The 446472-nt window shown below is 44.3% G+C and overlaps 4 protein-coding genes, 2 long non-coding RNA genes, 2 other non-coding genes and 2 pseudogenes across 19 annotated transcripts; 4 read left to right on the top strand and 6 right to left on the bottom strand.

Moving 5' to 3' along the window:
• Window positions 1-3155: 3155 nt before the first annotated feature.
• LOC129487048 (U6 spliceosomal RNA) lies at window positions 3156-3262 on the bottom strand. Its single transcript, XR_008659182.1, has one exon. It is a non-coding gene; the product is annotated as a U6 spliceosomal RNA (small nuclear RNA).
• Window positions 3263-6387: 3125 nt separating this feature from the next.
• On the top strand, window positions 6388-10268 carry RPL30 (ribosomal protein L30). The gene is made up of 5 exons (XM_055286865.2): window positions 6388-6530; window positions 6639-6691; window positions 6950-7095; window positions 9249-9379; window positions 10173-10268. Exons 2-5 carry the CDS (start codon window positions 6671-6673, stop codon window positions 10220-10222), a joined length of 348 nt encoding a protein of 115 aa, XP_055142840.1. The 5' UTR covers window positions 6388-6530; window positions 6639-6670; the 3' UTR covers window positions 10223-10268.
• LOC129487066 (small nucleolar RNA SNORA72) lies at window positions 9810-9941 on the top strand. The gene has a single exon (XR_008659193.1). It is a non-coding gene; the product is annotated as a small nucleolar RNA SNORA72 (small nucleolar RNA).
• Window positions 10269-17003: 6735 nt separating the features above from the next.
• On the bottom strand, window positions 17004-189322 carry MATN2 (matrilin 2). 5 transcript variants are annotated; one of them, XM_055286856.2, is made up of 19 exons: window positions 189072-189322; window positions 168595-168762; window positions 124616-125185; window positions 113867-113989; window positions 94268-94390; window positions 74533-74655; window positions 58933-59055; window positions 49920-50042; window positions 46475-46597; window positions 46101-46223; window positions 36824-36946; window positions 35369-35491; window positions 32110-32232; window positions 25647-26060; window positions 22562-22714; window positions 20887-20958; window positions 20042-20176; window positions 19559-19657; window positions 17004-17562 (listed from the first exon to the last, which is right to left on the bottom strand). In XM_055286856.2, exons 2-19 carry the CDS (start codon window positions 168734-168736, stop codon window positions 17507-17509), a joined length of 2871 nt encoding a protein of 956 aa, XP_055142831.1. In that variant the 5' UTR covers window positions 168737-168762; window positions 189072-189322; the 3' UTR covers window positions 17004-17506. The 5 variants fall into 5 exon arrangements, with proteins under 5 accessions (XP_055142831.1, XP_055142833.1, XP_055142832.1 ...); XM_055286858.2 differs by having other exon boundaries at window positions 20042-20119; window positions 189072-189295; XM_055286857.2 differs by having other exon boundaries at window positions 113867-113986; window positions 189072-189193.
• LOC134737172 (uncharacterized) lies at window positions 79150-80371 on the top strand. Its single transcript, XR_010121818.1, has 2 exons — window positions 79150-79277; window positions 80054-80371. It is a non-coding gene; the product is annotated as an uncharacterized lncRNA (long non-coding RNA).
• A 3466-nt stretch (window positions 189323-192788) lies between the features above and the next one.
• Window positions 192789-193305, bottom strand: LOC129485851 (small ribosomal subunit protein uS12-like; annotated as a pseudogene).
• An 11472-nt stretch (window positions 193306-204777) lies between these two features.
• LOC129486640 (transmembrane protein 69-like) lies at window positions 204778-205669 on the top strand (annotated as a pseudogene).
• Window positions 205670-206070: 401 nt separating this feature from the next.
• On the bottom strand, window positions 206071-292228 carry LAPTM4B (lysosomal protein transmembrane 4 beta). The gene is given in 8 exon segments (XM_055286854.1): window positions 206071-207273; window positions 234729-234824; window positions 242444-242542; window positions 245462-245584; window positions 246252-246325; window positions 256748-256859; window positions 291684-292108; window positions 292111-292228. Coding segments are annotated over 8 exon segments (1125 nt in total). The 3' UTR covers window positions 206071-207195.
• A 59621-nt stretch (window positions 292229-351849) lies between these two features.
• MTDH (metadherin) lies at window positions 351850-436977 on the bottom strand. 8 transcript variants are annotated; one of them, XM_055286842.2, is made up of 13 exons: window positions 435785-436685; window positions 419184-419285; window positions 394045-394129; window positions 393160-393336; window positions 391664-391729; window positions 389563-389799; window positions 384108-384197; window positions 380276-380374; window positions 373508-373632; window positions 366804-366911; window positions 361148-361288; window positions 356939-357095; window positions 351850-355382 (listed from the first exon to the last, which is right to left on the bottom strand). In XM_055286842.2, exons 1-13 carry the CDS (start codon window positions 436163-436165, stop codon window positions 355312-355314), a joined length of 1839 nt encoding a protein of 612 aa, XP_055142817.1. In that variant the 5' UTR covers window positions 436166-436685; the 3' UTR covers window positions 351850-355311. The 8 variants fall into 8 exon arrangements, with proteins under 8 accessions (XP_055142817.1, XP_055142818.1, XP_063498956.1 ...); XM_055286843.2 differs by lacking the exon at window positions 384108-384197 and having other exon boundaries at window positions 435785-436977; XM_063642886.1 differs by lacking the exon at window positions 361148-361288.
• On the bottom strand, window positions 431827-435777 carry LOC134737125 (uncharacterized). The gene is made up of 2 exons (XR_010121717.1): window positions 434200-435777; window positions 431827-433867 (listed from the first exon to the last, which is right to left on the bottom strand). It is a non-coding gene; the product is annotated as an uncharacterized lncRNA (long non-coding RNA).
• Window positions 436978-446472: the final 9495 nt, after the last annotated feature.

Raw genomic sequence — 446472 nt, 5'->3', positions numbered from 1 at the left:
GGCCGAGGTGGGTGGATCACGAGGTCATGAGATCGAGACCATCCTGGTTAACACAGTGAAACCCCGTCTCTACTAAAAATACAAAAAATTAGCCGGGCGAGGTGGCGGGTGCCTGTAGTCCCAGCTACTCAGGAGGCTGAGGCAGGAGAATGGCGTGAACCCCGGGGGGCGGAGCCTGCAGTGAGCCGAGATCATGCCACTGCACTCCAGCCTGGACGACAGCGAGACTCTGTCTCAAAAAGGAAAAAAAAAAAATTAACTGGGCATGGTGGCATGTACTTGTGGTCCCAGCTACTCTGGACACTGATGCAGGAGAATTGCTTGGGCCTAGGAGGTCGGGGTTGCTGTGACTGTGCCACTGCACTCCAGCCTGGATGACAGTGAAACTTGGTCTCAAAAAATAAATAAAACAAATGCTTTGAGGCAAGTTCTTGTAATCCCAGCACTTTGGGAGGCCAAGATGGGAAGATTGCTTGAGCTAGGAGTTCAAGACCAGCTTGGGCAATATAGTGAAACTCGTCTCTATAATAAATATATAATATATACGAGAGATAAATATATATATAAGCTAGGCATGACAGCACACACCTGTAGTCCCAGCTACTAAGAAGCTGAGGTGGGAAGATCCCTTGAGCCAGGGAGGTTGAGGTTGCAGTGAACCATGACTGTGCCACTGTACTCCAGCCTGGGTGACAGAGCAAGACCCTGTCTCAAAAAAAAAAAAGAAAAGAAAGAAAGGAGAAAAAAAAAGGCTGGGCATGGTGGCTCACGCCTGTAATCCCAGCACTTTGGGAGGCTGAGGCAGGTGGATCACGTGGTCAAGAGCTTGAGACCAGCCTGGCCAACGTGGCAAAAAACTGTCTCTATTAAAAATACAAAAAATTAGCTGGGCGTGGTGGCGGGTACCTGTAATCTCAACTACTTGGGAGGCTGAGGCAGGAGAATTGCTTGAACCCGGGAGGTGGAGGTTGCAGTGAGCCAAGATTGCACTATTGTACTCCAGCCTGGGTGACAGAGCAAGACTGTCTCAAAAAAAAAAAAAAAAAAAAAAAAAAGCTTTGAAAGTAGAACACTCAATAGAAGGGATCATTATTGTTTACTTTATACCTCTATCTAAGCAGGCATGTCTCAGAACCAATTTGGCTATCTCATTCTTTATGTCTCTAATTCTCAAATTTTAGTAATTATAATAATCATCTAGGATGACTGTTAAACTCAGATTCCCAGGACCCACACCCAGAGATTTCTTCCATAGGCCTAGGTGGGGTCCAGGAGTTTGAATCACTGATTTTGATACAGGTGATCTGAGAGCCAGACTTTGAGAAGTACTACATTGAGGTGTAATTGATGTTTCATGAGACATTTATTGTAAAAGAACACTTCATTATTAATATTAAAAAGGAACTTTTTATGTAACAATAATTAATGCTTACTGTAAAATAATTCAAGCAGTACTAAAAAAAACCTAAAGAAAAATTAAAGGTCCCTTCCTCATCGCTCACTCTTCTCATCTCTGTTTTGATATCTGACTTTTCCAGACTTTTTTCTATGCCTATACAAATATATAGTCATTCATCACTTAATGACGAGGATTCATTCTGAAAACTACATTGTTAGGCGATTTCATTGTTGTTTGAACATCAGAGTGTACTTGCACAAACCTAGATGGTATAGCCTACTACACACCTAGGCTATATGGTATAGCCTGTTTCTCCTAGGCTACAAATCTGTACAGCGTGTTACTGTGCCTGTAGACAACAGTAACACAGTGGTATTTGTGTATCTAAACACAGAAGAGGTACAGTAAAAATAATGTATTATAATCTTATGGGACCACTGTTGTATACGTGGTCCATGATTGACCAAAACATTATGCAGTGCATGACTGTATATTAAGAATGACGAGCATTTGATGTTTCTAATTTTTTGCTGTTATAAATAATGCCGCCCAGGCACGGTGGCTCACGCCTATAATCCTAGCAGTTTGGGAGGCCAAGGCGGGTGGATTGCTTGGGCCCAGGAGTTTGAGACCAGCCTGGTCAACATGGCGAAACCCCGTCTCTACTAAAAATACAAAAATTAGCTGGGCAGGAGAATCACTTGAACCCAGGAAGCGGAGGTTGCAGTGAGCCGAGATCATGCCACAGCACTCCAGCTTGGGTAACGGGGAGATTCGGTCTCAAAAAATGAATAAATAAAGCTGAAATAAATACTCTTGTTCCCATGTCTTTAAGCAACTCTGTGACTGCTTCTGTAGGATAAATTGCTAAAAGTTGAATCACTGGGCCAAAAGACTCAAATAGCACAGAAGGGAATATAATTAAAAAGTGCTTCTCTACCTCCTTCCAACCTCCAATCCCATTTTCCTGAGGAAGCCACTGTCATCTTGTGTATCCTCATACGAAATGCTTATATAGGTACGTTCTTTCTGTTTTGACACACTGTCAATCTGTCCTTCAAGAGCACCTTTTTCTTAACCTATTTTATGCCTAACTTTAATTTTCCTGGTGGCTATTTAATTTTTCTTTTTGAGATGGAGTCTTGCTCTGTTGCCCAGGATGGAATGCAGTGGCACGATCTAGGCTCAATGAGAGCTCCGCCTCCCGGGTTCACACCATTCTCCTGCCTCAGCCTCCTGAGTAGCTGGGACTACAGGCGCCCACCACCACACCTGGCTAATTTTTTTGTATTTTTAGTAGAGACGGGGTTTCACCATGTTGGCCAGGATGGTCTCGATCTCCTGGCCTCGTGATCCACCTGTCTCGTCCTCCCAAAGTGCTGGGATCACAGGCATGAGCCACCGTGCCCGGCCGTGGTGGCTGTTTAATTTTAGAGCCTTCACTGTTTTCAGGTCCCAATGGCATCACTGATCAACATGCCTCTTGCATTCAGAGAACTTCTCCCAATGGCTATTCAGTAATGGACAAGGAATCTCTAGGGATTTAAATAAATTTCTGGGAAAAGGTTAGAAAAGGCAGCAAAATTTGAGCATAAAATGATTTCTTATAATTCCACTCTAAAGCAAACGTACACTTGTAACATTTAAAGCTTTAACGTTCCACTTTTCTTTTGTATTCTTTTTTTCTCCTTCCTTCTCATGAATGCTATATTCCAGCCAAATTGTACTAATCACTCTTGTCTCCTTTTAGCTTTATTTTTATTTTTATTTTTTCACGAATTTGTGTGTCATCGCTGCACAGGGGTCATGCTAACTTCTCCACATCGTTCTAATTTTTAGTATACGTGCTACTGAAGCGAGCACCTTTTAGCTTTGCTTCTGCTCTCCTGACCAGAATGCATCCCCTCCTTGATTTCAGTTAATCCTGCAAAGTGCTTGACTTCAAAATCTCAGCTGACCTGTCTAACTTTAATAAATAATTTAACTTTTGTCTCTAATCTTAGCCCTTGTAAAATAAGGATAACAATGCCTATTAGGTTATTGTAACCATGAGTTAAGGTTTGTGAAAAGTACATGAAAGTCTATACAAAACTAATTATTCCTATATTACTCTCCTTTAAGGCCTAGCTAGACAGTAGGCTCTTTAAGAAACAGTCACCATGTCTTTGTATATTCTTCGTGCCTGGAGTGAGGATGAATTCATCATATAAATTTGTTAAATAAACACATTATGCTATTTGCTTATACCTTCCTTCAGACAACAGACAGCAAGGTTTCTCAAGGAATCTTATATGACCACGGGCTTAAGACAGGTGACGGCACATGGTACTGTTTGTGGAATGAACATGTAACATCTGTAACAACAACTTCATATGGCAGAGTTGTACTAATTGTCTTTATAGGTCTTGCCTTCTCAATATGACTATTAGCCTCCTGAAGGTAGGGTGTAGTTCTTTGCATATCAAGCGTCTAAGAAAAATGTTTGATGATAATGGAAAAAAAAGATTCAGGTCTGAATGTCTAATGTGAATGGCAGACTCTAAACATTTCCAAATGGTACGTGGAGTGAATTGTAATAGAAAAGGCTCTTGAGGATTCAACTTCTTTTTTTTTTTGAGACGGAGTCTCGCTCTGTCACCCAGGTTGGAGGCAGTGGCGCGATCTCGGCTCATTGAAAGCTCCGGGTCAGGGTTCACACCATTCTCTCGCCTCAGCCTCCCGAGTAGCTGGGACTACAGGCGCCCGCCACCACACCCAGCTAATCTTTTTGTATTATTAGTGGAGATGGGGTTTCACCGTGTTAGCCAGGATGGTCTCGATCTCTTGACCTCGTGATTCCTCGGCCTCCCATAGTGCTGGGATTACAGGCGTGAGCCACCACACCCCGCCTGAGGATTCAACTTTTATAATAGGATGACAACCACAAATGAAATGTGGATCAGGAAAAAAAAATAACACAGGATTAAAAGGTGGACTGGTGTTTCAACCTTTACTCTATCAGGTAGCAGCAGCACAACTTCTCCAGGTCTCAGTTTCTTGAAGTCAGAGAACTAGTTATCTGTTAGTTCTAAAATTAGTAAAAAACAAAAAGAGTTTGTTTATAAACTAGAGCAATAGAAGAAGGCAGATATCTGGATTTGCAGTGTTAAGTAATTTATGACTAAATATTAAAGCAAGTACTATGATAATCTAATTCAACTTGGTTGGTTAATTTCTCATCAAAGAGGGGCACACACTTGAATGAACGTTATTTTTATTTTATTTATTATTATAATTACTATTTTTTGAGACGGAGTCTCTCTCTGTCACCAGGCTGGAGTGCAGTGACGTGACCTCTGCTCACTGCAACTTCCACCTCCTGGGTTCAAGTGATTCTCTTGCCTCACCCTCCCAAGTAGCTGGGACTACAGGCACGTGCCACCAAGCCCAGCTAATTTTTGTATTTTTAGTAGACACAGGGATTCACCATGTTGGCCAAGATAGTCTCGATATTTTGACCTCGTGATCCTCCCGCCTCGGCCTCCCAAAGTGCTGGGATTACAGGCGTGAGCCACCGCGCCCGGCCTTATTACTTTTTTTGAGATGGAGTCTCGCTTTGTCGCCCAGGCTGGAGTGCAGTGGCCCAATCTCAGCTCACTGCTACCTTTGCCTCCCAGGTTCAAGCGATTCTCCTGCTTCAGCCTCCCAAGTAGTTGGGATTGCAGGCACGAGCCACCACACCTGGCTAATTTTTGTATTTTTAGTAGAGGTGGGGTTTCACCATGTTGACCAGACTGGTCTCGAACTCCTGACTTCAGGTGATCCGCTCATCTCGGACTTCCAAAATGTTGGGATTACAGGCGTGAGCCACAGCATTCGGCCTGAATCAACTTTAATTGTGAAGAGAACTAAGTTACCTGGGCTCTGGTCCTAGCTCTGACAATAGCCCTAGATATGTAAAATGGACAATAAAAAGGTTACTATCTCATGGGACTTTTGTGAGTATTAAATAAATATATGTAAATGACTCCTGGTACAGCACGCGTTTTTTGGTGAGGCTTAATTAAGGAGGGGAAGAGGTTTCCTTCACATAGCTTACCCACTGGTCTGATTGATTAGGTGGGGATTTTCAGCACCTAATATTTTCAGCGGTCTGTCTCTGGACATTTATACCAAGATCCAACGTTAACAGCAAAAATACTTTAAAAAAATTAGACCTGCTTATCGCGCTCTCAGTGCAAACTCGGCTCACAAGTTCACGTTAACACAGTCACAAAAGGCGAGTTTTGGGAAACTCGAGCAGGGCGCCACCGTTCTCCAGGGGACAGGTAACTTGGGTGACCGCAGGGGTGAGGACACAGCTGCTTCTACCAAGCGGAGAGTAAATGCGGGTGCTGCGGCACATCGGAGTCACCCACAAGGCTCTCCAAGAGCCGCGCCTCAGGGCAAAGATGAATTCAGCGGCATTAAGACCGTGGTCGCAGCCGCCGCAGCCTCTTCTCATGGACCCTCCCACCTCACCTTCAGTCGGCTTTTCGAACTCCCTCCGGGTTCTAAGCGCCTCGATTCGTTAGACCGCAGCTCGCACCAGAACAGCAACACAACGCCGAGAGGCTTAAAGGCCCGCAGAGGGGGAAAGCGAACACCCCTGCAGCCATTCTTTTTTTTCCTTCTTTGAGACAGAGTCTCACTCTGTCGCCCAGGCTGAGTGCAGTGGCGCGATCATGGCTCACTGCAGCCTCGGCCTACCGAGCTTAAGCGACTCTCCCGCCTCAGCCTCTGGCGTAGCTGGGAGTAGCTAGGACTACTGGAGCGCGCCACCACGCCCGGCTAATTTCTTTTTTATTTTTTTGTAGAGACGGGGGTGATCTATGTTGTCCAGGCTGGCCTTGAGCTGGACGCAACAGATCTTCCCGCCTCAACCTCCGAAAGTGCTGGGATTAAAGGTATGAGCCACCGCGTACGGCTCCGCAGCCATTCTAGCTAGCGGTACCTATAGCAACCGGCAGCTGCCCTCCGCTTTTGCTCCGCCCCTTCTGCTTGCGATCTGTTTCCGCTTCCGTTCCTGCAGTTCCGGCTCTGCCGTGAAGAGCTTTGCATTGTGGGAACTCTTTCCTTTCTCGTTCCCCGGCCATCTTAGCGGCTGCTGTTGGTGAGTGGGCTCCTACCGACCGAGGTTTAGGCAGCGCGGGGAGCTTTGCGGGTTGCCGTTTGTAACTCCGGATCTTAAACTTCCTGTCCTGTCCTCTGTCTCTTCTAGGTTGGGGGCCGTCCCGCACCTAAGGCAGGAAGATGGTGGCCGCAAAGAAGACGGTGAGTGAGGCGGGCCAGGCCCGGAAGCCGATTCACGTGGAGAGATGTCTCGGCCAGGGCAGGCAGATGTGAGCCCACTGGGGTGACAGCATGCCTGCTGGCATTTGGAGGGCCCCAGAGGGAATCTCAGTGGCCCTCTCAATGACTTGGGGTCCTCGACTTCGGAAGTTTAAGGGGCTCGGCTTCAAAAAGCTGGGTCCGGTTTTGAGGTGGTTGCAAGCGAGGCCCTTAGGTCCGTATTTAATGTTTGCTTTGTAGAAAAAGTCGCTGGAGTCGATCAACTCTAGGCTCCAACTCGTTATGAAAAGTGGGAAGTACGTCCTGGGGTACAAGCAGACTCTGAAGATGATCAGACAAGGCAAAGCGAAATTGGTCATTCTCGCTAACAACTGCCCAGCTTTGAGGTAATCGAAGAACCTGAATAGGCGTCGCCTACCGCGAATTCATCGTGAACGAATATACAGGAGTGTAAACTTGTAATCTGAGTACCATGAACTGGAACACTTACAGGATAATTACGGTAGCGATTGTGGTGTTTGGCCCTTCATTCCCGTCTCCCCCACCAACCCCCAAATCGTGCTCCCCTTCTGTGAGCTTATTTTTGGGGGATAAATGTGTGTGTGGCAGGAGTGAAAACAGAACATCGAGGTTTAATGCAAGCACAGACACATTATTTGTTTTTTCCATGTATTTTGTGTCCTGCTTTTTTGGTTCTTTTAGCTTTGAGGTGCTTTAATGATGCTTCATTGTGTGAACTTGTTTTAGTGTCAAAAAACTAGGTAAGAAAAGTTGAGGCGCTGGGCTATGGAGTTGCAGGCTATCATAGAATCACCTAGTTTAGCCCACTAAATCAGTTCTGAGTCAAGGTTTATGCTTGACTCAGTGTTTTGAAATTGAACTTAGGGGGTGTTGTAAATAAGCCAAAGAAACTTGGACCTTGCACAATACAAGCTATGTGACCAAATTTTCTGTGGTGATGCATAAGCTGTTTATATATAGGGTGTCTGTAGTTACTGTCAAATCTTTGAGGGCCCTTTCTGTCTCGTCCCATGGGTTGGGCTTTTCCCTAACCATTCTTTGAAACTTTAAAGCCTGTGTTCTATAGTAGTGCTTCTGAAACATGACTGTGCAAAGGAGTCACATGGGTGATGTTGTTAAAACGCAAGTTGTGATTTCATTGGATTTGGGATGGGGTCCGAGGTGCCTTTTTTTTTTTAAGAGAGTTTCGCTCTTGTCATCCAGGCTGGAGTGCAACGGCACAATCTAAGCTCACTGCAACCTCCGCCTCCCAGGTTCAGGCAATTCTGCCTGAGCCTCCGGAGTAGCTGGGATTACAGGCACCTGCCACCACGCCTGGCTAATTTTTGTATTTTTAGTAGAGATGGGGTTTCGCCATGTTGGCCAGGCTGGTCTCCAACTCCTGACCTTAGGTGATCCACCCACCTCGGCCTCCCAAACTGCTGAGATTACAGGTGTGAGCTACCGTGCCTGGCTTGAGGTGCTTTTTTCACTAGTACATTGTAGCACTATTGCTGGTATGTGGATCCACATAATTGAGTGGCAAGATAGTATAGGACTCCTTTCCGATTCCTAAAACCATTCTACTAAACTGATGCTGGAATTTTGTATTTTTAGTAGAGACAGGATTTCACCATGTTGGCCAGGCTGGTCTGGAACTCCTGACTTAAAGTGATCCAGCCTCCCAAAATGCTGGGATTACACGCGTGAGGCCAGAAATTTTAACTCTAAAACGGTATCACTCCCCATCTAGAATTCTGGGCACTAGGGGGATAGTGATAGAAATGGCTTATCTTTTAAAGGTTTAGATTCTGGATCCTCCACTTACTATTCTATGGCTCAGTTTCATTAGATTAAAAAAAAAAAAAATAGGACTGTGTGCCGTGGCTCACACCTGTAATCCCAGCACTTTGGGAAGCTGAGGCGGGCGAATCCCTTGAGGTCAGGAGTTCGAGACCAGCCTGGCCAACATGGTGAAACCCCGTATACCAAAAATATAAAAAATTAGCTGGATGTGGTGGTGGACGCCTGTAATCGCAGCTACTTGAGAGGCTGAGGCAGGAGAATCACTCAAACTCAGTAGGTGGAAATTGCAGTGAGCTGAGATCGTGCCACTGCACGATCTGCCTGAGTGACAGAATGAGATTCCGTCTCAAAAAAAAAAAAAAAAAAAAAAGAGTACATAATACCTACTTTAGAGATTGTCATGGAAATATAAAGTATGTGGCCCTTACTAATGCTAAATAATGCTTTGCTTTTGTTTATTTGCATCTTACCCTCTTCCGTGAGTATTGATACTATCTTAAACATAGTAGGGGTTGAGTAGATATTTGCTGGTTGCCCCTTCACTTGCAAGGGATACATATAAATGTTGGTTTGTATTGGATAATGAATATGATGTTTTTAAGAGTAATACGTGATTTTGTTACTTTTTGAAGGCCTTAACAACATTAACACTTTCTAGAAAAGAAGTAGTAACATTTAGTCTGTCAGTCACTTGGCATCGCATTTATTTATTTGCCCTTTTTGGTTCCCAAAGGAAATCTGAAATAGAGTACTATGCAATGTTGGCTAAAACTGGTGTCCATCACTACAGTGGCAATAATATTGAACTGGGCACAGCATGCGGAAAATACTACAGAGTGTGCACACTGGCTATCATTGATCCAGGTATGCTTTTTAAATCATAAAGTCTTTTTTTTTTTTTTTTTTTTTTGCCTTTCTAATGTAATGTCTGGACAAGTATTCTTACTACGCAAATGTCTTTGGTTCCTAAATTCAGATAGGATATGGATCTAGCAAGGCATATCCCGTAGTTGTATTTTGTAGAGAATTGGTAATGAATGCCAATACATTATAATTGGCTTTATTAAAATTTTTACTGTCAGATAATTAATTTCATTTGATGAAGTACCTATGAAATAAAGACTTAGAGATTTGGTAAAAGGTGAAATTATAAGGGGAGAATAATCTGGCAAAACAAAAGAAAGTAATTCTTGCTTCCTGAGAACAGACATGTAAAATTAGCTTGAGAAAAAAAAAGTGCCGAAAAATCTACATCATTCTATTTTCCAATTGTGAATCTTTGATTCATAGAATACTGCGAATATTCTCGCTGTTCTGATTTTGTAATAGTCAGGACAGGCTAAACATTCGCTATATTAAGACCACGCGTGTGTCCCCAGACCTAGTTCTTTCCCTAGGTCTGGTTTTATAAATGCTGGTGATAAACCAATTTTATTACACGATCATTTTGTGTGATTATATAATGGCTGTGATTCTAGGTTATCTTTGGTCAGCCTTAAGAAAAATGACAGTACAGCTAATGTGATAACTTGTGCAAAAAATCAGCGCTAATTTGCAGACCATTGTCTACAGAAGGGATAACCAAAGGTAGAGAAATTTTATGGTACCAGTTGCTATTAAATGAATTGTAAAATTACTGTTTTTTTTTTTTTTTCAGGTGACTCCGACATCATTAGAAGCATGCCAGAACAGACTGGTGAAAAGTAAACCATGCAAATTTTTCCTTTAATAAAATTTGCTTGTTTTAAAAACATTGTATCTATTTCAGTATTTTTCTCTATTTTTGTTTCAATACAATTTCCTGAAGGTTGGATTAGAGAGGATGAGGCAGATGTGGTGGCAAGACTTTTCAGTAAAGAGTTACACATCCTGGGCCGGGCGCGGTGGCTCACGCCTATAATTCCAGCCCTTTGGGAGGCCAAGGCGGGCGGATCACGAGGTCAGGAGATCGAGACCATCCTGGCTAACGCAGTGAAACCCCATCTCTACTAAAAGTACAAAAAAAATTAGCTGGGCGTGGTGGCGGGTGCATGTAGTCCCAGCTACAGAGCTTGCAGTAAGCCGAGATCATGCCACTGCACTCCAGCCTGGGCGACAGAGCAAGGCTCTGTCTCAAAAAAAAAGAGTTACACATCCTGATTTCTGTTTTCCAGGGTTTTGTTGTTGTTCTTTTCTTTTTTTTTTGGAGATAGTCTTGCTCTGTCGCCCAGGTTGGAGTGCAGTGGTGCAATGTTGGCTCACTGCAGCCTCCGCCTCCCAGGTTCAAGTGGTTCTCCTGCCTCAGCCTCCTGATTAACAGGGACTACAGGCGTGAGCCACCACGCCCAGCTAATTTTTTTTTTTTTTTTTTGTATTTTTAGTAGAGACAGAGTTTCACCATGTTGGCCAAGATGGTCACTATCTCCTGACCTCGTGATCCCCCGGCCTCAGCCTCTCAAAAGTGCTGGGATTACAGGCGTGACCCACTGCTTCCGTCCCAGTTTTTGTAAAGGGAGTGCACTGGGTTCCTTTCTAGTACTAGATGTTTAGGAAGCTCAAGTTTTGTAATTCCATTCTCAGGACATTGTTTGCATTTTATATTCGAGTATGCTTAGGAGGCAACAAGGTTAAATACCCAGAATTTAGCCAGAATTGCAATTTACCAAATCTGAGTAGCTAAAAAAGATTAACTGAAATGTTTCCCCATCCAAAATGCTGTCATAGGTTAAGAAAAGTTTTACTTTAATGAATAATCTTTCCTAAGGTAAGTGATTGGTGCACTTGGAAAATTTCTGAGTAATTCCAGATCATCAATAGTTAAGTCCATGTTTGCCCGAGTATGTTTTGTACTGTGAAGTACGTTAAGTATTCACATTTTTGGAAACTATACTGCATCCCCCAAGAGTATGTCCCAGGGAATCCTTCATATGTTAATATCCTTTGGAACATTCAAAAGAATTAATTTGAGGGGAAATAATGATTTAGTTAGATATTAATTTACAGAGTTGAATGGTGCTAGTAAGGTATGCCCTATGTAGTCAGCTGGGCTTTGAGGGAGGGAGGCCACAGATTGGATTTTAGACTCAATCTCCTTGCTCCTTTTCTCCCCTCTTTCAGGCAAGTTTTGATGGTAGATGGGTGAGACAGTAAATGAGGATGCCTTCTAAATAGTATGCAGAAAATCAAGCATTTACTGCACTTGGAGTCAGAGGACCCCAGCTCTTTTTTTTTTTTTTTTTTTTTTTTTTTTTGAGACGGGGTCTCGCTCTGTCATCCAGGCTGGAGTGCAGTGGCGCAATCTTGGCTTACTGCAAGCTCCGCCTCCCGGGTTCACGCCATTCTCCTGCCTCAGCCTCTCCGAGTAGCTGGGACTACAGGAGCCCGCCACCACGTCCGGCTAATTTTTTGTGTTTTTTTAGTAGAGACGGGGTTTCACCGTGGTCTCGATCTCCTGACCTCGTGATCCGCCCGCCTCGGCCTCCCAAAGTGCTGGGATTACCAGTGTGAGCTACCGCGCCTGGCTGTGGGCCCCAGCTCTTAATAGCTATATCACAGCCCTGGGTGGGTCTTATTCCCAATTTGATAGTCAGGGGTTAAGAGTTTTTTTCAAGGGAATAGCTCATGATTTTAGTTTGTGTCCGAAGTTAATCTGAGGTTGTGGATATATTAATACTTCGGAGAGTCTGGTTTTTAATAGTTTACCAGTTCATTTACTCAGTATTTCTCAATTTGGGAGCACTACTGACATTGTGTAATGGGACAGTTCTTTGTTGTGGAGGGCTGTGGATTCTGCAGGTTATTTTTCATTCTTGGTTTTCCTTCCATGTCATTGTAATCACCCCCAAATGTCACCACATTTTTAAACTAGCTTCTCTCCTGGTTAAGAGTCACTGAATATATGAAAGATTTTAAGTGTTCTAAGGTGTTCATGTTTACATATCCAGAGACCCGTGTGGCCAAAGTGATATAAAATATTTGAATCCTTGATAAGAATTGCTTTGTCTGACTACTGGTCTCTAATAGTGTTAGTTTATTTTCATAGTTCAAAATGTTTCAATCTCATGGTTAAGGTAGTTTGTGTGCTTATTATCTACTTGGTCAGTTTTTCCCACAAGTTGACTTTTCACACTATTTGGGTTAGTTTTTCCTCCAGGTTGACTAGCTCGAATTTAATTTCTCAAGGGGTGGTGACCTAAAGAATACAATATTGCAAATGTTGGTGTACCCTTTCTTTGCGTGGTTTCTGTTGTGGTTTTTTGGCTGCAGGCATTTTGGAATGATGGTTTTTTAGACAATTTATGATTTCTAGGGCCTTCTATGTCGTTGATAATATGTTATATTTGGATTTTGCCTTTTCATTATATGTTCTTTTTGTGCAGTCACAACTATTCTTTCTTTCAGCAAGAAAGTTTAGAGAGACAAGAAGTTTAAAGCTAGTAGACAGGAAGCATTCCTTACTCATTCTGGCCTATGTTACCTTTGATTAAGTGCTCTTAAACCGCTGTCAGAGAGAAAGTGACACTGGCCAGGAAGATCTGGGAAAGTGTAAGGTGACATTTAAAATGTTCTTTTCTAATTATAATGAAAGTAGTGTGTTTGGGTAGCTCTAATATTCAGGGGATTGTAGATAATTCCAGCCAATTGGATTTACTCCATACCTCTACTGAATGGAAATAGAAATCTCAAAGAAGAGGTTGGATATTGTAGAATGTGTTAAGAATTGCAGTTGGTATGGGATGGTGGCAGGAGCAAAAGGAATGTGGAGAAGAAACCAAATTTTAGGCTGATTATGAATATAACTATTAATAGTTGGGCCGGGCGTGGTGGCTCACGCTTGTAATCCCAGCACTTTGGGAGGCCGAGGCGGGCGGATCACGAGGTCAGGAGATCGAGACCACAGTGAAACCCCGTCTCTACCAAAAATACAAAAAAATTAGCCGGGCGTGGTGGCGGGCGCCTGTAGTCCCAGCTACTCGGAGAGGCTAAGGCAGGAGAATGGCATGAACCCGGGAGGTGGAGCTTGCAGTGAGCCAAGATTGCGCCACTGCACTCCAGCCTGGGCAACAGAGCGAGACTCTGTCTCAAAAAAAAAAAAAATAGTTGGGTCGTCTGGAAGATAATATTATAATCTGTGTCATGGAAAAGTTTTCCATCCCCTGTCTTCCAACTACCAACTACTCCTTAGACTTGCTGCTCCCTTCACCTGCAGTGGAATCTGGTTTCCTTCCCCCATTCCTCCCTTTTCTGGGCTTACCTGTGCTTGTTCTGAGGGTAAGCCTAGCACCCAGTCTAAAACAGGTGCTTCTGAGTTACCTTAGAACCTTTTTTTATGGCATTGATTACCTCTCTCTAACTAAGGTTCTACAGGACAGGGACTCAAGGTATTCAACTTTGTGTCACTTACCAAAATTAGAGTGGATAATGACTACTAGGGCTTAAACATTTACTTAATTCTCTTATTTATACACTTGTGACTTTCTAGTTCAGAATTTTGTTAATAGTAGTTCTTAAATTTCTTATGCATTTACCATTATTTAATTTACTACTGCGTGTTTGCTTCAAAAGATAGTTTAGGGGTGGGAATCTACCAGATTACTTTCCTCAGGTCAGCAAAGAATTTATTCTGTCTTTTCATTTACTCAACATACACTTAGCTCAGCACCATCTTTGTGTCCAATACTCTGGGCTGCTAAAGAGTAAAAATATAATAGTTAATACTGAGCGTTTAAAATGTTTTAGGGTCCAGCGCTGTGGCTTATGCCTGTAACCTCAGCACTTGTGGAGGCTGAGGCAGGAGGATCACTTAAGGCCAGGAGTGTGAGACCAGCCTGGGCAATGTAATGAGACCCCATCTCTACAAAAAAAGTTAAAAACATTAGCCCATTGTGGGGCACAGGCCTATGATGCCAGCTACTCAGGTGGCTGAGGCAGGAGGATTGCTTGAACCCAAGAGGTTGAGGTTACAGTGAGCTATCGTGGTGCCACTGCACTCTAGCCTGGATGACAGAGCAAGACCCTGTCTCTAAAAATAAATAATATGGTCGAGTGTGTTGGCTCACGCCTGTAATGCCAGCCCTTTGGGAGGCTGAGGCTGACTGATCACCTGAGGTCAGGAGTTCAAGACCAGCCTGGCCACATGGTAAAGCCCTGCCTCTACTAAAAATGCAAAAGTTAGCCGGGCATGGTGGCAGGTGCCTGTAATCCCAGCTACTCAGAGGCTGAGGTAGGAGAATTGCTTGAACCCGGGAGGCGGAGGTTGCAGTGCGCCAAGGTCATGCCACTGCACTCTAGCCTGGGTGAAAGAGCGAGACTCCATCTCAAAAAATAAAAGTTTTAGGTACCTTACAAAATAGTGTACATGTTAACTCATTTAATCCTCTGACCACGCAATATTATTATTGGCCTTATTTTGCAGATTAAATCCAGTAAGTGATGAAAGTGGAATGCAGAACCCTTACACTGAGATTTACAAGTGGCAAAAACAAGCAAAATGGAGAAATATTTTAGACAATCTTCAAGTTAAATATCTTGGATTAATCTGTAGATTTTAATGCATTGGTTGGAGGCTTTTTTTTTTTTTTTGCCATGAGGTTTTTCTTCCCCCAGGAGAAATGTGTTTAATAGCTAAAAATATATATATATATATTCTCATGGCAGAGAGATAAAATGTTAGGTTGAGAGGTATTGCTAAAAAGGAGGAGGCAGTCTTTTCAGCCACTAGGTGGAGCCTGAACACAACAGAGAGTAAAGTAGAATTGAGCCACCTTGGCAGCAATGCCAGAACTGACAGTCATGCACCTCATAATGATGTTTGGTCAGTGATGGACTGCATATACAACAGTGATCCCATAAGATTATAATAAGGCTGAAAAATTCCTTTTCTGTGTTTAGATACAACACTTACCATTGTTTTACAGTTGCTTACCGTATTCAGTAACATGATGTACAAGTTTGTAGTCTAGGGGCAATGGGGTATATAACATAGCCTTGGTGTGTAGTAGGATACCCATCTCGGTTTTTCTTTCCTTTTTTTTTTGAGACGGAGTCTCACTCTGTCCCCAGGTTGGAGTGCAGTGGCCCGATCTTGGCTCACTGCAAGCTCTGCCTCCCGGGTTCATGCCATTCTCCTGCCTCAGCCTCCCGAGTAACTGGGACTACAGGCGCCCGCCACCACGCCTGGCTAATTTTTTGTATGTTTAGTAGAGACGGGGTTTCACCGTGTTAGCCAGGATGGTCTCAATCTCTTGACCTCATGATCCGCCCACCTCAGCCTCCCAAAGGGTTGGGATTACAGGCGTGAGCCACCGCGCCCAGCCCCATCTAGGTTTTTGTAAGTGCACTCTGATGTTCACACAATGAAATGACCTAACATGGCATTTCTCAGATCATATCCCATCATTAAGTGATGCATGACTACCTCAAAAGTAATGTCAACCCAAACCAGTACTACTTCCTAATGAAAACTTGTGTTTTCAGGGTCAGATGGATTACTCAAATGTAATATAAACTAAAGGTTTAATACTTTGAATCAAAACTTCTATACCCAGAAGGAATCATGATTTTCAGATAAAGTTGAGGCCTAGGAGATGGTCTTCCAACTCTTCCTGCACTGTCCGTTAAGAGGACATTCTGATGGAAATACTTGTCTTTAAATATGTAAACATAAGCTTATTCAATATGTCTTGTTTGTAAAGCATCATTTGGACTCTAAAGTGACTTCCATGGGAAGGATGTCATTTTGGCTACCTTTGTTTCTTATTGAAGCTCCCACTTACGGTATTTCTTGGTGTAAGTGCCTTCATGAGTTGATGAAGTTGAAGTCTTTGTCCCTATTCTCACTTCCCTATTTTCTCAATTTGGGTATATCCTTTTAGAACATTTCTTATACTTACATATACATATTTACATATCTTTGAACAACTAGTGACATTTTTGATTTTGTTTTTTTAATTTTCAGGAACGGTATGCCAAACATTTTGTCATTCTTTTTAAAGTCATCTTTGTTTTGAGTTTGACCATGTATTTGTATAGATGTAGCACATTCCTGTACATGTGGTGTTGTATTTCTGTGGTATGGATTACACCAGAGTTTATCAGTTCCCCTTCTGATGATGTTTAAGTTGTTCCTCATTTTTTGCTTTTACACAGTCTAGTAACATTCTTATGTAGGTCTCTTTGTATGTATGTGCTGAAATCAACTGAGTGCAGTTGCTAGATTTACAGGGTTGTGTGCATTTTCAGTTTCATGAGATGTCAACAGACTTACTCTACAAAGAGTGCCATTTGCATTCTTACTACAAGAACCTCACATTTCCACATCCTTACCAACACTTGTTAAAAAACATACTCATTTTTGCTAAGCTGATGGGTGCAAAATGGTATTGTTTTAACCTGCATTTTCCTGATTACTAATGAGGTTCAGCATTTTTTTCATAGGCATATTGGCCATTTCTCATACATACATATCTTCCATTTAAAGTTAAACTAAGAATTTTTGCACTGAATACCATTCTCTGACATGGTGAATTTTAATATTGTATAAAAAATCCAACTTGTTCCACAAGTATATATGTCCTGTGATTTTATGCATACATCCATATACATATATCAAAGTAAAGTCCAATACAAAAAAACAGCATTTCCTATGGCCAGTGTTCTACAGAAGTAAGACTGTGCAAACTTTATCGTATAGTCAAATGAGATTGCAACACTAAGGCAGGACGAGGCAGAAGCAAGTTGTGTCCACAGTATATTACAAAATACCTTGCATAGCTTATTCATTCTCACCTGGTAAATTCATCCTAGAATTCTGAAGGATTTTTTTCCTAGATAAATTTATACAAGTTAGTGTATACTTCTTGTCTTTGTTCTGTGGCAAACCAGCTTTCTCAGTACTGATTGTTTTACTTCACAACATTATTGATTTAACAATAGCCTGAGCTTTGGGGCTTTGCACTGCTTTCATCGTAATCCTCGATACAATGACTACAAATGTGTCGCGATTTCTAATCTTCATCTGTATCTCAGGCGATTTTCCAGGGCTTCCATTCTCTGTGTCATTTCTTCTAGTAAATCTCAAATTAAGGAAGATGAATTGTCTATTTTTATTTACATTTAAATATAACTTGATTTATCCATGTAAAATTTTGGCTTCTGAAATATAAAAGGTTTTGGGTTTTTTTTTTTTCCATTTCTGTCAAGTATTTTAAAACTCTGACTTGTAAATTTATAGAACTCATTTAACATATTCTGTCAAGACAAATATTTTGGGTTTTTTTTTTTTTTAACATCATCAAAGCCAGATGGCTCAGTGTGAATTTGTCTTTTTAATTTTAATTTTATTTATTTTTGTTTTTTTCTCTTTTCTTGAGACGGAGTTTCGCTCTCCTTGCCCAGGCTGAAGTGCAATGGCGCGATCTTGGCTCACTGCAACCTCCGCCTCCTGGGTTCAAGCGATTCTCCTGCCTCAGCCTCCCGAGTAGCTGGGATTACAGGCATGTGCCACCATGCCCGGCTAATTTTGTATTTTTAGTAGAGACGGAGTTTCTCCATGTTGGCCAGGCTGGTCTCGAACTCCCCACCTCAGGTGATCTGCCTGCCTCGGCCTCCCAAAGTGCTGGGATTACAGGTGTGAGCCACTGTGCCCGGCCTTATTTATTTTATTTATTATTTTTTAGAGACAAGGCCTCACTATGTTGCCCAGGCTGATCTCGAACTCCTGAGCTCAAGCAAGGCCACCTAGGCCTCCCAAAGTGCTAGCATTACAGGTGTGAGCCACAACACCCAGCTGCAGTCTTTTTTTTTTTTTTTTTTTTAATTGTAATTCCACTTCCACCCTTAATGCTTGCAAATTAGTTTGCCATAGCACACTTCTAGGAGCCAGAATTGATAATGTTGGAAATGTGGTGAAGAGAAGACAATGAAAGAATTCGGCCTTGGAAAGTAAGATACGAAGTCAGAAGCAAAGGGCAATAGGGAGTTTTCACCATGATGCTACATAAGGCCACAGTTTTGAGGAATTCTGACCTATGTAAAAATATGTCTTTAGTCTCTTGTGAGTAGAACTTTGGGGTGGGACAGGCAAGCGAGAGGAAAAGGGCATTAGATTAGGTATTGGTCTTCCCTGTAAGCTCAATACCCTCTATCTGCCCTCTTGAGGGCAGAATGAGAGCCCATGTTCGTCAATTAACCACTGTCAGAAAGATTATTTCATTTTACTTAAGGGAGCATATTTCCAGCTTTCAGAAATGGAATTGCTCTGTGCTGTTGTTCCTTATTACATAAGCCCATTGGCACAGAGATAGTTCAGAATTAAGCCATTTCCCTATAGACTAGTTGATGCACTTGAGATATCAGCCAGCTTTAGTACGCTTACTGTAATTTTAAGTTTAGAGCACTTGGCAGGGTGTTCAATATGTAAAAGCACCGAATCCTCTTTTCTTTGTTATCCCCAAGCATTCCTTTTATTTGTAATATTGTTTTAATGAATCATTGGATCCTGCTGTTCCCTTGGTGGAATGTTTCATTTTTTAGAGTGCTGATAGAGAAGATCTCTGCTGCCGAGGGAAAAAAAAGAAAAAACCACCCCTGTCCTCTAGAAACTAAACACTGAATCTATATGTGGCTGTGGTGTTCCTTGGGGCTAAAGGACAAGTTTGGACTACTGAGTTTGAAACCTCTTCATTCTACATATTCTTTGTCTATACTTGCCGTACTTCTGATGCACTTCAGACCTCATCATGTCCTACACACCCTCCTAGCAGAGAGGGAGTTAGGTCAGTGTCTCTTTTTTCCTTACTTTGTATGCTGACCGACAGGCCTTATTGCTAAGCCCCCGAGAACAGCCGATGGCAACTAAGTGCTTGACTGTTGATACTAAGCTTGGCTTGCCCTTGCCTAAACACCTGTCAGGCTGCTTTTTAAAGCAAAAAGCCTTTCCTGAAGTTCACTGTTCTTCGTGACTTCATGGGATTGACTTCAGTTGATAAAACCTACATAGAGTGTGTGAAGTTTTGATAATATTCTTTGCATTCCATACAGAAGCATAATACAAGAAAAGGATATAGCGCTGTGTTAATTTTCTTACTTCTTCGTTTGCAAGGTTCTGGAACATTATAAGATTTTCACATTTGCATTGATCGTGTTTTTCTTCCAAAGGGCTTCCTGAGAAAGCAGATGGAAAGTGTTCACCTCTAGAGTCCACCAGACTTCCCAGACGCATAATAATAGGAATGAATCAGCGTGTGGAGGAAACCATAATGAAAGACATGTTCCAGTTTTTCCATGCAGCCAGATCCAGTAAATACCAGGAAAGCGCTGTATATGCTTCCAACACTGGAAGTGGCCTTTATTGTGGATTACTAAGGAACACTACTTGAGTTTCTTTTAGTTTATGTTTTAGTTCTCATTTTACTTAAATTCTTTCTTCTCTTTTCCTCTATACTATTTCCTACTTCCTTCTTTCCTTTCCTCCTTAAAGCTAAGGTTGTTGGCAAGCTGAAAGGCTGAAATCAAGTTATCTTATAGTAATATTTTACTTGGAATTACCTGAAGGTTTTGTTGAATGGGAAAGCTTTTGTGTAGACCGTAAAAGATTGTCTTCTTCAAACAGATATCTGTGTTGCACTGCAAAATTAGAACAGGAAAGTAGGTCTTGGATATTTATGGTGACTGGCTCAGATTCTGTAAAGAGAAAGAAAACAGCAATCAAACCTGCTTAATGCTTTTGGTTATAAAACAGCCATCAGCAGAGTAAGGTACTTGGTATTCCTAGCACTTGGTACAGAGCTTTACTTTGGGCATACTGAAGCAAAAAGACTGTTACCTTCAGTGGAGTAAACATCTTTATTAAAAAAACAAAAAACAGCAACAACAACAACAACAGCCAGGTGCAGTGGCTCATGCCTGTAATCCCAGCACTTTGGGAGGCCAAGGTGGGTGGATCACTTGAGGTCAGGAGTTCAAGACCAGCCTGGCCAACATGGTAAAACCCCGTCTCTACTAAAAATACAAAAATTAGCTGGGCATGGTGGTGGGCGCCTGTAATTCCAGCTACTCAGGAGGCTCGGGCAAGAGAATCACTTGAGCCCAGGAGGTGGAGGTTGCAGTGAGCCGAAATTGTACCACTGCACTCCAGCCTGGGCAACAGAATGAAACTGTCTCAAAAAAAAACAACAACAAAAACAAAAAAAAACACTCACCTGAAATGATGCTAGTTACCAAATATGGCTTAAGGTAAGAGTAAACGTTAACTATCTTTTTGAGGGAAAAAAGGCCTTAATTATCATAATTTGAACATACTTATATTCACTTCTTTACAACTTTTATCTGGAGGGAAACCATGGTAGAAGCACCCACCAGAATTTCTAAAAACACTGCCTTAAAAACTGTACCTGTTGGCTGTTGGACCCTTTTTGGCAGTTCCCCTGCTGGAGAGTCCTGTCTTCCATCGGAGTCTTCTAGAGCTGAGCAGAAAAAGATGACCAAAGGAAGTGACGGTTGTCCACAGGCATGTGTGTGTTCTTCAGGAAGCTGGTCCCAGATCACCTCCTTACCTACCTGCCATAACCTAAGGTTTTTTGGTTTTATTTGGTAACACCAAAGATTCAAAAAAGCAGTTGGTTACCATGATACTTATGACGACTCTAGGGCAATTCTCTCTCATAAGAGAAGCTTGGACCCCTTAAGTACATCTTAAGAATGCTCCCCAAACTGTCATGTCTAGAAAGTAGGGCAGAAGAAAAGGTGAAGTTGTTGAGGGATTTTAGTTGCAGTGGCAGCAGCTCCACTTGAGGCATTTTAACTTGAATGAAACGAGGCAAAACATTCTCTACTCACAGAAATCTGAAAGGCCTTCCCTCCCTGTTACCCCTCATCTCAAGAGTTCTTTCCCTAGAGGGGTAAGACACAGCACTTAGACTGGGATCTAACTGGTGAACTGGGGACATGAGTACAAGGAAAAATAGGCAGAACTGCTATCTGTAAACATATCTGGCACATTTAGTAAACTGGAGAAAAGCATGCATAACAAAATCTGAAGTCTGAAGGGCAGTCTGATACTCTGTAAGCAAGTAGTCCATGCAGAAAGGCATTAATTTTAACAGTGGGCTTGGAAGAACTAGCTACGTCCCTTTCCACTCCAATTATAGGTATATTCTGAAATTGCACCTCAGCTCTCCTGATTTATATAATGATTGATTTTTAGTTAAATGATCATTTCTCTAGGGTGTTTGTGAGGATGAAGCATGCTGGTGTGTCAAAACACTTATTATACTGCTTGGCACACAGCAAGGGCTCAAACAATGGTAGCTATTACTTTTGTCTTTCCCACCTCCCCTGTTTCCCCCACCTTTTTTTTCTTTTTTTGAGACAGGGTCTTGCTTTGTCACCCAGGTTGGAGTGCAGTGGCACAGTCATGGCTCACTGAAGCTGTGACCTCCAGGGCTCAAACGATCCTCCCTCCTCAGTCTCCCAAGTAGCTGAGACTACAGGTGTGTGCCATCATGCCTAGCTAATTTTTAAATTTTTTTTTCAGAGACAGGGTTTCACTTTGTTGCCCAAACTGGTCTCGAACTCCTGGGCTCGAGCAATCCTCCCACCGCACCCTCCCAAAATGCTTGGGTTACAGGCGGGAACCGTGGTGCCCAGCCCTTCTTTTTGTACTGTTTCTAGGCATTGCTGGCCCTGCCCATGAAGGAGACACTTTTTTTGGTTGAGAATTTATCACTAAAGAGTTCGTGTTGGCTGGACATGGTGGCTCACGCCTGTAATCCCAGCACTTTTGGAGGCTGTGGTGGCTGGATCACTTGAGGTCAGGAGTTCGAGACCAGCCTGGCCAACATGGTGAAACCTCATCTCTACTAAAAATACAAAAATTAGCTGGGTGTGGTGGTGCTTCTCGGGAGGCTGAAGCATGAGAATCACTTGAACCCAGGAGGCAGAGGTTGTAGTGAGCTGACATTGTGCCACTGCACTCCAGCCTGGATGACAGAGTGAGACTCCATCTCAAAAAAAAAAAAGAGTTCATGCTGCCCTGTTTGCTAAGGTCTTCGGCATAACCTATAGTACCTTCACAGATGCCTTTCTTGAGTTTTTCACTTATCTCATCCATTGTGCTGAAGTCTTCAGCATAGAAGAGATGCTTGTTTGTGGGCTCAGAGGCAATCTCTTGTAGTTCCTCCTCAATGGCTTTTCCTACCCCAACAGCATACATAGTGATACCTAGGGTGCAGGAAAAATTAAGAGCAAGTTAGTTAGAGTTGTGTTCCCAGGGGCTGGAAGTTGTGTGTACTGCACCCAAAGCCAGTTAGATGTGAAGTGGTATGATTTGAAGGGTCCATGCCAACCTTCCTTTTTATTTTTCTACCATTTTTATTTTGGTCCTATGAGCGAAAGGGAGGGATCCAAGAGAGAAGTGAGGCATCTGGGAGACACTGGGGAGCTAAACTACTAACCTGTTGCTCAGCTCTGGGCTGGGCTGTTTAACAAATCTGCAACTTTCCCCTGAATTAGCTTTCTAGATTCATAGAAATGAGCACTATTTTATGGCTTGCTAAATGGGAATCTCTTCTGGAAGAATTCTAAGAATCAAGTCAATTTATGACCTAATAACCTAGTTTCTACTCAAAGCTACAGGATAGGAAACGTAAGTGACCTGAGGCCAAGTGAAGCTGCGTTTTGCCCACTTCTCTTAAGATGACACAACTGGCCGGGCGCGGTGGCTCACGCTTGTAATCCCAGCACTTTGGGAGGCCAAGGCGGGCGGATCACGAGGTCAGGAGATCGAGACCACGGTGAAACCCCGTCTCTACTAAAAAATACAAAAAATTAGCCGGGCGCGGTGGCGGGCGCCTGTAGTCCCAGCTACTCGGAGAGGCTGAGGCAGGAGAATGGCGTGAACCCGGGAGGCGGAGCTTGCAGTGAGCCGAGATTGCGCCACTGCACTCCAGCCTGGGCGACAGAGCGAGACTCCGTCTCAAAAAAAAAAAAAAAAAAGATGACACAACTTTGTGAGGAAGTGCTAAGCTGAAAAGGATAATCTGCAGACCACTGGAAACCCCCAAAGTCAGGAAAAAGAACAAACCCAAGATCAGCCTTAAGTTTCAACAGGGATATGCGTTTGCTTTAAAAGCTTTTCTTACATCAATCCTTAGACTCCCTTCCCCTATATACTCTTTATTTGAAAGTAAAACACAATAAGAATATGTTCTGCTGGAGTCCAAACATTTTTCAGCACTGATAACTTATTCTAGCTAATTAGACTAGATTCTTAAAAATGTACTTAAAAATGGCTCTTCAAGACAAGGGGCAAGAGTTATGATGCCTTGTTCTGAGTCTGTGTAAGGTCACTAACCAAGTTCAGCATATTTGTCCGGGAGCCCAGCGATTTTATGCACAACTTCCTAAAAAGGATAACTATTTTAAGATTCTGTTTGCTATACATAAGACTAGTTAAATTCATAAGAGGATGTCACCTCATATAAATCTTGTTGATTCAAGAATCAAACATCAGTTTCTGCTACCACCTGTCTTTGTGTGATGTGTAGAGACATTTGAGTGGAGCAAAGGGTAAGGTAGATTAGTCTCAGTAAGATTAAAGGGCTAACCACTGTCTCTGGAGACCAAGTTGCTTCCCCTAATTCTTTTTAAGAATGCAGACTAGGGGGCCTGTGAGTTTGACATGAGCTCTAGCAATCTAGGCTAGTGTGAACAGCCAGTTTTACAATCTACCCAGATAATTCAGGGCAGGACACTTTGTGGCTACCACTCTTGGGCTAGAAAAAGAGGAAGGTACGCAGTATCAATAAAATGACCTCCTTCACAAAGAGAGAGAGTGAATGTTGATGTGAACCAGCCTTTCTGTGAGGAGGAATGGAGTTCACCAATGGGACTGCCAGTACTCTCACTCCTTTCTTCATTCACTCAGCAAGTAGTTGTCACACATCTACTATGTGCCAGGCCTGATCTAGGCACTGGGTCCATAAAGTCTTAGATGAGGCCTTGATCTGTGCATACCTTATTTCCTCTTACAGGACTTGCTAAAGCAGTGTGTCCTCAACAAGTACTTTAAGAAGGCAGTTTTCAGCTGGGTGCAGTGGCTTATGCCTATAATCCTAGCACTTTGGGAGGCTGAGGTGGGCGGATCACGAGGTCAGGAGATCGAGACCATCCTGGCTAACACGGTGATACCCCGTCTCTACTAAAAATACAAAAAGTTAGCTGGGCATAGTGGCAGGCACCTGTAGTCCCCACTAAGGAGGCTGAGGCAGGAGAATAGCGTGAACCTGGAAGGTGGAGCTTGCAGTGAGCTGAGATCACGCCACTGCACTCCAGCCTAGGCGACAGAGCAAGACTCCGTCTCACAAAAAAAAAAAAAAAAAAAGCAGTTTTCACGCAAACTACTTCACAACCTCAAGTTTTCTTATCTCCCTCAAGGAATCTAGAAACTTCACCATAAACTGTCTCTACCAATTATCCTAGCTTTTGGGTTTCCTTTAGCCAAGGGTCATACTCCTCAAGCACGCTTCACATCTGTACAACTGAAGTAACCCTCAGGTCAGGAAAACCTCAGAGAAGAGGCTGCGCTTTACTGAGCAACAAGAGCTTAAAGTCATAATCTGTTCCATCATTTGATTTTCTGAAAAGCTAACTTTGCCTCCTGCAAACACAAGAGTATTTTCTACCCTAGGGGCTATTGCATTTTCAGAATGCTCACTTGAAGTATTGGTTAAAAACTACAAGAATAAATATACACAGTAAAAGTTCCCATCAGAAACAATTTAACAAGCTCTTCAGTTGATTCTAGAGCAAGCCGACCTTGCTATACACAATAGTTTCGGAACTATTGTATATATCTAGGCGATTCTTACACTGGAGATCACACACTGGCTAGTAAATCACAGTGAGAGGATACCCGCCTGTGGTCAGCTTAGCCTAACCTTCTAGTAGCCAGTCTCCTTCCTGAGCACTTTATTTAACTCCTGTGGGGTCCTGTTAAGGCCTCTAGGTGGCAGGGTAGTAAAGGTGTATAATGGCAGTTGCCAGGAGGCCTTTCTGTACACTAAAGAAGCGTACCCCTATGGCCAGCTGAGACCACTGAGTTTAAGAAACCTGAACCTTGAGTGGTGTAAACCGCACCTCCACCCCATATTACCATTGGCCTTGGCTTTACTGGCCCACTCGGAGACGTCATCCTGAGCCCGTCCGTCAGTGAACACGATGGCTGCTCTGGGCACCCTTGTGGAAAGGGGCCTGGCCCCTTCTCCTTGGGTAAAACTTCTCTCAAACATGTGTTTCAGGGCCAGCCCAGTCATAGAGCCCTTTCCCATGTATTTCATGTGGGCCACGGCTTTTTTCATGTCTTTGGCTGAGTTGAAGTTTCTCAGGGTAAACTCTGTGCGGACCTGTGTGGAATACTGGAGCAGCCCCACTCGAGCGGCTTTGGGGGAAATCGTCAAGGAATCTATAATTCCGGTGACAAACTGCTTCACGACCTCAAAATTCTCTTCTCCAAGACTCTTAGATCCATCGATCACAAAGACCAGGTCAATTGGGCCTTCAGTGCATTCTATAAGAACAAAAGGAAAGTTGACATAGTTGAATAAAAAATCATTTATGCCCAAGAGTAGAATAAAATGATGCTTCGATTGGAGGCATAACCACTTTGGGGAACCAGTTTTTGTTCTTTAGATAATACACAGGACAGATGAGTTGTTGGGAGGGCCACAAGCAACAATAATTTTCACATATACTTTTATGGTTGGCTTGTCATATTGATAAAAATAGTATTTTTCACAAGCGAAACGGCAGATGTACAATTGTCTGGGAACCCAAGTCTACATTGTACCCTGGAACACTGACAGGTCTGGGAGGAGCTGGGGGTAGAGTACACTGAAGGGTCTAACAATACCCAAAGACTCCTAGAACTTTACTCCAAGAGGGTGACATCACCCCAGTGCTGGCATTCTGACAGTCAATGGAGAAAGATTTCTTCAGCTCAGCCATCACCTCTGCCGGGAGCCTTCCTAGTAACTCCGCTTGTATTGCTTTCTATGTACCCCTAACACTACTAATTTATTCAACCAAAAATTTATTGAGGACCTGCTTTGTACAAGGCAGTGGGCATAGCAGGATTGCAATAGTGACTAAGACACAATTCCTAACACCAAGTTGCATACAATCTAATGTACTCTATATAGTGTTCCACATTGTACAATAATTATTTAATGATGTGTTTCCTCCCCCAGTCTGTGAGTTCCTCCTCAGCAGGGACTGTGTTTCATTCATTTTTGTGCCCCACCCCCCAATACTTGGCACAAAAATAGTGTTCAGTAAATGTGTGGTGACAGACTAAGTGAATGAGGTGATGTTCATTGGGTAGCACACCTGTAAGTACCCTACTGACCTATTACAGCTTACAAAATAATTAACCTTGGTGTGGTGGCTCATGCCTATACTCCCCAGCGCTTTGGGAGGCTGATGCAGGAGGATGGCTTGAGCACAGGAGTTCAAGAACACCCTGGGCAACAGAGTGACTGTCTCTCTTAAAAAAAGAAAAATTAGCTGGGCATGGTAGTGCATGCCTGTAGCCCTAGCTACTTGGGAGGCTGAGGCAGAAGGATTACCGGAGCCCAATTATAGGTTGCAGTGAGCTATGATTGTGCTGCTGCACTCGAGTCTGGGTGACAGAGCAAGACCCTGCATCTCTCTGTAAAAAAAACAAAATTAAAAAAAAAATTATCACCATAAATTCTTTACATGGAAGCTTTTCAGGCATTTTTTTTTTCTTTTTCTTTTTTTTCTTTTTTTTGAGATTGAGTCTTGCTCTGTCACCCAGGCTGGAGTGCAATGGTGTGATCTTGGCTCACTGCAACCTCCACTTCCTGGGTCCAAGTGATTCTCCTGCCTCAGCCTCCCAAGTAGCTGGGATTACAGGCACACGCTACCACACCTTGCTAGTTTTTTGTATTTTTAGTAGAGACAGGGTTTTGCCATGTTGGCTAGGCTGGTCTTGAACTCCTGACCTCAGGTGATTCACCTGCCTTGGCCTCCCAAAGTGCTGGGAGTACAGGCATGAGCCACTGCACCTGGTCTCAGGCAACTATTAATAGATGGTCAATAGTAAGCAGAAATAAAAGCTTTATGTGAAGCAATTTGGGTGTGGAGAGGCTTTTTGTTATTTAGGACTGCAAAAGAAAAATGGACAGATTCAAAATGGATTATCTCATTTCTTCTTTTTTGAGACAGAGTCTTGCTGTGTCGCCCAGGCTAGAGTACAATGGCACAATCTTGGCTTACTGCAACTTCTGCCTCCCGGGTTCAAGCGATTCTCCTGCCTCTGCCTCCCAAGTAGCTGGGATTACAGGCACATGCCACCATGCCTGGCTAATTTTTGTATTTTTAGTAGAGACGGGGTTTCACCATCTTGGCCAAGCTGATTTTGAACTCCTGACCTTGTGATCCACCTGCCTTGGCCTCCAAAGTGTTGGGATTACAGGCTTGAGCCACCGCGCTGGGCCAGATGATCTCATTTCAAACAATCCACAATCTGTGATAAACATTCTGTTTTATATATCAAGCAGCTGTCTAATCTTTCAAAGTGAGGCACAACAATATAAGCACATAGAGACACACACATGCAAAACCATTTCTATGCCTGGCCAGTATAACATGCTTAACATCATAGTGTGTGGTGTGTGTGTGTGTGTGTGTGTGTGTGCGCGCGTGTGCGCACACATGTTGGGGGATTGGGTTCTTCTGTTTCTCCATTAAGTGCTTTTCCTCATCACTCAACCTATTGATCTTTTATTAGTGAAAGAGGAAAAGGCCAACTCAAAGCTTCATTTACATTCATAGTCTGTTCCTGAGTGAACCAAAAAAAGACTCAGGCAGCATGCATGTGGCTCTTCAGCAGATTTCAGAAATACTGAAATAATTTTCCAGCAGTAAGTCTGTTTTCTCCTCCTTTCTGTACACATTTTTCTTACAGAACAAAACTAGCACTTGCAACCCCCACACACAGAATGGCATCCAGAAAGCTTCTCCAGGAAACACAAAACAAGGTAGAGTGTAAAAGCATCAGGGAGAGCAGGGCCCAGGTATTTGCTTTCAGACACAGGAAGGACAGCCCCACTTGTTAGCTATTATTTTGCCAGAGGGTAATTCCCACTTCTCTTGGGCATTTTCTTTTTGGTAGTTAAGTTGATAAGACTGGAATGGAGCTGTGACTTGCTTTCAGAACGTAATTTTCAGGAAGTTCTAGAACTTCAGGCATGGATAAGCCCTTTAAAGATCATCTACTCCAGCCCCGCTGTTGCTTACATCCTCTTTACAACATGCTCACCCAGTGACCATTCGACCTGGGCCTCAACGCCTCCTGATGAGGAATTTGTCACCTTACCACTAAAGCCCCATCTTTGGACATCTCTGCTGTTGATGATTACAATAGTGATCATTTTGTTTGTTTGTTGTTATTGTTGTTTGAGATGGCATCTCGCTGTCTCTCCCAGGCTGGAGTGCAGTGGCGCGATCTTGGCTCACTGCTGCCTCCGCCTCTTGGGTTCAAGTGATTCTCCTGCCTCAGCCTCCCAAGTAGCCAGAGCCACAGGCACACGCTACCATACCCAGCCACTTTTTGTATTTTTAGTAGAGACAGGGTTTCTCCATGTTGGCCAGGCTGGTCTTGAACTCCTGAGCTCAGGTGATCCGCCCACTTCGGCCTCTCAAGGTGCCGGGATTAAAGGCATGAGCCACCGCACCTGGCCTGTCTGTTGTTTTTTAAATTTAATTTAATTTAAAGTTCTAGGATACATCTGCAGGACATGCAGGTTTGTTACATAGGCAAACGTGTGCCATGGTGGTTTGCTGCACCTATCAGCCCATCACTTAGGTATTAAGCCCCACATGCATTATCTTTTTATCTTGATGTTCTCACTCCCCTGACTACCCCCAACAGGCCCCAGTGTGTGTTGTTCCCCTCTCTGTGTCCATGTGTTCTCATTGTTCAGCTCCCACTTATAACTGAGAACATGCAGTGTTTGGTTTTCTGTTTCTGTGTTAGTTTGCTGAGGATAATGGCTTCCAGTTCCATCCATGTCCCTGCAAAGGACATGACCTCATTTCTCTTTATGGCTGAATAGTATTCCATGGTGTATATATATCACATTTTCTTTATCCAGTCTATCATTGATGGGCATTTTGGGTTGATTCCATGTCTTTGCTATTGTGAATCGTAATAGTGATCATTTTTTGAGCACTTAGTGTGTGTGAGCACTGGGCTCAATACCTTTATTTATTTTTTATTAAAAAAATTTTTTTTGAGACAGGGTCTTGCTGTGTCACCCAGGCTAGAGTGAAGTGGCACAATCACAACTCACTGTAGCCTCAACCTCCTGCACTCAGGTGATCCTCCCACCTCAGCCTCCCTAGTAGGTGGGACCACAGGCTCGTACCACCACAACCAGCTAATTTTTCTAATTTTTATAGAAACAGGGTTTCACCATGTTGCCCAGGCTGGTCTTGAACTCCTGAGCTCAAGCAATCCTCCCACCACAGCTTCCCAAGGTGCTGGGATTACAGGTGTGAGCCACAACACCTGGCTGTTCAGCACCTTTGGATACACGATCTAATGTATTCCTTGTGATGGCTTTGTGAGTTATTATCCTCATTTTATAGATGGGGAAACTGGGACTCAGAGAGGTTATATAATTTGTTTTTTGTTTGTTTGTTTGAGACAGAGCCTTGCTCTGTCACCCTGGCTGGAGTGCAGTGGCATGATCTCGGCCCACTGCAACTTCCATCTCCTGGCCTCAGCCTCTCAAGTAGCTGGGATTATAGGTGCATGCCACCACACCCGGCTAATTTTTGTATTTTATTTATTTTATTTATTTATTTATTTTTTGAGATGGAGTCTTCCTCTGTTGCCCAGGCTGGAGAGCAGTGGAGCAATCTCAGCTCACTGCAACCTCTGCCTCCCAGGTTCAAGCAATTCTCCTGCCTCAGCCTCTTGAGTAGCTGGGATTATAGATTCGTGCCACCACGCCTTGCTAATTTTTATATTTTTAGTAGAGACAGAGTTTCGTCATGTTGGCCAGGCTGGTCTCGAACTCCTGGTCTCAGGTGATCTGCCTGTCTTGGCCTCCCGAAGTGCTGGGATTACAGGCATTAGCCACAGTGCCCGGCCGAGGTTAAATAATTTGACCAAGGTCACACAGGTAGTATGAATCAGGGTTCAAATCCAGATCTGTCTGAGCTGAAGCTTATGCTCTGAACTAATTAGGCATGGAGCTTCCCTGGTAGAAAGCTTCTTTGTCCTCGTGCTGAGCTGTAGCTTCTCCCAGTGTCCTTTCTTTCCAGGGTAGGGTGGGGCGGGGTGGGGGTATCATACAAATCATGAGTGAGATGACAGTCACATTGGTATTTGGTACCTCAAAATTTTTTTTCTACAAAGATCCCCAGTTTCCTAATTTTTTTCTGCTTAACATAATACTGAACTTCCTTACAAGATCATGATGCTTAATTCTTTCTAAATCGTGTTTATCTTATTTTTTTCCAAAAAATAATACATGCATTTGGAACAAAACTTAAATATTAGAAAAAGGGTGTGTGTATGTGTGTGTGTGTGTGTGTAGGGTATACACGTTAGATATGTATGTAATGGTATACACACATGTATAAAGACAGTATGTTAGAGTGCTTTACAAAATATATCGATGGTAACATACTATAAAAAACATTCAGCACCATGCTTTTTTCTCTTAAAATATCCTGGGGATACATCCAGAGCTGCTTGTTGTTTTAACAGCTGCATCATGTTTTATTACATAGATGTGCCTTAATTTATTCAGCCAGGCTCATGAGTGATCATTTAGCTTGTTTCCATTTTTTGCTGCTACAAATAGTGCTGTATAAAATATCCTTGTATACATGGCTTTATAAACATGCACATATCTGTAAGATAAGCTTCTAGAACTGGATTCATAACATTGCCAAATTGCCCTCTGAAAGGTTATACCAATTCAGACACCCACTGATCCATTTATAATTCCCTACTAAAATATACCTTTGCCAACATAAGGAATCAAACTTTTTGATCTTTGGTAACTAATAGGTTAAAAAAAGGTATCACAGCTTTACTCTCTTACTGTATATTTTCCTTTGTTTTTCTTTTATGGCTTTTAAATTTCATGTCATGTTTAGAAAGATCTTCTCTACTCTCATATTAAAAAATAATTCTCTCAAGACTCCTTTTGCTCTTTTTTTTTAATGTTTAAACCGTTGATCCATCTCTCTTTTCCTAAAGTACCATGCCCAGAACTAAATGTAATTCTCCAGCACAGAGCAGAGCACAGCTCTCTCCACCTCCCGCACGCAGACATTGCTGTTCAGCCTACGATCACCCTAGCCTCTTGGCTGATAATGAATTTACTGTCAATTAAAACTGAAAGTGTTTTCACAGGTGCTGCAGTTAAGCCCTCTCTTCCCCCATTCTGTATTTGTGCATATGCATTTATATTTATGGGAGAAGCAGAGGTGAGGGATTTGTTGCCTGAAAATACTCCAAAAAGCAGTTGCTCCAAAACAAAATTAAAGCAGAAAGCCAAGTTCAGATCACTTACTCTTGCACTGTCTTCCGTCCTCAGCTAGAACAAATCCCTCTGAGCATTTGCAGATGTAGGAATTCCCATCATTAACACAAATGTGTTCGCAGCCATGGTGGGTTGATTTGCAGACATCCTTCCCTGAGGAAAATATAGGGAGTTGAACAATCCCATCAGTGTAGAAATGAGGTGAATTGAATAGTCATGTGAGTAGAGATTGTGGAAGTAATCTCTTAAAGAAAATACACCTCTCTTCAAACCTCCTTCATAATGTCTTTTTTAGTCTCATACTCAGGATAGGGGAAAAAGCTCCTCTCAGAAAGCTCCAGCTCCCATGAGTCTGAATGGTAAGATGGGTGATTAGGTGTCCTTGATTTACTATCCTATTATTAGGTGTGCTTTAGCTTCTAATTTCTTTTGCCACAGACATCCCAAACACTCCAGTTCAGATTGTCTAATGAACATTTCTCGTGTGTGAGGTAATTTAAACTCTTCGAAGTACTAATAGCCCTTTAACCCTCACAACACCCTGGAGAGGAGGAAGAAAGACAGGGATAATTATTCTCAAGGTATAAATGAAGAATCAGATCCTCAGAGAGCTTGACTGCTGCCCACGGTCATCTGGCAGGTTGATGACACAGCTGTCTCCCGAGGGCTCCTCCATAGCATGAGCCTATGGCTCTTTCCTGTCATTAGCCCTGAAAAGGAGAGGCTTCACACAAAATTGGAATCAGTGAGAACACATCCCTCTAGGAAGCAGGAATGGTGAAATCTGATTTAGGATCAAATTCCAGAGGTAGAAGTTGTACCTTGTGTACGGTAGCTTAACTTACTGAGCAATAAATGTGTTGAATGAATAAACAGTGTGTGTGTGAGTATGCAGATGTTTGCAGAAAGAAAAGCATGAAGGCTGGGCATAGTGGTTCACACCTGTAATCCCAACACTTCGGGAGGCCGAGGCAGGCAGATCTCTTGAGCTCGAGTGTTCAAGACCAGCCTGGGCAACATGGTGAAACCATGTCTCTACAAAAAATACAAAAGTTAACCGGGCGTGGTGGTGCACACTTGTAGTCCCAGCTACTCAGGAGGCTGAGGTGGGAAGATTGCTTGAGCCCAGGAGGTGGAGGTTACAGTGAGCTAAGATAGTGCCACTGCACTCCAGCCTGGGTGACAGAGTGAGACCCTGTCTCAAAACAAAAACAAACAAAAAAGAAAAGCATGAACAAGCAGTGCAGACAGGCACAATGGGCAGAATTATAGACAAAATCTCCACAAGAGGGCCACTGCAGTGTGAAGCTGAACCTGCAGTCATGAGGGGAATCCCTGCAGAGTTAGGCCAGGGTACCACAGGCATCCTAGGCATCAGTCGTTCACACAGAACTTCTTGCTAAAGGTAGGAGTCCCTCTTCCTGGTGGAAGAAGCGAGGTATTGAGATCCCTCCAATCCAGCCTTGTTGGCTTGTGGAATATCCCCAGTTATCTCAAAGGAGTCTGTAGGGAAATTCCCAAAAATCAACCTCAAAAGCAACTGAACTTATTTTGACTTAATTGAAAAAGGGTCATTTTGCCCACTGGGGCAAAGTGTCACAAAAGCAAGTAGACTTTGTTAACCACCCCTCCCCCCAAAATAGGGAATTACCAGCTCAGAATCTCATGGTGGGGAAAAATACCTGCTCTGTACTCTCCTAATGCCCACCTCACTGAGCTCGTATGACATCCCTCTGTTCCTTTGGGTACTGTGAAGGTTAATTTGATGTGTCACTTTGGCTAGGCTATAGTGCCCAGTTGTTTGGTCAAACACCAGTCTAAATGATGCTGTGAGCTAATTTTTAGATGCAATTAACATTTAATCAGTAGACTTTGAGTGAAGCAGATCAGATCACCCTCTATAATGTAGATGGGCCTCATCCAATCACTTGAAGGCCTAAAGAGAAAAAGACCGAGGTCCTCAGAGGAAAAGAGAATTCTGTATCCAGACTGCCTTCAGACTTGGGCTGCAGCATCAGCTCTTGCCTAGCTCTCCAGGCTGCCCTACAGATTTAGAATTTGCCAGCCCCTGACAACTGTGTGAGCCAATCCCTTAAAATCAACCAATCTTTTCCTCTCTCACCATATATGTGTGTGTGTGTGTGTGTGTGTGTGTGTGTGTGTGTGTATGTCCATTTTTCCTGTGGAGATGATATATTAATAGAAGACAGAAACAGACCATAGTATACATATATATACACACACACACACACACACACATATATGTATATATATGTCTTCTATGATATATATAAATAGGAGATAGAACAGACCATAGAAGACACATATATATTATATATAGACATATATATATTATATATGTCTTCTATTATATTTATCTATAATAGAAGATGAAGATATACATAGAGAAGGTCTGTTTCTCTGGAGAACTCTGGTGAATACACCTTCTAATGAAACTCTCAGAGCCTGTTCTGGGTAACCTATAGAAGCAAATGATACAAATAGAAAAATAAAACCTACAGGAAATCCCTCTGATAGGGTTTGGCTGTGTCCCCACCCAAATGTCATCTTGAATTGTAGTTCCCACAATTGCCACGTGTTGTGAGGGGGACCTGGTGGGAGGTAATTGAATCATGGGGATGGGGCTTTCCTGTGCTATTCTGATTGTGAATAAGTCTTCACAAGATCTGATGGTTTTATAAAGGGGGTTTCCCTGCACAAGTTCTCTTCTCTTGTCTGCCACCATGTGAGACGTGTCCTTCACCTTCTGCCATGATTGTAAGGCCTCTCCAGCCAAGTGGAACTGTGAGTCCATCAAACCTCTTTCTTTTGTAAATTGCCCAGTCTCGGGTATGTCTTTATCAGCAGTGTGAAAATGGACGAATACACCCTTTCACCCTTTGCCCTTACTTTTAAGGTCTGCCAAGAGGAGAAAGCTCTGTAATTAACCTTCAATCCTTGTAGTGATTGCTGGCAGAGGTTCTAATTCAGTCCAGTGACTAGCACTGTGCGAGGTTCTGGGCACCCACACAGCTACTGTGGAAAGGGCTGACGGCTGGCAGAAAATGAAGAGAAGCAAAGAACCCAAAACTCAGGCCTTGACTGAGAAATTCCCGAAAAAGCAAGGGGCTACTGAACTGATCTCTAGCTAAACACTTTCAGAGCACCCAAGACAGGAACTGACACTTGTGACAGTGGTAATAAAGGAGGACTTTAAGGATTAAATGAACTTCTCTAACTGTCTGAGTCCACAGAGGGAAAAATTCTTCTCCACCTCGAGGCTACCTACTTCGGCAGCGTTTCCCATCCTCAGCGAGCCGGAATCCCTCCAAGCACTTGCACGTGTATGAGTCATCACTGTTCACACAAATGTGTTCACAGCCATGGTCTATAGCTTGGCAGACATCTTTCCCTGAAGACATGAGAGCAAGTTATAACAATTTCAACAACATACATTTCACATAGACTTCACCTTGGAGGACCCATCCACTGGAGTCAGCTACTGGATTCTACTGCCACCTGAGCTCAGTGGTCCATGGGGCAGGAAGATACAATTGAGAACAAAGTTTAGTGGCTCTAATTCGGGCTAACCCTTCAAACTGTTTCACTGTCTTCACCATCATCGTTCACCAGCACTACTTTAGTGTTAAAATGCAGCCCATCATCAGCTTTCTGTAGACATCGTTTCTTATATCCGAATGGAAACGTTGTTGATATGATTCCTTAGGAGATTAAACCTCAATTTAGATTAGCAGCACTGAAATCTAACTTTGGCTTTGTGTCTGACATAGCATATGACTTAGGAGAATCACTTAACTTCTTGGAGTCTTAGCTGTGCTGTCTAAAAAATGAGAAAGTAATTATTCCAGTTACCCATCTTTTCTTCCAAAAGTGTCAAAATGAGTTGCTCTTTATAAAGTGCTTTGAGATGTTGAGAAAAAGATAACTGATAGGGCTGGAAACCAGGGTCACACACTCCCCTTTGATTATTCAGAGATGTATCTTGAGATTTACACCAGCAATTCACTCTAAGGCTGCTTGTCCTGGGCTGGCTGGCTACAGCCCCATCTAAGAGGCTTTGCCTTCTGAAAGGCAAAACTGGCTGCATCACAAGGTGCCCTTTGGGAGGGATTTGTGCTACCAGAAATAACAACAACAACATTATTAGAGATAAATAAGCAGAGAGGCTTAGAGAAATTAGGCAACTTTCCCAGCTAGTAAATGGCAGAGACAGAAGTTGATTGAATCTTGGATTTCTGACTGTCCATCTTTCCACTAGAGTATACTGCCAAACCACTGTTTCTTGCCACAGAGCATATAAATGAAAAACTTAAGTAGTAGCTCTGGTGTTGACTTTTTTTGTTTGTCCATTTTTTTAATAGACTTTATTATTTAGGACAGTTTTAGATTTACACAAAAATTGAGAAGATAGCGCAAAGAATTGCCATATACCTCACACCTAGTTTTCCCTATTACTAACACCTCACATGAGTATGGTCCATTTGTTATTATTAATAAGTCCATACTGATACATGATTATTAACTAAAGTCTATATTTTATTGACATTTACTTAGTTTTTCCCTAATGTCCATTTTCTCTTTCAGGGTCCTATCCAGGACACTACATTACATTTTGCTGTGTGGCATTGACTTCTGAGAGGAACTGATGTATACAGAGATGAGGATAGCGATTTCACACAGTGGTCTGGCATAGTAGTAGGAGCCAGCTCCAGTACAAACTTACTTCTGCAGGTTTTTCCATCTTCACGGAGTATATAACCTTCAAAGCACTGGCACACAAACGAATCTTCACTGCTTACACATGAATGTTCACAACCGTGGTCCCCCAGAGCACAAGAGTCCAATTCTGATAATCAAATGGGAATTAGAGAAACAGAAGAAGAAAATGACTCATATATTAGTGGCTTATTCAATCATAAAAGACATTTCAGACACCTTGAATTAAAACAGTACCTTATCCTACAGGACACATTTCAGAATATAAAGCATGTCTATGAGCAAAAATTCTTTTTTTTTTTTTTTTTTGAGACGGAGTCTCGCTCTGTCGCCCAGGCTGGAGTGCAGTGGCGCAATCTCGGCTTACTGCAAGCTCCGCCTCCTGGGTTCACGCCATTCTCCTGCCTCAGCCTCTCTGAGTAGCTGGGACTACAGGCGCCTGCCACCACGCCTGGCTAATTTTTGGTATTTTTAGTAGAGATGGGGTTTCACCGTGGTCTCGATCTCCTGACCTCGTGATCCGCCCGCCTCGGCCTCCCAAAGTGCTGGGATTACAAGCGTGAGCCACCGCGCCCGGCCCCAAAAATTCTTTTTTGAGAAAGGGTCTGACTCTGTCACCCAGGCTGGAGTGTGGTGGCGTGATCTCAACTCACTGCAGCCTCTGCCTCCTGGGCTCAAGTGATCCTCCTATCTCAGCCTCCCAGATAGCTGGGACTACAAGCATGCACCACCACACCTGGCTAATTTTTTGTAGAGACGGGATTTCACCATGTTGCCCAGGCTGGTCTCAAATTCCTGGGCTCAAGCAATCCACCCACCTCAGACTCCCAAAGTGAGCAAAAATTCTTAATATATACATGGCACATAAAAATCAAACAATATAAATCATCTCCACAAGAAAAATGAACAAAAAACATGAGAATACAGGTTACAGAATGAGAGATAAATTTCTTATAAATATTAGAAAATAAGATTAACCTAATTGGCTATTATGTAACTATAATATCAACTTAGTTACATATCTACTTATGTATGTATGTATATATTACACTTAGGTAACCAATTCATTCATGTATTCAGTCAGTTCACAAATATTTTGTGAGTCCCTGTGATGAGCCAGGCACTGTTTTAGGCTCTGGGGATACAGCAATGAACAAAACAAAGTTTCTGCTTTTGTGAAGCTTACATTTGGCAGCAGGTGTCAGGAGAAGAGGGATGCGTGGAAAACAGACAAATATGTGATATGTCATTTAGGAAAAAGTGCTATGGAGGAAGAGCAGGATAGAAGGATGGAGAGTGGCTACTGGGCTGGAGAGTAGGGAGGGCTTGTTATTTTATATGGTGTGTCAGATACGGTGACACTGAGCAGAGCCCTGCAGAAAGACAGGAAGTGAGTGGTGGTGTCTGGGAAAGTGTATTATCAGCAAGAAAGAACAGCATTTGCAAACTGCAGCAACGGGAGCTGCTTGGTTGGTGTGTTTCAGGAAAGGCAAGGAGATCACTGTGACTGGGGATGAGGCCAGCAAGGTTGGCTGGGGCAGACCATGTGGGGTTCACAGTGGGGGTCAGATCTGAAAGAGAAGGGCAGTCACTGCAGTGTTTCGAGCAGTGGAGTGGCATGATATGGGTTTGTTTTTAAAGGATCTCTCTGCACAGAATGGAGCTCGGACAGCTGGGAGCAGCCCTGTGCAAAGATCTTGGTGGCCCAGACCAGGCTGGTGAGAAGTGGTCAGACTGGCTGTATTTTAAGGTAGAGACTATAAAATTTGCCCATGGATTAATACAAAGAGCCCATATGGATACGACAGAAGAGTCAAGGAAGACTCCGAGGTTGCTGGACTGAGCAACTGAAGGATGGCATTGCCATCTTATAGGGCTGGGTGGCTTCTGGAGGACTAGAAGGTTTGTGAACCTGTGAAAACCAGGCTGTTATTTTAAAAGCTTAATACTGAGGATAGGTGAGTGGTGACTTTTTATAAGAACCATACATATTTCTGAAAGTTAACTCAATCCTTTCAGATTGAGTAGAATTTCTAAAATGGACATGAATCGGAATTATTAAATAAAGGCCCCAAAGTACATAATGGCCTTTATATTCAGGCACAAACCACACACTTTTTTTGGTAAAGCATCTTTGTAGTATCTCTCTGGAGAGGACTCCTCAGAACCACCTTTGGGTTAGTTAAGGCAGCTGTTGTTATTCTCACTCACCAGCTAGGGAAACTAAGGGTTGGGAAGGCTAATGGCTTGTCAAGACCAATTGTTAACAAGAGAAAGAACCAAACAAAAATTGTAATCTTATCATTTTTTCTGACTATACTGCATTGCTATATTCTAAAGCAAGCTTTCAAATGTGAAGAGAATTCTGCCTTTCTTTGGGCAGAAGCACTGCCAATATCTTTGAAGAATGGGAAAAGGTTGATAACTGCAATTACAGCTGCAGAGGAGGCTCAAAGCCGAGTTGGACCCTCCTGTTTGCCCTGAGCATGACTTGCTTTTCTCGGCAAATTCTAGACTCACTATTAATGCAGAACATTTCCTGATGGTTTGGGATAGTTCCTCACATAGTGTAAGAGTGGAAAGTACAGGTGAGTGATCCATGATACAGACAACTGGATGGCCATGGAGATGAGGTATTTTTTTCCCCCTACCATGAATTTATAATAATAATACTACTCCATTTTCCATGGTAATAAAATAGCTATAGCTCTTTCATGTCAACCTTGTCAAGCCATAATCCAGCCAGACCCCTCTGAGCAAGCCCTTCCTTCCTGGAGCTTCCTTTGTGCCCAGTCCTGTCCTCCTAGCTTCAGCTCAGGCTCTTTTTTTTTTTTTTTTTGAGACACAGGCTTGCTCTGTCACCCAGGCTGGAGTGCAGTGGTGTCAACACAGTTCACTGCAGCCTTGGCTCTTGGGCTCATGTGATCCTCCCACCTTAGCCTTCTGAGTAGCTGGGACTACAGGTGCATGCCACCAAGCTTAGCTAATTTTCATATTTTTTGTAGAGACAGGGTCCCATTATGTTGCCCAGGCTGGTCTTCAATTTCTGGCCTCAAGTGATCCTCCCGCTTCAGCCTCCCAAAGTGCTAGGATTACAGGCATGAGCCACCACACCTTATCTGCAATGGATATTCTTGTGCATGTAGTTTTATGTACAATGTGAAGGCATACCTGAAAGTTACACATCCAGAAGCAGAATTGCCTAGGTAAAGGGTATGAATACTTAAAGGCAGATAAATATTTCCAAATCATCCTCCAAAGAGATTATTTCAATCTCTACTCTCACCAACAATGTAAGATAGTCTCTGTTTCTGTTTCTGATTCAGGGTTTCTGGGATGCTGCCTGGGCCTTTAGACTTTTTCCAAGCCCCATAGATAATTTCAACGAATCATCAGAGGTGAGATGTTGGCAGTGGCCATAATGCCTGGCACCTAACAGACCCCTAGGAAAGACCTGTTGAACAAAAGGAAACATTTCCTCAGTTTTCTATTCTGAAAATTGAGGGTAATTAGATCCACCTCACAGGGGTTTTGTGCAGATGTTTTAAATAACAACCCCATGGGATGTGTGGATGTTTGTGGCCAGCTAGGCTTCCCACTCTCTCCCACACACCCACCTTGCAAAATGCACGACACATTTGTTCAGCAAAATGTCCAGTTTCTGCCCTTCAGGGATGTTCTGGGCCACTTATAAATTCAAAGAACCACGGATGGGAAATTAGAAAATGCCAAAGGTGGATGATAGTTAACCTCCTGACCATAGGCGCTAGCTTTCTATCCGCCAAGTCTGGAAACCAGTTTCTCCCCAGGGCAAAGATATTCCCCTATAGGAAAATGTTTCAGTGGTCCCCTAACAGGCAAAGAGAGCCACCACCCCTGACTCACTACCACGGGGTGTCTTCAGCCTGGGAGACTATGGTGGGTACCACAATAAGTCCATTCATTCAGCACGTGTTTACAGAGCACTTATCTGAGCCAGGCAATATCCTTGTTTGAGGGCTGGAAGTTCAACTCATTGGATATGAACTAGTCCAACCCCTTCATTAAAGATGAGAAAACTGACGGTCAGAGGGGAAGTGACTTTCCCAGTGTCCCTGAACCTTCAGAGGTGACTGGTCTTAGCTGTCCTGGGGGCAGAGATGGGACTATATTCAAATAGACCTCCGTGTCCCTGGTCCAGCTGCACATCCACGGATCATCCTAGCTTAAAAGCATGTGCTGAGGCAGCCTGGCAGATTCTCAGAAGACAAACCAGACAAAAATCATTTTCTCAAGAGAGGCCGGCCAGGAAGTCTCTCGTAACTCTGCAGGCTGGAAGTGGGTGATGTGTCCCGCCGGCGTCCCCAGGCTTGTCTCTCACCGGCCTCCCTCTCGCACTCAGTACCCCATACTCAGAGCACGGAACTTCCTGCAGTTCGCTCTCTGGCCCCTAGGGAAGCATTTCCCCTCCATCTCGGGCTGGCTCACTGTACTCGTTCTCTGGGTGTCGGATTAAACATCTCTTTCTCTAGACTAGGGGAGGCTCCCGCGGCTCCATCCTTCCCACATCGCCACTCTCACCATATGCAATGGACGCTGTCTCTGCTATCCTTCTTCCCCGAGAAGCTTTAAATGCTGTCAGGGCACAAACTGAATCTGCATCAACCCCAGAGATCCCCAGCACCCCGCACACTGCAGGTATACAGTAAATATTTGTAGAGAACGAGGGTAAAGGAACCAAGCGCTTAAGGAAGTACCTAGATTCAAACCCAGAGAGGAGAGTAAAGACAGACTCCATTAGGAACCATCACTTAAGTGAAACAGGTGGGAGGATGTATGAGAAATCTCAAGAGGGAGGAAGAAAACATTTTTCCTCTCGAATAAGGATTCTCTTCCTTTTACACATAAGGACCCAGGCCTACATATTTAATTAAACCCTCATCGTGAATGGATTCTGCAGTGTGTGCTCAGGATGATTGGAAGTTTTAGGATGTAGCACAGGTCTTTAGGGTCCCTGTCTAGCAGCCCTGCACGCTGACACAGGTGAGTCACATAAGTCTGTGGCGCAGCAACTGCGGGGCAACGTGTTCTGTGGACTTGCACCTCTGCCGTGATGACAGACAGCAATCCTGCGTCTGGGGCTCCACGTAAGACGTTGTTAAAACCAACCCCAACCCCAGAGAGAGAAAGCCACAGCGGCCATCTGCCAAGACAGTAACCAGAAGCCGACAGATAGAATTACACTGCTTCCTGGCTTTTCTCATAATAAAACTAGCAGCAGCCAATCCTTTGCTAACTTAATATAGGCTTTTTCTCAGACAAACCAAGAAGCCGCTGAACTGAGCTGTGCTTTTCCAGGGCATCTCACACTGGGCAAAAGATCATGAAATCAGGGGACTCGGCTCTGGTCCTGGCTCTGCCACTGACTCCCCGACCAGGGCCAACTTAGAGGCATCACTTTCCTCCATGTGTCCATTTCCCACAAAATAAGGGAAAATCTCTACCTTCCTTCTGTTGCATCAAGCCTGTAATGTGAATACGTGAGAGTGAGGGTGGTCCCCTCCCCCCACTCCCTGCTACAGACTGTTTCCCCCAAAATTCACATCTGAATCCCTAACCCCTGAAGTGAGGGTATTCGGAGGTGGAGTCTTTGACAGGTGATTAGGTTTAGATGGGGTTGTGAGGGCAGGATCCTGACCTGATAGGATTAGTGTTCTTGTAAGAAGAGACACCAGATAACTTGCCTGCACTCTTTTGCTCTCTCACCCCCTACAACCCATGCAATATGAGGACACAGCTGGGTGCTGGCTGGCTGCAAACCAGGAAGAGGGCCCTCACCAGAGCCCAGCTATGCCAGCACTGGATCCTGGACTTCCAGCCTCCAGAACTGTGAGAAATAAATTTCTGTGGTTAAGAAACAACATTCAGTCTATGGTATTTTGTGATGGGAGCCCGAGTAGACTAAGACACTCCCCTAGCCTTGCCTAGTGCTGCCTCAGCCCTGGAAGGCCAAGCTCAGGGCCTCAGGCAGCCTAACAGGCCCTCACAGATCTGTGCGTGGTAGTTGGACTGGGAGTATCGCCAGCAGAGATCCCCCAGTGCCCTAGGCTGACGGCTCTGATCCCCATTGGTGTCCTCTGCTTGCAGAAGGGAGGGTCCCTCATAGGACAGCCCTTGGACTCCTGAGTCCAGCCCCGTTCCAGAGTTGTGCATCTCTGGGGCCCCTCCAAGGAGAGCAGGCCTGGCCCTGGGAGATGGGTCTCCAGGCAGCAATGCCAGGAGCTACCTTCTGAGTCTCCTCAGTGCAGGGGGGTCTGATGCTGGAAGGGGAGAGAAGAAGAGGAATCCCTTAGGGGTCACAGCAGTCCACAAGTTCACATAGCACTGCAACAGCAGTCTCCCTGAACCACACAGTGGCCTTGAAAGGCAGCAACAACCATTCTCAGTTTAGAGATGAGCAGTCAGACCCCAAGAGGGCCAATTCCCTTGCCCAGGGTAGAAGCGACACGATTTAAACCCAGTCTTTGGGCTTCCAGTTCAGTACTCTTTCTGCTCTGCCACACTGTTTCTCAGACATGTGCACAGAGAGCCCCAGGGTGAGGCTGGGCACGAGAGCTCTGCAGAGAGGCCCCAGCAGAGCCTGGGGTGGGAGGAGGAGAGGAGAGCCTATCAGGTGGGGGAGGAGGTTACCTACGGGGGTGACATTGGGATGGGCTGGAAGGCACCAGGCCTGTTCAGAGAATAGGGGACTTGCCACTTTGGCTGAAGAACAGGAGGCAGCTTCAGTGAGGGCCCGGGGTGAGGCTAAAGAAGTGGAAGAGGGGGTTCTGCACTCTGCCAAATCAAGGAGTGCAATGAAAATTTATTCTGGGAGACAGTGGAGAGCCACTGAAGGTTATCAAGTGGGGAGTGGACCCTGTGGCAGGGGCCGTGGGGCAAAAAGACAGGTGGCCTCTATCCATTCACGCTCGCAGTCATTTCATGTTGGCCTCTGACCTCCAACCTCCAGGAGCTTGCAGGCCAGTGGGCAGTGCGGTCCATGCACATCAGGCCTGTAGAGTCTTTCTTGGTGCTGGGATGCCCTTGCACAAGGTCAATCTCAAGGAAATGTCTAGAGAGGGAAGGAGTCCTCTCAGCTGCAGCTGGTAAAAGAGATCGCCCCATCCCCTCCCCCCCACACCCCCGAATCTGTGCATCTAACTGCCTGAGGCAAAAAGGCCTCTGGGGAGAATCTGGGAAAGCAGAGCTTGGGGTCAGGGGGCTGGAGCAAGGGAGGGGACATCGCTCCAGAGGCCAGAGAACCCAAGGTGCCTGAAGGGGTAGGGGGACAGCAGTGCCCATTTCATCCCAGGGCCCCTGGAACCCCTCCACACTTTAGAGAACTTTCCAGAAGGTGAGTGACACATTCTTAAGACCACTTGCTATCAAAGCTCTAAGTGGAGGCTGCCTCTATAAAGAGCCAAGGACACTCTTATCTGCTGAGCCAGGCCTGGCTGCCCCCCAACAGGCTTTACCAAAAAGATGCAGTCATGTCATCTGGCCCTTTGTCACTGGGAGTAGAACTGGGGAACCTACATCCCAACCCCCAGTTAGCTGTGGCCACACTGAAAACCTAGCCCATTATTACAGGACAGGACAGTCAGAATGAATCATTCTGGGGCAGGCAGAAAGTCTTCAATTAGGGGAATAGCTCAATGCTTATGTATCAGCTGGTGGGTTAAATGCATCTCTCATATATGGTTCCTGAGGACAATTCTCACTTATCTGATTATCTCACAAGTTCTCATCTAGACACAACCATATATAAATAACAAAATTCACTATTCATTGCATTGTTGGACATTTACTCATGTAGATGGTTCCACTGTGCCATTGGTTAGAAACCCACTTTAAATGAGAAAATGGGCAACACTTAAAAGTGGCCAGGTCAAAATCCAGATGTGGACCTGGGCAGGGGAGAGGAAGGGGCACCTGATTCAAAGGAGATGGAGCTGCATTTGTTTAGAAGGGCTCATGAGAATTTTGTAGGGTCCTACAACCATCTTGTAGTCAGTTCTTGATTATCACAGGAATGAGGTGGACAGAAGAAGGACTCCTCTTATTCTCAGAATAATCTAAAATGATGGAGAATTAAACAAACCAACAAACCCCTTACATCTGGCTTTGGCATGCTGTCAATGTCGATGCAATTCAACACACCCACCCTCTTTCTGCATCCCCTGTGCCCAATCCCTCCCTGAGCTGGCTGTAGCAGCAGTCTGGGAGGCAGCTGGGTGGGGAGCCACCGAAAGCTATAACATGGATAACCCATTTGCTGAGATCCAAGAATCTGTCCCAAACTGGAAATATTTTCTCACAGGCAGCATAGAGAGGCACGCCCAGCTGTGCAGCCAGCTCATCTGCCTAGATGAATAGATGATATAAAAAGGTGGATAAATTAGGTTGTGCCTACAATTATACCAGTGGTCAGGGAACTTGGCCCTATAACCAGAAAGACCAGCAGGCTGGGGAAGATAAATTGTGGTCCTTTTCTTTCATTTCTGATCTCTTCTCCCAGAATGACTATATTTCAATTCTTTATCTTGGTCCACTTCGAAACAGAATTGCAGGGCAACAAACACACCAGCATTCTTCAGTGAAGGAGAGAAGGAGGTCTGGGAGCATTTGTTTTTCAATTGAGACAGCATTTGGGACCAGCTGCAAGGAAATATGTACCCAGGACACATCATTTCCAGCCTCACCATGTGCTGTGAGATCACCGGGATCAGAAAGCAGGGCAAAGCGTTTCTCAGGAGCATCCTCTTCTCCCAGGACTGACTTTGGAATCACACCCAGCAGAGTTTGAACCCACCACTTACTAGCTGGTGACCTTAGGCTCTTTACTTAATCTGAGCTACAGTTTTTCCTCATCTGTCCCCTGAATGCAACAGCATGTGTGCTTAGCACAGTGCCCAGCATGCAGCCAGCAGTCAGTGAGGGGTCCACATTATTATTATTCATGTGCCATACTAGCTGGCCGGGGGTAGAGCAGAGAGACCTGAGGACTAGGGCTCTGTCCAGCTTCAGAATGACAGGGAGCTGGAAACAGCAAAAAGCCACTTCAGGGCACGGGGGAAGGAAGCTTCAGGGGAGTGGGTGGAGCAGCCACCAAGGCTCAATGGCTAAGAGATGCTGTCACACACATTCATGCGGGCCCAGCAAAGCCTGGAGACAGGACACACAGGCACATATACACATCGGCAGCGCACCCACACCCACACCCAAGGAACGCCTGTGCAGGTCCCGCTTGTCCTTCAGACACTTACTTGCACACGTCTTCCCATCGCTGCGGAGCACGTGTCCCTCAGGACACTGACAGGCAAAGGATCTGTCCATGTTGACGCAGGAGTATTCACAACCATGGTCACTCAGCAGGCAGTAATCCACCCCTGCAAAACCAACAGCCAGGCAGCCTTTTATCAGTGAGACCTCTGGGCGACGGTGATCGGATCAAGTGACCATCATGCTCACCCCACCCTCCCTCGAAGGCATGCAGTCCCAGTGGACATCCCCACTATCTCCTGGAGCAGAGCAAGGGGCAGGGGAGGGGTGCCCAAGCACGACCTGTGCCCTCTGCAGTCACATAGGTTTCACTCCTGGTGCAAACCTTCCCCTACGAGAGGAGCGCGGAGGGACTCACGGGAGCAGGTCTTGAGGTCCTCGTTGATGAGGAAGCCTTCCGAGCACTGGCAGACGAAGGAATCCTCCGTGTTCAGACACAGCTGCTCACAGCCATGGTCCTGCTGTGCACAGTGGTCCACTCCTGCATTTCACACACGCGAAAGCATAGAGCAGCCGAGGGGGCAATACCCCACCAGCAACCAAGATTCAAAAACAAAACTGGAGGCATAACAAGCCACAGGGAAGGTGTCACTCTACCCCACACTGCTGATCCCTCCAGAAAATCAGCCTGGCTTGTTGGTTTTCTTTCCCTTTTCACCCAGGCTGGAGTGCAGTGGCGAGATCTCGGCTCACTGCAACCTCCGCCTCCTAGATTCAAGCGATTCTCCTGCCCCAGCCTCCGGAGTAGCTAGCTGGGGTTACAGGTGCCTGACACCATGCCCAGCCTTCTTTCCCATTTCTTTCTTTGAAGAGTAAAGCATACAACCCCAATGGCTGGGAAATGCTGTCCCTGTGTTGACGACAGCAGCACTCTGCCAGGGCCATGGCACACAGAATCCACAGTCTCAGGGCACCTCTGAGAGCAGGTGCAATTCCCATTTCACAGAGAGGAAAGTGAGGCTCAGAAAGGTCAAGGTCAAAGCCACACAGCTAATAGAGTAGTGCTTAGAATGCAGGTTCTGGCATCAAACTACCTGGGCTCAAGTCACATCTCTGCCACTTCCTAGCTATGGATGCTGGGCAGTCCCACGGCCTCTTTGCCATCGTTTCCTGACTTGTGAATGTGGATGTTGATGGTTGCTTTCTTATAGGAATAGGGTGAGAATAAGAGGGGTTGATTATGTAAAGTGCTCAGAACAGTAGCTAGCATACAGCAACCACTTAATGAATACATTATTATTATCAAGTAGTGCTGAGTAAGAATTAGTCATATAGTTTCATTTCTAATTGAAAATGAAAAAGAGTTGTCATTCTCAATGAAATCAATTTCTATTTTTTTTACCCCTATCATCAGGACATCCAGATTAAAAAAACAAACCAAAGCCTGGGACTGCACGTGTGGCCTATCCTGGCATCCAAATGCTGCACAGCTGGTCCTCCGGGCAGCAAGTGCCGAAGGCTAATGAACACACAGCTGTGGTGAACAGCTCCCACTAACAGCCCTGCAGGCTGCCTCCCAGGTTTCCGTTATGGAGAAAATGCACCTCCAGAGACTGGACAGACACTGGAGGCCTTGTGCAGGTCTGCCAAGTGGGCCTCTTGACTCCGGCAGAGCCTGGGACCAGTGCCTTCTGGAACATTCCACTAGTGGATGCACCTCCTGCAAACACTTGCTGGATCTTGGGAGCTACATGCCTGTGTTCACATCCTAGTGTTGCCATTTGCTAGTCACAGGACCCCAGGACAGTGACTTAATCCCTGTGTGTCAGTTTCCCCTTGTTTAAATAGGGACAAGAATGTGGGTGCCCAGTAGGGTGGCTGTGAGGATGCAGGGAGTTTATGCATGGGAAGTGCTCAGGGTATTGCCTGCACAGAGCGAGTACCTCAGAAGTGCTTGCTGTCCTTATGGCCTGGGCTCCCTGATTCCTCAGGGAAAGCAGAAGCCTGTGGCTTTCTCTAAGGACTGCGAGACAGAAACGGCTTGGTTTGTACTTTCTTAGAGTTGACTAGATCCCAGAGAGAAGGGAGGGTCCCGATCTCTTGTGGTCCGTTCTTAGAGCTCTTCTGGCCCCCGGAGGCATGCTGGGAGGGGCAGTCAGGCCATGTCCCTGATGATCTGCGTGGGCTCAGCCAGGTCAGGACCACCTGCCCTGGGAAACTGCCAGGGCCATCAGCTGGCAGACCTGACACTCCGGGAAACAGGCAGGATACACACAGATCCATGGTCACCAGGGCATCTCCTGATGAATGGGAGACCCGCTCCCCGCTGGCCTCTCAAAAGGACTTAGAGACATGCAGAGGCAACGTACAGCAGGCACTGACTTTGGCACCACTTTCCAGTTCAAAAGCCCTTTGGCCTCTGAGATCAGTCCTTAGAAAGGCTTTACCGAGGCTCTTTGTTCTCTCTGGACACTAGAGGAGCCACGCTTTCCTGAGGACTGCCCTGGACCTCTTATTTCATCTGGGAAACTTCCCTGCTGGCAGTGTGGAGCCCAGTGCTCAACAGCTGCACTGTCCTCACTCACAATCTATCTCTATCTCCGAAGGGGAGCAGATGTGGGGCTTGCTGAGTGGAAAGGCACATAAAGGGCCCCTTCTGCATAGGCCATGTCATGGAGATGGGCCCCCTCTCCCGCATGCCAAGGGCATAGGGTCCATTGCTACACTCAGGCGCTCCTACCCTGCTGGCCAGGACCCATGGAGATGGTGCCTCATAAAAAACCATGGAGCCGCCCAGCTAGCAGAGCCTGCAAGTTCCCATATATTTACATCACCCAGTGGAGCTTTGTTGTGGCTCTGACACAAGAAAATTAAGACAAGCCTTCTCAGAAAATCCCATGTTTCTTGATTCTGCCCTCAGATCAGCCTCTGCAGCCCATTGCTTTCCAAGGTCTGTCCCCTCCGGCCTCTTGTCCCAGTCTGGCGCCAGGCACTGGCCACTCTCACAGACTCCATGATATGAACTGTTCCCCTTGATTGGAAGTTTACCCTGTGCCAGGCACCAGGCTAACGTATTGAAATGGCTCCTATTTCTCCCTATAAAAACCCTGCGGGAATAATACAACTATTAGTTTTGCTTTTTGTCAGATGGGAAATCAAAGCATGGAGAAGTTAAAAAACTTGTCCAAGGTCACACACATCTAGTAGGTGGGAGACGTTGGATTTGAAATTAGGCTTGTCTGACCTAGTAAATGCGCTCAACAGCAAATACTAATATTACTTAACATTTATTGAGTGCTTATGCCTAGCGTAAGTATTTTACTCCTATTCTTTTTTTTTTTTTTTTTTTTTTTTTGAGATGAAGTTTTGCTCTTGTTGCCCAGGTTGGAGTGCAATGGCGCAATCTCGGCTCACTGCAACCTCCGCCTCCCAGGTTCAAGCAACTCCCCTGCCTCAGCCTCCCGATCAGCTGGGATTACAGTCAACTGCCACCACACCCAGTTAACTTTTTATAGTTTTAGTAGAGACGGGGTTTCACCATGTTGGCCAGGCTGGTCTTGAACTCCTGACCTCAGGTAATCCGCCCGCCTTGGCCGCCCAAAGTGCTGGGATTACAGGTGTGAGCCACTGTGCCTGGCCTATTCCTATTAATTCTTTTAATCCTTGCAACCCAAGTCGGGTAGGCCGATAGTATTAATAGTCACATTCTATGGATGATGAAACCGAGGATAAGGAAGGATACACCTGACAGACCATCAGGAAACCCCGGGGGGCTCCAGAAATGACTGGTTGCTAGTGAGCCCGCCCGCGCCTGTGAGTGGACCCCACCCTCCATCAGTACCCCACCCCTAGGGTACACTCACGGCTGCAGGTTTTGCCGTTTGGGTCCAGAGTGTAGCCACGGCGGCAGCGGCAGTAGTAGCTCTCCTCCGTGTTGATGCACTCGTGCTCACAGCCCGGTTTGTTCAGTGCACAGTAGTTGATCCCTGAGGGGAAGAAGGGCAGACCTTCCTTCAGACTCTGGGCTTCTCCCAGAGCTGATGGCAGCCTCTCGGGGCTCCCATAAGCCCCCATGGAGAGGGCTGGTGAGTGCCGCCTGCTGAGTTGAGCCGGGACAGATCATTCATTCGTTTTTCTGCCAACCAAGTGCCAGGCCTTGACCTAGATGTGGAGATTTAATGACGACTAGCATGGAGGCCCTGCCTCAAGGGGTTCAGGCTCTGGTGAGGAGTCAGACAAAGAAGCAACCATAAGACAATGCAGAGCACAGAGCAGGAGCCTCACTGAGTCCTGGGGTGAGAGGGTCTTCCAAGAAGAGATGAGGCCAACTGGAGGCCCCAGGGAGGAGGAGTTCCATAGGTAAGGGAGCTCAACAGGAAAGAGAACGTGAGGACTCGAGGACAGCAAACACAAACGCCTGAGGGCGAGGGGACAAAAAACACGAGTGCTTGGGGATGAGGGAACAGTGAACACAAACGCCCAGGGATGAGGGGACAGTGAACACAAATGCCCGGGGATGAGGGGACAGTGAACACAAATGCCTGGGGATGAGGGGACAGTGAACACAAAAGCCTGGGGATGAGGGGTCAGTGAACACAAATACCTGGGGATGAGGGGACAGTGAACACAAATGCCTGAGGATGAGGGGACAGTGAACACAAACGCTTGGGGATGAGGGGAGAGCAAACACACACAAATGCCTGGGGATGAGGGGACAGTGGACAGAAATGCCTGGGGAAGAGGAGACAGTGAACAGAAATGCCTGGGGATGAGGGGACAGTGAACACAAATGCCTGGGGATGAGGGCGAGGGGCATGCCTGGGGAGCTGTGAGGAGCTGAGTATGGCTGGAGCGTGAGGAGAGAGATGAGGCTGGGAGGCAGAGGGAGCTGGCCCACCTGAGCATGGCTGGTTGTGCAGGCTTTGCAAGCCCCAGGATGGATCAGTGAAGGCTCTAAACAGGTGACTAGAGGTGACAATGTCAGTGGAGGTGACAAGGCCAGGGTTATGTCTTGAAGGAGACTTTGCAGTAGAGGTGGAAAGGCAGGCAAACTTCACTAAATCTTCAGGAAACCAGGTGAGCTACAGGACGCAGAGAAAACAGCTCCTGCTCTCCGGGGGCTTGTTTAAAAGAGAGCCTGGCACCTGAGGCATACCTGCGGATTCTCCATCATTTTCCGTCTTTGATTGCCAAAGAGCAAGCCAAGGCTTGGTTGAGCTGAGCTAAACTGAGTCAATGGCCAAAGAGCTGGGAGCTGGGGTGAGAGCCACACTCCCCAGCCTACCTCCTTCCAAGATGGAAAAGCTAAGAAAATCCAGTATCTCTCTCAAGTTAACCCAATCACTAGGGCTCAAAGCATGTAGAGAGCTTCTGTCTACAGTGACATCTGACAGTGACATTGGATGGCACGAGGCAGAATAAACAAAAGGTGATCTTGCAAAATATCCAGCTATTTAGGGAGGCAGGAGTTGGCAGTTTCATGAAGGAGGTCCAAATGCTTCTCCTTTCTCTGTTGAGATCACGCTGGCATCGTATCATGGGACTGGAGGAGGCGCATCTCTGATGCTGCCCCAGGGCACTGCAATTCTGTCCTATGGTAACGTCACTCTATCCATGCTGTGTTTCTGCCAGCAGATGGAAACTGTCATAACCAGGAGCCAATAAGCAATTCCTTTCCTGGTAGAAAATGCTAAAGCCATAAGACCCCACACATAGCAGGCTCCAGGGTAGATGGAGAACTGGAAAAGGACACAAAATGAGCTTGTGGAGAGCCTTTATGAGACTGGTGTTGCGGGAAAAGGTCACCACCGACCTCACTGGCTGGGCTGGATCAGTTTAACTGCACAGCATTGTTCTTTTTCTGGGGATGTGGCAGACACTGTTGGTTGTCTTGCCAATAACCATTACCCCATGACCCCCAAGCATGAGTCATGGCTGGTCTAAGCCAGCGTGGCAACCATGTTCTTTGTCAGTCATTGGTCAAGGGGTGAGAATATGCCCTAGTTCTGACCAATGAAACATAAGAAGTTTACTGGAGGCCCTCAAGAAAGATTTTTCTTCCTGAAAAGACAAAGGTGGCCAGGTACAGTGGCTCATGCCTGTAATCCCAGCACTTTGAAAGGCCAAGGTGGGCAGATCACTTGAGGCCAGGAGTTCAAGACCAGCCTGGCTAAGATGGTGAAACCCGACCTCTACTAAAAACAAACAAACAAAAAAAAAACAAAATTAGCTGGGCATGGTGGCATGTGCCTGCAATCCCAGCTACTTGGGAGGCTGAGGCACGAGAATCGCTTGAACCCAGGGGGCAGAGGTTGCAGTGAGCCGAGATTGTGCCACTGCACTCCAGCCTGGGCAACAGAGTGAGACTCTGTCTCAAAAAAAAAAAAAAAAAAAAAAAAGACAAAGGTGTATGAAGAGAAATGCTTTTCTCTGCCCTCTGTCCTTCCTGCCTTTGAGTCTTGTAGTGTAAGGATATGACGCTGGGAGCTGCAGCAACCATCTTGTAACCAAGAGGTGACAAGGATGAAAATGTAAATGCAACATGCTTTGCCAGAATAGAAAGACAGAAAGAGTCTGGGTTCTTGATAATATCACGGAGTCACTGAGCCATCCATAGGACCAACCACCTTTGGACTTGTTAGGTAAAAAATAAATGTCCTTCTGACTTAAAACACCATTAATTGGATTTCCTGTTTTGTGTGAACAAAAAGCACCATGACTGATACAGGGGAAATGATCTGAAATCATAAAGTAATGAATAGATTTTATTTTTACCATGTATCTGCCCAGAAGTTATTTGACGAAGCTCACATCCACAAATCACTTGAAGATATGACATATCACCCTCTTGCCTCAGTGGCTCCTTGCTGCACTGGCTAACCTCTATCTTCCTTCATGGTCAGCTCAACGTCATTTTGTCATCCTTTGTGACCTCCCAGATGAAGTCAGTTCTTTCTACAAGACCTCTCTTTCATAGCATTCATCACAATGCTTATGTAGTATGTTTCATATCTGTGATGCTTCAAAATCTGTTTCTTTCACTAGACCGAGTTCCACGAGCAGGGACCATGCCATCTTTATTTTTCTCACTATTAGTGGCAGTCTGATAGTAACTTTAGTGATGATAATCATAGCATCATAGCTGCTGCCATTTCTTAAATACCTGCTAACTGCCAGATGCTGTGCCAACCACTTTACAAACATAACTTCATTTGACCCTGCAAGATATGTGTGATTGTTATCCATATTTCTTTTTTTTTTTTTTTTTTGTGAGACGGAGTCTTGCTCTGTCGCCCAGGCTGGAGTGCAGTGGCGTGATCTCAGCTCACTGCAACTTCTGCCTCCTGGGTTCAAGCAATTCTCCTGCCTCAGCCTCCTGAGTAGCTGGGACTACAGGTGCCCGCCACCATGCCCTGCTAATTTTTATATATTTAATAGAGATGGGGTTTCACCATATTGGCCAGGCTGGTCTCCATCTCCTGACCTTGTGATCTGCCCGCCTCAGCCTCCCAAAGCGCTGGGATTATAGGTGTGAGCCACCGCACCCGGCCTGTTATCCATATTTCAAAGCTGAGGAATTGAGGTTTAGCGAGGTTAATAACTTGATCAAGATCCACTGCTAGTAAAAATGGAAATATGAGTGGGACCCAGACCTGAGGGACCCCTCAAAGAGTCTGTTAAAGGATCTGGCTGGGCACAGTGGCTAATGCTTGTAATCCCAGCACTTTGGAAGGCTGAGGCGGATGGATCACTTGAGGTCAGGAGTTCAAGACCAGCCTGGCCAACATGGTGAAAGCCCGCTTACGCTAACAATACAAAAATTAGCCGGGCATGGTGGTACATATCTGTAGTCCCAGCTACTTGGGAAGCTGAGGTGAGAGGATTGCTAGAATCCAGAAGATGGAGGTTGCAGTGAGCCAAGATCGCACCACTGTACTCCAGCCTGGGTGACAGAGTGAGATTCTGCCTTTAAAAAAATTAAAATTAAAAAAAAAAAAAGAATCTGTGATGTGCCCTCCCAGGTGACTGGTGGCTGGAGCTTGCTTCATGCCCAGAGTATGAGCAGAATGGCTGCAGACAGAGTGCATGGAGAGAAGGCCACAACACACAGGGCTGGCCTAGAAGAAGAGACATCACCTTTCTGTTTCACTGACCCTTGGCACTCTCTCTGGAACTCACTCCCATGCGAGGAGAGGCAGGATATTGTTAGCTGTGTGCAGTCTCCATTCATCTACCTGAAACTCATCAGCAGCCTCACCTGTGCAGGCCATAACTGAGTGCCAGGAAATAAGCCAAGAGCTTCGATGGGGAAAAATAGGCCTGGCAATAAAACATCAGCCACAGACAGACAGACAAACACAGAACATGAAGGGCGTGCAGTCTGGGGCCTGTAGGAATCATTCCATCACACCATCAGGGAAAGGTGAAATGATCTTTAGTCAAGTCTCTTTTTAAAACCCAGCATTCAGCCACTGTGGAAAACAGCATGGTGGTTCCTCAAAAAATTAAATATAGAATTAACCATATGATCTAGCAATTCCACTTCTGGGTATATGCACCCAAGTTCATAGCTGTATTAATCAACAAAAGCCAAAAGGTGGAAGCAACCCAGGGGTCTATGAAAGGATGAGTACAAAGGACGATGTATAGATACAATGGAATATTATTCAGCCTTAAAAAGGCAGGAAATTCTGACACGTCCTACAACTGAACGAACCTTGAAGATATTATGTCAAGCAATATAAGCTGGTTACAAAAGGACAAATATTTTATGATTCCACTTATATGAGGTACCTAGAATAGTCAAATTTATAGACAAAAAGTAGATTGGTGGCTGCCAGGAGATGGAGGAGGAGGAACTGGGGAATTATTGTTTAATGGGTATAGAGTTTCAGTTTGGGGTGATGAAGAAGTTCTGGAGATTGAAGGTGGTGATGGTTGCACAATAATGTGAATGTGCTTAATACCACTGGACTAGATACTTAAAAATGGTTAAAATGGTACATTTTATGCTATATATATTTTGCCACACTAAAAAAGCCATTGTTGTCTTTAAGAAAAATTTATATTTACATATTTCAAAACAACATATTGTATACAAGCATACAATTTTTGTCAATTTAAAAAATAGATAAATACCAAAAAGATGTAGAACTATGTTATATCAATTTTAAAAATATAAAAAGGAGCACTTGCTTCGGCAGCACATATAATAAAAATATAAAAAGAAAAACATTTTTAAAAAATTAAAATAAATTAGTAAATAATGTTTCAAGCAAGATTTTTTTTAAAGAATGATTTACACATGAGATAATTCAACTGAAAAACATTTAGATTCTTAAAGAGGTTATCACCCAGCAATCTGGCAGACAGCTATTCAAATACCACCCTTTTTGGCTGGGAGTGGTGGCTCATGCCTGTAATCCCAGCACTTTGGGAGACTGAGGAGGGAGAATCACTTGAGTCCAAGAGTTTGAGACCAGCCTGGACAACATGGTGAAACCCCGTCTCTACTAAAAATACAAAAACTAGTCAGGCATGATGGTGCACACCTGTAGACCCAGCTACTCAGGAGGCCAAAGTGAGACAATCACCTGAGCCTGGGAGACAGAGGTTGTAGTGAGCCGAGATTGCTCCACTGCATTCCAGCCTGGGCGATAGAAAGAGATTCTGTCTGAAAAAAAAAAAAATCTTCTCCAAATGGTTCTTTTTAGCAGAGGTTTAACTGTGGCTCTTTGCCTTCTCACCACCCTTTTGTCATATTTCCTCATGTGTGTGCTTCTTAGATATTCACTCACTCACTTATTCATTCACTAAATATTTATTGAGGACCTACTGTGCATCCTGTATCTGGTACCATGATAGGTGCTCTGACGTGGTACCCACAGGTCAGGATGGACACAACTTAATCTGGTAAGACCCGGAGTGTCCACTAAAGCTCTGTGAGGTCAGATGACAGGAGTGTCAGAAAACAAATCAAACGATCTTTCTGAGTGCTAACTTGTGAAAGAGTTGGAGCCCTGAGGAGGTAAGACTGAAACCATGAAAGATCAGTCACCCCAGGCGGTACGTTTTGATACCAGCTGAGTGCACAGACAGTAAGTTTCAAAAAAACTGGAGAGGCAACAGGGTGTTAAGGCAGTAAGTCCTGTTCCTACAGTTTAGGAAATCCAGGTCCTGAGAAGTAGAAAGTAGCTGCTCAGGGTCACATAACCAATATGAGTGACATTGCCAAGCCTGGACTTCACGTCTCTTGGCTCAGTCGAACCCGTGGGCTTCACACCAATTTTTGAGAGCGCTCATCATGGTACCAGAATCAGGGATCCTGGAGCCCAGCACAGGGGATGAACCCACATCTGATTTGGCCCTAGGGCTCTACCTGGGCAGGCAGGGCAATCGCAGTTTCTGTGCTTTGCACTACTGCCTTAATAATTCATGCCTTAAACTTATGACAGCACTCTCCAGGAGGAGAAATTGTGCCCAGATGAGGAGCAAGAACAAATCCCGGCCAAGGGTCTTTTCTTCAGTAGGATTCTGCCTTGATCTTTTTTCCCCAGTTTAATTTCGATGACATCGAATTCCTTTAAAAATAGATTTCATATTAGATTTGAAAATTGCCCACATCCATCAACCTCCTATTAAACGTAAATGGCTGTATCCTGGGCTGCAGATTTGTAATGCTCAGATCACTCAAGAGACCTCAGGCTTCTAATAAAGGACTCCAGATTTTTAAGCCCAATTTCTTGGCTTCCCTCATCCACATAATGCTCCAGAGAGACAGTGAGCACTCGCTTCCGTTTACAGCTGTCTGCCCTAATGGACTAAGTGCAAGCATGAAGTCAGGGGCCGCTCCTGCAGGCTGACCTCAGGAGTCAGGGTTGGGTTCACAGCAAAGACAATGGAAAATGTAACGATGAGGCAGGACGTTGGGCGAGGGCTGATGAGGACACTGGCCTTTAGGAACAAATTTCATTTTTCTTGGGTGAAAAAGTAGGGAGCCTGGCTAAAGAGGTGCTATACCCACTGAATATACATGCATGAGCATTAGGGACTCTGGTCGGGGCCACAGCTAGCTTGCAAACAGGCCCACCTGGGGACCAATCTGTAGCGCTCAGACCACTCCCAAACAGTCACTCCCTCTGTACTCGCCCTTCCGTTCTCAGTCTTCTTCTTCCCATGATAATGATGCCTGCATTGCACTGGACCTTCTCTTATTCCAAGTGCCTCTCCAGGAAGGGTGTGGAGGGACTAGCAGAAATTTAGGGACTCAGATGGAGAACGTCAAGAAAATGTCCTCCACCCATGGCCCCAAGCCTAACTTGTTTCCTTTTCCCCTCCATTAGTAACACATGAGGAAGCCTGCAATGAGCATCTGAGCTGAACCAGATCTAATCACCACCCACAGAAGAGCTTTGGGTCTGCAAACATGAGTCCACCTGGGAGTGATTTCCCCTGGGTGCAGCCAGTCCCTCACACACCCACTCCTAGCAAAAGGTATAGATAGCACAGAGGAGTGGCCAGACCAGAAAAGTTGGCCCTCTGACCTATTGCAGGCATGTGTGGTCTTATGGAAAATAGCTTATCTAATTGTTTTCACATTCTGAATGCTCTCCATTACAATTTTCATTTAATGCTTGAATGTGTCCAGGGTTTGTACCCTCGCAAGGCAGTGGGAATAGTTTTATAAGAGAGGCTCCATTTCAAAATCCGGGATTTGCAACCATCTGCCACTATACACAGTTTAACACTTGCTAGAATGAGTATGAAAGTTAATCTGTGCTATGAGCAGAATGTGACTCATCTGGATTCAGTTAAACAGCTCATGGTGGTTTTCAAAAAAGATAGATGTGAAACCTTTGAAAACGCAGTCTTGCCAGGCAGAACACTGCTGTACACACCATCAGGAAGAAATGGGTGAAGGAGCATACAGAAAATTACATCCCTCAATGGAAGCTCCAGAGACTTCTACGAATGACATTGTCAGCAGACCCCAAACAATTCAGTGTGCATAAGTGTGGACTGACTAGGGAAAGACTTTCTGGAAAAAAAAATCAAAACTTGCACGCCTAAAAAAGGCTTTCTAACAAGATTGAAAAATACCCTCAATTTCTCCAGGATGATACATCGTAGAAAGATTGACTTACTCATTCCCATTCAGCAAACATTGTGCACATCTATGAGTGCCAAGCACTCTGAGCTTTTGAGAATTCAGCAGTGAGAAAAAGATAATCGTCTCTGTCCTTGTGGGCCGTCCATTCCAGCAGTCTCTCAGGAATGGTTTGTCTTAAACAGGTGCCCTCTGGGGCCTGTGCTCAGATCCCCAATCATGCCCCTTGATGTGCTAGATTACAGGCATTTGAGGCACTCAGCACATCTACAATATCATCCCACTGACACCCTGTACCCCTTGAATATTGCTGGGATGTCCTAAAGTCTCATTTTTCTTCTTCTTTCCTATCAAAGGGAATAAAGCTGCAATGTCCCCCCTCTTAGCATCCATCAAGTGTCTTATCTTGTAAGACTAGAAGAAACCAGCTCCTTCTACCTCTCATCTCTGGGCCCATTCTTTTCTTTTTCCAAGACCCCAATGCTATGGGAATAAGGGGGAGGGAGACTGCACCTGCAATTCACATAGGTGGGAGCTGCAGCTTGGGTCCACTTGGCTAATTGAATCTAATGGCCAGACCCATTCAATATCTAAAAATCATCCACATAATAGGATCTAGTGAGCCAAAAAGTAAAATAAAGGGCAGAATAATGTTAATAGACACAATGCTGAATACAAGCACATCTTGCTTAAGATTTGCACAGAAAGGAAAACTAACTAGAGGAGCATTTAGCAGAAAAAGCCCTTCTCCAACTCTCACTGTAACTTACTTCTGCAGGTTTTCTTATCTGGATTCAGGGTAAAGCCTTTCAGGCAGCGGCAGGAATAGGAATCATCTGTGTTAACACACTCGTGCTGACATCCGTGATTAGATGAGGCACAGTAGTCTATCTCTGGCAAGAAGGAAAAATCACAAGAATGGCAAACCAATCAATAAAGCTAGCATAGGAAAACCAGGGATTTCCAGTCTTCATTTTCCCAAACAGGTAAAATCCCACACCTCAAAAAGTCACACCATGAAGGGGTCTCCCAATAAAGCTACTTCCATGTTTAGAGATATGGCCTCTCCTAAGAGAAACTTCTTCTCCTTCTTCCCTTCTTCTCCTTCTTCCCTCCTCCTCCCTCCTCCCCCTCCCCCTTCTCCTTCCTCTTTCCCTTCCCCCTCCTCCCTCTTCCCTCCTCCCTCCCTCCTCCTTTCCCTCTTTCTTTTCTTTTTTCTTTTTTCTTCTTCTTCTTCTTCTTCTTCTTCTTCTTCTTCTTCTTCTTCTTCTTCTTCTTCTTCTTCTTCTTCCTCCTCCTCCTCCTCCTCCTCTTCTTCTTCTTTCTTTCTTCTTCTTCTTCTTCTTCTTCTTCTTCTTCTTCTTCTTCTATTATTATTATTATTATTATTATTATTATTATTATTATTATTATACCTGGACTCTTCTGCTAGGCAAAGACAAACTTCCTGACATATTACAAGACGTTTATGCAACAAACAAATTTGTGAACGTGCTTTCCTTGTCTTGGTTCATGTAAGAGCCACTAAAATGAAAATGAGGTATTTGCCAGACTGTAGGCTGCGAGTGGTTTAGCTGAGTGTTTTATCGAATTTAAGCAATTAAAACAATTAAACATTCCCAAAGCCAAACTCCAAACCACTTAAACCCATCAAACAATGAGCCAAACAATAAGACACGAAATCATATCCTGGGAAAAATAAAGCCTAGGAGTGAAAGGCATAAATACTCTGAGTTCAAAACACCTCCTGGTTACCTCACTGGGCTCAGCTGCACATAAATAGGATCTTTACCTCAAGATGCACAGAGAATGTGATCTCTAGGGATACACTAATTTAAACCAAAATATTTTTTTTTAAAGTATTTCATGAAATTTGTCATAATGAAATTTTACTTGTGTATTTTTATTTTTTTGTTTTTGTTCTTTATTTTTCTTTTTTTTGTATTTTTTGTATAAGTCTTTTTAAATATGGAAAGAAACTTTTATTGCAGAATCTGAGCAAAGTATTTTCCCATAGTGGAACTCGGACACATTGTTTAAAATTGCTTGAAATAAATGACCACTGATGGAATCTTAAAAGGAGTCTTTGTTTTGATGAGGGTTTTTATTACTTTAAGGGACACTTGAACTGCATAAATAATCTTCCTAACAAATAATTTGGTATAAATGAGAGTTCCCAATCCACACCAGAGGAAACAAACTGAGTAAGGGAAAGATATACAATATTCTTGAAAGGAAAAAATGTTGAGTAAGATGCCAATTTTTCCCAATTTAAACTTATGGAAATGTTAAGCAAAATATACAATAATGTCCAATTTCAAAAATGGACTGAGTAGTATAATAAATCCATGTACGTATCACCCAGCTTCAGGAAAATCAATCTATGGCTGCTTGGCTTTCAGCTATGTCCCCACTCTCTATAGTAAGATCCCACATTACTTTGAAGCAAACCCCAGACATTGTATTGTTATTATTATTGTTATTATTTTTGTTTGTTTCGAGACAGAGTCTCGCTCCATCGCCCAGGCTAAAGTGCAATGTCACAATCTAGGCTCACTGCAACCTCCACCTCCCAGGCTCAAGCAATTCTCCTGCTTCAGCCTCCTGAGTAGCTGGAATTACTAGTGCATGCCACCATGACTAATTTTTTTTTTTTTTTTTTTTTTGAGATGGAGTCTCACTCTAACACCCAGACTGGAGTGCAGTGGTGCAATCTTGGCTCACTGCAACCTCTGCCGCCCAGTTCATGCAATCCTCCTGTCTCAGCCTCCCAAGTAGTTGGGATTACAGGCGCCTGCCACCATGCCTGGCTAATTTTTGTATTTTTAGTGGAGATGGGGTTTCACCATCTTGGCCAGGCTGGTCTTGAACTCCTGATCTCGTGATCCACCCACCTCGGCCTTCCAAAGTGCTGGGATTACAGGAGTGAGCCACCACACCTGGCCCAGACGTTGTATTATTTTGTCCATAAATGCTTCATAATGTAGCTTTAAAACACTGGGAGTCTTTATAAACAATATAATTGTAATACCATAGTCATATATAAAGGCATTAAAAAAATCTTTTTCTTTGAAAACAATTTCAAGCTTACAAAAAGTTACAAACATAAAAATAGTACAAGAAACACTTACATACTCTTTACCCAGATTCACCTTTGTTAACATTTTACCCCGTTCCTGTGATTACTTGGTCATCTCTCTGACCTATGTGAGGGTACATTACATACATTCTGGTCCTTTCCCTTAAAAACAGTCTGTGTTTCCTAAGAGGAGGGATATTCTCTTATATAACTGCAGTACGGTTATAAATTTCATAAGTTTACATTGATATAATACTTATATTTAATCTACCATCCATATTCTAATCTTGTCAGTTGACTTAATTACGTTCTTCACAGCATTTTTCACCTTCCAGTACAGGAGCTAGTCTAGGGTCAGAGACTGTATTTCGTTTTCGTATCTGCTTAGTCTCCCTTAATCTAGAACCATGCTGCCTAATATGCCTATTTAAATTAAAATTGATTAAAATGAAATAACAATAAAAATTCAGCCAGGGGTGGTGGCTCACGCTTGTAATCCCAATGCTTTGTGAAGCTGAGGCCGGAGGATTGCTTGAACCCAGAAATTTGAGACCAGCCTGAGAAACACAGCAAGACCCCATTTCTAAAAAAAGAATTTTTTTTTTTTTTTGAGACGGAGTCTTGCTCTGCTGCCCAGGGTGGAGTGCAGTGGCACGATTTCAGCTCACTGCAATCTCCGCCTCCCGGGTTCAAGCAATTCTCCTGCCTCAGCCTCCCGAGTAGCTGGAACTATAGGCGCACGCCACCACGCCCAGCTAATTTTTTGTAATTTAGTAGAGATGGGGTTTCACCACGTTGCCCAGGCTGTTCTCGAACTCCTGAACTCAGGCAATCCACCCGCCTCGGCCTCCTAAAGTGCTAGGATTACAGGCGTGAGCCACTGTGCCCAGCAGAAAAAGAATTTTTTTAAGTTAGCTGAGCATGGTGGCACCTGCCTGTAGTCCCAGCTACTAGGGAGGCTGAGGCCAGAAGATCTCATGAGCCCAGGAGTTGGTGATTGCAGTGAGCTATGAGCTATGACTGTACCACTGCACTCCAGCCTGGGCAACAAAGCAAGAGCCTGTCTCTAACAAACAAAACAAAACGAAACAAAAATTCAGTTACTGGGTTGCACTGGCTGTATTTCAAGTGCTCAGTGGCCACATGTGTCTCCTGACTACTGTATTGTATGATGCAAACAGAGAATTTCCATCAACCAGAGTGTCCCATAGGATAGTGATGGGCCAGAACATTTCCACAGCCTCTCTTTGTGTTTTATGACATAGAACTTTTGGAATAATACAGTCTCTTCTACTTGTTTTTAGTTTTTTTGAGGTATAATTGACAAAAACCAAACTGCACATACTCGAGGAAAACAATCTGATGCATTTTGCATATGTATCCTGCCATGAAACCATCACCACAATGAAAATAATGAGCATATGCATTACTCTCAAAACTTTCCTCCTGTCTCCTGCTAATTCATTCTTCCCCACTCTCTCCAGTCCCAAATAACCATTTACCTTCTATCCAGATAAATCAGTTTGCATTTTCTAGAATTTTATTTTTTATCTTCTTTTTTTTATCTCCCCACAGAATTTTAAATAAATGTAATCATATAGTATGTATTCTTTTTTGTCTGGTTTCTTTCATTCAGTATAATTATTTTGAGATTCATCCATATTCATATGTGTGTCAATAGTTTCTTCCTTTTTATTGCAGAGTAGTATTTCACTATGTGATTATACCACAATTTGTTTATCCATTCACTTGCTGAAGGGCTGGTTAGCTGTTTCCAGTTTGGGGCTATCACAAATAAAGCAGCTATGAACATTAATGCACAAGTTTTTGTGTGGACATATGCTTTCATTCCTCTTGCATAATGGCTGAGTCATATGGGACATGTATGCTTAACTGCTTAAACATTCCCACCAGCAATTTATGAGAGTTCCAGTTTCTCTGTATCCTCATCAACACTTCGTAATTTTAGTCATTCCAGTGGGTATGATTATCTCAATATGACTTCACTTTGTATTTACCTAATGACTAATGTTGTTGAATATATTTTCATATGCTTCTTTGCCATCTCCATATATTCTTTGGTGAAGTGTCTATCCAAATATTTTTCCCATTTTTATTGAGTGGCTTGTCTTTTTTTTTTTTTTTTTGACAGAGTCTTGCTCTGTCACCCAGGCTGGAATGCAGTGGTGCAATCTCAGCTCACTGAAACCTCTGCCTCCTGGGTTCAAGCAATTTCCCTAACTCAGCTTCCCAAGTAGCTGGGATTACAGGCACCTGCCACCATGCCTGGCTAATGTTCATATTTTTAGTAGAGACAAGCTTTCACCATGTTGGCCAGGCTTGTCTCAAACTCCTGAACTCAAGTGATCCACCTGCTTTGGTCTCCCATTGTGCTAGGATTACAAGCATGAGCCACCATGCCCAGCCTGAAAAAGTATTTTTTAAATTTCATATTTTGATTGTCCATTGTAAGTATATAAAACTAACTTATTTTTGTATATTGATCTTGTGTCCTGCAACCTTGATAAATTCACTTGCTATTAATAGTTCTAGTAGTTTTTTTGTAGATTCCATTGGATTTTCTACACAAGCGATCATGTTATCTGTTAATAAAGATGGTGGTTTTTTTTTACAATCTAGGTACCATTTATTTATCTTTCTCTGTCTTATTGCACTGGCTAGAACTTCCAGTACAATATTAAATAGAAGTGATGTGAGTGGACATTCTGTTTTATTCCTGACCTGATAAAGAAAGCATTGTCTTTCACTATTAAGTATGATGTTAGCTGATGGTTTTTTCACTGATGCACTTTATCAGATTGAGGCAGTTACCTTCATTCCATTTTTTTTTTTTTTTTGAGATGGAGTCTTGCTCTGTTGCCCAGGCTGGAGTGCAGTGGTGCGACCTCGGCTCACTGCAAGCTCCGACTCCCAGGTTCGCGCCATTCTCCTGCCTCAGCCTCCCGAGTAGCTGGGACTACAGGCGCCCGCCACCACGCCCAGATAATTTTTTGTATTTTTAGTAGAGACGGAGTTTCACCATGTTAGCCAGGATGGTCTCGATCTCCTGACCTCATGATCCACTCGCCTCAGCCTCCCAAAGTGCTGAGATTACAGGCGTGAGCCACCGCGCCTGGCCACCTTCATTCCTAATGTGCTGAAAGTTTATTTAAAGAAAAAATGAATGTCAGATCTTATCCAACGCTTTTTCTGCATCTATTGAGATGGCTTATATGGTTTTGACTTTTTAGTATGTTAATATTATGAATTACATTGATTGAGTTTTGAATGTTAAGCCAACTTTGAATTCCTGGAATAAATCCCACTTGGTCATGATGTATTGTACTTTTTAATATATTGTTAAATTTGATTGCTAGAAACTGTTTAAATAACTTTTGCAGGTATTTCATGAGAAATGTTTGTGTATAGTTTTCTTTTTTTATGTCTTTCTTTTCTGGTTTGGGTATCAGGGTAATGATAGCCTCATAGGATGAGTTGAAAATTGTTCTTTCTTCTTCATTTTTTTGGAATAATTTGTGTAGAATTAGTATTAGTTTTTCTTCAAATTTTTGGTAGAATTCACCAGTTAAGCCAACTAGGTTTGAAATCTTCTCTGTGGGAAGGTTTTAAAGTGCAAATTCCATTTCTTTTAATAGATAGAGATCTATTCAGACTATATTCTTTTGTTTTTGGTCAGTGGGGGGACAGGGTCTCACTCCGTTGCCCAGGCTGGAGTGCAGTGGTGTGATCATGGCTTACTGAAGCCTCAACCTCCTGGGCTCAAGCAACCCTCCTGCTTCAGCCTTTCGAGTAGCTGGGACTACAGGCACTTGCCACCATGCCCAGTTAATTTATTTTTTGTAGAGATGGGGTCTTGCTATGTTACTCAGGCTGATCTAGAACTCCTGGCCTCAAGCAATCCTCCCACCTAAGCCTCCCAAAGTTCTGGGATTACAGGTATGAGCCACCATGCCCAGCCTCTATTTATTCTTGGGTAAACTTTAGTAGTTTGTGTCTTTCAAGGAATTTGTCCATTTCATCTAAGTTGTCAAAGTTATTGGCATAAACTTGTTTATTATTTTTCTGTATATATATATGTATGTGTGTATACATATGTGTGTGTGTGTGTGTGTGTGTATTTTTTTTTTTTTTGGTGGAGATGGGCTCTATGTTGCCCAGGCTGGTCTTTAACTCCTTGCCTCAAGCGATCCTTCTGCTTTGGCCTCCCACAGTGTTCAGATTACAGGCATGATCCACCATGCTTGGCCTTTATTATCCTTCAAAGTTTATAGGATATGTATTGATGTCCACTTTCTCATTCCTGATGTTAGTAATTTGTGTCTTCTCTCTTTTTTCTTCCTTGACTAGTCTGGTTAGACATTTATCAATTTTATTAATCTTCTAAAAAAAAACCACATTTTGGTTTTTTACCAATTTTCTCTATTGATTTATGTCTTCTATTCCTTTTATTTTAGCTCAGATCTTTATCATTCCCTCTCTCTTGAATGTCTAATATATGAAGACATGTTAACTTCCCTGTTCATTCATTCAGTAAATATTCTCTGAGCATTTACCATAGGGCAGGCACTAGGATCAGCGTTGAACAAAGAGGCACAGTCCCTGCTTCATGAAATTTGTAAGAGTCCCTTACAATCACTTATATTGGAAAATATTCATTAATCAAATAATGAATAAACATACATTTATAAATTAGGTATATATAATTGGATGATTTTATGAAGAACAGGTATTAAAGACATAATAAAAAAGCAAGAAGAAATTTTCTCCTAGAAAATCAGCAAAATTTTTAAGAATTGCCCCCTTAAGAAACACTTTTTTTTCCTCCAACTTTTATTTTAAGTTCTAGGGTATATGTGCAGGATGTGCAGGTTTGTTAGGTAAATGTGTGCCATGTTGGTTTGCTGCACAGATCAGCGCATCACCCAGGTATTAAGCCCAGCATCCATTAGCTATTCTTCCGGATGCTTTCCCTCTCCCCGCTCCTTGCTACAGGCCCCGGTGTGTGTTGTTCCCTATCATGTGTCCATGTGTTAAGATGAAATGGACAAATTCCTTTTGCACTGCTGGTGGGAATGTAAACTAGTACAACAACTATGGAAAGCAATGTAGAGATTCCTTAAAGAACTAAAAGTAGGCCGGGTGCGGTGGCTCACGCCTGTAATCCCAGCACTTTGAGAGGCTGAGGCAGGTGGATCACAAGGTCAGGAGATTGAGACCATCCTGGCTAACACGATGAAACCCTGTCTATACTAAAAATACAAAAAAAAAAAAAAAAAAATTAGCCAGGTGTGGTGGCGGGCGCCTGTAGTCCCAGCTACTCGGGAGGCTGAGGCAGGAGAATGGCGTGAACCCTGGAGATGGAGCTTGCAGTGAGCCGAGATCACGCCACTGCACTCCAGCCTGGGTGACAGAGAGAAACTCCATCTCAAAAAAAAAAAAAAAAACTAAAACTAAAAGTAGATCTACCATTTGATCCAGCAATCCCACTACTGAGTATCTACCCATGGGAAATTAAGTCATTATATGAAAAAGATACTTGCACACGCATGTTTATAACAATACAATTTTCAATTGCAAAAATATGGAACCAGCCCCAATGCCCATCAATCGACAAGTGGATAAAGAAAATACAGTGTCTATATACACCACGGAATACTACTCAGCCATAAAAAAGGAACAAAAGAATGGCATTTGCAGCAACCTAGATGGAGTTGGAGACCATTATTCTAAGTGAAGTAACTCAGGAATGGAAAACCAAATATCCCACTTCTCACTTTTAAATGAGAGCTAAGCTATGAGGATGCAAAGGCATAAGAATGATACAATGGACTTGGGGTGGGAGGGTGGTGAGGGATAAAAGACTACACATTGGGTACTATGTATCCTGCTCAGGTGATGGTTGCACCAAAATCTCAGAATCACCACTGAAGAACTTGTCCATGTAACCAAACACCACCTGTTCCCCAAAAACCTATTGAAATCATCAATAATTTAATTTAATTTAAAAATAAAAATTGCCCCCTTAAACACTGATGGTAGGGTATAAATGTTTTTGGAAAATAATTTTGCATATGTATCAAAGCCTTAAAAATGTTAATTGCCTTTCACTCAATAAATTTCCTTTTTTGTTGTGTTCCTAAGAAAATGATCAGAAAAAAAGATTCAAGCATAAGAACGTTTATCACAATATTATTTGAGCAGCCAAAAAAACCTGAACACATTCTGACATATACATATAATAGAATTTTACACAGACATTAAAATGTTTTTGATAACGTTTAAGTGACATGTCAAAATGCTTATGATTTATTGTTATACTACATGATCTCAACTCTATAAAAATAAATCCATACACATACATTAAAAAAAGACTGGAGAGAAATGTTCCAAATTGGCATAAACAACTGGTTTATCAGCTAGGTGCAGTAGTGTGTGCCTATAATCTCAACACTTGGGAGACCAAGGCAGAAGGACTGCTTGAGCTCAGGAGATCAAGACCAGCCTGGGCAACATGGTGAGAACCCCGTCTCAAAAAGCAAAACAAAACACAAAAACAGTGGTTTTCTCTGGGTGATAGTATCACAGATCATTTTATTTCATAGAATTTCACTTCTATAGGAACCAGTTTCCCTCAATGAACCTGTATTACTTTTGTAATCAGAAAAAGTACTAAAAATAAATGTACACATTTGTACATTTGTACTTTGTGAAACTAGTTGCCATGGAAAACAGCCCAAATAATGTACAAAAAAAGAACAATGTGGGAAGTGTCCTGTGATTTGGAGAAGAACATAATCAGGGAACATTGCTGAAAACAATATATATATAGCTTCAGGTGTGCATATCTGCTACAGTTTGGATATTTGTTCCCATAAACTTCATGTTAAAATTTAATCCCCAGTGTTGGAGGTGGGGCTTAATGGGAGGTGTTTGGGTCATGGTGGGGAATCCCTAATGAATAGCTTGGTGCTGACCTCACAGTAATGAGTACATTTGCTCTGTTAGTTCTTATGACAGCTGGTTGTTAAAAAGAACCTGGCACCTCCCCATCCTTTCTCTCTTGCTTCCTCTCTCACCATGTGATCTCTGCACACGTGGGCTCCACATCACCTCCCGCTGTGAGTGGAAGCAGCCTTAGGCTTTCACTAGATGCCCAATCTTCCCACCAGCAGAATCATGAGCCAAATAAACCTTATTTTCTTTATAAATTACCCAGTCTCAGGTGTTCCTTTATAGCAACACAAATGGACTAAAACATATCCATTTTGTACTGGTGCTATGTGATAGTATCACAGATCATTTTATTTCATAGAATTTCAGTTCTACCTCTGTCTCAAAGGTTTCCTCCCTCTCTCACTGCCTTCAAATCTTTAATCAAAGACTAGTATTACTTTGCGGTTGAGACCTGTAGTATTCTCTTATCCTGCTCCAATAGAATGTAGGCTCCATAAGGACAGATACTGGTGGGGTTTTTTTTGGTCTGTTTAATTTATTACTGCATGCCCAGTGTCTACAGTCATATCTGACACATAGTAGATACTCAACAAATATTTGTGGAATGAATAAAAGGTTATTGGTATTACTCTTACTGGAGTGTGTTTTTGAGGGTTTGATACATACACATGGCACACCAAGAAGCAACATGGGGGACACTATGAATGGAAGACAGCTCTCATCCCTCCATAAGGCTTCTTCCCAGCAAGCTGTTTAAAAACCTCCTTCTAGGAGGATCTCAGTTCAACAATTAGCATCCTGTGGTTACAGACATTCGGCCAGTTACAAACCCAACCAATCATTCATTGAGCACAAATTTCTCCACACACAAATTGGTCAAATGCCTATTAAAATTTAGATGGGTCACTACTACATTTTCCATGCCTGGCTAGTCTACTAAATGAAATAAAGTTACTCTGATATGACTCATTCTTAGTGGCCACAAAGAATGCAAGTAGCCAAATTTGTTTTGTTCGTTTCTAAGAGCAAGGAAATAGATATCAGCTCAGTCTAGGGAATCACTTTCTAAGAGTCAGAGCTATACAAAGTGGAATGAACTACCATGGGGTATAGTGAATATCCTGTCAGTGGGGGTATTCAAATGCAGGTTGGATGACGGCACAGTGAGAGTATTGTAGGATGGATAGTTGGGCAAGAACTAGGTTGAACTTTAAAGCCTCTTCCAGCTGAAAGTGTTTGATTTATGCACATAGGGAGTCACAAAAGTGGCATATTACAGGCTGTAGGAAGGTAGTGGCACTCAGTATGTTAACTATGCCCTGGCCAAGAAACCTGACAACTGATACTTTGTAGTTCTTCTATTGCTGATTCAGTATAAAATTATTTCTGGTCAGGAATGGTGGCTCATCCTGTAATCTCAGCACTTTGGAAGGCCAAGCTGGGAGAATCACTTGAGGTCAGGAGGTCTAGTCCAACCTGAGCAACATAGCAGACCCCATCTCTACTTTAAAAAGTTTACTTCCTTCTGTGTTTTGTTTTTAGTGCAAACACAAAAATATTCATTCAGTGCCTTACTCTGTGCAAAGCATTCTTATTTGAAAAATAAGGATGGAAATGTCAACCAAGTTATTACTGGAGACTGAAAAACAATGAGTATAATGACCTCCAAACATGCAAATAATAAATGGCAACATGCAAAAGATGGTGTCCACAATTGCCTTTATTCATCATTACAGGCATTAGATGATTAAGCATTAGACTCAAAGCCCACAGTCTCCTTGCTACCAAAGACATGAATCCCTGTCCAGCAGACTGAAGTCCTCTATAGATCTTTCTGGTGAAAAGACCCTGGATATCTGAGAGTATTCTTTGTCATGCTTGGCTCAAGAATAAGGGTTTCAGTCTAGATCTCAAAAAGTCTTGCTACCATAGGACCAGCAATTCCACTTCTGGGTATAAAAACCCAGAAGAACTGAAAGCAAGGACTCGAACACTCATGTTTATAGTAGCATTATTCACAATAGGCAAAAGGTGGAAGTAGCCCAAATGTCCATCAACAGATGAATAAACAAAATGGGGTATATACATATAATTGAAAATTATGCAGTCTTAAAAAGGAAGGAAATTCTAATATATACTACAACACAGATAAACCTTGAGGACATTATGCTAAGTGAAATATGTTAGACAGCAAAGGACAAATACCGTATAATCCCACTTACATGAAATACCGAGAGTGGTGAAATTCACAGACAGAAAGTAGAATGGTGGTTGACAGGGCAGGCAATGGGGAGTTATTGTTCAATGGGTACAGCGTTTCAGTTTGGGATGATGAAAAGTTCTGGAGATGGATGGTGAGGATAGTTACAGCTGGGTGGAAATCAGGTGACCCCAGCCAGGGGGTGTGGTCTGGAGAGGCAGGAAAGAGACAGGCTAGGATATGCGTTTTTCACAACGTGAATGTATTTAATGCCACTGAATGGGTACAGTGGTAAATTTTCTATTATGTATGTTTTATAACAATACCAGAAAAAGAAAAGTCTTGCTAACATTTTGCAAACTGATAGTACCTGTGTGTTTCCACCTTTCTCCCTTCTAGATTTGGATGGGCTGCTCTAGGGTAAGAAATTGATATAAAGGTAGTGCTTTTTTGAACACCACTCACATATTTCAAATTATAATACTGGTTCATGAACATAAAGCTCTATTATGTACATTTTGGCTTAATCATAAATTAACCATGCTCGGTTTATTACATTGACTAGTCTACCTTTTTTTAGATAATAATTGCACACTTACTAATTGGATTCGCTGTCAAATATACTTTGGTTAAAAATATAGGCTGAAATTTAAGAAACTGAGTTTATTTTATTTTTTGCAAGTTTATAAGAAGTAGAATTTTACAAAAAAATCTTTCAACATCACAGCAGTAACCAGGCCGACTTGGCTGGAAGCTGGTGGGAGGCCTTGGTACTCACTAACAGGGTGGCTGCCCTGGTTCTGAGCTTCTGCCTCTATCCTGCTTCTGTAATTTTAACTGGTCTCTATTTCTCAGTTCTTGTCCCCACTACAGATCTGGAGCACTCCTGAGTGTTTCATTCTTACGACTGGGCTTTTGCCTTATTTTCTACTCTTAGCTTTCCAAGTACTCTGTCTCCTTTCTTCCTCTTGTCTCCTTCCTCCCGGGTCTGGCTCCTGCCCACCCCAAGCACGGTGGGAAGAGGGCTCTTCTAAGGGATGCACTGCCCTGAGGCTGCCTGCACGAACCCTCCAATCTCCCAGCACTCTTCCCTGCCCACGCATTGGGGTGGCCCACTTCTGGATCTTGATTCTGACAACTGTACTGCTGGGCTTGCTGCCTAGCTGGTGAGACCTCACAGCTGGATCAGCCCCTCCTGTGGCTCCTAGCCAAACCTCCTCTCCCAGTCTCACTATGCTGCGGTATCTACTTCCAGGGTCTGATTCCAGGGCTCCAACACCCTCCTTGCCTGCACCACCCTGGGCTGGGGATCTGGGACAGGAGGCATGCTGAGCCACAGGGTGGGGAAGCTGGTGCCACTCTGGGAACTAGGGCTGGTGCTGGGGTAGAAATCAGGTGACCCCAGCCAGTGTGTGCAGTCTGGAGAGGCAGGTAGGAGACTGGCTAGGATATGTGTTTTTCTCCAGTCCTCATCCCTGCAAGGCAGCATCTCACCTGTTCTGGTCTAACTGGTCTCCTTCCTCTAATTCCTGCTGTGGTCCTGGCTGCATCACACTGTAGGCCCTTGGTCACATAACTCCTGGCATCATGACTCAGCTCTCCAGTGTGGCTATGGCTAAGGTCCCTCACCAGCTTGCAGTGGAAATCTTGAATGTTTTTTGTACCTTTAAATGTAGCTCAGGCATGTGGTATATGCACAGTAAATACTCATTTTTTTAGAGTTTTGGAGGCCAGGTGTGGTGGCTCATGATGACCATAATCCCAGCACTTTGGGAGGCTGAGGTAGGAGGATTGCTTGAGCCCAGGAGTTGGAAGCTGCAGTGAGCTAGGATTGTACCACTACATTCCAGCATGGGTGACAGAGCAAGATCCTATTTCTAAAAAACATAATGATAATAAGGTCTTTGAAACCCACATCGTCCCTTTTTAGCCTTTTTTTTTTTTTAAGACAAGGTCTTACTGTGTCATCCAGGCTGGAGTGCAGTGGTGCCATCATGACTCACTACAGCCCCAACCTCCCAGGCTCAACTAGTGATCTTCCCACCTGAGCCTCCCAAGTAGCTGGGAGTACAGACACTTGTCACCATACCTGGCTAATTAAAAAAAAAAAAAAAAAAAAGTTTTTGTAGAAATAGGGTCCGTCCATATTACCAGGGCTGGTCTCAAACTCCTGGGCTCAAGTAATCCTCCTCCTTCTCTTCCCAAAGTGCTGGGATTACAGGCATGAGCCACTGTGCCCAGCCTCATTTAGTCTTCAAGATTATGCTATGGCGAGGTGCTGTGGCTCATGCCTGTATTCCCAGCACTTTGAGAGGCTGAGGTGGGTGGATCACCTGAGGTCAGGGATTCGACACCAGCCTGGCTAATATGGTGAAACACCATTGCTATCAAAAAATACCAAAAAAATTAGCTGGGTATGGTGGTGCGAGCCTGTAGTCAGCCACACGGGAGGCTGAGGTGGGGGAATTGCTTGAACCCAGGAGGTGCAGGTTGCAGTGAGCCGCAATTGCATCACTGCTCTCCAGCCTGGGTGACAGAGTAAGACCCAGTGTCAAAAAAAAAAAAAAAAAAAAGGAAAGAATAATGCTATGCAGTAGGCAGTATTATCATCCTGTACTGTAACTGAGAAAACTGAGGCATAAGTAAGTTGCCCAAGATCATCAAGAGAAAAAGCAGAGAAGCTGGGATTAGAACCAAGGCCGACTGCTGGCAGCCCACGGCCTCCTCTTTGATGAGGAACACTGACTCATCAGCCCAACAACCACAACTCCCCAACCACAACGACAGCACAGGCTGCTATTTTACAGTTCAGAATACTCAGAAGGGAAGGGAGACCAGGAACACAGCATCCCACTCATTCATTTACTTACTCTTTCAATAAACAAAACAAATAAACCACTGTATATGCCAGTCATGCACGGGGCATGGAGACTACAGTTCTCTGCCTGGTTCACATCTTCAACTTCTTTCCTTCTCCTGGAACCCCCATCTCACCCTTTTCTGCCTAGTGAATGACAGCTCCACCTCCAAGACTCAGCCACAGTATCTTCTCCATTAAGGACCTTGCCTTACTCATTTCTATTGGCACATGGTTGGGGCTCCAGAAATGTATGCTTTTGACCTAATGTGTCCCTTATAGTTCCATACATCACCCACACCTCCAGCTCTGGTGTTTGTAAGCTGCTGATATTTAGGTATTGAAGGGTAAGAAGTAAGTTCATGTTGAAAAAGGTTTTGTGCAGATGTATCCTGTTTTACATAGTGAATACATTTTAGAAAGGTTGTACATGAATTTTTATGAATTAAAATCCTGTTTTCTCACTGATGCCTGTCTCTGAGGTGCCTTACCTTATTCTAGATTGTTATTAAAGTCCACTTTTTATAAATGCTTGGCCCTAATACTTAACAAGAAAGCTTTTCTCAAGTGATCCTCCCTATAGAATGATAATAATCCATACACAATCCCTTAAGTCTCCTGATGTACCTTTATATTTATTAGAACACTTTTGGAATCTTTTTGCAACTAGTTATTATCTTTTTTGCAAAACTAATGTTCATCTTTAGTTTATAGAATTTTATGTTCAGATTTTGGGAGCTGAAATTAATTCTGATTTTTATGTACACAGTTAAAATCAAATTGAACTAAATAGCTCAAACAAAAAATGAGCAGTTCTTTGCAAACTGCTGTCCACCAGAACAAACCACTTACGATTCTTTTTGGCTCAGCGATTTTCTTGTGTGGAGTCAGAGCTAAAGCCCACAAGCCACAAAGCTTCAATGAAAACATCTCAAGCCCTGTTAGTGCTGATGGGCACAGTCAGGCTGAGTTAGCAGGAAGTAAGTTGGTCTGATCGTCAGCATGCTCAGCAGATGCTGAAGGAACAGTCCTACACATGGTGCCTTCATCATATTCCTTGAATAGTGATGTTGAGATACAGTGGTCTATGGTCTTAAGTCAAGTCATGAAAGTCCTGACAGAGGAGGAATGGGGCAAAAGGTATTAGACCCCCATGACATAATTATATGCTAATCTATACTTGAGAGATTTCCACGGTCACAGTCACCAGAGCAATAACATCAAATATTTCTCTGTGTGTGCATGTGTGTGTAACTTACTTGTGCACGTTTTTTTATCTGGGTTAAGAGCAAATCCTTCATGGCACTGGCAAAGGTAGGAGCCATCAGCATTTACACACTCATGTTCACATCCGTGGTTTTCTGAGGCACAGTAGTCCACAGCTGGAGAGAATAAAACACATTCAGAATTAGAAATGCAAACAGAGGAAAAGGGAATGGTAGGATGAGGGCATACTGATAACAGATATTAATTAGGATTAATGTTATTGCGCCCAAAAAGAGCAGGATAAACAGATATGAACCCAAGTTCTCTGCCCCCCCCCCCAAAAAAAATCAGGAGTCTATATCAGGCAATTCATATAGGAAGATATAGGAAGTAAACTAAAGAACATGTGAACAATTGTATTTAAAAGTTAAAGAATTGCAAATCAAAATCATCACAAGGTGCACTTACACCTAGTAAACTGGCAAAAATAAGATGAGATAAAACCCAGTGGTAGAAAGGCAGCAGCGTTATTAATGGTGGGGGCATTATAAATTGAGAAAGATCCTTTTGGAAGGCAATTTGACAATGTTCACCCTGGACGTGAAACCCAAAGAAATAGCTGGGAAAAGGGTGAAATTATATACAATAAGCTATTAATAGCATTGTTTACAATAACAACAAAAAATCCTAGAAAATAAGATGAACATTGAATAAGGGTAAAAGGTTTAACAATGTATGAGAAAATACACTAGCTGATTTTTCATTAGTTCCACAAATATTTCCTGAGTACCTACTATGCACCAGGTCCTGTTTTAGGTGCTAGGGATAGAACAAGTAACAAAATAATCCAAAATTCCATCCCCCAAGGAGCGTATATTTGGATAATGATGGTGGAAGTAGGGAACAGATAAGAATTAAAATAAGTAAATAGCATAGTCTATTAGGAGATAAAGAAAATTCTGGAGAAAAACAAAACAATGAATAGGAGTAGGGTCAGTGGCGGAGTGGGTAGCAGGTGGGATGTAATAGAGGTGGTCAGGAAAGGCCTCCCTGAGAAGGTGGGTGGTTAAGAAGAGTGTTGACTAAAATACGAGCCATGAGGAGATCTGGGAGAGAGCATCTTGGGCAAAAGAAACAGGAAGTGCGAAGGCCAGGAGGTGGGACTCGGCCTGGTGGGCTGGAGGATCAGCAAAGAGGCCAGGGTGGCTGGAGGAGGGAGAGAGGGGGGAGATGAGAAGGGGGCAGTCAGGAGGGACACATGGGCCATGCAAGGACCTCAGCTTTTAGTCTGAATGAGTTGGGAGTCACTGCAGGGTTCTGGACCCATAAGTCAAGAATAGACAGACAAGGCAAATGTGAGAGTAGAAAACCAGTAAGAAAGTGACTCCAGCAATCCCAGGGAGGAAGGGTGGAGGCTTAAACCAGGATGTTGCAGGGGATGAGGGGGAGTGGTGTTCTGGAAGTTATGGGTTGAATTATGTCCCCCAAAAAGACATGTTGGAGTCCTAAACCCGGGTACCTATGAGTGTGGCCTTATTTGGAAATAGGATCTTTGCAGAAGTAACCAAGTTAAAATGTGCTCATTCGGGTGGTGTGCTCTAATTCAATATGACTGGTGTTCTTATAAGAAGAGATCTGTCCCTATGACCCAAACACTTTCCAGCAGGTCCCACCTCCAACACTGGGGATCAAATTTCTTTTCTTTCTTTCTTTCTTTTTTTTTTTTTTTTGAGACAGGGTCTCACTTTGTCACCCAGGCTGGAGTGCAATGGCACCACCTCTGCTCACTGCAGCCTCAACCTCCTGGGTTCAAGTGATCCTCCTGCCTCAGCTGTCCAAGTAGCTGGGACTGCAGGTGCGCGCCACCACATCTGGCTAATTTTTATATTTTTAGTAGGAACGAGATTTCGCCATGTGGGCCAGGCTGGCCTCAAACTTCTGAGCTCAAGAGATCCACCCGCCTCAGCCTCCTCCCAAAGTGCTGGGATTACAGGCGTGAGCCACCGCGCCTGGCCACAGAGGTCAAATTTCAACATGAGATTTGGTGAAGCCAAACAAACCATATCCAAACCAAAGCATAGCTCTAGCAAACTAATACACCTGGTAAATACCGAAGGTGGGGCTAACAGGATTCCTGTTGGATTAGAGGTGAAATGAGAAAAAGAGAGTGCACCTAGGGTCAACTCTGGGGTTGACAGAGCAAGACCCTGTCTCAAAAAAAAAAAAAAGTTTTTGGAAATCCCAGCTACTTGGGAGACTGAGGCAGGGCAATCATTTGAGCTCAGGAGCTTAAGACCAGTCCCTTTTCAAAAAAAAGTCCTTCCTTCCTTCCTTCCTTCCTTCAGGAGCTTAAGACCAGTCCCTTTTCAAAAAAAAGTCCTTCCTTCCTTCCTTCCTTCCTTCCTTCCTTCCTTCCTTCCTTCCTTCCCTCCCTCCCTCCCTCCCTCCTTTCCTTCCTTCCTTCCTTCTCTCTCTCTCTCTCTCTCTCTCTCTCTCTCTTTCTTTCTTTCTTTCTTTCTTTCTTTCTTTTCTTTCCCTCCCTCTCTGGCGCAGGCTGCAATCTACTCGGCTTGCTGCTGCCCGCGCCGCCGACTGCCAGACACTGCCGGTGCGCGCCACCGCTGCCTGCCTTTTCTCCTTTGGATGCAGGCACGCGTTCGCCATCTTGGCCACGCTGGTCGCCAGCTCCTGACGCCGAGTGCTCTGCCCGCCTCAGCCTCCCGAGGTACTGGGACTACAGGCGGAGTCTCGCTCACCCAGTGCTCGGTGTTGCCCGGGCTGGAGTGCGGTGGCGTGGTCTGGCCTCGCGGCAGCCTCTTCCCCCCGGCCGCCTGCCTTGGCCTGCCAGGGTGCTGGGATTGCAGCCCCTGCCCGGCCGCCGCCCCATTTGGAAGGTGGGGAGCGCCTCTGCCCGGCCGCCCCGTCTGGGAGGTGAGGAGCACCTCTGCCTGGCCGCCCCGTCTGGGAAGTGAGGAGCGCCTCTGCCCGGCCACCCACCGTCTGGGAAGTGAGGAGCGCCTCTGCCCGGCCACCCACCGTCTGGGAAGTGAGGAGCGCCTCTGCCCGGCAACCCCGTCTGGGAAGTGAGGAGCGCCTCTGCCCGGCCACCCACCGTCTGGGAGGTGAGGAGCGCCTCTGCCCGGCCACCCACCGTCTGGGAGGTGGGGAGCGCCTCTGCCCGGCCACCCACCGTCTGGGAGGTGGGGAGCGCCTCTGCCCGGCCACCCACCGTCTGGGAGGTGGGGAGCGCCTCTGCCCGGCCACCCACCGTCTGGGAGGTGGGGAGCGCCTCTGCCCGGCCACCCACCGTCTGGGAGGTGGGGAGCGCCTCTGCCCGGCCACCCACCGTCTGGGAGGTGAGGAGCGCCTCTGCCCGGCCACCCACCGTCTGGGAGGTGAGGAGCGCCTCTGCCCGGCCACCCACCGTCTGGGAGGTGGGGAGCGCCTCTGCCCGGCCGCCCCGTCTGGGAAGTGAGGAGCGCCTCTGCCCGGCCGCCCCGTCTGGGAGGTGAGGAGCGCCTCTGCCCGGCCACCCATTGTCTGGGAAGTGAGGAGCGCCTCTGCCCGGCCTCCCATCGTCTGGGAGGTGAGGAGCGCCTCTGCCCAGCCGCCCCGTCCGGGAGGAAGTGAGGAGCGCCTCTGCCCGGCCGCCCCATCCGGGAAGAAGTGAGGAGCGCCTCTGCCCGGCCGCCCCATCCGGGAAGAAGTGAGGAGCGCCTCTGCCCGGCCACCCATCGTCTGGGAAGTGAGGAGCGCCTCTGCCCGGCCACCCACCGTCTGGGAAGTGAGGAGCGCCTCTGCCCGGCCGCCCCGTCTGGGAAGTGAGGAGCGCCTCTGCCCGGCCGCCCCGTCTGGGAAGTGAGGAGTGCCTCTGCCCGGCCGCCCCGTCTGGGAAGTGAGCAGCGCCTCTGTCCGGCCACCCCGTCCGGGAAGAAGTGAGGAGCGCCTCTGCCCGGCCGCCCCGTCCGGGAAGAAGTGAGGAGCGCCTCTGCCCGGCCGCCCCGTCCGGGAAGAAGTGAGGAGCGCCTCTGCCCGGCCGCCCCGTCCGGGAAGAAGTGAGGAGCGCCTCTGCCCGGCCGCCCCGTCTGGGAAGTGAGGAGCGCCTCTGCCCGGCCACCCCGTCCGGGAAGAAATGAGGAGCGCCTCTGCCCGGCCGCCCCGTCCGGGAAGAAGTGAGGAGCGCCTCTGCCCGGCCGCCCCGTCTGGGAAGAAGTGAGGAGCGCCTCTGCCCGGCCGCCCCGTCTGGGAAGTGAGGAGTGCCTCTGCCCGGCCGCCCCATCCGGGAAGAAATGAGGAGCGCCTCTGCCCGGGCGCCCCATCCGGGAAGAAGTGAGGAGTGCCTCTGCCCGGCCGCCCCATCCGGGAAGAAGTGAGGAGCACCTCTGCCCGGCCACCCATCGTCTGGGAAGTGAGGAGCGCCTCTGCCCGGCCGCCCCGTCCGGGAGGAAGTGAGGAGCGCCTCTGCCTGGCTGCCCCGTCCGGGAAGAACTGAGGAGCGCCTCTGCCCGGGCGCCCCATCCGGGAAGAAGTGAGGAGTGCCTCTGCCCGGCCGCCCCATCCGGGAAGAAGTGAGGAGCACCTCTGCCCCGCCACCCATCGTCTGGGAAGTGAGGAGCGCCTCTGCCCGGCCACCCACCGTCTGGGAAGTGAGGAGCGCCTCTGCCCGGCCACCCACCGTCTGGGAAGTGAGGAGCGCCTCTGCCCGGCCACCCACCGTCTGGGAAGTGAGGAGCGCCTCTGCCTGGCCACCCCGTCTGGGAAGTGAGGAGCGCCTCTGCCCGGCCGCCCCGTCTGGGAAGTGAGGAGCGCCTCTGCCCGGCCACCCATCGTCTGGGAAGTGAGAAGCGCCTCTGCCCGGCCTCCCATCGTCTGGGAAGTGAGGAGCGCCTCTGCCCGGCCACCCTGTCTGGGAAGTGAGGAGCGCCTCTGCCCGGCCGCCCCGTCTGGGAAGTGAGGAGTGCCTCTGCCCGGCCACCCACCGTCTGGGAAGTGAGGAGCGCCTCTGCCCGGCCGCCCCGTCGAGGAGGAAGTGAGGAGCGCCTCTGCCCGGCCGCCCCGTCCGGGAAGAAGTGAGGAGCGCCTCTGCCCGGCCGCCCCGTCTGGGAGGTGAGGAGTGCCTCTGCCCGGCCACCCATCGTCTGGGAGGTGAGGAGCGCCTCTGCCCGGCCACCCATCATCTGGGAGGTGAGGAGCGCCTCTGCCCGGCCACCCATCGTCTGGAAAGTGAGGAGCGCCTCTGCCCGGCTGCCCCATCTGGGAAGTGAGGAGTGCCTCTGCCCGGCCACCCATCGTCTGGGAGGTGAGGAGCGCCTCTGCCTGGCCGCCCATCGTCTGGGAAGTGAGGAGCGCCTCTGCCCGGCCACCCATCGTCTGGGAAGTGGGGAGCGCCTCTGCCCGACCACCCATCGTCTGGGAAGTGAGGAGCGCCTCTGCCCGGCCACCTATCGTCTGGGAAGAAGCGAGGAGCGTCTCTGCCTGGCCGCCCCGTCTGGGAAGTGAGGAGCCCCTCTGCCCGGCCGCCCCGTGTCTGGGTAGAAGTGAGGAGCTCCTCTGCCTGGCCTCTCCGTCTGGGAGGTCTACCACGGAGGCCAGAAGCAATGTGGGGGCTGGACGTGGTGGCTCACGCCTGTGGTCCCGGCACTCTGGGGGGCGAGGCGGGTTGATCACTTCAGGCTAGGAGTTCGAGACCAGTCTGGCCAACTTGGCGAAACATGAAGAATACAACAGACAAACCAACCAACCAACTCAATGACAACAAAACAGGTCTACCCTGGAGTCATACTCTAATTTTTTCTATTTTCCTCCCTTTCTGATCCTTTATCCCACTTTCTTTTTCTTCCTCTTCCTTCTCCCTCTTCTTTGTCAAATAGAGGATTGAGTTATTATCACTGATCCATATAAAGTCCCTCTCTCATTTATTTTAACTCCCACCCCCATTTCTATTCCCCAACTTCCCAGGTGCAACCTTCCTAATATGTTTGATACGCATCTTTTTGTTTGTATGTATTTTTAGAAAATGTTTATTGTTTTTGTATGCAAAAAAAATTAATAATAAAAAAAAAAGTACTCCCTACAATGTTTTAGGATATATTAATATCAAAAGTGTGTAAATAATAACAAGGAAATAGAATCTACAAAATTAATACATATGTAAAATTTTAAAAAGCAAAACCATGCATGGAGAAGATAATGACATATTTAGCATAGTAATAAAAAGATGCAAAGGGAAACACAGAAGATTTGTAAAGGGTAATAACCTGTATTACGTTTATTCTTTTGCTTCAAAGCTTCATTAAGTTTCAGTCTAGGCCAGGCATGGTGGTTCACACCTGTAATCCCAGCACTTTGGGAGGCCAACGAGGGTGGATCACCGGAGGTCAGGAGTTCGACACCAGCCTGGCCAACATGGCGAAACCCTGTCTCTAATAAAAATACAAAAAATAGCTGGGTGTGGTGGCAGGTGCCTGTAATCCCAGTTACTCAGGAGGCTGAAGCGGGAGAATCATTTGAATCTGGGAGGCGGAGGTTGCAGCGAGCCGAGATTGTGCCACTGCACTCCAGCCTGGGCGACAGTGCGAGACTACGTCTCAAAAACAAAACAAAACAAAACAAAACAAAACAAAACAAAAAACAAAAAAAAAATGGCAGCTCACACCTGTAATCCCAACACTTTGGGAGGCCAAGGCGGGTGGATCACTTGAGTCTAAGAGCTCAAGACCAGCCTGGCCAACATGGTGAAACCCCATCTCTACTAAAAATACAAAAATTAGCCAGGTATGATGGTGGGCACCTGTTGTTGCATTTACTCTGGAGGCTGAGGTGGGAAGATTGCTTGAGCCCAGGAATGGAGGTAGCAGTGAGCTGAGATTGTGCCACTGCACTCCAGCCTGGGCGACAAAGCAAAACTCTGCCTCAAAATAAATAAACAAAATTTAAAAAAATAAAATATAAGCACTAAAAGAAATTGAGTTTTTAAAAATAAAAATTTTGTTGAAAGCTTTGGAAAAAATTAAAGCAATTTGCTAACCAAAATTGCTATAGAACCAGGCATGGATAAAACAAATGTAAAACATTGGGAAATTTTCCATTAAAATTTACAAGAGTTCTGCTGTTAGACTGCTTTACAGATGTCTTGAAATCCTTGCTCCAGTTTAAAGAAACCAAAACTAAAAAATCATAGACAACACATTATGGGTATGGTTTATGCAAAAAAGATTTTTATATAATCCCAGCACTTTGGGAGGCCGAGGTAGGCAGACTGCTTGAGCCCAGGGGTTCGAGACCAGCGTGGGATACATAGCGAGACCGCAACTCTACAAAAAATACAAAAATTAGCTGGGCATGGTGGCATGCACCTGTGGTCCCAGCTACTCAGGAGGCTGAGGTGGGAGGATTGCTTGAGTTTGGGAGATTGAGGCTGCAGTGAACCAAGATCACGCCACTGCACTCCAATCTGGGCAACAGAATTATACCCTGTCTCAAAAAAAAAAAAAAAAGATTTGTAAATATATTTTTTTCTTCAACTTAAAATTAGTATTTTTTAAAAGCATAAAAGTAATTTTTACTAAGTATACGTTTATGTGTTTTAAATAAAAATAAAATGACTAAGATGGGTCTGCATACGCAGTTTTTTAGGATTCTCCTCTCTGAATGATGTTTTCCATTAATCAGCTAACCACAGGCCCAATTCATGGGATAAGAGAGCTTCTCTGGATCTTGACTCTCATAATGTTTTTGTTCTTTGTGTACGCAGCTCTCTGGGGAACTAAGGGGGAGGATGTGATTGGCAAGGCAGGATTCACGCATTCCTGGGTCCCAAGTCTCTGGTCTGTAAAACTCCAAGGTGTCAAATCCCATCTCAATTTGAGATTCACCCACTGACACACTGCTAGGCTTCTGGAGATGGGAGACGAGGCCATCAGTGCAGTGGTTAGACATGGAAGAACCCACTGCCAGGCATGTGAACCTAACAGTTTTTTAAGGCCAAGAGAGTTCTAGTGCATTCAGCTCTAATGTTATTTGCCAAGTGGTTTGGGTTGTTTGCATAACTTTCTTGGTTGCAAAATTGTACTCATAAAAAGAGAGGTCAAGGTTAGGGAGGCAGATGTATGGAGGTGACCTCTTGTATAACTCAATGATGGCTCTATTGTTCCAAGTTCTCATCTACTTCAACAAAATCTGTTCTCAGTCATTTATGCCTGAATGTCTACACTCTTGTTTACAAATGGAAAGAGTAATTCCCCAGCTGTAGCTCTTTAGCCCTCCAGATCACAAGTGCTAAGATCCCAGAGTCAGAAGTCAGTCTTGCCACATTCCTTCTCTGCCCAACGTCTGAGAAATCACTGCACTGTCTCTAAGAATAAATGATACCTTGCTGCAGGTAATAAAACCCTAAAATCAATTATTTCTGATTTATAACCTGGTCCCATTCTAAGGTTTTCTCAGCAGGACTCAGTCTGCAAGGGTATGGCATTAGCAGAAATAGTATATTTTAGAGAGGAGCATTTGGAGTTTAAAGTTTGTTGATAACAAAGTATGAAAAACCAAATTTGTCATTTAGAGAAATGGTAGAACCAATTTAGTTGCCGAGCATACATTAGACACGCACACACACCCAGAGTCAGACTCACAAAACCTCTCTTCTCCAAGGCATAACTGGAATTCCAAATGCAGGATTTAAAACCCAGAGAAAATGTCTTTTCTTTTCTTTCTTTTTTTTTTTTTTTTTTTGAGACAGGGTCTCATTCTGTCGCCCAGGCTCTAATGCAGTGGCATGATCATGGCTCACTGCAACCTCAGCACCCCCAGACTCAAGCCATCCTCCCACCTCAGCCTCCCAAGTAGCTGGGACTACATGCATGTGCCACCATGCCTGGCTAATTTCTTTATATATTTTTGGTAGAGACAGGGTTGGTCCATTAGCTGGGGGTGGTGGCACATACCTCCTTGGGCTCATCAATTCTCCCACCTCAGCCTCCTGAATAGCTGGGACTACAGGTGTGTGCTACCACCCCCAGCTAATTTTTGTTATTTTTGTAGGGACAGGGTTTCACCATGTTGACCAGGCTGGTCTCGAACTCCTGAGCTCAAGAGATCTGCCAGCCTCAGCCTCCCAAAGTGCTGGGATTACAGGCTTGAGCCACCATGACTGGTCTGACTTCTTTTTTTAATAAGCAAAAATGACTTTATAATTTAAAAACCAGTCAATGGGGAAAATATTTTTTACAAAACATGAATGCATGAGATTGCAATCAACCTCAGTCAGTGCTTCAAGAAAAATGTATTTCAAGTCCACTCTGTGAAAGATGAAAAGTGCAAGTGGTTCTACCCTCAAGGGTTTACAATCTGCCTGGGTAGATAAGATGTAAACAGAACCAGAGTTACCCCAAAATAAAACACAGTTTGTAAACGCCAGGTGAGTAAGTACAGCAGAAAATTCATGTTCAGAAATCTAGATAAATGGTCTTTGAAAAATAGTTTTGGATGGCAATGAACATGACTTTAGTGGTAGCTGATGAATTATAAATTCAGAGACTCCACGAAAGCAGAGGAGGTTCTTAGTCAGCAATCTGCCGTTGAATATGGAGTAAATTCAGGACTCTCAATGGCGAAATGAGCTGTCAGGGAGTTGGAACTCTGGTGCGGGAATTGAACGTTCCACTTACTCAAACGTGTGGAAATCTATAAAAAAATGCTGAGTCCATGACTAAGAACTGAATTTTCATGCAGGTTACAGTAATAATTCAGGGATGAATCAAAGTGAAACTGGCCCAATTGTCCCACAGAACTGATGTTTATGGTTTATTTTGAATAAACATAGAAATTTACCTTTCCAGTCTTGAAACTTGAGAAAGTTACATTTGTTTTATCTGAGAACCCTTCTCAAGAACCAAACCATCAGGCCTCCCTGACAGTATCAAGGGGCTGAAACTTGCCAGATCACTGCATCTGCACTATGACATGCTAGACCCCTCCCCATTTGTGATTGCCTAACCAACCACCTGATGTGTGTTGACCAACTCCTCTTCCATACTCCTCCCTAATTCCTGTTTTCCCCCATATGGTTACATTTATTCCCTGCTATATAAACCCCTAATTTTTATTTTATTTATTTTATTTTATTCTGAGGCAGGGTCTCACTCTGTCACCCAGGCTGGAATGCAGTGGTGAAATCATGGCTCACTGCAGCCTCAGCCTCCCAGACTCAAGCAATCTTCCCTCCCGAGTAGCTGGGAATACAGTTGTGGACCACTACACCCGGCTGATTTTTTTTTATTCTTTGTAGAGACAGGAGTCTTACTATGTTGTCCAGGCTGGTCTCAAACTCCTGGTCTCAAGTGATCCTCCCACCTTGGCCTCTCAAAGTGCTGGGATTATATGCATAAGCCACTACATCCAGCCTAAATCCCTAATTTTAGTCAGTCAGGGAGATGGATTTGAGACTGATCTCCCATCTTCTTGGCTATAGCACCTGATTGAAGCCTTCTTTCCTGGTAATACTTGTTGTCTCAGTGATTGGCTTTCCATGCAACAAGCAACAGGACCTAGACTGAACCTCTAATGTTTTGGTAACAAAAGAAGTACTAAAACCACTGCTATGAAAGTGTTGAAACTGAAAACCTACTGCATAAATTCACTAGTAGCTGTGAGGTAGGAGGTAGGACTTGACTCCAGAGGCGGGGCTGAGACATCAGACCAGACTGAGAACTAGCTAAAACAGGGCTGGGGTGAAACCAGCCTTCAATCAGACTTCAATCAGTGTACCATGTCAATTTACCATTGCTATGGCAACTTCTGGGAGTTACCATCCCTTACTATCATTGGGCAATGACCCAATGATTACTACCCCTTCCCTAGAAATTTCTGCATAAACCTCCCCTTAATCTGCATGCAATTGAAAGTGGGTATAAATATGATGCAAAACTGCCTAAGCTGCTATTCTCTGCCTACAGGGTAGCCCTGCTCTGCAAGAGCAGTCACGGAGCTATAACACTGCCTCTTCAATAAAGCTGTTTTCTTCTACCTCTGGCTTGCCCTTGAATTCTTTCCTGGGCAAAGCCAAGAACCCAGGTAGGCTAAGCTCCACTTTGGGACTTGCCTGCCCTGCATCAGCTGGACATGCTTAACTTCTACCAAATTTCTTTAAATAAATAGTTTGAACCTGCTGCCCACATTTTCTTATCACCCACTTCCTGCCTCTTGAAATCTGCCCTTTACCCATTCCCCTTTGCCATTATCAATGGCCTCCTGGTCACCTTTGTGTTCCTCAAGCGTAGTGAAGTCCCTGGCAGAGTTCTGAAATGTTTGCAGAGGTGAATCTGTGACTCAAGTTAATGGCTTTTTGTCTAAGTCCTGTTACCTTTGGCCATGCAGGAGCATGACATTATATTGACCTGGCCAAGAAATTATCTTCCTATCATGTTCCATGATTCTTCTCTCTCTCCCCCAGCCTTAAGCTACTTCTTCATGAATATTTTTCCTGCCCCCACTTCCTGCTCCCTACATGTGGCTGCAATCCAAAGCTCAGTCCTCCTCCACACTTCACTATATACAGGAAATTACGATAATAGTAGGTGTTGTAATAATAATGCTAAGTTCTTAGAGTATATTGGGAACTTCACTCACTACCTTATTTAATTCCATAAAACCTTACAATGTATATATTACTATTCTACATTATGGGTGAGGAAAATAAGGCTCAGAAATTAAAGACTTAAAGAAATGTGCTTAGTGATACAGTCTGGATGTTTGTGCCCTCCAAATCTCACATTGAAATATGATCCCCCCGAGGTCAGGAGCTAGAGACCATCCTGGCTAACACGGTGAAATCCCGTCTCTACTAAAAATACAAAAAAATTAGCCGGGCACAGTGGCAGGTGCCTGTAGTCCCAGCTACTCTGGAGGCTGAGGCAGGAGAATGGCGTGAACCCAGGAGGCGGAGCTCGCAGTGAGCCGAGATTGTGCCACTGCACTCCAGCCTGGGTGACAGAGCAAGACTCCATCTCAAAAAAAAAAAAAGAAAAAGAAAAGAAATGTGATACCCCATGCTACAGGTGGACCCTGGTGGGAAGTATTGGATCACAGGGACGGATCCCCCATAAATGGCTTAGCACCACCCCCTAGGTGATGAGTGAGTTCTTGCTCAGTTAGTTCACGTGAGACCTAGTTGTTTAAAAGAGTGTGGCACCTCCTCACCCCCCAACTCTCATTCTTGCTCTTGTCCTGTGACATACTTGCTCCCTCTTTGGCTTTTGCCTTGATTGTAAACTTTCTGAGGCCCTCACCAGAAGCAGAGGCCAATGCCATGCTTCTTGTACAGCCTGCAGAACTGAGAGCCAATTAAACTCTTTCTTTTTAAAATATATTACCCAGTCTCAGGTACTCCTTTAGAGCAATGCAAGCAGCCTAACACAGAAAACTGGTACTGAGAGTGGAGTGTTGCTATTAACACACTTGAAAGTATGGAAGCAGCTTTGGAACTGGGTAATGGGCAGAGGTCAGATGAGTTTGGAGGGCTTAGAAGAAGATAGGAAGATGAGGGAAAGTTTGGAACTTCTTAGAGACTTGTTAAGTGGTTGTGACTAAAATGCTGATAGATACGGACAGTAAAGGCCAGGCTGATGAGATCTCAGATAGAAATGAAGAATTTATTGGAAACTGGAGTAAAGGTCACCAATTTTATGCCTTAGCAAAGATCTTAGCTGCGTTGTGTTCATGCCCTAGGGATCTGTGGAAGTTTGAATTTAAGAGTGATGACCTAAGGTAGCTATCTGATGGAAGAAATTTCTAAACAGCAAAGCATTCAAGCCTATGATCAGATACTGGAGCAAAGAAATAAAGTTGGAACTTATATGTAAAAGGGAAGCAGAATGTACGAGTTTGGAAAATTTGCAGCTTAGCCATGTGGCAGAGAAAGAAAAAGCATTTTCAGGAGAGGAATACAAGCAGGCTGTGGAGCAACCACTTGCTAGAGAGATTAGCATAACTAAGAGGGAGCCAAGCGCAAATATCCAAGACATGGGAAAAAGGCCTCAAAGGCATTTCAGAGATCTTCTAGGCAGCACCCCCCTCCCCATCAAAAGCCCAGAGGCCTAAGCGAAAAAAATGATTTGGGGGGCTAGGTCCAGGGCACTACTGCCCTGTGCAGCCTCAGCACACTGCTCCTCACATCCAGGCTGCTCCAGCTCCAGCCATGGCTCACAGGGCCACAGGTACAGCTTGGGCTGCTGCTCCAGAGAGTACAAGCCACCATAAATCTTAGTGGCTATGATGTGGTGTTAAGTCTGCAGGCACACAGAATGCAGGCATGAAAGAGGCTTGGCAGCTTCCCCCTAGACTTCACAGGATGTCTTGGAAAGCCTGGATGTCCAGGCAGAAGCCTGCTGCAGGGGCGAAGCCTCATAGAGAGACTCTACTAGGTCAGTGCCAAAGGGAAATGTAGGGTTGGAATTCTCATACAGAGTCCCTACTGGGGCACTGCCTAGTGGAGCTGTGGGAAGAGGGCCACCACCCTCCAGACCCGAGAATGGTAGAACCACTGGCAGTTTGCAATCTTAGCATGCAAAAGCCATGGGCACCCAACAACCTGTGAGGGCAGCCTTGAGGGCTATGCCCTGCAACCACAGGGGTGGAGCCAACCAAGGCCTTGGGGGCCCACCCCTTGCACCAGTGTGCCTTGGATGCAAGACATGGAGTCAAAGGAGATTGTTTTGGAGTTTTAAAATGTAATGACTGCCCTGCTGGGTTTCAAAATTGTATGGGCCTATTGCCCTTTGTTTTGGCCAATTTCTCCCTTTTGAAATGAGAATATTTATCCAGTGCCTATAACACCTTGTACCTTGGAAGTAAATAACTTTTTTTTTTTAATCTCATAGGCTTATAGGTGGAAGGAACTCATCTCCAGAAGAGACTTCGGACTTTGGAGTTTGAGACTTTTGAGTTAAGGCTGGAACAAGTTAAGACTTTGGGGAACTATTGCAAAGGCATGATTGTATTTTGAAATGTGAGAAGGACATGAAATATGGGGGCCAGGAGTGGAATAATATGATTTGGATGCTTATTGCCGCCAAATCTGATGTTGAAATGTGATTCCCAATGTTGGAGGTGGGTCTTAGTGGGAGGTATTGGATCATAGCTGTGGATTCTTCATTAATGGCTTAGTGTCATCATCTTGGTGAGGAGTGATTTCTCGCTCAGTTATTTCATGTGAGATTTGGTTGGTCTTAAAAGAGTGTGTCAGGTCCCCCCACCTCTTGCTCCTGCTCTCATCATGTGACATGCCTGCTCCCCCTTCACCTTCTACCATGATTGGAAGTTTCCTGAGGCCTTCACCAGAAGCAGATGCTGGCGTCATGCTTCCTATACAGCCTGCAGAATCATGAGCCAATTAAACCTTTTTTTTAGCTAATCTCAGGTATTCCTTTATAGCAATGCAAATGGCCTAACACACCTAGCAAGTAGCAGAGTTGGGATTTCAGCCCAGGTAGCACTGTTTTAAAGGTCTAGATGCCCTCAAAACAAACCAACCGACACATAAATATTTAAAATAGAAAATAACTGGAAATTAGTAAATAAACTATGCTGCTTCCTGACTGCCGCATTGATTCTACTCTCTCTGTCATGTTAATGCTGAGTTTTCTGCTTCCTCTTGACATGTCCTTGTGGTGTCTAACCTGAATTCAAAATTCACCTTGTCTATGACTACTAATTATCACCCCAACATTTATTTTTATTTTTTGAGACAAGGTCTTACTCTGTTGCCCAGGCTAGAGTGCAGCGGCACTATCATGGGTCACTATAGTCTCAACATCCTGGGCTCAAGCAATCCTCCCACCCCTCCCACCTCAGCCTCTTGAGTAGCTGGGACTTCTGGTGTGCACCACCATGCCCAGCTAATTTCTTGATTTTTTTGTAGATATTGGGTCTCGCTTTATTGCCCAGGCCTGTCTAGAACTCCTGGTCTCAAGCAATCCTCCCACCTTGGCCTCACAAAGTCCTAGGTTTACAGGCATGAGCCACCACACTTGGTCTTGTCTTTTTGAAAATCTATTCTGTCACTCTTCCATCAATCTTTTTGAAAATCTATTCCATCACTCTTCCATCACTGTTGCCATCACTCTCACAGTCATGGAAGCTCAAGATCATGGAGTCTTTTTTATTTTATTTTATCTTATTTATTTATTTATTTATTTTGAGACAAGGTCTTGCTCTGTTGCCCAGGCTGGAGTACAGTGGTGTGAACATAAGTCTCTGCAGCCTTGATTGATCTCCTGGGCTCAAGCAATCCTCCCACCTCAGCCTCCCAAGTAGCTGTGACCACCGGCATGTACACCAACATGCTTGGCTAATATTTTTGGGTTTTTTTGAGACAGAGTTTTGCTCTTCTTGCCCAGGCTAGAGTGCAATGGTGCGATCTTGGCACACTGCAACCTCTGCCTCCCAGGTTCAAGCGATTCTCCTGCCTCAGCCTCCGGAGTAGCTGGGACTACAGGTGACCGCCACCACACCCGACTAATTTTGTATTTTTTTTAGTAGAGACAGAGTTTCATCATGTTGGCCAGGCTGGTCACAAACTTCTGACCTCAGGTGATCTGCCCACCTCAGCCTCCCAAAGTGCTGGAATTATAGGCATGAGCCACTGCATCCGGCCATGTCCAGCTCATTTTTTTATTTTTTGGTAGAGATGGGGTCTCACTATGTTGCCCAGGTTAGTCTTAAACGCCTGGGCTCAAGCAATCCTCCTACTTTGGCCTCCCAAAGTACTAGGATTACAGACACGAGCCACAGTACCTGGCCTAGAGTTACTTTTGACTTCTCCTTGTTCCCTTTATGTACAGCACCTCCTTTCATTCCTTACTGTCTCCCTCTCCTTTCCTACAGTCGCACCTCAAATCCTGGCTGGTTCCTGTCCTGTCTCACCTGATAACTGCTACAATCTCCTATCTGGTCTTCCCACTTCTTGCCATCCTTCTCCTGGAATACACCCTGTAGTTCCCCATGAGGCTGAGTTTCCTAAAAATGAAGCTTTGCATTTGTCACCCAAATATAAGCCCTTCAGTGGCTCTTTTTCAGAGATAAAATCTAGGCTTTACGTCTGATTTTCAAAGCCCTGAACAATCCAGTTCCTTCTGCTGTCTTCAACTTCATCTCCTACTTCACGTATACAGGAATTATCTGCTGAACTTAAGTCAAATTGGACAGCCTTAACTAGGGTGATCATGTAATTTATCATCCAAACTAGAACCCCTTTCAAAGTGAAAAGATGTGCCATCAAGAAATGAGGCCAGCTGGGTAAGAAATGGGGTTGGTCAGGCGCAGTGGCTCATGTCTATAATCCCTGCATTTTAGGAGGCCGAGGCAGGTAGACTACTTGAGCTCAGGAGTTTAATACGTGCCTGGGCAACATAGCAAGACCCCATCTCTACCAAAAATACAAAAAATTAGCCAGACGTGTGGTATGCACCTGTGGTCCCAGCTACTTGGGAGTCTGAGATGGGAGGATCATGTGAGCCTGGGGGACAGAGGTTGCAGTGATTCGAGGTCACTCCAGCCTGGGTGACAGAGTGAGACCCTGTCTAAAAATAAAAAGAAATGGCATCAGGCGAGGTGGCTCACACCTGTAATCCCAACACTTTGGGAGGCCAAGGCAGGAGGATCACTTGAGCCCAGGAGATTGAGACCAGCCTAGGCAATGTATGGAGACCCTGTCTCTACAAAAAATAAAATAGCTGGGCACAGTGGTGCACACACGTGTTCCCAGCTACTCAGGAGACTGAGGTGGGAGTATTGCTTGAGCCCAGGAGGTCGAGGCTGCAAAGCTGTGATCATGGCCTGGGCAACAGAGCAAGACTCAATCTCAAAAAAAAGAAAGAAAAAAAAAAGAATTGGGCCAACAGGGCATAAACTGGGATTGTCCTGTATTAACTGGGAGGCATGATCACTCTGTTCTTAATGTTCCCTGGCCATCTACACACAGGCCACCCCAGATCAGCTACTAATGGAGTAGCTGATCTAAATTTCCTGCTCTAAGTCTGGTACCTGGAGTCTCCATCTTTGATAAGTACCTTCCGGCCCTCAGGTTAGGCCACCTGGTTAGCTTTCAGTTTGGCCTTTTCACTGTAACAGTCTCTCTCTGACCTACCAGCTCCCAGGAGCTGGCCCTGCCACTCCCAGGCCAGCCTTAGCCCTAATGCTTGAAGAGCATTGCCACCTCCACAGTCACTGCCCTTCATCTCTCCCCCTGCCTTGGACATTTGTCCAATTGCTACCCTTCCTTCCACACTCAGATCTTCCAGCCTAGCCATTAGGATGTCTCTCTCTGACCTTCTGTGGCCTCTATGTTCTCTATCATTTGCTTTGCACTCACCACAGCCCTATCAAGCAGCAACTAACCTTGTAGGATTTTGTTTGGAGTCCCTAAGAAAGGCTACTGGCAACAAAGGTCCTGCCTGCTTAATCATCTCACTCCCAGCCTCTAACAGATTGAGTGCTTGGTGAACTGCTGTAAAGGACATTGGGGAAAAGGTGGTAGGGCTGGTGATGCTAGGATCATCTGACGGAAGAGACCTGGGTTGCAATGGGATGCAGTCTCTCCCATTTTCCCACTCTTCGGATTGGATCCCCACTGAGAAAATGCAGACATTCTTATATGCAATCAAGCAGCCGCAGAGAAACGCCCATCTCCGATAAACAGCATGCCAAAGCTGTCTGCCAATGACAGCATCTACCCTCTCATGCTTGTAGCTCTTCAAGAAATGTCAAATCCCAAAAGTTACAGCAAAATCCTCAGAGATACAAAGGTTCTCTACTACACACGGACAAGCAGGTAATTATTTGGAAACACTCAGAGAAATGGGTTTTTCAGTGGCCTCCAGTTTCCCATGAGCCAAGGTGGGCTTCCTGCCCCATCTACTCCCTGTGACCAATGCAAGCCCTGTGTTCTACTGTCCCTCCCCTTGTCCTAATCAACCAGTTACCCTCATCCTGTTTCCTGAAGCTCCTCCACCAGCCTAACTCACAATGGCTCGATTTCCTCCTGACCAAACAGCACTCAAGAGTTTCTACCCATTTAACAAATAGTAGAGGGGAAAAAGCAGGTTATAAAACAAAATAGACAGTGTGACCTCATTTTGTTAAATCTTTACAAAATGTTTTTTGTTTGTTTGTTTGTTTGAGATGAGTCTCGCTCTGTCACCCAGGCTGGAGTGCAGTGGCACAATCTCGGCTCACTGCAAAATCTGCCTCCCAAGTTCAAGTGATTCTCCTTCCTCACTCTCCCAACTAGCTGAAAATACAGGGGCATGCTACCAGACCCAGCTAATTTTTGTATTTTTAGTAGAGACCAGGTTTCACCATATTGGCCAGGCTGGTCTCAAACTCCTGACCTCAAGTGATCTGCCCGCCTCGGCCTCCCATAGTGCTGGGATTACAGACGTGAGCCATTGCACCTGTCCAACAAAATGTTTTAAAGTAGATATTTATATGGAGAAAGTCTGGTAGAAAATACAATAACCTATTAATAGTGATTTTTCTCATCTGTTTAAGTTTTTCTATGAACGGGTATTACTTGCATAATAAAAATTAATGAAGCAAAAATTACCATGGGTATACATGTTAGCTTCTTTTTTGCTAGTGGTAGTGGGTGTGGAACCCTGCCACACTATCATGGCCACCACCAGCAGATTAAGAAGAAAAACAACCCTAAGGTCCAGGAGACCAGCTGCATCTGTGGCCCTTTGATGAGAGTCAGAGGCAGAGGTTGCCTTCATTCCTATCAGTGTGTAAAAACAAACCCACAATACTCTCATCACTCACCTGCCAATTGCAGGCTACCACCTACACGTTTGTTTTGTTGTTTTGTTTTGTTTTGTTTTTGCCTTCCATATCCCTAGCTAAGAATTAAGGTGTGCTGGAAAATGCAAATTCTATGTGTGCAAAAAAAAAATAAGCATACCCTGTTTGTGAGAAGCAAAATAAAATAGGGTCCTGAAAACAATAGAACACGGAAGACAAAATGCAGGATTTAGCAGAAAATTTACATTCCAGTTTTGATGACAGTCAAGTTCTTTTCCTTCTAGATGTTCTGCCTCATAAGTATTCAGTTCAGTTTATGAAACACCTACTATCCGCCAGGCACTGTTTGTTGGTATAAGGAGGAATGAGACCATGTTAAGTTGCAAAGGCTTTGTAGACAAACAGGGGGGATGTCTGCAGCATCAAGCACTGCCCTTGAGCCTCATTACCTGGGCTTGTGTTTGAGGGTTTGAGGCCACTGCTAGTTTCCTCTGACCACGCCGTCTGATTACGCTGAGCCCATATGGCTGGGCTCTTCCACCTGGCAATCACTTTGGCCTGTCACTAAGCTATAGGTGACATTAGGGAAGAAGGCTGCCTGTTGTCTTTGAGGTGTCACTCAGCAACCCACCCAAGTAAATTTCATGTATAACACCTGAGCTATATATAAGTCAGGCCATTCCAAACATACCCTCCAAAGTTGAAGAAAATCCACCCGATCCTTTTCAAGAGATGCAGTAACACACAGTTATATTTGCATGGATTATCATAAGTGTTCCTTTCACTGGAGACCCAGAATGAGAAAATGCTGACCTCAGCCATAAATGAAGCCTTTAAAGTTCAAATTCTGCCTAACAACTACACCAAACAACTGAACACTTTGTGGAAACCCAAAGGCGAGGAAACGAATATGTGGGAGGTACACGTGAGTCTCCCCTCCTCCTCACCATGCTTAACTTGTCCTTCCCCACCAAGCCCAGCTGGAGGGATACTCACCCACACACCTCTTCCCGTCCTCAGCCAGGGCGTAGCCACTGTAGCACTGGCAGACGAAGGAGCCCGGCACATTCACACAGAGCTGCTCACAGTTGTGGTCCTCCATGGCACACAGATCCTGGACTGAGGCAAAGTCACGCTGTTAGAACACAACGTCAGGCACACCTGAGAACGCTCCCAGCCCAGGGTGAGGCAACAAGCAACTCCAGAGCCCTCACCAAAGTAACTTTTAAAAACATTATAAGGTTTGATACGTGATCATAGAAGAAAAGTTGGAAAACATAAAAAAATAGATAAAGGAAAATTCACCTGTAATCTCCCCATCTGTAATCCTACTACCCAGAGGCAACCACTGTTAACATTTTGGTGAGTTTTCTTTCCAGGTGAGTTTCTACATGTATATAAAAACACATTTTTCAGCCAGGTGCAGTGGCTCACGCCTGTAATCCCAGCACTATGGGAGGCCGAGGTTGGCAGATCACTTGAGGTCAGGAGTTGGAGACCAGCCTGGCCAACATGGTGAAACCTCATCTCTACTAAAAATACAAAAATTAGCTGCGTGTGGTGGTGTGTGCTTGTAATCCCAGCTACTCAGGAGGCTGAGGCAGGAGAATCGCTTGAACTCGGGAGGCGGAGGTTGCAGTGAGCCGAGATCGTGCCATTGCACTCCAGCCTGGATGACAGAGCGAGTCTCTGTCTTAAAATAAATAAATAACATAAAAAAAACACATTTTTCAAAGTTGGAATTACTCATCACCTCTATGAAATACATTAAATAATTTTTTTAGACGGAATCTCGCTCTGTTGCTGGTATAAGAAGGAATGAGACAAAGCTCTTTGAAAACCCTCTTTGTGCTCTACATATTCATCCTAGTAACAAACGAGGAAAACGGAGAAGCCAAAAGAGGTTAGGTAGAGGTAAATAACATTACCTGGGAGAAATAGATACATGTCTATTCATGGTCTTATTTTGGTCAAATATTTATTACATGTCCACAAAGTGCTAAGCTCTGGCTGTTTATTCACATGCAATGTAGGAACGGACTTACAGTATGTATCTACTGCAACAGAACTAAGAATATGTTGGTGGATGAAAAGATTAAAAGCATCTTCCATCCATCACTGACTCAGTCTCTAACACTATTTCCCAGCAAGGAGAACAGCTTGGATACCATGAAACAGCTAGCTGTACCAGTGATTTTACCATTAAAACTGGAGATAATCAGAGAGCATTAAAGGGGTTGAATATATTAAAGAGAATTTTCTCTGCTTAAAAGCTATCACTGGCCGGGCGCGGTAGCTCACACCTGTAATCCCAACACTTTGGGAGGCCAAGGCGGGCAGATCCTCTGAGGTCAGAAGTTCGAGACCAGCCTGACCAACATGGTGAGACCCCGTCTCTCCTAAAAGTACAAAAATTAGCTTGGCGTGGTGGCACACGCCTGTAATCCCAGCTACTCGGAAGGTGGGAGGCTGAGGCAGGAGAATGGCTTGAACCCGGGAGATGGAGGCTGCAGTGAGCCAAAATCGCACCATTGCACTCCAGCCTGGGCGACAGAACAAGACTCTGTCTCGAAAAAAAAAAAAAAAAGCTATCACTACTACAACAGGTATGATTTAAAAAAACTTAATTACCTAGAAAGCTTGATTAATTCCTGAATCCAATGGCTACATTTTCATATCATCTTCTAGACCTTTGAGTTTCATAGTTTATTATGCTTTTACATAAATATGAAATATCAAATTGATTTTTAAAAAGATAAAAGCTGATTTGATTCAACATCTCTATTAAATGCATTAAACAATTTTAAACATTAAAACTTACATCATCGCATTTTAAAAACGCTTAGGTCTAAGATTCTACAAATAAGAATCCTGGTTTTAAACTCCTAAAAGAAGTTTCACTCCCAAATCAATAAAGTAGATGAAAAAAAAAAAGGCCTTATAGACACAAATTCTTTTACTTCTCACCAGTATGTTTATATCTTAAATTTCCAGTTGGGAACTCCAACCAGAAAGTCCAATGTAGATTTCCAGTGGATTCAGATGTAAGGAAAACACCCATAACCAGAAGAAAACTTCAGCTAATACAAAAATCGTAGTGAGTAATCAAAGAATGACAAAACCTAAATGAGCCAGGCCAGAGATATAAGAAATGTCTGAATCATACGATATTCATTCATTTACTCAATAAATACGTGTTGAGCACATACTATGTCCAGGGCATTGGCGGTATCGTGGTGAACAAAACAGACAAGGGGTTTCTGCTGTCACGCAGCTTGTATTCTACTACGAGTTAACAACATGAAGCTTTAGGAAGAGTATTTTTGGCCAAAAGAACAGTGAATGCAAAGGTCCTGAAGAACAAACTGACCCTATTTGAGGAACAGAAAGGCCAGAGTGGCTGTTAGATGCCACCTAAATAACTAACATGCGAGGTAGGACATGATAAAAATCCCTAAGAGAAGTGCCAAGAAAACTATGGGAGTTCAGAACTGGGACAGATTACTGCAAGTCTAGTGAGGACTGGGAAAGGCTGGCAGGTATGGAGAAAGAGAAACGGCACTCTGAGCTTGGGACGTGTGAGTAAACAGAAGAGGGAAGCAGGAGAGGCGTGGCAGCTGAATTCTGCTCTGGAAATTCCAGGGGAATTAGCAGAAGAGAGGATGGGAAAGACCATTTTGACACCAGAGGCAGAAGGATCTCCGCACACAGGCTGAGTAGGCTGAACTCTAATCAGCGGGCAAAGGGGACCACTCAAGGGAAAAACCTTAAAAAGGGAGACCAGCAATTTCACCCACGCTGTGCTTTGGAAGGATAAGTCTGGCAGCACCACAGATCCTCTCAGGTCTGGGAGAATTTAAGGACCTCTAGCAAAGTTCAATGAAAAGCATTGCTTTCTTGGGAACAGCAGTAGGTTTCCGAGTTCCGGGCTGAAGTAGCTTTAGGTTGCCTGAATAGTGATGAGAAAATTAACCTCTTGCTATGAGGACCTTTAAACATTCTTTAAACTTTTGGCCTCACTCATCGGCTGTCAGCCCACTCCTGCACTTTTCCCTTCTGGCATGAATCATAATGTTAACTACCTATGTGTTTATGGAGCGATGGATGTACTGTGTCTCTCTTACTAGACTCTAAGCTCCCTAAGTGGGTGGGCAGTGTCCCTGCATGAAGTCCTGACGGCTGGGAGGTGATGCTCCAGCATGCTGGAACCAGCTCTGGAAGGGTGGCAGCAGCTTCTCCACCTGGGTCCTCCCAATCTCTACTGCAGATGCTGCCTTGCCCCTATCAGGGGTCTGGCAGGAACCCTACCTACCATGGTTACCAAGTAGTGGCGTGAATACAGGTGATTTTTCATTCTTTTATTTATAATTGTCTGATTTCAAATTTTCTAACGGGAACTTTTATAATAATGGAGGAAGACAAAAAAATTAACCAGTTACAAAAGAACCCTTTTGAAAGCACCATTTCAAAAGCAATGAACCAGGACCTTGAAGGAACAATCTTTTTTTCTAAAAGGCTTCCCTGCACAGGGTAGGTAGAGAAAGGCAAGGATATGCTTGTTCCTTTCAGGACGGGCTGGGATATCCACAGAAGAGTCTGTGAGTAACTGCAAGCTCCCATCTACAGAAGCAGCAGGGACCTTTGAAAATCTTGATGCCAAGGTACTCCCTACCACAATTAAATCAGACTGACAGGGGGTGGGATTTGGGCAGTGGTGTTTGTCAAAGCTCCCAGGTAGCCCCAGTGTGCAGCCAGGCTGAATGTCATTGAACCTAACAGATAAAAGGTCCCCACAATCCTCCATGGGGAAAGTGCCCAGATCCAGGAGTCAGTCTCCCCCTTTAATGACTGAGACCCTAAGGTTCAGCTTTCCTCTTATAAACAAATCTGAGTGATTGTCGCCCTTGCTCCCCTCTCCAAGAGGCTAAAAGAACCCCAAACACCTATGTGCAGGTACAAGATTACTACTCACATCCCAAAACTGTCCCACAAACAGCAAGCTTGCCAGTTGGCTTCACGCGGATTGTCCTTTCTTACTGTTTTTAGAATTGTTGGGGATTTATGGCCACGAGCGATTTGTACCGACCCAAGGGAAACCATTCAGGGATTAATCTAATTAAACAAAGACAAAGGAATAAATACAGACTGGGTTCTGACAAAACAACTTTGCTGTTTTTCTGGCAGTGGCCATTTCCTTTTGAAACAAATACAGATGTTTTTGGATGATTTCTTATACTTTTGAAAAACAGCCCTTCTTTCTCTCTGAGGCCAGGAGGATTTCACTGAAGGATGAGAAGCACTGTGTCCAGAGCTCCCCATGCCCCAGCACAGCCTTCCACCTTCTCCACCTGGTGACCCCCATGAATGGCTCACGACCCCAGTCAAATGTCACCTCCTGTGGGAAGCCTGCTTCAAGTTGGCTGGACTTAAGGCTTCTTCCCCTGGGCCCCCACAGCACTATAGACATGGCTCTGCTCTAGCATTTCGGCACTGATCCCATGGTATTGGAAGGACTTGATCACGGCTGTCTGCCCCATTATAAGCAGGTCAGTTTTGACTCTCCAGAGCCTAGCACAGTGTCCTAGCACATGTATTTGGTCTCCATAAGAGTTCATTTGCTGAATGAACAATGAAAAGGGACCAGATGCCCTGCCTCCCAGGAGGAATGGCCCTAAAGTCCTAAGAATACCTTCCTCCATTAGATGTGGGGTCCTCAGAAGATGACTGAGATGGGAACAAAATTCTCTCCAAGTCTCTCTGCCTCTCCTCATCCCCAGCAAGAGGTATTCACACACCAGAAGAGGGCTCAGAGTGAGGTAGGAGGCAGGACTCAACTCCAGAGGCAGGGCTTGGACACAGGATCAAATTGAGGACTAGCAAAAACAGGGCTGGGGCAGAAGCAGCTTTCCATAAGACATGCCCACCAGTGTGACATGTCAGTTTACCATTGCCATGGCAACACCTGGGAGTTACCACCCCCTCCGTGTCAATGACCTGACAACCCAAGAGCTACTATCCCTTCCCTAGAAATTCCTGCATAAACTGCCTCTTAATCTGCATGCAGTTAAAAGTGGGTATAGGCCACTGGGATCACACCTGTAATCCCAGCATTTTCGGAGACCGAGGCAGGTGGATCACGTGAGGTCGAGAGTTCAAGACCAGCCTGGCCAACATGGTGAAACCCTATCTCTACTAAAAATACAAAATTAGCCAGGTGTGGTGGCAGGTGCTTGTAATCCCAGTTACTTGGGAGGCTGAGGCAGGAGAATCACTTGAACCTGGGAGGCAGAGGTTGCAATGAGTTGAGACTGTGCCACTGCACTCCAGCCTGGGCAACTCCATCTCAAAAAAAAAAAGTGGGTATAAATATGACTGTAAAACTGCCCTGAGCTACTACCTACTTTCTGCCTATAAGGATAGCCCTGCTCTGCAGGAGCAGTCACGGAGGCGTAACACTGCCAGGGCTGTAACACTGTCTCTTCAATAAAGCTGTTTACTTCTACCTCTGCTTGCCCTTGAATTCTTTCCTGGATAAAACCAAGAACACTCATGGGCTAAGCCCCACTTTGGGGCTCACTTGTCCTGTATCAAGAGCACAATGACATCTCAGAACCAGCCCCCAGCTATGGACACCAGAAAAGCTGTCATGACAATTAAGGAACCTGTGTGCCCTGCTATCCACTCCATCCTGGTATCTAGCACAGTGCCTGGCACATTGTCCTTGCTCAACAAGTACTTGTTGAATAGATGAATGAACTCTCATACTCATGTGACACAAGCACAGGGTTGTCAGATGTTCCTAACTCATTTCTCTTACCTACAATTGTAAGCTCTGTGAAGGACAGGGCCATCTCTCTAAGACTTGGTGTTCCTTACAGTGCCTGTATAATGCCATGCACTTCACACAGTCGGTGCTTAGTAGCCATCTATTGTTGACTTGACAGCCTCCCTTGCTGGGCAGCCTAGAGCACTGTCTCAATTAATAAATGTCACCGGGCAGAAATGGGACAGCTGGGGATGATTCTGAAGTATTCTTTAATTTCTCTTTAGCAGAGATGAATTTTTAGAATAGCTAACTTTTACCCTGGGGTTGAAGATGGGAACAGAAACTTGAAAGTCATGAGAGTCCTCCCTCTCCTGTACCCCTCAGACCCAGTCAATCCTGGATTTACTTCTCTTCATCTCCCCCGCCACCATGGAGCCACCATCATCTCTTGGCTGAACAGCCATGGCGACCTCTTAACTGGTTTTCCTGTATTCATCCCAGCCTAGCATTCTCCTGTAGCCAGAATAATCTGCTCCTGCCTCTCTTCTGCTTAAAACCCTTAATGGCTTATCACTGCTTTAGGATGAAGTCCAAAAACTCTAATGTGATGGTCAAGGGGGCTACAAGACGCACCCCTTCACCTCTCCAGTCTTATCTCAAGCCTCCTCTTATTTTCTCTCCTCCATTTACACGGCCTTCTCCATTTTCAAATCAAGCTTCTTCATGTCTTGGGACCTTTGCAAAGGTCATTCCTTCTGCCTAGAATGCTCAAGCCTCTTTCTCACCTCCATTCCCCTACCTAACTCTCATACCTCCTTTAGGACTCACCTGAAAGGCTGCTTTCTCAGGAAGCTCTGACCTACCACTAGGGGTGAAGTCCTCCCTTAGAGTTTCCATTTGTAATCCTCATCACAATTATAATTTAATGCTTAATTTGCAACTAATTATTTCATGTCTATTTCACCTGCCACATAGGGCAGCCACAGTGCTTGTCTTGCTCAGCATGCTAGTTCAAATATCTAGCATCTGACAGGTGGCCAATTTTAAAAGGATTTGTGGATGACTGAATTAATAAATCTATTCAATGATGAAATGGTTCAGAGTGCTGGGAAAACAACAGTGAATCAGTGGACAACAACAGAAAAATTCCTACCCTTACAGAGCTGATGGTCCAGTGAGGGGCCAGTCATGTGCTAGAGGCAGCTCGTACTGACTCACACAATGATGTGCATCTCTTCCCACAGCTGCATTCAAAGAGGCCAAGTTGGTAGCTTGAAATGTCCATGGTGGGAGTATTTACACCATGGAAATTGGCAGACACTACAAATCAGAGCTTTTGTCTCCTGGAGACCTGATTGTTAAACATTTAGCAGCACACCCCTGACAGAAGATTGATAGTAAACAAAGCAAATAGGTAAAAATCTGTGATACGTGATAAGCAGGAAAGGGGAGTTGAGAGTGGTGAGAGAGCAGGCTTCCATTTTTAACAGTGTGAACTGAAAAGATGATTTTGACCTTCTCCAAATTTTTATTTGGACCTGAAAGAGGTGATATGAAAAATGATGAAGGGAGCCACCACTGGGGGAGGACAGGATGTCAGTTACGTCTCCTCAGAAAGGGTAGGGGTGAGGCAGGCAGGTGAAAAGAATATCGACTTTGGAGCCAGACTTGGCCCCAGCTGGGTGATGACTTCAAGTAAGGGACTTTCGAGAGATTCAGTTTTCATAAAGAGGTTAAACATCTTATTTGTAGGGTTGAGTGAGATAATCTAGATGGGCAAAGCATCTGTCTCACAGAAGATATTTTTATTTTATTTATTTTTAATTTTTTTGAGACAAGGTCTGGCTCTGTTACCCAGGCTAGAGTGCAATGGCACAATCTAGGCTCACTGCAACCTCTGCTTCCCGAGCTCAAGCAATCCCTCCACCTCAGCCTCCCGAGTAGCTGGGACTAAAGGTACGTACCACCATACCCAGCTAACTTTTTTTTTTTTTTTTTTTTTTTGGTGAGACGGAGATTTACTCTTGTTGCCCAGGCTGGAGTGCAATGGCGCTGTCTCGGCTCACTACATCCTCCGCCTCCTAGGTTCAAGCGATTCTCATGCCTCAGCCTCCCAAGTAGCTGGGATTACAGGCATGTGCCACCATGCCCGGCTAATTTTGTATTTTAAGTAGAGACGGGGTTTCACCGTGTTGCCCAGGCTGATCTCGAACTCCTGACCTAAAGTGATCCGCCCGCCTCGGCCTCCCAAAGTGCTGGGATTACAGGCGTGAGCCACCGCGCCCAGTAAAATACCAGCTAACTTTTGTATTATTTGTAGAGACAGGGTTTCACCATATTGGACAGGCTGGTCTTGAACTCATGAGCTCAAGCGATCTACCCACCTTGGCCTCCCAAAGTGCAGGGCTGACAGTAAGTATTCAACAAATGTTAGCATCCTTCTCCTTTCCTAAATCAAGGGGGAAAAGTGTCAGTGGCACATACCTATTTAAGCATGGGAGAGAGGTGAACTTCAACCAAATTTTGCTCACATCCCAATTCTAATTAGTTTCACTTTGTTGGGTACCTATAAAAGCTGCAAACATGGGCCAGCACGGTGACTCACACCTATAATCCCAGCACTTTGGGAGGCCAAGGCAGGAGGATGAAGACCAGCCTGGGCAACAGAACGACATCTTGTCCCTACAGAAAGTTAAAAAATTAGCCAGGCACAGTGGGCACATGCCTGTAGTCCCAGCTACTAGGGAGGCTGAGGTAGGAAGATCGTTTCAGTCAGGGAGTTCCAGGTTACAGTGAGCTATGATTGTGCCACTGCACTCCAGCCTGGGAGACAGAGCGAGATCCTGCTTCAAAAAAAAAAAAAAAAAAAACACTACAAACATGAATATTAGATCCTAACGTTCTAAAATGTACCTCTGGCCAAGTTTGGTTTTTGAGTTCTATGCTAAATTGAAGTGATACAGCAAAGTAGGTAATTTGGAATTTCATAACAAAAAGACCTGGCCAAATCTGAGATATGCCTTGCCAGGGGGCAACCATTAGCATGTATCTGACAGTCAGCAAAATCTGCTTGCTTCTTTCAGTGCCTGGAGAATTTTAAGAGGGAATAACTCAGTCTTCCCAGGTGAAACTAATTAGTGAAGATTTGCTGCCAAGAGCCCCAAAGCTATGTTCAAACCCAACCACAGTTTCCCCAGAGGCTCCCATGCACCCTAGATGTAAGTGCCTTCCTTCAGAATCCCTGGCGCCTGCATCTCAGTCCAGAGAACTTGGAAACTTTCATCTGCTTACACCGGAAGGAGGGAGAACTGAGGAGGGAGCACGGAGCACGGGGCGAAGGCTGTGGCCATCATCCAGGGCTAAATCAAAGGGTTTTCACCAACGTTTCAGAATTTTAGACAAGCTGCACTGCACGCTGTTGACACCAATGACAGTTTAATCTCGTCTTTGGAGTTAAAGTAAATGAACACCTTTAGCAGACACCCTCTACTTTTTATAGCTCTTGCTGTTATTTAACCTGAGATGTAGAAATCAGAAATTGTTTATCACAGCAAGAGAGAAGGAGAAATGGGTTATTAGGGCTGCCATTTCACTCAACTGGGTAAACGATGGGGTCTCTGCCCACTCCCACAGGAAAGCTTGCTATGAGTTAGGGCTCCACAAATGCAGGCAAAACCCAAGCTTGCATTTTCGAGACCGTGCCCTCTCTTTCATCACGTCTGAAAGCACTAATCTTATTTTGACAACTGCAGTTTGGATTTAAAGTCTTCCAATGGTAAATGAGTCATCAGCCTTGTGCTTCTACACGGAAAGAAACAAAACAAACCCAATGTCACTGAGAAAAACTATCCTTTCAGGCAAACTCCAGCTGTGCCTAGTCTCCTCCTTTCCCGCAGCAGTTGAATTTGTTTTCAATCAATTCTCCTGTTCACTAACAAGATTTTAGTTTTCCTTGGGGAAGGGAAAAGGAGGAAGGGGGGAATCTCTGAAACAAAGTTTTAAAATACAGTTAAATCTGAGTGAATGAGGTTGACAAAAATAATAAATAAACAAACAAGAATAATGTCCTATTCCTGTAGAGTGCTTTTCAATTTCCAAACCAATTTTGACAACAAATGTTGTCACATTATGTTCTTAATATAAACCCCCTTTTGAGTGGATGCTCCCAGGGAGAGATCTTATTTAAAACATTTAAGTCAGTAGTCCTTAAACTGCAGCATACATCGACATTCCCTGGAGGGCTTGGGAAAACCCACATTCCTGGGCCCCAGTTCCAGAGGTCCTGATTCAGTGGGTCTAGGGTAAGCCTGGGAACCTGCATTTCTAGTAAGTTCCAGGCAAAGCTGATATTGTTTTCCGGGGGGACCACACTTTGAGAACCACTTGCCTGGGTCCTCATAAAAACAGCCAAGCGGAGGAAAAGCTGTGCAAGGTTCAAGCTCATGTTCCCCTGATACGTACTTTTTTTTCATAATTGGCATTTCTCCACTCACATTTAGTCAGCTCAGTTCTCCCATGGGGCTCTACTCACCCCAGATTCCTCCTTTTGTAGAAAACCTTGTGCCCTGGCACAGCCAGAGGATGAGCAAACTGCACATAATGATCCCTAAGCTCCCAGACCCAGGCCTGACAGCCAGAGTCAAGGGGAAGCTGGATGACCGCATTCAGCAAGCCCACTGCTTCGGCTCACAGCAGCTCAGCCACAGCTCAGGTGGCCGCTATTGATTGTCAGTGAAGGCAGCTGCTTTGCGTGTGTGTGCGTGCGGCCTGCTCACCCTTCTAGCCTTGACCCACGCTCTGACTGTGGGCTGCCCCAAAGCTTCACATCCTGACCTTCACTTTCCACACCCACTTTCTGCCTCCAAGATTTCATCTATTTTCAGGGTCAATGACCACCACCAAGCACATACCGCCCAGGCCTTTTCCTTGAACTGGAATTCTCCATCTACAGCTGCACCCAACCACGTGTGTGGGCTCTCTCTTGGACGCATCCATTTGCCCCGAAAACTAGATTTCCTCTCTGAAGTTATCCATCAGTCTCAATTACTCTGACCCCACCAGCCATCACCTATCTGATATCATAAACTCCTCCCTGGGGCTGGGATGGTTGCCGTGGTCTCCTACTTAATTCTGTGGGTGTAAGAAACATACACTGAATTGACTGGGCTGATTAGAATTGTTCTCTAATTGGATCTTTTATATTCTGCTCTCTGTGTGGGGGGCAAAAGGGAAGCCAAGATCTGAATGTTTCTTGGGTCCCTAATATGTAAGAAAAATACCCCATAAGAGTACCAGGCCCATAGAGGGAAATCCACAGGTATTGAATGAATGAGCAGATGAGTGAAGGCATCCCTGCCCCACTCTCTACCTCTAATCCAGCACATACATCCAGCCCAATTTACTAAAATGACCTGGTTTTGCCCTTGACACCCTGTGTTCAATTCCCCTACTCAACAAAGGACACTGTTGGAACTTAGCTTGAGAATCAAATCATTCCATAATTTATCCCTGCTTACATTCCTTCTCTCATCCTCCACTGATGCCACAAACAAGCTATTCCAGAAAGGCAGTCTGGTCCAGCGCCACTACTTACTTCCGAAACCTTGTTCTGATTAATGAATGTTAGCTTTATTGAGTGACAACTGGCGTACAATAAACTGCACATACTTCAAGTGTACAGTTTGATAAATCAGGCTTATCAATATATCATTACCACAATCAAGATAATGAGCATAGTCATCACCCCCCTAAGTTTCCTGAAGCTGCTCTGTAATCCCTCTCCCTGCTGCTCCCCACTCCTTGGCCCCAAGCACCCACTAATCTGCTCTCTGTCATTACTGAGTAGGTACCATTTCCTAAAATTTTATACAAATGGAACCACATGGTATGTTCTGTTTTTTTGGTCTGGTTTCTTTCATTCAGCATGGTGATTTGGAGATGCATCCAGGCTACTGCATGTTTCAATAGTGCATTCTTTTCACTGCAGAGGAGTATTATACAGGATGCATGTATTGCAATGTATCACCCATTCATCTGTTAATCAACATGTGAGTTGTTTTCAGTTTGGGGCTATTACAAGTAAAACTGATGTGAACATTTGTGTTCAAATCTTTTTTTAGACATAAACTTTTATTTCTTTTGAGTAAATACTTAAAAGTGGAATGGCTGGGTCACATGATAGGTAAATATCTAACTTTGTAAGAAACCGCTGAGCTGTTTTCCAGAGTGGCTGAACCATTTTACATGACCACTGGTGGTGTACGAGCATTCCAGTTCCCAATTTTGCGAACACATGGTATAGTCAGTCTTTTAAAATTTATCCACTCTGGCCAGGCGCAGTGGCTCATGCCTGTAATCCCAGCACTTAGGGAGGCTGAGGTGGGCAGATGATCTGAGTTCAGGAGTTCAAGAACAGCCTGGCCAACATGGTGAAACCCCATCTCTACTAAAAATACAAAAAAAAAAATTAGCCAGGCTTGGTGGCGTGTGCCTGTAGACCCAGTTACTTGGAGGCTGAGGCAGAAGAATTGTTCGACCCAGGAGGCAGAGGTTGCAGTGAGCTGAGATCACGCCACTGCACTCCAGCCTGGGTGACAGAGCAAGACTCTGTCTCAAAAAAAAAAAAAATTATCCATTCTAGTGGAGGTATAGTGATATCTCCTGTCTGATAACATTGAGCATCTCTTCATGTGCTTCTTTGCTACCCATATGTCTTCCGTGGTTTAGTGTCTGTTCAAATATTTTGCCCATTTTTATGGTGGTGTTTGTCTTCTTGGTACTGAGTCTTAAGAATTCCTTATATTCTAAAGTCCTTTGTTGGACATATGTTTTGCAAATGTTTTATCCCAATCTGTGGCTTGCCTTTTCATTTTAGTAGCAGAGTACTGAAGAGCAAATGTTTTCATTGTGATGAAGTATATTGATTTTTTTCTTTTATGTTTTGTAGCTTTTTGTGTACTATTTAAGAAATCTTTGCCAACCTGAGGTCACCAAGATTTTTCTTCTACCATTTCATCAAGGTATTTAATAGTGTCTGCTCTTGCATTTAGGCTTAGAATACATTTTCAATTAATTTTTATACATGGTATGAGGTAAAGACAAGATCTACGTTCCTTTTGTTTGCTTGCTTTTTTGCACATGGCAATTCAATCGCTGCAACACCATTTGTTGAAGACATTATTGTTTTCTCATTGAATTGCCTTCCCACTCTGTCTCAAATCATTTCACCACATCCATATGGGTTTATTTCTCGATTCTGTTCTGTTCCATTGCTCTATATGTTCATCTTTATACCAATGCCACACTGTCTTGATTACTGTTGCTTTATAATTAGTCTTGAAATCAGGTAGTTTAAACAAAATTTAAAGACAAACTTTATCTTTTTTGAAGTTTTGTTTAATGTGCATGATTCACAGATTCCATATTTGTGAATTTGCCTACTTGCTAAAATTTGCTTGTAACCCCAAGTCAATACCCATGACACTTTCTCAGCCATTCATGGACATACACAGAGTGGCAAAAAATTTGAGTCACCCAGGACACATATTCCCAGGTAAGGTCAAACAAGGCAATGTTCTGTCTTCTTATTTCAGCTCTCATCCCATAAACAAGCATCCTTTCTGTGGTCTATGCAGTGCCACATTTTTTGTCTTTTTGTACTTCTTGTTGGTGATTTTGCTGTTGAAAATGGCCCCCAAGAGTAGTGCTGATCTGCTGTCTATTGTTCCTAAGTACTTTGTTCAAACATGAGCAATAGCTTTCAATGTTAATGAATTAACAGTATATACTCAAAAACGTGTTTTTAAACAGAACATCAAGCAAGTTTATGTATTGATTGACGAATGTTGTGATTGGAAGCTCTCAGGAACCAAACTCTGTATTTCATCTAGGAGCAATGATTCAGAATTTGCAATTTAGTGTTTATGTATATTTTATAGATCATAACTACTGGAAATAATGAGAATTGACTGGGTTTGACTATTCTAGTTTTTTTGCACATTCATGTATATTTTAAAATCAGTTGTCGATTTCTAAAAAAATAGAGCTTTGAATCTATGGATCAATTTGGAAAGAAATGACATCTTGGCCATATTAAGTCTTCCAGTCCATGATAGGATATATCTCTCCATTTATTTAGGTCTTTTTAAATTAATCTCAGAAATCTTTTATATTTTTCAGTGTGTAAATCATACACATCTTTAAAATTTATCCCTAATTTACATATTTTTGATGCCATTATACCTGGTATTTTAAAATCTCAATTTCTGACTTTTGTTGCCAGTGTACAGAAATACAATGAAGTAATTTTTTGTATATTGACTTTTTATCTTGCAACATTGCTAAACTTATTTATTAGTTTTAGTGGCTTTTTGTTGTTGTTGTTGTTGTTGTTTTGAGATGGAGTCTCACTCTGTTGCCCAGGCTGGAGTGCAGTGGTGCAATCTCGGCTCACAACCTATACCTCCCAGGTTCAAGTGATTCTCCTGCCTCAGCCTCCTGAGTAATTGGGATTACAGGCATGCACCACCAAACCAGGCTAATTTTTGTATTTTTAGTAGAGACAGGGTTTCGCCATGTTAGCTAGTTGGTCTCAAACTCCTGACCTCAGGTGATACGCCCAACTCAGCCTCCCAAAGTGCTAGGATCGCAGGCATGAGCCACCACACCTGGCCACTGTGATTAATTATATTGATTGATTTTTGAATATAAACCAAACTTGCATTCTTGGAATAAACTCCATTTGGTCTTGATGTATTGTTCTTTTTACATATTGTTGAATTCTATTTGCTAAATTTTTAAGAATTTTCACATCTAAATTCATGAAGAATGTTGGTTATAGTTATCTCTCTCTAATAATTCAGTGGTTTTTCTGGGTCATGCTCCTTGTTTAAACTGTAACATAAATCTATTAAATCACTTATGTAGCTTGGGAAAAATAATGTTGGGAACATTTCCAAAGAATGAAAGCAGTAAAATGCATTTGGTATTGTTCTTGAGAGAAGAAAAAAAAATTTAAGCTGGATAAGAAGTCTACATTTTCTGCCAAATGGATTTTTCTAAATGCTGCATTATCATCAGCTTCCAGATAGATTAAATGTTCCAGAAGAAAGGGAAAATGCCTTATTTTGAAAATATATCAAGAAAAAGAAACAAGATAAAGTTCTTTCTTGTTAGTAGGACAGGAATTCTGGGAAGGGGAAGGATAAGGTGAAATAGCATATGAAGAGGGGCACACTTCATGAGGTTTTCTTTCCCCCCATTTTTTTTAAATGGGAAAAGGAAGGAACATAAAATTCCATTGTTCTAGTATTATGCTGATGCTTTTGCATATATCTCATATAATGGTATTGGATAGGGAAGACTTTTTGAAAGGCGGAAGGAATCCACAATGTTGAGGTCCAGTATGTTCAAAATTGCCCATATAGACACAACTTGGAAGATAAAATTCTACACCTTGATCTTAGCCAAAAGGCCAAGAAGTGATGGAAGCTAAGATTCTTTAATGTTACCTGGACAGTGAAGAGACCCAAAACTAGGTCATCAAAAGATGTGTTTTTCCCTGAAGAAGAGAAAATTGATAGGAATGGGGTCAGTGTGTGGGAATAACACTCCACTTGATCTTAGCCAAAAGGCCGAGAAGCGATGTGTGGGAATAACACTCTACAATAATTGAAGGGCTTTCTCTATTTGGATAAGGAAATAACTTTTTGGTATATGGCTTCAGATGGCAGAAATAGGATAAAAGTGGAAATCATAGACAAGTAGGATTTCAGCTCAACCGTTGATCCAGGCTGTCTGAATATGGGATTCAGGTGTTTTGTAATAACCTGATTCTGTAAGAACCATCACCCCTCTGGGACACTGGGAGGGGACAGAATTCTGAAGTTCCATAAGAGAGGAAGCCAGAAGTCTAATAGCCAAGGTCCATCACCATTCAAAGAATGTGTGGATCAACTGTGTCTGCCTTCCCTCTCCACACAAATTACAAATATACAATGGTGGGGACATATAAATATATATATATATATATATTCTATAGTGTGTATGTGTGTGTGTATTTGAAGGCAGTTGCTGAAGAGGCCCTCCCACTATTATTTTGTGTGATGACAGTACCACAGCAATTAGCAGTGGACTTGGGGAAGTAACAATCTGTTGAATGTTAGTCCTGAATTAGTTCTAAGTCTCCCCGGGATTAGTGGGCTGAGGAACCTATCTGTCTTCCCGGCTTGGGGAAGGTTTTCTGATTGAAGGGTTGTCCTGCTGCCATCTGGGGGTCCTCTAGGGTCATGGGACAGTCTCAAATGATGGCCAAGAGCAAGACATAACAGGATTTGGATTCTGGTTTGATCACATTGCTAGCCATGTGAGCTTGGGTAAATCATCTAATCTTTTTGTTCCTTATTTTGCTTATCTGTAAAATGAGAGTGATAAAACCCACTTTAAGAGCTCATTGTGATAATTAAATGAGACAGAAGATATAAAGCACTCAGGAAAGCTCCTGGCACATGGTAAACACCTAACAAATGGCTATAGTTAGGCCTGACCTCATGTGTTGCACACTGAGGTGGACGTGGATTGCAGTCACTTTTGGTTGCAATTACCCTGTTTATTTGATTCACTCCCATGCAAAAATGTGAGCTCCAAAAAAGAAAGAATATTGCTGTGTTATTCACTATTTTATTTCCAGTACTTTGCATGCTGCCTGGCACATTTTTATACTCAAAAACAATTGTTAAATGAAAAAATAAATGAACCAATCAATGATTGTATGGAAGAATGAATGGCAAGCACTTCTTAGGGAGTAAGAGGTGCTTTGGGGTAGAGGTGTCACCCACATGGTTTTTCATCTGGGAGATTATCCAGCTATGCCCAGGACAAGGAAATTAAGTGGAAATAGCTTCCAGAAGTGGAGTACATTCCTCCTCTCCAGGCCCATTGTGAGTTTCTCTCAGTGTTGGCAGGCACAGGTCCCTGCTCATCAGCAGGGGTCAGTAGATGGCACAGCCTTCACTTGGCACAGTTTTTAACTGTCCCCTAGACCAAAAACAGGGCCTAACAAGGACATAATCAGTGAGATAGGTATTGATTTGTTACCACCCTTCCCATCTTATGGGCAAGGAAACTAAGAGTCAAGGAGTTTAAATAACCAGCTCAGAGTGAGACAGCCATAGTTGGTAAGTGATAAGGTCAGGGTTCAAGCCCAGATCTGTGGACAGTGAAGGCCTTGTTCTTCCACCAAGGCCCCTGGTATATCGATTTTGGGAAAACAAAAGAGTTATTAGTATTATCCTCTTCTGAAAGAGAGAGAGCTGTTCTTTATCACTACACACTTATTAAGCTAAGTCGGGCTGAAGGTTAAGATGGCTTAACTGCTTCAGGGTGACTGAAGAGCTGGGTCAGACGGGACAGCAGAGCTCTGCTAAGCCCTTCCCTGGGACCCCTCACTGCCCGAGGCCAGTGAATCTCAAAGTGTGGCAGTCATTCGTCAGTTCATTGAAAATCCAGACCTGTTGACTCTGCATCTCTGAGGGTGAGCCCAGGAGTCAGTTTCCTGGCTCATTCTTAGTCACTGAAGTTTGAGAAACCCTGCCCTGAGCTCTAAGCCCTTCTCCGCCTGGGTCTCCCTGCCCCTCCCCCGGTCAGTCTGTCTGAAGTCCAGGCAGGGTCTGCTTCATGTCCTCCTGTGGCACATCCCTAGGCAGGAGGAATCCAAGGCCAGAGCAGTACTTGAGATCCGGGGGACATCAGGGCCTGTGGTAGGCCCAGGCAGGGGTCTGGCAAACCGTGCTGTGTGGGGGAAGGCCTTGCTCATAAAATGAGGGCCAGAACATTTTATTTTTTATTTGCTGGTGTCAGAATTCTTCTGGCTTGGCTAGGCCAGCCCACGGAAAATAAATATCAGCAGATTCCCAGATCTCAGTCACTCAGTGGGACATGAGGCAAGGAGAGGAATTCCTTGTGCTCCTAAGAAGAGAAGGGCGCCAGGCACAGTGGCTCACTCCTGTAAATCTCAGCACTCTGGGGGTTGAAGCAGATGGAGCACTTGAGCTCAGGAGTTCGAGAGCAGCCTGAGCAACTTCATCTCTACAAAAATTGGCCAGGCATGGTGGCATGCAGCTGTGGTCCCTGATAGGAGGCTGAGGTGGGAGGACTGCTTGAGCCTGGGAGGTTGAGGCTACAGTGAGCCATAATTGTGCCACTGCACTACAGCCTGGGTGACAGAGCAAGATCCTGTCTTAAAAAAACAAAGGAAAAGAAGAAGAAGGAGGAGGAGGAGAAAGAGAAGGAGAAGGAGGAGAAGGAGAAGGAGGAGAAGCAGAAGGAGATGGAGAAGGAGAAGGAGAAAGGGCAGGAGGGGAGTGGGCAAGATGGTGGGAGGCTGAGATGGGCCAGAGAAGCATCTGGGGCAGAGGGGAGGATGCCTGAAGAGGAGGAAGGGTGCCTCCAGAGGATGGTTGTGGGGAGGTGGAACACCTGAAGAGGTGGAGGTGTCTAGAGGGGAGTGTCTAATGAGATCTCTAGGTTGTTTGCTGAGCAGTGTGTGAGATGACCTTTCCCAGGCTCCCCCAGTTCTTTAGGAAACTCTAAGAAACCCGTGAGTATTTGGTGGGAGTGATTTTTTGTTGTGGATTTTGAGGAAGCGTCAGATCTTCAAGTGGAAGATGAGGATGATTCAGGCTGCACTCAACTTGGGATCCTGGGGTCTGAGAGGAGCCTAAGAACACATACCCCCTACCCCACCCCTGCGATTCAGAGTCCAGAGGGCTTTGGGCTTCCACAGGCCACACAGAACTGGAGGGTCAAGTAGATGTTACCTAATCTTGAGGGGCAGGGAGAACTCCAGCCAATCCCTCAACCCCGAAACTGAAAAAAAGTGAGAGGAAACATGAAAAAGGTGGTTGGCCTCTATAAATGTGACACTAATTACAGCCATTTGTGCAAACTGCTTTCCATTAATGCTTAATTGCTTGCCATGAGGTATAACAACAATGACACATTGCAACAACGACACATTGCAACAATTACACATAGCAACAGTTATGTATGGCATGAACTAAGTGTCAGATTAGCTGAGTTTTATTTGCTTCCATGTGGGCTGGTCTTCCTCATGACTTGCTTTTGGTAGCCTGGTCATCTGTGGGTTAACTCAGTGGCTTTATCCATAACTTTAAAAAGTAAGGACACAGTACTCAGTGTATGAGTAATTCTGTCCTTTAAGGGGTAGACTACCTCGTGCTGGCTCAAATATCAGTATACTGTCTAGTCTTTGGCACTTACCCAAAAAAGAGAATGCGAGTTCTAATATCTTACATCTGCTTACCCCCTTTTTAAAATCTAGGACACCTATAAAGTGTCCCACACCAAAGCAAGTGGGTCCCTGCACCCCTCTAAAACAGAACTTGAATAATCACTCCCAGCCAAGGTTAATAACTCTTCCTAAATCCACGCTTTATAGAAGATAATAAAACATGGAAACAGTTCCTTAGGGTACTGTTAATAAAGACGGTGGATGAAAAGGTTCTTCGTAGTCCCTGCTAAAGAACAAGCTTGGAAGTAAAGGAGACCAGTCCATACATTCAAAGAGGCTATTTCTGAGATGGTGCTTCTACCTATCTTTCCAACTCTTCCTGATGGCCTACTATGTGCCCAGCTCTGGACTAGGCACTGTGATGGGGTCAACAGAAAATACCAAACTTTATTTCTGTCCCCAAGAGGTGATAACTGGGGTGGGTGAGGCACCACAGATGAATAAAATGAGCCCAGATAAAAGAAGAGAGAGGAAGAGGGAAGAGGAAGAAACCACAAATACATCAGCAAAGCAATCTTACTTCTGCAAGTCCTCTGATCCGAGTTGAGAATGTAGCCTTGTTTGCACCTGCAGACGTATGAGCCAGGGATGTTGATGCAGAAGTGGGCACAGTTATGCTCCAGGGTGCTGCACATGTGGGCTGCTGAAAGGGAGGACACAGGAAGGTAAGTCAACGGTGACGCTCTCTCTCACTCCATTCCAGCCAGCAAGCATTTATTCAGCGTCTACTCTCTCCTCTGGGCAGGACTCAGAGAAATAAGCTGCAGTCCCTACCCTCAAGGGGGCTCACAGTCCAAGGTGGACAAGACAGCGCCAGATAAAGGGCCATGGAAAATCAAAGAGAAATGGTGTTAGGCTGAACTATATGAAATTGCTGATACTTGATTGGTTTTGATCTACAAAAAAAAAGCAAGAAATTTCCAATTCAACTTAACAATACCCATGTGGTGGGCTGGGGAATCAGAAACGTTTGCCAGCATCAGAGGGGGCTTTCGCTTAAGTGTGGATTTTTAGGAAGCAGCAATGGGGCTGGAGGAAAAGCTATTAAATAAGCAAGAATGTGTTAAAGAACCAACAGTTTCTCAAAATCATGTTTCAAGAGTAATGTAAATTTTTAATATGCAAAAGTATACACAAAATTTTGGAGTAAAAAATGCATTCACACATTTCATGTTTCTGTAATCTTTATGTCTCAATTTAAGATATCTATTTAGCGTCTTTTCTTTTCTTTTCTTTCCTCTTTTTTTTTTTTTTTTGAGACAAGGCCTTGCTCTGTCTCCCAGGCTGGAGTGCAGTGGCACAATCATGGCTCACTGCAGCCTCAAACTCCTGGGCTCAAGCCATCCTCCCACCTCAGCTTCCCGAGTAGCTGGGACTACGGGCGTGTGCCAGCATGCCCGGCTAATTTTTAAATTTTTTTTGTAGAGACAGGGTTTCACTATGTTGCCCAGGCTGGTCTCAAACTCCTGGACTCAAGCAATCCTCCCAGTTTGGCCTCTCAAAGTACTGGGATTACAGGCATAAGCCACCACGCCTGCCCTCTGCATTTAGTTCCTGAAGTACCTCAGCTTTCTGGTATATTGGTTCTTGCATAAGTCTGTCTGTAGCTCACAAAAATTCTCTTTTTTTAATGTCCTAATTTATGACTTTACTCAATGTAACTTGATTGCATTTAAAATTAACAAGCAACAGTACAAACATAACAAGTTGTGAAAGTGTTCTCATAAACAAAAAAGATGTCTATATGTAGAAATATATTTTTATGAAGCTAAAATAAAAGGAGCTCTCAAAAGCTTAGAACAATTCCATTAACCCAGCGCTTATGAAAACTCAGCTGTGATTAAATCCATCTGAAGTTTATGTCTCTTTACATTGGAGTAAGAAATATGGTGGGCAATAAATGAACTAGGGAAGTAAAGCTGTTTTATTTCACAGCAATACAATTTAGAATGTACTGTTCTGAGTCTGATTGTCTGTGTTTTGGTTCCTGTTAGGATACAAGTAACACTAGGAAGGTTTCTAGAACCAATCAGTCATTTTTACTTCAGGGTGAAATAAACAGCTTTTTTTGTGACCTTATACAAGTTTCTTTTATTGTTATTATTTTTAAATAAAATAGAAGTTTTCTCATTTTTAAAAGTAGAGATGATGTCTTACTATGTTGCCCAGGCTGGTCTCAAACTCCTGAGCTGAAGTGATTCTCCTGCCTCAGCCTCCCAAAGTGTTAGGATCACAGACATGAGCCACCACACCCAGCCCTTTGTGCAATTTTCTTAACCTCTTTGTAAGACATGAGGATAAAAATAGCACCTACCTCATAAGAACCTCAACAAGGTTAAATTAATGGAGATGGTAGAGTGTTGAGAATAGTACCTGGGGAATGCTGAAGATACCTGCTAACCATTTTATAGCAAATGAGAATTATGGTGGCATCTTCTCTTATTTTACATCTGTAGGTTCATCCTATTTATGTTGACCTTCACCTCAGTTTTCACTCAACGTTAATCACAGATTCTATCAATGTTGATACATGTACTGTATTTCATGGAATCTGAAATGCACCCCAGTTTCAGAGATGTCAAACTGTGAAGACATGTTCAGTTGATCCTCATTCTTCACAGATTCCATATTTGTGAATTTGCCTACTCACTAAAATGTATTTGTAAGCCCAAACCAATACTCACAGCGTTTTCATGGTCACCAGTGGACATGCTCAGAGTGCATGAGCACTCAATTTAAAATATCTCTAAATTTAGTTTATTTTGTGAGAAAGGCTCTTGCTCTGTCACCTACGCTGGAGTACAGTGGCACAGTGACAGCTTGCTGCAGCCTCAATCTCTGGGGCTCAAGTGATCCTCCTGCCTCGGCCTCAGCCTCCAAAGTAGCTGAGACTACAAAAAAATGTGTTGCCTGGTGCAGATGTTCTCAGCTGAGGTTGAACAAGGTGCCACTCTGCCTTCTTTTTCAGCTTTCATTCTGTAAACAAGTATCCTTTTCACACTTTCCTCGGTGGGTTTCATTCCCCCTAGTTCTTGGATCCATTCCTGTGTGTCTGCAGCTCAGCCTCTTCTTGAGACCAGCCTGGCCAACATGGCAAAATCCCATCTCTACTAAAAACATAAAAATAAGCTAGTCTACTTAGCACCACGGTTTTTTTGTTTGTTTGTTTCATTTCTGTGCTTTCTGTAAGTGATTTTGCTGTTTAAAATGGTGACGTGCTGTCTAGTGTTCCTCAGTGCAGAAAGGCTGCAATGTGCCTTACAGGGAAAATATGTGTTAGATAAGTTTCATTCAGTCAGGAGTTATCGTTGGCTGTGGGTCTGATGTTAATGAATCAATGGTATATATCAAATAAGATGTTTTCGGCCAGGCATGGTGGCTCACACCTGTAATCTCAGCACTTTGGGAGGCCAAGGTGGGTGGATCACTTGAGGTCAGGAGTTTAAGACCAGCCTGGCCAACATGGTGAAACCCTGTCTTTACTAAAAAAAATACAAAAAGTAGTCAGGAATGGTGGCAGGCGCCTGTAATCCCAGCTACTCGGGAGGCTGAGGCAGAATTGCTTGAAACCAGGAGGCAGAGGTTGCAGTGAGCTGAGATTGTGCCACTGCAGACACAACAAGACTCTGTCTCAAAAAATAAACAAACAAAAAACAAATAAGATGTTTTTAAACAGAAACACACATAAAACAAGGCTATGTATTGATTAGTTGACAAAAAATATTGTCACCAGAGGATTGCAGGAACCTAACCCTATATTCCACCAGGAATATATGGAGCAATGGTTTAGTATTCTCTAACTCAGTGTTTGCAGTGACTGTATAAAACATAATTATTGTGAATAATGAAAACTAGCTGTATTTTAGATTTAAAGATTTAATCAAAACCTTAGATCTAGTTTATCCCTCCCAATTGATTTATCCATTGGTCATATGACTTTCCTCATTTTATTTGGCCATTTCCCCATTGGTCAGCATTTGGGTGCTTTCCAAGTTTTCATTTTCACAGTGTTGTGATGAACATTCCTGAACGTGTCTCCTTGAAGGCATGTACGATGGTTTCTCTAGGACTGGGTCTCACTTTAAATAGATATGACCTAATTGCCTTCCAAGACAGCTCATATCAGCAACGATGGTCCTAATGATTCCCATCCCCTCAAAACTTCAGTACTTGGTGTTACCAAACTTTAAGTTTTGACAATCATATGGTGAGGGGTAATCATTATCCCACTTTTTTTTTTTTTTTTTTTTGAGACGGAGTCTCGCTCTATCGCCCAGGCTGGAGTGCAGTGGCGCAATCTCGGCTCACTGCAAGCTCCGCCTCCCGGGTTCACACCATTCTCCTGCCTCAGCCTCTCCGAGTAGCTGGGACTACAGGCGCCCGCCACCACACCCGGCTAATTTTTTGTATTTTTAGTAGAGATGGGGTTTCACTGTGGTCTCGATCTCCTGACCTCGTGATCCGCCCGCCTCGGCCTCCCAAAGTGCTGGGCATTATCCCACTTTTAATTTGCATTTGCTTTGCATCCTGACAGAATCTCTTCCTGGACTGCTGGAGTCAAATTACCCATGGGCAGAGGGCATTTCTAAGGCACTCACAGCATGTCACTGTCTCCCTCCATAATTAAGGAAGTGTAGTGTGTAGGCAACCAACTACACGGCAGTCACCCACTGCCATGAGTGGGAGGCCCAAGTGGTGTACCTGGTGCCTGTCTTCTTGCTGAGACCCTAACAGACAAAATAAGAAGACAGGAGATGTGAGGCAGAGAAAATATCTGGCGGGCAGCAGGCAGCATCGTGGGGAGAGGATGGCTACTGGAAATAGACTGCCTGAAGGCTCAGCTTCACCACTCCCTATGACCTTGTGCAAATGACTTGGTTTCTCTGAACTCCACTTTCTTCACCTATCAAATGGGGAAATTAGGCCAGGCATGGTGGCTCATGCCTGTAATACCAGCACTTTGGGAGGCTGAGGTGAGCAGATCACTTGAGTCCAGGAGTTTGAGACCAGCCTGGCCAACATGGCAAAATCCCATCTCTACTAAAAACATAAAAATAAGCTAGTCATGGTGGTGGGCTCAGCTACTCAGGAGGCTGAGGCAGGAGAATTGCTTGAAACCGGGAGGCAGAGGTTGCAGTGAGCTGAGGTCGTGCCACTGCACTCCAGCCTGGGTGACAGAGAGAGACTCCATCTCAAAAAAAAAAAAAAAAAAGTTAGCGGGGGAGGGGGAATTAAAAGAACTATTGCATTGGGTTTTAGAATGACAGCTTGTTACTAAGGCTTATTTTGGCCATGTGCCATAAGAGAAACTGGAACTAAAAGATTATAACTTGGTGTAATGGAAAAGGCACTGGATTGGGAGCTAGAAGACTGTGCTCTAGTTCCCCTCTACCTTGAACAAGTGAGGGAAGTTCTGGGAAATCAGGTAGCTCCTGTAGACTATTTCTTTACCTGCAGAGTAAAGGCATGGACAGGCTCTAGGGACCTCAGTACAGACACCTATTATTTAGTCTGGTACCTGGTTTTTCTAGAAACTGCCCTTCCTTCTCACTCCAGACAGCTTGCATCGGGGAGCTGCTGTGGTGGTCTGAGGTAGTCCCACTCCTGGCCACTGTTGGTTGGTACAAGGTTTGACAATCAGAGTCCTTTACTGGCATTTAGGAACCAGAACTGAATAAAAGGAGGCTCAAACTGAGAATAAGTGAGCCTCAGGGGCTGGTGGGGCCATGCTTCCTGACTGTGGACTGGAGAAGGAGAGGAGTGGAGGGGAGATGGAGTGAAAGCAGGACCTTCACGACTTCCATCCTTGTTTCCATGGATAATATAATGCACTCCCCCCATCTTTTACAAAAAAATGGAATTCCTGACACTTTCAACCAAAAGAATCTCAAACATCTTCACTAAACTAGAATAAAATTTTCCCATCTGTAGAATGCTGTGGGTGAGTGCTGAGTGACTTTCAGAGCATCCAGGCCTCATGCCTTGCCCTCTGTGGGATGGGCCTTTGTGGTGACAGCCAAGGGGAGACCACAGCCTTGCTTCCTCCACCAGTCTGCTGGAAACAGTCCTATGAGCCTCATTTCTCAGAAGGTCCTCTGGGTTTACACTCAGCCAAGGCCTTGTGTTCAGAGGGGAGGAATAACTAATCAGCAGTCTAAGTCATTGGTGGGATTGGATTTGTTGACTAGGAAATAAGAACAGTCTTTTTTTAATGATAGTATGAATGACTAAAGGAGTGGTCAGTGTAGGGAGGTGGGCTGGAGGTCTTGCATCACTGGGTGCAGTAGACTCAACGTTTGTGAAGTCAGTCCAGCCTCCCCACTTCACATCAGGGCCTCAAAGAGGTGCCATCAGTGTAGACTGCCCAGGCCAGTTCATGAAGGGTGTGTCCTAGCAATACTGTTAGGGCCTTAAATTGTGCCTGGCCTGGGTGGGGTGGGGCTATTAGGGTAGGAACAGCCTGGCTCCCTGCTCCAAAATACCAGAAGATGCTGATAAAGTCAGCACCTAGAGGTTAATTAAACGCAGTCCCGCCCAGGTGGCAAGAATCACCAGAACACTCGGGACAGCGTTTTCAGCCCCTAGATTCCATGTTTTCTCTTACTGGGTGGCAAAAATGGCAGACTCCAGGATGTGTGGGTTTTGGTCATCTCACAGACAGGACCTCAATTCACAGTGCACCTGGCCTCTCCCTGGTGGTCTCAGGGGTGGCCTGAGAATGCAACCTCAGGATTCCCCTTGCTGTGGCTGGTATGGGAAGTTCCTGCCTGCAAGTATAAAGCCTCCACTGTGCTCAAGATTGTACAGCCAGACAGCCAAAGAGACAAAGCCAGGACTCTCACCCAGCGAGGTCTGGCTCCAGAGTCTAATCAGTTCCTCACTGTATGATAAAGGTCCTGCCTTGATCACACCCAGACACCGCCTTTCCCAATCTGCAGATGCAGCATTGATTTTCAGTTCTGCCTGCAGAATGCCTAGGCTCTCATCTCAACTCTACCACTTACAGGCCAGGCACAGTGGCTCATGTCTGTAGTCCCAGCACTTTGGGAGGCAGAGGCAGGAGGGCTGCTTGAGCCCAGGAGTTCAAGACCAGCCTAGGCAACATAGTAAGACATTGTTTCTTTTTAAAAAGTAAAAATTATTCAGTCATGGTGGCGCACACCTGTAGTCCAAGCTGGGATGGAACTTTGAGGTGGTAGTGAGCTATGATCATGCCACTGCACTCTAGCCTGGGTGACAGAGTGAGACCCTATCTCAAAAAACAAAATAAAACAAACAAATAAAAACAAAAAAACAAGCTCCAGCACTTACAGGTTTGTGACCTTGGACAAGTTATTTAACCTCTTTGGTTCTCAATTTCCTCTTCCATAAAATGGGAACTATAAGAGCATCTACTTGACAGGTTTGTTGTGTGAATAAAGTGAGTTAACATACACTAATAGCCTGAAACAACACATGCATACATTAATATCAAGAAATGTTAGTGATTATTAGTATCACCTCGTCTTTAAAGCTCTCCTGGAGCCCCCAGGCAGACCCTGACAATTTCCAGTTCGGTAAAATAGGGATAATAGAGCCAGGTATAGTGATATGTAGTCCCAGCTACTTGGGAGGCTGACGTGAGAGGGTTGCTTGAGCCCAGGAGTTCGAGGCCAACCTGGACAACATAGTGAGACCCTATCTCTTAGAAAGAAAAAAAAAGATAATGATAGTACCTGCCTCAAAGGGCTATTTTAAGTATTAAATGGAATACTGTATTTAAAAGTACCTAGCACAGGACAAGATTAGCTATTACTGGGGTATAATTTGTGAAAGGAAAATAAAATCTCAGGATCCCAAATCACTATGCCAAAAGGAAAAAAATTAAGCTAAAAGCTGAGTAATGCAAGAAACTGCCTTTGCTTTTGTTCCTAAGCAGATAGCTACAGATAAAAGGTTAAATATCTGCATAAGTAGCTACTCTATGTTTGCCTTATCTTATGTAAAGTGTGGATTTACTGAGCACTAGAGGAATATATAATTGACTATTCCCCTACCTGCTCCTTTTCTCTTGCAACATGTGGATTCAGTAATGTGAGCATGCCCTCCCTCTCTCCCCTTTAAATACTGAAGCCCTCAAAATCATCTTTGGAAAAAGGCACAGACCACAGATTGTGCCTGTGATTTTGTGTTCCTTTTTTCCAGGCATGTCCTTAACCTTGGCAAAATAAACTTTTAAATTGATTGGGACTTGTCTCAGATACTTTTTGGTTTACAGGTTCAATGAATGTTTAAGGAACAAATGAGACTTCCCAAACCTCAGAGATGTCATCTGCAACTTGGAAAATGCTCACCATTTTTGTCTGATCATTTGAGTGCAGATCAAAACTGAGGCCATCTGCCTAGCCCATCGGTCCTCAGTGTATTTGATTGTAATAATACATAACACAGTGCACACTGAATAGGGCTCTACCATTTACAACACCTGTTCACTCATCTACTTTCTGCATATAAAATCCCCATTTTACAGATGAGGCAACTGAGGCTCAGAGAGCACAAAGGATTTGTTCAAGATTGTACAACTAGAGTCAGCTCCTCTTCCTCCTATGAAGGCTGCCTTCAGAGTTTCACCTATTTTAGGTGAATGCCAATTGCAAGGTAGGTTTACCTGGCCAGGCTGGATTCTGGAGGTGGCCGCCAGAAAATGGTTTACTTTAAAAGAGGAATTTATAATTCCCAACATGCAGAGGAGTGAAATGAGCAAGAGGTTTGGAATTAGCATCCAACTATCTCTTGGCTATTTGTTTTTCAAGTGACTCACTTAGCAAGTTCCTTAACCTGTAAAAAGAGAGTGGCAGGAGTGTGCTGCCTGCCTCCTGGGGCTTTCAGCGATAACGTAAGGGAAAGTGCTTTATAAATGTTAGTTACTACCGTCTTTACCGTGCAGTTGATAAAGAGGCCCTGGGGCCTCTTCAACCTTTCAAGATGGCTGCTGAGTCTGCTGAGCAAAGCCTGGCAGTGCAGTGCAGTGAGAGACAGCAGCCCTGTCTCCTGCAGAGTGGATGGGGGGACTCACAGGGGATTCATTTCTCAGGCCACAGGAACAAATGGATAATGCCGATGTTTTCTTAGAGCTTCCAGATTATAACAAAGAAGATGAAGGGAGGAAAAGTCCAAACTGCCTTTTCATTTTGCTGCCTTGCCATAAAGCACACAGAGATGGTTTTTCCACGGACGAGTCCACATTGGTATATTCTATTCGACACCAGGATTGCAGCGGGGGGCGGGGGGGCAGGGGGCGGTCAGTCCCATTATGTAGCTCCTCAGCCTTATAATGTTATCTTTCCATTTTCTGACAAACACAGAATGCTTATAAAAAGAACCCCTCCATTAAAATTTTCCAAAACAAATGAATAAACTGTCAAAATGGTTACAGAACCAATTTCCCTTTTAATATTTTCAGGAAAGGGGAAACATAAATTCTGCAGAAGTCATTTAAAGTCATAAACCTTGAAAATGTTTGCAGTGTGTTCTGCTGATTGAAGTGATCCAGCTGACTTAGGCCACAACACACCACAACACGGCCTCTGCAGTGCCAGGGAAATGGCACTTCTGAATACTTTCCAAGTGGCATTGCAAGGAAAAAGGTTCTTTTTTTCTTCATGGCATTGATTTCTTAAGTAAATCTTTTGATTCTGGAGTCAAGAACAAATGAGATCTCTGTGCTTTTTGAAGTTAGTTCTCAGCAGGGGATTTTGTTTAATATACATCAATAGCACATTGTTCTTCCCTGGGGCCTATATCTTAGAGGTCTAGAATATGTCACATTCTGAGAACCCCCTCCTGGGTGCCCTCTTCTGGGGAGTTGGTGCAGAGTCTGGCTTTAAAGCTCATTCTCCACTCTGCTCTAGGAAAAGATATTTTACATTTTACAAATAGATATTTACATATAGATAATTTACAAATAGATATTTAAAAATAGATTATTTCCTTTTATTTCCCCACCAAAGATTCATGGTGGCTGGAGGGGACAGGGACCACTGGGAATGGACAAGTCAGGGTGGGACATTGTTTACCAAATCAGGATGCGAGTTTCCTGGATTGGGCTGCTGGCCCCCTGCCCTCCTGGAGGAGGAAGGAACAAAAAGGCAGCCACAGAGGCAGGAAACTGGGGAGAATGCAGGCTGACCTGCTGAGAAGAGTGGGGCAGCAGCAGGGATAGAGATAACTGGAAAGTGCGTGGGAAGGAAGGGAGAGAGAAGCCCTGTGGAAAAGAGGGTTAGAAAGCAAAAGAGGGAAGAAAGCTTCCAACATAGAAGAATGCAGCTCAGGGGCTCTGAGAGGCATCGTCCTGCAGAAAGAGTTGGCAGGTGAGGAATGGCCCCTACAATTTTAACCGGGGGGAGCTGCCAGGACCACACCTTGGTCCTTTGTATACGCTGGACCTCTTTGTCAGCTGAGAAAACATCCTCTGCCAGCACCACCGTGGGGCAAAAATGCCTTGGTATTCCACACCATCCAAGGAGAGATTATGTTACTTTTTCTGCCCTTCCATTCCTATCCCTACTCCAACTCATGAATTCCAACTTAGGGAATTCCAGGGCAGCTCCACATGCTGAAGAAAAACTCTGTCTATCTACTCTTCCTCATTCTGTGGTTTGGGCTTACATGTCCCTTCCCCAGGGCAATCTCCCTGAGTACCCAGGCCTAGATCAGGTCCTGGGGTTGCACACTCCTTCATGTCCCGAATTCTTCCTCCATTACACCGTGACAACTATAGTTACTTATTTGTATAATTATATATTTAATGTCTGTCTCTGCTGGGTGCTCATGCCTGTAACCCCAGCACTTTGGGAGGTTGAGGCAGGAGGATCCTGAGGCCAGGAGTTTCAGATCAGCCTGGGCAACATGGCGAAACCTTGTCTCTACAAATAGTTGAAAAATAAGCCAGGCATGGTGGTGCACACCTGTAGTCCCAGCTACTCATGAGGCTAAGGCAAGAGGATCACCTAAGCCCAGGAGTTCGAGGTTACAGTGAGCTGTGATCACGCCACTGCACTACAGCCTGGGTGACAGAGCATGACCCTGTCTCTAAAAGATCAATAAATAAAAATATGTGTCCCTTGGCCAAAGTGTAAGCCCCTGGAGCACGTTGTGTTTATCTTGGCCTTTGTTGAAAACCCATTGCCAGCACAGTACCTGGGACATAGTAACACAGAATGAACACTTGAAGATGAATGAATGAATTCTAATGGTTCCTCTAGAAGAGTGACAAAGGAGCAGGACTTACTGCACAACTTCTTCTGGAACACGGAGGTCAGCGTCTCAATCTGGCTGAAATTGGCCACCAGGAAGACATGGTCCTCGTGGGGCTCACTCCCAATGGCCTTCAAGGTGTTGAAGTCTACCTGGCCCACACCAATGGCAAAGATTAGGATGCCTGTGTCCCGTGCCTTAGCAGCCACCTCGGCCACGGAGTCCTGAGGTCTCCCATCCGTCACGATCATTATGACCCGTGGCACATTCTCCCTCAGGGGCCGGGCCCCCTCTGCTTCTGAGAATGCGATGTTCAGGGCATACTGGATGGCCAGCCCTGTCATGGTGCCCGTGGACAGATGTCGCATCCTCTTGACAGCACGCTCCACCTCGGACTTCCTCTTGAAGGTCTTGAGGGAGAACTCATTCTTGACAGTGCTGCCATATTGGAGCAGGCCCACTCGGGTGACATCAGGACCAATGTCCAAGAATTGCAAGATGTCCACGATGAACTCCTTGACCTTTGCATAGTCATGGGTGTTGACACTGCGGGAGCTGTCAATGATGAAAACCAGGTCTGCCCGCTTGTTCTCACAGGAGCTCTCTGGGGAAAGAGGAGAGGTCAAATACATTAGAAGAGAGGCCAGGTGTGGTGGCTCACACCTGTAATCCCAGCACTTTGGGAGGCGGGTGGATCACCTGAAGTCAAGAGTTCGAGACCAGCCTGGTCAACACTGTAAAACCCTGTCTCTACTAAAAATACAAAAATTAGCGGGGTGTAGTGGCGGGCACCTGTATTCCCAGCTACTCGAGAGGCTGAGGCAAGAGAATCACTTGAACCCAGGAAGCACAGGTTGCAGTGAGCCAAGAGAGTGCCATTGAACTCCAGCCTGGGCAACAAAAGCGAGATTGCGTTAAAAAAATAAAAATAAGAATAAAAACATTAAAAGAGAGTTAAGGACCAAGGGCAGACCGGCTATTGTTGGAAATCCTGGGGCTGATGATCACCTTTAAAACCTCCTTCATCAATTTTCCTCCTCAATCATGAAAGTTATAAGGGTATATTTGTGCATGGCTGGAAGATCATGACTACTGGCTATAATCAGATAGCAATCCTTTTTGCAAGATAAATGAACATATTAGTTTCTAGAAAGTCACCAATGCAGTTTTTATGTAACCAAACACCTGATCAGGGTCAAAATTATTTTATTCTTTACTGTATGACACATAAGCTTGGCTGGGCACTGCAGAGAATATAACAGAAACTTAGGACAGGGTCCAAAGTTAAGGAGCTTCCAGTTTACCTGGGGAGAATTAACTAATAAAACCATGAAAGAATAACTGGCATGAAAACTGTGTCGTCCTGACAATAGCTGCTAAGAGAATAGGGATATGAATGGGCTGGGGTCAAGGAGATGGGACGTGAGCTGACCTTGTAGATGCATGGTGTTTGGATTAGAGAGAAGGAGCACATGGAGCAGATCACATGAACCAAAGCCCAAGATGGAATGAATGTGGTGGGTAACAGAATAAGTGATGAGACCTTGTAGTAGTGGGAATACTAGGAGTTGCAGGCAGGAATTAGTTGGACAGATGGCCTCAAGCCAGTTTAAAAAGACCTTTCCTTTCAGACTGAGAAATATGTATATGATGCCACCAGTGAGGGGCATCTTAGCATCATATTATGTAACTCACCTCTCCCATAGGGAAGTTACATGATGAAAAGTCAACAGAATCTGGCAGTGGTTTGCAAGATGGATGGTCTACACAATTTCTGGACTAATCTCATTGAGAGGGGGACTCAGATCTAATCCTAGGACAGTAGTGGAAATGGAGAAAAGGGGACCTGACTAAGAAATATTTCAACAAAGGACACAGTTAAATTGGAAAAAGGCAAATGTTAAGTCCCTTACCACCGTGACTACCATAATTATGCCTTAAGCATCTAAGCAAGAAGGCTGTAAAAGGTTTGAGTCCATAGACAAACTCATCCCTTTTGTGTTTCTAGTATGAGGATGATATTGGATGAGATGAGAGGCCTCCAGCTTCAGTGGGTGGAGGCTGGGCATTCCTGTTGGAGTTTCTCGGGTATTCTGAGCTACTGCCTTTCACCAGGGCGAGTCCCTCCTCCCCCATTCTCTACTCCCTTCCCGGACTTTGCAGCTGAATCAGGATTTGAAAGGGATTAGAAAAGGGATCCCAAATGCTTGCCCTAAATCCTAATCACCACAGCTGCAAGAAAGAGAGAGAAAGCCAAAATGAAACAGTAAAGCTAGTCATAAAAATGAGAAGTGGGAAAAGCCCGTGAAGTCATCCTGTCCAGGCCAGCTTGCCAGGCTGTGACTTGTCCCCGAGTGCCTGCACACACACCTCATCCTTGCTGCCTCACAAGTCTAATAATTTTAGGGGAGGAGGCACCCCCAAACACCAGTAGCCTGGCAAGAAACCAACCTTCTGACATACCCATGCGTAACCCTGAGGGCTGGGTGAGTCCAGGGTGAGTGTCTCAAAACAGAGGCCCCAGAAAGTGAGCCTTTGAGGGCTCAGCGATAAGATCTATATGAAACCTAACATTTCCAGAGCACTTGGTCACTATGGTGTCATTTGATTTTCAGAACAAGTTTTTGAGAAAGGATCAAGAAGCATCATACCCATTGCATAGATGAGAACATGGGAGCACTGACAGTTTGAAATCTTTCATAATTTAGAAAAAGAAAAAAATATACAGAGGTGCAACCAATATCCACCTCGTTGGGCAGCTGTAAGAATTTAAGGAAATGGTGTAATGAAGGATCCAGCACTTGGAAACTCCCGACGTGTGCTGGCTGCATGTATAGACTCTCCCCGCCCCTCCATCAGCCCTCACTCATGTCCAGCCCTAGGCTGGGTAGGGGCAGGGTTGCAGCTATGGCTGTGTGGTTGGTGCTGCAGACAGGCACCTGCTCAAGGAGGTGAGAGGAACTGAAATCCAGCCAAGCCCTGAGCCCCAGGGGCTGAGTCCACCCTAAGAGGCACCTTAAGGGGGTGCTTTTCAGCCAGGTGCAGTGGCTCACGCCTGTAATCCCAGCACTTTGGGAAGCCGAGGCGGGCAGATCACAAGGTCAAGAGATCAAGACCATCTTGGCTAACATGGTGAAGCCCCATCTCTACTAAAAATACAAAAAATTAGTCAGGCATGGTGGCACGCACCTGTAGTCCCAGCTACTTGGGAGGCTGAGGCAGGAGAATCACTTGAACCCAGGAGGCAGAGGTTGCAGTGAGCTGAGATGGCGCCACTGCATCCAGCCCGGGCGACAGTGCAAGACCTCGTCTCAGAAAAAAAAAAAAAAAAAAAAGGCAGGAGTGCTTTTCCAATTTTCATGAAGGCTCCTATGGTTTAGTATATAGCCCTGGGTTGGGGCAGTAGATGATGGATCTGCAGATCCCAGGAAGGAGGACAAGGGGGAGCATTCCCCAGACCCAGGCAGGCCCTCTCCAAGAGCCACACCTGCCCGACCCTTCATGTCTGAACTTACTGCAGGGAGAATGTGACCCAATAATCTTTACCTGCTGAGAAGAAGGGCCAGGCTTAGACCCTACCATGGAGGAGGATGTTAATTAAGGCACCTTTGAAGGGAGGGAAATTCACACAAGACTCGCACTCTGAGAATTCTCTTCCTTTGGAGATCTTTGGAAGTAGTGGAGGCTCCTTGGATTGGGCCTTTACTATGGGTCTTAGTCATGGTGTCAATATCTATCCAAGCATCACAATCAATTTAAAGAGAAGCCTGGAAGTTCCATAGAGAATTGTGTGCTAAATTGGGTTCTTTCCCTTCAAAACAAATGGGTAGTTTCCACAACACCTGCACATGTACAAAAACACCACAAAGGTTCAAAATGTTGTTGGAGGTTCCAAGAAAGCTGTAATTCTGAGTTGAAAACACCAAGTCCTGGCAGCCCAAGTAACTGAATTTTCTTCAAAATGTGTCCTTGGGTCCCTTGAGGGCTCAGAACCACAATCTCATAGCTTGTCCCTGAAAGGGCTAGTTCAATGGTTCTCAAACTCAAGTGTGCATCTCAATTCTCTAGAGGACTTGTTAAAAACTAAGACCAGGCCAAGCACACAGTGGCTCATGCCTGTAATCCCAGCACTTTGGGAGGCCAAGGCAGGCGGATCACCTGAGGTCGGGAGTTCAAGACCAGCCTGACCAACAGGGAGAGACCCCATCTCTACTAAAAAAAATAATAATAGTAATAATACAAAATTAGCTGGGTGTGGTGGTGCATGCCCATAATCCCAGCTATTCAGGAGGCTGAGGCAGGAGAATCACTTGAACCTGGGAGGTGGAGGTTGCTGTGAGCCAAGATCGTGCCATTGCACTCCAGCCTGGGCAACAAGAGTGGAACTCCGTCTCAAAAAAGACAAAAACAAAAACAAAAACAAAACAAAACAAAACTAAGACCAGTGCACCACAACCCCAGAGCTTCTGATTCTGTAGGTTTCCATTTCTAACAAGTTCCCTGGTGAAGTCAATGTTACTGGCCTAGGGATACACACAGATCAAAGAAATAGAGAGCTCTCTGGAGAAAAGAAGTTCTATAAAATCTTGAACTTGTTATCTCACTGGGAATTCCCCAAGGTTAGGAAACTTGTCTCATATATCTTTGTAGGCACGCAGTTGGAAACACAGAAAGTCTTCATTCAACATCTGTGAATTAAATGGAATTCTGGTGGAAGCAAGTCTTTAGGTAAAAGAGATTGAATCAGAGCAGTTAGTTCAAAAAGATGATGACAAACACGAAGCCAAAAAGTTCTAGAGGAGGTGTGGTCCTGCTAATGGAGTCATAGATTCTAGGACCCAAATCTTTGCCATTTTATGAGGGACCATAACCACTTCTGAAGTTCGATTCATGGAATTATAGACTAGTAGAATCTTAGAGGTGGAGGGGTCCCAACAGAGTCCAAGTCACTCACTTTATAGAAAGGAAAACTGAGGCCTAGAGAGTTGACTCTATCTCTGCAAGGCCCTCATGGCTCACCATGGTCAGACCTGATGCCCTTTCCATCGTCTCATGGCAGGCACCTTTAGGAAATTATCAATACAGCCAGCATTATGATAGGAGCTTTGCAAATACGTGGGAACACTCTAAAACATTTGCTGTGAAAAGCTTCACAGTTTCTCCACATGGGAACTGTTGAGAGATGTTTCCAGGAAATGGATTTCCTCAGTGTGTGTTCTTCTTATGCTGACAATTGGTTCTGATGAAGGACATCCTGTCTCCTTGGCCTGGGAGAAGAACATACAATGAACTTCCTTCTGGCCTCTCATGACAGGGTTTTCAACCACAGTTGGAAGACGGTTTGTGGGCCCATAATAAAACGTCATCCCTCTAACTATAAAGTGATGATCTGGACTCTGTTAACAGCTCTTCCAGTACTGTCAGCTTGACTCCAAAGTCCATGTATTGGGCAAATGAGTGTCTTTTACTCTTCCAGAGAAAGGGAACTGAGCCAGGACAATTTTAAGCAACATTCCTACGCCAGCAGAATGACAATGTGCAACGTCAGAACTATTTCCTTCTCTCAAGATTGCAGCCTTGTCACTAATCAGCCTCTCTCCTGTTCTGGCTAAATTCAATCATGGCCATGTAATCATACTGTAAATATTTGGTGCCATCTGCATGGGGAAGTTAGGACACATTTGGAGAAGGAATGAATATGAATCTCCATGACAAGGGTAAAATCATTTCATCTGGAGACCAAAGGGGGCTCTGAAATCCTAAGTGAATCAGTATTAGAGTCCTATGATCCCATGCAAGCCCAGCCTCTGCCACTTTCTGTCCAAACGATCTTGAGCCTCTCCTTAACCTGTGTGACCCTCAGTCTCTTCCTCTGCAAAATAGGGATAATAATGCCTTACAATACTGTTGTGAGACTCAAAAGAGAAAACAATCATAATTTATAGCTAATATTTACTGAGCACTTAATTAGTGCCAGGCTTTGTTCTGAATGCTTTACAGGTGTTGGCTTGTTTATTCTTCACACACACCTTAGAAAGTAGGAAAGAACACACCTTAGAAAGTAGGTGTTGTTACTGTTCTTCTTTAATAGATGAGGACAGTGAGTCTAGAGAGGTTAGATAACTTGCTCGAGTTCTCCTATCTAGTGTAAAAGTGAACTAAATATGGCCTGAGAATGACTCCATGCTTCTATATTTCAGTCTTTGTGGAAAAACTGCAACCAAGCTTAATAAGTAGACAAGATTGAAAACCTAACTTAGGAGTATGTGCCTGTAACAATAGCTGAGTCTTGGCCAATCCCAGAGGCCGTACTTCAACCATTCGTACACTGCTGAGTGTTCGAACTGTGTTCAGATAAGACAAACACCAGCCTGTACCCAGTACATCCATTGTGTACCTCACTTTTGATTTCTGTACGTCATTTCCCTTTTTTTGTCTATAAATCTTTCACCATGTGGCTGTACTGGAGTCTCTGTGAATCTGCTGTGATTCTGGGTGCTGCCCGATTCACAAATTGTTCATTGCTCAGTTAAACTCCTTTAAATTTAATTTGGTTGAGTTTTTTCTTTTATCACTAGGAAGTAGAGGAGCTGGGATCTGAACCCATCATGATGGCTCCGTAGTCTGCACTCTTAACGACCAAGCTATATTCATGATGAATATGCAATGATTTTGTCCTTTTAGATCTGCCATTTCCAGAATATTCGAGATGCACCAGGGTTGGACTGGCTCTCTGGGGTCAGTTCTTTCCTTGCCTGGTCTCAGGACCTGAGAGCTATGGCCCGAACTTGCCTACCTCCTGCCAAGTGCTGAAAAAAAAACAAAAAAAAAACACTTAATAATATGATGAAAACAGATGCTTGCCTCCCTGGATAGCAGCAGCCCAGTAAATCAAGCCACTGATGGTTCCCATTCTCACTCCTCGACAAGTGCTTATGGAGAGTTCAGTAGGGGCAAAGGCCAGGGGGAGAATGAAGGATGGGACAGATGTGACGGAAAGTGGGAGGTCACCGATCTTTGAGAGGCTGTGGGGAATAGAAGGACTACAGTCTGGACAGTAGTCAAATACCCAGGAAAATTGATTTCAGAAAATGTGATGTTCCATATCAATTCCCAGCAAAGTTCCCATGAGCAGATGGTTTGTGGGCACTTAACAAGAGAACCGTGAAAAATGTAATAATACAAGCGAAAAAAAACTGTAACAGTTTCTAGGACAGTGGAAGAGTGAAGGGATTAGGGAACTAGAGTATGATTTCCAGCCCGCATTAAAGGCCTACTTGAAGGCTGCAATTATGAAATTTACATGAGACCAATCCAGGTGGTTGCACGTTTTGCTACAGCCACATTCAGCTACGCAGATATGGGGGGAAGGCTGGCAAAAGTTGAATTTAACAAGGGTTATCATGTAGCCAAACGAGAATGATGAATCAGTAAAGGGGCAAAGGTAGTTGACAGTAACTGCAGTGATTCCCTATGGAATTAAAGCTGGGGAAGCAGGAAATAGAGGAATTGAGGTGAAAGACAGTGAAAAAATAGCAGGATCAATTAACTGGAAGTCCAGATAAGGTCACAGAATTATTGGAGTTGGAATACTAGTAAGGGTAAGCTGGGAAGATAGGAGGTTTAAACTGAGATTATGGCGGGATTAAAGTTACTGTAATTATAGGGTCAAGATAAGAGAAGAGGGTGGCTGAAATCTAGCTGGGAACAGTAGCTCATGCCTGTAATCTCCACACTTTGGGAGGCCAAGGCGGGTGGATCACTTGAGGTTAGGAGTTCGAGATCAGCCTGGCCAATATGGTGAAACCCCGTCTCTACTAAAAATACAAATATTAGCCAGGCGTGGTGGCAGGCGCTTGTTATCCCAGCTACTTGAGAAGCTGAAGCAGGAGAATCGCTTGAACCCGGGAGGCTAGACGTAGCAGTGAGCTGAGATTGTGCCACTACACTCCAATACGGGCAACAAAGCGAGGCTCCGTCTCAAAAAAAAAAAAAAAAAAAAGAGAGAGACAGAGAGAGAGAGAAGTGAGTGGTTGAGATCTGGTGGAAGACAAGAATATTGGAGAAAAGAATCTCAAAGCTATTAAAGGATGATTCATGATTCATGTGGATCTTGAAATCACCAACAATTATGACAAGGGTAATGCTGGACAGAGTGGCAGTAAGCTAAGAGCTAAAACTGTTCTTAGAACAAGGAATAACCAGAGGATTTAAAAAATTACCTAAGGGTGACCCAAAACACTATGAAGCATGATTAAAAACATGATTAAAATTTCCTAAAGGGACAGAGAAAAAACTAGCTCACCAAGAGTTTCAAAGGGACACTGGGGAGAAAAATTAAAGCTGTTTTATGATGAGAGAAGAACAGAGAGACAGCAAGCCATGATCATAATGAGCTAGCAGGAATTTAAGAAAGAAAGAAAAAAAAAAGGGCGTGCAAAATGTATGTTTTATTCCTAGATAGAACAGATCAAGAGGATCCATGGAACTCTACAGTATGGATCTCAGCCAGGCAAATGACTGACCCTAATAAGGCAGATTCCCTGTATGCAGAACAATTAGGTAGAACTCTTAGGTTGTGAGCCAGTCATTCAACATACCTATTGTATGTCAGGGCCTGGGGATACAAAGGAAGGAAAAGACTCCTGACTGTGTAAAGGACACAAATAATAACGGGATACAATGAAGCAGGCAGACCAAAAAGATACAGTGTGCTGTTGTTGATAAATATAAACATATCAAGCCAGTCTGGAAGGAGGTCTCTAACGATACGTGCTAAGAGAGAGAAGGACAGTGAGGGAGTGGTTGACTACCTCTTGGTAGAGAAGGAGAGAGGTAATGGTTGACTATCTCAGGCTCTAAGGCAAGCTTAACAATGCCATTTTTTTCAGTCCCTGGCAGACATTGTTAATCAATTCTGGCCCTGTCCCCCTCAGCCTGGATCCTTTCAACATGGCACTTTGAGTACCAATAAACAATCTGTCAGAACTGGCATATGAAATAGAATCCTTCTACCAACCTGGTCTTAGAGCCTGGTGCTCCGCAACAAAGATTAAAGTACTCAATTTTACCCACGTCTGAAAAAATGAATAAAGGTAAACTAGCTAATCATATGAGACCATGTCTGACTATAAGGGCTAACATTCTTTTTCAGTAAGAAATAAGGGCAGGCAGACAAGGCTGGCCATGTCAAGGGTCAGCACATGAGCTTCCAGGTAAAACCGCATTCATGACGGAGGGCTGCCAGGTGGGCATGGGGTCAGAGCAGAACAAATAGAAAGATTGTAAGAGATATTCTCATCAAACTGTGAAAGTGGTATGGATCCTCCACTATAAGAATATAAAACTAGCACATCAGAATACAAGGAAATTGCATCCAGTAGGCCAGCAGTCCCCAACCTTTTTGGTACTAGGGACTGGTTTAATGGAAGACAAATTTTCCAGGGACAGAGTGGGGAAGAGGGGGACTGTTTCACCTCAGATCATCAGGCATTAGTTAGATTTTCATAAGGAGTGTGCAACCTAGATCCCTTGCATGCACAATTCACAATAGGGTTTGCGCTTGTATGAGAATGGAATATCGCCACTGATCTCACAGGAGGTGGAGCTCAGGTGGTAATGCTCACCTGCCATTCACTTCCTGCTGTGCGGCCTGGTTCCTAACAGGCCATGGACTGATATCGGTCCACAGCATGGGGCTTGGGAACCCCGGCTATATGCATTTTATTTATGAGACTTGAACTACATGGGCTTGTCAAAGACAGACAGAGACAGATGGACTGAGAGCAAAGACGATCGTGCGACACAGCACTGGGATCCCACCCATCACTGTGCTCCCGCAGGGGCATGTCCACAGACACCTGTGATGCGGCCCCTGAGCCTCCTCAGGTGCTTCTGTCCCTGCGTGCCACCAGACTGTGACCAGCTCTCGGTGCTTAAGGGTAATTGAAAGGCTATTTCAGATGTAATTTAGACTATATTTGTTTTTTACCCCAGTGTGACTTCCCCTGCAGTCCCCTGCATTTAGGGCACTTGATTAAGGCACCATGGTCCTTGTCCAGGAAATAATCAATTTTCCCCTCTCCAATTCCCTTATTAGTCAGTCGCCAGCTGTGGCATTGCATCAGGCCTGACACTGTAGAATACAGTTGATGAGCTAGGGCTTTCTTTGACTCAGTCGTGCTCTATTCACATTTTCTGAAAAAACCGCTGGGGAATATTCTGAAAACTTGCTTCTACTATATTAGGGAGACACCCTGGATTACTTAATGGGTCTAAGACATATTGTGAACTCATTAGCAAATCATTTCCCAATTGGTAACATTTTCCAAACATTTCTGCAAATTCTGGAGGCATTTGTGGTTCTCCCTACACCACTGCATACAATGCTGGGAGGAACTGTTAATAAGCTGAGTAACAGAGTCAGGCCCAGAAAGGGTTTCTGAGGGATGGAATAATGAGTAGAAACTAATAAGATGAAGTATAACTGGTAAAAAATGTCAAGCCCTGTATGTAGAGTTCGAAATCAACTGCATAAACCAGAAGAAGGGAGACAGCTGGTCACATGATAAAATCTGGAGCCAGGATGGCAAGTCCAAGCCTTGCATGTCACCCCGGTGTCCCCAGCCCTGGCACCCATGGCTGACACCCCTAATCAGTCCTGGTCTCAGAATCAAAGTTCAACCACAGGATTCCTCTTGAAACAGCACCCCGATTTCCCATCACCCATAGACTGGAGGGAGCTTATGAAAAGAAACCGATTTGTCCTCCAGATGTCACTTTCCAATCACTCCCATTAGACTCCTCCCAACCTTATGCCCCAGTCCCAGTCGTCTCATCAATGGCTTTCCTAGAGAGAGACTCTCCTGACAAAAATGAACTTTAATCTTCCCCTTTCTACCAGAACTTTCCCATGAATGAATATTTTAGTGAGTTTCATTATCTGAGTCCCAAGAACCGGAAATGACAGCTTTAAATTCCTAGTATCGGGCTGGGTGCAGTGGCTCACGCCTGTAATATCAGCACTTTGGGAGGCTGAGGTGGGCAGATCACCTGAGGTCAGGAGTTCGAGACCAGCCTGACCAACATGGCAAAACCCCATCTCTACTAAAAATGCAAAAATTAGCCAGGCATGGTGGTGTACTCCTGTAATCCCAGCTACTCAGGAGGCTGAGGCAGGAGAATCGCTTGAACACGGAAGGCAGAGGTTGCAGTGAGCGGAGATCATACCACTGCATGACAGCCTGGGCGACAGAGCAAAACTCTGTCTCATAAATAAATACATACATATGTACATACATACATATATAAAGTCCCAATATCCATGAGTCTCAGGGAGCTATTCCATCAAAGCAATTTCTTCAAAAGCCACCATCCTAAGGGTCACTAATGGCAAGGTTGCTGATGTTCAGGAGAGAATGAACTCATAAACTCAGCCTTCTCCACCAGCCACCACTCCCTGCCCTATACCTTATACCCCAACAATGTCACACTGCCTGTCTGTAGTCCCTACACAGCGCCCTCTCTGCCAGGGATGCCCTCTGCTCCCGGTTCAGCTTAAGACTCAGCCCTATGGTCACCTATTTTGAAAACCTTTCCTTAACGGGCCATTCTCCGCTGGCCTCAATGGCCTTCCTCCGAGCCCCAACACTCCCTGCTTACCTCTGTCTGAGTGTCTTCCACCAATATCTCACACATGCAGCTACCTGGCCACAAGCAGTATCTTCTATGAATCCCTAGTACCCGGCCTAGTGCCAGGCACCTGGCTGCCTGTCTGGGTCCTTGCTTATTCCCTTTGGTGTGTACATGAGCTTCCAGGTAAAGCTTATGGGTGGGGGGTGTGGGAGAGCAGGGAAGAGAAAGATTGCAGATACTCTGCCATGAGCTGGAATGGGCTGGGAATGCTGGTCAGCAGAGACACAATAAAGAAGAGGTTGCAGCTGGGATCCTTGACAGCTCGATAACATCAGAAAGAGGTGGGGACGGCTGGGCATCGTGGCTCATGCCTGTAATCCCAGCACTTTGGGAGGCCGAGGTGGGTGGATCACTTGAGGTCAAGAGTTCGAGACCAGCCTGGCCAACATAGTGAGACCCTGCCTTTCCTAAAAACACAAAAATTAGCGGGCGTGGGCCGGGCATGGTGGCTCACGCTTGTAATCCCAGCATTTTGGGAGGCCGAGGCGGGCGGATCACGAGGTCAGGAGATCGAGACCACAGTGAAACCCCGTCTCTACTAAAAAATACAAAAAAATTAGCCGGGCATGGTGGCAGGCGCCTGTAGTCCCAGCTACTCGGAGAGGCTGAGGCAGGAGAATGGCGTGAACCCAGGAGGCGGAGCTTGCAGTGAGCTGAGATCGCGCCACTGCACTCCAGCCTGGGTGACACAGCGAGACTCCGTCTCAAACAAAACAAAACAAAAAAATTAGCGGGCGTGGTGGCAGGTGCCTGTAATCCCAGCTACTCAGGAGGCTGAGGCAGGAGAATCACTTAAACTTGAGAGGCAGAGGTTGCAGCGAGCTGAGATCATACCACTGCACTCCAGTCTTACCCTAGACCCAGGAAATCAGAATCTCTGGGGTTAAGGCCCAGGAATCTGCATTTGTAATTGCTGCAAGTAATTCTTAAGCACAACAAATCTGACAACTCTGTCTCTAGGGATATGTGAGCCTGAGAGACCATCTGCCAAGGGTCTAGAAAAGAAGATAGTGGCAGGGCACCCCATTCTGACGTCCTGCCACCTTCTTCCCCCAAACCAGGAGTGGCCTTGAAAATGTAGCAGTCATACATCCTGGAGTCTCTTGTGTCTCCTCATGCAAATATTCTGTTCCATTGTCAGATCATGTGCATGACAGATATATCTGGCATTCAATTAGTTTCAGAAAATAAAGAACATAGGCACTGTTACCTTCCACTTGTAGATGAGGAAGCTGAGGCTCAGAGAGGTTAAGTGACAAGTGCACAGTCAGGGGATTAATGAGTGGTGGCAGAACAGGGATTTAAACCCCAAGTTGGTCTGACTCTAATACTTGCATTTTTAGCCACTGCTCCCGGTAGGTGGCCAAGAGTGAAGAGCCCTCTTACCCTCCCCATCACCAGATAACACATTGACTGGCAGCTGAGCCTGGAATGTGACCCAGGAGATAAAGCTCAACTCAAGACACAGTCGCCTAAGTGCAAATGTCCCCACTACACCCTCTGCCCTGGCCAGGGCCCTGGGAGGCATCGCTCAGGCCCCAGTGATTCATCTGCTGCACCTACCAGAGTTCAAATGTGCCTTCTCAGCACCAGGTCGTGATGACAGTAAGACCAATGAGTAACTTAATGTGCAGTGATGTCGCCCCACAAATACTATGGTATTTACTGGCCTGCAAGTCTCATCAATTTATAAGCCACCTTTGAGGTCATGACTTGGACTTATTCATCTTTCATCAATGCCTGGCTCAGGGCTGGCACATAGGAGGCACTGTACCGAAAGCACCACAGGCAAAATACAATGGTTAGTGCTGTACCGTCAGGCCCTGGCCTCAAGAAGCTCACAGTGCAGGGGTCATTGAGACAAGTATAGAGGTGACTGTAGAGCTAGGCAGGGTAAGAGAAATTACTATTCAATAGGCACAATCTATGTTTAACCAGAACAGCCTAACTCCAGATCACACTGAACGGTCGCTAGAGATTCTTCTTTTTTTTAAATTAGTATTTTTAAAACTTTTTTAAAACTTTTTTTCTTTTTTTGAGACTGGGTCTCACTCTGTCACCCAGGCTGGAGTGCAGTGGCGCATTCTCGGCTCACTACAACCTCTGCCTCCCAGGCTCAAGTGATCCTCCCAACTTAGCCTCCGGAGTAGCTGGGACTACAGGCACACACCACCACACCTGACTAATTTTTTGTATTTTTGAAAGAGACAGAGTTTCACCATGTTGCCCAGGCTGCTCTCAGACTCCTGAGCTCAGGCAATCCTCCAGCTTCAGTCTCCCAAAGTGCTTGGATTACAGGTGTGAGCCACCATGCCCGGCCTAAAGATTCTACTTCTGAATAAGTGGGGATGAACCCAGTAAAGATATATAGAGAATACACTCTACTTCTTGACCAACTACTGAGGATAAAAGTAACAATGTACACCCAGATGGAGGTGATTTCCAGGGTCTTCCCCACATACACCCTGCTTTGGATGCCTGGTTTCAGAAGAAGAAAAGTAGCAGATGGCTTGGGAAAAGGAAGTTGGGGTAGCCAGGCTCCCTGTCCTGCTAGAGTGGGTGCAGTCTTCTCCTTGCTCTGTGTATTTTCTCTCATGGACCCACTTGTCCCAAAGAGCTGGGTAGCAAGCAGCTGATGCCATTCAAGATGTCAGGCACTGTGTGCTTCTCTCAAGAATGCTCGAGATACAGGCTGAATGTCAACCTTCATTCTGACAAGTTCTTCCTGAGCAGAGCCGAAGTTCACAAACAAAAGTTGAAATTTCAGAATTGCCAGATTTGCTCTGTGTACCCTTGAATAAGCTACTACCAAGAAGGGCATTTGCAGAGCAGAGAGAGGTGAGTGTGCTGGCAGAGAAAGATGCTTTCGGGATGGATTCCATCTGCCCATGGAGATAGAATCCATCCTGGGTAGTTTTTATGCAAAATATGCTTGGCAATGCCATGATAAGTATTTGTTGTTGTTTTACGAAGGTGCTGGGGAATGGGTGTGCATCTTTGGGCAGCAATGATGCTCCCTAAAGCAGAGACTCCAGCCAGTAGGGCCCTGAGGGATTCTGGGTTCACACCAGCTCAAATTTCAGTTGTCCCTGCTGACTGTCATAAATTCCTCTAGGAACACAGCCCTCTCAGGCCCTCAGGAAGTGTGCACCAACGAGCCAGCAAAATGGAAAGCAAAAAAAGGAAAGGAAAAACACGCCACATCACACCAGTCTCCTCTAGTAAATGTTGCATGAGCTGAAAGAAAAGAGACGTCACATGAGGTTCAACAACTGTGGTTTCCAGACCCTGGACAATTTTCTTTGTGAGGGAGCCAAAATGAAAGCTGCCCCAGTTTAGTCCTGGAGGAAAAAGTTTCCAATGAATTGAATTTCCTTGCAACGTAAAGTAGTTTGCTCAAGTCTCACTAAAAAATGTCCCTCACATCCTCTCTCGGAGTTGCTATACAAACAGTCTTTTTCTTAACTGATAAAGAGAAGTACAAATAAGCTGTGAAATAGTGGTTTTTATAAGTGGGAGCTAAATGACGGGAACACACGGACACATAGAGCGGAACAACACACACTGGGGCCCATCAGAGGGTGGGAGGAGGGAGAGAATCAGGAAAAATAACTAATGGGTAGTAGACTTAATACCTGGGTGATGAAATAATCTGTACAACCAGCCCCCGTGACACACGAGTTTACCTACATAACAAACCTTCACATGTACCCCTGAACTTAAAATTAAATTTAAAATTAAAAACAATAGTCAGGCCAGGCATGGTGGCTCATGCCTGTAATCTCAGCACTTTGGGAGACCAAGGTGGGCAGATCATGTGAGGCCAGGAGTTCGAGACCAGCCTGGCCAACATGGTGAAACCTCATCTCTACTAAAAATACAAAAATTAGCCAGGTGCCGTAGCGTGTGCCTGTAATTCCAGCTACTTGGGACACTGAGGCATGAGAATTGCTTAAACCCAGGAGGCGGAGGTTGCAGTGAGCCGAGATTGCACCACTACAGGCAAAATACAATGGTTAGTGCTGTATCATCAGGCCCTGGCCTCAAGAAGCTCACAGTGCATGGGTCATTGAGACAAGTATAGAGGTGACTGTAGAGCTGGGTAACTCAGTGAGACTCTGTCTCAAAAAATAAAATAAAATAAAATAAAAACAATAGCCAGTGATATTAAAACCTTTTCTTTTAAAAAATGAGCTGACTGAATAAATACAAAATAATTTTGATATTCTCTATCAAACCCCCTCACTATCTTTCTTCCTTTCTCAAATTGAGAAATGACATGTATCTTAAAATTGTAATACACACACACACACACACACTCACAGAGACACACAACCATCCTTCAATACAAGAGAGTGCAGAAAGCACCAGGAAACAAAACAGGTAATTTCTGCTCTCTGCAAAGTAAAAAGCAGCATAGGAAGGTTTTAAAAAGCAGCATAGGAAGGTTTCAAAAAGCAAGCTGGCATTTGACCCACAGGAGCACTTTAACTGAATAAATTGCTTCATCTGCTTTCTGAGAATTCAGCAAGTGAAAGCCAGAGCAGAGCAGAGACCTGTGAATAGCAACACAGGGCTGGGCTGCAAGAGAGGAGAGGAAGGAGGTGGAGGCCCCAAAACACAGCGCCTCAGGGCCTTTCCCTGGAAGGAGGAGGGGAGGAGGTGTAGGTATGCAGGGAGGAAGGCGCTAGTCAGATAACAGGGCACAAGTTTCCACACCCCTGTGCCAGCAAAGGCAAAGTTTGTCTTCAGAGACAATTCTATCATCATTGTGGTTTGGTTGAGTTGTACAAACATTGCAGGAATCCCCTCTTTGTGCTGGGTGCTAGGGATAGAGTATGAGAACCAGTCTCAGCCTGGGAGGAGCTTACAACCCTGTAGAGAAGACAGATTCATTAAGATTCATAAAAAACATGAGCAGGCCAGGCACAATGGCTCACACCCATAGTCCCAGCACTTTGGGTGGCTAAGGCAGGAGGACTGCGTGAGCCCAGCAGTTAGAGACCAGCCTGGGCAACATGGTGAGACCACATCACTACGAAAAAAAAGTTTTTTAATAAGCCAAGCATGATGGCGTGCACCTGTAGTCCCAGTTACTTGGGAGGCTGAGGCGGGAGGATCATTGGAGCCCAAGAGGTCAAGGTTGCAGTGAGCTATGATTACACCACTGCACTTTATCCTGGGCAACAGAGAGAGACTCTGTCTCTAAAAACAAAAAACAAAACAACAACAACAAAAGGATGAGTGACTAGAGCCTGGGGTAGATCACCAGTCCCAAGATAGGGGGTGGGGGAAGATCCCCGGACAAGGTGATTAGTATTATAATAGGATGATGTTATTATAAGGTGAGCAGGTGTTGACCAGGCAACAAGTTGGGGTGTGCATTTAGGTAAAAGGGCAGCATATGCAAAAGCTGGAGGCCAGAACAGAGTGGGATGCACACGCACCCAGGTAACCACAGGTGATGGGGCAAGGCTGGGTCCTAAAGGACAAGTTGGGGAAGACAGGGCCATGTGGGTGGACATGTGCCTCCTGCATAAGAAGTCTGGACTTCAGGCAGGGCACAGTGGCTCACATATGTAATCCCAGAACTTTGGGAGGCTGAGGCAAGAGCATCACTTGAGCTCAGGAGTTTGAGACCCCGTCTCTACAAAAGATTAAAAAAAAAAAAAAGTAGCCGGGTGTAATGGTGCAGGCCTGTAGTCCTCGCTACATGGGAGGCTGAAGCAGGAGGATAGCTCGAGCCCTGGAAGGTGAGGATGCAGTGAGCCATTATTGTGCCACTGCTCTCCAGCTTGGGCCACAGAGCAAGACCCTGTTCCAAAAAAAAAAAAAAAAAAAAAGGTCTGGATTTCATTAGGATAAATGAGGAGCACTGAAGGGTTTTAGATGTGCCCTTCCTATTTTAGGCTTATTCTAAGGGTTCCTGACAGCCCAGACTTCAGTCTTCTCCATCTATGGCCCAGCCCAAAGCCAATCTCTCCAGGCCTGCCCCACAACCCCGCTTCCCCTCCCATCCAAGCTCCCAGCCTACTCTTGGGTGTAAATTAATGTTTCCTTATGTATATACTAATAGAGAAGGCACCAGAGAGAATGTTAAGGCCACTCCTTTGTCTCTGGGAGTTGAGTTTCTGCCCCTCTGTTATCTAACCCTGGACTTAATCCCAAAGGACTTTCAGGTGGTGGAGCAAATAGTTTAGGTCAACGATGGGCCCTTTCAACTCATCCCTATTTGGTGTTCAACTCCTCTACCTACTTAATCCAAATTTCAAATGAAATAAATATCAGGCTGAGCGAGGTGGCCCATGCCTGTAATCCCAGCACTTTGGAAGGCCAAGGCGGGCGGATCAGATGAGGTCAGGAGTTCGAGGCCAGCCTGGCCAACGTGGCAAAACCCCATCTCTACTAAAAATACAAACATTAGCTGGGCATGGTGGCACGTGCCTGTAGTCCAGCTACTTGGGAGACTAAGGCAGGAGAATTGCTTGAACCCGGGAGGCAGAGGTTGCAGTGAGCTGAGATTGTACCACTGCAATCCAGCCTGGGCAATACAGTGAGACTCTGTCTCACAAAAAAAAAAAAAAAAATTGGCAGGGTGCAGTGGCATATACCTGTAATCCTAGCACTCTGAGAGGCCGAGGAAGGCAGATCACCTGAGGTCAGCAGTTCAAGACCAGCCTGGCCAACATGGCAAAACCCTATCTCTACTAAAAATACAAAATTTAGCTGGGTGTGGTGGTGTGCACCTGTAATCCCAGCTACTTGGGAGGCTGAGGCAAGAGAATCACTTGAACCCGGGAGGCAGAGGCTGCAGTGAGCCAAGATCGTGCCACTGCACTCCAACCTGGGCAACAAAGCAAGACTCCATCTCAAAAAAAAAAAAACAAAAAAAAGCGATTACTATCCACGTCCATTGGCGCTTGGCATGAACTCCCAACTCTCCCCATGAGTCTTCCAGTGTCGCAGAAGCTAAAAGGACAAAACCAATATTTCCCAGACTCTCTTTCAGGCAGCTAGGTTTCTGGGTAAGAATTGGGGAATCCCAATTCAATACATTCACAAAGGATGAAGTGGGGTGGATGGTGGCTCTGCCAGCAAGCAAGGTTTTAGAAAGCCAGTTAGTTGTGGCAGCCAGACTTCGTGTTCTGGTGTCTGCTCAGCAGCTGCACAGATGTCAATTCTGGTGGCAGCAGCATCCTGATCCCAGTGAGGTGCTCTTGCGTGGTGGTCCCTGGGCTCCCACTCCTCCAGCCCTTCCAACAACTATATAACCGAATTCCCTGTGTTAAACCTTTTTCTTCCTGAAATACCTAGAGAGCTCTGTTTCCTGCACTGGCCCTGGTGGCTCCGTCAGCCTCAGCATCTCTGCCTCTGTCATCCTCAGCATCTTGGCCTCTTTGATGCCTCGCTCACGTATCACCCCCACTCTCTGCTGAGGTCAGCAAACGGGTTGGAACAGAAAAGGCAACCGGGCATGCCCAGTCCTCCTCACAAAGCTCACCTGAAGGCCTAGTCACCCAAGGTTGGGGAAAGCAGAGCTGCCCCTCCTCCCCACCCCTACGTCTCTGCAGGCCCACCCTCATCTTCTGCAGAGACTCCCCTAAACACAGACTTGTACTCATCCTCCAATTTGCTTGGAAACACTGTACACTTTGATACAATGCTTCATTTCCTCCATTCTTACTTGGCAGAAGTCGTAACTCCCTAAACACACTGGGACAGTATATTACACAAAAGGAAAACTATTGAGCCAACGATTTGTTTCCTCAGCGCTCTCAGCGCTTCAATGCCCGGCTCCAGCTGCTCTCGCTGACTCCGTTAAGCTTAACGCCCTATGTTAGGGTTGCTATGGAAGCCAGAAATAACATTTCAGGAATCTCTCACAGGCTTGGTGACTTGGTTTCTAGGCAAATAGTCTTTCTTGTAGATGATCATTAAGATGAAGACTAGTTAAAAAGACAGCAGTTTTAATGAAGTGGAATGGTATTTCTTCAAGACCTGATAATAGAAAAGCATTTAGGGTCTGCAAATTTGAAGGCTGAAAAAGGACTTGAAAGACTGGATTCAATTTCTCTATTACATAAAGGGAGAAGCAGGTCATGCAGTGTAATGGGGCAGCAGCCTCCTGCCCATGTCTCCCACACCACACTCATTCTCCTCCCTGGGCAAGTGGCTTTATCCCTCTCTCCTTCAGTTTCCTCTTCTGCAAGATAGGGACAATAATTGTACCTGCCTCATAGGGTTGTCATGAGGATAATATGAGTAGATATGTGTACTTAGAATAGTGCCTGGCGCAAAGTAAGAGTCAAATAAGCCTTTATTGTTGTTATTATTATTCCCACCTGGTGCTGCACTAAGGGTTATATGGAAGCAATGTGGTATAGAAGAGAAAGCACCAGACTGGGAGTCCAGAGACCTGAGTTCCGGTCCCCACTCTGCTACCAGCTAGGTGTCACTGGCCGCATAACTTTATTTTATATATATATATATATATATATATTTTTTTTTTTTTTTGAGACGGAGTCTTGCTCTGTCACCAAGCTGGAGTACAGTGGTGTGATCTCGGCTCACTACAACCTCCGCCTCCCAGGTTCAAGTGATTCTCCTACCTCAGCCTCCCGAGTAGCTGGGACTACAGGCGCATGCCACCACGCCCGGTTATTTTTTGCATTTTTAGTAGAGATGGGGCTTCACCATGTTGGCCAGGATGGTCTCGATATCTTGACCTCATGATCCACCTGCCTTGGCCTCCCAAAGTGCTGGGATTACAGGTGTGAGCCACGGCACCTGGACTATAACTTTATTTTATTTTGGCTATGGAATTTTCTATCTGTAGTTTTTATTCTCCCCGTAAAATGAGAGGGTTGGACTAAATGAAGTGTCTTAGTTCTTTTTCAGCTCCAGTATGCTATGGCTTTAAATAAACTAAGTTAATTAGTTCACACATGTAATCCCAGCACTTTGGAAGGCTGAGGCAGGCGGATCACTGGAGGTCAGGAGTTCGAGAGCAGCCTGGCCAATATGGTGAAACCCCGTCTCTACCGAAAATACAAAACAAAAATTAGCTGGGCCTGGTGGCGCATTCCTGTAATGCCAGCTACTCCGGAGGCTGAGGCAGAAGAATCGCTTGAACATGGGAGGTGGAGGTTGCAGTGAGCCAAGGTCGCGCCCTTGCACTCCAGCATGGGCAACAGAGTTAGACTCCGTCTCAAAAAATAAAAAATAAATAAATAAAATAAGTTAAATAGAGATGTTCCTTGACCTTTACAAATAGTTATATCCATATCCATAATGATAGCTACTATTTTATTGAGCCATGGTTATATATCAGTATAATGCTAAATGTTGTACACACGCTAACTCATTACTTCTCATAGCAACCCACTGTCCCCATTTTACTAGAGGGAAAACTGAGGCTCAGAGAAGTTAGGGTAATTTATTTGCCCAAGGTCACACAGTTAGTAACTGGTGGAGCCATGATTTGAATCTAGGGACTCTAACTCTAGAATGCATACTCTTCATAATTTTGCTACAGGAAACAACCAATGTACACACAACTATACAAGAGTACAACCTGCATGCCTTTATATTACATGAAATTTCCCTTGCTAAAACTGTAGGGTGCTCTGTAGGCTGTCTCTATACATTCCCAGCAACCTGGTACTGTTCAAGACAGCTTTGGGACATTTACCACAAAATAAAATAATCCTTAGTGTTTGTTACACTCCAGAGATTACTCAACCCTACCATCATCTCTCCCCTGGATGATGGCATTAGCCTCCTAAGCACTGCTTGCCTTTGCCTCTCTGCAGGCTATTCCCAATCCAGCAGAAGAAGTGATTCTTTAAAAACCAAATCGGCCGGGCACGGTGGCTCATATCTGTAATCCCAGCACTTTGGGAGGCCAAGGCAGGCGGATCACCTGAGGTCAGGAGTTCGAGACCAGCCAACATGGCAAAACCCCATCTCTACCAAAAAATACAAAAATTAGCCAGGTGTGGTGGCTTGCCCCTGTAGTCCCAGCTACTGGGGAGGCTGAGGTGGGAAAATTGCTTGAACCTGGGAGGCGGAGGTTGCAGTGAGCCGAGATTGCACCACTGCACTCCAGCCTGGGCAACAGAGCGAGACCCCATCTCAAAAGAAAAAAAAAGTCGCCTGTAATCCCAGCGCTTTGGGAGGCCGAGGCAGGCGGATCACGAGGTCAGGAGATCGAGACTGTCCTGGCTAACACAGTGAAACCCCGTCTCTACTAAAAATACAAAAAATTAGCCGGGCATGGTTGCAGGCACCTGTAGTCCCAGCTACTCAGGAGGCTGAGGCAGGAGAATGGCCTGAACCCGGGAGGCAGAGCTTGCAGTGAGCCGAGATTGCGCCACTGCACTCCAGCCTGGGCAACAGAGCAAGACTCTGTCTCAAAAAAAAAAAAAAAAAGTGAAATCATGTAATTCCCTTACCAATGGCTCCATCTCTCTCAGAGAAAATCCTAAGCTGTTTCAATGGCCCCACTAAAGGCCCCCTTGTTACTTCTCTGATCTTGTCTCCTACCGTGGTCCCCTCACTCACTCGGCAAGAGCCACACTGGCCTCCCTGCTGTACTGAACAATTCGTGCATACTCCTGCCTGCTGTTCTCTCTGCCTGCAACATTATTCTGGTGACTTATCCTGTCACTGCCTTCAGGTATGCGAAGAAGAGTCACCTTCTCATTGAGGCCTTCCCCCAACTCATCAAAAGATTCCCCAGCCCCATCCTTTGAGCTGGAGCAGGGAAAAAGAAAAGAAAAAGAAAACAAAAGAAAAAATTTCCCTGGCCCCATGGTATGCTAAATGAAAGAAACCAGGCATAGAATGACAAATATTGCATGACCTCACTTATATGTGGAATCTAAAAAAGCCAAACTGATAGAAATAGAAAGCAGACTGGCTCATATGACAAATTCTACAGAGAATTGATTCTAAGACTGATACTTGATTTAAAGTTGAAAGAGGCTGGGCATGGTGCCTCACACCTATAATCCCAGCAATTTGGGAGGCCAAGGTAGGTGGATTGCTTGAGTTGAGGAGTTTGAGACCAGCCTGGGCAACCCCATCTCTACCACAAGAAATACAAAAAATTAGCTGGGCATGGTGGTGCACACCTGTGGTCCCAGCTACTTTGGGAGGCTGAGATGGGAGGATCACTTGAGCCTGGGAGGCAGAGGCTGCAGTAAGCCAAGATCAGGGTGCTGCCCTCCAGCCTGGGCAACAAAGTGAGACCCTGTCTCAAAAAAAAAGGGGGGGGGGGGGAGGGGACGGTGCAGGCATGGTGGCTTATACCTGTAATCCCAACACTTTGGAAGGCCAAGTCTGGTGGATCACCTGAGGTCAGGAGTTCAAGACTGGCCTGGCCAACATGGCAAAACCCTGTCTCTACTAAAAACACAAAATTAGCCAGGCACAGTGGCGCACCTATAGTCCCAGCTACTCGGGAGGCTGAGGCAGGAGAATCACTCGAAACCAGGAGGCGGAGGTTGCAGTGAGCCGAGATTGCACCACCACACTCCAGTCTGGGTAGCAGAGTGAGACTCTGCCTCAAATAAAAAAGGTTGAAAGAGAAAAACTGCTGTTTTATATTTAAGTCAGTACAGTAGATGGTCAGATAGGTAAACAAAAGATAAAAGTTAATAAAACTGTTAGTAAATGTCATCTCATTCATTCATTCAGTATACAGTTCCTAAGAAGCTACTCCACCAGATGTTTTAGGCCCAGAGATGAGAAGCTCTGATTCCTAGGTTTTCTTTGGTTTTCTTTGAGATGGGCTGTCACCATGTTGCCCAGGCTGGTCTGGAACTCCTAGGCTCAAGCAATCCTCCCACTTCAGCCTCCCAAAGTGCTGGGATTACAGGCATGGGCCATCATAACTGGCTTAATTCCTAGTTGTAAAGATCTCATAGTAGAGTCATACTTTGCAACTTACAAAGTGACTTTTTTTTTTTTTTTGAGATGTAGTTTCGCTCTTGTTGCCCAGGCTGGAATGCAACAGCACAATCTTGGCTCACTGCAACCTCCACCTCCCGGGTTCAAGCGATTCTCCTGCCTCAGCCAACTACCCAATTACCTATGAACTTAGCCATAGCAATCCCCCTGTGAGCAGGCACAGTGATTACAGGCTTTCACTTTAAAGCCAAAAATTCCTAGGCCCATCGTTTACCACAAGGCACCTCCCGAGTAGCTGGGGTTACAGGCACCCGCCACCACGCCCAGCTAATTTTTTGTATTTTTAGTAGAGACGAGGTTTTACCGGATTGGTCGGGCTGGTCTCGAACTCTTCACCTCAGGTGATCCGCCCGCCTCAGCCTCCCAAAGTGCTGGGATTATAGGCATCAAAGTGACTTTTAATAATAAATTTTAAAATCAACAATAACAGCACTAATGAAATGCTTACTCTGTGCCAGGCTCTGTGCCAAGCCCTCTATGTGTATTGTCTTATTCCATCCTCATAACCACTCTGTGAGGGAGGTATCACTATTATCCTCATTTTACAAACAAGACAACTGCACATCAGGGTGGTTAAGTTACTTATTCATGTTTGCACAGTGGAGAGCTAGAATTAAAACTCATTAAAAGTCAGCTATGGGCCAGGTGCCGTGGCTCACACCTGTAATCCCAGCACTTTGGGAGGCCGAGGCAGGTGGATCACGAGGTCAGGAGATCGAGACCATCCTGGCTAACACAGTGAAACCCCATCTCTACTAAAAATGGAAAAAAAAAAAATTAGCCAGGTGTGGTGGCGGGCGCCTGTAGTCCCAGCTACTTGGGAGGCTGAGGCGGGAGAATGGCGTGAACCCGGGAGGCGGAGCTTGCAGTGAGCCAAGATTGCGCCACTGCATTCCAGTCTGGGCGACAGAGCAAGACTCCATCTCAAAAAAAAAAAGTCACTATGATGACTGGGCATGGTGGCTCACGTCTGTAATCCCAGCAGTTTAAGGGGCCGAGGCACACAGATCACCTAAGGTCAGGAGATCGAGATCAGCCTGGCCAACATGGTGAAATCCCGTCTCTACCAAAAATACAAAAATTAGTTGGGCTTGGTGGCAGGCTCCTATTATCTCAGCTATTTGGGAGGCTGAGGTAAGAGAATCACTTGAACATGGGAGACGGAGGTTGCAGTGAGCTGAGATTGCACCACTGCACTCTAGCCTGGGCAACAGAGCAAGACTCTGTCTCAAAAAAAAAAAAAAAAAAAAAAAAGTCAGCTATGGTTATTTTAAAAACCGAGCTGACAAGTGTGGAAAGGTTCAGGAGCCAAGGCTGACGGAGCTCAGTAAGAAAATGGGCGATGAGACTCAAAAGGCCATCTGAATCTGCCTCTGCGGAAATAGAGGGTCCCTACAAAGAAATGAGAGATCAAGACACCTATTCCGTAATTAAATGAAACATACACAGGGTTATTTCTCCCTCCCGAACTTTATACCTATAAACCAAATTGTCCGTTGATGTGCCCGTAAGTGTCCCCCATACACTCCAACTGAATATGGAGTTTGATCTGCACACAGGCATTCAGTGGATGTTTGTAGGCTGGATAAGGATTTAGCAGCTGTGGTGGTGCATGGTAGTTCTACATTGCAGTGATTTGCAAACAGGGATTAATTATGTCTATCTAGTCTGTGTCTGGTGCTGGCCTCAGCTTCAGTAGCTGGTTGGTCAATGGCTTAGCTCCAGCTCTGACTCAGTTCTGACCACTGGCTGGGGTGGATCATGTACATGAGAACAGACCGTCTGGTAGGAGGGAAAAGGGCTCCTTTGAGACCCAGGAAACTTAGTTCTAATGCCTGGGCTGCTGCTAGTCCATCATCTCACCTTGGACATGTGACAATATCTCTGAGCTCTTGAGTTCCCTCATCCTAGCTTCCTAACGTTTATTGTATCAGGGACCCCTGTGGCAGTCTGGAGAAGCCCGTGACTCCTTCTCAGAATAAAGTTTTTACATGCCTAAAAGAAAATGCAACACCCACTAGGATGGTAATTTTTTTTTTTTTTTAAAGAAAATAACAAGTATTGGTGAGGATGTGGAGAAATTGGAACCCTCGCATACTGCTGGTGGGAATGTAACATGCTGCAGCCACTGTAGAACACAGTTTGGCAGTTCCTAGAAAGTTAAACATAGAATTACCATATTTCCCAGCAATTCTACTCCTCAGTATATATCCAAAAGAATTGAAAGCAGGAACTCAAGAAGATACTTGTGTGCCAGTGCTTATAGCCGCCTTATTCACAATAGCTCAAAGGTGGCCAGGCACAGTGGCTCACGCCTATAATCCCAGCATTTTGAGAGGCCATGGCAGATGGATTGCTTGAGCCCAGGAGTTCAAGACCAGCCTGGGCAACATGGTGAAACCCTGTCTCTACTAAAAATACAAAAAATTAGCCAGGCATGGTGTGTGCCTGTAGTCCCAACTACTTGGGAGGCTGAGGTGGAAAGATCACCTGAGCCAGGGAAGTCAAGGTTGCAGTGAGCCCTGATCACGCCACTGCTCTGCAGCCTGGGTGATAGGAATGAGACCCTGTCTCAAAAAAACAAACAAACAAACAAAACAAAACAAAAAAAACCCACAGTAGTCCAAAGGTGAAAACAACCTTGGCCATTGACAGATGAATGGAGTAAAATGTAGTGTATTTTTGAACCACAAAAAGAATGAAGTTCTGATAAATGCTACAACATGGATGAACCTTGAACACACTAAGCTAAATGAAAAAAGCTAACCACCAAAGGATAAATATGATAGAATTTCATTTATATGGGGTATTTAGGCAAATTCATGGAGACAAAAAGTAGAATAGAAGTTACTGGGGGGTGGGGAAGGGAAGAATGAGGAGTTATTGCTTAATTAGGTACAGAGTTTCTATTTGGGATGATGAAAAGCTCTGGAAATAGTGGTGATGGTTACACAACATTGTTAATTTACTCAATACCATCAAACATGTACTATAAATGGTTAAAATAGTCAATCTTATCTTATGTATATTTCATCGCAATAAACAAGTAAATGACTGCAAAGGATTAGAAAGGAGGCCAACTATTTGAACTGCAGTTATCAAAATATTTTAAAAAACAAATTTGGCATACAGTAACATGTACTTTTAAAAACAACATGTCAAGATCAAGAGGCAGGTCTACTAACTAGTGTAATTTTGAAGTAGTGATGAGTGTAAACAATATTTTGAGTTATCTCTGACAGCTACAATGTGCCATGAAAATATCTGTGATTTCTTTTTTTTTTTTTTTTTTTCTATTGGAGACACAGTACTGCTACTACTCTGGTGTTTGTTGCTTGCAATCATAATAGAAGGAAATGCTAAATTGCACTCTGAGTTTAGTGAAAAATAATGTAATTTTGTTCTCATCCAAATTATGGAGCCGCTGAAGTCTACCCAAGAGCACTTTGAGGGTCCATGGATCCCAGGTTAAGAATCTCTCAACGAGATGATCTCTAAACTCTCTTCTAATTAAAATGGTGTGATCTAGGAGTGGCTTCTGATTTCATCTATATTATAGATAAACTGGTATCTAGGATTGGCCTTTCTTTATCTATAAATTGAGACTCATTATAAAATCTACATCTCAAGGACTTTGAGAAGACAAAAGAGATAAGGCAAGCAATAGGTGTGTTGAAAAACTGTAAGGCTTGTCAGATATTATCAGAGAAACTCAAGAGTCAATTGAGACTCCTCTCCCTGCAGCACACACACCCATCCCCTAGGTCTCAATGTTTCTTTAGAATTTTTCCTAAGAACTTTGTGATCTACAGAAACAAAGCACTGGGCACTTTGGTTAAAGAATCACATGTCTCCTATTAAAACACAGCTCAGTATTATGAACTGTCATTTATGCCAACAGATTTGAAAATGTAGACAAATGGCATAATATTCAAGGAAAATATCAATTACCAAAATAGACTCAAAAGAAATAGAAAACTCAAATAGACTAATGGCTTTTAAAGAAATTAAATTAGTTTCAAACATATCTGCCCTACAGAAGGGATTCAACCCAGATGGTTTTATAAGCAAATTTGCCAGCTCTTTAAGGAATGGCTAATACCTACTTTACAAAAACAATTTATTTTCTTGAAGCTAACTTAACTTTGATACCAAAACCAGACAGTGCAGAAAATGAAAATTAGAGAGAATACTAGCCAGTTTAATTTATGAATCTAAATACAAAAATAGATTAGCAAAATAATTCTAGTAAGATATTAAAAAGTACATTATGATCAAGTAAAGTTTACCCCAATAATGCAAGGATTGGTTCAACATTAGAAAATCTATCCATATAATCCATTACATTATCAAACCAAAGTAGAAAGAGTTCATTATCATGTTAATACATGAAGGGAAAACATTTGATAAGACATAGCTCTGAACCTACAAGGATGGATCAAGTGGTCCTTTCTCCGTCCCCTTGGGTTTCACTTACTCTTTGGAGCCTCCTAGTCAACCACACTCTGAACCCTGAGGGTACAAGTTACCTCCTCTAATATTCTGACCCCAAAATAGACCCAAAACCCCTCTTTTGCTAGCTGACACAGGCTGGATGTTTTTCCAATCTTTGCTCCACTGATTCTCTACAGAGCAGCATCTGCCAACTTCCCAGTTCCCACCTAGAATATTTGGCATCTACAAGGCAAAGACCAGGAGAGGCAGAGTCCTTCCTGCACTCACCTAGGCATTTCCATCTCATTCCAGTTTCCATTTGTCCACCCATCCAGCAAATATTTGCTGAGCGTCTATCATGTGCAGACAAAAAAAAAAAACCCTGCCTTCCTAGAGCTTAGATTCTACTGGTACCCTTCCAATGTCTGTGAGGAAGAGCCCTTCCACGTGGAACTGACACAAAATATGATCTTGTCATTCAGGTACTCCACAGAGAAACTTGTCTTTACCCTGGCATTATAACCACACCCAAGTGCAATAGATATAGTGTTCCTATGCCACGAATTCCAAAGGCACAGGAAAGGGTGGGTGAAAACATGCACGTGTGTGTTCCATGAGCACCACCTGCAACCCTCAGAGCAGACGCAAGTCTATGTTGATTACTGTACATGGTGCAATAAGCAGGGTTGTCAGAAAATGGCTGGACAGCAAGCTTGCTGGCATCTGAGGCTTTCCTTTCTCCCAGCAGGACTGGCTACCCTAAACTCAACTTCTCATGGGCCCAGTGTCTTCCCCCTGCTAGCATGGGGACTGTAACATCCCAGGAGTCTCACATTCCCTGGGTACTGACGTTCCTAGACAACTCCTGCAAACAGCTGGGTCCCCAAACCCAGCATCTGCACCAACAAGGCTGGGCATTCCTCCACAGACAAGACTGCTTTCTCAAGCTGCCTAAAAACAAGAGACTCCTGTGTTGAGGGGAGTGGGTGACAAGCCTTTTACTGCAATGTAGACCCACACCATGGGCCCAGAAGTGCCCTGGCCCTGGCACTTCTGAGAAGGTGGAAGCATCAGGCAGACAAGGAAGACAGGAGAGGTAAGGCAAGGGATGGGTGCTTTGAAAAACTGTGAAGATCTTCTACAAAAGCCAGGTGTTATCGGAGAAACCCAAGAAGCAATAGAGACTCCTCTCCCGTCAACACACACCCATCCCCCAGGTCACAGTGTTTCTTCAGAATTTTTGCTAAGAGCTTTGTGATCTATGAGAATAAAACACTGGACACTTTTTGCTTTTTTTCTTTGTTTTTTTTTTTTTCTTTTTTTTTTTTGAGACGGAGTTTCGTTCTTGTTGCCTGGGCTGGAGTGCAATGGTGCAATCTCGGCTCACTGCAGCCTCCACCTCCTGGGTTCAAGCGATTCTCCTGCCTCAGCCTCCCAAGTAGCTGGGATTACAGGTGCCTGCCACCACACCCAGCTAATTTTTTGTATTTTTAGTAGAGACGGGGTTTCATCATGTTGGCCAGACTGGTCTCAGACTCCTGACCTCAAATTATCTGCCCACCACGGCCTCCCAAAGTGCTGGGATTACAGGTGTGAGCCACCACACCCAGCTTAACACTGGGTACTTTTTGTTAAAAAAAAAAAAAAACAAAAAAAACATGTCCCCTGGCCAGGCACGGTGGCTCATGTCTGTAATCCCAGCACTTTGGGAGGCTGAGGCAGGAGGATTGCTTGAGCCCAGGAGTTCAAGACCAGCCTGGGCAACACAGTGGGACCCTATTTTTTATAAACATGTATTTATAAAATATATGTTCCCTATTAAAATGTTGCTCAGTATTATGAGCTGTAATTTATAACAACAGATTTGAAAATGTAGACAAATGAGACAATTTTTCAGAAAGATATCAATGGGCCGGGCGCAGTGGCTCACGCCTGTAATCTCAGCACTTTGGGAGGCCGAGGCGGGCGGATCACGAGGTCAGGAGATCGAGACCATCCCGGCTAACAAGGTGAAACCCCGTCTCTACTAAAAAAATACAAAAAAAAAAAAAATTAGCCAGGCGAGGTGGCGGGCGCCTGTAGTCCCAGCTACGCAGGAGGCTGAGGCAGGAGAATGGCGTGAAACCCGGGGGACGGAGCCTGCAGTGAGCCGAGATTGCGCCACTGCACTCCAGCCTGGGTGAAAGAGCAAGACTCCGTCTCAAAAAAAAAAGAAAGATATCAATGACCAAAATAGACTTAAGAAGAAATGAAAAACCTGAATACACAAATGGATTTTGAAGATATTTAATTTGTTGTCAAATATATCTCCTCTATGGAAGGCATCAAGCCCAGATGGTTTTATGAGTGAGTTTTCCATCTCTTTAAGGACTTATTTTGCTGATCCTATTACACCCATGGTGCCTGAGGCCGTGGAATTTGTACCAAACCCTAAAGCCTGACTGGTGGTGAGCCAGATGTGACCCTGGCCTGACCCTGCAGTATCCTTGGCACCCAAAGCAATGCCTTGTACACTGTAGCTTCTTAATACGTATTTGTTGAATGGATGAATCAATGATAAACCCAAGCAAATTATGAAACAAAATGGTATATCAGGGCCGGGTACGGTGGCTCATGCCTGTAATCACAGCACTTTGGGAGGTCAAGGTGGGTGGATCACCTGAGGTCAGGAGTTCAAGATCAGCCTGGCCAACATGGCGAAACTCCATCTCTACTAAACATACAAAAAGTAGCCCGGTGTGGTGGCGCATGCCTGTAATCCCAGCTATTCAGCAGGCTGAGGCAGCAGAATCGCTGGAACCCAAGAGGCAGAGGTTACAGTGAACCCAGAACACACCACTGCACTCCAGCCTGGGCAACAGAGCAAGACTCCATCTCAAAAAAAAAAAAAAAAAAACAACGTGTATCAGAATGAAACCATTTTGGCATAGTTAAAAATCTCCATAAAACTGATGGTTTTCCTATTCTTCTTCACTTTGGAGACAAATTTAGCTTTAACTGGAAGAGGAGAATGGAGAGGCCTGCTTTGGTCAGTAGTGGGACAATCACATGGGACAGGCCACATCTGGGTGCAAACAGATGAAAGGTACCTAGGAGAGGAGGATGCTTCCCCGGTGACCCCACCAAGTCCCAAAGATTTAAGGATTCCTCACCTTTCACTGGGCCTAGCACAGACCTTGGAATAAAAGGGTTCTCAGTATATCTTTTTTTTTTTTTTTTTTTTTGAGACGGAGTCTGGCTCTGTTGCCCAAGCTGGAGTGCAGTGGCGCAATCTCGGCTCACTGCAAGCTCCGCCTTCTGGGTTCACGCCATTCTCCTGCCTCAGCCTCCCGAGTAGATGGGACTACAGGTGCCCGCCACCACACCCGGCTAATTTTTTGTATTTTTAGTAGAGACGGGGTTTCACCATGTTAGCCAGGATGGTCTCGATCTCCTGACCTCGTGATCCGCCCACCTCGGCCTCCCAAAGTGCTGGAATTACAGGCGTGAGTCACCACGCCCGGCTGGTTCTCAGTATATCTTTATTCAATAAATGGATCAAGTAGGCTGGAACAAGCGAGCCCCAGTGTCAGGGCTGGGGGATTAAGAGCTGGAGATGGAAAGCAGCCCTTCCCAGCCTTTGCCAAGTCTGAGCCCTCCTGGAAGAAATTCCTCCGCAGTTTACTTAATGGTCCACCCTGACTTTAAGGGCCTCTGGGGCTCATCCCCCACGGGACTTCTCATGGCGCAATGACCCACAGTGCACATAATCCATCATGCCTTTCCAAAGGCCCCTCTGGGCTCTGAACTCAGGTTGTCCGAAGCATCCATTCATCTTATTTCTCCCGAAGACCCTGCCTGTGCCCCAGCTCTTGGTCCATCTGGCCATTCAGCTTCCTCTTTGATGTTCTTACTCATTGGCTGGCTGTAGGCTTATAATAACTTCCTCCTCCCCCACGTCTAGCCCCATGGTCTTCTGAGCAGCCAAAATATACACATTGTCCTCCTTTCATCTTTCCCTATAAATCAGCCTCCCCTGGATATACTGAAACAGGACTGAGTTAGTCGTTCTAATTCTTGGCTTTTGAAAAACCTTACTTGGACTTGGTTTCACATCCTGGTTAGATTGCACTCCTGTCCCATCTTCAGCCATAGGATTCCGGCTGCACAGCCCACTGTGCTTGCTGGAGCTGCTTTAATGACTCTGAAATATGCCATGGTAAAGTAATAAGTGACCCACTGCTCACGTCTGAACATGCTTCCCCAGCGTTTCTCATATCACCCTGAAGTGGGAACATAAAATGAATCAGAAAGGAAAAGGAGGCTATTTAGAAACATGTCGAAAGATGACACTGTCCTCCACAAAGTGTGAAAAGCAAAGTGAAAAGCAAAGCAACTTGTCACGGGCTGACTTCTGTCCTTCTCCCTGCCCCCCATTCATATGTTGAAGTCCTCACCCCCAGGCCTTCAGGATGTAACTGGATTTGGAGTTAGGGTCTTTAAAGATGTGATTAAGTTAAAATGAGATTATTAGGGCGGGCCTAATTCAATGTGACTGGTGTCCTTATAAGAAGAGGAAGTCTGGACACTCACAGGTACAGAGGGAAAAGACCACGTGGAGACACAGGGAGAAGACAGCCACCTACAAGCCAAGGAGAGAGGGCTCAGAAGAAACCAACACAGCCAACACCTTGAGCTCAGACTTCTAGGTCCAGAACTGTGAGACAATACATTTCTGTTGTTTAACCACCCAGTTTGCGGTATATTGTTATAGAAGCCCTAGGAAACTAATATACAACTCAAATTTCTAGAATATATATATAGAGAGAGGAAGAGTCCGTTAATTTACTTTTCCTATAGGCATTTATGGAATATCTGCTGTGTACCAGGCACCTTGCTCAGCCATGCTGGTACAATGACGAACTACATAGACAATTAAGCAGGCAATTGCTGTACAGGCTAAGTGCAGTTTGGGGGGCATACAGCATTCCATGGGAATGCAATAGTTGGGGTATTAAATCCCAACCTAAAAGATTAGAAGCGCTTCCACTGAGACCTGAAAGATGAGTCCAATTCAATTGGATAAAATAGGGTGGGTGGGGTTATAGAAAAGAGTTCAAGAAGGTGGGGTGTGGTGGTTTATGCCTGTAATCCTAACACTTTGGGAGGCCACAGCAGGAGGATCGCTTGAGCTCAGGAGTTCGAGAAAAGCCTGGCCAACATGGTGAAACACTGTCTTTACAAAAAAAAAAATGAAAAAAAAAATTGCTGGGTATGGTGGTGCGTGCTTGTAATCCCAGCTACTTGGGAGGTTGAGATAGGAGGATCACCTGGGCCTGGAGGTCGAGGCTGCAGTGAGCCATGATCGCACCACTGCACTGCAGCCTGGGTGACAAAAGAGTTTAAGTAGAGAAAACAGCAAGTTCACCTCTTGAATTCTACCTCTGGCTGCTCAGTAGTTGAATGACCTTGTATTAGACATTTAAGGGATAATAGTACATGCAGAGTGAAGTGTGAGCTGCCTACCACAGTGCCTGGCACATGGTGGCTTGTCATCACTACTATTTTTTTTTTTTTTTTTTTTGAGAAGGAGTTTCACTCTTGCTACCCAGGCTGGAGTGTAGTGGTGTGATCTCAGCTCACTGCAACCTCTGCCTCCCAGGTTCAAGTACTTTTCCTGCCTTGGCCTCCCGAGTAGCTGGGATTACAGGTGCCCACCACCACACCTGGCTAATTTTTTGTATTTTTAGTAGATACAGGGTTTCACCATGTTGGCCAGGCTGGTCTCGAACTCCTGACCTCAGGTGATCCACCCACCTTGGCCTCCCCAAGTGCTGGGATTACAGGCATGAGCCACCGCACCCGGCCGTCATCACTACTATTGTTATCATTATTAGCATTAGATAGAGAGACGAGGGACAGGACTGGCTCCCTAGGGGTAAGGTTGTACACCTTGTCTCCTAAAAGCACCAGCCAGCAAAGAAAAGAGAGGTGACTGTCACTCACGGAAGGGATAATCCCTCACCTCTACTCCCCGACACACACATGAGTTGCAGGTGCAAAACACATGAGCAAGCTGAGGAGAGAACATCCTGGAACTGAAGAAGGGAATGAGGAAGGGGGGTACTGGAGAGGGAAAGATCAAGGAAGTTTATAGAAAAGGAAAGGGATAAAGAAAGAGTTTCACACAAAGGAGAAAGGGAGAAAGAAGGGGAGAGAGAGGATCTGTAGGAGAAAAAAATCAGGTTATATATTCATTGCCTAGAAAAGCTTTTAACTTTATGGCTTATTGGAGGTCAGACACTGCTTTTTCGATTCTCCCAGCGTTAATCACAAGATAGGAATGAAGAATTTTACTTCATACAGTTTATAAAAATCTATATTAAACAGAGCATAGGCACAGAGGATGAATTTGATAGGGAACAGCAGGTCTGTGCTGAGGGCAGCCATGACAGCCCCTCCATGGGGTCCACGTTTCCAACTGTCATTGTACTGCCCACGATGCACTGCAGCTGAGCACTGAAAAAGAGGCAGTTTTACTTCAAAGGTTTAAGAAAAAAAAAACCTTTGCTATATTTAAAACAATTTGATAAGCTCAATGCATCAAGCTTCATTTGTATAATCAATTCTGATGATAAAGACACGTGCCAGCCACTTAGTTCTTTAGATGTGTATTGCTAACTGCTGTGCTATAAGAGGCTGGCTCCCATGTAGGCTTGAAGCCCACCATTTGCTAATTCCCTATAAGGCTGGACAATGCTAGCAGCTTATTTGTAAAGCTTCAGAAGGGCTGGACCTAGATTACAGTTAGTTTATACTCTGCAGCTGCAATTCTCTGCAGATGTTACTCATCTTGTATTGTCTTTCTGGCTCATGCCCCACAGCATCTTCTCCTAGTATCTCTTCCTCCTCCCCATTCCCACCCAACCTTGCAGGTTTCTCTACAGTAATAGTTCTCAAACCGAGGTCTCCAGGAATACCACTTATCAGGCTCCAACCCAGACCTACTGAATCAGACACTTTGAGCACAGCGCCCAGTAATCTGTGTTCTAACAAGCCTTCCAGGAGCTTTTGAAGCACAATGAAGTTTCAGAACCCCTGCTTCACTGCCTAATCCCACTGCCCAGCCCTGCTATATTGCCTGATCCCACTGCCTAGCGCTGTTGCATTGCCTGATCCCACTGCCCAGCCCTGCTGTGTTGCCTGATCCCACTGCCCAGCCCTACTGTGTTGCCTGATCCCACTGCCCAGCCTTGCTGTGTTACCTGATCCCACTGCCCAGCCCTGTTGCGTTGCCTGATCCCACTGCCCAGCCCTGCTGTGTTACTTGATCCCACTACCTAGCCCTGCTGTGTTGCCTGATCCTACTGCCCAGACCTACTGTGTTGCCTGATCCTACTGCCCAGCCCTGCTGTGTTGCCTGATCCCACTGCCCAGCACTGCTGTGTCACCTGATCCCACTGCCTAGCCCTGTTGTGTTGCCTGATCCCACTGCCTAGCCCTGCATTACCTGATCCCACTGCCTAACCTTGCTGTGTTGCCTGATCCCCTGCCCAGCCCACTGTTCTGCCTGAACCCACTGCCCAGCCCTGCTGTGTTACCTGATCCCACTGCCCCATCCCTGTTGTCCTGCCTGATCTTACTGACCACCCTGTGTCTCAAAATTTCTCCTTCCTTGGCTTCCAGAATATGGTTCCTCCTTGGCTTTCCTACCTGGACACAGTGAGGGAAAGCTACAGATTTCATCAGGGTTCCCACACAGAAGGGATGTCAGGGGAATTGGTGACATTACCACATCCTAGATGAGATCTGAGAAATCATTGACCTCAACCTCCTTCTTTTAGAGATGAATGAACCGAGGTCCAGGAGAAGAAAATAACCTCTTGCTAAGAAGTTTAATCAAGATTGAAATCATTCAAATAAGGATGAAATCAGCCTTCTGCATGTCTCATTCACTTACTTGTTCAATACACACTGAGCCCTGGGCAGGACCACAGCCAGGGCTGGAGGTCAGTAGAACCCAGGTGTGACCGGCTGCAGCAGCACCTCCAAACACAGATGGGCAGGGCATTCTATGGTCTACACAAAAACTCTGGGTCAAGGAGCAAGCAGGGGCTAAAATAGTACATTCAAGAGTACGGGTGTCTTTCTCTTTGCTCCAAGGCATATCTGCCCCTAAGCCATGCATTCTTTCCATAAAGGGGCTGGGGGTAGAGCAGCTTTTCTGTCTAGGTTTGCAGAAGTCTTGAGAAATTTGCCAAAACTGCTTAACCTATCTGAGCCTCAGCTTCCTTGTCTGAAAATAGAATATAACAATAATTACCTTGCAGTGTTTGCTCCTGCTATGGATTAGGTGAGATAACACATCCCAACCCACAGCAGGGGCTCAGCAAATGAGAGTTGGCTTTCTTAGGTGCTACGAGAAATGAAAAATATTCAGTCCCTATCTTGAAGAGACAGTCTAGTAGTAAAATGAGACAAGTGCAAAAATAGCTAAAATGTGAATCCCTCTGAGGTAAATATCACTATTACCCCTTGGAATGTAAGGCAGAGAGGGTTGGCACTTTGGCACGGGACCTGCAATGTGTGTGGTCCCTCAATGGAGGTCTTGCCTGGAGAGGGAGGAGGCGGCATTTGACCTGGCCCTGGATGAGAATGGGTCTTGTCTGGGGAAGGATATTCCAGGTAGAAGGAAGAGGATGGACAAAGCTCTGGAAAGCTCAGGGAAGGAGACAAAAGTTTTAATCATGGCAAAATGGCTTCAGGAAATTTAAGACTAGTGGCTTCCACGGGTTGGCCGGAGAGCCAGAGCGTCTCATGGCTTCTGGCATCTGCTTTCCCTCCTTCACAGAGGAGGCCAACAAAAGTCAATTAAAGGTATTGTTTTGGTATGTAGAAATCCATTCAGTGGCAGCTAAGCCTTAAAAATGTAGGTTGGAGCCAGACACGGTGGCTCATGCCTGTAATTCCAGCATTTTGTGAGGCCTAGGTGGGCAGATTACATGAGGTCAGGAATTTGAGACCAACCTGGCCAACATGGTGAAACCCCATCTCTACTAAAAATACAAAAATTAGCCGGGTGTGGTGGCAGGCGCCTGCAATCTCGGCTACTCGGGTGGCCAAGGCAGAAGAATTGCTTGAACCCGGGAGGCGGAGGTTGCAGTGAGCCAAGATCACGCCACTGCACTCCAGCCTGGGTGACAGAGCAAGACTCTGTCTCAAAAAAAAAAAAAAAAAAAAGGTTAATAAATATCAACCTAGGTAAAAATTTCCATTAGCAACACAGAGCAGGCCATGCTTACATTTAATTCTCCAGGCAGCCAACAACTTCACATTGCTCACTTAGGAGGTTTCAGCTCATTATATGAAACATATTGCAATTTTATGAATATTTTGATGTCAGGTTTAGAGATACATGCAAAAAAATGAAAATAAGTGTCTCTTAATACACTGTGATTCCCCAAGAGCAGAATTTGGGGCTGTGTGAGGTGAATTCTGCCAGGAGCAATGGTTCACACTTGTAATCCCAACAGTTTGGGAGGCCAAGGCAGGAGGATTGCATGAGGCCAAGAATTTGAAACCAGTCTGTGCAACATAGTAAGATCCTGTCTCTACAAAAAAATTAAACAATTAGTTGGGCATAGTAGTGCATGATTGTACTCCCAGTTAGTTGGGAAGCTGAGTTGAGAGGATCGCTTGAGCTCAGGCTGCAGTGAGCTATGATAGTGCCACTGCACTCCAGCCTGGGCAACAGAATAAGATCCTGTCTTAAAAAAAAAAAAAAAAAAAAAAAAAAAAAAAAAAAAAAAAAAAAAAAGGTGAATTAGATTTTCTTCATTAGCTTTTAAGTAGTAAATTAACTATTATGTGTAAACTTTACTAAATGCTGTGGTGTCTACCCTGGAACACCTCTGGAATTCTTCCAGCAGTGTGTGTGGTGGGGTGTGGGGTGGGAGGGAGCTCAGGCCCGACCATCCCCTGACCAGACTGCAGGGCCAACTTCCTTTTAAATCTTTGTCTCCCACTTCTAGAATTGACGCCATATTGCCACAAAATGCTCTCTTAAAACACAAACATAACTTCTGAGTGTGTAGTATTGATCCAAAGGGGAGTCTATAATAGGAAAAGAAAAGGCTTTCAAGTTTAGTCAGCAGAAATAAAATGAGCCAGTTTGGTAAATTTAGAAAAGAATGCATATGTCAACAAGACCTCATAAGACAGACCACCACCAGAGACCACAAGCTGGCTGACTGTAGAGTAGTTTGTGGAGTGGGGAGAATCAAGAATACACTGGGGGCCTGGTGGGGCGGTTCACGCCAGTAATCCCAGCACTTTGGGAGGCCGAGGCAGGCGGATCACGAAGTCAAGAGATCCACACTATCCTGGCCAACATGGTGAAACCCTGTCTCTACTAAAAATACAAAAATTAGCAGGGCGTGGTGGCAGGCACCTGTAATCCCAGCTACTCTGGAGGCTGAGGCAGGAGAATCACTTGAACCCGGGAGGCAGAGGTTGCAGTGAGCCGAGATCCCACCACTGCACTCCAGCCTGGGTGACAGAGCAAGACTCTAAAAATAAATAAATAAATAAATAAATAAATAAATAAGAATACTCTGGGAGTTTGGGCAAGGAGGGTTAAGGTTTCCAAAAAGGCTGATATACCCCACTGGTTGTTCTGGAGACAGGTCCACCTCCTCATAGGAAAGTGGTGTAACAAAGAGGAAAAGTGCACAAACGAAGCAGGCAGCCATTAGCAGTGGGGCAGCATGACTTCCAGTTAGCGCCCCCTTGAGGAGGGCCTAGGGAGGAGTGTGGAAGGGGATGGGTGCCGCTGATAAGGCTGGTCAAGGGGAAGAATCCGAAGTCCAAAGGGTTCTGGGTACAGCACAGTCAGATTCTCTGACTCTACCTGCCAGCGTTGTGGCCTGGAGGGGCCTGGAGGGGCCTTTGGGCTAAAGCAGGCACCCGTTGCTTCTCCTGTTGCAGCCCGCTATTTAGATCCTTGCTCTTTGCCACAACCCAGGAAGGTCAAGTCTGTCCAGAGAGTACAGTGGGTGCAAAGACAAAGCGACACCCACTGTTGACTGCTTAAACCCCTCCACAGCTCCAAAATGAAGCTCAAAATCTTCCTTGGAGCCCTCGAGGGTCCTAAATGATTGCTGGCTTATCTCCAGCTCAGACCACCTGTCTAGCAGACCCAGCACCACGTTGGAGCCCCACTGCCACACTCCATCCTCATGCCTCTGCCACCTGCTGTCCCACAGGGCTCTCTGTGGTCAGGACCTTCACTGGGAACGATTCGCTTAAACCAGCCATTCTCAAGTGTGGTTTGGGGAATTCTAGGGGTCCCTAGGCCTTTTCAGAGGATCTATAAGGTCAGAACTATTTCCATAATAACATGAATGTTTGCCTTTCATACTCTCATTCTCTTGTGGGTATATAGAGAACAAAAAGTTTATTGATCTGATTTTAGATTTCACATTGCAACTAACCTTTAAGAAACTACTCTTTGTCAAGTTTTGGTGTAGTATCAAAGAACATTCACAATTATATGAAAAGGCTATTTAAATGCTCTTCTCTTTTCCAATTACGTATCCATGCATTTTCATATAATCTAATAAAAACATTTCATGACAGATTGAATGGTCAAGAAATGACAATCTAGCTGTCTTCTACGAAGCCAGACCATTACAAGATTTGCAAAACTGTAAAACAGTGCCACTCTTCTTTTTTTTTTTTTTGAGACAGGGTCTCACTCTGTCACCCAGGCTGGAGTGCAGTGGCACCATCACGGCTCACTCATGCAGCCTCGACCTCTGGGGCTCAAGTGATCCTGCAGCCTAAGCATTTCAATTAGCTGGGACTATAGGTGTGTACCACCACACCCGACTAATTTTTTCTTTCTTTCTTTTTTTTTTTTTGGAGACAGTTTCCCTCTTGTCACCCAGGCTGAAGTGCAGTGGTGTGATCTCGGCTCACTGCAACCTCTGCCTCACGGGGTCAAGTGATTCTCCTGCCTCAGCCTCCGGAGTAGCTGGGATTACAGGTGCACACCACCAAACCAGGCTAATTTTTGTATTTTTAGTAGAGACAGTTTTTCACCATATTGGCCAGGCTGGTCTCAAACTCCTGACCTCAGGTGATCTGCCCACCTTGACCTCCCAAAGTGCTGGGATTACAGGCGTGAGCCACCGTGCACACCTAATTTTTTTATTTTTGTAGAGACAAGGTATCCCTATGTTGCCCAGACTGGTCTCAAACTCCTGGGCTCAAGTGATCCTCCCACCTCGACCTCCCAAAGTACTGGAATTACAGGCATGAGCCACTGCACCTGGCCAGGAAATATAGTTTTTTTTATACATATAGAGTTTGTTAACATATTCTGATTTTATTATTGTTATTTTTAAATTTCTGATAGAGTAGTTACCAATAGATCTAACCCACGTAAACAAAAGCTCCCTTGAGTGTCCTCAGGATTCTTAAAAAACAAACAAAAGTTATTTGGGATCCTTAATAATTTTTGGCTGGGCACAGTGGCTCACGCCTAGAATCCCAGCACTTTGGGAGACTGACGGGGGAGGATCGCTTGAGCCCAGGAGTTCGAGATCAGCCTAGACAACATGGCAAAACCCTGTCTCTACAAAAAATACAAAAATTAGCCAGGTGTAGTGGCATGTGCCTGTAGTCCCAGCTACTTGAGATGCTGAGGTTGGAGGACTGCTTAAGCACAAGAGGTCAAGGCTGCAGCGAGCCATGATCACGCCACTGCACTCCAGCCTGGGAGACAGTGAGACCCTGTCTCAAAATAAAATAAAATAAAATAATAAAAATAATTTTTAGTGTAAAAGGAAGGATCTTGAGACCAAAGCTTGAGAACCACTGCCTTACTTGAGGCTTGAGAACTCTGCTCAGCAGGCAGAGTTGAGCTATAATGTAGCTATGCCTCTACTTTTGCACACCAATTCTACCAAATTAGTTATCTTTTCACATGCCTGTCTTTTCCACTACTCTATGCACCTCCTGATGGTGTCTATTCATCTTAAACACCACCCCCGCACCCCCAACCAGTGTCTGGCACAGAGTAGAAATTCCAGATAAATGAATGAGGTAAGAGATAAGCCCATGTGGACAGACATCACAGGCTGCCGAGTGAACAGCCTACAGATGTTCACAGGATGGGTGGATAAATATGTGCGTTATTTTTTCAAACTGACTCAAGTTGTTACTGAGACTCTGACCTGAATTTAAACATAAAAGATAAACATTCTTAAAACCTAGAAAGTTCAAAAAAAATTAACCTAAGAAACAATTCTACTGTTTCTATTCTGTTAAACTTTCAGGAACATACTTGCAAGCAAATAACCAGTAAAATCCATCATGCCAGTGGATGCCATAACTTCAGCCAAAATGATTTGCCACTAAAAAGTGAAATGTGGCCTGGGCCATATTCTTAACAAATAGTCCAAGAGCCAAGAGAAGCAAACATGCATAAAATACAAAACACTACATTATTCTAAGAATGAAGAGAAGGTCATACCCTCTGGGCAAGGACTACCAATGAGCATGCTTTTCCATTTTTGTTCCCCATCAAAATGAGAAAAAAAAAAAAGCAGATTGGACTTGAGAATCCAGGCCACAGCTATAGTGTTTGCCTTCTGGTTTCATGATTGTCACTCCACCATTTTCTTTTCTTTCTTTTTTTTTTTTTTTTTTTTGAGACAGAGTCTCACTCTGTCACCCAGGCTAGAGTGCAGTGGCACGATCTTGGCTCACTGCAACCTCCACTTCCCGGGTTCAAGTGATTCTCCTGCCTCAGCCTCCAGAGTAGCTGGGATTACAGGCACCCGCCACCATGCCCAGCTAATTTTTGTATTTTTAGTAGAGACGGAGTTTCACCATGTTGGTCAGGCTGGTCTCGAACTCCTGACCTTGTGATCCACCCACCTCGGCCTCCCTCCCAAAGTGCTGGGATTACAGGCGTGAGCCACCATGTCCAGCCCACTCCACCATTTTCATAAGCTAAGCAGCCCTCCAGTATATCTGGGAGCAGCCACTTGCACAGCTCATGGAGTGAAAATACCCATGACCACTTCCAGTCTTGGGGTGGGAAAGATAGGTTGTGTCCCATCCTCCTCTTTGTCTCTGACACATTCTCTTGGAAAATGAGAAGAAGGAATCAATGCTGCATGCAGGGTTGGTGCCTTTAGCAAAATGGGCTTCTAGGCGAAGGAGGGCAACAGTGAATGCTGACAACCAGGGAAGGTGGGGGTGATGCGGTCTGTGTGTGTGTATCAGAGGGAGGAAGGGAGGGAGAGAGAGACTTGGAGCCCAGAGAAGCAGTGTGCTTTTCCAGGCAAGTGTGTGGTGGCTTTTCCTGAGACCAGCCCCATCAGAAACCCAACTGTGAAGTTACTGCTGGTGATCCAGAAATCAGGTAACTTGGCCATGCGTAGTGGCTCATGTCTGTAATCCCAGCACTTTGGGAGGTCGAGATGGCAGATCACTTGAGGCCAAGAGTTTGAGACCAGCCTGGCCAACATGGCGAAACTCCATCTCTACTAAAAATACAAAAATTAGCTGGGCGTGGTGTTGTGCCCCTGTAAACCCAGCTACTCAAGAGGCTGTGGTGGAGATGTGCTTGAACCCAGGAGGCGGAGGTTGCAATGAGCCAAGATTGTGCACAGCGTCAGTTTTATATATATATATATATATATATATATATAGAGAGAGAGAGAGAGGTTGTTTATCATCTTGGAATTTGTTTTTTAAAACGTTTCAATTAACATACTAAACACTTCCCACTCCTTTTCACATTTGCAAAAGTGTTGTTTACATCACTATGGAAACAAGGACTTTCAGGAACCTGGAAGACCTATCACTGGGGTCCTCATTTAGTTAACATCAGTAAAGATTCTGACTTCTGAAAACAGGGCTCTTTAGGTCCCTGTGGTCCCTGATTGTAATTTCGACGCCGCTGAGGCTACCAGGTCGCTGGGCAGTTCTCTTAGTAGCCTTTGCAGGGGGTCAGATTCGAGCGGCTGGCCAACAAGGTATAAATGTCAAATACAGTTTCAAAGAACTTAATAGAATGATAGTTGTGGTAAAGCTTTTACTTACTGTGTACCTAGAATTTATGTATATTACCTCATTTATTCCTCACAGAAATGTTCCAAGGTTGGCATTCACATTTCCATTTTACAGATGATAAAACTGAGCCTCGGGGAGGTTATATCACCTACGTTATATCACATCTATAGCCTCGGGGAGGTTATATCACATCTGGAAAGTAGCAGAGGCAGGACTTGAACCCAGGTCAATGCCAAAACTCATTCTCTTGGCACTGCCCAACCTTCCTATAACCTCCACATGCCAGGCTTACCAAGGCCCTTGTTTAGAATCAGCTGATTTACATGTTTTCTGCGTGTTTTCATGACATTTCCTTTCTCTAGGAAACATGTTCGCTGGATCAGATGAATAGACCCCTGGCATTTTCCATTCCTACTACCTCGATTCAGCTCATAATGTCCCCACCTCTCTTCTGGGCCAGCTCTTTCTTCCCTGCTACCATGCAGGGAAGCATTATTAACAGATCTAGCAGGGCAAACCCAATAAAAAATTTTCATAACACTTCTGCCCAGATAGGTCCAACAACAAGGACATTTTCAGATGAGAAATCTTGCCCTGAATATTGGAGAAAAGCCATGAGCCTCAGATTCAATTAAAGGCTTCAAAGAAAAGTTTATTTTGAAAACTCGTGTGCAACCACGTCCTCAACTCTGGATGCATTCACCACCAGTGAGGACCCCAGGCCCAGCACATCCAACGAGGACCCAGGGAAAGGAGAGCTTCCCAAATAGTCACCAATCCCTGTCCCTGAGCCCTCCCCGAACCACCCCCACCTGCCCACTTTTGGGGGTGTGCACCACCACTCACCCAGAAGGGCCGTCTGCGGGTGGGTCCGAGCGTGTCTGCCTCTAGAGATGGACCTCCCACGTGACCGCTCCCTGGCCTCGGCAGGGAAGAGGAGGATCTGTCCGAGGATCAGCAGAAAGCAGCCTGCGAGCATCTTTGCCATTTTCAAGACGAGCAAGAGGGGCAAGGCTGTGACAAACACAACACGAGAAGGGGGCAGGGTGAGATTTCCGGGTCTCCCTGAACTCCAGGAGCTGCAGGCCCGCTGCCCCGCCTTTTCAAAGTTCAAACAGGCCACTTGTACTCAAAATGCCGTTTGTGTGTTTGGCCTTTGAGAGCTTAAGTAGCCCCCGTTGGTAGGCTCTTCTTGGACACTCTGAGCAGGGCATGCATAGTTGGAATTTTTCATCACTTTAATCACTGTAAGACTGAATGGAAAACTTGAGAAAAATCTACCCTGAAGTTTCATTTTGTTTTTGTTTTTTGTTTTTTTTTTTTGAGACGGAGTCTCACTCTGTCGCCCAGGCTGGAGTACAGTGGCGCGATCTCGGCTCACTGCAAGCTCTGCCTCCCGGGTTCGCGCCATTCTCCTGCCTCAGCCTCCCAAGTAGCTGGGACTACAGGCACCCGCCATCGCGCCCGGCTAATTTTTTGTATTTTTAGTAGAGACGGGGTTTCACCGTGTTAGCCAGGATGGTCTCGATCTCCTGACCTCGTGATCCACCCGCCTCAGCCTCACAAAGTGCTGGGATTACAGGCGTGAGCCACCGCGCCCGGCATATTCTGAAGTTTCTTATCAGTTAAGTTCATTATCAATTACTCATAGTCACATTTTACATTTTGGATTTGAACAAAAAAAAGCTATTATATATCTGAGAGTTCCAAGTAACAATATTCATTCAGTCTAATAATAGTAGATGGCATCAGTTTATATAAATTATACATATAAAATTCATGTGTAGTTGACATAAAGTAGCATCACATAGCCAGCCTCCCAGCCTCCCTGTCTCCCACATACATTTATTACAAGAGTGTTGGCATAGTGGTTATGGGCCTGGACTCTGGTACTAGACTGAGGCCATGTGCCAGGCCCTATTCTAAATTCTTTACCTATATTAACTTGCTAATTACCTAATATTATTCCCACATTCCCATAAGGCTCAGGAAGGGTCAGTGACCTGCCCAAGGTCACACACAGTTAGCAAGTATCAGAGCCAGAATTCAAACCCAGGGTCATGTCTAGGTGCCATGGCTCATGTCTGTAATCCTAGCGCTTTAGGAGGCCTAGACAGAAGGATTGCTTGATGCCAGAAGTTTGAAACCAGCCTGGTCCACACAGCAAGGCCTCGTTTCTACAAAAAAACTTTTTTTAATTTATTTAAGAAGTTAAAAAAGTCCAGGTGTGGTGACGCACACCTGTAATCCCAGCACTTTGGGAGGCCAAGGTGGGCAGATCACTTAAGGCCAAGAGTTTGAGACCAGCCTGGCCAACACGGCAAAACCCAGTCTCTACTAAAAATACAAAAATTAGCCGGAGCCGGGCGCAGTGGCTCATGCTTGTAATCCCAGTACTTTGGGAGGCTGAGGCGGGCGGATCACAAGGTCAGGAGATCGAGACCATGGTGAAACCCTGCCTCTACTAAAAACACAAAAAAATTAGCCGGGAGTGGTGGCGGGCGCCTGTAGTCCCAGCTACTCGGAGAGGCTGAGGCAGGAGAATGGCGTGAACCCAGGAGGCGGAGCTTGCAGTGAGCCAAGATTGCGCCACTGCACTCCAGAGCAAGACTCCGTCTCAAAAAAAAAAAAATTTGCTGGGTTTGGTGACTCATGCCTGCAGTCCCAGCTACTTAGGAGGCTGAGGCACAAGAATTGCTTGAACCCAGGACTGCAGTGATCAGAGACTGCACCACTACACTCCAGCCTGGGTGATAGAGTGAGACCCTATCTCAAAAAAAAAAAAAAAGTAAAACAAATTCAAACCCAGGACTAGCAGGTCAATTTTCCAATGCATTGATTAGTAGAAAACTGAAAGGAAAATCCCCAGAAATCAAGTCATGAAACGCCATAGTTCTTTCTTTGTCAGAGGCAGGGACTGGGCAGGGGTGGGGCAGGGACCATGTTTCAAAACTTAAAAAAAAAACCTCGCTATTTCAGGGAACTGTTTGTTCAGCAAACTGCTTCCAGGAATTGACCTGGGAATGCACCTGGGCCTGTCAACCTTCAGAGTCCAGTTTTTCACATTTGCTGTATTGAACTAGCTCACTCTTTTTAATATAATTTTACTATGCATTAAGATTATATTAAAAATAGTGAATGTTTATTCAGCATCTCCTACGTGCCAGGCACTGGGCCAAGTGCCTTCAACGTATTAAGTGATTTAATTTATAGAGTAACTCAGAGAAGTAACTTGCCCAAGGTTACATCGCTCATAAGAGGTGAAGTTCCAGGACCCACTAGCTCAGTGGTCCCCAATTTTTTTGGCATCAGGGACCAATATCGTGGAAGACAATTTTTCCACAGACCCAGCTGTGGGGGTGGTTTTGGGATGATTCAAGTGCACTACATTTATTGTGCACTTTATTTCTATTATTATTACCTTGCAATATATAATGAAATAATTATACAGCTCAACATAATGTAGGAGTCAGTGGGAGCCCTGAGCTTGTTTTCCTGCAACTAGATGTTCTCATCTGGGGGTGATAGGAGACAGTGACAGATCATCAGGCATTAGATTCTCATAAGGAGTGTGCAATTCACAATAGGGTTCATGTTCCTATGAGAATCTAATGCCTTAATTTGTGCAGCAGCAATTAAAAAAAAGAATCTAATGGATCTAACGGTGCTGGTGATCTGAGAGGAGGCAGAGCTCAGGTGGTAACGCAGGCGATGGGGAGCGGCTGTAAATATAGATGAAGCTGAGCTTGCCCACTGCTCACCTCCTGCTGTGCGGCCTGGTTCCTAACAGACCATAGACTGATTCCAGGGGGATTGAGGACCCCTGCACTAGCTCATTACAAATAACTACTCTCCTCACTCCCCTTTTTAAACCATTTAAACTTTTTTTGAGACAAGGTCTCACTCTCTCACCCAGGCTAGAATGCAGTGGTGTGATCATGGCTCACAGGAGCCTCAACCTCCCAGGCTCAAGGGATCCCCCCACTTCAGCCTCCCAAGGAGCTGAGACTACAGATGTGAGCCAACACACCCAGCCTATTTAAACTCTTTACAAATTACATTGGTCCCTTTTCATAGCTTTAACTCTGAGATTCCTTCTGAGCAAAGGAAGAAAACTTAGAATATCTTTCCCCTTTCTCAAATCCTAAACTTACTCTTTACTTTCAAGCTGCCTTGCTATTTATCATCTCAGGGTTTTTGTTAGCGGTGAGAGGACAGGGTCTCACTCTGTCATCTAGGCTGGAGTGCAGTGGCACAATAACTCACTGCCTCTTTGAACTCCTGAACTCCAGTGATCCTCCCACCCAAGCCTCCTGAGTAGCTGGGACTACAGGTGTGCACCATCATGCCCTCACCTTATTTTATAAAACACTATTCAGTGTGTTACGTCATTTATATGTGATTTATTATTTTATTGCTATTCCCCTTTCTCCAAACAGAGCAAATAAAAAGTCCAGGCTTGTTTGTTTCAAAATGTATACAACATGCTCACAAGGCCCACTTCCACTCTGAGGCATATGCACTCAACACTTGGAATATGATGTGGTGTGTGATCATTTCCAAAAAACAAACATCATTGCATGTGGTTTGGGTTTGCTGTGGATTTCAAGAAATGTTTGTATTTTCAAGTCACCATTGCTAACCAAAAGGCACTGAGGATAGGTGAAGAGTGAGGAGTTAAAAATAAACAAAGCAAAATAATGCTAGCTGTCCAACCCTGAGCAGGTTACTTACCCTCTCTTGACCTCAGTTTCCTCATCTTTAAAATGGAGATAACAATAGACCTAATTGTTATAGAGAATGAATCGGTTCATATGTAGATATATTTAAAGCACTTCAAACATGGCCTGGCACATAGGAAGTGCTGAATTTAAATGTTAGCTATTTCTTGTTGTTGTTGTTGTTTGGAGACAGAGTCTCGCTGTCGCCCAGGCAGGAGTGCAATGGCACAATCTTGGCTCACTGCAACCTCCGCCTCCTGGGTTCAAGCAATTCTCGTGCCTCAGCCTCCCCAGTAGCTGGGACTACAGGTGCGTCACACCATGCCCAGCTAATTTTTTGTATTTTAGTAGAGGTGGGGTTTCGTCATGTTGCCCAGGCTGGTCTTGAACTCCTCACTCACCTCAGCCTCCCAAAGTGCTAGGATTACAGGCATGAGCCACCACACTCGGCCTGTTGTTGCTGTTATTATTTTTGGTATTATTCTGTAATCAAACCAATCAACAGTATACACTGTTGACTGGGTGCAGTGGCTCAAACCTGTAATCCCAGCACTTTGGAGGCTAAGGTGGGTGTATCACCTGAGGTCAGGAGTTCAAGATCAGCCTCCTCAACATGGCGAAATCCTGTCTCTACTAAAAATACAAAATTAGCTGGGCATGGTGGTACATGCCTGTAATCCCAGCTACTTGGGAGGCTGAGGCAGGAGAATTGATTAAACCCGGAAGGTGAAGGCTGCAATGAGCCAAGATTGCGCCATTGCACTCCGACCTGGGCAACAAGAGCAAAAGCAAAACTCCATCTCAAAAAAAAAAAAAGAAAAGAAAAAAAAGAAAGTATACACTGCTAATTTTGTCATATTAAGCCACTTAATGTATATTAGACAGATTTTATGCTTACTTATGTATATTTTCCTAATAATGACATACAAACCCATAATTGTTAAATACACATTAGTATCTAAAAATATTTAAAACTTTCTTTTTATCAAAATGCAATGGCAAAAGGCTGGGGTGCAGTGGCTCACACCCATAATCCCAGCACTTTGGGAGGCTAAGGCAGGGCAACATGGCAAAACCCTGTCTCTACAAAAAATACAAAAATTAGGCCAGGCACAGTGGCTTACGCCTGTAATCCCAGCACTTTGGGAAGCCAAGGTGGGCAGACCACGAGGTCAGGGGATCGAGACCATCCTGGTTAACATGGTGAAACCGTCTCTACTAAAAATACAAAAAATTAGCCAGTCGTGGTGGCAGGCACCTGTAGTCCCAGCTACTCAGGAGGCTGAGGCAGGAGAATGGTGTGAACCCAGGAGGCAGAGCTTGCAGTGAGCCGAGATCGTGCCACCGTGCTCCAGCCTGGGGACAGAGCAAGACTTCGTCTCAAAAAAAAAAAAAAAAATTATCTGGGCAGGTTGGCATGCACCTGCAGTCCCAGCTACTTGGGAGGCTGAGACTGGAGGATTGCTTGAGCCTGAGAGGTCGAGGCTGCAGTGAGCCATAATCACACCACCGTACTCCAGCCTGGGTAACAGAATGAGACTCTGTCTCAAAACAAACAAACAAAGTGCAATGGCATGACAAGTCACAGACTAGTAGAAAATATTTGTAAAATATGTATCTGATCGATTATTTCTATCCAGACTATATACACTCTTTTTTTTTTTTTTTTTGAGACAGAGTCTCACTCTGTCACCCAGGCTGGAGTGCAATGGCGCAATCTTGGCTCACTGCAACCTCTGCCTCCTGGGTTCAAGCGATTCTCCTGCCTCAGCCTCCTGAGTAGCTGGGACTACAGGCTAATTTTTGTATTTTTAGTAGAGATGGGGTTTCACTATGTTGGCCAGGCCAGTCTCAAACTCCTGACGTCAGGCAATCTGCCTGCCTTGGCCTCTCAGAGTGCTAGGATTACAAGCGTGAGCCACAGAGCCTGGCCGGGACTATATAAACTCTTATCACTCAATTAGAAGAGGATAAACCCACTTCAGAATGTGCAAAAGATTTGAATAGTCACATCACCAAAGAAGATACACGGATGAAAAATAAACATATGAAAACACGTTCAACATCTTTAGTCATTAGAAAAATACAAATTAAAAGCACAATAAGATGCCACAACAAATCTGCTGGAATAGATAAAATTGAAAAGAGTATAATAGTGACCTAGGAATATGAAAAAATTAAAAAACAATTTTTAAAAGACTGACATAACCAAGTGTTGGTGAGGATGCGAAGAAACTGGAACCTCAGCTCAGCACAGTGGTGCATACTCGGAATCCCAGAACTTTGGTAGGTCAAGGTGAGCAGGTCATGTTGCCCAGGAGACCAGCCTGGGCAACATGGCGAAATCCCATCGCTACAAAACATACAAAAATTAGCCAGGCATGGTGGCACAAAGGAAGAAAACTTAGAACAGCTACTCAGGGGTGGGGCTGAGGTGGGAGAATCGCTTGACCCAGGAGGTCAAAGCTGCAGTGAGCCATGATCACTGCCACTGCACTCCAGCCTGGGTGACAGAGTAAGACCCTGCCTCAAAAAAAGAAAAAAAGAAAGAAAATCTTATAATGACTTGAAAACTAACATGAAATCTTCTAAAGTTCCTTTAAGTAGAAATATTTTTAATATAAAATATTTTTAGAGAAAGTAAATTAAAAATAATAAATTTAAAAAAGGAATTATGATGTTAACTGTGGGCTTGTAAAAAAGACAAATAATAAGGGTCAGGCATGGTGGCTCACACCTGTAATCCCAGCACTTTGGGAAGCTGAGGCAGGCAGATCACCTGAGGTCAGAAGTTTGAGACCGGCCTGGCCAACATTGTGAATCCCTGTCTCTACTAAAAATACAAACAAATTAGTCAGGCATGGTGGCACATGCCTGTAATCCCAGCTACTTGGGAGGCTGAGGCAGGAGAATTGCTTGAATCCGGGAGGCGGAGGTTGCAGTGAGCCAAGATCACGCCATTGCACTCCAGCCTGGGTGACAGAGTGAGACTCTGTCTCAAAGAAAAAAAAAAAAAGTAATAAAGAAATGGGAAAAGGATACTATATAGATGCCAACATAAAATCAGTGTGGCAATATCAGTACCAGACAAGATAGATTTTTTCCTAAAAACTGCAATGGCAGTGAAACAAGAAAAAAATAAGTCAGTGCATGTATCCATCTCAATGGTTGTTTCTCAGTTTGGCATTTACAGCTGTCAGCATTTGAAGATCAGGACTCATTTCTAACTGGAAAATGGAATGATATTTAAGAACAGTTCCTTTCATTTTTGGGCATCTGAGAAGAATTGCTGTGCTGAGAAATAGAGAGGTTAATTCAGTCTGAACAGATTCCATGAAGCATTTGGGAACATGGAAAGAATATTTTAAAATAATACAACGGCTTTGACTTTTGTTTTAGCAATTTTTCTCTTCTCCATGGGACAATGAGTCTTTTCATTTAACTTCGCCAAGGGGGTGGGGGAAGAGAGAGAGAAGGAGATTATTCTGTCTTAGCTATGGGTTCTTCTAAGCATCACTGTTGCAAGTAAATCCACAGGCGAATAGAATTCCCTCCAGAGCCAGAACTGTATAGTGTGGGCCTTGAGACGAGAGGCCTGGTTCTGCACACCTGCATGACCTCACCTAGGTAACAACTCTCTGGGCTTTAACTAGTCATCCATAAAATAAGAGGCATGGCCTGGGAGCCAGGTTTCTCAGTCTAAACCAGACAATTGGCAAGATCCTGCTATCCTGAAGAAGATGGCAAGATCCCCTCTCCAGTGGTAACCCCATCTCCAGATAAGAGAAAGGGGACAGGACACTAATATTTATTAAGTCTCTGGATGGGACAGCCAGTGAACTGGGCATTTTGCACAGTATCATCTCATTTGATCCCCACAATCATTCTGTGAGGTGGATGAGTTCCAAATTTTATGGATGGAACACTAAGATGTATAGGTGGAAAGACCTCTCCAAGGCCTCAGAACTTGTTAACTGGCAGAGACAAGATTCTACCCTGGCACCTCTCAGGCAGTCAATCTACTTGTTAAGAATAAGATTTTCGGGCCGGGCATGGTGGCTCATGCCTGTAATCCCAGCACTTTAGGAGACCAAGGAGGATGGATCACTTGAGGCCAGGAGTTCGAGACTAGCCTGGACAACATGGTGAAATCCCATTGTAGCAGGATTTTTTAAGGAATCAGAGAGACCGATGGGGTTAAGGAGGATATTTATTATTTAGGTGCACCAGCCCAGTAGGATTAACATCCAAAGGACTGAGCCCTGAACAAAGAGTTAAGTTACCTTTTAAGCATTTCGTGGGGTTGGGGGAGATCTGTGCAGGGCGAAGCATATTACAGCAAGAAACAAAGACAATTATTCAATTAATTGAGAGACATGCATTACAACATTTCTTACTTTCCAAGGAAAAACATGTTTTATGACTTGAGTTTATCTGTCTAGTGACCTTGCAGCTGCACATCTAGAGAAACAGGGTCTTCACAAGGCCTGGGAAAGGAGAAGAGACAAGGCTCACTAGCCGCAGAAAAACAGGCAGTTAATTTTTAAAGGATTCCAGCTCTTCTCTTTCTCAGGAGAAATTGACTTTTCTTATATACAACTGAGTTTCTGCTTACACACATTCTTTAATTTCTTTTAATTCCTGTTCCACCATCTCTACTAAAAATACAAAAATTAGCTGGGCATGGTGATGCACACCTGTAATTCCAGCTACTCGGGAGGCTGAGGCAGGATAATCATTTGCACGCGAGAGGCAGAGGCTGCAGTGAGCTGAGATGGCGCCACTGCACTCCAGCCTGGGTGACAATGCAAGACTTGGTCTCAAAAAAAAAAAGAAAGATTTTTCTAATGATAAATTCTTAGACATCAGGCTCAATAGTTTTGCCCAAGATCTCTCTGTCAGCATACCAGGTATGCACACCAACTGTTCTGTGAGTTCACAGAGAATCATGCAATACTGGAGCTGCGTGAATTTCAGGCTATACCTTCCTGTCTTCCACCTAATCCTGGAATCCTTAGCAAATGGGAAGACAACCTCTGGCTAGGATTCAAGGCCATCCACAATCTTCAGGCAGCTCTAAATGTTAGACCTCAGTTCTCCGCGACGTTGACCTGATGCTGTCTGTAACGTCCACCCAGTGGTGCAGGCCTGCTTGCCAATTCATCCTGTCCAGATACAAAGTCATCTTTTCCTCAAATCCTTTCATGGTCATGCTAACCCCATCTGCCCAGCCATCCAGACCAGAAACTTGGGAGCCAGCTTCCACGTGTCCTCTGTATCCTCAACACATTTGTGAGTGGATAAATTCTGGTGTTCCCACCTCTGCACAGCTCCCCTGTCCAGGCCTCCTGACAGTTCCCACTGCTGCAGCGAATGTTCTACCCTCACCCTTTCTCAAACAACTCCCAGGAGCCTCAGAACTGCCCTCCCTGCCTTGGGTCCCTCACCTACTGGCCCTTCGCTTGTTTTGAATCTGCCTGTGGCCTCACTGTGCAATGTTAACATTCAAGGCCCTGACCACTGCCCACCTCTCTGACCATGGTGGCCCCCACATCCACCCCAGCCTCCCCATTAGGGCTTGAAGAACTCAGACTCTTGTCATAGCGGGGCACCTCCATCCATGCTGGTCCCTCGCCCTGAAATTTCTACATTCTACATTCATCGAAATTGCATTCAGTCCTCAAGCCTCAGCTCACATGTCACTCATGCTGTAAAATATTCTCTCGTTTTTCTAATGAGAACTGACTGCTTCATAGACCCCTGACAATGGGTTCGTTGTCTGCTGCAGCACACACCTTGTCACCTCTGTTTGCTTCTTGTGCTAGGTACCAAATTGTGTGAATACTTTTTTAAATTATTAATTTGAACAAACATATTTATTGATCTTTCATTAATTAACAAAATATTAGTTGAAGCAAAATGGCCCTGGTTCTGCATCCAAAAAGTACCAAAGTCAAGTCCATGTCTTCCTCTACGTACTATGTTTGCCTGAATGCAGGCAACTGTAATAGGAGGATAATGTCTTCCTTCTTCTTTTTTTTTTTGAGATGGAGTTTCGCTCTTGTTGCCCAGGCTAGAGTACAGTGGCATGATCTCGGCTCACTGCAACCTCCACCTCCTAGGTTCAAGTGACTCTCCTGCCTCAGCCTCCCAAGTAGCTGGGATTACAGGCACCTGCCACCACGCCCAGCTAATTTTTTGTATTTTTAGTAAAGATGGGGTTTCACCATGTTGGCCAGGCTAGTCTTGAACTCCTGACCTCAGGTGATTCCCCCACCTTGCTCTCCCAGAGTTCTGGGATTATAGGCATGAGCCACCATGCCCAGACTTCTTTTTTTTTGTTTGTTTTTTGAGACAGAGTCTTGCATTGCTGCCCAGGTTGGAGTTGCACAATAATGGCTCATTGTAGCCTTGACCTCCCGGGCTCAAGCGATCCTCCTGCCTCAGCCTCCCCAGTAACTGAGACTACACCAGCACCACCACATTTTTGTATTTTTTGTAGAGATGGGGTGTTGCCATGTTGTCCAGCTGGTCACAAGCTCCTGGGCTCAATGATCCTCCAGCCTTGGCCTCCCAAGTCCTGGAATTACAGGTGTGAGGCACTGTGTCTGGCTCCTATTTTTCCTGATTGGAAGACCCCACATACAATTTCTTGGTCAACTTGAATATTTTAAAGGATATAGATGAAATATCAAGTATCTACTTATAATAATGTATCAGTTAATTCACAAATACATATTTAAAACATTTTAAGTTATAAAATAACGTGTTAATTTAGAAAAACTGCTTTTTTCATTTTATAAATGTTCCATAAAACTTTTCTTTTCCATAAAACAATGTTTTCAAATGCCTTACCTGCCTCTCTAACATCGGTTTTGTTTTTTTTGTTGTTTTGTTTTTGGTTTTGGTTTTGGTTTTGGTTTTGGTTTAGTACTCAGCAGTCATCCCGAAATCCTGGGTGAGACTGCATGGAAATGGAAGCTATGCATGCTAAAAGCAACCAGGCACAGGGCATGGGGCCTTACCCCACACACACTTTGGACACTCACTGTCTCCAGACTTCTTGAGCACAAGACAGAAATAACCCACTGTCATTTCATTTTTTCTGGAACTTGCAGCTGAACTTAATCCTAACCAGTAGACTCTTTTTAAGGCTCTCCTAATGAACGCATTTGGCACCAGTGCTAAATACAATCTTCCCTTCCTGAATTTCTGCAGGTTGAATTGCATTTATGACAACTGAGATATGGGTAGGTAGTCATTCCCTTTCAAAATGAAGTAGGCCAAGAGCAGAAGCTCATGCCTGTAATCCTGGCACTTTGGGAGGCTGAGGTGGGAGGAACACTTGAGCCCAGGAATTTGAGACCAGTCTAGGCAATATAGTGAGACTTCGTCTCTACAAAAAAAAAAATTTTTTTTTTTTTTGAGACTGAGTTTCACTCTTGTTGCTCAGGCTGGAATGCAATGGCGCAATCTCGACTCACTGCAACCTCCGCCTCCCGGGTTCAAGCGATTCTCCTGCCTCAGCCTCCAGAATAGCTGGGATTACAGGCATGCACCACCACACCTGGCTAATCTTGTATTTTTAGTAGAGACGGGGTTTCTCCATGTTAGTCAGGCTGGTCTCAAACTCCCAACCTCAGATGATCCGCCCGCCTTGGCCTCCCAAAGTGCTAGGATTATGGGCATAAGCCACTGTGCCCGGCCCCCCGAAAATTTTTTTTTTTTTTTGAGACGGAGTCTCGCTGTCGCCCAGGCTGGAGTGCAGTGGCGCGATCTCGGCTCACTGCAGGCTCCGCCCCCTGGGGTTCACGCCATTCTCCTGCCTCAGCCTCCCGAGTAGCTGGGACTACAGGCGCCCGCCACCTCGCCCGGCTAATTTTTTGTATTTTTAGTAGAGACGGGGTTTCACCGTGTTAGCCAAGATGGTCTCGATCTCCTGACCTCGTGATCCGCCCCCCTCGGCCTCCGAAAGTGCTGGGATTACAGGCGTGAGCCACCGCGCCCGGCCGAAAAATTTTTTTAATTAGCTGAGCATGGTGGTACACACTTATAGTCCCAGCTACTCGGGAGGCTGAGGTGGGAGGATTGCTTGAGCACCAGGAGGTTGAGGCTGCAGTGAACTATGATCATGCCACTGTGCTTCAGCCTGGGTGACAGAGAGAGACCTTATCTCAAAAAAAAAAAAAAAAAAAAAGAGTGTGAATGGAAACAATCTCAACAGTCCTTAACAATAGTACAGAAAAACTGTGGTGTGGCCATATAATGGGATATTACACAGCAATAAAAAGAATTAATTATGGCATATGATAACATGAGAAATTTACAAATATAATATTGAACAAAATAACATTCAAAAATTGACAAAATCTATCTACAATCATAGGAATCAGGACTATGGTTATACTTGGCGTGTTAGTGCACAGAAAGAGCCGGAGGGGAGATTCTGGGTGCTGGCAATGTTGTATTTATTGATCAAAATGCTGGTTACACGTGGGTTTATGTCATGAAAACTAATCTAGCTGCACCCTTGATTAGTGTACTTTTTTGTATGTATACTTCAATAAGAAGTTTGTATGCCAGACGCAGTGGCTTAAGCCTGTAATGCTAGCACTTTGGGAGGCCAAGGCGAGCAGATTGCTTGAGCTCAGGAGTTCGAGACCAGCCTGGTCAATATAATGAGACCTTGTCTCTACAAAAAATACATAAATTGTCCAGGCACGGTGGCTCATGCTTGTAATCCCAGCACTTTGGGAGGCCAAGGCAGGCAGATCACCTGAGGTTGGGAGTTCGAGACCAGCCTGACCAATATGGAGAAATCCCATCTCTACTAAAAATACAAAACTAGCCAGGCATGGTGGTGCATGCCTGTAATCCCAACTACTCGGGAGGCTGAGGCAGGAGAATCACTTGAACCTGGGAGGCAGAGGTTGCAGTGAGCCGAGATTGCACCACTGCACTCCAGCCTGGGCAACAAGAGCGAAACTCCGTCTCAAAAAATAAAAATTAAAAAAATACAATAATTAGCCAAGCATGGTGGCACATGCCTGTAGTCTCAGCTACTCGGGAGGCTGAGGTGGGAGGTTGGCTAGAGCCGGGAGGTTGGCTAGAGCCAGGAGGTTGCAGTGAGCTAGGATCACACCACTGCACTCCAGCCTGGGTGACAGTCAGACCATGTCTCAAAAGAAAAAAAGAAAAGTTTGCTTGAAAAGCAGGCAAATACTCGGCCGGGTGTGGTGGCTCACACCTGTAATCCCAGCACTTTGGGGGGCTGAGGCAGGCGGATCATGAGGTCAGGAGATCAAGACCATCCTGGCTAACACGGTGAAACCCTGTCTCTACTAAAAATACAAAAAATTAGCTGGGCGTGGTGGCGGTCACCTGTAGTCCCAGCTACTCGGGAGGCTGAGGCAGGAGAATGGTGTGAACCCGGGAGGCAGAACTTGCAGTGAGCCGAGATCATGCCACTGCACTCCAGCCTGGGAAATAGAGCGAGACTCCATCTCAAAAAAAAAAAAAAAAAACAAAAAAACAAAAAAAAACAGGCAAATACTCTACACAGATCCAGAGAGCAAAATAAAAATAAAAAATAAAGTAAGACAAAGCAGACAAAATTAACCTATGGTGATAGAAGGTAAAATAGTAGTTGCCTTAGGGGAAGATGATAATTTATTTGGGGTCCAAAGGGGGCTATGGGTGCAGATCTTGCGGGCAATTACATGACAGTGGAGAGTGCTCACTTGTAAAACTCCATTGAGATTTCCCTCATGATTTGTGCACCTTTTTATATGTTCCTCTGATTTAAAAGAAAAAAATTAACTTAACAAATAAAGTGTGCAGTTCCAGGCTCTATTGCCCCCAGGTCCTTCCACCAACAGAGGGACTGAGAGACCTGAGAGCTGCAGCAGAAATTTTGAAGAGTTTAACAGGTGTTCTCTCTTGAGTGGGCCATTGTGCACATCCTGGAAGGGGGTGGTTATTAAGAATGAGGCAGCCCAGGCGGTCACTATTTGGAGATCCTTCTCAGGTCCTGTGGCAGGCAGAATAATTGCCCTCCAAAGATGTCTACATCATAATTCCCAGAAGCTGGGAATATGTGATCTTAGATGGCAAAGGGAATTAAGGTTGCTAATCAGATGACCTTAAAAAGGGGGAGATGATCCTGGATTACCTAGGTGGGCCAATGTAATCACAAGCGTCCTCAAAAGTAGAAGAGGGGCTGGGGGCGGTGGCTCACGCCTGCAATCCCAGCACTTTGGGAGGCCGAGGCAGACAGATCACAAGGTCAAAAGTTCAAGACCAGCCTGACTAACATGGTGAAACCCCATCTCTACTAAAAATAGAAAAATTAGCCAGGCATGGTGGCTCACGCCTGTAATCCCAGCTACTCAGGAGGCTGAAGCAGGAGAATCGCTTGAACCCAGGAGCCAGAGGGTGCAGTGAGCCGAGATCACACCACTGCATTCCAGCCTGGGCAACAGAGCAAGATTCCGTCTCAAAAAAAAAAAAAGTAGAAGAGGTCAGGGCATGGTGGCTAATGCCTGTAATTCCAGCACTTTGGGAAACCAAGGCAGAAGGATTGCTTGAGCCCAGGAGTTGAAGATCAGCCTGGGCAAGATAGAGAGACCCTGTCTCTACAAAAAATGAAAATTAAAAAAAAATTTAGCCAGACATGGTGGCACATCCTTGTAGTCCCAGCTACTTGGGAGCCTAAGTAAGAGGGTCACTTAAACCCGGGAGACTGAGGCTTCAGCGAGCCGCGATCGCACCACTGCACGACAGCCCGGGCGACAGGGCAAAACCTTGTCTCAAAAAAAAAAAAAAAAAGAAGAAGAAGAAGAGGAAGCAGAAGAGAGATCTGAGAGGTGGCAGTGAGAGAAAGATGCAGCCTGACATTGCTGGCTTTGAAGATGGAAGCAAACCAAGCAATGTGCGCAGCCTCTGGAAGTTGGAAAAGGCAGGGGAACAAATTCTCCCTGCTGACACCTGGATTTTTAGCCCCATGAGAACCATTTCAGAATTGTGGCCTCCAGAACTGTAAGATAATAAATCTGTGTTTTAAGTCACTAAGTTTGTGCTAACTTGTTACAGCAGCAATAGGAAACTAGTACAGACACCGTCTGGGAATCTCAGAGAGGTCAAACGTCACTAGAGTGATTTGCTTCACAGAGATCTTGCTCTGGACATGGGGGCGTTTTTTCTATTTCACTAGAAATGGAGGAGGAGAAGCAGCTAGAAAAGTCAGCAAATGCTGTTGATGGGGCAACAGAGACTGTTCTAAGGGCCAAAGTTGAGGGTTACTGGCCAGGTGTGGTGGCTCACGCCTGTAATCTCAGCACTTTGAGAGGCTGAGGCAAGAGGATCACTTGAACTCAGGAGTTCGAGACCAGCCTGGACAACACGGCGAGACCCCGTCTCTGTAAAAAAAACTTTTTACAAAAATCTAAAAAACAAACAAATTTGAAGGTTACTCAAGGAGAGGGAGAAAGCCCAAAAAGGACAGGAAGGAGCCACTTCTGAACTGAGTTTCAAGAAGCTCTGGGCTGACAAATGGAGATTTGATCCTTAGCCTTGACCCCTCTGGTCTTGAGCTTTTGGTCTTTAAGACATGTGAAAACAGCCGAGCATGGTGGCTCACACCTGTAAACTCAGCACTTTGGGAGGCTGAGTCAGGTAGATCATGAGGTCGGAGTTTGAGACTAGCCTGGCCAACACGGTGAAACCCTATCTCTACTAAACATACAAAAATTAGCTGGGCATGGTGTTGCAACTTGGGAGGCTGAGGTAGGAGGATTGCCTGAACCTAGGAGGCAGAGGTTGCAGTGAGCAGAGATTGTGCCACTGCACTCCAGCCTGGGCAACACAGAGAAACTCTGTCTTGGGAAAAAAAAAAGAAAAGAAAAAAAAGACATGTGAAAACAAACTCAACTGGGAGGGTACAGGGAGAAGCCCTAAACAGAAGTGAGCTAAAACTCTTTGATTTAGATCATTTTCTCTAATACTCTAATATTTCTTTCTTTTTTCTAAATAGTTTTTCTTACCATCATGCCCAATCTAATACTCTAATATTTCTGGCAGATAGAATAATATGTCAAAGATGTCTATGGCCTAATCCCCAGACTGTGTTGCCTTACATGGCAAAAGGGACTTTGGGCCGGGTGCAGTGGCTCACGCCTGTAATCCTAGGACTTTGGGAGGCCAGAGTGGGCAGATCACCTAAGGTTAGGAGTTCCAAACCAGTGTGGCCAATACGGTGAAACCCCACCTCTACTAAAAACATAAAAATTAGCCAGGCGTGGTAGTTCATGGCTGTAATCCCATCTATTTGGGAGGCTGAAGCAAGAGAACACTTGAACCTGGGAGGCAGAGACTGCAATGAGCCGAGATCACGCCACTGTACTCTAGTCTGGGCGATAGAACGAGACTCTGTCTTGAAAAAAAAAACGGGAGGACTTTGGAGATGTGATTGACTTAGGAATTCTTTTTTTTTTTTTTTTTTTTTTTTGAGACGGAGTTTCGCTCTGTCGCCCAGGCTGGAGTGCAGTGGCGCAATCTCGGCTCACCGCAAGCTCCGCCTCCCAGGTTCACGCCATTCTCCTGCCTCAGCCTCTCCGAGTAGCTGGGACGACAGGCGCCCGCCACCACGCCCGGCTAATTTTTTTGTATTTTTAGTAGAGACGCGGTTTCACCGTGGTCTCGATCTCCTGACCTCATGATCCGCCCACCTCGGCCTCCCAAAGTGCTGGGATTACAAGCGTGAGCCACCGGGCCCGGCCTGACTTAGGAATTCTGAGATGCAGTGATTAGCCCAGATTTTCTTTTCTTTCTTTTTTTTTTTTTTTTTTTGAGACAGAGTCTCGCTCTGTCACCCAGGCTGGAGTGCAGTGGCGCGATCTCGGCTCACTGCAAGCTCCGCCTCCCAGGTTCACGCCATTCTCCTGCCTCAGCCTCTCCGAGTAGCTGGGACTACAGGCGCTCGCCACCACGCCCGGCTAATTTTTTCTATTTTTAGTAGAGACGGGGTTTCACCGTGGTCTCCATCTCCTGACCTCGTGATCCGCCCGCCTCGGCCTCCCAAAGTGCTGGGATTACAAGCGTGAGCCACCGCGCCCGGCCCAGATTTTCTACGTATGGTTTTGTAAGAGGGAGACAGGAGAGTCCGGATGGGGAGGAGGGTCAGAAGATGCTGTTACTGGCTTTGAGGATGGAAGAAGGAACCAGGAGCCAAGAAATGCAGTCAGGTTTTAGAAGTCAGAAAGTGAAAGACATTTTCCCAAGAGCCTACAAAAGGAACCACAGAGCCCTGCTGACACCTTGATTTTAGCTCTATGAAACCCATTTCAGAGTTCTGAACTTCAGAACCGCAAGATAACAACTTTGGGTTGTTTTAAGCCACTATGTTTGTGAAATTTGTTATAGCAGCAATAGGCAACTAATACAACAACGTAAAATAACTACACGGTATCCCCATGGGCAGTGAGCCCCACTTTCCATAAGTAGATAAACGTTCCTCTGACAGTACTTTTAGAATAACTTTCCAAAAATGTTAGCTGATCCACCTGCTCAGCCACTGATTTTTACATGCAGGTATTTTGTGAAATTTTCCATTTCAATTGACTCACTTTGAGTACTTTACACCCTTCACACACTGTTGGATAAATTCACATTAATTATTTCATCTAACCCTTACAACAACCCTATGACATAGTATCATGCCCATTTGACAGATGATATAACCGAGGCTCAGACAATAATAGTAAGTATAGCTAACAAATATTGAGCATTTATTCTGAGCTAGGCACTGAACACATGTTAACTAATTTAATTCTCCCCAAAAATCTTATTCTTCGTTTACAGATGAAGAAACAGATGTCAGGCACACAGAGTCTAAGTAACTTTCCAAAATCTTTGCAGGTATGAGGGGCTTGAACTGCAACCCAGGTCCTTCAGGCGCCAAGAGCAGTGTGCTTTGGGTTGTACCCCAACTCCATCTCATCCATGTCAAAGCCACTGTCATAGTCATTACCACCAATGACTGACAACAGCCCAGCCCTGCCATTCCATCTGAGCCCCCTTCAGGCTGTGGTGGCTGTCTGCCAAGCCACATGGCAGGGTTCAAGGATGGCCTCCTGGGCTGAAGCTCCAAGTGGCAAGTTGTCCCTTGGAAGGACCTCCCTGGCACCATTCACTAGCAACAGCAATGACATTCCCCATTCTCCCCTTGGCATATGCTCAGCCTCCCTCTTTCCCTGGCCCTCCTGAGTTATCTTGCCATATGCTTTAAACAGGGGAGTCCTCCATAGCTTCCCTAGAAGACGGGGAATCCCTGGAAGGGACGCTCCTGCATGTGCTACAGATCAGAGGGCAGCGAGTGCCAGGGGCAGCACTAGAGGCTCTCTGCCAACTTGACTGGTCTTAAACCACTCACCTCTCCCACTGCTAGTCCAGCCTCACACCCAACACCTTGCTCAGGCCAGTGTTACACCCGTCACACCCTCTTCAGCCTGCTTTTCCTGAGGCCTAAGCCTGTCTCTCCCCCTTTTCGTCTCCCCACCTCACTCCTTGCCCTCTCTTAGGTGCCAGTCAGAACGGTTTCTAGATAAACTGTAGAATTATTTTTCCAGAACCTCCAATGGCTGTCTTATTTCAAAGAGCAAACATCTCTCCTTTTCTTTAAATCTCAGGCCACACTTTTAACTACCTTTTGCTAAACAAGGACATATGGCACTCGCTGATAAGAGCTTAGGGCATAACAGCTGCTAGAAGGTGTTTCAGATTTGGACTCTGCTCTGACACCTCCAACAAGCAAGCTCAGGCCTTGGTGGCCCTGGGTTGCCTGGGAACAAGAAACCCCAGAGCCCCGATTTATAGAAGACAGTGTCCTGGTAACTTGGGGGCCTGAGATTGAATTCTATTGGCAGAAATAAAAGTAATAAGTGTGGACAGATAGGAAAATGCAAGGTGAAGAGCCACAAGTATCTCGTTCTCCACAGAGGATTCTAAGCGCCAAGTTTCAGGGGCTGAGAGGAAACATTCCCGGCCATAAACCCATCTTGGTATTTTGACATGGTTTTATGAGGTTGTCCCTTTGGAAGCAAGCAGGGAGAACTGCGCCGGTGTGGACTCCTGCATGGAAATACCAGTTGAATACACGTGGCTTATCTGCCACCCTCACGTACCCATGGAGAGCCTCTCTTTCTGAACTGGGGAAGAGGTGCATTCACTGTTCATAGCAGCTCCTTGCTATTTCTGCAAAGACAAGCCATGGAGCTCACCTAATCTTAGAATGCTCCTGGAAATGTTCTAAGGACTTTACTTGCCATATCTTTTTTTTTTCTTTTGAGACGGAGTTTAGCTCTTGTTGCCCAGGCTGGAGTGCAATGGCACGATCTCGGCTCACTGCAATCTCCGCCTCCTGGGTTCAAGCGATTCTCCTGCCTCAACCTCCCAAGTAGCTGGGATTACAGGCATGCGCCACCAAGTCTGGCTAATTTTATATTTTTAGTAGAGACGGGGTTTCTCCATTTTGGTCAGGCTGGTCTCAAACTCCTGACCTCAGGTGATCCGCCCACCCAGGCTTCCCAGAGTGCTGGCATGACAGGCGTGAGCCACCGCGCCCGGCCGCCATATCTCCTTTAGTGCTCACAGCTCTGTGAGTATTACCATCCTCATTAGACAGATGAGGAAACTGCGGCATACTTGGGTACCTTCAAGTTATCAACCCTGTAAACTTCACAGCTGGGGTCGAAACCCAAGCAGGCTGACCTCAGTCTCTGCTCTCGACCACGGGTCCCTGAAGTCTCTTGACTGCCCCATTCCTTAAAGGCTGATTGTAAGTGTGCTTGGTGCGGATGCATTGTGGCTTCCTGATTTATGACAAATTGAAACTTGGTCAGTTGGGTTTGTTCAGGGTGGGCGCGAGTGTCCCTGAGGAGAGCACCTTCCTGTGCCCCCAGTCCTGGAGACCCTACCAGGGACAGTCCCCATTTCTCTGTCCTCTCCCCAAACGGCTCCAAACTCTTCTGGGGTTTCTAGCAACTACCACAAAATGCATTCCCCTTTCTCTCCCTCTTCCACAATATAGGGAAGCTGGAGGTTTAGCTGCCATAGAGACCCAAGAACAAAATCCAGATGACACGAGCATGAAAATACCAGGTTCCGAAGACGGAAGAGGGAGCCATCAGCTGTCCGTGGAATAGGAACCACCCCGCATACCCGCTCAACAGGTCTCCCTTTCCCTGGGTCGCGGTGGCCGGGGTCTGGGCGTCCCCTCTGCGGGCCACAGCGCCCCCACGGGGCACTCCGGGGCGGTTGCGGAGCGGCTCGTCCTGCGCAGGGAGCGCGCCCAGCTCTCCCGGCCGGGGTGGCGGGACTTCTCCCGCCGAGGGGTCGGGCAGCGCCGCCCTCCCTCTCCCGCTGTCCTCGGAGGGGTCGAAGGCGCCTCGGAGGGGGCGCCGGGGCGCTGGGGGCTGCAGTGCGGGCCTGGGGAGGGCGCCTGCGCGTCGGGCAGCCCAGGCTCGGTATGTCTGTCTGTGGGTCGGTCCGCCTGCACCTCGAGGCCGCCCGGCCGCGCAGAGCCGGGGGAAAGCGCGCCGCGCTCACCTGCAGCCGCCGGCGCCTGGGAAGCGAGGCAGGGGCGCAGCCACCCGGGTCTTCCTCGTCGGCCTCTTCGCCTCGCCGAGGGCCGCAGCTCTCCTCGGGGATCGCTCGTGGGAGGCGAGGACGGAGCCCCAGCCTCTGCCTCTGCCTCTGTCTCCGCCGCCGCCGCTTGCTCCAAGTCCCATCCCAGAGCGCTCCCTTCGCTCGCTGGCTGCCTGGGAGGCGCTGGGCAAGAGCGGGCGGGCGGCTGGGGAGGCGGTGCCGCGGCGAGGGTGGGGAGCGGGCCGGGCGGAAGGAGGGGTGTCCTCTTTGGGGATGGGGAAGGCGCGGAGAGGGAGCGGAGGCGAGGGCAGCCCCACCCTGTGGGCAGCCCGGGGAGCTGGGCACTCTGGCGGCGCGCCCTGCCTGCTGCCACCTGGCTCCACTCTGTCCGTGCCTGAGCCCAGGCGGGCATCAGACTCCAGGGGTACGGAGCCGCAGGCACAGAACACAGGCAGCTTTAGGGGCCTGTCGGGGTGGGAGTGCGGGGAGGGGTCTTCTGGGGGAAAGGAGACATGGCAGGAATCTTATATCCAGAACTTGGGGTCATGATCTGCGGGACGCACCCACTGACGCGGGGATGGAGAAAAAAGTGGTGAGAATTGGGCTAATTGATGACAAGCGCCAAGAGCTGTCTTGCCAGTGCCCAGAGCACCCCACCAGTGCCAGTTCATATTAACAGAGCGTCCACTGGCTGGGGACCAGGCCTCGGGGTGGGGAGGAGGTAAAGATGCCAGGATGGAGAGGAGACAAAAATCCTACCCCGAGGGAGCAGGCAAAGTCTAGTTCAGACAAGACTTTTGAAATTATGAGCAGAGACATTTGCAACTTTGCAAAATGGAGGAACCTCACCTTGGATGTCCCCATGGAGCCTTGGAGGGATGCAGAAGACAGGATTGGCCAGCGACAGTCGAAGTGGCCGGCACCCCACTCTACCAGCTCCCCATTTCCTGGAGGCTGGGGTGAGTGGATGTATAACAGACCGGGATATCTCCTATAAAGCTCCAAAATTCTGTTCCCAAACCACTAACCAACGCACCCAGTTCAGGTTTTTTTTGTTTTGTTTTTTTTGAGACGGAGTCGCCCAGGCTGGAGTGCAGTGGCGCGATCTCGGCTCACTGCAAGCTCTGCCTCCCGGGTTCACGCCATTCTCCTGCTTCAGAGTAGCTGGTACTACAGGCGCCTTGCCACCACGGCCGGCTAATTTTTTTTGTATTTTTAGTAGAGACGGGGTTTCACCGCGTTAGCCAGGATGGTCTCGATCTCCTGACCTCGTGATCCGCCCGCCTCGGCCTCCCAAAGTGCTGGGATTACAGGCGTGAGCCACTGCGCCAGGCCCCGGTTCAGGTTTTAACAAGCTACCAGCAGAGGCAGCAGCACTAACTAGTTTCAAAACCTCTGGATGTGCCACAGTCTGATAATTTGTGCTTTGGGCGGACTTTGTTTTGTAATTAACCATCACTCCTATTTGATGATAGAGTTGATTTCTGAAATATGAATAAACCCCACGTTCAAAATCAATTCTTCAGAAAAGCTCCAGGAGGGGTAATTAAAATTCCAGCCATGAAGCAAGGGGTTAACATACTCGAGCCATCAGGCAAGTCAATGATACCTTAATACCAAGAAAGAATTGTGGATTCCTGTTCCTTTACCCAGTACCTTAAGCCCACTGGGCACTCTTGGCTGCCTGCACTGATCAGAAATAGTTTTTTTGTTATGTCTTTGGGAGGAGGTAGATGGAGGTCAGAAAGCAGAGGAAAGTCTTCAGGAAATGTTTGGTCTCTGAAGTCTTGGATCCCATAGAAGAAAATTCTTCTTGAGTCTGGGCCAGTGAAAATCCCCTAGGAACTTGGGAAGTTGAGCTACGGTTTATGGAAACTTAAATTTAAAATGTGTTGACTTGTTCCAAGACACCAGTGTGATCCAGTAATTTACCAGGAAAACAATAACAATCCCCAAACCCTTCCAAATTGTAAGGAAATTGTAATTTAGTAACTGATTCCAGTGACTCTGGTGTATGCCAATTAAAATGAGTGTTTTCCCCCCAGGGAGTTCTATCGGAATTCTTCAGAATAGTTAATCTATGTACAAATTACACTTGGGGCCAAGTCAAATAGGTCAAATGAGTTGTTCTACCTAGTGGGATGATCTTCAGGTCTGCCAGAAAAAAATGAAGGAAAAGCAAGTTCAATGTCCTGAAATATAAAGTCAGAACAAACAATGAAATGATTTCTGGGTTACCTTCAGGATGAATTGCAAGTTGATAATTAAGACTATAGGTTAGGAAAAGGCCAAAATTGCCTTTTCTGCTAGAGGTCCTGCCATGTGCTAGATGTACAGAGAACCTTATTCAGAAGTGTGGGGTTAAGATTTTTAGTTCTGGGACTGGGCGATGTCTCACACCTGTAATCCCAGCACTTTGGGAGGCTGAGGCGAACGGATCACTTGAGGTCAGGAGTTCTAGATCAGCCTGGTCAACATGGTGAAACCCCGTCTCTACTAAAAATACAAAAGGTAGCCGGGTGTGATAGTGGGCGCCTATAATCCCAGCTACTCAGGAGAATCGCTTGAACCTGGGAGGCGGAGGTTGCAGTGAGCTGAGATTGTGCCACTGCCCTCCAGCCTGAGCAATAAAGCTAGAGTCCATCTCAAAAAATAAAAATAAAAATTAATAATAATAATAATAATAATACAAAAATTAGCTGGGTGTAGTGGCACACGCCTGTAATCTCAGCTACTCGGGAGCCTGAGGCTGGAGAATCACTTAAACATGGGAGGCGGAAGTTGCAATGAGCCGAGATTGCACCACTGCACTCCAGACTGGGTGACAGAGTGAGACTCTGTCCCAAAAAAAAAAAAAAAGATGTTCAGTTCCTATGTGGGCCCTCATGTAAGCAGACAAAAATGAGGTATGTATTATCTGAAAACTCCTAAGAGCTCACGAGTTAACTGGAATTGGTATCTGTTTAAACTAATCACAACCTGAGTAGCTATACTTGGGACCAACTCTCAGTTCTCTATCTCCACGTAGTCAATTGTGGAGTAAGGATTTGGGTCGGGGGAGTCATTTGACCCAGGCCTCACACTCGTGAACAGCCTCGAATATAGACTTTAAACATAAGCATCCCTTTGCTCCTTGTAAACATTAGAACTTTTTGTTTTGCATTAGAATCCTTCTTACTTGAGACCTAGCTATCTGGCCTAGAGGGCAGATTGAAATGAGACTGTCAAATCCAAAGGGGATCAGAGTACAGTATAAGGAAACTGAAGAACAGACAGGTTGCCTCATGGACCTATAAACCTAAAATAAAGCTCTACTGAATTCATGAGGAGACATGTAAAATTGCAATGTCATCTCACGTGCCCTGTTTCCCTAGGTGACAGACAGTGTTTGAGTCCCATGTAAACTATTAGAGCTCCTCCCTGTCTCCCTCAAGTAGAAGGCCAGGAGAGGAAACATCATATCCGGCCAGCTGCCCATTTGTTGGAGCTGGAGATGCAGGGTTAAGGGAATGTTGCAAGGTAGTGGATGAGCTTGGACTCCAGCCCAGGGAAGGGAACCCTGTAAGCAAGGCAGAGCTCTCTTTGGGATACCCCATCTACATGGACAGCTGGGTCCATGTCCAGAGGGTTCCTTTGAGGACAGGCTGACTGATGGCACCATTGTCCCAGGTGACATAATTTCTTTCTTTTTTTTTTTTTGGCATATGAACATTTATTACTACAGTGTTTTCACCATTAAAATTTATGATCTTGGTCTTTCCTTCTTGCCTTTGTGTAGGGCCAAAAAACACAGGCTACTTTGACAACCTGAAAGCGAACTCTAGAAATATCACCAACAGCATGACCTTTTTGACCAAATCCAGCAACCAGAACTTTATGGTTTTCCTCAATAAGTTTCAAGCAACCATCACTGAGTACAAAGGCTGTGATTTTCTTGCCATCCTTGATCCACTGGACCCTGACACTCTTCCTAATGGCAGAATTTGGCTTTTCGGCTTCAACTCCTACTTTTTCCAGCACAATTCGTTTTGCGTGAGAAGCACCTCCAAAAGGGTTGGCCTTCAGGGCTGTGCCCAAATGGGCGTTCTTGTACTGTTTATCATGCCACTTCTGATCTTGTCGGTGACTACAGAGCCTCCTAGCAGTACGAAGTCCATGACACTCGCCCATCCTGCCAGCGCTACGGGCCTCAGCAAAAGAGAGAAGCAGCTGTCCCAGGTGAAGTAATTTCTAAATAAACATATCCCATCTTGGAAAGACAGGATGAAAGCGATCAGGAAAAAACTACAGCAAGTTGAAAATTTGTTCAAGAAAACAATACTCATTTCAAAGGGGACTCAAATGTTTTTATGTGATTTTGACTTGGACCATGAGCTCCTGACGACAGGGACTGGGCCTTTTGCTTATTTATAGATCTTGCCCTATGCCATGCTGTAGAAGGGACTGGGTTACACTGGCTCTAACCAGGATTTTAGAGCCTTACAGTTTTGTGGAATCAGATTGATGCAGCTTCCTATCAAGGATGAGATAAGGCCTGGCACAGTGGCTCATGCCTAACATGTCAGCCCTTTAGGAGACCTAGGCAAGAGGATCACTTGAGCTCAGGAGTTTGAGACCAGCCTGAGCAACACAGTGAGACCCCATCTCTGCAAAAAATTTAAAAATTAGCTGGAGGTGGTGGCATGTGCCCGTAGTCCCAGCAATTTGGGAGGCTGAGATGGGAGGATCACTTGAGCTGGGGAGGTCGAGGCTGCCATGAGCTGTGATTGCACCACTGCACTCCAGACTCCAGCCTAAGCAACAGAGCAAGACCCTGTCTCAGATTTTTAAAAAGAGAGAGATAGGCTGGGCGTGGTGGCTCACGCCTGTAATCCCAGCACTTTGGGAGGCCAAGGCGGGTGGATCACAAGGTCAGGAGATCAAGACCATCCTGGCTAACATGGTGAAACCCCGTCTCTACTAAAAATACAAAAAATTAGCTGGGCGTGGTGGTGGGCGCCTGTAGTCCCAGCTACTCAGGAGGCTGAGGCAGGAGAATGGCATGAACCCGGGAGGCGGAGATTGCAGTGAGCCGAGATCGCGCCACTGAGCTCCAGCCTGGGTGAAAGAGCAAGACTCTGTCTCAAAAAAAAAAAAAAAAAAGAGAGAGAGAGATAATAGGCAGTCGCAGTTGGCTGTAGTCCCAGCTACTTGAGAAGCTGAGACAGAGGATCCCTTGAGCCCAGGAGTGTGAGCCTGGCTTGGGCAACACAGCAAGACCCCATCTCTATAAAGTGGGGAGCCTTAATGCATAGGCAATAGTGAGTACAAATATGATTTGTTTTCTTGGATACTGACAAAGCTGAAACACTGCCTGTCTACCTGCAGACTATGTTTCATTTTGGAAATGGAGGATGGACCTGCTATTTATGGAAGCATCGCTCAGCAACACAGATTGCTGCTGCTTTCATTCCTAAACCTAGAAATTGGCACAAAGTGGTTGGCTATTAGAAGCGGATAGCCTCATCATTGTGACACTCAACTAACTACCTTCTCTCAAGGATATTAATGAGTCTATGTCTGTATGGGATGCCTGGTGTTAAATCAGTTTGCCAGACACTTGGGCAATGTCTATGTGCATCTATTCTATAAAATCCCCCAGCACACTGACAGAGCTCAATAAATGGGGATTCAAGAATAACAAAAATAGGCCGAGTATGGTGGCTCACGCCTGTAATCCCAATACTTTAGGATGCCGAGGTGGGTGAATCACTTGAGGTCAGGAGTTCGAGACCAGCCTGGCCAACATGGTAAAACCCTGTCTCTATTAACAATACAAAATTAGCCTGGCTTGGTGGCACAAGCCAGCAGTCCCAGCTACTCAGGAGGCTGAGGCAGGAGAATCACTTGAGCCTGGAAGGCAGAGGTTGCAATGAGTCAAGATCGTGTCATTGCACTCCAACCTGGGCAAGCGAGTGAGACTCCGTCTCAAAAAAGAGAAACAAAAAAAAAAAAAAAAGAAAAGAAATTCAGCAAATGAAGTGCAAACTCTATACTCTAAAAGCTGCAAACATTATTGAAATTACAGAAGATCTAAAATGGAAAGACATTCCATATTCATGGATTGGAAGACTTAATAAAATGGCAATATCCCCAAATTGACCTACAGATTCAACATAATTCCTATTGAAATCACAGAGGCTTCCTTGCAGAAACTGACAGGTTGATGCTAAAGTCCATATGGCAATTTAAGGGATTCAGAGTAGCCAAAATAATCTTGAAAGAAAAAGAACAAAGTTTGAAGGCCAGGTGCAGTGACTCATACCTGTAATCTGAGTGCTTTGGAAGGTTGAGGTGGAAGGATTGCTTAAGGCCAGGAGTTAGAGACCAGCATGGGCAATATAACAAGACCCCTGTCTCTACAAAACATTAAAAAAAAATTAGCCAGGCATGGTGGCGCATGTCTGTAATCCCAGTTACTCAGAGAGGCTGACGTGGGAGGATCACTTGAGCCAAGGAGTTTGAGGCTGCTGTGAGCCGTGATCATGCCACTCTCCCCTGGGTGACAGTGTGAGACAGTATCTGAAGAAAAAAAAAATTCATTTCCACTGCAGAAATTGCCTGCGGTGTTTGAGTCTACGGTACCTGCCACAGGGGAATTTACATTGCTTTTACTATTGGAATTTTGCGATCTTCTTATAAAGGATGAAAGACAAACAAGGTTTATCATGCATGGTCTTACAGGGATTTCATTTAAATCTGAAGTGACCAGGAAGTAGGTGAACAGGTCACTATATTTAAGTTGCATAGTAGCTGTTGAGAATTTCCCCCCATTTATCCAAGGTCTCAGGGTTCCACCAAGGTCTTAGATTTGGTCATTTATTGCTTTAACTTTAACAATGATTTACTAGGAAAGGGAAAAGAGAAAGCTCCTAAGAGGAGACACATCTAGCAATTTAATTTTGTATTCAGATTCCAGCTGAATTAAGCTCACATGAATGGGACTTGATCACAAGAATAGCAAGAACTAAGAATGCTGGTTTCCTTTTGATTTCAAATTTAGGCAGACAGGTAGCCTCTCATCTTAGCGGGCCTTTAATCTTTCTTCGGAAAGCAATCCTTTTATTACTGTGTTGCTGTTATCACCTTTACAACTTTCTTCTAAAAGTCGACACTCCCCTAAAAGCCCCCCAGCCCAGTACACACTACTCCAGCTGTGGCTTTGGCAGGGTTGCTGGAGCAGTGACCTTCCCACGGTCTCCTTGCATCATCTATAGGAATGAATGAATTTTTTTCTTTTTCTTTCTTTTTTGTTTTCTTTTTCTTTTTTGCTCTTCTTTTTTCTTCTTTTCCTTTTCTTTTCCTTTCTTTCTTTTTTTTTTTTTTTTTTTGAGACATGGTCTCACTCTGTTGTCCAGGCTAGAGTGCAGTGGTGTAATCATGACTCACTGCAGCGTCAACCTTTCAGGCTCAGGTGATTCTCCCACCTCAGCCACCCGAGTAGCTGGGACCACAGGCATGTGCCACCACGCCTGGCTAATTTTTGTATTTTTAGTAGAGACAGGGTTTCGCCATGTTGGCCAGGCTGGTCTCGAACTCCTGGCCTCAAATGATCTGCCCACCTCGGCCTCCCAAAGTGCTGGTATCATAGGTGTGAGCCACCACACCCGGTGGAATGGAATTTTTTTCTAGTAGCCTCTTCTGAATTGTCTCTGTGGAACTTGAGCTCCACTAAGTTGCTTTTAAAAATTTGTTGCAGTCACTGGGATGGGATTACAGCTGGCTTTAATTTTCCTTATGTGCTTATTTTATTTTATTCTAGTAAATATGTTTTGAGTTCCTTCTATCTGCCAGACATGTGCCATACATGAACAGAGCAATAAGTAACACATAGACCCTCTATGAGTTTATAATCTACTGGGGGACTATTGACAAGAAAAGCAGTAACCATAGAGCGGAAGATATACCTTGACTGGGGATGCTGAGGATGCCATGGAAGAACATAAAATGAATGCCACCCAGGGCCAGGTGCGGTGGCTCATACCTGTAATCCCAGCACTTTGGGAGGCCAAGGGGATTGGATCACTTGAGGCCAGGAGTTCAAGACCAGCCTGGCCAACATGGCAACACCCCATCTCTACTAAAAATACAAAAATTAGCTGGGCGTGGTGGTGCACACCTGTGGTCCCAGCTACTCAGGAGGCTGAGGTGGGAGGATCACTTGAACCGGGGAGGCAGAGGTTGCAGTGAGCCGAGATCATGCCACTGCACTCCAACCTGGGTGACAGAGCGAGAGACTCCATCTCAAAAAAAAAAAAAAAAAAAAATGCCACTCAGATTAGTAGGCCATAGGCTTCTAGAAGGAAGTCATTTTCAGATGGAGACCAAAAGGATGAGTTATTGGCTTTATGTTCAGTTCTTTCTTGAAATCCATTACTTACGTAATTTTATTAAAACCTGCGAGTTTGCAATGTGTCTTGATGCCCAGCTCATACCTGGATTTTCTATGAAGATGTTTAAGGAAGTTTAACTCTCAGGGACGCAGATGATACAATGCATTAACTTCAACAGGGCAAAAAAAAAAGCTTACACTCCCATGGGAAGTGACTACTCTTTTCTGTCTCTATTGGATAGGTGTGAAAATAGACAGTGATACTGGCTTTCTGGGGCAGGGGCAGGGACAATTCCTCAAAAGGAAATTGCTCCCTTAAAAACAACCACTCTAAAAGGCCCACCTCTGTTGATCCCTCTTCCTGCCTGAATACATTCTTTATAACAATGAAAAGTTGATATTTGCAGAGCATTTTCCAGTCTAATTAAATGGGAAACTGACAGCTTTACTTATGTAACACGAACTTCAAGTTGAAGATCCACCCCAAGTTTACAGTTTACACAGCTTTGCACAACCTGCTTTCCTTCTTGGGATGTATTAATTCATATTAGTAGAAATTGATGATTGTTAAGAAGAAGCAAGAAGTTATATGTACAGAATTCTGAAATTCTAGATGTCTCAAAGAAATGCATTACCTACTTTGATGTATTCAATCTGCATTCAAGTCCTCTGCCACTTACTATATGACTTTGGCCCAGTTATTTACCTCTAAAACCCTCAGTTTCCTCACCTGTAAAATGGGGATAGAGTTAATAATATATCTAAGCATGTCTGCATACAGGAAGGGCTCAGTAAATGGTAAATGTTATGCTACCTCATAAAAGGGTAGAAGCCACAGGGAAAGAAAGAGGGGCGAGGCGAAGAGGACCTGTGATCTTCAGTCAGGAAGACGGGAATGATGGGGAGGGCACCAACGGAGACACATTAAATCAACAGAAGGAGATCTGGGGAAAGGGAGGACAATTTTCCATTTTGGACACCATGAATATGAAATGTCAACAGGTTGTCAAGATAGAGAAGACTGGGATTTAGAGCTGCTATTATTATTTACTGAAGGCAACTAAATGTAGGAAAGGTAAATTTAATAAAGACCTACAGTTAAAAACAAGTCAAGGAACACCCTGCGAAGTAAAATACAGAAAAAGAATAATTTGAAATACATTCCTTGGCCAGGTATGGTGGCTCATGCCTATAATCCCAACAGGCTGAGGCAGAGGATCACTTGAGCCAAGGAGTTCAAGATCAGCCTGGGCAATTTAGCGAGATCCTGTTTCTGAATTAAAAAAAAAGAGAAAAGAAATACATTCCTTTAGTTAAAATGAATAAAATGGATATCACACAAAGGCCACCACACTGGGTGCAAGGGGTGTCCCTGCCACATGAGACAACACGGTCCTTTATGCTGTTGCTGGTCACAGACAGCAGACCCATTGCTCCTTGTCTTCCCAGAGCCAGGGCTTTCCTTAGGCACAGGTGAAGAGTCATCTGCCCCTGAGTAGGCCTAGCTTGGACATCCCCATCTAGGAGCCCAGAAATTGGAACATGTCACTTGGATAGCAGGGGCTGAGACACCGCAGCCCAGACCTGTGACTAGTAAGTAGCAGCCAAGATGATGCCACGCTCAATCCTAGCCTTTCCTTAGAGAAATGCAGCTCCAACCCTCACTGCTGGTGAACTATGTGCATCCTACCCTTAATCACAGTTCCTTAGAAAACTATCTTTGCTCTACTGAAGAAATGTACCTGCTACATGTTGACATACATCAAGGGATATATAATTTTTATTTCCTGGGTTAAAAGATTTCCATCTTATTAAAAGTTGTGCTTACACAACTTAATGACTTAAAAAAAAAAAAAAAAAAGGCTGGGCTCACTGTAATCCCAGCACTTTGGGAGGCCAAGGCAGGTGGATCATGAGGTCAAGAGATCAAGACTATCCTGGCCAACATAGTGAAACTTCGTCTTTACTAAAAATACAAAAATTAGCTGGGCATGGTGGCGCATGCCTGTACTCCCAGCTACTCAGGAGGCTGAGGCAGGAGAATTGCTTGAACCTGGGAGGCGGAGGTTGCAGTGAGCTGAGATCATGCCACTGCACACCAGCCTGGAGACACAGCAAGACTCTGACTCAAAAAAACAAAACAAAACAAACTGTATCTACTTCTGCCGCTCCTGGTTTGGTGCAGACCTGATACCTCTTTTGTGAAACAGCAGCTGAGGAGATGCTGGCCATGGCCAACAAAAAGCCCAAGGAAAGAGTCAAGACAGGGCTGGGCGTGGTGGCTCACGCCTGTAATCCCAGCACTTTGGGAGGCCGAGGCGGACGGGTCACCTGACGTCGGCAGTTCGAGACCAGCCTGGCCAGCATGGTGAAACCCCGTCTCTACTAAAAATACAAAAATTAGCCAGGTGTGATAGCAGGTGCCTGTAATCCCAGCTACTCAGGAAGCCGAGGCAGGAGAATCGCTTGAACCTGGGAGGTGGAGGTTGCAGTGATCCGAGATCGTGCTATTGCACTCCAGTCTGGGTGACAGGGCAAGACTCTGTCTCAAAAAAAAAAAAACAAAAAAAACAAAAAACCACTGCACTTGGCCTGTGGTGCAGTTTAAGAGGCATACACCACTTAGTAAACTAGGCCAGGTGCGGTTGCTCATGCCTGTAATCCCAGCACTTTGGAAGGCCAAAGTGGGCAGTTCACTTGAGGCCAGGAGTTCGAGACAAGCCTGGCCAACATGGCGAACACCTGTCTCTACTAAAAATACAAAAATTAGCCAGGCGTGGTGGCACGCGCCTGTAATCCCAGCTACTCGGAAGGCTGAGGCACGAGAATCGCCTAAACCTGGGAGGTGGAGGTTGCAATGAGCTGAGATCGTGCCACTGCACTCCATCCTGGGTGATAGAGAATCTGTCTCAAAAAAAAAAAAAAAAAAAACACTCCAAAAAACAGAAAACAAAAAGGAAAGAAGCATACACCTTAGTAAACTAATGGAAGCCTATTGTGAAGGACAGGAGGACAGGGTTTGTCAAGGAGGCAGATCAGACTCCAATTTGATAGGCACCAATGAAACAGACACACGTGCACAGTTGGAAAAGGAGAATGAAGATACAATTGATGTGTTGCAGCAGCAGACAGGAGGTGTCTACTGGAAAGGGAACCTGCTTCTTTACTCCAGAACTCTGTTCTTAGAGACCAAGATTATATTCCCAATTAGGAAACTGCAATGTGGTTCCACCACATCCTGACTACTACGGTATAGGTTTCTCTATTCCTTCATTTCCCCCTTCCCCATTCCTTTACTGTACATGAAGTAATTGCTACATGTGCACAAGCATGTTCATTTTTTTCTTTTTGAGACAGTCTCACTCTGTCACCCAGGCTGGAGTGCAATGGCACAATCTTAGCTCACTGCAACCTCCACCTCCAAGGCTCAAGCAATTCTCCCAGCTCAGGCTCCTGAGTAGCTGGGACTAGAGGCTGCCCACCATAACCGGCTAAATTTTTTTGTACTTTCTGTAGAGACAAGGTTTCGTCATGTTGCCTAAGCTAGTCTCGAACTCCTGAGCTCAAGTGATCCACCCACCTCCCAAAGTGCGGGGATTACGGGCATGAGACACTGCGCCCCACCTGTTGCGTTTTTTAAAAACTAAACAGCCGGTATCTTTTGATTGACATCAAGTGGAAATGGGATGGGGAAAAATATTGTTTCTGTGAAAATACCCTTTCTCCATTGTGGCATGTTCATTCAACTCTTTATATTCCTGCAAGTTACTTTGCTCTTGTTTAAACAACAAAAACATAAAAATCCTTGCATACCTTGTTCAGCTGGAGAATTTTAATTGTAAAACCAATGACAATTTTATAACTTTCTTGTATGTAGCTGTTATATGTAGGGCAATCTGTCTTTCAGTAGGGATAAATTACTCTAAAAAAAGAATCCTAGTTTTCGTTTTCCCTTCAAGCCAAGCATCTTGTTGTTTAAATAAACTTTTTTGTTGTTGCTTTTTTTTTTTTTTTTTAAAGCATATCTAAGTTTTAGGTGGAATAAAACAAAACTTGAGTCTGTTCTACTGTTTTAAGCCAAATTCTTCATTCTACAGCAGCAGCTGCTCTTGCTGGTAAGGGTCACATAGATGGGTATATGGTGCTAAGACTAACTTTTTCTGGGTTGGCCAACCGACAGCTTCTCGCCTGCTGTCTTGGTACTCTAGTTAGCAGAAGGCCTCCATGGCCTTCTGGGCAGAAGGTTGCAGATCTGGCTGGTTTCCACACACTATGAGCCATTTAGCAGAAGACTTGGCCAGTGTGCAGAAACACTTTACGTGATTCCATGGGTGTGGAGACATCCTTGTAATGCCTTTTTCCTTCGCTTTTAAAACATGTATCTGAGCTGCCAAAAGCCCCTTTTATATGGGCCATGGGCACTATTTTTGGCGTTTGGTAGGTCTGAAGGGGGAGCCTTGGCCTGCACTTCCTGCTGGCAGTTCTTTTGCGTGAGTTGCTCTTTCAACACCTTGGCAAAGATACCTGCCCTATCCCCTCCAGAACCCCAGACTGCCCACATGACCAGCACCAATGCAGTTTAACGATACTTAAGTCAGTTTCCAGACTGGCTGCAAAACCTAAACACATCTCTAAAAAACAAAGAGGGAAAGTACATGTTTTTATAGTCTCATTAGTTTTCCTCTGTCACAAAAAAATGCTCACTTCGCACAGCAAGATTTTCCTCAAATGATGAATACTTTCAAATACAATACATCCGTCTATGGAGAAAACTTTAATGGTTACAGTTTATACAGATGGTCTATTGAGATCATTAGTAATCAGTATTGTTGGTTAATGAACTGAGGGTAGAGGAAAGACAAATGGAATGAGATGTGGTTTGGTTAAGCAGTCAAACTACACAAATATGTTTAGGGCTAGAGTAAAAAATAGGGAGGGGGTGGAAAGGCTTGGAGTAGGAGAAATTTCTTTCTTCCTCCCTCCCTCTCTCCCTTCCTCCCTTTCTTTTCTTCCTCTCCTCTCTTTTCTTCTTTCCTCCTCCCTCTCCCCCTCCCCATCCCCCTCCTCCTCTCTCTCATAAAAAACGGGGAGGGGACAAAAAGGCTCAGAGTAGGGGAAGTTTATTTCCCTCCCTCCCTCCTTTCCTTTCCTTTCTATTTTTTCGAGCCCAGGCTGGAGTGAAGTGGTGCAATCTTGGCTCACTGCAACCTCGGCCTCCCTGGCTCAAGTGATTCTCATGCCTCAGCCTCCCGAGTAGCTGGGATTGCAGGTGCATGCCACCACGCCCAGCTAATTTTTCTATTTTTAGTAGAGACAGGTTTCACCATGTTGGCCAGGCTGGTCTCAAATTCCTGACCTCAAATGATTCGCCCACCTCGACCTCCTAAAGTGCTGAGATTACAGGTGTGAGCCACCGCACCTGGCCATCTCTTGCATTCTTGAGGATGAAAGGAAGGGGGCAGGAACAAGGATATCAGACTCTGGAGGAGCTGCCGCATGTAGTATTCATGTAGGAAGAGGGTGCAGGAAGGAGAGGGACTATTGGCCTTAAGCCTCTTTTACATAACTTGGTATCCTGGAAATCTGACTAGCTTGTTCAACGGAAGCTGTTTCTAGGATGGACAGACTACAATTTAAGTCAAAGGGTGTGTATGTTTTCCTCTTCCTTCTACCCCAGCAAACAGACTTGAAAAATTGCAGGAATAACTGCTTGTTTCTCTGTGGACAACAAAATAGGAGAAAGAGGCTAGATATCAAAATGGATTTGAAATACATTGAAAAGTGAGGCATTTATTTGGATTAGCAATGAGACAAAAAGATACAGTGAACTGCTAAGGCACGTGATGTGCTCTGCTGGGTAATTTTAATCCAACATCACAACCTTCCCATAGTGGAGACAAGAAGGGAACAATTTCTTACTCTGCAGAGTTTTTGTAAATATGGAGGCAGCTCTTGACCTTAGCCTGAGTTATGCAACAAGTCAGGAAAAGCCAGCATTACCAACACTATATGGGATCTCTAAGAATGAAGGGATATCTCAGTCTATGGTGCTATTTGAGTGCTGCATGAACAAGATCAGCAGTCTTGTTTTCTCTCCAAGAACCCTATGTGACTCAAAATCAGCACTTCCTTCCATTTGACCATGCATCATTTTTTTTTTTCCCCTGAGATGGAGTCTGGCTCTGTTGCCCAGGCTGGAGTGCAGTGGTGCAATCTCAGCTCACTGCAATCTCCACCTCCTGGGCTCAAATTATTCTCCTGCCTCAGCCTCCCAAGTAGCTGAGATTACAGGTGTGCACCACCATGCCCAGATAATTTTTCTGTCTTTAGTAGAAATGGGGTTTTCCCATGCTGGCCAGCTAGGCTGGTCTCGAACACCTGACCTCAGATGATCCACCCACTTTGGCCTCCCAAAGTGTTGGGATTATAGGCATGAGCCACTGTGCCTGGCCTGACCATGTATCACTTTTCATACTGCAAAAATGATTAGGCAAAGAGCTATAAAATCATGGGGAACAACATGCAATTAACTGTGATTTCCTATGTCCCTTCCCCAGGAATCATGAAACTATCTGATAGGGCTTTTCCATTCTTTTTGTTTCAAGACAATGTCTCAGTCTGTCCTTCAGGCTGAAGTGCAAGCAGCATGATCATGGCCACAGTTCACTGCAGCCTCAACCTCCTGGGCTCAAGTTATCCTCCCATCTCAGCCTCCTGAGTAGCTGGGACTACAGGAACATGCCATCGTGCCCAGCTAATTTTTAAATTTTGCACAGAGATGAAGTCTTACTATGTTGCCCAGGCTGCTCTCTAACTTCTGAGCTCCAGCAATCCTCCTGTCTCCCCTTCTTCCAAGGTGCTGGGATTATAGGCATGAGCAACTGCCCCTGGTGCCCTCTCCATTTCTAGTAACCCATGTGTCTAACTTTATGTCAATCTTCTACACATAAAGCTTCAAGAAACAGAATTACTTAGGTAGAGTTTATAAAGAATGCCAATGAGATACACCAAAAGAAATAGATGATTCTTTGGGATAAAAATCCCCCTTCCTTCCTATTTTAATCTCCCTTGGAATGTAGCAAAAATCTTAACTGCTTATTAAAAGTACACGATGGACATAAAGCAACCATATGCAAAAACAGCTGAATGCATGGTTAGGAATGTTGGAAGCTCGAGTCTGTTTGTCCCCCATTCCTCTTGGCCTAAGATGCTGATTTTATCAGGACTGGGATATTAAAAACACTGTGTGTAAAACAAGCCATAAAGCCTACTCCTACTCTCCGTGCAATGCTGGCAAGTCTAAGTCGCCACAGGTGCAGGTTGGGATGGGAGGCACCAAGGAAACATGACCCTGATTCAGTGCCCCCTGCTTAGCTGTAACAATATGTTAATCAGAACTGCCTGGCATCTTCCTGAAAAAGACTTTCAATAGGAGCCAGTATGCTTCGCTTCATCCAGAAGTTTTCTCAAGCATCTTCAAAGATGCTGAAGTACTCTTTCCCAGTGGGACTAAGAACCAGCAGAACAGATACACTTTCTCTCAAGATGTCTCTCCAGCAGAACTTTTCCCCATTTCTAAGGCCTTGGCTTTCCTCATTTCCAGTGTATATGAGCAAGACACAGTGCTATCATACATCCCCCTGCAGCTTTAAAAAGCAGCAGAAGCAAGCACTTCCAGCCAGGCCACCAAGCACCATCACTTACCTAACTGACAGCCCAAAGTCAGCATTATATGTAACTCTGGCAGGACTAATCCCTTTCATTGCTCCACCACTGGTCATGCTGATGACAAAAACTTATATTCCCATATTAGCTTTTACTCAGTTGGCTTATGGAGCCAGTTTCCTATCTTTCTTGGGTGGGATCAGATGGGGTTTTGCTCTACCAGAAGGTAGTCCAGCCAAACCAGCCTACCTTAATTTAGCTAGCAGGACAGCTCTCCTCTTTTCTTTTCATGGTTTGCCTTCCTTATTTCTGTAAGATTTAGTGAAGCCATAGTCACAGTAATAATGGGTATGGGGGTGGCTTTACACCTTGAACTTTTTCTCTTACCACATTATCCCAACTGGTTTAAAGCCCTGAGGATAGTAGTCACTTTATTGGCCACTTTTTCATTTATAACCACTTTGGTAGTTAAAAGTAGTTTTCCAGAAAAAGGACATAAGAGACCTGGTCAAGTATAAAAAATATAAAAATACACTGTAGATAACATTTGTATGCCGGCTACACCTTTTTCTACTTCTGTTTGGCTTTTTCCCCCCACACCAATGGTAATTTATACTTCACAGATTGTTCTTCATTTCTAGAAATTGTTATTTCATAGTAATTACTTGAGCAAAAGCTTGAAAATCCCTGACAAGTACTTTTCATCTCATAGTGTATTAGTTTTCACTCAGTCATTTTATGAATAATATAGTTATCCACTTAAACATTTCAATATTTTAACCATCTTGAAAATTAAAATAAAAGATTAAAAATCCCCACCCCCTCCCCCAAAAAAAAGCCAACTCCTTAGGCTGAACTGGATGCATCTGCCTGGCCATATGTGTAGGGAAATGTCCTCAGACAAAGTCACAAGGTCATCTTGGATGTGGGCAAACCTCATTTTAATTGCAAAAGACTTAATTTATAGCACATTCAGTAAGGAACCAACAGGAGAGTTGCTGACTTTGGAACATAGGAATATATAAAAATCCCTTGCAATTCAGGTAGTCAAGGTAAAAAGTGCATACAAGGAAAGCAATCCTCATTTTTCTGAAAATGTTTACATTTTAAAAGGTGACTAGACATACTTGGAAGTTCAAAGCAGTAGGATGTAGCTTGCAGGGAAAGGAAAACCCTTTTCCATGTTGTTGGGCAAAAGTATATCAAATATATCCCAATTCCACTTGATAAAGTCAGTTGGATGACCTCCTTGAACCAAGCTAGGGCAGAACACTTAGTAAAAGCGGGCCCTGGGTGGGGATGTGAATCCAAGAGAAGAGGGGCACCAGATCCCATGCAGCGCCGAACATATCCGTTCCACCCTCTAACACATACGAGACACGTCGCCCCATGTCCCCGGACACAAGATCCACAAGAACAGTCAGCAGATGGTCACTGCTACCACAGCCTGGTGCTTTCTAATGGTCTTAATTCAGGCCATGGAGAAAATCCTTTACCACCAAACGCAAACTGTCATTGAACTTGTCATAAAGGATGTTGTGGGGGAAATTCTTGTAACACATATATAAGGACTTCTATTTACCTAATTAGAACAATGATTACACAATTGACATTCCTGTTTCCGTAAGGTTTTGTTCTCTATGCTGGAATGGCTGAAGAAAAAGTTATCTATTTTTGGTTTTATTTTACATTTTCAAAAGAGATGGAACAGAGAGAAAAATGCCCAACTTTGGGGCCCAGCAGGTACAAAAGCAGACTTCTCTGACTCTAGGTCCATCAGATTTGGGGGAAGTTTCAATGCCTAGGGAAGGTTAGTGAAGCCCGTTATATCCCCAATCATACAGGAAGAATTCTACAGTTAATCTATCACAGTGTTCTAGCAAAGCATATGTTGAAAACTACAGTTTTCAATCTAACATCTAAATTTTAAAAAGTAGCATTTCAGCAACAAACAAGCTCAGAGAGCTCATCACAAAAGTAAATAACAGAACTATTGCTCAGATGTCTGCAAAGTCAAGCTGCTGCCCTCAGCTCCGCCCACTTGAAGGCTTAGGCAGACACGTAAGGTGGCGGCGGCTCCTTGGCAGCACTATTCACAGTGGCATCATCATACGGGGGTAGCAGCACCTGAGAAGAAAGAGGGACGGCAAGAGTTAGTGTTTAAAGAGCACATATGTTCCCCGAGGTTTAGCTTTTACTGAACTTTTATGCAACTAAACATGTTCCACAACTTGTACCAAGTTCAATTTTCTAGCAAGTGGATACACTTCATTAAAAGACTTTTTGAATCTTTAAAGCAGCAAATGGAAAGCGACTCTCAAGCGCTGAGTTTTTCTAACCCTGTCCATGTGTACCTGGATGGCCAGAGGTCGGTGACTCTAGAAGAAATGGCTCTGAAGAGGAAAAAAGACCCCTAGGTGAGTGTGTCTGTGTGCACAAATAGGGCAGGCACTTGATTGACTACAGTAACCACTCATGGTGAGAACTGCAAAGTGTTGTGAAGACGCCAAGCTTTTGGTATCAGCCTGGATTCAAAGCCTGGGTCAGTCACATTTTATCAGCATAGCCTTCGGTAAGTTACTTAACATCAGTTTCCATGTCTATGAAATAAGGATACCTCAGAGTTGGCAGTCTATACACTGGCTGATTTCGGCTTTCTTGGAGTAGAAAATGGAATACAGAATAGTTATATCACCCTTCATTCAGTAAACTAACATTTATTATGCATCTAGTATGTAATAGTCATTGTGAGTACAAGATAATTGAGACAGAAAACAGTCCCTGCCCTTTAGGAGTTCAGAGAAGAGAAGACAAAATAAAACCTCACCCACCTCAAGTGATTTGTGGAAAGGGAAAGACTATTCACAAACAAAACCACACTTGGTTAGATTTTCTATCAGGGATATCACTTATGCTTGAAGTGGTATTCATCAATTTTGTTAATTTTCATTTATCTGTCCCTTTAGCTCCTACCAGAACAACACTAAAATTTTGTTAAGTTTTTGTCACATTGCACGCACACACACACACACCCCTCCTTTCTAGCTCTACACACTTCATTACTTCTCTCCTCCTAGTCTTGGAGCTCCTGTGGGGCTGAAGCCAGGTCTCACTTCCCCGAGGGTGGGCCAGTGCCTATCTGACAGCAGGAACTCAGATGTTTGCGGAGTGACGGAGGTGCCATTTAGGCCGGCCCCCGAAAAGCCTGTACGGTTCCTTTAGCCACCTAGGAAGAGGGCACCTGTACTGGCTAGGGTCCAATCAGAACACAGAAGCCACACAGTGATGTGAACACAGTTTAATGAAGAATTATTAACAGGGGACTGAGGAACGGGGAACTGACTAATGGGGGAAAAAGAGCACTAATGGATACGAAGATTGAAGGATGGCACTCAGGGAAGGAACAAGCTAGAACAGAGGTCCCCAAGGCTGGGCTGAGACACGACTGGGGAGGGTGTGGCTGAAGCCCACTGGACAGTGGAGAAGCTTCCGGCTGAACCAGGTAGAGGCCAGTGTGCACAGAATCACCTGCAGGAAGCCGTTCCCGGGAGCCGCCGCCCGCTCTAGAAACCGCCTGAGAGGCGCTGCCGCCGCTGTCTCCGCTCGCAATGGGCCCTGGGGAGCACTGCCAACAAGATCTCAACACTGCAGAAACACAGGAACCGGGGCGGCGGGCAGCGGGGTGGAGGAGCGGGGGTGGCAGCTTTCCTCCTCCAGCGCCCCCTACTGGCCTGGCTGAACAGGGTCAGGAGGTGAAGGAGGAGTATCCTCAAGGCCCAGCCCACGTCAAGCTAAATGGGACTCTGCAGCTGTGATGCAAGAAGCAGGTAACTGGCCAGCAACACACAGGCAAAGGCAATGCGCCAGAGTCGCGCCCGCCAGCTCCCCGGCCTTTGTTCCTGAAAGAGGTTAGTGATCTTTGCCTATATGCTAAATACTTTATATGTCAGGTATTACTCAAGGTACAGACTCTGGGGCAAATGTTCAGCGTTGCCCACGTGGAAAAGGAATGGAGTAGGCAAGATACACTCAGTACAGAACACATGCCTGAGGCAAGGAAGCACAGCAGGAAACCAAGTCCAACAAACCAGCACCCACTGAGCACCTAGGTGTCCAGGGCACTCACTCACAGCGACTTGAACCTGAAAACATGTCACTGTCTGTTCAGGGGCCTGCAATCTAGCAGAAGGCAGACACAGGTAAAACTCAACATGAGCAATGGGTGGATGCAGACAAGTTAGGAAAGTACAGACAAAGACAACCAATTTAGGCTGGGGAGTCAAGGAAGGCCTCTCAGTAGGATGACCAGGCGTGCAGTAAAGAGGATGACATTCCAGTAGGGAGTTAAGAGGGAAGCAGGCCACAGGGCACTTTCTGGGAACTGCAAGGTGTTTGCTACAGTGAACACTGAAGGGAGAATGTTGCATAGATGAAGTTGGAAAGATAGGCACAGGTCAGCACATGAAGAGAGCCTCATGGTCGACCTTCACAAGTTCTAGCCAGTATCTAACAACAACATCTCCACTAGCAATTCCAAAAGTGTCAGCTTGAGCTGCAGGAAGAAAAAAGTATTCTCTAAAACAAAACAACAGCTGTCTTCTCTGCGTGTGCATATTTGACTTTAGGACTGAGCCCCCAGCGCACATATGTGTGTGTGCATTAGATACAGCAACTTATAAAAAGTGGAAACAGCTGTGACCAGCACCAGAAATACTAATTTTAGCATGACTGAGCTTCAACACAATGCCCCACTACTGCATTAAACAATTAACTGATTCATATACTTATCTTTAGATAAACTATCCTAAAACACAGTAGAGCTACTTAAATGTTTAAAACATAGAGATGGGGTCTTGCCACGTTGCCCAGGCTGGCGTAAAACTCCTGGCCTCAAGTGATCCTCCTACTTCAGCCTCCCAAAGTGTTGGGATTACAGGCATGAGCCACTGTGCCCGACCTGTAGAGCTACTTAAAAGGTAAAAATCAGCTATCACACCCACCATTTTTTTTCCTGAGCAAAACACAATATTCAAATCAAAATCTCCAAAATGTTCACAGAAGATTAACACAAAATATTCTTGAAAAAAAAATGGTGCTGCAAATCTGCCTCTTGTCAAAATAAAACTTTCACATTACATTTGGCAGTCTGTCACTATTTGTTATTCACCTTCAAACTCATTTTAAAGTTTCATTTTAAATCAATGTTTTAAATATTTGGGTTTTTTTGTTTTTTTCTTGAGACAGAGTCTTGCTCTGTCACCCAGGCTGGAGTGCAGTGGCGCGATCTCAGCTGAGTGCAACCTCTGCCTCCTGGGTTTAAGTGATTCTCCTGCCTCAGCCTCCCAAGTAGCTGGGATTACAGACATGCACCACCACACCCGGCTAATTTTTAGTTTTAGTAGAGATGGGGTTTTGCCACGTTGGCCAGGCTAGTCCAGAACTTCTGCCCTCAGGTGATCCAACTGCCTCAGCCTCCCAAAGTACAGGGATTATAGGCGTGGGCCACCATGCCCAGCCAGTACTTTAGTATCTTGATAGTCTTTTCTTTCAAATATTCTATTGCCTTGGACCCTTAATCCAAAGCTTAAGATGCTTCGAGAAGAATTTCTCCTTTCATTAAAGTTTCTAACACACTCCCTTGTTTTCACTTTTCCTTCAACACATACTAAATACTGATTGCAAAATATTCTCCAGATAATGCCTTTGGACTACTTTCAAAGGTTCTCCACATGGGACTAGTTTTAAATCCCTGTAGGGGCAGCATCATCTTTGTATCTAAGTGATGCTGATATTATTGGAAGGGCTGGTGAAGGAAGCATTGCCACAGTTTCTACTGCAGTATATTCACTACAAACACTTGCTATTTTTCTTTTCTACAAGGATTGGTCAAGTATAACAAAATCTGAGAAAATAACCATAGGATCAGTGAACACAGAATGTGCCCATTAAGGTGCCATAGAATAAAACTGGCGACAACTCTATTATTTCGACATTTGTGGAAGCTGGTGTTAGTTAAAACCACTCTTTTTGTTTTTAAAAACTTAACCATTCACAATGAATGACCAAAAATAATCTCTCAGAACTAAGAATATAGGTCACGTCCTATTTCTGAAGTCACTTCCTGACAAGCAGCAGCTACTCAAGGAGCATCTAGATAAACATAATCATGAGTTTAAAACTGCAACCACAGACTGCTTTAGGTCAAGCAATGCTTAATACAACCAAATTCTAATCTAAGTTCAGTTTCTTGGAGTTGGTTTTAACACGAGTTCAGCTACAGAATGGCTGGATGACAGCGGAACTCACTTCCACACAAAAGGAAAAATCCCTCTTGCTAATGACCTCAGAAGTTCATTAGGAAGATTGCCCTCTATCTATATATAATGTCTCTTCTATTGAAGTTCTTATGCTAGGTGACAGCCTACATAACATGTGGGAAAGAAACTCATCATTCATTTCAATTCAACTTAACAAAGATTCAGAGTGTTACCAGAGGTAACTTCATTCTTCTCAGCTACATCAACATATAGAACAGCTGGGGGGAGAAATAAATCAAAGGTTGCAAAATCTGACATCCTAGAATAAAAGTGATTCCAACTAGGCAAAAATCTAGAAGACATTAATAATTTGGGGAAACTGGCTGGGTACAGTAGCACATGCCTATAATCCCAACAGTCTGGGAAGTTGAGTGAGGTGGGTCTATGTTTGAACCCATGAGTTCCAGACTACCCTGGGCAAAATAGCAAGACTCCATCTCTATTTAAATTTTAAAATATTTTTGGGAAAACGAATGCACTCCATCAAATAATAATAAATAACAAAATGCTCAGGAGGGAAGAACTATTTATTGGTAAAAATAGAAAATATTTAGGCCGGACACGGTGGCTCACGCCTGTAATTCCAGTACTTTGGGAGGCTGAAGTGGGCGATCACCTGAGGTCGAGAGTTCAAGACCAGCCTGACCAACATGGAGAAACCCTGTTTCTACTAAAAATACAAAATTAGCTGGGCGTGGTGGCGCATGCCTGTAATCCCAGCTACTCGGGAGGCTGACGCAGGAGGATTGCTTGAACCCAGGAGGCAGCGGCTGTGGTGAGCTGAGATAGCGCCATTGCACTCCAGCCTGGGCAACAAGAGCGAAATTCTGTCTCAAAAAAAAAAAAAAAAAATGGATATTTTGGTTAGAACTGAACTTTTACTGTAATATTAGTTAAGTCACTAAAGGCTTATTTAGAATTCTACTGTTGCTAGCATTACATTCCCCTAAAATACGAAGTATAAATTACACAAGGGTCTTCAGATATTCATAAAAATATATCACAAAATGTTAAAAGATATGATTGTGTTGGTGCAGTGGCTCACACCTGTAACTCCAACACTTTTGGAAGCCAAAGCAGGAGGATTGCTTGAGCTCAGGAGTTCCAGAACAGTGTGGATAACATAGCAAGACCCTGTCTCTACAAAAAATACAAAAATTAGCCTTAGGAGGCTGAGGTGAGAGGACTGTTTGAGCCCAAGGAGTTGAGGCTGCAGTGAAACATGATCGTACCACTGCACTCCAACCTGGGTGACAGAGCAAGACCCTGTTGAAGGGAAGGGGAGGGGAGGGGAGGGGAGGGGAAGGGAGGAGAGGGGAAGGGAGGGGAGGAGAGGGGAAGGGAGGGGAGGGGAGGGGAGGGGGAAAAGGAAAAGGAAGGAAAAGAGAACAGAAAGGGAAAAAAAAGATATGCTGATTGTGATCATGGGTTCTTGGGGATCCACAAATGGCCTGCAAGGATATACCAGTCCCCTGAAATTGCAGGCCAAATTTTCCATCTATGTGTTTATTTTCCTGGGGAGGGTGTCTAGAGCTTCCAATGAGACCCTCAAAGAACCATCCTTGGAGATTTTGAGGTCTAACACTGGGTGTGGGGGGCAGTATGAAGCACAAGGTAATTGCACCATAAGTCTGTTCATGGTCCCCTACATCCTAAGAAGGGTGAGGTAAAGCTATAAGTAAATCAGTGCCCAGATGACAACTGTGTGGCCCCTTGTCTGGCCTGGAACGGGGTGAGGAGAAGTCTCAGGAAAGAGAACTGATAAAGTTGGGCCGGGCGCGGTGGCTCACGCCTGTAATCCCAACACTTTGGGAGGCCGAGGCGGGTGGATCACGAGGTCAGGAGATCGAGACCATCCTGGCTAACATGGTGAAACCTCGTCTCTATTAAAAAAAAAATACAAAAAAAAAAAATTAGCCGGGCGAGGTGGCGGGCGCCTGTAGTCCCAGCTACGCGGGAGGCTGAGGCAGGAGAATGGCGTGAACCCCGGGGGGCGGAGCCTGCAGTGAGCCGAGATCGCGCCACTGCACTCCAGCCTGGGTGAAAGAGCGAGACTCCTTCTCAAAAAAAAAAAAAAAAAAAAAGAGAACTGACGAAGTGTCTTATAGAATCAAACCTTTGGAAAATAGTATTATTAATATTAATAGTTAATATTAATAAACTGACAGCTCTGATAGCCACTTAGAAAAGCCTGGGACTAGGTAAAAGGTAAAAAAACAAAACAAAACAAAATCTTAGGATCTAAAAAAAAACAAAGCAAGAGTTAGTTCGGGAAAATCAAGAGTTGTATGAGAAAGGGAATGTACACTACAGAACTCTGCACTGAACAATATTCATATATTCGCAAAGGCAAAGTAAACACTAGCTGATGATGCAGGCAAAACGTGATGAAACTACACAAGGAGGATAAAGCAGCGGAGAAAATGGGGGAAGAGTGAGAGTTACATCCTATTCAAAAGGCATCTCACATTGATCATCAGCAACTAGCAAAGCAGACTATTACTTTTAAATATGAAGGTAAGTACAGAAGAAATGAGTGAAAGAGTTAAGGGTGCTTTCTGCTGGGGTGAAAAAGTGGAGGATGGGGGAGGGAGTGATGGGACGATTAAAAAACCTTTTGATTCTATGATTTTTAGGGATGTGTGCAATATGGTGTTAAAAGCAACATTTTAAAAATAAAAAGATAATCATGGCAGTCAAAATGGAAAGAGGAAGTCAGTCATCATGGGGAAGCTTTCAGCCCGAGGATGTGGGCAGGCAAAGACTACCCATTCCTTCGGCCTTCCCAGCTGGCAGGTGAGTTGTAAGCTTTTACCTATGAGCTTCTGCAAGGGCCTGGGAAACAACCCAACTTGTCAAAGAGGCGACTTTCAACACAAGGAAGTAGGGCCTGAACACGTGCAGTACAGACACTAAGAAAAGCAAGGGGGAGTACGGTGCTGTTTGGAGTCATTGCCTTGGAGCTGACGTGTTTTCATACAGAAGTCTTCCAGTCTTGTGAAACCCCACCTCCACAATGAGACGTAATCTAGAAGTACCCAAAACCCCAATGGAAACTACAGAACTAGGATGCCAGCTGTTTCAGGATGGTGGGAACATGTTAATACCAATGAATTCCACAAGCATGAGCTCACTGCTGAACTTCTTTGCTTGTGAAATGAGTTCTAGTATTAGAACAGCATTGGCAGGATGCGGAAGCTCACACTTGTAATGCCGGCACTTTGGGAGGCCAAGGCAGGCAGATCGTTTGAGCCCAGGAGTTCGGGACCAGCCTAGGCAACATAGCAAGACCCCATCTCAACAACAACAAAAAAGAAAAATTAGCTGGGTGTGTTGGTACGTGCAAGTAATCCCAGCTACTTGGGAGACTGGGGTGGGAGGATCACTTGAGCCCTGGAGGGTTGAGGCTGCAGTGAGCCATGATCATGCCACTGCACTCCAGCCAGTATGACAGAGACCCTCCTTCTCCCCATCCTGCACCCCCCACCCCCCAAAATCATCATGCAAAATAAGACAACTGAGTGTTAAAATCACCCAGAAATAAGGCAAAATGGAAATTTATTGGGTTATAAGGTTTTTATTTCTACATATACACAGATAGACAAAAAGCGAAAGAGGAGAAGATGTCAGTTTCTTTTCTAGTAGTAAACTAAAATAGGAATTTATAGAATGGATGTTTGTATAAATGACGGCAGGTAATACTCTATATAAATAACAGCTTCAGCTACTATTCTTCAAGACTTTAGCAACTGTTTTGTAAGCAAATGATTTATTGATTTATTTATTTGAGATGGAGTTTCGCTCTTGTTGCCCCAGGCTGGAGTGCAAAGGCGCAATCTTGGCTCATGCAACCTCCGCCTCCTGGGTTCAAGGCATTCTCCTGCCTCGGCCTCCCAAGTAGCTGGGATTACATGCGCCCGCCACCACACCTGGCTAATTTTTGTATTTCTAATAGAGACAGAGTTTCACCATGTTGGCCAGGCTGGTCTCAAACTCCTGAACTCAGGTGATCTGCTCGCTTCAGCCTCCCAAAGTGCTGGGATTACAGGTGTGAGCCACTGTGCCTGGCCAGCAAGTGATTTATTTTCCACTATAGTTTGTTAAATATAAGTTTTGGGTTTTTGTTGTTGTTCTTGTTTTGTTTTTTGTGGGTTTGAGAAGGAGTCTCAGTCCAGTGGCGCAATCTCGGCTCACTGCAATCTCTGCCCCCCAGGTTCAAGTGATTCCCCTGCCTCAGCCTCCTGAGTAGCTGGGACTACAGGTGCACACCACCATAGCCAGCTAATTTTTTGTATTTTAGTAGAGACGGGGTTTCACCATGTTGGCCAGGATGGTCTTGATCTCTTGACCTCATGATCCACCCGCCTCAGCCTCCCGAAGTGCTGGGATTACAGGCATGAGCCACCGCGCCTGGCCAAATGCAAGTTCTAATTTAGATACTACGAAAGGGCCGGACGTGGTGGCTCACGCCTGTAATCCTAACACTTTGGGAGGCAGAGCCGGGAGAATCGCTTGAGGTCAAAAGGGAGAGACCAGCCTGGCCAAGATGGTGAAACCTCTTCTCTAAATACGAAATACAAAATTTAGCCGAGTGTGGTGGCATATGCCTGTAGTCCCAGCTACTGAGGTGGCTGAGGCACGGGAATTGCTTGAACCCAGGAGGTGGAGGTTGCAGTAAGCCAAGACTGCACCACCACACTCCAGCCTGGGTGAGAGAGCAAGACTCTGTCTTTAAAAAAAAAAAAAAAGATATTATATAAGGGAGCACTAAAACTTCTGCAGGAAAAAGATATCCTTACAAAAACCCCAAAGATTAGGCCAGGCACGGTGGCTCATGCCTGTAATCCCAGCACTTTGGGAGGCTGAGGCGGGCGGATCACAAGATCAGGAGTTAGAAACCAGCCTGGCCAATACGGTGAAAGTGTCTCTACTAAAAATGCAAAAATTAGCTAGGCGTGGTGGTGGGCACCTGTAATCCCAGCTACTCTGAAGGCTGAGGCAGGAGAAACGCTTAAACCCAAGAGGCGGAACTTGTAGTGATCTGAGATCACGCCAGTGCACTCCAGCCTGGGCAACACAGCAAGACTCTGTCTCAAAAACAAAAACAACAAAAAAACAAAGATTAGGTACTCCTGTTTGCCGGCCCTCTTGCAGGAGGGAATAGTTCAATTCAGATCTATCCAAGCCAAAAGCAGGGGCTACTGAACAATCTGGAATGTTTCAGATAGCTGTCCTACAGTTGCCTAGAAAACTCAGCCTAAATTTCTAGTAAGGCTGGGGTTGGTAAACTATGCGGGCCAAATAAGGCCTGTCACCATTTGATTGTATGGCCTGGGAGCTAAGAACTTTTTAAATGTCATTTCATGGTTGAAGGAAAAAAAAATTCAAAAGAAAAATGTTTTGCGACATGTGAAAATCATAGAAATTCCAAATTCAGTGTCCATAAGTAAAGCTTTATCAGGACCTAGCCACATTCATTCACATATACTGTCTACAGCTGCTTTCCAGCTTCATCAGCAAAGTCGAATAGTTGCGATAGAGACTATATGGCCCCCAAAACCTGAAATGTAAGTATGCCTTTGCCTGCACTAAGGAAAAGCGCTGCCCTTAATTGTGACCTTGGAAGATGTGATGTCAGATGAGAAAGTACAGTCTCCAAGCAGTCTCATTATTTAAGGGCACTTAAGTCTTCCAAAGGTCCATTCCAATTAATCCCAAGTAGCCAAAATATGTTTTGTTTTCCACCATGTAAAACCCTCAATCACCTATAATGCATCTTGTTTAAAATATGCAGTGTTTACATCAAATATTTATCTTAAATTGGTCACATCATATTTGTCTATTTTGATGTGAGATTACTTAAGCCAAACAGGAAAGGGGAGATAAGTGAATTATGAACCTCTTGTGAGTAACTGGAATAACCATTTGGGCATTTGGGATCGAATAATCAGAAATACAAAGTCTGGGCTTATCTTTAAGATATCTGGTCGCAGTGGCTCATGCCTGTAATCCCAGTACTTTGGGAGGCCGAGGCAGGTGGATCACCCGAGGTCAGAAGTTCAAGACCAGCCTGGCCAACATGGTGAAACCCCACCTCTACTAAAACTACAAAAATTAGCTGGGCGTGATGGCAGGTGCCTGCAATCCCAGCTACTCAGGAGGCTGAGGCAGGAGAATCACTTGAACCCAGGAGGTGGAGGTTGCAGTGAGCCAAGATCATGCCATTGCGCTCCAGCCTGGGCAACAAGAGTGAAAATCCGCCTCAGAAAAAAGAGAAAAATATCTAGAATAATTTTTCCAAACTTTTTAAATGCCCCACCTATGATATATACCATAAGTAAACACAGACACACAACTCTGTACCTTTTATTCTAAAGTATACATTTTTGTACAGCTTAACATCTCAGAATTTTGGCTGTGCACCCCGTCTGGGAAGTGAGGAGCGCCTCCGCCCGGCCGCCCACCATCTGGGAAGTGAGGAGCGCCTCTGCCCGGCCGCTGTGCAACCTTCTAAGTGTGAAGTGACAGCCTTGTGTGTGATCGTTTCTGTCTTCCCCAAGTTTGCATTTTCAACATTAAAGTTTACTTTTTAATTAAAAAAAAAAAAAAAAAAAAGAATTTGGCTGTGCCTTGTAACTGACTGCACCTCACAGTAAGAGGTACCTAAAATAATAGTGCTATTGACAAGTGATAACATCTTGTCTTCAATGAACCTAAGACACCGGGAGATGAGAATATAAACACATTTTTGGGGGTTCTAATGAGAAACTCTCCTCTCATCTAGAGCAAGGAATTGTTTCCAAAGGCAAACAAGATAGAGGTAGATTTTTATCCTCAATTTACTGCAAAACTACTCTGTTTTCTTCACTTCATAATAGAAGGGAGCCATTATTAGTCTTAATTCTCAGCAAAGGAGCTATCTGAATTATTTGATACAGATCGTACTCAAAATAGAGAATTCACACCACAAATACTTTCAGTTGGGTCCAAAAATTATAAAATACCAATACAGTGGCCCAAACTGAAAGTTAAAATGGTTCTACACACTTAAGTATAATAGTTAAGTAAATATTGGATATTTAAATATTGAGGAAATGAAATAAGCGGTGTGCTATCACCTCGGTAATCCTACCAAAGGCATTTCAGCAGCTGCCTCTCCATGTTCCCGAAGCCTGAATGTGCTACGCCACCTACTGTACACATCTCCTTCACGACAACAACAGTTCCAGGGGGATCCAATCCCACCATGCCCAGCTGCTGCCGCAGAACGTGGGCAGGAAAAGGAGGGATGCAGGGACTGCTCATAACCTTGGATCTCACACTCCCATTTCACCTGCCTCCCCTACTCCACATCCTTCCCTGCCACCTCCCTTGCAATAATGGAAAGGGAAATACATTCCCAGAAACCTTTCCTAAAATGTAAAAATATAAAATTCCTTGCCTCATTTGTCCCCTAGAGTAAAATCAATATAGACTCTGAGGCACGTTATTAAATAAGTTGTGTGTGTGTTTTATAGTAAAATGGTTCACAACGAAAACTAGGTTTGTTTGAAGCTTTCAGAACTTTAGGTTTCAAACATCCACGTGTTGATCTGACTGCTCTAGATGTCCTCTCAAATACACTCTGAGATCCCCCAGATGCAAAGCCTCCTAACGTTTACAAGTGCTCGTGTAGTCTTCTCGAATGCTGCTCTGGGATGAAATAACTGGAAAGTTATATGGCTCGGAGATAATTTCCAGCAGACCAAGACATTTAAAATTTTATTGTTGGTGGCCGGGCACAGTGGTTCACGCCTGTAATCCCAGCACTTTGGGAGGCCGAGGCAGGCGGATCACCTGAGGTCGAGTTCGCGATCAGCCTGGGCAACATGGTGAAACCCTGTCTCTACTAAAAATACAAAATTAGCCGGGCATGGTGACACATGCCTGTAATCCCAGCTACTCGGGAGGCTGAGGCAGGAGAATCACTTGAACCTGGGAGACGGAGGATGCAGTGAGCCGAGATCGCACCATTGCACTCCAGCCTGGGCAACAAGAGTAAATCTCCATCTCACCAAAAACAAAACAAAACAAAAAAAAATTGTTGGAAGAATATTATGCAGAAGGAAAGAAATAGGAGCCGAGTTAATGTCACGTACTGTCAGCCTGAACCTCAGAATTACAGCCAAGGAAAAGGTTCTGGGAGAAAAATCTCAGGAGCATGTAGTCCAATCTCACCCATGATGCTTTGATATTGGAACCAACAGGTAAGTCTATCTGAAGCTATGTGCACATATGACAACATCGGGAGAATGCAGGGACTGGGGTATGGGAAGCAGGACTGTGTAGCACAACTATATAGATAAGCAGCTGCCCGGGTATGCAAAATTTACTTTTAACCTTTCTTTTTCTTCCACCTCTTTTCTCTGAGTTACCCACCCCTCCCTTCCACTGTGTGAAAAGGTAAAAACTAGCAAACAAACAACAAACCAGAAAATCCCACTGCTTTTGAAGTTTCTAACTGTACTCGAGAAGAACTGTCCGAATGAAAAAGTGTCCACGTTTCATTCCTCATCCTGGGCAATACAGCCAGACACAGCGGTGAGAACACTTGGCCCCAGATGCAGTCCCAACTGGACAACAGTTAGGAGGAGGTGACTGGGTCAGAACAGCCTGCAGCCAGGCTGATAAGGTTGTAGTCCCCCTCCTGCCACTCAACTAGCAGGGTGACCTCGGGAAGTTACCCTCTTGGTGCCTCAGTTTCCTCTTTTGCAACACAGGAATTAATAGGACCTACTATGTGAAGGACTCTTGTGTGATTGAGTTAATCTATGTAAAGCATTCGGCACAAGGCCTGGTGGGTGGCAACTGCCACATGTCTGCGGAGAAACCTATGATACAAACACAAGAGTAGGGAGGTCTAAGAGATGCAGAGAGGAGTAGAGCATCAGTGCAGTCACTCAACCCTCACTGGATGGAACTAGTGGGCACACTGTTGAGGAAATGAAGGCATCAAAAGATGGCTGGGCCAGATGACGTTCAAGGTGTTACCCTATCCTGCAAGTACATGATTGTGTATGTTAAGTGACAGTCGCACACAAGAGAGCTCCTGTCATTCTAGTTCCCTCAATGATCTACCTCTGACAGCTCCCCATCTGCCTGCCTCACTCCCGGCACTCCTGCCCTGGGCCAGACCTTCACTGCCTCTAACCCTGCCTCTGGAAACAATCTCCTAGTGCTCTCTCAGCTTATTTGCAATTTTACCAAATCTATTCCATATCAACCTGTCACTTTTGTTTTGGGCTTTTAAAATCAAAAGAAAAGAAAATGCTTGGAGAGATTATATAAATTACTAAATTATAAGGGAAAAGTGATACCTAAAATTGAGATATTAGTAATAAGATCTCTCTTCTAAACTTAGTAGGCAAGAAGCTTGAAAGCCAATAATGACAGGCTAGAGTTTCAAACTCTTCCAGTCCAATTCCTGAAGAATCTTCTTTCTCTCCCCTTCTTCCCTCACCGTCCCCTGGGCCCTCTGGTTCATTTATGCATACGACAGTGGTAAAAACTGTTTTGTTGTGAGCTGCTTTTAATGTACCTGAATTTGGTGTGTACAGGACTGAAAGGGATGCTACATTGATAGCCAACCTAGTAACTACTCTTAGGCAAAGCCTTCTTCAAACCATTTTGGAAAGTTAATTATGACAGGCTGGGCGCGGTGGCTCATGCTTGTAATCCCAGCACTTTGGGAGGCCGAGCTGGGCGGATCACGAGGTCAGGAGATCGAGACCACGGTGAAACCCCGTCTCTACTAAAAATACAAAAAATTAGCCAGACGTGGTGGCAGGCGCCTGTAGTCCCAGCTACTAGGAGAGGCTGAGGCAGGAGAATGGCGTGAACCCAGGAGGTGGAGCTTGCAGCGAGCCGAGATCGCCCCACTGCACTCCAGCCTGGGTGAGAGCGAGACTCCGTCTCAAAAAAAAAAAAAAAAAAAAAGAAAGTTAATTATGACTTTTCTTTTATGAAGGGAAAAAAAAAAACAGAACTCATTATGCAGTCAAGAACTTGTTTCTAACCATATCCAAACTATACTCGGAAGTAATAACCTACTTTTAAAAGTGGCACGAGTGCTTTGGGTGGCCGAGGCAGGTGGATCACCTGAGGTCAGGAGTTTCAGACCAGCCTGGCCAACGTGGTGAAACCCTATCTCTAATAAACATACAAAAATTAGCCAGGCATAGTGGCATGTGCCTGTAGTCTCAGCTACTCAGGAGGCTAAGACAGGAGAATAACGTGAACCTGGGAAGCAGAGGCTGCAGTGAGCCAAGATCACGCCAACGCACTCCAGCCTGGGCGACAGAGACTCTGTCTCCCCCAAAAAAAAAAAAAAAAAAAAAAAAAGTGGCAGGAGGAAAAACATCAAATTTTTCATGCACAATTTTTGAAAGTCATTGCAACCACTACTAAATCTGACTCCACTCCCATTCCCCCTTAGTCAGGCAATACCTGTTTTGTGGTTTTTTGACAACCCAAGGTCAGCCTTAATTAATCTCAGGTGCCTCAAAGAGAATTTATTGAGAAAAGGACACTGAGAAGATAACCTGGCCTTTGCCCCAGTCATCACTCACCTCATATATATATATTTTTCTCTTTATGTTTATTTTCTGAAACCAAAGAAGCCACACTCACCTTTCTTCAATTGCGTTTTTCAAGCAGTTAGATGCAAAAGAAGGCCCCCACATAGCAAAATACTTTTTGAAGTTAAAACAATAAGTTTGCATATAACATTAATCTGGGTAAGAGCCTACAATATGACATGGCATAATAAATACTATGGAGTTAAAAATTTTCCTGTTTTCCCCTAAATAGGAATTTTCCTACATTAGCCAAGACTATGATTCTTTTATCTGGAATCAGAATTCTTAGATACCATTTTGGCTAAATATCAACCTCACTGCTTTTTGAGTGCCACAATTCCAGAGGAATCAGGTTCCCTACATTCAGATTTAACATAATACTGGCTCTTATCACCATCTGGGCCTTTATTAGTATTAGTAAACAAGGTCACATAGGTTTAAGAAATACTTTTTAAAACCTTCATTTATGGCCGGGTGCAGTAGCTCGTGCCTGTAATCCCAGCAATTTGGGAGGCCAAGGCAGGTAGATCACCTGAGGTCAGGAGTTCGAGACCAGCCTGACCAATATGGTGAAACCCTGTCTCTACTAAAAATACAAAAATTAGCCAGGCATGGTGGCGTGTGCCTGTAGTCCCAGCTACTCAGGAGGCTGAGGCAGGAGAATCACTTGAACCCAGGGGGTGGAGAGTGCAGTGAGCTGATGTATCGCTCCTATGTATTCCAGCTTGACAGAGCGAGACTCAAAAAAACAAAAAAAAAACAAAAAAAACTTAATTTGAATAAAGCTTAATGTGAAAGAAACCTATTATCTTAATCTACATCGGCGGTCCCCGGTTTCATGGAAGACAATTTTGCTAAGGGGTTGATGGGTGGAGAGGCGGTGAGGGGGGATGTGTGATGATGGTTTCGGGATGAAACTCTTCCACCTCAGATCAAGCATTAGATTCTCAAATGGAGCATGCAGCCTAGATCCGTTGCATGTGCAGTTCACAATAGGGTCTGTGCTCCTATGAAAATGTAATGCTGCTGCTAATCTAGTAAGTGGTGCTCAGGTTGTAATGCTTGCTTGCCCACTGCTCACCTCCTGCTGTGTGGCCCGGTGCTTGGGGACCCCTGATCTACAGGATTTGTATTTAAATGTTTTCCTCTTATGACCAAATTTTGGCAGGAGTGGAGAGTGTGGTATTACACAATATACACCCACCATGTGATTTTCTTAACACTGCACTAAAAGAAAGGAGGCTTCAAGGCACCACCAGTGGGCCCGCCCGAGGGAGCTGCAGACTCGAAAAAGGGCACCTTGTTATATTTTAAATTTTCAAGGAAAATGTGCCAGCACTTGTTAGATACTGCCCCAATGACTACTATTAAGTCATTTGGACATGACTGCTCAATAAAATCAACAGTTACGTCACTTATTACAATGGCCTAAGGGTGCTGGGGGTGGGATGACTCTAAAGCATTATAAACAGTTTGTGACCTTCTGTGTTAGGCATTCCTTTCAAAGTGTGTGGTTTGGTTTAGCTGGGAAACTGGAGGAGAGATTAACCCACGGAATGATCTCCAATATCTAGTAACTCTTCTCCATCCTCCCTCCAAGAAGCATTTTGGGAAAGAGCACATCTGGATAATAATATGTATACTGTTTAGAGAAGAGGAGGAAAAACCACATTTTTTTTTTTATTATTATTATACTTTAGGTTTCAGGGCACATGTGCACAATGTGCAGGTTTGTTACGTATGTATCCATGTGCCATGTTGGTGTGCTGCACCCATTAACTCGTCATTTAGCATTAGGTATATCTCCTAATGCTGTCCCTCCCCCCTCCCCACAACCCACAACAGTCCCCGGAGTGTGATGTTCCCCTTCCTGTGTCCATGAGTTCTCACTGTTCAGTTCCCACCTATGAGTGAGAACATGCAGTGTTTGGTTTTTTGTCCTTGCGATAGTTTGCTGAGAATGATGTTTTCCAGTTTCATCCATGTCCCTACAAAGGACATGAACTCATCATTTTTTGTGGCTGCATAGTATTCCATGGTGTATATGTGCCACATTTTCTTAATCCAGTCTATCCTTGTTGGACATTTGGGTTGGTTCCAAGTCTTTGCTATTGTGAATAGTGCCGCAACAAACATACGTGTGCATGTGTCTTTATAGCAGCATGATTTATAGTCCTTTGGGTATATACCCAGTAATGGGATGGCTGGGTCAAATGGTATTTCTAGTTCTAGATCCCTGAGGAATCGCCACACTGACTTCCACAATGGTTGAACTAGTTTACAGTCCCACCAACAGTGTAAAAGTGTTCCTATTTCTCCACATCCTCTCCAGCACCTGTTGTTTCCTGACTTTTTAATGATGGCCATTCTAACTGGTGTGAGATGGTATCTCATTGTGGTTTTGATTTGCATTTCTCTGATGGCCAGTGATGATGAGCATTTTTTCATGCGTTTTTTGGCTGCATAAATGTCTTCTTTTGAGAAGTGTCTGTTCATGTCCTTCGCCCACTTTTTGATGGGGTTGTTTTTTTCTAGTAAATTTGTTTGAGTTCATTGTAGATTCTGGATATTAGCCCTTTGTCAGATGAGTAGGTTGCAAAAATTTTCTCCCATTCTGTAGGTTGCCTGTTCACTCTGATGGTAGTTTCTTTTGCTGTGCAGAAGCTCTTTAGTTTAATGAGATCCCATTTGTCAATTTTGGCTTTTGTTGCCATTGCTTTTGGTGTTTTAGACATGAAGTCCTTGCCCATGCCTATGTCCTGAATGGTATTGCCTAGGCTTTCTTCTAGGGTTTTTATGGTTTTAGGTCTAACATGTAAGTCTTTAATCCATCTTGAATTAATTTTTGTATAAGGTGTAAGGAAGGGATCCAGTTTCAGCTTTCTATATATGGCTAGCCAGTTTTCCCAGCACCATTTATTAAATAGGGAATCTTTTCCCCATTGCTTGTTTTTGTCAGGTTTGTCAAAGATCAGATAGTTGTAGATATGCGGCATCATTTCTGAGGGCTCTGTTCTGTTCCATTGATCTATGTCTCTGTTGTGGTACCAGTACCATGCTGTTTTGGTTACTGTAGCCTTGTAGTATAGTTTGAAGTCATGTAGAGTGATGCCTCCAGCTTTGTTCTTTTGGCTTAGGATTGACTTGGCGATGCGGGCTCTTTTTTGGTTCCATATGAACTTTAAAGTAGCTTTTTCCAATTCTGTGAAGAAAGTCATTGGTAGCTTGATGGGGATGGCATTGAATCTATAAATTACCTTGGGCAGTATGGCCATTTTCACGATACTGATTCTTCCAACCCATGAGCATGGTATGTTCTTCCATGTGTTTGTATCCTCTTTTATTTCATTGAGCAGTGGTTTGTAGTTCTCCTTGAAGAGGTCCTTCACATCCCTTGTAAGTTGGATTCCTAGGTATTTTATTCTCTTTGAAGCAATTGTGAATGGGAGTTCACTCATGATTTGGCTGTTTGTCTGTGATTGGTGTACAAGAATGCTTGTGATTTTTGTACATTGATTTTGTATCCTGAGACTTTGCTGAAGTTGCTAATCAGCTTAAGGAGATTTTGGGCTGAGACAATGGGGTTTTCTAGATATACAATCATGTCATCTGCAAACAGGGACAATTTGACTTCCTCTTTTCCTAATTGAATACCCTTTATTTCTTTCTCTTGCCTGATTGCTCTGGCCAGAACTTCCAGCACTATGTTGAATAAGAGTGGTGTTTATTTTCTACCAGCAAGAGCCCCCAGTATCTTTCCACAGAGGTCAACCTGAAACTATTCAGCCTGGGAGAAAAGCTATCTGGCCTAATATCTGGAAGTGAAAGCAAGGCATGACATGTTATTATGTAAATGTGGATTCCCAACAAAGATGTGAACAAAAGAGAAACATACATTATTACACATGGTGAAGTTCTTAACACAGCTATGGAGACCAGGGAAAATGGCAAATCTAGATCATTCCAACCCCCATTAGAATCTCAGAGGGAGGCTTCAGTAACTTCGGTTTTCTTAATTAATAATGGTAACATTAACTCCTTTAGTTCTAAACAATCTTTAAACATGCAGAGTCCTGCTTTAAAAAGCCGAAACCAAAACAAAAAGCCTGTCCTCTAACCCCAGAAATCCAGAGTATGGTCTCCAGATGTCATTTCCTACAAAACATAGGCAGGGCTGCCTGGAGAAATGGCTCATTCCACATTTGGGGCAAGAAATGTACAAGATGAGCCTAGAGCATCTTGTCATACCAGACAATAAGAAAGTGATCAAAGACTACTAGGGTGGTCTCAGTGGCTCACACCTGTGGTCCCAGCTACTCAGGAGGCTGAGGCAGGAGGATTGCTTAAGTTTGAGGCCCAGGTGCATGATCACACCACTGCACTCCAGCCAGGGTAAAAGAGTGAGACCTTGTCTCTTCAAACACACACACATACACACACAAAACCAGGGACATGTCAAAAGACTCAGAAACCAACTTGAAGAGACTCCAAGTGGCCAAAGATAGCACAACTTGAGCATTAATTATATTAACTATATCAGCTGTTCAGAGAAAGTTTATTTTCCCTTTTTGAAAGACGGAAAACAGGTACAGAGTAACAAATTTTATTTAGACGTACTTATAAACTTTATCAAAATGGTTGTACTTTTCAACATGACATTAGTAGCTCTCCCTTTTTTATTTTTTAAAGAGTCTTGCTGTGTCACCTAGGCTGGAGTGCAGTGGCACAATCACAGCTCACTGCAGCTTCCAGCTAAGTCCCAGGCTCAAGCATCCTCCCACCTCAGCCTTCCAAGTAGCTGAAACTACAGGCACAGGCCACCTGGATTTTTTTTTTTTTTTTTTTTTTTTTCCTGTAGAGACAGGGGTCTCACTATGTTGACCAGGCTGGTCTCAAACTCCTGGCCTCCAGTGATCCTCCCAAAGCACTAGAATTACAGGTGTGAGCCACTGCGAGTTTTCATCAGTTCATTTATTACTTTAAAACAACCTTACTGGTCACCACTAGAGAATGAGGAACCAGTTCATTATTTTGAAAACTGACAAAGAGAACAAAACCATGTATATTTATCCATGTCACAAATACAATGGGTAGCCAAATAGTACATGAGGGAAAGCTTCTCCTTATACAAATATTCTAAATAATAAACGAAATAGGAATTATAATCATATTGTAACCCTAATAATCAATAAATCTAGGTATTAAGTATCGATGGTTCTTGACTTCCAAAAAGATGGTTAATCAGACGTTATCTGCTTCCTAATGGAAGAAAAAATCATCACCTATGAAGTAGTCTTGCAAAGCAAACAGGCAAATCTGAACACAAAAAGCCTCTAGATCCAAATAATTCACTGGTAATGCAGAAGACTACACGAGAGGCATGCAATCGGAATCATCTAGACTGTGGGACAACCTAATTTCTTCAACAAAAAATTATAAAGACAAACTACATATTGACCCATATATCCTGTTTCAAATAAAGGGCTAGAAAATTATCCCTTTATGACACAATTGGAAACCTGAGCACTTACTGGATATTTTATGGAATTAGAAACTTATTATTTGAGGTAAAATAATAACTCTTTAAAAAATAACAATTAAAAAATAACAATACCATTTTGTTATTGAGTGATTAATTGATTGAGATGGAGTTTCGCTGCTATTTCCTGGGCTGGAGTGCAATGGCGTGATCTCAGCTCACTGCAACCTCCACCTCCCGGGTTCAAGCGATTCTCCTGCCCCAGGCTCCCAAGTAGCTGGGATTACAGGCATGTGCCACCATGCCCGGCTAACTTTTGTATTTTTAGTAGAGATAGGATTTCACCATGTTGGCCAGGCTGGTCTCAAACTCCTGACCTCAAGTGATCTACCCACTTCAGCCTCTCAAAGTGCTGGGATTACAGGTGTGAGCCACTGCGCCTGGCCCCATTTTATTTTTTTAAATATCTTTTTAAAAAATATTGTCAGAGAAGGACTGGTAGAACAGGTTTTCAGAAGAAGAACAGGTGCGAGTGATAGACGAGAAAGAGAAGTGTTGGCCAACTCAAGGCAAGTGGTTCTTAGACCATGGAAAATTCCTTCTCCCTGCCTCACAAGCCTGGTCTATCCTTTCTTCCTTTCATGACCACTTCCATGTAGGATACAAACCTCTCACCCATCTTTTAGAACCCCTCATTTCTTTCCCATTATGGAAATCCATTCTCAAAACAAGCACATCTCACTGTTCTATCTGCCACACTACTACTCCCCAAGACTTCCTAAAACTCCCTCCCTTTACCACACACCAAGCCGCACAAGATTGGCAAATAGATTTCACACATATGTTCCGAGTCTGCAAATTCAAACACCTCCTAGTCTGGGTTGATACCTTTACCAGATGGGTTGAAGCCTTTCCTACAGGGACAGAAAAAGCCACTGCAGTCATTTCTTGCCTAACTGACATAATTCCTCGATTTGGTCTTCCTACCTCCATACAATCTGGTAACAGTCCAGCCTTCATTAGTCAGATCACCCAAGCAGTTTCCCAAGCCCTCAGTATTCAATGGAATCTCCATGACCCTTATCATCCTCAATCCTCAGGAAAAGTAGTAAAGGCCAACGGTCTTTTAAAAACACATCTTACCAAACTCACCCTCCAACTCAAAAAAGATCGGACCATTCTTCTACCCTTTGCTCTCCTCCGAATTCGAGCCATCCCTCAAAAATCCACAGGGTATAGCCCCTTTGATCTCCTATATGGCCGCACATTTTTACACGGGCCCAACCTCATTCCAGACACCAGCCCTCTTGGTAACTATCTTCTAGTCCTTCAACAAGCTAGACATGAAATCTGCCAAGCTGCCAATTTCCTTTTACCCACTCCAGATACCCAGCCATATAAAGATAACCTAGCCCGACGGTCAGTTCTTGTTAAGAACTAACCTCTCAAACTCTACAACCTTGGTGGACAGGACCCTACCAGGTCGTTTACAGCACTCCAACCGCGGTCCGTCTACAGAACCTTCCCCACTGGGTTCATCACTCCAGGATAAAACTGTGCCCATCTGACCACCAGCCTAACTCCTCTACCTCCTTCTGGAAGTGACAAGTACTCTCCCCCACTTCCCTTAAACTTACTCGCATTCCTGAAAAAGAACAATAGCCCTTTGTATCTTTCATTTACAATAGGCCTTTACATACTCACCCCACTATTTAATGTCTACCTAGGTCCCTAATCACCATTCTCGCCTACTTCTAAATGCCCTGCTTTTGTCTGCATTGCCGTGGCTTGCGCTTTTCCTCCAGACCATTGTAACTGACATCTCCTGGTCTCACCCTCAAGGTGCCACCCTTAACTCTCTCCTCGAGTGGACAGGTGACCTTGTGTAGCAAGGCACTCTCCAATTCTTCCACCTCGATGAAGTTCTTTTCTACTCACTTTGGGTCCTAGTCTCCTGCTACCCTCTACCCCTCCCTAATTATCTCCAACATACCATCAACCTCACCCACCCACTCTCTCCTCACCATCTCTAATCCTTCCTTAGCAAAAAAAATTGTTGGCTATGCATTTCCCTCTCTTCCTCCTACTACACAGCTGTCCCTGCCCTACTAGCTGACTAGGCAACCTCCCCCATCTCCTTACACCTCCAAACCTCTTTCAGTGACCCCCACACCTTTACCCTCCCGAACAACTTCTTTACTTTCTGGAAAATTCAGCAGGAGCCGGGCGCGGTGGCTCGTGCCTGTAATCCCAGGACATTAGGAGGCCGAGGCAGGTGGATCATGAGGTCAGGAGTTCAAGAACAGCCTGGCCAACATGGTGAAACCCCATCTCTACCAAAAATACAAAAATTAGCTGGGCATGGTGGCACGTGCCTATAATCCCAGCTACTCGGGAGGCTGAGGCAGGAGAATCGCTTGAACCAGGACCTGGGAGGCAGAGGTAGCAGTGAGCGAGGTCGTGCCACTGCATTCCAGCCTGGGCTACGGAGCGATACTCTGTCTCAAAAAAAAAAAAGAAGAAAGAAAAGAAAAATTCAGCAGAAACTCCCCCAATATCTCATACTAACAGGCTGCTGCTCTTCTCCCTACCTACCTACGAGGTCTATCTCCCTACATCAATTCCACACCCTCTGTTCTTGGACACCTTGCTACACAGACAACTATCCCCATTGCCGCTCTCTTGTGCATCTCCCAACAATTACCTACTGGAATTCCCTTACATAACCTCCCGTCTTCCTTATGTTCCTTTACTCTTCACCTCCAAAGCCCCAACACTCACATCAACCAGCAAATTGGAGCATTCCAGTCCCACTCTCATCACTAACAGTCTTTAAAACATTGGTAGCAACTTTTGTCTAGAAAAACGCTTACTGCTCTCTCGCTCCATCCTTGGCTACCCTCCCTCTGTTCAACAGATTCCCCTCCAAGTCCTTCTTCTTGCCTGCTTATACCTAGTCTTATAAATAACAGTGAATGGCTACTTATAGATACCAAGCGCTTTCTTATACACCATGAAAACAGAACCTCTCCCTCCACGCAGCTCCCCTACCAAACCCCACTACAACCTCTAACAGCTGCTACCCTTGCTGGATCCTTAGGGGTCTAGGTGCAGGACCCCACTTTCAGAACACACTCTTACCTTTTTACTCTGCACTTCCAGTTCTGCCTGCCTCAAGGACTCTTTCTGCTGAATTTTTCATTTCTTTCTTCTTTTTTTTTTTTTTTTTTTTTTTTTTTTTTTGAGACAGAGTATCGCTCTGTAGCCCAGGCTGGAATGCAGTGGCTCTTCCACCTACATGTGCCTGCCTGCTAATTGGACAGGCACCTGCACTTCAAATCTTCCTTACTCCCAATACCCAGTTTGCAAACGGAAGCGAGCAACTCCCCATTCCCCTTATAACTCCAACAAGACAAAAAAGAGTCATTCCATTAATTCCCTTGCTTATAGGATTAGGATTTTCCACTGCTGCAATTGGAACAGGAGTAGCAGGCCTTGCAACTTCTATCACCACATTTTGCAGTCTCTCCAATGACTTCTCCGCTAGCCTTACCAATATAATTCAAACACTTTCTGTCCTCCAATCCCAAGTCGATTCCTTAGTCTCAGCTGTCCTCCAAAATCACCAAGGCCTCAATCTGCTTACTGCTGAAAAAGGAGGACTCCGCCTATTCTTAAATGAAGAATGCTGCTTTTACTTAAATCAGTCAGGCCTTGTATACAACAACATCAAAAAACTTAAAGACAGAGCTCAAAAACTCACTAATCAGGCAGATAGTTATACTGGACCTACTTGGCCATTCTCTAGCTTAGCTTCATGGCTCCTCCCACTAACAGGCCCTTTAGCACTCATCCTTCTCCTTCTCTTATTCGGACCTTGTCTTTTCAGGCTAATCTCCCAGTTCATACAAAACAGCATCCAAGCTATTACTAATCAGTAAATTCGACTATGCTCCTTTTAACAACTCGACAATGTCACCCCCTGCCCCAAGGTCTCCCTTCGATTTAACCTTTCTCTCTCACTTTAGGTACCCACGCCACCCCTAATCCCGCTCGAAGCAGCCCTGAGAAAAATTTCCCATCATCCCTCCATACCACCCCCAAAATTTACACCATAAATTTTCGCCACACTTCACTACTCTTTCTCATTTTTGTTTTTCCATTATTAATATAAAAAGACGGGAATGTGAGGTCTTCTGAGAAAGCTGCACCATGGTCAAGCTATCGTAACCTCTGTGACCCACACTGTACACATCCAGAAGGCCTCCTGGAGCCAGAAAGTCTAGGACAACAGGAAAACCACAAAAGAAGAAAAACAGCTAGCTGCCGTCTTAGCTTATTAGCCAACCTTGCAACATTCTACCATTGTAACAGACTCTACCCTAACTGATCGATCAACCTTGTGACATTGTGCCCTGTGACCCTTCCCGCCTGTGACCCCTTCCCCTGCCCGCAATAAATGGCCCCTAACTGTAACTTTCCACTGCTTACCCCTAACCTATAAAACTAGCTCCAATCCCACCACCCTTCGCTGACTCTCTTTTCAGACTGAGCCCGCTCGCACCCAAGTGAATAAACAGCCTTGTTGCTCACACTTAGCCTTTTCAGGTTGTCTCTTCACTTAGATGCACACATAATACTATCTACACCTGGAAACAGTGTCAGATCCCACAGGTTAAGGGCTCAGTCCCCAAAAGTGTCCCCTCCCCACTCCGACACTCTGCAAGTCTGGGCCCCAGGAGCTTCTGACCAAGCAGCCTTCAAGTTGAGGTTCCCATAACATTTTGGACTCAGAAACACTTACTGAGATTTACTGGTTTATTATAAGGATACTACAAGGGATACAGATGAAGAGATTCACAGATATGGGTGAAGGAACACGGAGCTTCCAAGCCCTTCCTGGATGTACCACCCTCAAGGAACCTCCAGGAGTTCAGCTATCCCTAAGGAAGCTTCAGCATTCCTAAGGACGGTCAGCATTCCTTCCCTCAGGGTACGAGGCTGGGCCCTCTTTATGGAAGGTCTTAAGACCCACAATTAGAAAGGAAGGGGAAGATTAGAATCCTGCCTTAGTGCAAGAGTAAGTCAGAGATTCCCTAAGACCTGACACACCTAGGGTAATAACCAAAGACTAACAATGGCTATGAAGAGTTAAGAGCCAGGAACTGTGAATGAAAACCTATGTAACGCCTCCTCTTTCATAACACCACCATATCAAAACAAGCACATGCAATATGGGCATTATTCTCTGCTCTGAGATACTTCTATAAGATGGTGGCTTTATAAGCCCTATGCGCCATGAAATTTACAAAGAGGTTCTGATGTCTCTTGTGTAACAACTTTATTGGTTCTTCAAACTTAAAAATCTCAAACCTTGCTTACATTTTTCATTAGTTCAGTAGAACACTAATTATGGACTTTTTTGTTTTAAGAAAAAGAAAAAATTTATAGATGGCTAAACACTCAACAACCTGCCTTCTGCAAAAGTTAATGGGTAAAACAGGCCGGGCACAGTGGCTCAAATCTGTAATCCTGGCACTTTGGGAGGCCAAGGCAGGTGGATCACCTGAAGTCAGGAGTTCGAGACCGATCTGGCCAATGTGGCAACACCCTATCTCTACCGAAAATACAAAAATTAGCCGGGCATGGTGGTGGGCACCTATAATCCCAGATACTTGGCAGGCTGAGGCAGGAGAATCACTTGAACCCAGGGGGTGGAGGTTGCAGTGAGACGAGATCACGCCACTTCACTCCAGCCTGGGCGAAACTCAAAAAACAAATAAACAAAAAAAGTTAATGGGTAAAACAAACGAAAAAATACCCAACAACTCAGAGAAAAGGAAAAAAATTCTTAAGCCGGTAATTTTATCAAAATCACAAAAATTTTGAATAGATATTTCTTTAAAAGAGAGTTGCAGACCCAGGAGTGATATTTTAAAGGGGTTGAGCAGAACACGTGATTACTGTAATCAATATACAGAATTCTGCAGATTCCCAAAACAAGCCTCCTCAGCATCTGGGTATGCCAGGTTTTGTGCATCTGGCCATGGCTGTCTATTAAACCACTGCTCATGCATATTTGATTGAACTCAAAAAATGTGTGGTGAGCATTTAGGAAAACTGTCAGTGTATAACATGCTTTAGCTATCACACAGAGATCTCAGTAATACAATAGCCTACACCCATATATTTAATACAAAGTCTGTAATTGTTTTAGTCTCATTTTATACACAAGAAAGTAAAGTAAGGAACAGGCTGGATTATTTCGGTAAGGTCAGAGTGAGCAAGTCACCAGAAAAAAACAAACTAAAAAAACCCAAAACACAAAACTCTAGTATAAATTTGACCTCCTACCATTTATGTGTTCCTTTCACCTGTCCAGTCCAATCCTATCCGTTTTGACCACCCATCCTGTCCCATGCCACACAGTTACATGTCATCCATCCCCATCGTTTTCACTAACCATGCATACATAGAGCACTTCCTGGTACCGCACATTACATCAGGCAGTGACGACAGAGACACTGTGAGGAGTTATACCTTCATCTTACCATGAGCCAGGAAATTTCAAGATAATTTACATAAAGTGCATATGTTTTCATGGACTCTTCCGGTGAAGACATGCTTTCAAAGATCTTTTATGACAGGTTTGCAATTTTAAAGTATGAGCAACTAGTAGCAGAACAGAGATCACCTAAATTATTTTACTAAGAATACATACATAAGGTAAATTAAAAAGACATACTAACTTTGCAGTTCTTTTTTACCTACCTGTAAACATCCCATCTCGGTTTAACTTCACATATAAAGTGAGTTAATATAATGTCACACAATGCAGAAGCGATATCTAGAATTATATACCATGGTTTAATAATGCAGGTTTAAGATAAATAAATACGGCACATATATTATCTATCTGTAATATATTTTAAAATAAACCAGAGTTGAGCCATCTAGATTTTAATATCCTGTAAGAAAAACAAAATACATTTCATTTAACTTCATAGTTAAATGAGTATTTTGATAACTAAGATGAATCTTTTGATAAATAAGCAGCTCATGAGTATGTTTCAGTAACAATAAAAATGTAGCAAACACTAGAAACATTTAAAGATCATCATACAGTAGAGGAGTGGGCAAGATCTCTACCATAAGTGACATCACACCTACCGTAGTGTCATTGCTGGTAACATAAACCAGGACATCAGAGGAGTTCCTGCCATTGATGTATCGGTAGCAGTTCCAAACACAGCTAATCAAGTAACCCTGAAAATGACGAGTGATTATCAGATTTTTAATTTTCAAACTGCAGGTAATTTAGAATACCACACAGATAAAGCCATATTATAAAACTTTTATGGACATAAGCAATAAATGCACATATTATAACAGCTCTACTAAACAAAAGTCCCTGAAAGTACAAACGTTGGGTATAGTAACTTCTTGGCACAATGTGCTACTGGAGCCGTATTCTATTACATCAGTGGGGGTATGGGGGTGGTACTGGGGCAAGGTGGGAGAGGGGAGGGGTTGAGGGTTGAATGAGAAATTTCTAATAAGCATCTGGAAAGAACAAGCACACAATTAACATTTATTGCTCCTGAATTCACAGAACAATCGAATGTACTAACTCATTTATTGCCACAGTTTAACTGCTTCTTTGGAAATTTTTCTTCTATATGATTATCTGTGATTTTATTACACAAGCCAATTTTTTAAATAATTTCATAGCATATAAATTTACCTCACAGTCAATAAAATTCACTAAAACGTTTCCCCTTTATTAACGAAATATCTGACGAAGATACTTAAAATTAATGTCCAACATAAATACTGCTTAGAAATGAAACATGAGTTCATGGGAGATGTTTAAGCTATGAACTCTGTACTTTCATTCCATCATGTGTAACTGGATTAGAACTAAATGATTTCAAAATCCCTTAACATTAAAATTATTTGATTAAAAGAAGTTTAAACACATAGAGAAACTAGATTGCTAAAATCCAGGAAATACATTGCTTATGAGAATGTAAAATGGTTGCAGCCACTCTGGAAAAGTCCAGCAGTTCCTTGAAAGGCTAAACAGAGTTACAACATGACCCAGCAATTCCACTCCTAGGTATTCTACATATAGTGTGTATATATATATATATATTATATATTATATATATATATGTGTGTGTGTATATATATGTGTATATATATATGTGTATATATATGTGTATATATATATAATATATACCTAATAAAATGAAAACATACATCCACACAAAAACTTGAATGTTCACAGCAGCATTATTCATAATAGCCAAAAAGTGGAAGCAACCCAAATGTCCCTCAACTGATGAATGGATAGACAAAATGTGGCACCATCCATACAATGTAATATTAACAACAATAAAAATAATGGGGCGGGGCCGGGCACAGTGGCTCACGCCTGTAATCCTAACACTTTGGGAGGCCAAGGCGGGTGGATTGCCAGAGTTCAGGAGTTCCAGAACAGCCTGGGAAACATGGTGAAACCCCATCTCTACTAAAATACAAAAAATTAGCTGGGTGTGGTGGCGTGCACCTGTAGTCCCAGCTACTCAGGAGGCTGAGGCAGGAGAATTGCTTGAACCCAGGAGGCAGAGGTTGCAGTGAGCCAAGATCGTGCCACTGCACTCCACCCTGGGTGACAGAGCGAGACTCCATCTCCAAAAATAAATAAATAAATAAAAATAATAATGGGACTGGGCACAATGGCTCACAATAGTAATCCCAGCACTTTGGGAGGCCAAGGTGGGTGGATCACTTGAGCCCAAGAGTTTGAGACCAGCCTGGCCAACATGGTGAAACCCCATCTCCACTAAACATACAAAAATTAGCCGGACAATGGGATGCATGCCTGTAATCCCAGCTATGTGGGAGGCTGAGACAGGAGAATCGAGTGAACCTGGGAGGTGGAGGTTGCAGTGAGCTGAGATTGCGCCACTGCACTCCAGCTTGGGTGACAGAGTGAGACTCCATCTCAAAAAAAAAACCACACACAACCGAAAAAACATATTGTATGATGATTGTATTCGTATAGAATGCCCAGAATAGGCATTCTCAAGGGCCTTTGCAAGGCCACATGCATTCACCTACTACACACTCCAAAAGGGGAAAAACCTCGACCTGCTGTCTTTAAAAGCCCAGGTACTTCTTTCATTGACCTTATTTCTTACTTCACACTTCTGCAATATTGAATTAGAACTATTTAGTGGGCCGGGCATGGTGGCTCACGCCTGTAATCCCAGCACTTTAGGAGGCAGAGGCGGGCGGATTACAAGGTCAGGATATCGAGACCATCCTTGCTCACACGGTGAAACCCCGTCTCTACTAAAAATACAAAAAAATTAGCCGGGGGTGGTGGTGGGCGCCTGTGGTCCCAGCTACCTTGGGAGGCTGAGGCAGGAGAATGGCGTGAACCCAGGAGGCAGAGCTTGCAGTGAGCCGAGATTGCGCCACTGCACTCCAGCCTGGGCGACAGAGCAAGACTCTGTCTCAAAAAAAAAAAAAGAACTATTTAGTGTATTTCCCAAATTAACTTGCACTGATAGATTCTTCCCATCATCTACCTGCAGAGGTAGGGGGTAATCACTGCGCTTCCTTTTCTGTCTTAGGGCAGAGCAAAGCTGACAACTGTCTTGTTTTGGGGCTTCAAAGAATTGTGGTGATAACACTTATCGCAAAGTAACAGCAAATTTTGGTGATGAGAGGCACTAATCCAGTGAACCAGTATATGAAACCAAAACATGCATACTCCTATTAATCTAAACTAACAATTACTGAGTCTTGGCCAGGCAAGGTGGCTCATGCCTATAATCCCAGCACTTTGGGAGGAGGAGGCAGACGGATCACTTGAGCCCAGGAGTTCCAGACCAGCCTGGGCGACATAACGAAACCTCATCTCTAATAAAAATGGAAAAATTCGCCAGTAGTGGTGTGTGCCTACAGTACCAGCTACTACTGGCCAGGCGGGAGGATCACCAGAGCCCGGGACACAGAGGTAGCGGTCAGCTAAGATCACACTAGGCCACTTCTCTCCAGCCTGGGCCACAGAACAAGACCCTGTCTTGAAAAAAGAAAAACAATAATTATGGAGTCTCTAGGTGCAACACATCAGTTTAGTGCTGGGAGGGATATAAAAATGAAGGCACTGGCCAGGGCCCGCTGGCTCACACTTATAATCCCAACACTGAGGGAGGCTGAGGCAGGAGAATTACTTGAGGCCAAAAGTTTGAGACCAGCCTGGGCAACACAGTGAGAACCCCTCATCTATAAAAAATTATATAATATATATAATAAAAATATATAAAATAAAATTTTATCACACATACATGTGTACATTTCTCCCAGGTTGGAGACACTGATATGAACAATTAGTATGGTCCCATTAATGAGACAATATTTGTGTTTTGCAATTTATAAAAGCACCATAGGGCAGGGATTTTTCTTAATCACTACCAAACCACAGTACTAGAACAGAGCCTGCCACATGAGAGCTTCTTAATAAATATTTGCTGAATAAATGTATGATGCACCTTCCCATCCATTATCTCAGTCATGCTGCAGAATGTTTTATTAATTATTATCACTATTTAGTAAATAAAGAAACCAAGGCTCTGACCAAAGCTAAAGGCAGCACTGACAACATTTAAAAATAACTAAAAGGTGTGGTGGCTCACGCCTGTAATCCCAGCACTTTGGGAGGCTGAGGTGGGCGGATCACAAAGTCAGGAAATAGAGACCATCCTGGCTAACACGATGAAACCCTGCCTCTACTAAAAATACAAAAAATTAGTCAAGCATGGTGGCGGGCACTTGTAGTCCCAACTACTCGGGAGGCTGAGGCAGGAAAATCACTTGAACCCGGGAGGCGGAGGATGCAGTGAGCCGGGATCACGCCACTGCACTCCAGCCTGGGTGACAGAGTGACACTCTTGTCTCAAAAAAAATAACTAAAACAGTATGACTAAATGCTTAAGGGGATGGACGCCCAATTTTCCATGATGTGATTATTCTGCACTGTATCAAAGTATCTCATATACCCCATAAATATACTTAGTATGTACCCACAAAAATTTTTTTAAAAATTAAGTGCATTCAAAAATATCTTTTAATGTCTATATTAATATATCAATGAGTATTATTATTCTGCTATGGTTTTGCTAATTTAGACTATATGACTAGTAATGATGAACACGGTTGTGCCTTTAAAAATAAATAAATAAATAAATAAATAAAATAGAAGTCATACTGACAGAAGCCAACCCTAGGTCCTCTGACTCAAAATGTGATGTGGGCATTTCAAATAAGTATAAGTGAAAATGTTTAAAAGATTTAAAAAGTCTTTTTAAAGATAATTGTGAGGTTCTAGCTTCCGAGTTTCTGGTAATGGCAGAGTTAGCTTGGTCAGACTAACCTTCCTGCAGGTAAGATTTATAAAATCTAGAAAAATTGGGACAGGTGCGGTGGCTCACGCCTGTAATCCCAGCACTTTGGGAGGCAGATCACGAGGCGGGCAGATCACGAGTTCAGAAGATTGAGATCATCCTGGCTAACATGGTGAAACCCCGTCTCTACTAAAAATACAAAAAAAATTAGCCAGGCGTGGTGGCGGGCGCATGTAGTCCCAGCTACTCAGGAGGCTGAGGCAGGAGAATGGCGTGAACCCAGGAGCGGAGGTTGCAGCGAGCCGAGATCGCACCACCGCACTCCAGCCTGGGCAACAGAGTGAGACTCCATCTCAAAAAAAAAAAAAAAAAAAAAATCTAGAAAAATTACTCACACACATAAATTTTAAGTCATGGGAGAGAGACCAAAAAGGGAGTCTACCCTTCAAAGACAAACTACAACGAGTGAGATGTGAGTCTGTGGCCTTTCACCAAGGGTCACTGCCAGCTCTGCCTGCAGCCTGGATGGTAGGCAGCCCTAGCCTCACAGGCTTGGAGGTCAGAGGGCAACATGTGGGGCCAAATACCAGCCAAGAAACTGGAGCGGAGGAGCTGGGCTGCAAGGCAGTAACGCCCAACATCTGTGTGTAAATCACTCACATCCTTAACTGCTGAATGACACATGAAATCATGGTGTTTTATGATGGAAATTTAGACTCAATTCATTTTCTTTAATTATTTATTTATTTTTAATTTTTTTATTTCTGTTGGCAGAAGAGCTGAGGCAGGGCTTCTGACCTAATGTAAAAGAGTCTTGGAACACGTCCTGGGTCCAGGGTCTATAACCCCTTGTGGCCTATGGAACACCAAGCTCTGTGCCAAAGGGTGGAAGGCTGCCTTGCCGCACTACAATCTAAGCCCAGAGCATAAAACCCCTTGCAGCTTGGAGAGAACCTAGGGCTCAAGGCATAAAACCCCTTGTAGCCTCTGGAATATATCCACACTCGCTGGCCCCTTGCTCCTTGCTCTCCCAAGATCACAAATAGATTGTATCTCGAATTAGAAGAACCTGTTCTCCCTTATCTCAAGTAGCAGAGAATATGCGAAACTGTCACAGCTACGCTTGATGCACCGCTACCTTTCTATCCTCACATCCTCACCTGTCTACCCCCACATCCACAAGTCCTCACTACCTGCTTCTTTGTTTGATTACCAATAAATAGTGTGGGCTCCCAGAGCTCGGGGCCTTCGCAGCCTCCAAACTGGTGCTGGACCCCTGGACCCACTCTATGTATTCTTAACTTGTCTTGTCTCATTCCTTTGACTCTGCCGGACTTCGCAACCCCCACGACCTGGTGTTGTGTCTGATCACCCCAACATTTCATTATTTTTTTTTTTTTTGAGATGGAGTAGCCCAGGCTGGAGTGCAGTGGCTCGATCTCATCTCATTGCAAGCTCTGCCTCCTGGGTTCATGCCATTCTCCTGCCTCAGCCTCCCAAGTAGCTGGGAGTACAGGCGCCCGCCACCATGCCCAACTAATTTTTTGTATTTTTAGTAGAGACAGGGCTTCACCATGTTAGCCAGGATGGTCTCCATCTCCTGATCTCGTGATCCACCCGTCTTGGCCTCCCAAAGTGCTGGGATTACAGGCATGAGCCACCACACCCGGCCTTATTTATTTTTTAAGAGACGGCGTCCCCAGCCAGGTGCAGTGGCTTATGCCTGTAATCCCAGCACTTTGGGAGGCCGAGGCAGGCAAATCACCTGAGGTCAGGAGTTCGACACCAGTATGGCCAACATAGTGAAACCTGTCTCTACTAAAATACAAAAATTAGCTGGGTGTGGTGGCAGGCACCTGTAGTCCCAGCTACTCGTGAGACTGAGGCAGGAGAATTGCTTGATCCTAGGAGGCAGAGGTTGCAGTGAGCCGAGATCTCATCTCTGCACTCCAGCCTGGGCAACAGAGTGAGACTCTGTCTCAACAACAACAACAACAAGACGGGGTCTCACTCTGTCACCCAGGCTGAAGTACAGTGCTGCTGTCATAGCACACTACAGCTTCACACTCCCAGCTCAAACGATCTTCACTTCAGCCTCTCAAAGTGTTGGGATCACAGGTGTGAGCCATTTCACCTGGCCAACTGGTTTCCAATGAACCACTTTCTTTCTACTCCTTTTCATCACAGTATCTATATGAATTTTCTGCCTCAATGCAGCTTTCCCAAGTTTACTGAGGAATGATTTTTGAAGAATGACATAATTTTATGCCAAAATTAAGACAATGAAAGGCAGTGAGATTCAAAAATTCAAAGTATGCTGGGTGTAGTGGCTCACACCTATAATCCCAAAACTTTGGGAAACCAAGGCAGGAGGCAGCCTAGACTATAGGGAGAGACCCTACCTCAAAAAAAAAAAAAAGAAAAAGAAACAAGAAAAGAAAAAAGTTGAAAGCATAAAGAACCATGAGAGTTTTCTACCCATTAGTAGCTCACAAGCACAAGTTATAATGATGTTTTTATAAACAGATTGACGAAGATGAAAAAGAATTTGCAATAATTGATTGATAAGGGTGAGGCACTGCTGCTGGAAGTAGAAGTCATTTAACTTTGGGGGGCATCAATTTGACAACCTATCAAAGGCTTTCCAACCATGAACACCCTGATTTTAAGAAATTTATCTTGAAGCCGGGTGTGGTGGCTCACGCCTGTAATCCCAGCTTTGGGAGGCCGAGGCAGGCAGATCATGAGGTCAGGAGATCGAGACCATCCTGGCTAACACAGTGAAACCCCATCTCTACTAAAAATACAAAAAAATTTGCCGGGCATGGTGGCGGGTGTCTGTGGTCCCAGCTACTGGGGAGGCTGAGGCAGGAGAATGGCATGAAGCCGGGAGGCGAAGCTTGCAGTAAGCCAAGGTTGCGCCACTGCACTCCAACCTGGGCGACAGAGCGAGACTCCATCTCAAAAAAAAAAAAAAAAAAAAAAAGGAAATTTATCTTGAGATAAATGCATAAATATAGGGATGTACTTAAATATATTCACTGCAGCCCTATTAAGTGAAAAAGTAAAAAATGTCTCAATGTTCAACAAGTAATTTATTAATGATATTCATATAATGGATTGAGATGGAACAATATTCAGAAAATATTACACTTTTAGCAAAAAATTACAAAAGAATATCCATTACACAGACCTTGTAACAGACGTTGCAATATTATATACTATGTAATGTATAACATGTTAACTTATCTCTGTCCAAATATATTTTGGACTCCTTGATCAAACTGTGGAATTTTGGTTAGTGTTTACCTCTAATATAGACAGCATAAGGAATTGTAATCTTAGGAAATCAAAAAGCAATTTGGATGTCCAAAGAAAGACAATAAACTGACCAAAGTTTGTTTACTTCTTTGGCATTCAGGAATACACTTAATATTTTTAGACTATAAGTAAAACCCTCATGCTTACCTTAAAAGTCAAGATAATGCTAATAAACAGAAGAATAATAAGGACCAAACAGGTAGGATTCACTGACATGACATCATCTCTGTAGGGAAAATTAGGAGGCTGCAAAAGAAAAGGGCCTCATTAGCAAATCTCATTAATCATTCCAGACAGTATTCCTTGGGCACCAATTCAGACATGCTTATCAGAAAGCAAGTGATTAAAGCAGACAGCTATTATTTAGAACCAGTGCAAAATTTCTAGCCTGACTCTGCCCTCCTACCATATAAAAGAAGTCAGTGATCTGTATCCAGGGACATTTTGTATATCCAGGGATCTCTGAAATTTGTATTCTCTGCAAGTTCTGAACCATTCCTTTTTTTGAGACGGCGTTTCTCTCTGTCACCCAGCTCAGCTACTTGGGAGGCTGGGGTGAGCAAATCACTAGTGGTGGAGGTTGCAGTGGGCGAGATCATGCCACTGCACTCCAGCCACCTGGGTGACAGAGCCAGACCATGTCTCAAAAGTTCTGAACCATTCTAAAGGGCGTATGCAGGGCAAGGGACAGAAACCTACTAAAATGATGTCTTCTTTGCAAAGAGCATTTTTGTTGATGGTACTTCTCCCAAGACAGCATATTCTCTTTTACTAGCAAGTACTTCCAGGGTGGGGGAAAATAATCAAGCACTACCATCCACAACGCTTAACAACCAGGTCAAAGGGAACCTTTTCAGGAGGATCAAAGTCTGCTACTATGGTTAGAGGGAGTTGCCGGACTTTCCCCACAAAACACTCACATAGCATTGATCAATGCCTACATCACTGGCCTAGGCAAGTGAATGGGAAGGCAGCCTACTGTGCTATCTCATCTTTTATCTCTTCTTCACTATTCAACACCATGTGTTTTGATTCCTCACGAGCAATATTCCAAAACAAAGTTGTTTCCAATGTTGAGGAAGAACATGGAGAAGGCTCATGACTCATGGGCTTGGCTCCTGCTCACCAGGGTGAACACCACCTAATGGTTTTCAGTCTCCTTTCACTTGGGACAAAATATCTTAGAAAATCGTCATTCTTTGTGATCAGATCATGCAACTTTATTCTTTTATTAATAAAATAACTTGGCCAAGCACAGTGGCTCATGCCTGTAATTTCAGCACTTTGGGAGGCTGAGGCAGGCAGATTGCTTGAGTACAGGTGTTTGAGACCAGCCTGGACAACATAGTCAAACCCCATCTCTACTAAAAATACAAATTTAGCCGGGCATGGTGGTGCATGTCTGTAGTCCAAACTACTGGGGAGGCTAAGGTGGGAGGATCACTTGAGCCCAGAAGATTGAGGTTGCAGGCTGGGCATGGTGGCTCATGCCTGTAATCTCAGCACTTTGGGAGGCCAAGGTGGGCGGATCACGTGAGGTCAGGAGTTCGAGACCAGCCTGGTCAACATGGCAAAACCCACCTCTACTAAAAAAAGAAATACAAAAATTAGCCAGACATGGTAGTGGGCGCCTGTATTCCCAGCACTCTGGGAGGCCAATGAGGGTGGATCCCCTGAGGCTAAATGTTTGAGACCAGCCTGGAAAAGACGGTGAAACCCCATCTCTACTAAACATACAAAAAATTAGCCCGGCATGGTAGCGGGTGCCTGTAATCCCAGCTACTCGGGAGACTGAGGCAGGAGAATGGCTTGAACCCAGGGAGGTGGATGTTGCAGTGAGCCGAGATCACAACACTGCACTCCAGCCTGGGTGACAGAGTGAGACTCTGTCTCAAAAAAAAAAGTAAAGTTGGCCTGGTACAGTGAGTCACATCTATAATGCCAGCACTTTGGGAGGCCAAGGTTGGAGGATCACTTGAGTCTAGGAGTTTGAGACAAGCCTGGGCAACATGGTGAAACCCCATCTCTACAAAAGATACAACAAGAAAAATTAGGTGGGCATGGTGGTGCATGCCTGTAGTGCCAGCTACTCAAGAAGTTGAGATGGGAGGATCACGGGAGCCTGGGAGGTCAACGCTGCAGCAAGCCATAATCACGCCACTGCACTCCAGCCTGGGTGACAGAGACCCTGTCTCAAAAATAAATAAAGTCATTCCAACCTCTTAGCCATTATAAGCTTCTTAATACCCTACCACCAATATTCACTCATATGGTCAACAAAGGACATTTAACCACAAACTAATCCCAAAATGATGCTTGAGAAAGGGATTCTATGGTCAAACAAATTTGGGAGCTGGTATACAGCAGCGTTCCACTTTCTTTCCACTTTCTTCTTTTTTTTTTAAGATGAGGCCTCACTCTATTGCCCAGGCTGGAGCGCAGTGGCGTGATCTTGGCTCACGGCAGCCTCCACCTCCCAGGTTCAAGCAATTTTCCTGCCTCAGCCTCCCGAGTAGCTTGGGTCACAGGCATGTGCCACCTCTCCCAGCTAATTATTTTGTTTGTTTTTGAGCAGAGTTCCACTTTCAACACACTAGCAGAGGCAAAAAGCTATCCTTTGTTGATAACTGAGAAATCTACATTTTACCAAATAAGACTATTAGTAACTGGACTATAATTTAGGTAGGCACATCAAACACCACCATCACTGCCACCAATCATAACCCCAGCCCTCAAAACTTTCTAATCAGGCCAGGAACAGTGGCTCACACCCGTAATCCCAGCACTTTGGGAGGCCAAGATGGGTGGATCACCTGAGGTGAGGAGTTCGAGACCAGCCTGACCAACATGGCGAAACCCCATCTCTACTAAAAATACAAAATTAGCCAGGTATGTTGGTACATGCCTATAATCCCAGCTAGCTGGGAGGCTGAGACCCTGGAGGCAGAGGTCGCAGTGAGCCGAGATCGCATCACTGCACTCCAGACTGGGTGATGAGAGCAAGACTCTACCTCAGAAAAAAAAAAAAAGAAATTTCTTATTGGTAACTCAGCTGCAAGCTAAAAATCTTGAAATTAATGTCTGTGTATCTCTACACATCCCTTACTTAACCAGCTTCCCTAATGAAAAGAATTAATGTAAAGGAGCAGTAAGAGGGCCACATACCAGTTGCCGTATGTATTCCTGAATGGAGTTTGGATAAATAAGCACAGTGATTGCAACCAACATGTTCAGGGCAAAGTCAAAGATCTGGTAACAGAAGAATGGGATGATCCAGGCTGCACGTTGCTAAACAGAACAGAAAATAGAAAGTTAATGTGTTCAATATTATAAAACAATATTTTGTTAAATTCAAAGAAGTATGTTATTAATCTGAAAGGAAATGGAAAAATTGGAATTCATTAACCCAGGTCATGGTGGAAACCGGTATGCCAAATATAAGCAGTCAACAAATAAGCTTCAGTGAACATTTCCAGGACTGTCTGTGTGTGGTGGCTCACACCTGTAATCCCAGCATTTTGGGAGGCTGAGGTGGGTGGATCACTTAAGGTCAGGAGTTCGAGACTAGCCTGCCCAACATGGTGAAATCACGTCTCTACTAAAAAATGCAAAAATCAGCAAGGTGTGGTGGCGCACACCTGTAGTCCCAGCTACTCTGGAGGCTGAGGTGGGAGAATCACTTGAACTTGGGAGGCGGAAATTGCAGTGAGCTAAGATCACGCCACTCTACTCCAGCCTGTGTGAGAGTGAGACCCTGTCTTCCCAAAAAAAAAAAAAAAAAAAATTTCCAGTATAATATTGGTTTTCCTAGTACTACATAATACAAACGAGAGATTTAAACAGAGATTCTTAACAGAGAACTGGAAAGTCACTTCTCACTTACTATAGACAGCAGCACAGATTACACATGTAAGAGACCAAGGAAAAGGCCAGCATCTTACTGCAAGCTGCTTACCTTGTACGCTCCGTAAGTAGCCATAGCACATATCAGGATCATGAGAAGAGAAATCGCAATGGCAATGCACATGTCTGCCAAAAGATTAAAAAGAAATTTTTTAAAAAAGACAATCAGTAGTGGATCCACTGAATACTCTCAGTCTCTTCTCAGAGGCGTTTTGTAAATAAACTAGTATAAAGTTAGTAAATACTTTATACTAAGAGATTATTTCAAAATAGAAAAAGGGATATTGGTTTACAGATTTTTTTAATGTTTGTTCTTCTGGTCCACTGATTATATAAATAATGCGTTAGGTATTACTTTATAGATATATAGGTGTCTAACTTCTATTTTATAAACTCATGTGTGCCTCAAAGCTCTAATGAAAGTCTTCATAGCTTCCCATCTTATTTAAAATAAAACCTCCAGCTGGGTGCGGTGGCTCACGCCTGTAATCCCAACACTTTGGGAGGCTGAGGAGGGCGGATCATGAGGTCCAGGAGATCAAGACCATCCTGGCTAACACGGTGAAACCCTGTCTCTACTAAAAATACAAAAAATTAGCCAGGCGTGGTGGTGGGCACCTGCAGACCCAGCTACTTGGGAGGCTGAGGCAGGAGAATGGCGTGAACCTGGGAGGCGGAGCTTGCAGTGAGCCGAGATCACGCCACTGCACTCCAGCCTGGGCAACAGAGCAAGACTCCGTCTCAAAAAAAATAAATAAATAAAAATAAAACCTTCATTTCTTATCAAGGCCTTGATGTTCCTCTTTATTCCGGAGCAGTCTACCTCTCTAATCTCGCTTCACCTTGTCCCACTCTCTTGCTTGCTATAAGACAGCCATACCATCTGGTTATTCTATTTTATTCTTTTCTTTTTTATTTTTATTTTTTTGAGACAGAGTCTCACTGTCGCCCGGGCTGGAATGCAGTGGGACAACATTGGCTCAATGCAAATTCCACATCCCAGGCTCAAACGAGTCTCCCACTTCAGCCCCCTAAGTAGCTGAGACTACAGGTGTGCTCCACCATGCCAATTTTTGTATTTTTAGTAGACGGGGGTTTCACCAAGTTGGCCAGGCTGGTCTCGAACTCCTAACTTCAAGTGATCTGCCAGCCTTGGCCTCCCAAAGTTCTGGGATTACAGGCATGAGCCACCATGCCCAGCCTTCAACTTCTTTTTCTCTTTAGTCAATCTCTGGTAAATAAGGGGTCTTGTTTGGTCTTGTCTTGGGAGCAAGCTGGAGTTGCAATGGTGCAATCATGGCTCATTGCAGCTTCAATTGCCTGGGCATTGCCACTATGGGATTACAGGCATAAGTCACCACACCCGGACAAAAATATCTTTTTTTTTTTTTGATACAGAGTCTCGCTCTGTCGCCCAGGCTGGAGTGCAGTGGCACAATCTCGGCTCACTGCAAGCTCCGCCTCCCGGGTTCACGCCATTCTCCTGCCTCAGCCTCTCCGAGTAGCTGGGACTACAGGTGCCCGCCACCACGCCTGGCTAATTTTTTTGTATTTTTAGTAGAGACGGGGTTTCACCGTGGTCTCGATCTCCTGACCTCATGATCCACCCGCCTCGGCCTCCCAAAGTGCTGGGATTACAAGCGTGAGCCACCGCGCCCGGCCCTAAAAATATCTTAAACCGGTCGGGCGCGGTGGCTCACGCCTGTAATCCCAGCACTTTGGGAGGCCGAGGCGGGCGGATCACGAGGTCAGGAGATCAAGACCATCCTGGTTAACACGGTGAAACCCCGTCTCTACTAAAAATACAAAAAATTAGCTGGGCGCGGTGGTGGGCGCCTGTAGTCCCAGCTACTCGGGGGGCTGAGGCAGGAGAATGGCGTGAACCCAGGAGGCGGAGCTTGCAGTGAGCCGAGATTGCTCCACTGCACTCCGGGCTGGGCGAAAGGGCGAGACCCCGTCTCAAAAAAAAAAAGGAAAAGAAAAAAGAAAAAATATCTTAAACCAACTTGGCAGGTACACAACTGCTTGTAGCACCATTATTTGCTACAGGTAATAAATATTTTATAAATATTCTTTTATACCTACTCAATATTTAATAAGAAATAATTTTATAAAAATGAACCCCAAACTATTGGTTTTTTTAAACTGCTTTTCCTAGATCTGGCAGAACAAGTTATTGCCAATGAGAAAAATAATATTGGTTTTCATTGTACATACAACTTCTCTAAAAGCTTTGCATTTTTTCGACATAGAGATCTAGCGGGGAAAACATAATCCTCATACTAAATCTCTGCTGAACTGCAAATCACATCCTGATTTGAAAAACATTAAAATGTAAACAACAACAATAAAATGCATTGGAGAAGCAGCCGGTGAGCACGTTAAGAGCACAAAAGGAGGAATACTGGACACCAAAGCTGATCTAACTCCTTTTTAGCCAGTGGCAAACAGGACCTCAACAGCTCCAAGGGATTCTGTAGGCTTAATGCATCTGGAGTGTCAACTTGACTGGATTGAAGGATGCAAAGTATTGTTCCTGGGTGTGCCCATGAGGGCGTTGCCAAAGGAGATGAACATTTCAGTCAGCAGACTGGGAGACGAAGACCCACCTTCAATCTGGGTGGGTACCATCTAATCAGCTGCCAGCTCGGCTAAAATAAAGCAGGCAGGAGAAGATGAAGAGCAGGCCTGCTGAGTCTTCTGGCTTCCATCTTTCTCCCGTGCTGGATGCTTCTTGCCCTCGAACATCAGACACCAGATTCTTCCGTTTTTGGACTCCTGGACTTACACCAGTGGTTTTCCAGGGGCTCTCCGGCCTTTGGCCACAAACTGAAGGCTGCACTGACAGCTTCCCTACTTTTGAGGTTTTGGGACTTGGACTGACCCACCACTGGCTTCCTTGCTCCTCAACTTGCATGTGGCCTATCATGGGACTTTACTTTGTGATCATATAAGTCAATCCTCCTTAATAAACTTCCTTAAATATATCCCATTAGTTCTGTCCCTCTAAGGAACCCTGACTAATATAACATCCTAAGATTTCAGTAAGACATTAGCAGAGCTTTTTATAGTATTCTTGTAGGCAAAGTAGGGAAATGTACACTGTTTGGTTAGGTGGAACATCAAGGTAAGTAGTGGAGTGGCTCTACCAGCTGGCTTCTGGTGCTGTTCCAAATCCATTCTTCAACACCCTGTTCTCTGCCCCAGGCAGTGACGTGTTTGGGCTATCAACATACAGCTCTTTTGCCCTCTGCCCTCCGGTGAGGGAATGAGATCACAAGGAGGGAAGTAGAGTGAGGGTGCCTCCTACTCTGAGGTTATCTTGGGTTGGTGGTAGTCCTAGTCCAAATGTCACTGGTCCTCACAAAGAGGTTAAATCTAGGTGACTCATTCCCAGCTCCAGTAACCATGGCCTTCCATCCATTCTTCAACTCTAGAGAAGAATAGTAAAATGGCTAGCCTAGATGATCCAAGTGACTTCACCAACTCTAGTGGTCTTCTCATACATACAAAGGTGTACTTTTGTAAAAAGTCTCCTTGAAAATAAACATCTAGGATGGGCGCAGTGGCTCATGCCTGTAATCCCAACACTCTGGGAGGCCGAGGCAGGTGGATCACTTGAGGTCAGGAGTTCAAGAACAGACTGTCCAACATGGTGAAACCCTGTCTCTACTAAAAACACAAAAGGTGGTACATGCCTGTAATCCCAGCTACTCGGGAGGCCAAGGCAGAAGCATCACCTGAACCTGGGAGGTGGAGGTTGCAGTGAGCCAAGATAGCACCACTGTACTCCAGCCCAGGTGACAGAGTAAGACTCCAACTCAAAAAAAAAAAAAAAAAAAAAAAAAATCCAAATAATTCATTGACTTACCCTTTAAAAAAAAAAGTCAAGATGTAGAGTATGCTATTTTTTTCCAAAGGAAGGGAAGGCAGATTGATGAAAATAAAGAGCCAGGCCAGGCGCGGTGGCTCACTCCTGCAATCTCAGGACTTTTGGAGGCCAAGGTGGATGGATCGCTTGAGCCCAGGAGTTCAAAACCAACTTGGGCAACACGGCAAAACCCCGTCTCTACTAAAAATACAAAAATTAGCCAGGCATGGTGGTACGCACCTATGGTCCCAGCTACTCAGGAGACTGAGGTGGGAGAACTGCTTGAGCCCATGAGGCAGAGGTTGCAGTCAGCCAAGATTGTGCCACTGTACTCCAGCCTGGGCGACAGAGCAAGACCCTGTCTCAAAAAATAAAATACAAAAGTAAAGAAAATAAAGGGCCAGGATGGTTCCCCTGGCTCAGCTTCCCCTGCTGTTGTAGTTCTATTTCCTCAAGGCTGTCAGGATCTTTATGCACAAGCCAGCAAGCTGTGCAGACTGCCAAGTTAGTCTGTGGTATGTGAAGAGGGCAGGTAGGCAGCCAAGGGCCCTTTCCAAATGCCAGAGCGAGATGAACCTTAGTTTGTGATGCTGAGAGCCATCAAGAAAGCTGGCCCTCCTCAGGTTCATCATTCTTTTCTGTTGCTGTTTCCTATTTCTCAGTTTTCATTATCAAAACTTTCAAAACATGCACATACATATATAAGCATACACACAGTACAGTTAATTCTCACCACCCATTTTGCTTATATCATTTCATCTCTGCTTCATTTTTGCCCATTCTGCCATTGGAAATCTGGATTGTTTCCAACTTTTGGCTATCATAAGTAAAGCTACTATGACCATTTTTATACATGGCTGATGACGGATTTATGAAGCACCTGTTTCCCTAGGGTATATATCTAGGACTGAGTTGTGTAACACTCACTCCTGGAGTGTACATATATCAAGGAGTGGAATGCAGGGCCATAGGGTAGATGTACATTTAGCTTTAGTTTTCCAAAGTGGTTGGCGTGATTTACATTCCCAGCCGTGATTTGAGAGTTCCAGCTGTTTGGCATCGATACCAATAGGTATTGTTAACTGCGTTAATGTTGGTCATTTTGAAGGGGCACGGTAATTTACTACTGTAGTTGTAACTTGCAATTCCCTATAATTTGTAATGTGGAGAATATTCTCTTATGGATATCTTCTTTTGTGAGGTGTCTGTCTTTCTCTTATTAATTTCACCCAGAACCATTTATTGAAAAGACCATCCTTTCTCCAATAAATGTAGTGGTGTCTTTAACCTAAATCAGGTGACTGTATATATAAGTAGCCATCATTTCCTGACAACTTATCTGGCCATTTATTTCTTCAGGCTAAGTTTGTCTGCCCAGTGAAGAAAGTAAGTTGGACCAGAAAGACAAATCTACCACAAAATTAATTAGAAATTAATATGGATGAACTCCTGTTTCATATTATGCATAGTATGAACACTTGCTGTTATAATTCTTTGCCAAACAAAATCTCACAAATAAAATTCCATGAAGTCTACTTCTGCTCAAGGCTATGAGTGTGTAACACAATATGCCACACATATATGCTTTTCAAACATTACTCTTTGAGCTTCTAAGTCAGTGGATTGAACTACTTTTGCTTTAACTTTTTATTCTGATGTCATTTTAGACATATAGGAAAGTTACAAACACAGCAGAATTCACGTATACCCTTCACCCTGCTTCCCCTATTAACAATTTACCTATCTCTAGCATAACTACCAAAACCAGGAAATTAACATTGGTACAACACTGTTAATTAAACTGTACAACTAATTTGAATTTTACCTGTTCCCCCTCAATGTCCTTTTTCTTTTCCAGAATCTAATCCAGGATCCCACAGTGCATTTAATTGTGTCTCCTCCAATCTATGACAGTTCCACATTCTTTCCCAGTATAGTCAATTTTTATAACACTGAAAAAATTGAGGGCGGGTAAGGTGGCTCATGACTGTAATCTTAGCACTTTGGGAGGTTGAAAATGACGAATTGCTTGAGCTCAGGAGTTTGAGACCAGCCTGGGCAACATGACAAAACCCCATCTCTACAAAAAATTAGCCAGGCGCGGTGGCTCATGCCTCTAGTTACAGCTACTTGGGAGGCTAAGGTGGGAGAATCGCTTGAGCCCAAGAAGTAGGGATTGCAGTAAGCCCAGATTGTGTGCAACACTGCACTCAAGCCTGGTGACAGAGTGGGACCCAGTCTCAAAAACAAATTTTTTAACTCATTTTCTTATATTTTCTTTCTTTATTCCAGTAGATTCTCCTATATGCCTCATTTCAATATAAATAGGAATTTAGCTTTCTTCTACCAGATCATGGAAAAGATCACCTGCAAAAGTGAGAAAGAGTTCTGCTCTGTCTGGCTGGATGAAATCTTCAGATAGCTGTCACCAATGCAAAAAGATATCAAGATAAAATTGCTATATTAATTTTCATAATTGTTTAATTTGAGACAGGGTCTGGCTCTGTCACCCAGGCTGGAGTGCAGTGACACAATCTTGGCTCACTGCAACCTCTGCCTCCCAGGCTCAAGCAATCCTCCCACCTCAGCCTTCCAAGTAGCTGGGATTACAGGCATGCACCATCACACCTGACTAATTTTTGTATTTTTAGTTGAGACAGGGTTTCACCATGTTGCCCAGGCTGATCTCGAACTCCTGAGCTCAAGCAATCCACCCGCTTCAGCCTCCCAAAGTGTTGGGATTACAAATGTGATCTAACATTTCTTACTCTGTCTGTTCTGAATAACCCCATTATACTCATATGAATTCTTCCAGAAAGAATAATTAGTTTAATTAATGTTAAATTAATGTCACTCTGCTTTATTTCCCCTCAGATTAAAGCTACACAATTCCAGTAGCAGGATTCCTTTTCTAGGTCAATTGAGGTTAGGAAAAGAAGTTGTAAATGATAATGCTATGGTTCTATCTGGATCTGGTAGCAACACTGCATGCCTTATTCTAATCACCAGAGATTAAGCTGGGTAATAACTATCTGACATGATAGGGTTAATTTAGCTACCTTGAAAGGCTTGCTGGTACTTAAGACTTTAAAATAGTAATTGTTTTATAATGTCCTGGATGTTAATTCCAGTGCCTTTGCAGTTTCTCTATTTTATATATTTGAAAGGATTGAATGAATAGTTTGTAATTACTTTTTTTTTTTTTTTTTGAGATGCAGTCTTGCTCTGTCACCCAGGCTGGAGTGTAGTGGCACGATCTCGGCTCACTGCAGCCTCTGCCTCCCGGGTTAAAGCGATTCTCCTGCCTCAGCCTCCCAAGTAGCTGGGACCACAGGCACACGCCCCCACACCCGGCTACTTTTTTAGTATTTTTAGTAGAGACGGGGTTTTGCCATGTTGGCCAGGTTGGTCTTGAACTCCGGGTCTCAAGTGATCCCCCCCAGCCTCCCAAAGTGCTGGGATTACAGGTGTGAGCCATCGCACCCAGTCTGTAATTACTTTCTATCATTTAAATCACGTGGTTATAGAGGTACAGAAAAGTGGATATTCACGTGAATCTGTTTTTTTAAACTTCTTTTATATGTGTTTTGGTCTCCTTTAATAAATAAGCTCATAGGCCAAAGGTTATTGGACACAGCTTTCCATATTTCACTCATGTGGACAGGATTAATAATCCTTGAGATGGATTATTTATTTTAATTTTGAAATGTCGTCTCACTCTGTCACCCAGGCTAGAGTGCAATGGCACGATCTCGGCTCACTGCAAACTCCCCCCTCCCAGGTTCAAGCAATTCTCCTGCCTCAGCCTCCTGAGTAGCTGGAATTACCAGGTGTCTATTATGCCCAGCTAATTTTTGTGTTTTTAGTAGAGATGGGGTTTTGCCATGTTGGACAAGCTGGTCTCGAACTCCTGACCTCAGGTTATCTGCCTGCCTTGGCCTCCCAAAGTGCTGGAATTACAGGCGTGAGCCACCGAGCCCAGCCTGAATAATTAATTACTTTAAATTGTGCTTGAAAATTATGAAAATTGGCCAGGTGTGGTGGCTCATGCCTATAATCCCAGCACTTTGGGAGGTCGAGGTAGGTGGACCACTTGAGCTCAAGAGTTCCAGACCAGCCTACACAACATGGCAAAACCCCATCTCTACAAAAAATACAAAAATTAGCCATGTGATGGCACATGCCTATAATCCCAGCTAATCAGGATCTCAAATCCCAGGATAATATAATGCCAACTTTTCCTTTTTTTTTTTTTTTTTTTTTAGTTATCTCTGCAGTAACTTTAATGCCCCAACTTCTTAATCCATGTTATGAAACAATAGTGGTGGAAGATGATGGCTAGAAAGCATCTCTTGGTTCTCTGTTTACTTCACTACCAGTTAGTTACTCTCTCATTCTTCCTCCTGGCCTCTTACAGTTGGGGCTCCTTCAAGGCTCAGTTCTGGGCCCCGTTGCCTTTTCTTTTTACTCTTTCTCTAACAGAAATTCAGTTTTTAGGCTGATATCCTCAAATCTATAATCGCAGTCCAAATATTTCCTCTGGGCCACAGACTCCCATGCCTGACCTTTGTAACCTCTCCACTTCAAGATGGTTCACATGTTCCAGCCATAACAATCTAGATAATAGTAGCTGAAACAGCAAAAGGTACTGAGCACTTCCTATGGGCCAGGCCCCATTCTAAGCATGTTTTATGCACTAACTCATTTAATCCTCACAACAACTCTGAGGCAAGTAGATTTTAGTAGAGATGGGGTTTTGCCATGTTGGCCAGGCTGGTCTTGAACTCCTGATCTCAAGTGATCCCCACCACCCTCCCAGCCTCCCAAAGTGCTGGGATTACAGGTGTGAGCCACCGTGGCCAGTCTGTAATTACTATCATTTAAATCATGTGGTTATAAAGTTACTCCTATCTTGCAGAGGGGGAAACTGAGGCACACAATGATAAGTCACTAGCTCAAGTTTAGCATCTTCAACACACGGCAGTGTCAGAACTCAAACTGACCTCTTCTGGCTTCGGAGCCTACGCTCCTGTACTAGTCTGCTTTCATGCTGCTGATAAACACATACCCGAGACTGGGAAGAAAAAGAGGTTTAACTGGACTTACAGTTCCACATGGCTGGGGAGGCCTCAGAATCATGGCAAAGGGTGAAAGGGACTTCTTACATGGCGGTGACAAGAGAGAATGAGGAAAAAGCAAAAGTGGCCTGTTGCCCAGGCTGAAGTGCACTGGTGCGATCTCAGCACACTGCAACCTCCGCCACTTGGGGTTCAAGCAATTCTCCTGCCTCAGCGTCCCAAGTAGCTGGGATTACAGGTGCCCACCACCAGAGTGGGCTAATTTTTCTATTTTTAGTAGAGACGGGGTTTCTCACCTTGGCCAGGCTGGTCTTGAACTCCTGGACTCAGCTGATCTGCTGGCCTCGGCCTCGATCTCGTGAGACTTACTCACTATCACAAGAATAGCAAGGGAAAGAGCAGTTCCCGCAATTCAATTACCTCCCCCGGGTCCCTCCCACAATACAGGGGAATTCTGGGAGGTACAATTAGAGATTTGGGTGGGGAACACAGCCAAACCGTATCAATTCCAAACAAATGTGCTCAGCTAGTTACTGAAATTAAAGTCTAGTTTTCTCCCGCAAGTCTGTTCCCACCTCCTGACTCCAGACTTTCTCAGCTCAGTTAAGACGCAGGTCATCTCCTAAAACTGGAAAGCAGAAGTCATCTTTGATTCCTCCATCTCCTTCGCTGCCCAAAACAGCAAGTTGCCAAATCCTTCCCTGTTCTCTATCCCCAGTGCAGCCTAGGTGGTATCCCCAATACCACTCTCCCAGACTCTGGGCTCACACACCCAGTCCCCTACTCAGCAGCAAAAGGGATCTTAAATGCACACATCAGTTCATGCATTTCGTTAAAACCACTGAACAGCTTTTTCTTACTTGGAGAAACAGAGCCCTCACCATGTCTTTCGAATGCTTCCGATCTCTAAAACCGCATGTTGAGCCACTCTCCCCCCTCTTACTTTGCTCCAACAGTTTTTAAGAAAAACTCACTTGAAGTTCTCCAAAGCCAATGAGAAATAAATCTGTACTATCTTCTGCTTGAGATCATGCACAGCACTACTCCTCTCCTTTGGCATGGACTCAGCATAATGATTATAAAATGATGAGGCTGCAGTGATCTTGAAGCTGGGAGCCTAGCTTCCTCCCTGCTTACCCCACATCCACATCCCTGTACATATTTCCATTCACTGGGAAAAGGCCCTAAATTTCCCCAAATAATCTGCAACATCATTTCTAGAATGGAAAAGGATCACTCCTAGAATAAAAATAAACACTGAAACATAATAGAAGACACAGGAGATAAGCACAAGCCTTTTCACCTTCCTTCCTGGCATTTATACCTCTTCCTCTCAAAAAAGGCCAAAAGGCCCAGGGTAGAAAGTCTATGATAATACAGTAGTTTTTTAAATGGGTAAGTTAACATAAGATGAAAATAGATCTTATTTAGACTCTTGCACCTAGATGACAGAACGTTAGACGCACACAAATATTTGATTTGCAATGACAAGTTATGTATCAGCTCAAATGAGCTCATGAGTCTATATGTGTAATTTAATAGGAAGTGCTGGCAGTCAGATTCCCTGCCCTTGAAAATATCCAAATATCTACTACTTACTGGCATCATCCATGAACTCAAAGTCACCTCCCAATTCAGAACTTGAGAAGTGATACTGATCCGGATCAACCAGGGCACTCAATAAAATCAACAGTACCACAGCATTGATGATCTGCAACAAGAAAAAAAAAACAAAAAAAGAATTTAAGTAACCCCAGGATGCAATCCTTATAATAGAAAATTACACTGACCACATGGAGTCAGGCTGGCCACAGGCAACTTCCTCAGTGGCTTGACTCTCAACACTAAGCCCCACCCATCGAGGGAGCAGATAAACATTCCCAAGGCAGAAATGCTGCCAGCCCATTCAGTTGCAGCCAAGTGCACAAGGCTTGGAGTGAAGACAACAGCAGGATTTTATCTCATTCCCCCTGGCCCAGGCACCACAGAGCAGTGAACAACACACACAAACACAGGCAGCAGCCCTGGCACCAGTGGTTGAAAAAGCACAAAAACTTTCCAGTGAGTCAGCTACACTCTTGAGCTAAAGGTAAGCAACCCAAGTTGTATCAGTTAATCAAACATTTTACAGGTTCAAACCAGTGGAGCTTTGAGAGCTTTGAAGCCATTTAGGAAGCAGTTTCAGAGAATGAATGCAAAGCTATATAGTGGATCCAGGATCATCCTAATAACCCTTTCCAGGCCAGGCCAGGCCAGTAGTCCTGTCTTCTGAATACTGCCCTTGGCTACTTTAAACTCAGCTCCTCTAAACGAAAATCATCTTCTTTAACATCTCCCACTTCGGCTCCTCCTTATTTGTTCTCTAACTTAAAAAATGGCCTCGCTATTAATAATTAATGAAAAACATTCAGGCACTATGCTAAGTGCTTTATGTGGAATCTCTCTTAAGCCCTCCAATAACCTAACGAAGTGGGTACTAAATTATTCCCATGTTATACATAGCAAACTGAGGCTCAGAGGTTAAAAAACACTGCCCAGGAACAAACAACTACCAAGCTGTAGAGATGGGATTTGAATCCAGGAATTTAGGTTCCAAAACCTAACCTCTACAAGTCTCCTGTCCATACATGAAACTTGATCATCTGAGTTTACCATCTTTATCCTGCACACCCAACCAACTGCAAAATCCTGATCATTCTACCTCTTCATTTCTATTTCCTTTATTCTTCCTGTCACTGCTGGACAATACACACACATATTAACTTTGGTGGCGCTGGGGTAGCAAGGATTGCAGAGTTTAAGTGAGGGACCAGCTAAGACTGGGTTGTTGTCTGTTGAGAGACAAGGTGTCTATATTGCCCAGGCTGGCCTCAAACTCCTGGGCTCAAGCAATCCTCCCACCTCTGCCTCCCAAGTAGCTGGACCTACAGGTGTGCATCATTGGGCCAGGCCAAGACTGGCTTGTTACTTCTTTACTATTCTAAGTTCAGAAACTTATGGCAGAGTTCTATGTTTTACTCTTCTCAAACGGAGTGAAGATACACAGAGAAAGCCTCTTACTAACAACACTAACTAATGGCATATCCTACCACAAAAATCATTATTTGGGTTGAACATAGTGGCTCATGTCTGCAATCCCAGCACTTTGGGAGGCTGAGGTGGGAAGATCAGTTGAGCCCAGGAGCTCAAGACAAGCCTGGGCAACACAGTGAGACCCCATCTCAACAAACAAAAAAATGAGCCAGGCATAGTGGCGCACGCCTGTAGTCCCAGCTACTCAGGAGGCTGAGGTGGGAGGATCGCCTAAGCCCAGGAGTTTGAGGCTACAGTGAGCTGATGCGCCACTGCACTCCAACCTGGGCAACATAGTAAGACCTTCCCTCAAAACCAAATAAACAAAAATCCACATATTTGGAAATACCTGTTTAAAAGAAGTGTAAATGCTTTACAGAACTTCCATTCAAGAGTTTATTTTTGGCCGGGCACGGTGGCTCACACCTGTAATCCCACCACTTTGGGAGGCCGAGGTGGGTGGATCACTTGAGATTAGGAGTTTGAGACCAGCCTGGCCAACATGGTGAAACCCTATTTCTTAAAATACAAATTAGTTGGGCGTGGTGATGGATGCCTGTAATCCCAGCTACTCAGGAGGCTGAGGCAGGAGAATCACTTCAACCACGGAGGCAGAGGTTCCAGTGAGCTGAGATCGTGCCACTGCCCTCCAGCCTGGGTAAAAGAGTGAGACCCTGTCTCAGGGAAAAAAAAAAGTTTATTTTTAAATAACAATCCCAATTGGTTGTTTCAGGATTATTGTAGGATTCGAAGTAACTTCTTTTTTCTTTTTTTTTTTTTTTTGAGATGGAGTCTCACTCTGTCACCCAGGCTGGAGTGTAGTGGCATGATCTCGGCTCACTGCAACCTCCACCTGCCAGGTTCAAGCGATTCTCCTGCCTCAGCCTCCTGAGTAGCTGGAATTACAGGTGCCTGCCACCACACCCGGCTAATTTTTGTATTTTTAGTAGAGATGGGGTTTCACTGTCTTGGTCAGGCTGGTCTTGAACTCCTGACCTCATGATCCACCCACCTTGGCCTCCCAAAGTGCTAGGATTATAGGCGTGAGCCACTGTGCCTGGCCGGGATAACTTTTTTTCTTCCTGTATTTTCCAAATTGTCAAATAAAAGCTGATTGCTTTTTTGAAAAAAATTATAATAATGAGAACAGCCACTTCCCAGAGTATACATACACATATAACTAATTTAAACAGATATTACAAGCATGTGTTTAACCAAACACCTGAATTGTACAAAAGAATATATAGTGAAAAGTTACCTTCTCCGTCAAAGGCATCTGAACCAAAGCGACTCCATTATGAACAGGGGCTTGGTAAAATGTGGCTAAGACCCACTGGGCTGCACTCCCAGGAGGTTAGGCCTTCTAAGTCACAGGATGAGATGGGAGGTCGGCACAAGGTACAGGTCACAAAGACCTTGCCGATAAAACAGGTGATGGTAAAGAAGCCGGCCAAAACCCACCAAAACCAAGATGGTGACAAAAGTGAGCTCTGGCTGTCCTCACTACTCATTACGCACTAGTTACAATACATTAGCATGCATGCTAAAAGACACTCCCACCAGCGCCATGACAGTTTACAAATGCCATGGCAACGTCAGGTAGTTACCCTATATGGCCTGAAAAGGGGAGGAACTCTCATTTCCGGGAATTGCCCACCCCTTTCCTGGAAAACTCATGAATAATCCACCCCTTGTTTAGCATATAATGAATAAGTAATTATGGTATTATCAGTCGAGCGGCCCAAGCTACCGCTCTGCCTATGGAGTAACCATTCTTTTGTTTCTTTACTTAATAAACTTACGTTCACTTTACTCTATGGACTCAATCTGAATTATTTCTTGCACGAGGTCCAAGAACCCTCTCTTGGGGTCTGGATCCCCTTTCCAGTAACATCTCCACAGTAATTACTGTAACAGTATCTTGTTTCTCTCCAAAGATCCAAGAAATTTCATAGCACATTTTAAACAGTGTGATTAACAAAACTATTTGAAGAAAACTTTCTGTTACAACTCCAAGGCTTAAAGGAGCCACAGGCCAGTCCCACAACTGGCATTAAGATGTATGGCAAAGATGTTATTTGATAAACTGTCAAATTTTCTTAGCATTTCAATCCCTCTATACTTTTTTTTTTTTTTGAGATGGAGTCTCGCACTGTCGCCCAGGCTGGAGTGCAGTGGCGCAAGCTCGGCTCACTGCAACCTCCACCACCCGGGTTCAAGTGATTCTCTCGCCTCAGTAGGAGCCTGTAAGCTGCAATTACAGGCACCTGCCACCACACCTGGCTACATTTTTTTGTATTTTTATTAGAGACAGAGTTTCACCATGTTGGCCAGGCTGGTCTCAAGTGATCCGCCCGCCTCAGACTCCCAAAGTGCTGGGATTACAGGTGTGAGCCACTGCACCCAACTCTTCTATACTCTTATTTTTGAGAAAAGGTATGTGGAAAATTGTGGACTGAAATAAGATCAAATGAAATAAGAGGAATGTGCTTTGAAAAATTATGAAGAGCTGGGCGCGGTGGCCTGTAATCCTAGCACTTTAGGAGGCCGAGGCAGATGGATAACCTGAGGTCAGGAGTTCGAGACCAGTTTGGCCAACGTGGTGAAACCCTATCTCTGCTAAAAATAGAAAAATTAGCTGGACATGTTAGCGTGTGCCTGTAATCCCAGCTACTGCAGAGGCCAAGGCAGGAGAATCGCTTGAACCCAGCAGGGGGTGGAGATGGCAGTGAACTGAGATGGCACCATTGCACTCCAGCCTGGGCAACAAGAGTGAAACTCCATCTCAAAAAAAAAAAAAAAAAGTATGAAGAACCACACAAAGGCAATGTACTCCATTATTGTTATCATAATAGGGTAGGGTTTTAAAGTTGAAATGAAAAAACATAAATTTGGGATTCATGGGCAAAAAGCTTTAAAGGAGGGAGCAGAGGTAAGGAGTTGGTCAGAGAAGATGGAAAGGTGAGGAAGTCGTACAGTGTGAGTCTGGGGTCCGGTAGGGCTACTTATGGAGTTTTGCTTTGTTTTGTTTTAATTAGAGATGAGGTGTGTCACTATGTTGCCCAAGCTGGTCTTGAACTCTCAGACTCAAGTGCTCCTCCTGCCCCGGCCTCCCGAAGTCCTGGGATTACATGCGCGAGCCACCACCTGACTTTGTATTTTATTCTAAATGTAACAAGAAGTCAACGGGGCCGGGCACAGTGGCTCATGCCTGTAATCCTAGCACTTTGGGAGGCCAAGGCGGGCAGATCACCAGAAGTCAGGAGTTGAAGACGAGCCTGACCAACATGAAGAAACCCCGTCTCCACTAAAAATACAAAATTAACCGGGCATGGTGGCGCATGCCTGTAATCCCAGCTACTCTGGAAGCTGAGGCAGGAGAATCGCTTGAACCTGGCAGGCGGAGGTTACAGTGAGCCGAGATTGCGCCACTGTACTCTAGCCTGGGCAACAAGAGCGAAAACTCCATCTCCAAAAAAAAAAAAAAGAGGTCAAGGGGTAATATTACAGAACGGAATGTCATCTGGCCAGAGTTCAAATGAGTGAATATACATAAAATACCTAGACCGGTGACTGGCATACAATAGTCACTCAAATGAGTTATCTTACCTCTTCACACCTTAACAAGAACCATATTAAAAGCTCTTGGTTACTAGTTTTCTAGATCTTCTAAAGCCAGTGTTAATGCACCTGCTTTACGCATGTGCTTTCCTGCACTCTCAGTCCCTAGGGACCTGTCAACTCTTAATCCACTTGTTATTATTCCCCTGTGGAGTCTACTGATCATATATAGCTACTAATTGCCTACAACACATACTTGCTAAGTGCTTAGGAAGAACTCCCCAGGACTCGGAACATGAAGTTAAATATATCATGTACCCAAAAAACAAAAAGCATAAAGCAGTGAATGTGACAAGAGCTCAGAGAAAGAATCATGGAAGTTAAGGAGAGTTACAGTCAGGAGTTGCACGGACCTGCAACAGAGATGGGAGCATTTGAACAGGAACTCGAAAGATGAAGATTTGGAGCCTGAGAGGTGTGGAAAATAACAATTCCAAGTATGAGCAATGCCACTGAGACAAGGACATGTCCTCAAGACAGCAAGTTCAATGTGGCTGGAACGCCAGGGTCAGGAGGTATAAAAGGAAATGTTGGAGGATGGAACCAAAAATGTAGGATTGGGCCAGGTGGTGAAGAGGCCTCGAAACTAGGATAGGAATTCTAATAGTTAATGAAAATGCCATAGAGGTTTTGAGGAAGGATATGACATGATCAGAGCTATGTTGTTAGAAAGAACAAACTGGCAGAAGTGGGAAGGCTAAATTAGAGGCAGGAATTCAATCTGGTGTTAAATAAAAATTATAGGCGGCCATTGTTGCAGACTGAGCTCCTGCACAATAGGGCCCCAACATACCAGACTACAAACCAAAATGCAGTCACCGTGCTCAGGTTCAGATAACCTGAAGTCACCTGATGCTAACCATCAGTTATTTTTGTATTGTTCTGTCTTCCTGCCCCTGCCTTACAAGAAAAGTCCCTTTGCCGGGCGCGGTGGCTCAAGCCTGTAATCCCAGCACTTTGGGAGGCTGAGGCGGGCGGATCACAAGGTCAGGAGATCGAGACCATCCTGGCTAACACGGTGAAACCCCGTCTCTACTAAAAAAAAATACAAAAAATTAGCTGGGCGTGGTGGCGGGCGCCTGTAGTCCCAGCTACTCAGGAGGCTGAGGCAGGAGAATGGCGTGAACCCGGGAGGCGGAGCTTGCAGTGAGCCGAGATCGCGCCACTGCACTCCAGCCTGGGGGAGAGAGCAACACTCCGTCTCAAAAAAAAAAAAAAAAAAAAAAAGAAAAGTCCCTTTGAAATGACTCATCTGGTTTTAGTTCTTTGTTTCTGGTTTCTTCAGCCCATTTCTCTCTAAAAAGCCAAGCTCCTCTGCTTAGCTCACAGGATACTCTATTTTATGAGATGAAGTGTTGCCCAATTCTAGAAAGCCAATTAAGATCTTTAAACTAAATTGTTGTAATTTTGTCCTTTGACCCTGGAAACACCTACAATAGTCTGGCTAAGAAGTAATAGGGCATTTCATCTCTAATTCTCATGACAACCCTGTGAGATGGTCATCTTCCACGTTAGGTGGTGAGGTTTGGTGACTTTATCTTAGGGCCTATGTGTGGGACAGCCAAGGTTGGAACCCCAAGACCTTTCCACACGGAGGCAGAATTACTAGAGATACAGTAACTGACTAGATGCAAAGAACAAGGAAAAAGAAGCAAAGAAGACCTAAGACTTCAAGCCTCGTGACAGGATGTATCTTGTCATTATCGGAAATGGAAAAGGTCAGTGGAAGCACTATGACGACGTCGATTTTAGATACACTGTGCTGAAAGTACTGCAGCATGTCCAAATAATCCTATTTTTAGCTTATCCATCTGGCCTCTAACCCTCCTCTTTGTACTCACCCTGTGGTATTCATGTGTGCCCTGTTTTTCTGTTTGCTACTGGAGTTCTGACAGCCTGATGCTGTCAGATACTTACATGCCTTTCTGCCCTCTCCTGCTCCATCTCTGTAACACATCACATGGTGTCTGACAACAGAGTCCTGGCTGCTGGCTCAGTGTGTCCTTCTTACTCCAGAGTGGGTCCTGGGTCCTACACCTGCCAGTGTCATAAATGCTGTAATAACTATTATCACCCACTCTGTACCTCTAGCCCTGTGGTCTTTCTCTCGGGGGACCAAGTCCCCTTCCAGGTGCCCTGGTTCTTCACGAGGCTGTCCAGATAGAGGGGACACAGATAAAACAAAGATATGACAGGTAAGCTCATTACACATCACAAATGACTCACCACTGTGGCTTTTAATCAGTGTGGAATTTTCCTAACATAAGAAGGTCTGTGAACCACCACGTATCTATTGTATAATTATTATATAAAACCTCAATTGTTGGATGGGAATATGGCACACCATGAATGATGTGAATAGAAAATGGGGAGCCATGAGGACCTATGCCTGTGCAAAGCGGTTGGGGGTAGGATTAGCCATGGTAGCTACTAAACCCAGACAGATCGAAAAGGTCAAACGTGAGTCAAAGCCCCAACAACACTGGGTAAGAACTTTCTGAAAGAGAGAAAATGGCAATCGCTCAATCATCCATTCTAACCAAGAATAAAACATCACCACAAATGAGAACCAAGACGATGCTCAGGCTTGCCAGGAGCAGAATACATAATGCCCACAGTTGATCTAAATGCAAAAGAGGGGACACACTTATGCTCTAATTCAGTTAATGCTCACTTATATTTGGGCTTTGTCTTTTTTTTATGTCATGAGCAAACTGTTCCTGTTCTATTTACAAACTGATCCTGTGATGTCACATATTTTTCCTTGTTCTTAACAATGATTACTTCCACATGTAAATAAATCCAACTTCTGTCCAATTTCTTAAGTGGTGTTAAGCCCCTGAATATGTTCCAGGAATTCAAAGTGCTTTTCACCCGTAAGTCATCTATCAGATCCCAAATAAGAGACTTGCAGCTTGAATCTAAACAACTGAAAATGTAATTGTCAGCTCTCCTTTTTAAAAGCCTCAATAAAAAAAATCCTTACGAACATTCAAACCCACTGATACAGTAATTAAACAACGATCAGAAATTTACACAGGTTGTATCCAAAAATGATTACTGCAGACTTATCTTTAATAGTGAAAACTTGAAACAAAAGTAGAATGACAGAATATTAAAGCCAAGTAACAGAATCCTATACAAGCACTAAAATCTTATTTTTTAAAATGTTAATGACAAGAAAATGTTCACAGAATCACACTAAACGAAAAGCACAGTATTAAAAAGTTGTAATTCCAGCTGGGCGCAGTGGCTCACCCCTGTAATCCCAGCACTTTGGGAGGACGAGGCAGGCGGATCACCTGAGGTCGGGAGTTTGAGACCAGCCTAACCAACATGGAGAAATCTCATCTCTACTAAAATAGAAAATCAGCCGTACGTGGTGGCACATGCCTGTAATCCCAGCTACTCAGAAGGCTGAGGCAGGAGAATTGCTTCAACCTTGGAGGCAGAAGTTTCAGTGAGCCGAGGTCGCACCGTTGCACTCCAGCCTGGGCAATAAGAACGAAACTTCGTCTCAAAAAAAAAAAAAAAAGTTGTAATTCCAATTTTATTATTTATATCTAGTTTTTTATTTGAGACAGGATCTCACTATATTACTCGACCTGGTCTCAAACTCCTGGGCTCAAGTGATGCTCCCACCGAAGTCTCCCGAAGTGCTGGGATCACAAGCATGAGCCATTGTGCCCGGCCATTTCTTTCTTTATTTATTTATTGAGATAGCGTCTCACTGTGTCATGCAAGCTGGAGCGCAATGGCATAATCTCGGCTCACTGAAACCTCTGCCTCCTGGGTTCAAGCGATTCTCCTGCCTCAGCCTCCCGTTTAGCTGGGATTACAAGCGCCTGCCACCATGCCCAGCTAATTTTTGTATTTTTAGTAGAGAAGAGGTTTTACCATGTTGGCCAGGCTGGTCTCGAACTCCTGACCTCAGATGATCTGCCCACCACAGCCTCCCAAAGTGCTGGGATTACAGCAATGAGCCACTGCGCCCGGCCATGCCCGGCCATTTCTATCTCTAATGTGCTCACATATATAAATCATAGGTAAAAGCACTACAACATACTTTTATCTTTAATTATCACACTCCTTTTTTCCCAAATTGTCTAATGTAAGCATGATGTAAGCATAAAATAACAACTAACATGCTAAGACAATGATCAATAATAAACAAATCTGTCCAGGCATTCAAGTCAAACCTGGAAATAGATATAACAAGGGAGAAACATCAGAGTGAAATAATATTAATTCAAGGATCCAGACGAGCACAGTGGCTCATACCTGTAATCCCAACACTTGAGGAGGCCCAGGCAGGATGACTGCTTGAGCCCAGGAGTTTGAGATCAGCCTGGACAACATAGTAAGACTCCATCTCCACAAAAATTAGACTCATGAATAATCCACTCATTGTTTAGCATATAATCAAGAAATAACTGGCTGGTGCTTGTAATCCCAGCACTTTGGGAGCCCGAGGCAGGAGGATCACTTGAGGTCAGGAATCGGAGACCAGCCTGGCCAACAAGGTGAATCCCCATCTCTACCAAAACATACAAAAACTAGGCGGGTACGGTGGCGCATGCCTGTAGTCCCAGCTACTGGGGGGCAGAGGCAAGAGGATCGCTTGAGCACCGGAGGTTGAGGCTGTGGTAAGCTAAGACTGCGCCTCTGCACTCCAGCCTGGGCAACAGAGGTGAGTGGGGAAAACAGCAAATAAATCAAGAGGAGGTGTGCTATCGTCTGGGAAGAAGTGAGGAGCATCTCTGCCTGGCCGCCCCGTCTGGGAGGTCTACCACGGAGACCAGAAGCAATGTGGGGGCTGGACGTGGTGGCTCACGCCTGTGGTCCCGGCACTCTGGGGGGCGAGGAGGGTTGATCACTTCGGGCTAGGAGTTCGAGACCAGTCTGGCCAACTTGGCGAAACATGAAAAATACAACAGACAAACCAACCAACCAACTCAGTGACAACAAAACAGGTCTACCCTGGAGTCATACTCTAATTTTTTCTATTTTCCTCCCTTTCTGATCCTTTATCCCACTTTCTTTTTCTTCCTCTTCCTTCTCCCTCTTGTCAAATAGGGGATTGAGTTATTATCACTGATCCACATAAAGTCCCTCTCTCATTTATTTTAACTCCCACCCCCCATTTTTATTCCCCGACTTCCCATGTGCAACCTTCCTAATATATTTGATACGCATCAAAAAAATAAAAAATAAATAAATCAATCAATCAAGAGGAGGTGTGAATGGAAATGAACTAAGCTAAGGTGCTTGCATTGTCTAGGAAGAGATCAAAAGTACCAATTAGTGTTACATCTTTTTTTTTTTTTTTAAAGACAGAGTCTCGCTCTGTCGCCGAGGCTGGAGTGCAGTGGGGCAATCTCGGCCTCTGGGGTTCAAGCAATTCTCCCATCTCAGCCTCCAGAGTAGCTGGGACTACAGGCAAGTGCCACCACACTCGGCTAATTTTTGTATTTTTAGTAAAGACAGGGTTTCACCATGTTGGCCAGGCTGGTCTCAAACTCCTGACCTCAAGTGATCCACCCACCTCAGCCCCCCAAGATGCTGGGATTACAGGTGTGAGCCACCATGCCCGGCCAGTGTTAGACTTTCTTAAAAGTCAAAGATATATAAACTCTACAGCAAACCATTAATAGAACAGTCTTGAGTGATAAGATACATGGGTCTTTGCTTAGTGATAGCTGAGCTGTTTATATTTTACGCCCTTTTATGTAAACGTACAATAATCAGTAAAAATTATTCGTAATTTAAAAAACAGGCCAGGTGTGGGTGGCTTACTCCTGTAATCCCAGCAATTTTTGAGAGGCTGAAGAGTAAGGATCCACTGAGCCCAGGAGTTCAAGACCAGCCTGGGCAACATAATGAGACCCTGTCTCTACAAATAATAATTAGCCAGGTGTGGTGGTAGGCACCTGTGGTCCCAGCTACTCTGGGGGCTGACGCAGGTAGACTGCCTAAGCTCAGGAGGTTGCAGCTCCAGTGAGCTATGATCATGCTACCACACTGCACTCTGAGTGACAAAGTGAGATTCCGTCTCAAAAAATAATAATAAATAAACACTATAATCTGATTTGCTGTTTCTGATACTTGGCTAATTTCTATATTCCAGTATTTGGAAATTTTTTCCAAAAGTTATTAATAGGGCTGAGCATGGTGGCTCATGCCTGTAATCCCAGCACTTTGGGAGGCCGAGGCAGGTGGATCACCTCGGGTCAGGAGTTTGGGACCAACCTGGACAACATGGTCAAACCTTCTCTTAAAAATACAAAAGTTAGCCGGGCATGGTGGCGGGTGCCTGTAATCCCAGCTACTCAGGAGGCTGAGGCAGGAGAATCGCTTGAACATGGGAGGTGGAGGTTGCAGTAAGCCAAGATCATGCCATTGCACTCCAGCTTGGGTGACAGAGCGAGACTCCATCTCAAAATAAATAAATTAAAACAAAATAAAAGCCATTAATGGCAGGTATGCCTCTCATTTGGACTCAATTTCAATGGGCAAATCAAAGGAAAGTTTGAATCAGACTCTCAATATGGTCCTGTTCCAATATTAAAATAAACTTCTTCTCACGCTTTTTATTTCAATTCAAATAAATATGGTAAATATATTCTGGGGGAAAATTAGATTTATTGTAAAATCCTATTTGCCTAAGAAATTCACTAAATTAGTTCACCTACTATGTGCCCAACATTCTGACTGAAACTGGTTGTACAAAAATGATTAAGACATGGTCCCAAGCTGGTCATGGCGGTTCACGCTTGCACTCCCAGCACTTTCAGAGGCTGAGGTAGAAGGACTGCTAGAAGCCAAAAGTTCAAGATGAGCTGAATTTTTCTATTTATTAAAAAATTTTAAATTAGCTGGGTTTGGGCCGGGTGCAGTGGCTCACACCTGTAATCCCACCACTTTGGGAGGCCAAGGCGGGCGGTTCACTTGAGCTCAGGAGTTCAAGACCAGCCCGGCTAACATGGTGAAACCTCATCTCTACTAAAAATACAAAAATTAGCCAGGCGTGATGGCAGGTGCCGGTAATCCCAGCTACTTGGGATGCTGAGGCAGAAGAACTGAACCCAGGAGGCAGAGGCTGCAGTGAGGCAAGACTGCACCATTGCACTCCAGCCTGGGTAACAGAGCAAGATTCCGTCAAAAAAAACAAACAAACAAACAAACAAACAAAAAAACAATTAGCTGGGTTTGGTGGTGTGTGCTTGCAGTCCTAGCTACTTGGGAGGCTGAGGTGAAAGTTAAGGCTTGCACCCATGAGCTCAAGGCTGCAGTGAGCTATGACGGTGCCACTGCTCCCCAGCCTGGGTGACAGAGCAAGAACCCCAACTCTTAACCCTTGTCCCATTTGTCCCAAGAATACTTGCCAGCAGCCCTAGCAGCTGCAGCGTTTATCCTGAGATAAGTTTGCCACAAAAATCTTGCTTTTATTATTATTTTCGCATTCCTCTAGTATATCAATTTGGGAAACGATAGACATTCTGTTTACAGCATTCAGTTGTAATAGTGGTATTTCCATGTACAAAATATACTAATTCTCTATCGCTGAAAGTGTCAAATCCTACAAAACGGCATTCCTATGGACAATGTTAACATCACTCTTGAACAGCTGTTGGCCCAAGATTCATTTGAACAATCTGATTTTTCTGAAATAGACAATACTGATATTCTGTTTAGAAATAATTCCAAGAACAATTTTTATTTTATTTTACAATGAAAATCACTCAGATTTGCTTCACCCTCATAGGGTGTTTATATAAAATTAAATGAGTGCTAGGAGCAAGCTAAACCTTTTTTTTTTCTGAACAGAAAAATGGTTTAAAAAAAAGACATGGTCCCTGTGCCCAACATTAGTCCAGTGGAAGAAACATACATCAACAGCCAAGTAAAATGTAGAATAAACGCTATAACATTCATTAACTCATTCATTCAGTTATTCAAAAATCTATTATGCAACAAATATATGTCAGGCACAACGCTACGCATCACATATATATTATGGCAAAGCCCGACTATTATCTAGTCGGGAAAACAATAAAGTGGATGTTCTATTCAGAGTGAAAACAAATTCTGTTACCTTATCAACAGTATTTTTTTCTTTCTAGAGTTTCTAGTTATTATTTTCAAATCTGTCATATCCCTTGTATGATTTCTGAGGTGACACTATTAACACCAGAAAGTAACAGACCTAAACATCCTGAGAGAAAAATCATAGCACAAACAATTTTAGGGTATCAGATTAAGTGACTAATTGACTGTTATGCTGGGCGCAATGGTTCACGCCTGTAATCCCAGCACTTTGGAAGGCTGAGGAGGGTGGATCACTTGAGGTCAGGAGTTCGAAACCAGCCTGGCCAACATGGTGAAATCCTGTCTCTACTAAAAATACAAAACAGCCAAGTGTGGTGCTGGGAGCCTGTAATCCCAGCTACTTGGGAGGCTGAGACAGAAGAATCACTTGGACCTGGGAGGCAGAGGTTGCAGCGAGCGGAGATCGTGCCACTGCAATGCAGCCTGCACTTCAGAGTAAGACTTAGTCTCAAAAAAGGAAAAAAATAAAAAATAAAAAATAAATTGACTGTTAGGGTGGGCATGGCGGCTCACACCTGTAATCCCAGCACTTTGGGAGGCCAAGGGAGGTGGATCATTTGAGCTCAGGAATTTCAGACCAGCCCGGGCAACATGGGGAAACCCATATCTACAAAAATACAAATAATTAGCTGGTCGTGGTGGCTCGCACCTGTTGTCCCAGCTGCTTGGCGAGCTGGGGTGGGAGGCACCTGGAGCCCAGGAGGTCAAGGATGTAGTGAGTGGAGATGATGCCACTGCACTCCAGCCTGGGTGACAAAGTGAGACCTTGTATCAAAAAAATAAAATAAAAAAGAACCAACTGTTAAGAAAAACTCTAAGGCACACAAGCAGGAAAATGAGCCACTCTTGGCAATCCTTGGAGTTGGATTCTAATGGTGGCCATGACTTCTAAGTCAAAGGATGGTCTCTTTGGTTATAGACTCTGAGGGAAAAAGTTTAAGGAGTAAAATGGATGTTGTACCTTTTATTAGAGCCCCATTTCAATAGATATAATTTTTTAATATATTATGGAAGTCCCCCCCCCCAAATTCAACCAGGTCTTTCTGATTCACCAGTTTAGTCAACAGTACCATCCTTTCAGGACGTCTTCCTCATAGGTGATGAACTAAACCAAGAAACCACCATCCCCATATGCACCATTTTATATTATAAAAACAGTGCTGCCTCCCTATCAAGTCTGATCATTACTACACCATTCTACAGATGAGGACTCAGACTTCAGGGACATATGCACATACCATGTTCACAAAATACAGTCACATAGTTTTCAACTGACATTCAATTGTTGGTGCTTTGATTACAAATGCCATATATGCTCTTACCAGTAACCCAGGTTCCTCCCAAGAAGCCACCACACCCCATTCACAGGCCCTGGCCAACTCTGCTAAACCAATCCCTGGCAGCAAGCTCAAAATTCCTTTCAAGGGAGTGCTCCAGACAGCACTCCCAATCTGACAAGTGGCTAGCGTGCAAAACGATTTGCCACACCAGCAGAAGCAATCCCAATTTCTCTGAGTGCACTTCAGTCGGTTCTGGTCTTCATTCTCAGGCTAAGACACCATTATGTACTCAAAGAACACAGGGTGCACGTAATTAACAACAAAGATGTCTGGACAATGGACAGAAGGCAAAGGATGGCCCCCAGAAGAGGCAAAGACCTGCTGGGAGACATGGAGGGACAGGGTGTGGAGGCAGAAAATGACTGTGCTCCCTTTCATGTCTTAAAGAACATTTTAAATCCTTGATTATGAAGAGACAGGCCCAGCCCAGAGCCTAGTTCAGGATGGACAATGGAGACCTAAACTCTGTGCACAAAAAAGTATCAACCAGGCATGGTGGCTCATGCCTGTAATCCCAGCAGTTTGGGAGGCCGAGGCAGGTGGCTCGCTTGAACCCAGAAGCTCAAGACCAGCCTGGGCAAACAAGCAAGACCCTGTTTCTACAAATAATAATTTGTAAAAATAGCTGGGTGTGGTGGTGTGTGCCTGTGGTCCCAGCTACTTGGGAGGCTGAGGTGGGAAAACTGCTCGAGCTGAAAGGTCGAGGTTGCAATGAGATGTGGTTGCACCACTGCACTCCAACCTGGGAAATAAAGTGAGACCCGTCTCAAAAAAACAAAAAGCTAGGAAGGGCTCAGTGGCACACACCTGTAATCCTAGCTACTCGGGAGGTTGAGACACGAGAATTGCTTGAACTCAGGAGGCGGAGGTTGCGGTGAGCCAAGACTGTGCCACTGCACTCCAGCCTGGGCAATAGAGCCAGACTTTGTCTCAAAACACAAAACTGCTGGGCACAGTGGCTCATGCCCGTAGTCCAACACTTTGAGAAGCTGAGGCAGGCAGATAACTTGAGATCAGGAGTTTGAGACCACCCTGGCCAATGTGGTGAGACCCCATTTCCGCTAAAAATACAAAAATTAAGGCCAGGCACGGTGGCTCATGCCTGGATCCCAGCACTTTGGGAGACTGAGGCGGGCAGATCACAAGGTCGGGAGTTCGAGACCAGCCTGGCCAACATAGTGAAACCCTATCTCTACTAAAAATACAAAAATTAGCCGGGCGTGGTGGTATGTGCCTGTAGTCCCAGCTACTCAGGAAGCTGAGGCAGGAGAATGGCGTGAACCCGGGAGGCAGAGGTTGCAGTGAGCCGAGACCGTGCCATTGAGCTCCAGCCTTGGTGACAGAGTGAGACTCTGTCTCAAAAAAACAAAAATGAAAACAAAAACAAAACTTAGCTGGGCATGGTGGTGTACACTAGTAGTCCTAGCTACTCAGGAGGCTGAGGCACGAGAATCATTTGAACCCAGGAGACAGAGGTTGCAGTGAGCCAAGATCATGATACTGCACTCCAGCCTGGGTGAGAGTGAAACTGTCTCAAAATAATCATAATAATAATAATAGTAATTCGTCATCAAAACTACAATGGGAAGGCCAAGCGCAATGGCACATACCAGTAACCCCAGCACCTTGGGAGGCTGAGACAGGCGGATCACCCGAGGTCAGGAGTTTGAGACCAGTGTGGCCAACATGGCGAAACCCCACCTCTACTAAAAAACACAAAAATTATCCGGGCATGGTGGCACATGCCTGTAATTCCAGCTACTCAGGAGGCTGACACAGCAGAATTGCTTGAACCCAGGAATCAGAGGTTACAGTGAGCTGAGATGGAACCACTGCACTCTAGCCTGGGCAACAGAGTGAGACTCCGTCTCAAAAAACAAACAAACAAACAAAAAAACATACAATATTATATCATCTCACCCCAGTTAAAATTCCTTTTACCCAAAGTCAGGCAGTAACAAATGCTGACAAGGAAGCAGATAAAATGGAACTTTTGTATACTGTTGGTGGGAATGTAAATTATACAACCACAGCCAGGCGCGGTGGCTCATGCCTGTAATCCCAGCACTTTGGGAGGCTGAGGCGGGCGGATCACGAGATCAGGAGTTTGAGACCAGCCTGACCAACATGGTGAAACCCCGTCTCTACTAAAAATACAAAATTTAGCCGGGCGTGGTGGTGCACACCTGTAATCCCAGCTACTCAGGAAGCTGAGGCAGGAGAATCGCTTGAACCCAGGAGGTGGAGGTTGCAGTGAGCCAGGATCACGCCACTGTACTCCAGCCTGGCGACAGAGTGAGACTCTGTCTAAAAAAAAAAAAAAAAAAAAAAAAAAAAAAATTATACAACCACTATGGAGAACAGTTTGGAGGTTCCTCAAAAAACTAAAAATAGAGCTATCACACAATGCAGCAATCCCACACCTAGGTATATACCCAAAAGAAAGGAAATAAGCCTATCAAAAAAACAATAGCTGCACTCCCATTTTATTGCAGCACTATTCACGATAGCGAAGATTTGTAAGCAACCTAAGTGTCCATCAACAGGTGAACAGATAAAGAAAATGTGGTGCATATACAGAATGGAGTACTATTCAGCCATAATGAGATCTTGTCATTTGCAACAACATGGATGAACTAGAGGTCATTATGTAAAGTGAAATAAGCCAGGCACAGGAAACCAAACTTTGCATGTTCTCACGTATTTGTGGGAGCTAAAACTTTAAACCATTGAACTCATGGAGCTAGAGAGTAGAAGGGTGGTTACCAGAGGCTGGGAACAGTAGTGGGGAGTAACGAGGCAGAAGGTTAATGGGTACAAAAAAGTGGAAAGAGGGCCGGGCGAGGTGGCTCACACCTGTAATCCCAGCACTTTGGGAGGCCGAGGCATGCAGATCACCTGAGGTCAGGAGTTCGAGACCAGCCTGACCAACATGGAGAAACCCCATCTCTACTAAAAATACAAAAAAAAAATTAGCCAGGTGTGATGGTGCATGCCTGTAATCCCAGCTACTTGGGAGGCTGAGGCAGAAGAATTGCTTGAACCCAGGAGGCAGGGGTTGCGATGAGCCAAAATCACACCATTGCACTCCAGCCTAGACAATAAGAGCGAATCTCCGTCTCTCCAAAAAAAAAAAAAAAAAAAAAAAAATTAGCCAGGTATGGTAGGGTATGTCGGGTTCCACCTACTTCAGAGGCTAAGGAGGGAGGATCATTTGAGCCTAGGATGTCAAGGCTGCAGTGAGCCGTGGTCACACCATTGCGCTCCAGCCTGGGCAAGAGAGACTCTACCTCAAAAAAATAGGCCAGGCGTGGTGGCTCACACTTGTAATCCCAGCACTTTGGGAGGCCAAGGTGGGCAGATCACCTGAGGTAGGGATTCGAGAACAGCCTGGCCAACATGGTGAAACCCCATCTCTACTAAAAATACAAAAAATTAGCCGGGAGTGGTGGCACTCGCTTGTAATCCCAGCTACTTGAGAGGCTGAGGCAGGACAATCGCTTGAACCTAGGAGGTGGAGGTTGCAGTAAGTTGAGATCACACCACTGCACTCCAGCCTGGGCAACAAGAGCAAAACTCCGTCTCAAAAAAAAAAAAAAAAAAAAAAAAAAAATATATATATATATATATATATATATGTATATATATATATATAAATAAAGAGTGAGCACCAAATGAAGATGTTTTCCAAAAAAAATGGCTGTCAGGGCCGGGCACAGTAGCTCACACCTGTAATCTCAGCACTTTGGGAGGCTGAGGTGGGCGGATCACGAGGTCAGGAGTTCGAGACCAGCCTGGTCAACATGGTGAAACCCCATCTGTACTAAAAATACAAAAAATTAGCTAGGCATGGTGACGGACACCTGTAGTCTCAGCTACTCAGGCGGCTGAGGCAGAAGAATCACTTGAACCCGGGAGGTGGAGGTTGCAATGAGCCAAGCTTGAGCCACTGCACTCCAACCTGGGCGACAGAGCTAGACTTCATCTCAAAAAAAAAAAAAAAAAAAAAAAAAATGGCTGTCAGAAGTTGCAGCCAACAGATTCTTAACAAAGGAAATTTTAGAATATATATTTCATACAGAGGAATAATGATCCTAGACAGCAGATCTGAGGTGCAAAAGAAAATGATGGGCTGTGTACTTTGGGTGTAAAAATATTCACTTTTGACCAGGCGTGGTGGCTCATGCCTGTTAACCTCAGCACTTCTGGGAGGCCAGGGCAGGTGGATCACTTGAGGTCAGGAGTTGGAGACCAGCCTGGTCAACATAGTGAAACCTCATCTCTACTAAAAATAGAACAATTAGTTCTCTCTTCCTTTCTCCACCATCGTGGTGTGTGCCTGACTCCACTTCTTGCCATGTCTTCTCACAAGACTTTCAGGATTGTTTCCTGGCCAAGAAACAAAAGCAAAAATGTCCCATTCCCCAGTGGATTCAGATTAACAACTGGTAATAAAATCAGGTACAACTCCAAAAGGAGACACTGGAGAAGAAGCAAGCTGGATCTATAAGGAATTGCACACAAGATGACACATATTTACACTGTGTCAAGGTCATGACCATCTTCCCACAGCAAGCTGAAAATGGCGCCACCATCTGGACAGTTGGACGTTTTACTGGGAATATATTTTTTCTCTCTGAATCGTTATGAATGTGTTGGTTGGCTGGGTTCGGTCATAAATATATGAGACCTTTTATTTAAAAAAAGAAATACAAAAATTAGCTGGGCATGTTGGCAGGTGCCTATAATCTCAGCTACTTGGGAGGCTGGCGCAGGAGAATCACTTGAACCTGGGAGGCAGAGGTTGCAGTGAGCCGAGATCATGCCAGTGCGCTCTCCGGCCTGGGCGACAGTGAGACTCTGTCTAAAAAAATAAATAAATAAATAAATCATTTTTAAGTAAGAATTATAGTGGTTACAAAAAGAAAAAAGGAGTAATGGAGAAAGAGGGATGCAAACATGCAGGTAATTCTAAGCAAACATTAATTGTAAATCAATGTGTTCGGGAACTTAGAAAAGGACACTAAAATACAAGAGAGAAACGACTGGAGTTAAAGGACTTGTATTCTTTAAAAGAAAGGCAAAGATATTATTAACCCCAGACTTTAATAAGTTAGGTGTATCTGTTAAAAGAAATAGGCCAAGCGCAGTGGTTCACGCCTGTAATCCCAGCACTTTGGGAGGCCAAGGCAGGCAGATCACTTGAGGTCAGGAGTTTCAGACCAGCCTGACCAACGTGGTGAAACCCTATCTCTACTAAAAATACAAAACTTGGCCAGGCAGAGTGGTGTGCGCCTGTAATCCCAGCTACTCGGGAGGCTGAGGCAGGAGAATCACTTGAGCCTGGGTGGCAGAAGTTGCAGTGAGACACTGCACTCCCCCTTGGGCGACACAGTGAGACTCCATCTCAAAAAAAAAAAAAAAAAAAAAAAAAGAAGAGTGTGACTTCCAAAAATGGATGGGAAAAAATTCAGTCAATCTGAAACATGGCAACAAAGGAGAAAAAAACAGAAACAATGACTGAAATAAATCTTAATATATTTGTGATCATTAAGTGAATTTGTCCAGTAAAAGACAAGCATGGTCAGGTTGCCCAACACTGTCCCTCCCATCTTCAAACTCTCCTATATGCCTTATCATAGCGCCACACACTCTCCTTTGTAGCATTTATCACAACTGTGATCCTGTACCTTACTAATCTATATTAATTTCTTTTTTTTTTTTTTTTTTTTTTTTTTGAGACGGAGTCTTTCTCTGTCCCCCTGGCTGGAGTGCAGTGGCGCGATCTCGGCTCACTGCAAGCTCCACCTCCCGGGTTCACGCCATTCTCCTGCCTCAGCCTCCCAAGTAGCTGGGACTACAGGCGCCTGCCAACACGCCCGGCTAATTTTTTTTTGTATTTTTAGTAGAGATGGGGTTTCACCGTGTTAGCCAGGATGGTCTCGATCTCCTGACCTTGTGATCCGCCCACCTCGGCTTCCCAAAGTGCTGGGATTACAGGCTTGAGCCACCGCGCCCGGCTCTATATTAATTTCTGGTTATTATTTATTTCCTCTACTTGACCACAGATTCCACACTGACAAGGACTCGGTCTATTTTCAATTGCCATTGTATCACCGACACCTAGCACAGTTCTGAACACAGAGGAAAAGTTCTCCATAAAATCTGCTGAAGGAGTGAGAAGGGAGGAGAGAAGAAACTGAATCTGCATCAGCATTCCTTCCAGACTTAAACTGCCTGCAATTAGTTTCTTCTGGGATGGAAAGTCCTTATCCCTAAGTTCTCTGATCCATAAACAAGATGCATTGTCTTATAGAGATGACTGTTCTCATACTGAAATTGCTATTCATGTTACCTTCATTTAATCTTTTTAAAAATTCTTAGCAGTCAATTAAAAAATCCATTAATGGACACACCTTGAGAAAGATGCATTCTCATTGGATACTACATTTCATGAATAATCATAATTATTTTAATTTTGTTTTATATTTATACATAATTTTATTTTTTAATTTTATATTTGGCCACGCATGATGGTTCATGCCTGTAATCCCAGCACTTTAGGAGACCGAGGTGGGAGTATCACCTGAGGTCAGGAGTTTGAGACCAGCCTGGTCAATATGGCGAAACCCCATCTCTACTAACAATACAAAAAGCCGAGTGTGGTGGTATATGCCTATAATCCCAATTACTTGGGAGGCTGAGGCATGAGAATCGCTTGAACTCAGGAGGTGGAGGTTACAGTGAGCCAAGAACGTGCCATTGCACTCCAGCCTGGGGGATAGAGCGGACTGCGGACTCTGTCTCAATTAAAAAAAAAAAAATTTTATTTGTTTAAGCTGCTTTGAAATGTTAACCCCAAACTGAATAACTGAGGCAAGTATCTCAAGCAGTCAAGGTTTACTGAGCCAACATTTGAGGACATGCCTGGGAAAAACACCAGCCACAGAAACACCTGAGGCCTACCATTTCCAAAGAGGGTTTTGGGAACTTAGCATTTAAGGTGAGAGTGCAAGTAGGAGAAAAAAAGGGAGGCGGGGTAAGCAGTGAGGCAAATGATTACATGACTTGTGAGGCTCCAATTAGTGCTCAATAAATCTCCTTTATACATAAACACTGGAAAAGAGGAGCAGAGGAAAGAGTCAAGTATGCAGCCATCTCTGAATGAGTGATCGCCCCTTGTCCTTGTTCTGTACCTGGGAAGATAAGCCTGTAATCGACATTGTCACTGTGAGAATTAACAGAACTCAGTTTGGGGAGTTAATCTTACGTTGCGGACCTAAGGTTACAATTGGCTTGTGTGTTTTATTGGGGGATATGTATCTTGAAAGATTTTCCTGAAAGATTTAGGGGCCAACAAGGAATTTCCGTGGGAGCAGTTTGTGAGGACAGCCATTGGGAGAGGCATAAGGCCCTTCCTTATTGTGAGAACCTGGCTTATGTATAATGCTGTGACATAGGGTGGTGAAATGACAGCTACTTGTTTGGGAAAAGCACGGCAGTGTTGCATGACTCAGTTCTCAGGCTTAACTCTCCTCTTGGCATAACTAGTTTGAGGGGGGGCGGTCCTGAGATTTTATTTTCTCTTACAGTTACTTTTAAAATAACTATTTATTTAGATTTATTTTTAGAATTAGTAACTCCAATTTACGGAGGAAAACTGAAGTCCTAAGAATCAGCAAGTACTGACTTACTGACTGGAATTAAAGCTTCCGGTAGTTAGCACAGCACATTCGCGGGGCAACAGCAGGGTGATCCTCAGGGATTTACAGCATTTTGGGAAGCTGAGGCAGGAGGAGCGCTAGAGCCCACAAGTTTGAGACCAGCCTAGATGACAGAGTGAGACCTTGTCTCAAACCAAAAAAAAAAAAAGGGGCCAGGCGCGGTGGCTCACGCCTGTAATCCCAGCACTTTGGGAGGCGGAGGCGGGCGGATCACAGGTCAAGTTATCGAGGCCATCCTGGCTAACACGGTGAAACCCCATCTCTACTAAAAAATACAAAAAAAAAAAATTAGCCGGGCGTGGTGGCAGGTGCCTGTAGTCCCAGCTACTAGGGAGGCTGAGGCAGGAGAATGGCATGAACCCGGGAGGTGGAGCTTGCAGCGAGCCAAGATTGTGCCACTGCACTCCAGCCTGGGCGACAGAGCGAGACTCCTCAAAAAAAAAAAAAAGAGAGAGAAGAACAAGAAGAAGTAAGGCTGCCCTTAAGTGGCAGCTGATGTCCTCTAAGTCTCTTCTCCCCTTCAGGCTTATCAAGTGTATGACAGCCCAGCTAAAGAAACATCTCCTGGCCAGGCGCGGTGGCTCACGCCTGTAATCCTAGCACTTTGGGAGGCTGAGGCGGGTGGATCATGAGGTCAGGAGATCGAGACCATCCTGGCTAACACGGTGAAACCCCGTCTCTACTAAAAATAAAAAAAAATAGCTGGGCATGGTGGCAGGTGCTTGTAGTCCCAGCTACTTGGGAGGCTGAGGCAGGAGAATGGCGTGAACCCAGGAGGCGGAGCTTGCAGTGAGCCGAGATCATGCCACTGCACTCCAGCCTGGGCAACAGAGCCAGACTCCATCTCAAAAAAACAAAAAAGAAAGAAAAGAAAAGAAAGATCTCCTAGCCTCCCTCACAGCTAAGGTCACATGTCTTGTTTTTGGTTACTGGGATGTAAGTGAAAGTGATGTGTGCATTTTCCATTTCACACCCTTAAAAAAATAAAGCTGCTTGTCCTCCAGATACCCCTTTCTCCCTTACAGCAGGCCAGGACACAAACATGGTGCTGGTAATGTCTCCACCATGAAGACAAACATAAAGGAGGCAGCCTCCTTAGAACCAGAGAAGGAATCCATGCACAATATTCAGGATGGTGGAGCTACACCCCCACCCGCCAGCCTGGGTCTCTGGATGGCCTCAAGGAACAACATTGGCCAACACTCCTTGAACTGTTAACAGGAAAGAAATAAACTTCTACCTTCCTGCAGTTTTGCATTTCTTTGTTACAGCAACTTTCTCTATAGCATAACTGGCTCACCTTCAGTTTTGCAACCCCCAGACCCACTACTGTTAGTCAACACAAGTCTGAGTACCTACTATATGCTAAGGGTTACTACTTCACCATCTCTGCACCATGGAACCAACTGGCTGTGTGATTTTAGTAGCTCAAGGTTAATTTTTTTTTTTTTTGAGACGGAGTCTCACTCTGTTGCCCAGGCTGGAGTGTAGCGGCACGATCTCAGCTCACCACAATCTCAAGTGATTCTCCTGCCTCAGCCTCTGGAGTAGCTGGGACTACAGGCACGTGCCACCATGCCTAATTTTTTTGTATTTTTAGTAGAGATGGAGTTTTACTATGTTGGTCAGGCTGGTCTCGAACTCAGACCCTCATGATTTGCCCGCCTTGGCCTCCCAAAGTGCTGGAATTACAGGCGTGAGCCACCACGCCCAGCCTTGTTTTTTTTTTTTTTTTTTAAATTCAATCTTATGTTTACTAGTAATTTGAAATTACATTTCCTCAAGCATTTTTTTTAACCTCCCACATATTTTCCTGAGAAACAATTTCCCTTGGAAGCTGCAACTGCAAAGAGGCAACTCTAAACTCTTGAAACGTTAGGAGCAACTGAAGAAGAGTGGTCTTTGTTTACTTTTTACTTTCCTTCAAGCACAATGAGTTAACCAATAACTACACAACTCTCATTAAGTCTCCAAAAGCTCTACTAAGAGCCTCAAGAATTGGGAGGAGGAAAAGGAGAGCTGCTAGGGCTCACATATTATTTCCACTAGCATTCCTTTATGACTAATGACAAATCAGCCCAAAAGGTGATAGGGCAGAATGGGACAACTGTGGCCTCTTCCTTCAGGGCCAAGATTCAAAGTTAAATTGACAAAACAAATATATTACTCATTCAAACATAATACACATTGTACGACAAAACTCATGTTAACTTCTTAATACTTTATGCTAAGTTACTGAGAAAAGAACTTTTATCTGAGGAATGCAAGTCTTTATTATCAGGCCCAGAGAGACATTAAAATGATACAGCAATCACTTTCTACTCCCCCTCCCTTTTGAGCTTTGTCTTCAGCTGTTGAAACTGACTGCTATTGCCACAAGCAGCTGCAAATTAACCTAATAATGCATAGCTCAACAATGGATAGCCAATCACGAACCAATGTTGTTTCTGTAAATCAAGGACAATTCCTGACAAACAACTTTGTATCAGTATACTCCCTGTTCCCCCCTTCAGTCTTTAAAAATCCACTTATAACTGCTGCTAATCTGTGTGTATAGTCAGGGCAACGTCAATCTATATTCTGGAGTTGCAATCCTCAAGCCTGGCCCAAATAAACTCTCTACTTATATTAATTCTGCCTCAGCTTCTTCCTTTTAGGTCGACATTAGATATATTTAAAGTGAATCCCAGAGTGATTGGTATTAATAAACAGTTTTGATAGCAATCTTTACTTATTGGCCACCTTGTCTGTAAAACATTCTAATGAACATTTATCATAAAAGTGTGATAAGAGGCTCAGGCCTGCAATCCCAGCACTTTGGGAGGCGGGCGGATCACCTGAGGTCAAGAGTTCTAGACCAGCCTGGTCAACGTGGTGAAACCCCATCTCTACTAAATTAAGCCAGGTGTGGTGGCCTGCACCTGTAAACCCATGTACTCGGGAGGCTGAGGCAGGAGAAGGGCTTGAACCCGGGAGGTAGAGGTTGCAGGGAACCGAGATGGTGCCACTGCACTCCATCATGGGGGACAGAGTGAAACTCTGTCTCAAAAAAAAAAAAAAAGTGTGATAAAAGCTTAAAAAGATATTGAATACCACTGAAATCTCCACCAACCAATGTTCTATAGAACTGCCCTTGATCCTTTATTAGATGAGGGGAAATCTGTACTTTAAAAATCCAATGTCCTTCCCTACCTAAATCTATTCAATTCCTTAAATCAGATGGAGAAAACCTAGGTGGCAAGAGAGACTTGTATCACTCACTAACTGGTAAAAATTCCTATCCATCTTATTCATACCATTAAGAGCTGATACCCGCTATAGTTTGCATCTGGAGAGCTATATATAACATACTGCCTGGTTTTCCAGCCATCTGAAACAGCCTGCCATTTTAATCTAACTTAAAAACTGCTTTCATTGGCCAGGTGTGGTAGCTCACGCCTGTAATCCCAACACTTTGGGAGGCTGAGGTGGGCAGATCACAAGGTCAGGAGATCGAGATCATCCTGGCTAACACGTTGAAACCCCATCTCTACTAAAAATAAAAAAGTTAGCTGGGTGTGTGGTGGTGGGCGCCTGTAGTCCCAGCTACTCGGGAGGCTGAGGCAGGAGAATGGCTTGAACCCGGGAGACGGAGCTTGCAGTGAGCGGAGATCCCGCCACTGCACTCCAGCCTGGGCGACAGAGCGAGACTCCATCTCAAAAACAAAACAAAACAAAAAAAAACAAAAAAAACTGCTTTCATCATATCGCTCCTGTTCATAATTCTTCAATGATTCCCCATTGCCTACAGAATAAAATCCAAACTCTTTAGCCTACTATTTAGTCTTTCACAATCTAACATAGTGGGGAAAACACCAGGCAGTAAAGATGACACAATTGCCACAAATCAGTCAGTTATTCCATCCTGGAATTACAGGCCAAGTCACAGAATCTGACAGTTGGAAAGAAGCTATTAATCTTAAAAGAACATATCACCATCCATCATGCGTGACCCAGGGTTGCACTGAGGTCTAAATAAGAACAAATGTGAATGCCCACTGAAAGCTATCAATCACTCTACAAATACAGGATGTTGGTCTTGCTATCCTGTACTCAGACAAATCAACAGTTGTTGAACTTCTCAGAATACAAAGAAAATCTATCAGGCTTGTGAAGGGGTGAAGAAAATTCTCTCCCCTCTACAACTTCTGAAGGTTTGATCATTTGAGCCTAATAAGCAAACTGATAATAGATCAACAGCAAGAAAAGGCATACAAATGTATTACATGCACACGCATACAAGGGAGTCATACGAATAAGAAAACTCAAAGGAAGGGCCAGATGATTTAAATTTTAATGCAATTCTGAAGTTACAGAAAGAATAGGGGTTTAGATCATGGCAAAACAGGTTATGGGAGGGAGGGATGGAAAGGCCTGGCTAGGGAAGGTGGTCTTGTTATGCAAATAAGACCTCACAGGTAGCAGCCTTGAGAAAAGATACTTGGTAGCCTGTGGTATGTGGTAAACTTCTCTATTAGACCTTCAAAGGTGTCAGACTCAATCTCTCGGTTAATCTTTCCTAGGTCTGAACATGGGGGATGGGGTGGGGAGGAGGTGTGCTCAGAGAAAGCCTGGCTGTTTATTTTGCTAATGCAGATTTTCCCTAAAGATGCAAATCTCCACAAACAGCAGCTTTTCAGAGCTATTCTTGTTTGCAGTTTCTCTAACACTATCTTGAAATACACCAAAGAGGGCCGGGCGCGGTGGCTCACGCTTGTAATCCCAGCACTTTGGGAGGCTGAGGCGGGCGGATCACGAGGTCAGGAGATCGAGACCACGGTGAAACCCCGTCTCTACTAAAAAATACAAAAAAATTAGCCGGGCGTGGTGGCGGGCGCCTGTAGTCCCAGCTACTCGGAGAGGCTGAGGCAGGAGAATGGCGTGAAACCGGGAGGCGGAGCTTGCAGTGAGCCGAGATTGTGCCACTGCACTCCAGCCTGGGCGACAGTGAGACTCTGTCTCAAAAAAAAAAAAAAAAAAAGAAATACACCAAAGAGGTATATTTTGGGTGAGATATTCTGGTTTCCTTTACTTGAGTAAACAAGGAAACTGAGTTTCTATGTGAACAAGTGGATTCTTTGAAAGACCAGGTCTGCACTTATATCCCAGAACTTAAAGTATAATTAAAAAACAAAAAAAAAGAAAAAGAAAGAAAATAAAAAGACCAGGTCATAAAGCCAATGAGAGCAGCTACTCTGACCTCTTTCATCCTTTATAATCTGACATATGGCTAACTACTCGTGAACAGTGTCTGGCACAGAGGCATTTGGTATGTATTTGCTGTGTCTAAGTTCCTAAAAAATAACTGAACAAGGATATTTAAAAAAAAAAAAAAAAAAAAAAAAAAAAAAAAAAAAAGCTGGGCGCGGTGGCTCACACTTGTAATCCCAGCACTTTGGGAGGCCAAGGCGGGCGGATCACCTGAGGTCGGGAGTTCGAGACCAGCTTGACTAACATGGAGAAACCCCGTCTCTACTAAATAAGTAAATAAATACATACATACATACAAAATTAGCCAGGTATGGTGGCGCATGCCTGCAATCCCAGCTACTCTGGAGGCTGAAGCAGGAGAATCACCTGAACCCGGGAGGCGGGGGTTGCAGTGAGCCAAGACTGAGCCACTGCACTCCAGCCTGGGCAACAAGAGCCAGACTCCGTCTCAAAAAAAAAAAAAAAAAAAAAAAGGCCAGGGACGGTGGCTCACACCCGTAATCCCAGCACTTTGCGAGGCCAAAGCGGGTGGATCAGGAGGTCAGGAGTTCGAGACAAACCTGACCAACATGGTGAAATCCCATCTCTACTAAAAATAAAAAATTAGCCAGGCATGGTGGCGCGTGCCTGTAGTCCCAGCTATTCAGGAGACTGAAGCAGAATTGCTTGAACCTGGGAGGCAGACGTTGCAGTGAGCCGAGATTGCACCACTGCACTCCAGCCAACTCCAACAGAGTGAGGCTCTGTTTCAAAAAAAAAAAAGCCTGGAGTGGCGTGGAGTGGTGGTGTGAGCCTGTAGTCCCAGCTACTTGGGAGCCTGAAATGACAAGGCTGCAGTGAGCCATGATCGTACCACTGTACTCCAGCCTGGGCAACAGAGTGAGATCTTGTCTCAAAAAAAAAAAAAAAAGCCGGGCATGGTGGCTCAAGCCTGTAATCCCAGCACTTTGGGAGGCTGAGGGGAGTGGATCACCAGAGGTTAGGAGTTCGAGACCAGCCTGACCAACATGGAGAAATCCTGTTATCTACTAAAAATACTAAATTAAACAGGTGTGGTGGTGCATGCCCGTAATCCCAGCTACTAGGGAGGCTGAGGCAGGAGAATTGCTTGAACCTGGGAGTCGGCGGTTGCGATGAGCCAAGATCGCGCCATTGCAGTCCAGCCTGGGCAACAAGAGCTAAACTCTGTCTCAAAAAAAAAAAAAAAAAAAAAAGTCCCCAAAGTCTTGTGCAAGAATGTTCAGGGCAGCTTTATTTATAATAGCCCCAAATTGGAAATAACCCAAATTGGAAATAACCCAAATGTCCAATATCCGGCAAATGGATAAACAAATGTGGTATATATTAATACAATAAAAACAATACTCAGCAATAAAAAGCAACACTCCAAGAACATGAATGAATCTAAAAGAAGTTATGCTAAGTGAAAGAAGCTAGATACAGAAGGGTACATACAGCATAATTCCATTTTACATGAATAAGCAAAACTTACCTACAGTTATTGGGGGTATGGCAGGGATTAACTGGGAAACAGCACAAGGGAACTTGCTGGAAGTTTGGAAATGTTCTCAAGGAATGTGGGTTACATTACAGAGGCATTTGTCAACTCAATAAACTACATTTAACTGTGAATTTTGCCGGGCACAGTGGTTCACGCCTGTAATTCCAGCACTGTGGGAGGCCAAGGCAGGCGGATCACCTGAGGTCAGGAGTTCAAGACCAGCCTGGCCAACATAATGAAATCCTGTCTCGCCTAGGAAAACAAAAATTAGCCAAGCGCAGTGGTGGGTGCCTGTAATACCAGCTACTTGGGAGGCTGAGGCAGGAATCACTTGAACCCAGCAGGCAGAGGTTGCAATGAGCTGAGACTGCACCACTGCACTTTAGCCTGAGCAACAAGAGCAAAACTCCTCAAAAAAAAAAAAAAGGCCAGGTGCAGTGGCTCACACCTGTAATCTCAGCACTCTGGGAGGCCAAGGTGGGTGGATCACAAGGTCAGGTGTTCAAAACCAGCCTGACCAACATGGGGAAACCCCATCTCTACTAAAAATACAAAAATTAGCCCAGAGCTCACCTGTAATCCCAGCTACTCAGGAAGCTGAGGCAGGAGAATTGCTTGAACTCAGGAGGCGGAGGTTGTGGTGAGCCGAGATCACGCCACGGCACTCCAGCCTGGGCGTCAGAGCGAGACTTGGTCTCAAAAAAAAAAAAAAAAAAATTGTAGTACATAAATCACAACTCAATAAAAGAAAAAAAAAGAGACAAACAAAAAATGATCTCTAAATAAATACCTGAAGTCTCCCAAAGTTAGCTTGGCCCAGAATTTTAAAAATAGTAATAACAATAATAAATACCTGAAGTCAATATACTTTATTTCAGGACTGCAGGAAAACTTTTATTATTCCAAGACAAAACCAAAACACATGCAAAACTTTTAGAAGTAAAACAGTGGAAACGGAACAGATTAAAACATCACTCTGGCCGGGCGCGGTGGCTCACGCCTGTAATCCCAGCACTTTGGAAGGCTGAGGCGGGTGGATCACGAGGTCAGGAGATCAAGACCATCCTGGCTAACACGGTGAAACCCTGTCTCTACTAAAATTACAAAAAATTCCCCGGGCGTGGTGGCGGGCGCCTGTAGTCCCAGCTACTCCGGAGGCTGAGGCAGGAGAATGGCGTGAGCCCGGGAGAAGGAGCTTGCAGTGAGAGGAGATTGCAACACTGCACTCCAGCCTGGGTGACAGAGTGAGACTCCGTCTCAAAAAAAAAAAAAAAAAAAAAAATCACTCAGATCATAAACCAACCATGGGATTTTAAGCTCTCAAGTAAATCCCCAAAGTTCTCTAAGCCTCAGTTTTCTCATCTGTAAAATGAGAATAAGAAAATCTACCTCACCAAGAATATGTAAAAATTAACCTTATGCAAAGTATCTAGTAAAGTACATGACACTTAGTAAATGGTATTGGTAGGAATCAACAATGAGAAAACATATTAAAAAGATCCACTTTACCTATCTTGCAAAACAGGAAATTACTTAAATGAGCCCTTATTGTCGACTCTTATTTATTTACTTTTTGTTTATTTTTTTTGAAACGGAGTTTCACTTTTGTTGCCCAAGCTGGAGTGCAATGGCACGATCTCGGCTTACTGCAACCTCTGCCTCCCGGGTTCAAATGATTCTTCTCTCAGCTTCCCAAGTAGCTGGGGTTACAGGCGCGCGCCACCACGCCCAGCTAATTTTTTATATTTTTAATAGAAACGGGCTTCATCACGTTAGCCAGGCTGGTCTCAAAACTCCTCACCTCAGGTGATCCGCCCACCTCAGTCTCCGAAAGTGCTGGGATTACAGATATGAGCCACCGCACCCAGCCTGGATTCTTATTTAAGTATCTGCCTTGTCTGAAAACCCTCCGCTTTCTTTTTTTATTATTATTATTCTTTATTTTACTTTTTTTTTTGAGACAGAGTCTCACTCTGTTGCCCAAGCTGGAGTGCAAGCGGCATGATCTCGGCTCACTGCAACCTCTGCCACCCGGGTTCAAGGGATTCTCCTGCCTCTGCCTCCCCAGCAGCTGAGATTACAGGTGCCTGCCACCACACCCAACTAATTTTGTAGTTTTAGTAGAGATGAGGTTTCACCATCTTGGCCAAGCTGGTTTTGAACTCCTGACCTCAAGATCCACCCACCTTGGCCTCCCAAAGTGCTGGGATTATAGGCGTGAGCCATCCACACCCAATTTTTTTTTTTTTTTTTTTTTTTTTTTGAGATAAGAGTCTTGCTGTCACCCAGGCTGGACTTTCCACCTCCAGAGTTCAAGCAATTCTCGTGCCTCAGCCTCCTGAGTAGCTGGGATTACAGGCGTGTGCCACCACGACTGGATAATTTTTGTATTTTTATTAGAGACGGGATCTCGCCATGTTGCCCAGGCTGGTCTAGAACTCCTCACCTCAAGTGATCCGCCTACCTTGGCCACCCAAAGTGCTTACAGGCGTGAGCCTCTGCGCCAGGCCTCTTTCTCTTTTTTTTTTCTTTTTTTGAGACACAGTCTCACTGTCACCCAGGCTAGAGTGCAGTGGCACGATCTTGGCTCACTGCAACCTATGCCTCCCAGGTTCAAGCAATTCTCCTGCCTCAGTCTCCCAAGTAGCTGGGATTATACGCCTACACCACTGCAACTGTCTAATTTGTACTTTTAGTAGAGACGGGGTTTTACCACATTGGCCATGGTTGGTCAGGCTGGTCTCGAACTCCTGACCTCAGATGATCTGCCCGCCTCGGCCTCCAAAAATGCTGGGATTACAACCGTGAGCCACCGCACTTGGCCTCTGTTTTTTAAAGAGACAGGGCTCACTCTGGTTGCCCAGGCTGGAGTGTAGGGGTGCAAGCAGAGCTCACTGCAGCTTCGAATTCCTGGGACTCAAGCTGGGACTACGGATGTGAGCCACCACACCTGGCTAATTTTTAACTCTCCACTTTCTGATAACTGACTCCATTCCATCCAGATGGCTGGCTGAGAGAAAGGGTTAGGACAAACCAGGGAAGGTGCCTCGTTTTACAGTGGTCCTGCTCCCTAGCCACACAAACTCTCTTTAAAAAGTTCACGAAAATCAAAGTTTTGGACAACCAAATTGTTGTAACCGAGCAAGTTATAGAGAAACCACACTCTGAGAATAATTCAGGAGTCCTTTATTAGCCGGCCACCCAGAGAAAGCTAGTGCTCAAAATTCTCTTGGCCCTGAAGAAGGGGCTAGATTTTCTTTTATGCTTTTGTTTAGAAAGGGGAGGGGGGGAGTCTAGTTAAAACAAAGTAGGCAAAAAGTTAAAAGGACAAATGGTTACAGGAAAGTAAACAGTTCCAGGTGCAGGGGCTTTAAATCTATCACAAGGTGATAGACGCGTGGCTTTGGGCGTTATCAACCGGACACAAACGCGGGGGCTCTGGGTGCTATTAACCGGGCGAATTCCTGGGAACTAAGGATATAGCTTGCCACGGTATCTTATCAGTTAATTGGATTCTTGGATGTGCTGGGAGTCAGCTTGCACAAGCTAAGTCCTTGAGGAAGCGGGTGGGTAAGGGGCTGCAAGTGAAGGAGCCAAGATGGAGTCTGTCTGGCTCTTAGCTGAGGGAGAGTCAATTCAGGTTAAAACAAGGTAGAGTATCACAAAATTATATTCAAAGGCCTGAGTGAAACTCACTACTTAAAAAAAAAAAAAAGAAAAGAAAAAGGCTTCCATTGCCTTGTGAAATGCAAAAGACTATTTATAAAGATTACCAGTACTTAAGCCAGGTTTCCCAGAAATAGGGTTTACCTAAAGCAACATTTTTATTCACGTCTGCTAGAAAGCTTTCTAATTATCTTTCAAATGGCCATTTATTTCCAAACGCTAAGACAAGCACACCAATAACCACTTTCCACAGAGAGCGTGCTCAAACAGTAGACAAAGCATGCTGAGTACTCTCCTTTTATCACACCAACACTGTCTGGTTGGATTACAGCCAACAACAGGGCTCAAGTAGGATTTATCTTTCCTGTAGATCACGTAGTACATTTGCCTAATGCAATGCCCTAGATTTTACAAATTACATTCACGGATGTACTTGCAAGTCGGCAGATTTGAACATTTTCAACGAAGGCAGACACTTGATAAAACAGTCTGTCTTGATCATCAATAAAAGCACCAACTATTTTGAGCCACCTACTATCCTTTTGCTATAATTTTCAATTTCGGTAAAGAATGTATTGGCTTTTAGCAAAGTCGAAGTTTAGCTAATATGCTGACGTTCCATCTATATTTACACTGCACAGTAAAAACCCACACGTTAAATATTTGTTTGAAATATTTTCAAGCCAAAAATTTATATTGTGTGGCCATGACAGGCACTGACTAAAGGAAACTTGAAACTATAAATAGCACAGTGAACACCATATGCCTGGGGTGAAATGTTTTGCTTAAAATGGTATAAGGAAGGGGTTCACAAAAAGTCCATATTCTACCCAAAAATGGGCCCAATAAACAAACCATACACACACACCCCCTAATTCATTAAAGAGACAAGAATTTTTCTCGGCCGGGCGCAGTGGCTCACTCACGCCTGTAATCTCAGCACTTTGGGAGGCCAAGGAGGGCGAATCACGAGGTCAGGAGTTCGAGACCAGCCTGGCCAACATGGTGAAACCCTGTCTCTACTAAAAATACAAAAAATTAGCTGGGCGTAGTGGCGGGCGCCTGTAATCCCAGCTATTCGGGAAGCTGAGGAAGGAGAATCGCTTGAACCTGGGAGGCGGAGGTTGCAGTGAGCAGAGATCGTGCCATTGCACTCCAGCCCGGGCCACAGAGTGAGACTCTGTCTCAAAAAAAAAAAAAAAAAAAAAAAAAACAAAACTCACTGAAAAAAGTTATATATGCCATTTGTCTACCATTTTCAGGGCATTTCCTCGCGATGCAGCGGTATTCACTGCAAAGCAACTCCGGTCTAACTCTCCATCATGATGTCACAAAACCCAAAATGCAGCGGAATCCGACTCAGTGCTGGTGCAGTCTTGGAGTGCCACCAACCAACGCAGGACAGGTGCGGGGCAAGACTCCATCAGATTTCCTCACTATCTCTGAAAAGCACTGCTCCTCATACAAAAAAAAGACGTTAAAAGTTCCAACCAGGAAAAAAAATGCCGGATTTGCCTGCTGAGTCTGTCAAGAAAAGGTCCGAGGACCAACTGTCCACGGGCAGGAAAAATGTGGGTGGAAAATGGCTTCCCCGGGCAGATGGAAACGCAGTAGATCACACTCACATCCCTTCCTGGAGTACGGGCTTTAAAACATGGGTGGGGGGGGGAACCCATTCACAAGAGGATGCCAAGAACCCCCAACCACTTCAACTCGGGATCCGAACGTGCGACGACGTGAAAGTGCAGGCCACCCTAACGGAGACGCGGCTAGGGAGAACAAGCATTGACAAATCCGCAACCCTGACCACAGAGCTGCAAAATATGCGCCGTCACCTCCGCGACGGCTCTGTCCACAGCCGTCGAAACACAAAGCCCACGGGCTTTAAGAAGAAAGGAAACACGTGCTCGGCAGATAAGCTCAGTTTGTCTGCCCCGGTGCGCCCTACGCGAGGCCGCGGAGCTGCGCAGAGGCTGGAGACCGGCGACCCACACCACCTGGTCGCCACGGGTCGAGTGCGGTCCTCCGCCCCGCGCCCCTGGCCTCCTCCATCGCCCCAAACTCCCGGCCTCCCCCCGTCGGCGCTGGCCCAGCCGGGGGAAGTGCCGACGCGGCACCCGGAGAATTAAGTTTCTAATAATACAACTTTAGGCGGATGAGCGCACGCCTCACCCCACCGCGAGGCCGGGCCAGAAGCCCAGCTGGGGGCGCAGAAAAAACGCGGGGTCCCGGGCCGGGCGCGCCGCGCTCACCAGATACCAGACGCCGAGCAGGATGGTACCGGTGCGGACAGGGCAGCACAAGCAGCAGCTGTTGGAGTAGAACCGCGTCCAAGGCGCGACCATCTTCATCGCTCCGGGCGCAGTGGCGCGAACGCGCGCGCAAGTTTTCAGGAGCGTCGCCTGGGGCCCGCCGCGCCGCTGCTGCCCGCTCCTCCTCCGCTCCGGCTCCCGGCCCGCTCGCCCGTGCGCCCGCGGGCTTGCCTCCTGGATACCCCGAGAGCTCCGAGCGTCTGCCGCGTCCGGACCCTGCGCTCCGACGGCGGCGGGGGCGGCGGGGGCGGCAGCGGCGGGGGCGGCAGCGGCGGGGGCGGCAGCGGCGGGGGCGGGGAGGGGGCGGGGCGGACTCGGCCATGTGACCCGGGCCCGTGACGTCATCGCGGGCTCCAGCCAGCTGCGGGAGCTCCGAGCCCCCGGTGAATAAATCCATCAGCGTGCACCCTCCGCCAGTCCCCTAGTCGGCCCTGAGTGGAGGTCCGGGCCTTCCCTCTTTCATCTGGCCGTTCGTGTAACTCCATTCAAGGGTCGAGATTCTTTTAGTCTAGTTCCTTGCGGTCTTCCTCCCTTCTACTACTTTTTTTTTTTTTTTTGAAACGGAGTCTCGCTCTTGTCGCCCAGGCTGGAGTGCAATGGCACGATCTGGGCTCACTGCAACCTCCGCCTCCCGGGTTCAAGCGATTCTTCTGCCCAACCTCCCGAGTAGCTGGGATTACAGGCGCCTGCCATCACACCCGGCTAATTTTTTGTATTTTTAGTAGAGACGGGGTTTCACCATGTTGGTCAGGCTGGTCTGGAACTCCTGACGTGGAATGATCCACCCGCCTCAGCCTCCCAAAGTGCTGGGATTACAGGCGTGAGCCACCGCACCCGGCCCTCTTCTACTTCTATCTTGCAGGTAATCGATACAGCTCCTATCACTCTTACCTTGCACGAGAGGAAGGAAAACTGCGGGGTGCTATTCCAGTCAATTGCAGTACTTTGAACCACCACCGAGAGCAATTTGTCTCCGCTTCCCAGCTCAATTACTGTGGTAGTAATCTTTTCCCAGAAAATAGGATGTGTGTCAAGGACATCCTCGCTGTGCTTCTGGTAGCTTTTTTTTTTTTTTTTTTTTTTGAGACGGAGTCTCGCTCTGTCACCCAGGCTGGAGTGCAGTGGCGCGATCTCGGCTCACTTCAAGCTCCGCCTCCCAGGTTCACGCCATTCTCCTGCCTCAGCCTCCCAAGTAGCTGGGACTACAGGCGCCCGCCACCACGCCCAGCTAATTTGTTGTATTTTTAGTAGAGACGGGGTTTCACCGTGTTAGCCAGGATGGTCTTGATCTCCTGACCTTGTGATCCGCCCGCCTCAGCTTCCCAAAGTGCTGGGATTACAGGCGTGAGCCACCACGCCTGGCACAGCATTTTTAATCATGAGTGCAGCTCTAAGGATTCAGTCCCAGCCTGGGCAACATGACGAAACCCTGGCTCTACAAAAAATACCAAAATTGGCTGGGCGCGGTGGCTCACGCCTGTAATCCCAGTGAGAGACAGGAGTAGCGGATTTCCAGGGGCGACAAAGAATTCCTAAACCTAGCTGGGGAAGGGGACCGCACCCACCCTTAAACACGGGGCTTGTAACTCAGCTCACACCTGACCAATCAGGTAGTAAAAAGGGCTCACTAAAACACCAATTAAGCTAAAAGCAAGAGGTAAAGAAATAGTCAAATCATCTATCATCTGAGAGCACAGGGGGAGGCACAATGATTGGGATATAAACCCCAGGCATTCCAGCCGGGAGTGGGCAACCCCCTTTGGGTCCCTGCCCACCGTATGGGAGCTGTTTTCACTCTACTAAATCTTGCAACTGCACACTCTTCCACCTCGAGCTGAGCTTTCGCTTACCGTCCACCACTGCTCTTCGCCACTGTTGCAGACCCGCCGTTGACTTCCACCCCTCTGGATCCGGCAGGGTGTACCCTGCGTTTCTGATCCAGCGAGGTGCCCCTCCCCTTTGGGCTAGAGGCTCGCCATTGTTCCTGTGCGGCGAAGTGCCCGGGTTGGTCCTAATCGAGCTGAACACTAGTCGCTGGGTTCCACGGTTCGGTTCTCTTCTGTGACCCACGACTTCTTTTTTTTTTTTTTTTTTTTTTTTTTGAGACGGAGTCACGCTCTGTCGCCCAGGCTGGAGTGCAGTGGCGCAATCTCGGCTCACTGCAAGCTCCGCCTCCTGGGTTCACGCCATTCTCCTGCCTCAGCCTCTCCGAGTAGCTGGGACTACAGGCGCCCGCCACCACGCCCGGCTAATTTTTTGTATTTTTTTAGTAGAGACGGGGTTTCAGCGTGGTCTCGATCTCCTGACCTCGTGATCCGCCCGCCTCGGCCTCCCAAAGTGCTGGGATTACAAGCGTGAGCCACCGCGCCCGGCGACCCACGACTTCTAATAGAGCTATAACACTCACTGCATGGCCCAAAGTCCCATTCCTTGAAATCCATGAGGCCAAGAGCCCCAGGTCAGAGAACAAAAGGCTTGCTGCCATCCTGGGAGCAGCCGCCACCATCTTGGGAGCTCTAAGAACAAAGACCCACCGGTAACACCAGCACTTTGGGAGGCCAAGGCAGGGGGATCACCTGAGGTCAGGAGTTTGAGACCAGCCTGACCAACATGGAGAAACCCCATCTCTACTAAAAATACAAATAAAATTAACTGGGCATGGTGATGCATGCCTGTAATTCCAGCTACTGGGAAGGCTAAGGCAGAAGAATCACTTGAACCTGGGAGGCGGAGGTTGCGGTGAGCCTAGATCGTGCCATTGCACTCCAGCCTGGGCAACAAGGGCGAAACTCCGTCTCAAAAAACAAAAACAAAACAAACAAAAAAATTAGCCGGGCTTGGTGGCTCGTGCCTGTGGTCCTAGCTACTCCAGGGGCTGCAGCGGGAGAATCACCTGAGCCAGGGAGTTCGAGGCTGCAGTGATCTGTGATAGTGCCACTACACTCCAGCCTGGGCAATGGCAGTGAGACACTTCTCAAAACAAAAAAGAGAAACAGTCATCCAACCAGTTACACAAGGCCTCTGCAAGACACAACAGTGTTAGAGATAGTGAAAGATAGTTCTATGCTTTGGAGGAGTTTATTTCCTCCCAACTCGTGTTTTGTCTAGAAGCACCGTTGTCTGCGGTTAGCCTATGGACTACTGTCAAAGCCAAGAATCTGAGATAGGTTAGATTATTAGCACGGGTGAAAGTTTTATTTCAGACATGGAGTAAAAAAAAAAATTGATTGGATCTAAATTTCCTAAGATGAGGCTAAATAGGAAGAAAGATACTGTTAAAACTATTCAATTACAGAACTGGTTAGTTTTACAAGTCTTTAAAGCTGCAACTTTCTTATATGTAGCTTTATCCTGGAACCAAGAGCCATCCCTACCATCAAGTGTAGGCCCTTAATTAGAAATGATAAGTAACATTATTTGAGGAGTTAATCAGAAAACCAAACAAAAAGCTCCGTTTTTGTTTTGTGTTTTCTTTCTTTCTTCTTCTTTTTGATGCAATTTTGCTCTTGTTGCCCAGGCTGCAGTGCAATGGCACGATCTCGGCTCACCACAACCTCCGCCTCCCGGTTCAAGCAATTCTCCTGACTCAGCCTCCTGAGTGGCTGGGATTACAGGCATGCGCCACCATGCCTGGCTAATTTTGTATTTTTAGTAGAGACGGGGTTTCTCCATGTTGGTCAGGCTGGTCTCAAACTCCTGACCTCAAGTGATTCGCCTGCCTTAGCCTCCCAAAGTGCTGGGATTACAGGCATGAGCTACCTTGCCCAGCCTTGTTTTGTGTTTTCACTACAAAATTCTGGCTTCTTCAAGTTGAATAATGAAGAACAACAACAAAAATTCTGGTTCCTTTCACACTGGAGATCACTTTCTCTGTGGGGTCTTCCATTTAAAATTTAATTATGCCCACAGCCACTTTTTAAAAATATATATGTATATACTAGTCAAGTGCAGTAGTGACAACAGGGAAAAGAGTAGAACAAGGAGTTCCATCTGTAACTGACCATGAACAATCAATTGAGATAACTCACTACCTTCAGACAATCAGCCATTTTTTTTTTGAGACGGAGTCTTGGACTGTCGCTGGGCTGGAGTGCAGTGGCGCCATCTCGGCTCATTGCAACCTCCGCCTCCCGGATTCAAGCGATTCTCCTGCCTCAGCCTCCCAAGTAGCTGGGATTACAGGTGCCCACCAGCACGCCCAACTAACTTTTTGTATTTTTAGTAGAGATGGGATTTCACCATGTTGGCCAGGCTGATCTCAAACTCCTGACTTCAGGTGATCCGCCTGCCTCGGCCTCCCAAAGTGCTGGGATTACAGGCGTGTGCCACTGCGCCTGGCCCACAGCCACTTTTAATATAGGACAAGCATTTGTGCTCTGAGAAAGAATAGAGACATGTGATCAAAATGGGAAATGGTATCTTGAATGAGACTTTTTCAACAATTAAACTCCCAGCAAGCTCCCATAGTTACCTTTCCTTTTTCCCTCCCCACCAGAATTTCATATTCATTATTAGGCAAATCAATCATTGATTCAAGGGAATTTTATATTTTAGAAATCTTATTGTTCAAGATCTGAACTTACAGACAGTTGCCAAATTTCTCTAGCTAAGAAAGTGAAGAATAGAGGGAACCTAGCTGGATAACAAAAAAAAAAAGAAGAGAGAAAAATGCCATTGCAGTTAAAGTTTATTAAATAAAGCTTAGTGTCAATGTCTTTGGAGTTGTATTTGTTTGGGTGCAAGAGAGTATGGGAATTGGCTTCAAAAGAACAAATGAAACTGCCTTTGCAAAATTATGACTAAGGAAATTATGACAAGTGAAAGACATCAGAGCTAACTAACTCTATCTTGCCTCTAATCTCTGAACTCTCCTTGTCCATTCCTGGGCATAGGCCCAACTAGCCTTAGGAAGGAATTTAGTTTATAATTTAAATAATAGCCCCTCCTCAAAGCTAAACTGTCCTTGTGAAATGAATAAAAGGCCACCAGCCACCAAGTTAGAATGAGAGGGGCTGGAATTCTAAATATTACCAGCCGTTATCCCAGAGGTTATAAGATTCGCAGCTTCCACAATTATTCTTAAAGGTAACATCAGCGTTGAGAACCTAAGATCTGCCTTTTGAGATGTCTTTTCAGGTTTTTGCATTTCTAACAACTGGATGGCCCCACCTGGACCTGCCAACCAGTTCTGTGCCTCCCACCCAGGAACTGACTCAGCATAAGAGAACATCTTCCACTCCCTCTGGTTTCATCCCCGAGCCAACCAATCAGCACTCCTGATTCACTGGCCCCTGCCTACCCACCAAATTATTCTTTAAAACCCTGATCAAGGCCGGGCACGGTGGCTCACGCCTGTAATCCCAGCACTTTGGGAGGCTGAGGCAGGTGGATCACCCAAGGTCAGGAGTTTGAGACCAACCTAACCAGCATGGCGAAACCCCGTCTCTACTAAAAATACAAAAATTAGCCTGGCGTGGTGACAGGCGCTTGTAATCCTGGCTGATTGGGAGGCTTAGACATGAGAATAGGGAGGCTGAGCCGTGAGAATAACTTGAACCCGAGAGGCGAAGGTTGCAGTGAGCCGAGATCGCACCACTGCACTCCAGCCTGGGGAACAGAGCGAGACTCCGTCTAAAAACAAAAACAAACAAACCCTGACCTTTCGCTGGCCTCCCACACAACCACTTTGTATGAATTATTTTTTATTGCAATTCCCATGTCTTGATAAATCAGCTCTGACTAGGCAGCGGGCAAGGTGAACCCATTGGGCGGTTACACAGAGGCTTCCCAAGGAACTTAGTCACAGCTGGGTTATTCTTTTCATTTTTTTTGGGGGGGGGGCAGCGGTATTATTTTCAAACAACCACATATTTAACTGGCATACTGATTGCAGTAGTAGAGTTACTTAGAAAAGTCATCTGGTTGGCCAGGTGCGGTGGCTCACACCTGTAATCCCAGCACTTTGGGACGTAGAGGTGGGCAATCACGAGGTTAGGAGATCAAGACCATCCTGGCCAACATGGTGAAACCCCGTCTCTACCAAAAATACAAAAAAAAAATAGCTGGGCATGGCAGCGCGCGCCTGTAGTCCCAGCTACAGGCAACAGAGTGAGACTCTCTTAAAAAAAAAAAAAAAAAAAAAAAAAAAACACTTGGTTTTAGGCCAGGCACAGTGGCTCATGCCTGTAACCCCAACACTTTGGGAGGCCAAGGCAGGCGGATCACCTGAGGTCTGGAGTTAGAGACCAGCATTGCCAACATGAAGAAACCCCATCTCTACTAAAAAAAATATAAAAGCCGGGCGCGGTGGCTCACGCTTGTAATCCCAGCACTTTGGGAGGCCGAGGCGGGCGGATCACGAAGTCAGGAGATCGAGACCACGGTGAAACCCCGTCTCTACTAAAAATACAAAAAAATTAGCCGGGCGTGGTAGAAGGCGCCTGTAGTCCCAGCTACTCGGAGAGGCTGAGGCAGGAGAATGGCGTGAACCCAGGAGGCGGAGCTTGCAGTGAGCCGAGATTGTGCCACTGCACTCCAGCCTGGGCGACAGAGCGAGACTCCGTCTCAAAAAAAAAAAAAAAAAAAAAAAAAAAAAAAAATTAGCTGGGCATGGTGGCACATACCAGTAATCCCAGCTACTCGGGAGGCTGAGGCAGGAAAATCGCTTGAACCCGGGAGGCGGAGGTTGCAATGAGCCGAGATCCAGCCATTGCACTCCAGCCTGGGCAACAAGAGCGAAACTCCATCTCAAAAAAAAAGAAAAGTCACCTTTGTTGCGGGAAGTCAGGAACCTTGAACTGAGGGACTGGCTGAAGCCACAGCAGAAAAACATAAAATATGAAGATTTCATGGACATTTTATTAGTTCTCCAAAATTTATACTTTTGTAATATCTTATGTCTTTACTTTAATCTCTTAATCCCATCATCTTCTTTGTAAGCTGAGGAGGATATATGTCACCTCAGGACCCTGTGATGAACACAAATTGTTTGTAGAGGACGCGTGTTTGAACAATACGAAAACTGAGCATCTTGAAAAAAGAACGAGATAACAGCGGTGTTCAGGAAACAAGGGAGGTAACCCTGAACTGGCCGCCGGTGAGCCGGACGGAACAGAGCCATATCTTTTCTCCTTTTGCACACAAATAGGAGAGATATCGCTGAATTCTTTTTTTCAGCAAGGAATATCCCTGAGAAAGAGAATGCGCTCTGAGGGTAGGCCTATAAACGACCCCCTTGGAGGCGTGCCGCCTTTTACGGTTGAAGCCGAAGGGATGAAATAAGCCCCGGCCTCCTGTAGTGCTCCCAGGCTTATTAGGATGAGGAAATTCCCACCTAATAAATTTTGGCCAGTCAGGTTGTCTGCTCTCAAACCCTATTTCCTGATAAAATGTTATCAATGACTATGCGTGCCCAAAAATTTCATTGGCAATTTTAATTTCAATTTTAACACCGCCCTGTGAACTCATCCTGCCTCCACTTGCTTTGTGATATTCTATTACCTTGTGAAGTATGTAATCTCGGTATCGTGATGACAATGGTAGTTTTGCTGAAAAGAAAAGGGGGAAATGTGGGGAAAAGAAAGAGAGATCAGCCTGTTACTGTGTCTATATAGAAGGAAGTAGACATAAGAGACTCCATTTAGTTCTGCATTTGAGATGCTGTTAATCTGTGACCCTACCCCCAACCTTGTCCTTGCTAGAGACATGTGCTGTGGTGACTTAAGGTTAAAAGGATTTTGGGCGGTGCAGAATGTGCTTTGTTAAACAAGTGCCTAGAGGCTGCTTATGGTTAAAGGTCATCACCATTCTCTTAAATCTAGAGAAAAAGAAAAACATTTGTCTCCTGCCCGTCCCTGGGCGATGGAACATCTCCAGGTAAAACCCTTTGTGTGCTTTGTTTACTGAGTAAGGAGAAAACCGCCTTTAGGAATAAGGTGGGGCTTGCTGGAGCAATACTGCTAAAAGGTTTATGGAGATGTTCGCATATGCATCTCAAGGCACAGCATTTTCTTTTTTTTTTTTTTGAGACGGAGTCTCGCTCTCTCACCCAGGCTGGAGTGCAGTGGCGCGATCTCGGCTCACTGCAAGCTCCGCCTCCCGGGTTCACGCCATTCTCCTGCCTCAGCCTCTCCGAGTAGCTGGGACTACAGGCGCCCGCCACCACGCCCGGCTAATTTTTTTTGTATTTTTAGTAGAGACAGGGTTTCACCGTGGTCTCGATCTCCTGACCTCATGATCCGCCCGCCTCGGCCTCCCAAAGTGCTGGGATTACAAGCGTGAGCCACCGCGCCCGGCCTAGCATTTTCTTTTAAACTTATTGATGTTACAAGGATTTTTTGTTCATATGTCTTACTGCTGATTTCCTCCCTACAATGATCCTATTGTCCAGTCACTCCCTTATCTTTTTGATGGTAAAGATAATTATCAATAAATACTAAGGGAACTCAGAGGCCGGGCCGGTGTGGGTCCTCTGTAAGCACAGCACCGGTCCCCTGGGCCCCACTTTTCCTTCTCTACATTTTGTCTCTGTGTCTTATTCCTTTTCTCAAGTCTTTCGTCCTACCTAACGAGAAGCACCCACAGGTGTGGAGGGGCAGGCCACCCCTTCAACCTTGTTTTCTGTTTGTTTGTTTGTTTGTTTGCTTGCTTGTTTGTTTTGAGAAGGAGTCTTGCTCTGTTGCCAGGCTGGAGTGCAGTGGCGAGCAATCTCGGCTCACTGCAACCCCCGTCTCCCAGGTTCAAGTGATTCCTCCCAGGTTCAATGATTCTGCCTCAGCCTCCCGAGTAGCTGGGATTACAGGCGCATGCCACCACATCCAGCTAATTTTTGTATTTTTAGTAGAGACAGGGTTTTACCATGTTGGCCAGGATGGTCTCGATATCTTGACCTCGTGATCCACCTACCTTGGCCTCCCAAAGTGCTGGGATTACCGGTGTGAGCCACCATGCCCAGCCTGTTGGTTTTAAGAGATAGGGTCTCACTATGTTGCCTAGGCTGCTCTCAAGCTCCTGCCCTCAAGTGATCCAATCTTCCTGCCTCAGCTTCCCAAAGTCTTAGGATTATAGATGTGAGCCACTCTGCCTGGCACCACACTGCTCCTTTTCTGCCAGAACTAAGGATGACAGCCCTCATAACCTTGGTCAGGTTTCTTACAGTTCACTCGCACCTCCTCCCTCATTCTTCACTGGTGCCTTCCTTACCACATTTTAAACACTTCTCACTTTTAGGACTTTAGGACTTGCAGCCTCTTTGTCACCCAGGCTTGTCTTTTTTTTTTTTTTTTCTTTGAGACAGTCTCCCTGTGTCTCCCAGTGCAGTGACGCAATCTCAGCTCACTGCAACCTCCGTCTCCTGGGTTCAAGCAATTCTCCTGCCTCAGCCCCCTGAGTAGCAGGGATTACAAGTGTGTGCCACCACGCCCAGCTAATTTTTGGTATTTTTAATAGAGACAGGGCCAGGCACAGTGGCTCACGCCTATAATCCCAGCACTTTGGGAAGCTGAGGCAGGCAGATCACCTGAGGTGGGGAGTTTGAGACCAGCCTGACCAACATGGAGACACCCATCTCTACTAAAAATACAAAAAAAATTAGCCAGGCATAGTAGTGCATGCCTGTAAGCCCAGCTACTTGGGAGACTGAGGCAGGAGAATTGCTGGAACCTGGGAGATGGAGGTTGCAGTAAGCTGAGATCGTGCCACTGCACTCCAGCCTGGGCAATAGAGCGAGACTCTGTTTCAGAAAAAAAAAAAAATAGAGACGGGGTTTTGCTCTGTTGGCCAGGCTGGTCTTGAATTCCTGGCCTCAAGTGATCCTCCCACCTCAGCCTCCCAAAGTGCCTGAAGTCACCATGCCCAGCCACCCTCATCTTCTTCTTATACTCCAGTTTTTCTCTCTCCTTAACCTTCTTCTGAGGTCAGCTGTTTCCCAGCTATTTGTTGGGGAACGTTTTTTCTTTTTCTTTTTCTTTTTTTTCTTTTTTTTTTTTGAGACTGAGTCTCACTCTGTCGCCCAGGCTGGAGTGCAATGGTACGATCCTGGCTCACTGCAGCCTCTGCCTCTTGGGTTCAAGTGATTTTCGTGCCTCAGCTTCCCCAGTAGCTGAGATTACAGGTGCCTGCCACCACACCTGGCTAATTTTTATATTTTTAGTAGAGACGGGGTTTCACCATGTTGCCCAGGTTGGTCTTGAACCCCTGATCTCAGGTGATGCACCCGCCTTGACCTCCCAAAGTGCTTGGATTACAGGCATGAGCCACCGTGCCTGGCTGGGGAACATTTTTTCTTTCCACTAGATAAAGCCACTCTTTCTTTTTCAACTCTCTTCTTCTCTATGGCCAATTGCATTTCAGTCTCTCTGTTAGAAATTCAAATTACCCAATATTAATTTGAGTGCCTACTATGGATAAAACATAAAGATATAAAGGCCGGAAAGATTAGTAACGTTTTGTTCCTGCTCTCAAAGCAGACCACTGAAGCTGGACCCAGTGGCTCAGACCTACAATCCCAGCACTTTTGGGACCAAGATGAGAAGATTGCTTGAACCCAGGAGTTCAAGACCAGCCTGGGCAACAAAGCAAACCCTGTCTGTACAAAAAATTTAAAAATTAGCCAGGCATGGTGGCGCATGCCTGTGGTCCCAGCTACTCAAGAGGCTAAGGCAGGAGGATCACTTGAGCCCAAGAGGTCAAGGTTATAGTGAGCTGTGATCATGCCACTGTACTCCAGCCTGGATGACAGAGTGAGACCATCTCAAAAAAACAAGTGGACCATCTAGCCCAGTGGCACAAGTCACTGTGATATAAGTCAGCATGTATGCCGTATATCATTAAAAATAAAAAATAAAGCCTGGATGAGGTGGCTCACACCTGTAATCCCAGCACTTTGGAAGGCCAAGGCGGGTGGATCACCTGAGGTCGGGAGTTTGAGACCAGCCTGACCAACATAGAGAAACCCTGTCTCTACTAAAAATACAAAATTAGCTGCATGTGGTGGCACATGCCTGTAATCCCAGCTACTCGGGAAGCTGAGGCAGGAGAATCACTTGAACTGGGGAGGCGGAGGTTGCGGTGAGCTGAGATTGCACCATTGCACTCCAGGGTAGGCAACAAGAGCGAAATTCTATCTAAAAAAATTAAAAAGTTAAAAAAAAAAACACGCTAGGAAAGCAGGAAGAGATTAATTACAATTGTGGGGAGTTCGCATTTTAGTTAGTTGGGTCTTGTGAAGGGTGAATAGACCACAAAAGGTGAAGGAAGAGACACATGCTTCAGGAATTGGATTGGAACAGAAGGTCCTTTGGGGGTGGGAAGGTTTCATCTGAACTACTTCCATAACCTGGGCAAGGGTCTATCTCAAGAGAGACCTCAGGACCCCTCTAAAGGCTGAGAAATTCAGAGCTACATGTAGGTAGTTTTCCTGGAAAGGAAAACCTAGATGTGTTAGAAAAGAAATTCATGTACCTATGCACATGGTGCTGTTGAATGTGTGTTTTTTGTTGTTGTTGTTTGGTTGGGTTTTTTTTTGGGTTTTTTTTTTTTTTGAGACAGAGTCTCGCTCTGTCACCCAGGCTGGAGTGCAGTGGCACAATCTCGGCTCACTGCAAGCTCCGCTTCCCGGGTTCACGCCATTCTCCTGCCTCAGCCTCTCCGAGTAGCTGGGACTACAGGCGCCCGCCACCACGCCCGGCTAATTTTTTGTATTTTTAGTAAAGACGGGGTTTCACCGTGGTCTTGATCTCCTGACCTCGTGATCTGCCCGCCTCGGCCTCCCAAAGTGCTGGGATTACAAGCGTGAGCCACCGCGCCCGGCCTGTTTTTGTTTTTTTTTTTTGAGACAGAGTCTCACTCTGTCACCCAGGCTGGAGTGCAGTGGTGCAATCTCGGCTCACTGCAACATTTGCCTCCCAGGTTCAAGCGATTCTCCCACCTCAACCTCCTGAGTAGCTGAGATTAAAGGCGTGCGCCACCATGCCCCACTAATTTTGGTATTTTCTGTAGATCCAGGGTTTCGCCATGTTGCCCAGGCTTGTCTTGAACTCTTGGGCTCAAGCAATCTGTTCATCTCGGCCTCCCGAAGTGCTGGGATTGTAGGAGTGAGCCACCACACTATCTTAGTTTGGGGTAGATCAGAGAGGGCCTCCCAGAGATGGTGACATCTAAGTTCATACTTACAGAATAAGGTGGAATTGGCCAGGTAAAGAGAAGCAGAGGACTACCCAGGGCAGGATGGAAACAGGACGCACGTGGGATGCACAGCTGGCAGGCCTGCAAGGTTACAAACAGCAAGGAGCACAGTAACTGAGGGTTCACATTGGAAAGAAAAGGGGACAGAGCTGAGAGAGGTGAGATAAGGGGTGTCAGTGTGTGGGGGGGTAGGTAACAGAAGGTAAAAGGCTTTTCTTTTTTTTTTTTTTGAGACGGAGTCTTTCTTTGTCCCCCAGGCTGGAGTGCAGTGGCGCGATCTCGGCTCACTGCAAGCTCCGCCTCCCGGGTTCACGCCTTTCTCCTGCCTCAGCCTCCTGAGTAGCTGGGACTACAGGCGCCCGCCAACACGCCCAGCTAATTTTTTGTATTTTTAGTAGAGACGGGGTTTCACCGTGTTAGCCAGGATGGTCTCGATCTCCTGACCTCGTGATCCGCCCGCCTCGGCCTCCCAAAGTGCTGGGATTACAGGCTTGAGCCACCGCGCCCGGCCGGTAAAAGGCTTTTCTTTTCTTCTTTTCTTTTTTTGAGACAGAGTCTCGCTCTGTTGCCCAGGCTGGAGTGCAGTGGCGTGATCTCGGCTCACTGCAACCTCCACCTCCTGGGTTCAAGCAATTCTGTGCCTCAGCCTCCTGAGTAGCTGGGATTACAGGCACGTGCCACCACGCCCAGCTAATTTTTGTATTTTTAGTAGAGATGGGGTTTCACCATGTGGGTCAGGCTGATCTCGAACTCCTGACCTTGTGATTTGCCCGCCTTGGCCTCCCAAAGTGCTGGGATTACAGGTGTGAGCTACTGCACCCAGCCCTGTTTGGAGTATATTTCCTGAGGAAAGTGGGGAGCTACAGAACTACTGGAGGTTTCATAACTAAAACCCACATGACTTGATGATAAATTCATGTCACAGGAGGCTTAAGGTACATACCAAAGAGATAGGCAGGATTGACCACATAATTTGTGGGATCCAGTGCAAAAGGAAATTTTGAGGCCTATTTTTGAAAAAGTATTAAGGATTTCAAGATGGCAACAGTAGGACATTAAATGAAGCATGCAGTCCTTCTAAGCACAAGTCTCTAGCAAGTTCCACTGTCCAGGTCCCACTGCTCGGGTTCCACTGCTCTGGTCACACATCCAGATTACCCAGGTCACAGTGCCCAGGTCCCACTGCTCAGGTCACTCTGCCTAGGTCACACTACCCAGCTCACACCACCCAGATCACACTGCTCAGGTCACACATCCAGGTCTGAGTAATTCAGATTACTCAGGTCCCACTGCTCAGGTCCCACTGCCCAGGTCACATTGCCCAGCTCACACCACCCAGATCACACTGCTCAAGTCACACATCCAGGTCACACATCCAGATTATCCAGGTCCCAATGCTCAGGTCCCACTGCCCAGGTCACACTGCCCAGATCACACTGCTCAGGTCACATGTCTAGGTCACTTTGCCCAGGTCCCACTGCTGAGGTCACACTGCCCATGAAGCTGGCCCTGGAGATAGGCTTCATATCTCTGTTAGAACTTAGAACTAAACAGAATATATATATTCTGAGGGTCTGGCTCTGTTGCCCAGGCTGGAGTACAGTGGTGCAATCACAGCCCACTACAACCTCTGCCTACTGGGCTCAAGTAATTCTCTCACCTCAGCCTCCAGAGTATCTGGGACTACAGACACATGCCACCACGCGTGGCAAATTTTTGTGAGTTTTTTGATAGAGACAGGGTTTCACCATGTTGCCCAGGCTGGTAAACAAAAGAAAATTTTGTGAGCTCTCTCATTTTTGTCAGACACAGGGAACTGCTTCCTGGAGGCCGTGATAATTGTGAGTTTCATAGGCGTGAGTGGAGGAAAATAAGTAGTATGCCAGATGATTCATTAAAGAATCTGGCTCTTGTCCAGGGTCAGGCCTGTGAAGGTCAGAATGTGGAGCTGGCTCCACTCCTGAATTGCAGCCAAGGAAGAAGTCGAGAATTATGATTGATATGCTCTCAGAGATCCATGTAATTAATCACATATTTATTAAAGCACATTTGGGGTTTGGCCAGGTTCTGGACTGGGGTTGTAAGACAGAGTACATTAAGACACAATCCCTGCCTCCAAGAAACTCAAAATAACAATGTTCCCAGAAAGGGGTCCCAATCCAGAACCCAAGAGAGGGTTTTTGGATCTCACACAGGAAAGAATTCAAGGCAAGTCCATAAAGTAAAGTGAAAGGGAGTTTATTAAGAAAGTAAAGGAGGGCCAGGCGCCGTGGCTTATGCCTGTAATCCCAGCACTTTGGGAGGCCAAAGCGGGCAGATCATTTGAGGCCAGGAGTTGGAGAACAGCCTGGCTAACATGGTGAAACCCAGTCTCTACAAAAAAAGTAGCCGGGTGTGGTGGCATGTGCCTGTAATCCCAGCTACTCAGGAGGCTGAGGCAGAAGAATCACTTGAACGCAGGGGGCAGAGGTTGCATTGAACCAAGATCGATGAGAGACTCCGTTTCTCCACCCCTTCCCCCCCCCAAAAAAGGAAGAAAATAAAGGAATAAAGAATGGCTACTCTATGGACAGAGTGGTGGCGTGACTGCTCCACTAAGGATACTTATAGTTATTTCTTGATTATATGCTAAACCAGGGGTGGATTATTCATGAGTTTTCCAGGAAAGGGGTGGGCGATTCCTGGAACTGAAGGTTCCTCCCCCCACATTTTAGACCATATAAGGTAACTTCCTGACATTGCCATGGCTTTGGAAACTGTCATGGTGCTGGTGGGAGTGTCTTTTAGCATGCTAACATATTATGATTAGCGTATGAGGAGCAGTGAGGAGGACCAGAGGTCACTTTTGTCGCCATCTTAGTTTTGATGGGATTTGGCTGCCTTCTTTACTGCAAACTATTTTATTAGCAAGGTCTTTATGACCTGCACATTGTCCTGACCTCCTATCTCGTCCAGTGACTTAGAATGCCTAGCCTCCAGGGAATGCAGCCCAGTAGGTCTCAGGCTCATTTTACCTAGCCCCTATTCAAGATGGAGTCACTGTGGTTCCAACCCCTCTGACAGTAAGAGAGACAAAGATGGGCAGATGCAGTCATTAGTGGTAGATCTGTGCAGCTAACAGTAAAAACAAACAAACAAACAAAAAACAGTATTCTGATTAATGGTGATATTATTGTTGTAACCAAGCGAGTTATAGAGAGAACGCCACACTCTGAGACTAATTCGGGAATCCTTTATTGCCCACGACCGAGAGATGGCTAGAGCTCGAAATTCTCTCGGCCCCGAAGAAGGGGCTACATTTCTTTTTATAGTTTGGTCTGATTAGGGGAGGGGGAGTCTAGCTGAAGCAATTTTTTCACAGAAGCAGAACAGGCAAAAAGTTAAAAGATAAATGGTTACAGAAACAGTTACCAGAAAATAAACAGTCCCAGGTGCAGGGGCTTAAATTATCACAAAGTGATAAACGCAGGGGCTTTGGGTACCATCAACCAAGCACGTTCCCAGGAGCTGCTGGTACAGCTTGCCTCAGTATCTTACCAGTAAGTGCATTCTTGGATGTTCTTGGAGTCAGCTTGCACCAGTTATGTCCTTAAGGGAGGGGGACAAGGGACTGCAAGCGAAGAAAGCAAAATGGAGTCTGTCCAGCTCTCTCAGCTAAGAGAGAGTCAATCAGGTTAAAACAAGGTAGGGTATCACATTTTGGCATCAATATAGTTTATCAATGTTTAAGATTTGGAATGCAATCAAATATATCTGTACTGGTCACACTCCAGTCAGGAAACAACCATTCTAGATATTTCAAAAAGAGGCAATACAATACAGAGAATTGTTTGCTGTAATAAAACATTTTACAAGTGTCATCTTGACCGAGTTTTGAAGCCATGGTTAAAAATTCTTAATTCCCGTCACAGGCAGTTTGCTAAGGCCTCACCCCAACTATTTCCCTTATCAGGCGGTAACACGCCTGGGTTACAATATGTACAGATTCAGGGCCAGAGCCCCCAGGTACTTTTCGCTCAGGAATGGCCCTTTCTTGTTTGGTCACAGAATTATCAAAATACCCAAACTCCAGGAAGCCCTAAAACCTCCTTTGCATTACAGAAGCCACCTCAGACACTTCCAGCTTGCTGTTAGTCTTCCTGGTGCAACTCCTGTGTGGTCCTCTGTGGCAGCCTTCTCTCCTTTGGAGAAGTAACAGAGAGTTCTGCCTTTCACCTAGCGCAGCATCACTGTGTCCTGTCTCACCAACGGAAGCCTCTTAGGCTTTTCTTAAGATCGTGTCAAAGGTGGAGAAGGAAGGTCCTGCCCCTGCCAAAGCCCAGGTTAAGGCAAAGGCTTTAAAGGCGAAGAAGGCAGTGCTGAAAGGCATCCACAGCCACAGGGAAAAAGAAAATCCTCAAGTCACCCAGCTTCTAGCAGCCCAAGACCCTGCAGCTCCTGAGGCAGCCCAAGTCTCCTCGGCAGAGCTTGACCACTGCACCAACAGCATGTTCCGCGGGCCCCCTTAGTCAGCCAAGAAGATGGAAGACAACAGCACACTTGTGTTCATTGTGGGTGTTAAAGCCTGTGTTGCGGCTCAGAAAACAATACCCCCAGCCTGCGTGGTGGCTCGAGCCTGTAATCCCAGCTCTTTGGGAGGCCCAGGCAGGCAGATCGCTTAAGCTCAGGAGTTCAAGACCTGCCTGGGCAATATAGTAAGACCCCCATTTCTACAAAAAAAATATATAAATAAAAAAATTAGCCAGTATAGTGTCGTACTCCTGTAGGCCCAGCTGCTCAGAAGGCTGAGGCAAGAGAATTGCTTGAGCCCAAGAGGTCAAGGCTGCAGTGAGCCGCAAATGCACCACTGCACTCCAGCCTTGACCCTGTCTTAAAAAAAAACAAAAAGTCACCCAAATATGGGTAGCCTCTACATAATGTGTTCCTGGAAATAAATATGAAACCAGAATGTCCACAAGTTGACACCGTAGAGTTTCCGTTCCCAGAGAGCTTAAAAATCTTTCTAATTACATCCGAATTTTTTTTTTTTTGAGATGGAGTCTCGCTCTGTTGCCCAAGCTGGAGTGCAGTAGCTCGATCCTGGCTCACTGCAACCTCCATCTCCCGGGTTCAAGCAATTCTCCTGCCTCAGCCTCCAGGAGTAGCTGGGACTACTGGCACATGCCACCACGCCTGGCTAATTTTTGTATTTTTAGTAGAGACGGAGTTTCACCATGTTGGCCAGCCTGCTCTTGAACTCCTGACCTCAGGTGATCCACTGGCCTTGGCCTCCCGAAGCGCTGGGATTACAGGCGTGAGCCACTGCTCCTGACCTGTTTTTTTTTGTTTTGTTTTGACACAGGAGCTTATTCTGTTGCCCAAGCTCTAATGCAGTGGTGCGATCATGGCTCACTGCAGCCTTCACCTCCTGGGCTCAAGTGATCCTCCTGCCTCGGGCTCCTGAATAGCTGGAACAACAGGCACGCACCTTGGGTACTACAAGTCTCTTTCTTTTTTTTTTTTTTTGAGATGGAGTTCCGCTCTTGTTACCCGGGCTGGACTGCAATGGCTCAATCTCAGCTCACCGCAACCTCCACCTCCTAGATTCAAGTGATTCTCCTGCGTCAGCCTCCCAAGTGGCTGGGATTACAGGCATGCGCCACTATGCCCGGCTAATTTTGTAGTTTTAGTAGAGACGGGGTTTCTCCATGTTGTTGAGGCTGGTCTTGAACTCCCAACCTCAGATGATCCGCCTGCCTTGGCCTCCCAAAGTTCTGGGATTACAGGCGTGAGCCACTATGCCCGGTCTGGTGGTTGTTTTTTTTTTTGACAGAGAATCTTATTCTGTTGCCCAGGATGGAATGCAATGGTGGGATCACAGCTCACTGCAGCCTCCACCTCCTGGGCTCAAGTGATACTCCTGCCTCAGGCTCCCGAATAGCTGGAACAACAGGCACTCACCGTGGCTACTACAAGTTTCTTTCTTTCTTTCTTTCTTTCTTTTTTTCTTTTTTTTATTTTGAGACGGAGTCTTGCTCTGTCGCCCAGGCTGGAGTGCAGTGGCGCTATCTCGGCTCACTGCAAGCTCCGCCTCCCGGGTTCACGCCATTCTCCTGCCTCAGCCTCTCCGAGTAGCTGGGACTACAAGCGCCCGCCACCACGCCTGGCTAATTTTTTTTTTTTTTTTTTTTGTATTTTTAGTAGAGACGGGGTTTCACCGTGGTCTCGATCTCCTGACCTCGTGATCCGCCCGCCTCGGCCTCCCAAAGTGCTGGGATTACAAGCGTGAGCCACCGCGCCCGGCTCTTTCTTTTTTTAAAGATGAAGTCTTTCTCTTGTCCCCCAGGCTGGAGTGCAATGGCGCCACCTCGGCTAACTGCAAGCACTGCCTCCCGGGTACAAGCGATTCCCCTGCCTCAGCCTCCTGAGTAGCTAGAATTACAGGTGCATATCACAACGCCCGGCTAATTTTTGTATTTTAAATAGAGACGGGGTTTTGCCGTGTTGGCCAGGCTGGTCTTGAACTCCTGACCTCAGGTGATCCACCTGCCTCAGCCTCCCAAAGTGCTGGGATTACGGGTATGAGCCAACGCGCCCGGCGCTTTTTTACCTTTTTTTTTTTTTTTTTTTTTTGAGACGGAGTCTCGCTCTGTCGCCTAGGCTGGAGTGCAGTGGCGCAATCTCGGCTCACTGCAAGCTCCGCCTCCCGGGTTCACGCCATTCTCCTGCCTCAGCCTCTCCGAGTAGCTGGGACTACAGGCGCCCGCCACCACGCCCGGCTAATTTTTAGTAGAGACGGGGTTTCACTGTGGTCTCGATCTCCTGACCTCGTGATCCGCCCGCCTCGGCCTCCCAAAGTGCTGGGATTACAAGCGTGAGCCACCGCGCCCGGCCTTCTTTTTTTTTTTTTTTAAGACAAGTTTCTTAATTTGCTTCCTTCACAACTGAGCACAGAATCCATTAGCTTAGACTGCCTGGGGAAACTCTGATTGAGACAGATACAGCCTCTGGCATAAGGAATCGTCTTATGTGTTTTAAGTTTATGAGACCTGTGTTTCTTTTTTTTTTTGAGATGGAGTCTCGCTCTATCGTGCAGGCTGGAGTGCAGTGGCACGATCTTGGCTCACTGCAACCTCCGCCTCCTGGGTTCAACTGATTCTCCCGCCTCAGCCTCCTGAGCAGCTGGGTTTACAGACGTGCATCACCACGCCTGGCTAATTTTTGCATTTTTAGTAGAGACGGGGTTTCACCATGTTGGCCAGGCTGGTCTCAAACTCCTGACCTCAGGTATCCACCTGCCTCGGCCTCCCAAAGTACTGGGATTACAGTCGTGAGCCACCGCGCCCGGCCTATGAGACCTATGTTTCTTATGACTATGACTCATATCAGCACTTTAATCTTCCATTTTCCATCCATGGTTATAAATTAATAAGGGCTAAAATGCAATGAAATATTTAAAGGCTTGTACAAATAGTCCTTAAGACTGCAATGCTGCTGAAATTGGCAGTATCAGCAGGTAAGATGGTTGATATGAGAATGGTTGTCAGCTGAGAGATGCAAGTTCAAATTCAACCGAAGTAATGTTCCTAAAGACTGTGTGGTAGATTGCATTACTAATCAAGTTCACCAAATAATCTGGCTCCCTCTCTGTGGTGCCTCTGAAAAATATTGAGAATAATATAATTAACAATATTTTTTATTCCATTACTCAGATTTCATCACATCCTAAGATGTTGCCATTTTTGGTTCATAGTCTTTTTTTTTTTTTTGAGATGGAGTCTTGCTCTGTCGCCCAGGCTGGAGTTCAATTACTCAATCTGGGCTCACTGCAACTTCCATCTCCCAGATGCAAGCGATTCTCCTGCCTCAGGCTCCCGAGTAGCTGGGATTGCAGGCACGTGCCACCATGACTGTAATCACAATTTGTTATATCAACATGTAAATGTCAGACACTCATTGGAAATACCAGCCAGTCAGAGGAGGGAATTGAAGGAAAGACAGGACAATATTTGATGGCTACATTCTGGGTTTGTTGTTGTTGTTGTTTTTGAGATGGAGTCTCACTTTGCAGCCCAGGCTGGAGTGTAGTGGCACAATCTTGGCTCACTGCAACCTCCGCCTCCTTGGTTCAAGTGATTCTCCTGCCTCAGCCTCTGGCGTAGTTGGGATCACAGGTGCATGCTATCATGCCTGGTTAATTTTTTTTTTTTTTTTTTTTTTGAGACGGAGTCTCACTGTCGCCCAGGCTGGAGTGCAGTGGCGCGATCTCGGCTCACTTCAAGCTCCGCCTCCCGGTTCACGCCATTCTCCTGCCTCAGCCTCCTGAGTAGCTGGGACTACAGGCGCCTGCCACTACGCCCGGCTAATTTTTTTTTTCTTTTTTTTTGGTATTTTTTTAGTAGAGACGGGGTTTCACCGTGTTAGCCAGGATGGTCTCGATTTCCTGATCTCATGATCTGCCTGCCTTGGCCTCCCAAAGTGCTGGGATTACAGGCGTGAGCCACCGCGCCGGGCCATGCCGGGTTAATTTTGTTGGTATTTGTGTTATTTATTTATTTATTTATTTATTTTTGAGATGGAGTCTCACTCTGTCGCCCAGGCTAGAGTGTCGTGATGTGATCTTGGCTCACTGCAACCTCCGGCTCCCAGGTTCAAGCAATTCTCCTGCCTCAGCTTCCCAAGTAGCTGGGATTACAGGCTTGTGCCACCATGGCCAGCTAATTTTTGTATTTTTTTTTAGTAAAGACAGGGTTTTGCCATGTTGGCCTGGCTGGTCTTGAACCCCTGGCCTCAAGTGATCCACCCATATCAGCCTCCCAAAGTGCTGGGATTATAGGCCACCATGAGCCACCGTGCCCTGCCCTCACCTATTTTTGAAGGCAAGCAGGTTTCCCCACTGCAAAGATGCTCTTTTGATCCTCCCTTACTATATAGTGCTCTTTGAAGGAAGTGACTTTGGGGAGCCCACGCCTAAGGAGTGAGGAGTTGTGCTTCCCCTCCTTGAGGACAAAGTATCTACATTAATTATTTGAAATTTTTCTTCATGGGGGATTTGTCTCTTCACCCCCATTTATTTAGTTTTTATTCAATCCTTTATTTATATCAGTAAGGACCTCTGGGTGTTAACATAGTTCCAGTTCCTTTTTTGTTTTTGAGACTGGGTCTGGAGTACAGTGCTGTGATCTTGGCTCACTGCACCCTCAATCTCTTGGATTTAAGTGTTCCTCCCACCTCAGCCTCTTAAGTAGCTAGGGCCACAGGGGGGCCACCAAGCCAGACTAATTTTTGTATTTTTTGTTAAGACGGATTTCATCACATTGCCCAGGCTGGTCTTGAACTCCTGAGCTCAAGCAATCCTCCAACCTCAGCATCCCAAAGTGCTGGGATTACAAGTGTGAGCCACTGAGCCCTTTGTTAAAAAAAAGTTTTTTTTTTTGTTTTAAAATTAAGACAAGCTCTCTCTCTGTCACCTAGGCTAAAATGCAGGGTACAATCACAGCTCACTGTAACCTCAAACTGCCGGGCTCAAGTGATCCTCTCCCAGCCAAGTTCATTTTTAAAAGTGCAAACTTTTCCCCAAGGGGAAAACAGGAAAGGCTGCCAAACATTTCCATAAACAAAGTGCCCTCAGCCTTGTTTCAAGCACATCCCAGGAATGTGTTAAATCCTCTGTGTAGCAAGGGACTTGGCACACGTAAGGAGAGATTGCTTCTTGTAATCTAAAATAACTGACTAGATTAAAATACCCTTGTGCATATTTCTCCCGGGATATGCTTAAACTAATCCCACATTTCAAGAAGGAAACAAAATTTAAATGCATTCTTTGTTTCTCGTTGTTATTTAAATGAACCCATGCAAAAAACAGAAAACCTCCCTTAGACAATAAAAACAACAACAACAACCACACACACAAACAAAATACTCATGGATGATTTAGTCCAGAGAGAGAGGAGAGAGCCAGGTGGAGTGGCTCACGCCTGTAATCCTATCACTTTGGGAGGCTGAGGCACGCAGATCACTTGAGTCAGGAGTTTGAAACCAGCCTGGCCAACATGGTGAAACCCCGTCTATACCAAAAAAATTAAGCCGGGCCTGGTGGCTCACACCTGTAATCCCAGCACTTTGGGAGTCTAAGGTGTGTGGATCACCTGAGGTCAGGGGTTTGAGACCAGCCTGACCAACATGGAGAAACCCTGTCTCTATTAAAAAATACAAATTAGCTGGGTGTGGTGGCGCATGCCTGTAATCCCAGCTACTCGGGAGGCTGAGGCAGGAGAATCGCTTGAACCTGGGAGGCAGAGGTTGCAGTGAGCCAAGATTGTGCCATTGCACTCCAGCCTGGGCAACAAGAGTGCAACTCCATCTCAAAAAAAGAAAGAAAGAAAGAAACTAGCCAGGCTTGGTGGCAGGTGCCTGTAATCCCAGCTACTTGGGAGGCTGAGGCAGGAGAATCGCTTGAACCTGGGAGGTGGAGGTTGCAGTGAGCCGAGATCACACTGCCACTTCAGCCTGGGTGACAGAGCAAGACTCTGTCTCAAAAAAAAAAAAAAAAAAAAAAAAAACGGGGATTGGGGAGAGCAAGGAGAGGCAGTGAAGGTGTTCTTACAACTTACCACCTTCCTGGAGCCCTCAATTTCACTGCAGACCTTACCAAGTACTTAGGCAAGTTTCATCTGCAAGGGAAGCTCTCGGTTGTCAAGGTGATCCCAGCAGGCAGCAACCTGCTTTCAGACAACCATAAAGCTAAGTAATGGTGGTGGGATACAGTCACCAACCATTTCCTGACTTCCTGAGGTCTCCAAGCTCCACATGATTGCCCAACTCCCTTTTCATGCCACAACCTGCAACACCTCGGGATCGTTTTTCTCGCGCTTCCAATAGTTGCCTATGGACTTGGCACTGATAGACAGCTGGTCCTCCCCTCCAAAGGCTGTCTTCCTTACTGGCTTTAGAAGGTAATACTATGTAACGCTGTAGCTCTGCCACTAGTAACCTGTGTACCTGTGGGCAAGTTGCTTCACCTCTCTTGCCTCAATTTCTCAAGTGTGAAATGAAGACACTAGTTCTAGTTGGCTCCAAGCTGTCTCTGGCCTGAAATTTCATGACCATGTTAAATCTTTCAAGGTTGAGATAATACTGTTTCCCAATACTGTGCAAACATAACACTGGATAAAACAGAATGTTGGCCGGGCATGGTGGCTCACACCTGTAATCCCAGCACTTTGGGAGACCGAGGTAGGCAGATCACTTGAGGTCAGGAGTTCGAGGCTAGCTTGGCCAACATGGTGAAACCCTGTCTCTACTTCTTTTTTTTTTTTTTTGAGACAGAGTCTTGCTCTGTCACCCAGGCTGGAGTACAGTGGTGTGATCTCAGCTCACTGCAACTTCCACCTCCTGGGTTCAAAAGATTCTCCTGCCTCAGCCTCCGGAGTAGCTGGGATTACAGGTGCATGCCACCATGCCCGGCTAATTTTTGTATTTTTTTAGTAGAGGTGGGATTTCACCACGTTGGCCAGGCTAGTCTGGAATTCCTGACCTTGTGATCTGCCCACCTCAGCCTCCCAAAATGCTGGGATGACAGGAGTGAGCCACCGCACCCAGCCAAAACCCTGTCTCTACTAAAAAAAATATACAGAAATTGGGTCAGGCAAGGTGGCTACTACAGGAGGAATTGCTTGAAACTGGGAGGCAGAGATTGCAGTGAGCTGAGATCTCGCTACTGCACTCCAGCCTGGCGACAGAGCAAGACTCCCTCTCAAAAAACAAACAAACAAACAAACAAACAAACAAAAAATTAGCTGGGACTGGTGGCAGGCTCCTGTAATCCCAGCTACTTGGGAGACTGAGGCAGAAGAATCACTTGAACTTGGGAGGTGGAGGTTGCAGTGAGCCAAGATAGCGTCACTGCACGCCAGCCTGGGTAATAGAGTGAGACTGTGTCTCAAACAAACAAACAAAACAAAAATAGGTCACAAAAACTAGTTTTATATCCCCCAAATAGACATTGTTGATCCAAGTTTAAATCAACTCTAGTTTGAAAATTAATGTAGGAATCAGAAGCTCAAATTTTTCTTTCAAAACGGAGCAAGATCTTCATGAATTGTGTTCCTCTCACCCTCTGGCTTCGCTTGTTTTTCGCTTTGCCTCCTCTTGACCTTCTGTCTTCCTTACAACTCTTTATAGGGTTATGGTTGCTCCTTGATCTAACTTCTACATCTTGCTTTCCTGATTGGACTGGCAGCTTAAGTATAGTCTGTAATATTCACTAATTGACTTTGCATGATTTGGATGTTTATCATTGGGTCCCCTCTTCTTCTGATTTTTTTTTTTTCCCATGACGGAGTCTGGCTCTGTTGCCCAGCTGGAGTGTAGTGGTGGCACAATCTCGGCTCACTGCAGCCTCTGCCTCCCAGGTTCAAGCAATTATCCTGCCTCAATCTCCCAAGTAGCTGAGATTATAGGTGCGCACCACCATGCCCGGCTAATTTTTGTATTTTTAATAGAGATGGGGTTTCACCATGTTGGCCAGGCTGGTCTCAAACTCCTGACCTCAAGTGATTCGCCTGCCTTGGCCTTCCAAAGTGCTGGGATTATAGGCGTGAGCCACTGCACCTAGACTCCTCTGATTGCTTTTTTATTTTTTATTTTTTATTTATTTTTTTGAGATGGATTCTCGCTCTGCCACCCAGGCTGGAGTGTAGTGGCACGATCTCAACTCACTGCAATCTCCGCCTCCTGGATTCAAGTGATTCTCCTGTCTCAGCTTCCCAAGTAGCTGGGACTACAGGCACGTGCCACCATGCCTGGATAATTTTTGTGTTTTTAGTAGAGACGGGGTTTTATTATGTTGGCCAGGCTGGTCTCAAACTCTTGACCTTGTGATCTGCCTGCCTCAGCCTCCCAAAGTGCTGGGATTACAGGGCATGAGCCACGCAGCCCTCCTCTGATTGTTTAAGCAGATGAGTGTTATATGGTTAGGCTGGTGGAGAAGCAGACAGCATGGTGCAGGGGGAAGTTCTAGCATTGGCTCTGAGACCTCGGACTGGACAAACACCCAACAAACATTTACGGACTATTTAGCATGTGCAGGTGCTCTACTGAATGTAGATTGAATAGGAATTCTACAAACCATTTCCCTTTCCCTCTGCACACATGTAGACCTTATTTCCCAGGTTCCTTTTATAGTTCAGTAAGGCCATGTGCTTGAAATGTGGGTGAAAATGATGTCTGCCTCTTCCAGCTCAGACCATAAACACCCCTCTTGCAAGCATCCACTTTCTCTTTTTCATAACCAAAAAACCCCTGAAAGTTTAGAAATCCCTGTTAATGGAGTATAGTAGGTGTATGGGGGCCATAGGCTCTTGGCACCCTAAAGGATCAGAAAAAACTGACATGAGGCAGATTGATTAATAGGAGAAAAGGCATACCAATTTATTTCATGTGTATATATGGGAGTCTTTTTTTATTAAAAAAATTTTTTCCAGCCGGGCACAGTGGCTCACACCTGTAATCCCAGCACTTTGGGAGGCCTAGGCGGGTGGATCACCAGAGGTCAGGAGTTCCAGACCAGCCTGACCAACATGGTGAAACCCCATCTCTACTAAAGACACAAAAGATTAGCCAGGCATGGTGGCACGTGCCTGTAATCCTAGCTACTCAGGAGCCTGAAGCAGGAGAATTGCTTGAACCTGGGAGGCAGAGGTTGCAGTGAGCTGAGATTGCACCACTGTACTCCAGCTGGGCAACAGGAGTGAAACTCAGTCTCAAAAAAAAAAAAAGAAACACGCACACAAAATAAATAAAATTAAATAACAAATACTTTTTTTTCGCTAATCAAGTGTTGTGGCTTTTTTCTTCCCATAGGTAGGAGAGCAGGAGGGAGTGGTGTCCAGTGGCTTTTTCACTCCTGTAGATCAGTGAGCAGGAGAGGGTGTTATAAGCCCTTTTATTCCTACCCCCCACAGCTCGGTGAGCAGAAGGTGAGCAGAAGGGAGTTGCACCCAGCAGCTTTTTCACTTCTGTGGTTCAGCAAGTAAAAGAGGTGTGTTATTGCTCTTTTCACTCCCACTGTTTGGCAGGTTCCAGGTTCTTGTCCCATGATCAAGAGGAATGAGGGGCTGGGCGTGGTGGCTTATGCCTATAATCCCAGAATTTTGGAAGGCCAAGGCAGGTAGATCATCTGAGGTCAGGGGTTTGAGAACAGCCTGGCCAACATGGCAAAACCCTGTCTCTACTAAAAATACAAAAACTAGCTGGGCATGGTGGTGCACACCTGTAGTTCCAGCTACTCAGGCAGTTAAGGCAGAAGAATCACTTGAACCCGGGGAGTGGAAGTTGCAGTGAGCTGAGATCTCACCACTGCACTCCAGCCTGGGTGACACAGTGAGACTCTATCTAAAAAATAAATAAATAAAGAGGATTGAGGCATGCGGACACTGGAGGGTGAGCAAGGCAGAGTAGAATTTATTGAACAACAGCAAAGCTCTTGGCAAAGAGAGGAGACCTGAAGTGGGTAGCCATCTGTGAGGCTGAGTCTGGGGCATTTATGGGCTTCGAATGGGAGAGTGTGTGTTGATTGGTCCATTGAGGCCTTGGAAAAAAGCAATGGCCAATTGGTTAAAGGGCATAATCCAGAAGGAACCAATCTAGAGAGAGTAGGTAAGTTCTCACTCTGGTCATGGACTGGATCTGGAAGCAGCAATTTGGTTTTCAGACTTGACTGTCCTTAGCTTGAAGGTTGAGTTTCACTGGGGACCTGTCCCTGTCTGCCTAGGAATTTGTCTATCTCCTGTCACCATCACAAGCAGCAGCACTGAACACAGGAGGTTTTAGAATGGAGACACAGCTTCCCAATGAGGTACACATGCTTATATATCATCTTGAGGTTATAGAAAGAATGGGGGCTTGGATCCTGGTAAAACAGGTTATGGGGCTAGGCATGGTGACTCGTGCCTGTAATTCCAGCACTTTGGGAGCTTGAGGCAGATCACTTGAAGTCAGGAGTTCAAGACTAGCCTGGCCAAGATGGGGAAACCCCATCTCTACTAAAAATACAAAAATTAGCCTGGCATGGTGGTGCACACCTGTAATCCCAGCTACTTGGGAGGCTGAGGCAGGAGAATCACTTGAACCCAGGAGACAGAGATTGCAGTGAGCCAAGATTGCTCCACTGCACTCCAGCCTGGGCGACAGAGCGAGACTCCAGTCTCAAAAAACAACAACAAAAAACAAAACAAACAAACAAACAAAAAACAGGTTATGGGATGGAGAACAAGATAAATTATATTGAGGAGGCAATAAATGATTACTAGAGAGAATGATTAGATCCAGAACAGAGATTAAATTGTAAATAGTTCTCTTGGAATGTAAATGACCTTGGAAACATTCATTATACTTGTGAAAGTTCTGTTCAAGTGTGATTACATCTTGGTCTTTTCTGCAAATGGATAATGAGACAATAGAGAGAGGAGGAAAAAAAGTTGTTCTCTTGGTAGGTTTGCATCTTATGCAGATAAAGGAACTTCCACTTTTATGGGTGAAACAGTCGGGGTCGGAGGACAGGTCAGAGAAACCTTGAGGCTTTGTCAGTTTGGCATTGTCAAAACACCATATTTTGGGGTACTGGTTTTTGAGCCCCAACAGATGTTAAATAATTACTTGGGGCTGGGCCCTATGGCTCAAGCCTGTAATCCCAGCACTTTGGGAGGCCAAAGTGGGCAGATCACCTGAGGTCAGGAGTTTGAGGTCAGACTAGCCAACATGGTGCAACCCCTCTCTACTAAAAATACAGAAATTAGCTGGGCATGGTGGCGCATGCCTGTAATCCCAGCTACTTGAAAGGCTGAGGCATGAGAATCGCTTGAACCCAGGAGGCGGAGGTTGCAATGAGCCAAGATCAGGCCACTGCACTCCAGCCCAGGCAACAGAGCAAAACCCCATCTCAAAAAAAAACAAAAAACAAAAAAAAACAAAAACTACTTGGTAATTTGTTCATTGATTCTGTGATTTCAAAATGCCAATACTTGGAAGTGATCTGTTGGGTAGCTGTGGCTGAGATGATTAAAACTGAGTTAGGATCTTTTATACAGAGTTCCTTCTATAAGACACTTTCAGAGTTTGGCCAACTGAGTGATGATTGAAATAAAATTCCTGAATATCATCTGTCTCATATTAAATCAACTACCTCTCTCCTTATCTATTTCATTTCTAGCCACACAATTTGAAAACAGTTTATCCTGAAGTCTTAGTGCAGCCTTATTTCAAACATTTCTTCTGAGCTGTGGTTAATACACTTAGTTACTTGAGAGTACAACATTGTTATTCCCAGAAAACATTTTGCTGCATAGCAAAACCTCCTAGATTCTGTGACCTTAAACCATTTATTTCCTATGCTATAATTCCCAGATCGTTATGGTGGTTACTTTTCTTTTGGATTTTGGGGAACATATAAAACTTGTAATAAATAGGCCAGGCGTGGTGGCTCATGCCTGTAATCCTAGCACTTTGGGAGGCTGAGGTGGGCGGACTGCTTGCTCTCAAGAGTTTGAGACCAGCCTGGGCAATACAGTGAAACCCTGTCTCTACTAAAATACAAAAAATGAGCCAGGAATGGTGGTGTGCACCTGTAATCCCAGCTACTGGGGAGGCTGAGGCAGGAGAATTGCTTGAACCCAGGGGGCAGAGGTTGCTGTGAGCCTACATCATGCCACTGCACTCCAGCCTGGGTGACAGATCCAGACTCCATCTCAAAAAAAAAAAAAAAAACTCGTAATAAATAATAATTAAAAACTAGTCACCTTGACACACCTTTCCTCAAGTAGTCCAGGCAACTCCAGAGAAGGGTTACAATGTATGAGATGAGGCCAGGCGCAGCGGCTCATGCCTATAATCCCAGCACTCTGGGAGGCTGAGGAGGGCAGATCACCTGAGGTCAGGAGTTTGAGACCAGCCTGGCCAACATGGTGAAACCCCATCTCTACTAAATTAGCCGACACACATGGTGGCATGCACCTGTAGTCCTAGTTACTCGGGAGGCTGAGGCAGGAGAATCGCTTGAAACCAGGAGGCAGAGGTTGCAGTGCCCCAAGATTGCACCACTGCACTCCAGCCTGGGCTGCAAAGTGACACACGGTCTCCAAAAAAAAAAAAAGTGTGAGATGAGACCCAGATAGACAGCAGCTGAAGCCAAATACAATTCTTAAGTGTTTGGAAGCTTATGTATGTACATCTATCTTTTTTTTTTTTTTTTTTTTTTTGAGACCTTATCTGGCTCTGTTGCCCAGGCAGCTGGAGTGCAGTGGCATGATCTTGGCTAACTGCAACTTCCGCCACTAGGGCTCAACTGATCTTCTCACCTCAGCCTCCAAGTAGCTGAGCTGGGACTATAGGTGTGCATCACCGTGCCCAGCTCATTTTTGCATTTTTAGTAGAGATGGGACTTCATCATATTGTCACAGGCATTTGAACCAGAGCAACTCCATCTTAAATAGGGGCTGTGTAAAATAAGGCAGAGACCTACTGGGCTGCATTCCCAGACAACTAGGCATTGTAAGCCACAGGATTAGATAGGAGGTTGGCACAAGGTACAGGTCGTAAAGACCTTGCTGATAAAACAGTTTGTAGTAAAGAAGCTGGCTACACCCACCAAAACCAAGATGGCAAGAGTAAACTCTGGTCATCTTCACTGCTATACTCCCACCACAGCCATGACAATTTACAAATGCCATTGCAATGTCAGGAAGTTATGCCATATGGTCTAAAAAGGGGAGGCATAAATAATCCATTCTTTGTTTAGAATATAATAAAGAAATAACCTAGGCCAGGCGCGGTGGCTCACGCCTGTAATCCCAGCACTTTGGGAGGCTGAGGTGGATGGATCACAAGGTCAGGAGTTTGAGCCCAGCCTGGCCAACATAGTGAAACCCCATCTCTCCTAAAAATACAAAAAAAATTAGCCAGGCATGGTGGCGGGTGCCTGTAGTCCCAGCTACTCTGGAGGCTGAGACAGGAGAATCGCTTGAACCCGGGAAGTGGAGGCTGCGGTGAGTCCAGATGGCGCCATTGCACTCTGGCCTGGGCAACAGAGCAAGACTCCATCTCAAAAAATAAGAATAAAAAATAGCCATAAAAATGAGCAACCAGGAACCCTCAGGGCTGCTCTGCTTAAGGAGTAGCCATTCTTTTATTCCTTTACTTTCCTAATAAACTAGCCTTTGCTTTATGGATTCACCTTGAATTCTTTCTTGCGTGAGATTCAAAAACCCTCTCTTGGGGTCAGGATCTGGACCCCCTTTCGAGTAACAATGTTGTCCAGGCTGGTCTTGAAATCCTGAGCTTAAGCAATCCTCTGTCTTGGCCTCCCAAAGAGCTGGGATTACAGGCTTGAGCCACCACATATAGCATTCTTTTTTTTTTTTTTTTGAGATGGAATTTCGCTCTTGTTGCCTAGGCTGGACTGAAATGGCAGAATCTTGGCTCATTGCAACCTCCGCCTCCTGGGTTCAAGCGATTCTCCTGCCTCAGCCTCCTGAGTAGCTGGGATTACAGGCAAATGCTGCCGTGCCTGGCTAATTTTTGTATTTTTAGTAGAGACGGGGTTTCACAATGTTGGCCAGGCTGGTCTTGAACTCCTGACCTCAAGTGATCCACCCTAAGTCAGCCTCCCTAAATGATGGGGTTACAGGCGTGAGCCATCGTGCCCAGCCTGCCTTTTTTTCTGAGAGGGAGTCTAGCTCAGCTGCCGAGGCTGGAGTGCAGTGGCACAATCTCAGCTCACTGCAACCACCATCTCCTGGGTTCAAGCAGTTCTCTCATCTCAGCCTCCCGACTAGCTGGGATTACAGGCATGTACCATGCCTGGCTAATTTTGTACTTTTATTTTATTTTATTTTATTTATTTTTTTTTTTTATTTTTTTTTATTTTTTTTTGAGACGGAGTCTTTCTCTGTCCCCCAGGCTGGAGTGCGGTGGCACGATCTCGGCTCACCGCAACCTCCACCTCCTGGGTTCACGCCATTCTCCTGCCTCAGCCTCCCGAGTAGCTGGGACCACAGGCGCCCGCCAGCACGCCCGGCTAATTTTTTTGTATTTTGTAGTAGAGACGGGGTTTCACCGTGTTAGCCAGGATGGTCTCGATCTCCTGACCTCGTGATCCACCCACCTCGGCCTCCCAAAGTGCTGGGATTACAGGCTTGAGCCACCGCGCCCGGCTATTTTATTTATTTTTTGAGACAGAGTTTCGCTCTTGTTGCCCAGGCTGGAGTGCAATGGCATGATCTCGGCTCACTGCAACCTCTGCCTCCCGGATTCAAGTTATTCTCCTGCCTCAGCCTCCTGAGTAGCTGGGATTACAGGCATGCACCACAACTCCCAGCTAGTTTTTTTTATTTTTATTTTTAGTAGAAACAGCGTTTCTCCATGTTGGTCAGGCTGGTCTCGAACTCTCAACCTCAGGTGATCTGCCCACCTCGGCCTTCCAAAGTGCTGGGATTACAGGTGCAAGCCACTGTGCCCGACCAATTTTGTAGTTTTAGTAGAGATGGGGTTTCACCATGTTGGCCAGGCTAATCGTGAACTCCTGACCTCAGGTGATCTGCCCATCTCAGCCTCCCAAAGTGCTGGGAAGAGAAAAATAATTTCTTAGACCTTGACCTCCTTTTTTTAATTTTTTTATTTTTTTCAGTCTTGTTCTGTAGCCCAGGCTGGAATGCAGTGGCAGGATCAGGGCTCACTGCAGCCTAGGCCTCCTGGGCTCAATTGATCCAACTGCCTCAGTTTCCTGAGTAGCTGGGACTACAGTTGCACACCACCCCATATACGCCCAGAAATTATTATTTTTTTTTTTGTATTGTTTGTAGAGATAGGGTTTTGCCATGTTGTCCAGGCTGGTCTCAAACTCCTGGGCTCAAGCGATCTTCCCACCTTGGCCTCCCAAAGTGCTGGGATTACAGGTGTAAGCCACCATGCCAAGCCTTGACATTGACTGTTTCACCATGTTGGTCAGGCTGGTCTCGAACTCCTGACATCAGGTGATTCACCCGCCTCAGCCTCCTAAAGTGCTGGGATTACAGGCGTGAGCCACTGCACCCAGCCTACTTTACTCTCTTAATAAACTTGCTTTTACTTTGCACTGCAGACTCGTCCTGACTTCTTTCTTGCGAGAGATCCAAGAACCTTCTCTTGGGGTCTGGATCGGGACCCCTTTTCTGTAACAAAACCAAGAAAGTTCTAGGCAAACCGGGACAACTTGGTCACCCTATGCGGCCTCATGCACTCATCTAGGCTTCTCCTCAACTGTTCTCCACAGAACAGTCAGAAAGCTCAGGCAAACCTAGCCATGTCATTCCCTTGCTAGAAATTCCTTGATGGCCCCCTAGCACCATTAAAGCCAAGTCTCTTAACTGGGCATACAGGTCTTGTTGCTCAAGCAGGAGTGCAATGGCACAATCTTGGCTCACTGCAACCTCTGCCTCCCTGGTTCAGTGATTCTCCTGCCTCAGCCTCCCAAGTAGCTGGGATTACAGGCATGTGCCACCATGCCTGGCTAATTTTGTATTTTTAGTAGAGACAGGGTTTCACCATGTTGGCCAGGCTGGTCTCAAACTCCTGACCTCAGGTGTTCCACTCGCCTCAGCCTCCCAAAGTGCTGGGATTACAGGTGTGAGCCACTGCGCCTGGCATACATGGTCTTCTTTCTGATTCAGTCCCTGCTATCCTTCCCGGCTTCATCACTCAGCATCATCTTCCTCCTCCCATGCTGCCTGATTCCCCCAGCCAACGGCACTGCAGGGAGCAGCTACAGCGAATTCCAGACCTGGCACACTTCCCATCCCCAGGCCTCCTGTGCTCACGCTGTTCCCTCTAAGCTGTACGCTTTTCTCCGCCTCTTTGATTTGTCTGCCAAGGTCTCACCTTTGATGTGAAGTCCTTTGCCGAGTCTTCTCTAACTTCCCTTGAGTTAGGTCCTGGTATCCCTTAGGGAAATTTTTGACTACTCATAACAGAGAAGTGACAACTGCGGCTTAACAAGACAGAAACTGAATTTCTCATGTTAAATGAATGTGGAAACAGAGAGTCCAGCGTGGTATGACAGCTTGACAGTCATGATGGTCCTGGCTCCTTTTCTTCTTCTTTCACATCTGCGCACCGACCTCCTCCTTCTTCTTCTCCTTCGCCTTCCTTCTTCCTTCTTCTTTTTAAAAATTTTATTTATTTTATTTTAAAGAATAGAGAGGCTGGGTGTGGTGGCTCATGCTTGTAATCCCAGCACTTTGGGAGGCTGAGGCGGGTGGATCACCTGAGGTCATCTGTACTAAAAATACATGCGCCTGTAATCCCAGCTACTTGGGAGGCTGAGGCAGGAGAATCACTTGAACCCAGGAGGCAGAGGTTGCAGTGAGCCGAGATAGCACCACTGCACTCCAGCCTGGGCAACAAGAGCAAAACTCCATCTCAAAACAAAAAAAAGAATAGTGAGAGTCTCACCATTTTGCCCAGGCTGGTCTCGAACTCCTGACCTCAGGTGATCTGCCCACCTCGGCCTCCCAAAGTGTTGGGATTATAGGCCTGAGCCACCTTGCCCAGCCCAAGCACAGACTTCTGTTCTGTGTGTCACCTCATGGTCCAGGCTGACTGCATCCACTCTCACCTCCACATCACAGGCAAAGGGAGTTAGACCCCTTCCCATATGGCCGTCATCCCAACTCTGCAGCATCCAGCCATAACTAGGCTCTTCCTCCCAACTGGCTCTAGAAGAGGCTAGCAGCCCTTCAATGTTAACCCAAATAAGTCAGGGTTCCCTTATGATGACCCTAATGTTCACTATCTTGGCATCCTACCTTCTTTATCCTGGCATTTATCCTCTTTCCCCAGAGTTACCTTCTTACCCCTCTAAGAGCAAGTCAGTAAAAAGATTGGTTTGTCATGTTTCCTTGTTGACTGTTGTATCCCTGCACCTAACACAGTAGCTTGAACACAGCAGGTACTCAATACTGGTAAAGGAAAGGGTAGCTTTTTGGCCTTCAATTTAGGAACAGAGGCAACACAATAGGTTAGGTCAAGCACATCTCTTTTTTTTCTTGAGGCAAGGTCTTGCTCTGTTGCCCAGGCTAGAGTGCAGTGGCATGATCTCAGCTCATTGCAGCATCAACCTCCTGGGCTCAAGCAATACTCCCACCTCAGCCTCCCAAGTAGCTGGGACTACAGGCTTGTGCCACCACCTTCTGCTAATTAAAAAAAAAAAAAATTGTAGCGGGGTGTGGTGCCTGGTGCCTGTAATTCCAGCACTTTGGGAGTACAATGCAGAAGGATCACATGAGCCTAGGAGTTCAAGACCAGTTTGGGCAACACAAGAAGACCCCATCACTACAAAAAGTACAAAACGTAGCCAGGCATGGTGGCGTGTACTTGTAGTACCAATTGCTCAGGAGGCTGAGGTAGGAGAGTTGCTTAAGCTGGGGAAGTGGAGGCCGCAGTGATTGGTGATTTTGCCACAGCACTGCAGCCTGGGAGACAGAGCGAGACCCTGTCTCGAAAATAATAGAATATATTGGCCGGGCATGGTGGCTCACGCCTGTAATCCCGGCACTTTGGGAGGCTGAGGCAGGCAGATTACCTGAGGTCAGGAGTTTGAGACCAGCCTGACCAACATGGAGAAACCTCGTCTCTACTAAAAATACAAAATTAGCTGGGCGTGGTGGTGCATGCCTGCAATCCCAGCTACTTGGGAGGCTGAGGCAGGAGAATCGCTTGAACCCGGGAGGCAGAGGTTGTGGTGAGCTGAGATCGTGCAGCTGCACTCCAGCCCAGGCAACAGAGCAAAACTCTGTCTCAAATAAATAAATAAACCATATATTAAAAAATAAAAGAAAAAATTCTTTTTGTAGAGCCAAGATCTCACTATATGGCCCAGGCTGGTCTCAAACTCCTGGCCTCAAGAGATCCTCCCACCTTGGCCTCCCAAACTGCTGAGATTGCAGGTGTGAGCCACCATGACAGGCCAAGCACACCTTCTTTATAAAATGGGCAACATATTTGGCATGGATCTATTTACTTATGTTCTCATTTTTTTTTTTTTTTTTTGAGATGGAGTCTTGCTCTTTCAGCTAGGTGGGAGTACAGTAGCATGATCTCAGCTCACTGCAACCTCCATCTTCTGGGTTCAAGCAATTCTCCTGCCTCAGCCTCTCGAGTAGCTGGGATTACAGGCATGTGCCACCATGCCCGGCTAATTTTTGTATTTTTAGTAGAGACGGAGTTTCACCATGTTGGCCAGGATGGTCTTGAACTCCTGACCTCAGATAATCCGCCTGCCTCGGCTTCCGAAAATGCTGGGATTACAGGCGTAAGCCACCATGCCTGGCCTATGTTCTCATTAAATAATTTTTTTTTTTTTTTTTGAGGTGGAGTTTCGCTTTTGTTGCCTAGGCTGGAATGCAATGGTGCAATCTCAGCTCACTGTAACCTCCGCCTCCTGGTAGTTTAAGCGATTCTCCTGCCTCAGCGTCCTGAGTAGCTGGGATTACAGGCATGCACCACCATGCCCGGCTAATTTTTGTATTTTTAGTAGAGACAGGGTTTCTCCATGTTGGTCAGGCTGGTGCTGAACTCCTGACCTCAAGTGATCTGCCCGCCTCGGCCTCCCAAAGTGCTGGGATTACATGTGTGAGCCATCGGGGCCCGGCCAAATAAATATTTTTTGAGTGCCTAAATCAGACTAGTTATGGGTGCCAGAGATACAGTGGTAAACTCAAACGGCAGGCTATTTTATACAGTACTATGTTTGGAATAAATTCCTGGCAGCAGATCTAAGCCTTGTTGGGTTCACCTTCCTTTTTCCTTCAGAGGAGCTTTAATGTTGTGCTTTTTACAGTAAGTATTCAATAAATCTCAATTGAGACACTGGTTGAAATAAGGACAGAGTGAGCGATTTTAAATGTCCTCATTACCATCCCAATTTCCTCTTTAAAAATGTCACTTGGCCATTCTTCCCTTTTAAGTTTTATAGCCCCAAGGAAATGAACAATTGGCTAATAAATGTTGGATATAAATTCTACTTCCCTTTCTGGGAATGTAGCTTTGTAACATTCTATACTACTTTCCTTTGAACTCTGCATGTTGTAGAAATTTATGCAAAAGAAGCTTTCAGAGCCAGCTGAGATACGCAGCATCACATAGAGTTATCTTTCCTAGTCCCAAGTTCGCAGCATTAAAAGTCTGGTGTAACACGAAAGCCCCAGCTACCATCATGAATTTCTGTAAAGATTCTTCAAAAGACGTATTTCCCTAAGCTCGATATCTGAGAAAATAAGTTCATTTCCAGGCCGGGCACGATGGCTCACGCCTGTAATCCCAGCACTTTGGGAGGCCGAGGCGGGTGGATCATGAGGTCAGGAGTTCAAGACCAGCCTGGCCAAGATGGTGAAACCCCATCTCTACTAAAAATACAAAAATTAGCTGGGCTTCATGGCGGGCGCCTGTAATCCCAGCTACTTGGGAGGCTGAGGCAGGGAATTGCTTGAACCAGGAGGAGGAGGTTGCAGTGAGCCAAGATTGCTCTACTGCACTCCAGCCTGGGCGACAGAGTAAGACTCCATTTCAAAAACAAAACAAAAAAAATTAATAAATTAGCCAGGTGTGGTAGCAAACGCCTGTAATCATTCCAGCTACTTAGGAGGCTGAGGTAAAGAATATCTTGAACCCGGGAGGTGGAGGTTGCAGTGAGCCCAGATCTCACGCCACTGCACTCCAGCCTGGGTGATAGAGAGAGACTTCATCTCAAAAAAAAAGTTCATTTCAATTAGAGATAGGAATAAAAATAATATTTTTCTATGTTTTAATCACACACTTTTTTGTTTGTTTTGAGACAGAGTCTCGCTCTGTTGCCCAGGCTGGAGTGCAGTGGTGCCATCTCAGCTCACCGCAACCTCCGCCTCCCAGGTTCAAGGGATTCTCCCTCAGCCTCCCGAGTAGCTGGGATTACAGGCTCACGCCACCACACCCGGCTAAATTTTGTATTTGTGTTGGCCAGCCTGGTGGTCTCCAACTGCTAGGGTCAGGTGATCCACCCGCCTCAGCCTCCCAAAGTGTTGGGATTACAGGCATAAGCCACCGTGCTAGGCCTTTTCTTTTTTTTTTTTTTTTTTTTTTTTTTGAGACAGAGTCTCGCTCTGTCGCCCAGGTTGGAGTGCAGTGGCGCAATCTCGGCTCACTGCAAGCTCCGCCTCCCGGGTTCACGCCATTCTCCTGCCTCAGCCTCTCCGAGTAGCTGGGACTACAGGCGCCCGCCACCACGCCCGGCTAATTTTTTTCATATTTTTAGTAGAGACGGGGTTTCACCGTGGTCTTGATCTCCTGACCTCGTGATCCGCCTGCCTCGGCCTCCCAAAGTGCTGGGATTACAAGCGTGAGCCACCGCGCCCGGCCGCTAGGCCTTTTCTTATGGTGCTATAGTTTGTCCCCACGCAAACTCATGTTGAAATTTGATCCCCAGTTGGAGGTGGGGTCTAATGGGAGGTATTTGGGTCTTGGGAGCAGATTCCTCTTTTTTCGTTTGTTTATTTTTTTTTCTTTTATTTATTTAGTTTTCCAGATCCCTCTTGACTAGATTAACACCCTGGATGTGGGTGGGTGAGTGAGTTCTCCCCGTTACTGGTTCCCAAGGAGAGCTGGCTGTGGAAAACAGCCTGGTGCCTCCCCGCCGCTCTCTTGCTTTCTCTTTTGCCAGGCAGTCTCTGCACATGCTGGCTCCCCTTCACCTTCCCCCATGAGTGGAAGTAGCCTCAGGCCCTCTCCAGAAGCTGAGCAGAGACTGGTGCAATGCTTCTTGTACAACCTGCAGAACTGTGAGCCAAAAAACCTCTTTTCTTTTCTTTTTTTTTTTGAGACGTTCTCACTCTATTGCCGGGCTGGAGTGCAGTAGCACAATCATGGCTCACTGCAGCCTCGACATCCCAGATTCAGGTGATCCTCCCACCTCAGCCTCCCAAGTAGCTGGTACTACAGGGGCACACCACCACACCAGGCTAATTTTTTGTACTTTTTTTTTAGAGATGGGGTCTCCCCATGTTGCCCAGGCCGGACTCAAACTCCAGAGCTCAAGTGATCCACCCACCTTGGCCTTCCAAAGTGCTGGGATTACAGGTGTGAGCCCCTGCTCCTGGGCTTGGACTGGACTATTAATTATGGAAAGTTAATGGGAAATGAAAAAAAGAAAAAAGAAAGAAAAGAAGTAAAGAAAGAGAAGTCCAGTCCTCTTTATAACTCCCGAGTAAACCCTCCCACAGCATTGGCCAGGCTTGTGGCATGGGGATGGGCGGGGGTGGGCTTGCTCTGCTCTTTCATTTTTCTCCCTATTCCATCTTAGAGCATGTGTGTGGGGAGGGTTAGGAGGGAGCCTTGGGATCCACCACGGGGACTCCTGCGCTTCTGTACTCCAGTTTCTCTGATGTGTTAGGATACCCAGGCGGGAGAGTCTTTTTTCTAACTTGAAGGTTATTTTCTTCTTGGAGGTTGTGATGGCTAATTTCACGTGTCAACTTGGCCAGGCTGTGGGACTCAGTTGTTCAGTCAAACATCAGTCTAGATGTCAGAGGCACATGAACCAGAGCAACTCCATCTTGAATAGGAGCTGGGTAAAATGAGGCTGAGACCTACTGGGCTGCATTCCCAGATGGTTAAGGCATTCTAAGTCACAGGATGAGACAGGAGGTTGGCACAAAATACAGCTCATAAAGACCTTGCTGATAAAACAGGTTGCAGTAAAGACGCTGGCCCAAACCCACCAAAATCAAGATGGCCAAGAGAGTGACCTCTGGTTGTCCTCACTGCACCATGATGGTTTACAAATGCCATGGCAATGTCAGGAAGTTACCAAATATGGTCTAGAAAGGGAAGGCATGAATCATCCACCCCTTGTTTAGCATATCAAGAAATAACCATAAAAATGGGCCACCAGCAGCCGTCCGGGCTGCTCTGTCTATGGAGTAGCCATTCTTTGTATTTATTTATTGATTGATTGATTTTGAGCCGGTTTCGCTCCTGTTGCCCAGGCTGAAGTGCAACGGCGCTATCTCGGCTCACGGCAACCTCCGCCTCCTGGTTTCAAGCGATTCTCCTGCCTCAGCCTCCCGAGTAGCTGGGATTACAGGTATGTGCCACCACGCCCGGCTAATTTCGTATTTTTAGTAGAGATGAGGTTTCTCCATGTTGGTCAGGCTGGTCTCAAACTCCCGACCTCAGGTGATCCACCCGCCTCGGCCTCCCAAAGTGCTGGGATTACAGACGTGAGCCACCGCGCCCGGCCAATTCTTTATTCCTTTACTTTCCTAATAACTTGCTTTCACTTTACTCTATGGACTCGCCCTGAATTTCTTATACAAGATCCAAAAACCTTCTCTTGGAGTCTGGATCTGGACCCCCTTTCCTGTAACATAGATGTTGCTGTGAGGGGTTTTTTGTTTCGTTTTGTGGCAGTGTGTCACTCTGTCGCCTAGGCTGGAGTACAGTGGCACAATCTCGACTCACTGCAACCTCCACAGCTCAGACTCAAGTGATCCTTCCCCCTCAGCCTTCGGAGTAGCTGAGACTGCAGGCACGCACCACCACGCCCGGCTAATTTTTTTGTATTTTTAGTAGAGATGGGGTTTCACCTTGTTTCCCAGGCAGATCTCAAACTCTTGAGTTCAAGTGATCTACCCACCTTAGCCCCCCAAAGTGCTGGGATTACAGACATGACCCACCGTGCCTGGCCAACAACATTCTACTCTTGTGACTCCCTTCCCATCTCCCCAGCACAGTCTTTCTGGGTAGGGGTTGGGAATTGACAAGATGGGAGGGCATGGACCAGGACGATGCCCCAGTGGTGGTATTTCTCTTTAGAATGTGGGGTACTTTTTTTTTTTTTTTTTTTTTTTTTTGAGACGGAGTCTTGCTCTGTTCCCCAGGCTGGAGTGCAGTGGCGCGATCTCGGCTCACTGCAAGCTCCGCCTCCCGGGTTCACGCCATTCTCCTGCCTCAGCCTCCCGAGTAGCTGGGACTACAGGCGCCCGCCAACACGCCCGGCCAATTTTTTTTTTTTTTGTATTTTTAGTAGAGACGGGGTTTCACCGCGTTAGCCAGGATGGTCTCGATCTCCTGACCTCGTGATCCGCCCGCCTCGGCCTCCCAAAGTGCTGGGATTACAGGCCTGAGCCACCGCGCCCAGCCTAGAATGTGGGGTACTTAATGCCCCCTTTTTCCTCAGCTGAAGGCCTCAGTTGCAGAGCAAGGGGAAAACTCAACATCTGTACAAGTTTCCAGGATGCTACTAGGCATCCCTTGAACAGATAGTTCCAAATCCAAATATATTTGGAAACAACTAAATGAAATAAATGCTTTTCTTTGATGCAGGGCTTCTCTAAAATGCAAATTTGCTGATGTGAATGGTAAACTCATGCGAGAGGAAATGGTTCACTGGCATTCTTTGACTCTGGAGCACAGTTTTGAGACAAGTAATACGAATGCCCAAAAATGTGTCGTGGAATACAGGGTTGAAAAATGTTGAGTTAGAAAGATGGCTGGGACCCTGGTTCTATTCCTTGCCACTTTCCAGCTGCACAGCCTCTCTGGGATTTAGGACTATGAAATGGGGTTAAAACTTAACTTCCTGAGCTTTTGTGAGCATCTCAGATAATATTCATAAAACATCTACTATAGATACTCCATAAATGATAGCTATTCATTGAAAAAATCTGAGGTTCATAGACATGGAATCAAACCCTTACTCGTGGCACCGTCAGTAAGTACATTTCCCCAGTGGCTTTTGTTTTTATTATTATTTTTTTGGAGACAAGGTCTCATTCTGATGCCTGGGCTGGAGTGCAGTGGTTCAGTCATGGCTCACTGCAGCCTCAGCCTCTCAGGCTCAGGTGATCCTCCCACCTCAGTCTCCGAGTAGTTGGGACTACAGGCTCGTGCCACCATGCCTGGCTAATTTTTGTATTTTTGTAGAGATGGGGTCTCCCTATGTTGCCAGGCTGGTCTCAGGTGATCTGCCTACCTTGGCCTCCCAAAGTGTTGGGATTACAGGTATAAGCCACTGTGCCCGACCTGTAATTTTCAAGAATACAATATATTAGCTGAGTGCAGTGGCTTGTGCCTGTAATCCCAACACTTTGAGAGGCTGAGGCAGGAGGATTGCCTGAGCCCAGGAATTCAAGACCAGCCTGGGCAACATGGGGAGACCCTATCTTTACAAATTTGTTTATTTATTTTTTGAGATGAAGTCTCACCCTGTCGCCCAGGCTGGAGTGCAATGGCATGAACTCGGCTCACTGCAACCTCTGCCTCCCAGGTTCAAGCGATTCTCCTGCCTCAGCCTCCCGAGTCGCTGGGATTACAGGCATGCACCACCACGCCCGGCTAATTTTATCTTTAGTAGAGATGGGGTTTCATCATGTTGGCCAGGCTGGTCTCAAACTCCTGACCTTGTGATCCACCTATCTTGGCCTCCCAAAGTGTTGGGATTACAGGTGTGAGCCACCATGCCCGGCCTACAAAAATTTAAAAAATAAATTAGTCAGGCATGGTGGCATGTGCCTGTGGTCCCAGCCACTTGGGAGGCTGAGGTGGGAGGATCACTTGAGCCCATGAGGTCGAGGTGGCAGTGAGCAGTAATCATGCTACTGCACTCCAACCTGGGTGACAGAGCAAGACACTGTCTCAACTAATAATAATAACAAAAATAATACAATATATTGTTATTAGCCATTGTCACCATGTTATATAATAGATCTCTTAAACTTGTTCTTTCTGTTTAGCTGAAAGTTTGCATCCTTGTAGTAACATTTCCCCATCCCTCCCCGACAAAAAGTTTACTATTATCATTATTTTGAGATGGAGTCTCCCTCTGTTGCCCAGGCTGGAGTGCAGTGGCCTGATCTCAGCTCACAGCAACCTTCGTCTCCTGGGTTAAAGCAATTATCCTGCTGCAGCCTCCTGAGTAGCTGGGATTACAGGCATGCACCACCACACCCGGCTAATTTTTTTTTGTACTTTTAGTAGAGACGGGGTTTCACCGCATTGGTCAGGCTGGTCTTGAACTGCTGACCTCAGGTAATCCACCCGCCTCAGCTTCCCAAAGTGCTGAGATTACAGGTGTGAGCCACCGTGCCCAGCCCAAAAAACGTTTATTTTTTAACTTTTTTTTTTTTTGGATGGAGTTTTGCTCTTGTTGCCCAGGCTGGAGTGCAACGATGCAATCTCTGCTCACTGCAACCTCCGTCTCCCGGGTTCAAGTGATTCTCCTGCCTCAGTCTTCTGAGTAGCTGGGATTACAGATGCCCGCCACCACGCCTGGCTAATTTTGTATTTTTAGTAGAGACGGGGTTTCTTCCTGTTCGTCAGGCTGGTCTCAAACTCCTGACCTCAGGTGATCCGCCCACCTCAGCCTCCCAAAGTACTGGGATTACAGGCGTGAGCCACTGCTCCCGGCCAAAAAAAAGTTTATTTTTTCAAAAAGGCTTTGCTTTAGCCAGCCACAGTGGCTCACATCTGTAATCCCAGCACTTTGTGAGGCTGATACAGGCAAATCACTTGAGGTCGGGAGTTCGAGACCAGCTCGGCCAACATGGTGAAACTCTGTTTCTACTAAGTATACAAAACTTAGCTGGGCTTGGTGGTGGGCACCTGTAATCTCAGCTATTTGGGAGGCTGAGGCAGGAGAATTGCTTGAATCCAGGAGGTAGAGGTCACAGTGAGCCGAAATCACACTACTGCACTCCAGCCTGGGTGACAGAGACTCTTGTCACCCAGGCCGCACACAGTGGCTCACGCCGGTAATCCCAACACTTTAGGAGCCAATGTGGGTGGATCACTTGAGGTCAGGAGTTTGAGACCAGCCTGACCAACATGGTGAAACTCCGTCTCTACTAAAAATATTAAAAATTAGCCAGGTGTTTTGGCGGGTGCCTGTAATCCCAGCTACTCAGGAGGCTGAAGCAGGAGAATTGCTTGAACCTGGGAGGCAGAGGTTGCAGTGAGCCAAGATCACGCCATTGCACTCCAGCCTGAGCAACAAGAGCAAGACTCTGTTTCAAGAAAAAAAAAGGCTTTGCTTTTAGTTGAAGATACTACATGGCAAGCAGTTCTTTATACTTGACAGATGATTATAGAGCAAAGAAAAGTTTTCATTGGCTCCTGCTGGAAAATAGCAAACATTGCAAAATAGGACTTCAGGCTTCCAGAAAGTTTTTTTTTTTTTTTGACTTGTTTTTTTTGAGAAGGTCTCACTCCGTTGCCCAGGCTGGAGTGCAGTGGTGAGATCACAGCTCACTGCAGCCTCGACCTCCTGGGGCTCAGGTGATCCCTCCAGCCTCAGGCCCTCCGAGCAGCTAGGGACTACAGGTACGCACTACCACACCAGGCTAAGTTTTTGTATTCTTTGCGGAGACAGGGTCTCCACATGTTGTCCTGGCTGGCCTTGAACTCCTGGTCTCAAGTGATGTGCTCACCTCGGCCTCCCAAAGTGCTGGGGATTACAGGCATGAGCACCACGCCCAGCCCCAGAAACTTTAAAATCACTTCTGTTATCTAGAAAACAATTTGGTATCAGTATCCTCTAAAAATCAGTGCGAGGGTTGGTGCAGCATAAAATGAAAATAACCTAGGTAAATTCTCGATAAATTCTAAAAATAAACTTTCAATTAACTTTCTTGTTTGTTAAGCTCAGAATTGAGTTCTATGCTAATGTAAGTATCAAATTTACATGTATATCTGAAAATTTGCACATAGGCCAATTTCTGTTTGGACATTAACAAATATTGCCGTAACACTTAAAACCCAACAAATAGCTCTTCCATTCCCACTGGTTGAAAGGCACCGCAGAACACTATGGTGCTGCGGAAAGATGACAGAGCCTACCTTAAGGAATTTACAGAGTACACTGAGCAAAGTAGGGCAGCATTACTGCCCTACTATGGAGTACAATAGATATCTTTGGAGAGGTGCAGATGCAGGCAGGGCTGTGCAGAGGGGCAGGAGCCTCTGCGTGTGTGTATGTCTGTGTGTGTGTGTGTGTGTGTGCATGTAGAAGAGTTAGGAATGAAGACTGGAGATCAACGGAATTGTCCAGGAGGAGATTGTATTTAAGTTGGATCTTAAAGTGATTGCCTATGTGGCTCTTTAAATTTAGATTTATTGGGCCAGGCGTAGTGGCTCACGCCTGTAATCCCAGCACTTTGGGAGGCCGAGGTGGGCGGATCACCTGAGGTAGGGAGTTTCAGACCAGCCTGACCAACGTGGAGAAACCCCGTCTCTACTAAAAATACAAAATTAGCTGGGTGTGGTGGCACATACCCGTAATCCCAGCTACTCGGGAGACTGATGCAGGAGAATCTCTTAAATCTGGGAGGCAGAGGTTGCGGTGAGCCGAGATCACATAATTGCACTCCAGCCTGAGCGACAAAGTGAGATTCCATCGCAAAAAAAGAAAAAAAAAAATGTAGGCCAGGTGCGGTGGCTCACGCCTGTAATCTCAGCACTTTGGGAGGCCAAGGTGGGCGGATCACGAGGTCAGGAGATCTAGACCACCCTGGGTAACATGGTGAAACCCCGTCTCTACTAAAACTACAAAAAATTAGCCAGGCATGCTGGGCACAGTGGCTCACGCCTGTAATCCCAGCACTTTGAGAGGCTGAGGCGGGCAGATCACCTGAGGTCAGGAGTTCAAGACCAGCCTTTAGTAAAAATACAAAATTAGCTGGGTGTGGTGGTGCATGCCTGTAATCCCAGCTCCTCGGGAGCCTGTGGCAGGAGATTCGCTTGAACCTGTGAGGCGGAGGTTGCAGTGAGCCGAGATCGCGCCATTGCACTCCACCCTGGGCAACAAGAGCGAAACTCCGTCTAAAAAAAAAGGAAAAAAAATTAGCCGGGCGTAGTGGCAGGCGCCTGTAGTCCCAGCTACTTGGGAGGCTGAGGCAGGAGAATGGCGTGAACCTAGGAGGTGGAGCTTGCAGTGAGCCGAGATCGTGCCACTGCACTCCATCCTAGGCGACAGAGCGAGACTCTGTCTCCAGGAAAAAAAAAAAAAAAATTTACATTTTATTTATTTATTTATTTAGAGACAGAGCTTCACTCTTGTTGTCTGGGCTGGAGTGCAATGGTGCATCTTGGCTCACCTCAAACTCCGCCTCCTGGGTTCAAGTGATTCTCCTGCCTCAGCCTCCTGAGTAGCTGGAGTTACAGGCATGCACCACCATGCCCAGCTAATTTTTATATTTTTAGTAGAGACGGGGTTTCTCCATGTTGGGAAGGCTGGTCTCGAACTCCTGACCTCAGGTGATTCACCTGCCTCAGCCTCCCAAAGTGTTGTGGTTACAGGCGTGAGCCACCGTGCCCAGCCTAGATTTATTATATTTAAAGAATGGCTAGAAAATAAGAGGAAAGAGAAAAAATATGTATATATTTTTTGAGATGGAGTTTCGCTCTTGTTGCCCAGCCTGGAGTGCAATGGCTCAATCTCGGCCCACTGCAATCTCTGTCTCTTTGGTTCAAGCGATTCTTGTGCCTCAGCCTCCAGAGTAGCTGGGATTACAGGCGCCCATCATGACACCCAGCTAATTTTGTATTTTTAGTAGAGACGGGGTTTCGCCATGTTGGTCAGGCTGATCTCGAACTCCTGACCTCAAGTGATCCACCAGCTTTGGCTTCCCAAGGTGCTGGGATTACAGCTGTGAGCCACTGCACCTGGCCAAGAGAAAATATATTTTTTTAAAAAGTTAGATTGAAATACAATACAATACAATACAATTAAATTAAATTATAAATTTGCTGGGCCTGGTGGTTCATACCTACAATCTCAGCTCTTTGGGAGGTGGGAGGATTGCTTGAGCCCAGGAGTTTGAGACCAACCTGGGCACCATCTCTACAAAAAATAAAAAAATTAGCCAAGCGTTGTGGCACACACTTGTGGTCCCAGGATCTCAGGAGGCTGAGGTGGGAGGATCAATTAAGCCCAGGAGGTTGAGGCTGCAGTGAGCCTTGTTTGTGCCACTGCACTCCAGCCTGGGTGGCAGTGTAAGACCTCATCTGTAAAACAAAACAAAACAAGAGAAAAACAAAACAAAACAAAAAAACTATCCTAAATAAAGTAGGCCAGCACGGTGGTTCACGCCTGTTAATCCCAGCACTTTAGCAGGCGAGGGGGGGGCGCGGATCACTGGAGGTCAGGAGTTCGAGACCAGCCGGGCCAACATAGCAAAACCCCATTTCAACAAAAAATACCCCCCCCCAAAAAAATAAAATAAGGCCGGGCACAGTGGCTCACACCTGTAATCCCAGCATTTTGGGAGGCTGAGGTGGGCGGATTACCTGAGGTCAGGAGTTTGAGACCAGCCTGACCAATACGATGAAACCCCATCTCGGCCGGGCGCGGTGGCTCACGCTTGTAATCCCAGCACTTTGGGAGGCCGAGGCGGGTGGATCGCAAGGTCAGGAGATCGAGACCACGGTGAAACCCTGTCTCTACTAAAAATACAAAAAAAAAAAATTAGCCGGGCGTAGTGGCGGGCGCCTGTATTCCCAGCTACTCAGAGAGGCTGAGGCAGGAGAATGGCGTGAACCCGGGAGGCAGAGCTTGCAGTGAGCCGAGATTGCACCACTGCACTCCAGCCTGGGTGACAGAGCGAGACTCCGTCTCAAAAAAAAAAAAGAAACCCCATCTCTACTAAAAATACAAAAATTAGCCTGGCGTGGTGGCATGCGCCTGTAATCCCAGCTACTTGGGAGGCTGAGACAGGAGATCACTTGAACCCGGGAGGCGGAGGTTGCAGTGAGCTGAGATCGTGCCATTGCACTCCAGCCTGGGCAACAAGAGCAAAGCTCCATTTCAAAAAAAAAAAAAAATTAGCCGGGCATAATGGTGCGAGGTGGGTGGCAGATCACCTGAGGTCAGGAGTTCGAGACCAGCCTGGCCAACATGGTGAAACCCTGTCTCTACTAAAAATACAAAAATTAGCTGGGTGTGGTGGCGGGTGCCTGTAATCTCGGCTACTGTGAGGCAGAGGCAGGAGAATTGCTTGAATCCGGGAGGCAGAAGTTGCAGTGAGCTGAGATCTCACCATTGCATTCCAGCCTGGGCGACAGAGTGAGACTCCATCTCAAAAAGAAAAAAAAAAAGGGCGGGGGGTGAGGGGGGTGATAGGCCAGGCACGAGGGCTTATGCCTATAATCCTAGTACTTTGGGAGGCCAAGGTGGGTGGATCACCTGAGGTCAGGAGTTGGAGACCAGCCAGGCTGACATGGTGAAACCCCGTCTCTACTAAAAATTCAAAAAAATTAGCTGGGCGTTGTGGTAGGCACCTGTACTCCCAGCTACTAGGGAGGCTGAAGCAGCAGAGGTCTATAGTACTTTGGAGGCCGAGGCAGGAGAATTGCTTGAACCTAGGAGTCAGAGGTTGCAGTGAGCCAGATTGAGCCACTGCACTCCAGCCTTGGCAACAGAGCAAGACTCAAAAAACCCAATAAACAGTCTGGGCGAGTAGCTCACACCTGTAATCCCAGCACTTTGAGAGGCCGAGGCAGGTGGATCGCCTGAGATTGGGAGTTCGAGACCAGCCTGGCCAAGATGGCAAACCCCATCTCTACTAAAAAATACAAAAATTAGCTGGGCATGGTGTCGGGCACCTGTAATCCCAGCTACTTGGGAGACTGAGGCAGCAGAATCTCTTGAACCCCAGAGGCGGAGGTTGCAGTGAGCCGACATTGGACCACTGCACTCCAGCCTGGGTGACAACAGTGAGACTCCCTCTGAAGCAAACAAACAAAAATAATAAAGTGAAGGCCAAAACAAACCTAGAAAAATAGCAATAATTCATAACAGAAAACATAATTTCCTCAATAGAGAAAAAATTGATAAGAAAGGATCAACAAATAGAAAAACAGCAAAGTATATGAACAGACAGAAATGTAAATAACTCAAACATAGGAAAAGATACTTGGCCTTACTTATAATGAGAGAAATACTGACTTCATCATTGACAAAGATGAAGTTTGATAACAACTGTATAGGCTATGGTGTAAGAGATCAGACATTCGTGTACGTGGTGCAAACTCTCAGACAATTTGGTAATATTTATCAAATTTACAAATGCTCATATCATTTGACTTAGCAAGTCTATAACTGAGGACTTTATCTTCAGCTATACTCATACATGAAGAAAACTAACAGGTGGATTATTATTCAGTGTGGCATTGCTCATAACGCAGAAAATTTGCATAAACCTAAATGTTCACCAGTAGGGAACTGGTTGAGTAAATTACAGTATATTCATTTAATGAGGCACAATGTTGTAATAAAATGGGATGATGGGGCCAGGCGTGGTGGCTCACACCTGTAATCCCAGCACTTTGGGAGGCTGAGGTGGATGGATCACCTGAGGTCAGGAGTTCCAGACCAGCCTGGCCAACATGGTGAAACTCCGTCTCTACTAAAAATACAAAAATTAGCCGAGCGTAGTGGCAGATGCCTGTAATCCCAGCTACTGGGGAGGCTGAGGCAGGAGAATCGCTTGAACCTGGGAGGCGGAGGTTATAGTGAGCCGAGATCGCACCATTGCACTCCAGCCTGGGGGACGAGAGCGAGACTTCGTCTCAAAAAAAAAAAAAACAAAAAAACAAAAAAACAAAAAAAGAACATTTAAGAAAGAGAAAAAGAGAGGAAGACATATGTATTGTATTCTGTTTGACAGATTTTGAATTTTGAAGCACATGGATGCGTTGCCAACTCAAAGGATTAAGTTAAAATATGCATACATGATAATAAGAGACGTGAAGAGAGTCATATTTGATATAGTTTGACTCTGAACTGTCCTTCATTGTGCATTTCTAGAGTGTTACTAATCTCAACCCATTGATCTGTGTAAATTCTATCTCCCGTCCCGTCTCTCTCTCTTTTTTTTTTTTTTTTTTTTTGCAACGGAGACTCACTCTGTTGCCCGGGCTGGAGTGCCATGGTGTGATCTTGGCTCACTGCAATCTCCGCCTCCCGGGTTCAAGTGATTCTCCTGCCTCGGCCTCCCGAGTAGGTGGGACTACAGGCGCCTGCCACCACGCCCGGCTGATGTTTGTATTTTTAGTAGAGACGAGATTTCACCATATTGGCCAGGCTGGTCTCCAACTCCTGACCTTGTGATCCGCCAGCCTGGGCCTCCCAAAGTGCTGGGATTACAGGCATGAGCCACTGTGCCCGGCCTCTATCTCCCTTCTTATTTTGCTGTTAGAGTAAATCCATGAGATTTAGTCCAGAGTATCTCCTACCTGAATGATTGCCAGTGTCTAGCCTGGTAATAGTGCAGAACTCTTTTTATTTTTTAATTGATGAAGCTCTGATCCGTGGTAGCAAGGAAAAAGTTTATTGGGGCTAAATTAAGCAAAAGTAAGTTAATTTCTTTCTTTTCTTTTCTTTTTTTTTTTTTTTGAGACGGAGTCTCGCTCTTGTTGCCCAGGCTGAAGTGCAGTGGCGTGATCTCGGCTCACTGCAACCTCCGTCTCCTGGGTTCAAGCGATTCTCCTGCCTCAGCCTCCCGAGTAGCTGGGATTACAGGCGTGTGCCACCACGCCCGGCTAATTTTTTGTATTAGTAGAGATGGGGTTTCTCCATGTTGGTCAGGCTGGTCTGGAACTCCTGACCCTCAGGTGATCCGCCCCCCTCAGCCTCCCAAAGTGCTGGAATTACAGGCATGAGCCATTGCACCTGGCCCTAATTTCTTTTAAATACAAAATGTGATCTGGGCATGGTGGCTCATGCCTGTAACCCCAGCACATTAGGAGGCCGAGTGGGTGGATAACTGGAGGTCAGAAGTTGGAGACCAGCCTGGCCAACATGGCAAAACCCCATCTCTACCAAAAAATACAAAAATTAGTCAGGCATGGTAGCAGACACCTTTGGTCCCAGCTACTTGGGAGGCTGAGACATGAGAATCGCTTGAACCTGGGAGGCAGAGCTTGCAGTGAGCTGAGATCATGCCACTGCACTCCAGCCTGGGTAACAGAGCGAGACTGTCTCAAAAAAAAAAAAGGTATACTCCGTAGTGTGTTAGCTTCCTCAACCCTGGGAAGCTACTTAACATCGTAGTTTCCTCATCTGTAAAATGGGAATAATAGTAACACCTCACTGAGTTGTTGTATGGATAGAAGTGTAATATGACATAATATAATGGAAAGCTTACACTAGTTCTGTGTAATTATTATTTACAAATCAGAAGTAATTTATTTAAATACAACAAATAAAATCCTTCTATTTTAGTAAACAACTTAAAAGTGTTCTTTGAGTATTATATTTCAGATGCATGTTTAGTCCAGTCACTAGGAGAGGAAAGAGGGAGGGAGAGGAAAGAGGGAGGGAGAGAAAAGAGAACATGAATTTGGGGGCTGGGGAAATGGAGACAGAGATTAGAATAAGAGAAAGTGAAAGATACACAGGACAGCAATAAACAGAGAGAGACAAAGAGACATAAAGGTACAAGGAGGTAGAGAGAAAGAGATCTTCAGAGAGAAAAATACAGGCAAATATTCACAGGTAGTATCCAGGGAGCAGGCAGAGGCATCTGCACGTGGCCATACAGCGATCGGGAGAGTGAAAAGAGCTCTGAACTCAGGGACAGGGGACGTGGCTTCAAATACAGTTTCTGCCACTTGTCAGCTGTGCAACTTAAATTGGTGCTCAATCTCTAGCTTGCATTTTTCTTATTTGAAAAATGGTAGTAAGGGGATGGGGAGGTGGAGAGAATGGCCCATGTTCAAGTCGCCACCTTGTGGTGGTTTCAGATTTCTCCTTAAGGTTTCTCCTTTCTCCTCCTCCTCCTCCCCTCCTCCTCCTCCTCCTCCTCCTCCTCCTCCACCCCCTCCCTTCCCCTCCTCCCCCTCACCCTTCCCTTCACCCTCCCTCTCCTCTTCCTCCTCCTCTTTTGAGACGGAGTCTCGCTCTGTCGCCCAGTCTCCCTCGTCGCCCAGTCTCCCTCCATTGCCCAGACTGGAGTGCAGTAGCGCGATCTCGGTTCACTGCAACCTCCGCTTCCTGGGTTCAAGCGATTCTTCTGCCTCAGTCTCCCCAGTAGCTGGGACTACAGGCGCGTGCCACCAAACCTGGCTAATTTTTGTATTTTCAGTAGAGACAGGGTTTCACCATATTGTCCAGGCTGGTCTCGAACTCCTGACTTCGTGATCCACCTGCCTCGGCCTCTCAAAGTGCTGGGATTACAGGTGTGAGCCACTGAACCTGGCCCTTCTTCTTCTTCTTCTTTTTTTTTTTTTTTTTTTTTTTATGAGACGGAGTCTTGGTCTGTCCTCAAGATGGAGTACAGTGGCACAATCTCGGCTCACTGCAACCTCTGCCTCCTCGGTTCAAGCGATCCTCCTGCCTCAGCCTCTGGAGTAGCTGGGATTACAGGCACCTGCCACTGCACTGGGCTAATTTTTGTATTTTTAGCAGAGACAGGGTGTGGAGAAAAAGTTAAATATTAAATTTGAACTAAAAAGAACATGGACACAAAAAATGGTCACCAAGTCCTGGAACAGGTTGCGTGAGCCCCTTGAGGCATTCATCAAGCAATGTTTCAGAGAAATCTCTATTTCAATCTATTCCTATACATTAGTTATTGAAAAACAATAGACAATCACAAAAACAAGTTGACCTTTTTGTGTTCCTTGAGCCCAATCATGAAGGGCCCTCGTGACTGGACCTCATGCCAAACAACTTGTTACAAAAAGAGCTAGGGTCCCAGACCTTGCTCAAGCTTCATGAGACCTCTCCTCGTTTGTGCATGGACAGGTGGCCGACTCTGGAGCCCAGGCTATTGCTTCCCGGTGTGGTGATGAATCCTCCACAGTCTGGAGGCATATATATATACGTATATATATATATATATATATATACGCATATATATATATACACATATATATACATATATATGTAGATATATCTCGGCTCACTGCAACCTCCACCTCCCGGATTTAAGTGATGCCCCTGCCTCAGCCTCGAAAGTAGCTGGGAGTACAGGCATGCGTCACCACACCCAGCTAATTTTGTATTTTAGTAGAGATGGAGTTTCTCCATGTTGGCCAGGCTGGTCTTGAACTCCTGGCCTCAGGTGATCCACCCGCCTAGGCCTCCCAAAGCACTGGGATAATAGGCGTGAGCCACTGTGCCCAGCTTTACTTTTAATTTTTAAAATGGTAGGTGATTAGGCCAGGCACGTTGGCTCATGCCTGTAATCCCAGCACTTTGGGAGGCTGAGGCGTGCAGATCACCTGAGGCCAGGAGTTCAAGACCAGCCTGGCCAACATGGTGAAACCCCATCTCTACTAAAAATACAAACATTAGCCGGGTGTGGTGGCAGGTACCTGTAATCCCAGTTACTCGGGAGGCTGAGGCAGGAGAATCGTTCGAACCCCAGAGGTGGAGGTTGCAGTGAGCTGAGATCTTGGAATTGTACTCCAGCCTGGGCGACAGGCGAGACTCCATCTTACAAAAAAAAAAAAAAAAAAAAAAAAAAAAAGGTAGCTGATTGCACTCCCAAAGGATTGTAGTAATTTATCCTGCCATTTGCAGTAAATGAATACACTTTCTCTGTATCCCTATTAGCAGCTGGAGTTACAGCTTTTTTTTTTAGAAACTCTTGCCAGTCTGATGGGCATGAAGTGATAGCTGGCTCATTCTTACTTTAATTTGTATTTTCTTGGTACTAGTAAGTTTAAACATTTAAAAATATGTTTGATGAACATTTTGTATTGTTTATTCTTGGACTGCTTATTCTCGGACTGCTTATTCTCATCTGCTTATTTTTCTCTTGTGTTGTTTCCCTTTTGTCAATTATCTTTATGTATTCTAGAAAGTATTAGCTTGTAATCTATCAACGGTGTTGCACATTCTATTTTATTTATTTTATTTTATGTTATTTACTTACTTATTTTTTGAGACAGAGTCTTAGTCTGTCACCCAGGCTGGAGAGCAATGGAGTGCCTGGCCTCTAATGCTTTCAAAATAAAACATTTTAAAAGTTTATAAAAAATTGCTGGGCATGGCTGGGCATGGTGGCTCACATCTTAATCCCAGTACTTTGGGAGGCTGAGGAGGGTAGATCATGAGGTCAGGTGTCCGAGACCAGTCTGACCAACATGGTGAAACCCCGTCTCTACTAAAAATACAAAAATTAGCTGGGTGTGGTAGTGCATGCCTGTTATCTCAGCTACTCAGGAGGCTGAGGCAGGAGAATTGCTTGAACCCGGGAGGCAGAGGTTGCAGTAAGCCGAGATCATGCCACTGCACTCCAGCCTGGGAGACAGAGTGAGACTCTGTCTCCAAAAAAAAAAAAAAAAAAAAAAATTGCCAGGCACGGTGGCTCACGCCTGTTATCCCAGCACTTTGGGAGGTCAAGGTGAGTGGATCACATGAGGCCAGGAGTTTGAGACCAGCCTGGCCAACATGGTGAAACCTCATCTCTACTAAAATACAAAAATTAGTCAGGTGTTGGTGGCTGGCACCTGTAATCTCAGCTACTCAGGAGGCTGAGGCAGGAGAATCCCTTGAACCCAGGAGGTGGAGGTTGCAGTGAGCCGAGGTTGCGCCACTGCACTGCAACGTGGGCGACAGAGCGAGACTCCTTCTCAAATAATAATAATAATAATTTAAAAATTGTATACAGTTAAATATAGCCATCTTTTCTTTCCTTTTTTTTTTTTTTTTGAGACAGTCTTGCTCTGTCACCCAGGCTGGAGTGCAGTGGCGTGAGCTCGGCTCACCACAACCTCTGCCTTCTGGGTTCAAGTGATTCTCGTGCCTCAGCCTCCTGAGTGGCTGGGACTGCAGGTGCACCCCACCATGTCTGGTTAATGTTTGTATTTTTTGTAGAGACAGGGTTTTGCCATGTTGCCCAGGCTGGTCTCAAACTCCCGACCTCGTGATCTGGCCGCCTTGGCCTCCCAAAGTGCTGGGATTAAAGGCGTGAGCTACCGCACCTGGCCCATCTTTTCTTTTTCTTTTCTTTTCTATTTTTTTTTTTTTGAGATAGAGTCTCACTCTGTTGCCCAGGCTGGTGTGTAATGGTGAGATCTAGGCTCCCTGCAGCCTCTGCCTCCGGGGTTCAAGCGGTTCTCCTGCCTCAGCCTCCCGAGTAGCTGGGATTACAGGCGCCTGCCACTATGCCCAGCTAATTTTTTGTATTTTTAGTATAGGCGTAGTTTCACCATGTTGGCCAGGCTGGTCTCGAACTTCTGACCTCGTGATTTGCCTGCCTGGGCCCCTCAAAGTGCTGAGATTACAAGCGTGAGCCACCGCGCCCGGCCCCATCTTTTCTTTTATAGCTTCTGGGTTTCCAGTCTTGGTTAAGAATCTCTCTCCTGGCCGGGCGCGGTGGCTCATGCCTGTAATCCCAGCACTCTGGGAGGTCAAGGCGGGTAGATCATGAGGCCAGGAGATCGAGACCATCTTGGCTAACACAGTGAAACCCCGTCTCTACTAAAAAATACAAAAAATTAGCTGGGCGTGGTGGCACGCACCTGTAGTCCCAGCTAGTCGGGAGGCTGAGGCAGGAGAATCACTTGAACCTGGGAGGCGGAGCTTGCAGTGAGCCGAGATTGTGCCACAGCACTCCAGCCTGGGTGACAGAGCAAGACTCTATCTCAAAAAAAAAAAAAAAAAAAAAAAAAAGAATCTCCTTCAAATTTAACAGAACTTAAGTGTTACCAAAAAATATCTATCTTCCTGATCCCTAGGTTATACATATAGCTCCCTGTATTATCTTTAAAGTTTTTTTTCCTAATATGTATGATAGGGTCCCAGATTTATTTACTTCCAAATGAGTAGTGCCAGTACCATCTATTAAGTAAGTCCCTAATTAGTTTAATTACTTCTCAACTAAAACACTACTTAAGTTGTATACAAAATTCCCATCTATTTCTGGGTTCCATACTGTGGTTCTCCTGATCAATTTGACTATCCCTTTTGTTAAGAATTTATTAGATTCCACTGGTAGAGTGCACGTTAACTGGGTTTTAGCTGTTCAATAAATATATTATTTTTATTTTTATTTTTGAGGTGGAGTCTCGCTCTGTTGCCAGGCTGGAGTGTAGTAGCGTCATCTCGGCTCACTGCAACCTCCACCTCCCGGGTTCAAGCGATTTTCCTGCCTCAACCTCCTGAATAGCTGGGATTACAGGCGTGTGCCACCACACCCAGCTAATTTTTGTATTTTTAGTAGAGACGGGGTTTCACCATGTTGGCCAGGAGGGTCTCATTTCTTAACCTCATGATCAGTCCGCTTAGGCTTCCCAAAGTGCTGGGATTACAGGCGTGAGCCACCGTGCCCAGCTCAATTAGTGTTATCTTGAATATCCTTTCCATTTGGAGTTCCCCAAATTCATTCTGTCTCCCTCGCTGCTTGACACAGACATGGGTATGACCTAGCCTCTGAGAAACACTAAGAAAGGAGCAAGGACAGGGTGTATGCCTGAGCAGAATCTAGTTTGGCGAGCATGGTGGAGTGGCATCCAACTATTCATCAGCAGCAGCAGCAGCAGGGATGGAGCTGCTGGCATTCAGTCCCAAGCATCCTCAGGAGCTGATGGGTGGATTATCTTTGCTAGAGCAGCCTCTAAAATGGCCAGGTGTTATTCTTGCTCTCTTTTTTTTTTTTTTTTGAGATGGATTCTCGCTCTGTCTCCCAGGCTGGAGTGCAATGGCATGATCTTGGCTCACTGCGACCTCCACCTCCTGTGTTCAAGTGATTCTCCTGCTTCAGCTCCCGATTAGCTGGGATTACAGGCATATGCCAGACACCTGGCTAATTTTCGTATTTTTAGTAGAGTCGGGGTTTTGCCATGTTGGCCAGGCTGGTCTCGAAATCCTGACCTCAGGTGATCCACCTGCCTCGGCCTCCCAAAGTGCTGGGATTACAGGAGTGAGACACCACACCTGGTCTTAGGTGTTATTCTTGATGGTGAAAGGGCCTGGATCTCTGTTCCTTCTAGATTCCTTTTCAGCTTGAACTTGCCAGAGCAGATTCTGGGTTTTACAACGAATACTTATTTTTTATTTTATATTTTATTCTAATATTTTATTCCTAAGACTAACCCTCTGCTCCTTCCCACCACTGCCCACTATTTTTTCCTTACTCGATCTTTCTCAGATTGTTTATTTATTTTTGAGACGAAGTCTCGCCCAGCCACCCAGGCTGGAGTGCAGTGGCACCATCTTGGCTCACTGCAACCACTATCTCCCAGGTTCAAGCGATTCTCCTGTCTCAGCCTCCCGAGTAGCTGGGATTACAGGCACCCACCACCATGCCCAGCTAATTTTTGTATTTTAGTAGAGACGGGGTTACACCATGTTGGCCAGGCTGGTCTTGAACTCCTGACCTCAGGTGATCCTCCTGCCTTGGTCTCCCAAAGTGCTAGGATTGCAGGTGTGAGCCACCGCACCTCGCCTAAATTACTTATTTTCATGATCTTTGAGGTATTTTTAAAAAATTCAGGCTGGGCACAGTGGCTTATGCCTGTTAATCTCAGCAGTTTGTGAGGCCGAGGTGGGCGGATTGCTTCAGCCCAGAAGTTTGGGACCGGCCTGGGCAACAAAGCAAGACCTTGTCTCTATAAAAGATATAATTATCCAGGTGTGGTGGTGGGTGCTTGTAGTCCCAGCTACTCAGGAGGCTGAGGCAGGAGGATCGCTTGAGCCCAGGAGTTTGAGGCTGCAGTGAGCCGTCATTGTGCCACTGGACTCCATCCTGGTAGACAGAGGAAGCTCCTGTCTGTCAAAAAAATGGGCCAGACCCAGTGGCTCATGCGTGTAATCCCAGTGCTTTGGGAGGCAGATGCACCCGGATCATTTGAGGTCAGGAGTTTGAGACCAGCCTAGCCAACATGGCGAATCCCCGTCTCTACTAAAAATACAAAAAATTAGCCAAGCGTGGTGGCGTGTGCCTGTAATCCCAGCTACTCGGGAGGCTGAGGCAGGAGAATCGCTTGAACCCGGGAGACAGATGTTGCAATGAACCGAGATCGTGTCACTGCACTCCAGCCTGAGCACCTGAGGAACAGAGCGAGACTTCGTCTCAAAAAAAAAGAAATTTCTGGTAATCTCACTATCGTATTACTAATAGCTGTTTGCCATAAGACCTCCTTTGGTGTCTGTCAAGAGTCTCCAGCCCCACAACAAACCTCAGAGGAACCCTCACTCTAAGTGCCTATAGGGAACTTGCTGCTTTTCTGAGTGGGGCAAAGCTGTCTAGAAGTGACATCTATCTTGTGATCTATTCCCCTCCCTCAGGGAAAGGCTGCCATGTAGAGTTGTGCACTATACAAATTGGGACACCATTCACATTCATAGTCATTGTGCCCCTGTGTACTTATTAAAACAATTTCCCAACATATCGTGAAATGTCTTGAGGGAGGAGTGGCAATGAAGTTGCCATTAAACCTTTCTGAGATCAGGCTAGATGTTTCCTGGGACTGTAAGCCTCTGTTGGTACCAAAAAGGGCCTGTGCCAGGTGAGGCACTTGAGAACAATCATTTTCACCCAAGCCTTTCCCCCTCTAATCCTGTTACAAGTCAAGCTGGTTCCCAGTATCCCCTTGTAACACTGTATTTCTTAAGTAATGTTATATTTCTTGAGCAGAATGGTGGTTTCAGATGTGTTCATTTTATTATGCTTTTAAAACTTAGGTACATGTTACATATATTCATTTTAAATGCCTTGATACAAATAAAAAAGGAAAGCACATATATACAAATAAGAATGCTACTATCATGGGATAACTTCGAACCTGCTTAAAGTTTTCTCAATTAACATATTCACAAGCTTCAGTACTGTAACTATTAGCTGGGAAATGTCTTACAACACACTATATACATGTCGTGATGCTAGGGTTAGAAATCATTGTCCTGTTAGAGCACTTAGACCAGAACAATAGTTATGCCCTTTTCATGTTTTAAAAGATTATATACCAGGGTGATTCTCTTGCAACTTGTTATACAATCTGTGCTTGTAGTATGTGCAGGCAGGCTACTAAGTTTCTCTCAGCCTCTGTCTCTAGAATTTAAAGCAGTCACTGAGTGGCAGAAATTTCTTCTAAAATCTATTATATATAGACTGGGCACAGTGGGTCATGCCTGTAATCCCAGCATTTAGAAGGCTGAGGTGGGAGGATTGCTTGAGCCCAGGAATTGGAGACCAGCCTGGGCAATAATGAGACCCTGTCTGTAGAAAAAAACAAAAAACAAACTATCATATAGAAGTTGGAATATTATTAGCTACTACACTAAGTGGCACTGAATAGCCTTCCAAATTTCTGCTCAGCTGGAAGAACACTTGATCTCAAAAATGCTTTGGTGCAGGAGATACACAATGTATGTCAACTCTGACAGACACTGTTAGAGGTGCCCATTATCCAATTCTCTTCTTCCTAACAGAATCCCAAAATGTTAATTTGGCCCATGACAACCCAGACAGATTACGTCCCATCCAGCTTCATGGCTAGTGGGACCAAGCAACTGTTTGAAATTGAAGTTTATGTATTGTGTGTAACTTCCAGGAAGTGTTCTTGGGAGGTGGGGGAGGTAATGCCCTCTACCAGCTGGCTTAAATGCTGATAGGAAGTTTCTAGCTAGAGCAGCTGTCTTCAAGTAAGAAAGCCACATGTTGGCCAGGTGCGGTGGCTCACACCTGTAACACTAGCACTTTGGGAGGGCAAGGCAGGAGGATCACTTAAGCCCAGGAGTTCAAGGCCAGCCTGGGCAACATAGCAATGACCTCATCTCTACCAAAAAAAAAAAAAAAAAAAAAATTCAGCCAGGCATGGTGGTGTGTACCTGTAGTCCCAGGTACTCTGGAGGCTGAGGCTAAAGTGGGAGAATATAGCTCGAGCCCAGGAGTTCCAGGCTGAAGTGAGCTAGAAGTGTGCCACTGCACTCCAGCCTGGGCAACAGAGACTCTATCTCATTAAAAGAAAAAAAAAAAAAAAGCCACAAGTTGAGAATGGGGAGGAACAATATAGAAAGAACCTGGATCCCTGACCCTGCATAATGTCATATGGGCTCTGGATTGCCTTCCCAAACTTTTATATGAAAGATAAACAATCTTTTTGTTTGTTTTAATTTTTTTTTTTTTTTTTTGTCAAGATGGGGGTGTCACTATATTGCTCAGGATGGTTTCAAACTCCTAGGCTCAAACAATCCTCCCGCATCGGCCTCCCAAAGAGCTTAGATTACAGGCATGAGCCACCATGCCCAGCTGAGAAACAAACTTCTATCTTTTTTTTTTTTTTGAGATGGAGTCTCGCTGTCCCCCAGGCTGGAGTGCAGTGGCGTGATTTCGGCTCACTGCAGGCTCCGCCCCCCCGGGGTTCACGACATTCTCCTGCCTCAGCCTCCTGCGTAGCTGGGACTACAGGCGCCCGCCACCTCGCCTGGCTAAGTTTTTGTATTTTTAGTAGAGACAGGGTTTCACCGTGTTGGCCAGGCTGGTCTCGAACTCCCAACCTCAGGTGATCCGCCTGCCTCGGCCTCCCAAAGTGCTGGGACTACAGGCGTGAGCCACCGCGCCCAGCCTCAAACTTCTATCTTGTACAAGCAATTATTGTTTGGGGACACAGCCAAACTCATACATACAAACTAATGCATGCCAAGTTTTAGTTCAATTTCCTTAACTGAAAAGGCGGATGCAAATGACATATTGCACCTGGTGGCAGGCAGTTACATCTACTGCTAAAATGACATAAGATAGAATAAGTTTTCTGTAGAGAACATTGTGTGTCACAAACAGTGACATTTTCAAAAGTGCTTAATTCAATATGACTTCCCAGTGGCAAAGCTTGCACCTATGGTTTTAGGAAAACAACAACAACAAAAAGTTTAGTCTAGCTTAAGATGCAAAATGACTGACGAAGTCCCTTCCCACAAGAGAACTGTAACAAGCAATTTAAACAAATCAAAAATGGTTTGTTTTATTTACAATACTCAATGCATCTTACAAATAACATATTTGCATTCCCTAAGTCTTTTGGAAAGTAATTCCAGTTTGTGCAGTGAGTTTACAGGAAAATCTTAAGATATCTAGTAGACATCTTAAACCTAAATTCTAAATTTTGAAAGATATTTCACACTATATTAATAGAGGACTGTTTTTAATTAAGAAAAACTAAACTCTGTAGTTAAATATTGCCCTCCAGTATCTTTAATGCAAATATAAACCAGATTAGCCTATGAAATAAGACCATTAGATTTGGGTGAATTATTCTGACCTCCCCTCCCCAATAAAATGCATGCATAAAGTAAACATGGCAAATTACATCAGTCACATTTTAATACTTTTTTTTGGACTCTCTCAACTATTGTTTGCTCAATTGTCGGTACAGATAGATAGGATTCCAGTCTGGAGAAACCCCTAAACCACTACACTCTGCCTCAGAGTAGGGAAGAATTTTCAGTATGTATGTGGAGACAGGCTGGATTAGGGAGCCTTTTGAGTGGTTTCTCTAGGACATCTTTCTTGCTAACATGGGCAAGGTTCCCCTCCAGGCCTGATAAAGCCTGAAGAGGTTAGTTATTTCCCTACTAGTTCTGGAAGCATCTTATTCATGCCGCCATAGGAGACTGTCTTCCCCTGCTCCTCCACCCCCCCGGGTTCAAGCGATTCTCTGCCTCAGCCTCCTGAGTAGCGGGGATTACAGGCACCCGCTACTATACCCGTCTACTTTTTGCAAATTTTGTAGAGATGGGGTTTCACCATATTGGCCAGGCTGGTCTCAAACTCCTGACCTCAGGTGATCCACCTGCCTCAGCCTCCCAAAGTGCTAGGATTATAGGCCATGCCAGAAACTGTTTTTATGTCACATAAAGATCTATGAAACAAGGTAAAAGGTAATTAAAATACTTTGTGACAGAGTTTGCACCTCATGCATGTGAAAGAGAATGTAATTAATTTTATCATTTATATAGCTGCCATCTTTTTTTTTTTTTGAGACGGAGTCTCCTTCTGTTGCCCAGGCTGCAGTGCAGTGGCACCATCTTGGCTTTGCAACCTCCGTCTCCTGGGTTCAAATGATTCTCTGCCTTAGCCTCCCGAGTAGCTGGGATTACAGGAGCCCGCCACTACACCCAGCTAATTTTTTTTTGTATTTTTAGTAAAGACGGGGTTTCACCCTCTTGGCTAGGCTGGTCTTGACCTCCTGACCTCGTGATCCACCTGCTTCAGCCTCCCAAAGTGCTGGGATTACAGACGTGAGCGACTGCACCCGGCCAGCTGCCATTTCTTAAAACAAAATTCAAGTCCTAGCTCTTGAGCCACAAAAAAGAAATATAGGTATCTCTATACTGGATCCACCTCAACTTAGCAATGCATCTCTGCATCTCCACAATGCATCTCTGCATCTCCACAATGCCATTCTCCTCAAAACATGTGGTGTCTTTAACATCTGGCATAGGTGGTAGAATGGGGAGATACTAGGATGCAGAAATAAAATCCAACATTTGACATGGCCAACAGAATTTTAAGATAAATGGTGAGGTAGAGTTGAGAGAGTTCAATTATATTGTTGAGCACAGATCATTTGGCACATTCTAAAATTAGATTCCCTATCAAATTCTCCTTTATGGTACCTTTACAAAGTGCTGACACCTTAGGAATCCTCCAACACCTATGTAAAGCTAACAGAATAAAGTCATTTGAAGAAATTCATCCCTGGCTCTTTAGCTATTATCTACCCCCATACTGAAGCAAATAAAAAACAATGCTATCCATTTGCTGAATTTATTTAAACAAGTCAATTTAGAAATACCATAGAATTAAACAAAACTTCTGACATGTAAACATACTGCCATGTTCCTGAAACAGATGTTAACACCTGATAAAAGTTAATAATCTCTTGTTAGGAAAGCTGCCCATTAATAAGGCCAGTCTTCAGCAAAACTAAAACCATTTTGTTTGTTTAGCTTTCCTAGTCTGACAACACAATACTGTTGAACCACAATCAAATATAATGACAACATTGGATGGATAGATCAGTACCATTGGTTACAGCTGTTAAACAGGTTCATTCTTGGCGCCACATAAAAACAAGCCAATCACATCGAATAAATCATGGCTTTTTTTTCTTTATCACAATTCACTAAGTGATGTTAATTATGGTCCTTGTCAAACACGTTTGGTAAAGGCTATTTACAGTGTACATGGCTGAGCATGCACTATTTATAGTTACAAAGATACCTGCCAGTTTATTACAATAGAATTACACAGTGCCTGAAAATGGTGAAACATCTCACACATCATTTAAATCAATATAATTTCAAGCAGGAAACGTTCCTTATTTGACCACAATTGCAATAATTACATGAAAATTCTTATAAAAACATGAATCCCCTTCAAGAAATTGATGCATATTCTACGCACTACAGGTTAAGGCAGTAAAAAAATGTATTCCTGATAACTGGAGGTCTTGACAATGTCAATTAAAGCTGTCTGACTCTAGTTTTTCATTCTCCATCATATACCAAAAGTTTGTGAATGATTTCATTTTTAAAGTCAAAAAAGTATTAGTAACTAAGAAGAGTTGAAGCTGGAAAAAAGTAATTGCTAGGGAAAGGAAAAATGTAAATTGGATTTTGCCTGAAAATTTTCAAATCATAAACAATAGCATTATCTATGAGTCTAAGCCTTAAATGTATAAAACAAATACATATAGTTCACTTTTCTTAATTTAAAATATACTGTACTTTGAACAATTCAAGTAATGTAAGACTATCAAAAATAACTTCATAAGCCATACAAGTGTCAACTGCATTTTCAGTATTTTAAGAACTTTTTAAAAATTATAAACTAAACCATGACAGTTTAGTTAAACAAATGATAAATGACTTTTTATTTGCACTTGTGATTTCTTTAATACAAATTGCTACCAACAAATATGTAAAGATATGGCAGGTTATGCATTTGATCAAAGCACTTTGATTTAAGCGTAAAACAGATTCAAATGGTACAAGTTCTGTGCATAAGATCCAAGGAATTGCTTACTAATTCGTAGGCAACCCTCTTTCTAATCAGAATCCTTTTTTCCTTGGCTGCAGATGAGATAGGGCACAATCTGTTGTAAACAGGGCACTGTTGTTAAAACCAGGATAATATTCTTAAATTAAGATCGTTCTCTTTCAATTAAAAAGACTTTCCCAAGTGTCTTCCATCACTGAGTATATTCTGCCGACCTCTTAATTTCATAAATTAACTTTCTTTTGATTCCATTTTTATGGTGGTTGTGTCCGCAGTTTTGTTTTAAAAATTGGTTTAAATTTATATAAAACTCTGTACATGTTCACAAATTATTGCATAAACAGCATAATCTTCAAGACAGTGTTTGCAAACACATGTCCAATTCAGGAAAAAAAATTTCACGTTTCTCGTCTGGCTTTTTTCTTCTTTTTTATTTGTTTGGGAGATTCCCAGCTAGTTTCAGACTTGGCTAAAAAAGAAAAAGGGGGGAAAACGAAGAAAAAAAATAAGGAGGATAGTAAATACTGTTACGTCTCAATAATATAAAAGTAGTAACTATGAAAAAATGTGTTAAAATACTCAAATTTTATGTTTAAGTTTTCAAGCCCTCGTTATATATTTTAAGTTATTCCATGTCTTCTTCCCTCCTTTCCTTTCAATGGTATTATTAGGTTGAACTATATGGAACTGCTGATATTCAACCAGTTTTGACCTAAAAAAACTATTATTTAATATGGCTCAACCTAACTAATAAAAGAGAAAAATGGGTAAAATGGATACTAAAGGTAGCTGAAGAGAGTAAAGGAGGAAAAAAAGCATAGAATAATTTGTAGCCTCAAGAACATGTGCAGAGAAAAAGGGAGAGGGACCACACAGACAAGCAGGCAGGCATGAAAGTTCTCCCTCTCTGTTCTCAGCAATGTATTCTCTCCTTCAGAGATAGATAGATAGATAGATAGATAGATAGATAGATAGATAGATAGATCTATCTATTATTATTTATTGAGTCTCGCTCTGTCACCCAGGCTGGAGTGCAATGGCACAATCTTGGCTCACTACAACCTCCACCTCCTGGGTTCAAGCGATTCTTGTGCCTCAGCCTCCCGAGTAGCTGAGATTACAGATGTGCATTTCGCCATGTTGGCCACGCTGGTCTTGAACCTCTGACCTCAAGTGATCCACCCGCCTCAGCCTCCCAAAGTGCTGGGATTACAGGTGTGAGCCACGGCACCCAGCCTCCTTCAGTTATTTTAACAACTTGGCCTTCACAACTTAAGTAGACAAACGTCCAAAAAATTTAGCATTTTCTTTTCTTTTTTGAGACAGAGTCTTGCTCTGTCGCCCAGGTTGGAGTGCAGTGGCGCGATCTCGGCTCACTGCAAGCTCCGCCTCAGGTTCACACCATTCTCCTGCCTCAGCCTCCCGAGTAGCTGGGACTACAGGTGCCCACCACCAAGCCTGGCTAATTTGTTGTATTTTTAGTAGAGACGGGGTTTCACTGTGTTAGCCAGAATGGTCTCAATCTCTTGACCTAGTGATCCGCCCGCCTCGGCCTCCCAAAATACTGGGATTACAGGCGTGAGCCACCGCGCCCAGGGGAATTTAGCATTTTCAAAGCAAGAAAGGGCTACTCTTATTAATCCATTAGACTTTTTTTTTTCTTGAGACGGAGTCTTGCTCTGTTGCCCGGGCTGGAGTGCAGTGGCACGATCTTGGCTCACTGCAAGCTCCGCCTCCCGGGTTCACGCCATTCTCCTGCCTCAGCCTCCCGTGTAGCTGGGACTACAGGCACCCACCACCACGCCCGGCTAACTGTTTGTATTTTTAGTAGAGATGGGGTTTCATCATGTTAGCCAGGATGGTCTCGATTTTCTAATGTCGTGATCTGCCTGCCTCGGCCTCCCAAAGTGCTGGGATTACAGGCGTGAGCCCCTGTGCCCGGCCTCCATTAGACTTTTAAGATCAGAACCTTAACACATGAAAAATGTAATCAGTACAAAGGAACAAAAAATGAGGATTACTTACTCTGTGAAGGAGGCACACTATTTTGCTTGGTATTTGACTTGGATTTATCTGTCTCTTGTAGTATTGGCGGCACTTGGGAAGAGCTCTTGTCAGAATCACTTTTTGATAAGATTACAGATGGCTCGGTAGAAGTAGCAGGTGGAAGAGTCTTGATAGGCTATTTTAGGAAAAAATCATCTCAGGTTTTTTAGTGAAATTTTCAAATAAACTTTAAATATCACAGTAATACCAAGAGGTGGTTTAGCAGCAATTCAATACTAATATGGCTTCCAGATAAGCAATGTAACTCATACCTGCCCTCTAGTGACACAGCCAAATCAGTTATCACCTACAACATTTATGAGTATATGTTGAGATAAAAATGAAGGTATGAAATTATAAAATATCTACTGAATTTCAAATAGAAATGAGTAATTTCATTTTCATTAACTTTTTTTTGAAGTGGAGTCTCGCTCTGTCGCCCAGGATGGAGTGCAGTGGCACAATCTTGGCTCACTGAAACCTCTGCCTCCCGGGTTCAAGTGATTCTCCTGCCTCAGCCTCCTGAGTAGCTGGGACTACAAGTGCGTGCCACCATGCTCGGCTAATTTTTTGTGTGTTTTTAGTAGAGACAAGGTTTCACCATGTTAGCCAGGATGGTCTCGATCCCTTGACTTCGTGATCCGCCTGCCTTAGCCTCCCAAAGTGCTGGGATTATAGGTGTGAGCAACCACGCTCGGCCTAACCTTTATATTCTTAAGTTTCATATAAATAAGATTATTTTATATTTTTCTTTTTTGAGACACAGTATCGCTCTGTGGCCTAGCCTAGAGTGCAGAGGCACAAAACAGCTCACTGTAGCCTTGACCTCCTGGGCTCAAGCAATCCTCCCACTTCAACCTCCTGAGTAGCTGGGATTATAGGCGTGAACCACAGGGACTGGCTGATTTTGTACTTGTTAGTGATTCAATGGTTGTCCATTTCCACCAACTCAGAACACTTCAAAAATTTTTGTGAAAAACAGAAGGAAAATAGCTAACTTCTGAACTACCAGTAGATGACAACTCCTAATCTCCTTCCCAACAGGTAAGAATTTCTCAAATAGCAGCAGCAACAGCTTCTGTTTCCTACAAGCACACTGTGGTTACCAGTCCTACTGACTGAAGCAACTGGTAACACTCAGGTCCAAATTTTCAGTGTTTTATCCAGTCTGGTAGTGAAATTAGAATGCTTAAGGCAGAGCCTAGATTCTTGAGCCTTCCTTCTCTACAGCCTGGAAGCAGAAAGGGGTAAACTAACTGATTTGCCTCACTGAAGCATATCCATTAATAAATGATCAAGACCTGGTAATGATAAGAACGTCAGTAATTAGGAGTGCCTTAGGGTTGTGAGAGATGAGTAGAAGATCATTTCACCTATTAGCTCTATCTGTGATCATTATTCTGAACATAGAAGGGTAAGTAATGCATCTCTTGACCCTATTCTTCCAGGGCCCATAGATTCGAGAAAGCAAAATGGGATAAGGATACAAGAGGAAATGGTGTGAGCCCAAGTAATTACTAGGATTCCTTCTTCCTATTCCAGGTATCTGAAGTTGTATTTTTTTTGTGTGTGTGTATGTGTGTGTGACAGGGTCTCACTCTGTCACCCAGGCTGGAGTGTAGTGGCGTGATCTTCATTCACTGCAACTCTGCCTCCTGGGCTCACATGATCCTCCCATCTCAGTTCCCCAAGTACCTGGGACCACAGGTACACACCACCACATCCAGCTATTTTTTTGTACTTTTGGTAGAGACGGGGGTTTCACCATGCTGCCCAGGCTGGTCTCGAACTCCTGAGCTCAAGTGATCTACCCATCTCAACCTCCCAAAGTCCTGGGATTACAGGCGTGAGCCACCGTGGCCGGCCCTGAGGTTGTATTTATGTTGCCTAGTTTCTTTACCTTTCTTAGTGTTCCCTGTATTTATTTGATATCCAGAAGTTTTATTATTACTTATTTTTAATCTCCTTTTCCCCTCTATTCTCTCACTTATCTACATTAAGTCACAGAACGGATCAAATATTCTTCATAAGATGGCTTCTGAAAATGATTTAATATAAAAATATCAAACAGAGGCCGGGCGTGGTGGCTCATGCCTGTAATCCCAGTACTTTGGGAGGCTGAGGCAGGTGGATCAGTTGAGGTCAGGAGTTCGAGACCAGCCTGGCCAACATGGTGAAACCCCATCTCTACTAAAAATACAAAAATTAGCCAAGGTTGGTGGCATGCGCCTGTAATCCCAGCTACTCGGGAGACTGAGGCAGCAAAATCGCCTGAACCCAGGAGGTAGAGGTTGCAGTGAGCCGAGACTGCAGATTGCATCACTGCACTCCAGCCTGGGCAATAGAGTGAGACTCTGTCTCAAAAAAAAAAAAAAAAAAAGTCAAATAGACCCTTTGCTATTATACACACACACACACACACACACACACACACACACACACACACAGACACACACATATATATATTTTTTTTTTACAAAGTCTCACTTTGTCACCCAGGCTGGAGTGCAGTGGCGCAATTACAGCTGACTGCAGCCTTGACCTCCTGGGCTCAAGTGGTCTTCCCACTCAGTCTCCTGAGTAGCTGGGACTACAAGCACATACCACTACACCCAGCTAATTTTTGTGCTTTTTGTAAATACTGAGTCTAGCCATGTTGCCCAGGCTGGTCTCAAACTCCTGGACTCAAGCGATCCTCCTGCCTTGGCCTCCCAAAGTGTTGGGATTATAGGCGTGAGCCACTGCACCTGGCTGCTTATTTATTTATGAGATGGAGTCTCACTGTGTCACCCAGGCTGGAGTGCAGTGGCGCGACCTTGGCTCACTGCAACCTCCGCCTCCTGGGTTCAAGTGATTCTCCCGCCTCAGCCTCTCGGGTAGCTGGGATTACAGGTGCCTGCCACCATGCCTGGCCAATTTTTGTATTTTTAGTAGAGATGGGGTTTCACCATATTGGCCAGGCTGGTCTCGAACTCCTGACCTTGTGATCCACCCACCTTGGCCTTCCAAAGTGCTGGGATTACAGGTGTGAGCCACCACACCCAGCCCTGAATTTATTTTCATATGATGTAATTAATTTACCCAATTAGAAATCAGATTTTGTGTCACCAACCTAGGCCTTTTGTAAAATGGTCCCTTCTGCCATACAGATACTTTCCATAGAAGGCACATCATTCAAGAGCCTATAACCAAGTTTTAAACAAATGTTCCATTTTGGGAGGCTGAACCATAGTCATATTATGTACATATATTGGGGGAAAATGAAACCAATCATATTTTCTCTAAGCTCTCTATCCCTTGTATGCCTAGATATTTAGCAGGAGAAAATACAGTACAGTGTGGTTCTTGACTTCACTACTGATAGTTATATGACTCTGGGCAAGTAATTCAACTTCTCTAGCTTCATTTATAAAATGTGTCTTACCTTTCTCTTGGGATTGTTTTGTAGATAAATTAGTCATTATATTTTAAATGCTTAGCACAGTGCTTAAAACATTATTTATGATAAAATACTTGAGTCAACAAAACTTTATTCTTCTTTTTTTTTTTTTTTTGAGACAGTGTCTCGCTCTGTTGCCCAGGCTGGAGTGCAGTGGCATGATCTTGGCTCACTGTAACCTCCGTCTCTCAGGTTTAAGCGATTCTCCTGCCTCAGCCTCCTAAGTAGCTGGGGTTACAGGCGCCCACCACTGTGCCCGGCTAATTTTTGTGTTTTTAGTAGACACAGGGTTTCACCACGTTGGTCAGGCTGGTCTTGAACTCCTGACTTCAGGTGATCCGCCTGCCTCGGCCTCCCAAAGTGCTGAGATTACAGGCATGAGCCACCGTGCCTGGCCAAAACTTTATTATTATTATTATTATTATTATTATTATTATTATTATTATTAAGATGGAGTCTTGCACATTGCCCAGGCTGGAGTGCAATGGCGCGATCTCGGCTCACTGCAACCTTCATCTCCTGAGTTCAAGCGATTCTCCTGCCTCAGTCTCCCAAGTAGCTGGGATTACAGGCTCCCATCACCTTGCCCAGCTAATTTTTGTATTTTTAGTAGAGACGGGGTTTCACTATGTTGGCCAGGCTGGTCTTGAACTCCTGACCTCATGACCTGCCCGCCTTGGCCTCTCAAAGTGCTGGGATTACAGGCGTAAGCCACTGCACCCAGCAACTTTATTATTCTTAAAAATTACCTGGCTATTTTTGACGAGTACTTCAGCTGGATCACTAGTGCTTATGGTCTTCAAGGAAAAAGCTTTTTCCTGTTTTGGACGGGTTTTAGAGGTATTCACTGGAAGCTCTTCTCTAATCTCTTTTTCTAATTCTTCTGTGTCCTATAGAGAAAAATAACCTATTAGATTATATAAATCATTCATTCTTCATTAATTAAAATCTATGGTGGTGTATGGCTGTAATCCCAGCACTTTGGGAGGCAGAGGTGGGTGAATTGCTTGAGCTCAGGAATTTGAGACCAGCCTGGGCAACATGGTGAAACCCTGTTTCTACAAAAATACAAAAATTAGTCATGTGTGGTGGTGTATACATGTAGTCCCAGTTACTCAAGAGGCTGAGGAGAGAGGACTACTTGAGCCTGAGAGATGGAGGCTGCAGTGGACTGTGATCACACCATGTACTCCAGGCTGGGTGACTCTGTCTCAAAAAAAACCCCAAGACTAAAAAACTACAAAAATTAGCCAGGCATGGTGGTACATGCCTTTAATCCCAGCTACTCGGGAGGAGGTATGAGAATTGCTTGAGCCTGGGAGGTGAAGGTTGCAGTGAGCCGAGATTGCACCATTGGCACTCCAGCCTGGGCAACAGAGGAAAACTCTGTCTCAAAACAACAACAACAACAACAACAACAAAACAAACCCACAAAAAACACTTAACAACTTCAAGGAATAAAATGTTTATACATAAGTTAATTTTCTAGATAAATTAAGCTTACATAGTAGAAAGGGCATGGACAGAAAATGCCAATTTTGGCCATGCCACAGTCTAGCTACAAAATCTCAGGGACAGCTGGGTGCAGCGGCTCACGCCTGTAATCCCAGCACTTTGGGAGGCTGAGGCAGGCAGATCATCTGAGGTCACGAGTTCGAGACCAGCCTGGCCAACATGGTGAAACCCTGTCTCTAATAAAAATACAAAAATTAGCTGGGTGTGGTGGCGTATGCCTGTAATCCCAGCTATTTGGGAGGCTGAGGCATGAGAATTACTTGAACCTGGGAGGCGGAGGTTGCAGTGAGATGAGATCTTGCCACTGCACTCCAGCCTGGGCAACATGGTGAAACCCTATCTCTACTAAAAATACAAAAATTAGGCCGGGCACGGTGGCTCATGCCTCTAATCCCAGCACTTTGGGAGGCCGAGGTGGGCGGATCACTTGAGGTCAGGAGTTCAAGACCAGTCTGGCCAACATGGCGAAACCCTGTTTCTACTAAAAATGCAAAAATTATCTGGTAATGATAGTACACGCCTGTAATCCCAGCTACTTGGGAGGCTGATGCATGATAATTGCTTGAACCTGGGAGGTGAAGGTTGCAGTGAGCCAAGATCACGCCACTGCACTCCAGCCTGAGTGACAGAGTGAGACCTTGTCTCAAAAACAAACAATCTCAGGGACAAGTCACTTGGGATGGGTGACAGAGTGAGACCTTGTCTCAAAAACAAACAAACAAACAAACAATCTCAGGGACAAGTCACTTAGTTTCCCTAAGCCTGTTTCCTCAACTGTAAAGTAAAATTTGCCCTAATAATTTCTAAGAACTCATATAAGCTTTAAGATTTCCATTTTTTTGGGGGGGTATAAAAATTTATTATACATAAAGAATATCACCACTAACAAATGCAGACAGGCTAGGACACCATGGTACAGGGTGGAGGACAGCTAACTCTTTGGAAAGTGAAAGGTTTGGGTGGTGTGGGCCTCATGCCACTCTGATTAGTCAGGAGACGGGAGGGCACATGCCAAACACCACAGGACATCAGGGCAGCAAGATTTCCATTCTTAGATTTTTAAACTTTTACGAAGTTTCAGCAAAATAATTCTAGGGCACATTATATGCTTAGTAAATTATATATAAACATGAACTAGAATATATTAAATAGAAGGGTTACTGTATTTTTCTTTGGCAAACGCATCCATATAAAATGGCCGTTCTTTTTAACAAATGGCTAAGATGATCTTAATGTTCTTCTGACACTGATGTTCTATTTTATGATAGTTATTCAGTATAGTAGTGGGTTTAGATAGTCAAAATTTTCTATATATTTAGGCTGAGCAGGTAGCTTTGGAAGTATGTGTGTGAAGTCTGTAATCTTACAAAGTTTTTCAAAGTTTTGCAATCTCACAAAGTCAGAAGACATCAATTTATTTCCATCCCAAGTTGAACTCAACAGTGAAAGACCCCATCAGCCACACACGAACACCAAAAAGGACTCTGGGTTTGGTGCGGTAGCTTGCATCTGTAATCCCAGCACTTTGGGAGCCAAGGCAGGAGGACTGTTTGAGCCCAGGAGTTTGGGATAGCCTGGGTAACATAGGGAAACTCTGTCTCTACAAAAAAACAAAAAAACTGTAGTCCCAGTTACTTGGGAGGCTGAAGCAGGAGGATCCCTTGAGCCCAGGAGGTCGAGGCTGCACTGAGCTGTGATGCAGCCACTGCATTCCAGCCTGACAACAGAGTGGAATGTCTCAAAAAACAAACAAAACAAAACAAAAAGAGAAAAAACAATAGAATTTTTTTTTGAGACAGAGTCTCACTCTGTTGTCCAGGCTGGAGTGTAGTGGCACAATCTCGGCTCACTGCAACCTGCGATTCTCCTGCCTCAGCTTCACAAGTAGCTGGGACTACAGGCGCCAGCTACCACGTGCGGCTAATTTTTGTATTTTCAGTAGAGACGGGATTTCACCATGTTGGCCAGGATGGTCTCAAACTCCTGACCTTGTGATCCACCTGCCTCGGCCTCCCAAAGTGCTGAGATTACAGGTGTGAGCCACCGCACCCGGCCTAACTTTTTTTTTTTTTTTTTTAAAGATGGAGTTTCACTCTTGTTGCCCAGGCTGGAGTGCAATGGCGTGATCTTGGCTCACTGCAACCTCCGCCTCCCGGGTTCAAGTGATTCTCCTGCCTCAGCCTCCCGAGTAGCTGGGATTACAGGTGCATGCAACCACGCCCAGTTAATGCTGTATTTTTAGTAGAGACGGGGTTTCTCCATGTTGGTAGGTTGGTCTCGAACTCCCGACCTCAGGTGATCCACCCGCCTTGGCCTCCCAAAGTGCTGGGATTATAGGCGTGAGCCACCGCGCCCAGCAATAACCTTTTATTAATAGGATATATGTGCTATGTACTCAGCATAGAACTTCATGGATATCGAATTCTCAAAACAACCTATGCAGTTATGTAACTTGTGCAAGGTAAAAAAAAAATGACAGAACAAGACTTAGAATATAGATCTGACTCTAAACCTAGAACACTTACTCATATTTTTAAAAACACAGTGAACATTTTAAAAAGGATAACCAGAATACCAAAGAAACATTCACATTAATGACCTTTGCCAATACATTAAACATTTCAGAATACATCTATCCTACAAAATTTCTTTTAAAAGGAGCTCAACTAATCCACAATCCACAAAATTATTATTAGTAAATACTCTTAAGTCAAAGAAATTCAAGAAAAACTTAGCTAAAATGGTTTTCAGGTAGTATTACTAACAAAGGATAGATGTAACATTTCTCATCTGCCAGCTCCAGCTAACAAGAAAAGCATACCTATTATATAGTGTTAGTTTGTTCATATCCACTATGTTACAACCTTAATGCCCATTCATTTTTACTACTGAAAAAGCAAGCAAGTATTGGTAATAAGCTTGTATCATTTATGAGGGTTTGTGCTCCCCACAATAAAAAATAACTGAATACATATTTCCTTAAAAGGCCATGTAGAAACTTCTTTCAAAAACAGTAAGTGGCTGGGCGTGGTGGCTCACACCTGTAATCTCAGCACTTTGGGAGGCTGAGGTGGGAAGATCACTTGAGGCCAGATTACTTGAGACCAGCCTGGCCAACATGGTGAAATCCCCTCTCTACTAAAAATGCAAAAATTAGCTGGATGTGGTGGCTCACGCCTGTAATCCCAGCTACTTGGAAGGCTGAGGCAGGATAATCATTTAGAGGGAGGTTACAGTGAGGTGAGACTGTGCCACTGCACTCCAGCCAGGGTGACAGAGTGAGACTCTGTCTCAAAAATAAATAGATAAGGCTGGGCGTGGTGGTTCACGCCTGTAATCCCAGCACTTTGGGAGGCTGAGTTGGGCTGATCACTTGAGGCCAGATCACTTGAGACCAGCCTGGCTAACATGGCGAAAGCCTGTCTCTACTAAAAATACAAAAATTAGCCAGGCGTGGTGGCACATGCCTGTAATCCTAGCTACGTGGGAAGCTGAGGCAGGAGAATCGCTTGAACCCGGGAGGCAGAGGCTGCAATGAGCTGAGACTGCACTACTGCACTCCAGCCTGGGCAACAGAACAAGACTCTGACTCAAAAAAAAAAAAAAAAAAAAAAGATAAACAAATAGAACAATAAGTAGGAAAAATTACTATGTGGGCTATCCCTAGAAGTTGCGGTTCCCTGTCTCCTACATTTAAATAATTAATTACATAGTTATAGTAAGGAATACAAATATTTTAAGAAGTTATAATGTAACAGTATTAGTGCTTTAAAAAAACCTATGCATGTTTCTAATAATCTGATACATCTGAAATTAAAATATCTTTTTTTTTTTTTTTTTTTTAGACAGGGTCTTGCTCTGTGACCCAGGCTGGAGTACAGTAGTGTGATTTTTGGCTCACTGCAAGTTCTGCCTCCCGGGTGCAAGCGATCCTCTCACCTCAGCTTCCCGAGTAGCTGGGGCTACAAGCGTATGCCACCGTGCCTGGCTAATATAATTTTTGTAGAGACAGGGTTTTGCCATGTTGCCCAGGCTGGTCTCAAGCTCCTGGACTGAAGTGATCCTCCCGCCTTAGCCTTCCAATGTGCTGGGATTACAGGCATGAGCCATTGTGCCCAGCTTAAAATTTCATGTCTGACTTCATTTTTATTATAATTTACTTTTTTCCCCCAGATAGAAGAGATCAAAGAAAAAGAAAAAGAAAATGTATGAGTGATGGAAAGAGAAAATGTCTGTTGGGTAGATGCCAAAAAAGCAGGAAAGGATACTTCTAAGTGAAATAACCAGCAAACTCAAAATCAAGTGAAAGACTCCACTTGTTTTTTTTTTTATTTTTTATTTTTCTTCTCATTTTATTTTTTTATTTTTATTTTATTTTATTATTATACTTTAGGTTTTAGGGTACATGTGCACAATGTACAGGTTTGTTACATATGTATCCATGTGCCATGTTGGTTTGCTGCACCCATTAACTCGTCATTTAGCATTAGGTATATCTCCTAATGCTGTCCCTCCCCCCTCCCCCCCGACTCCACTTGTTATACACGTGGTTTTTCTATGTGTGCTAAATGTTACCTTCCAGTTACTCAAAAGGAATTTTTGTATGTGTAAAATACTGTATCTCTTTTCCCATTTCACTATTATATAATAAAAAAATGCATGAATAATTTGGAATTTTACTTATTTTTGAGTTTAGCAACACCTTTAACATGAATTTTTTGAGCAATAACATTTTTATTACAATATGATGAATATGTAAAACAGTCTATGACTTTTCAAATAAATGATGTCTCATACTGTCTTTTATCTCTATATTTAGCATCTGTACATAATCTTTTCACATTTTAAGCCAGAGGCGCTTAATGAATGCTTGTTGTTCTGACATTTTACCTGTGCAGTAGAGTTATCTTCACCTTGCTTCTTCTTTTTCTTTTTTTTCTTTTTGGATTTCCCAGTTGGAAGAGCTCCCTCTCCCTTTTCTTTATCATCATCTGAGACCTTAGGTTAAAAGCAAAAATATTAAAGAGAACCAAATGGTTATGTGTCCATTATTTAGAAAATTATTCTGAAATAATTTCATTCATTAGGTACAGTCTTCATTTCCCAAAATCTAAATAAAAACTAGTAATAAGTAATAAAACAGATCAAGAACTACATATTTAAAAAATAACAAAATACATGGAACCTCATTCTCTCAGTGTGTCTATGTCACCCATCACTCACTACAACATAAGTAGAGAGCTGTGTAAACTTCAGTGTTTTAAAAACTCACTGAGGCCGGGCATGGTGGTTCATGCCTGTAATCCCAGCACTTTGGGAGGCCGAGGCGGGCGGATCACGAGATCAGGAGATCAAGACCATCCTGGCTAACACGGTGAAACCCCATCTCTACTAAAAATACAAAAAAATTAGCCAGGTGTGATGGCGGGCGCCTGTAGTCCCAGCTACTTGGGAGGCTAAGGCAGGAGAATGGCGTGAACTCAGGAGGCGGAGCCTGCGGTGGTGAGCCGAAATCACTCCACTGCACTCCAGCCTGGGCAACAGAGTGAGACTCCTTCTCAAAAAAAAAAATAAATAAATAAAATAAAAAATAAATAAAAAAATAAAAACTCACTGAATAGGTAATTCTATTTTATTTTAAGTTCAAATGTAGTGCAATTTGTGTTAAAATTTATTTGACCCTGTTAAGAGAATGAAATAACAAGCTATACAATGGGGGAATGTATTTGCAAGCCATATGGTTCCATCCATGGAACTAGTATCCATACAATATAAGGAACACTCAAGTTTTTTAAAAAAATCCCCTCAGAAAATATGCAAAAGACATGAACAGACATTTCACCCAAGAACATACACAGATGCCAAAGAAACCATGGAAAAAAGCTCAACTCCATTTGCTATAAGGGAAATGCATATTAAAAGCACAATGAGTTATCACTATACACCTATCAGAACTTCTAAAATAAAAAAACAGTGACAACTGCAAATTTAGGTGAGGATACAGAAAAACCAGTTTCTTAGAATACTAAAATATGCAACTATCATAACACCCAGCAATTGTACATATGGGCATTTATCATAGAGAAATGAAAACTTATGTTTAGACAGAGACTTCTGAAAACCTACATATTTAGCAACTTTATTCATAATAGTCCCAAACTGGAAAGGACACAAATGTCCTTCAATAGGTAAATGGTCAAAGAAACTGAGGTACATCCAGACCATGGAATATCACTCAGCAGTAAAAAGGTACAACTACGGACACATACAACAACCTGGATGAATCTCCAGAGAATTATGTGGAGTGAAAAAAAAAACAACAAAACATACCAAGGCCAGGAGCAGTGGCTGAAGCCTGTAATCCCAGCACTTTGGAGGCCAAGGTGGGTGGATCCCCTAAGGTCAGGAGTTCGAGAGCAGCCTGACCACTATGGTGAAACCCCGTCTCTACTAAAAATAAAAAAATCAGCTGGGCCTGGTGGCATGCGCCTGTAATCCCAGCTACTTGGGAGGCTGAGATGGGAGAATTGCTTGAACCTGGGAGGTGGAGGTTGCAGTGAGCCGAGATCATGCCACTGCACTCCAGCCTGGGTAACAGAGCAAGACTCCATCTCAATCAAATGAACAAACAAAAAACCATAGCAAAAGGTTATATATATATATTATAATTCCATTAATAAAACATTCTTGAAATGATAAATGTTCCGTATCTTGATTGCATCAATGCAAACACGCCAGTTGTGAAAAGGTGGTGCCCCCTTATTTGCAGTTTTGCTTTCTGCAGTTTCAGTTACCTGCGGTCAACCTCAGTCTGATATTAAAGTACTTTGAAAAACATAGAAAGTGAGAGAGACCACATTCATGTAACTTTTATTACAGTAAATTTTATAACTGTTTTATGATTACTGTTGTTAATCCTTTACTAATTTACAAATTAAACTTTATCAGAGGTATGTATAGGAAAAAGCATAGTATACGTAGGGTTTGACACTATCTGTGGTTTCAGGCATCCACTGGAGTCCTGGAATGTATCCTGTGTATAAGTGGAGGTGGGGAGTGGTGGGGATGGCTACTGTGCTACTGTACAGTATTATGGTTTTTTAACATGTTACCACTGGGGAAAACTGGGTAAAAGGGGTACAGGGGATCACTGTTTCATTCCTGCCTGGTTTTGTTTGTTTTGTTGTTTTCAAGACAGGGTCTTGCTCTGTTGCCCAGGCTGGAGTACAGTGGTGCAATCAAGGCTCACTGCACAGCCTTGACCTCCTGATTCTCTGATGCCTTAGCCACCTGAGGAGCTGGGACTACAGGCTGATTTTTCTTTCTTTCTTTTTTTTTTTTTTTTTTATTAGAGATAGGGTCTTGCTATGTTGTACAGGCTAGTCTCAAACATGTGGGCTCAAGTGATCCTCCTACCTTGGTCTCCCAAAGTGCTGAGATTACAGGCACTCATGAGCCACCGTGCCTGGCTATATTATTTCTTATAACTGCATTTGAATCTACAATTATCTCAAAATAAAAGGTTTAATTTAAAAAATTGAATTTGAGAGGTCAAGTCATTGAAAATAGCATTCTGCAGGACAAAAAAATACCTATCAAGTTAGCACTGTTATGTTAGTATTCATAATGATGCAGAGGCCATGCCAATCTTCTCTGTATCTTATCTATCTATTTATTTTTTTGAGATGGAGTCTTGCTCTGTTGCCCAGACTGGAGTGCAATGGCGCCATCTTGGCTCACTGCAACCTCCACCTCCCAGGTTCAAGCAATTCCCCTGCCTCAGTCTCCCAAGTAGCTAGGATTATAGGTGCGCCACCACCATGCTCGGCTAATTTTTCTATTTTTAGTAGAGATGGGGTTTCACCTTGTTGGTCAGGCTGGTCTCGAACTCCTGACCTCAGGTGATCCACTCACCTCGGCCTCCCAAAGTGCTGGGATTACAGGCATGAGCCACTGTGCCCAGCCTTAACTTTTTTTTTTTTTTTTTTTTTTGAGATAGTCTCACTCTGTTGCCCAGGCTGGGGTGAAGTGGCTCACTGCAACCTCTGCCTCCCAGCTCAAGCGAGTCTTGTGCCTCAGCCTCCCGAGTAGCTGGGATTACAGGCACACACTGCCACGTCCAGCTAATTTTTTTTTTTTTTGTATTTTTGGTAGAGACGGGGTTTCACCATGTTGGCCAGGCTGGTCTCAAACTCCCAACCTTGGGTGATCCGCCCACCTCGGCCTCCCAAAGTACTGGGATTACAAATGTGAGCCAGCATGCCTGGCCTCAATTTTAGTGTATGTGCTGCTGAAGTAAGCACTGTAGTTTAACTTTCTATGGAAAAATGCTTTTTGTTTATTCTCACAAATGACAACCTAGATTCCTAGACTATCTTTACAGGAAGAGATGATTCTAAGTAACCGCTATTGCTCTGCTCAGCACTATAGTCATTATAATGATTTTGGTGGTCTCACGAACTACCAAATAGCTTACAGAAATTATAAGTAGATGGAAAAACAAAACAAAATCTGGCACAAACTTAGCTAAGAGATTTTCAGTCTAGGCTGGCTGGCTACCAGTTGCGGAGAAACATCCCTAGAAGTTTTCACCACAAGCTGTTTCAAGGTCTTGTAATGATTAAAATGCCATATGAACAGATACGTGCCATGAATGATACTCAGGTCACAAGGACTTTCTTCAGTCAGCTTTTCACTTCATTATAATCCAACCATACAAGAAATGTAGTTCCTCATGGCAAAATACTATTTTTGTTAATGGGAAGATGCTGAAATCAACTCAACAACTTTTAACTCCCATGAAAGAGTTGAGATTTTGATAAACGTATTTTAAATCTTTAAATAAAAAGGACATTACTGATAAATTTCAAATTCCTTTATACCACTTCCCAATCCCATTTTCACACTACTTTCCTAATGGTAACCAAAATTGTGAACAACTTCTGTGTCTATCCAATCAATTTTTCTATAAATTTATTTGTATCCACATATATAAAGTTACATAAATGACATATTCTATCTTTTTATAACTTGCTCATCATTCAGCATGTTGAGATTCCATTCATAATGCTAATAATGTAGCTTTAGTTCATTTTTAACTTCTAATATGCCATTGTATAAACGTATCACATCTTTCCATTCCCCAACTGATGAACATTTTGATGACAGCTCACTTTTTCTTAGAAATGTAAAAGGTAATCTCTGAATATATTCAGAAAAAGAATTCCTATGATGTATGATAAAGTCTTTACTCCATTCCTGGGTTCTATAGTGTTAAATGTCCAACAAACATCTGAATGATCACTATGTATTAAGGTATTATATATTAAGATATTGTACTAAGAAGCCTTTTTGTAGGTCCAATCTAAAACCCCTTTCCCTGCTGTTGACCTTCACATTGCCTGTTAACTGTCCTCCTCTACATTTATTTACCCCTTCTTCTACCATTAGTATTATATGTGGTTTTTTTTTTTTTTTTTTTTTTTTGAGATGGAGTCTCGCTCTGTTGTCCAGGCTGGAGTGCAGTGGCGCAACCTTGGCTCACTGTAACCTCTGCCTCTCGGGTTCAAGCAATTCTTTGCCTCAGTTAGCCTCACGAGTAGATGGGATTACAGGTGCCCACCACCATGCCCAGCTAATTTTTGTATTTTTAGCAGAGATGGGATTTCACCATCTTGGCCAGGCTGGTCTTGAACTCCTGACCTTGTGATCCACCCACCTTGGCCTCGCACAGTGGGAGCCACCGTGCCCGGCCTATATCCTGTTTTAAAGACCAATCCTGGCTGGGGCAGTGGCTCACGCCTGTAATCCCAGCACTTTGGGAGGCGGGGGTGGGCAGATCACTTGAGGTCAGGAGTTTGAGACCAGCCTGGCTAACATGGCAAAAACCCATCTCTACTAAAAATACAAAAATTAGCTAGGTGTGTGATGCATGCCTGTAATCCCAGCTACTCAGGAGGCTGAGGAGGGAGAATCACTTGAACCTGGGAGGTGGAGGTTGCAGAGAGCCGAGATCATGCCACTGCACTCCAGCCTGGGAGACAGGGCGAAACTCCATCTCAAAAAAAAAAAGGCCTAGCATGGTGGCTCATGCCTGTAATCCCAGCACTTTGGGAGGCCGAGGCGGGTGGATCACTTGAGGTCAGGAGTTCAAAACCAGCCTGACCAACATGGTGAAACCCCATCTCTACTAAAAGTACAAAAATTAGCCGGGCATGGTGGCGGGTGCCTGTAATCCCAGCTACTCGGGAGGCTGAGGCACGAAAACTGCTTGAACTCGGGAGGTGGAGACTGCAGTGAGCTGAGATTGCATCACCGAACTCCAGCCTGGGTGACAGAGCAAAACTCCATCTCAAAAAGAAAAAAAAATAAAGACCAATCCATCCACTTGTTAAAGGCTTCCTGATCCTCTTCTGGCACCTTACTCTATCAGTCAAATCTTCCCTCTCATTTAACTCTCTTTTTTTTTTTTTAAGAGATGGGGTCTTGCTATGTTCAAACAATCCTCCTGCCTCAGCCTCCTGAATAGCTGGGACTACCAGGTGCATGCCACTGTGCCCAGCCTATGTTTAACTTTTTACTTTATTCTGGATCCTTTCCCTTTGTATTGACAGACATGCTAAAACAGGGGTTGGCAAATTACAAATACAGCTCAGCATTAGTTCCTACAAATAAAATTCATTTCCATATCATCTATGGCTACTTGCTATATAATTGACTAGCTGCATCAGAATGTATGGCTTTTTAATAAAGACTGTGCAGGCCAGACACAGTGGCTTACACATGTAATCCCAGCACTTTGAGAGGCTGAGGCAGGAGGGTCACTTGAGGCCAGGAGTTTGAGGACACCATCTCAAAAAAAAAAAAAAAAAAAAAAAAAAAAAAAAAAAAAAAGGCCAGGTGTGGTGGCTTATGCCTGTAATCCCAGCACTTTGGGAGGCTGAGGCGAGCGGATCACCTGAGGTCAGGAGTTGGAGACCAGCTTTGCCAACATGGTGAAACCCCGTCTCTACTAAATATACAAAAATTAGCCAGGCATAGTGGCGGGCTAATTTGTAATCCCAGCTACTCGGGAGTCTGAGGTAGGAAAACTGCTTGAACACAGGAGGTAGAGGTTGCAGTGAGCTGAGATCACGCCACTGCACTCCAGCCTGGGCAGCAGAACAAGAATCTGTCTCCAAAAGAAAGAAAGAAAAAGACTGCTAACCCTATACCAAAATCTCCCCTATCATTAAAATACAAACCCCCAACCCTAGCAAAACCATTCCTGATACCACGTGTTGCTATTATCCACTATCTCTCCTCCAGTCCTATCCAAACTTGGGTTTGCTGTTTCTGATGCTGTTGATTATTGCCTCCCTGCCCCTCTCAATTGTGTCAGCCTCTGTGATCCAGAATTCTCCTTCAGTTGCTTTATTTTATTTTTATAAATAGAGATGGGGTCTCGCTATGTTGCCCAGGCTGGCCTTGAACTCCTGGGCTCAAACAATCCTCCCACAGCACCTCCCAAAGTGCTGGGATTATAGGCATGAGCCACCGTGCCCAGCCTGTCTCTTTCATTAACAAATAAACACCCAGGAATCTCTTATACTCACCTTTTGATCATCAGGAATTGGTTCCTGGGACTTTAGAAGTGAAGCTCTTTCTTCGTCTACCCAATTGCCCCACTCTTCTGCTGGTGCATTCCAATCAGAGTTGGGATCAGCAGAAGACAGACCATCTAAAATTTAACAGTGTGAATTAGGCGTCTATCATTTTTGCCATAAATTAAAAGGCAAAAACTAAAAATTCCTTATGTTCAACTAAGCTGTAATTTTAAGTTATTGTTCTGTCTCCCAAGCACATTTTAAGAGCCAGAAAAAAAAATAACATGAAGGTAACAATCTTTATTCAATTTCTGCTAAGCATATCATGTGGTTAAATGGAATTTCTAAGAAATTCCAGAAAATTTATTAGCCATTTGATTCCACTCTCTCTGCTTCCTTTGTTATCAGTCTTCTGAATTTCTTTTCTCTATCCATTTTTAACTTGGTCTAGGACCTGGTTGTTTTCTCCCCCGATTATTACAATATTTTTGTAATTGATTTATTGTCTAGGGATTGGAATTAATTCTTAACAGTAGTACCAAAGTTATAATCCCTACCTGTTATTTTATACTACACCTCTCCTATCCTTATGAGCTTTTCAAAATTAGTTTCTTCAAATTCACCAAGTCATGACAATATTCAACCTCTTATTTTTCTCCCCCTTTTTAAATACTTAACCTGTACTTTCTTATATTTTTCAGATCATTCAATGTGCTTTTTATCCAATCATTTCAAAAGCATTTGAATAAGTTTCAGGGATTCAATCATCATTTATTATCAAAAACACATTTTATTCTAGACTTCTAGATCCCTTTATTTCACTATAGGAGGCACTGAATTTTTAACTCCTTGAGGAAGCTATCAATGACTTATTCTAAAAGGAAAAACCAGTCTTTGCCTTTAACCAGATTAAATAAGTAGCTCTCTAAGTTAATTATTCCCTTCTCTCTCTGCACATCATATACTCCTATATATGTTCCTGTAAATCTACTTATAGTCAGGTTTCATTTACAATGGCTTAAAATGACAAAGGTTAGGCTTTATTTCCAAATGGTTAACAAGTTGTCCCAACAATGCTTAAATGAAAAGTCCAATCATTTCCCACTAATACCTAATGCTACTCTTATCAAACACTCAATTCTTTCTTTATTTTTCCCCAAGATGGAGTCTTGCTCTGTCGCCCAGGCTGGAGTGCAGTGGCATGATCTCGGCTACCTGGAACCTCCACCTCCCGGGTTCAAGTGATTCTCCTGCTTCAGCCTCCCAAGTAGCTGGGATTACAGGCATGCGCCACCACACCCGGCTCATTTTTGTATTCTTAGTAGAAACAGGGGTTTCACAATGTTGGCCAGGTTGGTCTCGAACTCTTGACCTTGTGATCTGCCTGACTCAGCCTCCCAAAGTGCTGGGATTATAGGTGTGAGCCACCACGCCCAGCAATGCTCAACAATTCTCTTTTTTTTTTTTTTTGAGATGGAGTCTCACTCTGTCACCCAGGCTGGAGTGCAGTGGCACGATCTCGGCTCACTGCAACCTCCGCCTCCCGCGTTCGAGCAATTCTCCTGCCTCAGCCTCCCAAGTAGCTGGGATTACAGGTGCGCACCACCACACCCAGCTAATTTTTGTATTTTTAGTAGAAACAAGGTTTCACCACGTTGGTCAGGCTGGTCTCGAACTCCTGACCTCTTGATCCACCTGCCTCAGTCTCCCAAAGTGTTGGGATTACAGGCGTGAGCCACCGTGCCTGGACTTACTCAATTCTTTTATATGCACTTCAGTCTGTTTCTGGAATTTCTATTCTATTCCACTGATCTATTCCTGGGACAGTGCTATACATAACTCTGCAACACATTTTTGTATCTAGAAGGACAAATTTGTTTGCATTACTCTTATTTAGTAATCCTATTTACTTTCTGCTAGTCTTATTTTTCCAGGTGAACTCTATTACTGTTTTTGTTTAACAGGGAGGTATAATACATTCTTATGAAAGTTTTAAAACCTAGGTTTTGGAAGAATATATAACAATCTGGGAAAATGCTCACAGAAAAAAAAATCATAGACAAAATTGTCTACACAGTATGATCTCAAATTTATATGAGGAAGAGATAGAAGAAAATAAAACATTATATATATATATAATATATATATATATATTTTCTTAGTTTAAGAGACAGGGTCTTATTCTGTCACCCAGGCTGGAGCGTACTGGTATAATCATAGTTCACTTCAGCCTTAACCTCCTGGGGCTCAAGTGATCCTCCTGCCTCAGCCTCCTGAGCAGCTGGGACCACAGCCATGTGCCACCATGCTTGGCTAATTTTTAAATTTTTTTTGTAGAGAAGGGGAGTCACTATATTGCCCAGGTTGGAATAATAAATATATTTTAGTAGTGAAATTACATCTATCCAATCCTTATTAAGCACTTACTATGTGCTAGAACTTGAGCTAGGTAGGTACTAGAGATACAAAAATAAGTAAAATAGAATCCCTCTGCATGTGCAGCTTGTAGTCTGTCTATTCAGGGGTGAAGATAGGTAAGCTTAACAAACTATTAAATACAGAGTGATAGATTCTGCCATGGGGGCTGTGGAAACAGAGAAGAGCTAAGCTAGTGGAGGACAGGGAGAGACAACATAAGAATTTATAGTCTAGTGGAGGAAAAACATGGAAAAGGTGATTACAAGTGTGAAATGTGTTACAAAAAGGAAGTTCCTTCCTGTATTTCTAAATTTACCACCATGAGCAAGTATCTGGAGTCAGTATTACATAGTAGCACAGAGGCGAAGAGCATGGGTCTTCACGTCAAACAAATGTACATTTGAATATTGTTCTACCACTTAATAACAAGATGATTTTGGTCAAGTTTCTTAATGGGCTCTATTGTCAACTTTATAGGATTGCTGAGAGGATTATATGAGATACATGTAAAGCAATTCATGGCAATGCAGTAAGTACTCAATAAATGGTAGCTACTGTTTTTATTATCACTGATGATGTTAAAACCAGTTTCTAATCTATAAGGCATGTATAGTTAAAATTTTATTTCTCACAATTCTGATGAACCTCTCAGTAAGATATACTTCATATGTAAGATATACTTCGATTCAATCTAGTAGATGTCTGGAACCAACTACTCATCTTATACCAAGCATTCATTAATAGTACTTTTAGGAGGGTCACATACCAAGCTATCATTGGCTTTGCTTATATCTCACAGGTAAGAAACCCAGATTTTGAAAATTGCTGTCCATAAGCCATGTCTCTAAGACTTCTTGCCAGAAAAGAAACTACTAAGCAGAAAAAACTTTAGGCAATTGAGTATACCAACATGTCACCCATTTTCTTAACACATGTGGTGGGAGGTGGAGGTGAAAAATAAAAATGGAGTAAAATGATTAGTAAAAGTATTTTTTATGACAGGGTCTCGCTCTATTGCCCAGGCTGGAGTGCAGTGGTAAGATCATGGCACACTGTAGCCTAGACTTCTCAGGCTCAAGTGATCCTCCACTTCAGACTCCTGAGTAGCTGGGACTACAGGAATGCGAACCACTCCCAGCTAATTTTTTTTGTAGAGATGGGGTCTTACTATGCTGCCTAGGCTGGTCTTGAACGCGTGGGCTCAAGAAATCCTTGCACCTTGGCTTCCCAAAGTGCTGGGATTACAAGTGTGAGCCACGGCACTGGCCTGGGTAACTAATTCTTAAGATTCATAGGCCTAATGTGCCAAAAAACTTCTTAGACATAGTTCCCTTAAAAATGATTCACAGTATAGTTTGCTCCAATTATAATTTCTCATCGCTAAAGTTTTCCATTAGTCTGCCAATGTCTTTTCAAAGAGCCATACTGGTTTTCTTTTCAAAAGGGTAAGGAATTTGTCTCTTCATTTAATTTGCTTATGGAATAACATTTTAGGTTTAAGTATCTCTTCGCTGGTCTTTATTTGGTTGTCAGCTGTTTCTTGTCAGAACTTAATTCAATGTAAACTTTAATAACTTTTTAATAAAAGAAAACAATTATGTTAGAAAGACATTCTCCAGTGTTAACAACATTGGGTTAGTTAACCACATTGGGTAGACTAATTTTGCCACTAGAAGGATACCAACAGCAGCACTTATTGGATATTTACTATATGTGAGGCAGTGTTCTAAGTGCTTTATATGTATTAACTCATTTAATCTTCTCAGCCATACTGTTGGGGAGGAATTACCATTTTTACAGAGAAGGAAATTGAGGCATAGAATAATCATGTAACCTGCATAAGGGCAAAGGCAGGGAAGTTAAGATTGAAACCCAGGTAGTCTGTCCTGAAAGCTCATGCTCTCAACCATTCCATTATGTAGAAGCGAATTCATTCACTCCTGTGTGCCAAGAAAAAGTTCTATTCAACATCTGACTTTTTACATGGGTTACAATAATGCTGTTCCTTTATGGTCAAGATAGTAATAGATTAATGTATGTCTTCAAACTGGAGGGCCAATATATTAATTATATCATACTGTAAACATAAATCTAATGTAATATACTTTGTGGATTTGTAATCTAAAATACTAAATCATTCATTTTAGAAATTCAGAAGTAATAATTAAATTCACTCAGCACCAAAAATAGAGCTGCATTAAAGATGGTGACACAGAAAATAAAGTTTACAGAGAAAATGTTAAAGAGAAACTCTGGACTTAAAGAGACTGCCAATACAGCATAACAAACTTGAGGAAGATGGTGTTTCTGATACATATTACTTTGATGAAGTATAGAATCCTGTGGATACATGTTTTAAAAATCTTTTATTTTAGCAGCCAATCATGTTTTTCATATTCAGAGCATCTTAATATGGATAAAATAAAAAGTGTATCTATTCTGTCCAAGCAGGAAAGCCTGGAGACCTGTCTACTCAACTTTCCTCTGCCTCAACCCACAGCAGCCCAAGATACCTTACTGCTATTTTCTTATACTCACTCCTATCATTGTTATAATCACTCCTCAATTCTATTCTGCATACAGCTGGTAATTCTTCCTAAAGCACAAATATACTGTTTATTTTTTTCCCCAAAAATAGTGCTTTCACATCCTTGTAAAACCTTGGATTTAAATACTTCATACACAGTCAGCCCTGCGTATCCATGGGTTTTCCACTTGTGGGTTCAAAAATATTCAGGAAAAAAAAAAATGAATGAACTGTGTCTATACTGAATCTATGTATACACTTTTTTCTTGTCATTATTCCCTAAACAATACAGTGTAACAACTATTTACACTGTATTAGTTACTACAAGTAATCAAGAGATAATTTAAACTATATGGGAACATATATGTAGGTTATATGCAAATACTATGCTATTTTATCACAGGAGACTTCAGTACCTGGGGATTTTGGTACCTGAGGGGGGTCCTGGAATCAACCCCCCCATGGATACTGAGAGACGACTGTAATTTACAGAGCTTTCATGTTCACCCATTACCTCATTAAAGCCTCACAACAACCTACGAAGATAGATATGACACGTTATTTGCTCGATTTTACAGCTCCCAGACAAGTGACAAAGCCCAAATCATATGAGGTACTACATTTTAGAGTCAGGACTAAAACTCATATCTACTGTGTAAGCTAGTACTGAAAACCCCCAGCTCCCTAACCTTTAGCCAGCAATTCAAGGCATGCATTTCACAATATGGTCCTCCCTGATCTTTCTCTCCTCATCTCCCTTGATCTGTAAGAACTGTGCTTTAACCACTGTGTCACCAGCTTACCTTGATGATTACTATCATCACCAAGGCTGTACCAGATAGTGGTTAGGAGCATCAGCTCTGGAGCCAGACTAGCAAGGTATGAATACCACCCTCCTCCATTTAACTAACTGTGTGGCCTGGGGAAAGCTAGATAACTTTCCCTTGTCACAGCTTTTTCATCTGGAAAGCGTGGAAACAAGTAAAACCTACCACATAGAAATGTTTCAAGCATTAAATGAGATAATAAAATCCAAAAGACTAAAACCAGTGCCTGGCACATAGTCCAGTGTTTTTATTGTCATTATTATTACTACTGAACACCTATGTATAAAGGCTTGCACTAGGTCCTGAGTGTATAAAAGAGTGCTAGTCCCCATTTTCAGAGAGTTCTTAACTCTACTTGGAGAAGCAAAACATATGCTTAAAAATGGTGGAAAACCCCACAGGGAACATATAAGTGCTAACAGTAGAAAACAGTAAATAGTAAAAAAGGATGTGAAATAAAAATTCAAAGAAAGTACATTTTGAGATTTAGGTTTGTGAGGAAAAAACCTCATAATTTTTTTTTTTTAAATGAAGAGGGCATGAGCTTTCTGAACATACAAACCATATTCTTCCTTTCTAAAATGAGTCTTCCTTTAACTAAACTTCTATTGGCAACTGGGTTAAGAAAGTAGTTTTCTACCAGCACAAAAATGTGTGTATACTTCACGAATACAAAGCCATTTCTGTATATTTAATTCAGTCTATTATACTACCTAGGAGGAGAAACAGACATTCATTTAAAACAAAAAATTTAAAAAGTAGAAATACTACAGAGCAACTAGAAGAAAACTTTATGTTTAAATATTGCCTCAACTATGACAATTCAGTTTTAATTCTACAGGTATTCAATAATCAGGTTTCAAGTAGTACATTTGGTATTAAATTATATTCTTATGACCTTTAAAGGTGAGAAATTAGAATTAAAATTAAAACATAAAGCATGAAATCAGGGTGCTAGAAAGAAAACTCTGAAAAAAATAACTGATAATTTTTAAAAGGACATACTTAACCCAGACCATTCATCATCGATATAGGGTTGATTACGGCTAACATCCCACTGATAATCAGAAGTGGTAGACTGAGAAACTGGCTCAGCAGTAGACCCTTAAATGAAAAACGAATGCAATAAAATTAAAAATGGAATTTCCTAATGATGTTTCATAACAATAGTTCTATACTTTGACACGGAGACTTTATTTTTTAAAATTTCTCCTAAAAGGAAAAATTCAGACATTAGGAAAAGAGTTAAGTTAAAAGGAAAAGTAGAGTTGAGGGTAATTTTAGATTAACTATGATAATCACTTGATCTAATCCAATGATCAGAAATTTCTATTTTCCCTAGCACCAATCCATTAGATTTTGTGTTTTGTATTATACGCCAACTGGTAAGTTACCTATAAATTTCTTTTTTTTTTTTTTTTGAGACAGGATCTCACTCTGCCACCCAGGCTGAAGTGCAGTGGCATGATCGTGGCTCACTGCAGCCTCAACCTCGCAGGCTCAAGAGATCCTCCTACCTCAGCTGGAACCACAGGCTTGTACCACCATGCTGGGTTTTTTTTCTTTTTTCTTTTTTTGAGACAGAGTCTCGCTTTGTTGCCCAGGCTGGAGTGTAGTGGCACAGTCTCGGCTCACTGCAATTTCTGCCTCCTCGGCTCAAGCAATTCACCTACCTCAGCCTCCCAAGTAGCTGGGACTACAGGCACACATTACCATACCCAGCTAATTTTTGTATTTTTTGTAGAGATGGGGTTTTACACCATGTTGCCCAGGCTGGTCTTGAACTCCTGGGCTTAAGTGATCCTCCTGCCTCAGCCTCCCAATGTGCTGGGATTACAGGCATAAGCCACCATGCCTGGTCTCCTGGCTTATTTTTTAAAACTTTTTCGTAGAGATAGGGTCTCCCTGTGTTGCCCAGGCTGGTCCTGAACTCCTGGTCTACAGGGATCCTCCTCCACCTCCCAAAGTGCTGGGATTACAGGCATAAACCACTGTGCCCTGCCTACAAATTTCAAGAAGTCAAAAAAAGTTGTTTTTTCCTTCTTCTTAATGGAAAATAAAATGTAATAGAAATCTCTGCCATTGATCATTTTAGTCCTGGATGTTTCAGGGCTATGTATCCTCAGAACCTTGAAAAAGGGAACTAGAAAATGTCTGAGTTAGCTAGAATCTTTTGGCTAAGAAACATTAGAGAAATAGGTGGTTATCTAGAGAGGTGAGGCAGAGAGAAGCCAAAGAGACAAGAAGAATTGCAGGAGGTCTAGAGACTAAGTTCAAGTGCATTTAAAGAAAACAAAATATTATCTCTTAAGTTTCATCTGTTTTTGTTTTTTTTCAGGTGAGGGGAGTAGGTTGGGTGAGAGTGGGATCACACAGTCTTTTAGGAACCTGATGAAAGCTGTGGTAGTCTACTATCCAGAGCTTAACACACAATTCTGCATATAGTTTTCGGGGCATATGAGTTCACTGATGCCAGGTCAAACCCCTTGCTTTATAGATATAAATTCATTTTAGGATGTAAATGTAAAGCAGTGGTTCTCCAGCAGGCATGCGCACACACACATACACTCCTTCTGAACTGGAATTTACATGTGTACTGGAGTCCTTAACACACACACACACACACACACACACACACACACACACACACCCCTTCTGAATTGGAATTTACATGTGTACTGGAGTCCTTAGATGACTCTGATATGTATTTTGGATTCAGAGCCACTGTATAAAGAAATGGTTAGGACGAAAAGATACTTGGTTAGTATAAAAGTGTTACGTACAATCACGTCCTCCCACATGAGTCCTTACTACTAATTTATAAATTTCTTCTTGGTTACAGATGATCTTACCAGCAGCATTCCACTAATATATTATCTGCCTGATATATACTCTCTCTATATATATGTTTAATATGTATATTTTAATGTAAACTTTAACAGAGTAACCCTATAAAATTCACATGTATTAATATATCAGCTGCTTAGAAGCACTACTGTAACACTGGTACTATTCCTTTAGCAGCCCAAACGGCTTTCTCTGCATATATGAAGGGTGTTGTACAGAGTCACCAAATGAGGAAGCAATAAACTTGTACCTCTGGAAATGAAATGTAGTCTATGAGACCAGAGTTTGGCAAACTATGACCCACAGACCAAATCCAACCATCCGGTTTTTATATGGCCCATGAGCCAAGAATAGTTCTTACATTTTTAAATGGTTAAAAAAAAAATCAGGCCAGGTGCGGTGGCTCACGCCTGTAATCCCAGCACTTTGGGAGGCCAAGGCAGGTGGATCACGAGGTCAAGAGATGCAGACCATCCTGGCTAACAGAGTAAAACCCTGTCTCTACTAAAAATACAAAAAATTAGCCAGATGTGGTGGCATGTGCCTGTAGTACCAGATACATGGGAGGCTGAGGCAGGAGAATTGTTTGAACCAGGGAGGCGGAGGTTGCAGTGAGCCGAGATTGCGCCACTGCACTCCAGCCTGGCAACAAAGCGAGACTCTGTCTCAAAAAAAAAAAAAATCGAAATAATAATATTTTGGAACCAGAAAGTCATTTGCTTACTGTCTCAGGTTGCTTTCCTGTTACAACGGCAGGGTTGAATAACTGCAACAGAGGCTGCATGGCCCACAATGCCTAAAATGTTTACTATCTGTCCCTTTACACAAAAAGTTTGCTGACCCCCTTTCTAGGTTAGTGATTCCAGACACTGTGGAACTACAAAATTAGTAAACTGGGTCCATGAATTCCAGTGTGAACCAAGCACTGCAACACTGCAAACTAAACAATGTCTCCGATAATATATATACATATATACATATACATATATACATATACATATATATATACACATATATATACATATATATACACATATATACATATATACATATACATATATATACATATATACATATACATATATACATATACATATATACATATAAATACATATACATATATACACACATATACATATATATATATATATATATATTTTTTTTTTTGAGACAGAGTCTCACTCTGTCACCCAGTCTGGAGTGCAGTGGAGCAATCACGACTCATTGCTCATTGTAGCTTCAACCTCCTGGACTAATGCGATCCTCCCACCACAGCCTCCTGAGTAGCTGGGACCACAGGCAAACACCACCATGCCTGGCTAATTTTTTTTAACTTTATGTAGTGATGTAGTTGCCCAGGCTGGTCTTGAACTCCTAGGCTCAAGTGATCTTCCCACCTCAGCCTCGCTATGTGCTGGGATTAGAGATGTGAGCCACCACACCTGGCCTCCCATATTTATGTAATATTTGTTAAATACATATAGCTTCCATATGATTAATAAAACATATATCCATTTAAGTAATGCAGAATTAACAGTAGTTTATTAGTAATCACGTATTTTATAAATCAACAGATACTTATAGTTATTATATGGGAATCCATAACCTGAAAGGGTTAGTTTTAAACTCATGATGAGTAACGGTGAACAGAAGTAAAATGTCAAATTGTAACTAAAAGTATGTTAGGACTACATTAGCAACAGAAGAATATGAACCTGAATGGAAGGCCTTGCATGTGTATTTGTCTGTGTGCCAATACACTGTCAGTGATCTCAAGCTACAGAATCCTTACTACCCTAGAGAGGGGAATAAAGCCATTTGCACATAAGAATTTAGGTCTTCTCTTCCTGTTGTAAAGGCCTCTGCCACTTTATAATACCTGCTATTTATGTTGATAGCAGTACTTGATGTTGATTAGTTCTTCAAATAACAAGCACTAAAATTAAACAAATGTTTTTGTTAGCTGAACAAAAGACTGTTTTTCACATACCAGAAACAGCAGAGTTAAGTGTGAGAGATGCAAAAGAAGCAGAATTCTGTTCAGAGGTATTCATTCCCCTATCCACACTAGACCAAGCAGCTGTTAAAATAAAAAACATCACTTGGAACCTTCAATTTGCAATCAGACTTGAAAGATATGTAAAGATTTAAAACTATGAGACTATTTAAAGATAACCTTAGAAATGAGAACCACTTAATATAGCAATAGCTACTATTTACTGAATATTTATTATGTAGCTGGGCCCCTTACACCAACCACTTCTAATCCTTACAGCAACTTTGCTAGGCAGTTTTGGAGCAATTAAGCGACTCGCTGATAGCTAGAAAATAGCTGAGCCACGAATGCAACTTAAGTCAATTCCCAAAGCCTATGCTCTTTTCCACTATACCAAGCTGCATTATTATTTATCATAATTAAGCAACTACTTTGGGATAGCACTGAACTTGGTACTTGACTTTCATTACAACAAATCCTCACAATTACATAAGTATGAGGTTCATACAGGTTAAATAACTAGCCTGAACGTCCATAAAAGCTATCATGTAGAAGAATAGAGATTCATAACCTAATAGATCTGTGTGAACCAGTCCCTGTTCACTCCTCTATACCATGCTACTTTCTCAATATTTTTAAGACATTTCTTATTTTAAAGAATGTAAACCAGGCTGGGTGCGGTGGCTCAAGCCTGTAATCCCAGCACTTTGGGAGGCCGAGGCGGGCGGATCACGAGGTCAGGAGATCAAGACCATCCTGGCTAACATGGTGAAACCCCGTCTCTACTAAAAAAATACAAAAAAATTTGCCAGGCGTGGTGGCAGGCACCTGTAGTCCCAGCTACTCGGGAGGCTGAGGCAGGAGAATGGCGTGAACCCGAAAGGCGGAGCTTGCAGTGAGCCAAGATCACGCCACTGCACTACAGCCTGGGCAACAGAGCAAGACTCCGTCTCAAAAAAAAAAAAAAAAAAGGAACGTAAACCTCCATGAGACGAGTCACATCTGTCTCTTTTCAGTGACCCATTACAAATCTAATTTAATATAGTTCCCTTTCATTTTCAATAAAGGTCCTAGTCTATCTAGCTAGGAATTCTAATTTGCTGTTTAATATTATCTGTAACAACATTAAGCAAATACCATCTAATTTATGTCCTAATTATGAAATGCTATATAGCTTTTACAAGTAAATTGTAGGCTGGGTGGAGTGGCTCATGCCTCTAATCCCAGCATTTTGGGGGGCCAAGGCAGGCCGATTATGAGGTCAGGAGTTCAAGACCAGCCTGGCCAACATGGTGAGACCCTATCTCTACTAAAAATACAAAAATTAGCTGAGCTGGGCATGGTGACACATGCCTGTAATCCCAGCTACTCGAGAGGCTGAGGCAGGAGAATTGCTTGAACTGGGACCCAGGAGGTGGAGGTTGCAGTGAGCCAAGATCGTGCCACTGCACTCCAGCCTGGGTGACAGAGCAAGCCTCCATCTTAAAGAAAAAAATAAATAAATAAAAGAAGCAGCAAATTGCAAATTGTAAATATCCCAAAAGGTCACACAATTCCTAACATTACTCCATAAAATTCAACCATTTCTTTTACCAAATATGAAAGGATGCTTCATAGCACAGAAATTAATGCTTTCTTCTCTGCTGAAAATGAGAGTGGGAATTTAGGGAAGGTCTTTTTTTTTTCTTTTTGAGAGGGAGTCTCACTCTGTTGCCCAGGCTGGAGTGCAGTGGCTCGACCTTGGCTCACTGCAATCTCCGCCTCCCAGGTTTAAGCAATTGTCCCATCTCAGCCTCCCGAGTAGCTGGGATTACAGGCACGTGCCACCGTGCCCAGAGATTTTTTTGTATTTTAGTACAGACAAGGTTTCACTATGTTGCCCAGGCTGGTCTTGGAACTCCTGGGCTCAAGCGATCTGCCCGCCTCAGCCCTGCAAAGTGCCAGGATTATAGACATGAGCCACCACACCCAGGCAAGGGAATGTCTCTTTCAAACAAGTTTTGATACTTCTACACAATTTTTCAATATAATGGCAAGGAAGGGAGAGCAAGCTTAAGAACAATATAATTAAATGATCTAGTGTTTGATTTTTGAGGGTGTTAGCTTTAAAACAGAAGGGCCAGTGTTGGTGGCTCACACCTGTAATCCCAGCAGTTTGGGAGGCCAAGGCAGGTGGATCACCTGAGACTGGGAGTTCGAGACCAGCCTGACCAACATGGAGAAACCCCATCTCTACTAAAAATACAAAATTAGCCAGGCATGGTGGTGCATGCCTGTAATACCAGCTACTCAGGAGGCTGAGGCAGGAGAATTGCTTAAACCTGGGAGGCAGAGGTTGTGGTGAGCCGAGATCGCGCCACTGCACTCCAGCCTAGGCAACAAGAGCAACAAGAGCAAAACTCCGTCTCAAAAAAAAAAAAAGTTCCAGAAAAAGCCTAACAACAAAGGAAGAAATATTTTTCTACTTACATACTAAAACTAAAAAGTTTCTAGTGTCTATTGCTCCCTCAAATTAGAACAGATAAATAAAAATATCTGCAATAAGCACAAGAGACAAAATCATATGTTTAATGCACAAGAAAGTATAACTAGATTTAAAAAATAAAACAGTAGGCAGACGTGGTGGCCCACATCTGTAATCCCAGCACTGTGAGAAGCCGAGGCAGGTGGATCACTTGAGCCAAGAGTTTGAGACCAGCCAGGGCAACATGGCGAAACTGTGTCTCTACAAAAAATACCAAAATTAGCCAGGTGTGGTGGCACATGCCTGTGGTCCCAGCTACTAAGGAGGCTAAGGCAGGAAGATCTTTTGAGCCCTGGAAGTCGAGGCTGCAGTGAGCAATGATCACACCACTGCACTCCAGCCTGGACAACAGAGTGTGACCCTGTCTCAAAAAATTAAAAACAAAACAAAACAAAAAAACACGAAGAGCTCATTAGACAAATGGGAAAATAACAAAAACAGACAATTCATAAAAGAAATAGAAATGACCAACAAAGGGCCGGGCATGGTGGCTCATGTCTGTCATCCCAGCACTTCGGGAGGCCAAGATAGATGGATCATGAGGTCAGGAGTTTGAGACCAGCCTGGCCAACATGGCCTGTCTCTACTAAAAGTACAAAAATTAGCCAGTTGTGGTGACAGGACCCTGTAATCCCAGCTACTCAGGAGGCTGAGGCAGGAGAATCACTTGAATCTGAGAGGTGGAGGCTGCAGTGTGCTGAGATTGTGCTGCACTCCAGCCTGGGCGACAGAGCGAGACTCCGTCTCAAACAAACAAACAAGCAAACAAAAAAAGAAATGACCAAGAAAGTTGTGGAAAACTTTTCAATCTCATTAGTGATTCCAAAAAGTTAACCAAAATAATTTATGTATTTTTTGCTTATCGAATTAGAAAAGGCGAAAAATAAAAAATCCCCAACCTTGGTAAGCATATGATAAATGGGCACTTACACTGATACTTTGAGTATAAATTAGAACAACTCTCTTAGAAAATACTTAGGCACTATGTACTAGAGCATTATAAACATTCATATTCCCTTTAATCCAGTATCGCTCACAAGACTCTGTCCTTAAGAAATAACCGCAAAACATGGCCAGGTGTGGTGGCTCACACCTGTAATCCCAGCACTTTGGGAGGGTGGAGCAGGAAGAACCACTTGAGGTCAAGAGTTCTAAACCAGTGTGGCCAACATGGTGAAACCCCATCTCTACTAAAAAAATACAAAAATTAGCCAAGTGTGGTGGTGTGTGCCTGTAATCCCAACTACTTGGGTGGCTGAGGCACGGGAAATGCTTGAACCCAGGAGGCAGAGGTTGTAGTGAGCTGAAATCATGCCACTGCACTCCAGCCTGGGTAACAGAGCAAGACTCCATCTTAAAAACCACAACAAAAAAATCCCAAACAAATATATTCTGTGAAACATTATCTACAACAGTTAAAAAAAGGAAAATTGGCTGGACGCGGTGGCTCACGTCTGTAATCCTAACATTTTAGGAAGCCGAGGTGGGCGGATCACTTGAGGTCAGGAGTTTGAAACCAGCCTGGCCAACATGGTGAAACCCATCTCTACTAAAAATACAAAAGAAAAATTAGCGGGTGTGGTGGCATATGCCTGTAATCCCAGTTACTTGGGAGGCTGAGGCAAGAGAATTGCTTGAACCCAGGAGGCAGAGGGTGTTGTGAGCCGAGATCACGCCATTGCATTCCAGCGTGATGGCAACAGAGTGAGACTCCATCTCAAAAAAAAAAAGGAAAATTACTTCTTGAATAATGTGGGAATAGTTAAGTAAGTTATGCTATCCTTAAACATTATAGGGCCATTAAACATACTTACAAAAAGTAAGGAACATGTTTATGTTACAATGTTAAGTGGGGACTAGGGGAGACATAAACATGAATATTCAATTTGAGTTACATCAAAAACAAAAATACCAAAGCAAAACTATAGGCCGGGCGCGATGGCTCACGCCTGTAATCCCAGCACTTTGGGAGGCCGAGGCTGGCAGATCATCTGAGGTCAGGAGTTCAAGATCAGCCTGGCCAACATTGCAAAACCCCGTCCCTACTAAAAACAGAAAAATTAGCCAGGAATGGTGACACATGTCTGTAATCCCAGCTACTTGGGAGGCTGAGGTAGGAGAATCGCTTGAACCCGGGAGGTGGAGGTTGCAGTGAGCTGAGATCGCGCCACTGCACTCCAGCCTGGGAGACAGAGCGAGACTCCATTAAACAAACAAAAAACAACAAAAAACACTATACACAGTTGTGGGCAGGAGAAAGGGAGGGAGAAGAAATATAAATAACAGTGGTTGTCACTAGGTGGCACAGTGGTAACTGTGGGATTTTCCTTATCATTTTGCAATTTCCCACATGTAATGTGGATTTCTTTTCTACAATACACACACACACACACACACACACACACACACACACACACACACACAAATTAAGTTGCTTTTAACTTGATGGCTCTCAACAGAAATAAACTTCTCAACTACTGGTCTTTATATTAAAATCCAGAGGAAAATTTAATTATAAATAGGCAGCTTGCAGACTGTAAAATACTCTATAAGTGGATGTTATCAACTGTACTTCCATTTACTATTTTTATTTAGACTCAACAGAATTGTTGAAATTAATCAAAAAGTCTACTCACACATTACATGTATCACATCACTAAGAATATATAATTACACCAGTTAGCTACGTTGATAATCAAATGTGATAAAGTATGTGAAAGCACTATGTAAAGAGTAAATGATAAATGTTATTTACTTATTTAATTCCCACCTTGCTCTACAAAAAGGATGTGAGATGAGTTATTACTATTATTTCTGCAGAGCAGTACTTATTTTTCTATTCATAGTTTTTTTCCTATTTCTGAAAAATTAAAAATGTACAAGATTAGTAATTTTAAATAAACAAATTTTTCTAACACTTCTTACCAATGCCAGAAAATATTGAACGGTCACTCCAACTCCTTCCCCAGTCTTTTCCATTTGCATTAGCATCTCCAGTGTCTTGACTCCAGGCAGATGGCTCAGTTTTCCTCTTTCCTGCAGAAGCAGGTGAAACGGAGTTCCACTTCTCCTCACCTGCATTGATCTGTGAGGAGAGTTTTACAGATTTTTCATTCCAGCCTCCTCCATTGACAGTGAGGTTTTCATTCAATCCTGAAGAAACTTAAAGAAAAGAAAATGAAGATTAAAAAACAGGTATGTGACTTCTTAAAACTGGGATATTTTCACATTTCTATGATTGCTTGACTTATATTTATTACTCACTTCCCCTACTATCCTTTGATCACCAAGGATTGCCTTAATTTAAAGACAGGAGGCTTGAACATAACATATATACTAACAAAGTTGTTCACAGCAGAATGACTTGCTCAAAGGAAGTACAACAGAACAAACAGGAAAATGGCACATATTCTGAATACTCACCCACTAAGAATATGAAGACATTTCCTTAATTACATGTTCTTTCCTTAATTATTTATATGTATTACATTATGTATCAAGCAATGATTCTAAAACCTGGCTGCACATTAAAATTAACTGAAAAATTTATTAACAATAGACTCTGGAGCCTCAGCCCAGACCAATTAAAATCAGAATCTTTGTGGTAGAACCCAGGTATCAATATGTATGTACAGTGTACGTATGTACACACACACAAATACACATAGGTGTGTGTATAGATAAGTACATGTTTCTTTTTACATATATGTGTGTACGTGTTGTTTTTTTAAGCTTCCTGGATAACTAATGTGTAGCCAAGGTTGAGAACCATGGGCATGAAGGAAGCTGACAGTGCTAAGAGCAAGCACTGAAAAGCGTGAAATGAGGCTGGTCACAGTGGCTCACGCCTGTAATCCCAGCACTTTGGGAGGCTGGGGGCAGGCGGATGACCTGAGGTCAGGGGTTCAAGACTAGCCTGGCCAACATGGTGAAACCCTGCCTCTACTAAAAACACAAAATTAGCCAGGCAAGTAGTTGCAAGTGCCTGTAATCCCAGCTACTCGGGAGGCTGAAGCAGAATTGTTTGAACCCAGGAGGCAGAGGTTGCAGTGAGCCGAGATTGTGCCATTGCACTCCAGCCTGGACAACAAGCAAAACTCTGTTTAAAAAAAAAAAAAAAAAAAAAAAAGCCTGATGCCTGTAATTTCAGCACTTTGGGAGGCCGTGGTGGGTGGATCACCTGAGGTCAGGAGTTTGAGACCAGCCTGGCCAACAAGGTGAACCCCATCTCTACTAAAAAATACATAAATTAGCCAGGTATGGTGGCGGATGCCTGTAACCCCTACTACTCGGGAGGCTGAGGCAAGAGAATTGCTTGCACCCAGGAGGTGGAGGTTGCAGTTAGCCAAGACTATGCCATTACACTCCAGTCCGGGCAACAAGGGTGAAACTCCATCTCCAAAAAAAAAAAAAAAAAAGCCTGAAATAAGAAGGTGTTTTTTCATTTCCAAATTTATTTTACTACGACACTTTGGTTTTCAGGTCAGGCATAACACTCTACTTAATTCGATCTTTATCATAAATGAGTAAATAAAACATATTTTCTATTTATAAAGCAATGAAAAACTTTAGACTACAGTCCATTGTGAAATATTTGATACTTGACTGTCAAGGAAGCAGTTAAAACATTATAGGAACTAAGGCTTTTTTTTTTTTTTTAACATACAAGCATCAAGTATTTTATCCGATATATGCTATATTAAACCCAAGCCCAACAAAAATCTTTCTTCTCTACTGACTTAAGTGATATAAACAAGATTCAAAGTTGCATATAAGCGACTACTGAATGTTTTTATATATGGGGGAAAAAAGACTAGCACATATCAAAGATTGTTAGAAGTGGGTGTGATTTTTCTTTTTATTTATTTTCCAAAATCTCTGGACTGTGATTATGTTACTTTATTAATTAAAAATCATTTTAAGACTTTTTTCTTTCCTTCTGTGTCATTCATTTGAGGAAAGAGGTATGTATATAAATTTCTATTTTGATGGGCCTTCAATTTAAGTTACATGTAATTGCTCTCACCCTGAAGTGTAGAATCTCCTTTTCCAGATTTAAAGTTGCTAACTTGAACATTTAGATGAGAATCACCTGGTTAAAATAGAAATAAAATTTATTTAATACTAAATAGGGCACTATGCACATTAAATTAGGAGTAACACATAAATTGATTTTTACTTATCTATTATAAATTGCTCCTTCAAGTGCTAAATTCTTCCACTGGAAAAAAGTCAATTTTACAACACATTTCACTTGTTGGTGAGGAACTGAGTTTTCTGGTTACCATATTCTTAGTCAACTAAAATGCCAATAAAGAACCTGGAAAACTGCCTATGTACAGACAGAGTTTGCTATTCTACAACAGTTATCAAGATTATTTTAAGTAGGAACTGGAGTATTGGGCTCTGTAATTGGATTCAACTTTGCCACCTCTCAACAACACCGGCTGCCTTTTCAATAATCCTGGAAACAAACACATCAACTTATGAAGAACTTTGCCAGTATTTGGGACCAGGACTTAGGAAATATGGCAAGAGGTGAGAATACACATTATAACACAAAAATACTATTTCTCTGACACTAAAAAGCATAATGATCACAATGTTTAAAAAAACCAGCATGACATAGGATTGTGCTAGCAAGGATGGCATGCACAAGACAGCGAAAAAGAATCAACAAAAATACTAAAGCATAGCTAATATGTAACAGTGAAAATGGGTAAGTAGAAGTCATTGCTGTACCATGGCAATAAATTCCACCACGTTATCAAGCAAAAAATAAAAGGTAACAAGGCTAAGAAAATGGTCTGGAAACAACTAAGGTGTGGGGAGGTGGGAAGGTCATTAACAAAAAGACAAGGAAGACACGCCAATGCCTTCCAGCAAATTGAACAGTATCACTTTGCAGACTGGTGTCTCCAGGGTAAAAATGACGGTAATGTAAAGAGTGGGCTACCAAGAAGCCACCAGTATTGGACAGTATGAACATCTGAAATATTAATACTTGAGAGAAAGAACATTAGCTCAATATTTGAAGTTCTGGTCTAGCTCTATCAAACATCTATGATATTCTCAAAAAGCTGGGGTGATAAGAAATCCAGACACAACCTGCACTAACCAGAACATGCATGATTCATCTTGGAATGAAAGCTCTCAACATGCAAAATGGTGATAAATCATTTCATTTAATAAATGTCTTATCCACTCTAAGGAACAGAGATGCAAGAGAGTTGGGGCAAAGTGATACACACTAGAAAAGGAGAAACATCATTTTCTCATATGACTCAAAGCAGAAAGGCAAATTTTAATTTAATAGGCCAGTCATCAGGCAATATGTAACAAGTAACACTGCTGGTATTCGGTAAACCGATACATGGTTCACAATACTCTCATGAAGAAGGGTATATCAGCACAATGACGTTAGCATTCAAAATAGTCAGATTTTGACATAATGATATTTTGTACATCTGAATAAAAGGAGTTTGATTTGATGTACCACTGTCTTATGTTCCACTAATATACCTTTATTCTTCTTGGAACCAACAGGAAATGATGCGGTTGTAAGTTGCTCGGTGGTAACTGTGATGGTATTTTCTATCCCAGGGATAGTTGAATCCAATGAACCAGAATCAGTCAGCACCTTATCACGTTTACGCTGCTGTCGTTTCTCTCTGTGACTAATTTTAGTTTCCCAGGCTCCTGACATAGCCCCAGAAAAAAAATGTTATTCAGTAAGGGGAAGACAAAAAAGTTATAGTTTTGGGGGAGAAAATGGGGTGGAGTACATAAAATATCATGATAAATTTAGATGTTAAGCTAAAACCAAGAGTGTTGATTATATTAACTCATCCTAAGAACGTGTTCTAATTTCATTATGTTGTTTTAGGCAACTGCTATTATTTATTCTGGTAATTTTTATCAAATCTGTCATCTATGGTTTAGAAAATGTGATATATATAAGTCATCTTGTCTATCTTTTTTTATCTTGCTAGGTAGAAGTGATAGGAGTATTATATATAATCACTAATAAATGGGTTTATTAGGTGGTGATAATAAATGAGTAAAATTTTGTACGAAGTCTTTCAGGAATGGTATATTTAAGAACCACGGGGGAAAAGCAAACAAATCATAATTCCAGGAGACAAAGACAAGATGAATGACTTTTTAATTGCTCAAAATACTGAGCTTGACTTTAAATTTCAAGGCAGTTCCCTTCAGAAAAAGCACTACTGGATCCTTAACAGAAGTGTTTCCTAACAGTGTCACAGCTCTATATATTAAGGTCTACAGTAATAAAAAAGAAGAGCTAAATACAAAATTAAGTAAAACAAATGCAGCTTTTATATAATACACTTTGATAAAAAAGGATTAAAAAATTTTCTACAGTCCTTTCCCTTGCTCAAGTACCTTCATCAACTTCCTTTCCATCATGGCGTGAACTGTTTTGCACTGCTTTAGCATCTGACTTTGATTTCTTCTTATTTTTCTTTGACTGAAAGTAAAATAGAATGTTACTTAATATTTCGTTATGTTTTTGAATAAGTAGGAGTCAGTAAAATACATAATGAAATGTATGATGCTGACAACTAAAAAAATTTAATGTTTGATTTAAAAAACTTAACATATTAAGTGGCAATAATAATCATATGAGGTTACCATTGAGTGAGTGGTTACTATATGTTAAGTATTCTGTACTCATTTTCTTATTTATTCCTTAAAAGAAACTTGCTGGAGAAGGTATTAGCCCCATTTTAGAGATGAGGAAATGAAAACTTAGAGGTGTTAAATATTAACTAAATTGTACCACATCATATTGTTAGTAAACTAAGTCATAATTAGGAACTAGGTCTGTCTGGCTCCAAAGCCTGTGCCCTTCCACATCATGCTAATATAAGTTATGTCATAAATAAGGTACTGTAATAACGGTGTTTTCGAAGCAAAAAATTAAAACCTATTGCGACATGTTCAGATGAAAAATTATGTGGTGATTATTGGTTTTTGGATTGCATAAAGCAGATTGTTGCTATATCCTATGTATAACAAATTAGTGAGTCAATTGTACATAGCAGGTAATATTTTGTCAGTTTCAAAGCAATGTGAAAATACCTAGGATTTGTATATAGATGTTTAATAATTCAATCCAGATAAAATACCTATACGCATACAAGCTATGGCTGTTTTCGAATGATATTCCAATTCTCTTCTGCTAATATTATTCTATCCTTTCAAAAGCTTGCTAAAAACGAAATAAGCCATAATTTCTGTATTTCGATAAGTGCTTCCAAAAGAGAATGTTTATAAAATGGTATTTTTATACTTTGTATTCACTTATTTAGCTATTTATTGAGATCAGCTATGTATGTACTACTGCACACTTTTTTTTTTTTTTTCTCCAAGATGGAGTCTTGCTCTGTCGCCCAGGCTGGAGTGCAGTGGCACCAGCTCGGCTCACTGTAACCTCCACCTCCCGGGTTCAAGCAATTCTCCTGCCTCAGCCTCAGGAGTAGCTGGGATTACAGGCACCTGCCACCACGCCTGGCTAATTTTTGTATTTTTAGTAGAGACAGGGCTTCACCATGTTGGCCAGGCTGGTCTCAAACTCCTGACCTTGTGCTCTGCCCGCCTTGGCCTCCCAAAGTACTGCACACTATTTTAAAGGCAGTAAATGAATTTGAGCAAGTGAGTAAGCAATGACAGAAAATTGCTTTTCCTATCAATAAAAAACCTGCATATATTCTCAAGTGACATGATCTCTTCAAAGTGATTAAAAATTGTCTTTGACAAGAGATTACATTAAAAAACTAATTTTTTAACTGACCTCATAATTGATTTGCATTTGTTCATTTTGCTGCATGTTCTCATTATCATTAACATGTATGTTTAATATACTGTTTTATTACAGTATGTATAATTAATATACTGCTTTATTACACGTACTAAACTAGCCTCACATCCACTTAAAAAAAAAAAGATATGTGGAGATATCATCCACATACCATAACATTCACCCTTTTAAAGGTGCACAATTCAGTGGTTTTTAGTATATATGAAGTTGCACAACTATCAAAATTATTATTTTTTGTTTTTTTTTTTTGAGACAGAGTCTTGCTTTGTCACCCAAGCTGGACTGCAGTGCTATGATCTCAGCTCACTGCAACCTCTGCCTCCCAGGTTCAAGTGATTCTCCCGCCTCAGCCTCCCGAGTAGCTGGGATTACAGGTGCCCACCACCACATCCAGATAATTTTTATATTTTTAACAGAGATGGGATTTCACCATGTCGGCCAGGCTGGTCTCGAACTCCTGACCTCAAGTGATCTGCCTTGGCCTCCCAAAGTGTTGGGATTATAGGCGTGAGCCACTGCTCCCAGCCTCAAAATTATTATTTAATCCCAAAAAAGAAACTCTGTGATGATTAGCGTTTACTCCCAGCTCCTCTTTTCTCACTGGCAACCATGATTCTACTTTCTTTGTCTTTACCATAGCCACTCTTAAGTAAAGATAACACATTGAACATCTGTCAATTACAGTTGAGCAGAGGCAGCAAACTTTTTCTGCAAAGGATCAAACAGTAAATATGTTAGGCTTTGCAAGCCATAGGGTTTTGGAGCAACCACACAACTCTGCTCATATAGCATGAAAGCAGCCACATACAATTTATAAACAAAGGGGTGTGACTACGTTCCAATAAAATTTTATTTACAAAAACAGGCATCTGGCTGGATTTGGGGTATCAGAGTTTGCTATCCTTGGTCTAGAGCAGTGCTGGCCAACAGAATGCAAGCCACATACATATTTAAAAAATTTCTAGTAGACACATTTTTAAGTTAAAATAGGTGACAATTTAAATATTTAACACAATGTATCCTATAATACTGTCATTTCAACAAGGAACTCATATTAAAAAAGCAACAAAATAAGATAGTATGTAAAAGAAAACAAAGTAAGTCTTCGAAATCTGGCACGTATTTTACACTTAACAGCAATCTCAATTTGGACTAGTCGCTTTTTTTTTTTTTTTTTTTTGAGACGGAGTTTCACTCTTGTTGCCCAGGCGGGAGTGCAATGGCGCGATCTCAGTTCACCGCAACCTCTGCCTCCTGGGTTCAAGCGATTCTCCTGCCTCAGCCTCCTGAGAAGCTGGGATTACTGGCATGCGCTACCATGCCCGGCTAATTTTGTATTTTTAGTAGAGACAGGGTTTTTCTGTGTTGGTCAGAGTGGTCTCAAACTTCCGACCTCAGGTGATCCACCCACCTCGGCCTCCCAAAGTGCTGGGATTACAGGCGTGACCACCGTGCCCAGCTGGACTAGTCACATTTTAAGTGCTCAATATCCACACGTGGCAAGTGGCCACCATACTGGACACTGCAGGTCCACAGGAACTAAAGTAGGTATCCCCATTTTACACATAGAAACTGAGGCCATAAAAAGTGTTTAAGATTGCTGAGTGTGGTGGCTCACACCTGTAATCCCAGCAATTTGGAAGGTTGAGGTGGGAGGATCACTTGAGCTCAGGAGTATGAGACCAGCCAGGGCAACACACACGGAGATTCTCTCTCTCAAAAAAAAAAATCAGTGGGGGTGGCGGCATGCAGGCTGAGGTGGGAGGATCACTCAAGCCTGGGAGGTTGAGGCTGCAGTGAGCTGTGATCATGTCACTGTATTCCAGCCTGGGTAACAGGATGAGACCCTGTCTCAAAAAAACTCCAAAAAAAAAAAAAAAAACAAAAAACAAAGAAGAGTGTCTAAGAGGCCGGGCACGGTGGCTCACGCCTGTAACCCCAGCACTTTGGGAAGCCGAGGCGGGCAGATCATGAGGTTAGGAGATGGAGACCATCCTAGCTAACACGGTGAAACCCCGTCTCTACTAAAAATACAAAAAATTAGCCAGGTGTGGTGGCACGTGCCTGTAGTCCCAGCTACTCGGGAGGCTGTGGCAGGAGAATCACTTGAATCCGGGAGGCGGAGGCTGCAGTGAGCTGAGATTGCGCCACTGCACTCCAGCCTGGGTGACAGAGAGAGGCTCCATCTCAAAAGAGCGTCTAAGAGCATCATAGCATAAAGTGGTGAAACTAGGACTAAATTCCAGTTCTGATCCAGTTTACCCTCGCAAATAACCTCTTAGTCTCCCTACATTTAACTCTAAATACAAATGTAATCATACATTAGCTATGTGGCTTTGGGCTAAATCATTCTAAACCCTTTTCCCCAATTGTCATATGGACAAAAATTCCTACTAATCTCATATAAGGTTATTTTAAGAATTAAAACAAAAAGTGAAAAGACTCTGTTAACTACAAAGTAGTATATATAAATAAGATTTTTCTTTTTTAAGAAGGGAGACTTTGAAAAAATAATAGAAATTATGTTTACACGGAAATATCTGGGGATTTGTAACTAAAAATCTGTAGAAAAAGATTATCTTAGATTAGGCTTAAATATTATTTGATTTTACTACTGCCTTTAAAAGTAATTAACAATAGGCCAGGCGAGGTGGCTCACGCCTGTAATCCCAGCACTTTGGGAGGCCGAGGCAGGCAGATCACCTGAGGTCAGGAATTTGAAACCAGCCTTGGCCAACATGCTGAAACCCCACCTCTACTAAAAATACAAAAATTAGCCAGGCGTGGTGGCAGGCGCCTATAATCCCAGCTACTCGGGAGGCTGAGGCAGGAGAATCGCTTGAACCTGGGAGGCGGAGGTTGCAGTGAGCCAAGACCACGCCATTACACTCCAGCCTGGGTGACAGGGCAAGACTCCATCTCAAAAAAATAAAATAAAATAAAGTTATTAACAAGAACACCCATCCTGATAAGATTAAATAAAATAATAGCTTATGAAAAGCTCTAAAATCAATATGTGATATATACTGCTATTTGCCCTGGCCATACTACTGAAGCAAACATCTTACTTCTTAGCAGCTCCACTTTAGCTAAGACTTTTGAAGGAAGCTGGTAGCATAAAGCTCTGGCTTCCTTGTTACCAGTTCTTTTTTCCCTAACTTGTTGTCAGGCTTTACCATAGAACTGAGTGGATAATTAAACTGGTCTTCTCTTAAATGGTCTTCATACAACCAAGATTTATAAAATAACTACTATGTGTCAGACACTGTTTTAGGAGCTAAGTATACATAACTAAATACAAGTCTTTACTGATAGCAACTGCGCTATAATCTAATAGGACAATGACACTCAAGTGAGACATTAGGAAAAATTCTTATTGGCTGGGCACGGTGGCTCATGCCCTGTAACCCCAGCACCTGGAAGGCTGAGGTGGGCGGATTACCTGAGGTGAGGAGTTTGAGACCAGGCTGGCCAACATAACAAAACCTATCTCTACTAAAAATACAAAAATTAGCCAGGCGTGGTGGTGCATGCCTATAATCACAGCTACTCGGGAGGCTAAGGCAGAAGAATCGCTTGAACCCAGGAGGTGGAGGTTGCAGTGAGCTGAGATCACACCATTGCACTCCAGACTGGGCAACAAGAGCGAAATTCCATCTCAAAAAAAAGAAAAAATTCTTATCTTCAAGAGTTTCCTTCCCAATATATCTTATCAATCCAATTAATTTTCATTCTTACTTTTAAAAAAAACCGCTGCAGATACTTCCTACCTTTTACAAGGTCTAACTTCCTTATATGACATATGATGTCTTCCACAAATTGATCTCAACCTTATATTCCTTTATTCATACATATGAGCATTTGATTCCTACAAGACTGGTATCTTTTTGAACATTCCTGTTTTTGACCAAGCTGCACTGACTGTGGATTTTTTCCCAGAACAAAGTGCTGGAGTGATTTTCTTTGCACCTGAATCATCTGCTCCCCTACCGATGTTCAATGCCTGAAATGGCCTGTACTCATTTTTTTTTCTGACCCAGCTCACGTTCCACTCCATTTGCTTTATCTGTATCACTGTCCTCCTTTTCGTTTCCCCTAAATACATATAATCTTGCATCTCAAAACATTTAAAACCGACAAAGATTTGGCCATTTGTCACAAACTTCCTTGGGACATTTCCAGTATGGCTATACCTTTCCATGTGTTCAAGTGTTCCCAGTTTTCTAATAGTAATATAAGCTTCTTAAAAGCAAGAGAATAAGAGGTATTTCATTATATTCTCAACAGAATATCTACTTCCCTTTATTTGAATGCTTCATGATCGGCACTGATAGAAATATGCTTTTGAGGAAGCCTGTCTAGCATTTGAAATTAGCAGTGGTTCAGATGCTGCATGAAGCAAACGACCTTTAACCCAAAACCTCTGAAATTATTCAAAACAGTCATCACTCAACGTATCAGAAGTCATCTAAAAAAATCTATATGTAAATTTTCCTATTAGCTTTCATTAAAACTTCACACTATGTCTTCTTTCCATCTTATATACGTAATACAGATATTACCAACAAAGTAGGCTATAATATAGTCCCATTAGAAAAAAATCTTTGTCTGTGTTATATGTTAAGTACATGTATAGGCATGTGTGCACACGTATGTGCATGTATACATACACACACCATAACACTCCTAAAAGAGGAATGAGTTAAATGACAATGAATACATATCCACTGGGACTACAAACAATATTTGTACCTGGAACAGCAAATGGCTCCATTCTTTTTTTTTTTTTTTTTTTTGAGACAGAGTCTTGCTCTGTCACCCAGGCTGGAGTGCAGTGGCAAAATCTCAGCTCACTGCAAGCTCCGCTTCCGGGGTTCACGCCATTCTCCTGCCTCAGCCTCCCAAGTTTCTGGGACTACAGACGCCCGCCACCATGCCCGGCTAATTTTTTGTATTTTTAGTAGAGGCGGGGTTTCACCATGTTAGCAAGAATGGTCTCGATCTCCTGACCTGGTGATCCGCCCGCCTTGGCCTCCCAAAGTGCTGGGATTACAGGCATGAGCCACTGCGCCCAGCCGGCTCCATTCTTTTAAATCTAGATGATGAGCTGGATGCGGTGGTACGTGCTTGTAATCCCAGCACTTTGGAGGGGCTGAGGGGGGCCGATCGCTTGAGGCCAGCAGTTTGAGACCAGCCTGGGCAACATGGCAAAACTCTGTCTCTACAAAAAATAAAAAATTAGCTGGGCATAGTGGTGCACACCTGTAGTCCTGGCTACTCGGCAGACTGAGGTGGGAGGATCACTTGAGCCCAGGAGGTCGAGGTTGCAGTGAGCCAAGACTGCACCACTGCACTCCAGCTTGGACGACAGAGCAAGACCTTGTCTCAAACAAACAAAAAAATCTAGATGACGAAAAAGCTTTGATAAACAATCATTAGACCCACCATTACAACTTTCTAAAACTGCTAAAGATATATACTGAATAAGACAGATTGATAATTCCTTAGGAAATTATGATGAATAAGTTCCAAAAATTCTAATATCTCATTAGGAGTTACTCAAAATAAGCAAATAAGCAGTGCCAATACCCAATTGCTAATCAATATATGGAATATATGGTAACTCACTTAAATACCTGAGTAAATATGTCAGATAAAGGGGTCTGCTATCACTCTTGTAACAGTGGGTTAAATAAGCTTGTTGTTCTCATACTTCTATGGGAAAAAATTGAGCATATACCCCAAAATGTTTGTTTATAAATTTTATACACATTCTACTACACCGATAGTGTATACATTTGTAAAATATAACTATTTTTAGTGATAGCAATATGAATGCACATGCTTCATTCTTTTGAATATCTTCTAAATCCATTCATTTTAATATTTGGTATTAAATATTGTTATATTTGAAAAAGTAAGAAGATCAAAATGGAAGACACATGATTGGCCACGCTTACTGAAATATGACACTAATTTTTCAGTCTAATTCTCCAACTATGCAAAAGTTTTTGTGAAAATTCAGCCAGTAAATTTTAATCTTCTTTAACATCAATATATTGTTTCTGCTTGATCAGAAAGTTCTACATTTTTTGGTACTTTTCTACTTTATTATTATTATCATTTTGTTCTTATTATTACCATGGGTGAGATAGTTTTTTTTGTATTTTTTTTTTTTTTTTTTTTTTTTTTTTTTGAGACGGAGTCTCGCTCTGTCGCCCAGGCTGGAGTGCAGTGGCGCGATCTCGGCTCACTGCAAGCTCCGCCTCCTGGGTTCACGCCATTCTCTTGCCTCAGCCTCTCCGAGTAGCTGGGACTACAGACGCCCGCCACCACGCCCGGCTAATTTTTTGTATTTTTTAGTAGAGACGGGGTTTCACCGTGGTCTCGATCTCCTGACCTCGTGATCCGCCCGCCTCGGCCTCCCAAAGTGCTGGGATTACAAGCGTGAGCCACCGCGCCCGGCCAGTTTTTTTTGTATTTTTAACAAGTGAATTCACTACAAAGACAAAATTTTACATCTGGTTTATAGCTATTACCTACATAGTTCCATTTAAATTCTCAAAGTAACCCTAGGTAAATGCTGTTCTCTCCATTTTGTAGATGAGAAAAGGGAGGCACAAGTGATTACTAACCAACCCGCAAATCACATCATTAGTCAAGCATTAGAACTGGAATTGGATCCCATGTACTCATGCTCTGGAATCTGGGCTGTTAGGCTATTTTTCTGTTAGAAAATTGCTCCCAAGCTGGGCAGATATGAGGATTTTCACATCTAACATACAAATGCTCTTTAATAACAAATCACGCAATGATGTAAATGTGTCAGAATACACTCTTCATTGCATGAGTTTCTTTCAAAAATTGGCTATTTTCTGACATCTTGTTAAGTAAGCTTTCCTTAAGCATGAAGGGGCAGATTCAGCATAAATTCTTTGTAAAAGTATGTGGTAAGCAGACAACCATTTATCTTTATAAAAAAGATAAACAGACTTGGAACACTTTATTTTTCATAAAAGAAAAATAGGCCAGTCAAGGTGGCTCACACCTGTAATCCCAAAATATTGGGAGGCTGAGGTGGGAGGATTGTTTGAGGCCAGGAGTTCGAGACCAGCCTGGGTGACTAAGCAATTCTGTCTCTCTCAAAAAAGGAAGGAAAGGAAAGGAAAGGAAAGGAAAGGAAACAGAGAAAGGGAGAAAGGAGAAAAAAATGTATGACTCGCTTTTAAAAGTTGTTCAGCTTTATCAAAGTATTTTGCTATAACAGAGTCAATAAATCGTCTTTGTAGAATCTTTGCATCATAAAAGATGATTATCACCTTCACCCTTACTGTAATTTGAAGGTCTTCCAATTTGCAATCTGGCATTCATCTCTTTTGTCATCATAGTTTTCTAGAAATAATGTAGTAAATAAATTTCACACATGGTGTTATCTATCCCTAACTCCCCATTTATTTTTTTGTTTAATTCCAGTCAAAGCCGTCCATCAGTGGTTTTGTTTAGTTTTTCCGCAAACATTCAAAAAAGTTAAGTACGTGATTTACTGTTGAGAATACATCTTTGTGGATATCTCTGGTTGCTCACAAAAGTGGTTCTTCATGTGTTTCATTATTGAAATAGAATCTAGCAAGTACCCCCAAGCTTTAATGTTAGAAACATCTGTACATTATCCCTACCAGGCTGGGTAATTTGCTCTGGTACTAATTTATTTAATATCATTAGCAACATTTTTATCCTGCATCAAACACTATATGCTAACGAATGAATGCATTTTGGTTGGCTGTAATATTGTTTTTTGCTAATTACCACGGCAGAGGAACAAGTGTTTCCCCATAGTACTTCTTTCTCTATTTAAATAAGAAACCCTCAAGAAATGCATCCAGTCATTTATAATTAAATTCAGTAAAATTTTGTCATACAGAATAATGCATAAATAAATATCTCTAAAAAAACTAGAAATCCCAGTTTTTACATTTTGAATGCTTAGATATCTTGCTAAATTAGAATAGTTTCACAGTGTCATTAGCTAAAATTTCAAGGCACAGTATAATTAGGCAAAGTTTTTATTTTAAATACCAAAAGTAGAAATATATTTTTATTTCAAAACCCCTTCTTGATGATTTCACTATCTGGACCAATTTATATAACATCTGATTAAATCATCATAACTTCATGGTGATGTAGCTGATAGAGTTCTTACTGGAAATAATAGTGTCCACTTCCTTTTTCTTTTCTTTCTTACTTTTTTTTCTTTTTGAGACAGGCTTTCACTGTTGCCCAGGCTGGAGTGCAGTGCTATGATCAAGGCTCACTGCAGCCTTGACCTCCTGGGCTCAAGTGATCCTCCTACCTCAGCTTCCCACGTAGCTGGGACTATGGGCATGCGCCATCATGCCTGGCTAATTTTTGTATTTTTTTTTTTTTTTTTTTTTGAGATAGAATCTCACTCTGTTGCCCAGGCTGGAGTGCAATGGCACAATCTCAGCTCATTGCAACCTCCACCTCCTGGGTTCAAGCAATACTCCTGTCTCAGCCTCCTGAGTAGCTGGGACTACGGGCACGTGCCACTATGCCCAGCTAATTTTTTTGTATTTTTTAGTAGAGACGGGGTTTCACCATGTTAGCCAGGATGGTCTCGATCTCCTGACCTCATAATCTGTCCACCTGGGCCTCCCAAAGTGCTGGGATTACAGGCGTGAGCCACCGCACCTGGCCAATTTTTGTGTTTTTTGTAGAGACAAGGTTTCACCATGTTGCCCAGGCTGGTCTCGAACTCCTAGGCTCAAGCAATCCACCCACCTTGGCCTCCCAAAGTGCTGGGATTACAGGCGTCACCCACCACACACAGCTGAGTATTTCTAATATTAGACAATACCCAAACAATAAGTGATATCAGTTATTAGAGTGGCAAAAAGTACATGTTGGCAGCAAGAGTAGATCTATTCAAATGGCTAACTGCCCCCTTAGCAGATTTTGACAGAGAATTGCAAAGTACAAAGAAAGGCATAGTGTACAATTCATGCCAAAAAGACCAATTTAAGGAGTATAATCTATTATCTGTATAGTATCAAAACTATCACAAGGGGGACACTGTACAAATTTTAAGTGACACTATCCTTATCATAAAGATACTTTTTGCATCCCAGAGACAAACCATAAAGGTAAAAATAAATAAATAAAAATAAAACACTTTCTGTGGCCAGGTGCAGTGGCTCAAGCCAGTAATCCCAGCACTTTGGGAGACAGAGGTGGGAGGAGCACATGCATCCAGGAGTTTGAGAACAGCCTGGGCAATACAGTGAGACTCTGTCTTTACAAAAAATACAAAAATTAACCAGGCAATGGGTGGTGCACGCCTGTAGTCCCAGCTGCTTGGGTGGCTGAGGTGGGAGGATCACCCGAGCCCGTAAGATTGAGGATGCTGTGAGCCATGATTGTACCACTGCACTCAGCCTGGGCAACAGAGTGAGACCCTATCTCAAAAAAAAAAAAAAAAAAAAAAAAAAAAAAAAAAAAGATAACCTATTTGCAATTAGCCATTTATACAAGGTAGGTAGCCAGGTTCTAAATGTAATTCTTTTTTTTTTGTAGACAGGGTCTGGCTTTGTTACCCAGGCTGGAGTGCAGTGGCATGATCTCGGCTCACTGCAACCTCTACCTCCTGGGCTTAAGCCATCCTCTCACCTCAGCCTCCCAAGGAGCTGGGACTACAGGCAGATGCTACCACACCAGGCTAATTTTTGTATTTTTTGAAGAGACAGGGTTTTGCCATGTTGCCCAGGCTGGTTTTTCGAACTCCTGAGCTCAAGCAATTTGCCCCACTCAGCCTCCCAAGTGCTGGGATTACCCACCTTTGCCTGGCCCTGAATTCTCTTTTTTTTTTTTTTTTTTTTTTTTGAGACAGAGTCTTGCTCTGTCACCCAGGCTGGAGTGCAGTGGCATGATCTCGTCTCACTGCAACCTCCACCTCCTGGGTTCAAGCGATCTTGTGCCTCAGCCTCCCGAGTACCTGGGACTACAGGTGCATGCCACCACACCCAGCTAATGTTTGTATTTTTAGTAGAGACTGGGTTTCGCCATGTTGGCCAGGCTGGTCTCAAACTCCTGACCTCAGGTGATCTACCCGCCTCAGCCTCCCAAAGTGCTGGGATTACAGGTGTGAGCCACTGTGCCCAGCCCTGAATGCAATTCTTATTCAATTTATTAATTCTCTATTCTGGAAGTACTGGTCCTTAAAAATTTGGTGAACTAACATCTTTAATATTTATAGCCCTATAAAACATCTAACTGAGGTGGGAGAATCACTTGAGCCCGGGAGGGCAAGGTTGCAGTGAACCTTGGTCATGCCACTGCAGTTCAGCCTGGATGACAGAGCAAGACCCTGTCTCAAAAAAACAAAACAAAACAAAACAAAAAAGAATGCTGAGTATTTCCTTGCTATGATGTTTTGGTCTGCAGACTACTGACTGGTATATAAGGTTTTCAACTAACTCATGGAAAAAAGTGTTCTATTTTCTGAGATTTTTGTTTTTTCTACTTCTATTGTGTCAACATTCTTTCATTTTTGTAATAGTAACAATGTTTTTTAAAATGTACTTGATGCAATTAAAATTGCTTTAGAGTCAATTTCATCCACTTTCTGGCCAAATATGGCAAGTTCCTATTTTATACTGCTTCACATTTTGGCACTATTTATTTTTCTCACTTGTCCCAAATATATATACAAACTGGGCATGGGTAAATGGGAAAGCATGGATTATTCAAGGAGCATACTAGTTTTATGTCGCTATTTTGTCTATACCAGCAGTTCTCCATCTTAGTAACCTTGTGATACAATATCAGGATAAGAGTGTGAAAACTGTCACAAATCTCCTTAAAAGTAGAAAAGTCTGCAACTGATTTCCCCCCTTTTGGTGGGGTTTAACTTAAAGGAGATTCAAGGTTATTCCACTTGGTACTATTGTTATTTTCCTAAATGGAAGAAGTAGGAGAACTGCAGGTGCAGGGAAGTGCCCACAACCTGCACTTTATCGCTATCTCCTTACCCTGTTTGATTTTTTTCTCATTTTTGTTCTTTTCAGAGACAGGGTCTCTGTTGTTCAGGCTGGAGTGCCAGTGACTTGATTACAGCTTGCTACAGTCTCAAACTCTGGGGCTCAAGTGATCCTCCCACCTCAGCCTCCTGAGTAGCTGGGACTACAGGTGCATGCCACCATGCCTGGCTAATTAAAAAAATTTTTTTTGATTAACTGATTTTTGAGATAGGGTTTCACTCTGTCGACCAGGCTGGAGTGCAGTGGTATGATCTTGGTTCACTGCAACCTCCGCCTCTTGGGCTCAAGCAATGCTCCTATCTCAGCCTCCCAAGTAGCTGGGAATACAGGTATGCACCACCATGCCTGGCTAATTTTTATATTTTTTGTAGAGACGGGATTTTGCCATGTTGCCCAAGCTGGTCTTGAACTCTGGAGCTCAAGCTATCTGCCCGCTTTGGCCTCCCAGAGTGCTGGCATTAAAGGTGTGAGCCACTGCACCTGGCCAATTCCTGTGCCTCCCCCTCCCCAACCCACCGCCCCCCCGCAAGGCAGAGTTTTGCTCCTCTTGTCCAGGCTGGAGTGCAATAGCATGATCTCAGCTCACTGCAACCTCCACCTCCTGGGTTCAAATGATTCTCCTGCCTCAGCCTCCCAAGAAGCTGGGATTACAGGTGCCAGCCACCATGCCCTGCTAATTTTTTGTATTTTTAGTAGAGACAGGGTTTCAGTATGTTGGCCAGGCTAGTCTTGAACTCCTGACCTCAGGTGATCTACCCACCTTGGCCTCCCAAAGTGCTGGGATTACAGGCATGAACCACTGTGCCTGGCCTAAATTTAAAAAATTTTTTGTACAAGTGGGGTCTCACTATGTTGCCCAGGCTCGTCTTGAACTCCTGGCCTCAAGAGATCCTCCCTTCTTGGCCTCCTGAAGTGCTGGGATTATAGATGTGAGCCACCATGCCTGGCCTAATTGTTTTCTTTCATAGCACTTACCACCAGACAGTAGAGAATATGCTTATATTTTTAGTTGTTTTCCCGACTAAGTTTCACGAGAGTAGGGGCTCTTGTTTTATCAGCTGTTGTATTTCTAATGCCTACAGTAGTACCTTGCATGTAGAAGGTATTCAGTTAATTTATGAGTAACCAATGAAAGAGCCTAAAATTAGACTGAATTACATATAGCCGTGTCTACCTAACTCTTATTCGGTCCCTCCACTCAAATAAAACCTCTGAGTTACTATATTTGTATACACGATCCATCATCCAAGTCATTAAATTATTTAAATATGTCTGGTGTGGGCTCAGAAGACATGGTACATGGCTAAACTCACAATCTTAAGACATTTACAAGAAACCTCTCTTAAGAACTCCTTTTACCTAGCTTTGAACTTTTCCCCAGATATGGTTCTCACATTCCCAACAAACTAATAAATTAATTTCAGTATGAGATCCCATTCTCGCCTCAATCTAAGCATGTTTAAAACCAAATTTGCCATTTCACTGTTTTTCAATCCCTTCTTGCCACTTCCCGTGTGAGGTAAAACCATGGTATAGTGGAAAAATGACTGACTGGGGCAGAAATCCTGGTTCTGGTCTCTGGCCATTTGCAGTTTAGACAGAAAAGTCTAGAGGGATAAATATGGTTTTCCTGGTATGGTATTCTCTTCTACAGAACCAGTTTTGTAGCTTTGTTTACCTTAAAGGGAACCTTGAAAACTAATTCCTTGGGTGGGAACCCAAGAAATCATGAAACTATAAATTCTGTGGCACAAGAGAACCCAAAAGGTTAATTGTCCAAGGCTCAGAGAACATACCAAAGCACTCAGATAAAACATTTAAAGACTTCAAAGGACTACAATGAGAATTTAATAGGTTCAGGAAGGGGGAAAAAAGAGCCAGACAGTAAATATTTTAGGCTTTGCAGATCATAAGGCGTCTCCTGTTGAAACTATCCAACTCCACTGCTATAGTAAAAAATTGCCAATGATAAATAAATAAATAAGTGTGACTGTGTTCCCATAAAACTTTATTTACAAAACAGGCAGAGCACTAGATTTGGCCATGGTTTGCCAACCTATGGTTTTAAACTATAGTTTCTAAGATGCATTATGGAAGGAAAATACACATGTATATAAACTCTTTGGGCATGCAGATATTCTGTTTTGCTAAGAGCTGTTCTAGCTTATACTTGTTTAAATGCATGTTGCCTCAAAATTATTTTGTTTTTGACTTTCTAGATACTGATCTCTCCCAGAGCAATTCTCAAACCTCTGGGTCACATGATACTCTTTTAGATTCGTAAAATGTATTAAGGATGTCATTAAGAGCCATTATTATTATTATTTGAGATGGGGTCTTGCTCTACCACCCAGGCTGGAGGGCAGTGGCACGATCTCGGCTCACTGCAACCTCTGCCTCCGGGGTTCAAATGATTCTTGTGCCTCAGCCTCCCAAGCAGCTGGGACTACAGGCACGTACCACCACGCCAAGCTAATTTTTGTATTTTTAGTAGAGACGGGGTTTCTTCATGTTGGCCAGGCTGGTCTTGAACCCCCACCTTGGCCTCCTAAAGTGCTGGGATTACAGGTCTGAGCCACTGTGCCTGGCCAAGAGCCTTTGTTTATGTGGGCTATATCTATCATATAAACTTAAGAAATTGTTTAGATATATTAATTTATAACAAAATAATCATAAATTATGCGTTATGTAATGATACCTATATATTTTTCAAAACAAAAAAACATTTTTGCGAGAAGAGTGGCAGATTTTATATTCTGCAAATATCTTTAATGTCTACCTTAAGACAGCTGGATTCACATATCTGTGTTTGTATTCAATTTACTGCGACACATTATTTTGATTGAGGCACGATATGGTTTGGATCTGTGTCCGAACCCAAATCTCATGCTGAAATATTACCCCCCACCGGGCGCTATGGCTCACGTCTGTAATCCCAGCACTTTGGGAGGCCGAGACACAGGGATCACCTGAAGTCAGGAGCTCAAGACCAGCCTGGCCAACATGGTGAAACCCTGTCTCTACTAAAAATACAAAAAAATTAGCCAGGCGTGGCAGTGGGCGCCTGTAATCCCAGTTACTCGGGAGGCTGAGGCAGGAGAATCGCTTGAACCCAGGTGGTGGAGGTTGCAGTGACCCGAGATCGCACCATTGCACTCTAGCCTGGGTAACAGAGGGAGCTCATGCTTTGCCTTCTGCCATGGGTTGCTCCCAGAGGTCTCCTGAGAAGCAGATGCTGCTATACTTCCTGTACAGCCTGTGGTACTGTGAGCCAATTGAACCCTCTTTTCTTTATAAATTATCCAGTTTCAGGCATTTATTTTTATTTTTTATTTTATTTTGAGACGGAGTCTTGTTCTGTCACCAGGCTGGAGTGCAGTGGCACAATCTCAGCTCACTGCAACCTCCACCTCCTGGGTTAAAGCGATTCTCATGACTTAGCCTCCCAAGTGGCTGGGATTACAGGCACACACCACCACACCCAGCTAATTTTTTTTTTTGTATTTTTAGTAGAGACGGAGTTTCACCATGTTGGCCAAGATGGTCTCGATCTCCTGACCTAAGCCTCCCAAAGTGCTGGAATTACAGGCACGAGCCACTGAGCTGGCCTTTTTTTTGTTTTGTTTTTGTTTTTTTTTTAGACAGGGTCTCATTCTTCACCCAGGCTAGAGTGCAGTGCCACGATCTCAGCTCACTAAAAGCTCCGCCTCCGGAGTTCAAGTGATTCTCCCACCTCAGCCTCCCAAATAGCTGAGACTACAGGCGGCATGCCACCGTGCCTGGCTAATTTTTGTATTTTTAGTAGAGACAAGGTTTTGCCACGTTGCCCAAGCTGGTCTCGAACTCCTGGCCTCAAGTGATCCACATGTCTCAGCCTCCCAAAGTGATGGGACTACAGCCATGGGCCACGGCGCCCAGGCAGGTACTTCTTTATAGCAGTGAGAGAAAGGGCTAATACAAGGCAAAAACACCAGGCTACATATACACAGAAATGCAAGTAGAAAAGGGAGTAGTTTTTTTTGTTGTTGTTTTTTGTTTTTGAGATGGAGTCTCCCTCTGCTGATCAGGCTGGAATGCAGTGGTGTGATCTCAGCTCACTGCAACCTCCACCTCCCAGGTTCAAGTGATTCTCCTGCCTCACCCTCCCAAGTAGCTGGGATTACAGGCGTGTGCCATCATGTCCTGCTAATTTTGTATTTTTCAGTACAGACGGGATTTCACCATGTTGGCCAGGCTGGTCTTGAACTCCTGACCTCAAATGGTCCACCTGCCTTGGCTTCCCCAAGTGCTGGGATTACAGGCATGGGCCACTGTGATCGGCGGGAGTAGTATTTTAAGAGCTTCTTCACAGAATTGTGGGTATCATTCCTCCTTCATATTATACCAGAAATTAGTAATTGCAGGGGGACTGGGGATAAGTGGCGGAGAGGGGAAAATATTAAGTTACTGCTAATGGACACGAGATTTCTTTTTGGGGTGAGGCAAATGTTCTAAAATTATATACTGTGGTGCCAGGCGCAGTGGCTCATGCCTGTAATCCCAGCAGTTTGGAAGGCTGAGGCAGGTGGATCGCTTGGGGTCAGGAGTTCTAGACCAGCCTGGCTAACATGGTGAAACCCCGTCTCTATTAAATACAAAAATTAGTTAGGTGTGGTGGCGGGTGCCTGTAATCCCATCTACTAGGGAGGCTGAGGCAGGAGAATTGCTTGAACCCAGCGAGGTGGAGGTTGCAGTGAGTGGAGATTGTGCCACTGCACTCCAGCCTGAGAAACAGAGCGAGACTCCGTCTCAAAAAAAAGAATTAGATTGTGGTGATAGCTGTAAAACTCTGTGAAAACATTTTAATCACACATTTAAAACAACTAAATTTAATGGCTTATCTCAAAATAAAGCTGTTTAACAAAAGGGAAAGAAAACCAATGTGGCTGGAGCTCAGAGAGGGTAAGAAGTGAGAGATGAGACAAGGCAGGGGGCTTTTAGGTCATGTTTCAGATTGGGGAGTGTTTTCTAAGAGCAATGGGAAGGCATGAAGGGTTTTAGGTAGAGGAAGGAAAAACATTACACCAAAACTCATCACATCATAACTTCATAAAAGTTGTCACACGGTCAGGCGCGGTGGCTCATGCCTGTAACCCCAGCGCTTTGGGAGGCCGAGGCAGGCGACCCATTTGAGGTCAGGAGTTCGAGACCAGCCTGGCCAACATGGTGAAATCCCATCTCTATTAAAAATACAAAAATTAGCCAGGCGTCATGGTTGTTACAATGTGGAATCTGAAATTGCATCAATGAACTTTCCATATTCTATTACATTAAAATCCATTGGTCTATCTTGCAATTTTTTTCCTTTTCTTTCTTTTTTTTTGGCCCATGACACAGCCCTCAGGAGATCCTGGGAACATGTGCCCCTACATTGCAATGTGCATGAATCTTTTATGCATGATTTTTTAACATGCAAGCGCTGGTCCACTGGAAAATTATTTGTTCACGGAGTTATAAAGATCTTCCAAAATGTTTCTTGTTTTTTTTTTTTTTTTTGAGACGGAGTCTAGCTTTGTCACCCAGGCTGGAGTACAGTGACGCGATCTGGGCTCACTGCAAGCTCCGCCTCCCGGGTTCACGCCATTCTCCTGCCTCAGCCTCCCGAGTAGCTGGGATTACAGGCGCCCGCCACCTCGCCCGGCTAGTTTTTTGTATTTTCTGTAGAGACGGGGTTTCACCGTGTTAGCCACGATGGTCTTGATCTCCTGACCTCGTGATCCACCGATCTCGGCCTCCCAAAGTGCTGGGATTACAGGTGTGAGCCACTGCGCCCAGCTGTAGATCTTCCAAAATGTTAAAACATTCCATTAAACAACATATATTTTTTAAAATTACGTTTGTTAATATACCAACTAATGTCATCAGAAATTCCTTATGTACTGGTAATTTGTCAAGCTCATGGTAGCAGACACAAATTTTCCAAATTTCTTCGTATTTTTTTTTTTTTAAATATAGAGACAGGGTCTCGCTATGTTGCCCAGGCTAGTCTTGAACTCACGGGCTCAAGCAATCCTCCTGCCTTGACCTCCCAAAGTGATGGGATTACAGGTGGGAGCTACTGCACCAGCAAATTTTCCAAATTTCTAATTTTCACTTGCCAACAAGTCATGTTATCATTTGCAACAAATACTATCAGCTTCCTTTAAGTGACAAGATAGCCTTGTTCATTTTTGAGAAAATGTCTGCAAATATGCAAGTCTGAATAATCACGGCTTGTCTATCAGTCATTCTTTCAAGCAAAAAAGGAGTAATAAGAATAAGGGGCTAATTTGGCACAGGAGCCATTGCATAAGTGTTTTTCCTCAAGACAATCATCAATCTTCATTTTGCAGCATACTTTATGCATATATTCCATTTCATCACACAGATTAAAAGGCATGTGTTTAAGAACTGAGATTTGATAAAGCTAATAATAATTTTTGCTGCTTCATTAAGGACACTCAAGTGAAACTAGCATTATTATTTTTTTTTTTAACTGTGAGTAGATGGCAGTAAAGAATACAATGAGATGCCTGTGATCCCAGCACTCTGGGAGGCCAAGGCAGGTGGACTGCTTTGAGCTCAGGAGTTCAAGAATAGCCTGGGCAACATGGTAAAACTCCATCTCTACAAAAAATTAGCTGGGCACATGGTAGTGTGCATCTGCAGTCCCAGCTACTTGGGAGGCTGAGGTAGAAGGATTGCTTGAGCCTGGGAGGCCGAGGCTGCAGTGGGCATGACTGTGCCACTGCACTCCAGGCTGGGTAACAGAGTGAGAGTCTCTTCAAACAAAACAAAATGGCAGGGCGCGGTGGATCTCACCTATAATCCCAGCACTTTGGGAGGCGGAGGCAGGTGGATCACCTGAGGCCAGGGGTTCAAGACCAGCCTGGACAACACGGTGAAACCCCATCTCTACTAAAAATACAAAAATTAGCTGGGGGTAGTGGCAGGCACCTGTAATTCCAGCTACTCAGGAGACGGAGGCATGAGAATTGCTTGAACCTGGGAGGTGGAGGCTGCAGTGAGTGAGATTGTGCCACTGCACTCCAGCCTGGGCGACAGAGTCAGACTGTCTCAAAAACAAAACAAAACAAGAATACAATGAGTGGAAGTTTGGTGCCACTGCCTTGGTTCATGATAAGGAGCCAGCAGTTTTACCTATTATCGCTTTTGCACCATCAGTGCAAGCATCAACATAGTTAAAAGGCAAATAATGTCTTAATTATTATGAAAATAGTTTTGCCTTCAGGGAACCTAATGAAAGGGTCACTAGGGTCCCTTCCTAGGGGTTCATTGACCATGCTTCAAAAACTGCTGCCTTAGAGAAACTGAAGGAGCATTCCTTATCAGCTATGTGATCCTGGGCAATTCACAAAACTCTTTATTGAGCTATGTAAAAGAAATGATAATGTCCTCAGAGTTGTTCATCAGGATTAAGAGATGTGAAAATGTTTTGTACAAATATTTTGTATATTGTGTAGTATCATAAAAATGTTAAGACCTTATTAATGCTTGTAATAAATGATATCAGGGTTCAATGGATATCACTGACTTCATCCTAACAACTTGGTGGTGACAAAAGTTTACACGTTTTGTTTCCGTTGTTTCTCTCACTAGCAATCTTTACATTTCTACATTAATTCAGATCTTTAAAATCAGAGATGCAAAACTGATTCATTAATCATCAATGTTGCTGCCAGTCGAATATATCTGTTTTTATCATATCCCTACCCTATCTTAACCAGTCAAACTTGTCTAAGGCTTCCCCTTATGTCTGAATATGTCCATTTGTTTAAATAATGTCAGGTTGTGTTCATTTGTTTCTCTTCCCTTCTAAAACTTGTCTCCACATGGCTACTTACTGAAATACCATTCCTATACTTAAGAGACTAATTAAGTCAATCTTTTCTGGCTACCCAAGTAGGATAACCTTTCTCCTCTGAATACCCAGCACTTAATGCCTTATATTACTAGATATCTTCTCTTTGCTTGCCTTTCCTTAACTAGACTGTAATCTGAGGGTAAGTACATCTTACATTTTTATTACCTTTAACATCTATTAGCACAATGCATTTAGTCTGGCTAATGGTCCTATGAGTACTCTACTAGAGACGAGTACTAATGAAACACTGACTTTCAAACCCAAATAAAGACCTAGAAAGCTATGGCAGTTTAACCTGCTTTATAGACCTAAGATCTTGTCATATACAGTTTCTAGGCAAACTTTTATCTACAAGGCTTACTCAAGTAACATGGCAAGGTAATCAATGTCACAGCTTAAGAGTACAATTACTCTACAGACAAAAATTGTACTTCTCAAAGTGCCCAAGATATGGCTCACAGAGCAAAAACAAAAATATGATAATATATATTAAGGTGCATAAGATTAAAGATGTATTTCTTTATAAGGAAAGGTAGGCCGAGTGTAGTGGCTCATGCCTGTAATCCCTGCACTTTGGGAGGCCAAGGCAGGCAGATCACCTGAGGTCAGGAGTTCACGACCAGCCTGGTCAACGTGGTGAAACCCCGTCCCTACTAAAAATACAAAAAATAGCTGGGCGTAGTGGTGCGTGCCTGTAATCCCAGCGGTTCAGGAGGCTCAGGCAGGAGAATTACTTGAGGTGGGAGGCGGAGGTTGCAGTGAGCTGAGATTGTGCCATTGCACTCCAGCCTGGGCAGCAAGAGTGAAAGAACAAAGAAAGAAAAAAAAGAAAGAAGAAAGGAAGGAAAAGAAAGGAAAGAAAAGAAAGAAAGAAAAAATAAGTCTAAAAAACACCACCTATTTAAAACACAAAGTGCAATACACACATAGTGCAATACCATAAAAAATTAACTGAGAGTTACCTAGACCTAACCACGTTAAAAAGCATAAATTCAAAATGCAAAACAGGATGGCAAAAACAGAACACCAGCCATGAGTTGTAGCATGTATTATTATTTGAAAAGTCAAACAGAATAGGCAAGAAACCAAAGGTAGAAACTTTGTACTGAAAAAGCAACAGCAACTGAAAGGTGGCACTGTTAAATGATAAAAAGAACTTTTTCTAATCAGAATAAGCTGCGTTCAGATGCTAGTCCAGAAACTGCATCTATTTTTTTTTTTTTTTTTTTGAGATGGAACCTTACTCTGTCACCCAGGCTGGAGTGTAATGGCACTATCTCAGCTCCCTACAACCTCCACCTCCTGTGTTTAAGTGATTTTCCTGCCTCAGTCTCCCGAGTAGCTGGGACTACAAGCACACGCCACCATGCCCAGCTAATTTTTGTATTTTTAGTAGAGACGGGGTTTCACCATGTTGACCAGGCTAATCTCAAACTCCAGATCTCAGGCGATCTGCCCGCCTCAGCCTCCCAAAGTGCTGCGATTACAGGCTTGAGCCATTGTGCCCGGCCAACTGCATCAAATTAATTAAATCACAAAATTTTTCTAGGCACTGGAGCCCTTATCTGTAAAATGGGGCTATAACTATCTGCCTGGCAGAGTTTCTGAGAGGATCAGAAATAATACAAGGCAGTAAAAAGTAAAGACTTTGAAGTCAGATAGATTTGGGTTGGAACTGACTATACTTTCAATAGCTCAAGTAACGTAAGCCTCAAGTTTCTCATTTGTAAGATGGATATAATACTACCACCTCAGAGCCCTTGTGAAAATAAGGAAATGATATCTATAAATTATTTTTTTAACAACCATAAAGTCTTTTTCTTTTTTTTTTTTTTTTGAGACAGAGTCTTGCTCTGTCGCCCAGGCTGGAGTGCAGTGGCGCGATCTCCGCTCACTGCAAGCTACGCCTCCTGGGTTCATGCCATTCTCCTGCCTCAGCCTCCCGAGTAGCTGGGACTACAGGCACCCGCCACCGCGCCCAGCTAATTTTTTTGTATTTTTCGTAGAGACGGGGTTTCACCGTGTTAGCCAGGATGGTCTCGATCTCCTGACCTTGTGATCCGCCCGCCTCGGCTTCCCAAAGTGCTGGGATTACAGGCGTGAGCCACCGCGCCTGGCAACAACCATAAAGTCTTAAAAGTATATCTAGTAAGTACTCAATAAGCTGTCCCTACTAGATATGTAAATATATTTATACATACAAACATACCTCACCTTGCGTGGTGCCTGCCATATTATACTTCAGTAAGTAAATGTCAACTATTATAATTATTTCCCACCACAAGACATTTCAAAGTAATGATTATAAACTTTAAACTGTGATTTTATACCCTGCCACATTCAATTTATATAAATTAATCACTAAGAGGTTAATGGTAGTTCCTTAATTACTGCAACTACAAATTTTCCAGGGCAATTCAGGGAGTAGAAGCAGGAGTAAGTATACATTACTCACTAATAGAGAGAAAGCCCAGAAAAAAGAAAACACTAGGTCGGAGATGTGTAAATCTATATTGGGCATATCAACTAGTCACTCTATAAACTCACACTCCTTATGTTACATGCTTACTTGTTAACACAAGTCATTACTTTACTGCCAAAGACAAAGTCAGACATAAATTTAATTATTTTCAAAAACTATCCTTCATTTTAAGCCATTCTACCTGCAGTTGTCTTGGTTCTTCCAATTTCAAAATGTCTTTGAAGAAGTGGCTAAGTCACTTCTTCAAAGACATTTTGAAATTGTAAGCATTAAGAAACTGTAGCAACCATTTCTTTCTTTCTTTCTTTCTTTTTTTTTTTTTTGACAGAGTCTCGCTCTGTCGCCCTGGCTAGAGTGCAGTGGCGCAATCCCTGCTTACTGCAACCTCTGTCTCTCGGGTTCAAGCAATTCTCCTACCTCAGCCTCCCGAGTAGCTGGGATTACAGGCATGTGCCACCACACCCAGCTGATTTTTGTATTTTTAGTAGAGACGGTGTTTCATCATGTTGGCCAGGCTGGTCTCGAACTCCTGGCCTCAGGCGATCCGCCTGCCTCGGGCTCCCAAAGTGCTGGGATTACAGGCGTGAGCCACCACACCCTGCCAGCAGCAACCATTTCATACCACTATTCCAAGAAGCTAGAGCTGCTGCACTGTGATTCCCAGAAACCACTTACCTATCAGTGACTGTCTTGTTTTTTTTTTTTTTCCCCCTGAAAAGGGGCTATGCATAGACAGGATTTTTTTAAGAAGGGGGAGGGGTGCTGGATGTGGTGCCTCATGCCTGTACTCCCAGCACTTTGGGAGGCCGAGGCAGGAGGATCACTTGAGATTACAAGTTCAAGACTGTGTTGTGTGGGCAACACAGTGAGACCCCTGTCTCTACATTAAAAAAAAAACAGGAAAGGGAGAGTAATTCAATGTACAAAAGGGAACTGAATGAAAAGTCTTTTTCTCACAGTAGAAGGAACCACTGTTAAGAATTTCTTGGCCGGGCGCGGTGGCTCAAGCCTGTAATCCCAGCACTTTGGGAGGCCAAGGCGGGCGGATCACGAGGTCAGGAGATCGAGACCATCCTGGGTAACACGGTGAAACCCTGTCTCTACTAAAAATACAAAAAAAAAATTAGCCGGGCGTGTTGGCGGGCGCCTGTAGTCCCAGCTACTCGGGAGGCTGAGGCAGGAGAATGGCGTGAACCCGGCAGGCGGAGCTTGCAGTGAGCCGAGATCACGCCACTGCACTCCAGCCTGGGGGACAAAGACTCCGTCTCACAAAAAAAGAAAAAAAAAAAAAAAAAAAAAAAAAAAAAAAAAAAGAATTTCTTATTCATTCTGCCTACTTCCAAACTAGATTAAGTCAAGTAAAAATGAGTCGGTTCTAATGCCAAGCAACTGGAAAGTTAATAAAATCCCAGGAATGTACCATTTATGTGGTATGATAGATTGTCTTACTTGGAAAATCTCACATCCAAATTAAAGTGCACATCTATATCTTTTTTCTCTTTTTCTTTTTTTTTTTTTTTTTGAGACAGGGTCTCGGGTGCCCAGGCTGGAGTGGATTAGCACAATCTTGGCTCACTGAAACCAATCCTCCCACCTCAGCCTGCTGAGTAGCAGGACTACAGGTGCGTACCACCACGCCTGGCTAATTTTCGTCTTTTTGGAATGACAAAATTTCGCCATGTTGCCCAGGCTGGTCTCAAACTCCTGGGCTCAAGCAATCTACCCACTTCGGCCTACCAAAGTGCTAGGATTACAGGCATGAGCCATAGCACCCGGCCCACATTTTCTTTTGTTAAATGAAGTTAATCTATGTCTAGTAAGTAGACAATTATGTTTCCAACACAACAGAAATCTATTTCAACACTAAACACCACTGAACAATTTTGCTAAGGTTTTCATGCTAGATGTGCCCTATTAACAAAGGTAACACAATTCCACAGTTCTGTTTTTGAATAAAAGGTATATATGTTATATATCTGAAAACTTAACACAAGATGTTCAAGTTGTGAATGAATTGTTTTTGGCATAATGAATATTTAGTATTGCCACAGCAATGTTTAAAATATTTGGTGATACAACTTTCCTTTAAAAAAACAAAAACAACTCAGTTAAACTTTTACCACCCATCCACTATGGTTAATTCAGATTTTCCGAGTTTTGTTTAAATGAGGGGTATACATACAATCTTATGAAACAGAAAAGCATCATATATATCATTCTATTAAGAGTCTTGCATACAATTTCATATGCTCCCAAACTTACCTTTTCATTTTTCTTGTCAATCTCTGGTGGCTGCTTTGCTGTTACACTTTGAGGTGTTCGAACAGCTTCACCCTCAGCCACTTCAACAGTCCGCCCATTTGGCTGCACAGGCAACAAAAAGTATCATATTATCAAACTGCTTAGCAGATCAATGCAAAGATTTCTACACAGGAAACCATATATACTACAATCAAATCCTACCTCTGTACCTAAATTTAAAAAGTTTTTGTACACCAATGTTATCTAAGAGTTGATAGATTATTGTGCCTAGTGTTTTATATATATATAATTCATAAGCAAAATTCTGTGCCACAAATTTTCTTATCTCACCAAGATATCAGTCCCTCTAACAAAAATAATGGAATGGAAGCAATTAAAAGGAGAATGAAACTGTGTTTGCAATTTGACCACCAATTAACTGTGTAGTCTCAGAATATTTTACTCATTGTCTCCGAGCCTTATTTCTACTATAAAGTGACAGGTATGATCTACTCAAAAGTCAGCAAACTTTTTCTGTAAACAGCCAGATAGAAAATATTTTATTTATAAACATATTCAGGGTGTATGGCAAAATAAAATTCAGAAAAAAATATTTTATTGATTCCCATCAACAGTCCTCAGCAAAAACAAAACAAAACAGAAACTATTTTAGGTTTTATGGGCCATATATCTTTGTTCTTTATTTTTATTTTTTGGCCCATTATGTCTGTTGCAACTACACAATTCCTCCATTGTAGCATAAAAGCAGCCACAGATGATACATAAACAAATGAATGTTAGGCAATCTCTAATGGAACCTCTAATTCTGTAATTTCATGGCTCTACTGTTCTGGGAGTAAGAAGCTTTCCGACCCATTGCCACAGCCTAAAAAAGGCTACAGAAGCTTTCCTAACATTCCTAAAATAAAATGATAGCACTTAAAGATGCTTATGAGTAGACTCAAGTCTGTGATTCCCAAATCTGGCTTTTAACCAGAAACATTTTTTTTACCTTTTTTTTGAGACAGAGTTTCGCTCTTGTTGCCCAGGCTGGAGTGCCAAGGTGCAATCTCGGCTCACTGCAACCTCTGCCTCCCAGGTTCAAGCGATTCTCCTGCCTCAGCCTCCCGAGTAGCTGGGATTACAGGTGCACACCACCACGCCTGGCTAATTTTTGTATTTTTAGTAGAGACAGTGTTTCACCATGTTGGTCTGGCTGGTCTTGAACTCCTGACCTCAGGTGATCCACCCATCTCAGCCTCCCAAAGTGCTGGAATTACAGGTGTGAGCCACCGTGCCCAGCCTCTTTTTTACTTTTTAAATAATAATTTCTGAGCCCCATCACCAGACTGAGAAGTTTGGAGAAGAGGGCCTAGGTATCTGTACTCTAACCGTCTTTCTGGATCCTACAACGTCTTTTCACTTATGCATTCCCCTCAAATTCAACATGTTAGTAAGTCAATATACTAGTTTCAATGGCTTTATTTTCAGTTCTTGCAGAACACACTTTTACCAGCTACCTACTCATTACAGCAGAGCTATACTCAAGAAAACAATACAAAGTGTTCAAAGTTTCTATAATATGACTTAACATGCATTTGTTAACAATGATCAGGGATACAAAGTTGGAAAAGGAGACCATTTATATTCTCAAATCCAATTTGTAGGCTTTACAAAGATCTGTGGCAGAAAATCAAAACAACAGCTGTCTTTTAGCTGGTTAAATTCCTAATTAACCCAAATATAATCTGCTGGGTCTGAAGCAACTTGTTAAAGTCAGACAGCTAATGCTAAAACCAGGTTTTCTTACTCTTGATTTGGTTTTCTTTCTTCTATGCTGTCTTGCCACTTCTAATGTTGCCTCTTCTAATCCCTCTTCTGTGTATTTATATATATGGGGGAAGGAAGGAAGAGGAAGGTAGTATGTGAGTAAAGGTAAGAAACCTCAGAATGGAATGCGGACTTAGGGCCGTATCTACATCAGGAATACAAAACTTTGTTTAATTTTACTTTCTAATATCATCATTTTTTTTTTTTTTTTTGAGACGGAGTCTCGCTCTGTTGCCCAGGCTGGAGTACAGTGGCGCAATCTCAGCTCACTGCAAGCTCTGCCTCCGGGGTTCAAGCGATTCTCCTGCCTCAGCCTCCCAAGTAGCTGGGACTACAGATGCCCACCACCACACCCAGCTAATTTTTTGTATTTTCAGTAGAGACAGGGTTTCACCGTGTTAGCCAGGATGGTCTTGATCTCCTGACCTCGTGATCCGCCCGCCTCAGCCTCCCAAAGTGCTGGGATTACAGGCGTGAGCCACCATGCCCGGCCTCTAATATCATCATCTTATTCTTATATGCTACTTTTAGTTCATGCTATCTTCTCTGGCCAAACTTGCCTTTTCTGATTTTCTTGTGGCCACACTTTTCCACGTAAGACTTATACCAACTGAACAATCTTGCAGCTTCAGTTCCATAGTCTCCCATCTCTTCAACTGGCAACTCACAAAACTTACATCTGCTAAACTTCATTTAACTAATCCCTTCAGGAAACTCTCCATCATAATCACTTATATACTGCCATATACCACCTCCATTTTACTCATTTACATGACACTGAGTCATTGGGATTTATTTACTAAATACTAGGAAGATTAGAAATTATGCGGTCAAAAACTGTCTTAAAAGCTCACCAACAAGTTCAATGCCATTTATTTAAGACCAACTGCAAACAATATTGATGTAGCCTCCCAAATGAAATATGAAACGTTCTTTTCTTTCAAACAACACAAAGTCTGAAAGTGACCAACTGCATTCCCATAGATTCAGGAACATTCAGTTCCCATTTCCATAGGCTCTGAAATGATCAGCAAGCCAAAGGTGCTCATACGCTCCCATCTGTGCCAATTTTAGTTCCTTCTTTGCAACATCAATCTACATAATAGCTCTAATCGCAGCTGTTCTCTCTGACCTGTGTAGATCTCCCAATTTTCCACTAAACTCTTAGAATTTATATAGCTTTCATCATTACTGGGATTCCAGAAGTCATCAGCAACTTCCCACACATGCCTGATGCCATGAAACAATGAGCCTCCTATCCCAAAAGTAAAGTCAATATAATTCTTGGGTTGCTGGAAAAAAGAATACACTAAGGTGATTCTCCTTCATACAGCAGAACCAATGTGTCCTTTCCTTTTGCCAACAGCTGGTCGAGAAGGCCTTGCCCTGGAAAATCACTAATCATACTTAAATTAGCAAATCCCTAAACGGGAGCATATTATATAGATCTACTTACATGAACAGTAACTAATTACAAACCAAAACTTCAAATCCAATGTGTCTACCCTTGTGATTGTCAATATGGGTTTTATATAAAAGTATTGTTGGTCAGGTGCAGTGGCTCACGGCTGTAATTCCAGCACTTTGGGAGGCCAAGGCAAGAGGATCAGCAAGAGCTCAGAAGTTCGAGACCAGTCTGAGTAACATAGAGAGACCCTGTCTCTACAAAAAATAATTTTAAAAAATAGCCAGGTGTGGTGACATGCCCCTGTAGTCCCAGCTACTCGAGGGACTGAGATGGGAGGATCACTTCAGTCTGGGAGGTCAAGGCTGCAGTGAGCTGTGACTGCACCACTGCACTCTAGCCTGGGCAACAAAGTGAGACCCTGTCTCAAGAAAAGAAAAGAAAAAAAAAGTAGTTTTCTCTGATCATGGAACTTTAATATATACAGTGGCTTTCTACAGATTAGCAATTACATGGGCCTCTCATTGTACCCCAGTTTAAAACTCTCTCAATAACTTTAAGGTCTTCCCCACCATGGCCAAAGTTAATTTCATATATAGCTTACAATCTATGTTTTAAGTTAGACCAAAGATGTCTTTCTAATTTGTTGAAAATCAAACAGTAACAGAAAAATGATAGAATCATTTTATTTAGATGGATAAACTCCTTGGAGACATCACCATATTACCTTATTGTTATAATTTTCTTTGACCCCCACACCTGGATCTTTTTTAAAATGCATGCACAAAGGAACAGTTTGTATGTATGTGCTGGCAGGGGTGGTAGTAAACCAGAATGAGGGTATCTATATATCAGGGGAAAATGGAATGGAAGAGGGGGCCACATATCAGAAGAGAAGGAACTTATTTCATGATTCTTGATTTCAAGGAAATAAAATTGTTCATGCTAGTCAATCTTCAATTTATTAATTTCATACAATTCTATAACTTTTTTTTTTGAGACACAGTCTTGCTCTGTCGCCCAGGCTGGAGTGTAGTGGCATGACCTTGGCTCACTGCAGCCTCCACCTCCCAGGTTCAAGTGATTCCTGTGTCTCAGCATTGGGCACATGCCATCATGCCTGGCTAATTTTTGTATTTTTAGTAGAGAGCGGGTTCCACTATGCTGCCCAGGCTGGTCTAGAACTCTTGGCCTCAAGTGACCCGCCTGCCTCAGCCTCCCAAAGTGCTGGGATTACAGGTGTGAGCCACTGCACCTGGCCTCAATTCCTGGTACTCAAGTACCAGGCATCAGGCTAAGGACTGTAGGAACAAGGATATATGAAAGGAGTTTCTGCCTCAAGCAGTTTTAAAGTTCAGAATAAGAAGTATGCTTAACAGGCCAGGTGCGGTGGCTTATGCCTGTAATCCCAGCACTTTGGGAGGCCGAGGCGGGCAGATTACGAGGTCAAGAAATCGAGACCATCCTGGCCAACATGGTGAAACCCCGTCTCTACTAAAAATATAAAAATTAGCTGGGTGTGGTGGCAAGCACCTGTAGTCCCAGACTCGGGAGGCTGAGGCAGGAGAATCACTTGAACCTGAGACACGGAAGTTGCAGTGAGCCGAGATCGAGCCACTGCACTCCAGCCTGGGGACAGAGCGAGTCTCCATCTCAAAAAAAGTATGCTTAATAACAGATGTCATTTGAGCACTCTTCACTTGTTAAAACTGATTCCAACTTGCAAAAGAACCTGTATCTGAGGTAAGCATATATAAGGTTTAACACTGACTTCTAAAATGAAATCACATAGAACCCTATTTTCACTTAGTTATGTAAACTGTATTTCTAGCCACAACATGTAAAGATCATGATTCAAATGACCTAGAAACTTCTTAGGTTTAGAAACTAGAAGGGCAGTCTACCAACTTCCCCCAAAAAATGGAATATGAGAAGACTATGGGCTTTGGAGTTTGACAAACCTGGGATTAAAGCTTGACTTCCATATTTAATCACTGTGATTTTAAGCATTTTCCTTGACTTAACCCTTGATTTCATCATTTGTAAATGTGAGAAAAATATGCATTTTGTCTTACACATTTACATTTGAATTACACCAAATGACAGAGCATGTGAAAGCATACCTGCTCCAGAAACAGTTTTTCCCTTCTTTTTAAAATTTGTCTTAAATTTTTGGTAGAGATGAGGTCTTGCTATGTTGCCCAGGCTGGTCCTGAACTCCTGGGCTCAAGCGATCCTCCCGCTTTGGCTTCCCAAAGTGCTACGATTACAGGTATAAGCCACTGCACCTGGCCCATGTTCCCTTCTAATATCCTTTTCTCTCCAAAGCTATGATGGCTATGTCCTTTATTCCCACATTCAAGCATTTGGGCCATTTTTTTATATTAACAAGCTCAGATGAATGTTAAGTCCTGGTGGTCAAAAGGGCCTGAACAGGCATCCATCAGGTCCAATGCTCCAGATGCAAATTATTTTGGGAAGTTAATGGATTAAAAATAATAAGCAAATATATCCTCTCAGAGGCTTAAAATAGTCCAGGCTTGCTCTAGAGGCAGCATTGTAATGCTATCTTTCTTTTTAAAAAACTGCTGTTTTCTAAGAAAATTACATAATATTCACTCAGTAGAGTGCTATGCAGAACGCTTAACACCCTTGAAACAAAGATAAGGCTCAATGCCTGCACTCAAGAAGCTTTGAACCTAGTAAAGGAAGACAGGTATACAATAACACATAGTAAAGTACAAAACAAAAGGTATACTCTCCCTCACACTCTCAAGAGTACAGGTTTTGAAAGCAAGCTGGGAGACCAGGATTGAGATCCCAAATGTGTTTCACCCTGTACAAACACTGGAATTTCATTTTTATTTTTTTCTTTTGAGATAAGGTCTGGCTCTGTTGCCCAGGCTGGAGTGCAGTGGTGTGTGATCTTGGCTCGGCTCACTGCAACCTCCGCCTCCCAGGCTCAAGCCATCTTCCCACCTCAGCCTCCCAAGTAGCTGGGACTACAGGCGCACACCACCATGCCTAGTTAATTTTTTGTAGAGATAGGGTTTTGCCATGTTGCCCAGGCTAGTGTCAAACTCTTGAGCTCAAGCAATCCACCTGCCTTGGCCTCCTAAAATGCTGAGATTACAGGTGTGAGCAACTGTGCCTGGCCAGAATCTCAATTTTATTGGCTAAAAGTGATACTGAGCATACAGGAGGCATAGTATATATATATTATCCTCATCATAAAAAAGATAAAAGGCAAGAGAGCATTAAGACAAATACCTAATGCATGCGGGGCTTAAAACCTAGAAGACAAGTTGATGGGTGCAGCAAATCACCATGGCACATGTATACCTATGTAACAAACCTGCACATTCCGCACATGTATCCCAGAACTTAAAGTATAATTAAAAAAAAAAAAGATAAAGGCAAGAAATTAGGAAATTCAGAAGAGGCATCATTGTAGTTGATAGGTTAGACTATAAGATAGTCTTAACAATAATAATTTCCAAGTACTTCCTAGACACATTACATGCATTATCTCATTTAATGGACAAGACCTAGTTTTGGTAAGTTTGTTTTAGTTGTGAAACGTTCTTACACAAATTCAAGATGGAACAATTTCTTGTCAGTTTTTCCCCTGCCAAATGTTATGCACACAGCAACTACATAAACTAAACATACACATAAACCATAGCTTTAGACACAGTTCAACCCCAATTTCAAACTCTTAATAACTGAGAGAACAATCTTACAAATATAACCTATGGTTCAAATTTGCAAAATCTCACTATATACTGAGATATTTCCTTTCGTGGTAAAGATCCTTGTGCTTTCTAAACGGCCAAAAATTCAACGCAGGATTCCAAACTGTCCCCTTGTTGACTGCAGCAGGGACGCTCAGGGTTACCTTTATGAGATGGGGAGATGATAATAACTGTCACATGGCCAAGATATGCCAAAGATGATTTCTGAAAAACTAAATACAAGCATTGGTTTTCAATATTTTACATCTGATGGGTATGATAAGGACTACAAGTGATACAGCAAATACACATCTGTGTAATTCTTTCTTAGACAGAAGAAAGATGTCTAAGACATTCTGATGGATGCCTTCTGGGAAGCCTGGCATTCCATGGAACAGTTTGAAAACTACTAGCATAGCTGGAGAGAAAAAAAAGTGCCTTTTAAAACTGATCAAATAACACCAACTCCTCACTTATATCTCTGAATTTTGCTTGAATAATAATTTTAAAATACTCTCAAGGCTTTTACAGCCTTGAGAAATAGTACACTAACCAATAATGCCAAAGCACAACAAAAATGAATGTTCATAGGGTTTATTGTTGTTCTTGGTATCTAAGATGGACACAACTACTAAAGGTCTTTTCTGTCAGAACTGTTAAAAGTCTTTTACGTTAGGCCTCTGGCGGAATGAAAAGAAAGATGAAAAAATCCTGTCACATAACCAAACAAACGGAGCCAAAATTCTGGAGCTTTTGTAAGGTCATTATAATTTTCAGCAGAAACTTCTGACTCGAAATTTTAAAAGCAATAGAGCTATAACTCACTGGGAAAATTGAATTTGTTCTCTGAATGCAATTTAATATCCTGGAACATGCCATCGAAACCAGAGAGGTAGAGTGGAAATAACAAAGTTCTTAGACTAGAAATTAGGATATTGTTTTGCCTTTCAAACTCCTTTGCCCTATGACCTTGAGTAAGTCAGTTAATTTTTCTGAATCTCAAGATTTCTCTTCTGTAAAATCATGAATATTTGTTTTCCTTATCATTTGGAATTTGTTGAGCAAATGATTATTCTTTTTTTTTCTTTTTTTGAGACAGAGTCTCGCTCTGTCACCAGGCTAGAGTACAGCGGCGCGATCTCGGCTCACTGCAACCTCCGCCTCCCAGGTTCAAGCGATTCCCCTGTCTCAGCCTCCCGAGTAGCTGGGACTATAGGTGCACACCACCACGCCTGGCTAATTTTTGTATTTTTAGTAGAGATGGGGTTTCACCATGTTGGCCAGGATGGTCTCAATCTCCTGACCTGGTGATCCGCCCGAAGTACTGGGATTACAGGTGTGAGCCACCGTGCCTGGCTGATTATTCTCTTAAGAATTAAAACTGACAAAGGGTGACTTAAAGGTAAAAAGAAAACTCTATAGGTGGCAAATGATACAATTTTTTTAATATTACCAGCAAAACCGTTACCTAAGAATAAAAAAACACAATTCTATTGGGAATATATTAAGAGACAAATTTATTTAACTCAATAACAGATTATCCAATTAACTGAGATGTTATTTTAGTCACTTTGTTCAGCTTTTAGTTCAACAAATAATTACCAAAGGCACTTACATGCCAGGCAGTTTGACACTGGTTTACAATTTGGGGAGGGAGACAACCCAAAAAGGTAAATGGATAAGTAAACAAATAATGTACAAACTGTAATAACAACTATGAAGGAAACATCTAAGGGGTTGAGACAGAAAATAGAAAGGGATGTCTATTTCAAATAGGGTGATCAGGAAAGGATTTTCGGGGAAGGTGACTTTTAAGGTGAAAACTAAAGGCTGAGAAGAATAGTGGGGGAAAGATTGTTCCAAAAGTGTTAATAATAGCTCATGTAAAGGCGCTGGGTTGTGAAAGAGTTTGAAGAACTGAACAGCAAATGACAGGAAACTCACTCAAATTCAGCTTAGAAAGAAAAGCAGGTGCTGGGCCACACAGGCCATGGAAAGAGATTTAGATTTTAAATGCAAAAGCTACTAAGTGTTGGTTTTAGGCAGCATGGTGATTTGCTTTGAAAAAACTCATTACTAGTGCATTGAGAAAGGACTGGATGCAGTAAAAGGAAGGCTACTGCTGCAGGTTAGGGGAGCTAACGTGACACTAGAAAAAGTAGTCAGATTTAATATATATTTTGGAGATAAAATTGATGGTACTTTGCTGATGGGTTAGATATAAGGCGAGGAAGATATGAAGAGGTGAGAAAAAGATTAGAATCAAGGATGATTCTTCTATTTTTGGCTTGAATAACTGAATGGATGGTAGAGTAATTTACCACTTACAGAAATAGGGAAGACTGGGAGAAGGCAAGAAATAATAGGTTCTGTTTTGGAGATGTTAAAAGTTTGAGATAATTTTTTAAAAGTTTGAGATATATATCAGACTCCCAATCAGAGAAATCAAGCATACATGTAGACATGAGGTTCTGGAGATGACAGAACAGTCTAGATACAGATAGGGACTAATATACAGTTGTTCCCCATTATTAATGGATTCTGTATTGGTGAATTTACCTTTTCACTAAAATTTATTTGTTACTCCAAAATCAATACTTGAGGTACTTTCACGGTCATTTGTGGACATGCACATGCACAGAGCTGCAAAGTCACTCTGCAGGCACCTTCCAAGCTGAGGTCAAGACTCCACCTTCTTTTTTCAGCTCTCATCACTGTAAATAAGTCCTTTCTGAGGACTATCTAGTGTCACATATTTTGCATTTTTTTTGGTGCTTTTTGTTAGTGATTTTGCTGTTTAAAATGGTCCCCAACTGTAGTGCTGAAGTGCTGCTGAGCATTCCTAAGCATAAGAAGGCTGTGATATACCTCACAAAGAAAATAATGCATTAGATAAGGTTTGTTCAGGCATGAGTTCTAGTGCTATTGGCCGTGAGTTCAATGATATGAATCAACTAAATTAAATGTCTTTAAAGAGAAACACTCATAAAACAAGACCATGTATTATATATGGTATTGGTGAAAATATTGTGACCAGAGGCTTGGACCTAACTTTGCACTTTCCCTAGGAGCACTAGTTTAGTACTTGCTAATTCAGTGGGAACTTTATAGAACCTCTGCAGATAAAGAAAATCAACTACGCTGATCTGTTCCAGTACTATTTATAACATATCTTTTATGTGTGTGACCACTAGTAATGCGTTTTGTGCTCCTAATATGGATAATGGGCAGACACTCAGACACTTGCTGAATGTTTATTAGAACCAAATGAAATGGTGATATTAGACCATTCTAATCTAAACAATATGGCATAGCCAGGTGTGGTGGTGTGTGCCTGTGGTCCCAGGTACTCGGGAGGCTGAGGTGGGAGGATCGCTTGAGCCTGCGAGGCGGAGGTTGCAGAGAGCCAAGATCACGCCACTGCACTCCAGCCTGGGTGACAGAGTGAGACCCCAGCTCAAAAAATAAATAAATGAAAATTTTTAAAAAAGGCAATTCCATAGTTTCCACTAAACACGAAACATTATGCTAGGTGTTACAATATATAACTCTAGCTAAGGAGCTAGGGAAGGCTTTACAGTTGAAGCAGCACTGCAGCTGGGCCTTGAAGGACAGGTGGAAATTGGTAAAGAGAGGCTGGGCACAGTGACTAACGCTTGTAATTCCAGCACTTTGGGAGGCCTAGGCAGGTGGAGTACTTGAGCTTAGCAGTTCAAGACCAGTCTAGGCAACATGGCAAAACCCCATCTCTGCAAAAAATACAAAAATTAGCTGGGCATGGTGGTGTGCGTCTGTAGTCCCAGCTACTCAGGAGGCTGAGGTGGGAGAGTCGCTTGAGCCTGGGAGGTTGAGGTTGCAGTGAGCCAAGATTATGCCACTGCACTCCAGCCTGGTTGACACAGCCAGACCCTGTCTCGAAAAGAAATTTAAAAATAAAAATAAGAAAAGAAACTGGCCAGGCGTGGTGGCTCACGCCTGTAATCCCAGCACTTTGGGAGGCCAAGGCGGGTGGATCACGAGGTCAGGAAATCGAGACCATCCTGGCTAACACGGTGAAACCCCATCTCCACTAAAAATACAAAAAATTAGCCGGGCGTGGTGGCGGGCGCCTGTAGTCCCACATACTCAGGAGGCTGAGGCAGGAGAATGGCGTGAACCCGGCAGGCGGAGTTTGCAGTGAGCCGAGATCGCACCACTGCACTCCAGCCTGGGTGACAGAGTGACACTCTGTTTCAAAAAAAGAAAAAAAGAAAAGAAAAGAAATTGGTAGACAGATAGAAAGAAGCGTCTTTTAATAGATAAAAATAATGGCCGGGGGCGGTGGCTCACGCCTGTAATCACACCTGTGGCACTTTGGGAGGCTGAGGCAGGTGGATTGCCTGAGCTCAGGAGTTTGAGACCATGCGTGGGCAATATGGTGAAACTCCATCTCTACAAAAAATACAAAAATAACCAGGTGTGGTATCGTGCACCTGTAATCCCAGCCACTCGAGGGGCTGAGGTGGAAGGATTGCTTGAGTCCGGGAAGTGGAGGCTGCAGTGAGCTGTGTTCACACCACTGCACTCCAGCCTGGGACAAAGTGAGACTCTTGTCTCCAAAAACAACAACAACAAAAATGAAAATAATCATAAATAAAGAGACACAGAAATCTAGCTAGCAGAATTATTTCTTGTCTTAGGAGTAATGGTGAGAGACAAGTCTAAGGTAGGGTTAGATCATGAAGAGACTTGAGTGCCATGTCATGAATTTTGGATTTTATTCAACAGGTGATGGGGAAACTACTGAAACGATGTGAACATCAAAGTCACATGATCAGGGCTGGGCTTCAAAAGACTCAACTCGCATGAGTGGGTAGAAAAGATTGGCAAAAAAGAAACCGGAGGCAGGAAAACCATGTTAGAATAGTCTAAGTAAAAGGTAATAAAGTCCTAAAGTAGGGCAGTGGCAGTGAAACTGGAACAGAAGTAATGACTACAAAAGACACTGCATACTATTAGAATACAGTCATACATTGCTTAATGAGGAGATTACATTCTGAGAAATGCATCTTTGTGCAAACATCACACAGTATACTGACACAAACCTAGGCTACAAACCTGTACAGCATGTTGCTGTACTGAATACTGTGGCAACTGTAACACAATGGTAAGTGTTTGTGTATCTAAACATAGAAAAGGTATAGTAAAAATACAGTATTATAATCTTATGGTGTCATCACATAGGCAGTGCTACACCTCACAGCCAGATGAGGCAAACAGCCATTTTCCACTTAAAGAGGAAAAGGGGGCTCACATAGATATTTACCAGGCATGAATAATAGGAGTAAGCTGTATAAATACTTTTGTTGGACATCTTACTATATTATGCATTCAACAATTATTTTTCAGTACCAAGCGCTGTGCAAGGCTATCCGGTAGCAAACAAAAGGAAACACTATTATTTTATTCATTGAGCTTAGAGATATGGCAATTACACTATAGCAAATCTTTATGAACATTCCTACACTAATATGCAAATAACTTGGTCACTAAAATAAATTTTTGAGCTGGGTGAGGTTGCTCATGCCTGTAATCCCAACATTTTGGGAGGCCAAGGCGGGAGGATGGCTTGAGGCCAGGAGTTTGAGGCTGCAGTGAGCTACGAGCTATAACTGCCACCGCACTCCAGCATGGGCAATAGAGCAAGACTGTCTCAAAAAAAAAAAAAAGAGACAATTTTCTTTGATATTAATCCTGATTATGTGCTTCCAGTTGAAATTCAAGGCCAATTGTTACACACCAGTTTTTGCAGACTTCACTTCAATCTGAGTCATTACTCAGATTAAAAATCAAGTGAAAAAATACTTATTGAGTGCCCATTTAATACAGACTTTGAGGTAGATGTCATGAAAAATACATATAAGATAATGATTTCCAAAAATGCCAGGAACAGGGGTGGGGGGGGAAGAAAAAATGCCAAGAACTGGGCCCAGTAAAAAGTGCCCCCCCCACACTTTTAATTAGGGAACAAACTGTAATTCATACCCTAAAAGATCTATGGCATGGTTTTATTAGAGGATAAAAAAACAAATTGATAAAATAATTTCAGAAATTGCTTATAAACAGGTTGAGGTAAATACAGATTTAGCCACTATTTACTCTACAAATGAAAAATTTGAAAACAGGAGCCACAAAATTTGGAATGATTTAAGAGAAAGATAAAAATAATGGAACGAAAAGATCAGAGATCAGGAATCTACAAGCTTTTTTTTTTTTCTTTTAAGAGACAAAGTCTTGCTGTGTTGCCCAGGCTGGAGTGCAGTCACCTGATCATAGCTCATCACAGCGTCAAACTCCTGGGATCAAGCGATCCTCCCACCAGTGCCTCCCAAAGCGCTGGGATTACAGGCATGAGCCACTGCGCCTGGCCCAAGCATTTCCGCAAGCATTCAAAGTGACTCTCATTGCAAGCAGCCAGGGATAACACTTTGAAGAATCCTGCAGTGTTTTAACTCAACTAAGATTTTCAATTTGTAAACAAGATACACTGAACAGAGCAAGGTGAAATGCCTTACTCAAGTTTAGAGTTTCCCATTTCTGCCAGGCTGACAGAGTTGTCTTCTTTCAATCCTGGGCCTTTGTTGTTTCTCAGGCCTCTCACATTATCTTGCTCTTACTGCCCTCCCTTCCCCCCTTTTTTTAGACAGGGCCTCGAATTGGCTCACTGCAGCTTCCACCTCCTGGCTCAAGCAATCCTCCAACCTCAGCCTCCAGAATAGCTGGGACTACAGATGCACACCATCACACTGGGCTAATTTTTAAAATTTTTTGTAGAGATGAGGTCTCACTATATTGCCCAGGTCGTTCTCGAATTCCTGGGCACTCCTACCCACTTTCAAAGTCAGCTTCTGTGACAAGGCCTTTCATGCCCACCTGGGTCCACATCCAGTTGTAGCATTAATTTTTTAAGTATATCTTTTTCCACGACGGCAACAAAAAGCTCCCTGGGGAGAAACTGAGCTTTTACATTTGTATCCCTGTCACAGAGATATATGCCCATATTGTATTCCTTTTTACGGCCTTCAATTTGTAAGCAGTATCTTGCTTTTCTTCAATCCTTAGCACAGTTAAAGGTTATCGAATGAGTACCAAACGGCAGCTTGTACTTCTTTGCCCTGTAAAGCTGCCGTTTTTCTAACTGTGGGTCATGCCTCACAGTCAAATGTGAAATGAATTTAGTGGGTCACGAACATTAAAGAAAAACAGAACAGTTTTATATGTGTAATGTAATCTAAAATGTATTTCTTACTGTGGGTTGCAGTCAGAAAAGCTTTAAAGTCACAATTTTGTAAATGTTGGTTAAACTTCTCGAATACATCTTCAATATCTGGTAGATAAGAATACTTTCTCACCCAATTAACATTCAGCCATACAATCTTCCCATTCTCCACTCCTCAAAGCTAACACTAGGTTTACTTATTTACTCCCCACTTCCTTAACTCCAATGAAAATGAGGGGGTAAGTCTTAAGTCTACTGAGCATTCTTCACGGTAATGTATAAGCATTCGCCAGAATCTGTATTCCTTCAGATGAGTCATTTGAGTGTTTATAACGCACTTCGGATGGGTTCTTGGAGAACCTGTCTCCCTCAACCCAAGTTTATCTGAAATTCTAGATGTCCCAAATAGGGCTTTGAAATTTTCACAATGTGCTTCATCCACATGGGTTTGTGCTGAATGTGTTTCTTTCAAGATCACCTTCTTTCCTTTTTTTTTTTTTTTTTTTTTTTTTTTTTTTTGAGACGGAGTCTTTCTCTGTCCCCCAGGCTGGAGTGCGGTGGCGCGATCTCGGCTCACCGCAACCTCCACCTCCTGGGTTCACGCCATTCTCCTGCCTCAGCCTCCCGAGTAACTGGGACCACAGGCGCCCACCAACACGCCCGGCTAATTTTTTTGTATTTTTTAGTAGAGACGGGGTTTCACCGTGTTAGCCAGGATGGTCTCGATCTCCTGACCTCGTGATCCACCCGCCTCGGCCTCCCAAAGTGCTGGGATTACAGGCTTGAGCCACCACGCCCGGCCAAGATCACCTTCTTTCCTTACCTTGGAGCAAGGTTCTCTATTTTCACCATAACATTACCTTGATAATTGGTAATTCTTGATAGTCTCCACAAATTTTTAAATTATTTATGTTCCAAATCAGTTCTATTTTCTCCTCTCCTAACTTATGGTAGTATTCACATTGACAAAGTTGTGCCTTTTCCAGGTTTCATATGTATCTTGCATCTTGTTAATCAGCAGGCAAAACGTGAAGGCCTATCCAGGCCTCATAATGCATGCACTGTGACCTGTCACATCTCTAATCTAGAGATTAGAGTTTGTTACCAACAAAACTCCTGTTAGTTTGAATTCAAACCCCATTTCCTCCAACAACTTTCCTAAAGCCCTCCAATGAAATGTCTCCTACCCTCCAAACCTCATTAACAGTCAGTTAAAACCTCTAACACCTATCAGTCTATGCAAAATTCTAATTATTTATGAATCTGTCTCCTATACTACTGTCCAAGATTGACTCTATGTGTATACCTTGCACTGCCCTCCAAACACCAGAGTGCAAATTTCACATAGTAGGGCCTTCGTACTGGCTTACTGAATTGTACTGAAAAGGTGAAGAGCTTAATTCGGTGGAAATAAAAATAGGTGAGGTGCTGTTTCTAACTCTGCATACCCTCCATAGTCTCAATTTGTTCAAATGTAAAATATTTAAAAAATACATAAAACTATGAAAGATATAATGGGAGAACCATGGGAATGGCAATACAGAATGTAAACGTAAAACACGAAGGCCTAAGACAGACGTGATGCCCTCTGCAACTTCCACACGTGGCCCAGTAAATCGGTGCCTGAATTCCTCTCTCGGCTTTCACCATTCTGCCCTGTCATCTCCCTTTACTCTATTTCACAAATCTACCACGCCACAGAGTATGCAACAGACTCGTTCGTTGAACTCGCCTTACCTCTTTCTCATAGGACCATACACCTCAAAGCGTATTAGGTAACCGACCCCCTCTTGCCTTGCTCCCGTTCCGGCCTCTGTTGGCCACATTTGCCAGAACAAGAATGGGCAACCATTTCCCTTTAACAGTCCCAACTAAAATGGAAGCGCGTCTAGACCTGGACACCTTTAATCCTGTGTAAGCCCCAGAATTTCTAGGTCACCGTACTTCCTCCACTGGCTACTGTCTCAATATGACTTGAAATAGACATGTCTTCCGAGCGCAGTCTTTCGACAACTTCCCAACACCACCTTAAGGTCCCATTACGCTCCACATGCAGCCTACTCTGCAGGCCTCAAGGAAGGATGCTGTGCTTATTCTAGCGGTCAAGGTTCCCAAAGATGGCTTGACCTCCGGGCGCCTATCTGAACGGACCCCCAGACCTCCTAACTTCCTTCCTCGAAACTGGGCTTCCCCACTCGTCCTATACTTCCTGAGTTTCCCCCATTCCCCAAATAACATGACCACCTATCACCTCCTCCTCCACTTGGGACAGCTGCCTCTCGGCTTTCGACTAAACACTCTTTCCCTTCCCGGCTGGGGCGCGGCCTCCCCCAAGCTCGAGGGTCTCCACGCCCGCCCTTCGCCCGTTCTCTACTGCCGCTCATCCCATACTCACTTTGGGCTTCTCGGACAGTTTCTTCCGGTTCTTCTTCTTCTGTTCCTCGCTCCGGAGATTCTTCAGCAAGGCCAGGTCGTCGGGGGCCGGGGCTGGCGCGGCCGCCGCCTCCTCCCGCTTGCGGGGCGGGCTCCTCCGTTTTTTGCGGGCGCCGGCGCAAGCCGCGGCCCAGCCGTAGCCCAGCAGAAACAGCAGCAGCAGCCCGAGCGCGCCCGTGCCCACCAGGATCACCCAGCCGGGGTACCGTTTCGGCTCCAGCCCCAGGTCGAGGCCCAACTCGGTGCGCAGAAAGCCTAGGCCAACCGAGAGCATTTCCCGCAGCCGGGCCGAGCCCTCCTCGGCCTGCTGGGCCAGCTCGTCCTGCCAGCTCCGTGCAGCCATCTTCCCTCCCGTCAGAGGGACTCGCAGGATGACGCCGGGGCGCGGAGACGCAGTGGAATAGTCAAGGGAAGCGAGGAAGGGCCGGGCCGGGTAGCCTCAGGCCGAGCGCATCGCGGCCGTCCCTCGCGCCGGAGCCGGGGATCGGCCGCTGCCACCGCGGGGAGGGCGGAGGGGTCTCCCAGGTTCCCCGCTGTCAGCCTCACTCCGCCGCCGCCAGGAGACCCGGGAGGCGGGAGGGAGTGTCTCCAGTGGCGGCCGCTAAGCGGCGTCTCGGCGCCAGCGCCAGGCCCCGCTGTCCTCCCTCGGCGGAACAATGGCGGCTTGGGCCGCGATCCACGCCGCGCGCGGGGACGACCGTGGGTCACGTGGGCGCCAGTGGGAGGGGCGTGGGCGTCACGTGGGGGCGGGCGGGGTCGGGTGGGGCAAAGGCGCGGCTGGGAAGGTTGGCGGTGGTCTGTTGGGGCCTGGTTAAGACGCGGCGTTGGGGACCCGTGACTGCAGACCAGAGGCTGGGAGGGGTTAATTGGCGGACGCCTCCGCGGGGTGGCTGGTGGCGCTGAGTTAGGAGACGTGGCGCAACGAATGAGTACAGGGGTGGGGCTCCGTTCTAGGCGGGGGCGGGGGGCGGGTAGGGCTGCAGCGCTAGGAACGGGGTCACCGGGTCTAGGTCAAAGTCGCCCTGCCAAGTCTAGGGCTCTTCATGCCTTTTTCTGGAGTGTTGTTGAAGTGGAATCGCTTTTTCTCCCTGGGGGCGCCAGTTGGATCCTTCCAGAATGAGCTCAGCGGAGTCTGACGCCTAACACTCTTCTTCCGGGACCTAGGTTTAATTCACAAATTGGGTATTTCTCTCCAGGGTGTTTCTCTCCAGGGCAACTAATACACTGCGTGCCTACCAGTTGCCAGCCTGGCGAGGGCACGTTTGCGTCGTTTGGCTCATTCACTCTTGCTCTCTGTTGTTAGTCCCCAGAATTCAAAAGTTGAAAAGCCCGTGGGCGGCACTATTCTTTTCCTACTAATTTGTAGCTTTAATAACACATGAAAGGAAGCACATTAGATTGTATTTACTTATGGAGGGAGCTTTCTCGTTACGTTTTATTTTAAGCTTTTCTACAACACTGCAAAAGGAGTTTCCAAACATTCCATTTTTATATGCTATGTTGACCATCTCTGGGATGCAGCTATAGAAGGAAACGAAGTGCCTTTTCAGATTTTTTTTTTTTTTTTTTGAGACAGAGTCTGGCTCTGTCGCCCGGGCTGGAGTGCAGTGGCACTATCTCCGCTCACTGCAAGGTCCGCCTCCCGGATTCAAGCCATTCTCCTGCCTCAGCCTCCCGAGTAGCTGGGACTATAGGCACCCGCCACCACGCCCGGCTAATTTTTTGTATTTTCAGTAGAGACAGGGTTTCACCGTGTTAGCCAGGATGGTCTTGATCTCCTGACCTCGTGATCAGCCCGCCTTGGCCTCCCAAAGTGCTGGGATTACAGGCGTAAGCCACCACGCCCGGCCTTCAGGTTTTAATTATAAGGGAAATGTTTGAAGGCTGCCTTAGGGTTTTAAGATTATATTTTGCTATAAGGAAACTCTGTGTTTTATCGGTAAATGATCATTAGCGTGTAAGCAACTGTCTTGACTAAATACAGGCTTTCTCAAGGAATACAACAGGGGTAATATTAATAACCACCAAATACCAAAAATGTATTTCGACCTATTTTGCAACAGTGTCGTAATGCATATTGTGATTCATGTGTGGGAGTTTTGTAAATAATAAATAATAAAAGTATACTGCTCCTGCCAAGACTTATAATTAAAGACTAAATTAAATTAGGAGGCCAAAAACTTAGAAAATGTTATTGGGATCTGCTTGAACTCTAAAAGTTTCCAAATTCCATTTATATTTGTGAAATAAGATTTCTACACGTGTTTTGGTTCTAGAGATATGAAGGGTCATGATTTTCCTAAGAAGTTCCACTGACTATTCTGACCATTCTAGATAAACATCTGTTAATTTTTAATTTTTTATTTTTTATTTTTTGAGACGGAGTCTCGCTCTGTTGCCCAGTCTGCAGTCGCCCTGGCTTCGTGATCCTCGCGCATGGGCATCCCAAAGTGCTGGGATTACAGGCTTGAGCCACCGCTCCTGGCTCACCTGTGAATTTTCAAATTAAACTATTACAATAATGGCTGGTGCGGTGGCTCACGCCTGTGATCGCAACACTTTGGGAGGCCGAGGCGGGTGGATTGCTCTAGCTCAGAGTTTGAGACCAGCCTGGCCAACATAGCGAAACCCTGTCTCTACAAAAAATACAAAAATTAGGCGGGCGTGGTGACACCCGCCTGTAATCCCAGCTACTCAAGAGGCTGAGGCAGGAGAATCGCTTGAACCTGGGAGGCAGAGGTTGCAGTGAGCCAAGATCACGCCACTGCACTCCCGCCTGGGTGACAGCGAAAGTATGTCTCAAAAAAAAAAAAAAAAATTATTACAATAATAGTAGTGGGGGGCCGGGCGCGGTGTCTCACCCCTGTAATCCCAGCACTCTGGGAGGCCGAGGCGGGCGAATCACGAGGTCAGGAAATCGAGACCATCCTGGCTAACACGGTGAAACCCCGTCTCTACTAAAAATACAAAAAAATTAGCCGGGCGTGTTGGCAGGCGCCTGTAGTCCCAACTGCTCGTAGTCCCAGCTACTCGGGAGGCTGAGGCAGGAGAATGGCGTGAACCCGGGAGGCGGAGCTTGCAGTGAGCCGAGATCGCGCCGCTGCTCTCCAGCCTGGGCGACAGAGCCAGACTCCGTCTCAAAAAAAAAAAAAAAAAAATAATAATAATAATAGTGGGGTTCGCCAGTCCCTTTGGCAGCCTACCGAGTATTGATTCAGTAAAATCAATCACCTTTTTTTCTGTCCTTTAATCTTAACATTAGAAAACAAACAAAAATATATTTTAAAAGCAAAAATAAGGTAATATACGATTCAGTTTTTTGCACTTAAGGTAGCCATGAGTATTTATGTGAAGTGATAAAGCCCACCAGGAATATACCTGTAGTCCCAAAATGTTAGGTTTATTCATTTGCAATAGGATGGAGTTTAGGTAAAATTTAAATGAAGCAATGCTTTGAAAGACTCAAAGCAGGCCGAGCACCGTGGCTCACACCTGTAATCCCAGCACTTTGGGAGGCCAAGGCAGGTCGATCACCCGAGGCCAGGAGTTCGAGACCAGTCTGGGCAACATGGCAAAACCTTGTCTCTTGTAAAAATGCAAAAAATGCTGGGCGTGGTGGCACACGCCTGTAATCCCAGCTACTCAGGTGGCTGAGGCATGAAAATAACTTGAACCCAGAAGCTGGAGGCTGCAGTGAGCTGAGATCGTGCCACTGCACTCCAGCCTGGGTGACAGAAGGAGATTCTGTCTCAAAACAAAAAAAACCCTCAAATTGAAGTGGTGCCATACGTAAAAAAGTTAATATCAAGTCTGGCCTAAATAGAGTGGAAATTCTAATTTCTTGTAAATGACAAAGTTAAGCTGTTGTGTATGAAACCCTTTACCTGAAGCTCTGCACCTGGTTGGAAATAAGGACTGCTTTTTCTGGGAGTGACCCATACAGTGGAATACGACCCAGAAATAAAAAAGAATGAACTATGAATACATGTAACAACATGGATTATGCTGAGTGAAAGAAGCCAGATAAAAAAGAGTACATGGTGTATGATTCCATTTACATAAAACTTGAAAATGCAAACTAATCTATAGTGACAAAGCAAATCAGTGATTCTTTGGGGATGGGGGTGGAGGGTGGTGGGAGGAAGGAGAAATGGGAGAGAGGGAGGGATTACCAAGGGGTACTAGGAAACCCTTGGGCATGATGGATATGTGCATTATTTTGATTGTGGTAATGGTTTATGGGTATATATTTCAAAATTTATGAAATATATATTGTTTAATTCGTGTCTATCATTCTTGAATAAAGCAGTTCAAAAAAAGATGTTAAAAAGTCACATATAGGGCTGGGCGCCGTGGCTCGCGCCTGTAATCCCAGCACTTTGGGAGGCCGAGGCGGGCGGATCACGAGGTCAGGAGATCGAGACCATCCTGGCTAACATGGTGAAACCCCGTCTCTACTAAAAATACAAAAAATTAGCCGGGTGAGGTGGCAGGCGCCTGTAGTCCCAGCTACGCGGGAGGCTGAGGCAGGAGAATGGCGGAACCCCGGGGGGCGGAGCCTGCAGTGAGCCGAGATCGTGCCACTGCACTCCAGCCTGGGTGAAAGAGCGAGACTCCGTCTCAAAAAAAAAAAAAAAAAAAGTCACATATAGTTAGAGTGAAGATCTAGTGTCTGATAGCACAACAGGGTGTCTATAGTCAACAATAATTTATTGTACATTTAAAAATAAAAATATAATTGGGTTGTAACACAAAGGATAAATGCTGAAGTGATGGATACTCCATTTACCTTCATGTGACTATTATGAATTGTATGCCTGTATCAAAATGTCTCATGTACCCTATAATATATACATCTACTATGTACCCCAAAAAATTTAAAAAATGACTCATAGAACTCAGATCCTACAAGAGTGAGATGTTCCATTTTCAATGATGAGATTTCAAAGTTTTTGCCAAACTATGATTTTAAAGAACAAGGTTTCTCAACCCTATATCTTTGATGTTCATTAACAAAAACTTTTTTTTTTTTTTTTTTTGAAATGGAGTTTCGCTCTTTTTGCCCAGGCTGGAGCACAATAGTGTGATCTTGGCTCACTGCAACCTCTGCCTCCCAGGTTTAAGCGATTCTCCTGCCTCAGCCTCCCGAGTAACTGGGATTACAGGTGCACACCACCACACCCAGCTAATTTTTTGTATTTTTAGTAGAGACGGGATTTCACCATGGCCAGGCTGGTCTTGAACTTCTGACCTCAGGTGATCCACCTGCCTGGGCCTCCCAGAGTGCTGGGATTACAGGCGTGAGCCACTGCGCCCAGCCGCAAAAACATTTTTTAATAAGTTTGCACAATATTCACTTGAAGTATCACTTATAATGGCAAGATATTGTCTGTCTCTGATTTAACATACTTTATTGTATAGTTAGATTATTGACAGGATTTTTTTTTTTTGCCATTAAATGCAGTTCTGTCATGAATATGTTTGTAACTAAATCTTTGTGAATATCCATGATTACTTCCTGAGGTGGAGTAGTGGTGCTATAATTGCCTGAGCCATAGCTCACAATTTGTGAATTAAATACTTTCAGTTTGAAAATATCGGGGGATGTGAAGTGCTACTTAATGCCCTTCATTTTATAGACGAGGAAAAGGGAGCTTCAAAGGGTCAAGTGTTATACCCTAGAGTCTGAGTGACAGAGCCCAAACAGGAACTCAGACCTCCCACTGCACTTGACACTTGATCACTCCTCTTTTTCAGTATACTGTGCAGTCAATTATTGGGATAAGTGTGCATATTAATTTGCTGGGGCTGCCATGACAAAATACCACATACTGGGTGATTTAAACAGCAAAAGTTTTTTTTCCTCACAGTTCTGGAGCTGGTAGTCCAAGTTACGTGGCAGCCTGGTTGGGTTCTGGTGAGAGCCCTCTTCCTGGTTGCAGAAACAGCTTATGTGATGGCTGGTAAAGAAAAATGATGGCTTGGGTCTTCAAAATGTAGATTCTTGCCATCGTAAACTACCGGGTCACAGAGTTACACACCTAGGAGAATGATTTTATGGTAAAGCAGGGAACTATAGTTGAGTGTGCCAAGAATTTTAAGACACAGTCCGGAAAGGGTTATTCTCAGAATAAAGGAAGAATTAGTAAATAACTAAACTGCCTGCAGAAGTATGCTCAGAATCCTAAGCTAGTTTGTAAATGTGTTGCTGCAAGGGCCAAGATGTTTCCTTTAGGAGATCAGAAGATAAGCTAAGAATCTGTATGGAACTAAAAATTAGATTTTATCAATTGTACCTCAAGGGAACATCAGGGTGGGGGATGGGGGAAGCATGGAGGCTGTGAAAGTGATAACAAAAGTGAAAGTTATGGTATACTCATTCAGTAGAATGAATATGTGGTAAGAATATAAAACCGTGCATGGGAATAATGAACACCAAATTTGAGATAGTGATTATTTCTAGGAAGAGTGGGAGAGAAATGGGATAAGTGAAAAGTATAAAAGGGAGCTACAAATATATAATGTTTTATCTCTTAAACTAGGTTAAGAGTTATGAATAGACGGGTACTCCTTATCTCTACTTTTTGTATGCCTAAAATACTTTGTAAATAAATTTAGGTGACATAAATTAAATGACAGCTGAGTGTGGTGGCTCAAGTCTGTAATCCCAGCACATTGGGAGGCTGAGGCAGGCAGATTGCTTGAGCAGAGGAGTTCAAGACCAGCCTGGGCAACATGGCAAAACCCCGTCTCTATAAAAAGTAGAAAAATTAGCTGGGCATGGTGGTACACTCCTGTTGTCCCAGCTACTTGGGAGGCTGAGGTAGGAGGATCACCTGAGCCCAGGGAAGTCGAGGGTACAGTGAGCCGAGATCTTGCCACTGCACTCCAGCCTGGGTGACAGAGTGAGACCTTGTCTGGGAAAAAAAAAAAAAAAAAAAAAAAGGATATTTGCACTCTGTTTTGCACTGTTTTCTCTTTTTCTTTTTTTTTCTTTTTTTGAGATGGAGTCTCACTCTGTTGCCCAGGCTGGAGTGCAATGGCACAATCTCAGCTCACTGCAACCTCCGCCTCTGGGTTCAAGCAATTCTCCTGCTTCAGCCTCCTGAGTAGCTGGGACTACAGGCATGAGCCACCATACCTGGCTAATTTTTGTATTTCTGGTGGAGACAGGGTTTCACTATGTTGACCAGGTTGGTCTCAAACTCCTGGCCTCAAGAGATCCATCGTCTTTGGCCTCCCAAAGTGCTGGGATTACAGGTGTGAACCCCCTGCCGGGTTTACTCTGTTTTTTTCAAGTAAGGTCCTGTGTTTTTGGTTAATCAGTCTCCTTGGGTCATTTATTCAGTAATTCTTTTACCAGATTTCTATTAAATCCCAACTCTTTAAGGGAGCAAATGTCTCAAAAACTAGTTAGGCTTCTTTGGGAAGCTGAGGCAGGAGGAATGCTTGAGTCCAGGAGTTCAAGGTCGTAGTATGCTATGATCGCACTTATGAATAGCCACAGTGAATAGCCCAGGCAACACAGTGAGATCTAGTCTCAAAAAAAAAAAAAAAAAAAAAAGAAGAAGAAAAGAAAACCAAACCACACACACACACACAAAACAAAAATACACACACCGAAATGAGGGCAATGGAGCCTTCCTTAATACAAGGGAGTGTGGTTTTAGTAAATTGATTTGAGCCTAGGGATCGTAGTGGATGCTGCAATGCATCTCCTGGATCCCTCTTCAGGAATGAAAGACTTATTCTCTAACTCTGAGAAGCATCCAGAAGACATCCCTAAGCTGTCATACTTCGGGGGAGATTACTGAGGAAAACTTCTTCAGCCGAAGTCATGCCTCCTTCCAGGGATAACCCACATCCAATGGACTGATCATCCTGGGGAGGAGGATTTAAAGTCCTGGCCTTCTTAACTCAATTTGGAAAGGTCCCAAGGACCATCCCAGCCCAGAGCACTGCTTGGCTGAGGACTCTTGGTACATCTCAACTCAGCTCTCCTCTGCCCAATCCTACTTCCTTCTCCTTCCACTGGCATTGGTTCCAGGAGCACTTCCTAATGTTGTCCTGCTTGCTGATCTGCCTGAAAGTCTGCTTCCCAGACAACCAACCTGTAACAGGGGTGATGAGGTATTTGAAAAGTGTTTTATATCACTGAAGAGAGAGGTTATTATTTATGCATGGTTGTAGTAGAATGCTAAGTGCAATATGTTTGGGTTACATCTTGAAGGATGAATTAGGATATTGCTAAGAAGAGAAGGAGATGAGGAGGGAGAGGAATTTCCAAGCATGGGACCAGCAAAAGCAAAGGCTTGGGGACAGGAGAGAACGTGGTATGTCTGGATTATGAGAGACCTGTTGTGTAATTAGTAATAAAGTGCATAGTATTTGGTGAGGGAGTGAAGAAGAGGGAACTGTCAAGAATAACTCCTAGGTTTCTCACTTCCAGGTTTACAGATGGTGGTGCCTTTCACTGAAGTAGGGAATGTTGAGAAAGAACTAAGTTTTACAAGCCAAGATTGGTTTTCTACACATTGATTTTGAGAAGTACAAATAAGCAGATGGATATATGTGTGTAGACCCCAAAGTGGTGATCAGAGTTGGGGGTACCTCTTGGTTTCCTTGCTCCAGCTTTTCATCCCTTAATAATTTGATGCTCTCTGTAGGTACTGGCAGTACCTGCATGATCTTTTGAATGCACAGAATTTATTTCCTTGCTTTTTCTAGTTTGTTCTTGCTCATTTTTTATATCTCAAATGAAATGTCATTTTCTCCCAGAAGCTGTGCCCAGCCACTAGATCAGGTCATTCCCTCATCTTACAGATTTTCATAGTATCATAAACTTTCATAGTATTTGTCAAAATCATAATTTCACATTTATTCATGTAATTATTTTCTCTCTCCTTCTGACTAGAATTTTCATGAGAACAGGAACTGTGTCTGTTTTTGCTCACCTTTGTACTGTATCCTATGCTTAGCATAATGCCTAGCACCTGGTAGGTGCTCAGAATATATTTGAAAGAATAGTTTATATTAATGTTAATGTGAATTAAAAAGACTAACAGCTATTTACACATGGCGCAAAGCTGTTTCTCTAATTTAATGTTTCAGTTAGTATTTTTTTTTTTTTTTTTTTGAGATGGAGTTTAGCTCTTGTTGCCCAGGCTGGAGTGCAATGGCGTGATCTTGGCTCACTGCAACCTCCGCCTCCCGGGTTCAAGCGATTCTCCTGCCTCAGCCTCCCGAGTAGCTGGGATTACAGGCATGCGCCACCACGCATGGCTAATTTTGTATTTTTAGTAGAGATGGGGTTTCACCATATTGGTCAGGCTGGTCGTGAACTGCCGATCTCAGGTGATCCGCCAGCCTCGGCCTCCCAAAGTGCTGGGATTACAGGTGTGAGCCACCGTGCCTGGCCATCAGTTAGTATTTTGTGGCAGAAAGGCTCTCGGATTTCCACCAGTTACCCCTACCTCCTAGTATTTATATCCTTGTGTAATCCTGTCCCCATGCATATGTGGGGAAGCTGTGGCTTGCTGTAACCAATAAAATATGGCAAAAGGAGATGGGATGTCACTTCCATCATGATGTTACATAAAGGATGGTGCTCCTATCTTGCTAGTAAACTATTTTTTTCTTTCCCTTGCTGGCTTTGGAGAAGTAAATATCCATCAGAAGAGGCCCATGTAGCAAGAACTGAGGGTGACCTCCTACCAGCGGCCAGCAAGGAAGCAAGACCCTCAGCCTAATGACCCAGAAAGAACTGAATCCTGCCAGCAACCTCATGCGTTTGGAAACAGATCACTACCTGGTTGGTCATCAGATGACTCCCCAGTCCTGGCTAACACTTTCTGAGAGACCCAAAAACAAAGGAGCAGGCACAGCTGTTCCCATATTCCTGACTCACAAAAACTATGAGATAGTAAATGTGTATTTGTTTTAAGCTGCTAAATTTGTGGTAACATTGTTACATAGTGAGAGAGAACTGATTTTGGTATTGTGGTACCTGGGAGTGCCATGCTGCTATAAAAAATACCAAAATATGTGGAAGTAGCTTGTAGTTTTGAAACCAAGGAATAGTAAGAAGGTGGAATAATTTTGAGGGGCATGATAAAGTCCAAATTGCTTGAACATACTGTTAGTAGAAACTTTAAAGTCTTTAAAGGACTTTATGGACTTTAAAAACACTCCCAAGTTCAAAACGAAATGAGGAGCATGTTTTTAGAAACTGGAGGAAGGGATATATCTTTGCTATGTAATGGCAGAAAATGTAGTCAAATGTCTCCTGCAATTATGTGGAAAGCAGAACATGTAAGTCCTGGGTTTGGTTATGCAGGAATGGATATTTCAAACCAAAGTGTTGAAGGCCCCACTGGATTTCTTCTTAATATTTATAGCAAAATGTGAGAGGAGAGAAATAAATGGAGAGAACTATGAAACAAAAGGAGTTAGGACTCGATGAGTTTGAAAATACTCAGTCTCTTCAGAGGGGAGAATATGCTAGAACAAGAAATGGCTTCCAAGCACTGTCAAGAAAAATGGCAGAGAGGCTGGGCATGGTGACTCATGCCTGTAATCCCAGCATTTTGGGAGGCTGAGGTGGGAGGATTGCTTGAGCCCAGAAGTTTGAGACTAGCCTGGGCAACATAG

Source organism: Symphalangus syndactylus, chromosome 7 (genome assembly GCF_028878055.3).
Source record: "Symphalangus syndactylus isolate Jambi chromosome 7, NHGRI_mSymSyn1-v2.1_pri, whole genome shotgun sequence".
NCBI classification, from domain to species: domain Eukaryota; kingdom Metazoa; phylum Chordata; class Mammalia; order Primates; family Hylobatidae; genus Symphalangus; species Symphalangus syndactylus.
The sequence above is the reverse complement of the archived record's forward strand: the minus strand, read 5'-3'. Positions and strand labels throughout refer to the sequence as shown.

Bases quoted from the DNA above. Each gene is read 5' to 3' on its own strand.
- MTDH (XM_055286842.2), bottom strand. From the start codon at position 436,165: ATGGCTGCACGGAGCTGGCAGGACGAGCTGGCCCAGCAGGCCGAGGAG. The intron at 373,633-380,275 runs GTATGTCCTTTT...GTTAAATTTTAG, and splicing joins TGATGAATGGTCTGGGTTAA to ATGGTCTGTCTTCTGCTGAT. The intron at 355,383-356,938 runs GTAAGTAATCCT...TTTCTTTTTTAG, and splicing joins TAGTGTGCCTCCTTCACAGA to CCAAGTCTGAAACTAGCTGG.
- MATN2 (XM_055286856.2), bottom strand. From the start codon at position 168,736: ATGGCAAAGATGCTCGCAGGCTGCTTTCTGCTGATCCTCGGACAGATC. The intron at 50,043-58,932 runs GTAAGTTACAGT...TCTTCCCCTCAG, and splicing joins AGATAAGAAAACCTGCAGAA to GGATCAACTACTGTGCACTG. The intron at 26,061-32,109 runs GTAAGTGATCTG...TTGTTCTTATAG, and splicing joins GGACGGAAGACAGTGCAAGA to AATGCACTGAAGGCCCAATT.
- RPL30 (XM_055286865.2), top strand. From the start codon at position 6,671: ATGGTGGCCGCAAAGAAGACG. The intron at 6,692-6,949 runs GTGAGTGAGGCG...TTTGCTTTGTAG, and splicing joins TGGTGGCCGCAAAGAAGACG to AAAAAGTCGCTGGAGTCGAT. The intron at 9,380-10,172 runs GTATGCTTTTTA...TTTTTTTTTCAG, and splicing joins ACTGGCTATCATTGATCCAG to GTGACTCCGACATCATTAGA.